The sequence below is a fragment of the Aphelocoma coerulescens genome, chromosome 8 (genome assembly GCF_041296385.1).
Source record: "Aphelocoma coerulescens isolate FSJ_1873_10779 chromosome 8, UR_Acoe_1.0, whole genome shotgun sequence".
NCBI classification, from domain to species: Eukaryota; Metazoa; Chordata; class Aves; order Passeriformes; family Corvidae; genus Aphelocoma; species Aphelocoma coerulescens.
Genome location: NC_091022.1, coordinates 15871492 through 16402428, shown reverse-complemented (window position 1 = coordinate 16402428; position 530937 = coordinate 15871492). Strand labels below are relative to the sequence as shown.

Sequence of the window (530937 nt, the reverse complement as noted above, 5' to 3'; positions counted from 1 at the left end):
AGTGAGCATTAAATATTGAAAACACAGACAGCCTCTCTTTTTGGCAAGTCTTAAGTTTCCATTAGCAGCAGATGGTATACAAGGCAGGGCTAGGCACCTACCCATAAAGACCTCTTGTTTCTCAACTGTGTATCTCTACCACCTGACAGCCAGTCCTCCTCTGATTAGAGTCAGAGGAAGTGGGTGTGCCTTCCATTAGCAAAGGCAGAAAGTAACATTGGTGGAGACTTTTCCTCTTGTGAGTTTTCTTTTTGTGACTTCATCTTAGAACCACTTCTCTGCACAGAGTGTGGATAATACTTTGGGAGATGGGCTGCCTGGAAGACGCTGTAGAACCTGAGCTGTGGCATTTGTGGTGCTACACAGGATTTGGTGAGGTGGGGGGAGGAGCTGGAAACAAGTATCTTCAGGTGGCTCTCCTTTAGCACTCTGGTTTCAAATAGCAAGTGAAAGCAGATTAGCCACTGAGCAATGTATGGACATGTGTGATAAAGTGATTCCCCCTGAGTTGCTTGCAGCTGTAGAGTAGAGCAAGGTGCAGGCTGGGATTCTGAAGAAAATAGACAGACTTTGCTATGGGAATTGAAAGCGTAGACTAAGCTCCTAGACTTGGTAAGGCTAATCAATCAGAACAGTGCAGTAAGCCTGGCCCCTGTGCACTGCAGCTGTCCACCTGTTTGTTGGCTTTATTGTGCTATCCTGCAGTTACCTCAAGACAAGAGCTCTAACAAGCCCCTGTCTAACAACAGGCTAGAGCAGAACCACAGGGTCTGAGGCAGCTGCCTCTTGCCACTCAGCAAAGTCCCTCTGTCAAAGTCAGTCCCTAGGACACTGTGGTGGCCTGTACTTTAAAGGCAAACTCTTCAGTACGTTTTTGCACACTGTGATTACCTGTGAGAGCTGCATGCAAGGATCAGAGCACAAAGCCACTGGGGCTACTGGCTGGTACATTCTGCATCATCAAATCAATGCCGTTTCTGACACTTTTTACCCTCTTAAATTTCACTGTATACATAACTGAATCGAGCACTTAGTGGGACAGCAGCAGCTTCCTGGGGAGTCCTACAATTAGGTTAGAATTAGTCATCACTACAGAGAGCTTGAAGGACTTTGGATATAGCTTTAATAAGCTGCAAACATTAGATCAGGATTTACATCATAAATCTTGCCTTTTTGTTCTATTCAAACAGGAGTGTCTACAAATCAGGTTAATATAATTTAACAGTACAGTAGTTAAGTAACAAAAAGGACCATAATTGGTAGTATTATCTAAGAAGGCACAGCAATTCTGCCTACAGCTGTCAGCTAAGATCTGACTCATCTAAGGTATTTTATAGCAACCATATGTTAGGCACGTCTATCTCACCTATTATGCAGAAAAATGATAACGTTTCCTAATCAGGATTTGCCACTAAGCAGGATTTTCCGTAAACACCTCAGTACTGCAAGTGCTATCCACAGTCAGGAGAAAACCTTTTGCAGACACTTTTTATTTGTTAATTTAATAAATAGAATAAATGGTTGCAAATCTTTGGCTAGTACTGATTTAGCAAGGCTGGCTGTAGTTCAAAGTGTAGGTACATTACTTTGCCAGTTGAAATGTTAAGTATCACTTTAGCACAGAATTCATTAAGATAATTACTAACTTTTGCACTGCTTGTTCAAAAGTTTCAGACTGAGTGCATGGTCTCAAAGCATGTCATCCATTAAAAAATTTCACTGAGATGGTGCAAGTGAAGTTGTGTTGGTGCAGTATCTTCACCTGCATAGCCAGAAGAGAGTGAATTCAGTATAGGAGGGAAAGATTAAAAAGTAAGTTTGAAAATACTATGGTCTTTTGATAACAATGCAGGTGGTTAAGCTGGAATAATAACTTCACTTTAACAAGGCAGACACTGTTGTAAACCCTGTTGATTTTTAAACAAGGTTTAGATCCAGTTCACTGTTACACAGAAACCTGCATAAGCCTATGCCCCTCTGCAATTTGACTTGACTCCTTCTTGTACAAAGACTGGTTAAATGTCCATCAACCTTAATTATTCCCAAGCAGTCTAAAGGAGTAATACAGGGGATGAAGCTGCAGTCCCAACATTTCCTTCTGTTCTCAAAAGAGAAGTAGTTTTACTGTGTAAAGCTTTGACTGACTTAAAAGCTTTTTTGAATACATTCTTCTTTTTCTGAACTATGGGCTCTCAGTAAATTAAAAAACAAAAACAAACAGGTAGATACTTTTGCTGCTTAAGATCCTTGGCTTATTGTAAAATTTTACAACTAGAAATGCAGTTAAAGTGTTTTTTCCTTATTAAGATATTTTTTCCAGAGAGCATTTGAAAACTTGAAAAATAAGTGATTTTACAGATACCACATTAGCCATCTACAGCTCTGGGTCATATATATGTCATCTCTGCTAACTATTCATTTCTAAGATCCTCCCAAGCTCTGCTTCTTGGTTTTCTGAACATCTGATGCTTCTTGTTATTCTTCTATAACCACAGATGTGCCCTCTTCAAAAAACTCACAATCTCACAATGCTAAACTGACAAGCTGAGTGTCAAACCACACACCCCAAGCAGCCCTGAAGAAAAACAGAATCACGCTTGAATAAAAACAGAATAAATCACACAAATTGTTTCCAAAGAATGAATCTGAAACATTGCAAACTGTGCACAGGCATTGTTTCCTGAGAATGCAAATGCCATTTTTATGCTCACTTACTCTATAAGCAGAAGCTGCTCTCAGAAAGAAGATACTAATTTGAACAACTTTGTATTTCCTTGTTGAGTTTTCTCTGTCTTTGAACTGAACTGGAGCCTTGCTGTGGGACCGAGCTGGATCTCCTTTCTGCCGAAAAGCAGCATGGGTGTTGCTGTGCTGGCTGAGTTACACAGGGTAAGTGAGGCCACTTCACTGGGAACGTGTGGTTTGTGCACCACGGAGCCGCTCTGCATCGGAGCCCGTGAGAGGCTGCCTGGGAGCGCAGCGAGAGCTCCCTCCCGGCTGAGCCGCCCGGCCCGCAGCAACCTCTGCTCGAGCAGGGCCCTGCAGGACAGAAGCGCTCCGGGCACGGGGCAGTGAAGCCATTTGTCCAGCTCTCTGTGGCCAGGCTGTAGCAGGACCCGCAGCTCTTTCAGCTGTAGTGCCTCTGCAAGCCATCCCTTCTCCCACTGCCAGGGCCGATGTGGGACAAGATTGAGTCCACAATGCTGTAGTGCTAAGGCATCAAGTATGTATAATTTGGCTTGGCAGTAATGCTGTAACTTACCTAAAAGGCTTTATGATACTGTCGTGCAAAGAATGAAGGGGTCAGTTCATGCTCAAATACTCAAGACCAGCTAGCTGTTTTCTTAAACTGTCAAGCACACTTCACACTTTGCAGCATTTTGTTGTCTCCTTATCTCTACAGTTCAAAATTTGTCACAGCATAAAAAAAACAAAATAAAATTTAAAAGTGTAGCTATAAACATTTACCTAGCTGCCTTGAAGGCTCTGTCAGTATCTAACTATAAGTAGTGCTGTTGTGTAGGCTTCACTGAAAGAAACTATTTTTTTAATCTGGTGATCCAAAGGTGAAACACTGACCACCAGTTCTGGTACTTGACTGCTGATCTGTGTAGGAGTAGTGCTGGATTCTGGGTTACATCATTTATACCTTAAGGGTTTGAGTCAAAAGTTGGATTTCTTTTTTTCCTAGTTCATCACTATCTGATAACCTTGAATACAAGATAGGTGATGCCTGAAGCAAAGCTGATAAAGTTACCAGTGCTAAGAAGTGGGAGGGAGGGGAGGAATGGAAGCACAACAACACAGATACATATCTTCACATCCTTATTTCCTTTACAAATGGAGGAAGGAAGTTCCCTGCAGGTTAGCCAAAGAGTATCCACTCTTACAGTCTAAGAGTACAATTTCTAAGAGCCACAGGCTCTTGAAAATATTGAATTCAGAATTTCACAGATAATACTCCATAAATAACACTCTATACGTATTGCTTCTGAAAAACTTCTACTATAAATTTACAACTGGGTATAAAGCCAGAGTTATGGACATTCACCCCACCCTGTTTCATATCTCTGCTCTGTTTCTGTCTCCTTCCAAATCCTTCCTATTCTTCCCATCCCAGTGCATGGCCATTCCTTCCCACTCTACCACTTCACTAATTCCAACAGTTAGCACTCATCCTCCTGCCTGCTTCCTGTTTACCCTTGTAAAGATCCCACCCTACAGTCAGCTTCCCCAGCAGCAGACCCCTGGGCTTCCCACCCCTCACGCTGGCTCCCTGCACCCCAGGAAGGGACGGCTCTGTCCAGCCTTGCGCCTCCCACCTCCCATCTGCACACGGACTCACTGTGGGGAACCTGCTGCAGGGCTTATTCCCTCAGCACAGGATGGCAAACGGGCCAGCTCTCCCCTTGCTCCTCCAAAGTGTGGCCTTGGTTTGGTGCCCGTGTCCACAGGGCACTGTCTGCAGCTGGGAGGGCACTGCCCCAGGGCCACGTGATTTGTGCACGGACAGAAGTACTCATATAAAGAGTCTTTCAACAGCACCTATAGATTATTGTGAAAGCTGTCTCTAAAACAGGTATGAATCACCCAACAGCTTCAGCAGTCCTCCTTGTGCAGAGATGATAAAGAATTTTTATGCAACTTCTTTAATCAGAAGAGGCCTACTTGGTTGAAAATGAAACCTCTGCAGGAAAAGGTTGGTTTTGATTAATTTCTCAACTTGAAAAAGTGTCCAAGTTGTCAGTGTGTTTCACTTTGACATTTCTAAACATACAGAAAAGGAAAGAAAGAAAAAAAAAAGAAAATCATGTTTCAAGTCACTTTTTGTTTTAAGATGGGTTAAATGTCATTATATGATCAACTGGTGCAGTAACAGCTTTGTTCAGAATTCCTTGCTCTGTAAGAATCCCCAAATAATAGTCCCATGATCTCTGTAGGTTGTTACCTATCAAAGCCATTACCTCTCATAATGCAACCTCAGGGAAGTTCTTTTTTCCAAAAAAAAGAGAGATTAATTCCTACTTTTAATTAATTGCTGTAAGAAAGTGTTTAATTTCAGAACTTTGACCACCACTGAAGATGGATGAAACTGATCAATGACTTCACAGGATCATGCTTATTTTTATTTGCTGATTTTTTTTTTGTTTGAGCTAATGGTCTCCTTATGGAATATTTACATGCATGGAGGTGAGCTCCTTACCACTAGCAATCTCTTTTAGAATGATTATCAATTGGCAGTTTGATCATCAATTTCAAAGCATTTTTGAAAGATGCTAAACCCCTTTTCACAGAAAAAGAAAGTGAAAGGGGAGTGGAGTGACTCATCCAGGCACATGGACTATGACACATGCAGAGCCAGAAATACACTCTGAGCTCCTGGTACCCAGACTCATGGCCTGGGCATTAACACAGCTTCTACCAAAACTGATAGCAGGCATCCCACCATGTTGCAAAGGAACATCCCCTTCTGATGGAACATACATTTGACATTCAAAATATATTTGCTTGTTTTTTGGCAACACATGCCGTAATACCTTCCCTTACTCTTTTGCCTAACCCTATCCAGAGCTGGAAGAAAAATAAAAGTCCATTGATCGTATTTTTCCATATCAGTTTCTTTGCACTGATGTTGCCTATACTGTAAACTTGGCTGCACACCAAACAGAAATGTTACAGAGGTCGGATTTTCATAAGTAATCACCACCAGATTTGGATCATATCTGTAGATACAGCCACTGCAACCTTTAGACTCAGTTTTGAACCTGGTTAAGTATGTTGAGGCCAAGCACTTTGAAATAAAGAGACTAAAAGCAGACCATTTGCTCTGGCCTCAAAAGTGAATTCTGAGCTCTTTGAGGAATCTAGGCCATTTCATCCATCTTCTCTATTTATAACCATTCTCCCCATCGAAGAAGACAAGGCTACAGATGTAAGGGGAACTGATGGCTGGGACAGAGCTACGTGTCAGACGTTTGAGAGTTTGAGATCCTCTAGTTCAGAGCTGCTCATTGAGGCCGTCTAAATGGTCTCAGGGAGAAGATAATGTGGCCACTCTGGTAAAATGGACTGTTCTAAGCTAAACAAGAAAGAAAGCAGGATGGACTAGACCAAATAATGTTACTTTTTAAGAGTCCTCCAAAATCAAAGTACATTTGAAAGCAGCAATGAACTTCAGTATGTTTGCAGTAGTAAAAGGTAAAAGAGGGTATGAGAGACGGTCCAAGGAAGCCTAAGCCATGTGGTTAACTACTACAACCCTGTAGTTCTGGTTCTTTAGGAATAACAAAGCAAGAAATAAATGTATGGGGGTTGGGCTTGGGTGGAAGCTGTTATTACAAACTAGTAAGATTGCAAATCTTGAGTTTCTTCCAGCAGGCATTCTTACTAAAATTTAACCTATCTATTAGGGGGAACAAAAATAACAGGGAAGCACATTAAGTGTATTGAAAACCAGCTTGAATGAATGAATCCCAGAGTGGAATCCAGTAGTAAATGGGGCTGACTATGAGCAAAGATGGTAAATACTAGTTCTTGGTTCATGGTGGGTTGGTTTCAGGTAGCTGTTGGGGGTCTTTTTTTTTAATCTAGGCTATCCGTGTGGAGGTACTTTTCATATAATGAATTCCATCAGCACAACAGACAAGGTACCTACAGCGTGTCTGTGACAGTAAACCTACAGCTGGTACTGAACTTGCCTTGGATTAACACTTGTTCAGAGAGAGGGGTAAGGAAGGGCCAGCACACGGTGCCATGTGGAAACTTCAGCAGCGCAAGCCTAAGAGGAGAGAAAACATCAGCAGAGGTTTAGGGAAGAAAAGAAGGATGACAACAGAGGTTTCACACAGGAGGGAGATGAGCTCATAGTGAGGAGTAAGCATGTGGGGAAGAAGCTGTCATGCTAAAAATCTGTGCCAGTAGAATTGGCAGAGAACATTAGAGCATGTGGAGGTGTAGGATGATAAGGAGGGTAGGTCATAGTTACAGAGTGATCTGCTTCACACAGTCACAAAATGTGTTTTCATACAACCAAATGCAAGAGAACCCATCCGGGAGAGAAGAAAGAAAAGAAAGAAATGTCCTGTGGTAGGGTGAGAATCGGCCTCCGAAAGCATTGCTGGATACAGGGTATGAAGTCAGGTTGGATAGCTGAATGCTCAGCACAAAAGTGTAATTATGTTTTTAGCATCTGCATCTATGTATCAATTATGTACTGCTTATCTCAGTACAGGTGTTTTTTTTAAGTACAGTAGTAATTATAAATAGGAGAACCACCACAAAATCTGCACAAGCATCACAGACCTGTGAAACCATTGCAGACCCAAGCCCTGCTGCAGATGGTGAAACACAGCGTTGTGTGGGAGTTGACTATTTCCACGCTAGTGTTATTCAATCACAGTGGCCCATTTTCACACAGCTTGCTGAACTTCAGAAAGTTTGCACAAAGGTTAAGGTTTGACATTTTGAGACAGAATGGCTTAGTCTTCTATCCTCTAGTGAGAACTACAATAAATAATCAATAATAGAAGAGAAACAGACTTACTGCATCCCTTTCCAGGGTGGAAGCACTGAAAACATGCTTTTTTGACACAAATGCTTATTCTGAGGTCTTCATTACCAGGATTTCCAGTAAAATAGCCATAGGCAAGAAAGCACTTAATCTGACTGTTACATTAGGCTTCCTGAAACCACATGTAGCTGCAATTGTGAGTGGAGGCACAAGAAAATGTCCTTACACTTCTAATGGACTAACAGAATTATATTTCTATCAATATGTAAGGTTGTGATGAGGTCCTACTTAAAGGGTAGTCCTTTAGTGTGTTAGGATTGGTTTTTTTATAACTAGTGTGATTTCTGTTAGTTTATGCAAAGCATGCCTCTAAGAATTAAACAGATTGAGATGGGGCATAACGTCCTGTCACAGCAGCATAATTCATGAGTACACTCAGAAATCACTTCCCTCTTTAGATTTAGGTATTAGTTCAGAAATTACTTCTAGAAAGCAGTATTCTCTCTCAACCACTCAGTTCTACATATCTCTAATTAAGTATTTAGCTAATTTATTACTGCTGCACATCTGTTATTTCTGCAGTACTGGGTAAATACAGCACAATATTTTCAGTGTTATTACCATCACAGAACACTGTAAGTTTGCCCACTTCTTAATCAGAACCTACCCTTCTAACCGTGGCACTGGGCGTTTTGAGGCTGTGGGAGGAGGAGAAGGACTCTGGAGGTTGCCTGACTGCTCTCACCTGTGTCTCCTGGATGCAAGGAACCATAGTAAGGCAATTTAGCTGCAGAGCCCTTGAAAGTCTCCACCAAACCTTCATGAATTGTGTGTTCACAGCTTGCAGTAGGAGTTGCAGGTTGGACAGAGGTAAAATTCCAATACTAAACCCAAGATGTTTGCTACAGGCTTGATCCCAATGTCCCAGAGCAATGAAAGAGCAGCAGAAGTACCAAACTAATACCCATCACCAACTTGGCAGGAGTCATAAGACCTCTGGTCTTTGTGCCAGTCCCAAGTCAGTAGCTGAAGCTGGCTGCACAGTGATTGCCTGGTACGTAGCTGAGAGCCACTTCTTTGCTCAAGCAAACCCAGTGATGGCATCCAGACACCACTCACAGGCATGCAGGTACAAGCATGAGGTAGAGGTAATTGGCAGGGTCATTAAGGAAAGTCCATACTCCCTTGTTTGCCAAGGTATAGGTCTCATTTCCTTGCCACACACCTTGAGGTGAAGAGACAAAGTGCCCATCTCAGAACAGCAGCTTGAGAGGGATGAAGTCATTCAGGTGTTTTTTCCCACCTTGGGACAAAGCAATTCTGCAGGTACCCAGCAAACAGGAGTGTGGAGAAGGGAAGCCGTCCCACCCAATGTGCCATGAGAGGGAACTGCAGCTTTGTAAGGAGGAGGGCACAGAGCGAGATTGACATTTCCCAAAATCTCATTCTCAAAGATGGCTGAACTACAGTGACTGCCTGTAAACCCAAACAAACAGCAACATAACAGGTCAAGCACTGACAAAAGAGAGTTCAACCAATCTTGTGACAGTTACAGGCAAATGAGAACAGGGGCCACAGCACCAACTCTTACACAACATTTAAACAAGTGTTCCCTATACATACAGCAATCACCATGAACAAATTCTCTTAGGTCATAATGACTTCTAAGTCACCCCCAAAAAAATAAAAACAAAAAGAGCACTAACAATTCTGCTTTTTAAATGCAACAAAAAGATCCAGAAAAGAGGAATTTGAAATAAATACCTGCTATAAAAGAGGAGAGGACTTGTCAAACCCTGCTCTGTGTATTCTGCTAGTTGGGGCAACCCACACCCCAAACCACAGAGCGTTCAGGCAGGGTGTAATCCCATTGCAAAGAGGCTTCTGTCATACAGTAACCTCCCCTCTCCACTAAGGTTGGGTTCTGAGCAGGAGCACATTCATCCTTCACCCCTGGTTTTTGAGGATTTACTGGTTTTTTTACAGCACTGGATATGTCACTTCCACTTTAATGCAATGAATTTCAGGCTGACCACAATCAGGTGCACAGCTACTTAGCATGAGTTGTTTCTCCAGGAAGGTTTAAGAGTAGGCCTTTGTGTTATGTTAGTTCCTGGCCTCGAGGAATAACAAAGTGAAAAACAGATGCTGCCATAAGCACAAAGCCAAAATGTGCTGAGCGACACAGTGGAAGTACTGAAGATAAGAGTAACACCCACTGACCCCGCCTTTGCAGCAGCCAGCAGTGACCAGGAAACGACCATTTTTCCCCAGGGGACTGATCACTGTCACGCTCAGCCTGCAGAGACACCCCACCAGCAGCAATGAGACTCTTGCTGTATCGGTTAGATGCAGTCCACGCATTACTAACTGAGTTACAGAGCTGCAAACACATTCAGTTCTGTTTAGAGCACAGACCACTCAGATTTACCCTAAATATGACATATTAAATGTAGGTCATCCTACAGTCAGGTTCCCGTTCTTTAATTTCAGTTAGAGTAAGACAAATCTGTCACATGTGAGTCAGTTTCAAAATGCTCTTGGGGCAATGGGAGTTTGCCTATATACAGAACTATGTAAATACCAAAAAAGAAACTAAAGATTTGACCTTTGTTTACCCAAGCGAGTCTCAATTGACCAAAAGGCACATCAGATTTTAATAGCATTTCTAGGATTGATTCAGCTCTGACAGGCCAACTTCCACAACTTGAATGCAAGTACAGCACATCTGTCAGCAGGAAGCCTACACAGAGACTGCAGAGGCACCAGGAACCCACAAGTTACACAAAATAAACACTTTGGTGCAAAAATCTGAAACGGGAGCAGAGCCAGTGTGACAGCATGCACTGATTTATTCACTCCAGCGAGGAGCCCTTCTGCAAATATCTCGATCACATCTGGCTGTCCCAGGGGAATGCCCAGAGGGCTAGAGAAGGTGCATGAGCAGTGCCAGTCCTCCAGCAGCACCAGTGATGAGTCAAGCCCTGCCTGCACAAGCACATGGCAACCAGTTATCAAGGGGGCCACCTGAAACTAGCCACGAGCACCATCAGCACACGAGCAGTGCTGTCAGAGATACCCCATTGCAAAATTGTGTGTCCCTTTGTTCACATGTAAGCCCAAGACAAATCCTCAACCAGGGCACTTTTACCTTTAGTCACAGCTTCATGACCGTCTTTGTAATACCTTGGGCAAATATTGACTCGGATCCAACAGACTGAAAATATTTGGTTTGTACCAGATGTGGTGCGTATGTATCTTTGAAACATTAGCTAAAGGAGTGATTTGGGAAAATAAAAATTGTAGGTGGATGTGTTTACTTTGCAAGGTTGTTCGCGTTGTGCCCAGATGGAGAAGTGTGCGTGAAGGTTTCACCCACAAGAAGAAAGCCAGCTGTAAGTGCCGCGATGCACAGTCAAACTGTGCGTGCACGTGCATTCCTGTGCCTGCAGCTCACCACATGATAGAGGAAGGGCTGAGGATTGCTGCTGAGTACGTTAACGGATCCATGCATTCCTGCTCTGAAGACACCTGAAAAGGGCTGTTAGCTGTAGAACAAATTACTGAGCTTTTTGCTTCAGGACACAGCCTCCAAAGTTCTTGGCTTCCAATATTGGGGCTGCTTTCTGCAAGAACTTGAGCACCATTTCCATGGCCCCCAGCCAACAGCAGCTTTGGAAATGCAGACACTGTTCCAAGGAAAGGGAAGGTAACTGCCCACTCCTCCCCCATTTCTCTTGCCCAGCTAATTAGAAATTAGAGTTCCAGTAAAAAACATGTATCGAAAGCACACATCTAAGCAGAGAAACAGCCTTTGTAGAAGGCTGAAAGCAACAGAAAGGTAGTTCGACTGGTTTAAGTCGCTTCAGTTTTCAATTCTTAGGTCCCTCCCTGCCCAACTGTCAATTCCCCATGTGCATCTACTCTCTCCTGCTAAAAATCATCAGTCAGGTACAACTTTGGCAGTCACAGAGCTTGCTTATACAAACTGGGAGAGGGAGGGAAAGCACTTTAGCACCATTCAGTAACCTATGGATATTCCTTCTATCCAATATTTTCATTTTGGGAGTTGATGTGCATTCATTTTGGGGGTCTTTCAGAAGGAATAGGAGTGTGAAAAGAGGTTCTTTTCTGCATTCACCAAGCGAGCATAGAAGAAAAGGAAAAACACAGAATTTTGTTCAGTATATTTGCAGGAAAAACCCTAGTGAAATATGTTGGACCATTCAGGGCCAAACTCAATTGGTAGAAATTTTTACAGAACACAATTATTCTTTCAGGACTGGAAATTCATAGCAATGGTCTTTAACCACCTTTCTTAAAATAACTGAGCCTGCAGCACAACCCAGACAGCACTTGAGAAGTACAAGAGTAACATTTTGCTGAGTCTTTTTCCACAAGTGAATCTTTTCATCAGATACACAACACCTGACACCTGGGGCTCTTATGCCCTCTGAATAGTCAACAGATTTTGCCCAGAGCAAGAAAAACCAGCAAGCCACATACTGATCCACACATATACCTACCTCTAATGCACTGCCTCCCAACCCCACTGGAAATTCAGGAGTGTTGGAACTTTCCTGGTCATGAAGGACCACTACAGCAGCCAACTCATCCTTCCAGACAGCTTACCTACAGACTTACTGTGAATCTCTGCAGAAAACTAACCCTGAAAACTACTTAGACACTAAGCTTGCAAACAGTCTGATAACACAGAGCTGCAGGAACATCACACCTCCCAAAAGGGGAGTTACAGATTGGTTTCAACATCATGATCAGTTAAACCAGCACTAGGAAAGAGATGAATCTTTGGCCATATGTTTCCTTGAAAATAATTCCAAGTTCATTACCAGAGGCCAAGACACTTTACAGTAACATATCACAGGTTCAGGAACTAAGGCTATTTTAGAGGAGCCCTAGAAAGACACATCTCTATATTAGTGGTAAGGTAGATAAGCTCAGGCCTCAGTGTCACAGCAGCATGCAGAGCCTCCTAATGCAACAGTAAATCCAGAAAGGCCGTTTGAGGTTTCTCCCTGCCAAGGAAACTCTTTAGACATGTTACAGTCAATATGCCTCATACCTGGAGGCTTCTGAGCCATCATCCCCACCAGCCACTGATAGGTATTCACACCTCCCTCCCCAGCTAATAATTGGCAGTCTAGCATGCTCTTAGCTCTGAGTGTCTGAGTGAGTTCAGTCTAAGTTTCATTCCTCCAGATCGCAGCATGCATTTGAGTACTCCATCTCTCAAGTCATATTCAGGTTATAGTCCCCCTTCAAGGTGTTTAAGGGCTTCCTGTCGAGGAATCAAATTGCTCCAGCACCATACCATGAATCCTGAGCCTGACCTTTCTGGCTATTGCTGCCCAGAGCCTGGATGTGCCAGAGGCACTTGCTGCACATGCATTTTCTCTCAGTATTGTGGTAGAGTTTCCTCCACCTCTTTGTCAACCACTGTTACAACATAGAACCGAGCACCATTGTTAGCAAGATGTGCAATTACCCTATTTGAAATTTCTCTTTCAAGTTTATAGGACTGCAAACACACACAAGGAGTCTCTAGCAGGTCTCTTTATGCTGTGGACAGGTGGACCTAAACACAATCTCCTCTGGCCCATGATTTTCTTATATTGATGGCTTCTTCCCTGTTCCCCCTGCTCCTCTGCCCTGACCAGCCTTTACACATAGGCACAGTTTAGTTTATTTTTGTCTAACAGAAGTGAGTTTCAGTCCTCAGGGTATCATATAAAATGAAGTCAGATTCTCAGTCCCATGAACAAGGTCTTTTACAGAGCTAACAATGAAAAGCCTCCTTATTGACAGACGAGGAATTAGGCTCATTTACATGTGTTTAAGTTGACAAAATATTTTGTTATGCTATGGAAAACATAAAACCTCCCATAAGCATGGCTGGGCAGCTGCAACATCAAGGTGATCAGAGATTTTATCACATCCTTGGCTACTGTGGGCTGTGCTAAAGGGGCACTTTAGCTCCTTTAGCCCATAAACCCAATTTCAGTTACCACCCTTTATTGTCAATATACATCAAAGCACCCTTCTGGAATTAAGGGATTGAAGAAATAGGAAACAGAGCACCCAAAATACAGGCCAGACATGTGTCAGGCCAGGAGCAGGGCTGCACCATCACAGGCCTGTGTTTGCCATGCGCTGGCCTGCCTGGGGGCCCACATCAGGAGCCAGCTCTTGGCAAAGTTGACTGCCACCAGCTCTCACACAGAGGTGACACTTACCCCCTCACTGCATGGGGGGCCGGGAAGATGCATGGCACTGAGTCACCCCCCAGCAGCAGCAGAGAACAGGCACAGCAATGCCTGCAGCCTGGCCGCAGAAAGAGAAGCAGCTTTCTGGGAAGAAATCAAGGCCTGGTACTTACTGGCTTCTACTAGTCGGGAAAATGAAGCACAAGGAAACAACTTTTTGTTGTTGTTGACAGGTTTTTTTACCCTTTTTGGCCCCCCTGCAAAACAAAGCGCACAAGAGCTCCAGGATTGCCAGGCCTCTCTGGTCAAGAGTCACTGGTACCATCATTGGAAAATTATTCACCTGCCAATACTTGTGCTCTCAGGGAGCTTCAGTGATTGTCAGCTGAATTCCCACCACACATCTAACAGGAAGACAGACTGGACAGAGGGCAATAACATTTACCTAGGAGACTCTCACTGCCAGTACCAACAGACGCCCTCACTGTAACACATACTGCACATCCAGTCATGCTGCTTAATTGCAGCGTTTCCCCTGATTCAGATGGCCAGTGGCAGAACCCAACTCAGCCGGTGCAGTTGTCCTTTTGTGTTACTCTTTACTGTATGGGATCCGTAGGATCCAACATTTTCTGGGTGAGAACCACACCTCCTTATGCTTGTATTTTGTAGAGAGCATCTTGTTTCTCCAGCCACTACTGAGATCTAAAAAACCGGAGTCCTTAACCTTGCCGAGCATCAATAATACAAAGGCTGTGGCAGCCTTCTCCAACATGCAGAAGTTCACAGAAAAAATTGCTCAAACGTGAGATTTCAGCAACTGAACATGCAGAGGAACAAAACCAACATCCAAATGGCAAGTGGAAAGAGCCACAGTTAAAAACCAAACCACAGCAGTCTCAGAAGAGAGTAACTGTCAAACATCTCCCCTTCTGCAATTATTTGGTGCCTAGCTGTTTGAGGCACTTCACACTTAAGCAGGCACATGCTCTTCCATGGCCCCATGTCTGCCCAGAGTACGGTGAGTGATGTGAAAGGTTTCAGACAGAGATACTTAGAATTTAGGGAAAAGTAAGAGAGGACAGAGCTCACTCCACTTGCATAAAACCCCTTCCTCCCATAAACGCAACCGTTCTTTTCCATCCCTGCAAGGGTCTGTGACGCAACTTGGGCTGGGGAAACTGGGAAGGAAACACCCGCTGGAACATCACCCCCCTCGCCTGGGATGAAGGGAGAGGTGGCAAACGGCCTCACCACCTAAACTGGCCACAGAAATGAATCCAAAGATTGCCAAACCCCTGTAGGGAACAACAGCAGTCAGCCCTGCCAGAGCCAGGCCCAGCTGACAAGCTGGAGAGAGTGAGGCTACCTGGATCAGTAGAGGAGCTCACAAGCAAAACACCTCAGCCATGGTGGAAATATCACACAGGAAGGAGACTCTTCTCAATTGCCATTAATGTTAATTTAAGCTACTGAAAACACAAATAATTCCAAAACCAACTGACAGCAGATATATAGAGTACACAGCAGAGCTCAGCAAAGGTCAGACCCCTGCAGCACAAAGCCCAGCACAAGCACACAGGAAGACCCAGCTGTTTGCTCTCAGAGCTTGAGGCGACAGCACCCTGACTCACACTCACTATTACTCAGTGTGAGCAAGAGCATCCTGGTCCAGAAGGTCCGAGCTCCCTGACTGCAGGCAGGTTTGCAATAAGGGATGACTACACCTGCAGCCATCATTCCTGCAGCACCTCAAAGAGTTAGAACAGCTACATAAAGAGGATTGAGACTATTTTTCACCTATTCCCTTTTTGGGTCTCACCCTCCTGCCTGCCTATCCATGTTGCTGTGTTTCAGGGAGGCAAAGGGCAATAGTAGAGGCAGAGCTGACAGCTTGTGAAATTGGAAATTTAGCAGGTGTAACAGGCAACATAAGATCCCTTGGCTTAAATCAGTTAAAGTTAATTGCTAGAAGGAGTTCCTGAAAGCAGTTTAGACCAAAGTAATGTCTATTCTTTTCTGGCTGACCACGTAATGAAATACTATTCACTTGTTGTGGCTCTTCACTTCAACACTTAAACTTTCCTATATGAAATACTGAAAACATATTTTTGCCTCTTTTCAGATGAGTGTACTATTTTGAATACTGGGAGTTAGCTTCTTGTCTCTTGCACTGATACCTCTTTTTCCCCTTTGAACTCACCCCTTGAGTCTATCAGTGAGTTTTAGGAATGTATTATTCATAGGGGGGAAAAAAAAACGTAAAACATAAGTTTTATATCATAATGAACTGTCACTTCAGAGGATTAAAATTTCCCTTTAATGCCAGCTGCCCCTATTACAGCAACTAAATCAATGGAACATCTCAACAATGGAACATTTCAACACCTGCTGTGCTGCACTCCTGCCAGCCAGTGCCAGCATGCTGGCAGAGCAGCCACCTCTGACCCGTGTACCATGGAGGGAGCTGGCAACACAAGCCAGCAGCTGAGCTGCAGAGGAGCCCAGCACTGCTGCAGCAAATGCTGCCAGGGCCTTGGGAAGCTGAGCCTGGATGAGCTGGGGTGGATGTACCCCATGCACTGTAGTATCCAGCTGGCTAGGAGATCCCACATGTCAGAAAGTTGGCTAATGGTACTAAAAGAAAATAATTTCAATACTTGATACATTCTTTTCCTTCTATGTTTGCCTTATTCAGTATTCTTTTGTCACATCACCTCTACTAAAAAAGAACCAAAAATGCAGATGAGAAGCAGCATGTTGGAACAACCACATAAAAGTGGATTGCTTTCAACTTATTTGAAAGTTTTATTACATGTTCCAGGTAAATCTGTTAGGCAACGTTATTCCAACAAGGTGTGGCCAGCATTTTTATAATGTAGGAAACATTTCTTTCAGATTTATGTGCTCTCTCTTTACAGTCTGTATGTTGTGTGTATCACAAACTGGTGTGACACAGACTCAAGAAGCATTCTGAGACTCGTGCTGGGTTTTTTTTATTTTTCTTCCCCCAGTAAAGAAGTCATATACAAAACCAGATACCCATATCCAATGCACAATCAGATGTATCTGCAGCTTTAGATGCACAAATATCTTTTCAAATCTGGTTCCATCATTTTACATGCCTTATAATGCATTACAGATATTTACGTGCCTAAAATCTATTTAGACTGCTTTATTACTCAGAGGAAAAAATACTGGAAACTACCACTAGCCTATTGACAATTTTAAAAAAAATTACCCTTGGCATTCTCAGAAGCCACCTCCACTGCAGGTGAAAATAGACAGACAGGATGTGGCTTGGCAATGGAGTAAGGTCTAGGATTCAGCAGGGAAAATCTCTGGAATTTTAACTCTGAGCAGGCATCTAGTAAGGTCTCTGCTAGAGACACACTCCATTGACTTACATGCATATTTCAGTGCTTTTCTAAATCAGAATTCCCTCAAAGGGCTGTATGCTGAGCTGTGTTTCACTATTTAGAGTAAGACCCAAATCTTACATAGTAAAGGCAAAATCCATTCCTGATGTGAACTGGGGTTATGCTGGAGATGAATTTGATCCAACTGACCTGTTTGGTTTTTCTCTCTTACAGGTGGAAAATGCAGAGACTTGAGGAGCAGACCTTTGGCAACATGCAACAGCAGCACAGCTTGCAAGTAGGGTTGCACGAGTCTCGCAATCTTTCACCCAAGGCTTATTCTAGAAACCTCTTCCTCCCTCCCCCCATCAACTGCAACAAATGTTTTGCTTGAGGAAGGAGCAAGACCCAGAAGAGTTGCTCTCTGACTTGTGTTGTAATATCCAATCTGAGTGTTACTATCAGCTTTTGGAAACTGACTGTATAGAAAACACAGATGATGTCTGCATATTTTAATTTTAAACATCTCTGTTTGGCATACAGATGGAACCTAATAAGGTGCTTTGTTTCTGCCTCATGAATTAATTCAGCCTGCTAACTGATTTGGATAAAGTATTTTGATTCTGACTAATAAACTTTTTTTCTGTGCAGGCAAAACAACTTTTGGAAGCAAAGTAAAAAGTTCTTTATCTTGCCAGAGAAGTTCTTCTGTAATATCTATAAGGAATAGACTTTTTCTTTTTATAACCCACTTATTCCACCTATGTCTTTTAAATCAATCAGATAAATTCACCTTGTTTTTCAATGCCCTGAATCCTGATAGCTCTGCACACTTGATAGGTAATTTAATCATTGATGGTGTGGATGAACACAAGCTCAAATTAGCTTCTGAAAGGCTTAGTTGTCCCGTAGATAGCTCTGCCTTTCCACTTTTATGCAGGAACTGAGCTTCACCAACTGGTTAGCTAGAGGTGTCATTAAAAATTTACAGAAAGAAACAAAGGTGTGCTCCAGTGTCTCTCCTTACCCTTTCTACTGTTACTCTGGCAAACAAAAGGTACGGAACCTGCTTCATGAATAATGGGTCATGTAATATGCATAATGCATTTTTAATGGCACACAGTAATAACATTGAGAGAGATATTTCCAATCTTCAGACTTGCTCCACAACCTCTCAGTAGTCTGTTCTGATTCTCCCCAGATAAATCTTCTTTTCCTCTTCTTCATTTCAATTCCCCACCTTAAAGCCATGACTTTTCCCCATGGGTAGCTGCATTTCACCCAAACCAGCAGCTGGCACTCATGCAGGCAGGGCTGGGGACATGGGAACGAACACCCTCCCATGCAGCCATGCACAAACATTTCAGGGGGTTTGGGTCTGAGCCGTGGCCCAACAGTGGTGCCCTGAGACACACCACTAACTGCAACTTGCTCTGGGAGGAGACATACTTAAACCAATAAAACACCTGCGAGTTTCTCCCCGTAAAGAACATTCTTGCCACCTGTGCTGTGTCCATGCTGCCTCCTTGGCCACCCACCCCACCCAGCAGAGCAGCACTGGACTCAAACCACACTAGTTGCCCTGTTTGGAAATGGGATGCTCCAAGGGGGGAAGCATGCGTTACTATTGTAGTTTTAAAGGTCAATGCCAACAAGTGCGTCTGCTCAGGGCCTGCTGGAGTAAGGCCTGCCCAGAGGGAGAAAGGGAGGGAGGCTGCACCTGGCAGGAAAGGCTCTCCTGAGGGCAGAGGGACTGGGGCAACTGCTTCACCCTAGGCAACCCATACCCAGAACCCCTGGCCAGCACTCACTCCATCCATAACAGCAGCTTCCCTGTAAAATAAATACTGAACATCACCCTGGGGCAGCCCCAAGCCTACCTGTGCCACTCCTTGGAATCGCCCCTGGCCTGGGCAGGACCCAGGGCATCATAGGCCTTCCACATCACCACCGAGTCTCCTGCACTGACCTTCTGCATTAATTAACCCAGCATAATCGGCTTAATGTTGTCTTCAGAGCACCTGGTACCTCCTGCGTTGGCTATGCCACAGCCTTTGGCATGGTTGCCGTGATTGTGGCTGCATTTCTGCTCAGTGAGAGCTCGGCCTGTGAAGCCCAGCCTGGGCAGCCCCACGGGCAGAGCGCAGCCTGGCCCGAGCGGGTGAGCCCCGAGGGGACACGGCCACAGCCTGCCAGGGCGGCCCTGAGGGGACACGGCCACAGCCTGCCAGGGCGGCCCCGCGGGGACACAGCCACAGCCTGCCAGGGCGGCCCTGAGGGGACACGGCCACAGCCTGCCAGGGCGGCCCCGCGGGGACACAGCCACAGCCTGCCAGGGCGGCCCCGAGGGGACACGGCCACAGCCTGCCAGGGCGGCCCCGCGGGGACACGGCCACAGCCTGCCAGGGCGGCCCCGCGGGGACACGGCCACAGCCTGCCAGGGCGGCCCTGAGGGGACACGGCCACAGCCTGCCAGGGCGGCCCCGCGGGGACACGGCCACAGCCTGCCAGGGCGGCCCTGAGGGGACACGGCCACAGCCTGCCAGGGCGGCCCCGCGGGGAACACGGCCACAGCCTGCCAGGGCAGCCCCGCGGGGAACTTCTCAAGGTGGCAGAAAGCAGAAGCACAGGGCGACTTTGGTGGCACCATGGCAGGTGAGTGCCCCGGCCTCGGGTGGGCAGGGTGCCCCAGGGCTGGGCCAGCCCAGCAGGAAACATGAGTATATATATATTATACACCTGTGTGGGCACACAAGATTACAAATGCTGGTTAAAGAACAAGGCACCCCTCTATCATCCTCCTGCTTCTCTTTTGTATGGGCTGCAACTGCCAGATGGAGCCAGCCCTGCTGACAAGGCAAGCAGGCAAAAGGCTGTACTGTAAGTCCCAACAAGCTTAAGTACAAATGATGCACCTGCTGCTCAGGTGTCCCTGCAAATTCCCAGGCACAGACATTTAATATTATGGGAGACATTCAAGTTGCTCCTGGGCTAAGCAGGGACTTCTGGCTGCCTGCATTTCCAAAGCAGAACCTTGGAACTGCTGTTTCCCCTTTAAACCCTTTTATGGTCAATAGTCCTAGCCATGGTGTACCCCAGTCTTCAAAAGTGTGTTTATCTGAAATCAGTGGGAATTGGACAAATACAGCCCATGTGCCTGCATTCCCTCCTTGGATGCTGCATCCCTGACAATCACTGTGGTATATTGTTGTAATGTTTGACATTCACAAATATGCAGTTACATATTAAATCAAAATCACTCTGGACCATCCTCAATACTTTATTAACTTAAAACATTGTTCTAATAAATATGTACCAAGAAATGTAAGACACTCCATAAAATCTAAATAAGGACATTTACAAACTTGTCAACAAAGTAAAAACAGCTTTTTTTTAACTGAGGTACATGCAGAGTTGTTTAAGGCAAATTAGGTAAATTATACTTTTATAGTAAGTCCTGCCCACCTCAGAAAGTTTCCCTTTAAAAACTAAAAAAACAGAAACAAATATACAAATGATGCTATTGAGTAGCTATTTTCCAGTTATTAGAACAAGCCCAGAGTGTAGAAGCCAGTAATGGTTCTGGACAGAAAGTCTGTGCCTCCCTGGTGCTCCTGCCCTTCTCAAGCAGGATCACTTGCTGGATTGGTTTCTAGTTCTAAGGCATAATTCTGTGCTTTGGCTTTTCCACTGGTCTTCCACAAGCTTCCTTCTCCCTAGTGGATATAGGAAGAAGTAACCCTCCATGCTTCAAACACTCTGGCAGTCGGGCCTTGCACAGACAGAGAGATGACTCAGGGAGGATAAAAAGGACCTCTCTGTTAATGCAGCTCCTGATTTGCACCAAAACAACTGAGAGCAGGATTGGACACAAGCTGGTACCTTTGGTTAGAAACCAGCAAGATGTCAAACTGCACAGTCCTGATCCTCCAGGTTTTCCTGACAGGAAATCATCCAAGAGTGAACCCATTCAGCGCTGAACTCAACCAGGGCAGGTACTGATGGCTCTCTGTCATTACCCCATGTAAACACTGTTATACCCAAGTTTCCCTGCCACCTGATTCAAGCTACTGAAAACTTGAAGGGGTTTGCCATGGCCATGGGAGAAATATTTTCCAGCTTGCAGATATTTGGTAGCTTATCTGTCTTTGGAGTATTAGGCTTTATATCTAAAAGGTTAATTTTTCAGTGTTATTTCAGAAACAAGGGGAAGAGAAAGAGAGAAACCCCAGCCTTTACTTTCCCTTTTCACAGTCATTCAAGTTGAGCTGTCAACGCATGGCTCTGTCTTCTTCTTTTCTCTTTGAGCTCCTGTTCAGAAAGGTAATGCCAGGGTCTGTGTTCAAGACAGGGCTTGGGTCCAGCAGGGAAGCCAAGGGAGTCTGTTCTCATAGTGTTGTAGGCGCTTTCTGTATTGTAGTTTGGACTCATTTCAGGCCGTGCTGTGTCTCCCGATGTCTCCGTAAATCCACCTTTCGTTGGAAGCCTTTGCCACACAGATCACAGCCAAAGGGCTTGAAGCCTGTGTGCTTCCGACTGTGGGTGATGAGGTTGGAGCTCTGACTAAAGGCTTTTCCACACACCTGGCACTTGTGAGGCTTCTCACCTGCAAGCAGAAGGTGGGAAAGAGAGAGGCTGTGAAAGAGGCAACAGGCTGCTTACGTGGGACCACAGCAAATATACACTGGGCCTTACAGTTTATCAAAGAGATTTCTGTGTGATTACCTATGAAGTCATTCTTACAAAAAAACCTGCAGTTGGCAGCCCCAGAGAGAGCAAAAGCTGAGCCTCCACTGCAGCTGAGCAGGCCTGGACTTGGCTGCACCTCTACCAGCCCAGTATAGTCCTGGGAGCAGCCTGAAGCACGGAGTGCTCTCAGGACACCACACCTTGTGAATGCATTTGTCTGCATGGACTCTGGCTCTGTGTCCTAGGAACATGAGGAACTCCTGGAAAAGTGATGGATGCCTGACATCAATTACTATACCATCAGCATGGGGGCAGGTGGAATAGGTAGATGGATGTTGTTAGAACAAACCCAGTGATCTGGGGTCTGTCCCCAAGGGAGGTATAAGGGCCATTAAGTGCATCCTGAAGGGCACAGTTCATCCAGACACCTGTTCTCTCTGTTCCCCACATGAAATGCTAGTAGTCAGAGCCCTGAAGTTCTCCTGCAGGCAAATAATGTAAATGGGAATGAATGCAGCCTCTGGAACTTCTACAGAGGAGTCAGTGGCAAAACTCCATGGGAGCATGATCTAAGTGTATTTTCATACTGTTTATTATCAAGTAACAAATAAAAGGGAACCCAACCACAATACCAAGCCGCATTTTCAGAGTGGCTTTGCACCTGCAGAGCCCACTGGCTTCAGCTGGGAACAACAAACTCTTTGGATGTTTGAAGATCAGATTCTTAGAATCAAAAAAATAATACAAAATGTGCTGAAGGCTCATTTCACAAGTATATGAAAGGAATCCCTGATTCAGTTAAGTACCTGCTTTTATCTTAGCAATTTAAAAGCCCAGGCACAGTTTCTGATCTCACAATAAAATAATCTGACTTATTCAAAATTTGTCTGAAATTCTACTTAATCAAGCCTCATTTGAAAAAGTTACTATGGAAATACTTCTTGTATTACTTCATAAATAGTTCATTTTCATCCAGCAACCGTCAGTGAAAAATCTTTGTAAGTAACATTTATTATTCCCTGCTTGTCACCTAGAAAAGTCACAGCCAAGCAGTGCTACATATAGTGCTATCTTTCTACGTATTTGCCCTTCTTAGGCTTCATCCTTTATACCTGCTAGTGGCCACTATCAGGAAAAAGGATTTTGGTCATCTGAACCTTGGGTTTGGCCACTACAACTGCTATTTCATGTCTATAAAGTCTTCCATGTCTTACACATCATTCATTTCCCTCTATTTTAAGTGAATGGTGCAGATCTGAAGCGCAATATTTTCTTTTAATGATTTCTGATAAACCTGCCTTCTCTCACTGAATGATATTTTTGAAACAATTTCCTTTGGTGATTCACCTGTACTTTATTATTAGTTTCCATGTTTATTACTAACAGTGAAACTTGAGAACTCTGCACCTCTCCTTCCATTCTGTATCAAACTGCAGCCATTTCTCAGAAAGTCCAGGTGGAAGTGCAGACTATCTCTAAACAAATATTTAGACTAAGACCTAGGCCCTCCAGTTTAGTGTTTGATCTAGAGGAGGAGCCTCCTGTTGTTCCTATTGTAAATTGGTAGATCCTGCAAAAAGTAATGCTGTAATCAAATTCACCTGTCATTTTCCCGGGACCTCAGCTGTAAATCAAGGCTACATGAATATAATACTCTACAAATCATCTTACACAAAAGCCCTTTGAATAAACATTGGTGGATCCTATTAAGGGAACACTGATTGGATTGCGAGGATTTTTCTAGGTTATTTTGCAGCTGCTGTTCATTAAACCTCATTCAGATCACTTTCCTTTGCCCAAGTACAGCTCAGATAGCATGAGTAGGAGTGGGGCAGTGAGAAGCACAGGGAGGTGTGTGCCTTGTCCCAGCTGAGGAGGAATGGACTGCTGCAGAGAAACTGCTTCTGAGAGCTGCCCTCATGTTGGGGCTGACACCAGCAGCTGCAGGGCTGACCTGTGTGAATGAAGGTGTGTTTCTTCATATCAGATTTCTGGTGGAACCGCTTCCCACAGTACTGGCACGGATAGGGTCGGGTGTCTGAGTGGATGAGCAGGTGGGTAGACAGAGTAGAAGATCTCTTAAAACTCTTGCCACAAATCTTACAATCAAAGCTGCGTTCCTGCAGAGAGATGAGCCCAGACACACACATTACATCACACCAATGATCCCATCAGCAGCAAACTGCCCAGCAGCACATCAGTGTTGCCCCTTCTGCCTCACAAGAACTTACACTTCCCCAGAGAGCTGGACTGGCCTACACAGATGATAACACTGGCTTGATAGCAGCACCAGATGATAAAAAAGATAATGCATCCTCTCCTAGTGCTCTGCGCTGTTGTTCCTTACTAAAATTTAATTGAACAGCTCTTCCTGCTGGCAGGAATGGCCAGGTGGGAGCAGCCCCAATGGACTGGGCAGAGTCTGCCAACACATTTTATCAGGGGCCAGAGACACGATCACTCTACTGGGAAGCCCAACAGCTGCAGCACTGTTCAGAGGCCACCTCTCCATTGCGCACAGGAAAGTGGGTGCCAAGGGCTGCTTGGGTCTCTTGGGAAATCCCTGTGGCAGACTGAGTCCTGGCATAGTAACAACTGCTTATCTGTAGTTCCATGAAAATTCAAGTGGAAGGTATGTAGAGCACCTGGGACAAACAGCTTTTCAGTTTACTACTTTAACATAAAAAAACAAATGCATTAAGACCTTACTATCTCTCATCTCTCCCTCACACACTCCTCTCCACCACTTTCTTATACCATATACCATCTCTTTTTTCCATCCCTTAACTTCCATTGTACCTTCCTCTTTCTTCTGTGCTTTCACACAACCACCTTCTTCATTTGGTTTTTGGTGCACTCTCCCCAGAATGCTGTCCCTTCCATGGACACATTATGCAGTGGTGCCCTTTTCACCACTGTTTAACGATATGAGGTATCTCCCTTCATTGTCTGCTCTGCTGATTGCACACTCATGAAATTATAAACTAAAGAGCAAAAAAACATTGTTGTAACTCTATTCTCCAGAAGCCAATCTGAAGAAGGAAGATTTGCCAGGTCAAGTGGGTGGGGAAGGGGAAATATGGCATAGTATCAGCAGGTGGAAAATGTTACAAGTCCTCCTACCAAAATTAACTACCATATTCTTTTCGTGTGTGACTCAGTGTGTCGAGATGGGTGAAGTCAGTGCTCTGTACCTGACTGGTTGTTCAGATGTTCCCTGCACTGACAAAAATTACTACAAACAAGGGAAGACTCACTTCTTTGGGGGAGGGAGGAGAAAGAATGAGGAGAGCTGCATCAGAAGAAAGCACACTGAGTTGCTTTAGCTGTTAAAAAAAGCCCACATCTGCATTACAATTTCCAGCTCTGAGAGTGAACATTTATTATTCTGGTACTTCTGGAGTGCCAAAAGTGCCCATTGCTTAATACAGATTCATGAAAGGTCTGAAGAATGGAAACAAAGCCTGTGTTCTTTAATTACCTGATTTGCTCTTTTGCTCACTAACTGGCCACCCTTTCCTCTAATTGCCAGCATATTCTTCACCTACAAATACGCACTGCAGCCCTACCACATTCTCCTCCCCTCCTCAGTCTAGGTCTCTCCCTCCTTGCCCTGTATTTGCCTTCATGGCTTCCCCAGCCAGCCGAACAGAGCAGCTGGCCCTGGCCCCCAGCCATTCATCCTGGCAGCCATCCTGCTCTCACCTGCGAGTGCACGGCCTTGTGCTGCTCCAGGCTGACTGCGTGGCCGAAGGTCTTGCCACACATGTCACAGGCAAAGGGCCTCGTGCCACTATGTGAGCGGCGCACATGTACCTCAAGGCCATGGGGTGTGGAGAAGACCTGAGGAAAGAGCGTACACAGGGGTCAAGTATGCCAGGGAGAAAGGGCTGGGGGAGAGTCATACCCAGTGTGGGAGAAAAGGATCCCTACCTTGCTGCACTTGACACACTTGTAAGAGCCAGTACTGATGAGCACTGGGCGGCACAAGAGGTCCGACTCCACTTTGATGCCACCTGGCCCCTTCTCCTGCTGCAGCCCAGGCTGCGTTTCAGCGTAGAGTCCAGGAGCTGCTGCCGGCGGCCGCTCAAACAGCCCCGGGCCCGGGGAGCTGAAGTCACCATACAGTCCCAGGGAAGAGCTACACTCGGCACCATAGAGGGTGGGCTCAGAGCCCCGGTCACAGAAGAGCCCCAGGGCTGAGGTCCGCTCCAGCGTTGGGCAGGGCCTGTAGCTCTGCACAAGATGCCTGAGCTCGGAGCCACCCAGGCTGTTCCACATGTATGGTTTGAAGGGCACTGAGAAAGGGGGTGCTTCGTCTAGGGATGGACACACAGATCTCTCCGAGGCTGTGGAAACACAAGGGCATAGGAACTGGTGAGCTTCACAATCCAGACATTATCATGAGGCAGAACAGTCTCAGCACTCAGGCTTATATCCAGAGCCTGACCCCTGTGCTGCACTTTGAGGCTGCCCTTTCATCTCAATGGGAGGACACTTTATATTCCACATTAGGGTCTGAGTGTCCAGTACCTACCTACTTACCCGATGTCCCAGCCAAATTAGTTAAAGCCGACACCAGTTTTGTCTACCTCCGTCTCTGGATGCCTGGGTGTGTATTCACTGATCTGACTAGCAAGACTCTAAACAACTCTGTCTGCAACTTCCGATAGTTTTATCTGCAGCTTCTTGGAAACGTGTAGCTACCATGTCCCAAGATGGACATCAAAGCTGACATTCCACATGTTTAAGCTCTGGTGGAGATCCCACACATACATATAGCAAATATAACATTACAGAGGTGCCAGACAGGGCAAATGTGCAGAGATTTACCTGGTAAACAAAATGAAAAACATCTTGTTGCACAATTTAATGCCCAGATCTAGTCTCTAAACTTCATGCCACCACTGACCATAAATATACCACAGCGTAACTTAAATAAGTAACACCTTCTGAGGAGCTTGCATGTTATGCTTCACTTTTTCAGAAAAAAAGTAAACTAAAATTACTCCTCATCTGAAAGAAAATCATCGCTGTTTCAGATTGCTCTGGGGTTCTCCATAAAAAGAAACTGAGTCCACCTAAAACAGAGAGCTTTGTAAAATCATCAGGATGGGCCACATTAACACCTGAAGACACAAAACAATTTTCCTAGCAGTCATAATCAAAGCAAATTTCCACCAGGACAAGCTCAAATGGCTTCAGCAGGCTCTAAGAGGGTCATCTTCAGCAGTGGCATCTGAACAATGCAGTGGGCACCACATGAATCACACTTGAGTGCCCACAGCAGAGTCTGATGCAATGGCAGGAGCACAGCCTTTGAAAGGAGTGTCTAAAGACACCAATGCTCAAGGAGCCTCACATGGAGAAAAGCACAGCTGGGCATGGAACATGAAGGACCAGACCCCAACTGTGTCTGCCAGAGATGCTGATTAATGCCCGAGGCGCACTGCTTTCACTCCTCATCATAACAGGCAGCAGCACTGGGAGAGTCAAATGTCTCCACTGGCCAACAGTTTCAGTGAGCCAAGGAAGAGATGAATCAATTAACTACTGAAATGCTGATGCCTTCATGGAGATATTGGCATCCCTTATAACTCAGGCTTTCAAAGTAACCCCCCTTAAGCAAAAACTTGTCCACCCACAATTGCTCTCTTACTTATTCATGCCAGCTCCCATGGCTTTTTCAGCCTTTGGCAAACCAAGATAAATGGGAGTGGACTAGGGAAAGAAGGCATGATGTGTTAGGCTATCCATGTGGATAGGGGAGTGGTCACTGAGAGGTTACAGGAGGTAGTAGAAAATGAGGTTAAAACTGAGCTTTGAATGACTTGACTTTTTCCTATCTTTTACATAACTTCAGATGTTAACAGTCAACAGTCTCAAATTCTTCCACTGACATTAGCAGTCTTTTGGTTGGAAATATATGCACACATACCAGCTGGGGCATTTGAAGAGAGTGATGAAATCAAATTAGCTGACATGGTGTTCAGCATGATTTTTCCTGTTCTGCACTGACTGCAAAGTTGTGGTCAGCGTCACATCATCTATCTTGTATCTTTGCAACCAGTTTCAGTGTTGCCATCTCTCACGATTTTATCACAAAATTCAAACCTATCTTGAAGTCCCAGCTCTTAAAATGGCATGATTTCATCAAGCCCTCAGCTTTGCTTTTGTTTGTTCTTGTTATAGCTTTTTTTTTCCTTTTAAAGTCAACTTCTAGCTCAAACTGTAAGAAAAACATGGAAACATAAACCCTCAATATTTCAACACTAGAACTGAATATCCATAAGGTATTACTTACAATCTTGATTTCTGAGCCAGTTCATTGAGTGAGAGGAAAGGGAAGCTTGACCTGATTTTTGAGCCCTTGGAATTGGCAATACAGTATACGGTGAACAATGCACCACAGATCAGTTTGCGTGCAATGTTCCTTCCATCGCCTCACATGCTTTGGAGCCCTCTCAAGCACAAATGCAGGGCAGTCACTCAGATTATACTCAAGCTAACCTAGCCCAGTGGCAAAGCAACCCGCAAACCCTGCTCTGCCACACTGCGGGGCACTTCTGTGTGTGCCTCTTCTCCACAGCATCTAGGGGGGAACAGTGCTGGAGAGAAATAGTCTCCCTCATTTTCCTAGAAATTCTGGGAGAAAAAAAAATCAATGCTTGTTTTTGAAGGTAAGACAAACTCAACCTTAAATGGTTGGGAACAGATTGATATGCACAGCAAAGAGAGATCTGAGTGTCCTCCAACACAAAACACCACACTTTCTACACAACTCCATTATACCCAGTAAAAGTCTCTTTCCTTCTGCAGCATCAACAGGCTCATCAGGAGATACTAATACTGCTGCACTGAGCTGCCATGCATATTCTGCATATGCAAATGCATGTGATTACAGACACATGTAGAAAGTGAGGTTAAATAACAAAGTGATTTGCACTGATGGAGTTAACAGGTATTATGTCTGTATGTTGTATGACCGTCTACATCAGCAGCACAGCACTCAAAGACAAAAGTGAAATACAGCTTTCACTGCATACTGAAGTGACCTGCACCTATGTTCACTTCTAGAGATACAGGAGCAGTAGTACCACTCACCACACCTGCCCTCAGCATGATTTAGAAACATCACTTCTCATCTGCTCTGCCTGGCAAAGCACAAAAACTGTGCCACATCCAGATACAATTGCAGGAATACATTCTCTCACCACTGCATCTTGCAGAAGTGACCTAGACACAAATTCCAGCTTCACACTGAATCTGACAAAGCAGCTGGAAGGCACAGGGGCTGGAGGAGGGGAGCTGTGGGAGAAAGCCCAACTATCTAATCCTGTTGCCAGTGCCTACATCATAAATATAACACCACCTCTCTCAATGCACTGAGATTCATTTAATAAAGCTCTTACAGTATTTGAAGTCCCTTATCTTCCCAGACCTCCTGTGAATGGGATCAGACAGCCCCAGGACTGCCCAACACACCTTGAAAAATCCTGATCTGGGGACATCATCCTCGTTTTTTAAAGCTATCTTCCCTGGCCAGCCTGATGGTTAGCTGGGAGCTAATGAATCCCACAGTGAGGGAAGAAATGAGTGGGAAGGAGGAAAAGGCAGAGACGACCTGGTAAAATACCTGCTCTATTTTACATCTGTCTTTTTGACACCCTGTGAAAATTCTGTTTTCTGTGCAAAAATTGTAGTTATTTGGGAAAGAAGGAGCAGGACAAGTTCATTAGAACAAAAATTACACACGTTGCTACAGTCTGTGCAGAAATATTATCAGAAGAGAGACTTCTGCATTGCTGCATTTGGTCTGGTCTGTTGTTTGCACAGACTGAAAGTGTCCTGTGGCTGATGCTGGACGCATTTTGAATGTTCCCTCAAAGAGCTTAGGACTCTTGAAAGACGATGAGGCTTTAAAAACGCAAATCCACATCATTACAATTAGCCATTCATATGCAAGGACACTGTAAAGACGAAGTGGGAAACGGTGGCAAACCCGGACTAAGTATTCGTTTGCTGGCGTCTGCTGTTAGTCTGTAAAGCTGACATAATTTTTCCTTCATCAAGATTAAAATTGTCCTTTTTTCCAGCTGTCACTTTTTAATCGAGGCACTAAAAAGTGGTTTTATATATATATACGTATGTTTGTTCTAAAATGACACCACTGTATTTTTAAACGAGATAAGTGTTTGTGCCAGGCTAGGGACAGCATCTCCCACTGCTCCCACCACATCAAAGGCAGGACAAGGGAGCTAGAGACAGGCGCTGCAGCCATAAGTGTGAGTTTCCTGGATTTGGGGTGTTTAAATCTGACCGTCATTATTTTTTTTTCTCCTCTGGTTTTTACAAATGTGTTTTTAGAAAAGAAAAACAAACAAACATAAAAAATCCCAAAAAACAAAAAACCGCAAATAGCAAAAGAGAGGGGGATGGGGGAAGGGAGAGTCAGATTATTTTTTATAGGCAGGAAACAAGAAATAACCTGAAAGGGCGTTAGGAAAAATGTCTAGCAGGTTGTACAAAACGTAAAATCAATGCTGTTTACTACAGATATATAGACAGACTGTGCTGTCTTAAAAGACTTACAGGCTCTGTGTAGGCAGGAGCCTGTAGGAGAATGCTGGGACCTTTTAAACATAACCGGGCTTGCCTCTAACAATTAATCACAAACCAAAAAAATCAACACCCAATGTCATGACAACTTTCCTACAGCCTGTCACCCGCTGCTCCCTCAGCAGCACGATACGGGCTGGAAAAGCAACCCGAAAGAGTAACCTGAAAACGAGTGGAAGGAATAGATTCTGGAAAATCTGGGGGGGAAATAACAATAATTAAGAAAAGAGACAGGCAAATCTGTCCCTTCTACTCGTTTGTGGTGGTGGCGCCTAGGCATGAGATCCATGCTCCACTGACCCACGGCACGAGCACGGACACACAGCCGGATCTTCGCTGAGCGCTTCTCGCCCCGATCCTTACCTGGCGAGACAGAGGGCGAGGGAGGTCTCCAGAAATCCTCGAACTCGGACACTCTGTCGCAGACACTGCCCTCGCAGCTGGGCGACGACTCGGAGGTGCCATCGGCAGCCTCGGTAAGGTGGGATTCCGGGGAAAAGCGCCCCTGGGAAGGCTCCGGATCGGGCAGAGCGGTGCGGCACAGCTCCGTGTCCTCGGGGATCTTGCTGTCTGAAGGGCAAAGGAGAAGAGGGAACTCCTCAATGTGGGTCTGCGGTGGGAGCCAGCCACCTCCCGCGGCCGCCCGCTCCCACCCAGGTTTGATGCCCGACTCTCTCCACGCTCGCATCAGCCCCTCCGGCGTCCCGCAGGGGCTGCACAGCGACCGCCCGGGGCCGCGGACACCGGGGTGATGCCGGACGGGTGGGCTGTCTCAGAGCGAGGCTGCGACCGAGGGACTCCTACCTGCACAGATCTGGGCTAGCACCGTCCCCAGCCGCAGGCTATAGTCCTCGTCGGCAGAGCGAGGCTGGTGGTAGCTGTGCGCTTTCTTGCTCTTCACTAGGAAGGACCTCGGCATGGTGGGGTGCTGCCACGGCCAGCACGACCGCACTCCCTCTCCAAGAGCCGGGCACGGTGGCGGCGGCGAGCGTCACCCCCGAGTCTCCTGCGCGGCGGCGGCGGGGAGGCGACCTGCGGGAAGGCGCCGAGCCCGCCGGTGAGGGCCGGGGGCGCCGGCCAGGAGGGGCCGCTCGCCAGGTGGCAGCGCGCAGGTGGCTCCGGCCACCGCCCCCGGCCCCGCTCGCCTCGCCCCCTTTTCCAGGAGCGCAGACAACTCAGCCGCCAACCACCCCCAGCCAACGCCTTTTACCCCCCTCCCTCCCACCGTGGCGTTGGGGCCGCCCCGGCCACGCTCCGACGGCCGCTGCCGGATTGCGGGGAACTGGCAACAGCAGCTGGGCACCGTTCTTCGGACGAGCGGGGGCTGAGGGAGCTGGGGGGCGCGGTCGGGTGTTATCCCGTTCTTCAAGGGAGCGTATCCGCACTCGGCCAAGTGGGCGCACCGCGCCTTCGTGTTTGCCCCCGCGCCGGCAGCCACGGCAGAAACGGCGCCAACAAATATCCCCTCCAAAACAGCTTATCAGGTCCCGCCACCCTGGACTGGCTGACCGGCGCGGGGTTGTTACCGGCTCGGGAGGGAGAGTCGTTACAAACCCGACAGCCTAAATCTGGCGCCTGAGAGGCTGTTGCTGTCGGAGGGACTGATTCACCCATTCCGCGCGAACAACGATAACACGAAAACGAACAAAACGGAATCTCTCCTGGAGCCCGCAGCTGTCTCCGCCGCACCACCTTGCAGCTGCGGGCACCGAAAGCCGGGGCGGGGAAAGGATACGAGGTGGGAAACCTCTTGCGGGAAGTCGGGGGGGATCGGGTTAAACAAAACTACCCCGAACCGACTCCTCGAGGGAAGGCCGGAGAGGTTCATTCGAACCCATCCAGCACGGGGCCGCCTCTGCCGTTACATTTGACTTTGCAAATAGCGAGTTTAATCCATATTATTTTGGGGGACTTCGGCAAGTTGCTTCTTCTTCTTTTTTTTTATTCTCCCGTCAGCGGCCTCGGGTTTACAAACGGGGAAGAGAGGGAAGGAGCCCAACCCGTCAGCGCGGGCCCAGGAACTGTCCCGCAGGTGGCGGCACTGGCTGCGCCACAAAGCTCCGGCCCGTCCGCGCCCGACAGGGGCAGGGCCGCTCAGCGCCGCTGGGGAGGCGCCGCCCCCGGGCACAGCGCCGGGTGGGAGAGTTGCTGCCCAGACCCACCTGTGCCTGCGTTCATCCTTGAGCTGGGACTAGCAGCCAACGGGCCCGCACGAAAGAGGCAGAGAAATCTAAGCGGCCCGATAATGTGTTACTCCCCCCGCGCCCCGACCAGCAACGGCCGCAGCCGTTAGGGGCTCCGGGCGCCGGCGCCGTTTCTGCCGCGTGTTTCCCTCCAAAAGTCACGCCGCGGAGGCGCCGCCGGCTTCCCAAGGCCGGAGCTGCCCAGGCAGGGGCCGGGCCCGTGGGAAGGCGAGTCCCGTAGCCCACCTGGCCGCCGCCCGGCCCGGCTCCCACTGGCCGCGCCCGCCCGGCGGCCGCCGCTGCGGGGGCGCGGGGCTGGCGCCGCCCCGGGCCCCGCGGCTGAGTCAGGGCCGGAGCGGCGCGGGGTCCCAGCCGAGAGGAGAGGGGTCGCTGCCGGCTCGGCCCGCCCGCCGGCAGCTGCCCACGCGAGGCGAGAGAAAGCGAGAACGCTTACCCATTTTGGAGGGGCGAAGGAAGCTGGGCTGCGGACGGGGGATGCTGGGCTGCAGACGGGGGATGCGCGGCAGCGTGCTAGTTTGGGTGACTTTAAATTTAGCCTCCCTTTAAGGAGCAATGGTGCTTGAGTTGGCTTTTTTTTTTTTTCTGTTTCTCTCGACTCCTTCAGAGCTCGGCCCCCTAAACCACAAATTCCACTTCCTGAGCGTTAGTTAGGAGCTTCTGCAAAAAAAAAAAAAAAAAAAAAAAAGAAAAAAGAAAAAAGAAAAAAAGAAAGAAGAAAAGTTTTAAAAAGCGCCTAAACCTCACAAATCACTAGTGTTCCCCTCCTCTGTTTCTCTCTCAGTTTTCCTTAAATGAAAACGTCTTACCGTATTCCACCTCACAGAGCTCGCTGAAGTGATACCGAAGTGTCATTCTGGAATCGGGCGCTTCGTTTCTCTCGGGGTTCTGTTCTAGAAATTACACACATCTATCTGAACTATTCTTGGATCCCCTTCGACTTCCGCAACGAGAACAAGTCACAGATTCAAAACACAGATTGACTCGGGCGGGCAGAGGGCAGGGGCTAGGGCAGCCGGCGCTCGCCCTGCTGAGCCCGCTCCGCGCCGCATGCCTGCCCTTGGCCCGGACGCATGTCCCGCCGCCATCGGGCCGTGCGTGGCGTTGTAATCGGGACTAAGGCCGGGTCCTGGGCGACGGAGACCTCTCCTAGCCTAGAAATAACTTGTTGTGGAAAACTCTTCTGGGATAAATACGCCCAACGGCGCTGAAAATACCTTAAGACCCAAGCCTAGAGGTTTGCTCATTTCCCTTCGGATTTAGGTAATGGTTAAATATGGAAGGGGTAGGCGAGATGCCCCCCCCCCCCTCCGGCTACTGTCGCTTGACAGCGATTCAAACACTAAGGCGAAAGCGGAGCCGAGCCAGACAAGTGGGAAGAGATGGCCCTCGTCGTCTGCGTGCCGGTGCTCAGGTGCTAACTCGGGGAGGATCCGTGGGGGCACCGGAGACGAACACGGTAGCGGGGATTCGCGTCAGGCAGCATCCTGCGCCTGTGGAGACTCCCTCGTTGCGCAACGGGGAAGCCTGCTCCCTTCCGCAAAAATAAAAAGGTTCGCTTTGCTTTACGCACACACACGACCCGAAAACATAGTTTTCCAGGTTTGGTCTCGGATTCCTAATGCAGCCAGGAAGTCAGGCTCGGGTGTTCGGTATCTTTCTGAGGTGGTTATGGGCTTCGCTCTCAGACATCTCAGGCCATTAGAAACTTCGTTTTGGTGACTGTAGGGCCGCCTAAAGTGCGGCTCTGCAGTGAGCGAATCGAGGTTTAACACAATTTCCCGTTCAGAAACGACTGAGACTGAAGTCGGACGTGACAGAAGCAAACTTCAGCCTTCCTCACGCTCAGGAGCATGCCGGCTTTGAGACCAGGTGCTTTTTTTTCACCACTAGTCCCGAAGCATTTACAGAAAAATTAGCCACTTGGTGCCTGTGAGTCCCTACGGTTCACAGGATTAACCTGACTTCCCAAAATCTAAATAAGCAAGCGAACACCACCTCGAGTAAAGCTGTCCAACAACTGCGTGGTGCTTTACTGTGACACAAAAGAAAGCTGAAGAACACGACTGACACCTTCATTTTTGCCGGAAAGTTCCTGGTGCTGGGCGCAGCAGTTTTACTTACGGCATCTGTGTACCGTCTTGCTGCACCTTAGGTTGATTACTCCAAAAATCATTCACGCCTTCAGCTTCGAGAATCAATGCTGGAATCAGTAGAAATAACCAGATTAGAATAACTAGGTGTAATTTCTTGTATGCGTCTTCGTTGACTCACTGTTACTTTTTGCAAAACAGTCTTTCTCGTTTGCCTCTGAAATGGGATGATAAATTCATGCCCTTTCGTTTACCTTGCTACACACCGCTTTGACTGTGTAATGAAAGCAGCAGAACACATTAAATTACTAGTAACGCTCATAAATAATTGTGACCTGGTTACAAGAAAATACACGTTCGTCGTTATACATCTAAATTCAAAATGCATACAGGTGCTGCTGTGGGCTGTAAAGCGTGGTAATCTCGGAGGGTGCTTGCAGCCTTCTGGGAAGCTGGATGCGGGATGGGCTGCCGGGCGCCGAGCGGCTCCGCTCGGGACTGTCCTGCGGGAGGCACCCTGCTGAGCCCTTGTGCTCAGCCCACCTGCGGACGGCTCTTTCTCACCCACTGCTTCCTCATCAGGTTAAACCCCTTCAGCAGAAATAAGTAAATCAAATGAGTTAACAAAGCAAATGCTAAATCCAGCATATAATCGTGTGAGGGTGGGTGCTGCACGGGAACCGGGAACGGACCTCCGGCTCCCGGGCTGTCAGTTTTCTCAAACGATTAGAGGAGAAATTGTACGAAACCGGCTGTGTTTCGTGTTTTGCAACACTAGTTCGTGCCTGAAGTGCATCCTCTGCCTTCCCGGATCTCGGCTGGACGGGCGATTTGATTCATGCCGCGGGTGAGGACGGGGGAAGCGGGACGCGGGCGCTGCCCAGCGAGCGGTGCCGAAGATGACCCGAGGCTCCCAGCGAAGCCTTGTGCCGCTTTAGCTCTGTCGCTGGAGGGTGCGCGGGCAGCAGCCTTGGCCGGGACCTGGCGGGTTGCGGATCATGGCAGCGGCCGGCGTTAGCGGGGGCCGCGAGCGCTCGCTCGGCCCGCTTGGCCCGCGGGGCCCGGTAGGGCCGGCGCTGGCGGGGGCTGGGCGCGGGGCCGCCTCGTGCCCGCGGGCGGCTGCGTCACGTGCCCGCGGGCGGGGGCGCGAGGCCGGCGAGGCGGGAAGCGCCCCGCGCGCTCGGCCCTGAGGGGAGCCTTCAGCGCAGCCTCCTACAGCCATCGTCCCCAGGCTCTTCCCACCCCGAGAGGAGATGCTATCTGTAGTAACAGCACGCCGAACAGAGGTGAAGGGGTTCAGCTTTTATTCTTGGTGTGCAGTGTGACCTATGTGCCGCAGCTCAGTAACCTTTGAGATGGTCTTGCGTGTGCAGTGTCGAGCTGTTCCGTGTAGCCAAGTGTTCTGTGGCGTGGCAAAGCCAAAAGCCGGGGCCCAGAGCTGGCACACCGATGTAATTCATGGGAAATGTAGGGCTGGGTTTTAACGAAGTTGCTCTAATGCTTTTCTCAAAGGGAGTGTGATATTCAAAGTTAAACATAAAAACTTGGTAAGATGCAGTTGAATACAATGGCACATCATTGTTACTCCATAATGATAAGAGAGGGGAAGAAATAAAAAGGAGGGGTTTAAAGTAGGGTGGGATTATGTTATAGTCGTGCTTAAGACTGAAGAGCTACTCTGTAAATCACTGTACGGTTTACGGCACCTGCCTGGTGTCAGCATTAGAGGTAAAACAACAACAGATAAGACACCAAAGGTGACAAGCTGGAGGTGAGATCTTTGTGTTCAGAAGTGGTGGGACACTTGGCACCAGGAAGAAGGATTTGAAGAACAGGATTTGACAGGTTAGCTGCTTGGTACAGAGGGGAGGAGAAGCAGTTTCCTGTGTGGGGGAGTCAGGATTGGGAGAAGGCAGCAAAAGAGGTGGGGAATTTATACGCACTTTAAAGTGATAAAACTTGGGATCACAGTTATGCAGAACAGTTCCACTATGAAAAGCTGCTAGAACTTGTAGCATTGTGCATTCTGTTGGGAAGCGTGTCTTTACTTTTTTTAAACTTTTTAAAGTTACTTTTAACATTCTGCTTATTATTTTTTCCCCCAGCATATTGTCACTACCTTCTTTAGGGTCATCCTTGTGGCATAAACGCATGCTGTAAATATGTCAGAAATTAATCAGTGTTTTTGATTGCAATTGTTTTGATTGCCGGGGAAACAAAAGTAACTTCTGCTGCACCCAGAGCAGATTAGAAAATGATCACTATGACCACAAACTGGAGAGGGAAAGTAACAGTAGGCTGTGGTGTTGAAGGCTGGGATGAAAAGAGGGGTTCCAGCTTTGGGAAGGAGTAGACCCAGAATGTACCTCTATTATGAATAGGAGAAAGTTGAATCAATGGTTATAGAACATAGACTATGCAAAATGTTCTCATAGGAATTCTAGTTCTCATGGTAGGGCACTAGAAATTTCAGTCACTTGTGCAGTACTATGCAATTCAAAGAGTATGCCACATTGCTTTTGTTTTTCATAATTGTGAAATAAGGTATTAATTCCTGGAAAGGGAGAGCATTAAGCTGTTGTGTCTTAGTCAGCGTCCAGGCACGAGTAGGCATGCACACATTAGCATGTTTACTCTGAAGCTGAAACTTCATGCTATGTAGAGGTTATATTGAAAGTCAGTTTACTGTGTACTTTCCATCATTAGGAATTTCTGGTTCTATTGACTACTGTGTAAATATATTTCACTGATTTTTCTTATGTCTTGGACTAGTTTGTAAACAAAAAAAAAAACCCAAACCAAAACCAACCAAAAAACTCCATCAGCAGGTGAAACGCTCAGAGAATTACAGAATATATACTGATAAGAGTATTTCACAGAACAAAAATGTACACCATTGAATCTAAAAATCCATTAGTTATCCATAGCTTTCATCTTCCTTCTTAATACACAGTTAGGAGTTGGTGCATGATTCAACATAACACCGTAGTTTCCAAATAGATTACATGAACTTCTATCTTACAGGTTGGTTTTTTAAATTTTAGACTCCAGGACTACCATAATGGCTTTCCTAGGGGATCTGCATTATCTCTACCTTCCTCCAAAGTGAATTCCATTATTTGGAGCCTCTACAGGTAGGGGAATTAGCAGCATACCTTGTATAAAATGTGGATATTTTTATGCTAACATATCTTTAGGTCATTCTAGCTTAAGTATATAAGCATCAAGTTTCACTAAGTCACTATCACTGTCTCTGATACCAAACAGTGATCACATTAATACCCCAGAAAAACATGCAGTTCCTTCTGTGTTGCAGTTCCACAGAAGGGTTCAATAGTGATCAAGTTCAATAGCAGGATGTACAAAGTAGTTTTGATAAATTTATGCAAACTCCAATGTAAATGCTTCTTTTAATCCTTTTTGTAGCAATGTATTTTAGTCTGTGTATAAACAAGTCTTCTGAAACTGCAGTATATTCAGTGATTCACTTTTATCACTAGAAGAGATGTAGTCAGTTGGATAAGGACTTCTGCGTATTTTTATTTATGCTGTTATTCAGTATCAGTAATTATTCTATTTGTATACTTTAAAATCACAAATGTTCAGGAAATAACCCTTGCCATCTGATCTCATTTGCTATCACTTGAACAGTAAGGCAGTTATTGCAAAATCATAACACTTCACTATTCAAACAGACGAGTTTTTATGGCCCTCCAACTGAATTTTGCGCCTGCCACTTATTACAGAACATTACTTTTAAGAGAGGCTTGCAGCTGGTATTGATGACAGGCAACAAGACATTTGTCACCTATCCTATTGGGCAACAATGATCCAGGTGCAAACATAAGTTAGCAGATGCTCATTGGAAGGAAAGAAGATGACTGTTACTCATTTGTGAATGAAAGTGCTCCTGATTTGGTTTTGCATACATTATATTTTCAACAGGACTAAGGATCACTCAGCTAGTCCAACTCAGAGGTGGCAATTTACACAGGCTATACTTGGAACTACATATTCACTGGTAGGATGTGGGGAAATTTGGCAGAAATACTGAAACAAGTTAGGAGCTGCAGAAATCAGTAATTTGGAATTTGTCACCCACACGCTTAAAGATTTAAATTAGATTGCAGCTGGGCAGATAATACTGTTGAGATGCCATAATGTGCTGTTTCCATACAGTCTTCTCTATCATTCTTTGAACATTTTTTATCTCCTCAGTTGTGCTGTTTCTTTCTGAAAACATATTCAAAATAAAGGGAAAGGAAATGCCTAATGGGATTAGCAGATGCATTCAGCAGAATGCTTCCACACTTTTTGCACTTTTAAACAACTACACTGCTTCTCGTGGGTAGCAAACACACTGCCTATCAGCACCAAACTTCTGCATTGCATCTTTTCATTTAATAGAACAGTTGGAAACATTGCTAAAAGAAGTCTTAAGGATTGCTTAATTACGTAAGACAGAAATAACAGAATATTCTTGACTAAAATGTATCTGCAAGAGCAAGTAAATGTTCATAGGACAGCAGAATATCTTGTTTTGTTCAAGAAGCTAAGGCTGTTTAACTGGATCTCAGTTTTCAGGAGACTGGAAGCAGATTGCTCAGCTAGCTCTTACTGCTTTGTTCATAACAGCTATTTGGTGATGGCACCAATAGTGTATTTCCTAGATAGTTCTGCAATAGAAACTGTAAGAGGACTGAATGTACATATTTTCACTGCACTGACCATGTCTTCATTAGAACTAACATGAATAATTCTTCACCTTATTTGAACCTATCTAGAGCCCGCAAGTAACTATGTGTTAACCAAGGACTATAGCTTGGAAGAGACTAAACAGTAAATGCTGCAACCTTGTTAAATCATGAAAAATTTATTTTCATTACATATACATGAAGGTAAAAGATTTCAGTCAATAGTGTTTTGAACAAGCATTTCTGACATGAGCCTGTTAGTGTAGCTAGTCTGAAACTTAATGCAAAGTTAGTGTTTTCCTTTATTTAGTAATTCACTTTTAGTGTGTATATACAGAATTCATTTTCCTGTTAGAATACCAGAGACAGTAATATTGCAACATTTACATTCCTCATATAAAATGGAGTAATGTACATTTTCAGCTTGGTGTAGATACATAAATATGTACAAAATAAACATTATTGTAATTATCATATTCAGACCAGTTATTATTTAGCAACATCTAAAGCAGATGCACACAGATTTAAGTGAAAATGGTGAAAAACACCTTTATGACATTAGTGACCATTATTTGCATATATAAAGTAGTACAGATAAAGGCTTGTCTTTCAAGCCTTCTGTGGGCATCCAATAACTTTAGTAAAAAACCAAAATTAATTGAGAAGCATAAGATAATTATATATATATGTGTAATGATCAGATGGTTTACTAGTGTCCATCTTGATCACAAAAGGGTAACAATGTAAAACATACACATTTGTTCAGAGCATAAAATATTGCACAAAAGCAATTTCTTTTGAGGAAAATAATTCCCGTGTTTGTGAACAGCAAAAATGCTTCTTACACATTAAAGAAATAATATATTTGTAGTTTCTAAACCAAAGAACATTCAGTAATACTGTCAAAACTGTCATCCATCAACTCCTTCCCAGCCTGTTTTATGGCAATGGTATGTCATCAGCAAAGATTTGCAAAGATTTGGCAAAGAGAGAAGGCAGATAGACAGTACATGTATATTTATCACAGGCCAGACCAAATCCAATAGTTACCTAAACCAACTCTGGATGGCTTCAGTTACCCAACAAATTCAGCCTTAAAGAAATATGGAAGTCTTCAGTGCTAGTCACAGTGATAATCACACAGTAGTAGAGTAAGATTCCATTCTTCTCTGCTTAGAAACCATCTTGTCTGAATTTCCAGTCTGCAGGGCACTTTCTTCAGTATCACTGTCACTGCTGTCTACGAGTGTGTGATCCAAAGACATCTGACCAGTCCTCCTGGGTAGATGAAAGTTCACCCCACTCTCCTGTATGGAGTTAGTTATAAAATCTTCATCAGAAGAATGAAATGATTCATCATCTCCTGTGAAATGGTTGACAATGTGAATCCCATCAAAAGTGGGTTGGTCTGAGAAGTTTCTCTGGCCTTTTAGACATCTGATCTGTTAGAAAAAGTTGAAGTTGACAATTAATCAGAGCTCAAGAATCCAACAATAAAAAGCCCCGAACAACAAAAACCAAACCAAAAAAACAAGTGCATTTTCAAGAAATGCCTCATTGAACTCTTACTGGATAAAATGAAAGATCTGAAAGTACCACATTTGACGATCACTTCAAGTATTATAGTTTTAAGGCTTAATAATCAAGGTACCTAAAATCAATAATGAGAGATTCCTCTTTTACTGCATCTTTAATATCCCCACAAGGATGGTTTCTGTTTTCTAGAGTGGCCTATTTGTTTCGACAGCAAACAAATAGCAGCAAATTTCTTTTGGCCTTAACATTTTACTTTTACAGCTCCATTCTTTCTCATATTGCCTGATTTCTTACTTGAAAAAGCCCCCCCCTTCAAAGAACAGGGTCCCAAGTGAATATTGCAGCTTCTCACAGTCACAGAAAAAATCCCAGAGAATATGTTTAGTTCAGTCTACACTGTAACATTAGGTGTCTTAATTATCTAATTCAGATCCAATGAGATTTCAGATCAAGTCGTATGAGAGAAATGTCTCTGTATAGCATAAACAGATTGTAGTTGCAATTTTAAGAGAATATCAAACAAGACAAAAATGATTGTCAGACCACGGACAAGATAACATTTTAATTCAATGTGATGCACAGTGATACACAATTACAACCATGCATTCAAGCTATTCAAAACTAAACCCCAAAGCACTAAAGTCTGGCAAGTCCCCTGTTAATTTAATGAAAAATAACTGCAACTCATGGAAGACGTTCTGGAGGTTGGCTGTTTTTGTGGTGTTTTGGTTTGTTTGATCTAGAATTTCATTTTTGTTAGCTTTTAGTAGCAAATACCTCAGGGTCAGTTTGACAGTCTAAGAGCATTAAGATAAAAAATCCTGAGGATGCAGATAAACATTAAAAATGGATTATAGAACCTTCCAAATGTCACTCTAAAAGCGTAAAAAGGAAGAAGCACCAAGTGCTACTCTGGAAGCGACTTTTTACAGTAACAGACCTGGAGAATAGAAAGAATAAAATGCTGAAGAGTTTCTTTACAGAAATCTGTTTGATGTTTCATAAATCTGAAGCAATATTCACTTTGATAAATGAGAAGTGCATGTATGTCCTCAGTATTGAAACCAGTAGGAGATTTTTACCTGTCCATTTGGGGAAGAAGGAATCTCTGTACTTACCATGGGCTTGAGCAGAAGATGAGAATAAAAAAGGAGTTGAAAAAAGATTACAAGAGTCATAATCATGCTAGAAGGCATTAAATTGCACGTTAGCATGTAAAAACTCCAGCTTTTGATGTTATATCAAAAAATCCCTGTTAGGAATATGGGTACATGATGTAGATCTAAACCATAGTTGTTACTATGCATACTGTTAGTTTTTTGCATTTTCTTTACATACACATAGGCTGCAGTTGTTTATGAGGACTTTGTGTAAAGGCAAGCAAAACAGAACTCCACATTTGCACAGCATAACTCATGATGCAAGCAAAATCAGCTTATACCAGAATAGATAATTTTTACTAGCTTATATACTGAGATGCAGAAAGCCTGGTAAAGACATTCTTGTGTTATCTAGAAACATTATTCCTGAAAATATCCTGCAATACGATCAGATTAGCTGCCACATGAATTTTCCAAAACAGCTATCAATTTTAGTCACTAAGAAAATAAAACACAGAAACCCAACAATTTCTCTCCACCCTCACCACAGGAAAAAAAAGAACTGCTGTACAAGTGACTACAAACTTCATATTAGAATAAGAAATTATATGCTTTTAGGTCTGTACAGTTGAGCCATTGGTTCACCTGAAATTATAAAGCTGATACTCAATGTTAGTTGTTTTGAACACTCAGAAAGCCAAGCCAATGACCTCAGCTGTTTTCCTGAAGACTTAAACATGATACCTTTAGATGAACTTATTTAGGAAACATGACAAAATCATGGTTTCACAGTTTTAGGCAGTAACCTTTCCAAATGGGAGTCTGTGGAAAATGCTGTTGGTGAAAAAAGATCCTGAATAGACACAGCCTTTTCCAGTTCCTAAAGGGAGTCTCAGAAAACACTGTTATCTTTGTGCATCCTTTCATTAAAATAACAAATCTGTGACCTTCCAGAAACCCTTTTCATGTGCAGCTTTACACTTGCCTGCCTTTTTTTCTTAAGTACTCCTCACATCCAAGGGGAAACAGACTGCTGTGAAGAAATGAACATACTGCAGAGAATACACACTACACATCTACCAATTTAACTTCTGTCTACTTCAGAAATGACCACCTCAGCCAGAATACTACGGCATAGACCTTGTTTGTGTTTATGGGGATCAACAGGCTGGAGAGCAACACTGCTGAAGAGGACAATGGGGTCCTGACACACAGGAGGCTAAGCTTGAATCCACTCTGTCCCTGGGCAGGGATGAAGGTTAACAGCATACTAGGCTGCACTGACAAGGGCAAGTGTACTTTCATAGTTGAAGACAGTTCAGGGGCCCTTCAACCTAATATTTGTTCAGGAGCATTTCTGAAGGAGCTAGATTATTTGCAATTTTTATTGCAACAGGAAGGCTTCGTAAGGCTTCTCAAAGCATTTGAAACAACTTGCAGACAGCCTGCATGCCAATGCAGTTAGATACCAGTGGCCAATGCCACCATAAAGCTCTAAAATGGAGGTTTCATAAAATGAAGTTTTGTACTCTCACATAACTTTACAGCCTAGCAAGTGAGGCTCTACACTCCTAAAAGAAAAAGCAGTATCTTTTTTCAAGGCAGGAATATTACTGTCCTACTGGCTGAAGGCAACAGTCCATCAGCCTAATACGGTATCTCCAACAGTGACAACAGGCCTCCATTCACTTGTCCAGAAACTGTTGTAGCAAATATGAATGAAATCTCTTTCTAGCTGCTTTGACATGCATTTATACATCAGCCATCCATGACTGATTATTTGCTGTCTATCTCCACATCTTCCTATGGCAATGAATTCCAGAAATTCCTTTATTTGTTTTAAACTAATGTATTTGTTTTAGTAACTGCCCCCAAATTCTAATAATGCAGGAACAAGTGGTGAAAAGCAGTTCTGTGATCATTATTCTGAAACTTAGATCACATCTTCTTCAGCTTTCTCTCTAGAGCAGATGAGTTCCAATTCGTTTTAGCCTTTCATAAACAGGGAGTAATCAAGACAACTGTAATTTCAGTTGCCCTTTAACTTCCCTACAGACCTCCTTTATAAACTCTCTACATCCATCTAGATAGCAAGTGGCAATACAACTCCCTTTATTTGGTTTTTAATATACTTCCTCTGTTGATGCCCAGCATTGCCTTGTCTGATTTGGCTGGTGCTGCATGTTAAGCCAGTGATGTCAGAGGACTCAATACCAACTTGAAAACATCTTTCCTGATTTGTAACTACCAATTCTATGTTTGCCATTGTGTAGATATGGCTTAGATTTTGCAATAGATGAATAATCACCTTATTCACACTGAAGTTAATTTGTCAGCTTTTTAAGACAGACTTGAGATTCTTGCTTGTCAGTGTATCATTTGAACGTGGAAAAAGAGCTTAAGGTAGGAACTAAAGCATTAAGCTAAGATCTTGCCAATCATCTACCCAAGCATATCAAGAGAATGGGAAATCCAACTAAGGATTGGAATGCAGGATGTGTGGACCCAACCCAAACACAGCCTGCCCCCTCCCCTCTCCAGTTCTACTCTATCCTTATCCCTGAAGGAACTACAGCCATGTTGAGCAAAGTATGGACTTGCACCCCAGTGTCTCTTACTTTCTGTTCTCTTTTGTACAAAGAGTCAATATTTGTTAAAGGCTTTCAGTTTTGTGTCTGTCCTTCCTTCATGTGAAGGGAACTAGATCTCTGTCACTCCAACAAGTGACATTTAAATGAACCTGTTTCTTACTGCTTCACTTTTGCAAGAATCTCAAATCTGATCACATCTGCCAAAAAATTTAAAAAAACAAAAACAAACAAACCAAAACCCAAAAAACCCCAATTAAAAAAAATGGGTGTGGTAAACCCCATGTGTTTTACTTTTAATTCTCAAATCAAGGTCATATTGTCTAGATGACTGCAGCTTTAACTCAGTTTTCACTGCTGCACATTCACATGGTCTTTAGGACATTTCAAAGGGTTAATAATATTATGTGATCAAAATATATATCATCATTATCCCTTCAAAAGCCAGCTGAATCAAGAACAAAACCTTAATAATGTGTGTATTTATATACCTTCTTGTGTCTAGAGAATTTAGCATTTAAAAGACAAACTGGTCAACATATGAAAATACTTCAACTGTACATACTCTTTAACAGGTAACAGTGTACTTCCACAAATATAGAAGAGCTGGAAAAAGGTGAACAATCAGATCCTTGAACCTTAGAATAAACTTTCTTACCTGATGCTGACTGCCTCATCAAGCCAGGCGTGAAGGAGAAACAGTAAAGAAAAATTTAGAAGTTTTAAACAATTCAAAAGGCATTCTATATTAAATAGTAGAATCAAGTTTGAAGGGTGACAGTCAGTTGCAAGCAAGTTATATTTCTAAGTTGCTTTGGTTTTTTTGACTTGGGACCAGATGTCAAACTTTGAAGTGGGACTTTGTGAATGAGTTTGACTTAAGCTCTGGGAGATATTTTTATGTTGTAACGTGTGAGGTTTTAAGCTAGTAGTTCAGTGGTGAAAAGTTGAACTAAAATGCTACTGTCTGCTCCCTTTAAAAGGCTTCAGTAACTAATTATTGACATTTACTCAATTCCAAAGTAATAAAGACAGGTTTTAACAAAGCTTGCCAATAAATATTAAATCTAGTCACAGTAAGATAACCAAGCAATACGCAAGTGACATCAAAATATGACCACTGCCTTGGGTGAATAAAATTGGTTTTGGCAGAAGGCAATATGTCAATTTAAATGTTTATTTAAAAAATAGAGATCGTGAATTGTCAGTGCTTTTACTTACAGGAATCTAAAAATCAGAATTCCCTCTTTATTTGTTCCAACCTTAGTAACAGTTGAAACTCTTCATAAGATTTCCTTCCTTCCAAACATGATTCAAAAGAAAACTAAAATGTTGCTGAAAATATGATCTAACCACATTTAGCTGAAGAAAGAAGTCATAAGGATTTTCAAATACCTCTCCTATAATTCAGAAAAACATTGTCAATTTGGCACCATGAAAATAAAGATTTAGGAGTCAAAACCTAATTCCAAGCCAATAAAAAAATCTATTAAATTGATCTATTAAATTATAATCACATTTAACACAAATAAAAACAAATTACTTGGAGTTCTTAAAAATTTCTGAGACTGCCCACAACAGCTAATGGGATCCCTTATCATACTTAACAGCTGACTGCTACTTAGTGATGACTCTCCCATCGTAATGAGATGACTCCAGTTTAAGGCATACAGTAGTATACTATCACTTCTTTAAAAATAGTCCCACTAACTTTTTTTGGAAAAATGCTTATCACAGCAAATGAAGTAATTGGACTATCTCCAATGGAATTAGTGGGAAATATGTTGCCATTAAGGACACAAATATCAGTTCAGACGAATATTACATACAGCATGTACTATGATGCAGAAGCCATTCTTCCCCTGTACTCAGCACTGGTTAGGCTGCAATTCAAGTGCTGTTTTCAGTCCTGGGCCCCTCAATTTAGGAAGGATGTTGAGGTGCTCAGTCACATCCAGAGAAGGGCAACAAGGCTGGTGAAAGGTCTAGAACACAAGCCCTATGAGGAGCAGCTATGAGCACTGGGGTTGTTAAGCCTGGACAAGAGGAGGCTCAGGGGAGAGCTCATCACTCTCTACAGCTCCCTGAAAGGAGGTTATAGCAAGATTTCGGGGGGGGGGGGGGGGCAGGGACAAGAGGACACAGTCTTAAGCTGTGCCAGGGGAAGTTTACATTAGGAAAAAATTCTTCACAGAAGGAGTGATTGGGCATTGGAATGGGCTGCCCAGGGAGGTGGTGGAGTCACTGTCCCTGGAGGTGTTTAAGACTGGATGTGGTACTTACTACCATGGTCTAGTTGATAAGGTGGTGTTAGGTCATAGGTTGGACTCAATAATTTCAAAGGTCTTTTTTCAACCTAGTTCGTTCTGTGACTGTGATTTTTGGAGTTTATAAATGGATTCAATCTAATATAGCTGCAGTGCCATTTCTTCACATCTTTGAGCAATTGTAGCAAAAAAACCTTGAAACTGGCAATAGAAGCTAATCAGAAATCAGAGCAAGTAGTAAACTCTAGGCTGTATAATCCTACTGTGGGGCCCAAGCCAGAAGAGCAGTGAATGACAATATTAAATACCTGAACAGACCTAGGCTTCTTTTTCTGGCTGTGCCAGTATGGCTGCTATTCTTCAAAGTTAAAAAACCCAAAGAGTCTCTGTACTGGCTTTTTTCCCCCATCTATAGTAGGCTTAAAAGCAACAGTAATGAGGTACTGCAACATTAATTGAATCTGCCCCACTCAGCTCTTTGGAAACCAAGATTATGTATGTAGTTAATTACTAAAGTCTCCTGTTTAAGGAGACTATTACCTTTGTTTTTGAAGCTCATACTTTTAAAAGGATGACCAAGAGTAACATATTGCTATACAAACTGAAATATTTATCTCAAATGAACTTTGCTGACCATACCACTAAACAGAGTTCAAACCCCTCCAGTGTGTTGTAAGCGAAAAGCAAAAGAGCAGCAGAGAATTTCCAAGAATGAGTAATTTCAGGCTTTGGGGTTTTTTAACAGCATTTAAATATTTGGCCTCTGTTTTAAATTGCCAGCTTCTGTAAGTCATATTCAGTCTAAGAGTAATACAAAATGTGTTACAAAATCCCTATAGCTGTCAGGAAGGTTAAATAAAATCTACAGAACTATTTTAATGCATTAAAAGAAAGCTCACCCCAGTTGTCCACCTGTTTATTTCAATTGCTCTGAATGTACTCTTAAATTTCTTAAGTTTTTATAAAAAGTTTTATTATCATTTTGAGAGCACTTGAGCTAAAACAAAATATGATAAATTAAATGTATGTTGTATATCAGTTTTACCATAGACGAGCTTGCTGTACTGTAAACGTGACAAAGATTAAAACCAGCAACAAGCGTTCAGACCAGAAGGTTTCCAGTGAATCAGAACAGGAAACCAATAAAGCAATCAATGGGAGGTCATGACTTTATGATCACTGCACTATATGGTTAAAGTATCTGGTTTTGATCTAGTGCAGTGTAATCAAGTTAAACTTTGAAGTTAGGTATCAAATATGTAATTGAAGTAGCAACAGCGCTGAGGAATACCCAACTGTTATGCTATTTTGAAAAGAAGTCAGTATTTGGTAACTGTGTCAGGTTTTATTTCTTGAGGGATTTTTTTCTAAGATCTGACAGGTTTGTTGTAATGAGACTGTGTGCAATTCCAAAGGAAGTTCCAAGACAACAGGCCTAGGAATTTTCCTTCTACCTACTAGCTAGTTATTTATAGAAAGTTCCCAGAAACTCTTTCTACAAGAAGCTGTAATGGAAGTGTTTATTTGGAGTGAGGACATGGCAACAAAAATATTTTAAATGAGCAGTATAATCACACTTAATGTACTGAAAATTATTATATTCAAGAAAATACCTAAATCACAATACTCCTTCTCCCTACTGCATTCATCTATAAATACAAACGGTACTGAAACCTCAAGCATTAACTAGAATGTACTGGCTGATAGAGACTGAAAATGCACCCATTACAGGCAACAGTTACAGGAAATGAGCATTTCACACTTTTACTCTGTCCTTTTAAAGCAAGATTTAAACTCAGCATTTTTAAATGGACTAAGTGACATTTTTACCCCTGATTGCAGAAATGACTTTCATCTGTGCTGGCTGCCACTCCAATTGATAAAAGAATTTTAGGAGGTGTTTCCACCACATTTCCACTGTTCGCCCCACTTATATTCAGATAAGCTTACAGAGACCTATTACAAGCTAATATATAGCAGTCTTCTCCTGAGCTTGTTTTCTCCCATAGCTGGCACCTGTGTATGGGTGCTAACACACAATTTTTGCAAGGAACAACCACTCAGATAAACCAGTAGAACCTCAATTCCTCCATTTTTCAATCCCCAAAACTTGATTTATAGGTGGAAAAACATATCTGACATAGCTCTGATGAGTAAAGCAGACAGGTCATGCAATCAAGACAATCAAGAACATTATTGCCATGATAAAGAAATAACTTTATCTATAATCAGTTTACTTGCTTTGGCAATCCACACAAACTTTAAAGGACACAGTGTAATTAATTATAGCTAGCTATATTCATCTCTAATGTAGCAATCAAGAACTGTTATTACATTGCTCAGCAAGACAGATCTGGAGCTTTGATGTGTAGGATACAGTCAGGAAAAAAAAAAGGGGGAAATGTTTATAAAAACAGCAATCACCAATCTTCATTTATTTTACCATTGAATCTAACCTGTAGTAAGTGGCAGTGAAACAGTTAAGATTCATACCAAAAATCATTGCCCTCATCCAAGTAAACAAAGTCATACCTGTTCCATTTAAGGACAGACTACATCACTGTCCTGGTTTCACTGATCACATTTAGAGGTTTCCTTCACCCTCATGAGAGATGGAAAATATTTTGTTGATGGTGTTACCAGGGGGGAAGGGAGAGAAATCAACCTCGTCTGATGCAAAGATGACAATGCATGGAATGAAATACCATCATTATGGAATCAATACTGACATTTTGGGCAAGCATAACACGTCTGTGTTAATTACACTGTGACCACTCAAAGTTAATTGAATTAAACAAATGATGGTCGTAAAATATACATTTTTCCATTGTATCTTCCATCTGCCTGTTGCTTGCTTATTTAGTGAGATAGCTGCCAAATAGCTGCTTATTTGGAGATTTAGCTGCTTTATTAAGGGCAGGGTAACTAAACTGGAGAAAGTTACTGGATAATTAAGTCTCCCAATCAGTTCAGTCTTTCAGTAACAATCTGGGCATTATCAAGCCAGTATAACATCTCTGACTCTTAAGGACAAGCTGAGTTAAAGGAATAAAGCAATTCACTTTTCTAAAGCATAAAGTATATATTTAACTATCCTGTGTAGACAAAGCTGCTACATTAGACTGGGTGTTTGCAAACCACATGACCTCACAAATGCTATCTTATCACATCACAGGTTCCTCAGACTGACCACAACCACTTAAATCAGACTCTGCCAGCACAGAGGCTCTGTAGCTTTGACACACACTAGTAAAGCAACTACATTTTTAGCTGTCCTTGCAAGAACTTTACTTGTGGGGAGGGAAGAATCTGATCATCTCTTGTTCAACTGTGCTTGCAAGATATGGTAAAAGAAAAGCACATGATTTATTGTGCTATAAACTTCCACCACAAGCTGAAATGCTTACTTTGTAAATCTGAGGGCTAACACATTTCCTTTCAGAGACAACATTTCTTATCAAGTAAGAAAACATTTATAGAGAGTCACATATTTTCAAAGCATTTGTCTAGTAAAAAAAACCTATTAGAAGATGTTAATGTGACTTTAGTCTGTATTGAGAAACAAGTGCTTTACAAGAGTTAATACAGGACTCTCAACCAACATTAATGAGAACTATGAATGGCAAACAATTGACTGAAGTAAAAATTGACTGGAATGAATCCCACAAATCTTAGCTGGTTTTATAAAAGTGAGCAAGTAAAGTGACAGTTTCCAAGAGACAAATGTAGGTGTGCTCGTACTACATGAAAAAAGAGTAGTAAACTTCTTCCAGAAGAAATGGGGGTGGGGAAATAAGTGTGCAAGAGACTGAGTAAAAGAACATTATATCTAATTGCAAATATTACAGGAAGAGTATGAGGCCTTTTGGGCTTGCTGGTTTTGCCTTAGTTCTGATGAAAGAAATGTTACTTATTTCTGTTCCTCAGGTACTTAAATGGTGATAAATCTGATCTCTCATTCTCATTTGCACACATGATCTGATCCACTGCTATCCATCACTCTCTAAGTATGTCTTCAGAGAACTTAAAAAAATTTCTGGTAGGTTTAACTTTAACTAGAATTCACTTTCCCCAGTTAATTCTCATATCTCCATTATGCAAAGCTATGTTATTTACTCCAAGTTATTTGCTCTGCTTCTGAATGTAGTCTAGTGGTACATCATATAAGAGAACATTTGATTTGGTAAGCGTTGAATTTGACTCAATGGAAGCCTAATAATAAAATTAACAGAGAAAAGGAATAATGCTTCCCCACTGGTATACCATCATCAAGCCCAGATGCAATTATGATGAGAGAAATAGGAGCTAGGAATGCTGCTAGAAGTGCTACTCCAATGGGCCATAAGCAGCACAATAATTTTGTTCTCACCTATGGCCAATGCAGGAATCATCACTTAGCTGCTTGTAAAGATATTCCCTCATCTCTTCCAGGGACAGCCTGGATCAATCTGTGCTGGGGCTCAGAACCACTCACTGATTTAAGATTATTAGCTAATAATAAAAAAACCAAGGAGGAAATAATTTGACAGCTTTAAAACACAGTTTACCTACCATACAAGTTTATGGTATTTAAGACTAAAGGAACTGTTAATGTGGTTTAATATTTCATTTGGTGTACTGTAGTGCATTGTATTTTATTTAGGTATTTTATTGTGTGGCCCATATAGGTGAATTTTTAAAATCCTTCACACTGATGAGCTACAGTTCACTTTCCCTTCTCCATTTTAGCTTCAGCAGTGAAAGCCTAGCAATCTAATGCAAGTTGCAAGATGTATCCTTAATTCAGCCATATAACCAGTTACTCCTTTGGTCACAACTTATACATTATTTATCCTCAAAGTCATTACTTAAAGCATCTTGAATTTTATTTACACAAGCAAAATCTTTTAAAAGCATAGTATTTAATCTCCAACTTTTATATCTCTTCATTAAGCCAATCTTAAAATGTTAGCTCACCAAGAGCAAGATGAGACCAAGAGATAACACCTATATCAGAATCTTACTGACTGCATTAGGTTCTTGAAACATAATATCAGGTCCATTCCTAGATAAACTATACGTATGTGGACATGGAAGAGTAGTAAACTAATGCTCACTACTTCTTTGAAGAGCCATCAAGTTTTCAGGTACTGAAATGGGAAATACCTTTAAAAGCACCCCATTTTCTGCATTGTCAATATGCAAGAATTTAACCTCTAGAATTTCACTTAAAGGCACTATTATAAAGTCTTTTAAATGCCTGAAAAATTATTTTGGCAAAATAATAATGCTCCAGTCATTTGCCATGTTGTTCTTTTTAATCAGCCATGCTGAGATATTGTTAACTGGACAAGTTTGCAGAGAGTTTTCTAAATGTTAGAACAGTATGCCGCACTAACATCAGAATTTTGTTTTTCGTTCAAATATCAAACACACCTGAATAAGATTTGCACATCATCCTTGCTTCTTCTCAAAATATTGCAACTAATTATTCGTCAAGAGGATATCTCATTAGAAAGAAACAGCTAGGAGAAAACTCTGTATTCTCCCTCTGACATTGGTCAATATAAGATGCATGCAGGAAAAAAAGGCAAAATATGTAGTGGTACTTTCACAATGTTCTTCCTAAACTCCAGCTATCAGCTCTCAATTCCTGGGGAGTGGAATAATCCCTGCAAATGGACAAATGGCATAGAAAAATTGAAAATGGGCTATATCTTCAACATCCATATTCCTGCTTTCTAAGAAAAAAATGTCGTAAGTGAAGGAAGCACTGTTTCTGTATGTTGCTGTTGCCTTTCATAAAGCTGTCCCCTAACACAGCCAATACACATCTGCAGTCCCAAATTGTAGAGGCTACTTGCTTTTGTGAACTTCAACACATGTTTGGCAGAATTCAGCTTTTAATATGAAAGCTGTCATAAGATTAAACCAAATCCAAACCAAATTTGAAGTACTGTAGTATATAAAGATGAAAAACTGAAATTTAACAGCAAAACAAACACATTAAAGGATTCAAAGAGAGCCAAAAATCACCTAACAGTGTGACAAAGGCAAACTTTGTAAAGTTTCATGTGAAACAAACTTAAGCACTTTGTCCTAAATCACAAAGTCTGAAAGACTGGAAACCACTTGCTTTTGTCTCCAAAGGTGTCTTGCGGTCTGCCAGTGTAGTTTGTGGGTAAGCACATCAATTCTAATCTTCTGTACCACCCCTGTAATCTAGGTAACACATACAAGCCTTGCAACATCCAACAGGAAGCAGAGGCAGCTGCTGGGTAATATATATAATGTTACTGCACATACAGAGGGGTAGTGCATGAAATGCAGAACTTCAGCAGTTTATAAATCATTTAATTCCATTCAGTTTGAATTGAAAGGAAAAGGTGGGAAACTACAAACAACCTCCTCCTTAATTCTCCAGTATATGATTTGTGTTCAAAAGAATAACAGCTTGTTCAAGAGTCACAGTTTTTCTTAAACCTTCAAATTAATGGAAGCTTGTAACAGTCCAAACTTCCAAAGTATTCATTTCCACATAGCTTAACAGCTTTACTTTAGTACTACCTACTTAATGAGATATTCTCTTGAACAGTAAAAATGTTTTACAGAAGTTGCTTTCAGTTAACATTTCTGTATCTAATCAAAGGCAACTTCTGTGAAGCATCAGTAATCCTAATGCAGCCTGAAAGTGTCTAATCACAGTACAAATCTTGCAGTGTCTGTGTGCTCATGCCATTTGTGTTACATCAGTTAAAGCACATGAACTGGAAGGTCAAGTGACAGAATAGACTGATCGCTAGATTTTATTTCTCCTGTGCCAAACACAGGGGAACCAAGCTTCTGTACTTACTGACAAGAATAACACAAGTTGCTTCACAGAAGTTGCAGCCTATGATAAAGCATTTTAAGTTAAAATCCCACTAAGCTAGAAGTTAAGAATGCTGCAGAGATAGCTTTAACAATGGGAGGGAAATGGAGGAAGAAAGAAAATGCTAGGTGGAAAGACTTCAAATTAATGAAAAGAAGAAATGGCAACTGAACACAGGATTCTGAAAAGGCAAACAGTGTCTAATAGTACATATTAAAAGCTCTCAAAGAAGGTTTTATCATGACTTCCTGTTTGTGATGATCCTCAACATTTCAGGTTTTCACACTACTTTCAACCTTCAACAATAAAGTCCTAAGTCACAACCACCTAACAACTTTGTACCCTTAAATAAAGCAACTCAGCCAATAAGGAGAAAAGGAAGTACAGCACTTCATATACATGACTTATCACAGGATTAGCTACTAGCTAACTAGAAATACTTCAGTCAGAGTGTCCTCTCATTATGCATTAGCTGTTCTTTGAATTGATAAGTTATGTAAAAGATTACAGGATAGCTGTCAGTAACTTTCTAGGCAATGAGCACAAAACCAGATATGCTTACTAAAGTTCAAAATGCAAGTAAGTAGTAATTGATCTACATGTATTTGATTTCTGAGTGAAGTTATGGTTGCACTGAGGAATTTAAGAATTAATTCACTATTTTACATTACAAATTTTGCTCAATATTTAAATTCTAACCCATATTTGGGTGTTCAAGTCAGTGCAAAGAAAGAGGTGCATGTAAATACATTTAAGATAATGTGCACAGAACTGCAGAATTGTTAAGGTTGAAAAAGGCCTCTACAGAGTCCAACCACTAACCTAACCCTGCCGTGTTCACCACTAAAGCAGAAATTTACAGAAGTCTAAAAGTCTAGTAGAGCAGAAGTCTACAACTTCTTCTTACAAGGTTCTCAAAGCTCCGAATTTTGTCTGTTTGTTCTCCTGAAGTGTTCATCAAATATATGTTTAAAACTTACTCTGAAGTAGTCAATATTCAACTCAGCTTACCATGTTACAGAAATCCTCTGGTTAGGTATAAAAGGAATCAGGCAGGTAGTTTGTTAGAACGAGACGAAAATCCAATAATTCCATTTGTAGTTATTTTACTGCATTTGAATGGTAAGAAAAAAGGTGTATTTTTCTATTTAATTACCTTATACATTTAATACCAATGTGGCTCATTGATTCAACTTTGGGTGCCATACTACCAATTTCCAGTACTTGCAGTTTTATTCAGTAACAGGAACACAACTTGAATTGACTTCAAGTAAGTCTTCTTATAATATTATTTGAAAACTGACTATAGCATTAGTATTCCTAGATGAGTAATAAAAGCAGCTGAAATTTATCCTTCAGGCTGCAAGCTGCATTATATTTAAGAAGCATGCAAAATTTTGAGCTCAGAAAAAGATGACCAAAAATAATTCTATTTTTAAAAAGTTTTGTATATACTTACAAAAACTTCCAATCAATTACCCTTTGTAATCTGAGTCCATTGATTAATCATTTGATATAGCACGCAGAGTTGCAACACACTGCTGATTTAGTTACCCCATTGGAACGGGTGAGAGAAATATCTGAATACTAAGGGCCAAACTTTCCTCACTTAGTCAAGAAATGGTACAGCAGCAGCTTGGTGCACCTGTGCCATAGCAAACTCCCACCCCACCTTTTAGTGACAAATTCAGCTTTAGACACAGGGCAGTAATAGTGACTCTCTGCTGGCCTTATTGGTGTTCCTCACCGATACCCTAGATTGCCCTGTGCCTGGCTACTAGCCTGGCTTGCAAACACTGATAGCACAGTAGACCTTTACAAGAACTCTGCAGTCAGGATGGATCATGCTGTTGCCACAACTTGGTACCATCACCATCTGATGGATGATATCACAGAACAGAATTAAAGCATATAGCTCCTCTAGGCTCCACTGATAGAGAAACATACATTCACACTGCTGGCCAAAGGCATGAAATAGTATTTATCCAAAAGCCAGAATATGGACTTAGTCTGCAGTTACTTGTATTCAAGATAGGATTTGGTCATTATTTTGTTCCATCTTTCAGATGGAGAACCTGCAACTTTTCTGGTGTAAAAATATGTAAAAATGCAGTGCTGGAGAGGAAAAAAATGTTAAATACGCAGAATCAACATTGATGGCCATGCCTAGATGTTTCATCTTGTTTCACACGCATCCATCCCACTCCTATCTTAAATTATAACTTTTTCTTTCATTAACATTTGCATTTATGTGCAGCTTAAAGTTACACAATTACAATATATTAGAAGGCAACCATACAGTCACCAAGAGCTCTGTTCCTTTTCCAGTGCCTTTTACATGCTAACTAGTTGGGAGATTGTGGTTAGCATGTCACATACACCATCACCCTGTCTCCAGGAAGATGCATTTGCAAATGTGTAACGTTTCTTTTAGCTTTTGCAGAAGTAGAATCAGAAAGCATCTAGCCAAAAAACAAAGAACATGGTCATTAATGGATGTATGCATGAAGACACTTCAGTGCAGATTTAAGGAAGTTGTTTATTAAACTGGCATTGACTGAATTATACTTCTCCTAACATTTAGCAGTTGAGAGCAAACATTTTTGTCTCTTCCTGTTGCCATTTTCTTCAGATTTTGCTTTTTGAGGAAACACTGCAGGAAACACTACTTTCCCTCTTAAGATTTTATTTAAAAACTAGACAAATAGATACGTAACAGTAAGGGTGAAAGGGAAAAAGAAGTCATTAGTAAACAAAGACTTCCAGGCTTGAAGAAAGTCTGTAAAGAAACATGGAGAATGCTGCCAAGGTAGAACATGTCTGTTACATACAGAATTTCATAAAATCCTAGAATCACTAAAGTCAGAAAGTAAAATCTGTAAAATCATCAAGTCAAACCACTTCTTCTTACTGTTTCTATGTATGCTAAAATGATTTCCTTCCTATCGTGTTTACCTAGTTTGGAAATTAAAAATTTAGCCACCACAAAGCACATATTGGAAGAGGAGCACTCTTCTACATGGAATTACTCAAACTCTGCTATTACTGAAATTTATGTTCTTCATAGCATTTCCTTTCTGTCAAAGTGAGATGCTGATAATGATTTGTCTAGATTGAACTGTTTAGGAAATCACTGGTATTACTCAGAATTATCATTATTCTGTGAGCGTATGAACCTCATCTTCATTCCAACCTGTTCACATTAACTCATGCACATTAAAGATGTACAGTATTGCCTGCTTTCGTGACAATTCAGTTGCTCAGCCAGGCATATAACAAACTATTGTATAGACAAAATAATGCAACAGCTTTTCAACAGTAATTCTACTTTTCCCTGAAAGCACTGTTTCTTACCTTTTAAACTGACACTGAGCAGAGGAAAAAGTCAGAGGGAAAAGTGCCTTATTTTGTTCATAATGCAAAAATACACTAAATAGCTGGCTTTCTGGGAATTCTTCAAGCAAGCAACAAAGCAAACTAGCTAGAGTGCTTTAATGGAGAAAGCCAGGTTATTGATTTTTAAACCTGTTTTTAAGTGAGCTTAATGATTGGTAAAGGTGCTGGACTGATGGCCCTAGAGACTATCCTCAATCTATAACATAGTGATCTATAGCATAGACAACATACCAAGATCCTCAACTGTAAGTCTCAAGGGATTGATCCTAAAAGCTTGGATCTACTAAGATTGTTAGGAAAACACTACATCTACACTTAAAGAAAGGATGTGTTTGTTTAATTAAAGGAAAAAGGCAACAAACAATTAGAGTGAATTGCTCTACAATCCTATGGTTTAAGCAACACTTTCAGGGCTGTGTAGGAAAAGGCTATCGAAACAGAAGCAGACTCCACTGCAAAAATGACCAGGCATTTTGCACACAATGTAGTATTAGGTAAAAACATTTCTTCACAATGCAGCATGAACTGAAATGAGCCAGTGAGCACAGGAGTTACATAAGCCATCTCTGTTTCAAGACCTTCTGATCTTTTTTAACAGAAAGTTACTACAACTACTAGAGCAAGGAAGTTTGAAGACAGAAATTTCATAGATTGAAGGTTCTGACAGTTTAAAACTTAAAAATCTGTTAACTGATATTAAGCAAGCATCCTTTTTTTTTTAAGCAATCTCAGTATACTACCACATAAAATTCATCCTTGCAACAGCAAGAACCAAGAAATTTACTCATGGATTCTTCTACTTGCACAAATGAAGTTTAGTTTCTAATTACAGTAGCCTTAATAGTTGTACCAAATAAAGACATAAAGGGGCTTATTCTCATATATGCAGTTCCAAGTGGAGTAAATGCAACATGAATATGATCAACTCATTAATTAAAAAAATTAAGGAAAAAGCTGAGATGGAACATAAATGTCAATCTCATTTAACATCAAATCATGTAACTAAACACTCTTGTTCCCTTACATCCCAAGATAAAGGCAAGATTAATGAATTAGAGTATTATTGCATTCATTTAAAATAATGTACTTTGGCAAAAACAGGTACTGAAGATGTAATAACTATTAAATAAGCAAAACCTGCTACAGGTGAAAGGACAAAAGGTACAAGTGATCAGAGACTGTAGTATAATATCACTTACCTCATGATGCAGCTCATCTATCTGATCTTTCAGTTCTCTGATGTACTGGTTAGAATCCGATTTATTAAGCTGCCCTTGAATTTTTCCTTCTTCTTTCTGTTTTGGTTAAGAAAAGGAATCATATTCAAGTTATTCAAAGATCTACTATATCAAAAATCTTATTTTAACCGTCTGCATATTTTTGTCACAAACAGAAGCTCTTCCCAGATACCGCCCAGCACTTTCATTTGGTTGAAGTTACAGCAGGTATTTAGAGATGACAGTGGCTCAGACCAAGCTGACTCTCTCAATAGTACCAGGAAGGATGCTATGGTGGAGCATGAAGAATTAACAGCTTCACAGGTGGAATCCACATCCTATATATGTGAGATTGCATTTTAGTAAACCACTCCTACAGAATACTATGGAACATACCTTAGTGTACTTTATTTTCACTAATGTAAAGTTTACATTTAGCAACAAGACATTTCCTTTTGTCTCCAAGTAAACAAAACCATTCTTTCCTTGCATTGTGGGACATGCCCTGAGAAACACTACGTATGACAAGCTTTTTTCGTCCTGTAGGAAGAATTGTAACATCCAAAATATGGTGGTATTTGTCACGTAGGAGTTCCAGAGAGTATAAATGAAGAGAGAAATGTCCCCTAATACCAATGCTTCAAGAGGTATACAGAAAAACTGGCAAGTAAAAAGAGAAAACCTACCCAAACAAAAATACATGAAGAGGAGTATGACATTCCCCTCATTTGTCAACCAAATGCAGCTCCTACATTTCAGGATGCTTGAAAGGTTTCATCTGCACTGAATGCCTGCAGCACTGGTTTCCATCTTGTCCCTAAAGGGAATCCTAATGTCACTGAACCAAACTTGGCAGAACTGAGATAAATAATCACCCTGATGAGGAATGCACTCCATGTCTTCTGCTTGCTACTAATAAAATGCAGAACAACTCTGCTCTTAACTTTTTCCAGCGAAGTAATTTCTGAAGCAGCCACCAGCTCTAGAGAATGCAAGCACCTTGATTTTGTATAATTCTTTACCTTGACTGTAAATCACATACAAGAAGTATATTACAGAAATACAAATAAAATGGAAATATATTGTTTTTCTACCTATAGCTCATTTTGCTGAAGTTTTAATTACACTTGAAGAAAGCAAACAGTTTACTTAAACAGCCAAACTGAAAGTCATTTGCAAAGAGAGGTTAAATACCTTTTAGAATGAAAAGTGTTAACTGTTCTCAAAAATTAAGACAAAAAGCTTTAATGGAGAGGTCCCTTTAAAACACCCCTCTGAAATATACCCAGGACAGAACTTTGAGGAGAGATAACATGCTACCTTCCAAACCTTTTTCCTGAAGGAAGAGAACAATTTAGAACACTGTCAGTGTTGGCAGTATCAAAGCACTATCTCTTTTTTTGGGCTTTGTTTTTCTTGCAGTGAGGTATGCATTACAAAATAATTTTGTCATATTAATTCCCACAGTCTGTAACATGGAAGAACAAGATCCTTTAATGCATAATTCCATACTGAACCTAGTTTCCAAGGTAACCTATGGCTAAATTCACACACACACAAGTAGTATTAATATTAACAGTATTACTAATAGTTCCTGTCCTAAATAGTTAAAAAAATCCCAGCCATAGTCTAACCCCATCATCTCTCTCTACAAGAATGACTACTGGCCTATGAAACAAATGCAACATAACCTGCAGACTAAAAATACATCAGCATATGAAAAAATCTTCCTTGCTGTCAGACACTTAAGATTCCACACAATGAGAATGACCTGATCTCTTGATGTAGCAGGAATATATGGGAGAAATGCTTGTCTTAAGCCCTTTCCCTCTGTTTGAAACCTTGACTTTCCCACTTAAGCCTCTAATTCTATGGACTCTACTATGTCACTGTACAGTATGCAATCAAAATGCAACAGTAAAGCAAGATTTTAGCAGAAATAGAACAGAGGTGCCACAGTCCTTTTAAAACAGAAGTGTAATAAACAGCTGAGCTTACACAGAAACTGGGTGCACAAGAGGCCATGGAAACAGGCACTCCCAAGGTCAGTATAAACTAACAGCAGCAGCAGTAACATTTAGCAGGTTGGGATTGGCACACAAATAGCTGTTAGTGTCTATCATATGGGAATTACACACTTCCATTACATTTAAGTGGTTTTATTGTTACTTTTTATTCTAGAAACAGTACTGTAAAGTTAATGCAGATATTACAGAATAATTGTGTGTATATGCTCATGGAAGAACTGACTGTAGCTACAGTCAGTTGGAACTGAATGGAAGGCATAAGCCTGGCTTGCAAGATGCCCATTATTAGTGAAAGGCAAGTAACTTTCAGTTTTCCTTTCAGAACTACAGATTTTGTAGAGCTGGCAATTCACAAAAAAAAAAAAAAAAAAAAAAAAAAAGGAACCCTGCAATGGCATCTTCTACAAATATACTTTAAGAAAGGTCATGCTGTAACTTCCTCTTGCAACATTCAAAATACTAGGGATTGGAAGCTGATCCTTTTAACTTGCTGCAAAAAAAATCACATATTTCTAATTAAATAACCCCATGTTCTGTGGGCTACCAAGTCTGTCTGCAGTGGATAAATTGGGAAGAATGACATAGAAAAAAAAATAGGAAAAGGCATCAGAGTTTTCTTTACAGCTGCTGTTCATCTCTGACCAATAAAAAAAGATACAGTCTACTGAGTTGATCACACCATGTTCCTTTAAAGATGCTTATGCAAGTGTGGTAGCAAACCACTGGAAAACATGCAGGAGTCAGACACCAAAGCATTAAAATATATTTTAATTTCTATCAAAATCATCTAATTTAGAGAATAAATAATAAGTAGACAGCTGAAAGCTTCCATATATTTAATGAACAAAAAAAGTCCTTCAAAGTTTTATCTGTCATATTATTATTTGTAAGTTACCCAATATTCTTTAATATTCGAATGACTGATATTTCTTATCAATACATACATTTTTATACAACTACAAACTATTACCATGATCTTCCAAATTGTTTCACCTTCCAGTGACATTTCATGTTAGAAAGTAATCTGAACCTAATGCAAATAATTCCCACCCTCTGATGAGCATTCATTAATCAAAGGTAAATTTTAATGTAAGGAACTTAAATTTGGTAGTAATATTTTTTAACAGTAGATTTTCATTAGGGGAACTTGACACCACCATCCCTCCGCCTCCTTTTCTCCAAACTAAACAAGCCCAAAATCCTTAGCCACTCCTCACAGAACTTTCTTTTCAGCCCTTTCACCAGCTTTTTTAATTATTACCCTATAGACACCTTCAAGGACCTTCATATCCTTCTGAAATCGTGGGGCCCAGAACTGCACACAGTACTCAAGGTGAAGGCATACTACCAGTTACTACACAGGCACACTGACATAAGAAAAATTAAATTGCTTTCATGCAGCTTAAGTTCATTTAATGCTTCTAATTGTGGCATTTACTTTAGTAGGAACGAGACATTTCACTCTGCATTGGTTGTATACTGTGCTTGAATAGTTCTGTACTACTGCGCTCGAGCAACTTTGCACTTCTGAGGAAAGCACCCAGATCAACTGTATGGGTTCAAAACTGAATGTTACAACTCCACTTACAATTTAGAAGTCTTTAAGGTATGAATATCACACCTTTTGAAAGAGAATAGCATAAGCAATTACGTGTTTAATTTTTTTAAATCTAGAGTTATACACATAGGATGTGGGCTGCTGGTTTGGTTTTTTGGTGGTGGGCTTTGAAGGGGAGCACTATTACAGAAATCTGTGATACTTGGAGAGGTCACAACACAAAAACTAGCTGGTCGCTAGGCAAATAATAGTCATTTTAAATTTAAAATTAATACACAGAGAAAAAGTCAGATAACATGTCAATAAGCCAAGTGAGGGTATTATCAGAATTGCAAAATATTGAAAGCTAGCCAATTCTAGAATCTAGGAATTTGTTTGAAACATCCTGCAGTCACATGTGAATGAATCTTTAAATCCCTGGCATACTGCATCTGCATATTAGCACCACTGCAGTGCCTACCTCCTCTTCCCAGAAGGGTTTTTAGAAAAGCAATGCCAGCTGGTGTTGCACTGTAATTAAAGATGCCTCATCTCAGTTTCACTGCTTTTGAAGATTTGTAACTCCTCCCTTTATAGTCTCTTCCAACAGACCAGCTCCACCAGTACCACCAGGGTTAGAAATCTGTGTATCAGGGAAACAAACATCTTTGTGGCAGGTGTCACCTCTGCTCTAAGGACAAGTGCTTGTAACAGTGTACACAGCCAATCCAACCCCCTGCCCCAGAGGTTGTGTATAGAGTGGGAGTAGCACGGGCAGTGAAGCAGGAAATGAGCTCTGTAGATCAAAAAAACCCGCTGCTAAACCAGAACTCACTTAGGCCCCTTCACAGTTTTGGAACCTCTCTCCTCTCTCATCCTGCTGTGAAGTACTAGAGTGACTGTACTTGTGTGCATACCAAGAATTACACTGAGAGCTCCTGAGAAGAAAAATCTGCACCCCAAAAATTTGCTCCTTGAAATGAAGAAGAATTCTGTCCACCAAAAAGTATCAACTGAGAATCACAGTTTTCATATCACATTTAAATCCTCCTTTGTCTGGCTTTCTACAAGAAAAGCATCTTGCAAAGCAGCAGCTATTCTCAAAAAACTACCTGATGCCTACTGAGAACTCCTGAACATGTGGAGACCTTTCAAACTCAATCAGCATCAGGTCAGGATGTATAGCTGGCAACACAAGAGTGCAGAGACAGACTGCTTAAAAAAATACGCTGATTTAAAATACCCGAAACCATTACTGTATAATGGCCTCCCAAAATCAAGTTTAGTACTCATAATAAAAAAGGGTTTCTACAACAAACAAATCACCAGGAACCACCTGAAAAACACTGGAGGCCTTAAGCCAGCTTCTGCTGCCCGATGGAAATTTAAGATACAGAAGATCAGTGTAATCAAATTCTAGTTGCAGGTGTTTCATCCCAAGAGGTGTACAAGTTTTCTAAAACACTCAATTATCACAACAGAATAGGAAAGGAAATATACATCAACAAGAAAATCAGCCATTTTAAATAATAAGAAAACATCTAGGGTTGTTTTCACTTTAATAACTGTGAACTTAAAAACACAGAAAAAAAATGGTTTCATAGGCAGTCAGAATCCAGGCATGCTCAACAGTTGCTCTTCCTCAGATAACATCTTTACTAAAAATGACTGGAAGTTAGGATGTCTCCCTAACACCCTTAATTTGATCTTTTCTGTCCTAGAAATATTTACATGGTAACAACTTGCCTCAGCCTCTTTTCAGGAGAGGCTTTAAAATTATTACTCTGTGGCAATAGACACTGCATTAAAAATGTAAATGAAGTGTATTCAGAAGGGTAGATGTGGTAACTACTGTCCTTTCAGTGACTTTATAGTGACTCATTCTAGACTTTCAAAAAACACATCACTAACATCTCACACCAGTATTGATAAGAGTAAAAAAGGGTTTCCTGTAATTTGAAAAGATGGAAACAATTTCTTTACTGAACAGTCAGTACTTGGAAAAGTTATTAAACAGAGGTCATAGAAAGGCTTCATTCTAAAGAAATAGTGCTAAAAGTTTAAATCATGGGGAGATTACTAGCACAATAATGGACTTCCTTTACAGTTGTTCTCAAAGCCGCTTTGACAGGGTTAGAGATAGGGTAAATGTGACAAAATTCTCTGAATCTGCCAGGAAATACAGCAGGAGGAAGTGATGTTACTGCCTGTCCAGATCAACCTAACAAAAAGAAGAATTAATTCTTATGGATATTTTTTGCTTTAAGATTACTCAGGTGTAAAACCAGTTTTTCATATTACAGGTATGCTCTCTATCGCCCAACTCAAATCAGCCATGGATAATTTAAAGAGGATACTACAAGTCACCAGCTTGCATAGAAATGGAGGAAAAGGGATTAAGCTGCCAAGCAGAGGCTACAGCTGCCCCACTCTGCTTCCTCAAACAGCCTACGCTTCCACTGGTCTACTGCTCCTCACCCTAGGCAGCTGAGTGACTGCAGCTTGTAACTGATTTTACCTTGTCTGAATTTTTCTATTCTTCCTTCAATTATTGCAGGGAAAACCTTAAAAAACCAAAACAGAAACAACATCAACGGACCAACAGGACTGCCTATATGCAATCAGAAGGAACACTTGCTAATTAATAGGCCAGAAATATTTGCTTGCTGCAGTTTGAAGCTATCAGTTCAGCTGAAAACAAGAAAGACTACCTTCCCAAGGAAGCAAACCTGAAGCTTTGCTGATTGACTATAGATACAGAGGGAGACAACATCCATTCCTTGGCTCTTTCGTCTTGGGAAAGGATGGGACAAACAGGATCAGACTGCATGCAACCTGACCAGGACAAGCCATTTAGCTGTAGGGTGTACATCTCTAGCCTTTGTGAGAAAGTGAAGCTGCACCATGAATACTGTGTTCTGTTTTGGGACCCTCAGTACAAGACAGACATTGAGGTGCTTGAGCATGTCCAGAAAAGGGCAACAGAGCTGGTCTGGAGCAAAAGGCTTACAAGCAGCCGCTGAGGGAGCTGGGGGTGTTTAGTCCAGAGAAAAGGAGGCGGAGGGAGACCTTATCACTCTACAACCATGTGACAGGAGGTTATAGCAAGGTGTGGGTCAGTCTCTTCTCCCAGGTAGCAAGTGAAATGACATGAGGAAATGGCCTCAAGTTGCCTCAGGTAAGGCTTAGATTGAATATTAGGAAAAATTTGTTTACGGAAAGGGCTGTCAAACATTGGAACAGGCTGCCCAAGGAAGTGGTTGAGTCACCATCCCTGGAGGTATTTAAAAGACATGTCAATGTGGCACTTAGGATCATGGTTTAGTGGTGGACTTGGCAATGCTGGGTTAACAGTTGGACTCAATTATCTTAAAGGTCTTTTCCAACCTAAATGATTGTATGATTCTATGTAAGCTTCTCCCCAGTGTAGAAATACAAAAAATAGAAGCCCAGCCATCCAAAAATCCATCCTTCATCTGTTAATAAATTGCTCAAATGTCCTGCCCAAAGCCCAGAAACCTGCCAAATACATCCAAGTCATTTTTGGGAAGGGATGCCATCCAGAGGGACCTGAACAAGGGCCCATGGGAACCTCATGAGGTTCAATAAGGCTACACCTGCGTCAGGGCAAACCCTCATATCAGTAGATGCTGGGGATGAATGAATTAAGAGCAGCCCTACCAAGAAGGACTTGGGGGTGCTGGTGGTTGAGAGGCTGGACATGAACTGGCAATGTACACTTGGAGCCCAGAAAACCAAATGTGTCCTTGGGCTGCATCAAAAGCAGTGTCGGCAGCAGCTCAAGGGAGGGGATTCTGCCCCTCTACTCCATGCTTCTGAGACCCCAGCTGGGGGGGTCCCCAGCACTGGAACAACATAGACTTGGTGTAGTGAGTCCAGAGGAGGCCATGAAGATGATCAGAGGGCTGGAGCACTTCTAGGAAGACAGGCTGAGAGAGTTGGGGCTGCTCAGCCAGGAGAAGAGAAAGCTCCAGGGAGACCTTAGAGCCCCTTCCTAAAGCAGCTACAAGAGAGCTGGAAGGGAACTTTTGACAAGGGCGTATAGTCATAGGCCAACAGGGAATGGCTTTAAACTGAAAGTGGGTTGATTGAGATTGAATATTAGGAAGAAATTCTTTACTGTGAGGATGGTGAGGCAACCTGGTCTAGGGAAAGGTGTCCCTGCCCATGGCAGGGAGACTGGAAAAAGATGATCTTCAAGGTTCCTTCCAATCCAAGCCATTCTGTGATTATGTGTTTGCCTCCCAAACATAAACTGAACTGGCAAGTGAGAGAAAAATAACAACAGAGAGGAGTAAACAAAAGCTGACAAAGTAAACTTTTGTTTCCACATAACAGGGTTATAACATCAGGGCTTTCCTTTGTCACTTCTAGGGCTTAGGTATGTGCAATGTAAGTTAAGCTTCAGTTGTATTTCAATTCTATGCTATTTTTGGTAAAGAAAGACCTAGAATATCCATCACGTATTGGACAACTCATTGCATTTCAATATACTTACACAGGAGTTTAAAAGCTCAGCATCATGATGTGAATGCTCAAACAGGGCAAGGTGACATTTAGATTATATTAAGAAATAACTTCTTAACATCATAATAAACTGACAACTTGTTGCAGAATTACATCTATTATTGAATGGTAGTTCACTCTCCATCCCTGTCATTATTACTAACCAAAACTAAGAGTGACCCAGAAACTGTGATTTAAATCTAGCATGTGTATGTGTCATGTCAGATCAGTTTGTATGTGGGAGTAGTGATACTCTGCATTACAAATTTAACATCACTGTCTTGCACCTACACCTACACAAACATTTAAAAGAAAACCTTGCAATTTAGGTTAAGCATTGCTATGGCCCACGTGGACCTGGCAATGAATCCCTTAAGCTTCTCAGAAAAGCACCACCCCCTCAAAAAAAAGGGAAGGTTATGTGGTAGGCTAGCTTCCTCCCTTCATTTTTATCGGCTTTGAAACAGCCTGACAGGCAAGATCTATTTGTGATGCTCCGTGCATCTGTACTTTAATTGTGATACCTATGCTGCAAGACTGGCTAAATGTATTTCTGGTATTAAATATTGCATTTCAAGTCATTAAGGCAAGTCCTGATTAAAAGGGCCTCTGCTTCCCACATCAGGTGACAGCAATTACAGCAACAAGCTGAACAGAAGAGAATAGGAGGCAGCTCTTTCTCCAGTGAGGAAGAAGTTACATAAATTCCTTAAATTTCCTTAAAAAGTGGCTTTTGTTTAAGCCCTGTTATCAATTGCATGTTTTATAGTTTATAAGCTTTGGGAATTCAGGATTTCCAACTTCATTATTACATTTTTCTGGTGGAGGTGTTTCAAAGGCTTTTGACCATGAGTACCCAAAAAGGAAGTTTTGATCCTAAGTTTCATATTTGCAGGCAAAACACACTGATCAAAAATATCTGCTTAGACTCTTAAAAAAACCCCAACCTATCATAGTTCAATAAAAGCATTTCAAGTCACATCTACAGTATATCAAAAATAACATTAGCAGAACTTATTTCTGCTAAATAATTTGTTTTACATATTATAAACTTTACACTCAAAATCTGTATTTCACAGTTGAAGAAGTTATCTTTCATGCTAGTGTAAGTTAGAGATCAGAAGTTCACCAAAAACCTAACAGTGCAAACTCATCAAATGAATGTGAACTTCAGCCACAAAATTACTTCATTCTCCACACTGTATACAAAGAAAGCACAGCCACTCTCACTTCTGTGAAGAAAATCAAGAAATTTACTAAGATCAAACTCAAGAAATCATTAGCAGGTGATAATGTGAGAACACCATAAAGATTGGAACTGGAAATGCACTTTGGAAGGAAACAAAAAGCCTAGAACAATAAAAGCATAACTAGAACTTGCAGTGTGCAAAGTAGTACTTGTGAAAAGGAAGGAGAGATGATGTGGATAAACAACTGAACATGAGGGAGTGCAATATTACAACAAAACAGAGACTGTGTGATCTTTGGATGTATTAGCCAGAATCATGAAATAGATTACTTTTCTGCACTTCTTTTATGTCTCACAACAACATATTATAAAAATCTGCATGCAATTCTGGGATCCCTAACTTAAGCAGAAATATGAAAAGGGAATAGGGGAGAGCAATAAAATGATGGAGCATGGATGATTTGATGAGTCAAACAACAGAAAACTAAGTCAGATGTATTTACACTAAAAAGTGAACACAATATGAATTGTGTGAGAGCCATCCAAAAACTCCCAACTGGGCATTAGGGGGTTCACCATTTCATAAGATCCCAACCACTTTTTGAGAGATGTGTATCAATCAAATAATGGAAGTAGGATGGCATTTGAAGTCTGTGCTAAAGTAAAAATAATGCAAAATGAGTAGTACTCACTTCTCACCTACAAAATCACATTGTTTGAAGTAACCTTTAAACTTCCCCGTTTCTTTTTTTAAAAATGTTAATTTGAGTAGAAGATTGACCTTAACTCAGCTACTCTCTTGGTATCTTACTAGATGATAAATGATTCAAATGCAATGCTTACTGTACTTATCTAGGTATTTCTAATGTACTGATCACAGCATTATCTAAGCATTATACCATTTAGAGAAATGGCTGCTCTAACTTTTAATGGATATAGTGCCTTCTGCACTAGAGGAAATATAACAAAAATTCTTTATGCAAGCTCAATGAAATTTATTTGCACATTCCATATATGAAGAGATGAAAAAGATACAACTAGTTGAGAAATCATAGGGAAAAGGTGGCTTTGACACAATACAGTAAAATCACCTCAAAGGAAAGATTTCAGAGGGAAGAAACACAATAGCAACACCAGGTTTTAAAAAAAGTAAACCAGAGAGTAACTAGCTTATAACTTAATAAAAATAACCAAGAAAAACTCTGCAGCAGAATTCAGACAGGACAACAGTATATGAGTATAGAAAGGTCAGACTACAGTAAGACATCATGATTTCCCAAAGCCAAGAAAATATAAAGAACAGTAATTTCTGGTTTTCTCATCAAGGGAAAAGCAAGTTCATGGGATGGTGAAAGCTCCAGAAGGAACTGAAAGAGTAAGGAACAACACAGAGGCCAAAGGATGCATCTTGAGATCCTACGGTGACATGGTAGCAGTAAATAGTTCTGGTTTTAAGATTTACATAAAAGGAGTAAGAGTTTTACAATAAATCCTTCAATACTGATCATAGCAGAAGAGTAGTCAAAGGAAAAAATATGGTTGCTGGAATCAAAATGTATGCATCTTTTTATGGGCAGAGGATGTTTTCAATCTTGTCTATTAATTGGTAAGAAGTACCAATTACAAGAAAAAAAACAAAACAGAAATCAGAGTTTAAAAAGAGTATTTTGCCTTTAACGTGGTATTTGTACAGAAGGAATTATTAACAGCTCACAAGTATGCACACAAGGTAGATTTAAGGCTTTGCTTATATAGGAATTCAGCAATATAGCATTATCCCACTTGGCCCTGTATTTACAGTATGCTAATAAAGAAACACAGAGGAAGAAAAAACTTCACTAAGTACAAAATCTAATCAGTATCAAGTTTCACAATTAAGGCCATCGCTTGTTACCTGGATTTCTAATTCAGCAATATGCTGCTGGAGTTCTGCCACAGCTGCAATGCGGTCTGCCTCACGGAGCCGTACTGCCATCACTTCTTCTTTACTCTGAAAGAAGTCAGAAATGGGAGCTAGCTAGTACCAGTTTTAGCTGATTAAAAACTGGGCACTGCTTTTACCCAAAATCCTAAGTAGAGAAAACTTAATACACTGCTGTGAAAGGACCACTATTCTAAGAACTCAATTTAATTTTAACCCATAGGAGTATGTAATAATCTAATATAAACTCTAAAGTATAATAATCTAAAAAAAAAAAAAAAATCTGTGCAGTTTTGAAAACTTGCTGTTATCAATTTCCAGGTCCAGAAAACGTTCTTGTTTTCCAGAAATATTATACTGTAAATTAAGAAAAAGAATAAACATAATTAAAAAAACAGCTCATGCTTTAATTTTGGACTTTATAGAAACAGCAAAGCTACACAAGAGTTAGTTATTTCATCATTTCCTTTGTCCTAAAATATAAAAGAAAAATGAAACAAAAGGAAATGCATTCTCAACCTCATTTAGTCCAGCTATCTTAGTCACAGTATACAACAAAGACAGTTTAGAATAAAATACTAATGCACATAACCTACAATTGGCCTCCCACTGTAAGTTTAACCTACAGGTCTGTCTATAAATGATAGGTAATTTGAGTTTGAACAAGAGAGAAAGAAATGTCCTGTTTTATGAGGCAAGTCCTCAAGACTTCAGAGCAGTAAACAGTATTACTGTCAGGAGCCTGGTACAACCACAGAGTGAAAGCAGTGTTAGATAATTAGTGAGCAGTACTATCAGCTGAAGAGCAAACAGCCCTGCAGAAAAGACAGATTAGGCTCAGGTACACCTACTTTTATAGCAGACTGGCGTAACTAAACTGCATTTACTGCAAATCAGTTCCAGTACTTCAGTTATTTTAATGTGTGCTTCACACTAACAGTACTCAGCCACCCCTCATTAGACAGTATGGTTGAGATCAAATCAAATATATCAAAGCTTATCTATAGAAGCTACTTCAAAACATGCTATTTGTTTGGGTTATTTTTTAAAAAAATATTCCCATAACAGAGGTGTATCATCCACAGGATCCAATTAACTTCATTTGTAATCAGTGGAGGCCATTTCAGAGAAATCTATCGTGCTAGCCAAAGTTTAGCCATTCTTGCTAAATTCTGTTGCATGATTGTTCAAATGAAGGCAAACCGACAAGTCCACAGGATTGCATGTATTTAACTGAAAGCTGAAGGAAAGACTGGTTTGGTTTGACTTTGGTATCAGAGATGAATCAATAGTGTTGCTCTAGATGGCACTGATGCTTTATCTCAAACAGAGCATGTTCTCAATAATTACCACAGAAATTGATATGGTAGGAAAGACAAGACTGGGTGGGGGCACAAATCTTATGTTGCAAATTCTTTAGCACAACTGATTAGAAAGATCAGTGGTGAGTTTCAAGAAACGATTGGAAATTGAGTCCTTGCTCTAGAAGCAGTAGTCAGATAAAAAGGGAAAAACATAACAATACACACTAGTGACAAAAACAGTTGCCATACAGGTGGTATGAGATGCAACTGGCTACAAAAATTTTAACTTCTGCTTAAGCATTTCAAGCCATCTTTTAAAAGAAAAATACAAGCTCCTGAAATAAGATACGAGTTTGTTATGCATAAAACAACTGGGGAGTAGGAAATCCAAGTATTTTTTTTGAGGCAGTAGAATATTGCTACCTAGCCAAGACAAAAATAAAATTAGAGCATGATTTTAAACAACTTGAAAAAACAGGAAGAAAAAAACCAAAATCAGTTACTAATAGAATCAGGAATAATTGTTGTTGTTTCTGATATATAATGAAATATTACTTGTAAAACATCTTACAGTGTAAATTGTAATCTCTTTTCTATTGGCTGCAAAACAAGTTTCAGGACCTAATGTTAGTGTATGTCAGTAAAGATGCTTCACCAGCTATTGACCATAGCTACTTTCAGAGAATTTCTAAAGAGTATGACTGGTGTTCTGTTACTGTTACACTTTTCTCTAGCCCATGTTAGAACATTGTTCTACAAGTGTATTATCCCACTGAGAACAGTTGTGTGCTAACTCATTAATCAGGTTAGAGCATATTGCTCTCTTTATAGTCAACATAAAACAGAATGCTGACTACATACTCTCAATCCTCAGTCTCTTAAGGATTAATGAGCCCTTTCAGTATCAAAAAGCAATCAAACAAAGTAAGTTATGGGTTATATGAAAAAGACATCACTAAGATTGTGATTATTAAAAAAATCAGTAAAAATAATCTCAGTATTAAAAAAATAGTACTTAGGAAACCAGAGATCATGGCAAACAAGAAAGTCAGTAAAAGCCATTTCTTCTAGCTAAGATTCAGTGTCTTTTTTCCTAAAAGCTTGTGATGGAGTTTAATGAGTCAGCAGAAGTCACCTCTTTGCTGCACTGTGGATTTGGGTCCCACTAGAAACAAGTGAAACTAGCAAGACAGCAAAAAAAATGAAAACCTGAAAGAGTCTGTTGTTGAGGTGTGTCTTTTTATATTATACACAGACACTTTTCTGAGCAGAACCATGCTTTAAAGTTAAACTTTATCTTTGTGGAACCAGAAAGAATCAGCTCTGTCAAAACCTCAAGTGGTTTTTGTGAGATGGTAAATTCAAGATTATATTGTCAAAATCAGTAAAAAGAATTTTGTTTTTATGATTTATGCTTCTCAGTTAAGACACAATCTTATCCAACAATGGCAGACAAGACTAAAATATACATATATATTAGCACTTCTCAGGATATTGTTTACCTTGCATTCAATCTCTGCTTGTCTACGTTTTGCTTCATTCAACTGAGCCAGAAGTCCTTTGTTCTGTGCAGAAAGATACTGCACCTTCTCCTGTAGGCTGGTAACCTCTTGCTCTGCCCTTCGCAAATGATTACTATTGATCTGATTCTGAAATTCATGACAAAAAGGGGAAACAAAATACATGTTAAGGGAAGGTTATTAATCTAACTCCCTGAAGTCTGACAAAACAGACTTAGAGATCATTTACCATAAAAAACTTTTGATGAAAAAGCATTCAGAGTTTTCCAAGTGTAATCAGAAGAGTTTGCATGACATTTTGTTTATGACCAGGATATTCAAATTGTTCTTGAACAACAGATGACTCATTGTAAGAACATTATTGCAAAGCTCCAATAGATCTGTTTTTCCCAATTTGTTGCCTAGGTAAGGCAGATTTTGTGAACTTGTATCTCAGGTACACTATGCATCCAGGAAAGATCAGGTATGTCAGAAATACTGTGCATGCTTTTCTGTCCAGTGAATTCCTGAAAGCAACACGGCACCTTAGCTGATATCAGTGCACAAGTACATGTCATAGCACTTGTACCTGAAGCTGTGCACACCATACCATGAGAATGGCATTTCTCTCAGATGACAGCTAAACAGCATAAGCACATACAAAGACTCGATGTGTAACACTGAAGTGAGAAGTACCTCAATAAATGTAAGCCAGACAGCAGACTCTCTATGCCCCCTACTGACCAAAACAATGTTGACACCTCAGTGAAAATACTACAAGGTAAGGCAAGAAGAAACTTAAGCAGTTGGTATAAAGTGATGCCTCTGTCAGAAAGAAGCCTTCATATGCCTTGCAGCTGGTTTATCTCTCTTCAATAGCACGTCCTTACATGTTCTCTTGGTTTCTGGAATTGCTGAACCTTGTAAAGTAAAGCTGTTGTTCGTTTAGTTTTTTGGATGCATAGATCTCTTTCAAAAAAGTTACATTTAGCAGGTATTTGATGGGAAGATTTCTTAGAAGTCTATTAAAAATCCTTCTCAATCATCAGCACACGGTGCTTACTAACTTGAGTGAAAGTTTACTAATATAATATGAACTCACCACTTTAGTGCACTTTCATTTCAGGTGCTTAATAGTTTTACAAAAAGAATCTTGGCAATCAAGGTACGATTGTCTTTTCTGCACAAACCTCAGCAGGGGTAACCAATGCTTTTCTAGTCTGGCACATAAAAGGCAAACCTCGTGCTAAAAAACCCTGACCAATACACAGCTGCTTTGCTGAGTTCACAGCTTAGTAACCAGATTCATGACCTCAGCAGAAAATCTAGTATCAGCAATGTCACCTAAAGAAAGCACACGCTGCCATCTAAACATTGCTATTATCAGAATTGCCAATTAGATTTGTGAAATTTAAAACACCTTAAACATACTTTTGTTGTTATTACACCTGTTAAAATTTAATTAATTAAGACGCACACACATTCAGAATCTACCAACTAATCCAAATGAGAAATTCAGAAAGTATAATCCTGGAAAATATTAAAGAGGAGACAATAAAGTTGTACTGTGTGCACTAGAGTCTCCCATCCTCGTCTAACAAGTAAAAAGACCCCGCATTTTGAAACTAAAGTCCTGCCTGTAGACAGTGAAGATCCTCATCAGGTATCATACCTGGTAACACCAAACTTCCAGCAACCAGCTCAATTCACATGTACTAGCATTCAGTAACATACCTGTGTTTCCATCTCCATCATTCTTTGTTTGGTCTCTTTCAGTTCAGCCTGAGTTTCTGCTTCTCTCAGCCGCACTGTCATCAGCTCATCCTGTAGCTCATTCACTGCATTTTTTCTCGGAGGATCTTTCCATCTTCCAGTGGTACGAGCTAGATGACGCTAGAAAAAACAGCATGCTTTTGCTGATACTGCCTGATCCTTCCTGGTGTTTCCTTACTTCACTTAAGGTCTCAGAGTTATATGGGGACAAATAGCTAGAGTTCTCCTGTTGATCCTAAAAGCTAGAAATCCATGGAAACTTACTGGTTTTAAAAATAGACAAAAAACTGAACACATTAATTCCCAACTACAGTAAGTCCGTGAATTTCAAGTATATCCTGAGACTTTTGTCTCTTTCTAGCCCTTTTTAACATTTAGCAAAGTAGGAGTACTGATAAGGTACTTCCCTCCAACCATTACAGTTACCTGGTAGCACAGGCCCTCTGCCATCTGTAACAACTAGGCACCAACTTCTAACATACTTTTTAGGTTAAGTTTCTTGTGACAGCTGAATTTAAGGATTTTCTCACCTCAGCAGTTTGATCCACAATCATTAGTTTCTACTTGAACTCAGTATCTCAAAATTTTAGTCTTTTGCTTTATCATTGAAAATAAAAATTCATAAAAGTATATTGCTACCCATACCTGCCAGTGTTCTTCCAAATCTTTGACTTGCTGCCTTAGTTCTTTGAGACCCATCAAAGATTCTGCTTCTCTTAATTTTACTGCAATCAGTTCTTCTTGAAGTCTGGCAACATTTTCCTCATCAGGGAGGGAGCTGTTCCTCTGCAACAATGATCATCCTCTTAAATATGTATTTGAATAAAATTGTGCTTAGTGAAACCCACTCCAGGAACATACACATGGAACAATAACTAAGAAAACTTAGGGTGCACATCCTCTACAAAATAAAAACCATCAAAAAAGCTAAGCTTCTGGATATAGTGAGTGTGTATAAGTAACTTCTAACTGCCAACTACAAAAGAAAATTATAAGGTAGTAGTTCTAGGTATTCTGACTTCAAGATTTCCCTGAATGGTATCCCTAACAAAACATCATATTTACAATATTTGAACACATCATCAAAAATACGGAGAGGAATCTGAAAGGTTTTGATCTAGTGGATAAAATGTAAAGCAAACAAGGAACTGAAATTACACCTTATTAAAGCTATAACTTTTATTTAGGTTTACAGGAAAAATAATAAATGGAAATTTATTTTTTAGGAAGCAGGTCATCAGCCTTTGAAAAGGAGAACAGATATGCTGACAAAGGAACCATCTGTTAATATTTATAAACAACAACCAGTCAAGAAGAAGTCTTAGAGATGAAAGTGCAAGACACATGAGGGAAAAGTAGAAAGGCGAGAGGAGGCTAAACAGAAAACATGAAAACACCAAGAAAAGCAAAACAGAGATGAAATCGTAATAAGGGAAATCTGGGAGAAAAACGAGGCGAAGAAAATGGACAGGCTGTCTGACTACAGTATCCCTACAGCAAATCATTGGTCACCAAATATTCAAAGTTGCACTGGCCTTCATCACTTTCTACTTTATTTCCCAGTAGCTGTTTTCAGTAAAATCAAATGTTTTTGCAGATCTGTAATACTGTGACAGTTGTCAGGTTTTCTTGAGAGTTGAGTAAAGCGCGTGATTAAAATTAACAGAACACAGCACAACAGCCATTTATTAGCATTCCATGTTTCAAAATCATAGGATCTGAGTATTGGCAAATACAGGAAACGAGAGGATATGTTTCTGAATGTTTATGGCACTGTCAGTACGGCCATGCAAGTCTCGGGTTATTCTGCAGAAGTTCCCCAGACTCACGACTCATCACTAACAGCAGTAACGAGCTGTATTGTAGGAATTTAAGGGAGTTCACTTCAGCCCCTTTCTCATGTGCATAAGTTCATCATAACAGACTGAAATATTGCTGTACATCTGAGTTTGCCTGGTACACTGGAACGGACCCCACTACTCCAGCTTTTCTTCACAGATAAGTTTTCATTGTATGCTGTCTCCATGCTGATGAAGATTAAGTAGTCTCCTGAATTTTGAAAAATACCTTATATCCTAAATTCTTACCAATGGTCAATACAGTAAAAACTATCACACTACTAAGCCCATCAGACACTCATCAAGCCCCTCAGATAATTGAAAAATAAATCTTGGTTCCAGCGGGTTAATTGAATTAGCTAGTAGGTTCTGGCCAAAGCCTGGGTATATAGCTCATTAAAGTCTCCTAAGGAAACTAATTCCTTAGAATGCTTTATATCAGGTCAATTATTGGGGTTTTCTTCTTTTGCTATTTTATCTTGCAGTTAAATTTTGCTGCAAAGAAAGGTAAATGTTTGCCAATTGGTTTGAGTACATCTTGAACTCTGGCATCAGTAAGTTACAAGCCAGCATGGCACCCAAAAAGCAGTAGAGATTCTGATACTGAGCGGTGAAGGGATTCTTTCCCTGCCCATAATGAAATGGGAGTGGAAGATACTCAGTACCTAGGAATGGTAATATTGAACCCTTTCCTCTTCCCCTCCCAAACTAGTTTCACATAATCTCAGTGCTCACTCTGAGCCCACTGCTCCTGTTGCAGGATATAATTTTGAAACAATTGATGTTTCCTACCAAGACTTCACCAGAATCCAAGTTTTCCACTACAGCAGGCTTCAGGAATAGAAGAAAAGTGATCTGTTATTCACAAACCTTTCCCAGTGCAAACAGACCTTAGTTTTATTGTACTTTGAGATTTGAAAAGCGTCTTGCAATCACAGAAGCATAGAAGAGAGGTTCTAGAGCACAGTTCTGCAAAGAATTACAGGGACCTCTAGTCTGTTTTGAGTGCTGTTCTATATAAAGGGTCCTGGTTTGATTTACCTTTTCCATCTCTAGAACTTTATCTTGCATCTCCTTCAGGGCACAATGAGATTCTGCTTCACTCAGCCTGGCTTGGACCAGCTCTTTTTCCAGCTGTAGCACAAAGTCTTCACTGTATCGTGAACTGCATTTATGCTACAAAGTTTGCAGAAATATGTTTAGTATGAACCACAGATTGTTTGAAAGGGGTTTTATATACCAGATTTGGTGGGAAAAGTACATTCAAATGCTTCAGATCAGAAATACCAGCATAAGCGCTTACCTTATACAAGTCTATTAATATGTCAGTGCAGACTGCTACCAAACATATCCCCACTGCTCTGCCTCTCAAACAACTGCACCTCCACACAGCCAAATGTCTCTGATGAAACTGAGACCCCTATTAGTATTGACAAGCAACAACTCACACTTTTCTGTCATTGTCAACCAAATTGAAAGATTCTCAAACGATCTGTGATTATTTTGTGATACGCAGAAAAAAGTGCTTAGGGAAGACTAGTTAATTACAAGGTTAATACAAGTATCACTCAATCCCTACTCACTTAAACTCCAATTCAGCAGATTCCTTCCATAATCTTGGATTTAAAATAAAACTATATGTGCTTCAATGCACAGTGACTTTGGTTTGCCCCATTCTTCACTCCAGCTCTTGGCTCTCATTTGCTCACACTATACATTCTTTCTGAAATTCAGACACATCCAACCAAAGCATTTGTATTCAAAAGACTCACTTAACTTTTTCCCCCAATCAACAGTTTAAAAATACATTTTATTTCTTCCCTGGGTCACTTTAAAATTACTTGTCAGTTTGGCAGATTGTCGAACTTGCTTGATAGGCAATACCAACCTAAATCAGCATTTAAATTTCTGATTGAAGAAAAATGTGTGTGTTGAAATCCTCAAAGCATAGTTGTTTAGTTACTGTGTTTACATAGCTACCCTGACAATTAAGTTTAGAGGAAAATAACTTAATATATTTTTGGTGTCATTAACCACATTGTGAAATAAAAATACTGTGCCTGGATTCATAGGTTAAGTTTAAATTAACAATTCAACTTTAAAAAGATTATTCATTATACTAAAGATACATCTGTGTCTTACTTTATGTTTGCATCAAACAATTTAGTTTTATGCATCTAAAAAGCAGTAAAAAAATGAACAGAAGTCTTCAGTTCCACATGCTTCTGTTAGGGTGTGACATTCCCTGACTTTTAATATACAAATAAGAGGCAAACAGGCCAAAACGAGGATTTAAATGTAACTACATGGTCAAGGAAATAATTTTTTCATTTGCTTTTATACTTCTGCATGCCAACTAAACCTTTTGTCATGACTTACAGTACAATCCAAATTCAAAATCTACACTACTCTTAGTGTTAGAGTTTACTGTATTTCTTGTATATATGTACCTGCAGGAAGCTGTAATGGAGGGGATATGCACAAAGCATTAAAAGGCAAAGACAGCTCAGGCAGGAAGTTTTTAGTGTCATTGATACCATCCACTTAAGTATGAGGCCTACTTAACTGTGCACCTGAACACACACAGAAATAGTATGATCCTTGTACATTAATATTAATTTTCCCTTATACAATACTAATCTAATTCATATTAATTTTCAACCCACACATTGGTTTTGCCTCAGCAAGTAGTGGAGGCAGACCTGATTTGAGCATAAGGAAGAAGATGGTGGTCAATGCTGATTAATTTCTACAGTTGCTTCACATCATGTAGCAACCCAAGTACCACATGTACCATGCAGAGGCAGAAAAGAGGGAACAACTCTTTTTTTATTCCCCAGCTGTTTGTACAAGTTTATCCCATGATACACACAGCAACTTAGATGGACTTTACATTTCTTGTTCCAGATTCTGTTTGTGGTACATACAGAATGTGAACAAATGCAGTGTTCTCCCTCTTGCAAGGGAAGAAGTTCACTAGTATTTTCCAGGATATGGAGAGAAAAAGCAGATTTGAAGAGCTGAATACATGCTGACTTTGCAATAATGTAAGTGTATTCTATAAAAATCTAATTGATGTTTATCAAATAATTAGTAATGGAGAAGGTAAGAAAAGTTATTAATCCAGTTTCAAGCACGAGTCATGCCTTTAAATCTGTCTTTAGATTTCACCTGCATAAGGAATATGTTAAGAGTACTTATTTATTTAGCCACAACAAACTCTAAATCAGGTCTTGATATACAGCAAAAAACCCCAGCCAAGATCAGAACAGACTGAAGAAAACAAGACTCACAAATTACAAGCTGTGAGTTTTACTGCTTAGTAAAACAAAGCACAATTTCAATAATTTAGTATATAAAGGTAACACAAGTTTATAGTTAAAACAATGTTTGAAAGAACTTTTAAACTGACTGTAAGAAAAAAATCTGCTTTTATATATTTTCCCTAAGCCCTAGAATTTCTGACAAAAGCCACAATGCAAATACAGATTTTCAGGCACCAGCCAAACATTTTAACCACAATAACACTTTCTTGCTTATGTTGAAGAGACACATGTAATATAAAGGACTAAAACTGTAGTTCTACAGCCATTTAATTCTGAAAGAAACAAGTTCTTGCTTGGCTTCACGCAACTGGATTTATTTCCACCCAAATTTTCTTAAACATAACCATACCAAGTATTATTTGCACTGATGACAGATATAATTACACAATGGTTCTCCAGTACACTATACTGAAGAGTAATTAACAGCTGATTCAGCAGCTGCCCAGCTAACTTTGTTTACACATTTAAGCACTAACTATAGTACTTCACTAAATACAGAATTCTTATTTTCTGCTTTTTGGTTGCAAATTAGAACATAGTATTAGGAAAGTATACTGTAAAAAATAAAGTGAAGCCTTCCATAAAGCTGCAACACTCATTTACAAGCACATACTCCCAACATCAATTACTATGTTCTTAATTATTATCAGTCATTTTAACATGAGTTCCTGTAAAGAAACTACACATTATGAAGTTGCTGTAACAATAACCAAATACATCACTATAAATTACCTTGCAAAATGCATATGCTTCCATCTGAATGCTTAGTCAATTAAAATTCTATCTTCACATAATATAGCTGAAGAGCCTATTTAAAAATAAGATGTGAACTAATTTTAGCTTGATTAGCCTCCAATTAATCAGGTTCAATTTTAAAGCATTCCAACTGATGAACTGGGTAATCATTGGCAAGTACAGTGTCACTGGGAAAGACAAGATTTGCATTCTGGAGGTGTTTACCTTCAGGAAAAAGCTACCCTTCTCATTTAGAAACACAAGGGTGAAAAGAACAGGGAATAAAACCTTCAGCACATAATTATCAGGAGTAAGTTACAATAGGCTGACTACCCTTTCCCCTAACTCCTCAAATACCATTGCTCTTAGCATGCCTCAAAAGAAAAGTCTGTATTTTGTTCAAGTCAGGCACAACTTCCTCTATGCAGTTCTTGATTTACTAGCGGTATGAGGAAGAAGCCACCTTCCTCTTAATCATTTGGTAAGCCACCATGACTTGTCTTTGGCAAGTTTCTACATTTAAAGACTAGACAAGCCAAAGACAGATTAGTATCATTCGTTAGTATCATGATTACCTCTTTTAGTAGACTCCAGACTTCATAATGAAGCCGTTCTGGTTCAACTAAAAACTCCCTATAAGTACTTTAGCACAGGAAGAAATAAACTTGTGTGTAATTTGGGCTTCTGATCAAAAGAATACTCCTCTACCCACCTCTGTATTCAGAAGTGCTGCAGGGGAGAATTTCTTCAGACACAAACCCAGTAAGTACCTCTACGAGTTACCGTTAAGCCATCCAACCTATGCTGTTCAATTTCATGCAGACAGCACGAACCCTTGATAATACTCAAATATAAATGCATAACCTTTTTACAAGGGTATGTTAACCTTAGAAATACTATTGTTTAGATAATTTTTGCTACCAACAAAACAGTGGGTTTTTTTAATCCCACAGTATTGCTCAGAAGAGGCAGCTGCAAGTACCTTTAGGCAGTTCTTTTTATACATTTGTATTCAGACATTCATGTCCAAACGTTATGGTTTCTATCATGGTGAAACAATCAATTTGACACTGAAAAAGATGTAGATGATAAAAATATGTACAATAGATGCTGTATCTTTAAATAAGTACAGATAAACTATGCAGTCATTTACAAGTTTACAGTGCAATCATTTTTGCTAAAAACAAAGCTGAAATAATTAGAGAAAAAAAATATTAAATCAGATACTTGCAAGACAATACTGAAAAGGAGTATTGCCAAGAAAAAAGCTATTGGCACTAGCAAGTGGCAAAAAATCACCAGTGTACACTAAAATGCAAAAATTCCAAATAAATCCATGCATTCCCACCAGGTGGCGCCCTAAATGCACGCAGCTGCTTCTATTTGTTGCTCCCACTTCCATGCTTGGAAACAGTTAAAAGGCTGTTCTATTACACGTCTTACTGATGCAGCAGAATCTCGCGAACACTCACTCCTTACTTAAACCATTTTAACGCTTTCACCATGGTGTAAAACTCCGATGGGTCTCAAAACCACAGTGCTATTCCTTACGCTTCAGAATAAGCCAGCTATTAGGCACAAATCTGTCTCTAACCACATGGATTTACAGTCTCAGTTCCACACACATAGTCAGACGAGTTCCTATAGCCATGATCAAGTGGAGAAAAGCAATGCTGCAAGCATGGAAAGAAGGAATCGTGCTTAATTTGACTTACTCTCCATTCCTCCAGTAATTGCCCAGCTGTCTGCCTTCACAGCACCAACCCAGCCAATTTTGCAATCCACAGATACCTAAGGTTTTGCTCAGGATCAATTCCCACACTTAGACAACCTGTCAAGCCTCCCCAGCATTGCTACTCAATAAGGTCCCCGGCATAATTAAAGGCATTAGCTTTAAAAGTCATATTCCCACCAATTAATGAATAAATAAATAATAGTATCTTAGTCTTCTAATAACTTTTAATTGCATACAGGTCATTAACATGGATGGCTCTAAAAAACATATTCCAAAGGTGTGTACACTATTGTAATCAGACAATAAACAGCTATATATATATCCAAAAGTCTATAAACACTTCTCATTGCATTTCACTTGAAAGATTACAATATATCTAAAAATGTTGAAAAGCATCACTAAACCATCCCCATTTTCCTAATCATAATTTCTTCCTATTTTTCCCCCAAAGAAATTACTAAAGTTCTATAAAAAGCAGCATTTCACATGAGAGAGTAACAGCTTAATAATCACTTCTTGCAAGTATTCTGAAATACGTTTCTTTTTTACACTGAAATGCATTAAACAGACATAATAAACTAGTTCTAGAACATTGCATTTAAGTTGTGATTTCAGTCTAACAGTGAATCTCATCTTTACGTTCCAATAGGAGACACAGGTATTTCTAGAGCTTTAGTGGAAGAGGTGTAAAACAAACATACTGACCTTAAGAAACCTGGTTAAGTAGCTGCAGTATGCTGTAGTTCTAATAAATCATATTTCATACACCTGACATTCCCAAGATTCCAGACAATACACTCGGATACCACTTACTTAAAACAATATGAGGATATTCACATCAACACTAGTAGTCCACAGTTTATTCAGCAACTGAAGATGCTAAAATGCATTCCCCTGTATCCCCGAAGAGAAGATACTGAGCACTTTAAGTGTCTTAAGGGAAGTAACTTCAGTCTCACAGCAAGTCTGAAGTCTTGCACATTTTACTACCTAAAACCCCAAGTGCATAAAAATACAGTACTATACAGGGCTACTAAAAATTATTTTCCTGCTCCATATGCACATAAACCCACACTTTTTAATCAAGTTCTGTAGTTCCAAAATCAGGGACAATGCTCTTCTACAATGCTCTCTACAGCAAGCAGTAAATGTTAGCATACTCAGAAAAAAACAAACACAGGTACATAGAAGAAACATTAACATGAAAGAAACTGACTTAAATGATACACTAGGTAAAGGCATTATGAATCAATTCTCAAATTTGAGTAGCTAGAGTGACACAACTTGCAATGACTAGATTCTTAGCATTAAGAGCTATCAGAGGTTGTATGTGTGGCTTTTTGTTAGTATTTCTTTTTTGGTGGAAGGGTTTTGGGTCAGTTTGTGGGGGTTTTTTGAGTTTTTTGCTTGGTGCGTTTCATTGTGGGTATATTGTTTAGTTTTTTAAATTAACTCATAACTTACATCTATTCAGGGTTAGGAATCTCATCTATCAGTAGAACAGAGCAAAATTTGATTTAATCAAATTTGTGTCATTTTAGGAATGCAAATCACAATGAACAGGGGTTTACAAAGACAGCACAGAGACCATGTCATGTAATGATGAGGAAAAATAAACACAAGTGAGTGAAAAAGATGAGATGATGTGCTGCCAGGCTCCTTACCCATTGCTGCTGTTGCTGGAGCTCCCTGATGGTATTCTCAGCTTGCTCCAGTTTAGTATTGGCCTCATCACTCTGCTGTTTGATGGTGGCCAGCTCCCGTTTTATGAGGTAGTTTTCCTCAGCCTCCTGGGCCCTTGTCACTTGTCCCTTAGGACATAATTTATTTTTTTAAGCACTTATGACAAATCCAAGGAAAACTGCCTTTATGATGCGTAGCTGCTTATTTCATCAGATTGGTTTTGCAAACAGCACAGAGTACAATTGGTAGAAATTTTAGGACAAGGTAGTACTAAACAGCTGCTTTTGTAATAAAGTACTAAGTTCAGCAACCATTTAGCAAGCACAGTTTTGTACTCGCGATCAATAAAATTCCTTTCATGCATTATTACTCAGCTGTACATGCACGGATTGAAGGTCACGATAATTCAATTTCATTGTTAATACAGTGTCATAGAATCCATTTGCCACAGGAATTTGGACAAAAAATTACAATAGGTTAGGAAAATTACTCTAACGTGCAGATATTGGGTTTATATATTTTTAGTAAACAAAATTAAACAAGTTTCTAGCAAGATATATTAGCTCTGTATTTATTCCAAATCAGCAAAGCAAGGATAGAATACGGCATGCAAATACGCATGCATTAAAGCAGTTGGGGTTTTTTATGAGTAGGAAGAGAGTCATACAGTAAAAGACTAAAAGACTATACCTGTATCAATCTATCTGCCAAGGAAGCACTTTCCTACAAAGGAAAAATTCAGATAGGAATGAGGAAAAAGGAAACCAAAAAACAAGGGGCTGATCATAGTGACAAAAAAGACCAAGAGCTGATAGAAAGAAAATGCCCAAATTCTACCCATTTTCTGTGCAAGCTCTTTTTGCAAAATTAACAACTCTTCATATCAATGAAGGCAAATCAGCCTAAAAGTCTCAGGAAGCAGCCTTTTCTGCAATAGATTTAACACAGTCCATCTTTGATACAAAAAGGTTTCAGATTACTGTAACACTTAAAATTCACCTACAGGAGACTGGGTGTTTCTATCTGAATGGCTTGCTTCCCTAAATTAACAAAAGTTACTGAAGCATTATCTGATATGATCTAATAGATAGATCCAAGACACAATCTACAGTCCCCTTACAACATGAAACAAAGGTATAATTTGAGCACAGAGGCAACTCCACTAAGCACTGAGGCACTCATGCAGAACTACAGCTTCCACTAAGATGAAGCAGGGAAGTTAAATGGTGCAAACTGACAGACAAGCAGGAAATGTCAACTATGACAGCTAATGTTTTATTTTACTGAATTCTTGCAGTAACTCATTGAGCAGTTCATAGATTCTCTTTCCTTGCGAAACTTTTGCAAGAAAAATTTTCATTTTTACACACTGACAAGCACTACGGGCCTGCAGTTGCATTTAATTAATTTCTACTTTATCACCTCTGAAACCACTCAATTTTTTGAACATTCTACAACAGAGAAACACATCTATTCATAGACCTTCTTTGTCCTTGAAACTTTTATTAAAATTCAAGTTCAAATTAGTAGATAAGAGCTATTGCTTAGAAGTTAAGGTACACTAAGGAAATCACAACTAAATTAGATGAGTTTGAATGATGGAAAAATATTTTAAAAATAAGTTTCCAACAGAACTTAATGTATTTTTCACATTTTATGATCTGTTTTTCAAATGTTGCAATGATAATGATATTCAGAAATTCTTATTAATAGATAATATTTTCCCATTTTGAAATGTTTTCGTTCCAATCAGACTGGGATAATCTGAAGGTGAATTCCGAAATTCTAAGTACAGAATTTGCAAAAGCACTAGCATCTAGCAGTTCATCATGGACTTCATAATTAAAAAAAGAAAATATTTCAAACCTCTACGAGTTAAGTATAAAACAAGGATATTAACTATTATATATTTGCCAAGGGTATTGAAATGATTCACTACAGCTTCAAGCTTCCCAAAGAGAGCCTGCTCTTTTCCAGTCATTTTATAAACCTCCAATAATAGAAACAAAAATGTTCACAGAATTGTATTTTTGGTCACAAATTTCACAATGTGTCCTTATTATGCGTCTTTTCCAAACTAAATTCTGAAATCAGTTATTTAGAATTTGACATAGACTGCTTTTCCAGAAATTGCAATGGGGTTTAACATCTGAAGTGTAACATCTTTCAATTATGTCACTCTCAACTGAAACGTTACCATTTTCTTCCCTGCGAAACATGAACAACTGTTTGTGACTCACAAGAGCATTCAATTCCATTTGTTGGAAGATGGTCCCTGTTTGTGCTTAAGGTGGACAGGAATGTTCTCACTGCTGAGCAGAGCAGCTCAGATGCAATCTGCCACAGGAAGTGTGATACCAGGATACAGGAGAGGCCACTGGAGAACAGTGCCTTCATGTTGGCAATGTATCCACAGCAGCCCCCATGCATACTTTTGAAGTTTCAGTCAGTTACAAAAAAAACTAACAAAACTCTAACAAGACTAAACATACGAGAAATAAATCTTTAGATATTCTCCCCACCATGTACCCAAAATTGCCATGAAACCTCAAAACTACATAGAACAAATGAATGGCAGTGTTCCTGTTCTGAATGTGAATGCTGCAACATCTCTCTGGTCATTGGTAGGTCTGTCATTTTGCTCCTACATAAAAACACCAAGCAACTTCAGATTTTCAAAACTGAGCATTCTCTCACAATGAACTCTTTTCCAAACAAGCAGTCCACTGTTTCATGGAGTCTTCTGGACTTTGAACATATGCTTCTAATTCAGAAAGAAAACAGTACAACACAAGTTGGGTATCTCAAAATGTTTGATTTTATAATCACTAAGAAGCAGACATAACCCTACATATTTAAAGCATTGACCTTAATTGCTTGGTGATGGCCATGTTTTGGCTAAGCACTGTTAGGAAACACCAGAGATTATCAGGAGAACAGTAAACTATAATTCTGACATTCCCATTTCATAGAATGAAATTGCCATCAATTAAAGTCGAAATTAACACAGATTAAATCTAGTCCCCAGCATACTTACTTTCTCTAGTGTTTCAATGCGCTGTTTGAGTAGTCTATTTTCAGTTCGTAACCTCTGGAAGGTAAACAGTTCATAAATCCATTTCTCAAGTTATGAATTGAAAGTCTGATAAAGCAAACTAACATTTTTATTTCATCACATCCATGAAAATCAATATAAATACAAAAATAATTAGTGACCTTCTTAACATCCTTTCATATGATGTACTAGCTCAAAATACAAGTTTAAACAGCTTGATACAGCAAAAATGAGAACACATCTCATGTTATGCGAAAGCATCTGTGTTGCATTAGCTGAACGCAGTATGTCTGCAGGTGAACCACAGGGCTTAACCCCACACCAGACTTGACAGCCTCCCTTTCATAAACAGAGCCAAAGTCTTCATGGTTAAGGCACATGAAGTGCACTCCCTGCATTAGGACAGGCTAATGAGGCAGCTACAAGGTTTTCTTCCTTTTCCTCACAAGAATTTACATTAATCTGTAAGGTTATACTGAGAATTACCTCAAATGTCTCAGAAGTAGGAAAGAATTGTTCTGAACTCTATACTTTACCAGTGAATTTCCTGTATATTTTAGCAGTCAGCATTCAGATAGAAGAAGATCCGTACCTCTCAGAACAGGGCATTGGGTATCAGTTCGGTAAACACTTTATTCTGCCAGGCTAAAAGGCAAACTCAAAATATGCTTTTCTATCTCCCCTGAAGTAGCCTCTTCTGCTAAGCAGCTCTGATAAGTCAGAAAGCTCTGATAAGTCAGAAATTATTTACATAAGTCCCAAAGTACGGCCTAGAAACAGACAGCTTTGCATTGACTGGTTGGGGTTTTTTTGGTTGTTTTTTTTTTGGGTTGGCTTGGTGGTTTTTATTTTGGGGAGGTTTTTTGTTGCCTTCTTTTTTTTTGGGGGGGGGGGGGGTGGTGGTGGCAAGAACCAGGAAAGGATTTGATATGAGTTAGTATACTGGAATCTAAAGTTACAGCTGTCTTTCATATGGTTTTATTTTGTCCTGTTCTGCAAATAGCTGTCATTTGAGCCCTGAAAATCTGATTTCAGCTGCTGTTACAGCAGGTATTCAGGCTGCTAAATGCCTCACTGCCTAGTACAATAACAAACTGCCTGAAAAGACTCCTAATACCTTTGTGCTCACAGGTGCATCTCACAGTCATTTTCCTGAAGAACTGATGCCTTAAAAACTGATATTGAAAGGCAAAATGATTACCAGTGGACAGGAAGAAGGAAGACTTTTACCTAACTCCCTCAACAAGGCTTTATACAATGCACTTGCACATCATCTCTCCCACTGTCTTTTCTTACAGAACTGGCTAAAAACACAAGGAAGAAAATCCAGATCAAACATGCTGTGAAAAAAAAAGTGAAATAGGAAAAAAGGTATCAAAAGCCTATTTATGTCACAAAAGCAAAAAGATGCAATGATTAAGTACATACAGGAAGTAGGTCAGTTAGTAAAAGGGAAAAAAAAACTGCACTGGCAGGTTGGCTTCCCCCCCCCCCCCCCCAGTTTGTATTAACTGCAAAAGCACCAAAAGAAAAAGTGACTGCAGACACAAGAAACTACAATTAGGTTCAATGCATAAAAAAAAAAAAAATCAAGATCTTAAAGACAAACCACTCAAGTGCACTCTGACAAAGTCTATCTTAACGTGTCATACAAACCTCCTGTGTGGAGCACCTACATCTAAACCAGCATATTTGGAACCTCTGACAAATGAGAGAGCATCTGTTACTAAGCTTTTATCAGCAGGAAATAATAAAAATATAAGTGCAGTGGGTCTCCGAAGATTTTGTTTTTCAGTGTCCACCAGAAGTCTCAATAATTTCACTGTAGGTGTCCTTTATGAAAAGATACCAAAACATAAATGCTGAAAGAAAATAATTTGGGGACCTTAATTATGTCCTACTACATGCAGAGATCAAACATGTAACCCCCCATCCAGGAATTAAACTTATTTATGAATAAATTTGTTGAGGATTCCTTACTTTAATTTCAACTTGTTCTTCCATTTCTTTTGTCTTTATTGTAGTGTATTCCTTTTCTAGCCTAAAAATTAGAAATAGTAAATTATGATCAGAAACATTGAGGATAATTTACTTGTTGGTGTAATACCTAAAAACAGCAGAACAGAGACACAGATCATTGATATTTTCTCTGAAATGCACTCCTGTAAATGCTTAGACTGGGCACTAAATTTAAACACAGTAGATTATGAACAGACTGAACCAGCACTCTGAAGTGCAGGAGCTTGCTTGAATACTTTACAGTGGCAGCAATTTGGAGCTACTCTGTACTAACCCCTTTATGTAATACAATCATCAGTTCAATAGACTCAGCCGAAAGAAATCAGAGCTTGGAAAGCCTGGAAGAAAAAAATGCAAAGAAATCTGAGAAAAATACCTTAAATATAAAACAATTTTGGCCTCTCCCCAGAAAACCAAAGTTGTCCCAATGAAAAACGTGGCAAGAAAAACCTACAAGCTGAGATAACAATGCCTCTACAGAAGGCAGACCAGGAAGTTCAGACTTGGAATGGTAGGATTTTCAACTACATACACTTGTACTGGTTTGCAAAGAAAATATTTTTTCCTGAAAGCTTTGTTGTTACTTCTTTTTTAGAGAAGACTGCTCACTCTACTGACCATAGGCTGCTGACAGAAAAAAAAGAAAAAGATGGACAAATTCAGCTTGGAAGACCCTGTGCACAACCTGCAGTGCAACAGTGAACGTACAGTAAGTTACAGCCAATGGGTGACCCACCAAACTTAACCCTGGCAAATCACAGTATTTGCAGCTTGGCTAATCAAACCAAAATTTACCAAAGGCAGAAGAGACATGCAGCTAACCTTAACAACAACAGTAGTGGTAATATGTGGTATTCTCAAGATTTCAAACCCCGAATAAAAGTTATTTTACTGTTGTCAATGGTATTACAAAGTTTTATCAATTTATATTTTAAACAGCACTGATTTTGACCATAAATGCACTCCTTAGCACCGTGAATACTGAATACTTCTCCAGTTCCTGAGAACTAAAATCTTTAGAATTTAGGCCAGATCATAAAAGTTTTACCTCCTTTCCCTGCTTCACCCTGAAGAAAACCAAAATAATCTCCCCTCTCTCCAAAAAACCACCCCCTACCCAGCCTTCCTATTCAGTCCTTTTTTACTGAAGTGCTGTAATTCCCCATAACTTGCAGTTTTCTTCAAAAGCTTTTTTAGTTATTTTTGTAAATGAGACCTAGCTTTATTATATTTAAGAAAAATAGCAAATACTACTTTAGAATAATTTTTTTGCAGAGAGAACTTCAGTTTTAATTGTTTATGTAGTAAAAAACCCCAAAAAATTTAAGGATGGAAAATTCAAAACAAAACATTGAATAAATAACAAGTCTTAAGGGTAAACAAGCAGTAACTCAGCAACAGTATAATCTATTTTCTCAAAATGTTATACCTACTTTTTCATCTTTTTTGCATTGTATTTGACTTGGTAAGACGCTTGGATTAATTTGTCTGGACCACTGTCAAACTGATGTGGAATGACCTTTTGAAAGTGCTAAAAGCAATCAGAGCACAAGATTACATATAATTAACAGCTGCAAGGAAATATACATACATTACACATTTCAGATATCTCTTAAAATTATTATAACCATAGCTTACCTGTAACATTCCTTCCATGTCAAGTTGCAATAATTCTGCCTGGTTCATCTGAAGTAATGCTAAACCTACTCGAAACACTATCTCTAAACCCTGAAAACAGAAGTTAAAAAATATCCAACAATTATTTGTGGCATTGTCAACAGTACAGAATTATTCTACTATTTACTAACATTGGAAATCTCACCCAAGTAAACACAAGTAAAAGGGCTACCAAAAAAAATCTCTCAACAAATTGCTTCTGGGTTTCTTTTTTTGTTCCAAGGACAAGCAGCCTGGCTATTTGTCCTGATGCCAGACATCCCCCTCAGAGAAGTTAGTGATGAGGTAAAATCTCGAGTGACAGGAATTCTCTAGGTTAGCTCTATCAAACCTTCTAAGTATATCTAGTAGAAAAATCCCAAGTACTTCTCAAAAAAGCACGGTACAATGCAGTTAAACTATTGAAAAAGATAAAAGGGAATGTATCACTATATACCCTATCTTGGATATTCCTGAGGGCAAGCTGAAAGGATCCACCTTGGACATACTGCTTTCTAAAAGATGACTGCAGAGCAAGCTTAAGCTATGATTTGTTACTAGTTATAATTATGCAAAGCTCTAAACCTAAACACAACATAGGTGTCTTTGTGATAATGACACTGAATAATTCGCTAAATTTCTTTGGCACTGATCATCATCTGGACAATAAAAGTTACTAACACTCCCTCTTCTTGGCTTGCGTATCCCTAAGGAACTTTAACCTTGGCCCAAAAGCAGCATTAGTTTCCACTGTAAACTCACCACAATACTGAGAAATGGATGTCCCTGCTGCATGCAATGCTAATACACTGCATTCAGAAAGAACAGATTTGGGAACACTTCAACAGGCTTAGAGCACAAAGCCACACACAGTATCAACATTCAATGACTTAGTTGCTCTTCCTTGACAAAATGCACACACCTTCCCTTAAAATAATCTGATCAGCGTAAGAAATAAAAAGCAAGCCTATGAGATTTGTCCATCATGATGGGATTTATACCACTACCCAAATAACTGCTTTCAACAGCTACTCTTGAAATATAACATATGAGTATTTAGTAGTTACCTCAGACATAAAGATATCAAATATTCTTGTTGCAATTGGTAGTGGAAAAGTTGTAAGGAATATAGTTAAAAACCATGAGGATGCATACATAGAAGTGTGAAAACTCTGAGACTGAAAGTGCACATAAAGCTCTGGAAGATGTTCCTGGAAAAGAAGAGGAATAAAAACCACAAGTGTGTTAAGGTTCTGCTTGTAGTTTTAGTGCAGACATGTTTTTGACAAATTTTGAATACAAGAAAATAATTGATACTTAGTACAGTTAGCAGCTGTCTGTACTAGCAACTGGACTAGGAAAGATATGACTCATCATTACCAAGAACCATGCAACAGAAGTCCCAAGACAGAATGTCCTATAGAATATCTACCCTAGAAAGCAGATTACAAAAACACTTCCTGATCCTAAAGGGAAGTCAAGCTTGTAAATCCCAGAGTAATATCTAGAATGGGCTACTAAAAAGAGCTGACAAAATCTAAGGCTATGTGATATCTAACCCTGATCATCATGTTAGAAACTAGATCACAAAACAGAAACCTATTTTTCTCCATCAGCCTGATCAGGAAAAACCTGCATTCCAAATCTGAAAACAATTAACATTCTATATATGAGGGTACCTCCCAATTTTCATCTTTTAAGATACTATAAATTAACTATGAAGACTTTGACTTTCAGAGTCTTCAAACAGAATTAAACATTCATATGCTTAAACTGCAGCAAATCCCATGCTTTGGTATTTAAAACCAGTTACTGTCTGCCAAAGGTTAAAAAAAAATTGCTCACAGAGCCACATGCATTTACTTCTGAAGTTCTGGAACTAGCTATTGTCAAGAGTACAGCCTGTTAGCCAACTGACATGCCTGCTCTTGAGCTGTAATTCCCACATTCCTCATTAATAGTTACTGAAGAGCAAGTTTGATAGATTTTGTATGTACCTGTATCATGCATTCAAACTGGTACATACAAAGGCCCAGTTCAGCCATGCTTGGTTTAAAGAGTTCTCGTAGTCTGTAATCTTGCATTAATTTAACAAACACACAGAATGCCTCTTCTTCTGGCATCTAAATTAAAAATAAAAAAGCACATTAAAAACTCTGGACAAATATAACGATATATCAGAGTAAATGCCTGGGAGGATTTAGGGTTGGGGTTTTTTGTGTGCGTGCATGTGCACGCAGTGGAGTTTTTTTGGTTGTTTGTTTGTTTTGAGGTTTTTGTTTTGTTTAAGGGATTTACAGCCAATTACTCCAATGAACTTTTGTATATGCTAAATTCTAGCAAATAATTTCTAAACTGAATTGGACATCTGCAAGTTTCTTATCATATACCCTACTTTGTCATAAACCAAAAACCAGTAATACAAAGGCAGCTTTAAGATAATCAAATCAACTGTGAAGTTCCATTTGAACTCTGAGGAGATTCCATGTAATAGAACAGAAATGAGAAGTTCATTTATTTTTGAAATATCACTTAAAATAGCTTGCAAGCCTGTAATCCTACCTTAGCTCTGAGAAATAAATATATTCTCCCACTCCAAATACAGTATCTTGGCAAATATAATGACACAAAGTAAATCTCATTTCATTTGCAGAGTAAACAGCTGCTCTTGACAACTCCATTGTCACGAAATTATGAAGGAAAACCATTGCAAAAATTCCCAAAAAAGCACCTCAGTATATTATGCAGTCTAGCATGGATGTTAAAGGTTCACATATTTTTTAATATTTTTACCTGCATAAGCAGTAATCCAACTATAAAAGCGCTTCCTTGACAGTATCCAACCTCACGATCCACCAAAGAGTAAGCCTGGGAAATAAAGTTAATACTCTCAACAATTAAAACCTCATTATCAATAAAAAGTAATCATAGCTCATCCTGCTATCTTGTAATAACTTAGTCTTCCTCTCCCCAAATCCAACAAAACATCCTATCCAGAAGTTTTTAGTCAGACATTCTAGTTTCTACCTGCTGCTGCAAACTCTGCTCTCTGACCACCTACAAAGCTAAAACTAAGGCATACCTACCAAAAATACAGGCAGTTTTCAACGACAGGAATGTGCCAAAAGATAAGAGACCACTGGCATACAAATCTCACAAAGTACTACTTTTATAGGAGACAGACCAGACAATGAAACAAGTTCTGTTCAGAGAAACAGGTGTTGCAGTTTTATTTACAGATGGATAAATTCTGATGATCTCCACGCTTGTGGCGTCTTTGTTTTAGAGTTACAGAAATTACTATGATTTGGAAACCTGCCAACTTTTCTGTTGAAACTATGTTCTAGGGAAAAGTCTGACCTTCAAAGTTTAAGCTCTAGTGAAGACTAAATAATGCAAACAATGTTACATTGGCATTTTCATTTTGTGTTTGGGCACTGGAACAACTGCACACTAGCTTGTAGCTGCCATTTGCTGCTGCCATGTGTACTTCAGAAATACTTGCAAACTGAATACTAGTTCTGATTGCCAATATTCTCTTGGGCAACATTGTAGACTTTAATTCATGGCACACTTCTTTCCATTATACTATCAGCAGTTAGTATGTTACTTTGTTTTGATGCCAATTTGTTTTTACTTTGTGAGATATAAAAGACTTACAGGAATGCCTTTGAAACTAAAATTTTTAAACCATTCCTATGTCTATGGTTTAAGAAAGAGTAACTTGAAAAAAACTTACAACACATGAAACTGGTGCAAATTCACTATATACAAAGCAATCCAAGCTGGTGCATGTTCTTGCTAATATATTTTCAAGGGCTGAAATACCAACTCACCTTCATTACGTTGAACAAGACCTCCTGCCCAAGACTATCTTTTTCTTTGAAAAAATCATGTTCAGGGTATGTTCTAGCAATGTCCCTTCTTATTAGTTTTTCACAAGGAGATGTCATTTTCAAAAGCTCTGAATACTGATCCTTAATTGGCATGCTTTGAGCACTGCATAAAAGTTGCCAAACAATTGCTCTGAAGTGATGAGGTATCCCTTTTCGAACCAGCTCCTAAAGCACAAAAAGACAAATTAATTTCCTGAAAATATTACAAAAAATAAACCTAAAGAAAAAACCACTTCAAGTTCCTCACAACTTCAGAAAAAAATTTACATCATGGCAAAAACTACTTATACAGTTTATAACCTCAATTTTAGTAGGATTAGTAAGCTAACAAAAGTAAGCAGTCTCAGAATCATTTTTAGTGGCTAAATTAGCTACTGAAAGTAGTCCCTTATCCATGGTAAGTTACATGAAAAACTGAATATTCAAATAATTTTATACAAGAACTTAACCAGAATTTAATACAATTATGTCTATATTTCACAAAAGATTACTGAAGATAACACCCTTAGTAATATTTGCAGTAATTGAGATCTAAGAAATCACCGACTAAAAATTACTTCCAAAGTAGGTGAATGATGAAAAGTAGAACTAACTGTAGCACAGCAAACTGCAACAAAAAATTTGCAGAGTACAATTATCAGAAGTCATTTAACAAACTTGACAAGTTGTGTCTAATTTCTCTGATGTGCCAGTATTTCCAAGTTATCTTCTAAGAAAGTATTTAAATGCAGTTTCAGACACTGGACCAAGAAAACATTAAGTTTACACCTACTAAATTAACTAAATTTACTTTATCTTCTGAAAAAAAATCTGCTAGGTATTATACGATTCAAACATGCCCAGATGAGTACATCTAAGAACCTGTTACTTGTCATTTAAGAAATCACAAGGACAAGTAGTCTTGTCGCTTGATCTGAAAATTGAGAAAGAAGCATTATTCAGGAATTTAACAGACTGTCTTGGTGGTACATTCTGCAACTAGAATCACTCTGACCTAGAAGATTGTCTCTTCAAGACTATTTCCTTTAATAACTTTTTGTACCTTAAGTACTGTTATCAAGTATTCTGTCTCCTAAAGGCTAATTTCTTTCATTATTATTTATTCTGAAACCAGAGTAATCTCCTATTCTGCAAAGCTTCCTCTTTTTCCTGTTTGTTCCAGATATTTCTTCTACTTCTCCAACATTACAACTAATTAATGCAACACTGATAACTTTCAAAGAGACTCTTGCTTTCAAGTTTTGTTTCTCTTAAGCTTGAACTCTACTGTAGGAGCTTTGCCTCACTGCCCTCCATTTTCTAATATCCCTAAGCTCTCAATCCATCCTTCTTCAGAAACATCATACTAATGCCCCTCCAACAATTTCTCCTGTCTACAACACAACAGTGAGATGTTACTTCCTCAAAGATTCCCAACTCCAAGACAAGAACCCTAAACCACCAGCTTTACACAACTGTCTCCAGCTATCCTCTGTCAACAACACAATGCAACTGCACATCAGTCCCCAAAAGCCTCAAGGGCTGCTAATAAAGCAAGAAACTTTTTGCTAATGCCTCGTTAAGTTACCATCTACCTGCTTGACAGAATAATAGGGTTAACTGCTTCAACTTTCCTAGAAGGAACAGCAGGAAAACACACCTACTGGGCGGCACTAAAATGATGTCATGTGAATTGAACAGCAGGACTTATGTCATCCGTCAAAAGCCCTCCATAAACAGGAAGGAAGTTCTGAAGTGGATTGAGAGATGTAAAGGATGGAACATCATCTTTGGAGAAGGCACAGACACTTACATCTAAAACCTAAAAAGTAACCAGTTTTCTAATAACCTCTAAGACCAGCTTTGGCAGCCAGGACAAAAAGACACCTATGCTGCTACCTGTGTACCTACTGGCCTAATCAGGGAATAAGGTATGGATGCTCTGATATTCCATCATAAATGCAGACTGACAGTTAAGGCTGACTTCTGACAAAAAAATACTGAGGATTATTTAACAGCAAAGGAAAACTTGGCTAGTTTTCAATATAATATAGGTCAGCAATATAATTAAATATTCCCTGAAAGTTAGTCAAACACTCCTCAAATTGTACTTATCCAGCTATAAAAACAAGTGATACTTGTGACACTTGAAAATGTTCAAACAAATTCTAACTAACCAGATCTACTTATTACCATCTCACTTCTTTCTCTTGCCAGGTTCATGTGGCCTTCTTTTCATGGCCTTTTGGAACACCTTTCCAGAAACTGCTTTCCCTATGCAAGCAGGAAATCTTGAGTTCATTTTCTTCCCTTGTTTCCTCTCTCAAGTCATGTTCTCTCTTCACAACTGCTTCATATAAAAGATACTTTACTTTAGCTCATTGTTCTGCCTTCCCACAACCTATTCATAGACACACATTTCAAACTGTTCAAAAGACCCTGACACATTTGTATTCTGCACATAAAACTACAGACTACAGCCAATAAAGAACCAAAGCAGAACAGACTTGCCTACTAACAAAAGAATCCCATGCTGCTGTACTTGCTGCCACTGAAACATGGATTATGTTCAAATGCGCCAAATGCTTTTTAGTTTGAGTGTAAAGTGTAATTAAACTCCACTTCTGTACATGACCACAACTAACCCAGACTGGACACACTGGTCAAAGTTCGTTCCAGTCCATCCAGAATTTAGAAACTATGTGTTCTTCTGCCTAAGGTCATCTCTGGGGTCAACATACTTAGCATGCACAAAAACTGAACTCATCAGAGCTTCCAAGTAGACGTCTATTATCAACTCTCCTATTAAGAATGCTTTAAAAAGAGAGCTGCTCAGTATATAGCAGCATAGCATATATATACATAATCATAGCATCAAGCTATCAGATGCCCTTAAGTTGATTTTCAGCAATTCCATTTTTGGAAACATGAAGCTAATCATCCCTGTACTCATGGAAATCTCTCATCAGAGGTAAACTGAAAGCTTTCGTATTCAAGAAATGCATCTGGCTTTCAGCAGGAGACATTTGCTGGGTGACAGCACATAGGAAGGTTACATAGGAAGCACTAAGGCTTAGGGGTGGAAAGATGCAACTGGAACATGTTTATTTAAAAAGAATAAGCCCAACACAAAGATAAAACAGTATCACTTATATCACATTACAAATATATCCAAAAAATCAGCTTCCAATTACTACCTTAACTTGCTTTTCTTTCTTTTTCCGTACATCTTCCCATTCATTCACAATCCTCCCCCACAGGATCCACGAGTCTTCTTCAAGATGGCTGAGATTGCTAGAAGCTGATGAACTAGATACAAGAGAAGATCCACTATTTCTTCTTGACCCATTTACTGATCTTAAGGATTTGCTATCTGTTTCCAAGAGTCTGCAAAGAAAGTACACAAAAACCAAATTCAAGTTCTTCTAATCAAAGGATCACACTATTAATTGTTTTCTTCACAAAGAATGCATGCAGAAGTTCAGTAAAACAGTTTTACCAGCATTCATTTGGACTAAATGTGAAAAGAACTGTTCGATGTTACTGCTTTCTCTTGAGATCTCAAGTAAATCTGAAGACAGAATAGTTCACACTGCAGCATTTTAAGAAACAGATAAAAATGTCACCCACAGCTGTCATGCATCAGACTGACAAAGAGAACCTAAGGAAGTTAAATATCGCCAGTGGTAACATCAAATGTCAAAGAATTTTTAAAAATACAGTCATTTACAAGACAAAAAATTAGCCTCCTAGAAGTCTACCTGATCACACTTTTTTAAAAATTGACAGTGTAAATAAAGACAGAACAACTAAAACCTTCAAAGCAATTTTAAAACAACTGACATTTGCTGACAACTGTTCACAAATCAACACGGTGTTTTATAAATGCACAGGAGAAATCACAGACCTACAGACCAAGGACCAGGCAACAGAAGTGATTAGTAGAGCTAATGAATGTGTAATTAAAGTGAGGAGTTCAAACATGAGAACCTCTGGGGTTATCCAGCAGCAAAGTATAAATAAAGATGTGTCAAGTGCTAGACAAGTTCCTGACAATACTTCCCTGTGAGCTGGTTGCTGCGGCCATCAAGTTGGCAAAAAGGCAATGCTTTGTTTATCCTCAACTAATATTGAGTCCCATAAGCAGAGGGGAATTTTTTAGACCATGTGTTAGGTAAGAGCAAGAATTCAGACTAACCTGAAAGTGTTTCGCTATACCAAGAGCTTCATTTGTGCTTTAACTTCTAAGAATTCCAACATCAGTACATCAGAGCCATGTGGTTGAATAATTTCTCAAAAATTAGCATGAAAGTTAATCCCTCAGCATTTCAGCAAGGTCAGGTTATGTTTCAGATATTTAATGAATTATAACCTGAGGCATATTGTATCAGAAATGGTACAGAAATCTCAGCATACTTACAATTTTTAAGATCTCTGCTACAATAAAGATATTTATACTAGCTTTCCCTGTTCCCAGCTTTCACCTACTGGTGTTTATGAAAGTAAGGGAAAAAGTAATTTAATTCATGAAGACAAGTAGTACAGTTTCTGCAGTAGCATTTTGTTTGGAAAAGAGTTAAATGGTAACAGCTTCAGGAAAAAAGAAAAAAAAGCAAAGCCTTTTCAAGACAAATTTTCATTTGTAATTTTATTTCAAAAAAATTTCAAATAAATTTCCATTTATTAATGGAATGCAGAAAATCTAGTTCTGAAGAAAACACTTTTAAATTCACTTCAAATGTTTAGAAACTTGGCTTATACTGATCCATAATGAAAATTTAGTTTGAAACTACTTCTCTCAATCCAAGACAATGCATAAACACCAAATTCAAAGTAATCACAGAGGAAAAACAAGCACAGAATAAACATTAAGATTATAAAAACAAGGTTCTAATGAGACACTTCCATTTTTCACAGCTTTCTGTAGAAGTTATACTAAGTTTCTGTAATTTGACCTTACCTGGATAAACTCATTGTCCTTAGATTTGAAAATGAGAAGTTCTTTTTACAGTAAGTCGCAAGTTCTGTGACGTTTGGTCACTGTTTTCTTTCATTTAAAACTTTATAAATGATTTACTAATGCCAAACAGTTCCACCAGGACTCTGGACTGAGCTTCCTCTTTATTCTGTAGGGACTTTCAGTATAATTAGATTACAGAATACTACAAGACATAGCTTGAAACAATTCTTCCCTTTTCTAACTGTTTACCTAATTCATATTCTCCTTCTCACATAAAACCCTACAAAAAACTCAAAACCTTTACAAACATCCACAGCAGCAGTTCTTCCAGCAAGCAGAAAGAATGGTTCCCTGTGAAGAGTACAATTCCTTGTCAACAAAGTGCCACTGTGCTAAACTACAGATGCAAACTGTTCTGAAACTACAGTGCAGCCGGTGTAGGAGCATTGAATTTCAGTATTAAAGGGCACTATCTCACCAGCACTTGATAGGGTAGCCTCTAACTAGAATTCACACACAAGACTAGTGTGGGACTAAGAATATGTCTGGCTAAAATTAAATAAAATCAGACAAGATTTGCTGGTATACTTAGTAAATGAAGAAAGCTGACTTGAGACAGAAAGGCCAAGCTCACATTCTTCTTTTAACAAGCCAGGCAGTCTGACTGTAGGCCTTAATGAGAAGACTCTAGATGCAAAGACATTACTCTCCAACACAGATAAGCAGTCCAAAGAACAGTTTGCTTTTCAAATAAAAGTTAGTCCCTTTGTCATTAACAGACTAGAAAGCCTCAGAATAAATGCAAACTAGCTTTCTTAAAAGCACTATTCAACTATTTTTTGCTTCTTTTGATAATTTTTCACTTGCACAGCAAAAATTACGTGTAGTTTGTCTTTGAAGAGAGACAATCTCAAACCACAAGGAAGAACATATGAGGTCATTCTGGAAGTGTCCTTCTATTGTCAAAATCTGGGCAGGTGTATCAAATTCCCTGCAAACTGTGCTGCTATTAGGCTGCAGAATGCAGACATGAGAGAAGACATGCCAGGTGACATACAGGCATTGGCCCCTCCTCCCCCCAGTAACTCTTTTCCTCCACTGGAAGCTACTACCCTCAGAAGTGACTCAGCAGAGAAAACAAACAAACCAACAAATATAAAACCCCACACCAAACAACCCCCCCAACCAAGAATAATAATAAAAAACCCAAGAAAAAACACACAAAAAATAACCAACAAAAAAACCACTATCAAAAGAAAACCACAAAAAAAAAAAAAAACAAAAAAAAAAAAACCCACCCTCCTCCCCACCAAACAAACCCAACCCAGCCAAAAATAGAGTACCTCAGTTGCCTCACTGCAAAGTCCAGCACACTCACAGAAGCTGGAACAGAAGCTAGTTTGAGCTAAATTACCAAACCCTGCACTTCACTACAGCACAGGGATAGCCACCTTCAGTAGGTAACAAAGCCCAGCAGCTACCTGCCAAATCTAAAAATCTGCTTGGAGCTCAAGTTGTTTACAGTCAACCTCTCAAAAACTACTGAAACATACTTGTCAAATATAACCAAATTTTGCAAAAGGACAGATGACTTAAGAGTCCTGCCTCAAAAGTGCAAATGAGTATGGGTTCTGGAAATCCAGCATTAAGAAATTATACAGTCCAATTTAATTTCTCAGTGATATTGTATTGATTTGCAATCACTGTGCACATCAAGAGCAACTGAGCCACCTGAAAGATGCATCTTGAATTTTACATGGTGCAGATAAATATGCACTCATAGAACAGCTATCAGGAAAACTGTTACTTACTATACAAAAAAAGGCAAGATGAACAGAAAAAACTGATTAGGAATTTACTTTTAATTAATTTAAGGCATGCATCTGGCACCACTAGTGTAACAGCAAGGAGGTGGCTGAGCACAGTTTTATCTCTTTACATAGCAGGTTATGTAGCTGAAACAAGAACTGGATAAAAGTGGAAAAAATAGAATTGAGAAATATTTGAGATTTTAAGAAATTAATAGGAATTACAATTTTTCTCTTAGAAGGTAAGAAGGTTATACACAAGTCTCATCCCTGAGATATTCTATTTTAAATTGGATACTAAAAATACTGGTCAGTGTAATTTCTTACTATTAGAGGCAGCTATAAACATTCCTGTAAAACAAAGAGAGAAAAACCACTTTTTAGAGTTCCACAAAACTATAATTTGTAAAAACACAGCACAAGAATACAAATTCTTAAACCTTTGGGCTTTCAAACTGAAGTGTTATACCATGAAGTTTTAACTAATTCCCCTTTAACAGCCTCTATGCTACAATTGAAATAAACCAATTTTAGTCTCATTACCGTACTTTGAAGAGCAAAAAGTTTTCCATTCACCTGTTCTGTTCCTCAAGTTTAGCAAGTAATTCTAAGTCGTCTGGGCTCAGCTGTGTTGGTGAGGATGGTGACAGGGCGGGTGTAGACAGAGTGGTGGAGGGGGATGTGGTGTGTAGGGAGGCAGATGGACTCGCCACCTGGCTGGCCATTTGACTGACGGTGTGCGATACCGTGTTCTTCACCCATGAGAGAGTGGAGCTCAGCTTGCCTGCAACCTTGTCTGTCGCCACCTGTATCGACAAAGAGAAGAGGATGCAAAACCTGTCCTTTTTTTAACTCCTTTTTTTCCAGCAAACCTGCTGCATCAAACAAAGGAAAAAATATACAATATGCACAAAGCAACACAGATTATTTATTTCTCCAGGACCCCAAGGCTGTCAGAAGTAACACAAGCATCAACAGCAATACAGTATTATAGAAGTAACATGCAAGTATGTTGCTAATCCACAAAGACAAACCCCGAGAAACTCCTGATGTATACTCACAGAGCTCATCTCTGCAGTACAGAAATACCACAGGATCCAGGATCAGCTCCGACTTCCCATTATAAAAATAAATAGAAATAAAAGCTTATTTTAAAACATCTTGATAAACTAAAATAATGGCACAGAAACTGTAGAAATACAGAAATAGAAACAGTCAACTACTTTACCAATAGATGCTGAAGCAGAGTATGAGTGTAACCCCCCAGGTCACCCACTGCTCACCTTCACTAATCCCTACAGTGGCAGCACAGAGGAGCAGGGGCACAGCACTTCTAATTTATACCAGAGCAAATTATCCTCTAGCACTGCCAGGGTGCAGAAAACAGTCACAAAGAATCTATGCTCATGCATCTACAACAGCCAAAAGTCTCACAGTAAGGCATCACACTGCTGCCTCTTTTCTTTCCTCACTTTCTCTTCAGGTCACTCCTACACCAGGCATCTTTGATCCCCAGTCCCACTGCCAGTGCCTGAACAGACCCAGGGTTTTGAGAAAAAGCAAGAGGTGCTACTCGAGTAGTCAGGGGAGGAGCGGGGTCAGGAAAGCAAAGGTTAACTGGTGCTGGTCATTATCTGCTGCTACTTGAGCAGTGGAAAGAGCAGCAGCTGTTGGGGGCATCTTCCAGTGAACCTCACACTAGAGCTTCCCTTCAGCATCTAAAAATGTAAGAGGCTTTCACCTACAGTAACTCAGAGTTTAATTCTTCCCCAGCCCAACTCAGAGGAAATTCAGATGCCCCTCAGAGGAAGGGCTAGTTGCCTAGCAAATGTTAAAACTTGGCAACACCAAGGCTGAAGAGGAACTTCTGAAGTGGTGTTGCTGGTAAATATTTATTTTTAACTTTGCTGATTTCCTCAAAACACTGAATTACTCAATGCCACAAACAATTCTGCAGTACAGCCTATAAATAATTACTAAGGTACTACAGATACTGAGCTACAGGAAAAAAAAATCCCTTCCCAAGATCCTCCAATAGAATATAATTAAAGCAAAATTTCTACTGAAATAAACTCCATCTCATCACACTGTGCATTTATCTGAAACACAATATATAGACTGACTGGTTGCTGAAACAGAAGCTTTTATTTGGATACAATGCTACAAAGAACTTTTTTGTCAATCAAGTCCAGCAGTATTTTATTTTCACTTCATTTCAAAAAGAAGACACACTGAATGCCTTCAGAAAACAAGAGGAACACCACAGGCCAAACCCATATAAGTGGTACTCAACCTTCCCACTTACTCTCCAGCAACAACATGACACCTAAGAGCTCTCCTAGAAGCCTGGAAGAAGTTTCCTATTTCCAGATGTTTAGCATTCATTCTGAAAATGGTATCAAATTTTGCTAGAAGTCTTCAGAGGCAGGGATGCAAACCACAGGTGGGAATAGTAAGATACCAACATAAGCATCAGAAAGGTTCCAGATGGCTCTTGTCACTGTTGGACAGCAAAACACAAGTGTATCAAAAGAAGAAAAAAAAAAAAGAAAAAGAAAAAACCCTCAACAACCCCAACCACAAAGATCCCAACACATCTTTTAAATACAGTCTTGGAAAAAAATTGCTTCCAACACTAGCATTTGACGCCATCTTTTATAAAAGAAAGGAATGAAAATTACTAGAGGTTTCAAAATTCTAAGTTTAATACATGCATTAATATTTCACTCAGTCTATATCCTTTATTCACTATTGCTGTGAAAGGATAAATTACTGCTGTTTCACTTTGAATAAAATTACATTATAATGAAGGTAATTCATACATCTCACTTAAGACTGATTATTTTCTCAAAGGCTTTAAACTGCTTAAAATATCACAAGTAATGCAAGTATTCAAAAAGTAAATGCTGGCAGAAACAGGGCCAATCTTAACACAGTAAAAATGACTGTCATACACAGCAGGCTTTAAGAGTTACCCACTCTAAGAATCTTAGGTATAAAGATTAGAAAAGCAGTGATTTTGAGTAATACCCTATGTGGTGCAAACAGGAAGAGAAAACACACATTCAATTTTTATCTCTTCACAAAGAAAGATAACTGGGAAGACTTAAGGCAAAAAACAAAATTCAAGGTCAATCTGGCTTATAAATGATGAGGCTTACACTGTACAGTAAGAGTTGAAGGGGAGGTGGTGTAGGGACAGAAATCAAGAATCTTGCTAACATTCATTCCCCGATATATCAGTGGGCATTAAAAAAAAATAACTAAAAGGTTTGTAGAAGCCAATTGTGTGAAGAATATCAAACAGTATGGCCAAGAAAACCATGCAAGACAGCAAGTGAAGTCAGTCAAAACAATGTGCCTAACAATAGTGTTTCTCAGGGCAGCTCAGACTTCCATTAGAATGTATCAGAGAATTAGTACCCCAAAACTATTCCTAGCCAGCTATCTGAAAACATCAACACAGAGAGCCAGCAAAGTGCACAGCTGCCAAAAGCAAATGTTTGAAGATCAAAAGGCTGAAGTTTGCATCAAAAGTGAAGTTTGCATCAAAAACACATGAAGAATTTGTTTAGGGAAAAATAGCTATGGCAGTCACCTAGAGCCAAGCTAAATTAAGAAAAACACAATTCTGATCTAATAGCTTACTAGTCATGCCTACATCCTTTTTGCCAGGCTTTTCCTGGTTTCCTAAATATCTAAAGCCAGCTCTCTTAAATTCAGCATCAGTGAAGACTCCTGAGCCTAGACATGAAGGTATTTAGCTATGTGTTCATCATCCATTTCCCTAAATAGGATACAGTAACAGGATTTTTCATATTTCATCATTTCACCTACATTAATTTCAAAATTTATAACAGTGGCAGAAGATTTCACAGAGTTAATCTCTGAAAAGTGATTTAAGACCTTCCAGAAATCAGGTCACTGAAATTTGAAAATGAGAAAACCTTGGGCTGTATCCCAAGAAACCTGATCTGAACAAATGCGTACCTCATTAATAAAGATGATTCTATATTTTTATACTTATGACTCTAGTAAACTGCCTCCAGAACCCAATGTGTATCAGAACACTAACTGTAAAATAAGTCATATGCACAGTTTTTAGCGTTTCTTTCCTTTGTGTGGGTTTACTCTAATCTGAGAACAAATCAGAATTTTTATGAGAAGGGGAAATAAAATACTCTGATTCAGGATTATAATGTCCAGGAAGTCAATTATAAAATACCAGGATTTTTGAAAGTGAGTATATATTGTCATTAGTAATTTTAGGGGTTTGGTTTTGCTTGTTTCATTTTAGTATGTGTTTTCTTTTGGTTCCCTTTAAATACTAACATGCAAATAGAACTTAGTCTAAATTGTAATAGAAAATCACTGACAATAAAGCAAGTTATTTTTATGGTAGTTTATTAGTAATGTTGATTCTCTTCAGGAAAGTATGGCATTAGCAGTTACATTTGTTGAGCTGATTCTAGTGATGTGGAGATCCAGTTACTTGAATTATTTTACCAAATTTAAGCTGCAAATCTATGGTTTGGTGTAATTATTTTTCCTCCTGTGAAAAGCAGTTCACCGGCAATCCTGTAGACACTCTGAGTACTCCTATACTTGCCTTCCCAACTCTTTACCCTCCTCTTAATAAAGACAGGAAATCCCTGCTACATGTCAGTAGCTTTCCAGTTCCATGTACACCATTCCATCCAACAGGGAACATCCAACTTGGCTATCACTAAACCACTGACCACTGCTGCCTCCCACCTTTCTGCTGACAACCCCTGCAACAAGAAATCTGTCACAAGACAATATGTACACAGTACACAAGTGAATCCTACTGACTCTCAGGAGATCTGTACCTCTCCTCTGACAGCACAAAGGAAAGAACTACAGGTTTTACTCTAGCCCTGTCAGAGCAACTGGGGCTCCCCCAGTTACAAATCACAGTGACAGCAAGAATACATTTAGTATGAATGACAGCCGATAGTTTCACTGGGCATCACCACCTCCAGCAAACTCAGGAAAATCTGTATGAGCATTTGTTTAACCTCCCCTCTTTAGCGATGTGATTTTGTTTAACACGGCATTCTGGAAATACTCAAGAGAACAAATCTCATTAAACCTTTAATCTTTGGGGTTTTTTGGACAGTGTCCTCAAGGCTTTCCTAAACAAACGTTTCTTTAAAAAGCTGGTTATTACTTTAACGGTGATACATCTGCAGGCAGCAGCAGTGTCTGCCTTTTGCCTTCAAGAACGATGCTTCGCTCTCCAGTTACAAAGCGTCCTTCCCTTTGCTACTCTTCATTGCTGTGGAAGAGATTGTAGTCACGTGCTCAGCTTTATGCAGCAGTAACAAGGACAGCCAGATACACCACAGTTCCCGTCCTATGATCTTAGCTAGGTCACAGCGATCAGTCTAACTACACGTGAGTCAGGACTTTGGTCTTTGCCGTCACCCTCGCTCCTCTGCCGCTCCGCCCTTACTGATGGAGCCCTCCCGCTCCCAAAGCTGCTCCAGCCCCGCGCCTTCCCGGCCAACCGCGCACCGCGGCCGGCAGCTGCACACAGAGCAGACTGCTCCCGAGTCCCAACACCTCCCAGATCCAGGCGAGCTCTCCACTCCCCTTCAGCTAACCAGCCCCGGCTGGAAGTCCCCAGTTAACAGGATTCTTTGCTCAACTCATCTCAGCCACTTGTTCAACTCTGCAAAGAGAATTAGTGTTTCCTTGTTATTCCCAGCATTTTTCAGATGCTAAAATCCAAGTTACCTTTAAAGAGTACAAAAGGTAACCTACATGGGCTGGGATGTATGGCAAACTATCAAGAGTACTATCAGGATACTCAAGCCATTACTAATTATTATTAATGGGTGATCAAAAATAGAATCAATGGAGTTTAAAAATGTGCTTTTTCTCCAGAGGGGAATCACTCAAGAACCTGCCAATTTATCCAAGATTTTGAACACAAATGCCACTTCCAACCCACTCCTGGGACACCAACTCCTTCCACTGAAGATGGCTAGGTCTGGAGACAAGCAGGCAGGGGCACATCTTCCTTACCCTGCACAGGAAGACACATGGAACTAAGCAGGCATCTCCCAGCTCCAAAGCAGGCACACTCGTTCAGGTTCCCAGTCCCATTAACGCTGCTCCTGGCTTGCAAACGAACCCAGAGCACAGGAACACTTCACAGGCATCTGCCTGCCTAAGGTCATGCAGATACCTCCTAAAGAGATGTCTGAATTTTGAGTTTGAACATATTGATCTTTAAAAAGATGGGGGGACACAAGATTTAATTACCAAAGATTTGGTACTCTTAAGCAGTTTCCATTGGGAAAATAGAACTACCAGCAATTCTCAGCCACCTGATGAGTCAATCAGGCAAGACCCAGACCTGTCTGCTACATCCTCCAAGACATTGCAAAGCTAATGTATGCTTATATTGATACTAAACACGATGCATGATATGCAGCATATATATGCCAACTAAAATACATAAAATCCAGTATCGCAACTTTATGTTTAGCATTTTTATTTAGCTGATGATCACAGGGCTTTATGACCAAGAGGAACTACAATACCATGTTTAGTTTTCCAAGTTACTCAAAGGAATACTGCAATGAGGCTGCATATAACATATTTGAAGTAAGGCCAGCTAAAGGTAGACTACAACATTCCACATTACACCCAAGTGTATAAACCTCTTTCCCTGAGAATACCCAGACAATGTGCAGCACCTAACAGAAGGCCTAAATCTGTAAGCACCCTGTGTATTTGCATTTGCCAAACAATATCTAGTTTTTTCTAAAAAAAAATTATTTAGATTTCTTTTAAAAAGGTATTCAACTGTACACGTTGAATTAGCTTACTACTTTTTTCCTGTATTTCCCTGAGGAACATTTGTATCAAAGGATTACAGATATCTTTATTACTCAAAAGATTACAGATATCTTGAAATACTGTCTCAACTACTCTTACCATATGACAAAGTAAAAATAACTGCAAGCCTTACACAAACACTACTGTATGTATAATTTGCTTTCAACAATTTCTTCTCTTCACGAAGAGAGAAAGAAATAGGAACTTCCAGAATACAGGAAATAATCTCCATACTACTCTACATATAAAAAGAAGTCTCACATAATTGGGTCTGAAATTGTTTATGTGGTTTTCAAGCCAGTTTTATCACATTCCATAGACCCAGTCTCATTCTTGCTTCAAAGTTAATAGCATTCTAGTGCCTGTGGAATAAATTAAACCAACTCAGTCAATGACACATGCAGGAGATGTAGCTGGTGAACCAGCCTGCTATCATGCTCCCTCACAAGATAAAATCCTTATTTAGGGCTCAAACATGGCTTCACTGTAAACTTCATTTGGGTCTTTTACACTACAAATTCATATAACTGACTCCTGTCAAAGCATGAGTGAGAAGTCCTGACTTGTCCTCATATTCCTATTTTCTTGTAATATCACCTAACAGTAGTCAAGAGTATCATGGCTAGCATTCCCTAGCTTGCATTTCACTTCGTACACACTAGTTCTCCAAGCCTTTCTGAAACAAAAAAATAAAGCAGTCTAACATTTTAGATTGTATAAAATTTGGGCTATCAGAAAGCTTTGCATAGCATCATTTTTTAAAAGTCATAATTTGACTAACATGTCATGGGGTTTTGATAGTCCCAAAGAAACCTGAAGTGGCAGTTCACATGTACAACTAATATATGAGGTGTTTTAAAGAGGAACTTCATTAGAAATGTTGTAGCAACCCACTAAAGGTTGAAACCATTGCTCAAAGTCATATGATAACATTTCCATCACTGCCCAAGTTGCACTAACTATTTCCAAGAACAGTTTCAGGTTTTTAATTACCTCTGCAGTCTAGCATGGTTTACAGTCTGTCAGGCATTGTCCCAGTGTGCTGAGAAAACAAACCACAGTGCTTTTCCTGACACTATCTTCTGTCCATCTAAAGATGGTCCTTTATCAGAAAAAGTTTCACATCTGACACAGGAATGTAACAATCTTCAAGAAACGGAGGCCTTCTTTCAAGGGAAAAGAATTAGATACAGTGCTTTTGTACAAAAGATGGCTGAGAGCTCCTCAGAGCTGCAAGAAAAAATACTGATGGACTACAGTACAAACCTTTAACAGAGAACTTCCTTTGTTCTCTTAGACTTCAGTCTGGAAAATTTCTTTGTATTTGAGGTTCAGTATGCCAAAGACACACACACATACTTGAACGACCAACCCCTTGGCTAACAAAACAGAGGGAACAATCAGATTAATCAGCTAAAATAAAATCAACCATGTCAGGGTTTTTTATGCAATAGATTGGAAGATTTAGGGGTTTTGTTTTTTCAGTAAAACGCAACTCAATTATTTAACTGGAGTTCAAGTATCATCAGGCACTTACAAAACAGTAACACACTCTGAAGGACACGTGTTTATAATTATAGCTCCTTTCTACAGATTTTACTTTCCTACTCATTCCCCAAAGCCTAGCTTCCTCCTGGAATGGAGACAGGTTTAGCATCAACACTACATTACAACAAAAATAAACAAAAGTACACAAATGCAGTTAAATTTACTAAAAGCTTTAGGTCTGTATTTTGGAAACGAGGAACAACTGAGTCCTATTTTTAAACATTTACTGACCCTTAATCAAAATAAATGTTTTCAACACAACTCTTCATTTAGAAAGGATAGAAATTTAACCGCTTGTAAATTTTGTAAGTTTAAAAGGATTTAGTATCTGACACATGAAAACATACCAGTCCCTGCAACTTTGTTTACGTACTAGCAGCTCAATAATTTTCTAGGTCTAATTCTCCTTTTTTTACAGACACCAGATAAACTTCTGGCACAAGGTGCAGGTTAGAACCAAAATGCTCATCTCTCATTTACCAAGCTGTGCACAGTTCCCTTTCCAAAGGGATGTATGAAATGAGACTTAGTGGAGAAACTAAAGGACACAAAGCATGTCCCTTATGCAATATGGTAACACTTAAAACTTTACTAATTACTTTCTAGAATTTAAAAAAAAAAAAAACATGACAGAGGTTGGTGAGACCCTCACCTTCAGGATATTCCTCTCCTTTAAATGATCATCTGAAAGGCCCACTTTCTGTCAGTTACACTCAAGAGTGAAACAGTTTCTAAATGACTGACTGGTAACCGCTCTTCTTGTGAACTTCAACTCATTGCAACCTGCAGCTGCTGACACACAAGAAATGGAAGGTAAACGTTTCAGCAGCGAGAAGCATAAATAATTTGTAATTTCCACATTGGACAGGTGTCCAAGCTATCCAGTAAACAGAGCAGATATAAACACAGCTGCAAACATCAACAGTCAATTTTTTAACACAATCCATGCCAACATCTGTGGTCCTGCAGTAATATTTCATTTTGCCCACTAATTTACTTAACCACAGCCATGACTTGCCTTCACAAGCACTTACAGCATAAAAGCAGCATATTATGGGGATGTGGAAGGGTCTCCCTCATGCTATTCAAGTCTGTAACAGGGCTCCTGCAGCCTTCTCTGAGCACAGCACAGAGAAATCTAATTTTCCTTAGATATTTAATAAAGAAAAGGGAAATGGCTCTTCAGAGAAATGATGTATCTGCTCATCATCAAATGAAGTCAGTTATGTTCTGATTAGTTGGCCACTGACTTCTACACTTTTATTTGGAAATAAGGACCTGTTTACTTCTTTCAAAACAGCCTTCTAGGGGAAGAACACGAAGGAGATCAATGAAACACAGATGATTTTTAGTGCAGCCTGACACCAAAAAGTTCATGTAAAAATCCCAAGCCCATTTTAACATAATGTGTCTGATTATGGAATTTAAACCTGATTTTGTAATTTTGTCTTTAGAAAGACCAATCACAATTCTTTCTCCAAAGGGCTGAGAAATACCCACTAAGACTTCAGCCAAACCCATAAAGTTCCACCACTAATGCATTCTAATGGAGGAAAAAAATTACTTTGCTCAATGAATATTTATATTTATGTTATTTATATTTAGCTCTGCTGTTTCAGATAGCATAGAAGCTGGAATTTCTTTTTACTGTGCCTGGAAGTAGTTCACTGTTTGAACTACATATAATCAAGAAGAATGCACGAAAAATAAGACCTAAAACTAACTTCTACATGATAGTTATGTGGACAGTACATGTTTAAAATGTTAGGTTTTGGCTAACTATTAATTTTTTACACCCATTTTAAGTGATATTTGATAGTTTTAGCCTTATATAACAAAAATAACAGTAAGCACCTCTAACATCTTCTTAGCTACAAGTGCAGGGTCAATTTATGGCAACAACAATCCACTACTGAAAGACTGACCCCATCTGACCCAGCCTGCTGAAAACATAAACCCCCCCCCATAGTTAATGCAGTATAAGATACTGATAAGTCAGAATTCTAAGAACATGTTATGATGTCATCAAACAGGTATTTAATGCTATGCTAAGATTTAGTCACGACAATAGGCCATAAGAAAACTCAGGAGTTTGCTAAGTTCAGCAGCTTACCATACAGCAGAACATACGAAAAACAGCCTACGACCAAAATGCTAGGTTTGGATTTTTCTTTCTTTTTTTTTTTTGTTTTTCCCCCAAAGGATTGAACTGTAGAAGCAAAAGCAATACTAGTCAGACAAGATGATAAAGTAACATAACCCATCAGAGACAGGAAAAGTTTCTTCAGACAAAAGAACAAAAAGATACTTGGTGATGGCTTTTGGCTGCTTTCCAAGTTGGAAATTAGGACAAAATAAGTGTCCACAGTCATTCCATCATACCACCTTACTTTTTGTCCAGAATAAAAACCCATCCTAGTATTGTACTTCAACCCCAAATATACAACTGCCTGGCTGGGACTGGGAAGGATCAGTTCTACAGACAAACAGCAAACAAAGTTGACAGTCACGCAGCCTGAAATAACAGGAGGACCACAGCATCATCCCTGTCATCATGACTGAAAGGAGATCCATTGCCTGAACCCTAGAGCAGGCTCAACACTTCCTAGGCTGTCCCCAAAACACCACTTGATGGCTAAACTGAATAATTTCCAGAGTTCACAGGAGTTAGGTGACATTAAGAGTAATTACAGAAAAGTGACAATTCACTAAAATCTCTTCTGCTGCCCCCTCTGAGCAGGTGGTTTCTGTGCACACACATACAACAAAAACTCATCACGACCATGTGTAAAATGAGCAAGGCCAGAGCAGAGCCCAGGCACCATCCATCAACACTTGCTGGAGAAGGAAAGGGTGCACTGTAAGGCACAGATGCTTGAGCAGAGATCACTACAACGGAAGCAAGGCAGTATTCCCAACTTAAAGGAATCCAAACACTGGCAACAGATGATGTCGATTGTTACAAATACAGAAGGCACAAGGCTTGAATCCAGCATGCTCTCTACAAACTTCAGTGACATATTCAAGAACTTCAGAGAACACATCTAACAACTCAAAATTACATATTCCTATAATATTTACTATTTCCCTTTTTAAAAAACTATTGCTGTTTTAATTGGGTCTAGAAAAAATATTAATTAAGAGACTATAATCAAGGCAAGTATAGGCTAGTCTAGAAAGCAACATTCATAAATGCAGGGTTAGTTTTTTTTATTGTTTCTTGGACACACCAGAAAAGACTTTTTCTTTTAAACTATGCATTTGACACTCAAAATTATACGCAAAATATTAAATTCTATTATGTCTGTTTCTTAAGCATTAGAATTTGTTTTTTCTATGAGTTAAGGAAACTTAGGAGTAAGAAAGGGTAAACATAATCTTAAGTATGCATACCCCCAACTCAGGTGTTTTCCCCCTTCTAGACTGTGATATTAGAACCTTGAAATAGCAAAGTAAGCATTTTTGTTTTCCAAAATTCACTGACAAAGGACTTGTCTTTCCATTTTTAAAACTTCTCTGTTTACTAGCAGTCTTACACAGAGAATAAACTGACAGTAACTGTTTAGGAATGTCACTTTCTTCATTCCTTCTTCTGCCATAATCTGGAAGGGCTTTTCTCCTCTCTTCCTTTCAACTACTCCAACCACCTCCTACTTACTTGTTCAACAGCAATTAAATAAGTCCACAGGAGACAAAGATACAAAGAGCAATGCGGAAAAAACCCAACCAAACAAACCAACATAACCAAAACAAAATATGCAAGCCACAAGCTGTGGCTCAAGAAGTCTTTAAGCCTCAACCTGCGGGAGTGTAGGAGGAGATATGGGAAGGAAGTAAGGCTGTTCTGTTGAAGCTTTCTTCTCCAAACATCTGTTCCTCTTTGAAGTACTGTGGGGCTGGATGGACGCTCAGTGACAGCTACAGCTGCTGACATCCCACTTGATAAAATTCAGGCAATGCTGACTCATAATACTGAGTGCTTTCCTCCTGATCGTGCCCTTCTTTCACTGGCTGTCTCTATTTCCTCTCCTAATCCTTACTTGAAAAAGAACTCATATCTATGTATTGCAATATGAGCCTCAAATCTTTATAAGCACGAATAGAGAACTGTACAATTGTGATCAAAGCTGACAACTCACACTGGGGAAAGGGAAGAGAAATAAACAGGCACATCTATACAAAACATTTTAATGCTCTCTACCACTAAACCGAACAAGATCCAGCTGCCATCTCCTTTGGGCATGTGAAGCAAAGGGAATTAAAAAAAAATAAGGAAAATAGTGAATTTTTTGAAAAATACTTTTGGAGATAAGTAAAACATACTGAATATTATCTGTTCTTCTCAGTATCAGTGTCTCCTTTCTATACCTTTTGTATGTGATCTTTGGAAAAGAGAGTTATCCCTAGGCTGAGGTGGAATGCTATGTTTTGATATGGGCAGTGTTAATGGCAGCTCACGCTGGAAACTGAAAATGGTATAAGCCAACTTCTCGTTTGCTATGAAATTGGTTTGATTATCAATGCTGACGATTAGCAGTTGTTACATGGAACCACAGAAACACGGCCATAAGTGAATAACTAAAACTGGAATATATAACAAACAGCCAGAACATCAATATCGACTTTTTACCCTCATTATATAATCACGTTCCGACTGATGCAGCAGGAGGTGGCGAGAAACGAGTTCTCGCATTTGAAAATTGAAAATTTTCTCGCTCAAGAATGACAGACCTGCGGGTTCCCGGCTCAGCGTTACACCGATAAGCCAAGGAAGAACTCGCCCTCTGCAGACAGACCCGCCGGAGGCTCCCCGGGCCGCGGCCCCTCCCGCGGCCGGTGCCTCAGGGCACTTCCACCGCACCCGCTGCCCACTCGTGTCCCGCCGCCGCCAAGGCGCGGAGGGGCCGGGACACGCCGGCCCCGCGGCCCCCGAGCCGGGCAGGGCCGCGCAGCGCGGCCTCCCCTCACCCCGCCCGGCGCGGACGCTCCCTGCCCGGCAGCGCCGCCCGCTCCGCCGCCCACCGCGCCAGGAGGGCCCAGGCGGGGGCGGCCGGCGCTGCCCCGACACTGCTCGGCCCGGTCCCGCCGCCGCCCGAGGGGACGGAACAGCGCGGCCGCGATCGCCGCGCCCCGCCCGGGCCCGGCCGCCCCCTGCCCCCCGCGGCGGCGCCGCGCGCCCGGCGCGCCTCACCTTGGGAGCGCTGCCCGCGGCGGGAAGCGGCGGCGCGAGCGGGCATCGGCGTCCGCGCCCCGCCGAACCCCGCGCGCCGCTCCGCCGGCCCCGGCTCCCGGGCCACGTCCCTGCCCGCGCCGCGCGCAGGCGCACTGGGCGCGCAGCCGCCGCGAGGGGCAGCTCCAGCCCCGCGGGCCCCCCGGGAGGGGCGGGCGGCGGCTCTGCCCGGCCGCGCTTCCTGCGGGCGGCCGGAGCCCGGGGATCGCCGGCGGGAGCGCAGCGGCGCTGCTTCCAGGTGCTGCCAAGCCCCCCGCCCCCGCTCGCGGGGGTCCCACTGTCGTATGCTGGAAGGCCGAGCGGCGAGCCGGCCCCGCAGCGCGCAGGTCGCCCGCTGTGTCAGCGCTGCCGCCTCTGCACGGCCCCCGGCCGTGAGCCGAGCCCCCGCCCGGCCCCGGGTCGCGGTATCCCCGCCGCCTGCTTTCGCTCCTCGCGGTAGCGGCACGAAGCCACCGCGCCGCCGCCGCACGAGGCGAAGCCCTTGCTCCGTGAAAAGCTGTGGTTTTGGTGTAACCAGAATGTTTGCCCAGGCATTTCCACGTTGCCGTCCCTACGCTGGAAGCTGCACCCAGTAACGCGTTCTCCGGGAGCACCGCCGCCTCGGGCTAGACGGGCCCGTCCCTACAGACATTTGTCAGACACGTTTCAGCCAGATGCCGCTTAGGTTACACAAACAGTTGAGAGACTGTCTGCCAGGAGCAGCTCCCCATCTAATAATGAGCCTATTTGCCATTGTCCTTCTACAGTGAATAGAGACTTGTTGGGGTTTTAGTTTAGTCCTAGTTTTTTTTTTCTGTTAAAGGAATTTCCCCCCCCCCCCATACATGTTGCTAAGGGAACAAATCGCTGATCGTTGGATACTTAAGAAAACGAAGAGCTACCCACTGAGGGTGGGGTGTGCCTGGCTACTCTTTTGTTTCACCTGGGTGTGGGGTCAGTTCGCTGTCTGCGTCCGAGAGAGAGAGAGGAGTCTGCTTGCTTCGGCTACTTTTCCTTCTGCTGGAAACAACGCCGGGATCCCAAAGCCGCCCTCCCTGCCCCGCTGGAGGCTGGGCTGTGGCCGCCCTGCCCCGCTGCTGCTTCGAGCCTTCGCTGCGTTGTAGCCGTGCTCGCCCTGCCTGCCCGACCTCCGGGGGGTTCCCCGTTTGGATACATCTCGTCTGCCACCCGGGATATGTGCTCATCCCTGCCATTCCAGCCTGCTCTTCCAGCCTACTGTTCCCGAAGCTCCAGCCGGACACCGGGGCCAGCTGCCCAGCGATTTGTGGAGCCTTTGTCCCATCCCTTCCCGGGATCCCAGGGCACTGGTGCCGCGTGCTCCCCGAGCTCGCTCCGGAGCGCCCCCTGCAGCCGCGGGGGAACCATCGCACCTGCCCTGCTCACCGGGAGCCGCCAGCGATCCCTGCCGGCTGCGAGCGGAACTGCACCCGAGGGGAAAGGGCCTGACAGCCGAGAAGGCTGGGACTGGGTTTGTGTTTGCTGTTACTGCCAGAGTTATTGCTGTTTGTTTGACTGGTTATATATATAATAGTAAAGAACTGTTATTCCTATTTCCCACATCTTTGCCTAAAAGCCCTTGATTTCAAAATTATAATAACTCGGAGGGAAAGGGGTTGCATCTGCTATTCCAAGGGAGGCTTCTGCCTTCTTTAGGAGACACCTGTCTTTCAAAACCAAGACAAGACTCCTAGACAAAACCACATAGAAATTTTCATTTGGAAGAATTCTAACAAAACCTTTAAAATTTTTTTTTATTTTACCAATATTTATGAGAGTAAGTCCAACACTACCAGAATACATACAGTACTCTACAACACTGCTTTATAGCCAAGTATGCAAAGAATACTCTCTTTTTAAAAAGTTTGCAGTAATAGCAGGAATATGTTATAACCAGGCCCTCAGTCTAACTCATTTTCACTGAAAAAAGGATGTCACTCCTGCAAGTATCAGCAAAAAACACCCCAGAACAGTTCCTTCAAGTGACCACGGCAGTCCAGTCACAGACAACAGCTTTACTGCCTTGAGTTCTCTGCAGACAAACAGGGAGAGGGGTCCCTGCTTGCAGGAGATGATGCTCAAGTATCAGTTTTGCCAGTCCAAGAAACTTACAAATAGACGTTGCTCTAAAATCCCTGCTTGATACCTTACTCTCCAGAACACACTTAAGTAAAAATACCACATACAAGAGAAATTGAGAAATAGCATTAAAGGAAAAAAGGAAAGCTTACACTTTTCCCCTATCAATGTGTTGTGAATAAAAGGTACTTCATTAAAGCATTGAAAATACTAGGTTTTACCTTAACATGTTCAGAATATGCATGCATAGCAGTCACCCTTCCAACAAACATCGTCACTACAAGCCAGAGGAGCCCTTCACCCTAAATTTTAAGAGATGCTGGGGCGGGGCTAATAAGCTCTGCTGGAGCCTCCATTTTGCAGGGTGGCAATGAGCAAGAAAGCATGTGGGTGTGGTAGGTTAACAGGTGGTGAGCTATTTGAGGAGGAAAAACAGAGAAGAAGAAATAGATTTTGGTTTTCCTTGTTTAACAAAAAGACGAACAACAAGTCTTGCTTATGATACCATTTTCTGTGAGGCATTTGTCATGGAAGTAATTGCCCGGCAGTAGCAGCACACTTTTAGAGGACTATGGATTTGTATGCTAGAGGGTAGATAAAACAATGTGCTCTGCTAGAGAAACTTTCTGTACTAATTGAAAAGCACGTAGAATTCTGAACTTTCTAAAACTCATTCTTAGATCACAGAATAATTTTTCATTTAGGTCGAAAAGATCTCCAAGATCATTGAGTCCAACCATGGATCACCACCTTCTCAATTACGCCAAGGCACTAAGTGCCACGTCCAGTCTTTTCTTGAACTCCTCCAGGGATGGTGACTGTGCCACCTCCCTGGGCAGCCACTTCCAAAGCCTAACCATAGCCTAACCATCTTTTCAGTGAAAAAGTTCTTTCTGATATTCAACCTGAACCTCCCCTGGTGCAGCTCAAGGCTATGTTCTCTTGTCACTAGTTGCCAGGGAAGAGAGGCCAATCTGCATCTTGCTACAACATCCTTTTAGACAGTTGTATTACTTCTGAAGCTAGCAGGTCCCTACCAAGTAGGAACCATGCTGGTACTTGCCTGATGTAGTAAACATTTATTTTTTCTTTCATTCTCTTGGTTATTTATATCAAATTAATACATTTTTTAAAATATTGGCTTATGTATAACTAGTGAGGTGGATTGTTGGGAATTTTTTTTTAGTGAAATAAATGAGGATAACCAGACAAATGCATCAGGAGCAAAGATTCACTATTGTCTGGCAATGTCAAGAAACCTGATGCCACTTGACCTGTTTGATCCAGTGTATATATATACACATGCAAGTCTATATTCTTGCTTTAATTCATCAAATATCAAGAATCCCAGGCATCTATAATTTATTGTAAGAACAGTATTCAACTGAGATTTTGGTTGGTTTGATGTTTTTAATTACTTGCTGTTTGATCGGTTGCAAGAATTTTCTCTAGAAAATGAAGGGAATTTAAATCCTATAATATATCCATAATTGGTGATTTTTTAAAAGATCAAATATATGGATTTTTTTTCTGTTTAAGAACCCTCCCTCTGTGATATATCCCTGACTAATAACTACCTAGGCATTTAAGATAAGAAGACTTAGAAGCAATCATGCATCAGGTGTAAACATTAGACGACAGCAATATTATTTTTTCCTTAAAATTGTATTTCTCTGATATCACAGAATCAATTAGGTTGGAAAAGACCTCTGAGGTCAAGTCAAAGTCTTGACTGAACACCACCATGTCAATTAAACCGTGGCACGGAGTGCCATGCCCAGTCTTAAACACCTCCAGGGACAGTGACTCCACCACCTCCCTGGGCAGCCCATTCCAATGCCCAGTCACTCTTTCTGTGCAGGAATTCCTCCCAATGTCCATCCTAAAGCTCCCCTAGTGCAGCTTTAGATTACGTCCTCTTGTTCTATCGCTGGTTGCCTGGGAGAAGAGGCCCGCCCCCATGTTGCTGTAACCTCCTCTCAGGCAGTTGTGGAGAGCGATAATGTCTCCCCTGAGCCTCCTTCTCTCCAGGCAAAACGCCCCCAGCTCCCTCAGCCGCTCCTCGCAGGACTCATCCATTTTCCAGACTCGTCCCCAGCTCCGTTCCCCTGCTCCGGACTGGCTCCAGCACCTCAGCGTCTCTCCCGAAGCGGCGGCTCCCGCGGGCTCGGGGCGCGCGCTGGGCGGGCAGAGCAGGGAGCGCTCCCGGCGGGAGCCGCCCGCGCCCGGCGGCGCTGCCCGGACCGCCCGCGGTCGGTCCGCCGGGCCGGCAGGGGGCAGCAGGGCGCGCGCGCGGCCCCGCCCCGCCGGGCAGGGCAGGAGCTGCGGCTGCGCGGCACGCGCGGCCTTTTCCCGTTTGCTGCGGAGCGCAGTCGTTGTGCGGAGCGGGCCCCGGCCTGAGGGACCGGACAGTGCCTGGCACGATGGTCGGTACCGGCACGGGGGGGCTCGGGGGCATCGCGTCCGCTGTCCCGCGCGCGCCGTGCCGCGCTGCCCGCACGGATGGAGTCCGATTGTCGCGGGCTCGGGGCGGCCGCCCGGCGCCGGCGTGGCAATGGCTGCCATTCTGCCGGGGCTGCGCCGCCGGCGGCTCGAGGGGCTCCAGCACGGCCCCGTTACCGGCTGCGCTGGCCCCGTGCGCCGCGTCCTGCCGGGTCCCGCCGGCGGTGGCTGGGTCGGGCCCGGGCCGCGGGGCCGGGTCTCATACAGCCCCCGGTGCCCCGCAGCAGCCGCGCCGGGCCCCGGGCTGCGGGTGTTGGACTGACTGAGGGCGGGAGGCTGCCGGGGAAGCGGCTCGGTGGCAGAACGCGCTAGAGAAGTCACTGGCTGTGCGGGAGTGACAGGAAATGAGTACGGTCACTGCTCCGGTCCGTGCGGACGGGCCTTCAGTTAACAGATACACTTCGGTTTTCTCTTGAAACATTAGTTTCTGTGGGAGGGGTAGAATTTGTAGGGTTTGATGTGCCGGGTGGTTTTTTTCCATTTCATTTTTATAGCGCTCTTTTTATCTAAACATACAGGAAAATCTGTTTAATTTCTGATTGCACTCTGGTTTTATTAATGGCGCATTTAGTTAGAATGGTCTTGGCTTACAGGGTTGTATGTTAATAACATGTAGTTTATATTTCTTATCCAAGGGGTTTGTGAAAGTTGTCAAGAATAAGGCGTACTTCAAGAGATACCAAGTGAAATTCAGGAGAAGGAGAGGTATTACTAAATTCCCTGTAACACACAATTAAACGTCCTTGGTGAATATTCATTCCTACTTTGTTCATGCATTTTGCACACTTCAACTGTTGTTTTTCAGAGGGAAAAACTGATTACTATGCTCGCAAACGTTTGGTAATTCAAGACAAAAACAAGTACAACACTCCTAAATACAGGATGATTGTGCGCGTTACCAACAGAGACATCATCTGCCAGGTAAGGCCTGCGGTGTTTCCTGCTGGCCTGCCAGCCTTGCCAGGGTGAAGTCAGCACAGAGAGGGAGGCTTGGAGCAGCTGGGGTTTCTTAGGCCGGATCTGCACAGTTTTTGTATTGTAAAACAACTCCTTAGAGGAGGACAGTCTTAAGTGTTACCACAGCTTCAGTAAAAAAACATTTGCATTGTAGGAAAGAAGTTTTACAAGTGTTAGCACTTTTTCTGTGCACATTTGCAATGTAAGATTGTACTGCTTTAATGATGCTGGGATAAGTAGAACAGTTTTGGGAGAGAGAAGATGTCTCTGGGGGTTTTTTGCGATATTTAAAGGGCTTCAAAAGAAGCCTTTTTTTCTTGGCTGAAGACAACCAAATTGACAGTGTGACCTGTCAACCCGCATTGACTTGTGCTGTATCTAAAGGTGCCTTCTGTTTTGAGAGTTCTATTTCCATGATGTTGGGTGGCTCATATGAAGCACTGAGACCTTATGAGGGCTTTCCTGTGAGATTAAGGGAGACTGGTAAATAAGAACAGTAGGCACTTTTTCATGGTCATTAAGTATGTGGTTGTGTGCAGCATCATATGCAGTTCCTTACTGTGGTTCAGTTGTTTCACTTTTAGAATGCTTTGACTAATTTTGAAGTTAAAAAGTTAGGAATGCTTGTTGTATAATAAACATATGTTGTTAAGGCCAAGAAAGAAGCAGCTAGAAAAGTTTAACTTCTTTTTTCATAGAGTCTGTTGAGAACAGTCAGTTCAGTCACTAACAAGGTTATTTTATCTTTGAAACTCAGAACAAAAATCGATGGTGGCAGGTGCTTACCTCTGAGTGATAGTGCCTTTCCAGTATGTAGGAATCCTGAAAAAATGGGACAACTTTTGGATGCAGAGAAGAGATGTGAGAGTCTAAAGGAACAGCAGAAACATCTGATAGTGCTGCTGTCTCACAGGAGACCCCTGGGATGATGATGGTCTCAGACCATGATTAATAAAATCATTCCATAAGGTTACTAACAACGTTACCACAAACTATCACACGTTTCTTGCATTTTTGAGGTGTATCAGAAAGTGGGACAAAATTCATCCCCATCCATAATGATTCTTTGAAAGGTTGCTTTTGGAGGCAGTTTCTGGCCTCTTGATCTATGTGGAAAGGTAATCACTAGTTGTTGCTGACAAACATTTTAGCTGGCCTAACACAGATTTGAATTCTTTGTGTCTTTACTTGAGGAGTTGATTACTCCTTTTGCAAAAACAAACAAAAAAACCACAAGAGGGGGGAAAAACCAAACAAAACCCGCCCAACAAAGGGTAACAGCACCACTCCTTGAGCTTGCATGCAGAAGTTGGCAGTTTTTTGCACACCTGGATCCAGTATTCCTGTCGGCTTGAGCAGGTGTCAGAGAAACAATGCATGGAGCCCCAGTGGTGGGAGCACTAAGCTAACATTTGTTTTGTTGTCAGATTGCCTATGCCAGAATCGAGGGGGACATGATTGTCTGTGCTGCCTATGCCCACGAGCTGCCCAAGTACGGTGTGAAGGTCGGCCTGACCAACTATGCCGCTGCCTACTGCACCGGCCTGCTCCTGGCGCGCAGGGTACGTACAGGCAGCACTGGGGGCTGCTGCTCTGCTTTCCTGGCTCCCTCACGGAAGGGAAAGCCCCCTTCCTCCAGTGGTGTGTCAGCCCACCTGGTCTTTAAGGTTCTCAGCATCATAACTTTTGCTCTTTACCATAATAGATTTGATGCATCTTGTGACTGTCAAATCACAGTGAAAAGTATGACAGCACGCAGTTGCAGCTCCAGCAGCACACTTTAATGTCTCAGCCCTTAAGTTTGGCGGTGGGAGGGAGGGAGTCAGGATAAAAATGTAAGAAATGTACCTTTTAGAGTTCAAAAACATGTAAACAGCAGCCATCCATTTTCCACAGGGGTTCATTTATAAGTCTTAAGTTCAGTGGTGTACCTGTTGGAACGGAAGGCTGGAACTTAACAGATACACTTACAGTGGTGGTTTTTATAAAGCTTTGTTACTAGTACAGGGTGCATAATTTTTGTAAAGAAATTAGTTAAAAATATGATTCTACTGCAAATTCACATATTAAAGTAGTGGTGATTCTACATTTTTGTCGATAAATGGAAAGAATCTCAGCAGTGCTTTTTCTTTTCCCACAGCTTCTGAATAAATTTGGCCTTGATAAGATCTATGAAGGCCAAGTTGAAGTCACTGGTGATGAATACAATGTGGAAAGCGTGGATGGCAAGCCTGGTGCTTTTACATGCTACCTGGATGCAGGTCTTGCCAGAACTACCACTGGAAACAAAGTCTTTGGTGCTCTGAAGGGTGCAGTGGATGGTGGGCTGTCTATCCCTCATAGGTAATATGTGCTACAAAGAATTCCTTCGGGGTTAACCTGAGATGCTTCTGTATGTGACAGTCTTCTTACACGAATCCATTTATGTTGAAATAATTTTGTTCTGATATGGTACTGGTTATGTAATTAGGTTCTTGGTCGGGGGTTTTTTGTTGGTTGTTTTTTAATCCACAAATGCAATTCTGATAGTGCTGCTGGGAATCTTTCAACTGTCAAGGTGTAGAAACTAAAGAGTTATCTTGTTGCTTTTACTAAAAAGCAAGTGAATGCCCTTAACAGATCTTCAAAGGATATTTGCTTGGTTTAAATCATTACCAAATTGTGTGTAGGTATTAATTTTCACTGTGACAAAACTACGAGCCAGGTACAAACCAACTGATGCTTGCTGCAGTTGTCAGTACAACAGTAACTCTGAGCAGTTCACCTTCGTTTAGGATTTCTACGTGGGTATTTTGACTGTTACCTAACTGCTGCTTTCTGCTAGCAGCAGTGGAGAAAAAAACCTTGAGATCTTTTGTGTGTTCTCCTACCCTATCCCATGCTGTCCTATTCTTGACTAATTGTCCAGGTTTTTTGACTCGGCTGCTACATGATGATACTTGCACTGACTGAACACGCTGTAGTTGGTCCATGGTGTGCACATGATGTACTGCAGTGTTTCAAGACGGGACTGATGGCAGCCGAGATGAACTTAAAACTTTTGTTTTTTATTTTTTATTAGAGGCTCCTATCCCTCAGTTATCTGTAGGAGAATCTGATGTATCAGTCATTTCAGTGTGCATTTTAGCCTTTGAATTAGAGTCTTAATGTGACTGTACCTGCTGTTTGACAGCACCAAACGTTTCCCTGGCTACGACTCGGAAAGCAAAGAGTTCAATGCAGAGGTTCACCGCAAGCACATCATGGGCCAGAATGTGGCTGATTATATGCGGTACCTGATGGAGGAGGACGAAGATGCTTACAAGAAACAGTTCTCCCAGTACATAAAGAACAATGTAACACCTGACGGGGTAAGCTTGATCCAGCTGGAGCTTGGGCAGTAACAGAGATGCTGATAAGTCTTGCATAGGGACTTTTGTAATAACGAAATAAGTTTGATATGTAAAATTATGTGACTCATGTTGTATGTTACCCATGCAAAGAAAATAACTTTTCCTTCATTAAAGGCTCTATAATGTAGTGTAGAACTTCTGAAAGTGGGACCTTTTTTCCCCACTGTGAAACTTACTATTCTGCCTATAAATCCACGTGTCTCCCCCCCGCCCCGAAACTAAATTAGAAGTTTCTATACAGGCTCTCCACTCCTTCCTTATCCTGCCCCACAGCCTGTAATTTCTGCAGCTGTAGTGGTTGTGTGTCAAATCTGTTACTGTTTGTGTGACCCTAGAGGGAGTTCTCTGTTCCAGGTGAATAGAGAGAGCCCAAGCTACCATTTCATGAAACTGTATACTGTAATACATTTTCTTTTAGTACTGCTTCACGTTTTAGAGTTACACAAAATACTAGAAGATGGGTAAGAACACAGAGGTGCTTCTTCTATTTTTTCCAAGTATTAAACTCCTTCCAGATGGCTTGTCCTGCTGCCTATAATATTCTTACTTGGTTCTCCTAATAAGTGATCCTGGAGCTTTAAACCATAGTTCCCTCATAACCCCTTTTTAGGTTACAGCAAACTTGATTCTCTATCCCTTCATTTCAGTGGGGTTTTGGGCTTTTTTGTAAATTTAACTAATTGTTAGTTTTTTCTAACAAATTCTAAAAAGAAAGTAATGTTAATGGCTGACTCCATCTGCTTTCTAAGCAAACAGCAGTTACAGCTTGTGTTCAAATGAAGTGAGTCTAGGACTTAGGTCACTAGAAGCCACTTGTTCTTTGTACATCTAAAAAGCTGATACCTAGTGGTCTCAATTAACTGCCAGCAAAGGTATTCTTCAAATTTGTGCCATTATGGAGCCAGAGTTGGCTTTCGGACAGAGCAGCATTATTGCATGCCTGGGGACAATGCAGGCACAGGGATCTTGGATTTCTGATACTCCTACAACTGGACAACTATGGTGAATTTAAATTTTTTTTTTTTTTCCAAGATGGAAGAAATGTACAAAAAAGCCCATGCTGCTATACGGGATAATCCAGTCCATGAAAAGAAACCCAAGAGAGAAGTCAAGAAAAAGAGGTAAAATTCTCATTCTTTTTAACATCTGTGTGACTTCTCTGTTGGAGCTATCTTAGTTACAGTAAAACAACTAATGCAGTTTTACAGTTGTGTCAATAGTCACGTGTTCTAGACCAGATTAAGGTACATGCAGTTCTGTATAATTTAGGAGTTAACTTTAGCAGTAGGAATATGAAGTTCAAGAGCTCTTAAGTATATAAAAAAACAAAGTGAAGAATCCTTGTGGCTTGAATAGCTAGAACAGTGTGTAGCTTCAAGTCTCAGTGTTTTCAGTGGGAAAGCTGCTTCTCCTCAGCTGAGAGCTCATTGATTATTTTGTCAGTACTAAACTATTTTGATTTTTCAAGGGTGTGGGAGAAATCAAGGCACAGCTATCACATTGGGCTTAATAATGTCTTTACTTCAGTCACAACAGAGTGTGTTTATCTCTTGAGAAATTAAAACTGTCTAACCATGCCTTTTTGTGGTGCCCTAAGTACAGCCTTCGGTCATTATGAGGAAATAAAGCATGTTACAGAAGTGGGAATATATTCTTCCATTGCACTCTTAACCACAGTTGTGATGCACTGCGTGTTTCTTGACTACTTTTTTGCTTTGGATCTACTGTACCCTGTCCTTACATTGCAGATGGAACTGTCCCAAGATGTCCCTTGCCCAGAAGAAAGACCGTGTTGCTCAGAAGAAGGCCAGCTTCCTCAGGGCCCAGGAGCGCAGAACTGAGAGTTAAGACAACTTCCACAGTTTTCTGTGAAGCTTTGGAAAAAGTGGCAATAAATTTATTGAGGAAGCAACTGTGTAAGACCAGCTTATTTGTATAGTTTATAAAAGCAGAGAATATATTTTATGATCTAGATAGTCTGTACCTGAAAATTTTTTTTCCTCCTCTTTCTAAGTACTGTGTGAATTGAGTTTTCACAGAGAAGAGAGGTGACAGACTTCAAAGACAAAGGCCGTTGCATCAGAATTACTCCTGTAAGAAGGGGAAGGAAATCAATTAGATTAATTTTTGGCATAGCTAGTATCAAGGACTAAGTGTAAGAGCTTGCTGCTTTTAAGTAGAGAAGGATTTAAAATTCTTAAGCTGAATACTTCACGTTATTTAGTTGATCAGAGAATTCACTTTTAAGTTGCATGTACAGGAGTAGGTGTGGAGGCCTTGTTAAGGAAACATTTGTGAGACTCCCTGGCAGTTGCATATCAGAGCCTTTCCTCCTTGACTCCCCACACACTCACATGCAGCCAGACCATGTTCCCTTCCCTTTCACCCGTAGGGTTCCCTTAGCAGAGCCCACGACATCCCGTTCCACAAGGCAGTTCATTCCTGGTGCAGGAACAACTCTAATTGGTCACTCTGAGGAGCACCCCTGGGCTTTTATACCCTCACACTCCTCACCCTATCCCCTGTGCCAGTCTCTACCTCATTTTTCCTCCTGCCTCCCCTCCATGTCCATCCACCTCACCAGTCACTGGTTTTCATCTCCTTATCCTAAAGGCTGGCCCCCACCCAGAGCCCAATGTGTGTTTCCTTCTGCAGTTTGCCGGCTGAGCTGCCTGGAAGAGAAGTATTTCTCACCAGCCTTGTCCTGCCCTGGTCCTTTGTCTCCTCCTACCTCTTAGTTTCTGTGTGCCAATAGGTTTCCCACTAGACTTAGAGAAATCATTTGCACAGTGTAAACATTAATCAAGTAGGCTACATGGAGGAATGTTCTGTTCTAAGATACTGGTAGTTGGTGTAAATACTGCTATTGAAAAAAGAAAAGAAGCCTGTGGTTTATTATAAACAAAAGTGTATTTTTTTTTCCAATGAAAGCTTCAACTTGATGCAACAGTAATAAAAATGAAGATTCTGTACAACAAACTGCACTATTAAACATATTCTCCCGTTGTTAAAATACCCAATGATGTTGGGTATTTTAAGTAATCTCTGCCCAAATAGCAGTCACTGTCAGCTTTTTTTACCAAGAACATGGCCACTTTACACTTTTAGTGCATTGCTCGTTACAAATACTTATTAGTTCATAGTTGGAGCACATTAGCAAGTTCAAGACAATAGCATGGGCGTAGTATTTCTTAAACTAAAAGGCTGGTGTTCACAAAACAATTTTAACCCAAGCTGCATATTATTACATCTGGTATGGAGAAACTACTTTATTGTGGTCCTGTAGTTCAGTTTCATCATTCTAGAAATGCATTTGAAACAGGATGCCTAGAGCAATTAACCTTTCAAATATGTAAATAAAGCTTGTTGTTCTTACCTCTGGTGAAAATGAATTAAGGGGCCAGGATTCAGAAGTATAGAGATGACTTGCCATTAAAATCATGAAGATTGAACAACTTTATACCTAAAGCATTTATAAATTAAACATTCAACATGCAAGTATTGAGCATGTATTAAGGTCTTTTATGGACATCCAATTCTGCATAATTATGAACACAGAAGTAAATCTGAAGTATAACTAGGGTGCAGATTAAAGGTAGTAGAGTGGTCATGCTTTGTGGAGTGCCAGGATCAGATTATGTTTATTTACTCATGGCTTGAGTTTTAACAATGACTCAGAGATGCTACTAGAAAAAGAGAACACACACACACTGCAGCTCACTTAGTAACAGCTAGGAATGAGCTGGAAAATACCTCATAGGCTCCCATTTGAGCAATATTGCACAATCCTGGACAATCCAGCTTCTGTCTTAAAATTCAGGTCTAGCTCTTGCTTACACACTTCCTGCAGTAGTTACGATTGAAGTACAGCTAAATGTGGAGGGACAGTAAAGAGCCAAGACTATCCACAACTATTCTTTCTCATGTCATACAGCAGATTCCTACACTACGCAAACTTCCCTTTTTAACTGGTAGGACAGTTCCGCTATTCAGTATTTTTAAAAATTAACTTCAGTTTTCATACTATAGCTTAGTCCACAAACTCCTTGCTTTTCAATATTTGCTACAGCTAAATTTGGGTTAAGAGTTTCCGCTGAAGTTTTTGAAATGGATGCTGGTATTGCTGCTAAACCATATAGCTGACTTTAAGAAATAATACTCTAAAATTCTTGGCTCCCAAAGGGCTCACCATACAATGACAATTAAAAAATGTTGAACTACTTAAACATTCAAGACGTAAGCATGAGGTAACAATGTGTAAACAGAATCTGATTTGTCTCATATTACAACCTATACATTCCAGAATAAAATTCTAATTTTCCACAGTTAAAAAATTCTTTAATGTGCAAATTCTGCTATGCCAAGGTATTAGTAAACTTCAATCTCACAGTTCAGTTTATTCATAACAGCAGCTTGGACTTGGACACATTATTTGCAGTAGTGGCAATTCTTCATAAAACTACTTAGGAGAAAAATCCTCTGCAGGTACTTCACAAATGAGCAATGTTTTTCACAGAAATGGAAGATGTTCCCTCAGCTGATGTGGTGGCACAGTGAATACTTTCATCCTGTTCTAGATCTGACAAAGTGCACAGAACAGTCAAGCATGCAGAGTTGTTGTTTCCATAACAGCACTGAACACCAGAAGTACTTCTGGCCTCTGCTCCATCATTCAGTGGCATGTTCATTCTTCAAGAAGCCCTGTCATAAGTTACTGACTGAAGGGCAAGACTGAAAGAACCATTAATAAAATCTTGAGTAAAGAAATTACCTTTTTTAAAAGGTACAGATTGTTTTTATCAAATGTCTTGGGCCACCTCTAGTGGCCCAAGGTATCAGTATTCTCTTCTGCTGCTGGAGAAGCTAAGAATCATTTGTATGAGAAATTTTCTTCCACAGTAAAGTTTTTAAGTTATTGAGTATTAAAGAATGCTCCATTTCCATCTGATTTGCTGTGACTTTCAGGGCAATGCACAAGTACAGTTGTTTCTCTAGTTCTTCATGGATATCAGAAGGAGCACCACGAAGCAGATAGTCTTTAAGGAGCTGACAAGCTTTTGCCAAGTTTGGCTGAATTACTTCAGTGGTACATCTCATTTTACTTTGGTCACATAGTGTTCTACAGTCTGTACCATAAATGCAGTCCAAATCTGAGTCACACTGACGGTCTTTAATTATTTCCTTCAAATTAATTTCTGGCACAATTTTTCTCATGTCCATCATTTTCAAATCATATTTATCATTATATCCCAAGTTTTTGGCACTTGTATCACACATCAGAAAGTTTCCATAAGGTCCATGGAAAATATCTTCCACAAATTCTAAAAGCCCTATAGCTATTTTTGCCTTTCTTGGCCATGATGGAGTGAACCACTGGTCCATGCTTCTTCTGAAGCCAGAGGGAATGAGAAGTTCCATAATCCATGGAAGGCTGATTCCATAGAGAGAGGTATATTCAACTCTTTCGGTCACATAGAGATCCCCACAAAAACCCATCAGCTTGGGAGTATGTTCTTTATCCTGCAAGATCACCATTAATAGAAACTCTTCTAGCTGCAGGAGTGCCCATGCAGATTTTGCCTCTGGCAAAGAGACTCTCCCATCTTTGTTTCCATCGGCGAAAGACAGGATGAGATTAACCAGTTCTGAAAGATTTCCTTGTTCACCCAATTTTGCCTAAAAGCAACAAAGGAAAAAGATGAAGTATGATTTCATTAACTGCCCCCAATCCACCTGTCATTCTGCCTCCTGTTACTCTCCTTCTATGAACAATATGAGTAACAGGGTACGTTCTAGTTTTCGTTGGTTATTGATGTAACAGGACCTGCCATCAGGTGCGTGCAGAGCTTCCTTTTTGTTCCGTTCTCACAGGCACTGAGCATTGTAATCCTCTGGAAGTACTACCTTTCTTTGCACTTCAAAATGCAAACATTACCATTCAGACATTGTTCTTGATCAGATCAGTCCTTAGAAAAATTGTATCAAGTAGCTTATTCAATATTCTCTACAAAAAAGTGTGCAGAATTCAAATGTTTAGATCAGGTTTAGTTTTCAGTTGATTAGACCTTACAAATGTAGTGAAATCATGTTATCAACTACGTTTTGGCCAATTATTCAAGGTACCAAGACAAAACTGGGTACAAATCCCATAACTATACTGAAATGCTTAATTTTGTTATTTGAAGTAACCACATCCATTGTAGGACTACAGAAAAAGAAGTCATTGCTGGAATCAAAACCGTTCCATTTTCAGCTGAATGCTCACACAAAGGCAGATCAACTTTTTCCAAATTTTCCTAAAAACTACCCTAACACACCTGCTGCTCACCATTGTTAGAGACAACGCTGCTGTAATGCATCACTACTGACATCAGCCTTACATCATATTTTCTATACAAATACTAGCAAAATCTATAGACCAGATGAACGCCAGCTTCCATCATTTAAAGAGTAAGGAAAAAACCCTGATAATTAGTTACTTCAAACTTCAAGATAAGCACCTCTGGGAAAAACTATTTCTGTGCTGATTATTTTTCTAACATACTCTTGAACAAGGCTCATACAATAGGGTATTCTCTCCAGCTTCAAGAAAACAAGCCTTTCTGTCAAAACAGAATAAATGAGAATATACTTACTTTAAAAAGACCGTATACCATTTCTTTGAATTTCTCAACAGTAGTTCCTCTTGTTGGTTTATCAAATAGGACTATTTCCTTCCTTGGTTCTGGGTCAGTACCAAAATCAAGTTGAGCAGCTTCTTCCATCTGGCATTTTATAACACTTTGCAGATTTCCCCAGATTCCTAAATACATCTGCAGAAAAAGAGGGGAAAAGGTATAAAACACAATAGAAGTCCATCTGAAGACCACCTGTCCTCCAACCACTGCTTCAAGAGTCAAACAGTGACACTGATCAGAAACTGAATCCTGTGTGCAAATGATGAATAAGGCAATTTGAACAATGGCAACTTCAAATTACAACCCACTGCTGCAGGTACTTCAGAGACACTACACTGTCAAAATACAGACAGCTTCCCAAACAACAGATGGGCATTACTGCCACCTTTGCATAGCTTGTTACAAGGCTGCTGCTTCTATCTGTGATGCAGGATAGCAGAGAAGCAGTATGCTTTACACAAGTATGCACATTCTGTCAAACTGTGGAAGGATTCAATATATATTATATATGTTTCCAAAATACATACATTATAAAATAAATAGATACCCCTCTACATATAGGAATAATGTATATTATTGTATATATGTGCATATTATATGTATTAATTTGTATTATACTGTATCTTCTCTGTATAGGTGTGTATATATATATGGGTGTATATATATATACACACACACACACTCTGCATGTCACAGCAAATGAAGTTTGAAATAATCTGTATTAAACAGATTCAACTTGCTGACAGTAGTCTACCTGATGTTCCAGACAATGACATTTCAGTGGGAAATAATAAAACTAGGTTGGATGAGTAAATCCTTACCTGGTTATTGGGCTTTGTTGACAAACATTTTCCAAAGTACAGTGTTTCTTTAGCACAAAGACTACTACATGCTGACCCGTCAATAACACCCGTCTTGTATTTATCACACTGAAACAAACAGGGAGAAAAATATTTAACAAATTGCCTAAGAAAGGAGGCAAAAACTGTATCTCTTTCAACACCCAAGTTTTGAAAGAAAAATCTAAGAAAAAAATGTAAATAACCCTATGTCAAAATAATGTTAAGAGACACAACTGCTTTTATCTGTAACTGAAATTATAATCTTACTTCAGCATGATGGAATATGAGAATTTGATTAAATTACATGTGGCACTGACTGAATTAGTCAAAATTCAGAAAGCTATGCTAAATATACTTACTATAATTTTCCTACAGTCATGTCCTCTGCACAGTTCTGTGTAGGTGGAGTACTGAACATACATAATCCAGCTGCCAATAAACACTACCAACCAAGAGATGAAGAGATACTTTATCCGCACATAGGACAGACGTACCTAGAGCACACAAAGAGAAAATACTGTTTGTAATTCACTGAGCAGCAGTAAACATGATTTACCATTTCATCTTTAAGGAATTTGACTTCCACAGTGATAAAAAAAGCAGACTGCATTATATGGAACATTTGCTTCCTTCAGTGAGCAAAACTGATAGGGGAGGTCAGTTTGACTTATGTAAGTGGAAGGAAAATTAAATAAGAGATATAAATAAATAGAACAAAAGGTGTCAGACCCTCACAGGGCAAGCCAGACTTCAGGAACCAATTTGATCAAAATCATAAACTGCCAGAGCTCAATTAAGTGCATTTTTCTCTAAGACTAGTTACCTATGTTCCACTCAGGATAAATCAAATCCAACAGACCAGGAATTTGGTCAAAAAATAATCTGTGTTAATGTGTAAACACACAAGATAGATACACAATTAGCAGGGTGGATATCAGGGTCAGGTTCCATCTGCTGAAGTCTCTCTCCTTCCTTGAAATGACACCATTTAATTATGCAAATAAAATTCTTCTGTACTAGCCTCACCTTCAGTGGTCTTTCCCACAACAGTGTGCATGACTTCCCTGTTGTTTCTGTGGCCTCACATAGACAGTTTTCACAGGGGCAGAAGGAAAATCTATTTATAAATTAAGAACTGAGGGAGAGCTAAGTGTCTTGCAAAGTAGGAGGGATGTTTTGATCCTTTCCTTCTTCTTTTTTTCCTCCTCCTCAGAGAGTCTGGTGTGCTAACAGGTTGATTTTCATACTCACATCAGGATTAGAAACTAATTAGAAGGTCAGGATCAGCTTTAGCAGCAGGATGTAAGGAAAGTGCATGACAGCAGCTATATTTGGTCAGCATTTGGTCATTTCTATCAGTATCCTAATTTCAGCAATACCTATAAAAAGATAGTCTTGAAGATTGAGATAATATATAATATATACCAAATGTGCTCCCAGTTTCCTCTAGAATAACTTGCTAAGCCAGATATGATATTCTGCATTTAGTAAATCTTAAATCATTTATCTTTCATTTAAAATATTTCAATTTACCCAGACTCCCTTAAAAATCTACATAAGCTTTTAGCATCTACAACAAACTTTAGCAATTAATTCACAGGTCTGCTATCCACTACCAAGGTCAGGCACTGGACTTTATTTTACTGAAGTCTGATTCATATTAACTTTGTTTGAGACCCCCTAGTTCATGTACTAGAAGAGTGAACAATTTCTGTCCACTCTGTCCCCATCTGACATGATTTTGTAGGCCTCCATAACACACCTCCCTGTGATGTCATCTTTTTTCCAGACTGACAGGTCCTAACTTGACTGTTCATCATAGAGAAATTATCCCATATGTTTGGAAAAGGTTCCAAGAAAAGTAGTAATGATGAGCAGTTTTGCCATCACATATATACACAGAACTGCAGCAATGTAAATAAGCAAATTTTTTAAATTAGAAAGACAGCAATAATTTATTAGAATTTATTAAAATATGACAAACAACCAGCATGCATTACACCCTTTCTCTTGGAAACAAAAAATCCAGAAAAAGTCAGTTTCAAAAGACCCAAAGGTGATTCCAATCCATAGAGCTGTGGTCCTGCCACATGCCTCAGCTGTGCATCCCTATTCCTTCACACCTTCACAGACACTCACTTGACAATCTTAAAACTACCTGGTTAAAAAAATAGAGAGTTACAATTAACTTTTTATTCCAGTGATTTCTTTTAGAGACAGGTTTTATAATTTGGGGGGTTTTAAAGCTGTTTCTAATAACCCTGTCATGTAGCAGAACATGAAGCACAGGAAACTACTGGTAAAATCTGGGGAAGATCAACAGAAATAAAACTGACAATTTTAGGGAAAGCTGTTTCTTGTGTAAAAACTGCTTGGGAACCAAAGCTTCTGGGACAACAAATCCTCCTCATTCCTCAGTGTTTCTTGCTGAATCCTTCCATGAACCTTTATAATACACTTTAAACCAAAGTGCTACTTCATGAAATTTTGTATTATTGTATGCATTTAGTACAACCTCAGAGATCAGCAGTGGCCTGCAGGCCTCAGGACCACTGCAGAATATTGACCATACTCACAGTACAGATACAGTATATATTGTCCTCCTCCTTAGGAGGAAAGAGAATGTACTTGCAACCGAAAATCCTCCCCAAATGCCATCTGACTATATCATGTATTTGGCAGGAAGTTCCAGAGAAGCTAGATTTATTTTGAGCTCAGCACTGTGCCAATGGAGTCATGCAGCTTTTGACTTGCAAAAGCCACTCTGCCAGTTCAGAGCATAGACAAACAGCATCCCTCTGCTTACACACAACCAAGGTTCCACTCTCTGGTTCAAAGGGAACTCCTTTTCTAGTAAGGACTTCCTCATCATGCTCAGGAAAACACCTGATTATTATTTGATTTCTTCCCATACATTCCCCTACCAAATTTTCATTTTCTCCCCAGAATCGGTCTGTGAGTGTAGACACACTTAGTTTACTTCATCTGGCACGTGCACACACTGTCCCAATGCAGAGACATGGATTTACTGAGCCTGGTTTGGTCACACAAGTGCTGATGCACCCAGAACATAGAGGACTTACACCTACCATGCAGATCACTGGAACACATTTCTGAGCAAGACGACCCAGACAGCGCTTAGGGAGCAACACATATAGATGGGCTCCATTTGAAACTGTGACAAACTGCCAGGAAACTTGTAATAAGAACATTTTTAGGGCAACAGAATGACTGAGAGCTCCAAAATTATCCAAAAAAGAAAGAAAGTATTCAAAACAGGGAAACAGTTTCTTTTTTCATCTCTACTCTTCCATCAAGACTTAAATACGAGCCAGGGAATGCAAGAATGAGGGAAAGCACTTGTAATGCTTGATATTACAGATTCAACTTCTTCCATCACTTGTCTATTCTGCTAAGTCATGTGCACTGAATAATAATCAGACATTCATCCCCTGAAATAGAACTGGAAAACCTCTTCTTGCAAAACTCAAGCCTGGATGCACTCCAAAGCATATGGAGAGTAGTGAATCAACATGCAACATAACTTGACAGATTTTTGGTGAGTCTACTTTTTATTTAAAACACTTTTATGGTTAAAGAGTATGAAAGTGTTTCTTTGTTTAATAGTAGAGATAGCTTAATTCTGGAAAGTATTCCACATAACCATAGTGTAGTAACCTTCTCCAAATCAGAGTTGCTCTCTGCACTCGTCTTACATGCTCGCAATAGAAAAGGACAGATAAAAAAAAGTAGGCCAATCATGTTAGAAATTGTTTTGTTCTCTGTTCAGGTTGATTTGTCTATCACAGGATGCACTTCAGGTAGGCTGACATGATGTCTGAGAGCATTAGCCCACACTGTTTTGGATGCCAGGAACAGGAGACATTCGTATCTCTAAGAGCAGACAGTGCATGCTTATGATTATGCCAGTGTCTTGAGTTATTTTGCATCCTGAATAACCAAACTGAGTAAACAGAGCTGAGGTATCTTTTGAAATAAAATAATGACCAAGATGGAAAATGGGACATCTCTCCTTAAAACATTAAGCAAAACAGAAGGGATTAAAATCTTAGAGCAAAGAGATTATACAGGAAATTTCTGCTGTGTGGGGCTTTAGACTTGCTTATTCTTTGGCCCATCGAAGACAGTCTCTTGTACATTACTGCAGTCCATGAGGCACCTCTAAAGAGTCTGTAAACTTGGTCCAGAATCTATAAAGGCCAAACTTCCACACATGCAAGTGCTCTTTACATGATTGTTGTCACAAGCAATCCTGCTGGTTAGTCCTCAGCCTCACAATGCAATTGCTAACTAACTAGCTATCAGAAAGAACTTCAGGACAATGTCTCTTAAATTTGGGACACTAACCTCTCCTTGTAAAACAAAATCCCAGTGTTAATCACCCAACTGTAAAATCCTATAAATACAATTAAATTATTTTGTGGTGTTTAAAAGTTTGTCAGGTTTTAGGGTATTTTTGTTGTTTTGTTTACTATTATTACATGATCTGCAGTCTAAGCAACGGCAAAGTTTTGTACTTCAGAGTTACTATTCTTCAGAGTGACAGAACTTTAACACTGACTCAGAGAGTCCCTAACACTAAGTTTTGGGCTGAGCTAAGATATCTAAGAGCGTGCCCTGCTCCTTTTACATGAGCTGACACATGGCAGAACGTCTTTTTTAGGCTCAAAAATCATCAACTGATTACCTATGGATCTTGCATTCTGCACAAAAGCTAAAGCGTGTGTAAATCAAGAGAACATTTGCCATAGAATATCTGTTGCAACACAGCTCACAACATCCTGCTCCTATTAGGGCAGAAAAGCTAGAACAGGTATTAAGTTTTGTCTCACAGAACCTGATGTTCTGGTGATTCATTTCACAGCATAGTTTTCAAGAAGTCTGGAACGCCAGCAAAAGCTGGAATTCCCTCCGTGACAACCTTCCACTGTACAAACATCTTCCCTGGTGTGCTAGTTGAAATGCTGCATAGAAACACTACACAAGTCTTTCCACCTTGCTCATAGTCCTCAGTGAGTTAAGTCTACCATTTACTTGGAGACCATTGGCTTCTTTGGAGACAAATCTCAATAAAGCACTCAGCAATTAGTGTAGTTAAATCATGACTACATTTGTCATGTACCAACAGTAACATGCAGTGACAAGAAACGCCAATATATTGATGGTTGCTGCCATTCTATGGATGCATCAGACATTAACATACATTCACTGACAGAGAAAAACATGTTTATGTTTACAAAGCCACTATTAAATCTCCTAAAACAAGTCCGCAGAATATGCAAAATCAGCTCTCAGTATAAGAAAGCACACAAAGAATTTTTTTTTTTTAATCTGCAATAGAAACAAACATTTAACTTCTTTGGCTTTTCTAATAAATAATTTTGCAGTCTTCCTGTTTCTTAGCAGATTTTAAAATGGCATTTGCTTGGAAGGCCTTAAATTAAATTTTGAGAAGAAGAGCAGAGAAGAATGTTATCAGATATCACCATATAATGATAAGAGACTACCAAGGCAAAGGAGGCAAACAATTTGGAGACTTCTAATTTGAAAGGTAGCGTATAGATTATGAATTCATTTCTATTTGTATTGAAGGCTTTATCCCATAGGAATCCAAATATTATACAATTGTCTACTTCGGTAAATAGATCTAGAGTTATCTTCTTTGGTTTAAAACCCAAGTGATACTGACCCAGATTTGCAGGTACATACCATAAAACAAATACTAAAGAGGGTAAAATTATATCTGTATGCTTCTCACTAAACATTACACCCCACTCTAGTACTTCTGAAAAAAGAACAAAATTTCTTCTCATTTGGAAAAGTTCCAGATGAAGGGAAATTCAAACATTCAGGATTTTAAAATGCACCAATATGAGGTTTCAAATTTTTAATCAAATGATCACTAAGCATACCAACAGATGACAAACACATAAGCAGCATATATAAGAAAAGTAAACAATATTTATATCCTCCAACACAACAGATGCTCACCTTATTTAAAATCTAGTTAAAATACAATCCAACTGATAAAAAGGAAATCCCGTGGATGAACCATTAAGCTACCACAACGTCGTAACTAACTGACATTTCACAGCAGAACTTCCTACTACACAATAGCCACAGCACTTCCAACCAAAACAGCCTTACTCTGCTAACTGAAGTAATGCAAACATGTACCTGCATATAGAAATACAACAGTGTGTCTACGAACATATAAGGCAATGCATGGAGCAGCAGAAGAAAAGTGCCCGGCATTAATTTTTTCAGAAGACACGAAAAAGGAATATGAACTGCTCATCCAAGCTGTGGTCCGCGCGCTGACAGGATGGATGGCTGCAGCACCGGCAGTAGGTGTAAAGGAGGGACGTGGAGCAGAGCTGGGGGGTTCCCGGGCGGCGGCAGTGCCCCACTGGCAGCGCCGTGAGCCCGGGGAGCCGCGGGCCGCCTGCCGCGTAACAGGTCCTGCGCCGGCCGCTCGGGGCGGGCGCTCCGCGGAGCGCGCTGCGCCCGAGGCGCCGGGAGAGGCCCGATCCGACCGGCGGCGGGCGGCGAGAGGCACCGCGGCCCCGAGGCCGCCGCCACCTGCTCCGTGCCCCGACACCCACCAGCCGTGCCCGGCGCCGCCGCCTCCCGCCGGCCGAGCGGCACCGCGGCGCAGCCGAGCCCCGGCCGCCGCCAGGCGCAGGCGGGAGGGGAACGGCGGCCGCGCCGGGCCGGGGGAAGCGGCGAGAGCCCTGCGGGGGGCGCCCGCTCCGGAGGGAACTTTGCGGGGAGGGACGGGCGCCGGCACCGGCCCTTCGCCGGCCTACCTGCGCGGAGTGGGGCTTCCTCAGCCAGGCCCCCGGGAAGAGCCGCTTCGCCATGGCAATCACACATCCCCGCAGCGGGCGGCGGTCGGAGGCGGAGCGGTGAGGAGCGCTCCCCCGCCTGCCGCTGCAGCCGCGCCGCCGGCTCCGCTCGTCTCGGCGGGCAAGAGCTGCCTCGGGCACCGAGAGACGACGGCTGTCAGCGAGAAGGGCGGGCGGCTGCCGCCTCAGCCACCACTCACGCCGCTGCTCGAAGGGGCGAACGCAACGGCTGCGAGGGAGCGAGGCGGGGCTGAGGGGGCGAGGCGAGCCCCGCCCGCCACGAGCCTCTGGGGCCGTCCCAGTCCCTTTTCCCGCTCCAGGCCCGCGCGGAGCCCGTGGAGCCGACAGCCACCCCCGAGTTCCCCTCGTGTCTGCCAGAAAGTGCTCGGGGCGCTGTCTGGGGACGATTATGGAGAAGTAAGTTAATAAATAACGCGTGTCGTTGATTGCGAACAGGCTCCTGTCATTTACTGGCTAAGGTATTAAAAACAGCTGCAGGCTCATTACAGTCTTAAAAAAAAAACCCCAACTACCGAACCCCCCCCCCCCCCCTCAAGACCCCAAAAATGAGTAGTTCCTCCAAAATAAAGAAGAAGCATTTGTCTGAACCCAAATGAACACATGAGCAAATTCTTTACTGTGAGGTTGGCGAGAACAGCCTGAACAGGTTGCCCAGAGAAGCTGTGGATGCTCTAGTTCAAGGCCCGGTTGGACAAGGCTTTGAGCAACCTGGTCTAGTGGGAGTTGTCCCTACCCGTGGCAGGCGGGTTGGAACAAGATTATCTTTAAGGCCCCCTCTAACCCTAGCTATTCTATGATTCTACATTAATGCCATAAAGTGGGGAAAAGTTACCAATTTCTTCTTCACCAGAGGATCTCTCAGCCCTTCATGCGCTGTGGGAAGCCTCAGTCCAACTGTAATTTGTGAGAACACTGTTCAGTTCAAGTAAAATCACCCTTTCTTATGCTAATTTTGATTTTTGTCCAGCCTTCTTGTATTTATGACTTGATTGTGACTTCTTTTAATGCAGTGTGTTAGCAGAGTCAAAGCCAGAAGCTGGGAGCCTCCAGTCCTGATGTTTTTGACTATGAAACTTTAGGTGCAAAGATTATGCCACGGTGTTGGGATAAAAACGAGATGAACATAGCATGTTACCGCTTTGGGTGTTCGGTGCACTTGCCAAAGAAGGCTGCTTTGATGAGAAGATGGGTCACAAGATACTACTGTAAGGATAAGCTGCCACTTTTTGGCAGGGCTTACTCTTAGGATGTGTATGTGGAAACCAAATGTTAGGAGCTCACAAAGGATTAAAACTGCAGAATTTAGAGATCTGTGCTTTAAGATTCAAGAACAGTCTGTGACTGTTTTTTGAATAATATAATCACTGCCAGAGTCACCCTGAAGTATAAATCTGAAAATTAATTAGTAAGATTTGGCACTCCTGTAAAAGCAATCCTGGCTTTAATAACAGCCAGTGACTCTCGCAGGGTTTTCTTCTCTTCCTATTCAGCAGGCCCAGATGGCTGCACTTTCTGCATCACCTCCTTCTACTGCTCAGTGGTTTGCACAAGTTTAGCTGGGTTATGGGCATGCAACAGAACAGCAACACAAGAGGAGGCCACAGAGCAAACATTTTGCTGAATAATCTCAAGCCCTTACTTCATCCAGTGCTCTATGCCAACCCTTGGAATGACAGGCTGGGAGTAATTGTGAAATGTTGGTGTCCCATATGGCTGGCAAGGATCTAAATGTTTCATTCCTGTTACATCTAGATCCAAACAGTTCCTGGCATGTGTTCTTTAGGGGATATATTTTCACTTAGTACATGAGATCTTCATCATCTGTGAGAGCAGGTGCTTTATTCCAGCACTGAAATGTTTAGTTCTTCTTCCAGTACTGTGTGCCCCGGCTTTGCTAAATGCTAAAAAATAAGGCTGTTTCAGCCTTTTTCAGTTACCTGTTAAATCCCTGGTTAAGCCTCAATAGAGGCAACTCCTGTGAAAAGCTAGACCACATAAGCCAAAACAGTAACAGAAATCATGTAACATGCACTGACTTTGTATTCACAGGCTGTGGATACCACTGCAGACCCAAAGGAATATTCTAAAAACTGGGGGGCAGATGCAGAAAAACCCCACAGATAGAACATAAGTCATACTGATGTATTATTGACTGTACAGCCTTTCCATTCACATGTTTCCATTCTGCAGTTCACACATTATCTGTTTTTGTAGGCCCATGCCAAAACTTTGGTATATCTTAATGTCCAAGCAGTAGAAGTTATGCTGATTTATTGCTCCCTATTAATTCTTAAGTTTCCTATCCAGCTATAAAAATACTAAATGTTGTTATTCTAGGGATGCAGGGTTTTTGTATAAGATAGAAATCAACTGCTAGTTGTACAGTGCAGTGTTTGTCACTCACAGTGTCAAAAGGTAAATGTGGTTTTATAACACCTTCTTACATTCACCTGCAGTTCCATCACAGTTTGGAGCTTGTTACACATTAAGCATAACTCAGAAAAACCAAAAAATGGTTGCAAAGACTGAAACATCCAGGAATTCTGGACACATAAGGAATGAAAATATGAGACAAATGAAAATACTGAAAAAACTACAGAGAATAATCTGAATTCTTCAAGACAGTCAGTGTAATGTGCACCTTTAAAACATAATTTTATCTAATTTCTTTTGAAGGCAAGTATCTGTTAACTTGAGCAAGTAATACAGATTTTAACATTAAATGAAAGCTAAACATTAACTTACTGCAGTGGTGTTGGACTTGCTTCTTTCAGTTATTTGAAGCAGCTGCACCCACATACTGATTTAACTCAAATGCCATTGTAAGAGACTCCATGGGAAATCCTCAGGGCTCACCCACTTTCCCCACCATCACGTTACATGCAGGGAGCCTCCGACTAATGTTATAATCACAAGACTTTGAATGTTAATAATCACAAAACTTCTCTTTCTCACAGCAGCTTTACCAACTTCCAGTCTGCCTAGCATGGCTTCCTAGACTAATGCTCTTTTTCTTGGGATATGCCTAAGAAATATTCTATGATCCTGAGCAGCTACCACAGTCTTAAAGTATTATAGCACCAGTAGAATGTAAAGCCCTAGTGTTTGCCATTGCCCAGGTTTGTAGCTACGTTTAATAAGTGTATTTATACAATATATAACATGGCACTGATTTAAAATAAAATTACCTGCATTCCTAAAATAAAGTCTAGAAAAATTTAGAGGTTCCTCTATTTTCATGTTACTCAGCTATCTACTTGCTCAGATATCTGTCTAGGAGTCTGTTTTTATACAGATTCTACTTTCTTAGGCCTGCCATTGTGGATGAGAATGAAGATCTGGGGACCCATCCAACCTTTAGATCTAAACTTTCCCTCATGTTCCCTACAGAGAGAGATACTGTTTCCTTCCTCTTTGCAAATTTCTGTGAACTCTCACTTAATCAGTGTGTTAATTTTAACTTTATCCTAGTAGATTATTTCCTATCATTTCCTATTCAGATTCTTATGAATGCTTATGCTTCTATTGCATGGGAAGGTGGAGCCATCTCTTACCCAGAAAGCAGACACAGCCTGTTAAGGGTTCCCTTGTGGCTTAACTCGGTATAAACAAATCATTAATCTGTTTGAGGAAACAGACTCTTCCAGCCAACAGGTTTCATTTCTAAGGCTCTATTTACATGGTCACTTTAATCTCACATAAATCCACCCTGCTGCTGAAGCAGATGGTGTCACCTTCTCTTGCTGTTGGTGCCTACCTTCTCCCTTGGGTTGGCACAAACATTTCTCTTGTTGTATAAAGAACTAGATCAATGATCTGAACTAAAAACTAATCTTGATTCTTTTTTCCTCTGAGATAGGTTAGAGGCAGTCCAATTCCTTTCATCAATGGCTTGGACTTACACTAGAGCAAAACAGCTGTTTCTAACCACTGAAACCTCTATCTTATTTAAACACATATCCTTGTAAAAGACCATGTTTTAATACAGTCAGATAAATTGTATAAATGTATGTGACTCATTTTGGGCTCTTGACTGAGATTAGATACAACTACTATTATTAAACATTCAGAGATACTGATTACTTTGACATACAAGTCTTTGCTTTGAGAGACACAATGTTTTCTATTCTGGTACATTTTTTAAAATTCAAAATGTACTAAAAAACGTTACAGTACATAGGTTTTAATAACATAACTTATCTAGAGTAAACAGGTCTTCAAAAATCCAGAATAGAAAGCTTTACATGTTACAATCCTGTATACATTAGAGGACTAAGAAAACTCCAGAAATACAGTGCTCAGAAGAAAATATTCAAAGGTGGTCACTTGTAAGCAAATGCTAAACAACGGTTCACATTCATGTTCGCGTTGTTTCAAAGTCTACAAAGACAACACAGTTCAGATTCAATCAACCAATAAAATTAGGTTTCCTTTCTACATATTTGTGCTTTCAAGTCTACTTCCTCTATTAATTGCTGGAGTTACGAGGTTCAAGAATTTTACTCAAGATTAATTGAGGTTATATGTTAAAATGCATGATCAGAGTACACTTGCTAGCATTAATTTATTTCTGGTTTGGAAAGCCTTTTATCATTTTCAGATAACTTATTTTTGTGTAATGATTTTTAAAATGCAGCCAGCTTTCAACATGGTTATTTTACTTAATTATCCAGGCTGTTTCCTTCTTTAAATTAGAGGCAAAATAGAGTTATAATCCACTCTGAACTTCTGTTCACACTACTTGAAGTAAAAGACTTCTTTGTTCTGTTATTTTATGCTTGTGGTAGTCATCTGTTAAAAAACACAAACCTTTATATAATAGAAATGTTAGTCTTAATTCCTATTACGGACTTTCCCATAAACAGTCTTGTTGGCATTTTCTTCATGCTGTACTCCCATTTCCCAAAATTTCTTCCCCTGAATTAACACTTCCACCTTCCTGCTTCCTGCAGAAGGTAGCTCAGTGAGCTAGGAAATACCCATGTTCTAGCCCACACTCTTTAAAAAATCCTCTTAGGTTCTAAGTAGTGGATTCCAGTACTGAAGCTAGTACATACTGATACAAGAAGGTCAAGATGAGAAGGAGATGGCAGCAGAATTCAATTCAGAAAGAAGATGTTCATTTTTAACTCCCGAGGAAGTATAGTACTGGAACAGGTCATCTAGCAGGGTAGAACATTTTTCAACACGTGGTGCACTTCATTGAGAGCTCTGACTGAAGCGCAAAGAAGACAACAGCTGCAATGGTTTAATGCATTGCTACCCTCAGCTGTCCTGCCATCCCCTCTGCCCGAGGACATTTCCACAACAGAACTCTTTCAGTTCACAGTCGAGCACATTTGCTTTAATTGCCTGAGAAGTCAGTTCACACTAAAATGCTAGACTGTGAACCTCTGCTAGTGAGGTACAGCTCTGCCCTGCCTTCTGCCAGCTATGGCATAGAGCAGAAAAATGGGCAGACGAGCAACTACAGATAGCAGAGCTGCTGTGTGAAGCCCTTTCCTCACTCATCCTCCACTACTTACACCTACTCCCATGCTGTTCTCTCACTTCTGCCATGCAGCTCTTTGTGTAGCTGAATGGTGAACTGTCTGCTGAACTCAAAATTAACACAGAAAAAGAAAAAAGCCACATCAGTTCTCCATTTTGATTCTGCATGCCACTGCAGACTGCCATATTCAGAAATGCAGGAATAGCTTGACATTTGGAAGAAGTGGCAGAAACAGGAACTACTTAAAATGGGATATGACGAAAAGCACTTCAAGTCTGCCCTAAAACTGATGTCTCCTTATAATATATACTCCAACCCACTGATTTGTTGGGAATGAATGAAATGTTGTGTTATGTAGGAATTTGAACGGAACTAATCATTGTGTCAGGCCTTAAAGTAAATCTGCTTCAGTTCACAGGCTTTAATGAAGCTGGCGATCTGGTCCCATAAGCAAGAATTAGTACAGTGTAGTGGCAGGCCTTATCAAACAGTCTTCATGACAGATAAAAATTAATCAAAACATAACACTTTGTCTTACTTTTTTTGTCCACATTCAAAACCTCTATACATGAAATCCAGAAATCTTGTACTGAATTGTTAGAGGATTCTGGCAGCACCCTCGAAAAAGCAGTAATGATTAGAAGAAATCTCTAGGAAAGAAATATTTCCTTTCAGGAAACCTCTAATTGTAAGGTTCATCAATTTTTTAGGTCCACATTTTTTAAAATGTATTTTTAGTATTAGCTTATTGAAGTTGGTAATTTTGAGGTAATTTGTAATACATGAACTTTCCTAAAAAGCTTATCCTTATGAAGAAATAATATATATTACTAAAATTCCAAGCTCTTAATAAATATATGTACAGTTAATCTACTTAAGCATTTATCATTGAGTTTTTTTCTAGGTAAAATGGTTTTCACTCCCCTTTAAATAAACAAAACAACAAACAGACAGTCAAGCACATTCCTGGCACAGAGCCGATGCCTTTCTCAATCCCTAGAGTAGGCAATGTATTGATTGTATATTAATTAATTCCTGTAGCCTACTTTATGGAAAGTCCTGTGGGATTGTTGATCGAAAATGCCAGTAGGCATTAGGTATTAACAGAATTATTTTAAATTTGTCAACATCTAAATTTCTACAGTACGTAGCAGGAATTCCCACTGTAAATATAATTGCTAGAATAAAGTAAAACTATTTTATTCTTAGACTGATTTTTTTAGAAGGAAAAGCACTGTTTTAAGCAAAGTAGGGAACTGCTTTCACACACAAATTTTCTTACATTATTAAGAATACCCAGACAGTATAAATTCAGTAGTCTAAAACATATTCTTTGGGTTCTTTTCTGCGTAATAGTACATATTTCTGAACAACAGATTTTTTTATCCATCTATACAACATAATAAAAGAATGACAACACAATAAATACCAGGTTACAGCATTTCTAAAGGTGGGTTTTTTTTCCCCTAAATGAATGACAAAAGACAATTTGGAGCAGTAACAGTTTAAAACGCTATAAAATTAAAAAAAAAATTAAAAAAAGTTTATGCTAATATAATATGCAGTATTATTTTTAGCTATATGCTTCATTTAACTTTGAGGTAAGTATCATTACAGTCATAGACTGACTATGCCATACCAATATGCTAAAAAATATCTTGTCAAATTAGGCTTATGCCCACTTCCTACAAGGCTCTACAAGTCTGGTGTTGCAGTTCTCATTGACCAGTTCTGCTACATGCTTTTACAGCAACACTGAAGTCACAACAGAAGGAGTTATTTTTGTCCTGCCCCCTCCCTGCTCATTTTATTTCTGTATCACAGACACACCATGCCACCCCCCACCCATCAATATTATTCAATTGTTTTTAATTAGAGGTTATTCTTAATCCGGATTATTTCTGTTATGAAATTTGCAGCACAGCTGAACAAAGATTTTGCCTGCACTAAGGGTGTGAGGAGAGCACCCAAGAAGCAGGTTGTGGTCAGAACTGATTAAATCAGCCCAGCAGCTAAGGAAAATGCATCATGGAACTGCAACTGAAGTAACGTTGTTATTTGACAATATGGTATCTGTAAGAACATAGGCCTTAAAGATGTATTTTAAGATTGCTCTGTATGAATCTACATCAGAAATCATGTCATCTGATTCCTTGTCTTTTGTTTAAAAGAAATCAAAGCTGCATTTTATATACAATCAAGTGCATTAAAAATTGCTATAATGCCTAAACATACAAAGGATAAACTATTGCAGTTAATTAAATCTTTTATTATCTCAGAGGAAACACAGTGAACACATATCTTTTGTGCTAAGTTGAATATATTCAGTGTCATTATGGGGAACAGTGCAACTCTTGTGCATGCCCTGAGTGCTCATTGTACGTAGGTTCAGAGCCCTCTTTCCAAACACAGCGTTCCAATGACACCACCATCACTCTCAGGCAGAAGCTGTACCAGATAAAGCATCTTCTTTTGATCAAGCAAGCAATCAGACCCTTTCTAGATCTTTTATATGACAGTGTAGCTGACCAAAAGGAAACAATTCATAAATCCACATTTCCAACCCACAACACCAATTTTGGTTTGGGATTTGGCAGTATATTTGAAAAAAAAAGTAGCGTGTGAGGTAAACGGAACAGTTCTCTGAAGACACAGAGAGTCTTTGTTAGACTTTTACACCTCTAAGAGGTTAAGTCGTAGCTGGTCAATGCAGTCATTGTAGTTTACACAAATGGTGTGATTCCTATGAAAATATTTCAAATTACTACAGATACTTATTTTCTGTTTTGTCTAGATATGTATTAAATACTTTGTTATAGTTTAGGCCGACCTTGATGAGATTTGCAGTTTTCAATCAACTTACTTCACGACTTCCTCTTTATACACAAACAAACAGACTTACTGTGTATTGACATCCCAGCTTTTACCTGTTTTATCCCAGCTTCTTGTTCTCATCGTGCTACTGTCCACATAAAAAGCCCTTCTGCAGAGTATTGCTTGAACCTGGACTCATTTACATAACAAGGATATAGGTTTATGTCTAGTTTTACTTCCAGTCAAACTCTAAACACAAATATCGTTTCCCATCAGGAATCAATGGTTACAATTAGTTTTAATTTAAAGCCAGAACAGAGTGGTAACTATACCACTTTTCCACCTCTTTTTTTCCCCCCATCCCTCTTTCCAGCCATCATCTGAGATTCAAAGTACATTCTAAACAGAAGGAAAGGACATATTCAATAAATTGCTGTTTCTGTTAAAGAAAATGTTTTTAAATAAGACCTGGATTTACAGGTCTAGCAAGTAAGGGTGCCCTTTTCACCACAGGCCATCTGTTGGTAATTAAATCACACCAGTAATCTGATACAGCATTAGATCTTTAGTAGCATGATAGCACTGTCACAAGGCATTTTACTTCCTAGAACCTGCAGTAAATTAAAAAGTCCTTGGAGGCCATCACTACTTGACCTCTTGGTCTGCTGAATTCCAGTCAAGGCAAAAAAAACCAGTTCTACTTTTAGCAATCTCCTTCACATTAGTGCAGTGTCTTATCAATGCTTGCCTGCATTTGCTCCTATCCTTTGCATGTACAGCTCTAGAATTGATCCTACCTGAGAAATTTGAGACATCTGGTAAAGTTCCTGGGAGAGGCAAGCCGACAACAGTCTGTTGAAATTTGAAAGAGAATTAATCTATAGCAAACTGACTTCTGATTTAGATAATCCTCACACATGCTTATTAGGCTTTCCCTTTTGTGCACTGTCTTCTTTCATTTATCTCAGGTTTTTAGGGTGTTTTCATATCGACAAGCTCTTTGAATATGGTCTTTCTTATCCTGGAATTGTCTTCCCATTTGCTCATGGCAGGTCTGGGTATTCTCTTTGCATTCCGCATGGGCAGGTGGATGGACTTTGATGAGGTGTACTGGGGCACAGCAGAGCCATCAGTACCCCTGTATGTCCATCGGCACCGCCCAGTGAGGAAAGCACGTGGTCCTTGACCCCAGTCAGGCCGAGGCCACCGCATGACACCTCTCAGGAGTAGTGAATTCCCAGGGCCAGTGTGCCTACTTGGCAGTCCTTGTCAAACTTCTGCTTTCCTGACTCAAGAAGAAGCTCATTTGTCCCATAATCAGAAACACTTCAATTGTTCACTTCATAAGCAGTCCATGACCATGGAACATGCATTTGGACATCTGAAAGAGATGGCAGCCCATGGGTTCAAACTGAAGGTGAGCTATGTTTCCCTTTTGGCTTCTTGTAGGTGTTTCATTCTGTAACTTAAACACAGGAGGAAAAAAGCCTTTTCTCTCTGCATTTCCATTTTGATATGAATATTTGTATCACCTCTTCTGCTACCTCAGTTCTGTACTTCCTCTTCAATATGTACATGCTCTCAGCTCCTCTACCCATGAAGTTACTGCAAGCTGACCTGTCTGCAAACAAACCTATTTTACACATACATGTATATGTTTTATATACATCTATGCATTAATGTTTTTCAGCAGGAGCAGTTCACTGAGCTGCCACCTCTGCTTGGCTGCTGGCACAGGGGACAGCCAGCACGTCCCTGAGCAGAAGTGAGTGCAACCTTAGATGGTAGCAGCTGTCGGACAAGTGTGGCTGGGTCAGGTAACTGTACCCTCAGCTACAACTGCAGAGAAGAGACGGATTTAAAGCCCCTTGCTGGTGTTCTGCTCCCCACCCCCTTCTTCAGCCCAGGCCTCCCCTGCCATTGTGAGGAGTAGGCTCAGAGGACTGAACCAGCAGAAAATATTTTAACCACTGTCGTGGGCTTAGTTTATCCTACTGAGGGTATGAAGCAGGTCAGAGGAGCACCCACGTGGGCTCAGTGGGATCCATGGCAGCATACTGGGAGGGAAGCAACAGGACTGCCAGCTCTTGATGTGTTGCTTTGTAAAATTCACATTTCCACCTCGCTGCAAAAGCTGGCAGAGGAGACAACTGGATACTTAACTAATGTTTATAGACTCATCACAAGGAACATAGCACGAGAAAAAGAAAAGGAAAAACCTGTTGGTTGCAGCAGCCCCAAATTTTAGGGATAGAGTCAGGACTGTATAGATATGGATGTGCCTCAGTGCTGGTGTGAAACAAGCCAAAATAGAAAATAAGTGACTGATAAAATAAGAACTGATTTTGATCCTGTTTCTGTATACGTTGTTTTTAGCTGAATGCAGATAAGCATTGCTGTGTTAGAACAAAATCTGGGCTTTCAAGCTGAGAAAACATGACATCACTGTGGAGTGATCAAAATATGCGTGTGACAATAGCTATTACATTTGGATTAGCTAAAACAACGATATTTAGATTGTACCTTTTAAGTAAACATACCAAAGTTAACAAGTGTAACAGTATCATTATTTCATAAGCGGTGCAAGAATGAAGAATGCAACTGATGACTTGGCTGGTGTGTCAGCCTGGGACCACTTAGGGTTCTTTCTGTTCAGCCCCCTTGGGCTGACAGCAGAAAGGACTACTGCCTTATCTTCAGCCCCCACAGCTGAACTTTCTGGGCTGCAAACATCTCTTCAACCCCTGCTAAGTGTTAGCAGGGTCCTGTCATGCTGCACTGTTCAAAGGTATTTTGTCTCCACCTTCATAAATAAAGAGATGCTATCAGGTAGAAAAAAAAATTAGAAAAGAAAATAAGAGAAGTGAGGGATTTTCCATCTGAGTGGGACTTAGCAGACCTGCTGAAAGCTTGTTCGAAGGCCCATACTGCATTCCAGGTGGTGGAAGAGCAGAAGGAATTCTGTACTAATTCTCCCTCCAGCCAAACTTATGTTCAGAACATATTTTTCATTGCAGATGAAATGGCAATATTCTGCCATGTAACTGTGTCCTGAGGGGCTGTTAAACATTTTTTAACTTCAGTTTAGAGTTAAGAGGTAAGTCTGGTCTGTACTGCTACAAAATCTAACCACAAAAGAGCTGGCAATTCTGCTCTAGCAGACATTTTTACAGTCCACAAAGGAGCACAGATGCTGACAGACAAAACCTTACCATAAAACAGTATCATGCTCCAGTCCTCAAGAAGTTATGATACAGCCCATCACGATGTAAAATATTTGAGACTGCAATTACTTTTGCAAATCTGCAGAGCAGAGCACTTATACTGAAGTGAATGAATAAAATGCTTGCTTAGGCTTTAACTCTGAAATGCTGACTCTGCATTTTAACCTTAGTCACCAGCTAGAGCTTCAGTAACTACTTAGAGAGCAGGGGAAGGAATGCATCGCACTGGTGCATGACCAAATTCTCAGGGAGTTTGAGAACTGGAATCTCTTTCTGATCCAAGCAATTAACCAAAATTTCAAGCCTTGGCAGCTGTTTGTTTTCTGAAAGGAGGCAATTATATGACCACAGCAGCAGAATGACAGTGCAGGCAGAGAGTAAACCTCTCTTAAATTCCACCTCTGAATAATGAGCTCAGATTTTTATGAACTGGTCTCACACGAAAAAGGAAAAAAGACCCACGCTTGCATACCCTCACAAAATTCCCACTAGCTGGAATAGTAATAAGTTGCAGTTCTCTCACAGCTATTTCGTGGAGTAAAATACTGCTACATTTGCTCATAAGTCTTCAATACAGATAAAAGAGTATTAGCAGTAAGAACACAGTAACTCATACATAAGCACCTTCAGCCAGGCTAAACCTAGTCACTTATTTTTTTCTCCTTCAGACTCACTCACTGTCTTCAAGTACAAAAAAGTGTTAGTATAACTAAGATAGATGTGAGACATAATCTCTTACAATAAAAGCCTTTCCTGCTCTTAACTAGCATCCTGTAGAAACACTGTGGCTCAAACTCTTACTATTTCCACCCTTGAGTATCTCAGTCTACAACAAGTTGTTTTATTTCTGCATTGTTACACAGATATGACAACAGAGGGATTGCTTCTTGTTCAGCCACTTCCAGCAAACAGAGAGAATTCTGCTGTGGCAGGGTATGAACTACAAAATAGGAATAACTAAGGGCTTAGAGCAGAACGATGTGAACATTTAATAGCTTTTAACTGCCTTGAATTATGAACTGTAGAGCACTTGAAGAACTACCTATCCACCTACCAAAGATCACTCAGTTGTACAAAATCTTGGCTTATGTTTTATAACAAATTTCAGTAAGGTTACACATCTGGAATAAAATTTTAAGTGAATGAAGCATTAAGGGCTTTTTAAGCATCAGCTTTTTTAACATTTTTTCAAGCATTTGAAGCATCTGCTATTAGATGCAGAGCTATCAGACAGAATTGGTTATTTTGATTTTTTTTTAAAGTGTCTTTGGTGCTTTCAGTAATAGTGACAGGGAAAGATTTAAAGAACAACTAGAACATTGCTAAATGTTAATTTTTGGAAGGTAAAAAACCCTCTAGTGATTTTCAAGCCTAAATGTAGCTTAGTTAAAGGCTAATAGAGATTGTGATAAAAACATTGCTGTTTAATATATGTATTGCAGAAGTGCTTTAGAGATTTAATAATAAAAGACAGGACTGCAATACTCATTCTATCTTCAAAAGTTAGCAGAGTTTTAAATATTAAGGAGTTAAAAATAAAAAACCAATTGCTTAGGATTAGTGGGGCAAACATGTTTTCCTATACACTGAATTTAACAGAAAAAAATAGTATTTGACTGGCTAAATTGGGTCAACAGTGACAGTGAACACATTTAAGAGGGTGTTTATAGTTTAAGATTTATCTGGCAAGATCATGACATTCACAAGAAGATGATGGAGTACAGGACAGTTTTTTTCAGGATTTCCTGATCCTTGAGAAGGTAAAAAAGGTAGAAATGGCAAAGGGGTTGTACTAGAAAAGTGAAGACCAACATCAAGGTACTTTACCACCAGTAATATTAGTTTATTTCCTTCTCTATTGTTGTTATGTGAGGATGAAAAATTATTCATATTCTTATCTATCTAGAAAAATATTTAAAGATGTCTATTTTAAAATGTTTTCTGTGCTATTTTTATACCTTTAGCATAAAGAGAGAATAATTACTACAATTGTTAGCTAGTTGTAACATAACTAATACAAAATTCTTTATATCTTATCACTTCCCTAATTTTTAAATTTTGAAATTGAAGATTCTTTTCTGAATTGAGCCCTAATAAATGCAGCTAAGTGCGTTGTCTTACTAATTGTTATGTTTATGTAAAAAATGGATGTACCATATTTATCTTGCTTTAAGATAGGAAGATTCCAGATGAGCTTCCTTGCTGTTTCTGTGCTTAAACAATGCAGAGAAAATGTCCTGGGATCTAATTTTCCCTCCTTGCTGAATTGTGGTCATGACAACCATCTGTACAAGGATAAGCTAAACAGTGTTGTCTTGTTCAAGGGTATCATTTTGATGTTATGTTGTGTGATACAATAAGGTAATGGGAAATAATACTGTGCAGCAGTTGGTGCTCTCATCTACATACACTGCTGACTTACACTTCTGGTTTTTGTGTGTTTTGGTTTGCTTGTTTAATATTTATGTGGCTATGGGGGCACTGAAAGGATAAGAAACAACACTAACTTGCAAAAAATACATTAACATTTGAGAGAAGGGCTACGGGAAATGCCTTTGTTCTGACTCTTCAAATTTATCCATCTCTACTGGCTACCAGGGAATTTACATGTTGAATATGAAATTTAGTCTTTGTCTGCTGTACCAGCAAGGCAAGATACAATTTTTAAAATCCAGCACTTTGCTTTTGTATGTCTTTATGGCAAGAGATTGCCTAACAGTATATGGACAAATATAAACAGAGGTAAAGACAGTGCTAGGTTGTTATTATTTAGCTTCTTTCTGAGACACAGCTATTTATAAAATGATGTGGAATAAAGCTGAACATATCTATTATTAAGCAGAATATGATAGATAATAAAAGACTATTTTTTTTCTCCAAAACTCCTACACAAGGAAGCCCTTCCTGACATTGCAGGTAAAGTAATTTAATTTGGCTTTGGTCATTCTGTGCCTCAAAGTACAGACATAATATATCTGGAAGTGAAAACACACCAGGAGAGATTGCTTAAGCTATACTTTCAAATACTTCTGAGATATCAGCAGAAGACAAAAAAGAAAGTCAAGAAAATTCCTTCTAAAGGCATGACATACAGTCTTGCCTAATATTAACAGAAGAAATAAGTGGTTGTTTTTGCTACTAGCACTGAATAGAAAACAGACAGATTCTAACTTGCTCCAAATCAGATTAAACATGCACATCTCATAGTATAGTCATGGGAATGCTAGAAACAGTTGTTTAAACATTCTAAATTGCTAAAACCAGCAATTTTTACTATTGCTGTTGATTTTTCTGCCCCACATATGTCAGTCATTAACAAAGATCCTCCTTCTGCAAATACAGGTTTGCCAATTTGAGCATTTTGAATTAAAAACCATTTGTAAAGGAGTGTTTGCACAATACCAGTAAGATTTCCAACCCTGTAATTATCTGATCAGGCTGTGCAGAGGAATAATGAATGTTACTCTTTCTGTGCAAATTTCTTGTCCTGGAATACAAGTTACTGAAATTAAGTCACCTGTGTCTATGTACCCCTCAGCCATTTGATTTACCTGATCTAGCAGATGGATTGGATAGGTAGGAGTTACACAGCTACTGCTCTGCAAAGGGGCTTCCTCTCGACTGAAATTCAGTGACTTGCTAAAGTGATCAAAAAGGATGTTATAGTATGAGTTACTAAACTAAGCTGGCAGGGGATGAGGTGTCTATGTGGGAGGTACAGAGCTTGGAATCTTTCTAGCTACCAGTAATAGCTGAGTTTAAATGAAACAGAGTTAATTTTTTTTTTTTCTTTTTTGGTGTTTGGCTATGAGCTCATATTGCTCTTCTTGGATATTACAGGAGAATTACATGGAATCTAGCTTGTGGTAAAATACTCAGAGTCTGCTGTTTTTAGTAATAAGGCTAATGGTAACAAGCTTTGGGGGTACATTCTGGCCTAACTAATGCAATCCATTTAATAGCAAACAAATCAATTTATCAAATCCTAATTATTCTTATATAATGTAGGGATTCCTAGTTTGTTTTTGTGCTGCCCTCACATAATGCTATTCCAGCAGCAACTCCTAGCTTTGTGACAAGTGGTGCTTTATGGGTAGGATGGGGCCATGCAGCTCTGCAATTCTTCAATGAAGTTCTGCAAACTCCTGCTGGGAACAATATTTTAAGGACAAGGAGCATAGAGATGGCATGTGTCTCACTTGTCAGAAGATTTTGTGTTGAGTTTGTGGGAGTTTTGGAGCTGGTGGTGAAACAAACAATTTACATTACAGGTGAGTGACTCTGACAAATTTTGATTAAATTAAAGATAGAGCAGGACAACAGGCTGGTGAGACCTTCCAAGTATGACACTAAAAAGGAAGTTGTGATGTAGCCAATTATTGATGTTTATTCTGTTGCTGACTAGAAAGTTTGCTTTTTAACTTAGCCGAACACCAGTTCTTACATGACCATTCTGATTTAAATACAAGAATTTGTATGTGGATATACTTCAGACTGAGTCTAATTTTTTTTCTCCTTTGCCTTTAGCACCAGCAGTACCTGACTGGCACATGAAAATCTGTGAAGAGCAACCAGGGCTCTTTGTGCTGTCTAAGTCTGTTTTTAGCAGACCATCACGACTCCTGAACAGTGTCTCATTATTGTATCCAAGGGAGAACTATCCCCTCAAACTTGAATTTAAAACAACTCAGAACTAGGGATTTTGATTATAAATACTACTTTATTCTGATGTAACTAGGAATTGGCCACACTAAGCTGTACTCCAATGCTCTGCCCAGGCTTCCCTCCCTGTGCCCCTTTCCATGGATGGCAAACTGATCCAGTAGCTTAGTTTCAGTGGCTTATCCCAAGAGGGAAGATGGCTTTGAGAACTTGGGCAGTTTTGAGCAGGAGAGAGATTGGAATGCTAAATTCACCATCCAGTCTTCCAAGTTCAGCTGTTCCTGAGAGTGACACCGGTGGGTGAGATCTCATCCAGGGAGCACTTGCATTCCAGTGTTGCGCAGGCCTGAGACGCACACAGCAAGGGCCCTTACGTGGTTAGGACAAAGCTTTATAGTGCTTATTACCACGGTATTGGGCAATTGCCGTGCTTAACCATGTGGACCATAGACACTGGCCCAGTACTGAGTCTGAACAACTGCAAACACAATGATGTAAAACAAAAAAGCTATTTCCGGAAACAGAGAATTGTTAGCGTTGGAAGGGACCTCTGGAGATCATCTAGTCCAACCCCCCTGCCAAGGCAGGGTCACCTAGAGCAGGCAATACAAAAATGCGTCCAGGTGGGCTTTGAATGACTCCAGGACCTCCCTGTTCAGCCTGTTCCATTAGTTTCGCTAATACAGCTGCTGCTAAAAACTAGAACTGAGGTTCAGCTCATCTCCTAAAATGGCAGCATCCCGATGTCAGTGCAGAGGAGCACACGGTCCAGTCCGCTGCCCACGGGCCGGCCGCGGCACCCTGCGGTACCTGGGCCGGGCCTCGCCTCGCCAACGACCCGAGCAAGAAGGCGGATCCAGGATCATTCTACATGGCAGGGCCAACCCCACTAACGCGGGGAGCTTGTCCCTGAGCCCGAGCGGAGGGTCCCGAGGCGGCAGGACCCGGGCACTACCGCATCCCCTCAGGTGCGGCGGGAACAATGAGCGGCACAGCCAAAACGAGCCCCGGCTGCGTGCACAGATCCGCGCCGGGCGCGCACGCCTAAAATAGTCCCTCTTTGTTCATCAGCGGCGAAGGCTCAGTTGCACCCATATCCTTCCGCCGCGGTGCTCCCGCGCCCGCCCCCGGCGCTGCCGGCGCAGGCGGGGCCGCCGGGGCGGGGCCGCGGCCCTTTGTGCTCCCAGAATGCACCAGCGCCTCCTCCGCGGGAAACAAAAATGGCGAGGGGCTGCGCTGGGGCCGGGCTGCCCGTGAGGCGGGTCTGACTGTCCCCCGCCGCCTTCCGCCGCGGGTCCGCGCCGGGGGGGCCCGCTGCGTACCGAGCGCCCGGCCGCACCGCGCCGCGCCGCCGGGAGAGGCTCCCGAGCTCGCCGATTTCCCTGTATGAGGCAGTTGGCACCACTGGAGAGACCGAATGAGGTGAGGGGTGGGGGGGAGGGAGGGGCGGCCGGGCCCGCGCGGTGGGGGGCGATCCCCGCAGCCCGGGCCGCCGGTGCCGCATCCCGGCGCCACGGCGGGGAGCGCTGCGAGGGGCCCCGCTGCGGCGCGGGGGGCCCCGAGGCCTTGGGGGGAGGGGGAGGGAGCTCCCTCCGAGCGGCCGCTGGCAAGCCAATGTGAGGGGTCAGTGGTGCTTCTCGGTGACCAAAACAAAGGGAGGGAGGCAGCTGGCCGGTCGGCGGCGGGACCGGGGGTTGCAGCGGTGAGGAGCCATCAGCCTCGCGCCAGCTGTATTTTCATCTTCTCCTTTAAGGATATTGTCCGAGTAGGCTGCGTTCGCTCGAGTGCGAAGAGAGCAGCAGCACAAAGAGGTAGTGGTGCTCGTTGGTAACTTTGTTCGGTTTTTTTTTTCCTTTTTATTTGTTTGTTTGTTTGGGGTGGTTTTTTTTTTTTTGTTGTTGTTGTGTTTTGGGGTGTTTTTTGGGTTTTTTTTTGTTTTTTTTTTTTTGCAACGCCTCACCTCTTTAATTTCTGTCAGCCATGACGATTTGAATGTGCACGGTAGGGTTTTAGTCTGCTGAAGTGTGGTAACTGTTGCTGGCTGAAAGCATGTGCAGTAATGCATTTTGATTTTTTTGGTATTGAATTCTGTGGAAAGAATGGGCTAATACCTCTTTTAGTGGAAGAGAACAATATGGCTCTGTGCTGGATGTTCTGGACACTGATATTAGTGTTGAAATGCGAGGGGTTGTCATTCATCCATGAAGTATCAGGGTGCTATTAGAAGTCGAGGGCCTGCATAATTAAGTGAAAGGCTCTGCCAGGAAAGCAGTGTAGCCTTATGGTGGTTTCTAGAATTTGTGATAGACCCAGCTTATCATAACTTTAAAGGTCAAACGTAGTAATGGATGATGACATGGTTTTCTCCTGATTTAGAGTAAGGGAATGTGATCAGTGATATACACTCAAACTGCCAAAAGTGTGGGATAGTAACAAAACAGTTTCGCTGTTGGTTTTTTTTTTTTTCTTTTGATCTCTAGTCAGGTTGGTAAAACTTAACCTGGTAATGTTTGTCCCTTTTTTTGAGAGCTCAAATTACATTTAATTTGAAAAAAAATGAGATTAAAAGAGAGGGGGGGAAAGTTTAGTCTCTGTATTATTAGAATACAGGTTAGTGAGTTCATAGCTTTTCATTTAAAGAAGCATAAGGGAAAACAAAGATTGAAAGTATGAAAGGAGATGCATAATATAGTGAAAATGAGAAGGGTGTTTGCAAGGAGGTACAAGCTGTGAAATGTAAATCTGTACTGAGAGTATAATGTAGTAATGTTTTGTGCAGTTAACCCTTATTTTGTCAAATACAGGTGTGTGGCTTCTCAACAAATTGCCTTTTCTGTTCTGGAAAGAAGTTTAAATCAGATGTAGATGCTTCTCATATGACTTAATATGGCTAGTCAGCAGTGAGTATATGTATTTTTTAATAGGTGAAAGAGACATGTATTGGTAGTTAGTATGAAGTTATGTTTGTCCCTCCCTGCACCAGAAGATCAGGTAAAATTTATGAGAAGAGTAGCTGTAACAAATGAATTCCAGTTAATTCCTAGTAGACAGTGGACTTCTTTATTCCCTGGAGATGGATGTGAAGTAATGTAGAGGCACTACGGCATAGTTTGTGCTCCTCACGTGAGTTGTGGAGGAGGAAGCTTGGAGATGTGACTAGAAGCCAATATGAATCTTCTCTTAGTTCGTGAATTGACCGCATATTTTGTGCAACTGGCCGCTGGCCTTGCTGCAGAGTTGGTTTCACCTTCTTTACAGGCCTTCCTTGCCGGAAATGGAGGGGAAGTGTGTCTTTGAGCAAAACACAACAGGAGAAGAATTATAAAACCACAGGTATTGCTGGAGATGTAATCTCCATGGAGGAGTGAAATCAAGAAGCTTAACTTTCTTTGAGAGAAGGGGAGCTAATGATGAGAGCATTCCTGATGAGTCTGGACATACTTCATTCACTATCTATCTTCAAGGATAATACTACTTTACTTACATTTCAGATCTATTTATTTTTTTAATTCTGTGGAATGCTTATGAAGGTTCTTGTAGACTAACCTTAATGAAGAAAACTTACCATTTTGGGGTTTTGGTCAGCTCTGAAATCATTTTTCTTCCCCACTTCTTCCAGAGCAAGTCAGCATGTTGTCTGTTATCTCTTTAATTGCTGGGATGTGTGCTCATCTTCCCATAGGTGTGTTGCTGCATGTACTGGATTTGGGTACTGCAGAAACCCAAGAGGCAGTTGCTGTATTCACAGACGTGCTTAGGATACAATTAAGGGAAATTCTGATTGAAAGGTGTCCCGTGACCAGGTACCATTGTTTTCTCCCTGTGCCTTCTGCCTCTTCTTGTACAAACACGTGATTGATCCCAAACAAATGGCTCTTGCGATACACGTCTGCCCTGTCCTATTTCCCTGCATACTAAATATGTAGAGAAATATGTTATTCCATAATGATGTTTTAAACTGTAATGCTTTCACTATTTATATCAAATGGAATTAAACCACTTACTTAAAATTTCTTGAGGGAGAATGTGAGCAAGTAAAAACAAAATTACAAATGATTATAGTATTATGAACATGGGAGTACACTTATCCTGGTGACTACCTCTTTTTAACAGTATGGATCAATCATATTAAGGACAGTCATATTTCACAGGGTCAGAGAACAAAACCACAGTATTCTATCTAGATGCTAACAAGTTATGTGGAGAAGGAAGTAGTCGCTTCCCCTCAGTCTTCTGGCTAAACTTCTTTCTGATATGCAGCAGACCCATAGATGTAACTGCTAATCAGATGAATAGGCTGCGAGGCCTCATGTAGTTTTTATTACCAATTTTTTATTTCTTAGAAGCAAAATCTATTACTTTTGTCAGGTAATCTGATGTATATACTTCTGAAAGCATGGATCTACTTAAAAAACTCACTAACGAAAAGATATTCTGGGATAGCTGGAGTGTTCCTTAAAAAGTCTGACCAGACAGAAGAATTCAGAGAAAAAAAATCATAGCCAAAAGGTAAGGCCCTTTGAAAGAATTAAAACCCTTGCCAAAGCCTACCACCCTATTGGGGTAGTAATGTATTATGTGAAATCACATTTGATCATCATGGGTAGTATTAGGGTTGACTGGGTAAAGCTGAGAAATAAGCAAGTTACAATTTTCGTATCATATTGACAAGGAGTGGCTTATACAGAATAGTTACCCTGAAATCATTGGTAGGACAAAGTTGTTCTGCTTTAAATGATATTTTAACTTCTATCCAGCGTGGATTTGTTAAACTTTGCTCGAGTGGCCTATGAATTGGCTTGCTGCACATTTGAACAAACATGTGAACTTGACTCATGTAGGCCCATCAGACCAGACAGCTTTCAAGAGCACCAAGGAAACTGTGTGATGTTCTTCTAGGGCTCTTCCTTACTATTACAGGTTGTGGAGAACAGATCTAATCCATAATGATTAGAGAATAGTAAATGTTACACCCATCTTTGGAAAGAGCTAGGAGTTCAACTAACCACAGGCTGGTTAGCTTCACTTTGGTCATTAGGGAAGTCATGAAGTCTTCCTGGAGGATGTCTCTGGATGCACGGAAAGGCGATGACTAGTAACAGTCACCAAAGATATAAACCATGGCCTGAACAACCTGACCACCTTCTGTGTTAAAAATGGCAGGGTTTTTGAACATGGGGAGAACCTCGTCCAACCTCAGTTTCAGCAAGGCTGAAGGAAGAGATTGAACATGAACTTCATGAAATTCAACAGATAAGAAAGCAAAGTCCTGCATCTGAAGAAGGAACCCCAGGCTAAGATTGGCTGGGGATCTGACAGATGGAAAGCAGAATGCTAGCCAGCACTGTGTCCTGGGAGCTAAGGCAAGTGGTATCCTGGGCAGTATTAACAGAAGTAGAAGACTGAGGGGCAGTGATAATTTCCTTCTACACAAAACTTGTTAGACAGCATCTAGATAGAATGCTATATTTTTGTGCTCCCACTGCGAGAGACAGCCAGCTAGGTGAGTTTGGTGTAGGACCACCAAGACAGTCAGGGACTGGAACAGGTGCCCTGTGAGAGGGGCCTTAAGGAGCTGGGTTCATTGAGCTTCAGGGAGACATAACTGCAGCCTTCCAGCTCCTTATGAGAAAGTTAGTGTGATGCAATTAGTCTCTTCACAGCAGTGCATGGCAGGAGGACAAGAGGTAACTGTGCCTACATTGGAATAAGAGAGGTTCTGGTGGGGGAGGGGACATCCTCACTCCCCGGGGTGGCAGCTCTGCAGTGGAACAGGGGTCCAGGGTACTTGTGTGACCACCTGGTTTGACCTCATGGCTAATGCTATGCTGAGAAGGACTAGAGAGTTCCTGAGAACCTTTCTACCCTGAATTATTGTATTTTCCTAAATGCTTAAAACTGAAAGTAATTTTAATAATGTACTTCTTATCCCCCAATAATTACTCTCTACTTTTCTAGACTGAGGGATGCCTAGATTATGGTCCCTTTTCCCTTCTTTGGTACAGTTGGCTTTTGATTGTACTAGCATGCAAAATAGTGTAAAGATAAGGAGCTCCAAGTGTGTTTTGTAGATGTTGTATGGCACAGCACATTGGAAAAGCAATATTCATTTTAGTCTATGAAGTAGTGTAGAGGATAGACTATAAATCTGGATTTGTACTTGATCCTTTGCTTAATAGAAGTTAATGGCAATGTGCTACTATAATGGCCTGTTTACATGTAATTGATTTTTTTTCTTTTTTGTTTTTGGTTCAATCGACCTGTTCTGAAGTTTGGATCTGGGTTGGGGTGGAGGAAGTTAACTTAAGTTTGACTTGTCATCCTGCTAATTTTGACTGTCTTCCTGGCCTGGCAGAATCTTTTTATTTGGGGGAGGAGAGTATGTTTGCCACAGTGAACAGATAATGGTTGGTATGAGATCTCATAAATAGTGGAGAAGCTGAAAAGAAGAAGTGTGGCTAGGATCCAGCATGTCTCCAGCTGTTAATGTAGGTACTAGATCCACGTCACAGGCAATGTTGGAAACATGGCTTTAGCTTGGTTATGTGGAGCTGGGTAAACAAGCTAACATTATTACTCTCAGACAAGATTAATTTCCCTCTTCTGCTGTCTTCTAGCTGTGAGCACTTGGTTACCTGGCTTGTTTAGTCACCAGATCTCTCTCTGAGGTACTTTGATTTGTTTTAAATATCAGTCAGTGAATCCATAGTAAGGGAAAGAAAACTGAGTAGAAAACTAATGGAGAAGGCAGCTGGTCATTCCAGAGCTTCTGGGAAGGAAGCAAGCTGCTGTATTGGGTAAGCCATGTGTGAAACTGCCGTCAGTTTTGTGTGTTCTGAGCCCTTGCTAGACCTCCACTCCCCTCATTCCATGTGAATGTTAACTGTCCTGTTTTAAGGAGAGAAGAACAGGCTGCTGGTAGTTCAGTTTTCTCTAATAAAGGATAATAAAAGGCTAGTTTGCAACTTCAGACCAAAAAAAATTGTGATTAATTAGCAATACCATCATATTTCTGGAACTTGAAGTGATTATCTCTAGTTATCATAAGTCCTATCACTGTATTTTCCTTTCCTGTGCGATACCGCATTTCCAGTTTTGAGATAGATCCTAAACCTCTGTGAGTTGTCTTAGTAGAATGCTTTGTGTGTGATTTCTAATTCCCTTTTGATAAATCTTTAAAGTCATCATCCCTTCACTGTGATTTGTATTTACCAGGAATAAATGAGCTGTTTGTCCCACATTGAGTTTTCTCAGTGTATTAAAATTTTCTCTTAGTATTCTTTGGGCACTTTGTTGTTAAAACTTAGTATCTTTAATGCTTCCAAAAACTATCTGTGCTCATAGGGTAGCTATCACCTGTTACCATTGCAGCATTTATGAATCAGGCAGTCCTTCTCAAAAAGTTTCCTGAAAGTGAATGGATTGTCAGTGAACCTGACTACAGCTCAGTCATGCAGTCTGGCAGTGCCAGCTGAGGGAGTTTGTGTCCTAAGCTGCTTGTTTGCGTTTATTTAGTTGTGCTTACAAACCATTCTGTGATCCAGATCAGTGAACTGAGATGGCTGGGAAAAAAAAAGCCAAACCTGTCCAAGGGAGCTTTTCTTAACAGAAGTTTTTTCATAGCGGTTGTTGAGACTGAAGGAGTACAGTAGTATGAATGATCTTAAGAAAAAGACACTTGGAAACAAGAATGCTCAGTCTTTTTGATCCTCCAGCCTCTTTGCATCTTTTCCCCCAGCTTTTCCCACTTCTTCCTTCGTTAGGATTGCTGTAGAGGAGTAGAGGCACCAAATGGACACCAAAATTTACTAACTGCTAGTAAAGAGGTTAGAGTTACAAGCAAGTCAAAACTAACAAATTTAATTTTAATAAATACAATGCTAGGCATAGTAACTGCTTATGGGTCATAAATCTGACTCATTTAGGTAGTTTACTTTGGGAGGCAGTTTGCCATTTCTGTTGACAATTACAATCTTCTGCTTCTGCAACATATTATAAACTAATTCATTAAGTAGATGAATATAAGGTATTCTTCTGTCTGTCTTGCTTGAGAATATCTGTGGCTATGATCTAGACTTTAAGGTGAAAAATTGGTGAGCATTTTCGGTACTTCACGACATCAACTTCTCAAGAAAAGGTGGAAGTTCATTTCTATTTTCAAACTATATTAGTGTGCAGGCACATTTTACTGACTGCTACCACCAACTTCTGAAAGATTGTATGGGTATATAAGTACTTTTCTTTGTTTTTGTATTTTAAGTGCCAGAGTAAGAATACGGTATGACAAACTTAGTATTGAATAATAGATGTAAAGCCATACATGCTGTATGACATACAGCGTAGCTTGGTTGTGCAAGTTAAATGAGGTAAGTTAGATCTTTATATTGGAAAATATTTTTTGGAAGACAGTGCATCTGTTGAATATTGTGCAATTATAAGTTCTTGGAGAGAAATGTTTAAGATGGGGAAATTGTTATTTCAAGGTTACTAATTTTGTTGGTAACTATAAATAGTACAGTAGGAAGGTGCTATGAAGCTAACTAGGGAAAACTGGAAAGCAAGTTTCTAGGCAATATGGAACCTTAAACTTCTTGCTTGCGAATTTTGAAATTCAGTTTGCCTTTTAACTTCCAGCAAGAGTTTTATTTTAATGGTAGGTGTGACTTTTTGGCATTCCACTGCGACAGATAGAGCTGTGACAAGATAGATGTTAGTAACATTTTATGCATGTAGCTTTTACGCTGGTCTGCACTACATTTCTTGTGTGGTAGTTCCAGAGGATACTTCAGAGACACCTACTGTAAGTAACTTACCTCCTGCTCATTAAAGTCAACTTGTTAAAACAGTAGCTCTTCCTACTTAATCTCAGTCAAAAACATTGAGGGAATGTTTCCCTGGAGAGAAACTTCCTATCCATGTGGAAAGCAACTGTTAAGCTACTGTCAGCCTATTGTGGTAACTAGCCCTATTTTCAGTCTCTGAGATAAACCATTAACTGCCACAGCAGGAGCTGCTTTCGTGAGCTGTTTAGTCGTCACTTCTGCACTGCCATCACTCACAAAGAGAGCAGTGTGGACAATGGAGAAGTGTCTGGTTTATTGGCTCACATCTTTACTGTGTATCAAGCTTCCTCAGGGTCTGAAGCTGCTATTGTGAATTTATGCTGTTGTATAAGTAAATGTATAGATTCATTTAAGTGTTTTGTGCCAGAAAATTATGCACACTTTTTTTTGTTATGATTTTAATGGAGCTGTTAGACAAACTTTTGTACTTAAAAGAATGCTTTTGAAGACTATTTTGAGTATAAAGCTCTTAGTTTTTTAAATTACAATCTGTACTGTTTATGATAAATGAATTTATGTCTTTTTGTGTATTCAGTATGAGATCTTTCACACATTTTTTCAAGTACTGGAAAAAAAGAGAAAACGTTCCTCCCTTGTAGCACAAATAGCTACCTATTTCTAGGCTAGCCTAGCCAGGTGAACCTATCTTTTCCTAGGGTCTTAAACCCTAGAAAAACTTTGGAAAGAAAATTTTTGAACCTCTCTGAGAGTAGTTCTGTCAAAACAGTTGTAAACCAGATGTTAGTACTAAGAAAGCAAAAAATTAGTGTCCTGGGCTGTCGTGCTTTTACTCTATGATGGTAAACCTGTTTTGAATGCTACATGTATCCTGTTCCATTTATCAGAGGTTAGAGAAGAGCTGAGGAAAAGCAGCAGTAACTTGAATCAGCTTTTGTGTAAGAAGCAGCAGAATTGGTAAGATTCTTTATCTGGGAAATCTGGCTGGGTGGTGGGTCTGAACATTGTTACTGCACCATGAAGAGAGAAGATGGGAAATGACAATTTAATTTTCTGATGCAGTGATGAAGGATGTCAGATGAAGTGACAAGGTGCCAGCTGTGAAACAAGCCAAAGTTTTTTGTTTGTTCCTCTGGTCTTCCCTAGTTACCCATCTGAATATTTTTGTATTTGGGGTCAAGCAGGACTTAAATTGGTGACCCAGTTGTGCATGGGGATGCCAGAGGCCATTATAGCTACTCTTATGCCATATCATTGTTTAATGTCGCACTGATTATAAATATCTTAAAGCAGCTGATTTTCTTGTGCCTAACCTTCCTGGTTTAAACTGTTTAATATGATACTTTAAGCCATTACCTTTCCAGTTTTACTGTCATATTAAATGGGAATAGTAAATTCTTTAGAGAGAAGATTGCTTTCTCTTTGAAGCTGTAGAGCACCTTCTTGAATATCTGTATAGCAATTCTCAAACTCTATGGGACACTGATTAGTTTACTGCTTTTGTTGGTGCTTTGAGATTAATTCAAATGTTTCTGGTGCTGATAATATACCTAAGATATCTTGAGTGAGGTGAAACTGCTCTTCAATTGACTGTGTCCTATTTAGTTCCCTGATCCCTAACTGCTTGCATCCTAGTTACACATAAATGTAGTTTCTAGAGAAAATACATTTGGATATACAAATGGTAACTTTATTACATAGTCTCAGATTCTGGGTATTACTTATGAAGATTCTTCCTTGTGCACTGTCTGGTCTTGTTTTATAATTTTCTATATTTTGCTCTTTTAATTGAAGCATAGTGTTTCACAGGTAGTCTGACATAAAAGCTTACATATAAATAGACTATATATTGTGGAGTATATGAGGAAAAATGCTTATTGATACAAATAACTCAGAATTTTGGGCTTCATGTATGAAGAAATGTTGCAAAATCCGTTGTTTTTCCTTCCTTATTATTTCCCACTCTTATTCTAACAGAGAGGAAAAATAATTTTATATAAGAAATTTAACATGTAGAAAGTCATCCTGTGCTGCAAAGCTCTATAGCTGTGCTTAGTGGCAAAGCATGATTCTGTGTTGGGGATACCTCAGTTAGTATTTACCTTCAGCCAGCATAATGCTTAACCTGTATTATCCCTACCAAGGTAATGCAGTTAGAATTGGCTTAGCACCTTTTTAGCTTCCTTGGAATTTTAAAAAACTGTCAGTTATTTGAGTTTTGCATAAGTAATCCTGTATTGAATGTTTTTGAAGTGTTTTTCAATGCTTCTGGTGATTCTGTGAAGAGTCTCTGAGCTAGGAAGTTTGTGTGTCCCCATTCTCATTTACATTAGTTGATTTCATAGACGCTTCTCTTTCTATAAACTTGTCCCTTTCAGATTTTGTACACTGGTATAGTAACAGAGGCACTGCTACTAAAGGTGTGTAAAGTCAGAAAAAATGAGCAGGTCTTCCATTACCTGAGGTTCTAGAGTCAGTCATATTGGTATTTGCAACACACAGTTCTTTTAACCTAATTCTGGTTACCTCTTCTCTTGCTTCCCTTCCTTTAGAGACTCTACAGCGGTGGGTAATTCACTGGTCCATAAGCGGTCTCCTTTACGTCGCAGCCATAAGAGCTCAGCATCTCTGACCAAGCTGTCATTACGTGATGGACAGAAAGCCAAAAAGCCACTTTGTAAATTTGAGGAAGGTCAGGATGTCCTAGCTAGATGGTCAGATGGCTTGTTTTATCTTGGAACTATCAAAAAGGTAAAGACATTTTTTAACTTCACTGGAGTTGTAAAGTATCACTTATTGTTGAAAATTGCAGTATTATTGTCTCACTTATGTAGTATGAAATACATTCTTCTGTTTAGTACTTTTACTCATGGCTTCCACTATATTTCTGTCTTTCAGATAAACAAACTGAAACAGAACTGCTTCATTATATTTGAAGACAGTTCCAAATCCTGGGTTCTCTGGAAGGACATACAAACAGGCAAGAGCTTCCATGAAGTAGTCATTGTTTAGATTACTGTATCTGTTAAAAAACATGATTACATTATATTCTTTTATTCTAAAGAGTGGTATAATTTAATGTGATCCAGGATCAAGAATTAGGCAAGTAAGAAAAAAATATTTTCAAACAATTCTGTCGTTGAAGTTACTATTTTGTTTTGGGTTGGGGTTAGGTTTGTTTGTTTTCACATGTATGGGGTGGAGAAGACTTCTAAAAATGATTACATTTGAGTTTGTTAGATGGGAGTAGATTATGTTCTCTGCCTTAACAGAAAACTCCATTTACACCAAGTTTATGTTCTTTGTACTGTTTTCAGTTGAAACAACATGATGTGGAAAGAAACTAAAACCTGGTAAATCTTATGTTTGAACAGAGTTTTGACTTTTAAAAGTTTAAAAGTAACACCATAACTGTTGCAGATAAGAACCCATTACAGGTTTTAGAGTATTTGTGTGGTATAAAGAAATGTGTAGTTATCAAGTGAGGCACCTATTGTATAATACCTTTTTGGTTTTCAGACATTTTGATAGTAGTTAGTATTTTTTATAACCTAATGCTAATGAAGCATGGATGATAATTCCTTCTGAAAATCCATTACAATTTCCTCATTCTACAAAACCAGTGGAAATCTGCTCTGGTTCATGTTGATTCTTGATGTTTAAGCTACACACTGTCTACCTGAAGGAGAAGCTTTGTAATAGCAAAAAATCAACTGCTTTATTTCTTGAAGCTTGTAAAAAAAAATGCTGTTCTCCTTCTGTATAGTGCTAGTTTATGATCTCCGATTCATTTATCCTAGCTATCAAAACTTAATGAATGAGTATGAGAAAATTTCAAGTTGATGATCCTTATGGGTCCCTTCCAACTCAGAATATTCTGTAATTAGGAAGCTTGTATTTTAATCAGCTGTTACATTGGTATGTGGTATAAATGGAGCAAGACAGTTTTGTTTCCAGTTTGCAAACTTACTTTTTTTCTCTTACCTCTATCTTAACTGTGTGTTTCTGTATGCTTGCAGATATATGTAAGTAGTAGTAACAGTAGTAATGTTGGATGTTAAGGGTTTAACCAGCTTTGGCAGATCTGTCAAAAAGATATGCAAAGTGTGTACATATTTATGTGGAGAGAAACACAAAATAATATAAATACAAAAGATATATTAGTTGTCCAGATAGGTATTTTTAGCCTAAATTTACATTCTTTATTCAGTTACTGATTTTTTATTGTTGATGTTGAGGAACCATGGACTGCATAGTCAGTAGGCAATATAAAGCCTATAAATATCTGATAGTTTATGATAAGTGATATAAATATTTGTAACACAGTCTGTACAAAGTGTCTGAATATGTTCTTACTAAGAAGTTTGGCTCTGTAACAATGTGTTTCTACAATGCATGCATCTGGAAGTGAAATTATGAAGAAGGCTATACATGTGGTAACTGTTCCAACTGCAGATGTAATCTGAAACAAATCACAATCTCGTCTTTGTCTAGGAGCCACTGAGAGTGGGGAAATGGTCTGTACAATATGTCAGGAAGAGTATTCAGAAGCACCAAATGAAATGGTTATATGTGATAAATGTGGGCAAGGTAACTAGATTTTTTTTCTGTTTACTGCATTTTAAAAGATGTTTTGATTTGTTTCACAAAGGAGGATATTTGCCCGGCTATGACTGACTGCTCAACTGATCTTAAATTTTGTAGCCCTTAGTGGCTATTAACAGCTCAGTGAAAGATGATAATCCATGTTAAAGTGACTAACACCTGTTCTGTAAGTCAAGATTATTTTTTTCTACTAAGAAAATTTAAAAGACCATTTTGAATGTGTTACCAATCTTTTTGTTCAGGTTTTTGGCACTTAATGATGGATAATGCCTTATAGTTGCGTTAAAGTTATATGTAGTTAATTCTGTGTAAGCTTCTTTTGTCATTTTAGTAACAGTTTGGCTGATCATTTTTCATACAGGTTACCATCAGCTGTGTCACACACCAAATATTGATTCCAGTGTGATTGATTCAGATGATAAATGGCTCTGTCGACAGTGTGTCTTTGCAACAACAACAAAGGTGTGTTTCTAGAAAAGAACTGTTAATACATCTCATATTGCATCTTTGTTTTTGAAATTGAAACAAGAAAAAGATACGGCATTTTTTTCAGAGTTTTCTTTTAATCTTTGATCTGAATGCAAGTTTTGTATGTTGAGAAGTAATGCTGTTTTTAGAAATCGACAATGTTTCACTTTTAAACAAACATGCTAGTATGAAAACATAAATGCACGTGAAAGTATTTGACTTGAAAGTTATGAAAACTTGTCTACAATCAAATTAAAAGCTTTGGAAGCTTCAGAAGTATATTACAGTTTTTTGTAAACTGATGTAATTGTTTTGGCCCAGAGAGGTGGTGCGCTTAAAAAAGGACCAAATGCCAAAGCACTGCAAGTCATGAAACAAACGTTACCATATAATGCAACAGACCTTGAGTGGGATGCAGGTCATAAAACCAATGTCCAGCAGTGTTACTGCTATTGTGGAGGACCTGGAGAGTAAGTAAATGGATAATATATAAGAACTTTTCTCTAATGCATTTGCAAACTTTGACTCTTTTCTTGTAGACTTTCTTGTGAACTTGATAGTTTCTGTTGTGTGTATGTATTAGAAACTGGATGCAAAGTGGGATTTTGAATTCTATATACATTTTTAAGTGTCTCACCATAGGAAATTATTAATTTCTTAATGAATTTCTTTTCTTCTGCCATGAAATATTTTGGTTTGTTTTAATTTTGTCGTGTGACCATCACAGATCATCACAGTACATTCTATAATGAGCAAGAAATTTTTTTTTGTGTTGCTATTGATGATGTGTTGAGTTTGGATGGAATTTTTTGTTAATAGTCTTGCAGTTCTAGGTGTTATTTTTCTGATGTTAACTCAGCTCTGTCATAAGTCACGAAGATACATGTACCTAGAGATTAGTTTACTAAATTTTGTTGGACTAGACAGCTGTCTGATTCTACCATAGCATCAGATCCTGATTTTCAGTTGCTGTCAGGAGAAAGATGTTTTTTTTTTTCCTCTAATGGTGTTGCAGAGTCCTTTGCTGGTTCTTTTTTACAAGAAAGGCAAGAAGAGGATTTCTTAAGCAGGTAGAGATGAGTACTCTGGGGTCAGCATGAGTGAGTGAATGAATAAGGTAGTGTTGAAGTTTTGAGGTCAAGGCAAGTAGAGTCCCACAAAGAAGCAAAGTTTTTGAGTGTATAGACACAGGATAGAGCTCTGGTTTGAGAATTTTGAGACTTCAACAAACATTGCTGTCAGTTTTGCATGGTTCCTTTTCTCAAGGGAGAAGCTGAAAAAGGAAAAGGTGTAAACTATGAGGTTTCTTTTGAGGATTCAAGTAGTTGGATCCCCAGAACAAATGTTTGTGACTTAATGCAGTTGTGTTGTGCTTTAGAAAATAACAAGGAAGCTAATCTGGTATGTCAGAAGGAGCTTGTATGGAGCTCCTGAATTCTTGTTATTGAGAATTATAAGGTGTGGTTGTCAGAGTAAATTCAATGGTTTTTTTTCCTTAATTTAATAACTTAATTAATTATTTTACTAGGCTATCTTTTTCCTAGTCTGTCTTTTCTAGTAATTCATTATGGAAGTAAATGTTACTGAAATATCCCTAGAGATGAGTTTGTTTTATAACCTCTGAAAATCAGTTTGGGTCAAAAGATCTCTTCCTATTTAATTTAAACATAATGAAGAAACAATTTTCAGTAACTTTTTAAACACATCTTGTTTTTCTCTCTGTTGTTGAAGCTGGTATCTAAAGATGTTGCAGTGCTGCAAATGTAAACAGTGGTTTCATGAGGCTTGTGTGCAGTGCCTCCAAAAGCCAATGCTTTTTGGTGACAGGTAAGAAAATTAAGCTGTACTTCATGGTTGTCTTTATTTAAAATGGGAGGGAAGTCTCACATACGAGCTTTTATTAGAGCATCCATAACACAGGAGTATTTTTCAAAAATGGGTTATGTTTTAAGTAGTTTATAAACAAGACAGCCTGTGTTCAGGTGCCAGGAAAATACAGTTCTTCATCTCAATTGAATGGGGGATGCAGTGGTGGGTGGTAGAGAGGTAACCAATGGAGAGTTGGATTCCAGCTGTTACTGACTTCACTTTGTGTGGAAATAAATCCCTTATACCATAGGTGCTGGGAGATGGAATGCTTTAAAGCTGACCCCTTTAGTATGCCTATTAGGATAAAGGCTCTCGAGTTCCTAGTGTGTAGGTGACTGATCTCTTACACAAACAGTGGACACCATGCTTGGAGTGGGCTCTTGGTGTTGGGTGTGCAACAGTTCCCTGCACTAACAGCATAAGGCATTGGAGAGAGCTGGAGGCATACTTAGACTGAGGGGAACTCTGCATCCTCTGTTCATGTGTGAGGCGTTAGGACAAAAAGAAAAGAGAAAGTGCTGGTCTGTGCTTTTATTTTAAGAGGAACTTTGAGCACTTGCAGCAGGTGAAAGAGGAAAACTGGAGAAGAGAATCAAAGAGTATTTAAGTAATTATTTATTATAATTTTATATAGGAATTTTGCTGGAATGTTTGTATGAAGGATCTGAGTTAGGATGCAGGAATGTATGGGTCCTTAAAATGCATGTTTACGCTGGTGCACAGGTTTTTGCATTTGAGAGATTGTGCTGGGGACATTACAGAGCATCTTCATTGATACAGTCACAGGCTGAGGGACTTTCTCAGGCAGAATGAAACAGTGGTAGCAGGATGAAATTGAAGAAGTACCTTGTATCTGGCCCAGTAGGTATCAGCACAGATTATAGAAGTTGCGAAAGGAAGAGAAGAAAGGGACTCACAAATATCACATGGCTGAGTTTTTCAAGCTTGCCTAATTTTCCTTTTTTTCATAATCAGAGTGTTAAAATACTGTGTGTGTGTATGGACACCCACTGCCCAGACACACATACATATACATATGTATGTATTTTTAGGTTTTATACGTTCATTTGCTCAGTTTGCAGTTCTGGACCAGAATACCTCAAACGTTTACCCTTGAGATGGTAAGTATGAATCTTAAAAAAAAAAAGGGTGAGTTGAATACATGCTTTGCTTTCCTTTTTGGTGTTTTGGTTCTCCTTGCTAAAAAGGAAGTCTCTTGTTAGCTTGAGCTGTTTCCCGGGTCATTCTTGCTGTGTATCTGACCAGAAATAAATTTCTTTCAGAGTTTATCCTTAACTGTAGAGATAATTTTGTGATTGTATGCTCTTGGGATTCATTCCTGGGATCATTCAGTGAAGTAACAAACAACTACTCACTTGTATATGTGAATATTGAGATATCAAAGTTAAGTATTTTTTGCAGGTTTAGGATCCTGCTGTATTATGTAAGCCAAACATAGTGGGTACCAGAGTACGCATTTTGATACATTTTGTAATAGTTTCTGTGAGGAGTCTTAATGGAACTAATCTGTAATAGAAATTATATCCAATGTTGCTAACAAACACATGGTAGAAATTACCTTGTTAAATGTTAATTCATCAAAATACTTGCATGAATTCAGGACTGATACATTCAAGTATGAATTCAGACTTGCTTACATGTCCCATGGTCCAGACCAGTTTTGGAGTTTAAAAAAATATCATGACGATGAGATGAGGCAGAAATGAAAGTGAGTTGCAAAACAGAAGGAATCATTTGAAGAGAAATTGCAGGAGGCTTCATGGTGTGTCTGGATTGAGTGTTTTAAGTTGGGCTTCATGTTCTTCCAACTGTATAATGCTAATATCTTTTCTACTAAATTGTTTCAAAGGAAAGCAATTGGAAGAAATATACTTGTTTTCTCTGGTTTTTTTATTCAAATATTCTAGGGTAGATATAGCACATCTATGCCTTTACAACCTAAGTGTTATTCATAAAAAGAAATATTTTGATTCGGAGCTTGAACTTATGGCCTACATTAATGAAAACTGGGATAGATTGCATCCTGGTGAGGTAAGTAAGTGGAATACCCTTTCTTGTTCTTAAATCACAGTGCATACACATGTCCTGAAAGTTAACAACCTATGAACTGTTTTACTCTGGATGTTAAATCCTTTAGTACCTTAAATCTGGTAATCCCAAATAATGAAAAAAATTTTAATTTCCTTGCAGAAATAGAATGGTTTTTTTGAAGTGGTGCATATTTTTCGAAACTGTAGAATTTCTTCAAGTTATCTATGCAGCTAATTACTTGCATAGCGACTTTTCATTACTTAACAGTTTGTTCTGTTGCATATCTACTTTCTCCTTTAATTTCATAAGTTTTTTTACTACTTTGATATTTTCATGTGCCTGGACCAGAAAATCTAAATGTAGAATTGAATGCAGAGTATATTGCGTATGAAGATGACATTCAAAGTCTCTAAGGTGTAACACATAGTTATGTGTTAAATATTGTATTCAAAAATTTGTTCTTTCCTTCCTAATTCATACAGTGGGGGTGGTCAGTTTGTGTCCAGGTCTAAAAACTGTTTTGATCCTTTTTTCAGTTGGATTCAAAATGTTTTGGTTTTAGTTTATTACTATACTGGTTATTTTCCCAGCTATTTGATTACTGGGCATTTATCTTAGCATTAAAAGAAATTTACTCAAGCAGATTGACTTTATATTTAACTAAGAGGACCAGTGTTGATCTTTGTTTCTGCATATGAGGTTAGATGCAAAAATTTATGATTTCAGTTCAGATTGGCATGCTGCTAGTAGAGTAAGTACTTTATTTTGTGCATGAAAATAGGGTTTTGAAAGTTTTTTAATACATGGCATATAATGGGTTGAAGTTTTCTAATTATGAGAAAATCCTACCTTCATACTTCTCTTCAGTAAATTCCTACATCTGTAGTCCATTTTTACTAGCACACACAATTTGAGAACCAAGTGTATGTTTGTGGTTTAAATGAGTAACTATTTTTCATAAATAATGGGAAATAGTCTAAACATATTTTAAACTATCAGTAGTTTGTTAGAAAGACAAGCAAACACTAAAGCGTTACTAAAAATTAGTGTCATGAATACATATCTGGTTTACTTTGGTATGTACGGCATCTTTTACCTAAGTCATATAAAATCAGTAAGTCTGTCATATCAAGTCTTGAGCCTTGATTAAAATAAGGCTGCACGCAATGTAATTCTCACATCATCTTTTCGACAGAATGAATGTTTTAGCTATCTTATTGTATAGCCTAATAAGTATGTAAGCTGTTTTTAATTTTGAATTTTGTTTTTTCTTAGTATTGAGGGAAATGTAGGAGTAATTTGTTTGTTCATTTAATGTAATATTCTTTAATATAATTTCATGTCAGACTGGCTGGTCAGGGCAGTGGATGAGGAGAGTGAAGCTGTCATTGATTTGGAGCACACATGTCATTTTAAAGAAGTTGAAAGGCTGCAGTCCTCTCTGTGCTCTTCCCCCTTCTGCTTTCAATCCATCCATGCTCAATCTGTGAAAAACATGCAACTAAGGGGGAGGAAGGAAAGGGCAGATCCAAAATAAATAAACTCACCTCTTTGTGTTGTTTTCAATTCTTTAATATTTCTACACCTTCAAGGAAACTACTAGTTTGAAGTCTGAATGCTACATTTTTGTAGGGCTAGATTTTGAATAAATTCATGCAAGCTGTATTGAGGAAATTTCAAGATTTTATTCTGAAAAGATTTTAAATGTCTCTCATGAAGTTGGCAAAAATTATCTTGAAAAATCTGATTAACTTCGGTTAATTAGGGGAATGAGGGAAACAGAAATTAGTCCTAGAAATAATTGACATGTACCATATAATGGTTTTAGGGGTTTTGTAATCTCCTTAAATTGCCACTGTTAGAAATGACACTTTAGTTTACTTCTCTACCTATTCATAGTTGAGTAAGGGGAAAAGGGTTTTAGCTGTAGGTAAGATAGTAGTAAATGGTGGAGTTATCAGACCTCCTAAGCCAGTAATTTTTAACATGTTATTCTTTAGAATGCTATAAATACGTGGCAGTTTTCTGTAGTTTAGTGCTGCAGAGTTGCCAGACCTCTGGATAGCATATGGTGAACATGGAAAACAGGTTGTTACTTTCTTTAGCTAAAACCACTAGAATACCTTCCTTAGCTTCAGCAGTCAGGTAGACTGCCAATCTTGCTCAAAATTGTGTTAAAAGGTTGGGGTTCTTGAGTCTATTTACTCAATTATTTAGCTGTTAGCACATTGAATTCTTTTCCCTTTTCTCTCTGTCTTGTTTGGTGAGAATTGTATTCTTTAGGAATTATCTGGTCATTGTTGGGTTTTTGTTGGGTTTCTTTGAGCTGCCAGTGTTGTACAGTCTAGTCTTTAGTATTCGTATTAAAAGTGAAACTTAAACTGTTGTCAGCTCTATAATTAAAGGTAAAATTACAAGTTTTGGCATGGCAGCTGGAGATAATAGTCATTTTGCTGGAATTGAAAAGTAGATGTATAAATATAAATGTAAACAATCTTATTTTACATTCTGTTACATAAATGTTGTCTCTATTTTATAGTTGCCACCATACTTGTTCTGCTTTTCTCTGTAATTCTTTATGCAATTTTTTCAGAGAGAAGATTCCATGTTTTGAAAGGGACTAGTTACTTCAGGCTTTGGTGAAAGGAGGGAAGTTAGACTAAGCCTTAGCAAAAGGGGCATGAAAATAGACCTACTCGTTTGGTTTTTTTTTTAAATTCTAATAATTTTTCTGTATGTTTTCCTTTTTTTTCCTTATCAAATTGAGTAATATAAAAAAATGGGAATTGGGTCCTGTGGCAGGATTTTGGTTAAAATTACCATAAATAACTAAGTTCTTTTGTCAATATAGTTATCTTCTGTTTGCAATCTCAATTAATTTGGGAGTACGTACAGAAGATTTTTTGTTAGGAGTCTCGGAAGGGCAATCTAGTGTTACATTCCCTCATTGCACTAAATGTTTTTCGAGGTATTATTCTTGTACTTCTTAAAAGTGAAACTCATTCAATGGCCTGGGCTTGGTCTTGGCATTAATTCTGTGGATGTAAATCGCAGAATATATGGGATTATGATTCATATGCAACCACAGCATTTTGTTTAAGTACTTCACATTCAAATCTGTAGTTACAATGACTCAGAGTAACTGGAATCCTTCTATTACTAAAGAATTTGACAGCTTAAATGACTTCTTAATACTTTACAGCTGGCAGACACACCAAAATCTGAAAGATATGAGCATGTCCTGGAGGCATTAAACGATTACAAGACTATGTAAGTTATTGGTACTTTTTGTTTTGAATGTTGTTTGCCTATTTAATCTGACTTAGGTTATAGTCTTTATGTAATGATCACCCTGGCTGTAGATAACATTTTAAATTTTAAATACTGTTTTTATTTCAAACTATAGCATCACATAACTATTTTGATTGGAACCCAGACTATGAGAAAAAATTGTTTTAACTTTCATCCTCTTTCCACTTCACATTCTGTTTTTGAGAGGGAGGATTGTGATAGGGTTAAAGAGGGGAGTAAAATAGTGTTTGAATGAATATTCTCTTTGCATAGTTTTGTTTTGCATGTACACTGCTATTTTAAAAGTTGCTTTCCCTGGTATCAGAATTTTAACAATTAATTGAACATCATCTAGGTTTATGTCTGGAAAAGAAATAAAGAAAAAGAAGCATTTGTTTGGCTTGAGAATTCGAGTTCCTCCTGTGCCACCGAATGCTGCTTTAAAGGCTGATAAAGAACCAGAAGGAACTTCTCATGAGTTCAAAATTAAAGGCAGAAAGTCTTCTAAACCAATCCCTGATGTGAGGTAAAATAACCCAGTCATCGTAGCAGTGTTGTGGTTAATTGGGGCTACTTTGGGTATTTTTTGGTGCCTGCAAAAAAGGCCTTTTGTAGAATGGGGTTTTAAAAAAAATATTTGTAAAGGTGGATTACATTTAATAACAAGGTTTTAGGACAAATGTAGTTAACTTTCTATAAGGATTCTTATAAAAAAATCGACAGGAGGTTTAGCAGTAAGAAAATAGAAAATGTCTCAACTTTGCTGTCATTTGGGAAACAAAACCTTTTGCCTTACTGGATCTCTTAGGCAATAATTAACTAGAATTCTAAATAGAAAGTATTCTGTGAAATAGTAGCTTGTATTGGTAAATGTGCCATCTTTTTCACTAAGAGTGATCATATGAATAAATTATATTTAACACTTGTTCATTCCTCTTCAACATTTGGGAATCAGTAATGTCCCTAGAAATACCTTGAATCTGTTGATGTTATTACAAAAACAAAACCATGTAGCTTTTTACCTGCAAATTTTGATTTGCCAGAATCACCTCATTTAATACAATGTTTTAGAAATAAACATCTAATTGTATATTCATTGCCAAAGGAAAATATGTATTAAATGAAAATTATCATCAATAATACAGAATAAAATACCAATTTTCTTCTAGGGAATTAAGTAATGGTATAGAAAGAAAGGGGAAAAAAAAATCAGTAGGTCGTCCACCTGGTCCCTATACAAGAAAAATGATTCACAAAACTCCAGAGTCATCTCCTCTGGTAAGGATATTTCTTCCCCCTTCCTCCCTTCCTTCTAACTGCATCATAAATGTTGAAGAAAAACATAACAAGTTAATATGAATTTATATTCCCCCACTTGCTCTCAAATAAAATCAATAAAAAAATCAAGATTTAAGTTGAAGTACCTTTTTTTTCCCCTGTAGGATAATGAACCAGTTCCGGTGATAGAGAACCCAGCCTTGGAATTACCCTGCTCTGTTGGGTAAATTAAAAAAAACACCCCTCCCATAAAGCATTGTAACACTACGTAATTTATATGTTTGCTTCTGAAAGGTCAGCTCAGTTTTTGATATAAGATTATTTTTTTTACATGGCAAACCTGTTATCTTGCAAAACAGGAAATCTGATGGAACTGCACATTCATCCAATACCTCAGATGTGGAATCCACAGGTGCTGCCAGTATGAAAGAAACTACCTCATCTAGCATTTCCAGACATTATAGGTAACTGTCCAGTTATGCTATCTGCTATAAAGATAAGATTTGTAGTGTATCAATTTTGATAAAATATTCTCAGAGTAGAGCTATAAATTGCATGCAGAAATATAAAGATATAGGATGAATGAAAATTAGTCTTTAATAGTTCTGCTTACAGCTCACAGGGTGAAGAGTTTTTGGTGCTCACTAACCATTGTTTTTGATGTAAAATAAGTGGCTAAGTTACATTTACTGAAAAGAATTAAACTGTGTAAACGTTTGCTGAGCTTAGTTTTCTACTAGTGGTCACAGAAGAACTGATGTGTACTCTGAATTAATTTTAGCAGCATTTGTTTTTGTAGGTTTGTGTATTCACATTATAAAGTACTAAGTATGCTGTGATTTTTTTACAGTCAATGAGCATGGAAAAGTTTTGGCACAGTCTTTATAAATAAATTATTAACTACATTCAACCTTCCTGCAAGTAAATTGTTACTTGAACTTTTCCCTCTCTCAAGTTCAGCAAATATAAATTTCTCTTTTATTGAGGTACATGGATTCTACTGTTTTTGTCTCCCCTTTCTGGTTCATGCTATTAAGTGCTTTTTGTATGCATTAGTGATATAAATAGTCAGTTTTTAAAAAGCTCATGTTTAATTTAGAGTTCTGAAATTGTTACCTAAGTGCCATACTTACAGTTACCTATCTGTGGGCAATAAGTATTTTATGAGTGAAAACAAAAATTACAACATGAGTGGCATGGAAATAACTGATGATACAACATACATTTTGAATTTCCTTGGAGTTAATGCTGTGGGGTTTTATTTTCAATAGTTTATCTGACTCGAGAAAAAGGACTCGTACAGGAAGAACTTGGCCTGCTGCAATACCACATTTGAGGAGGAGAGGCCGCTTTCCACGAAAAGCACTCCAGACTCAAAATTCAGAAATTGTAAAAGATGATGAGAGCAAGGAAGACTACCAGTATGATGAACTCAATACAGAGATACTTAACAACTTAGCAGATCAGGAGTTACAGCTCAATCATCTAAAGAACTCGATCACTAGTTACTTTGGTGCAGCAGGTAGAATAGCTTGTGGGGAAAAATACCGTGTGTTGGCTCGTCGGGTGACACTTGATGGAAAGGTGCAGTATCTTGTGGAGTGGGAAGGAGCAACTGCATCCTGACTGTAGGACTGAACATTATGTTCACTGCACTGTCATCTGTAAGTACAGTTCATAATGCAGAGCCACGAGAGAAATGGTCGTTAAATGTGTTTCTCAAAAAAAAAAAACAAAAAACAAAACCAGTTTAGCCTTAACATGTAATTGTTATCATTACAACTCTTGTGATAAAGACTTATCTTTTTAAAATCTGATCTGAGACTTAAATTTTTTTATCTGAACATTGTTAGATTGTTTTAGGTTGGGATATTTTGGGTTACAATTGCTTAAAAATGTGCATGGTGTTTAAAAAAAGATGACATTCTCTAGAGAACATTCCATGGATACAGTTATTGTGATTTAGAGAAAATATTATGTAGATAGCACAAATATTTGAAAAATCTTGGTTTGTTTTCTTACCCAAATGTTTGCAGAAATGTATTTCTATTTCAATACTTTCTAGATTTCATAAGTGCAGTGTATATAATGCCTACCGAAGACTGTAAAATACTGAAGTTTTCTTTCAAACAAAGTGTAAAAAAAAAAAAAAAAAAAAAGAAAAAAATATATTGAGCCTGTAAATTGCTCTGTGACCAGACTTCATTGTCTTCTTAATATATTCTCTGTGTGTGTGCGTGTGCGCGTGTGTGCGTATATACAGAGGTGTATATGCACACACAGACGTGGCGTGTATATAGGTGTGTGATTGTGACCTATGCAATACAATTATGGGATTGGTCAGCCTCTGAGAATACATCCCATAATTCTTTTTTCAGGAATAGTTGCCAGTATTTACACAGCAGCATTTCTTCTCAGGCTTATTGGGTGCTGTTGCTTTTTATGTACTAAGGAAAAGTGTCCAACCAGTGCAGCATGTTCTGGCAATGGGTGCAGTCATTGATGTTCGTGTGCTCTACATTCCTTTATTTTCTGTTTGAATTAACCATTAAAAGATAATGCAGGATCTGAAGATTTTAAATCAGTTCTACTGGAAATAACAATTTGAAAGTTCTTGTGGCACTCTGATTGTAAATTTCATGTCCCAGTTATAAAGTACGTTGACAAGAGTTGTGCAGGATTTCTACATATCTGTAGAAACAGTCATATTTTGATAAGTGTAGTATGAACGAAGTGTATTATTGCACAGGGTCAACAAATGTTGCCATTTGAAGTAACATTACTGATTTTATTACAACATTACCTCTTTTGTGTTTATAAAATGTACCAAGTTTTAAATTGATAAGATTATTTTACTTGTTAAAAAAAGTCAAAAAGTCTCTTGCCAGTATTAGATGTTTTTTCTTTGTCTGCTACTTTTGAGGGGGTTTTAGCCAAAGAGTAAACAGAAGAATATTTTTACTTTGGTGGTTATTCACTGTACTGTATAAGGTTAGTTTTCTTACATGCTTACAGTTTGCCACCAAAATAAAATTATGTAACATTAACAAGTGGTGACAGAGTGGTTTAAAGTGTACTGCCTGAGTTAGTACTTATTTATTCCATTACTTGGTTATTTGACTTTTTCTGCTCATCTTGAACATCTTGAAAAGGTGATCTTTTTCTGAATTTTTTTTGTCACCTTATAGCCAAAGGAAGCAGAGAAAGCTTTTTATCCTGTGCTTGGCTTATGGCTGGCTGGGTTATATTAGCTTTATAAGAATGCTAATTACAAGCTCCCACTTCTGTTTACCTTCACTAAAATGTGTGGGTTTTTTCCTCACACCCTCAGCTATTAATTTAATGTTGCCTTGCCTATAGCTGCAATATTTTGATAACACAGCAACTTCATGTTAATTTTTGAATGTTTATATCTTGAGATAATGCAAAATGTAAAGCCTTTGTAACCTTACTCACACCATCTGTATTTGTCTTTATTGTTTCACTTTATCCAAGTCCTTTAATTCTAACTGAACACCAGCAGTGTTTTTCATAAAGATTCATTTAATGATAAATATTGGAATGTACTTGGGGACTTTAGTGGGGGAGGTGTGGGGAGAAAATATTTGTCAAGCTGTCCATAGACTTAACTATTGTGAATGTCATTTCATTTTATTATGGTGGTTGACTTAACTCTGATGTTCAGTTTGTATTTTTGGAATTGCTTTTTTCTTAGAATTAAAAGACCAACATTAAATGTGTGTATTTTTTGAGAGAGAAGAATGAGTTTTGATTCTGTACTCTTGTGAAGCACATATTTGGTGTCATCCTCTCATCCATCATTTCCCAATCTCTAGCTTTCCTGTTCCTGTCCTGGAGACACTTACCCTGCACATAGACACTAACTGGTGTTCCAGCTATGGTTGAGGGATGCTTTGTTACAAGGTGTCATGTACTGGAAAATGCTGCAATAGTGCTGCTGAAGATAGAGCTAGAGTAGTAATTAAAGCACACCTACAAATGCCTTTCTCATTTTATGTGAATTTCATTGTATGTAGTAGTGGTGTGTCTCAAGGAAAAAGACAAATGTTGCTGTATGTAATGATTTCATTTTGGTATAACTCGATCATTGTATGTATGCATGTGTGTAAATATATGTAATTCAACTTTGTTGTGGTCACTGATTTAGAACCATTTCTCTGTGTATGATATTTAATATTTTTCCATTATGTTTTATTTGTATTGCAGTAGTATTTAGGTAGGAGAAGTCTCTTGTGACAGTTCTAAAAATACAGGTATTGCATGAACAAGACAGCAAAGAAATAATGGCACAAAACTGGTCAGAATTGTAAAATAAGCATCATAGCAAACTATTTGTCAAATCATTGTTCTCAACAAAAACTTCAGCAGGAATTTTGAATAAAACTATGGTTTTTCTATGCATAACAGGCATTTTGAGAAATCCCTAAGCATGATACATGAAATGAATGAAGGTCATTATTTTGATTTAACATGAAGACAAATAAAAAAAGGCCTTGAAGGTGAAGAGGAGCACTTTATTGTCTAGGGAGAGGGGGCAAAGATAATATAATAAACAGAAAAATGGTTTGTCTTTGGAACATCCTAAACATCCTACTAAAGTGATCTTTAGTGTTATATTTTAAAAGGAAGTTGGTGAATTGGGATGGAACATGCCAAGGCTGACCATGGAGCAGTAGTCAGTGATAAGGATAAATTGGACAGAAGCATCAGTTCTGTGCACAGAGTGAAGAGGATGAGTCTTGCAAATGCTACACAGGTAATATGTTCAGGCATGTCTCTAGTTGCCTCATATCTGTCTGAATGAAAAATAACCCTCCAGTTAAGGGCATGATGGGAGAAAATTACATTTTGTAGAAACAGCAAAAAGGGTTTAGGATGCTGAGTTTCATTCTGTCAATGTTGAACTTAAACTGATGGCTAAACATCCATATGGAGGTGTCATATCTATTGATACCCAAATTTAGTTAGAAAAACACATTAATGCATGGGTTAAACATTGGAGTTGTCAATGTTTTTAGAAAAGTTAGCTGTGGGGGTTTTTTTTGTAATTTGGATCATCTATAGGTGAGGTGTAATGAAGACTCCTTTGGAGTCCCTGAAGGAAGTTGGAGGGGGGAAACAACTGTCTTTTAGCAAAGATAGTGCAGGATGATAGAAAGTAAAGCAAAAGACTACTATAAGCTGTGCACAGTCTGAGAATGAGCTTGAAATTTGATGCTTTTGCTGTCTTTCAGTTTTATCATTCAGCAACAATGAAACAAGATTTTTGTATTGTCTTGGTGTTCTAGTATTTTGCATTTTTGAATCCCTTAATGTTCTCAGTTAGCTCATCTGCTATTTTTTTAAATCAGATTTGTACATACTTCGTCATTGAGATCCACATACTGTAATATCAAGTTACTCTGGTTCTCACTAGTGCCAAAATACTTGCTTGCAGATACTAATTTTTCAAATACAGCTGTAGTTCATACCATTCTTTTCATATAATCTTTCTTCTGTTTACTGATACTATTTCACCAGTATGTGTTTTTCTTTCACTTGATCTAATTTATGTTTCCAGCTTCTCAATTTGACAATATTCCATTTGCTTCCCATTGTTAGCTGCTTAGTGTTTGGCACTGATTGACTTCCATGTGGTTTAGGTTTCCTAGTTTTCTGTTTATTTAGTGTTCAATACAGTACCTTCCAATCCTGATATCTGCAGTTTTACTCTTTAACAAGCTCATTTACTTCAAAACCTGCTTTAAAGCAGGAAGGTAATTGATAGTTCTGTCTTGCTCTAAATAAAGTTTTTTCTGTAAGCACCATTTCCAAGTCCTTCATTTGTGCTTTGCCATTCTCTAATGAATATTCACAAAACTTGGGTATTGTTGCAGTCGCTTGTGTCAACATCTAGTGGGATAGTTACTGCTTTGCTATGTACATGTTTTTCTCATTCATAAGCATTACTTACGTTGCCTACTTTATGTTATTTGGTTCCTCTAATTTGGTATTCGTAACTTCACAAATTGGTTGCATGATAGCAGAGACCCAAAAGCACTAAGGGTAAAATTCTAGAGATCGTCAAGAATAGTTGGAAATTGTGGGAAAGGGAATTAATGAACAACTGGAAAGCTTTTAACTCCATTAAATCCTTCAGCATAGAAGAAAAGGACTTTAATTTGATGTTTAATTTTGGGTCCCTTAGCATAAGGTTGAAATGTATAGATACATGCTTCTAGAACTTTTCTTTTGGCAACTCAGTGCCTTCCTTATGCACCTGTATTCCAATTTAGCAGGTAGCAGATGGAGAGCAAGGAAGGATATTTTACTTCCAGAAATTTGGTAAGCACCAAGGGAAGAAAGGAGTTTGTCAACAGTATGTGTTCCAAGTCTCATTAACTGTTGTCAACTATAGCACTAGACAGCATGAGAGATGTAATTCAGATGCTTCTGCTGAAACTTCAGCACTGAAGGTGTGCTTATTACTACTTCTAAGTTTATCATCTTATGTTTTTTATTATTCTATTACTATTTTATTGTCTTTACCTTAGATAAAAATCAGGTTATGTTATATGAATTGTTGGTTTTATACAAAAAGGTATGTAGCTTTTGATTGCATTTTTAATTTCTGTAGTAATTTGTGTAAATTGTGTTTACTCACCTCTGTACCTCACTATTCATACAGCATTCCTCTTGTATGAATAGTGAATTTCTGTGAGAGAATACTGCTGGAGCCAGGGGGAAAGCATGGAAAAAGGAAGGGCTTAACTAAATTAGCCATTTCTCAGCAGTAACTAGGAGTTGTATGTTTCCTGTCTACACCACAAGTTGCTAAGTTCTCAAATGAAAGTGTCTCGAGGAGAATTATTCTTTGAAACACAGGAACTGTTAGTTTTTAAAGACATCAGATATAGCTCAGGCTTCTTTGTTTCAGCGTGTCTTAATTAAGTTCTGGGGATAATGAGTCTTTAGAACAGATTGCCATATAAATTTAAAAAAAAAATACTCCAGAAAGGGGAAAAAAAAGTAATTAAGTAATTGCTGTGACTAATTGAGTAAAATTTTTTAAAACGTGGTCTTAACACTGTACCACATGGTCATGGACTAAGGATTGTGATGCAACCTGGCAAACGAGTGGAGTTAAACAAGGCCGTGCTGCACTGCTGAGCAGGAGAAACATTGTGCCAATCTGAGGCACAAGGCTGTGCTGTGCTGTGCATGCAAAGTGAAAGCAGAAGGTGTCATTTCTCATGGTGCACACTTGCACAGATCAGGGAAAGGAACTTTTGCAGGTATTTCTCATGTCTGTGTCCAAAAATAGCTCTTGAGAGTTTTTACTGCTCAAGTACTTTTCCAAGTCAAATCACTGTTCCTTCTACCACTAATTGCCCCATCTGACAATGTAACATTGGACCATAATATTTTATGATCTATTCCATTGATTCAAAACACAGCACAAAGGAAGTTCCCATTTCAGTACTTGAACAATGTGGTTTGCAGACTTCCGGATAGGCCCCAGTGTCTCAGGAGTCTTATGAAATGGTAAACAAGCTTGGATTTGTCATGTGTGTTACTCAATTAACCTGAAAAAATGCTGCAATATTTTGAGCTTTATTATTGGGATCTTGAGTATTATTTTATGAATAATGCAAAACTATTACATGTGAATAACCAGGAGTAATTTATATTATGAGATTCTTAATTGTGAGCTTGATACTGTGATACAATTTCCTGTTGATATTTGCTGCTGAAATAGACAGTTAAATATTTTCTCTTAAAAAGACCAGAAGCTGGTGATCTGATGCCTGTGTAAATCTTAAATTATTTGCACTGATAAAGTTGATTTTGGGTTACAGTGAATAAGAACAGAATTTGAATACTGCATGAAGAAGAAATGAAAAAGCTGCATTACTAAAACCAAAATTCTTGTTAGCTTAGCATCCTTGATCTTTTGCAGCATTCAGTGGTAGAGAATTCTTCATTATAAAATGAAGAACACAAACACAGGTTTAAACTTGATTTATTGAAAATCTCAGTTTTGCATAATTATTCAACATCTGCAAGTCTTAAAACATTTAATTCTGAATAAAAAGTCCATTAAGAAAGAAAATGTAATTTATATTCTCCTTTGTAAATTTTATACAGTCAAAAGCAACCTACTCTTCAAAATCCAAATACAATGTTATTTAACTGTAAGTTTGAATGCCAAATCCTTCACCTATCATAAACATATTCCAGCTGCCAAAGTCAATGAACCTTTCTAGTTATTCCCTCTTTCATTTTCTAGTGGACCTTGAATGATGAGAAAATATAGTCAGAGCTCTTAGTTGCAAAACAATAATTTCTTCCAGATGAACTCTGGTGCCAGTTGTTGCATTTTCCTTCTACCAGCGATTGCTATGTGTAATGGGAGACACCGAACTGCAGCAGTCCTGTGTCTTTGATCAGAGCAGGCTGCAGTCAGTAGCAGGTTAAACTGAGACACCAAATGGTTTGCCCCTGATGTATAACTACTGTCAGAGAGGCACAGCAGAGCAGCTCGGGAACCCAATCCCTTAAGGTGCCCTTGGAAAACTTGGCAGAGCTTATCTGTTGGAGTTGTAAGGTGTAACAAATCTAGTAGCTTGGAGAGCAGAGGTAGATATCTTAGTCACAGCTTCCCAGAGCTGGTTCAGCATTTTGCAGAGGGTGATGCAAGCAAAGATAACAACGTGGTATAGTGCTACTGGGAGATAGACAGGGAAATGGCAGGAAAACATTATTTGCTACTCTAGCTGAAACAATTATTTTTTCCTAGACATACTTCTGGGGTAAGAACAAAGCTTTCTACTTCCAGGCAGTTTAGAATAGAAAGCATCATATGGAAGTAAGATACACAAAACCTTAAAGGGTTACAGTCTTATTTTGGACACAGCTTTGCAGAAAGATGAAGTAGCTCAACAGCCTTTGGAGCCCTCTATAACAAGTTCTGTAATAATAATAATAATACTCTTGCTTATAAAAACTATTTAGAAATATTATTGCTAGGTCCTCTTGTCTGAAGTTGAAACTGAAGTGCTGTTTCTATGTTCTGTAGCCCTTGCTAGCATCTGCTTCATTTGAACAACGTATTTCTTCAATGCACCTATTGACCCTGTTTTTATTCATAAAACAGTATTTAATCACAAGGTCTCAAAGTTGCAACTCTGCCATTCATACAGATGACCCCACAACAGGCACAATACTACTACATATACCTTTTTTAAAACACTTTTTAAAAAGTGTTTTTAATAAAGTTTTTAAAAACCTCTTAGGATGAAATGTAGTTAACACATTTATACAAGAAATTGCAATGACTTGGCACATTGTAAAAATTACTTTGAACTACTAAAAAAAAGTTAACTCTCATGTACCAGGGGTTTTGGCAAAAACTTTATACCCTCATTACACTGTTAAAAGCCACCTCATCCAGATATTATAAATTTCTGATTTGATATTAGCTTTGCCTTACTTAAGCGATACTACATATTCAGTTGATCATAAAACTTGAAGCCTGTACTTACTGCTCCTGTGATTTGTGCCTTAGTCATATGAGCAGCTAGGTACAGAAACACTGGTTATATGAAGAGAGTGTACTTACACAGCGGAAAGACTTGTGAAGGTGAGCAAAAATGGAAAGCTTAGGTGAACAGCTTTGGTTTTACATGGCTGTGTAAGTCACCTGATTGTTACATTAGTCATAATTGTAATAAAGTGGAAAATAAGAGGGATTTTGAGACTACAGCAATCAATGTTTGTTTTGGTATACCATGACAACCCCTGCCTTTATTAAAAGGAAAAAACATGAGAAATTACTTTTTAAAAAAATTAGCTATTACATGAGGTAAGAGTAACTAAGAATTTGCACATCATACTTCCAAGTATGTCTGTATTTGTTTGTATACCATGTAGCCACTTGTCTCATGTAACAGCCAAAAAGGAAAATAGGATCATGCAACTACAGGACAGAAAGATTTATGAACTGGAATTGTACCTATTTTCTTCAATTGTTTTTCAAGACTGACTCAATTTCACATTGATGGTGCTTTTTTAAAAGTGCTGATATTAGTCATCTGTTATAAAAGGAGATCTCATGTTCTTACATAGTTAGCCCAGTGTTTCTCCATGATGCCAAAGAACAGAAACAAAGGATTTTTAAAAACATATAACTTTGAAGAAAAATGACAGTAACTACCAATCCTGTAAACTTAGGCACATATGTAAATTCATTCAGTATTTAACAGCAACTAAACCAATGTCTAAGTTACTACTTAAACTTTTATGTGAAAATGAAAAAAATGACAGTTATATTAACATTACTTTGCATATGCACCAAGTGTGCTATGCATAAGGTAGGCATTAACAATCATTAACAAATCCTACAAGTACAAAAAAATAGTAGCATTTGGAAAAATGGGAGAGCTTGGGAGGACGCATTATCATTGTGTTTAAAAAAAAACAAACCACCACAAAAAACAAAAACCCCAAACACAAACAAGACCAGCACCATCACATCCAAAAAGCCCAATGTGAATTGAAAACCTGATTTTTACTGTCTGTTCAATAGAATCTGAAAGGTCTTTATTTTCTTTACCGTAGTTTATTGCTCCCCTCCTCCCCCATACCTGTTATATTGTTACGATCATAATATGAACATTAACGAATATTAAGTTCTACTTTTCCTCTTATCTTCAAAGAGACTTTTCAACATGTAAACCTGAACGGCTGATACCACCACCATTACTCCCAAGTTGACCATGGACCAGAAATTCACTCTGTCGAAGTTGCTTTCTTGTATGTTTCGGTCACGAGCCTCAAATGCTCTGAGCAGGGTCTGAATTTGGACACTTTTGCTTAATCTGGCTTTGACACTGTTGATGGATTCCTGGTAAGTAACAAAAGAGTATTTTTAGAAAAAAAAAGAACACCTGAATTAAGTGGACAGCTTGCAGCACATACAAAATTATTAACACTGTATTACCACCTGTAATTTAATTGCTTAACAAGTGAAGAGTTAATTTCATTTTAAAATGTACACCTCATCAGTTATCATTAATTTGTCTAGCCTGTTTATTGTGTGTCACCTGAAAAGACTTAATTTATGTAACATTAGTGTTCTCTAGTAATTTTGGTTTTTCTTTTTTATACGTAGGGAGGTAAGAGAGAAATCAAACCTATCTGGACAAATAAAAAGCAGTGAATACTGCAGAACTAGTCTCAAACCAAATTATGTAGTAGCAAGCAAATGTAAAGTTTTTTCCGCCGCATAATAAAATTAAGGAGCTTTTTAATGCAAATTACCATCAGGCCTGTAGCTGTAGCAGAAGAAAAGTACAATAATGTTATATTCCTGTCTGCTTCTGGTGTTTCTACTGTAGTGGCCATAAACTACTGCTTCAACCTTGATACAAAAGCAGAGTTTAGACATAAATTTTGAATAGGATGAGCGGAGGTCCTACAAAGGACATAAAGTGTTACCCTTAGAACCAAAGGAAGTACATGAACACTCCAGCCATGATGACGGCAGCTCAAGATCCGCACCTCATTCTGCACTAAGTAAACACCTGACCCTATGATCTCTTGAAGTTTCATCCACCACATAATAGATACTAACAACATAAAAGCTGATCTCATGAAGTGCTGAATTACATTCTTGATGTAATTATGGATCCTAAAGTAACTTCTAGTGAGAGAAGAGTAACATTTGCAGTAAGAGGAGGCTAAGAATTAAAAAAAAAACCAAAACCATACAGTTAAACCCAGCAGTAACATTTTCTCTGTTTCATATTTAACAAAAGTATTTCAAAATAGCTATTTTGGGGAGCCAAATAATTTTATGACTATAAAGTTCATTGTTACAGAATAAGGAACATCAACATGACAGAAAAGCTTTAAAAACAAGACACACTTCCCTATTTTCAACAGAAAGGTGTTTTCATTAAGGAATTAAACTACTAAGTGTTTATGCTAGTCCTCATAGAGCTTGCAGGGAAAGTAATACTTGGCTAAGTAAACAATGGGATCAAATAGTAATGTTAACTTTATAAAAACTACATACTTCATAAGATTTTCAAGGCTCTCAAAGACAAGTTCTGCATTTCTTTTTCTTTTGGAAGAGATACCAGTACGTAAACAAGTGTCTATCAAATCCATTCAAGTATTTTTTGTGGTTAGTGTGAGAGGGATTTTCTTCACAACTCCACATATTAACTTCACTTTAAGTGTCTTGATTGACATTTTTCAAGGTCTGGTCAGCTTTTCAGATTCTGTATTTGATTTTATTATTATTTAAATGTGTATCATACACCTATAAAAGATTTTAAACATTATTTTGTTATTTAAAAATCTGCATTGTGTTTATGGCAATAAATAATACACTGTAATTTTCTACATGATGTATTCAGTGTGTGCAGATGTTGGGATTTTGGGTTGTTTTTTTTTTAAGATACCTATTGTCTGTAGCTATGATCAAACAAACAATAGCTCACTGCATCCTACCAAGCAGTAAGAACAGTGGTACTGGAGAACCAAGCAATCTTTTGCTTCTAGAGTAATCTCAATATTGAATGATCATAAAGAGAGTAAAAGCTTTGACTCAGCAGTCTGAATCCTACATCAAATAGGGTCAGAATACAGTTTAAGTAAACATAACCTCTTATACAATGTCTGCAAAGATGAACCTGTAGTTTATGCAAATTAACTCTCATTCTGTTTATTAGTTGGAAAAGGTGTAATAAAATTTGGGGGCAAAAAACCTAATAGAGTATTGTCTAATTTACTGAAGACAGAAACAGCAATCCATACTTCTGCAAAGATGCGATAAAGAGACTAACACAGTGTGCCTTATTTTTAAACATTGATAAAATGCAGTAATTCCAACTACATCATAGGGACTAAGTAATACTTTAATGGTCAAAGTATTAATTTCATTGCTGCTAGGGAAGAATGTCCCATTTTAGCAGTAGGAAGGAAGCTGAATTGGAAAGCAAGTGACTGAGAGCTAGGCAGTTTCTTCTTGCTGATGAAGGGCCTATTCTGAAAAGATCTTCAAGTTTCTTTGTGTGAACAAGAGATCCATGGTGCTAGACTTCCTGTATTAGTAAAAGCAATATATGAAACTGGAATACATTCCAGGATGATGCACCAGACAGAGGCAGAATGGCTACATGATGCTGAGTTTTTTTCCAAATGCTCTTACAATGAAGAGAATTAAAGATAAAATACTAACCAGAATATCTTCCAATTTCATGTCTAGGAGATCTGTGCCCGTAACATACTTCTTCCAGTCTTCCTCATCTTGTCCATCTTCTCCCATATTGTCCAGAATCAATTCAAAGAAAATTACCTTTTCAGAAATGGTACTGAATGTGTTGTCAAAGCAGAACATGTAATCTCCATCTTCTGTTTCCACCCTGTGTAATTAAGCAAAATGTGATTAACTACACTTTCTGTGCTGGTTCTCAAAAAGTCAGTTTTTGTACATCTTTGTCTTAAAGACTGACAATCATGCACTTAGAAATAACCAGATCTTCTCTTTGTATAAAAATAAGAACTCTAAAGACACATTACAGATTACACAGTCACAACAAAACACTCCCACTGACTCTTAAAGGCTCAAAATGATGAAGACAGCAGCTTGCTTTCATTTCTTTTCAGGGATTTTGAATCATTGTTAATTATTACCAAAAAATACACAGTAAGTGGAATTCTTATACTGTATAGTAAAATTGCAGCAAATATTGCATGTTTTGACAAAAGGACTGGAAAAATGGGGGACTTCTTAGCTTGTTATTTGTATGACTGAAATGATCTTTTGATATTAGATATAGAGACCTTTTTCAACTGCATAATAATTATTTTTATCCATTGAACATTAACATCTATCATTAAAACAAAAGTACCCTTCCCTTCATGGTACAATCCATGTAAAAAGCATTCAGTGTCTATAAGAAGAAAATTGTTGTTCTCAAACTGTCCTATTAGAAAGTCTTTTGTAATACTAAGGAATAAAAAGTACTCAACCTTCATTTTATTTGTATTTACCAAAGAAACCAGAAAAGTTCTTTATGTAACACTTCTGAGTTTGAAGATTTTAAACTTACGTATGAACTCCATCTGATTTTCTTTCATCAAAAACTAGAGTTTCACCTTTCGGGGACAGCAGATGAAAATCAACATCTAATCCTGCTCCATCCAGAACCTGTGAAACAAACAAAAATAACCAACCTCCGACCAGTGGAATTCCTGTTTGCATTGCTGACAGAAACATTTTTAGGGAAGGCAAACGTTTTTAGGTAAGGGAACAGACAAATAAGGAATCTGAAAGAATAATCTGTCTGGATGAGCCAACACCAAGTTAACTGGAAACAGATTAAAACACGGCTCGACCTAAAAGCATTTTAGCAATTTCGGAATCTTAAACTAAATGTGATCTAAACCTGCAAGGCTGGGCTTTTATTGAACCTTTCCCTAATTACTTTTAAGAATGCAACAGTTTTATCAACAGGCAGGGTTAAACAACCTGTAAAAATACCAACAACAGGTGTCTAAATCTAGCACTTCTATGGCAGATGTCATTGACTGGTAAGTACCTGCACTACTCCCATTTCAGTGGCAGAAATGTTTTAACAAGTCACTTTTCTGTACATACATGTTACACATACTTGAGCATTATGTGCTGTCACCCCTAAGACATCTTTGTTGGGTGAATTAACAGTGTTGGAAACAGGACCAAACCTCTTAGGCCAATCAAAGCTGTACCACAAGTCCTTCCCACCTTTTGATGCACATTTAAGGTCTGAATTCTGTCAGGGCATTCTCTTTTCCCAAAGGTAGGAGGAATTGAAGGCATTTAGCTTCTTAAATTCTCAGGGAGTGTCTACAGCATTACAAAAGGTGTGTTGCTTTAACTGTGTAACACAGCTACAGCTGTATCACCACACCTACTGTGTTGTAGAAATTCTTTATAGGGAAGGGAGTAACTGCATAAGGGGGTGGAGAGGGATCATTTTTATGACATTACTTAAGTCCATGCTAGGGGAATTTTTTGTTTGCTTGTTTTCCAGTGAGCTTTTTCAGTACAGCAGTCTGCTCCTGCTGAAATGGAGGGCAAAGTTTACACTGGCTCAAACTGACACTGAAGACTTACAAAAATTTTTAAAAAATGGATAAAGGACAAGGAAAATTACTAGCTAACAGCTGATCAAATTAAAAACCATATATAGTGATATATCTTTAGGGGTATGCTCCAGTCTAAACACCCAGAAAAGAACCTTTATATTTGCATAGTGTTTACCTTATTTCTTTGGAGAGGGACCTGCATCCTATGTTAAATATTCCTATGCCTTAGCCACTAACATAATTAAGTACAAAATAAATCTATTTGCAATAATATACAGAGCTCCTTTTCTACACATTGAAATAGAAAGATGAATCATTACTGTTAACAGTAGCGCTAAGAAAATGTATGCCTGAGTAGAAATAAGTTATGTGTATAGTGTTATACACATTAGCCCTTTCTAAAATAATGTCTTTCTTTAGCTTATGATCAAACTAAAATCCTATTCTGTGCAAAATAAACTTCTTCTGTTTGGCTTGGACAGGGCTCTGAACAAAGCTTCAACACCTCTGTCTTTCATTCTTGTTCAGTTCTGCATGTAACAGTATTAGAAATAATCAGGAATTTCAGCTTTATCTTTCCATTGAGAAACAGAAGGGAAAAACAGATGGAGGGAAAGAGAGACAGATCCTGGCCAGCTTAGAGGCACAGTAGTAGTAGGGTGGGAAAATATTCAGTGCAGCTTCCCTCACTGTACCTATTTTACTGTAGAAAAAGTTTTTGTTTTAAAGAGGAAAAAAAAAGTCTGAGATCGAAACCTATCCCAGACATCTCTGGGAAACTCGACTCTTCCAAAAAGGACATTAAAATCTTAATGATAGTCTCTTAAATTCGGCTGTTTCTGTAAAACTTTCATCATTGAGGTGAAAGGTGTTTACTATCAGAGCACGAAGATAGGCAAGTATGAGCTCTGTGCATCAGCACAACGTTCCTTAACGCTTTAGAGCTACAACACAAGGTCACAACCGTGAACTTTCCACATTCAGCCCTTTTAAAGGATGGCGACTTGAGCTCTTCTAAAGCAGAAACAAAGAAGTCCCCCCAAACCACCAAAGAACGTATTGGAATAATTAAATAGGCAGGTAAGTTAATTTTTAACTCCCGAAGGCAGAACTTCTAAGAGTGCACAATTCCAGCGTGGCTTTGCGGGCGCTGCCGAGGCCGGCAGAGTCCCGGGCAGGGCTGGGCTGCCCGCGCCCGGGTGAGGCCGGTGGAGCCCCGCGGCCACTGCTCGGGGCAGGGCACCGCATCCCTCGGCAGTCACTGCCCCTCAGGGCCGAGGCTGCGGCCCCAGCAAGGCAGGACCGAGCTGCCGGCATCAGGGCCTGGTGGAGCCGCTGTACAGGGGGACGAGGGGACGGCCCGGAGACGGCAGCGCCGCCGTTACGACGGGATGCGGGACCCCAGCTGCCCTCGGGACACCCCGCGGGGAGACGCGCCCTCCCGCCCTGCCCGACCTGGTACTCGAGCTCCAGCGAGGCCTCCTTGCGCATGGGCTGGTAGAAGCACTCCTTGCGGCCGGCGGGCAGCGTGAACGTGAAGTCGCTGTCCAGGGAAGGGCTGAACTCGGCGGCGCCGGGCGGCGGCGGCAGCAGCAGCGCGAGGCACCCGAGCGGCACCAGCAGCAGCCGCGGCCCCATCGCGGCAGCGCCTCGCAGCGCGGAGCCCCGGCGCGCGCAGGCACCGAGGGGCGGGGCGCCCCGGGCGGGGCGGGGCCGGGATCGCCCCGCCCCCTCCCCGCCGCACCAATCGCCGCCGCGCCCCGCCCGCCCACAGTGCACCGCGGCGGCACGTGCTGCTCCCGCCCCCAGCGCGCCGGTGGCGGGGCCGCGCCTGCGCCGTGAGGGCCCCGCGCGGTTCGAGCGCCGTGCGAGCGGCGTTGGGCGCTGCTGTGGCGGGCGCGGGGCGGCTCCGCCACCGGCACCGACCCGCTCGGAGCCGAGGGACGGCCGCCAGTGCCCCGTGCCGCAGCTCTCCGCCAGCTCGGGCCCCTGGCGCTGGTGCTGCCCGTCCGCCCGGGCCCGGTTCGCTTTCGTCTCTCGTTGCGCTGGTCACGGGCGGCGAGGCAAGTTTTGCGCGTTCGCGTGTGCGCCGTTCGCTTCTCGGGCTCCCCGCCAGGTGCACGGGACTGCCAGATCTCTGGGATGCGCTGCGTGACAGATTTTTGGCGAATAATGTATAGCAAGTTTTTCCGGTTTTCATATATGGCAAGTCATGAAGCTTTTTGTACTTCGTGAATGCATATAGAACTCCTCACAAAAGAGACAATTCGTTATTTTTATCTAGTGAACATGGGAAAGAGTAGTGTGTGAAATGTACGTCTACATTTGGAAATTCAGTATTCTCTTTATTGTATTTTTTTTCTCCTTTCCTTTTTTTAATCTTTGCAAATAGTCTTTATGCACATTTAACAGTGTTTTAATATTAAATATTGCTTTAGCCTTATGCATGTTACCAATGGAATGTAGTATGTGGACTTGCTCTAAAAGTGGTGCTGACGAAGACCTGCTCGCAAATGTACAGTCGTTACAGAATCAGCTGAGGAGAACTGAAAAAAACCTACAAACTGTAGAGAAAGAGCTTTCCAGGTATGAGCGTGTCTGGGAATGAGAGCCTTCTGTCTCCTGTAGTGTGAATCTGTCTTATTCTGTGTGACAGATTACTGCAATTAGCTCCTTTTGTGCTTTTCGTTTGACTAATCTTTATGAGCAACCTGAAAAAGAAAAACGGAGTAGTAACTTTTTGCTCTCCCTCCAAACACTAGTACAAGTGAACATTACAGACACTGCTTCGATGAGGTGATAGACTCCCGTCTGGAGGACTTTGTACAGCTGAATTGCAACTGTCAAGGCTTTTCCAGCTGTAAGAAGAATTCTGGTAGAACATCTCACCAGGATTTTCAAAGAAAATCCAAAGTAAATATTTCTTTTCATTACTTCTTTTTATAACTTTGGCTTTCTATTCTTTGCTATGTTTTTGAACATTTTTTGGCTGCCGGGCTTGGAGTAGATACACTGTAGCATCGGACAATGATATCAAGTGAGTCCTCTTAAGCATAGTATCATTTGAGTACATTTCTTCTGCTAAGTTTCTGCTCCCACCTTTCGGTACTTGAGGCTTGTGAGAAAGATGGGGGCAGGTCCTGTTGCAGTAGGACAAGGTGTAATGATTTTAAACTGATTTAGATTAGCTGTAACAAGATGTAATAAGTGTTTTACTTATGAGGGTGGTGCAGCACAGGAACAGGTTGCCCAGAGCCGTAGTAGATCCTCCATCCCTAGAAACATTCAAGGTCAGGTTGGACAGGGCTCTGAGCAAGTTGATCTAGTTCAGGTTGTCCTTGCTCATTGCAAGGTGGTTGGAATAAATGACCTTTAAATTCCCCTTTCAACCCAAACTATTTATGATTCTATGACATATTTTTATGTCTAGTCTTACTCAAATGTATTTTTATGTCTAGTCTTACTCAGTATCCACAACTTTGGATAAAACTGTGGAAGAAAATGAACATTTTCAGGAGAAGTTGGATGCCCTTCATGAGCAAAATGCATCTTTGACTTCTCAGAACCACTGCCTAAAGAACAGAATGGAAACAATGAACTTTGAATTGATGCAGTCAAAAGCAAAAGTACGTATCTTTAGTGTATTCATCAAAGAGAAACACAAACCCCAAGACACCCAGTGACCATGATTTTTGAGTTTATAATTCCAAGCAGAATATGTTGGGTTTTGTCTTATCTTAATCTGTGTAATATTTAATATTTAGTAGATATTTAATATTCAGTATTAACCTTGGACTGAATACTTTGGAATCTATTTCTCCGTGGGCAAAATAACTATATTAATTATGAATTCCATCTGTTTATGTTCCAAAGTTTAGTCTAAAGACAGTAAGCCACAAAATGAAAAATACACTATGAAAGAAAATAGTTCAGTAATGTATTTAGTACTGTACATTCATGTGTCTGAGCTACATAGACATTAATGGGAACAATAATGGCACAGTAGTCTAGGAAGCGAAAATAGCTGATCCCTCAGGTTGGATTAATATTGCTATTTTGAAAAAAGTGAAGGTGAGTTAGAAGGGAATATTGTATCTAATAAATCATTACTGATTTAGTGTACACTTGTCTGTACAGGCTTGTTTCAGGACAACTATGTTCTTTTATTTGGTTTATATATAATATTATATAGCTATGCTTAGTGCATTTGGTTTGAGAAACGTTATCTCCAAAACAGTACAAATAAATAGATAAACAAAATGTTTGACTGCCTGGCACTGAAAGAAGAAATATTTGAATATAAACGTTTGGGGCAAAGCAAGAGACAAGATCAACCTATAAAGAAATAATTTTGCTAGACAGCATATCACACTGGAACTGGAAGGAATGTTAAACGAGCAGAAAATGGGACTTTATGTACAAACATAATTTACAGTAAGGTTAAGAGCACTATCATTCAGTAAGCAGATTGTTCTTATGTTTCTCACCTGTATATGTGCAAATGTTAATGTAACTCCAAATATGTTTGTATTTCAGATTTCGTATCTTGAGGCCGCTTTAGGTACACATTTAGTCAGCATTCCGAAGTTGAAGGAACAGATTGTAAATCTGGAAGCAGAAGTTTCAGCTCAAGATAAAATTCTGAAGTAATAAATGTACTTTAAAATCATTATTGTTGTCTCACTGCTAGTCCAATCTCTTTTTAGGGATGACGTAATTACTGGTACTGTGTGGGTCATGTAATCTGGGTCTTAAACTTTAATTTCAGAGCCATTTATAGGAGGAGGGAGGTGGTTTAGCTTGTGCTGAATGTACTTCAAGAAACTGAGAAAAAATAATAAAGACTGGTAAAAGAAACCAGTTTATAATGTGTGCTGAATATGGATATGCCCTTGCAACTGGACAGAGTGATTGTTTGCTATTTCTAAACATGACCGTATTCTTTGTAATATAAAGGATTCTTTCTTCAGGAATACATCAATCAAGGCAAATGGCCAAATAAAGCTGATGTAAACACTGTTCAGAGGTGTCAGGAAGACATACCTGGTTGTCAACTTGCCATACAACCTCATGTTATGTAATATTCAATAAATATCTCAGTAGTCTGTCTTCACAAAAAAAAGTAAAAATACTTACGTTAAATTTATATTTTAGTGTTCTTTCCCAGTCACACCTCTTGGCAGAGAAAATATGACTTCTGTGATCAGAGCTCATGACACAAAGACAGCTCTCTGGATCCTTGGCAGTTGTGACACCTGGTGCCTATTGACAAGTCTTAGACACCACTCCAGACTGCAGACATATTCCTGGGGAGTCTGGAGACTATGAGTGTTCCTAACCTAGTTTTGAGAGTTACAGCATATTTGTCTAGCACTTCTTGAACATCGTGTGTAGAAAAGAACAACAGAAATCTATTTTCTTTACAAAACGTTCTTATTCTTTTATTATGCTTTGTTTATTTGCTAGAGATGCAGAAGATAGACTAGATCAAAATCAGAAAACAGCAACGGAAAGAGAACACATGTTGCAAAGATATCAAAAGGGCTATAAAAATCTGAAAATGGAGTTAATTGAACAAAGCAAGCAAGGAAAGAGGTAACTAACTAATTTTATTAAATGAAGCCTAGAATAGTAGAGCATAAGCGTTTATTTCTGTTGTTTCTTTGTGGAATCAAATTGCTTTTCTGTTTTAAGGATGTTATTTTTAAAAAAAGGGGAAATTCTGTGGGAAGGTAATGATTACTTAAATAAGCACATTTAAAATCTTGAAATTAGCTGGTAGTTGCAGGCTGATAGCACAAAGTAGTAACCAGTTTATCAGCTGTTATTTTTTTTTCTTCAGAATGGATGTATTGCAGTGGAAAGCTTTAGTGTCCAGAATATATTTTTCCTGAATTATTTTTGTCTTTGTCTTGCAAGAACCTGCAGTGTATGCTCAGTACTTGGTATTCAGCAATATTCCTTGGTGTGAGGAAAGTGATAAAAGCACAACTCAATCAAGAGAACATTTTTATGTTATCATTAATCTTACCTGTCCATATGGTACTGTTGAAAAGGGTGCTGTAATTCCATCTCAATCCCCATTTCCCTCTTCTATTGCCTCCTTTGGCCTAGTGGTTCCATCACCACTGGGAGGGTTAGGGAATTTGACTCTTGGAAGTTGCTATGAACACTCCTATCACCTCCAAAATGTGATTTTAAAGGAGTGGAATAAATAAAAGGATCCCTACCTGCCCTATTAATTTAACTGCATTACCTGGGGCAAAAATTAACTGAATTAATGGCTTGGGAAAGCATTTCTTGAACCATTTAAATGCAAACTCTGTTTAACTTGTGCCTCTACCCATGAAATTACTTCTAACCTTCTTATGGCAAGAAAACCTGAAATACTATAAGGCTTGCACTGCTGGTTGCATGTTTTGCTTTATGATTGCTGTTCATTCAGAGCGTGTGGGAAACTAGCTGTACTTAGTTACTAGTTGCAAATGTAAATATTTTGGTACTTCAGAAAAGCTGAGCTTCTGCCAGGTGTTACAGGCAACATATGATGTTATGGTTAGTATTAATAATTATTATGGTTAACTTTTAATCATTAATTCCAACAACCTACTATTCTTTATCCAGGTAAACTGAAGTGCTTTAGACTAATGCTATTTTTTTGTTCTGAAATGCTTTTATCCCTTTCTCTGAATACTTTTGCCATCTTCAAACGGGCAGTGGTGGTGAGAGACACCGATCTGAGGGTTGGCTGTACTTTGATGAGGCACTGCCCTATCCCCACAACTCCCTTAGTGGAAGAGAGAAATGTTATGGAGCAGCAGCAATTCTTGTGTGCCTGTGTTGGCTGTCCTGAACAGACTGCATACCTGAGCTGTCCTGAGGTTACTCTGGCAGCTTCTTCTGTAATGAGTAATGATAGGGGAAGAGGCAGTGGCACGGAGTCATAGAGGCAAACAGGTGGGAGTCTGGGTTGTTTCTTGGAAGACATTCTCATGTGATATCTGGGGCTTGGAAAGTTGGAAGAAGAAAGGAAGTACCTGGATTAATTACTGTAGTAGTTGTTTTTAGTAACTGGAGAAGATAGTAACATTAATGGCTGGAGTTTGTGGGTTTTAAAATTGGTTTGCATCTTTTGCTTGGTAGAGCACAACAGCAGAGAAATGAAGCTTTGTTAAATGTGGAGGAGCTGACACGAGCTTTCACAAAGTATAAAGCAGAACTAACTGAAAAATTAGAAAAGGTGAGAATTTTTTCTTCACTTGTATTCACTCCAATAGGCCAGGCAGCTAATAGCAGCAAGTTCATCAGTGAGTCAAGAGGTGGGACAGGGTAAGCAACTGTTTATGGGGATAAATTATTATATAATTTTACACTGTCTTTGCACAGTCTGGATCTTTGGAGTCTGCATCTTTGGAGTATCCTAATACTGCTGCTGTTTCTTCTGTCTTCTGCTTGCCAGCTGGGAATTTTACATTTTAAAAACACAAGATCCTTTTAAAAGAATTATTTTTTTCCATATGTATAAGCTGTTCAATAAGCCATGTGCTGAAGAAGAGCTAAGATGAAAAGGAAGTCTTCTCCCAAAGTTCCAATGATCAAAATTGTTAATCCTCACTGCCTTGTGGGAGGAGAAAATACAGTTAGCTCTTACAGAGGATTCTTTTTTATTAGACTTCTTTCCTTGTGGAACAGGGTTCCCAACCACCATTTGTGGTGGCTGGTGAGCCTACGTTACAAGGGACAAAGAGAGTCTGCTGGTGGGACAAGTTCCTGGTACCAAAAGAACCTCCTCAGGTTAGGGTGACCAGAAAGGCTTCTTCTAGGATGCATTGTTCTGCTTCCCTGGTTGACCCATGGCCCCTCCACCCCCTTGCTACCTTATATGTTTCATGTCTCAGAAAGTTTTCCACTCCAGGTTCCCCCCATTGGCCCTTGCCCCTCGCCGCTCCCCCAGAGTTCCCCCATTGGCTCCCATTCCCCAGTCCTGCCTGTGTGTCACGATCCGCTAATGCAAACGGGAGTTGTGATGGCTCGTTTATCGATCTCAGAGTGTAAAAGGACACAAGAGATTTCAGTTTTAATCAAAACAGTGCACCTTTATTAAGCGCCCACAACACAGTAATGCAATAGAAGAGAGAAAGAGAGAAAGAAACACAAAGTAGAGAGGAAGAAAGAGAGGGGGGGCAATAGCTACCAACGGATGAGACGAAGTCCTCGTGGTCTTCCGCCAATAGATACGTCTTCTTTCTGTGGGGAGATCTCGGACTTGGTTATTTCAGAAAGTCCCTTTATAGTCCTTTTCAGAAGTGAGGGGCAACTGGCCAAGAGGAGGGGAAATCTACAGCCGTTGATATGGGGTCCGTTTTTTTGGGAAAACAGGTACAGGACAGACGCACAAGACCGGTGTGCAGGACAGGTCGTTCCTTTCCGCTTCAGCGCAGTCCTTCCCGCCAGGGCAGCAAGGACAGCGCAGTCCATTGTTACCTGCACTAATTTTCCTCAGGAATGCGTACCAGTTCCCAGTGGGCACACCCGCCGGCAACACTTGGCAGGCATCCCACCTCAGCCAGGGCCAGGACTCCTGTGTTCAGTCTCTGCCCTCAGCGATGATTGTGAGGCAGATGAGGGATCTTTGGGCCATCTCTTACACTGTGTACTGCCCCTGTGCCCCCAGATCATTGGTCCCTGGTGCTCGGCCCGCTCTGGTACTTAAACCTGGACCCTCCATTGTTTCTTGTCTTCGCTTCTTGACTCCTTCACGGTGTGAATGCAATAAACCTCTATTCATGGAACTCAGTGTGGAGACCCTTCCCGTCTCTTTGCCATCGACCGTATTACTGAAGCAGTCCGTGCGTTTGTGTGTGCGCGTGTGTGTGTGTGTGGCTGATCCTGCCGAGCGGCTGTGCTAACGAGACGCTCTTGGAACACCGCAGCACCTCGTGCTCTGGCACAGAAGCCGCGGAGCCCGGGTTAGCGATAAATATGCCCTAAAAAGTTACTTTTTCCTAAATGACAGAAAAATTTCTTTGCCTCTCTACTCTTCACAATAGTGAGCAATAGTATTATCTACTAACTTACCAGCAAGAGCATAGTGTTTATAATAATTCTTTTAAAAATAGGCTCTTGACCATGGAAGCTTAGTTTATTGCTGTACAGTGATGAAAAAAAATTGCTTTTTAAGGCTAAAGCTGAAGAAGAGGTATTGGGAAAACGTTTAATTAATTGTGAAAAAGAAAAAGAGAAGTTGAATGAAAAGTGTATCAGCTACAGAAAGGATCTAGACATCCTAGAAGAGCAACTAAGGTAACACAAAGGCATTTAAAAATTCTTTGCACAGTTATTATAGAAGAAAGTGCATGTTGCAAATGTCACTGTGAATATGCTACTCAATTCATGTAGTTCAAACCAATACATTTCTACCTATTTTCTGTAACTAATTTTTAAACACTTTAATCCCACCTGCTGCCGCTCATTCCCAGTAAGAAGCTCCCCACCAAGCCTTCTGGGACACTGATTCCCTGGGTCGCTGGCTGCTCCTGACGGCCCCGTGGCTGCTCTGGTTTGCTGTGTAGCTGTGCTCTGCCCATGGGGTGCTCATGCACCTGCCAGTGAGCAGCACCCTGGGGGTCCCCTTGCACTGCCAGCTGTGGGTCCCTGCCTCTTGCATACCATGTTGGCAGTCCCAGCTAGAAGGAAGGATACTCTTGGCATCTGATGGGGAGGCCGCACTCAGGCCTCAGTGGAGGTTGTGATGCTGACTGCAGCTTATGGAACAGTCAGACCTGGTTTTGACTGCTCTCTGTCCCAGCTCCCACTGTTAACAAGTTTTTATGCTTGTATGTTTCATTTCAAGCTGAACCCCCCTTTTTTTCAGGAGTTCTTTGGTAATTCCCTCATTGCTTTAATGAGGGAAGACAACCATCAGCTGCTTGCCTTTAGAATTGTTAGGTTTGGACAAACACCTGCACAGATATTTTGGGGGTATTCAAATTTACATGCGTTGTCCACGCTCACATTCCTGTCTTAACTGTTGTTCTTTAGGCCATTTTGGCAGGAATGGGCAGTGTATGAGCACCCTTACATTAGCTTGAGTCTCCTTAATAAGTCTCTGCTTCTAATAATGAAAATCCTCTATGTTGAGCTATATCTTTTTAATATCTTTTTAGGCAATTAAAGGAAGAGAATCACAACACAAAAGAAGAAATTAAAACTCTAGAGGCAAAGAACACTGAAATGACATCAATGCTGAGTCAGTCTAATCAGAAGATCATCAAGCTTGAGAGTGAACTTTCTGAAAAAGAAATAGTACTTAAAGAGAAAAGTGCTCTAATAAGTGAAAATGAAGAGCTGAGAGCACTTACTGCACGGCAACATAACCACTTGAAGTTATGTTGTCAAGAAATTGAGGATTCAAGGGAAGAGCTCAACATATTAGAAACCATTATTTCTCAGCTGTCTTTAAGTACATCTGAAGAGGTAGAGTAACTAACACAGTCTTAACAGTGTATTATGTTTTGAATAATTTTGAGGATTGACTTATCCAAACTTCTAACATCCTGGCATATGTCTTAAAAGTTATATACTGTCTTAAAAGTTATATGCCAGTATGACACATGAATTAAGGATGCTGTGAAGCAATAAAAAGTTGATTTTTCATTGATCTTTGTTTTCTGTTAACTTTTAGTTTAAATGGCACCATTTCAAACACCAGTTATGGAGTTCTTCAACAAAAGAAGCTACCTCTGAATCTTGTGGTGAATCAAGTAAACCTTTGATTGCAGACCTAAGGTATAACTTTCTGGTTACTGAACTATGGCAAGAATAGGCAGTTAATAAGGTGGTATTAGAACTAATGCGTAGAAAGAATGTTTAATAGTTGTCTCCTCCTTTATAATAGCATTAAACTGGCAATGAAAGAAGCAGAAAGTCAAAAGCCTTGTGCAAACTTAACCATCTGTACTGAAGCTGAGCATCTTTGTAATCGTAATGAACGACAAGAAAACAGCAGGTTGTGCCACCTGGAAACGGAGCCTGTCAAATTGATCAGAAATCCAGGAGGTAAGCTTGCTGAAATAGCTGTGCAGTTCTGTCTAATTAATCCACAGAACAGAAATGTTCTGGAGGGATTCAAGTTAGTTTTATAGATTTTTGAAACGTACCTCTGAGCTAACGGGTATGGTTTGGTTGAACAGGGAGCATTTTGCCGCCTTGGAAACTGTCGTGTTCTCCAGACACAACATATTCCTTTCTTTTGCTACTTAAGCTGCTCATTCAGCAATAGCCAAGTTAGGAGTTGTGTTGAAATGGAACCGTGTATTTTCTTCTTTATGCAGGTTGTGCTAAGGTATTTTTATTGACTCTTTTCTCTGTATCCTGCTGTCACAGTGTTTCTGTGATTGCTTCTGTCATTACTGTTAGGACTGCTCCATGAAATTCTGTCAGGGCACCTACATGATGATGCTGTCTTTGGTTTGTTTATTTGTTTGTTTCTTGGGGTATTGTTGGGGTTTTTGTTGTTTGTTTTCATGAGTCTCTGCTTTCAGTTACATTATGAGTTTGCATGTTCTTTTATAAATTAATTTTAAATTTATTTTTTCTACTTTGAGAGAGGAGAAAATGTCAACAGTTGGAACTTATAAGCAAACAATTTGAAAAGCTGAGGCAAAAATTCCAGAAAGAGATAAAAGAGTTACGCACTAAACTGACAAAAGCAGATGATGAGAATTCTGCTTTGAAGACCAGCATGGCTCAAAGAACCAGTCAGTTTCAAATCATACAGGAAGACCTGTTGAAGAAGGCTTCAAAAACTAGTAGCTTAGAGAGAGAAGTAAGTTTTTAATGACACTGAAAAGAACATGCCACTTCTTCTTTAGTTCAGTAATCAAAGCTAGTGAAGGCAATAGTTATGGAAAAACTGCAATTGCTATAATTTTAAAATCTGATTAATTTGAGAAAATTTTAAACTAAACTTCTCAGCAAGCAGAAAGACTTAGATAGCAGCCTTAATTTTTTAATTCTCAGAAATACTGTTTTAAAGCTGGTGTAGTAGATAGGCTTTTCTGCTACTAGTTTGATTTGTTATGTGGAAAATGTGCACAGTCTTGTTGGTTTGGTGTGGTTGAATTAACGGGTAATCTTAGGAAGTAGATGCTGAAGGAATTGTATTTTTCCTAATTAAATGCTAGTGTAGTTGCCAGAGATGAACACCATTACCAGAGAGTCACAAAAGAAAAAATTTAAGCTTCTGCTTTTCTCAGGGTGAATATGTTAAATTGCTAATGTTTCCATTCTGGTGCTAATGTGTTTATAGAGTTCAGCTAATGGGATTTGCAGTATTTCCTAGTAATGAATGTAAATGTTATAAATATGTAGTGGCTATTTCACTGATAATTAATTGGATAAATTGTAGATAAACTGTCCTGAATCTTTCTCTGTAAGTAATAAAAGATGATAGATCAACAAAATCAACCAAACAATTTATTAAAAATACTATAGTAGTAGCTAAAATGGAATCGGTGATAAGAAATTGTATACAAATATTTGAATAAACCTGAAGCAGTTGTCTACATGCTGTTTTGTGCCATATTTAATTTCAGATACGAAAGAAATCTTCTCAACTTTCTGCACTTGAGCAACAGTTGGAAGAAAAGACTATTGCTTATTCCAATGCTGCAGAAAGAAATGCTGAGTTGGAACAGGAACTCACGGTAAAATGTTCTCAGTGAGAAATTACATTTCTGTAAAAAGACATAAAAGTTTAACTTAACAGTAGTATTCCCTGTATTCAAAATGTGTAGACTTTCAGATCTGCTAAATAATCAATGCAGATTTTAGAGAACACAGGTTTTAAAAACTGAATCTTGCTTGAAATAAAACATCTTTTATTCCCTGCCTTTGAATGTGGTAAGTTATTAATGAACATGCTACCTTTTCCTTGTGGTCACACGTGCAATGAAGATCTGGCCCTGTAGAATTGCCTTTGGTTTCAGCGAAATACATGTAGATTTGTAAATAAAAAAGTCTTCCAAATGGTTTTAAAGATTCCATCTATCCATATGAACACTGAATTTCTTTTTGTCAGAAGTTGTTGTCTGTGCCATAGTCCATCTTGACAGACACCTTGTCTCTGTAGAGGCCAGATTTACTGACATTCTGTACTTCTATTACAGCTGTGACATCCTCTGAGATGACACATGCTCTGTGTAACTTTAGTATTTTCTTTGTTGTTCCTTTATGAAATCTAGAAACTAGATGATCAAATACAACACTGCTTAATATCACAGCTAAGTGTTTTTATTAAGTCCTTTTATTGTTGCTGCTTCCCAGGGTAAAAACAGACGCATTCATGAGCTGGAAACCACTATCAATGAAGAACATGAGAAAATAACTTCTGCTTTTGAAAATGAAAAGTTGGTTCACTTTGAGCAGCACAAAGAATTGGAGAAACAGATTGACCTAGTAAGACCTTTATCGTGTGATACTATGTATGAGTGTTATACTTGGTAACTTTTTCCTATGCTTATTTGTCTTGTAATTTCGAGGCACATCCATTTAAAAAGTTTTGTTAAAAAGCTCTTTCTTCTCCCTACATTCCCTGATTTTAGTACATTTTCCATCTAACTAGCTATACAACTTTCCCTCTGAAATATTCATATCCTGCTCAGCTGAAGAGAAATAAGGAGTTAGGAAGAGTACTGTTGTTCTTTGCTCCAAACACCCAGGGGAAAAAAAAAAAAGTGTAGCTTTAGTGCCTAGTGAGTGGGTTTAAAGCACGACAGCTTCTAAAAATGTTCTCTTGTTGGCTGAACCTCGGCCAGTCTGAGTCATATGAGCATCTGCGTTCAGGGAGAACTGTTGGTAGGTTTTTCAGTCTCTAGAGAAGAAGTCTGTTTCTTCATGGGATTAGAAATATAACTGTGATTATTTCTAGCTGTTCAAGAAACTTTTCATCTTTTACTAAGGAATGTATGCATGTCTTATTGTCTTGGCAGTTGTCTTGACAATGATACTCTGTCTGCCTTCATTCTCCTTGATTTGAAATATTAAGTGCTTGGGATTTCTTGATAGTTTTAAGACTGTGCAATACTGCCAATGGCAGGAATGTATTTAATTTTCATTATAAAAATGATGGGTGAATAGAACTGAATGACATATTTAGATACACGAATTCTTATTAAAATAATAAATTAAGATTTACTTACGGACAGCTTCGGACACAGCTGGGGAAGAAACATCAAGAATTCATTGAACAAAAGAAAATAATATCTGTTTTACAACAAGAGGTTATACATAAACAGCATCACATTGAGTCATTGGATGGGCTGTTAATAGGAAGCAGAGAGGTAAGGTTGGCTCTTGAGTTTCTTTAAATGAAAATCAAACAAGTGACTAAAAATAATGAAAAGCATATCCTTAAATACATGGGAAAAGTGGGGAAAATGAAAGATGTTTATGTTTTTGCTTCTTAATTCTTGTTTGAGTAATTGACTGAATCTAGTGTAGTCACCAGTTACTGCTACTACTGCTATGTATTGTACAAATTTTAATGACCTTTCAGTATTTTCTGTCTTTATGCCTCTGGATTGCCCCTTGGGCTTTTCTCTCTAATGAAAGGAAAGAGATCTGGATAAAGAATGATTGCATCAATCCTGCACTAGGTGGAAAACCAAGAATGTTCTAGTACGATAATGTTTTATTCCTTTTAACAATGCCTGCTGCTGCAGAATATGAGGAGACATCTATCAGCAACCAAATTAACTTCAGAGTATCATGTACACAAATACATTATACAAGAATGTGTATTTTAAATACACTGATCTGCAGGTTTTTCCTGATTCTGAATATAAGTTTGTATTAAATTACTGTTATTATATTAATGTTATGTAATATATTTTGTTCTCTTGAATAAAAATATCTGTAAAAACAGGAAATGGAAAATCAAAATGTCAAGAAAGAGCAAGGATTGAAGATGCTGGAAAGTCAGTTAACAGAAGAAAAAATCAAAGTTAGTAAGCTCTTTGTAATTTTCAAGTAATAGTTTTAAGGTTTGCAGTAGTGGTGTATTTCCTTCTATCTTCTGTAGAAAAACTGTCTCAGTAAATATTCCAGAAGTCATTTATCTGAAGTATTTCTTTTTTATCTGTTGTTTAATTTTGATTTGTTTTCTTTTTTTTAATTAAAAGAAGAGTGATGAAACCTACAGTAAGAGCTTATGCAATGCATAATTGCTTTATGCAATTATTATAGTTACAAATAGGGCAAAGTTGTGCTTATTGTACTCCTAAAGTCCAACACTGTCTCACAGAGCTAATGTTATATATGCTTTTGGTCTATATATGGCATATATTTTATATATATATGATCCTATAATATTGGTCATGTTTTTAGCCACCTCTTCCTAGTGTTTGCCTGATAAATATTTTCTATGCACCACTTGCAACAGGATTTTAATAAACCAGTGCTGTGTGGGGATTTACCCCAGTCAGGTTTCAAAGTATTAAATCTTCAGGATATCAGTAGGAGAAGATACTGGGGACTTTGCTGTTTTCACGCACTTTCTGAGCTTATGTTGGACCAATTTTCTATCCAAGTGGCTTTGTAGTATTTGGGATGTTTTCCAGAGATTTAAAATTAGGACACATTGTAATTTCTCTTCAAAAAGCTCTTGGATCAGCTGGGGACAGAGATATACAGTCCAGTATGGTTTAGAAAACTGGCAGTCTGATTGCAAAATTGAAAGCATTAGTCATTCTGCAGCTAAATTCAGCACAGTTCTCATTGATGAGAAATCCTAGCACTGAAACTAAACAGTTAAGAAAGCTTAATTACTGTGCCTTAAGATCTCTGGGGGTTTGTTTGTTATAATTTTTATCAGTTCAAGGTTATAAGGTATTTTTTAGAGATTACTCAAACCCAAATGAACATTAAAAGTGTAAAATAGATTTAACAGTGGTGACACTGCTCAAAGGTCTTCCTTTCCCATTTGCTGAAACTCAGGCACTGTCTCCCAGTGCAGAAAGGGAAATCATGAGAAGGATTCTATTAAGATCTGAGTGGTTTTTTTAAAAAACGTGTGTCAGCTCACCTATGATGATTATTCCAAATTTATTTATGCAGCTCTAGAGGTAATAAAACATAATGGATTCATGTTTGGTATTGACCATATGTTTGCTTTTAAATTCTACCTACTGACAAATGCTGGCATATCTTCTCATAACTGATTGTCTCACCTGATCTAAACACAATCTGAAGTATTGCAATTTTGAATTTCACAAATACTTTTAATTTTTGAAGACTATTTCAGTTTTAAAGTTTACTATAATCTTCCATGACTGTTTTAGTACTCCTACGATAAAAATGTAGCTTTTCTGATGTTTTACACAAAGATGCCTTTCAATACAATTTTTAGACTAGTTAGTACAAACCATGCCATGCAATTTTAAATAATCTATTGCATTCACCTAGGTACAACAACTTGAGTCAGCACTAAATGTATGTAAGGAAGAAGTTGCACTGTATTTGAGTCAGTCACAAGAAAATAAGGAGATGTTTGAAAAGCAGCTGAAAGAAAGGTCTGAAGAGGTAACAGTTGTTTTACAACTCTTCTGTACTCCAGAGAACACTTGTTATGATTGATTTAATCTAAAAGTTTGTGAAATAACAGCCAAAATTTGCAACAGGAACTGTGAATAGGAAGCAAGCTGGGAAAAGATTATACATTTTGTGAGAGTAAAGGGAGAAATCATAACTAAGAAACACTGGATAAGTTAAGAGAAAAGAAGCACTAAGATAAATGAATTGTTGAAAGAAGTAGCAAAATCAGAATTTTGTGAACAAAGCATTATCTTGGAAAAAATAGAGAGAGCACTATTGCAATTTAAATTGAAGTGCACATAATTGATTTGTTTTACAACTGTCTTAATGAGAAAGAAGTCCTGAGGATAAGAAAATGTTTACTTCAATAACCTGAGTTTTATCATACTTTCCACTACTACATGAAAGCAAGAAAGAGTTAACTTTAAATATTAGAATGAATTTTTATTTGTGGGTGAACTAATTATATAGTAGGCTAATCACGTCAGTGCTGGCCTAGCTGCTGAGAGAGGCTTTAGTCAAGTGGAGATTGCTAGACCCTGTACAGGCTTAACTTGATGGAAATTTGTGGTCTGTGTCACACATAAGCCTGTGATATTTACTGCTGCTTCCTAAGTCCTAAATCGTATTGTTCTTATACTGCATATGAAGGGACTGGATGCTGTGTGAAACATCAAGTGTAGCAAGTGAGGCTTTGTAATTATGACCACTATTTATGTTTTTCTAAATAAGTTCCAGTCGCTACTTCTCTTCAGAGTGAGCAGTTAGTGATTTATTTTTGATTTTTTTTTTAAAGAACACTTCCCTTTTTTTTCTTTCTTTTTTGTTTTTTTCCGTGGAACAGTTACTCCTGGCATTCACCACTGAGAAACCAGACTATTCAACATAAAACAAGTTAGGCACTCAAAATTCCCTTTTTTATTGGAATGACTGTTGCCATATAGGCAGGAAGAAACAAAGAGGAGGACTGAGAACAAAATCTCAAGGGGAAAACAAGGACTTTCTGAGAAATAAAGAAGACTGGCAGAAAGAAAAGTAGTTCAGTAATTTAGAAACTAAAAATCTGTTATGTATGTTTTTAAAATACTGACAAGTTATATTTAGAAAGCAAGAATCAAAACCTGGGGCTGAGAAGTTAGTACTTTCCTTGTTTTATTGAGCCCAACTCAGTGATGAATTATGAGAGGTCTGTTATGTACTTTTGAAACGGTAATGCAACTGAATTCAGACCCAAAAGTTTCATTGAGTCACAAGTGTGATTCTGTGCTCATTAAGAGAGAATAGCTGATGCAAGTACAAATAAAAATGTTTTATTGTAATGGAAAATAAATGTCTTTTCAGCTTCATTATTTACAGAAAGAAATAAAAATAAAAGGTCAGAATATTCAGGACATGAGTGAACAAAATATTCTCCTCCAGCAAACTTTGCATCATCATCAGCAAATGTTACAGCAAGAAACTATTAGAAATGGAGAGTTGGAAGATAATCAAATTAAACTTGAAAAACAGGTACAGTATGGTGAGAAGTGTCTACATATAGAGAGAAAATTAAATGCCTTATATATGTTTTCATAATACCTATAAAATCTGAATATTTCTTTGATAACTGAGTTGATTATTATTATTTTAGATGTATCTAAAATAAAGAGTTTAGGGGCTTGTTTTATCTTAAGCCAGGTTCTGAGCCATCAAAAATTCTAGCTAGCATTAGAGTGGCTAGGTACTTGGAAAATCAAACCCTAGACTGCAGTTAAGGAGAGGTGCATTTAAATTCAGAAAGTTGCATCTTGTTATGTTTACTAGAACCTATTAGTCTTTCAAATGTGCAGAGTTTTAGTCTTAAATTACATACAGACTATAAAGAAGTCTGTTGTGTAAAAACTCTCCCTATGTGAGTTGCAAGGCAAGGATGTGTATTTCTTTGGTATATAATTTTAAAGTTCTCTTTAAATGCCATTTCAAATAGGTATTCAATTTGGAAAAAGAGCTTCAGAAGCAGAAAGCATGTGCAGAAAATGAGTTGAGAAAGGTGGAGAAGAAACTTCGCCTCGCTGCTCAAGAAGCAGATTTAAACAGCCAGAAGGTGGATGAACTTAATGGTACAATCAGGTAGGTTTAGTGTGAGAGGTGTATTCTGCACATGGACATATGGATCAGAAAGACTGCTGTCTGAAATGGTGTTCAGCTGGGGGCTTGCACACTTCAGTCTCTTTGTGAGCACTGACTGCAAATCAGAAGGGAAACTTCTGACTAGCAGAGGCATGAGTTTCTGGAACAGTTTTCCAATGGAATTAATGCATGTCGTGGCAACCTATTTAGCCTTAAGATATCACTTCATAAAACAGTTCAATTCATAAGCATGTCAACTTGCTTGTAATTGTAGACAGTACATTCTCCAGGAGCTTGCTAGTCTTAAAGAGTATAGTTTTGATAACAAGAAAAGCCTACTTAACATGACTTTTATTTCTATTTTATTCACAAACACTTCTCTTAGAGCATGTTGCTCTTGTTATTCCATGGTTCATTTTGTTCTGGTTGCTTCTATTAGACAGATTAAATTGGAGATGGATCAGTGCAAGAATGAATTTACTGGCTTGGAAAAAGAAGTAGTGCAATTAAAGCGAGATGGTGAAAACAAGGCACTGCAGATAAATCAGTTGGATATCACTTTGGAAGAAGCAAGATCAGAGCTCAGTAAAAAGGCAAATGAGGGTAATTTGGCTATTTTGTTTCTCAGACTTCCTTTCATTAAATTATTCTGTATGTGTTAGACATTTTTCCTTGCCCCCTGTTTCATAATCAAGTACATGAGTCAAAAAATGATAATCTTTTTAAGCCCAAACAAAACCAAACCCAAATGAGCAACATTCACACAACCCAAAAAAATCACAAACATTTTTTAACATACTTTTGCAAATTCTCACTTTTGTGGTATATATCTTTACCCCAGGTGAAATGCATAAGTAGTTTCCTTGTAAATTGGTAATGCAGATTCTTAATGTGATAGTCAAATGAGACACTTAGATTTTATAAAAGCGTATGCAGCTCTGAAACAAACAGAAAACCCCACAAGTCTATGGAAATAACAAACTTTCCAATCCAACTTCTTCCATTTAGTTTAATTGTACCCTTGTTTTAAGCCAGAGAAATACAGGCAATTCTGCTTGCACTTTTCTTAGCACTACATATTCAGTTACTATATTGTCTCTGTACTGTCTCCTTGGCCAGATGTTTTTAGATATATCCTTATGTTTCAAGTCAATTGTTGATTATGAACTGCATAAAACTAGCAAATACTTAGGTACCATAAAAATTTTTTTGTAGTCACTGTTTTTCTAGATTGTCCTAAAAAATAGTGATACTGACAATTTATTACAACCACAAGTGCTACTAGGTAGTGCTGTTTCATAAAGGCCTGGATGTACTGATGATTAAACATTCTCTTTTTTGGTGTGTGTGTAAAACAGTGATTGATTTAGAAGATAAGCTGCTTCAAACTGAGACTTGCCACAGGGAAGCCTTACAGAAAATGTCAGAACTGGAATCTGCATTACAGAATGCCTGTGGAGAATTAAAGATCACTTTAACACAGCTTCAGGAATTGCAAGATGCACTACAGAATGCACAGTCCTCTCTGGAGGAGAAGAACATTGCTATCATGGATCTAACAACTGAACTCAAGTAAGCTGGTATCTGCCATCATGAAAACTTAGTTGTGTTAGTTATTCCTTAAGACTAGCAAGTAGTTTGGATGGGTTTTTTTAATGTTCTTAGCAGTTCTCTGTAGTTTTTAGGTGGTTTGTGGCTATAAGATAACTTGATACTTGAGATACCCAGCTCATTTTTAACTTCTAAAAGTGGTGCTGAATTCTTTTTGGGGAATTCTGTTTTAAAATCTGCCGAAGTTATTTTCTGAATCCTAAAGCTGTTAAGTAATCATAAGAATAGTCAAATTGTCCAGTTTCCTTTCTGACCACAAATTAATTATACTTTTTTTTGTTAAAGAATCCTGATATAGCCAATTAAATAATTGAATAATGAAAGTAATAGGAAATCCCCACCAGGAGTATAGTTAACAGAATTATTCTACTTGGGTTTGTTTCCTTGCAATCAATTCACATTTAGGGTAATATGCTTTAAGTAATAACAGATCTCATGATTTTCAAGCTGGATACTTGAAGCTAAGCAACTGAATGTGCATTAAGCAATTAAACATATGAGAATTTCAGGTATTGCAAGGGTGAAATTGAAGACAAAAAGCAAGAACTCCTTGACATGGACCAAGCACTGAAAGAAAGGAATTGGGAGCTGAAACAAAGAGTAGCTCAGGTCAGATGATTTTAAGCATGTTACTGACAATTGTTATATAGTAGATAACTTATAAAAAGCCTGCTAGGTTTGGTTTCTTTGATGTATTGTCTCAATCTGTAGTGGTTACTACAGCCACAGTGTCAACCTCAAACCAGCTGTATGTTGCTGAAGCCTTATGTACCAGGAAAATCAGAAGCCTGATGTTATAACCTGTCCCAAGATTCTTCATTAGTGATAAAGTTATGTGACAACTGTTCTCATCTTGGTGTTTGCTAAGAGGAAGGAAGATCTGTGCTGAAGGGTGCTTGGAGATGGTAGATCCCTTTCCTTGTTTGCACTGGAGCATATTTGATTCACATTAAAGCAGCCTCTAAATATGAAATGGCATTTTTGTTGTGAATAAATTTCTGTAGCTCATTTGAAATATTTTCAGTCTTTTGCTCTGGCTTCAGGACTTGATGCCGATCATGGGAAAATTCTGCTTCTGTCACTTATTATAAGCCTCTTACAGAAGGAGTTACCAGCCTTCATATTCAAGAATATTTGAGGTTCAGAGAGGAGTGGGGATTTGAATAAATCTGTTTAAGGAACTGGCACTGTAAGGAGGCCAAATCTTGAAATATATTTTTGCCACAGTACCCTGTGATGTGCCCCAGGAATTCATCAAAGCATTTATGAATTGATTTTTTTTTTTTGGGCAAAATTTGGCACTTCCTAGCAGTGTGGATTAGTATAATAAACTAATCATATTTCTTTGAAAAGGAGGATTAGGTTTGCATTCTGTGTATATGAGGACCTAACATACTCAGCTATGGACTTTTTCCCAATTTCCCCCTTTTCTTTTTATGTTTGGCCACTATTTAAATGAAATACCTAGGATGTAGCATTGTATTGACTACTGAGAGAATACTCTGGAGGCTACAAAGGATTGATTTCATTCACTTTGCTCTCATAGTTTGTAATATTGCTTCTTAAAATCTGCATATTAGTTCAAAATAAAGTATTTCCTTTTCTTCCTTTTTTACCTCTAGATTACACAATTGGATATGACAGTTCATGAACATAAGGGAGAAATGGAGCAACAAATAATTCAATTACAGTGCAATTTAGAGAAGTCAGAGTTGGAAATTAAGGAATGCAACAAACAGGTAATTCTTGCCTAATTAAAAACAGTTTCACTAAAAAAGGGCAGGTAATTCTATGAGAAAGTCTGGTCCTGGGACATAATAGCTGGCCAGATTTAATCTAGAAGATGAAAAGTCTTTTTTATTGTAGGGAGAGGGAAGGAAGTTACCTAAATGATGTACCAGTAAAAATACTTTGTCAATTAAAACTATAAATTTTGCAAGGCTATAACAGTGCAGAAATGAAAATCTATTTTTTCACTTGTTATGATACAGCTCCCAAACTTCTCTTTTAGTAAAGGAAAATGTAGACAAAATAAAAAATTCCAGAGGAATCAAAAGTCAATATCACTACTGACAATATTAGTGAGTTTTCTTTGTTTTGCACATTTGATTTTTTTATAAAATTGCTCTGACTTTGGTGAAATATTGGTTCTGATTTAATTGCATTTTCTGTTCAGATTGAGAGCTTAGAGAAGAAACTCCAGCGTTCTAAAGATGAACTTCGTAAAAAAGAGTTTGAATTGCTCCAGAGAGATCAGGAAATAAATCAGCTGAAGAAAAAAATAATTAAAGAAAACAATGCAGCCTAGAAGCTCTTGGAAAGGTAAAACATACCTTGGATACACAATAAATTATCAATTTTTAATGCCATTGCTGTACTGCCTAGAAGAAATGATACGGTGTCTCTTTAGCATAAGCATCATTACTTCTCCCAGAATCATTATATTTTATATCCTGATGTTTCCTGAATCTTAATCCCCTAAAGTTAAACTAGTTTTATTATTTTAAAATTACAGATTTAATGGTACACTCTTAATTTTCTGCTTTCTGTGGAGAAATTTGATTACTAATTATCTTTAGGGACCTAATTTTCTGGCTATGGACGACATGGTCTTCCTTGAAATGAAACAAAGAAATACGCTGTATGATGAGAGCTTCTTATGACTTAGATACCTGTCTTGTGAAAATTACTGCATCAAAAGAGCACTGAGATCTAGCAAGCTTGTAGGAACGAGAAGTGAGAATTTTTTGGCATAGTGAATGGGAGAGTGCGGAGAGACTTGAGAAGACAGCTAACTTCATGAATTATACAAATCTTTGGTTTGGTGCACAAATCAGTCACTACAAGTACAAATGTGATCTGAGATGAACAGGCTTTCTGCAGAAATAAGTTCAGCTAAGTATGATTCCCAGCTGCCACTTCGGTTATGCTGCATTTTATATGTTTCTTTTCCCTAGGGTGAGATATCAGAGAAGCCTTATTTCTGTGTGAACACCGAAGGCGTTTGATCTGTGTTCTAGATCATGAGGGCTTGGCTCTGTCACAGCTGAATATGAAGGTTTTTTCACTGCAAATTTAAGCAATGTCAGCTCTTCCATCTTGAATTCTGTGAGGTTATTGATGATGCTTAAGAACAGGACAGTGACTGCTGCTGCCTTTCACACATATCATTAACAATTCCTGACTTTTCCTAAGGGTTGATTCTGAAGGAAAGAATTTCCTAGCTAGCCCTTGTACAATTGCTGACTAGACCCTTCCTTTCCAGACAAATTGTCTTGTTTTGGCTAAGGAATACCAGGTAGGGAGGGGCCTAAGAATGATACAAGAAAAGCTTTGAAAATGGACCTACTCCAGCTGTGTTCCTTCAGAGACCTGGGATAAGGAAATGAAATTTTTTTTTCATTGTAGTGAAGTAGATGAAAAACCACTGGATTTTGGAAGCATTCTGTATAAAATATGAAATGTATTGCAGAGGGCTTCTGGCTCCACTTAGAATATGATATGGTTCCTTCTTTGTTTAAAAACTGAGTATATTAACACTGTGTAAGGAAACACTTCCTCCATTAGTAACATATTGCAGACTGATTGACCAGTCTTCCACAGAAATTTTCTGTCCTAGTTCTAAAAGCTAAATTGCCTTATCTGTCTAGGGAAAAGGGGTGGAGAGGCAGTGTGTATGCCTTGCCGAGGGGTACAGTGTGTCTCATTCTCTTTCTTCTTAATACACCACCTTCCCTTGCTTATTACAGAAAATATATTAGTTCAGGGAAGGAACTGCTAGGAGGGTTGATTTGTGTTCTGGTCCCCTCTGTCACTCTGGGACTCATAAAATAACCAAGTCACAGAGTTTTCACTTGAATCATTCTTTGTTCTTACTCTGCTTCCATCTGCAGTGAAGATTTTGTAACAATACAGCACTCTGCTACCCTTAGAAGTTGTAAATATTCCAAATAAAGAACTGAAAATATCTTGCTGAACATTAAGAATTGCTTTTTCATTTTTCTGGGAAATGGAAGTAATTTTCTTTATTAAAAAAAATAAAAGGGCAGAATGGACTGATAGCAAACTAATTTTTTGTGACCATAGTTCCTTCTGAAATGAGAAGTAAAATTGTATTTAAATGGTAAGTGAAATAAGAAAAAATCAGTGCTTACAATGATTGACTTTCTAAAAGAGTGATTTTTACAATGTTTTTGAAAAATTGTGCATAGCATTAAAAATATCAGGAATGATTGCAATAATCTTTCATTCATTAGGTGTAAGCTGCTTATATGCTACTTACAAGTGTCTCTGTACAGTATGTATAGCTTTCGTCATAAAGAATAAGCACCTAGCTAAACATGGATAGATAAACAGAGAACCAACATAATATCTTTTTTAATTTATAATTAACACGAACCATAGTATAATATGATGTGAATAGTAGTGGCTGATACAGTCTCTGGTTGTGCTACAGCACCAGCTAATGTAAGCATAGCTGCTGTGTATCACATACTAAAGAGACCTAAAACCCCTGGTTTTTTCTATAAATGAACTGTTGAATAATTAGATCCAGCATATACACTTGTTTGTAAAAGGAGGGGCAGGGAGAAGCTAAAGCTCTAACAAAAAAACCCCAACTTCAAATATGCTGTGTTTGGCTGCATTTATTTCTATATACAGCTTACATCCATGTTGCTATTTTTCTTGCTCTGTGTTGGTGGACATCATAGGCTTTTTTCCTCTTGATACTTGATACCTTGATACTGTTGATGGGGTTTTTACAGACATTCCTGAACTGATAGAAACTTAAGTTGTTAGCAACTTTAACAACAATGCAATCCAACATGAAACCTTAAGCCATACGCAGAGGAGTTATTTCAGAAGACAGTGCTCATTTAAACTGTACAAAATTTTTAGAGGGATTTGCATGTGAAGATTCCATCTGAAAAAGATTCCACATAACATTTTCCTATTTCTCTGCTGGAACTTAATTTGTGTTAGAAAATTTGTAAGTTGTGATCTTTGAGAAAGCAAATGCACTTCAGTTACAAGAACAGTGAACAAAAATGCATTAATAGCATAAATCTAGGGGTCAGAATTTGGGAAGGCAGCCATGGACTTGAGACATGCTGTTAGTTTTCTTGGATTTGTAAGATAATTTAATACTGAAAAGTAGCATCTTGGTACAAATTGATTTAGAGAGAGTAATTACATCACATACTTTGTTTCAGAGGCAAGAACTGTGAAGAAATGACTGCTGCTGCCCATCAGACAAGCAGCAGCCCAAGAATGCTGTTGCTGCATCATAATTGTGACTTCAAAGAGGAAGTTTTAACATTGTATTTCTAAATAAGGAATGTAGTTACTTGTACTGAAGCAGATGAAACCTCTTTATTTTACCGTTAATGAGATTGTTGCTGTCATATAATAACATATTATTTTTTATACTTAAGAATAAAATTTATTTATCTTAAGTTGTAGGGATTAATTTCAGCTGTCATCTTTTTCCAAGGTTTTCAAATGATGTACTCGTTTAATATCTCACTTCTAATTAAAAGCACAATGGTACTACCTTATTAGCAATTTTTGTTTGGGAATATTTTATCTTTTTTTGTACACATGCAGTGTTGCAGACACATTAAAATTGACCTGTTTGTAAGATGTTTTGGGACACTGATTTGATTGTAGATGCTGGCAAAACCTTCTTGCTTTACTCCAAGCAGTATCTTCAAGATGCAAAGGGTTCTGGGACAGGGCCATAAAGCTTGAGCCTGTTTCTTTCATTATTTTTAATCAAACAAAAATCCATACAAAAGTTCCCATTGATTAAATTCTCAACATAACTATACGTTCTAAAACATATTTATTTCCAGGTTTCCAAAAGTACTACACAATTTAGCTGGTATGAATGGCTAGTGGCCCCACTTTTATATTTACATAAGCATCAGAAACTGCAAATATGATTTTGAGACCTCTGTCTGATTAATGCACACATGATTTATGTGCATTAAGACATGTGATTCATACTTCAGAAAATCAAGTTACCAAAGTTATTTGATGTAAAGAAGAAGAACAGAATTGAATGTATTTCAGTTTAAATACCAGGCCTCAGTTAAGTGTTTTGCATATTAAAAGTGTATCTTAGCCAACAAACCTATCTGAGCTATTTCAGAAACTCTGCAAGTGGCAGTGTGCTAAACTCCTTGGGCAGTACTGGCTCTTTCACTTTATGTAAACACATTCCACAAATGCCACATGTTCTACATTAAGTGGTTCTACAAAACCAGCCACACATTCTGCTACCATTGACAAGGTCAGGATACACTCATCTAAAGTATTTCTGCCGTTTCAGATTATTTATTCTGCTATTATGAAAATTATGATGTGACAAAAACTGTTACTTACAGAAATCAATATATTGTGTGTTTTAAATCAAGCTATTTCTTTCTCTACATAACTGTAAAGGAAAAACCTCAGAATTAGGTTGACCGGTGCAATAATTGCAAATTAAACTGCTTTTATTTTTTACCTCTCTTTATGCACATCACTTTGCCTTCAGCCTCGAAGTGTATGCATCAAATTTCAGACAGATTTTTTTAAAGCAGTGGAATATATAAGCCCTTCAAACCAGGATTTCAAGTGGAAAATATAACTGATCTGTAATTACAGCTGCATCACAACACTAGTGGAATTCCACTAACTAGCACTGTATAAATCCTCATTTGCTCCTCCTACATGCACTAAATATAAATGTGCATGAGCAGCAAAAGCAATTTGCCTAATCTCTGAATCAGCTAAATAGCATTTGCACTAAAATTTTGTCTGTATACTAACTTATGTGGTTAAACTGTGGATCAAACCTGATATATAAGTAGAATCATAATTATATATAATCTTTAGATGTTTTGCTATTTTGTTGCTTGCCTGAGAAGTTAATGATTCCACTTATACTGTTGAAGCCAATTTATTTCTTTTGGAAAGGATGGACTTTTTTTAGAATGTAATTTCAGTTAAATATTTCTGTATTGTCCTACTTTTCTTGAGTTACTAACCAATTTACATGTATGCAAATCCTGGAACACTGTTCATTCTTCTGAAGTGCGTTGCATTAACATGGGGTTGTTGAGTCTTGGAAAACATTCTACTGTGTATAATGGCATTGCAATTAGCTGAATGCCATTCATAAGGCTAATTGTTTATTAAGGTCTTTTTTTTTCCTGTCACTCAGGACAGAAACAAAGGACTGATTTTCTTCCTGAATGTCATATGCTTACCTAGTTACTGTATGTTAAACAGGAATTGCACTTAAGTGCCAGCCCAAATGCCTCTCTGTTTAATCCACAGTTTATATGCAAAATATTTTTTCCAAAAGTTAGACATCAGACTAGTTCTTATTTTTTTTAAATTTCTGACTTGTCAGTTGCAGAACCAAAGTGTTGAAAGATACTTCAGTCTTAGCAAGAATGTAGTGAAGCTGATCTGTTCAACATTTCCTGTCAGTTCTCTGGTGCAGCATGCTTGCTCACTTTCTCTGTTCTTGGTTGGGAACACTGCCAAAAGGAAATGTGAGGAATCTGTCCAACAACTTGTCTCTTTCAGAATCCACATCCCATTTTTCAATTTGGGGTTTTTTTTCTGTAATGCCTGTTAGGACTCTTACAATAGTAAGGCATCAGGGAAGAAATCCATTCCTCAATCTGTTGCAAAAGAACCAGGAGGGTGCTGTAGGGGTAGGAATTCTGAACAGCTTTAGCAGAGGGATCCCACTCTGGGTGCAGTTTACTTTCCACAGATGTGAGTGGAAGGCTTAGCACTACAGACAAATTGTAATTGTGGCAAGGCTTTTCCTGCCAGTACTGTGCAAGCTGGTTATTCTATTAAAAAATCCATGTAGTTTACAAATGCCTCAATTTATAGTTTAATCAAATTTTGTATTAAATATAGTCAGTTTTGATAATACAGATTATAAGCACATGTAGGAGCATCTGCTTCGATTTTGTTTAGTTGGAGATTATCCCTTAATCATGTAAGGTCCAGGTGTGCATTTTCAGATTTGTTGACTCAGGGAAGCTGGAGATAGCATTAAAGGCCAGTCACATTATGCTGTAGTTACATTTATGTTGTTGCTCCTCTGAAGAACTGAACCCCTCAGTGAAAAGAATGGCAAGAAGAAATGTCCTCATTACAGGTTGCTCCTCAGGAATTGGACTGGCATTAGCAGTAAAAATGGCAAAAGATGAACAGAAAAGATTTAAAGGTAACAATCTATCTGTTATTTATCTTTATCAAAACATACTATTCAAGATGGTGCTGGTTTTTTCTCTGTGATTTAATAGATGGTTGTATTCAGTTTGGTGACTTGTTTCTGGTTCATTTTCCTCTTTGACTGTCAAGAGAATACAGTGAAAATATACTGTTTTCTGTAAGCAGTTGATATTTCTCTACCTGTATTGAAATGGAACAACTACTGGAACTGAATAGTTTACACACAGACACAACGAAAAAAGACAGTAGTATAAAATGAATAGCTGAAAATATCTGCAGGATTATGCTGCTTTGGGTATACATTCACAGCTGTGGTTAGCTTTGCTTCTGGCTGCTAAAATCTGCACATATACACACCCATGCCCATTTGATGACCAAAACAATGAGTTTAAGTAAACAGTTTCTAAATCTGCAATTTTTTTCCTTAAAGCACACTTCATTATTGCAAGCCTGTGTAGGCATAAGAGGGTGAATGAAGGGGCTGGGATTTGTCTTATTGCTGCAAAGCATGGTATTTGCTGATTGAGAATGCAAGGTGAAGGCAGCAATCTCTGGCAATTCAGTCTCTCATACTTAAAGTATTTTACTGCTAACTGACTGGATGCAGATCTAGAGCTTTGTGAGTAATTAGGCTACAATAATAACTAAGAAAACTAATTTCTGTTTTGAGAAGTAGCTTACAAAAATAGGCAGTCTTTCAACTTCAGGAAGTATGTCTTCCATTTTTTAAATAAAATTACGGTTGTTCTGCTAAATATGTTGATGGTGATTAAAAAAAAAAAAGGGGAAATCTGGAATGCAAAATTAGATTTTGGGTACTTAAAAAACAATTTACTGGCATAATTTTATATCTGTTTTAAAATATATTGGTGATAGTATTCTCTTTTTACACTGCATGTTCTTCATTATGCATGGCTGTTTAATTCTTCTTTTGAATTTCTTGACGTTTTCAGAACCAGACTGGGAAATTAGTGACAATATATGTTGAAAATAGAATCTTTTAACTTTTAGTTTTTATCTGGTTTCTATCACTGATATTTAAGACCTGGTTGTGAAACCATTGTTCTTTAATACTTCTTAGTAAGAATGCCACAGTAAAGATTTTATTTCTGCTAAGTGTTGCTTCTGGTGTGTTGCAGTGTACGCCACAATGCGGAATCTGGCCAAGAAAGAGCCACTGGAGGAAGCTGCAGGCCACAGGCTGGGCAAAACCCTCGAAATTAAACAGCTGGATGTCTGTGATGAACAGTCTATTAGAACTTGTGTGAATAGTATCCCTGACAGAAGGATTGATGTCCTAGGCAAGTACAGGATGTGTGTGCTATGAACAGATACCAGATTTCTATAAAACATCTCAAATACCCTGGAGAAGTTTCATTCGTATATTTTTTAAATTATCAAAGTGACAATAATTACATAGTATATTCGGTTCAAGGTTCTTAAGACTTCATGCAGACATGCATGGATTAAATCTCACCCTGCTTCTATGAAGTAGGGAAGCTTGTTTTCCCTGTTTACAAAGGAGAAACTTGATCACAGGTAGGTGTCTTGGATAAAATGATACATTTTTTTAGTAAATGTGAGAAATTTTGCCTAAACTGGCACCTTCATGAGCAAGACTTTCTATTGATGAAGCATAGCCCTTTTTACAATGAAGGTAACAGCTGTCTGCACTAAGAAAGCAACAGCATTTGGGAATTAGCAAGTAAAAGAATAAATGCAAAGGAAATAAGGATACTTACATTTTGTATTGAGAATTGAAATTGTACTTTACAAATTATTCAGCAAAAAGTGTTTTCATACTGTTTTGCTAAAAATAAATATTAGTATCTTAGTAAGATGGAAATGCTTACACCATCAGCTATTAAATCTTACCTAACAGAAAATTATGGACCTGCCTTTTTTCTGATTAATTATTAAAGCAGTGCTTAACAACTGTTTCTACAAAATTTATTGTACTCTAGTTTGACATATTACTTCTAGAGAAGAATGCCAGTCCTATCATCATTCCCCACTTATAAATATCCAGGAGGCAAATAAAAATCAGTGGAAGTGTGTGTTTTGGTTTGTTTATTTTGTTGGGGGATTACTTCCTCTTGAAGATATTAATGTTAATAAAACAAAAACCAGACCAAAATATGGCGTGGTCTATCACTTTTTGAATACTTCTGTTCATTCCTATGGGTATTGACTGTATCTTCCAATTCTTAATACTGAATTATAAACAAATACAGGTATTTCTTGACTCATTTTAATGTAATCCCTTTATATATTTTTTAAAAAGGTCTAATCAGAAATAAATTAGTTAAAATGTAAAATACTAGATCATTTAAATTTGATTAAAAGCATAATTTAAAGACATATGGAAATGTCAAGTGTATTTGGAAAGCTTTAGTGACTAACATATTTTAATCCTTTCTTTAAGGATTATTTAGGATCATTTAACTCTTAGTCCCCACATTACTTTCAAATGCTTTCCAGTAAAGATTACTAGTTTATGTTTATAGAGGTTTTTTGCTTGTTGTTGTCTCCCATTTTGTGCAGTGAGCAATGCTGGAATGGGGCTCATTGGACCTATTGAATGTCAGACCATAGAGGAAATGAAAACTGTGATGGATACCAACTTCTTCGGCCTGGTTCGACTCCTGAAGGAGATTTTGCCTGACATGAAGAGGAGAAAGAGTGGGCATATAGTTATAATAAGCAGTGTTATGGGAATACAAGGTAAAGTTGGTTTTTCTGTTTGCTTGAACTAATAGTTCAGTATTCAAAATGTAAAGCTTTCCTCTTTTAATTAAAAAAAAAAGAAAGTAGGAGCTGGCATATCTGACTCTTGTGCTTTGTAATGCAGAAGTTCCAACTATAAAAAGCACCTGATGGGTTTTATGCATTCAGGTAGTTTGTTACTATACAGCTACTCTCACAGCATTTTAACAAAACCTGCAGAGTAAATTTTTTTAGAGTTTTAACTTAAACTCTATAATTTGAAAAAAAATTATTGTTGTATTTTTATTATCTGGAAAACAGGGCTTAGCATTACTTTTCTCTTTCCTCTTGGAAAAAATTATGGGAACAGACAAACATGCTTACTACACTCTGCACAATAATAATAGAATAAAATCCAATCACAGACAACTGTACCACCTTTTTGTAAAGTTTCTCATAACACTTGAGAGTCAAATTTTAGTGACAGATAATGATATTCCTACTCTCGTGTCCCATCCTGTCTAGCTGTATTGTGTTTCAATTATTACAGCTGTGACATTGATCTTACCTGGATTATTCTGGTGAGCAAGGGTCCTCCATCAATCGCCAAGAATTGCTATTTTAATACAACACTTAGCCTCCACCTAAATGGATTGATGTAGTGCTTTTTCTAAATCACTCAGATGCAAGCTGGATCTCTTGTACAGTTGTATATCCTGCATTATACTCAGCCTTTGTGTTCATCTACAGCCAATTAAAGTCTTGCTGATAAATAATGCAGATGGTATTATATGCTCAGACACTTTCATATCTTCGACTACAAAATAGTATCATCCAAGGAGACCACAGCATCAGCTAGGGGGAGGAAAAGCATTAGTCAAGCATCTTTTATAGACTACGCAGTTTTGAGCACATAGGCAAAAATTAGTATTTGGATTCAGTATACACAAGGATTTTTCTAATGTTTACCCAGCAAGACTGTAGAAATTTTGGGAAAACACATGAGTTTTAAAAATCAAACTATTAATATGTTGGATACAATCACATTCTCAGGATGTTTTATTTGTACCATCAGGCATCTTATTTAATGATGTTTATGCTGCATCTAAGTTTGCTGTGGAAGGATTCTGCGAAAGTTTAGCTATACAAGCACTCAAGTTCAAACTGCAGTAAGTATTGATCCACTGGTGTAAATGGCATTGATCCACTGGTGCAAATGGTATTGATCCACTGGTGTCAGTTGTATTTTAGATAGTTTAAAATATATTCAGAGGCAGGAAAAAAATTTTAAAGCTTGCTGCTAAACAGACTGAGAAGCCCTTGAAAACTGTACATCACAAAAGGCATAGAAATCCTCACACTCTTCACATTATATGAGCAAATAAAAAGATCTAGATGTTAAACATTCTCTTGAACAATTAAAGGCTATTTAGCTTTGGATAAAATACAGTTCATGTAACACTTCTGAAAACAGATTCTTACATACAATATCACAGGAATAAAATTATAAGATTGACCTGTGATCTTTTCCTTTAGAAAGGATAATGGTCTTCTTAGGCAATTCACAGATAAAAAAGTTCCAGGGCCCATCACAGAGACTGAGCAAATGCAAATCCATCAGAGTGTTACACAAGGTGAGATACCTGGAATGAAGGGAGGTGGGAGGAAAGTGAGAAGTGTGGTGTGCTATTCCTAACATTTTAGACAGTACTTAAGTGACTGGTCCTGTTCATCATCTGTGGGACTTCAGGTCTGATTTGTCACATGTGTATTCACATTCATGTAATTCTGCTACTGTTCTTTGTGCAAAGTCCAATAACTGGTAAATGTCCATTGCCTCTCTGTGTGCCTAAGCATTTCGGCCTTGTGGAAAAAAGGACAGCTGCTGTTGTGGAATTTCAGAGACAAAACTGTGATTCTGCATATTGCTCTGCAAAGTTTGGAGGGATTTAAAATAAATATAATGATACACAGGATATACCACAATTCATAATGAGATTTCAAGAGTATAAGACACAGCAAAAAGGAGTTTAAAATGAGGAAGCATAATAGGAAAAATTCAAGGTCTAATGGGAAGGGTGATGCAAGAGGAAAGGCTTTAATTCCAGCAGTAGCTGGAATTCTGCTGTGAAGGTCAATAGCTTGATTTAATTCTAAAGAAGACCCTTTAGAACACTCCTTGAAGAACTCAAGTCTAATAAGAGGTCCAGTCCCAAAAAGTGTTTTGATAAACACAGTGGCTGGGAATTATTACTGCCTGAGAAAAGAACCAGGAAAAATCTGACTGTATTTCAGTGATTTGCTATAATATGCTACTGAACAAAATAATTTTTTTCAGATTTGGCAGCAGCCAGAATCTGTCCACCCACAGTAAAAGTCTCTATATTGTATTTTATTAATATACAGTGGTGGGATCTTAAATTATATAACACTAACAGCTTGACGAAGAAAATCCATGTTTGGGCAGTTCCCCCATCTCTTTCAGCTACTTCTAGTATTATCATGAGAAACAAAGAAACCTATGCAGGATTTTGTCCAGAAAGTAATGAATTTTGTTACCATCCATTAATTTTCTTAGTATCTGGTAGGTTGTTGTGACTAAATCACCCTTAGATTCCAGAGCCACGAGACAGCAGGTAACAACTGCACTCATGTCGTGAATTAAGTTACAGCACTTCTCTGAAAATCAAACTATGCAAATTTCTACTACATGTGGATGGGTAGGAGGAACAGGAGAGCAATAAAGGCAATGGATTACCTTTACAGAAGGTACTGTTATATACTGTTTGCTAGTGCAACTCTTCAGTATTGCTTTTGGAGAAGGATTAGGTGTGTATTTTCCATGGAGGATAGTCAACAACCAAGTAGACCTTTTTTTCTGAACAGGTTAAGTTTGATTGAACCAGGCCCAGTGGTTACAGAGTTTGAAAGAAAAGTGTTTGAAGATGGAATGAAAATGGATCTTTCAGCTGCAGATGAAGAAACAGCTGAGATGTTTACTAATATTTACCTTAAAAATTACAAACAAATTTTCCAGAGCCTGGGACAAAGTGCTGAAGATGTTGCAGAGGTAACTCATAAAAAATTCATCTTCTTTTAAAAATTTTTTTCTTTGTAATTTATGAATGCAGTGGTTGGTTGGTGGGTTTTTCTGGTAGAAGTATTAGATTTAATTAAAGGTACTAAATACAATTAAATTAAAAAGTGTTTTTAAAAATTCAAAGAATCTTCGTTTTAAGCAAAAGCCTATAAAATATTAAAAGAATGTTCATTTTGAAGTATTGAATACAACTATGAATTGTAATTTAAATACCACTGAGATATTAGATGCATCTTTACATCCTCTGGTGTAGTCTGAATATTCTGCATTGTTACCATACACCCACACAGGATTCCCACCACTGGTGAAAGCTCTGTCCTCTCCATCTCAAAATCCCTCCACTAAGGGAAGTTCACTCAGCCACCCCAGACAGCCAAGGCACAATAAAAGCAACATGGATGGTTCTGGTGCTTGGGGCTTCCTGCAGGAAGAGAAGTTTAGGCAAGCTGTGGGAGGGGACGATGATTTCAGGCATTTGCTGGTAAGGAATAACTTCAGTGTCAACTGAAGATTCCCAGATCTTGCTGCAAAATGCACTGTCCTGATCCTTTCCCAGTGAACTGTAGAAGAGAGGATCTACCTACTCTGGGCATATAAGCCACAATGATTTGGAAGACTACTCAGGATACTTAGGTGTCAAATGATATCATCATGGTATAGAGAAACAGAAATAGAACTAAGAATAAAGAATAAATACTTCTTATGGCCTTTAAATATTTTAAGAAGAATTTCTAATGAAGTTCTAATAAAATTGTGTACATGGGTTTATGTAATTCTAGCACTTTATTCTTCTACTTTTCCACAGTTTAACTGAAAATTGGGTTTTTACTTCACTATCTTGGTAAAAGTTCTTTAAAAATTCTATTTCTCCTTTTCTACAGCATACAGTAAAGATAATTCTTGCAGAAAACCCACCTTTTCGCCATCAGACCAACACCTTGTATACTCCAATGACAACTCTGAAGTATGCAGATCCAAATGGGGATCTACCCATTGACATATTCTACAAAATGGTTTTTCAGCATGACAAAATCTTCAGTGCAAGCCTCAACTTCATCAAATTGCTACGGTGGAGAAGCAGGAAGAGCTTTGACCTGGGAAAACCTTCACAATAAGTATGAGGTTATATAATGCAAATTGGAATTGCTTCTTATAGCTACTGATGACACAGTATGTTGTTATTCAAATGCCTTTGCTCTGTAAGTATGAAAAGGCACGCAAGATGTTTGAGCTTAGCTGAGATATTAATTTCAATGTGTATCTCTTGAATGTTACAGTTTGCAGAACCTTGCAATTAAAATCGTCTAACTATAGTTTTATTCTGTTTAGTGTTTGCTTTTTCCAGAGATGTTTTCTTAGGAACATGAACACTGACTGATATTTGTGTATTCAATATTAACCTGACCCCCTTCACGTACCCGAATATAATATATAGTATGCAAACTATTTAGATTCTTAATATCGTAAAAATATGTTTTTACTTATTAGGATAGAATCAGTATAGTAATCCCTCAATCACACTGGCATTCTGATTTCCAGAAGTCTGATCTATTTATCAGCAACATAAGAGAAACTCTCATCAATCTTAAAATGTAACAAGTAGAATATTTATTTTTCATATATATTTATTACAATATTCTGAATGCTTCCTTTGTATGCAATGGTTACTAGGATATTGCACATAGGGAACAATAAAATGTTTTTTAAAGCATCTTAAAATAAAATATCTTATTAGTCTGGGTACTACTTTTTGAAAACAAACTATTGTCAGTAATAAGTAATTTCAATCCATTAAATGCCTTCAGTTCCCAGAGTGTCTGACAGGGCCCTCTTGTTCCAAGCTATCCTAACAAGCATGTGTCAAATTCTATCACGTAGAGCAGGTCTTTCCCCTTGCTTTTTCTCAGCCTAGTCCTACAAGTCAGCTGAGGCTGAGCAGGGTGCTTGGGCTGAAGTGCTGTTCCTGCCTGGCATTCCTGTTCCCTGACCTCCGGCCTCGCCTCGGTGCTGCCCGGGCTGAGGCGAAGGCCGAGTGGCCCTCGGGCCTCCAGGCTGCAGTTTCTCAGCACATTCCAGCAGCTGTCCTTGTCTCACCCACAGAGCCCAGCTGGAGCTCGCTCGGGATGCAGGAACTGTTTTTCTCTCTCCTTCAATACTGTCTCAGTAAGCCAAAATCTAATTCCGTGCTGGGACTTGCAGCGGCCCTGCCCTGCCCTGCCCTGCCTCTCCCTAAAGGAGCTCCAAGATCCTGCGGCTATCAAACACTGCAGCTAAGGCAGGGCTTGCTCTGCACTTGTGACCCGTTTGGTGGGGCCCAAGGTGCAGGGGTTGTGCAGGAGCCTCCCTGGGACAGCAGGCAGGGGACTGAGGGGACAACAGCATCTGCAGCAGCCCCTGTGCGCAGCTGGAGACCCCAAGTATGTTCCTAACGCAGGCCTGCAAAACACCGAGTGCCCGCAGCCTAGCATCAGCGTGTGGCTGGCAGAGGTGGGAACAGCAGCTAGGAGAAAGCAGGAATTAAATGGCAGGAGAGTGCTGCTGGGGCTGAAGGGAGCCTGGCAAATCGCCCCTCTGCAGCCCGAGATGTCATCGCCACCTGGTGAGGGTCAGCACAGGGTACGGCTTGGACAGAGACATCCACAGAAGGGCTGGCCTGTCAAGCCCCTCAGTGTCGCTCAGCTGCGGTTGTCTCTGGCTTGCAGCTTGGGCTGGGCTGCATTCCCGGGCAGTTTTCCTTTGCAGCACACAGCAAGGCACGACCAGGACCGTGGGTTTTAATGGGCCTTCCACAAACACCATTGTTGTGGGGCTAATTCTGTCTCAGACAACCCTCACGCTACTGGTTATGGAGTGAGTGAAACCAGAAAATACAGTGTAAGAGACGGATGCCGAGGAAAACCAGCCACGGCTGCAAGTCGTGAATAAACTGCGGATGAAGCGCCAAGCCCATCCTGCTTTGGGAACGAGCTTGCCGGGGCTGTCAGATCCCGTGCTACAGTGGGAACCCAGGGGAAGGGCAGGCGGGGCCGGGCCCGGGCCCGAGCGCAGCTCCTGGCGGAGGGGGGCGGCTACAGGACCCCTCGCCGCCACTGCCGCCGCTGCCGCACGTGGCGCCGCGGCCCTTCCGGGGCTCCCGGCGGCGGAAGCTGTTCCGGCTTCCGGCGGAAGCGCCGTCCCTCGCAGGTTGAGCCGGAGCCGGAGCGTTTCCGCCTCGCGGCCGCCGCACGGCCGGGGCCAGCCGAGCCGAGCCGAGCCGCGCCGCGCGCGGGGCGTTCCGCCGCTCGCCTCCCCTCAGTCTGGTCATAAGGCGGCGGCGCCGGTGGCCGAAGGATGTGGCGGAGGCGGCAGTGGCAGGCGCCGCGGCCGAGGGAGCCCTGAGCCCGAGCAGCGCTTCCCGGCCCCGCGACCCCCCGGTCCGGCAGCGACCCCCGGCCCGGCCCCCGCCGCCCCCCGCCCCATCTCGACGTCGCCCCCCCGCGGCCCCGCCCGCCCCCGCCGGGTCCCCGCGCCCTGGAGCCCCGCGCGGGCGCTGAGCGCAGCCCGTGAGCCGAGCGCAGCCAGGATGGCCTCGTCGTCCGGCAACGACGACGACCTCACCATCCCCAGGGCTGCCATCAACAAGATGATCAAAGAGACGCTGCCCAACGTCCGCGTGGCGAACGACGCCCGGGAGCTGGTGGTCAACTGCTGCACTGAATTCATCCACCTCATCTCCTCCGAGGCCAACGAGATCTGCAACAAATCGGAGAAGAAAACTATCTCCCCGGAGCATGTCATACAAGGTGAGCTTCCGCGGCCGCTGTGCCGCTGCCGGGTCGGTCACCTGTGAGCCGCTCCTGTCCCGCTGCCGCTTTTTTCTCTCCGTTTGCTTGTAGCTCTGTAGAACACAAAAGGCAGGGTCTCGTAAGGGTGTGGAGGAAAAGCGTGTGTTGTCCGGCTTGCCAGTCACACTGCAAGGAAGGTTGTCTTTGTGTGGTTAGAGCGGCTGCTGGGTGTGCTCAGGACCAGCTCTGGTTTTGTGCTTTAGGGAAGCCTGTGATGCTTTGAGTGACCAAATCTCTGAGTCACCAAATCACTTCCTCTTTTTCGTACCTGTAAAACGAGGTCTGCTTTTTCGAATGGTTATGCAGCGTGTTTTAAGATTCTGAATGTACTGAATGTCTTTATAGTTGGAGATTGATTATGTGGGGCCCAGGCTTTATTCCATGGTAGTCTTGTCTGGAATCTCTAAAGACTGTAATATTTCTTTAGGGCTGTCCTTACAGTCTTATTGTTTAATGGTGGATCTTCGTATCTGTTGCAAAAAGCATTTAAACGTGACCTATGCCCTTGTATCTTTCTGTGCTGTTGACTTCCCCTTGCTTGAATAAAAGGCGAGTTCTCTGTGTCTCGTTTGTTTTTCTTTAAATTCTGTCGCAAATAAGGAGTTTTCTTGCCTCATCCTGAAGTCTGCATTAGGCATCTTTTGTCAGAACTAATTTGCTTTGCTTGTCGAGTCAGGGTTGTTGATACCAGTGTCTGCTGCAAACAAATTTATAGCAGCAGTAGTGAAAGAGTACTTTGCTGCCTGGGAGAGATATTAACAGCAGCTTTTGTAGTAGAGCTATTTTCAGGACTGTGATGGTATCAAGTGAGTTAAAAAAATACTGTTGTTGTTTGATACTTCTTTTAGCAATATTTGCTATTTGAAACAAACAAACAAAAAAATTGATTGTTTAAAATTTATTAGCTTGCTCACCAGAAGAGGTTTCAGTACTTGACTGGGTCATGAACAGCAAAAGAAAATACATAGTAGGTATGAGCTTTAGTATTAAATAAAATTCATGTAAGCTTGAAAGTTTAGCAAGGTAGCTCCGTCACAGAAGCCTAGGATGTAAAGAGTAAAACCTGTGCTTGCACATGGAAGCATACTTTAGGTGTGATGCTCTTTAATACAAGGATAGTTTCTTCAAGTCACCGCAAAAAACATTTGAGGTTAGTTCTTAACACAGGAATAGACCTGATCTTGAAGGCTGAGGGCAATAAAGAGTTTATGTATGAAAGTATTTTGTGCTCGGTAGTGGTAGTCCGTAGAAAAGATTTCACCTCTTGCTGTCGTAGGCTTAGTCTGGGTTTTTTGGAATACAAATTGAAGCTAAAGTGAGTTTGCATAACATCAGCAGGTGGTCCCATGCCAAGTATTTTGCAGGGTTCTATGTCCTTGTGTTACCACATCTTAGAGTTAGGAAAAGTTATTTTCAAATTAAATCTATACTTTCTAGTAAAATATTGCAGTGTATCCATTTTTGTAATGTTCTAGAGATGGAAGTTTTTGTTCTTGGATTTTCTGCTGTGCTTATGTTTAGGGAGGTGTATTTGCTATTAGCTCCTTTCAGATGCTGGTCAGTTGGCAAACGATCCCACTGTGAGGTTTGAGGGTTTAGGTCTCCCGTTTTGGAAACATTGATTGTGTGTATAGGTACAGAGTATTTCAGCATTTTCATCCATCTTCATGCATTGAAGATACTTGCTATTTTGAATGCCTCTTAATGCAGCTTCATGGCAATGATGCTAAGAAATTAGGCAACTGAAATCTGTTTGTTGTGGCCATCCACATTTTTCCTTCTGAATGCTTAGAAGTCCAGTGAGGCTAATGGCCATCATATCACACCTGGTCCAGCCTAAGCACAAGGTGCCAAGAGGAATCTTTTTGTACCCTCTGAGATCTGGATCTGGCAATTGCAGATACAACTGACCCTGTGGCTTTTGAGAATTTAGGGCAGAGCACGGTTCCCTCTCAGTGAGTTTGCTGGCTGACTGGGGCTGTAAACAAGAAGTTACTGGATTGGGAACAAGAAGCAGAAAGGGTATTTTGCTGGTCCAGAGGAAGGGGAAGGAGGCACTCTGCAGTTGGAGACACTCTGCCACTGGGCTGTGTTAGAGGTAACGTGAAACTGCGCTTCGTCACTGTGCTTAGGTGTTCGGCACAGTGCTTGAGACACTCCTTCCTTTGCTGCACTCTTACAATGATTGTGTTGCCATATGCTGAGCAAGAACTCTCTCTGCCCTTGGGTTATGCTTCAGATGGATGAGGTCCTTGCTGTGTTTTATTGTGTGGTAGCACAAACACTTGACTGGCACAGTGCTTGTCAACAGCATAGGAAAAGGAAAGCAGAGGCTTCTTGCATCCCATTAGAGATCTGATTTGATAGATGTAGTCAGACCATGCCAAGCACTCACTATTGGTAACAAAATGCAAGACAGCTTTCTTGGAGAGTACCCAAAAGCGTCAAGGCTATGTGATAGTTGTAAGTGGAGATCTCCACATTTATTGTTGAATTCCACCATTAGAAACCCAGCTGTGAATCTGCAGCTCTAGTAAGCAAATGAATGTTCTTCCATCCTGGAACAGAAACTAGAATAATTTGAATGTTGTATGGCTTGTGAAAAAGCAGGCTTCTTATGAGAAATGAAATTTTCGTTAAATTCTGAAAATGGTGACTCGTAAAATCACTGTTTTATGGAGTGGGTTACTTTGATTACTTGGTCTACATGGAACTGTTGTGCAGTAAGGTAGATTGTGGATTGATGGCAAATCTTGTAGCTTCTTTTCACAGACTGTTAGGATACTGACTGTGTATATTATCCCTTAATTAAAAAAAAAATTCCACATGACTGTTCATGTTTAGGATTTTATTTTGGAAGTTCTTTTTTCCTTGAAAGGAGCATAAAAAATTAAAAGTCTCAGATATTAATTATTTGATTGAATAAAATAGAAGTATTACTATGTGTCACTGATTACTCAGAGACCTGCACCTTCATGCAGTCATTAAAAGTAGGAGGAAACTGGGGAAAGGATAATTGTGATTTGTAAATATGAGTTGTGTTATTCCCCCAAATGCTATGTTTTGGGATTCAGCTGTTTACATTTGGTAGGATAATTCTAGCCTCAGTAAGATACTGAATTTTCAGCAATCTGGGTAGGATGGTATGTTTCAGACTCAAAAAATAGAAAGGCTTTGAGTTTTGGTGAAATAGCAGCTCTGATAAAGTAGTAATCACTTGTCCCACATTTTAGCACCATGCTGGTATAGAGATCCATATTCCTTCCATTCATGTGTTTGGTAAAGCCTTGATGTGCTTCAAGAAGATGGTAAATTTTGTAAGTTGTTTCACAGCCAGTAGAATTTTGATGCAGTAGATTGATGAGGCATATATGGTTCTTCATAGCTTTGTTATATTGAATAATTGTAAAAATCAGTCTTGGTTGTGTCACATAGGGGTTTTGAAATTTATTTTTGTGTGTGTCTGTGTTATATTCAATACACAATTTAAAGTTCTTTCCATTAATTTATTTTCTTCTAAGGACCACTTAAAATTTCTGTAAAAACACATTGTGCTGTTAACTTCAGATTTGGCAGTTGTTCATGTTCTGATGCAGCAGATTGCCAACCCTGGTCTTTAGACAAACACCTCTGGTTTTGCTATGGTGGTTTGTCTTAGTGATGTTAGACTTGTAAATTTCTTCAGTTTGGTTTAAAAAGTATGACTTTAAAAGGTTTACTGTATATACGGTTTACATTTTAAAATTGAATGAGTTCTTAAAATATCTGTAGATTTTTAAGATTACCAGTTCAGGACCATGAGACATGGATTTGCCTCCTATATGCTGAGGCTGGATGAAACAAGTTTCTGAAGGTAATTTTTCGTAATTCTCCTGGAAACTGTGGGTTAATTGGAAAAAGCGTTTCCAGTGTCTGTGTGTGGGCTGAGGCTGAACCAGCATACTGTCTCTGAAGTAATTTGATTATCTCTAAATCAGTTTGTCTTTTAACTTTATTTTTTTAAAGAAATAAGTATTATGTAAATTCCTTTGCCAGGTGTTCTCTTTAAAGGAATGGTGGTGCTCTATGACTAGGTAGCAGCACCGGCAGCCCTGTTGAAGAAGACAGTGTGTGAGTTGTGTCCCTGAGAACAGGTTGGAAGCCAAAAACTTAGAGAATGCCTTTGGGTTATTGTTTAGATTATGGTACATTGACATGCTGCTGTAATTATGGGCAGGAAAATGTTGCTTGTGAAATTAGTGTCAGAATATTGTCCGAGTTACTGTAACTAAGATCTTGTGTGTAACAAGTTGTTGATTGCTGTTGTGCAGTTTAGTGCTATTTCTTGAATAGCTTGTCACAAAAAGTTGAAATTAAGATAGAAGTTAAAACAACTCTTGTACTGTAAACTCTGAATTGTGTAAATGCTTGAAATTAACCAATTTTTTCATTAAACTGATACTTGTTTCTAGTATAATTGGTGTTTATGTAATGTTTCTAGTATATTCTGTAATAGGTTCACTTAGGGTGTGTGTGGAGGTATGTCACAGTAAATGGTGCATGAGGAAACTGTGCCTTTTGTCACATGTGCTACCTGGGTTTTTATAATCCTTCCTGCTCCCTTTGCATTCCTTAAAAAAAACTGTTGTTGCAGGATATAGCTGCATTGCAGATTTCTTTGGGCGGATAAAAATGCAAGATTTTAGTTTCTGAATCCATTTTAACATGGAGATAAATAGAAGTGGTTCTGTTAAAAAACAAAACAATAAAAAGCTTGTACATAATATAGCTTTATATGTGTGAACTATACATTTTATGTGTGAACTATACATTTTATATATAGGAATTTAGATACTAAAAGTCAAAAGCTAAAATTTCACAACCTGACATAATATTATTTATTTCTGCATTATTGAGGGATCTGTGATCATTTTACATGCATCACTTTTGCTCTGTTTTAGGTTGCTAATTTACCTTCTACTGAAGACTTGCAAAAACTGGAAAAGTAGAATCTCCAAGACATAATTCAGATAGGAAGGACTTCTTAGCTGTATAAATTATGTTGATTCTAATATAGAGAAGATTGGGAAAAAGATGTCTTTTGGAGAATAATGCCTATCTCTAGCAAAGTGTATCTGAAAGCCTTGAATCCTCTGCAAGTGCAAGCTGCTTTGGTTGTACTTGACAAACCTTAATGTTTTTAGCCTAAAAACATGTATTCCTAAAGGACATAGCAGAAGGGGCGGGGTGGGTGGAAATAGCTGTTAGGTCTTTTTAAGGACAGATTTTTGTCACCAGATGATAGGAAAGTTATCACGTGTTTTACTTCTTTTTCTTTTTAATAAACAAGTCAACATCTATTATCAAAAACTTTGTAAAAGGTAAACAGTGTCTCTTCTTTATTTCTTTCTTTCTAGCACTAGAAAGTTTGGGGTTTGGCTCCTATATCAGTGAAGTAAAAGAAGTCTTACAAGAATGCAAAACAGTAGCACTAAAGAGAAGAAAGGCCAGTTCACGCTTGGAGAACCTCGGCATTCCGGAAGAAGAGCTACTAAGGCAGCAACAGGAATTATTTGCACAAGTAAGTGGAGCAATACTTGTCCTGATGAGGTTGGAATAATTAATGCTGCAGGTCTAGGGCTGCACAAACATGTGCACGCCTCAAGAAGTATCCCCTTCTTTGTGAATTGATGTGGCATCTAAGATGCTATTGGCCTTGGCCTGTTTGAATTGGGGAATGTGAAGTCAACAAATAAGATGCTGCTACTTGATACTTCTGTGATTTGATATATAGGACTTTATATGTGAACCTATTTCATATTCTAGGTTTAAAAAGCATGGGGTTTTGGTGCTATTTGGGTATTTCCAGTCTATCATGGAGAATACATTAAGAATTACTCAGTTGAGGGAAGTAAAAGAATAACAGCTGGTGTTCTAGGAAATTGCCAGTTTTGAAGCATTAAAAAGTGAAAATAGCTTTTCTGTTTCTGATCATCAGTGCACAAATGTTATTTCTTATACTTGGAAAGAAACTTTATTCTTGGCAAGACTGTAACTGAGTGAATTCATGCATACATTTTTAAAGAGGCCATTGAGGCATGGAAAAAGCATTTGCCTTCAAATAGTGTACTAACACACACACACACATTCTTCATCCCAGCCTTATCCCCTTCCAGCTTTCCCTGATAGTTTAACATCTCCCAGTTTAATTGACTAAAACCCAATTTTATATATTTATCTTTCTACACCATCTTTCTCTCCGCTATTCTCTTAGTTTGACGGGACCATTCTCTAAACTAAGAGATGGGAAAGTTATCTGGTATTTCTCTTTTGTCTTAACCAAGGCCAGAGTCTTATTTTCTCACTTTGCTTACTTTGATTTCCTCTGATGAAAATGCTTATTCAGTTAAAGTTTCATTACTGTGACCTTCTCTCCCCTTTGCTATACTTGTATCTTGCTGAAGCTGTTGTTTTTCATCTTACAACATGCCAGCTACTTTAATCTTCATTGCATGATGAATTTTAAGGCATTTAAAATTTCAGCATACCATGTAGCTATTGCAGTGAACTAGTTGTGATCAAGTACATGTGCCTAACTCTTGTTTGACTGTACTAACATTGGAAAGACCACTATGGCTGCTTCTGGGTTTTGGGTAAGATTTATAAATAACAGTCAGTTTGGTACCTGTTTTTTATTTACTATTTTGTGCAAGTAACTCAGTGTGATACACAAAATAAAAAAGCAGCAAAACCAAGGTGTATTAAGGGAGTACTAGCTCCAGAGTATCATTGAAAAAAATAAATTAAAAAAAAATTGTTGAAACCACCTTATGCAAGCCACACTTTGTCTAAGAATGACAGCTTGAAGTATATTTTTTTAAACCTCTGTTACTGTGCCTTAGCTTCTAAATTAAGATGACGCATGCCAGTTTGACAAAATTGTATGAATGACTTTTAAAAATAGTGTTTGGTAATATGGAAAATGTTTGCTTAGATTCAAGGATGACAGTCTCATTTTTCAAAAATAGTAGCTGTGATGTGCTGTTGGAGGTACTGTAATTAGTCTTGAATATAGTTACACAAGTGCATGCTTATTTATTTGTGTTAATCTTTTTAATATTTTAGAGCATGACACTAATGCTGACTTCTCGCTCTAGTTTTAAAATACCTGCCAGTTAATGTTATGAATGTTTGATAACTCTGGCATGGATGATTGTAAATATTTGGAGCCAGGGGAATGGCTTACCCTGATATTCATGCATGTCTAAGTTTTTGTGCAAGACAAGGGTCTTGATAGATTTGGGGCTTTTTTTGAGGCTTCCTCACTGGAGTTGTGCAGTAAATGAGTTAAGTTTACCAGATGCTTATAGAGCTTCTTGGTCAATCCAACTCAGTGGAATTCTTCAGCATGTGGAGTTTTTTTCTCTTCCCATTTCTGAAATGGTGAAGTGTTGTCATTACAGATAAGGCAGTGAGGGTGGGCACTGACAAAGTGATGCATCCAGTGTGAAGTGCTGAGCCCCTGTTTCCTGGAGCATGCAGGTGTATCACCTCACTGGGTATACTGTAAACTTCACTGCTTGGGGGCAGTAGGGAGCCCTGTTGTATCTCCTGTCTGATAAATATTTGGGCCTTCCTGGGTAGGGGTGCTGCTGTCTTTCCTCTAAAACCCTACAATGTCTTAAATTGTTTTCCAACCCTTGTAACTGTGCTACCACTTGAAGTTTGAAATACTGAAAAGTTTCATTGCGATTTCTACTTCTGTAAAATAACTTTTTTACTGCTAGAACAGCGGAAAATGTGACACTATGTAAAAATAATGGAACACTCCCCTTTTTTTCACATTGCTAAGTAGAAAAACTGGGTTTGGTTGTTTTCCAAACATCATCTTTTGCCATCTTGTAGTTTGCAAAACTGTAAAAAGATTTGATGCTTTGGAAAAAAAAATAGGAAAATTCAGTGAGTGCAATAGGATTAGAAAGGAAATTATTATAGCCTTAGTGATGACTTGTAAAAGTAGAAAAATAAAAAAAGACGTAAAATTTTTCATTTTGAGAACTTTTTCTTAATGTTCATTCAAAACAGAAATTGAAGTTGTAACTTTACCACAATCAATTAGTATATTGTTGAAATCAACAGGAGTTACCAAAAAACAAATGAAAACCCTGGATAGAAAAATGAAGATTAATCAGTTAACTATTTGAAACGTTTTGGTAGAATCTCTTGTACTTTCCAGTAAAAGACTGTACCTTTCTGTAGCAAAGCCATCCTCAGTTGTCATACCTGAATTTGAGAAGACCTTGTCTAGCTCTGTTTTGCAAAGATTGCTTAGCAAAGTAAGATAATGGCTTTCTTTGTTTTTGTAATAATGTGTGCCTCTGTGGTTCAATTGGGTGATTTCATAATTGGAAGTTTTGTTATTTGTAATCAACAAAGCAAGGCTGTTCTCATCTCTGAACTGTGATTAAATGTTAAGATCCCTTGAAACTGATGTCTAAAGTTTCCTTTGCTTTGCCTCAGTTAAATTTTTCATTAGTGGTTCAGCACAGTCCTTACAGTGGAACTTAAGTACACTAGTTTCTGTCTGTTGTTTTTGTAAATGTAAGACCTCCAAACAGTGGTGTCTTCAGAAGAAGAGAGAATATAGCTAAACTTCCTGGTGCAAATAATTAAGGTACTTCTAGATGTGGTTTTGCATGTGCAATTAATAAAAAAAAAAATAAAAGGAATCTGCAGGTACAGATAAAACCACTTTTAAAGATAATGTGTTCTAGAGAATCTTCACAAGCTATGTATGGCCTTAACAATTAAATTCATATCTCTAGGCTAGACAACAGCAAGCAGAACTGGCACAGCAGGAATGGCTACAGATGCAACAAGCAGCTCAACAGGCACAGCTCGCTGCTGCCTCAGCCAGTGCATCCAATCAGGCAGGATCTTCTCAGGATGAAGATGATGAAGATGATATCTGAAAATCACCAGCTGAGTTGTCTTACTAAGAAATACTTTTCCTGCACAATGAAAACAGTGAAATGAATGCTTACCTGTAAGTTTGTATGCATCGTGGACTGGCAGTTGGTATTCTAGGGGTGTCTGCTCTTGTGTGCTGTACATGTATAAACTGTCTTTTTTTGAACTCTTGAAGATTTAAGGTTCAGTATCATATCAACTTTGGATTTTTAATGGTGTATATGGAAATTTTAGATAGCAGTGCGTCATTTATTTGATCAATAAACAGTGTTACAATAAACAACATGTTTATAAAATATAGTGAGATTTATACAAAAAGCTCTAAATCCACATTTGCATTTCTTCCCTTTTAACTAAACTATGAAATCTTACTTAGAATTTTTAATTGTTTTTTGGGGGAGTGGTACAGTAGACATAATCTGTTAATGGGAAAAAAGTAGAGTTCAGCATAGAGGAGTCTGAATTCTTAGTTCTTTTTAAAATGAGGATGTATATGGCAATAAATATTATATATGCTCAAATACCACACTGTTAAAATTTGAAAATGATACATTTTCACCAAGCTAGGAAAAAAGGTATGTTTAATAGGAGTTGTACAAATTCAGTAATTTTTTTTTGTATAGGGGTGAAAAAAAATAAACCCATGGTTTTATTATGACATCCTTTTGACAGTCCTAACTGAATATTTCACTTCAAAGACTGCCTGGTTTGAAGAACTAACTCTTCTATTACTTCACTCCAGTTTAATGTTACTGTTGTTGATGGTATTTCGTAGTCCAGATTTATTCATATTGTTGAAATATAAAGCTGGAACTTAAAGAAACAAAATTGTTTGTTCTGCTGATGTGACTGGGAGTGATTAAGTATTCAAGCCCAAGAGGGCAAAAGCTGACCCTAACAGCGTGCTTGTCATAAAAGAGGGAATTTATTTAACCTTGTTTAGTCATTGTCAGCATAATGCCAACATTCTCCAGACTAGATTGCCACTGGATTACTAAGATACCTTGTTGAAAGACAACATTTTCTTCACTAGATTGGTTTGTAGGTAAGTCCAGGTTTCTGATAAATTGTTCCCCAAGAGTGATCAGCAGCAATACATGAAACAGAAATTATGTACTTGTCCTTTTGATAGTTCTGTTGATTTAATGGATGAGCAGCTGTCCTTTGTGTTGAAATAAAGCACAGTAGTGTCCATTGCTGAGTTTTAATGTGTTACTTGAAGTAATACTGGCATATCTTCTGGTACACTAATCTGAGCAGACTAGAAAAGCCACTTGCATGCTGCTGTAGATGACCCCATAGCTCTCTAACAACGTGGATGGTTTTATTAACTTACGTCCTCAGCAAGTTGCTCTAGTTAGAATTCTTGAGGAGGGCTGCAGCAGTCTGTTTACATAAGGATGCAAATAGCAAATGGTGAGCCCATTTTTACATAAAGATCTGAACAAGATACAATTGGCATTTATTCAGATCTCAGTCACATAGTGACTTTTGATTTAAATTTGAGATGTGTTAAGTTGCATATTGAATAAATATGAACATGTCTTTAAATTCAGTAATGCAGTGAAGACTCAGAGTATTTGTTTGAATGTTTAAAAAATAAAAAAACTTCCCTGGATATTACATAAAATATGTTAGGCAAGGTTTGACTGAGAAAGTGGTTTTCTGTAAAGGTTTAAGTACCAAAGGTAGAAAATCTAGTCTAGTGATATAATGTTAATGTGCAGTGTTGGCTTTTCTAACTTGTACTGTAACACCTTCACACTTTCTATTTTAAATGAGTCTTTTCCTTCTAAATAATACTAGGTATATTTTCACACCTTTCTTTTCTGATGCAGAAATCAGGTTAACATTTTACTGCATCTGGTATGTATGGTGTAATGTTTGAATTTTTGTGACCTTTCTTTTTGGACATTCTTGTGCTTTTTTCATATGCTGTATTCTTCAAGCAATAAAATTCTGATGTGTTTTTATAAAATTGCTTTTATATTTAATGAACAGTCTGTCTTCTTCATTGTCTTTATAAACAAAAAAGTTAAGACTACTTAAACCCTGTTTTTATTTTGGTTTACTGAACACTTTTTGTGACCTGAAGTCTTTACAACCTGAGTGCTGTTGGATAGTATTGCTGTTCACTGGGGTTGTTATTGCTTGCAAACCATATTTCTGGGCTTGACCCACTCTCTTTCCTCTTGGGAATTGCATTTAGTATGTATGTATTTTTATAACCTGACATTCTACACCTGAGAAGTTGAACAAAAGCCTTGTAGATTGTGTACCAGCTACTGAAATAGTTTCACAAAGTGAAAGGCCACAGGCAGAGACTGAGGTAGTAAGAATTTAATTTAATGTAGATAGTCATGATTAGAGATTACTTATTCAGCCATTCCTCCCCAAGTATGAAAATAAACTGGCACTTACAGGGAGAATCTTCACTGATCTTTCAACAAACAAATTTTGTATTACTTTGCTGTTGGGCTTCCATGCAGGAGCTGCTCAGTGAAGACAAAATTCTGAATTTATGGTACCCTTGATGTTTTTGGTACACCAGGTACATGGAGCATAAAGTTTGGTCAGTGAACTATATTGTTGCTTTGTCTCACAAGAAACATGTAAAAGGATGTGTCTATTTCTTAAATATTGAGTTGATGAGATTTTCTGTGGGTTTTCCATAATTATTCTGGCAGTCTGTTTCAGAGTGCTCAAGTGACTTTCTTACGAAATCTTTCTGTTGCTTTAATAAAGTGCATGTCTGCATGACACTAGTGGATAATAAATATAGTTGTATTTACTACACTGAGGTACTTTTATAGGAGTATCTTAGGGATTCTAAACATCAAATGCCTAAAATGGTATTTGAATTTCAGTATTTGCCTGTGGCTAATTGAGCTTAGTTTTGAAACACTGGAATTTCTGCTACAATTGAAAATGTCCCTCAAAGCCACAAATATAAATTTTGTTCTTCAGATTTTGTAAAAGTACCTTCACAAATGAGGGCTGTGTGTAATAATGCTTGGTTGATCATTTTATATGGGAAGATTGTTTTCATTTGAAACAAAGCCAAGTAAAGGTGACTTGGCATTTGAAACAATGCCAAGTAAAGTGACTTAATGATCATTGTGGAGCAGCCAAACCCTTACTCTGAAATGTGTAGCTCATTTTAGTTTCCTAGTGTTGGATTGTGATTTTGTGTAAACCATGCACAAAACCATGTGGAAGGAGGAGGAGAAGTGTAATGTGAGAGGTAAAGCATGCTTATGGTTAAATTTACTTTCAGTATTATACTATTAACATGTCTAACATGGAAAAGTTTTACTCTGCAGCTTTACAGTGCACATCAGTGGGATGCTGGCCAGTGTTCAGATGGATTTTGCTTACAGTCAGTACTAGCTCTTTGAGCCGTCGGAGCTGTTAAAAGTTCACTCAATAAATGTGCCATCTGGGACTAAAGGATGCTGCATGGGTGAAACTCAGTGCTGACAAAGAGTGTCTGTGAGCCTTGCTGTAGGCCCATTAAGGTTTGCTGGCAATCAGGACCCATAGGTTCCTTTTCAAAATATGTTTGTGCTTAGCTTGAATTTCTTTCCCTGATTTAAATGAGTGCTTTTCTTTTTGATTCCATGCCACCATAGCTACAGAAATCAGTAACTGGGAATATAATAATGGCTTTGGAAGGACTTACGCCAGTTCTTGGGTATGTGGGGCAACAAGGGTGCATTTCTGGAAAGAAATGGACTGAAAATGTTCTGTTCTGTGGTACTGTGCTGTAATACAACTGAAGCCAATACCTGGGGAGTGGAGGTTTTGCAACAAAATAATGAGACAGTGAATCCAGTTGGATATACCTAATTTCATACATCAGTCATGGATAAATCCAATAAACATGGGTTTTACTGTGTGAGTGAGCCTAGCAGAAATTTCAGTAATCTAGAAATCCATAATAGATGGTGTTCCTGCATATGCTGGGGCAAGAGACATTTAATTTTAATTCTTCATGGCCATGATTTATTGTTGCATCAACTACAGGAATACATGAAGACTTCTGTCTCACAGCTTGACCCAAAAGTTCAGGTAAGGATGGACAATACTTGTTACAACCAGTTTGGGGTTTTTTTCTGCATTTTAAATGGGAACAGCTACTATGCTTTGCAATATCTGGGGTGAAGACTTATAAGAGGCATATTAAACTATATAAAGATTACACTTAATTTTAAGGCTGAATGTTCACATGGTTCATTTTTGTAATACTTCAGAGATTTCTTTTTTTCTTGTTTCAAAGGCAATGATTGATTTCTCCCTCAGCTCCCACCCAGGGTGACTAACATTGGAATAGTAATATTGCATGGTGTAACTTTGAATGATTTCCACACTCATTTCAGTAGTAATTAGTCCAGTTTTGGTATTAGTTCAAAACTTACTAGTCAGTAACCATAAACTTTTACATCTTCAAAGCATGATACAAGTATTAATTAGGTGTGGGCAATGTTACACTGTGCTTTGAAGTTAACACTTTCACATGCTACAGAATTAAAAGGTGGTGCACTGTGTAGAGGAAAAAGATGTTATCTTCATGGTAGGGTGAATCATCTAGAAAGCAAGTAATTGGGAAAACAAACAGACTTGTAAAAGTCATTGTTAGAGATGAAAACATTTTTTTGTAATAGCATAGTGCTTGGGATTGCTGGTTATGGATCAGGACTTGGTTTCATTAATGTTGTATTCAAGTTTCATTCTGTCAGATCAGAGTGAAAAACCACAGCTGAATTAGAAATCAAATTCAATGTTGTTTTAGTTTCAAGTAGCTTGTTTTCTCAGTTAGGCAGCAGTGTAATCCATGGAAGAAAAGTAAATTTATCAGGGCAGTGGCAGTGTTAGTAATGCAAAATCTGAAAGTGTTCACCATCCCAGCCTGCAGTAAAGGAGACATCACTCTAAAAATGTTAGAAAATATGCATGAAGGAGTAATGTGACCAATAATTTTTTTTTTATTCTACGGTAATGTAAACAGCTAACTGCTGCCATTTTCACACACAGATAATTAATATTCAAGCAAATAAAATTCAAAATTAAAATACAGTTGCTTCTTAAATATGTACTTACGTATATCTTCCATATTATCTGACTGGATTAGCTGTTCTATACCTTTGGTAATTTAATTGTCTGGGATTGCTGGGCAAGTTGTGTGCAACTAAACTCATTAGCCTTAAATCATTAATGACTTGTTTTCAATGTGTTCTAATGTTGGAAACAGTAATATTTTCATTTCTACAAAAAACTTTACAGTTTTTGAGATGCCTTTTTAAAAAGAAATAGTTCTAAAAATGTAAACAAAATGAAATGTTATGGACAAAAAAATTAGTGTATCTTGATACATTATATCATTAAAATGAAGGGACAGCTTTTGAGTGAATATGAAAAAGGTATTTATCCTGTCTGCAGGATGTGAAAATGGGTCAATGTCACTACTGTTAGCAAGTTACCTTTTCCAAAATGGGTAAAAAAATATTAAGTATCATTTTACCTTTTTTAAAAGCACTGGTGCATGTTCTGAGGCAAAAATTACCCTTCAGACTTTGCTCTCAGGAAGATGATCAGCTGACATGCATCCCTTCCTAGATGTGAAGGATCGTGGGAAGAATTATAGTATCAGGCAAGCCTGGAGGGAGGACATTTCGTTGATTGCTTTAACTGTGTTTTGCTTTACCCATGTGCAAAAGGGATTGAGAACTGGACATTTCCCTAAAATGAAATCTCTAGTATTGACTGTTACAATAGCATATTTAAAAGTTTCTCTCTTATGGACACAGGATAAAGCTTCTGAATGCTGAAACAGAGTTTTCATACATATCTGTATTGGGATTTATTTTTGTAACCTGCCTCACTGGTCTCTATATTCCAACCCAGAGGGGCAATTTATTCCTCAAATTTAGTCAATTTTTTGATTTGGTGCTGAGAATAGTGGTTTTTTTTAATGTGAAGAAAGGACATAGGAAATAGTGGCATGATAACTTCTTTTTGTGGATTATGTATTAAGGACACAAAGTAGCAACACAACTCAACCCTTATGTTCTGTGTATTTAATTTTTGGAAATTCATCAGCTGATGAGATCTGAACATAAGGGGAGTTCCCAATGTGTGGTAAATCCAAAGGGAAAAACCTTGGCTACTAGAAGATGAGTGTGTTAGGGAGGGAAAAGAACAGTCCTAATAAATTGTGTATATTCTTCCCTTTGCATGTAACCTTGTCTCGAAGGGAAAAATGTACAAAGACAAAGGGATGTGGAGAAAAGTCTCTTACTAGGATGCAGTTGGCTACCTGTTGTATTTGATCTGCCTTTGAAATCCAAAGAGCAAGCATTGCTCTTTGAATTTAGTTAAATAGAGCTTCAAAAGTGTAATCTTACAAAACCAAAATTCTTTCATAAATAAGTGATTTCTTTACTTTTGGTTTTGTTTCTCTGGGATTATTTGAAAATTTCTGCAGCTAGTCTCTGATCAGAATCTCGCTTGGAACAAATAAAAATGATAAACTGAGTTGTAGCTATCTTTATTAATGTGAGATGGAGACAGAAAGGTAAATTATTTGCTTAGTGGGCTATCTATTCTATGCATAGCACACTGTTCTCATTCCCATTGTTGATTTATTTACTGATTCCTATTCTTTTAAAGTGATTAATAGTGGGACGGAAAGACTTTTATCTGACACGTGAATAACTTCTGAGTTTCCCTACAGATTGTGATCCTTTGGAATTTTTTTCCATGCATCAGTTAAATATGGTATTCTGCAACACGGACATCAACCTTCTCATGAAAGGAGGAGGAACCACCCCAGATGTAAAATAAGGGAAGGACACCTGAAATTAAACCACTGGCCACTGAAATAAAGTCCTTTAAGGGAGAGCAGTGAAGACCTGCAGTTGCATGGAAGGTAGGACAATCAGGGGGTCGTTGGCCCTCTCGGTTTCCTGTTACTGTGGCTCCCAGGGCTGCAGCAGCAGCCGGTGCCGTGCCCGTCCCGCTGCCGGGGCTGGCCCTGCCGGCAGGCGGCTGTCGAGCCCAGGAAATGGCTTTCGGCTGCGTCTGCCCAAACTACTGAGAGGGTGACCTGAGCCGCTCTGTGGTGAAAATGCGCGAACCAGTTCTAAGTTAAAACTCGCTAGAGAGATTAAACAGTAACCTAGGATACTGAGTGTGTTCAAATGTTAAGGCAGATTTTGCACAAGTGCGCATACATTTGTTTCTGATTGTAATTCAAAGTCAGATAATAGTAAAATATTGCTTAGCAGGTCTGAAAATGAGTGGTGCTGATCCTTTGCTACACATTCATCCACTCTTCGTTTTTCTACAGCTCGAGTTAGTACCATGACAGTCTCCATCTTTCAGTATTGATACATTTGTCAATCCATACACTCTGCTTGAAAGCTGCTATTGATGCTAAGAGCAGTGACTGTTCAAGTTTTTGGTTATTATCTCAAAGCTAATAATCTTTATGCCCGTAGATAATATGGCAATGAAAAAAAATTGACTGTCAGAATTCACATTGGCCATACTAACTCTGCACTTTAGATGTGGCTTGATGTTCTTTTAATTTAAAGTAACGTGCATGGAGGGGGTTGATGGCAGAATGGCCAAGACATGGGTCAGGTGAACTGGAGGTAACAGAAATTGAGGTAGCAAAGCCCTGGAATTTATGGTTATGTTTGGATATAATTCTGAAGAGACATACAATGGAAGCAAATGGATTTATAGTATTGAAGCAAGCAATGCAAGCATTAGAGAGTTGAAAATTATATTTTAAAGTCATGATTTATGGGTATTTCCTGATATTTTGTAATTGTCCAGCCTCCAGGTTGGGATACAGTTTATATTATCGAAAGGAAATGCTGAATTATCATGTCATAGTCTTGTTTCACTGAGAAAAAAGTAAGTCCCTGTGAAATAAGGCTGTTTGTACTTATAATATTGCTAGTTGATGCTGACTGACAACACATTTTCTCTGCTACATATGGTGTGGAAAGATGTGCTCTTGGCTATAGTGCAGGCAAAAAAAGTGAGCACAGGATATTTTGTAAAAGCAGATGGAAGTTCTCATTTTCCCCCTATTTATAGCTGGTGTATGTAGTGTCCTTTCAGTTCTGTTGTCCAATCACTGTTGATGTATTTCTGTTTGCTGAGATGAGAGGGGAAAAAAAAGAAACAAGCCTTTATTTTGCTATGTAAAATGCATTTCAGTACAGGAACTGGACTAGAAAAGATGAAAGGGTACAGTTCTTCCCACAAAAATTCAGAGATAGGAGAAAAATTAGAATTAGGCCATTCTAAGTAGTGGCTGAGTTTGCACTAATAAATGAAGTTTTCGTTCTGCCTTGAAGCAGGAGTGGTGTGGTCTAACTAATATAGTTTCCCGGTAATTTTCTGCTTTGAATAAAAAATAAATCAGCACTCAGAGTAAAACCGTAAGTTTATTTTGCTTAATAGTTGAAATAGGAACCGAGTGGAAGTGAGTCTCTAGGCAGATGCACAGCTCCCAATGCTTGGCATACTGCTGGTTATGGTTAACCAGCCTCTGGGAGACACAGGAAGTCTGTGGGGAACTCGGCACAAGCTGAAGTGTCAAGACACCTATTCTTTTGTCTCAAAGTATTTCCTGAGCTATGAAGTAATGATTACCCACTCACCACATGGAAGTGTTATGAACATCAATATTTTTTAAAATTACAGCACTTAGAGTGCTGGTGATGGGGGAAATACATGTGCAAAGGGAGGAGGGAGCTAAATTCTTTTGGTTTTGAAGCAGAAAGAGATAATATAGTTTTTGCAACCCTTTTTTTTTTTTTTTTTTTGTGGAGTAAAAATCCAATTTTAATATGACAAAGAGACTGCTGGCTAGCAAAGAAAAGGATTAATGGCACCTCACACTGAGATAGAGATATTTGGAAGTAATTTGTTTGGTCCTGCTGAGTTTTGTGGCAGTGGAAAGCTAAGCTGCTTCTGTCTTTAGAAAGCGTGCCCACAGGGAGTGTCAGACAGCTTTTCTGCCACTCCAAATTAATGATGCAGATTGTTTTTCTGCCAAGATAATATCCTTAGGTACACTTGGAAACTCAAGTAGATTCTGTTGAAAAGTGAACAGAATTAACAAAATACACAACTACTGTAATTATTAGACTTATGTGGATTTAGTCCAAAAGCAGAATTGGGCAGTTTTAAAGCCTGCATTAATGAGTCAATGATGGGGGGAACAGCTAAATATGAAAGTAAATTTTCTAAGCTAAAAGCAAGTTGTCATCATCTGCCAGAAGAAGCTAGTGGTTTACAAGGATACTAGAACAATGCAATCTATCATGAAGCCTTTGCTGCATGTAAAATTACTTGAATATATCTTTAAAGTGTTCTTGAGTCCCTTTAGTTGCATCCCTCCTCCAACTGATGATTTTAAGGATGTGAGTAGAAGAATAAAAATCTGTAGGGTAATATTTGTTTAATTATTTCTGGGCCTAGGGCCAGTTGCGTTCCCTGATAATGGAAACAATGTCAAAATTCTAAGTGATTAATTTTAACATTTCTGGCAATATCCTGCAGAGATGTGGCAGACTCTTCCCCTTGTCTTACAGCTTGGTCATTCCACATCCTGAGCTGCTAAAGGAGGAGAGCCTAGCATTCCATTTATTTGGGAATCTCCTAAAGCAAGAGTGTTCTTAAGCAGGAAAAGGGTATAAGAGTGACTGATGTCAGACTTCTCTCTAAGCTGAAGTGGTAAGTATTATGCTGCTAAGACTTCTGTTTTATTTTTAATAAATTAAAATTTGTTTCAGTCACATGTTCTTAATATATTGTTCATGAATTCCAAATTCTGCGATAATTTGTCTAAATGCTTTTTGTCTCTAACTGCAAATCAATTACCTGTATCACAATAGCTTATTGCGATGAACTATGATCTTTTCTTTACTGATTGATTTTTAGTTAAGTAAAAGTGAAATGCTCATCTCTATATATGTACCTGATACATAAAAGTGCTTCCATTTTTGGAAGAAGTATGGGTTAAAAGCAAACTAAAAATGAGAACGCAATCTTGAAAATAGTTGTGCTCATATTTAAATTCAAACACTAATAAAACCACTGAAGTATGTTGGAAGAATAGGCTTTGCACTTGACTTTTTGGAAACTTCTTCATCCTTTGAGGCAGATTTTGTGCTATTTCTCTACAAAATGAGAATAACAATGCCTGCAGAAACACTAGGGTGGGTCTGAGAAACTGTATGTTACTGTGTACAACTTCTAATCAGCCTGACTTTCCAAGTCTAACTGAACTTCCAAAGATGAATAATTAGCCAGACTGCAGTGGTACTCAGGTGCAGTGATAGTGTCCTCTTCTGGTGCTAGCTTGTTCAAAACCTGCTCAGTAATATCTTTTGATTGCTCCTCTTTATCGTGTACATATGCTCTTAAAAGGCAGGTATAGCCCAGAGGCTGCTGTGATGACACCTGTCCTATTTTACACAGTATTTCAGAGCAGCCTCAGTCAGTTCTGGAGGTTGTGAAGTTACTCAGAATCTCTGGAACATCCTCCAGCCCTGATGCTTGCTTTACCTTCGGGTTTGTAAAAGTGCTTTTTGGGGAGAGCTGCCTGGAAAGAAGGAATCCTGTTTGTCCTGGGAAAACCTCTCATTGCTAGCATTAGGCTTTTTAAGCATTACTGACTAGCTAAATATTGTTTTAATGTACCCATGATACAGTCTGCAGTTTCCTTCTTCTAAATTGTCTACAAATCACTGGAAGCCATTTGATTTTGTTACATTGCTCTAAATAGAAAACAAGTTCTGACATGTTGAAAATGTTGGCATTGCACATTTTGCAGAACTAGGAGTAATTGATTAATTCTTAAATTAGAGTTAAGTAAAAGAACCTGAGACTTCATGTATCAATCAACCAACCACAAATATAAATATATATATTAGGCATTGAAACTCTCTTGATGTATATTTAATGCAATGAAAGGCCAGTATTTAAATTTGAGTGCCAACTAAGTGCCTGATTTCCAAAGCTTCTGGATCCATAGATTTAGAATCAATTTTCCAGTAGATTAATTTTCAATACTCTATTGGGGCTTCTAAAGTTGAAAATTTTAACTCTAAAGTTGTTTCTCTACAGTTCATTTTTAGATATCTAAACTGAAACAATTGGAAATCTGAATTTCCCTGAAATGATCAGTAAGTGAAAAATCCTGTCTCTCCAAGAGCTGGCAACAAATTTCAAATTCACATCAGGAGTCTTTCCTCTAGTGTTTAAAGGTTCAGTGTACATTTGTTTCTTGAAGTGACCCTTTTTAAAAAAAAAAGTGCCATACCAGGCATCTGAAACCAAAGTTGCCCAGATCGTTGTGTACATTTATAAACCTTGGTTGGGACATGGTGGAGTATGGATTACTGTGTGATTAAAAAGTGTTGAAATGCCTCTTTCTAAAATTATTCCATGTGCAGCAAGTTATAGGTATTAATTTACAACAGGTACATTGAAAGCATATAAAATGAATGAATTCTTTTAATTTTTACTTAATTGTGTTTTGAACCCGTGTTATTTCATTATATCATCTGATTATTTAAGAATTGTATAAATATATGTGACAAGCTGGTAGCTAAGCAAAAGGCTGATTGATCTTTCCAGCATTTAATGGAAATTGTTTTTTCCTAATTCTGAAAGCCATGTAAGTTGAGTGAATTCGAACATATAACTAAACTATAAAAACTATTAATAAATATTGCTGCTTCGTTACTTTAATCCTCAATATGGGTTCTGCTTGCTGAATATTTTCAGTAATTTATCCTAGCTTATAAAAATTATTTCTAAGCAAAAAATGAGAGGAAAATTAAGAAATTCATGCCCCCAGAAGGGAATTTAAGTCAGGTGGCTTTAAAAACATTTGCTTTTTATTAGTAGCTTTATAACACTTTGGTGGAAAAATAATCCTTGACAAGGATTTAACACCTGTCCTTTTCTAGTTGCTGAAGAAACTCCCTGTTACAGTCAATGATGTGATTCATCCAAGTTCTCTATCAAAAATGGGCTTGTTTCCCTCAGCTGCCAGCCTCACCTTTCCTAACATCTCAAGTTGTGATTTACATATAGAGCTGTGATGTAAACAATAGAAAAAATGTCGTTTGTGTCTCTGTGTCGGCGCGGTGCCCGGCGAGGAGGGGGCGAGCCGGGACCCCGCCGCTCCCGGCCGTGACTCAGCGCTTTGGGGAGGCGGGGAGGCCTCGCAGCCGGGCGGGACAGAAGCCCCGGGGCCTCGCCGCCGCCTCGTTAATGAGTAACAACGCGGCGGCCGCGGGGCCGCTCCGGGCGCGACACCTTCGCTCGGCGGCCGCTCGGGGCTCCGAAGCAGCGCCGGCCGCTCCCGTCCCGGCCCCGTCGCTCCAGCCGGACCCGCCCCTCTCCCAGTCTCCTCCGCGGCTCCCCCTCCCGAGCCGGGCGGAGCTGGAGCTGGGAGCGACGTCGTTCCTCGCCGCCGCCTCTCCCCAGTGACCGAGGGCACCGGCGCTGCCTGGGGGGGCCCCGTTCTCCGGCCGCCGCCCGACGTCTCATCCCCGCCTCTGCCGGAGCCGGCACTGCCCGCGGAGCAGCCATGAGCTGGGGCACGGAGCTGTGGGTGAGTCCCGGCTCGCTTCTCATTGTGTCTGAGATTCGCCGCCTTCCCTTGTCTTCTCGGGCGGCTGTCCCGCGGAGGCGCGGAGCGGCCGGAGCGGAGGCGCTGTGCTTTGTTCGGCCTTGGGGCGGCGGGCCGGGGCGGCGGGCCGGGGCCTCGGGCGGGCAGGGCGGGGCGGGGGGTCCGGCGCTGGCGGAGGGCGGCGGCGCTGGGCCGGGGGCCGCGGCGGGGCGGGAGCGCCGCGTCCGGGGTGCGGGGGCGCGCGCGCCGCCTGCGCGGCCATGGCGCTCCCCGGGGCGGCCCCTCCGCCCGCCCGGCGCGGCCACGGCGGGACGGGCGCTTTGTGTGCGGCCGGAGGAGCGCCGCGCTCGGGGCTCGGCGGCGGGGCCCTCACCGTGCTCCCGGCACGGCTCGGGGCGGGGTCCCGGCGCGGCTCGGGCAGCGGCAGAGCTGCTGCTCCCCCGAAAACCACGGGGCTGCTCAGACGAGCAAAGCGTTTTCAGCTGCCGGCCCTAATTAGAAGCAGCTACTATACATCTTTGTCTCTAAAAGTACTGCAGAACATTGGCTAACACTGCATTGGATTTGTTTTAAATACGAAGAATTGGCAGCAACAAGACAGGCAGTGTCTGTCTCGCGTTAGGTCCTTATTAAAGCTCCGCTCTTCCCTCCGAGGGCTCTTCGGTTGTGCCGAGGACGGCAGAGAAGGAAGGGGCTTCTCCCGGGGGAGGGCCGGAGCGAGGCACAGCGATGCCTGCTCGCAGTGGTGGGGTGTTGTATCTCCTCTCTCAGGTTTCCTGCTATTGCTGCTCTGGCTGGAGCTAACGCTGCTCGTGGGAAAGCTTAGGCATAAAAAAGAATAGTACCAAGGAGCGTTTACGTCCCTGCTTTAAATGCCGCCTGCCTTTCATTTATTTGCTTTTAAAGACTGTAAAGCAGAGACACTTGTACTAAGAAAAAAAAAATTACAGAAAGCTAAACATTGCAGCTTGAAGTCTCGTCCAGGAACTCTTAATCTGGACCTAGCGTTATAGGGTGTTTTTGTTAAGTGCGTTTGTTGTTTTTGGTTTTTTTTTATTTTTGGTTTTGTTTTTTTTCTTTTGAGTTGCATTAAATATCTTTATCAGTATTTTGTAGTGCACGGCTATAATTCTCTAGAGGAGCAAAGATCTGCTCAACACCGAGACAAGTGGTTGCCCGAGGAGCCGGGGCAGCCGTGGCGCTGCGGGCGGAGTGGCTGGGTGGGGCGCAGGGGCTGGGAATGCCAGCGGAACTCCTGAAGCCACCTGAATTAAGTTGTGTCTGATTATGCAAAATGAAGGTGTAATAGCATCACGTGTACTACGTGGAGAAGTCTGATTTAAAGGTATTTAGGAGTTACTTTAGTGTTTTGCATAGTACCTTGTACTTAACTAGGATTTGTAGGCACGATGAGAATTCAGACAAAATATGTTTGTTAAGTACTGATGGCACTGCTGTAACAAGCCTGAGATCTAAAACTGTTGTAATATTGTCAGTAAGGATAAGTAAAAGCTGTGATTTGTATTGGCCACACAAGAGTGTGTGTGTAGCTCATGCCTGCATGTACTTCAGGTGAGAAGTGAGTGTCACTTGAGGAGAGTGGGCGCTGGCATTTCGGTGAGCGCTGGCTGTAAACACTTACATATGTATTGCTTTAGAAAATAGGGTTTTAGGTTACTCATATCTGCTCATTTTTGTAGCCTGTAGCCACTTAATTCTATTTTTTTGTTGTTCAGCTTGTAAATGACAGTCGAAGGTTTTGTACTCTGTCTTGTGTTCAGTTTTGTAGGAAAGTGCTTGTCTTTGTCATGCGTTGAAGAAACATATGCAGAAAGATGGATTTTGACCTCAGACTTCCCTTTATTGATAGGCATTTAACTCATGGTGTTGTGAAACTAGCTGAAATTTATTTTGACCCACTATATTTCTTTTGTTATAAGTTACTAATTCTTATGCATTAGTTTGAAGAAATATTGCCAGAATTTTAAGCTAAAAGTTTTACTGCAATACTTTTATTTCAGCAAAATTTAATATATTTTTTCCTTGATATCAGGCGATGATCTGCAACTCTACACTGAGGCAACTTTATGCATAAAATGGTCCATTTGTAACTGTATAGGTAGACTTTGACAATGCAAGTTTTTACATTACAGGATACCTTTTAGATGTTTTTAAATTTAATCTAATCATACCTTAAAAAATCTACATGTTTATAAATCTAACTGGTTTCTTAGTTGGAAGAATTTTTAGTGCTTCACTTACTGTAAAGAGTATTAAACTTTAATTGTATTAACAACTTGTGCTGGGCAAGTAAACATTACTTTTTTAAGATCTGGCACAAAATCAAATTCATTAAGAAGTATCTTAAATCTAGGTTAAAAACACAAGGAAAAAGAGTATTTGTGGGTCTTCTAAGACAGGGCTCTGAACAAGATAAAAATAAACTCTTAGACATATTTGTGTTCTAGTGTATCAGTTCCTTCATTTCCTGTTGTTAGCATCAGTGGGGCTTTAGGAGGCAGCCTGAGCTGCTCTGATGGCAGCAGGGGCATGAGAACTCGCTGTGTTCAGTTCCCAGCTGCAGAGAACTCCCCTGCTCAGGTTTTCTGGACACCTCATTGGGCACTAAAGCTCTCTTTCTTTAGTGCTTTCATCTCATAAAGTGGAATTTTTCAGGATTAAGAATGGTATTGAGATTACAGTTTTTCGGGACATTTGCATATAGATATGTATGCTTTGCTAATTCATTGAAGCAAATTGGATGATTCTGTATCAGGCGTTTTTAATATCTCCTTAACTCTGCCTTCTTAAACTCTATCTCTTCATGCTGGTTTTTGATATTTTATGCTAAATTACAGTTCTGATGTAATTTTTAAATTGTTCTGGAGTTTTATACTGTTTGCTGTTTTGGATAAAGTAAAAAGCTGGGCGTAGATGAATATAGAGACAAATAAGGAACCAGAAGAAAAATTAGGGGATAAAGAAAGGAACTCATGTCTGGTATTTATGTGGTAATTATTAAATATGGCAATTCCGGTATTAAAATCATACTTATGTTAATTAAATTGTTACATCAGGGACAGGTCAAAGGAAAGATTTTCTTTGATTGGCTAGTATTTTCTAATTCTTTAAATTTGGTAGCTGTTTGTTTGCTTTTCAAGCAAGGGGTTTTTTTTATAAGTACACCACCATTCTCTGAAGTGAGTGTGCGTTGTACAAAACGTGTATGTCTTGAGTAGGCTAAAGCACTCGGTGCTTTTCAGTGTGTCTTGGCTAAACAGCATGCTCCCTGCTGTGTTTCTTTTGATAGCATTGTATGAAGTAATGTAAATTAATAATAGTAAAATAGATGTTGAATCATAGAAGCCATCCTGTGATTGGAACTGTTTCATTCCACAACATTTTCTGTGCTGGGGGAAATATGCTCCCTTTTTCTGCTTTCTTATTATAGTAGCGGATTTTGATTATGATTTGAAAGTAGTATTCAACTAATAGTTTTATTCTCATCAGTGTATGTATCTTTGTGGTCACTCTGCAACATATTCCTTATGGTGTGACCACAGAAGATGTAAGATACTTTGGTGAACTGCTCTGCATAATATTCTCTTAATGGTTAGAACATAGTAGTGAGAACTGAGTAGTCTTGTCTTCTCTAATTCAGTTGAAGTACATTTTTTGAGAATTTGGCTGTTGGCTGCCGAATTTTCCTCTCTCTGATATTTAACTTCTTTGTAGGTAACATTTGTAAAGCAGCAATCATTTGATAAAGGGGGCACATAATCGCAAGGTAGCATTGCTGCACTTCATTTGTGAAAATTTTTGCTGTTAATTTAGATACAGGTACTTTTCAGAATTAACTTTTTGGGATTTTTTCATGCTTTGTTCAAATACTGCTTGCTTATGTTCACCTCGTGTGAAGTAGTGGTTAGACTTGCATTTTTGCTTTATAAAATGTCCTGTCTGAGTTCTGTCAAAATGTGCTGTAATATACAAGGCAAGAATAGATAGATGGAACTAAAATTGGGGGGGAGGGGAGGAAAGGGAGTAGTAACTTTAAATATTTTGAAATAAAAATGATAGATTATGATATATTTAAGAATCTTTTCAGTGTGAGCATCTGTTCAGTGTGTACATTTGTGTACATCTGGAGTTTTCTTTGTGGTGGGTGTAAAGTGTACAAATAGCATTAATATAGAATATTTTAAAAAATGCATCTGGTTATTGTCATCTTGGGTTATTGTGCTGTTAAATTGAATATGTAGTGCATTTGCTTTGATGCTAAAGGCTTACTAAGCTTTGGAGACTGGAGCGTAGCTGATAATGAAGTTCTTGGTGTAATGAGAGGAAACACAGTGATTGGCACTCTGAAGTGGCTTCTTTGGAAATTAATTAAAGAGTTTGTTCTGTCTCTTTAAAAAAAAAAAAAAAAAAAAAACAAACAAACAACCAGGAAGGATTTTTTTTGAATTTTGATGCACATTCTGTTGTCCAACCCCTGTGAACCCCTTAATAGCAGTTGGCAGAAAAAGAGTTTGAATACCATGTCAGAACATTTTCAGTCTGTAGAACCAGTCTAGCCATCTGTTTCTCACCTCTTGATAAATATTTAAAACAGAAATTTTGCTGAGGGCTTTTGTGCTGAGATTTCATGATTAAAAAGAAATGGCTTGAGAAGATTTAATGGTACTATTGTTGTGAGCTCCTTGGGGCAAGAAGCAAACCATCTTTTATAATTAAGAAACCACTGGCACTGTAGAGTAGTGTTTTAGAAATTAGTTATGTTGGACCAAAGAAAGATCAAAGTATATTTGGTGATGTGCTCTTTTTAATCTTTCCTTAAACAAAATTCATTCTGTGCCTAAACCCAAGTTCTATTTTTAAAAATATTAACTCTGTTGCATCAGTAATTTTTCAAAAGTGTTAAAAATTTTCTTTTGCTTTCAGTCCCACTTTCAGACATTGTTTCCTTCTTATTTTAAAATCACAGTCTCTTTTGTAGAAGATAAATCATGTGGTGATGTTGTCTAATCTTAAAAGTTGTCAAGTGTAATTATATATGGAAAACATCCACAGGATGTAAATATGAGTTAGATTCAAAAAGTAGCTAACTTTTATGTAGCATACTTCTGTTGTAGTAATGTATTGTGTTTTTGTTCACTAGATTAGAAAATTTATTTTTTAGCTAAATAAAAGTTTTTTTTCTGAGCAAAAAATTTTTCCTCTTGAAACTGAGAAACCTTTCTTGACAGTAAATGTGAATGTGGCTATGTAGTTACTAGTATTGTTAATACAGATAGCAAACCACTGTAAATAATTCTAAATATCAAAACCATATTCCATATGGAAGTTCTTCTGTGCTCTTGAATCTTAATATTTTGTAAACTTACTTTCTAGTGTGCTAACATACACTGTGTTAAAGGCAATACTCTATTTTACAGGGAGATGTTTGAGAGATGGAACATGGATTTTTTTTTTAAACCCCCCCCCACCCCCAGATTTCTCCTTCAGCTTAACCGAAAGATTACAAGCAGTACTCTGTATAGATTCTCTCTTCATTCAGTACTCTTGCTGTTATGGTCTGCAAATGTGTGCAAGGAATGTGTCTTGTGGCTAAAGTATAAGATTACAGAGTTTTCCAGATGCATGGGAGGGTTACACATTTCCTCTGTCTTGGGTGACATGCTGGATAAAATGGCTAATTGCTGTGAGGTTCCAGTCCTTCACAAGGAGTATTGTGCAGCTTATCTCATCCTTGTGAAGACCTCTGAGATTTCCAACTAGAAAGTTATGTAAGGATCAAATACTTGGTTATGGAAAGTGTAGTTACTTTAGGCTTTGGTGTGAAAACAATTGTATTGAGTTTTAGTTGGAAATGTTTGTCTGTATTTTTCCAGCAATTGTCTGGTTCACAAACATCTGACCTTTTTACTGTTTTTTTCAGGAAGGGGTGTGTCATTGTCATGAGACTTTATCAGTTTGGATTTGATGTTGAACATAATTTAAGAATGCATACATGTGTCCTTGTCTGTCTTTTTAGAAAGGGTTTTTTTTGAGTTTTGAACACTTTATAATCTATTAAAAAGGCATTTGTTTTTATTTATGGCCCCACTTGTTTGTGTACTTGGAAGTGTATATACTTTTCAATGAAGTTTGTACAAACATATGTGAGACTTTACTAATCTGGAAATCCTGAACACTGGAAGAGTATTGCAAACATGTATGCAGTATCTTTGCTCATAGTATGAAATCTGAGAGTTGCCTTTATCAAGATTCTAAATGCTGTAGCTGTCATTTGATTTCCTGAGTGAGAATAGTAAAAAGGTTGTTGGAGATTGCAAGGTCTTTTATCTCAACCAAGCTGAGGATTTATTTAGAGTGTATCTGTCAAAATAATGATCCTTTGGAATGGCAAATTCCTTAGAATTCGGGATGGAGAAAAGCATGAGTAGAGAGAAGTCTGTTGGCAACGTGCTCATGAGCTGAGGGTTGCCCAAGTAGGTATGATTTGTGCTTTCAGGTGTTTGCAGGTAAATACTGGAAGACAGAAGATTTGTGTTATTGCTTGTGTGGAGTTGTCACTGATGCTGTAGACCTAAGTCTAAAATATCTAAAAGTTAATTAGTGTTAAATTAGTTCTTATATTGGATTAATCTGGGTGAGACCATCATTTGTTAATATAGTATCTTTATTTCAGTCCTTAGAATTGCAGAGCACTTTTTAGTGTGCTTGGTAAAGCCAGTGATTGAGTAATGTAGGGTGTTTTATTTTTTTATGGAGGGGAAGTTTACACATTTCAGAATAAGTTTTCATTGTTCATATAACACATGTGCATACTTTTTAAAGAACTTGAATTCCTTTTGGTAGAGAAAAGAATTCCCCGAAGTCCAGATAGGTTCAGCTTTTTCCTTGTAATGGTGAACAAACTGTTCAGTGAAAGCTGAAATTCCAATCACATTGTTTCATTTTGCCCCTAGTGAGTTTACATACCCCAGTCCCAGTGCTTTCTTGGCAGAAGATTTAGAGGTTTGTCTTCACATGTATGTCAGTGCTTCAGCTGGATGGGAAAAGAAGGAAAAAAAACTATTATACTAATAAAAGCCTTCTGGTTTTCATTAAAATGCAGACCCTCTACACTGACTTTGTTTATAGAATTATCTGCAATAAATTTCTGAGTTGCTGGGGTTTTTTTTCAGCTACAAGTTCTAGTCTAAGAGGAGAGTGGCAGGAGTATTACATTTCCTGCTAGGTGACTAGAAGAAGAAAGGGCGTAATTTTAGGTGTGCTAAATTTTCTGATAGTTTCTACTGTATGGAAATTTGAAATAGTTACATGTAAGATTCATGAATACCTTTTCTTTGATTTTTTTTCCCTTTTGTTTAGTTAGAACTCTGCTTCTGCTTTGTCATTTACAATGAAAAGGGCATTAGACTGATGAAACTGCTTTCTGGCATGGTGGTTTGTACATTTGTCCATAGTTCTATTACTTTTTATGTCTTTTGCAGGAGAAGTGCAGTCTTACTATGAGCTAAAATGCTATTATTGCAGGACCTGAATTTTTCTTGGGCTTTACTGTGTAACTCTTGTGTTGTCTTGGCCAAAAAAACTTAATTTTTGTCTCTGTTAGTTGGGTTGTAAAATTGGAATACACTTTGTTTCTTGTAATCAAATTAAAAGTGCGACAATATTTGTAGAATACTTTAGCATTCTTTAATGTGTAAGGACACAGTAATACAATGTTTTAAAATACTGAAAGTAACCCTTGCACTTTTTTCTGGTTTTGGAGAGGATAGAGTTAATTTACTACTTAGTAGCTGGTACAATTGCTGTGATTTGGATACTCAGAAGTGTTTGTTCCAGAGGCAAGTACCATGAGAATCACTTCTCCTTGGCTTGGTACACAGCAAATAGTACAACATGCTTTTTTGTAGTTCTGTATTAAGTAAAAGATTTTTTTTTTGGTATTGTGCAATGAAATGACATCCACTAGATTTTAGTTTGGAGTTATTTAAGTACTAAAGAACTTCTGAGATGACAGCAATTGCACTGGAGAGTTGAGAGGCAGCCTTAACTTTTGGCATACTTGAATTAACCAGATGTGAGTGCAGGTGATGAAGATGGGTGTGCCTTTTGGATCTCCATCTGCTTTATAAGTCTTCTGGAAAGAGAGCATTTGATTACTGGATTCCTTCTCATGTTGAATGCTCAATTCAACTGGGTGTGAAAACCTCACTTCGTAAATTCTGGTTGATAGAGTAGTTGGAGGGCGTTTTCTTTGAATGTGGGTATGCTTCTTGAACACTTTGTCTTTACCCCAGATGGCTCATTTCTTTCAGAGAAGGTCAATAATGTTTTACTTTTCTTAGAATATCCTTCAAATAAGCGTTTGGTCTAGGTGGCATGGGGTTTTCTTCTGGCAGTGAGTGGGAAAATAATTGATGTTTGTGAACCCAAGACAACACCTGTGCTGCAATGCAGTTGGCTGTCTCTACAGCGGGGGGATACTCTGGAAGGGAAAATTGTAATGTTTATAATATCCAAGACTTTTTAATCCTTACAATAAATGGTTAAAGTATTCCTGTTGCAGCTATCTGTTATGGCATCTAATTGTCCTGCAGTTTTTTCCCCTATTTATGTGAAGTCAGTCACAATTAGAGGAATATTTAGGGTATTTGACATCAATCAAAAACAATCATTGGAGTGTATTTTATGTTTGTGTTTATGTAGCACCTAGTACCATTAGTCACAGTGGCCTTGTGTTGGGCTGCATTCTACACAAACTCACTATAAAGAGCACCCCCAGTCCAACTTTGAGTTCCAGCAGGGGCTGTGTCATTTCTTGGTTATGCCAGATGGGAGTTATGCAAACCCCAGTATTGTTCAGCGCAGTGGGCAGTGATCTCAACTGCAGATTCTTCACTGTTTTTGTTGGTAAACCTTGCAAGCAAAGGGTGGCAGTGGGGCGGACCTTTGTCATCTTTGCAGGGGATGAGAACCCAAACAACCTAAGAGAATGCAGGAAATACTTGTTGAAATGTACAAGGGAGTGTTGGTGTCTCAAGCGAAGCAAACAGTAATCCTTTGGTATGATGAGGTAATAAGCTGGAATCAGCCAGCAATGCCCTTGGAAGTGAGGTTAAGAAGCTAATGTTTGATGCGATAGAGAAGGATGCAGAGAGACAGGAAGAGATAATGCTGGGTGAAAAACATGTGGGTGAAAGGATAATCTCTCAATGCCAGAGAAAAGGATGTGGTGTGGGTGAGAAAGGAGATGGGTAGAGAATGTGTAAGGATTGCAAATACTGGGATGGTTATAAAGAGACTGATTAAAAAAAAAAAAAAAAGAAGCTGTTAACAAGTTTTAGGATGGACATAAATTTGAGATTCAGGAAAGGAGTCAAATAACCAAGTGAAAGAAAGGTTGAAGTTTGAGACCCTAGTATAGAAGGTATAAACCAGTAAAGTGCAGTAGCTGCAAAGATATGATGGACATTATATGCTTTTAAATGAAATGTTTTATCTTAGTTTTTCCCTGAAAACAAGTTCAAATTTGTGATTAGTAAATGGAAAACTGTTTGAAGGTCCACTGAGGAAGCCTGATAAAACAATTTTGTTCTGTAGAGTCAAAAATTGATTCCCTTATGCCCTATCTACTTTATTTAGACCCTAACAGTGCAGGTACTTAATTACATATTTAATTTTACCAATACTTGTTCATTTTAGGAGCAAAGATCTCACAGGATCAGTGAAACTCATTAATGTGCTTGAGTGTAGATACTGTATTGCCGGGAAATTTTCAAAGCAGTTTTTTTTAAGAAAGGGAGTATTTGCAAACTAGCTCTACCTGTAGCTTGTAGTTGTTGCACGGCATTATTTAAATCAGCAACAATTACCGATGTTATTTAATTCAGTGGATCTCTTTTCAGCCTTATGAGTTTTGACTGCTACGAACTGTGAGTTAGAAGAACAAGGATATGTACTTGAATTTATGAAGGGTGAAAGTTTTATTTTCAGAGTTAAATTTCAGAGAATTTAAATTTTATTTAAAATCTTTATCTCAGTAACTATGATTTTTATTATCTGGGAAATCTGCTAAACAATAGATGATGAAATTTGAGATCTGTGCAATATGGTCAAGGTGTTACATATTTGTTTGGAGGAGCACAAGAAAAGGACGAACTTGTCTTGAATAGTTCTTCAGCATGTTGTAATAAAATGGTAAAAACCAGACTGGAATATCTGGTTAGGTCTCATGTCTAAGAAGATGACATGTTTAAAGAGGAAAAATTAATTTCTTGAAAGTAAGTAGTAACTTACCAGGAAAATCCAAATGTTTGGGATTTTTCTACATTGTAAGTATTGTGAGGACAATGTAGATTGTACAGTTCTATGTAACTTAAATAGAAACATCACCATGTGAGGCAAGCTGAGCAGTTTTGTGAAGTATCCTGGCTCTGCATGATACTCAAATATTTACTCCTGTAGCAAGAGGTGTGGTGGTCTGATTGAGTGTTTAGATTGAGACTAAGGAAGCAGGGGTTGTGAGTTATTTATTTTGGTTTATCTTGATTGCTTGTTTGTTTTGTAAAAGCTGTGAGGTCTTTTGTGTTATTTCTGCTGAAGTTTCTGCAATCACATAAACTAGATCTTTTAACTTATCTCCCCAAGTTTGAGATGCTGTTAATACTAAGACCTCTCTCTCATAACAAGGGTAACTTCTTTCCAAAATGGCTTTTTAAGAACATGTTCACTTTGATGTTGGTGCTGGGGAGAATAATTATCATCTTTCTAGGAATGATGTTGCAGTTCCTCCTCGCTAGCCTAGCACTTGAGAGATACAAGTATGATTTCCCTGAGTTCCAGCTTTATGTTCTGCATTCCTGAGAGGGAAGCAGTGAGGTAGGAGTAGTTGTGCACAACAAGGCGTTTTAACTGGAAGAGACATCCAGTTAGTGGATTGGAATTGGAGTTTTATAGAACCAGGGATTGGCTCTGTATATTAAAACTGTAGTAGGTGCAAACAAACCCAGTGTTAGGCTAAGTATGCTGCCTACTCTTCCTGCTTGGATGTCTTAGCATCCAGTGACTTCCAATTATTTTGGTTCTGCGGTGTTGTCATTCAGTTTCGCTGAAATTTCAGTAGTTGAACTGAAGTAATGTTCTTAAGAGGTTTAAAATAATCTTAAAGATGAGATGCCAGTGGTATTTATGCTTAGTGATTCTTAGATAAAATGTTGTTCCATGTTCTGTCTGGTTTAGACTTCAAGGCTGTAATTGTGGGCTGTGTAATGAATACATTTTGACATCATTTGTATAAAATGCCTTGCAATTTTTGAGAAAACATGTAATTGTCTTAAGGAGATAGTGCTGAATGGCCAGGATTCATGCTTTTTACAATAACAAGGTACCATGGACTATCACTGCTTCAAACTCAAATTTCAACCTTAAGCTTTAATTCTGAAAGGAGAGCTTATGCAGACCTTTATGCACACATCAGGTGGGAATACTGCTGTGTATATATACTGGATTCTGGGAAATGTGAATTTTAAGACCTTATATGTAAATGTCTCTTACTATCTTGGTAGACTATTTGTAGTACTTTGTATTTAGCATTTGTACTTAGCATTTCAACTTCATGCAGGCATAATCAGAATGTAAGTCAAACCTGAAACTTGTGGCTTTCCTGACTGCTTTTCTTCATTATGTCATTGGAAAAGAGGTTTGATTTTTTGCTGACTTACGTTCATTTATGGGTAGAGGATCATGCCCTCACATCTCCCTACTTAATCTGACGGTTGTTTGGATGTTGCCTGTTATCCTTTCAGGACTGTTACCAGTTACGCTGTTGCAAAGACAGCATAGCTTTTTGTAGTGTTGGTTCTTCCTGTTCTTTCTTAATCGATGTAAAACAATGTTTCATGTGGTATAAAGGGATTTTTGTTTTTTAAGGAAGGTGGTGAATTTTAAAGCATTTCTTCAAGAGCACTTTGCAGATTTTTCATTTATTTTCAGTTGATTTAAATTATCTCAAAGTAGCACAGTATGCAGTTGAACTTCATTGCAGGATTTTTTTTTTTTTTTTAATATTACTGTATTTTGCAAAAAGCTGACAAGGGCACTTGAAAAATATAACTAAAAATCTGTGTATTCCTGCCATAGTAGAGGGATTTGAGGCTTTGCTTGTAGTTGGATGCCACTTGAGAGATGCACTAAAGCTAATCCACTGCCACTAAAGCTAATCCAATAGTAAGTTTATAGCAGGAAATGGCACCCTAACATCTTAAGCAGCTTTTTTTTTTTTTTTTTTTTACCATCAGACTGTACTTGTCTGTGTTCTGAAAACAGTTTCTTCTGATCTTCATTTGCTAGAAGTTCCTAACAACTTACTTTCTCAGTTTTTAGTTTGTTTAGGCTATCTTATGTTATTTTTATTCATAATCTTTTTTCTTTGGTTACAAATGAATTGGTTGTAATTCATTCAGTTGCATTTCTTTCTGTAGTCTGCTTAATATTAGCTTGTATTTTATATGGGAAAGAGATGAATAAAGAGAATGGCAAGTTAACAATGAAGGAGTATGAGTTACACGAAGTTATTTTTAAGGTCATCTTTTGGGGTACAACATGCTTTCTGATGTATGCAGTTTTCTTCTGGGCTTTGTATGATCTGTGTTTATCATTTCTATAACATGGTATAAAACATCTGCAACACCTGTAGAGGTGTTCCTGAAGGCTTTTATGTTAGTATTTCAGAAGGCTTTCATAATGAGTATTTCCCTGTGAAGAACACTTTTCAGTAGCCCTTATTGCTTTAACTTTTTTGAGTGGAAATAGTGGTAGGTATGTTTTAAATAGTGCTTAAATGTACAGTTCATGAGATTATCTTTTGACTTTAAGGGCAGTATATTAAAAGACATTTCTAGTAAAGCTGTATTTAATACCAGCTGACACAGAAGGTAGTATTTCTCACTCAGTTACATTAATCTAGCTACATCATGGAAAACCACCTTTATTCAGAATTTTCTCCATGATTTTATGTGTCTGATTTCACGTCAGTATTTGTCTATTAGTTGTACGTTTACTGCTGTTGTGGCCTAGTTTAATTGCTACTCAGTTTTCTGCTGTAGTTTCTGGGAATCTACTTGCTTCTGTTAGATTTCTTTACCTATTACATCTGTTTATTGCAAAAAGCTATTACTAGTTTATGCACGACAGTTGTAAAAATTAAAAGAATTGTTTCCAAGAAACACAAATTCAGAAATCAGAGATGACTGTGCAGATGTTGTGGTAAGTGTATTGTGTAGTCTCTCCAGTTTTTTGTTGAAGTGGGGAAAATTATTTTGCAGCAGGGGTGGAAAACATTTTAATTATCATTTTAATTGATTGTTGAGTTTGGAATCCTTGATGTGAAATGTTTGCAATAATCCTGAACAACAAAATTCTGTATCAATCAGATACATGGCTTAGTTTAAAGTATTATTGTTAAAATATTGGTATGTGTTATCTCAGCATGATTTTAACATGGAAGTAAAGCATATGACACTGATGTTGGTGGCAACCATTTAAGATGTATGTTGAGAACCATAACAGTTTAGAGAGCATTAAATTATTTCTAGATTGCTGTCATATTACTGTTGATTGTCTCTATGAAGTAACTAGTTGATACACTTGTGCGAATGAGCTGGTTTGTGGAATGCTAGAAATTCAAGTATTTATTTTGTGCTACTATGTATTCTTGAGAGGCATAAAAGTTTTCTGATTGTATGTAACCAGAAAAAAAGAAACTTTAATTTTATTATCAGGAGTGTACTCTAATTGCAGCAGGTTGATAGCAAATGGGCATTCCCAGCCTAATGGACTAATGCCAAATGTGTGCCAGCCTAATTGACTAATGCTACTAGTGCAGGGCACATCTCATGTGAGTTGATTCATGCTTATGTATATAAAATCTAATTTGAAAACTAAATTTTTAACAATTACAATAAAATCAAGTCCAATAGAACTTTGGGAACTGAAAAGAAAATGTATTACAGTATAGGCTTTCTTTTTGCAATTTAAGAAATACCAAGAATTAACACGTTTCTTATATTAACATCAGGGTCATATTCATTTAAGTGATTTGAGCTCAAGTCTAGTTCTCTGGATGACTCAGATGGGAAGATCAAATTGTAAGCAGTAATTTTTCTCTTCTGTATTTCTCTCCTTATAGAAGTCTTTCTAGACTGTACAAGGTTATTTTGAATTCACGGGAGAGTGAAGTTGCTTCAGAGTAAAGAAGCAGAAGAAAACTAGGTTTCTAAAAAACTTTGCATTGAGAATGTAGTTGCTAAAGAGCTGTTTCAGGATACTGATGACAAGTTAAGATAAATTACATTCTCGACTGTTACTTTATCCAGTTTTGCTGCCTTTGTTTCAGTTTACTAATTTTCTTTGTAACGGGATAGTGGTTATACTTAATCTTGGTGCAAGATACTTAATATATTTTAGTTTATCAGTTTTTTGTTTATGCTTTTTTGTAACATGAAAACAAATATTGCTTTCACAATTAACCTTGCGATTTTTTAAACGTAAATTGTGCATTTTGCTCCTGTGAAAGTATAATAATTTTTCATACTCTTATGAAGCATTTTAAAGCATCTGGGAGATAATTCCTTCCTGTCACTATTTTGTGATACGGTACGTGATACCATAAGAATAACTCTCAAAATTTAGTCAAATATATTTAATAAGTCATCTTTTGAATGTTTTAAATATTTAATACTTCTCTGAGGCAGGTGGGGACAATAGTTTCAAATAGTTTCCTTTCCAAATCATTCTCTTCAGGAAAAAAAGTAGTTGACTGGTGAGTGTCTTTAATTTTCCGTTATACACTAAAGATGCATTGAATTCACAATACTGTTACAGATTAATTACATTTAATTTTAGTTTTCTTTCTAAAAGATATGCATGGTTTTACACTATGATATGTAATGACATAAAAACCAAAAATAGATCTACTTGGGGAAAAGGCACTTGCTTTAATTTTTTCTACCACAAAATCATGTTGTGTTTTTACTTACAAATTGGCATGCTTTAATCACTGGTTTGTGAATATTTTTGCTAATATATAAAGTGTTAAGGCTCCCCAGATATGAAACATCAATTTTCAGTGTTTTTTAAATCAAGCTAGTAATGTTAAAAACAAAGTTGGAACTCCCATGTGCAATTAGATGGTTTCAGTTTTATAGTCAATGTAATAAAAGACATAACAGTTTTATTCAGTATGAAAGAAATGGGTTTCAATTTTCTCATTATGTCATGTTTCATTCAATATTTGAGGCTTTGTCAGAATTTCTTTTTTTTTTCTTTGACAGTTCCTAGGCCATTGATTATTTACAGAGATTTATCACTTATTGGTTAATATTTTGCTATTTTAATTCCATGCAGAGTTAGTGAAATTAGTACTTAGTAAAGACATGAGTAGCACTTCATGTTGAAGAATGAAATCGCAAATAATTGAGTTTTCCATACAGGACATAATGAATGTGGTGTGGCAATGACATAAAATACAGGAAAGGTTTTATCTTTAGGTGACAAAAAGACTGCCACTTTCTTCTACTTCCAGGCCAATGTATAGTAAGTAGTGTTAAGTTTCATAGGGTTCTTTGGTGAGAAGTGGTTTTTGAAAGGAGAGTACGTGTACAAAGGTCTGGAGGTGTTCGAGGCCAGGCTGGATAAGGCTCTGAGTGACCTGGTCTAGTGGGAGGTATCCCTGCATATGGCAGGGCATTTGGAACAAGATGATCTTTAAGGTCCTCTCCAACCCAAGCCATTCTATGATTCTACATAGTGAATATGTAGTAAATTACTCTTCTCATCTGCAGTATTTGCTGCAGTTGAACTTTGAACTACATCTGCAGTATGTTTTTGAGCACTTTTTTACTGTTTTGCTCTTAATTTTTTCTGACTTGGTAATACTAAAAAGTCATTAGGAAAGAAACATAGTAATTATTTACTACAATAGCAGTTTTTCTGTGGCTGTGATCAGTGGAACAAGATGCTTTGCATGGAGTATAGAATTAACAGTGTTTAAAATGCTGTCATAAGTTGGATTCCCACAGTATTTCTTTATTAAGTCAGGAAGAATGTTCCCAGTATCTGTTTTTGCAGTAAACAGTGAAGTTATGTCAGAAGGGTAAGCAGTGCAAAAGAGGCTTAAAGAAGGAATTAAAAGGGAAGTAGTAGAGGAACAGGAGTTGAAAAAAGTTAGACTAGAAGAACAATGAAATTATGAGAGGGAGAAACTGGCAAAGATGCTTCTGTTTTAGCCACAGAATCACGGAATTGATAAGGTTGGAAGGGACCACAGTGGGTCATCTGGTCCAGCCTCCCTGCTCAGGCAGGGTTATCCCAGAGCACACTGCACAGGATTTCATCCAGATAATTCTGTAATATCTTCAGTGAGGGAGGCTCCACAACCTCTGGGCAATCTGTTGCAGTGTCCGTCACCCTCAGAGTAAAGAAGTTCTTCATCATGTTTGGGTGGTACTTCCTGTACATCAATTTCTGCCCATTGCCTCTTGTCCTGTTGCTCAGCACCACAGAGCAGAGCTTGGATCCATCCTCTGACACCTCCCTTCAGATACTGACAGACACTCATGAGGTGTCCTCTCAGTCATCTCTTCTTGGCTGAACAGTCCCAGCTCCCTCAGTTTTCCTTGTGGGATGCTCTAGTCCCTTCATTGTCTTTGTTTCCCTCTGCCAGACCCACTCCAGGAGCTCCAGGAGCTCCATGTCTGTCTTGTACTGAGGAGCCCAGAACTGGGCACAGCACGCCAGATGTGCCTCACTGGGGCTGAGTAGAGGGGCAGAATCACCTCCCTTGACCTTCTGGCAATGCTCTTTCCTACCATTGTCCTTCTTGGCACTGCTGGCTCATGGACAGCTTGTTGTCCACCAGGACCCCCAGGTCCTGCTCCCCAGAGCTGCTCCCCAGCAGGTCAGCCCCCAGCCTGTGCTGGTGCCCAGGGTTATTCCTCCCCAGGAGCAGGACCCTGCATTTGTCTTTGTTAAATTCAGGTTTACAGAACTTCTTTGCCCCTTTTTCCAGCCTGTTGAAGCCCTTCTGAGGGGCTGCACAGCCCCCCTGGGGTATCGGCCTCTCCTCCCAGCTTTGTGTCATCAGCGAACGTGCTGAGGAGGCATCTGCCTCTTCATGCAACTCATTGACAAATCAGTTGAAAATACTGGGCCCAGATTTGAACCTTGAGGTTCAGTCACAGAAAAAGTACCTAGATTTGGTGCTTGTTCATCTATACCTTTCAGATCTCCACTAGATTTTAGTGTGAATACCCTTCTATTTTTATTAGTTTAGTCAGGAAGGAGATAACTGCAGAAGGTAGGCTTCTGCTGAAGAACCTTTAATTTCTACATTGACTGTTCATTTGACTCTTAAAAAGAAACTGTCTCTCTAAAAAGAGACAATTTAGAATTGTCTAATTCCTAAAAAGGAATTGATGTGATCTGGTGTAACTATTGCCAGTTTGACCCTGTCATTCATGTTTGCTTCTGTCCTGAATGTGAGTACTATTTGTCTTCAGAAGTATTGGCACTGATAATGCTATAAATTTGCTTGCTTTCAGTGTGGAACTCCTGGAGTGGTGGAGAATATTTCTATGGAGCCCACTGTCATTTAAATATGATGGATTACAGAAACAGTATGAAAATGAGCTGTTTTGAGTTTGGACTTTGTACATGCTTTGGAAAGAATGAGGAGCCTAGCTATGACAGTTCAAAAATGTGGGTTTTCTTTTCAGAACACTGAAGTTTGTACTCAGCTTTTGTGTATGCACCTTCAGTGACCAAATGTGCTGTAATAGGGTTGTTATACCTTTTTGAAATTGTAACTTTTGTACTGGAAGTGCCTATGCTTGTGGTTAAATTACATCACTCTTTTTGTTTGCTTTTTAATTTGAGGAAAAATACCTTGTTAACCAAGGGAAACAGTGTATATTGTTGTACAATTTGATTTATTAGAGGAAGTACATTTCTACTAGAAATAAAGGTTTTATGAATAATGTTATTCTTACAATACAGGTTATGATTCTAAAGTCTGTGGTGAAATATAGGAGGACTTTACTGTGTATTTCTGGGCTCATATCTTAAAAACTCTGAGAGAAACTGATACACGGCACAATTGTGTTACATTTTAATGTTATCTGAATCACAAAACCATGAAAAATTCCACTGTTTTGAAGGTGCCAGTAATAACATCTGGTTTTAGTTTAAATTCTTTATTCAGGTATGTTAATGTTACTATGAATTTTGCTTTAAAAACAATGCATACAGTAGATTCTATTGCAAATAGGGTACATGGGGGGTGGTGTTGGTTTTGTTTTGGGTTTTTGGATTTGGGTGTTGTTTTGTTGTTTCTGGGATTTGTGTATATGGGTTTTTTTCTGTCAGGGTATTTATTTGTATCTGAAATCATGTTTTAAAGAAGAGAGGAAGGCTCTAATTTACTGCTATGTTAATTTCTTGTTGAGTGTTTATAATCAAGTTCTATAATCAAGTTTGAAAAGTATTTACTGTTGTTAGCAAGATATCGGTGAAGGAAAAAATATATGGCTGCTCTAGTCTTTCTCTTGAACACTGAAGTATATTCACAGGTGATACTGAAAAGGGAAGTTCATTTCACAGGAGGACTTTTTACAGAAAAATCCCCTTGTTCATTGGGTTGACAAAAACAAATAGCATATGGCAAATCAGTTAACAGCCTTCCAGTTTTGTAACTATTTGTGTAACTGGTCCGGTGATCTCTGGTCTTCTGAAGTATTGAACAGTGGGGAGTGTGCTCAGAACAGTCTGTGGTGATTAACTCTGTTAGTATTTGCAGCCCTTCCTACACCATAAAAGGCTAATGATTTAATTCAATAAAATTGAAGGACTGATCAAAATACCTAGGTATAGGTGTCTTACTCCAAGTGGTTTAGAAGAGCAAATACTTGTTGACAAGCTATGTAGTATAGTTGTACCTTTTGAATATCAGTAGCAACAAATGTAAGGTATATGCCTTTGTCTTAAGTCTGTCTGATGGGAGCTGATAATAACTCTAGGAAATACCTTCTCATATTCCAGTTGCATTTACTTCAGCTTCCTACATAACAGGAGTAGAGAGTAGTTGAAACAGTTATCCAAGCTATGCTAAATGTGGAGGTTTTGTCTGGGTCTCTGTGCTTAGAGCTAAATGATTCATGTTACCAGAAGAGCCACTATATATTATTCCTCTACCAAGTTCTTACAGATTTAGTAGCTATTGTAATTGCACCTATTGTGAGAAATTAACTAAAAGTTAAGAGTAGGATATGTTTGTTTTATTCTTGTGCTGTAAGTTTTATGAGTTCATTGTTCACTCCAATTGCTGTGTAGAGGCCATGAAATGTGGTTTTTTAAGGAATTGTTGACATGAGTTTGATTCTAAATAACGTGCACTTTCATTAAATACATAGGAGGAAAGTTATAAGGAATATACCATGGCTATACCTTGGCCTCTGTGTTGTTGAAATGGTGAAGTTCTACTGGTGATACTCAGTGCCTGGATTCTGTATAGATATTTTTACACTATATTTGTCCTAATTGTCAGAATGATAAACAACGTGATTCAACCCATACCAGGTAGGTCCTTTTCTTTCTGGTTATTCTATTGAGATAAAGCCTAAAGATGCATCTTTTAAGTGTGAAACACACTAAATGCACTTGTCTGCCTGGGATTTGTGCATCATACTTGTTAAACAGTTTATAGTTTTTAAGCCAGTTTAAAATGGTATCCTACAGTCTACTTAATAGCTGAGCAGATAAATACACGGAAGTGATATTTGGATGAGAGGGAAGTTGACACTCTCCCTGCTTTTTCGCCTCCCCCATCTGGCAGAAAGTACTTCCTTGTTTTAAATTTGTATCAGGCATCTTGGCTTTTTGATGAGTTCAGAGCTGTGACCCTGTTATAGTTCTGAACTGTAGCAAAGTCTAAATTATATCCTCTAAGTTATATGCAAACTAAGTTATTTTAAAGGTCACATTTCAGTTCAGTAGAACTCACTAAATAGTGCAGTGTAAGCTGGGTTTCATAGTATTGCAGATGGACATGTTGTAATATAATTTGTACAGAGTTGTGTGTGCACATGCAAAGCTGGTGGATCTTGTTTTCTGAATTTGTGATGTAGGGCATCTATGTGTTCTGTAATATTCCATGTGCAAACCTTTTATCTTTCCCCACTGCCTTGCTTTGTAACATTGAGACCACTCCCTTCTTGTCTTGATCACACTGTTCACTCCCTTAGTGTATAGAGAGGAAAGAACCAGTGCATACTCTGCTTGTTAGATGCTATGACAGACCAGCCAGAGCAGGAATTTAACCCTTTGCTGAAGAAGTTGTCAGTAGGTGAGATCCCTTTTTTGTTTCTACAAGTTTTTAAAAAACAGATCCTCCAGAATGCAAAAATAGATTAAGTCACATGTGCAAGAAGTGGGGAGTGTCAGAGTTGCTTGCTCAGTCTGTGTCCTGTGGGTGTATTTTTAATAATATTGTGGAAGTGGCTGTAATTGGTAGAGAGACATTTAAAAGTTTTTAAAGTTTTCAGTAGTTTCACCAAGGGTTATTTAATCATGCACTAAAACATTCACATTGTGCATAGAGTGTCAAGTAATGTAATAATATTTTGTAACTGAAAAACTAAATGGTTCTTTACACAATTTTTCAAAAATAAAACTTTTGCATCAGTGTTTTCCAAGCCAGATACTTTGTTCTTGCAGATTTTCTGTAGGCTGCCATTAATCATTCAGTAAAATGTGCTGGTTTTGCACAGAACTTCTGCTTCACTTGAGGCCTCACATGGCTGTTGGTCATACAGCAAACTGAGTATTCTGCTGCTTCATTGATATATATAGCTTCACTTCTTTATAATCTGTCATTCTAGTGTTGCTGGAAAGATGTGATTTTGTCCAGATATTTCTTATAATGAGCAACAGCATCTCTAAATATTGTACAAACAGTAGTAGCATTTTTTACTGTGATGCATCATATTGCACTTCATTTAGGGTTAAACGTAGTCTTCCTGTCCCCTTTTTCAAGTGACATAACTAGGACTAAAATGTACTTATGCTTCAGTCTGTTTATTAACAACCTTCAGCCGTTCCCAGAAGACTCAGGAAGTGCCTGTTTTCTGGTTTGGCTATGGTGAAAATAAGGGGAATTAGGGGACTGGGCATAATTATGTCCTTTGTACATACAAGGCGAGCGTAATAGTGCCCCTGTGCTAAGATGGCAACTATTTTAATCCAACAATGCTCAAAAAGACATGGTTTGTGATCTGCTATTGTATTGGATAGAGATGTTTGAAAGTGGTCTGCTGTGTGTTAAAGTGGGGATTAATCTTAAAATAGAACTGAGTGAACAGTTATGTGTTTCAGAATTAACCTTTGGTTCAAATGCAGATAAGACTCAGGTATTCTAACAATCTCTATTAAGAACATGTGAAAAAAACCTGGCTAAGTTTCTTTAAAAAAAATTCTTCCCAATTAAAATTTGAATTAAATTAAGGGGATGATTGAAAGCTAAAGAGGGTTCTGATCTGGTTTACAAAGTAGGATTTCCTGCTCTGTATTTTATGTATGCTTGTATTCTAGTGAGACTTCATGTGAGTGTGTGTGTGTTTGTATTTTTCTCAAGTGGTGGTGGTAAGGGAGTGCATTCTGTTTGCTTGGGACACAGTACTTACCTCCTTCCTAACTTTGTTGGTAAAGATGCTAAAGCTGATACCCAGCCACAGTGAAGAGCCTGTTCTTCAACAAGCTCAATGTGAAGAGGCTGTGATGAGTAGCAGAGTGGAACTGTGTTCTGGCTACTGCAGACTGTGTTGGTAGAACTTCCTGAGGAGGAAGTAGTGGTGTGTTTTAGGAAATAGCCCTCCTTGCAGTCTGTGGCAGGCTGTGGGACTACAGAGCAGGGTCACCTGAGTGAAGAAGAGAGCAGACCTGTAGGTACTGCATAGAAGTGAAGTTTTCTTTACTTAATTTTACATCATGATGCAGTGAGGTAAATATGCTGTTATAGTTCTTCTGAATGTGACTGTGTATTAACTGAAGAATTCTGGAGATGATTCATTAACAGGGCGGGATAGGAGTGGTTGTTGAGATACCCTCTGTGGCAGTGAGTTCCTTTCCTCTCTTGTCTTAACACTGATGTTCAGTGTCCCAGTTGGGAACTTTTTCAGTCAGTTTGCTCTGCTGGTAGGAAACTATTGCTGTTAAAATCTAATGATTAGTCCAACTGATCCATTCAGTGGCATGGGTGAACTGGAGTGCACAACTGTAATCTCTGATTTAATTCAGCTGATCTGCTAATCTCCAGAAGCAGAACTTGATTCTTTTGTAATTATGGCTGCTCATTTCAAAAGCAGTCACAAATGTTTCCACTCATATTCTGTCTGTGGTAGATTCCTGCCCTTTTCTGGAAAATAAATATGTTGCACCTGTGAAGTTGTTAAGTCTCAAACAAGACATCCCCTCCTGCCAGACCAGACTTTCATCTACAGTGTCCAAAGCAGTTCCTTTGCTGCTGGTCTGGGGACATGTTTATGGAGAAAAACAGTCTTTGTCTTTCTCTTCCTCAATTGTGGCTCTCCATTTTTAGCTTTGCTTTAGAAACCTGACTTGCTGTATACATTATCTTACAGCATTGCTGGATCTTCAGTGGTTCAGTACTTTTTGGGAGTTTTTTGCTCACTTTATCATGCAAATGTTTCTCTAATAATAGAAACTGACTTTTTAAAATTAAAGTTGACAGTGATACTGCTTTTCAAGTATATGTGCTAAAGCTTAACAGGCAAATGGATTTTTCATACTGCGTTGATACTATGAATTTATTAATTCTTTATTCCTCAGAGCAATGTAGTCTTTTGTCCAGCTAAAAGTGATTTTTTAATTCCTGTTGTTTTCCTTTTGCATATTAAGCAGTGTGCATTTCTAGCCCAGTTTTGCAATTAAATATTTTCAAGCTACAGCATAGTGTACTGTTAATACCAGTGTCTTAATTTTTGCAAGCAAAGTAGCTCCATGTCCTGAAGATCAACTTACAAACTGTTTTCAGAAGTTTTTTAGGAATTATTTTTCTATTCATGTCTCAAAAAGACTACTAGATTTTCTTCGTAGTATCCTTTACGTATCCTTGTACAATCTGTAGTGAACTTCTATTTTAATATGAAATTGAAATGTGAAGTACTATTTATTTTATGTGTATGAACCTGTCACATTTTTTATTCCTCATCTTAATCTGAGTGCCTCTGCTTTATTTCCAGTGTCGCTATGGCTTTTGATGTTGCTGCCCTGAACCTTCTAATTGATATCCATCTTCTAGCCTATAAAATGCCTAGCCTTTAAGTTTGCTCACAGCCACATTTTTTCCTCTCTCTTACTGTAATACCTAGATTGTTTTCAGAGGGGAATGAGGTATAATTTGCAGATTAGTCTGGAGCTACAATCCAGAACTTGTAGAAAGCAGAAAAGAAAAACACTTTCTTTTTTGTTCTTGATATAGAAACAGCTCTTTGTTAGTTTTTAGATGTGAAACTAACAGGGTGTTTTGAAAAGATAAAGTACTGTTTAGCTGGAAGCAGCTTTTGTCTGCCTGTTAGGAAGAAGCATATTGCAGTTGCAAGGAAAAAAGAAAGACCAGACCAAATTGATAATTATGAGAACAAACAGGCAGGAGTACAGAGAAGTGATAATCAATTCAGACAGTAAAATAAAAGAGCTATTATCCTAAGATAGAAAAGGAAGCAGGAATGCATAAAGATAGAGACAAAAGTAGAAACCAAAACCAGTTAGACAGTGAAGAGGTATCCACAAAGAGAAACTGAAATGTATTGTTGGAAGTAGATTAGTGTAACATGCTCTAATTAAAATACAATTTTATAATTAACTTGTCCTGAAGACAAATAGGGAAAGGTATAGTATATTATACTGCTGACTTCTCATTAATATATTCATAGCTGATTATGATTCCCATAATTTTTAATGTAGGGCATCAGGTAGTTCTTTGTACAAACACTGCAAGAATTTTTTTGGTTTGTTTTGTTTTTTTGAAATAAAGAAATTTGGTTGGAGGTATCTCCAAGTAAAATAATTAATCATGTGAAGGCCTTGATCGTTATCTAAAAATAAAATAAATAAAACCCAAGTGGCATTTTTCATAGAAATAATTCAGCTATTTCATAAGAGTTTTATAAAATCTTAGTATGTTAAATAGTCACTTTATAATGTTTTGTAACTTAAAATATTTAACTTCTTGAATAGAGTTTTCTTCTGCAGTGCTGCTCATGCAGGAAAAAGGACATTATGCAGAATTTAACCTATCATTTAAATTTGTCCATGATTCAGGTTCATTTGACAAACCCTCATGGGCTTTAACTGAGTAAAGAAGAACTGCTAAGATTGGTATTAAGTTACCTAATCACCCACATTTTCTCATTTGGCTTACTGTGGACTTGCAGTTGTGTGGTTAAGTAGGTCATGGCTTTTCATAAAGTGATAATAAAATACAACATTTCTATCCACAAATGCACTGGGGCTTTTTTGATGCCAAGTGTTTTGAATTTTTTTTTCCCTGAACAAGACCTGACTGCTGCTTTTCCATGCTCTGAACACTGGCATAGTATATATTTCCTTGTACCAGACTGCACAAGGCTTAAGAAGTTGGAGAGCAAAATATGGGATTGAGTTTTTAATCTCCCATTCACTGGCTTGGAAGTTTAGACTGGCTCTGCAGCCTGAAGAACAAAGAATTGGGAAAAAAATCTCATCTTGAGCCAGTGCTTCAAAAGTGCAAATAGGATCACTTGGGTAACTGCAGACTAAAACTGTGGTCAGATGAAAGTATGGAACTAATGATCTGCAGTTGAGTCAATAGAGAATAAAACGATGGTAGAGTAATTAATGCAAAGTATTCTCATTTCAAATAAAATGTTTTATTAAGTAGATATTGCAGATGGAATTAATTGAGATAGGTTTCTGAAACTTGGAAGTCAATGCACTTCAATGTTTAATGTGATTCTTAAAACTTTCAGCTGTGTTGTCTGGAGGTCAATGAAATGGGAGACTAATTCGAGAGCAATTGGATGTTAATGCAGTTAGCTAGTTTACATATTGTAAAGGCATAAATTAGTGAAACAGAAGGATTTTTTAAGAATGATACCACAGTCCTAGCTTTAAATGTAAGTAGAGTTGCTTTCTGAGCTTGGTGAAAGCTGGGAACATTAACCCTTTAAAAATCTCAGTCTTGTTTAATGCCTTTTATTTGAAACTCCCATGCTAGTCCAGCGTCTGGACTGGTAGCTTTAGGAAGACTAAACATTCAGTATTTATGCTGTAGCATTCCCTTCATGCTCATCCCTCTGAAGAGATCTCCCATGTTGTTCTTTTTATTGGTTCTTGAGGCTTGTTGGGAGAAAAAACAAGTCTCTGTAAGAAGAGGAGAACTTATCTTGAGTTAACCTGGGAGAGTCTGTTTTGTCTTGGGTGCAGGTTTGAGTCAGGCTGGCTCTTGGCTTTGATGCTTCAGCTGCTATTGTTGTAAAGCTTCCTGCTATCTGCAAACACATGGTAAGTTTAGAACTGCAAACCTGAAGTATTCGTAACACCGATCTGTAGTTCCAGTAAATAATCTGGAAGTAGAATTTAGGGAGGTTACATTTGTTTTGGAAAGTCTGTATTGGCCTACTACAAACTCCTTGTCAAGTGTCAGATTTGTTTGTTTGTAATGGAGAGGCTTTGGACTACATTCCACTTTTGAGTGGGCAGTTTCTACTTTCTACTTCCATTACCTGACCTTAATCACTTTAATAATACTCAGCTGCAGTTTTAATAAAGATTTTTACAAAAACTGGCTGCTCAGCTGGCAAGAGATGTGGGCTGTTACTAGACAAACAGCAATATATATTTGCATGGAAATATTGTTGAGAACATCCTTCATTATAAAGGTGTAGATAGCCAGATATTGTAGGATGTGATCTTTTTTTTTTAATCACCTTTTGCTGCTCTCTAGTTAATGCAGTTTTCATATTTCTTATAAAGGAGCTAGCCAAATTAATACACTGATATATTTCTTTTGAAATTACAGACTGAAATTTTATTGGAACTATTTGGTCTGTTTTCTTGTCTGTACAGCACCGCCTGATTTCTGAGCATGTTTTTTCCTTTGAAGGTGTCACTTGTGTCTCAGTGCATTAGTTTGGTTTCCTTCATAGCAGTCTGGAAGATTTGCTGTTTATGTTCCGGTATGAAAAGGAAGTTTTTTGCTTAATCGAAGCCCAGAGTTCAAACACGTGCTTCTGGAGAGAGGTTGAAAGGACCATGAGTAAATTTGTGACTCCTGTCTAGAAGCCTTTCTGAAAAGGCCAGTCCTTTTTGCTTATTTGTTGATGTTGCCTTGATCTTTTGCTCATTTGTCTCAGTGGCTTTACAGAGCAGTATAAGGTGATTCTTGTGACTGTAGTCTTTCATTTGCTGGTTTATTGTTTATAGAGAATTTGAAAAATTGTGAAGCTGTGGGATAATCCAACAAAGCTGTCTTTGCACAGAACATACTGTTTCTAGAATCAGATGAAAAAGAGGAATTGAGGGGGGGAAAAAGAGTTTTTGTCATGTGGTCAATGATGAAATGCTTGTAATAAAGTGTGATAACTTGTCAAATGTCGTTTTCCTATTAATAGCAGATCTTGAATGAAGTTTGATCAGTGGAATCCTTTTTTGTTTCAACAAAATATTTGGAGAGCCACTGTCTCTGCTTGCATGTTTGGAAACATAAGTAGTGTGGTGTTCCCTAATGCTAATGAAACCTTAGCAGCAAATGAGAACTTTGTGGTCTAAAGAGCCTAAGTAGGACAGCAAAGGCTTTGTTCTGCTGTGTGCTGAAGGAAGTCAGTTTGTCTTAATGGTATTAGGTATTGACTGCATGCCAAAAGCACCTTTTAGAAACTACTTTTGGATGCTAGGTTAATTTTGTAAGAGTAATTACACAAATGAGTGGAGTATAAAAAAGAAAGACTTCTTGAGATTGATGTATTTTTGTGCATATTTGCAAATGTGGTTTGATGCTACAGCCTCGTAACTGTCTCCCTATTCCCACACTCAAACAATGCATGTGCAGCTTCTCTAAAAACAGTAGCAGAAATGTCACTTTATTTGACAAAAGATATTTTGAGTGGAAATGTCCAGTTGGTATAAAAGTGCACATATCAGAATAATCTGAGATACAGGCCATGCTTTCCCAAAGACACTGAAATCTTGTCTTCAGTCCCTCTCCCATTTCTTGGCTGTTTATGTGGTTCTCTGGTGAAACAATCAGGGAAAGTGGTTGTGATTTTGGTGGAGAGAGTGGTGCAGAGGCTGGTGGTGGAACAGGATGGATGCTTTTGGTTGGCAGTACTTGCATGCCATTGGACTGAAGTGTTCAAGGCACTCATGGCTGTGGTTGTTAGTCCATGGTGTAGGATACTGGGACCTGCAAGGCAAGATTTGAGAGCAACCTTAATCTTGTACTTTATTTTTATTTTTGTTGGTTGTATATAGTTGTCTTGGCCTGGTATCTCTAAGTGAACGTGCTTTCCTTGAGTCTTAGGCCTTGCAACATTTTATGGCATTTTTTGATTTAACTGTAGATCATCCTACTGCATGTTGAAATTGAACTTAAATTGCTAATGCTAGGAGTCTACATCATTCATTAGGTTCAGGCAGGGTACTGAATCTGCAAGAGATAGCCTCTGATAAACAGCCTTCACAGCTTTTTTTTTTTTTTGGTGTAACTTAATTAAACTTTGAGCTTAATTGCTTCCTTAGCTTTTTTCTTTTTTCTGCTTTTTATTTTTTCAGTTTACTATGAAGTGTATTTGGATACAGCCTCTACAGGACACAAACTTGGATGTTTAAGTTACTTGTCTTTTTGGGTTACTACGTAACTGCTAAGAAAAAATTATTTTAAATGCTATTGTAATCTGAAAATCCCTGATTTTTCCACTGTGGTAGATTATTGTTGCATGAAATGCAAGTATGTGTTAGACTAAAAATGTTTTTTAGGCTGTATTTTGTACCTTTGTTTTCTCCTGCCTAATTCTTAATCCCCACATTTCTGCTTGTTTTTTGAATTTTCAGCTTATTGAAAAGTCCTAATTAGCATGTCTTCTACCTGTTGATCAGTACAGAGTGCAGTGAAAGATTGATTTTGAAGATGGTTTAATGTATTAAAAATTCCCCAAGTTTTTTTGGGGAAACACAGTTTATTTTTGACTGCTTCTCTTTTTTGTTTTGTGCCTTTACTTTGCTGTAACTTTCTTAATTACTAAGGTCAGGTTTGCTTTTTTTGCAATCTCCTGTTAGAGCTGATCATGGACTGTGTATATAGTTTTGATTTAATAAATGTTTTTTATATGCAGATTACAGCCAGTTTAATCATGAAACTAAAATTTATATTATTTTTCTTTCAGTGGGCAATCCTAAGAGTGAAAGTAATTTTTTGTATCCACTGAAATTATAATTTCTTGTGTTTCAAAACTGCCAGACATCTCTTCTGTGAGCAGTCTCTTATTTATCTAATAGTGATCTTTGGTTAATGTCTGTTACCTGGGTGGAAAAGATTCACTTTTGAAATAAAGGATTTGGAGAGGAAAGAAAGATTTGCATTGTGAAAGTGATGAAAGACTGCTTACAGCTTAACATGCAAGTATTTAGAGCTGTTTTTGCAAAAAGAGGTAGATCTGTTCCTGCACATGAAACCTACTGTTCTGGTATATGGCTGAGACATATATACACATTTGACTGATTTATAACTTGAATGACTTCTATCCAAGTAGCAAGCATTCCCTCAGAGCACAACCTACAAACAAATTATGTGTAAAGCTGGTGCTGTTGCGATTCTTAACTAATTCTGGGTAATTTTGTTTCCTTTTGTTTTTAAAGGATCAGTTTGATAACTTGGACAAGCATACACAGTGGGGCATTGACTTCTTGGAGAAATACGCAAAATTTGTAAAAGAAAGGATAGAAATTGAGCAAAACTATGCAAAACAACTGAGGTAAGATTTTTTTTCTTTGCAAAAGGATCTTAGCAGTTACTTAAAATCACTGTATCAGATGATGGGCAAGTATGAAATGTAGTGATTAATGACTGTTTTTCATTTACACAGTGAATTACATCACTAGCTGTTTTCAGGACAGACCAGTCCAAACCATAAAATTATCTTTGGGTGTTTCTGCCTTCTCTCCCACTCTTCTCTCCCACCCACCCTTCAGATCTTTGAACTAAAAAGATTTAAGACTTAGAGATTCAAAATAAGGAAAACCATAGTGATTTTTTGCACTGACTATCAGCATGTTTGCCGTAAAGTGCATTATCTGTATCTACACTTGTGTGTGTGTGTGCCTCTGCTACTAATTAATTTCTCATCTTGAATTGGCAAGAGCTACAATACATTGTGTTAAGAAATCTGATTGAAATAATTGAGGAGAACTTGAGAAAACAAGACCTTCCTGTCCTTATAGCACACCCTTTCCATAGCAGGTCTTGTCCCTTTGGGTGAGACTGTAACCCAGCCACCCTTTGTCTTACCTCTGTTCTGTAGCTGCCAAGTGAAACATCTTTTAGGTCTGATAGGAATTTCCCTTCCGGGATCATACAAGGGGAGTAGCAGCCATGAAATGACTGCTTCAGAATAAAGTTATTTCTTCAGAATAAAGTAGGTTGATTTTTACCAAAAGGTCCACTCAGTGCGTGAAGAATAAAATTTAAAGTAAGATGCTCCTGTGAACTTGGCATTCACTGCCAGCTTTGCCTTCACCATCATCTTCACTGTTTTGAATTCCTTTGGGGATTCAGCTGAAGCTGCTGCCTGCCCTTGTCAGACTGAAACTGATAACAACTTCTCTCCTGTGGTTTCTTCCATCATCTCATCATTTGCAAAACAGATTGTTACCAGATAGAGAGCTGAGAAATCCTTCTTCATTAATACAGCAATGGGGTTCACAGCTGAGGATATGGATGTTCTCTATCTGGGCTGCTCATTTCCTTTTTGATTTCTTTATCAGTTTCTTTTCATCCAGTTGTATATATTCACCTAACATAATAACCAATTGCTTTACTGAAGGAATTTTTTTCTTAAAAGGAAGAAAATAAATACCACTTTTACAAAGCTGGTATAGAAGAACCTAAGGAGGTAAGGGAAAGTTGGAAGCATGCGCAGCACAGTTTGCAGCCTTGTTTTGATTTGTTTTCAGTTGTCTGTTTAAAAATAGAAATATGTTCTATTTCCACAGATCTATCAAAATATTTTCCTTAAATAGTATTAGCAAATGTCATTTTGCTTAATTGTATTTAACGGTTCATTCCACAGCTAGCAAGATGAGACACCACATTATTACTTCAGGATTTGACTAAAAATAGGAAATTTTCTCTGTTCAGCATTTTACTCTGGGTAAAACTATTGATTTTTCTTGAAGTGTCTTTCAAAAATGAAAGAGTTTTGTCGAGCACGCCTTCTGTCAGATGACTGGAGTGACTCCTTGTGCAGTAAGTATGACAGTTCTGGGAAGCACAGGTCTTGCTGCACACATGCTATACAGTGCATGCATGCACTTCCTGCCTGCTTCCAGTGAGGGTCTGGACAGCACATACTTCAGAGGGTGACTGATTTTCTGCCAGTAGACCAATTTGTGAAGCTACTCTTTGATGTTCTTGCATGTGTATTCTTTGGAGGAGACTTGATTGTTTAGTAGTGGACTATCTCACGATGACAACTTGATTTCAGCCCTCATTCCTCCTGAGGACACTCACTGTTTTTAATTATGTAAAATAGTTATGAGGCCCAGGGGGGATTGAGATCAAGCAAAATTATCACCTTCGGAAGAGTTAGCCATCCTGCATCTTGCTCCTGGGAAGTTCTGAGGGAGAAGATCTTGTGGGCTGGACTGTGGTTCTGGTGAATTTTAACATTGGCCGCATATGGCCTGTGAGATAGATATTGATATCCCTAATGGAAGTTTCTAGTAGATCACTGTTTCTTCCTTTTGTAATGGGAAACAATTTGAAAAACAGTTTTGAGAATCTTTTCACAATGAACTTTATAACTGAGATTAATTATGCTCTTGGTTAGTAGAGTATAAACAGTAGAGCGAGCGGTCACCTCTTAGTAGTTCTGTGGCTCTCTTAGTACTTGGATGGGAGACCAAGAAAAGCCAAGTTTAGCCAGGAGATAAAGCTAGTGATGTATGGTGGTATTTTTTTCTGTTTTGGTTTCAGTGTGGACCATGAATATTCTGTTGAGATCATTGATGGATCTTATTCTCATAGGCTTAAACCCAAGGATGAAAACTTGAGTGAATTTTTCCTAAGTTTTTACAAATTAGAGTCTACCTCCTGGCAGAAATTCACATTCCCTTTGTGTGTACCCTTGCATTTTGAAAACTCTTTTCTTTATGCTGTCACAACTTAGTGATGAGCCTTTCCCAGGTGCAACAGCCCTTCCAAGTCTTCTAGGAGATGGCAAGTGATGCATGTGCAGCCGTTGGAGCAAACTCACTATATTCTTACTATATGCAGGTGTTGCAGCTCATGGTTGCCAAATAATTCCAGAAGTGATAACTTTTTCAAATACTGGTTTTAGATTACAAGTCATTCCTTGCTATTCTTCTTTGATACTGAAAAAATTACAAGAAAAATTGAAGAATCCTCAATTGTCTGTGGAGGAAAAAAACACCCTAGCTTGTCTTGTCTTTTGCCTGCAACATAATGTGTTCTGGAACAAAAAAAGGAAGTTTAAATTGGTTTTGTTTGAGGTAACTTAAAGGAAAATCTAAAGTTTTGTGTAGCATAGGTCTCAACTAATGTATTGTGTTACCTGAAGGTTTGCAAAGGTTATTACAGGCTGCTACTGGGTTACAGGGATACGAATCAGGACAAAGATATTGCAGGGTACATTGTACATTAACACATTCAATTTTAATGATATGACTGTTGAATTTGTTTATATTTTGTAAGTGGAAAAAATTAGAGTTCATGTGTGCCAAACTACTGGGCTCTTGACTGACTTTTTAAATTGAATTCTCAGATGCTGCTGATGATCAGAATTGTTTCTTAAAAGGGGCAAAATGAAGGTCTGTTTGGTTTACTTCCACATCATTACACACAGAATAATTCTGCAGGTTCACTCCCTTTTTGTCCTGTCTGAAGCATGATGACACTTGAGCAGACAGAGGAGTTCCACTTCCTGTGATGTTAGGCAGTAATACAAGTTATACCTGCAGCTGGAAGTGAAACTGCCAGGCAGAATAAAACTTCTGAATATGATCAACTTCTCTATTGTTGGTTTAAAGCAAATAGCTATGATTGTTCTTGAGCTGTTTGTTGCTCATTAAAATTTTGCATTGTGATCTCTGGAGATGTCTGGCTACTCTGGTCAAATCTATTTTTCATGTTCCTTCTGCATACTGTTGTGTATAAGTGGTATTTTTATAAATACAGTATTAATATATGCATATGTCTAGTCAAACTGAGACACAGTTTCCACATTTTTAGATGCATAATCTTGGAAACATTTTTGAAAATGGGTGTAAGCTCAAATGTAAAGTTGGGAACACATATTATCACCACGTGATTTCTCAAAACTCTCTTTCTTTGATTGGAGCTGAGATTTTACACTGCTCATTACTATTCAAATACAGTTGTGGCAGGTTTTTTTTATAGTCATGTTTCCATAATCTTAAACATGTGATTTCTTAATGGTTCGAAGGATATTCAGCTTTGTAAACTTGAAGGCCAGGTTACAATTTTTTAAGATTGATTGCTCCAGTTAAAACTTTTTCAGATGAGATGTTACTAAATGCAGTTAATTGTTACTGTTTTCCCCCAGTCCATAATACTGATATGCAGTCACTGAAGACATCAGAATTGTATTGAAACTATTACTTTACATGTAAATAGGTGTCTCAAACCAAGACAATAGGAAATGCTTTTAAGTACTTACTGCAGATTTAGCTACTTAGGAAAACAAAAAAAGTTTGTTACCAGGCTCATTTATAATATGATATAGAGGCTGTAGTGGTTTAGTATAAGCAGATACCAGAGTACCTGAGCTGCTACCTTAATAGGAATTGTACCATGTTGATGCTGCTGCTTCTGTTCTTTATGTGCTATATTAATTGACTGAAGAAAACTTAGTTTTGAGTTGATAAATACAGTTCTTTACATGTCTGTAAAATTTTGTGTAGATGTTGTATGTACATGACTATAAGTAATTTTTATCAACTGGAGTGCTTTTTGAAACGTCTGCTTAGGTGACTGAGGTGGTACTTCTCTTAAAAATCAGGTTTCTGTCTCACTGGTATTGACCTGAGACCAATTTATACCAAGAAGTGAGGTTAATAAAATGATGGGAGCAGCACAATTGGATGTGGTTAATCCTGTATAAAATCTGCTTCCAAATGGCTGGCTGTAAGACAGAGTGTGATAGAAGTCATCAAAATTTTACTTCCAAAGAGGATTAAAGTGTCATCAGCTGCACTTTTCTTAGGAAGCAAAGAAATTAATCTTGTAGATTTGTTTCTGTTCTGATGGTCAGCAATTACTTGTACAGTTTTCTTATAAACTAGTCCAGATCCATATCTGGATTCTGATAATTAGGCATGGATTTGGATTGAAATGTCAGAGAATGTTATGCCCCCTTAAAAGTGTCAACTTTGAAATAATGCTTCACTCTTCAAATCTATGCTCATACTGGCTGCTTGTTAACCTGTGCTTTTTCAAAGATTTAAATTTAATATCTCTGTTTTGATTAGGTATTGGTATTCACTTATTGGAAAAGCCGTCTATGCTTAATTGTTCACATGAACACTGTCTTTTTCTTTGATCTTTAAAACCTGCATTTGCTTGTCATTTCATATTTTTTGCCTTTGATGACTGTACCTTGTGTTGTTAAATCCTGATCACAGGGTCTCAAGCCTGTATGTTCCTTTGATCCAAAGGTAGATAGGATTGACAAATGAAACTGGCTGTTACTAGGAGAAGGGATTATATAATATTTCTGTCTTGCTAGAAATAGTAAACAATTGCATTAAAGATGAAACCAGAACAGAAATCAGCATGCTAGTAAATAATCTGAATTTATGATCCTTCTGCGATTTTGAACTGTATGGCTTTAGTAAGTCATTTCTTTTCTCATTTTTAACAACTCTGAAAAATCTTCCCTTGAAAAGGCTCGTGCATGGTTGCTTAGCTACAGCATTGTATGTGTGTTATGCATTTCACCTTCTGAATAATAATAAGATGAATTTTAGGAATTTCCTATTCATTAATAAGCAGTGAGGAGCAAAGCAGAAATGTAAGGGAAAATGGAACACAGGGAAGTTACTTAGTGAATATTACTAATTTTTTTCTATTGTGTTTATGCATTTTCCTATCAAAATGTCTGCATTTAATCCATACCAAGTAGAATGTTACAACAGACAGTGGGTTCTGGGGATAGCGAGAAGAGATTCTTGCTGGACCTTCAGTAAGGAGGTTACTATGAAATGTGTAGATAGTTTTTTGAAAGTCAGTGTTTATTCAGTTTCTTAGTACATATTGATACAAAAAGGACCTGACTTTCTTATCATGGTTGCATTTTTTTGGTTGTAGTCTCAGAGGGTATGGAAACAGACAAAAGATCCAAGCTTACTATTTCCACACCAACTTGCTGCTCATATTTTGGTGTATACTTTGTGATTGGACATAATCTCACTATGTGGGCTCTTGTACCATAGAGATGACTTCCAGATAAATAGATTTGAGAAACTGTACAAGGTTATTTTAAATGAAAGCAGAATTAGCACCCTTGTTTTAATGGTAAGGTAGTTCACAATTTTAACACCTGACGTTACAGAGAGGCAGTGGGATGAAATATACAACATGGATGCCAGGTTTTTTTCCTCCTAGAATCTTCTCTTAACTTCTCCATTCCTTTTTTTCCTGCATTCTATGATAAGCAGATTATTTCATATCGATGTTCTCAGAAATTGGGCTGTGATACTCTGTTAAGTGCTGCTCCTGTGGATTATCTTCTAGAGATTTGCTTAGTTTCTAAAACTTTGATATGTGGTAGGACAAACTGTAAAATTTTTTTCTGAAAAGAGATGTTGCCTCTCTTGTTCTGGACGTGTCCTTATTGAAGATTTGGAAATACTGTGGTTAAAATTTTTGACCTGAATCCGCACTCAAAGCTTAATTCAGGCATGGAGTTTTGTGCTCATGGCACAGCACAGTGTGCACTGTCTGTGTGTTACACAGTGATCATACATTGGCCTTGTCCTTGTCTGCTGCTGCCTTCTGCATGCGTGAAAACAATGTTAAATAAAGAACTCTTCATTTTATATCTAGTCACTGCAATAGAAGTTTTAAAATAGTTACAAATTGTTCTAGGTCAAAGTGACTTAAAACTTTGATAATACCATAGATTCCTGCCTTGTGTTATCTACAGGACCCTTATAAGTTGACAGAGGGAATAGATTTGTAGAACATTAAACAGAAATAATTTGTTCATGCAGTTGTCTGTGTGTGTCTTCTCAAAAGAGACTCTAAAATAGTATCTTTTTTTATTCTTCCTTAATAGAAATCTGGTTAAGAAGTACTGTCCTAAACGTTCACCAAAAGATGAGGAACCCAGGTAAAAATGTCCATTTCAAGTTCTATGTGAAAAAAGTGAGAACTAACAGTATATGCTACCCTTTTATGGATTTTTTCTTTTTGAAGATAAAGTATTTAATTGGTGATGACAATGAAAAGAACTGTGCTTGGCTTCTAATAGTTCTGCTGTAATTCTTAAGCATAAAACCTTTATCTACTCCTGTTGGTATTTTAATGTAGTAAACATGGCACGTTGTATTTGCTCCCTTCCAAATTAATCTTTAGGTAACTGAAATTTTGAAAGCAGAAGTTTAGCTTGCTATGTACAGTCTGGTATTGTTTGTTAAAGAAAAGCAAGTGTGTGTCCTTAGGCTTTGGTTTTCTGCCTAGTTTTTCTGTACATTTTTATGATAATACAAATGTAGCTGTGCATCTCTATATTGAGACCGAGTGTACACAAAATTGTCATGTTTTGGGTAAGAGGAGCTCTTAAAATGCTGACTTGCTTTGACTCTGGAGACAGAATAAGTGAATGTCTAATGGTGGAGGAACAATTTGTGCTAAACAACTTTATTTATCAGAAATGTGCTTGTTTTGCTGTCCGTGTCCATAGCCATTTAAAAAATTTATTTGAAAAAGCACAATACTTGTTTTTCTTTAGGGACAAGTCTTAGGAAATTAAAAAAGTGGACAAGTTCTAGGTTGCAGCCAGAGCATATGCTGTGCAGAGTGCCTAAGAATTCACAGTAGGATTTCTTCTAACTCTTTTAACTATGTAAAAATCCTGGACCTCAGGGAATAGGCTTTCCAGTGCTAGAGTGGCATTTGAAATTCCCAAAAGCCAAGCCCATGGAAATGGCAGTATTCCATAGTTAAAAGAGAGAAAGATGTATATTTTAATGTGGTGCCTGTTTTTTTTTCCCTTTCTTCCCTTCCACACACACTTTCTACCCTTTGCCCCTCCTCTTCCCCCCTTTTTAGTGCCAGCCATAGTGGCACCTTACTTCCAGCCAAGAGGTGGGCAGGCAAACAGGCAGCTGTCTCCAGAGCTGATAGCAAACTTGTTGTGTAGAACATCCATCGGGATGCATAGGAGTGGGATGATTGGCATGTTCCACCCTCAAGACTACCAAGCACATCATCTCTGCAGCAAGCTCAGCCTCCGAGCCTAGGGACGTATGTATCCGTTCCCAAGCTCAGGCCTCTCACTGGGCAGCTTAGGAGATACCACTATACCACAGGGCTTGCCAGGTAGTATTTTTCTTCTTTCTTTTCCATCCACAAACCCCATATTCTTATAAAATGTATTTGAAGAGACCTTGCAACATGTAGTACGTGCTAGGCTTAACATAGGCTTTCCCAGCTTGTGTTTCTACTCTAACTCAGTTAGCATTAAGATAAGGTTTATCGTAAAATGTCTGTGATTTTATCATCTAATCAGGAGTACAGACTATACTGAGAGAAGTGTATTTAAAAAAGCTGTTTAACTTTCTGTGTATGTTTGTGTGTGTGTGCTTTCTGTCAGGTTTACGTCGTGTATTGCCTTTTTTAACATCCTCAATGAGTTGAATGACTATGCAGGACAACGAGAAGTAGTCGCAGAAGAGATGGGGCACAGAGTGTATGGAGAATTGATGAGATATTCTCATGATCTAAAAACTGAGAGAAAAATGGTAATTTTTATATTTTTAAATTGGAAAATAGGATATCAAAATGTGTGTCTTTTAATGAACTGATGTATTTGTTTACTCATTTTGATGAACATGGCAATACATAGGTTTTGTAATACATTTATAACACACATTTATTCTATAATATATAATATTATATACTATAATACAGTTATTAAACCTAAAAATTAGTATCTTAGGAAGAGAGTGCTTACTAGTAAACTTTTTTTTGCCAGTGTACCACAGTATCTACGATACTGATCTTACGTGTTTAGTAATGTCTTCCAAAGAGTACAGGTAGCTTGTGGAAGATACTGCATATCACAGGCTGTCAACTAGAGCAGGGACTAATTAATAGTAATAATACTAAAAATACGGGCAAATTTAACTTATTTGTGGTGTTTTTAGCATCTTCAGGAAGGGCGAAAGGCTCAGCAGTATCTGGACATGTGCTGGAAACAGATGGATAATGTGAGTTTGTGTGTGGATTTTATTCCTGCTGAACTTCAATAAGATATACAGTCTGTATATGGAACTGTTTTCATCTGTCTTGCTTAGATTTAATATTTAGCTATATTACTTAATGTCCAAGTAACTTAGTAACATCCAAAATACAGTTCAGTGTATTTATAGTTCCCTGGTTAAAAAAAAAAATCTCCTGTAAACAGCTTCTGTGTGTATGTTTGAGTGAAGCCTTGGCTTTTATCCAGCATAAAGGAATCTGGTTTTAACATGGGTACAGACTTTGGTGGCTTCTCCTTGGGCTACTAAAAATGACAGTTTATTTATATCAAGATGAAATCTTAAGTCACTGAATTTGTCTTGAGCTTGAGGGCTTGTTACATGAGATATATTCAAGAATACCACTATAGACTATAGTACTTTCAGGAGGTAGAATTACTATTTAACAGAGAAATGCAGGAAGATATAATCTCTAGGACAGATTATAAGCTTCTTTTTCTTGAAAGAAAATCTTTTAAAGATAGGAAAATATTCAACCAAGTCTGTTCAAGATGAATTCTGATGTTCTGGTTTTCTGTCTTAAAAATTCATTATATCTTTCATTCAGATTATTGTGAAGCAATACTGGAGAGGTGATTTTCTATTTTGTTGTTGTTGTCCCAGATGGGTAGGATCTTGCTTCACTGTTATGTCAAAGCGTTTAATTCATCATCAGAGGATCAGAAGAGAAGCAGATGTGGTAGTTTTAGATGTTATCACTCTTCACCAAGATAATCTTGAATTCCCAGAGTTAACCTCAAACAAACAGTTTTGTTGTGTGCCTTGTATTTACCTGAGTGCAAAGTCAGTCTTTTAAATGCATTTAGATGCCTTTAAGGGACACACTAACCTCAGCTGCCTGACTTTGCTGTGAAACAGGAGCTCAGAGTCTCAGTTGCACTTTCTCTCTAGAGATGTTAACTTCTGGAGCTGCAAAAATTTTTCCTACAGCAGTTCTCTTGGCAATAGCTGCATATATGGAACATCAGGTATATAGAATACTGTTGTCTGTGCTACCTACAGCTGTGCCACTTGACATGAATACTGATGATAATTGTAGTGTAGATACATCCTTCAGACTGCCTTCAAAATAATTTGGTTGACCTACTTTCTGTGCTAACAATGTGCTCATTTAAAGGTACTTAGTGAATTTAAGATTCCTAAACGGAAGCTTTGATATTTAGAATTCAGAGTTAACATACATAACCAAATGGAAATAGTGGCTGTTGAAGCAGTAAGTTTGTGCCTTTTGTAGAGCAAAAAGAAATTTGAGAGAGAATGCAGAGAGGCAGAGAAGGCACAGCAAAGCTATGAACGACTGGACAATGACACTAATGCGACAAAGGCTGATGTTGAGAAGGTAAGGGCAGTGGCTTTTCTTTTCTTTATTGTCGATGATATTTCATTTCCATGTAAATCATCAGTACTGAAACAATATTCATTGAATGTATAAAATATGCTTACTTATTATGTGCAAAATCAAAGTTACAGTGTCATGGAAGACAGCACAGGAAAGGAGTATGCTTCAGAATCAGAATGGTTTGGGTGGGAAGGGACCTTGAAGATTCCCTGGCCATGGGCAGGGACAGCTTCCACTGGACCAGGTTGCTCAAACCCCATCCAGCCTGGCCTTGAACACTGGCAGGGATGGGGCATCCACAGCTACTCTGCTCCAATGCCTCAGCACCCTCAAAGTGAACAGTTTTTTCCTAATGTCTAATTTAAACTTGCTGGCTGTGAGTTTAAAGTTATTCCCCCTTGTCCTGTCACTACATGCCCTTGTAAAAAGTCCCTCTCCAGCTTTCTTGTAGACACCTTTTAGGTACTGGAAGGGGCTTTAAGGTGTCTCCAAAGCCTCTGCTTCTCCAGGCTGAAAATCTCCTAACTCTCTCATCCTGTCTTCATAGGAGAGAAGCTCCAGCTCTCTCATGATCTTTATGTCCTCATCTGAACTCTTCCCAGCAGGTCCATTTCCATCTTGTGCTGAGGGTGCTCCAGGTGGGGTCTTAGGAGTGCTGAGCAGAGGGGCAGAGGCAGCTCCCTTGACCCGCTGGCCACACTGCTTTTGATGGAGCCCAGGATAGGGTTGGCTTTCTGGGCTGTGAGTGTACATTGCAAGCACCCCCAGGTCCTTCCCCTCAGGGCTGCTCTCAACCCATTCTCTCTGCCTGTGTTAGTGCTTGGGATTGCCCCAACTCACACGCAGGACTTCACGCTTGGCCTTGTTGAAGTTCATGGCAGTCCCTCTGGTTGGCTGTGCTGTCTTCCTTAAACAGGCAGCTGTCTAGTATTTGGGATCTTGTGGTTTATGTGTTCAGTCACTTCTTTGGGTTTTAGGATATGCATTTAAGCAGCCTGGCTAAGGGAACTACAATGGTCATTTATTTCTTTGTATAAAACAGATGAGGTTTTGGAGTGTCAGTGTATGTGAAATCTCACATTATTTGTATTTCAGTTATAAGGATGTCAGTTTTGATGACTTGTGACCAGTGTTCTTGTATAGTTGATAACATAAAATAATGCTGTGTGTCATTGAAAAGCACCACACCTTTAACCTGATAACACTTTCCTACCAGGCTAAGCAACAGTTAAACCTGCGCACACATATGGCTGATGAAAACAAAAATGAGTATGCTGCACAACTACAGAATTTTAATGGAGAACAGCACAAACACTACTACATTGTCATTCCTCAGATTTACAAGGTAAAATAATTAACAGATAAAGTATGTCTGATCCTTTTCTAAAGGAGAAGTAGACTTTAAAATTAAAAACTTTGAAAAATTAATTTTTTTGGATTTTAGTTAATCATTTTATCAAGAAATTACCATAATCTTGAGACAACTTGTGTTTTTTTCATGAGACTGCTTACCATACTAATGCTCAGATTCCTAATGAAAATGCTTAGTTGCATTTTCTTTAAGTTTTTATACTTTATAGACTCTTTGTTTAAATATTTCTGAAAGGATCTGGCAGAATAAACATTTGAGACATGTGGGTGACAGCAAACAATAATTCTGTTAAGGGTTGATCACTGGTTCTCAGGATACTTCTGTGTGTGTGTGTATGCTCTGCCTCTGGCAGAGGTGAAGGAAAGAAGGGAGCTAATGGTGAATGTGGTTTAATCAATCTCATGCATGGCTAGCAGAAGATCCAGCACCCTTTCCAGCCCCCAGTTAGTCATCAGTGTTACCAGCAATCCACAGATCTTTCTAAACAATTAAAAAAGTTAAAGATCAATACTTTGCATCTAAAGTGGGGATTTCTTAAGATGCTTTATGTAACTATTAAGATTTTTTTAGCATTCTTTCAAAAACACAGGGACTTTGCAAAACTAGAAAACCAGTTTAAAGTAGTTGGGGGTGTCAGGTGAGGAGAGTTCAAAAGTGTGTTGGCATGTACCTTCAGCCATTTGGGAAATAGGAGTGGGAACTGATACTGAGACAGGGAGTGAGGAAATGGAAGGTGAAACACTGGCTTTATTTGAAGGTATACCAACTTAAGTATGCTTGATATTTTCCAGAAGCACAGGTCAGTTCATATTTTTTTTAAAAAATCCTTACTAGAAGGTCTAGGATTCACAGAAGATTGCCTTGGCTTATTAAAGAATTTTCTAATATTTTAACACACTGATCCAAGAACTGGAGTCAGCTCCCAGGACAAACAGACTGATCATCTTTGTAGCTTGGACCAGACTTTTGCTTTACTGCTTTATTTCTCTAGGGTTAAAATCCATTATCATTGTAAGATATTACTCACATTTTTTGAACTCTACAGCAAGAGCAGAAAGGCCTAGTCCTGCTTTCTCTTGGGACTACACTTTTATTACTTCATTGCAAGTATTTGGTAACGTTCTATGGGAAAACCTTGGAGAGGGGTTTAGCATGTCTAGGTGGTTTTGTTTTGGAGAGATGAAATTGAATACTGTTTGAGACATCTGCCTTAGTGTAGATACAGGAAAGATCCAACTTCTTATCCAGTTTTTGACAACGTCTTGGTGTATATGTTACTGATTTTTGGTTTTGTGGTTTTTTTCTGCATTCAGGTGAAAGGTCCAGAGCTATTATCTTAATAATATTTCTCTTTAATTTATTCTTTTTTGTTCTGTTCCAGTAAACTGTTATTGCAAATCCTACGTAATGGTGTTCTCTTTATTTTCTTGCACACTTCTAAAGGAAATGGTTTGTATTTCAAATCAGTGTCTAAACTGCTGATAATTTTATTTTTTCTTATTTTTCCTATTTTTTTAATCATTGGTATTTCTTGGAAGGTATAAAAATAAAAGCAAGATGGAGATGTTTATGACTAGAGAGGAATTACTTGGAACTAGAAGGAGAGTGAGGAGATGTAGAAATCAGTAAAATTTATTCACTGTGGTTTTCATTTTTGCATGAAACAAAGACTTTAAACACTTGCCTGTAAACACTGTACTTGTGCTTTATAAAAGAAGGGAAAGAAAGTCCAGTCCTTTACATAATTTTTAGAAACCAAAGAGCATAAACTCTTCAGAACTATTGTTCTGGGCATCTTAAGTCTATGTCTGAAAGGATTTTTAAGTTCTGTTTTGTTAAGCAAATAAAAATACTGGGAAGGCACAGAAATTCTGTCCCTCACCATGGTGACCATGGTAACTGCATATTGTCAGGATCAAGGAGGGAAAAAACCTGTAAATGAAAGCTTTATTTTATCTTTCTTTGCACTTGCAGCAACTTCAAGAAATGGATGAAAGAAGGACTATCAAACTTAGTGAATGTTACAAAGGCTTTGCTGACTCTGAGCGCAAGGTTATTCCAATTATTTCAAAATGCTTAGAAGGGATGATCCTTGCAGCAAAATCAGTTGATGAACATAGAGTAAGTAGAACTGAGTAACTTTTTAAATGTATGTGAGCAATTTGACTGATACAGAAGCTGTGGAGAGGGGAAAGACAGCCTTACCCTGTACATTGATCTTTCTGTTGTCAAATACTTGCTTGGAAAGTGTTGTTACTTCGATTTCAGCAGAAGTGATCACGTCTGCACTCTTCCTGCTTTATTGATTTTGTGGGATCTGAATGTCTTTGACACGTTCTCGGTGTGATTTTGGACACATTATTTTGGTTATCCTGAAATATGCTGGAATACCAGTGTGGTCGGTATTTTCCCCTGTATGTGGCATTAAGACATGTAAAGGGTGTTTAGTTAACAAAGTATCATTTTGTATCCTGTTTGAGTGCAGCAGGTTCTGTCCTATTATAGCTTACTGCATCTAGTTTCTTAGTTCTGTCTTCATTTCAGTGCCAATGTTGAAAGATTAAAAGGTGGAAAGTAGTTTGGCCCTAAAGCATGTCCTGTTTTGAATTTGTGATAACCATCAGGAAGTATTTGCTGGAATATTCTGAATAGCAGAGTATGCTTTGCTATGCACTTGTGAACACTGCTGAGATAAAAGAATGTTGTTACCTTAACTTGCTCTGTCCAAAAGTGTGTGTTTTGAGCTCGCTCTTACTTTCCCATCTCTGCAATTAAATGAAAAATTTGTCTCCCTGTTTTCTCTCTCTGGTTCTTGATGGGTTTGCTTTTTAAACTCCTTAATGTTCTATGTTTAGGACTCTCAACTAGTGATAGACTGCTTCAAATCTGGTTTTGAACCTCCTGGAGATTTTCCATTTGAAGACTACAGTCAGAATATTTACAGAACTATCTCCGATGGAACCATCAGTACACCAAAGCAAGAGGGAATGAGAATTGATACAAAAACTACAGTCGGCAAGGCTAAAGGAAAGCTGTGGCTATTTGGAAAGAAACCAAAGGTAACAATTGAGAAATTACTATTTGGAAAATTAAGATTTGAACATTTAGAGTGCATGGAAGCAGCAATTTATGTATTTTAAAAAAAAAATCTTCCCCTTGCCTGCCAATGTCTTTTAAAGTATGTGTAAGGAGATCTGGAGGTTTGAGTGCGTTGAGTACTTACCATGTTAAAAATCAAGTTGTCACTGGGGAAGTTTTTCAGTTTTTCTTCTAGTGATTTGTGTCTGGGGACATTTTTAATAGTTATTTGATAAAAGTAGCTTCCCATTACTGTAATATTTCTAAGATACTGTAAAGACTTTCTGCAGTTGCATAGGAAAGGTGTTAATTGTAAATGTAAAAATATGGGGAGGGAGAATATGCTTTGGAGTTGGGCAGACTTCAGATCTGTCTGTTATGACACAAAAAGCAACCCCTAGTAGATTTTTATTATACCTGCTGCTAGTTTTCTCTGAAAACATTGAAGTTTATAATATATCATTGGTAAAACATACTGTGGGAGCTCCATAAAGGTAAATGTCCTAGAAGAAATATTACTATGAAATAGGGAAAAATACTCCTATGTTCAGGAAAAAATTGAAAGCATAGAAATTACTCCTTTGTTACCTTATGAGTTACATTTAACAATTTCTATGCAAGGTGCCTTCATGGATCAACAAAAAAGGGTGTCAATACGTGCATTAGCTATATAAATGAATAATGGAATATATACATACTTAAATTTTATGCTATATCTTTATTTAGTATTGGAGCAAATCAGTGGGCCATTTTAATGATTCCCACAAATTTCTGTGAGGTTATTTTAATGCTCCAAGGCAGCTCCTGTCATTTATTACAGGAAACTGTTCTTAGAGCTTCTTAATGGTAGGACTTATTTTCCACTTGATAGTATTGTGATAAAGTAGGTCTTTACAGAAAGGAAGGATACAGCTGATTCTTTATTCTATCCTCAGTATATTATGTAACTCCAGCTGTGTGTTAAAACTGATTGTTTACTTTTCATGCAATATAATTAATGATTCATAACAGTTTAAATGCATTAATACATGGGCATATATATTGCATTTGTCCACAGAGGTGGGTGAGATTCAGCCTATTCTGAAATTAGATCACAGTTGCCAGTTTGACCACAAGACATCTTTCTGAGAGTTTGGAGAGTATGTAAATGTACACTGGTTTCAGTCTGGACCTTGGCATGTACTGTAGTTATAGGAAATCCCTTAGTGTGATGACAGCTGAAACAAGCTGACAAGGCTTGCCCTACTCTTTCTTCTCCCCAGTTCACTCACTTTGTGTGTAGCATTCAGGGAGTCAGCCTCACTGTTTTCTGTGTGGAGTCTCAGGTATACATATGCGTGTACATACATGCATCCCTTCCTTAAGGACCTGGATGAAATGAAAGATTTTGTCCCTGTTTTTTACCTGGTTTTGGGGAGGATGGAGGAGTGTTCTACAAAACAGCAGCTGGGAGCAAAATACTTACTGAAAGATACATATTTAATTCCAAATACTATCCACAGGCTTTAAAATATATTCTTAAATTACCTATTATAAAATTAGCTGGTTTACTACAGCTGGGGTATTCATGGTGGCCTTTGGGCCCTCATTTAGCTAAAACTATGGCTGGTCTTGACTTTCAGGTATTCCTTTGCCTATTTTTAATGTTGTCAAAAACATAAAAACCTTTTGTAAAGGGAATTAGTTGTGCAGCAGTGGAAACAGTAGGGGAACACTGAACTGGGAAAGAACAGCAGAGATATGAGAGACAAAAAATGAGAGAAGCAATTTGAAACAAGGGGTGAAGTTCTTGTAATGATATTAAGAATGCCATGCGGGCTTTGTGTCAGTCCAGCTTTACTACAGAGATTCAAAATACTTTTTCAGTCATTCTCCATAGGTGCACCAAATATTTCTGGTTTGGCTAACCTGGTAGGGTACCTCAGTACTGGGGGAAAGGGGAAGTAGTGAGCAGGAATGCTTGAGCTTCCAGAATGACTGTAACTAAATTGGCAATACCAGAGCTCTGTTTTAAGAAAAGAGGCAGGGAACTTCGGGATCTTGTTAGCATCTTGTGGCAATGTTGAGTCTAAAGCTTTTTTGAATATTCCTTCATTCTCTGCAGCAACCTGTAATTGAAGATTAGTTCATGACAGAAACCTTTTAAACCCAATACAGTTATAGTATGAATGTGTCTGGAACGTTACAAGCTGTTTCTGTGTTGGATGGAAATTTTATTTTGTAAGACAGAATTTTCATTTTAAAATCACTTTGAACATTTGGCTTATTTATTGCTTTCTTTATTTCCACATTAGCCACAATCCCCACCCCTAACCCCTACTAGTTTATACACATCCAGTACTCCTAATGGGTCCCAGTATCCCATATTCTCCATTGAACCAGTGCATTATTGCATGAGTGACATAAAAACAGGGAAGCCCAGAATTCCTTCTTTCAGAAGCCTCAAAAGAGGGGTAAGTTTGATAACAAGTTGAAATGCATGATGGGCTATGAGCAGTGTGCTTGTGATGTGGCTTTTCTGATGCTCTTCACCCTCATTATAAGGCTTACTTGGCTAAAAGTAACACTTCAGCTATAAGGTCACTTCTAGGGTACTTTGTTTCATACTATACAGAAGTTACCAACCAGATGAAAAATAAAATAAAATAGAAATATTCCTTATCACATTTGAAATGCTCATGCCTAAAAGAAAGGTGTTATAAAGAGGGTGTTCAGCATGTGTTTGATACCTTTCTTCATTGTGGTTCACATTCACAAATGTTTTCCTACCATCATGTAACATATTTTTGCAGTAATTTATCATTGGATATACAGCTACCACAAAAATCATCTGGCAGATCAGATGTCTTATTTGCTGACTTTGAACTGAAAATAGTAAAAGTTGATTATGAGGCACTGAACTAAAAAGGGAGAATTTAATTTCTTTTGTACATCAAATGCTATAGTTTATGGTGATTGCAGATTTTGAAATACTGAATTTTTCAAACATTAAAATTTTAATGCATTTTCTGATTAATTAGTCACTCTTGTTTGTCCTAGGTTCTTTCGGGTAAAATTATTGAAAAAATTACTACCAAATGGCACTGAGACTTCTCAATTAATTTACTAATATAGTGGCATATTCTGCAAATAGAATTTATCTGGAAGTCAGTAGAAGGGAAATACTAAGTGGTTTCCTAGCAACATTTATGGTACTAGTGATAAACGTACTGGCACTTTCCTGTTATGTCAGAAAAGTGTAGGCTGCCCAGTTTATGTATGTTTAGTGACATTTATTGATCCAAATAATAAGGTAATTGGATGCATTTGATTACATATAATTAGTAATTTTTTGGTATTTCAAGACAATATTGACTTGCTGTCTCATGTGCATCAGGAATGGTTGACTCTTGTTGACGTAATGTGGAGATCAAGGTACAAGTGTTCTATTGCAGTAAAGTTACAATTTAGAGGCACCCTTGTTGTCATTCTGAAACAGAATGAGTTACAGCTAAAACTTTATTTATCTTTAAGTCATGTTGTGGCACCTAATTTCAGGCCCCCAGATACCTTGGAAATAACCTTTCTAGCACTGCTATTTTTCAGAAGATTCTTGTAGTTCTCTAAGTCTATATGGAGGACAGCTTCTCTCCTGTCTGAGTCACTGTGTCATAATTTGGTCTGGTCATGAAGGTAATGTTTCTTCTTTAGCAAGCACTCAGTGAGGAACTACCTGGATTAGGTGGTTGTTGAAATGGCACAGGCCTTGATTACACCTCGATTTTGTTGGTCACTAAATGTTTTGACTCCTGGCTTACAAATCATCACTTTGTTAGGACCATTAGTTCTAGAACCTCTTTCTGAAACAAAAGATCATCTCCTAGCAACTACAGAATGCTAATGGAAAATGAAACCATATCTTTATTTGATTTTTTAAAATATATTGTTCATGTTGTAAAATTGAATTAATTTAATACATTCTTTAAATAATTTAAATTTAATAATTCTTTAACATTAGGAAGCATCACTAATATCCTACAGACCTAGATTAACTCAAACGTGCCAAATTATTAAAGAGTTAATCTCTGTAAAATCTTCAAGATGAACATTTAATTTTTTATATTTTGAATTTCCTTGCAAGCATTTTAACAGACACCACATTATTGCATATTTTTAAAGTCTTTCCAACTTAAATGTATACTGGACTACTGATGGATTTTTTTTTTTAAATCTCATTGATCAGTCTTACTTTTATAATATACCTTGGTTAAATGCTTAATAGTTGCTAGTATGTGAAGCTGTTTCCCGTGTGTTTTGTCCCTGAAAAATGATGTCCAAGTGGTACTGACATGCAGAACTACTGAACCACAGAATCATAGAAAGGTTTGGTTTGGAAGGGACCTCAAAGATCATCTTGTTCCAACCCCGTGCCATGGGAAGAGCCCTGTCCAGCCTGGCCTTGAACCTGCCAGGGATGGGGCATCCACAGCTGCTCTGGGCAACCTGTTCCAGTGCCTCACCACCCTCTGAATATAGAATTTCTTCCTAACATCTAATCTAAATCTTATCTTCTTTTAGTTTAAAAATGTTTCCCTTTGTCCTATCACTATCTGCCCATGTAAAATGGTATTTAATTTGCTCCTGCTCCTCCCAGGCTTTATCCATGAGTTGGCATGTATCAGGCAGTGAAGCATACTGGTCATTTTGTTTAACATGCCCTGTACAAGATTTCACTCAAGGCACTGGAGATCACAAAACCAGTCTCCCTCCACTCTGTGCTTCATGCAGTACATTTTCCTATCATGATGTAGAGCAAGAGCAGCAAACAGCAGCTGTAGAGTAGGTTATTGAAAGAAGGTGTAAGCAAGTGTAACTGGCTGTATTAGTGGTGCTGTTACGTGCTGCTGCTTCTCCTTTGAAATCTTAACAATTGCAGACAGTGCCTATGAGAGGTCTGTGTTTGATGCCACTTGGTATATAAAGTAGCTGCATTGTCAGCAGTGATCTGTAAACCTTAACAGTGTTTTCTTAGAAGACTCTTTCTGAAGGGAACAGGATGTCATGTGTTTATATCATCATGCATCTCTGGACTTTGAGCTTCCTACCAAAGTATCATTTGTGAAGGTGCTTTACTTCCATCATTGCAAGAAATTCTAGTTTTGTGTGTGTGCCCCAAGCAACAGCCTTAACAATTGCTCAGGATCAAAAGTGAAGTTGAGATATCTGTCTTCTAAGGTGCTTGGTGTTCCTCTGGAAAGGGTTGTCCAAGTCATTGAAGGAATGGTAGATCTTCAAAATGCTGTCAGTGTTAAACCCAAGATTCAACTCCTGGTACCCATGTTTCATTTGCTTCTTCTAAGGATAAAGTCTTTACTCTTTAAAGTCTTCATTTTTAGCTGGACAAAAACAATTTTAGGTAGCAACAATGACCAATGCTGTTTTCAGAAAGTAAAACTACTTACTTCTAGAATTGAAAAATATCTTTATTTATTCTAGGTCTACTGTGATAATAAAGTAAATACATTTTAAAAATTACATTTGCAAGAGTGATCATAGTGGATTTTGAGCTATGATTAACAAATTATTTGTATATGACTGATCAGTCCATCATCATCAAATTCTGCTATTTTGTGCAATGTTGGCTGTGTGTGTGTTTCTTTTCCTACAATAGAAGGCTCTTTAGCCCTTTATTCAGAACACTAAAATTCAAAAGTAGTTTAATGAAGTTGTGTATTAGAATTTTGTAAGTTAAAGTACCCATTATCACCTAGTATTTTTTAAATCAGTAATTCTTAAAGCAATTCTTTTATTGTGCTTATAGTTAAAAGGTTTTTTTTTTAATAAATGAAAAAGTCAATCCTTAAGTAATAGTTTAAAAATACATTTTTAGGCATTAGTCATTTTTGTAACTGGTCATTGCATGTAAATAATTTCCCGTTTCTTTTTGTTTTCAAATGAACTGTGCAGTGGTCGGTGAAGATGGTAAGCCCGTGTGCTGATCTGTCTGCTGTACTTCTGCTAAGATAGCATGAAAGTAATCTTTTGAAAGTGTTTCCATATCATAACTGCTTTAAGTCAGGTGCTGAAATACATCTTCAGATTTTCCACTCATATGCACAGTCTTCTTAATCATCCATGCTTAATGTAAGGCAATTAGACTTATGATCTGGCTGCAACTAAATCTGCAATTTTGGCATTTTAGAGTTGACCAGTATTCACAAGTTGGTCATGATGGAAATATTTGGTGATTTTTCTTTGTCAGGAAAATTGGCATAAAATATGTATATGAAAAGATTATAAAATTTGTGTAAAGAAGAAATATTGAATACTGCGCTCCTTTGAATTGGAAGAAAAATTTGCAGGGGAGAACCTTTATGCTTAGAAATATAGGAAGCTGTTACATTAAATAAAACCACACCTTAATCAATATTGTTTTGCAGAGTAAATCAGTAAAAATTCACAAAAAGACCTCTGTTCTTCTGATTCATCTTAGAGGATACTCTGGTTTAAACTGTAAGGAAGAATGATAGAGAGGATGTGATTGTATTTTTGCTTCTTTGTAGTGTATTACACTTAACAGTTGTTTTCTTGGATGACTCCTTCTGAAGGGAACAGGAAGTTTATTAATGTCATTTTGCATTTCTGGACTTGGAGACTATACACAGTGTGTATTCTTCCTCCAGAAAGAAACACTTGTTTTATTTTGGAAACATCATATCTTAATTTTCCTTCTTTTAGGATATCTTGTATTCTCTTCTTAAAAAGCAGTGAGAGTGATTTTACAAGTGCAAAAGAAGTTGAGGGGGGTAAGAACTTTGGGGGGATATTGGAAACTTGGCACCTGAGCTTAAGGCTTGTGTCAAAATCTCAACAGTCAAGTTTCTCTAAACTTTCTTCTTGACAAAAGAAATGCTGGCCAGTTTGGTTTGCCACCATAGAGGGTTACTGTAATGGCAAGTGGGTTTCTTGTGTTAAAACCAACTTCCTTAGGCAACTGGGAACACAAAAAAACCCCAACCTTTTGTGATTAAGACATGTACCATATTTCCTTGTTAACACTGTCAGTGTCTGTCACCCTGAGAGGAAGAGTTTTCACAGCAAAGTTGCAAGATGCATTAAAATCTCTTCCCATGCATTTTATACCCAGGCCCTTCTATCCTGCTTATTATAATCTTGGCACAAGTTTGCAGGTTTGGGTTCATAACAATAGGTGGTCTTAAATTGGCTGGATTGGAATTTTTTTAAAGGTTTGGGAAATAAAAGGTTTTTTTCCCTCCCTGAAGTTCTTTGGTTGTTGGGGTGGGTTTTTTTTGTAAGCAAGGTGACTTGGAATATTTGAGCAAGTTTTGAGTCAGATAAACAAATTTAAGTAAAAATTTTTCTATTACAAAGGCTTTTTCTATGCTCTGTGAACTAGTTTTACTTGAGGTAAAATCCATTAGAACTTTTTAAGTTTTAGTATGTTTTCTAGGATTGCTGAAGTTCTGGAAGAGAACTGTAGTAGTGCTTTGGAATGAAGATCCAAAATACAGTATTTTTCTTTTGATACCATCCAAACAACAGCAGAACACACTCCAGAGAAAGAAACAATTTTATACATATATATACATCTCATTATTATATACACATCTTAGATTTTTGTTCTGACTCAAATAATTGTCCTTTCTAAATCTTCTTTAAGTGCAGTGGATGTAAGAGGTACATGACTTCAGAAAAATAAAGTCTAGAAATTTTGAATTACCTCTGTGAGCCAACTGCTACAGAAGGCAGAAAGCCCTCTGACTGAATGACTACACTGGCAGCAAGAACATGCATTTATTCTGTGCGGTCTTTTGTAGAGCTGTCTGTCAAGTAGAGTTTTTAAGAAGGTCCATCCTGCTTCCAGTGAACACTGTCCATGTGTGGGTATGTCAGTTCAGCTGCCCAGACCTGTGCATGCAGCTTATTTCATAGTATTTCTGCTTGCAGGGCCCTGCACTAGAAGACTTCAGCCATCTCCCTCCAGAACAAAGACGCAAGAAACTGCAGCAGAGAATCGATGAACTTAACAGAGAACTACAGAAGGAAACAGACCAAAAGTGAGTGCTTTTTTTTTTTTTTTTTTTGGACTTCTATCATGGTTTTCTCTCTGGTTCTTTTGACGTCTTCTACCTAAGCCAACAGTGCTCAAGAGCTAGGAGACAATGCACTAGGCCAGGCTATTGAAAAGCATTTTAAAATTCATAGTTTGTTGTATGTAGGTTCTGTTAGCATTGCTTCCTTTTGCTTTACTGTAATACCCATTTTGATTCTAATACTGCATAGGGAACATTGGCTCTAAAATCACACATTAAAAAAATGTGTGGGTCTGTTGAGCAAGACAGCTGCAACTTTGTGCTTTAAGAACAGAACATGAGTAATATTCAGGAAATTGTTACTTAATTATTTTTAATTTTTAAAAAAATTATGTTATTTTTTATTAATTGTTATTTAATATATTTAGGAAATATAACAAACAGTATGGGAAACAGTACTGGATAGATAAGAGTCAGCAGCTGGAGTCCTTGTGTACCTGTGGACAACACAAGAAAGGAAGGCAGAGTGCTAAGAGGACAGAGTGGGAGAAGGATTTAGGCATGGTGTGAAGACCAGTAGTTCCTCATTGCTGTGCTTAGTATCTAATCACAGTTCAGGATCTCATACACATTATTTTAGCTTTAATGAATCAATACTGGCATATTAATTATTGTTATGTTTTGTATGTTTTTAGAGATGCCCTCATCAAGATGAAGGATGTTTATGAAAAAAATCCGCAGATGGGTGATCCAAGCAGTTTGCAACCAAAATTAACTGAGACTATGAGCAACATGGACCGTCTTCGGATGGAAATACACAAGAATGAGGTTAGATTCTAAAACAGTTCCTTGGAAAATTTCAATGATTGGTACAATTGTACTTTGCCTTACAGATTTTAAATACAGCACCCAGAAAAACTACTTGATTTAAGAAAGTGCTCCTGATACAATATTTTTGTGGGGTGCTGTATTTTCAAGTATGTTCATCTAGCTAGAATAAGGATTATTAAAGGTGTAAACTGTTCAGAAGAATATATTATTATTCACTTATTCTGAAATTCACATGTAATTATAATTTTTTTCTTTTCTCAACACTAATATGGAGTGTAGGCTAAGCATAAAGGATAGGTTCATGCTTTGTGTGAAGTAATTATGAGACTTGACATCTGACTGCAGTCTCTGTGTGGTTGTGAACTGTATGCACTTAAATGCATTTGTTAAGTGTGCTGGTTAACATCAAGTTTTCTTTGACACCAATATTTGCCTTTTTTCCCCAAGGCCTGGCTCTCTGAAGTTGAAGGTAAAGTAGCAGCCAGAAGTGACAGGCGGCACAGCAGCGACATCAACCATCTTGTCACCCAGGGCCGAGAGAGGTCACTATTCTGTCTCTACTGCTTTCATTCCTGTGCTAGAGTCTGTACAGCTCTCTGATGATTAACAGCAGTGATGGGTGTTACTTATCCTCCCAAAGTGTATGTCCTTCTAAAGGAAAATCTTAACTGGTTCTGACTTCTAGAGGTCACTTCATGCCATTCTGGTAACATATAAAAATAGTCTTAATTGAAACAGCTGCTCATTAAATAGCAGTGCCTTTTAAAACTGCCTTATTCCATTGCATAAGGCTCACTAGTTTTCCATGTTCTGTGGAGACAGGTATGTCATATTTGGTTTTGTAGCAGAATTCAGTCTAAGCTTTTGCTAGATGAGTTTTTTCTGACAGTAATATAAAAACTGCTAACAGGAATTTGAGAACAATGTCCATGACCTGCCCCTTCTGTGATGCATGGATGCTCTGAGTTTTATAACTAAGGACTCCTCAGAGTCCTCATGCTCCAATCATTGCATTATAGCCCTGAAGGGAGTTACACGGATGATGCCAACCAGGAAGTTCGTGGCCCACCACAGCAACATGCTCATTCCAATGAGTTTGATGATGAGTTTGAAGATGATGATCCATTACCAGCTATAGGACATTGCAAGGCAATATATCCGTTTGATGGTAAGGTTAACAATACGCACTGAGATTCTCTGACTGTAAGGCATGGATGATTTGTTATAAAGAAGACAGGTAAAATGATTTAAAGCAAATTACCTGTTTGAGTAACTAATTGCTTAAAAGATCAGTGAAGATACTTTATCAATTACTTTAATTCATAAGCAGTACTTCTGCTGTTTTAAGATTATTAGCTGTTGAAAAATATTCAGCTTTACAAATTGGGACGAGGTGATTTTCTGTAAGTCTGTTTGGCCATATGTTCTCTTGCACAGATTTTATGTTCTTCCTGTTTATATATAATTTGGAAACTATGCCTTGGGAAAAAGATGACTTGAAATTCTGTCATAATGGTGAGACTTCTTTGCCTCTTGTTTTTCCCAGGTCATAATGAAGGCACTCTAGCAATGAAAGAAGGGGAAATTTTGTACATTATTGAGGAGGACAAAGGAGATGGGTGGACAAGAGCTCGAAGACATAATGGAGAGGAAGGCTATGTGCCAACATCATATATAGATGTAACGCTAGAGAAAAACAGCAAAGGTGCAGTAACCTATATCTAACAGTAAACTGGCAGCTCTCAGTTGTACATTCCCCAGGGAAAATAGTGGAAAAATTGTAAGTTACACAGGCTCGTGGAAAGAATGACAGTATCAGAAGTCAGCAGTGATCTCTGTTGTTTGCATGGGGAGTTAGCTATAGTTCTTTTCAGAGATGATCACATTAAATTATGCATCTTACACTGGTCTGTAATTTTGACCAATGTCTTCTGCTTTCCTGCTTTACAAAGCACTAAATCCAATTAAGCTACTGAACTGAAAAAGACCAGGATTCCTCCTTGTTCTGTGGAATACTTAGTTTTTATAGAGAACTGAAAAAATACTTAAGTTTTAAAGATCTCTTAAGATTTACTATTCCCACTTTTATGACTTAAACTATATTCTTAAAACAGAGATCTTTTTCCTCTAATAACTAACTGAACTCGGTTACTGAAAATTATTAATTTCCTTCCTTAGCAAATACTTGGCAGCTTTCACTTCTTAAATGGGAAAATGTTTTCTGATTCTGAAAGTTCAACAAAAGTACTCAGGAAAAAACATTATGATTAAGAAGGACAGAAAGTCCACTGACCTGCCTATCTCCTTCCTTTTCAGTACTTGTAATGTAGAATGTTCTGTATTGGACATGATGTCATTGCTTTAACTCTAGATACCTTGAACAAACAAAAAGAGATCACATGTAATGCTTGATGTCTTACTGAAAACTCTCTGCTCCTGATAAGGGAATGATTTTATATTCTTAATCTGTGCCTGTAAGCTAAGTCTTTGAATTGTATTGTGTTTAGTTTGAAGACAATGTCTTAAATGTGCAGTAATTCTCCTCATTGTTAAATCACTGAGGATTGGAAACTGCATTGCACAACTTGATTACTGGGAAAAAAAAAAGCTAATTTCATATTTCTAATGAGAGTTTGTGGAATTAAGTACAAGGCTAATGTATAGCCACTGAGAATGGCCTGTTAGAACTGAGCACGCTTCTCTGTCTTCTAAAGGCCTTCAGTAACTTTGTTCTTTTCTTTTTCCTCTTGGACTGCAGGTTCCTGAAGCGGGTTTCTGAGAAAATGGGCGAGATCTTGAAGGAGGTTACATGCAGCTGCTGGGGGGGTGGGGGTGGGGAAGGGAGGGGTACTAGACTGGGAGGCCCAAGGGAAAAGCTAGTTGCATGAATGCATGCAGACATACATTTAGTAGTCACTAACATCTTAGCATCTCCATATATAGGTAAGGATGTATTACAAATCTTCAATTTGTGCAGGAAAATAGAGTTCCATTACCAGAGTAAAAAGGCTACTGCTCCTAAAATTGCTTTATTTTCATTGTCCTAGGTTTTCCCAGGTGCACAAACTATATTTTAGCTTGTGCTGCGTTTTGATTTTCTTAATTACTCTTTTCCAACTCACTTTTATTGGCAGTCATTTAGAACCCTGTGTCAGTTATCAGTCTGCCTGTACCACCTCCATGCTCGCCGTTAACCTCCTCCTGCATGCCTAGGACAGTCAGGCATGTTCTCTGTAACACTTTGCCACCATTGCTTGTCTTATTTTGTAACAAATCATTTTCTTTAAATATCTTCAGCACTAGAGTTTCATCCCAGTATCCATGTATGCTGCTATAACAATACCACTGCAACCATCATTACATTCCAGATGTTTGGCATAACTGATAAGAGACCATAAGGTATCTTGTTAATTTGGGGAAATAATGCATCTCAGCTCTAGCCTACAATGCAATCAAGACAAACTCCTAGAACTGTGGTCCATCTTCAGCCCTTCGGTAACCTGTTGTGAGCACTGACAGCCTGGAGCACAACCAGAGGATTCACCACTGCAAGCTAATGACTGTTTTCAGAAGTCAACCACTTGCCATTCAAATGCTGCCTTAAACTCGAGTGCCTAAATCTGTTGTTTGCCAACACTACCACTTACAGTATCCCACAAAGGGCTTTGTGTCTCAGCTCTTTTCACAGTGCTGCAGCTGCTGAGGTAGCCACGGTAGGTGTTTTCTAGAGCTCTGCTTTACTGGATACATGGTGCATCCATGAATTTTATACATTGAAACGTGTATCTCTTCATTTGGCGTTAGTATTTTTTTAAAAGATTTTTATGGAAACTGTCTTTTAGTTTTTCACTATAAAGTTCCAATTTCAATTACTGCAGTGCTAGTCCATTCCAGGTGATGTTTCATTGTATGGACCAGTTGACATTTGAGTGATACTTCGTAATGATCTTTGTGCACTTTTACTTGTAAACAATTGAAATTTGGATATGTTTATACGTGTAAATATAGTTGTCTGCAGTGCCCCTATTGCTTATGTTGTCTTGCCTCCCATTTGTGGTTCTATTAATAAATACATCACATCTGATTGATTAGGGTGATAAGAATTAGACTAGAGATGTTGGGGGGAGGGATACTTACATCAACACAAGCTTGTCAACCCAGCCACCTGCTGTTTGGCAGTGTATTATGGAATAATAATTAAAACATCCTGTTTTTCTGGGGTCTGAAGCAATATGTGGATGCAGCAGTGCTGGATTCTTTTTCATTTCAGTGTTATTAGGAACTGTACTACCAGTAAAACTGAATTTGAGTGACTTGTGTAGAGGTTTATTCCTTTTGTTATGTATACCACTATTACACAGCTTGACCTAGTGTACTATGGGGCCTATTAAACTCTAAAGTTTAGATTTTTGGAGCTTGTATACAGGGTTATTTATATAATAATGTGACATTACTCAATACTGACAAAACTACTTAGGTAGTTTTTTGGGTTTGGGGTGTTTGGGGGGATTTATGGGATTGGGGTTGGTTTTCTCTTTTTTTTTTTTTTCATTTTTTAAACTCTAGTGCTTTTTTATTTCCGAGAAAACTCAGTGATCTTTGTGGGTCCCTTCCAACCCAGAATATTCTGTGATTCTGTAATTCTGTGAAGAGGAGGAAATGTGATCTGTGTATTTTCTGGTTAAGGACCTGTGGTCTGCCTGCAGGTCAGTAATAACACTTCCTGGTAAAAGACTAAATGTTCTTTTCACACTACTGTTTGTTTTTCTAAAACCAGGATTTGCTTCCTTTGGAGGCAGGTTGCTTTCAAGAGGGATAGTGCAACTTGTATGAGGGTTATTAAACATAGGAAAAAGCATTTGTACTTGCACAGCTTATAAATCACTTATTCTAAAGTTCTGAACGTGAGTTGTCTTAAAGAATCAGACATTTTCCAGTAATTTTTTTAATCCTTTTTTTGTGCACATGTTGATTTCCTAAATGTTAAATGCTTTGTTTAAAAATAGTGTTCTCTGTTGAGAATATTTTCATGGAATAAAAAAATCTTTTCATGCCCTAAGTAATTAGCTTCCCCATTTGTCTTCTGTTAAGATTGATAGGCAGACTTTCTTGTTCTGATGGTAGAAACCTCTGCTGTGATTGTAGATGGGAGGAACAGATTGTGGTGTCGGTTTTGTTGTCCTACTCCAATACTTTCAGTGCTCTAAGTAACATCTCACTCCAGAAATAGGCTTACTGCCAACAAGCACATGCAGCTCTGACTGTAGTTCTTAAATATTTGTACAACTTCTGAGGATAACCCTTATACACCAATTCTTTATGTGACAAAGTGGGATTTGCTGCTAAAACTCTGTATAATAAACACTGCATGCTGATTTCCTATAAAACGTGATAACATCTCATGCTTCGCCTTTATCCAAGGAAAAAGAAAAAGTACTTACCACAGTGATTCACCTCAGTGAAAGAAGTAAGTTTAATGCACACATACACCCAGATTTAGTCATGTCTGAAAGCATTTTAATTATCTGGATTGTTTGTTCTTGCCCTTTCATCATTCATTCCTGGCAGCGTAGCTGTTGTGCAGGCTCCAGCAAAAGCTGAAGTACTACAGTTGCTGTCTTAAAAAAAGCAAGTTGTCCTAACACATACACAAACTAATTTTCTAGTTTCAGACACAGTGATGTTTGAGCCACTAGTTACAGATAAAGGATAACTTCTGCAACTTTCAGTGTTTCTGCAATCTGTAAATATGCAAATTATTTTGCATAAAGATACACTTCACAATTCTATCTACAGTGTTTTTATATTCATGAAAAGAACATTATACAACAGTTTTTCTGCCATGTCAGATACTTAATCTATCATTTTATTTACACTATTTGCTTCATCTTAATATTAAGATGCCAGTGCCCTTACTCCTTGGCATCATTAAAACATTACAACTCTGGGGAAATAAAGGGATAACCTAACTGTTTAAAGGGATCAGTAAATGACTTGGTGACACAGTAAATAAATAATTTGTTTAGAAATCAGTAGTTTTAAAACAAGTGTGCATTGTGCAGTTAAAAGTTCTAAACATCTTGTGAAATGCAAGAAGTCTGTGCAGTATCAAATTGCCAGAAGAATGCTAAGGTTATTTCAAGTATATCACTTAAATAGTGTTTCCAGAGTCTTATATACTTAATTGTTCCACCAGCTTCACTGGAGGAGGTTCCAGTTTTCGGGAAAGTGCAGTTAAGATCCGGTTGAATTTCTCGTATCTTTCACTTTGATTAACTTGTGCTCCTTTGCTGCCCCAGAGCAATCTCATTTGAAATTCTGTCTTGAAGATTTCACTCAGCTCTTCATCTGGCTGGAAACCTAGTAAGTAAAAAGAATCCCACAGTATCACCACCAGGCAATTTTTTTTGTTCTGTAGACGTGGCTTTTAAACTGTCTTCTCCCCAAAGAAGCTGTAGTGTACTGGGTTCCTTATGCACAATGATTTTAACAAGCTAGTAAAACAGTGCAGAAAATCCTTTCCAGCTCTGACATTCTAGTAGCACACAAATGGCTCTAAGGACACTGGGACAGGCCATCATTTGCTCAGTTCTAATGAGCTAGAATTGTCATTACAGTCAGACCTTAAATATAATTAATGACATATACATGCTGCCTGCAGAAATTACTATATGTCTCCCCCCTCCCTTAACTTTTCCACTGCAAGTTTAAAAAATAAAGTCACTTTATTAACACGTTGCTGCTTTTTGGCTGTAAGTGGTCAGGATCTCAGTGTTGCAACTTGCACCATTGTAAAGAATCTTAGGGTGCTATTTTAGTTGTAATAATCACAGTAGGAATTTTAGATTATACAGAAGATAGGAAGTTGTCCTCAGTCTTTACTGTACTTCAGTTGCCCCAAGGGTCAGCATATTGAGTCATGAGAACTTCGAGTATGTTTGGCAAAAATGCTTGCTGGAGAGCTGTAGTGATGAGTAATTTTCTGTCTGCTTTTAAACAATATTAATGCTGTCCTCAGACTGAGTTTCCTGCAGGACATTTGCTACTATCTCAGCTCCTGCCAAAGAGGAGAAGAATTTCTCTCTCTGACTTCCAGGGGCACTTGGCCAGGGACACAGCCCCCAGCTGCTGTTTCAGTGCAGCAGTTTCTCCTACCTTGCAGCAGCTGCTCTGCTGTCAGGCGAAATGTCTCCGCATGCTGGGCGATCAGGCGAGCTGTGCCCAAGTGCCTGAGCATTATTTCACCACTTTGGTCACTGCTTTCCCACAGCTCCATGCCTTCAAAAACAACAGCCTGGCGCTCCATCAAGGTAACAAGAGGCATCAGCAATGGCACTGTTATGTTGTTCTGTGGAGCACTGATAGTTTCTGGAATAGAGTAACAAATCACACATTATTGTTAATTGAAGAAGGTATTGTAAATGCAGTGTTATTTTTTTGAGTTAGAAACTACTCTTTGTCTTCCATCTTTCAAATGGAAGACAAATATTCTTCAAAAACCTTACCTCAAATACACCTGTCCCACCAGTTTCCCACCAGTTTCCAGTGAACTGGCTGGGGAAGAAGACCAGGACAAATCAGTGTTGGAAAACTCTCACTTGCTACAGGGCAAGGCTCTTCTGAATTACTAGACACTGCCACAGAGATTTTAAACACTTCTTTTAAACCACAGACATTAAACATTTTCAAAATCAGTCATTCCAATAAAAATAGCCATGAGGCTAAAAAGTTTTCACTGTCTACCTGTTCTCTTGGAGAAATGTTCTGAGAAATTATTTTCTCTGCCTTGCACTCCTTTAGAAACTAGAGCTGCAAAGATCCTGGCACAGGGGCACCTAATGTGACCAGAAAAATTACAAAACCCTTTCTTTTTATTTGAGGATTCCTCCTCTGATCCACTAGACAAAGCAAATAAGAAGCAAAATCTGCCAGAATGAATTCTGTGAGTAAAGAGATTTTTCCCTGTCTTTGAGGCAGATGATGCAATGTGTCGGTTTCTGCTCGACACAGAAGAAGTATGGATGGGGGAAGAAGGTTATAGTCTGCAGGGATACAGGCACACAAACATGTACTGATGTTTGGTTGGCAGACTGTTTGCTTCTATTCGTTATGGCATTATACAAGTTTACATAATCATTTTAACATACAATGCACAGCTGTGGAAAGAGCAGCTGCCTCATCTCCCCACACAGGAAATCAGTACAGGGAGGGTTAAAATGCTGAATAGAAGCCGGTGTCACTCATACTCACTAGTCCATGCATCTTGTCCTTCATGCAAAGCTTTGCAAGATGGTTTCAGCTGTTTTTCATACATAATGGCAGTCTGGGTATAACAATGTCTTAGAGCAGTCCAGGTTTGTTCTAATCTACTGACCTGTTCATGCAAAACAGAGAATACCCATTATGGACTCCACAACAAACGCAGGAAAAGCACTCTGCTAGTCACAGTGTCGCAGAATAGTCATGAAGACTCTGTTCTGATGTCCTCTCTAGTCTTGAAGAAATTGCTCAAATTAAATAAGCCATCAAACAACTCCACATTTTGGAACACAAACAGATTTTTACCTGTGGCATTTCCAGAGCTTTCATAATGGCAGAAAATCCATATAAATCCCCTAGTGACTCCTTCAACTCCACAGCAACTTGGATGATCCTGTTTAATGTTGCTGCTCTATCTTCTACATTTCCTGTGCAACCCAAGATGTCAACAGCTATTCCTATTGCCATGGTATTGTGCCTGTAAGTGAAACAATTTATGCAACTGATTACAAATTACTAAATTTACATGTGTTCAAGGAAGATCAGTTCAAAGGTGTATTTCTGTCTTGGTGTGCCCAGCAAATTTAGTCTTACCAACATCTTTGCACCAAAACCAATAATGACATATGGAATAAATACAGGCCTTAAATTAATGTTTTAATAATTTCTCCTGAGATATTACTAACTATACAAAATTCTGCTCAAGGAATGAATGAATGAGCACTTTTTGGAAAATTGCCCTTTTGGAAAATTCCCTTTGTCCTCCACATTCAAATCCTGTGACATGCCCCCCCCACCCCCCCAAAATCTCAGAAATCAAACGACTGAAATATGAAGCAGAAAATGTACATCAGAACACCTTAAGTGTCCCATTTAACTTGTGCAGAGAGTTTTCAGAAAGCTTTACTGATAATTTACTTTGTTAAATCATCTAGCCTCTTCCCACCTGCAGAAGGATACTACCTTTCAGTCTCCTCCACACACACCTCAGATAGATTTAAGGTCCCCTGAATTATAGGTTACTTGAGCTTGTAAAGGAGACCTGATGGCATCCAGCTGTTCCAAGAACTCTGCTTTCAGCACCTTTCCCCTTTCCCTGTACTACACATGACAGTTGCTTTATGACCTTAGGGAATCTCTTCCTATAAACTGTACACATGAATTCAGGAAACTTGCAGGAGAGCATTCTTGGAGGAAATGAGAAGGACAGTGCAGCCATGCTCCGAGCTTCTGGCCATCTGCCCTGGAAATGAGGAACAGGAACATTTACCTCTCTATCAGGTCAAGGCGCAGCTGATGTCCGTAAGGCAAGGTGATCAGTTCAAGACCAGAGCTCCCTCCCATATTCCTCCTCATCTCTTCAGAAACTTCTACTATCCTTGCCACCTGTCAAGTGCAAAAAACTCTGCATGAGTAAAACATTAACTGACACATGTTCAGTGCCTTATACAAAAAAGCCAAGGAAATTTTTTTTTTTTACATGATGCAGCCATCAGAAAACATAAAAGGTGTGACCAAAATGCTTTATCAAACTCCATCCTCTGCTTCCAGAAAGAGATTACTATGCAAGTTCCAGGAAATGTAGTGCTCTCTCAGCCTGATCCTTGTCAGAGAAGCACTGCTCCTTGCCTTAAGGACATACACACTTGCTTTGCCTTTTTCCTTTCTAAAAAAAAACTGCTCAAAATGTTTTTGGTTACACCACAGGGTCCTAAAGATGAATTAGGTTCATAAAGATGAATTAGCAAAAGGGCTAAGGAGGACATAGTACTGAGTGCCTTACAAAGTCAGTGTGTGAAAGCTGACACCCTCACCAATTTGTCTTTGCTTTTTAAACATATATTAGCTACTGGTTATCTCAATAACAATTATAACTGCTAATAATAAGCAAAACCACATTAATATGATGGTGTAAGATTACAAACCAATCTGCCTGCAATTTTCTGATACACCCATCAGCAGGCTATTTTGTCTATGAAATGATGAAAAGCAATCTGGGCTGCACAACAAGCCTCACCAGTACAAAACAGCACTGTAGAAAAACCTGTTTCACTTCTAGAGATGCAGGAATGATACGAAGCCCCTGGAGACACTGACTGCTATTCCATCACAGGTATGCAAATGGCAAATACTCACCTCATCGCTTACCATATGGGTGATTCCTTATTAGAAATGTCATCATTTAAAAGGCAAACTGAATTACTGATGACACACAGAAGACATATGAACTTTAGCCTGGGTTCTCAGTACAAAGCATTCATTCTGGCCCAATTCATATGCCAATCTCATTGCATCATGCAGTTCTTATCAGTGCAGTCTATGCAACAAGTTACCAGTAAATGGCAGGCATTGGCTCAGCACTCGGAGGCGAACATCAAATAACTTCTCTACCTGTCCCAGCTAGTTACTGTTCCTGCTCCAAAATCCAAAAATCTGTTTCTGCAAAGCCCTCCAATGACTCTTAATTAATTCCAGCAGGCTAGTTGGTGCCTTAGCTCCACTGCAAATTTACAGTATTTAAAATATGGGGTCTAATAATGAGCTAATTGAATAGAATATATGCATACATACATATACATAAACTTACTACTTCTCTAAGGCATGCATATCCTATACCTTCAAGCAACATACTCTTTAACAATAAATTAAAGATAATTTAGTTATTGGGTTGAAGGAAGGAAGGAAGGAAGGAGAAAGTGAATTTTGGAACTAAAATGTTAAGAGAATGCTATTAATACTCTTGGAACCATAGTAAAGAAGCCTCAATCTACCACTTCTGAGAAGAGTGAGCAGTTGTGGAGCTGAGTTTTTCTGAGTTGTCTAGTCTGCATGAAGCCTCACTTAGCAGCAGCCAACAGTGCTACTGAGGAGAGAAAAAGCTGTGTTTGCTGTTGGCAGGCCCCCAGCAGCTGGCAGGACTCACACACTCGGCTGCTCCAGGGAATTGCCCCCTCCTCAGGCCTACGGTGTCCATCAGTGCAGCAGCACCAGCAGAGTGCTACAGATGTGCTTCTGGAGTATCACCATTCCCACTGCCCTCCCTGTCTGCAGTGGAGTTGCCCACTAAGTAGCCATGTGTTTTGCTTCTCAAACTGTTCTTAAAAAGATAAAAACCACCAAAGCCCAGTGAAGTGGGGGGGTTAGATACCCACCGCACCATTTGGTTTCTGCAGCTGCTCTGCAGCAGGTACAGCTCTCAGTCACGCCAGCAAACTGGTGCAGATTTAACTGCAGTTACACAAAGTCATCATCTCATTAGGAGATGATTCTCCTGTCTTTCTGATCCAGTAGCTGATCTCCAAGCCCTGGCAGTTGACCAAAGTCTACAAGGTGAAAAATAGTTCTTTGTATTTTTTACATCTTTCTAAGCAATTCCACTAGCAGAGTTCTCTCACAGGAGAGAAGAGCACAAGTCCTGATAGCTATTCTCCCACACCACCTATCCAGCTGTAAGAGAGGAATTCAGACAAAAGAGCAGCCGGTTTTAAAAGTTAAAATATATTTAGTTCCATTGAACAACATATATAATGGCCATGTGGCAACCAGGTCTGCCTGCTGTTTGCCCAAACGAGCTATTTCCTGTCATGAGCAGTTCTTCCCACAGTGCTTCACAGCACAGAGAGCTCTTCCTCCAATACAGGAGAAAAGCTGAATCACAGGTATGCAGCAACTGATAGGAGATTTAAAAGACATATGGGACTTTGAGAATTTGAGTCTAAAGTCAAGCATAATGAGAGACCTTTAGTCCAAAGAGTTTGTGAACATTTTTCTTCAAATGGAAAAAAACACCCTAAAAATTCCTGTAAGCAATACAAACATTACATTAGCTGCAAATCTACCCATTATTCTTTTCAAATCAGTTCTTTTAAAGTCTAAACTGGGATAATATAAAATAAAATGCATGATTTTTTACCTTGCAGTCCATTCTAAGAATATGCTGTGCAATAATTTTTGGGTTATTGTTGGTGCAAAGCTCCTTAACTCTTCTTAACATGGATGTTTCCAATGGCTTGTTTTCAGGAGGAAGTAGTTTGGATTCAAAATCATTCGGTTTAAAACTAGACACCATCTCATAAACTGGTACAGAAAAGATGCTGTCTTCCTCAGCCATCTGAGTTGAAGCTTCTAAAGGATCTGCAGTGTTCATTGTAGGATCATCATCAAGGATCAAATAGTTTGTTTCAGAGTGCCTGAATGTTCCCCTCTCCTTTTGTGTCAGATGTTCCACATAGCTGTTTTTCTGACACAAGTGTTGTTTTGTTGCTGTTGGATGCCTGGCAGGGTTTAGTTCACAATAGTGTCCTTCAGAACTGTGGGAAGCCAAAGGAGAATCTGGGGGCTTCATCAGGGGTGCTTTGCTGGGTTTAGGTGGAGGCTTTGGACACAGCTGACTGTCTGATCCTCTAAGAGCTTCCCCTAGCAGTGACTCTGATGTGACTTTCTGAACAACTGTGGGGCTTAGAGATGGTTCACTGCCTGTTCTAAATGCAGGTGAGCTTGGACAGGAGTTTGCATCTGCTTCAGGTAATCGAGATGGATGTCTTGAACCTGTAGGGGAAAACAGTGTTTTAGAAGGCCAAAATATATACAATTCCTGGTGCCTCTGCCAGGGTTCATGTCCTAATGCTATTTCCTAAGGATAATATTGTCAGATCATGTTAATTATTTGCTGGCAAAATGGTATATTTTGAGGAATGACCTAGCCAGCAAATTCCATTCACTTGCTGATCCTCCCAAAATCGCAAACACATGGAACAGCTGCACCATAGTATTATTCTGTGGTAATGCTGACAGTAATTCCAGTCACTGCTGCATACATAGGCTATCCTGTCAGAGCTGGACAGCCTCCATGGCTTGGAATAGGAGGTTTCTTTGTAACCTGATCTAGGCTATAAAAACAGCAACTTCCAGCCACACCGTGTAAAAGGTGAGTCAGTCATTTCTGAGAATGACAAGTTTGAGATGAAAGCAAAACTTCCCAAAGTCAAGCCTGAACCTGAAATAAAGTATGGAAGGAATGAATTTCAGGAATGCTGATCTTTTTGTGAAGCAGAGCTAGTTTGAAGAGCTGGAGAAACACAGCCATATACTTCTGTGTATTTATGCCTCATCCTGTACCCACTGCATATGCAAACCTTGGCATCCAATATGGGATGAGTCCTGTGTCAGACATTCCCAATCTGCAGTTCTCAGAGCATTTGCTGGTATCTACAGCAAAATGGCCAGTTGCATCGTGTGGGTGTTACTGCTTGATTCCAGATATAAAACAAAAACTCCAAATCCCAGCCTGTCACCATCCTTAAGCAGTATGATAACAGAACCTACTCAGAGGATCCTATGACAAAATGCACAGCAGTACTCTTCAGGCTGTTATAATACCAAAATAAAAGTATCTGCAGCCATGGATTGGAATAATCAATTCAGCTACAGATGGACAGAAACTTGCTTTATAAATGTCTGTCCATCCCCCTGTTAAAACACAGGAGCACACCCTTTCTATCAAAATACAGTCTCACTATACAAATACTTAATTTTCTCTTTGCCATAAGAGCTCTTCCTACAATAGGCATGAAAAATTCTAACAGTACCATATTCAAAATGAGCAGCCTTGGAAGTCAAATACTAGTTTGTCCACATGGGAAGAGATGCATTATTGCAAGCTTCTATAGACAAGTGTGTTAGTATGGAAACAATAGCTTAAACCTTTGAAGAATCTGAGAAATAAAATGCCCTGATCAACAACTGATCTAACACCCTGGATCCCTTGCTTAGGATGATAGTGGCTATGGAACCAGCCAGCAGCAAAAGGAATGAAAAGCAAAAGGGATGGAGGGTAAAGAGATTGAGGGAGATGGAAGAACAGAACTGAGTACAAAAGCCTTGGTAGTGTTTTCTCCTAGGGAGGAACATTTCCTCATCTGCATAGTTTACCCTGAGAAAAAGTGCTTACCAGAATTTCCATGAAACACCACTTCTACTACTTAATAAATTTTTGTCAGAAAGACATGAGTGAAACAAGTCAGTTCTTGTCAAGCACAAGTGAGGAAAGGTAATACCATCAAAAAAGGTATTAATGCCAAGCACAGGTGTCATTTTTTTGGTGTGGAAGCCTGCTGAGTTGTGTGCTAGGGTTCTCAACTAGCTGGTACGTTGTAAATAAAAATCCTGTTCCAGAGACTTGAAGAGCAAGCAGTGTGCTAACACAGCTTACAATGGCCATTAAATATAACTGTACGTACAGTACTCCGAACATTCAGCAGTCTCACTTTGGTCTGAAGAGGAACAGACCACCTGGACACATTCTAAGCATGAAACTTCTGATTACAAAACATACCTATTAGCAGATAGCTCTCTGACTGGTGAGCCTTTAATGGGAATCTTTTCTCCAGAACATGATCCAAACTAGCTGGCTGGCTACCACTTTTTTCTTTGTTTCTGGGGTAAACAAAAATGCAAACAAAAACATATTAATATATGCAACACTTAGATACATATCTAACTGTCAGAATATATCATAACCAGTGCAAGGATCGTTAGCTTTCCACTTGGGCAACTTATGATAATAAAAGGTACTTCATTCATTCATAAACTGCTGTTGTAGTGGCAGTGAAATGGGCTATACTATGCATCCCCCTGCAGCATTTATGAATGTATTTCTTTGAACATTGAAACTTTCTAATGGAACATTTGATTTGGACACTGAAATTAGGACCCATTATCCCACAGTTGGTGTTTTTATTTTGGGAGTCAACTATGGAAAACCAGACTTCTCCGGAGCAGCAGCAAGATGTTATTTTAATCCTCTGTCTTACATGGTCAAGATTTGCCAAGTCACTGCAGTGCTGTTGTGCTTCCAGAGTCTACATTTGCTCTCACTTTGTAGATTTGCTGATCCTCTGCTAAAAATCAGCAAACCCTCATGTCCGCTCTTCCATCTCAAATCAGAGTGAAAACTCACATCACCTTCATTAGGAGCTGATACACTTAACTCCATTTCCTTCCATAAGGACAGCAAAATTAAGGTACCTCAAAAGATTTCCTCTGGGTATGCTCTGCTCCGGGGAGTGCATGCTGGATATACCAAGACTCAGCCTTTTGGCAGTTTCTGTTTTTCCTTCGGGGGTGCTTGCCTCTTTTTGTTGGACTGGGGTTACACCGTATTTTTCTTCTAGACACCTGAGAGGCACAGTCCTGTTGATGGGCTGGAAAATAATTGCTCCACTCTGCTTTGATATTGGTGTGCGATTCCCAACATAGTATCTGACTAAGCCAGGGATAGTGTCAAAACTTTCCAGTTCAAACTGATACTGAACACGACAGTAGGCTTCATTGAGTCTTAGAACTGTTTTGTTGATTTTAAAATGCTGAGGGGTATTTTTCCACTGGCAGGTAAGAACAAAGTTCCCAGGACTGGAGAGAGAATCCCTAATCAGAAAATCTCCATCTCTCTGAACTAGGCCTTCTGCCACCTTTGAGGAAAAAGAATTACACAAAAAATTACTTTCAGAATCAGAAAACAATACATTAACACAAAATATTCTTAAACACAGGAATTAATTTGGCCACTCTGGGAGGATAGACAAAGCCACAAATACAAAGCAAAGCATGAAGTGTGGTAGAAGAATGACATCTCCAATTCTAAATTAAAAACTCATCCCACAACAGAGATCTGGAAGGGCTTCTTGGAAGGAGCCAGCAGCCAGAAGCTGACCCACTTTTGCATGTGTATTCCTTCTAGTTTGCTAATAGAAAATGAGGCATGAAGGCAAAGCAGTGACCCAGGATTTTAAGTTTAAATCATCTGAATATAGAGTCACACTGAAGTTTAGAAGCCATTAATACAAGATCCTGGATTCTGCCCTTTCATTGTTACCTTACACGACAGAAGCTTTCCTGTTTTTATTTTTTGTGAACACTGCATGTGATTACTACTGACTAGGAAGAGTCAGAGACATCTTGTTTTTCTGTTTTGAGTTAGTCCTTTCATGCGATAAAAAGGACGCCAACAGCCAAGTGCTGAATGTGTGGCAGCTGAGCTGGCCGTGCCCCGGGGCTGAGGGAGGCCCGCAGGGGGAGCTCCGGCGGCTCTGGAAGCTCCAATCCAACCCCAGCCTTAACATGTTTTTGTAAGGATCAAAATTTAAGTGATTGCATTGATTTTGTTGCGGTTTTTTTCCTCTCCCCCCCCCAAGTTCAAGTGCAAGAAATAAAATAAATAACATTTTAACTTTCGTTAAGAATACTGAACCAAATCAATGTCAGTGTTCTCCAAACAATATGTGGTCATAAGTATTCTCAAATAAAGCTTAAATTCCATTTCCAGATTTACTCAGTGCACAGAAATCCTGAAATATATCCATTTTCCACCAGGTCTGTCCTGCATACTTCCTTGGCCCCATTTTATGCCAAGCTGTGATAAATACCATAGCTTTCATACAAATAGGCATTATGTTCCTACTAAATTAATTCAGGCACCAGATAGGCGTACAGCACTTCAGTGAAATTCTGCTTGTCAATAAAAGCTCAAAGCACATTTGGCAATGCAAAGACCACGTACCTGCCGAGGAATACGTCCGTGGTACCAGGCATGGCTACGCAAGTCTTCGCTACTCAGCTGCAGCTCTTCCTCTAACTCCTTCTTCAGTTTTTCCGGGCTGTTGTCCATAACTTGCCTCTCCCTAGAAAACTGCAATAAAAGATTAAAAGCTTCAGCTGTGCCAAGTTTAGTGATTAACATTTTACCTGGGTTATAACTTCCATCATATGACCTGCACTGGAATGCAGGTGCTGCTTTCAGCAGGCTGGCTTGGCTTTGCTCTCCAGATTGTATTGCAAACCCCAGCATTCTGTGAGATAACATGTGATTGTTCTACACCGCACAGAACGGAGCAAAGTGTTCTGTCTGTACACCAAACTAATAATGACACACCTACAAAGTCACTTCTCTTACTTCCTCTTCCCAATAAGAGTTCTAACTACATCCAAAAAAATGGAGCTGGACCCAAACACCCTGCTCCAATATTCTTTGTCCTGTTTAAACTTCCATTTAAAATTTAGATTCTTTACCACCAGCCCACTTTGAACCCATCTAGCTAAGAACATTCCAGGCTAATCTGGACACAGTTGTTCAGTAATTCTGTTGCACTAAATTTGCCAAAGTAAAATTTCAATCTTAAAGGGCTTACTCCTAATGGTCATTAAATCTGCACATCCAAGATGTTCCCTTCCTAAAGGACCTTGTTGGTCTTGTTGCCCCTTAGCATGAAATGCATCAGTTTTGCTTGAAGACATCTCCATCACCACTATACAACTACTGTAAGATTTTCTGGAAAATTTCTGTCTTCATCTCTTCTTGGAGCACAGCTTTCATGCTGGCCCACTCTGGCTCACTAGTTCTTATGGATGCAGTGTTGCTAACAGTGAGGTGCAGGATCTTCTCCAGAGCAGCCATGTACTCCTGCACAAGCACTCAGGGGAGGAAAGAACTTTGGACTTCCTTTCATTCTCCAAGGGCTGGGAGTCCAGCCCATCTTTGTTGTGCTGAAAAGTTTCAAAAGCCTGCGAACATGTTCTACACTGATCAAAGAATCAGAGTATACCCTCTTTTCAGAGAAAGACCATTAAAAAAAAAAAAAAAAAAGAGAGAGGGATAAGGAGATAGAGGGGGCCTCCAGCTGGTGCACAGACTAAAATGCAGCATTTTGCTCCAGTGCATTATGGTTGTTTTTCTTAGGTCTGGATATGAGCCAAAGCTCACAGGTTCCTTTAACTGTCACACTGATCCAAATAAGGAACACATGCATTATTTTAAAAAGAACTGGGAAGGCTTGCCCACCAATTCCTGTTCTTTCCATGAACACTGCTCTCTACAGCTTTTTCTTCTTCACAGTGAATACTCACAGCACCTAACCATGGGAGCAGGTGGCACACATTTAACACTTCTTTCAACGATCCTCCCTGCAATTTCAGGCAGACTGAATTACAACAGATTACCAGACAGCAGATTTTTGGTGGAATAATGCCAGAGGAGGCATCCTGCTGCCAAGACAATTTAAACATGCTGGGAGCCAGAGAAATTCTGAGATAAATTCTCCTCTTCTCTCTGGCTTTCTCAGAGAAAACTAAGGCTTCTCTTAGACAAACACTAGCAGCTAAAACAGAAAGGCAGAAGATAAAAACAACCTGGTAAAGAATCACTTTTCACCTTAGTTTCCCTTCTGTGAACCAGAATAAGGTGTTATTTATCCAAAAAAATCTGGTTCAAAATGGACAAGCATTTTCATCAGTAAGTAAATTCTTTGTGCATTTGTACATCAAGGTTTTGCATCAACTCCTTCAAAGCTTTATGAGAAGTCTGTGCAGGAAGAAACCATGCCACAAAAAAAGAGAAGACCTTCACTGAAAGGGCTCGTTCATAAACCCATGTACAACATGAACAGGTGAAGTTACTGGATATAGAAGGAGTCACAGAAGAGGCTTGATGAGGACTGAAGTTCAAAACCATATTGAAGTGTCAAAACATAGTCAGGTAAGGCCAAAAATTCCTCCTCCACCCCAAACCCTTGTGACCTATCAGACCAGGACGGGTGAAGGACCTCTGGCACATACCTACCGCTTGTATGTCCCAACTCAAATGGCTGGGAAGCCATTTAAAGCTAACTGGCAATGATTCTAAAATTAACAGCCATTTCACTGGCACATCTTAAGAGAACAATAGCAAGTCTTATAACATCTACACAAGCTGAAGGTAGAGTGAAGAGCACACAAATTGAGCTGAGGCTTTTCAAGAGCACCTTTTCCCCTAACTGCACAAGGAAGTGGCTGGAGAGCTTTTAAAATACCCCCTCCAGGGTAAACAAAGGCATCCAGCTGCAATGGTGTAACAAGCTCTTAAAGTCACAGCTGTGTGTTTTGCTGATCTTCTGAGAGGAACTATTATTCTAATGTGAATCATGTTTAAGGTTTAAAAGATGCTTTTGACTGAGTAGAGAACCCAAAGCTATTATAGAAATTGATATCATCATTCCAAAAGCATCTCACTGTATCTCAGTGGTAGGCAGAGCTATTGTAAATAGAACAGACTATAGGATACAAAGGCAATAACTGAATTTGCTTAAGAGAGTAATACTTTTAGCCAACAAAAAGAACTATAGGTCTTTACCAAAGACCTATACAGGATGAAATGGAGTAATTTCATCCATGGTACTGACATGAATTATCTTAAAAATATCAGGATGATCCACTTAGAGATACACATTAATTACAAATACAGCATAGAAACCTAGAATTTCTTCTGGTGGTTGAATGGATTTTTCATTACTCAAATGAAATACTGCATTTGAACTACATCTAACAACATAGCAAGAAAAACATTTAATGAGTCCAAACCAACTAAATTCTTAACATTCATAATTACTGGTTTGTTAAAAATCCTCTCCACCATGGAATATACTCTGATTGCCACAGAGGTCAGATATCTCCTGAGATGAAGCAAACATGCTTAAATAAACTTCATGCAACTCAGAATTTATTGAAAGAACTCCAGTGGCTAGCACAAATCCCAGGATACACAAGTGGAAAACTGCCTAGATAAGCAAGTTTAGTTATAGAATGTCTTCCTGGACAGTTTTTTGTTCACTGACACTGATTTCTTATAGAAACTATGTCTACCAAAGGAGAATTGTGACTGATGAACTGTCTGTAAACTCACCAGCCTATACCCTTCTATGCTAAACACTACACCCAAGGCCTCTGCTCTGCAAGAATCTCTGCATACACTGAACTTCACATCATGCAAGGCTCAAAGATCACTCCAGGCACAACCTGTGCAAGCATGTTAGCCTGTAAATAAAGAAGAGGGTAGGCTTACAACAATGATTAGCTATGCCAATTTCAAAACAAAAGGTGACTTACTCCATACAACACAATGCAGATACTTCAGCCTCATTTCCCAATAGCACCCAAAAGTTAATGGACAGCAATGGTAGACTGTAAATTTGCCCTAATTTCATAGTGACAAACCTGCATTTAGGAGTATGTTTTATTTCTTCGCCGAAAACACTTTGTTGGCTCCTAGTCCATGACAGAAAGAAAGCTGAATCTACATTTACAGCTAGATAATGAAGTGGATGGTAAAAAGAAATTTAAAAATAATCTAGGGAAAATTAAAGACTTCCATGTATTCTGCAACAAAACATGGTTGAAGCAACACAGTGAAGCTTTCAGTTTAAATACTTTGAGATCTTTCATAGTAACAACCCTGTCAGATATCCCTGGAATATAAAAGCAAATCAAGTCAGAACTGTTTTCAAACACAGATGCTTTTCCTGACCTACAAAGAACTCCCTGTATGTGCTTTTCAGAACGGTTTGTTCACATTTTAGTTGCATTGTTTCCAGTCCTGGTGCTATTTTAAGATATTTCTGCCATGCTGAGTTTTTGTGCACAGGTCCTTAAAATAAAAATATACAACTACCTAGCAATACAACATTATCAACCTCTGGCAAAAACCCTCAATCCTGCTTACATACACTATGGAAAACCTAGAGAGCCAAGACTTTAGAAGGAGGGAAAAAAATTCAGTCAGTAGTTAGTGTTTTTAATAAACTAAGAAGCTTCATGGAAGTTTATTATGTTTCACAAAGGATTTCTACTTCAGGGCCATTAAACCAGCAGCTAACTGTGCTTACAGATGTAACAAGCTATCCTTGATGTTACCTATTACTTTACTTTTTTTTTTTTTCCCAGGCAAATGTTAATCTAGCATACCAAAACCAAATAAAACATCAAAATATGATCTCATTTAAAGCAAATTTGAAGAGGACTTGACCTACCTACCACAATATGCTGTACCTCTGAAATTTGTGAATGTATTTTGATGGGAATTTCTCACAATAATCTGCTGTTTATGCATCTAAGGGATTACTTTCATGTGAGTGAGTGGCACTCTCCAAAGGGAACTCGCTGTATCAAGCTCTGCTGTCAACCATCCTAACAGAATTTATCACAATAGATTGTGCTTCTGAATAATCTACTGTATGAGGTTGGTAGTAAACAAAAATGAAGTCCCACAGTTATTTCTGTATTGTTATTAATCAATTCCTCTCTAAGGTGATGATGTGTTTGGTTTATTGTTTTGATTTTTTTGTTTGGTTGTGGGGTTTTTTTCTTTATTTTTTTTTTCCTAAGACAATTTGAATTATGAGGGAAATGCATTTAATTTTAGACACTGTTTGGAAATGGTCCAAAATCTGTCATTCTAGATCCCTCATTCAGTTTGGATAAAGCCAAAATTCACATCATCTCTCTTTGTATCCTTCTGGCAAAGTATTATTTACATAAAGCACAGCCAAGGACTGTTATGGGTAGAAGACTAAAGGGGGCCACATTTCCATCCAATCTCAATTACTTCCTGGTGCTTTGCACAGCTCTGCCAGGTGATACTTAAATAAGCCCAACAGGCAGCCTTGGAACCACCTGATTTCCTGTTGCCTTGAAGGTTTAAAGAAAAAAATAAAAAGAGAAGAGATGGTTATTAGGGATAAATGAGAACAGCTTTGTGAAAACTGAAGTGTGATCTGACTGAGGAAGAAAGTCAAGTCTGTACCCTTCCCAAACTTTTAGTACTTTGCCTGAAGTTTAATAAATGTACAGAATCCATCTAAACCAAACCTATTTCAGATTTCTCACAAATCCATCTTTTCTCCAACACTGGAGGCCTGCTATATTTGCTTAAGTACACCACGAATGCTGAACTGTGGCTTTCTGACCGTGTAAAATCACTAGGTCCTACAGAGCCTCCAAACAAATGAGGAAATGGGAGAAACTTTGTGATTAACAAAAAACTTAAATTTTGTGAGATTTACCTAGCTTTTAGCCAAGTGGATAATTTAACTGAAAGACCAACTAACAGAAAATATGAAGGGGATGTTGGGACAAGAACAGGAAATACCAACAGGGAAGGCAAAGATGTGAAACAAGAAGGGATAGGACACACACACAGAGGACACCAAAAACATCTGGAAAAGTGAAAAATAATAAAATTCTTCTAATTCCAAGCCACTAGAGAGCAATCAACTTGTTCATACAGAAAATGAACATTTTATTGTCAAAGTTCCAGTTCTGGATCAAGATACAATTCACTGGCTGCAGAGATCCCATCAATCTTCAATCCTGTGCCCCTGTGATCCTAATCAGACTGCCTATCTGGCACTATGAATACAAGCATTTTAAAATATACAGTTATGTGAATTTATAATACGTCTTAATGAGTACAGTGTATTTAACTTCACTTATAACTCTAACTGGCCATCAAACCCAACAGACTTGCACTGAGACTTTTCATGTAGAACCAATTCTTCAATATTGCTCAAAAGCAGTCTTATTTTGTCAGTCTTATTTTCTCCTGTAAAGAAGAGCAGCATCATTGGCCAAGGCCTTACAAACCAAAAACACAGACAGAGTGATTTCTGAAGAGATTTTTTGAGAAATACCTAACTGGAAAAAGGGAGTTTCTAAACACAGGAACCCATTTTCTGATTAACTTGGAAACTGAAGTATAGCTGGTGCAAGGCTCTTCACAGGGGCAGAATCTTGCACCAGCAATAGTTTAGAGGGCACAAGGTTCACACAGGACTATAGCAAGTGCTGTGTTAAGTAATAGGAGGTACAGAATGGGTGATTTACTCAAAGAGATGAATTAATACAGGAGAATGGCAATTTTGAAGCCACAAGATTTCCATGTGCTTCTTTAGGTAACTGGTGACAACTTTTTAGGTTAATGATGAAAAGATAACAAATTAGCATGAAAACTTTCACCATGACTGCAATGGCTCTTTAAAATCAAATAAACTCCATCATGTGCATGTTCTCACTCTGCTACTATGAACAACAAAAGTTGCCTGGCACACAGAAAAGTGGCCAATTTTTTCTGGTTTTGGCTGTGATAGAGTTAATTTCTTCTCAGTAGCTGGTATGGTGCAGTGTTTTGGATTCAATATGAGAACAATGTTGATAACACACTGATGTTTTGATTGTTGCTAAGTCATGTTTATCCTAAGTCAAGGACTTTTTTGGTGTCTCATGCTGTGCCAGTGAGGAGGTGCACAAAAAGCTGGGAGGGAGCACAGCCATGACAGGTGACCTGAGCTGGCCAAAGGGATATTCCACACTACAGAACATCATGCCCAGTGTATAAAATGGGGAATTACCTGGAAGTGGGGCTGATAGGAGTTCAGGGACAGGGTCTGACATCAGTCAGCAGGTGGTGAACAACTGTATTGTGCATCACTTGAGGTTTTTTTCCCCTTTGTTATTATTATTGTTTCTTATCATTATATTTTACTTTATTTAAGCTATTAAACTGTTCTTTTATCAACCTAGAAGTTTTAGTTTTGATTCTCCTCTCCATTCTTCTGGGGGGTGGGATGGGGTGCATGAGTGGCTGTGTGCTGTGTAGCTGCCAGCTGGGCTCAAACCATGACAACTAATAAGTAAAATACTGGTTTAGAATGAAGGAACTAAAAAAAGTCTTTTAGTACAAAGATCAATTTAGTGTTAAATGAAGGTAATAGGAAAACTTAATTGTAGTGGATTCAACAACCATTTTCCACTACAGTGCCACACTTAAAACAAATCCTTACATTTCTACATGACCACATTCGGAGCTCAGAGAGCTTCATTTCTGGAATACAGATCCTGAGAAATCCTAAGTTGAGAGTTAGTCAAATCATAATCCCCTCCCTCAGTGATCCTAGAGATTTCCATTTCCAAAGGGAAATGATGTCAGCAGTTACGTAGGGGGTTTCTTTGTTTCAATCTGAGACACACCTAAATAAAAGGTACTACCAAGAAGTTAAATGCATAAATACCTACTGAAGAATATTCCCATCAAACAGATATCAGTTACAGAGCACCAGTGGACCCTGTGTTATCTACATATTTATGACAGAAGATAATCAAACTTTTACTGCCATGTAACTATAAAATTACCATGGGAAATTGAAAATAATTTTATTATGTAAGACTCATCAAAACTCAAACTCAGCAACAAGACAACAGGAAATCAAAGTTCCAGGAGCTATACAAAATTTCACATAATTTTTGAGCAGTCAGTCTTTTCACATCTGCCCCTCTCCAACAATAACAAATCTAACACTGAGAAGGCAGACCCACAATGCTGGGTTGGTGATTACACGTAACTCGCGTGTTATCAAATCCAACTGCCTCCACAAACATGCTGAAACTGGATATATGAAGCCTGAGGATGCCAGTGGAACAGATTTAGATCATCACACACTGAAGAAATATTAATTAAGATCTACTATCTATTAAAAGTGTTTGCAATTCACCCAAGATAAGAGATGGCACTTGCAATAAGTAGCTGCTTATAAAAGGCTTCTTACGCACGTCACATTCACAGCATTAGTACATTACCCAGTAATGTGCTACATCAATGTGCTGGAAGTTACAAAACTTGGCAGTCCTGATAATTGGAGTGGCTTTCCCCTTTTGTGCAGCTTCAGCTGAGGGTGAATCATAGCAGACAATTAAGAATGAAAACACTTGAACTCCAAGGCCCTTTCCCTTCTGATCATGACAACCATACTGATTAGTACTAAAAAAACCCCTGTCTTGTGGCAAAGTTGATTTCATTAATTTAGACCTCTGCATTTTTTAAGTCACCATTTATCACTGATTTAGTCTTAACTTACTTTGTCTCTTCCCAAAAAAATGCAAATTTAAAGAAAAATATTTTGGCTTGGAAGTGGCACAAGTCACTATTTAGTATTTTCTCTTCACTTTCTTCTTTTTTAAGCACAAACAGGAGCCCCCTTGCCTTGAAGTTTCTCTATTTCCTTCAATGTAAAAGCTGACCTTAACAGTAAACAGCTACAAAAACCAATTGACATCATGAAAAGCACTGACACATCATGACTGAAGAGTTGATCCAAGCTCAGATGTTCTGCACTGATCATTATATTTTCTATTAATACATGGGAAAATAAACCAAACATCTGTTGTTGAGATCCTAATTTCACACATTAAAATTAAGTGCAGCAGAATGTGAGTGCTCAAGTGCTGTACTGCTTTCTGAGGTTTGGTGGGACACAACAAGGCATCTCTGAGCTTGGCGACATACTGTTTTCAACTAAACTGGATAACACAACGAATATATCTCAATGCAGAAAAAACCTGAATCTCTCAGGAGTAGTTGAGAACTTCAGCATGCTTATTTATGGATCAATTTGGTATTTCATTACACTTGTAATTACTATTAAAACCAAGAATCAACTTCATCTAATTACACAAACTGATTTTGCTTGAAGTTTTTTTTTTTTAAATTTAATAATAATAATAATAATAATAATAATAATAATAATTAGAAACCTGATGACTTCATTTCATACCATCTTATTGTTCATATTATCCTAGGCCCTTTGGCATTTCACAGAATCCATACCATTGGGCCCCAAGGTTCAGACCTTACTTGATTTGACCACCAGCTGTTTCTATACCTACAGCCATTTTCTCTTCAGCAAATGCACCCCAGATCCCAACCATCCAAACTTCTTAAAATAGCAGTTCATCAGATTTAACTAATGCTAAATCTGCATACTGGAACACATGCATTCAAATCTATTTTAAATGCTGCAAATCTCTTTAAATAGAGCCTTATTTTTGAAAGATCCCAACTGTAATTTGTTTCTACATAAAAGGTTTTATTTTTTACCCTCCATACAGCAAACACTATTAATGTTTCAGTTTCTCTAGAGACTATATGGATTAGACTAAATAGAAAGTTGCCATGACAACACCACCGTTATTTTGGTATTAGAAATTCATGCCAATTTAAACAAAGGGTATATGCATGGTCAAGAACAAGTTTTCTAACTGTTCTGACAGCCAACAATAAACCCCAATGGCATTTTAAAAGTTCTAGAACTGAAGAACTAAGCTTTAAAACAAGAACAAAAATTAATTACAGCACAATTGAGCATCTTTTGCACTCTATTGTGATGATAATTGCTGACACCTGTCCCGGTCAGAAGAAGTCAATCTGATCAGAATCCCTTTTCCAGTGTGTCCAAAAGACTGAGCCCCATACCCCACTTTCAGAAACAGACAGTTATAGGGCTAAATCACTGAAGGTGAGAGAAAGGGGAAGCTGTTCCCAACTTTTAACTGCCTCTATCAAAGTTTGAAAGCCAAAAGGCAAGACAACAGCAACCACATCCTTCCTCATTGCAAGTTCTCCACAGTGTTAATCAAAGAACAATTCACATGTAAATCTTAAGTAAAAAGATTTAAAAGCTGAAGTGTAACTCACAGATCCTCAAAAGCAGTTACATGCCCCACATGACTACAATTCCCCAGTCACTTAGACACTTCTGTAAGTGTGACTCAAAATGACTATGAAGGCTTTTCCTCTGCTTATAGTGCATATAGAGCATTTTTGCATAAAGTAAATTATGTCCATGCCCATGGCAGGAGGGTTGGACTAGATGACCTTTAAAGATTCCTTCCAACCCAAACCATTCTAGGAGTATATGATTTTGTGTATCTTGCAATTAAAAAAAAAAAATCTAAAATATAAGAACAAATCCAAAATTGTCTGAAGCATTTAAAAAACACTTGTGCTCCTGAGCACAATTGCCTGTGTTTTCCTTAAATAGGTGGAAAAAGTTAGGGAACCAAAAAAATGGTCTATCAGTTAAATTCTGAAAACTTGAAAATTTTCTAAAAGTCTCCTCAGCAAGTCCCAAACCTTTTTAAGCATTTAAGCATTTTTACTTAGTCCCTAAATATAAAGACAGCCAGCCTCAGGCTCATAAAACTGCAAGTTGTTTAAATTTCTCTCTGAGATAATAGTGAATTCTAAAGGTGTTCTTTAGAAGAGAAACACTCTGTACCATAGTATAAAAACAAACACTTCTGAAAAAAAGCTGAAAGCATTACTGACTAGCACACTGTAGTTGAAAAAGAGCACCTACCTTGACTCTGATAATAGACTTACGATGATAAAAGCAGCAAAGTGCTGCTATCAGCATTTGAAAAACATTATAATCCTTCGGCATTTTCAGTTCTGCTGTTTGTGGTTCCTCACGACTGAAGACGAACAGTCACTACTAGCAGTGCTCTGAGGTTCAGCAAGCTCTTCAGTATCACCACTGCCTACCAGAGCTGCTACACCCCCCTACTCACATATCAGCCCGGGACACTTTCCACAGCTGAAGCTGATACCATCAATTCAGTGACTGCTGGCACGCTGGCTTCCAGCATGTCATATAGAGAGTGCCAGAATCCTCATGTGATCTCTTTCACTCACCAGTGAAATCCTAGCTCCTCTGTCTTGGTATCCCCCGGCTCAGAGATGTGTTTAAGCCACCAGCACAAGGCAAACTTCTCTTCTTGATGAGTTACAATACCTGTCTCCCTGTGCTGATAAAGGCTTAATCAGTTGCTCCAGTTCAATCATGCAACATCTATGCCTGCCTCATCAATTATACACACATAAAAGAAAAAAAAAAAAAAAAGGAAAAGGAGTTGATTGCTGTTTGACAACTAGGAATTGAGCTTTGGTAACCAAGGAAAATGATAAATATGTTTATTTTTAATTAGGAAGCTTCTGGCAGACAGTCCTTGGAAAAAATAGCAAGAAACCAACCCTGTAAACATTGTCAGTGTTGCAACCCAGGTACCTTCAGTATTTAAAACTCTCAGTGGACAGCTTTATCATGGTGATAGTACCATGGGATTGTGCAAATTGCTTGAGAAAGAAAGAACTGAATTAATGAACATGTATGATTTGGCAAAGTAAAAGTAAGCACTACAACAAAATAAAAAGCAGTTTTATTTATGCCTGTGATTCCATTCTCTTGGACAGCACAGTCCATAGCTTACTGACCAGTCAGCAAACTGCTCCTCAGCAAAGAATCTGTCTGACGTACCTCAAGGCCCTCTCAAGAACCAGGGCAAAAAAAGGCAAACAACTTGGGTAATTATAATAACTGTAAGAGACAAGACATTGCCTCCATAGCAGCCTAGTTAACAGATCTGGTGAAAGAAAACCAGATGGACTGGATTGAGCAGTACAAGAAAGCCTGTAACACTTAAGAATGACGAACTTTGAAGAGATCAATCAATCATTACTTGGGTGGTACCTAAAAAATATAGAAGTCACAGATATTTTATATCTTGGATTAGGAATAAACTAATGCCAAGGAGCAGTTAAAATAAATAGTTACTTGTCTTTTTCATCAGCAACAAATATATTACATAATTAGTAGGACACATATATTAAATGCTTATTGATGTCCTCAGGTATTACTTGCAAGGTACCTCTCACCTAATAACAGAGTACTTCCTTCCCACACTGACTGAACAATGGGAAGTGCCCTCAGTGCCTGCATTCAGCAACAGGAATTGGTGCACAAACCAAGCGGCAGCACTAAGAAAAGACATAAAATGTGCACTGCCTTTCAAGGAAAATGGGATGGAGTGCCAATCTGAAAAGAAGAGGAAACCTCAGTGTTGATAACAAGGAAATGGAAGTGTGATGTGCAAAGTTCCCTTACCTATCTGACCACCTAAGGTTTGCAGGTACCTACCACCAAGTTAAGCACCAAACCCAGAATGTTCATAAAGACAGCCAGACTACTTGGCCATGTGTAGGAGATGCTGTGCCAGAGACTCCTTGGAGAAAAGGAAAACAGGGTAGAAATAAAAGAACAGAACATTAAATGGACTTTAAAGTAATAAACCTGGCAAAAAAAAGGATGTAAGGTTGGCCAGAGAAGAAGCTGAAAATACCAACTTTGAAGATGAAGTCCTGCTGTAGACTACTTTATGACAAACTCAAACAATGAATGAGTAGATAATATAATAGGAATGTGAAAGTACCCTCCTTTTCTCTTTGCACTGTGCTGCAGCGTATTTTAATTTACTTTGAGTTCTTTATCCACTTTGAGGAGCTCTATAGGATTACTTCAGCAGGTAGCCAGAGAAGAGAAGATTAAAAGATACCCTGCAAGACTTCAAACCCAAAAGCCTCAACTGTGATTCTTGTTTCTTGACTGAAATTTTCTGGCATTGTGGCAGGACATCTCATCAAGGACTCTATTTTTAAAGACTATTAATCAAAAGTTCTCATAATAACACCCTAATCCAATTTTAAAACTGGAGGGGCAGGGAGGAGGGATGATACCTTGCATCAGCCAAGGTGTTTTTGCTTTATAATGCTGGCAAGACAGTATCACACTCTAAGGTTTCACATGCAATACCATGAACAGAAGCTATCAAGACAAGCAACTCAAAGTACACTAAGTGACAAGAAGGGCTGTTAGGATGACTTAGCTATTTTGGCAGCAGAAACAACTGATTTAGCAGTGCAAAATAAGGTGGACCACTTCTGCTCTGAAAGTAATTAGAAGTTCCATAAAGGAGTTCTTTATGGGGTTGGGGAAAAAAAAAGGACAGGAATACTATGACTTATCAATGTGTAAACCTACACTGAAATTTAAACAGAGGTTCTCATCCATCATCAAGAATAAAAGCCCCGGTTTTTCAAGAAAAGAAGGATTGGACTGGCAGGTCTAATACAAATGGTAACTGCCAGTTCCTTATTTCCTGTCTGTAATGAAGAATCAAAAATTATGTATGTTGAGAGAATGCCAGAAATTATGAACCTTAAAAATGAATACTGTACAATTTCATACATCAGCTGCTGATGCTTTTTATCAACAGTATAACTGACAGGAAAAAAGATACTTTATTTAAATGGTAAATTAAATTTTTTTTTTTACATTAAATTAATGGGATTTTTCTTTTTATTAAAGGTTAGTATGACTTCTGCCTAGATAGCTGAATGACAACCTTTGCAAGACACTGTGATACAGCACTATGAAAATTAACATTACTGGAAGGAATGTCAAAGAGTATGTGAGAAACCTCTGGGTGGTACTATGGCATTTCCTGCACTGATGGCTATCATGGAGCTGTTTTCAGCCAGCATAACTGAGGACAACCTTCAGGCTGCTCCAAATTATGCTTCATACATAGGTAAGATTTACATTCTTAAATACTGCCTCAGAGAAACAAAGGATAGCTTCGTCACGTTTTCACTCTCCTGGCCTTCAATTTTTTTGCTGGTACTTTGGGTTCTTGGACTCCTCACAAGAGAAATAAACCCGTTTCTTTTACCTTAGAAACATCAAATACAATCCTTTTGCTAAGACACCTATTGACGTATTTCATATGCTCTCCAGCACCAAAAGGTCAGCCATCAGCTTTATTTCTTTGTTTTCAAAAGTTCTTCCTAGAGTCTTAAAATATCTTACAATCCCTTCATCTGTTTCTATGGATGGCTGGCTGGATTATTTTTGATAAATCTGATAACTAAGCTTAATAAGAAAAGATTCTTAAGTTCATAGAATCCATGGCCACCTGAGTTCACTTGAACATATGTTCTGTGTTGAGTTCCTAATAGCCCATTAGGAAGAGAAATTAAGGAGCCTCTGCTAACCGCACCTATTATTACAAAGCCTCTAAAGTTATTTAGGATTTTTGCATGGTCTAGTTTAAATTACACTTACCCAGTGTTCCCTTGACACACCTAAACTGTGTCCAGCTCACTCAGAGCACATTGCATATGCAGGAGTTTGAGGTGCTCGTGCAGGACAGTGTGAACCTGCTCAGGGGGGATCTTCTTAGGCTGCTTTAATTGTACAGGTCAAACAAGAAAAAACGTAGGGATCATTTCTTTAGTAGAGGTCAATTTCTTTCCTCTCATCACAAAAAAAAAAAAAAAAAAAAGGAAGAAAAAAAAATTATGCAGCTTCAAGGTTTTAAGTGGCTCAAGTAAAGCAACCACACTCCATAAAAATATAAATGCTTGAAAACTCCCAAGCAGTCTGAAGTTATCATAACAGTCTCCAGAGCTACAAGCCATTATTTTGAACCAAACACCAGTCAGGCCCATGGAAGTGCTTAGAATTCACACACAAAATTATTATGATTTGTGACTTCGTATTAGAGAAAGAGAAGCAATTTCAGACTAAATTAGATGAGGGAATTGTTGGCTTCCTTCTTTGCTTTGCACTGCTCTATTCATTTAAGCATTCAAATCAGCCTAACAATATTCAGTAAAATACATGTAATGCTTTAGATTTCACTGTGCTAACTGGAAGTAAACAATCCAGGCAGGAAGCCAGCTGTAAATGAAAGGAGGCACGGTGTACTGTACAAGGGTCAAGAGCACAAATCTGATTAGATACAGCCCAGAGCAGGCCCCAAGCACTGCTGCTGAACGAGTGATGTCACATGAACACCGACATGTCCCCATTACACAGGGCACGATCCAGCTATGGTCTGAGGGCCTATGGCTACAAAATGGCAACTCTGGGGTTGGAGTAAAGTACAACAGGAATAAAATCTGAAAGAAAAAACCCAAGGAAAATCCAAGAACTTAAATCTCCAGTTGAAACATTTTTCATTTAATACATAAGAGTTTTTGCTTTAACTAGTTACTTATTCTTTTTAATGTAAGAAAAAGTCAGGAAACAGGGGAAAACTGATAAATAATTCACCCATGCAAACAACACCTTCACAATGCCCACTTCCAGTTAGTTTTAGCAGTATGTCCTTCAGGTGTGGCATATTGCCTCTAACAAAGCTCTGGGGGGTGATGCATCCAAATACAGGTAGCACCCAACTTTACATCTGAACACTTGTTAAAGTGTACAGTAAGTGGAAGAGAGGGGAGGACAACACTGTCAGAAAGCTTACTTTTACCTGTTCCTAACTCAAATGTCTACAGGCACATAAAGTCCCATGTCCCAGCTCATGTCCTACTATTCCTGTCTCAATTTTTAACAGAACTGACTCTTTCACGTTCTCTTGGATAACCTCACTTCCTGCGTGCTGTTGTTGGTGCAGCCTCTGATCATAAATCAACAGACAGAGCTGCAGCTGTAATTAGCCTTGTTTGCATTGTGAGGTGTGGCATGGGAGAGGTCAACGTAATTTCTTCCTCCTTTCTATCATGGTTCCGTGAGGCAGTCTCAGAAATGTGCTGCAGTTGTACAGGAATAGTGAGAAAACAGAATTTGCATCTATTTAGTTTACACTGCTGCTTGAATAAATCTCTTTGAAAATCTGCCTCATATAAAAACTCAGGTTGGCAGGTACAAGAAATAAATGCCCAACCTGCTTATGAGCTTCCTACTAGGTCCTAATTTGCACTTTAAGACAACCAAATACCTTGGAGATGTACATGTTTTAGTTATAAAAGATCAAATTTTTTCAAAGTCATCTGGCAGCAGGTCTGGCTTTCTTATTAGACCCCTTCCTATTATGAATCCACTAGCAGGTTTTATCAATCCTACTGAAAACTAACATACATATTCTTGAGCTCCACCAACCGTCTGCCAACCTATGTACAAACATGAAATGATTTTGTAATGGGTCACCTATTTTTCCTTCAATTTGTTCCCTGAATTGGGGGGGGGGGGGGGGGAGAAATTATGAAAAGGCAGGAATTTCCTTTTCTTTCAGAATTAGTTCACAGTTTATGGCTAATACCTTCTTCTCTTTCATGCTAACTTAGCTGTCATTAGTCTAACTAGCTTTGCTGGTCAGAGTATCAGAGCTGTCTTGTGCATAAAAATAAGGCATTAAGACATTTGTTAACTTTAGACTTCTGTTTTTGAAAGTCTCCCCAGTCCAGTCAAAATAAAGTGCTTGTTTGTGTGAGATTTAAACCAGTTCTAAATATAATGGAAAGATTAAAAAAAAAAGTTACATCACCAGGGTAAGTGGATGCCTTTAAAATATCGGCTAATTATCTAAAACTGAATACACTAAAATACTTTCCTTTAATACAAAGGATGTGTATCTTGGATGTGTAGCACTCAAAAAGAAAATTTACAAGTCACTTGGTCTCTGTCAGAGCTTGGCTTTTCAAAAGTCTTTACCACCCTTTCAACATTTTACTAATAAAAGGATTTGAGGACACGGAGGCAAATGACCTCTAGGTATTCTAGACAGCCAACACAACATTATACTCCATTATTTGTGTAAATGCTTATTTTCTATAACTCTCTGACACACAAAAATGTCAGGCCAACCTGCTCCTTTGACAGCACATATCAGTAGACGACATCCCAAATGAAATGTCCAAATGCTCCTTCTGCTGTCCTCTCCACAGGCTAAACTGTATGTCAGCATGTCTCCAAAAAGAGGCAAGAAAGACACACAATGCACCAGTCTTATTCTAATTATTACCTGTAAACACAGCTCTGAGAGATCAGGAGCTTTACTTCCCTAGGCTTTATCAGTAAGAGTACCCAAAATGCTTAATAGTAAAAATCATCATCATCATCTGCTCTCCACACATTACATACTCCCCCTTGTGGCTCATGTGCTTATAGACAGTGAAAGATCAACAGTAAGGTGTTGCATGGAGTTAAATATAAACATTTTCATGTCCCTGACAGCTTTTGCTATTAGTCCAATCTTCAAAACTATTAAAACTAAAAGAAACAGTCCCCCCCTTTTTTTCCTTTCTTTGAAAAGTAAGTGCACATCACCATGTGCAAATATAGGTATATTTGCTTTCACTGACATGGACATTTTGACTTGGGTGTATTATCAAAAGGCCAGGTTGGATGGGGCCCTGAGAAACCTGGTCTAATGAAAGGTGCCCCTGCACAAGGCAGGGGATTGTAACTAGATATCTTTTGAGGTCCCTGCCAACCCAAACCATTCTGCGATTCTGTGATAACTCAGCATTTGAGAACCACTGTGATTAATATTTTGGAGAAAACAGGTAATTCATTTAAATGCAAGTTTCAGAAGATCGCCAGAGATAAAGTAAGACCTGATTTTTGCACCCCAAGACTTCTATCCCCTGTTTCAGATTCAGACCTTTCCACCTTATGTTTCTCATCTGTAAATAAGACTGACAGTAGTTACTGATCCTCTAACAAAGGTATTAGAAAGGTCAATTAAGGAGCTGCCACTAGTATTACTATTGGTTCCAAGGAAATTAGAGCAAAGAAATTTTATATTTTTCAACTCAAAGCTCAGTGCATGTAGTGGCATTTGAGGACTCCAGACCAGACATCATTTGAGAGTTAATGAGTAATAACAGAAGAAGCAGAATACAGACATTAACTGAGTCAAATTCATGGTAGGATAACATGTAAGATTAACCATTAACATGCAAAGATAGAATGCTTGCTCCTCTAAGAGGTATCTGCATTTTATACTTACCAAAGCATCCTCAGCATTACAGAAGATGCTCCCATAAGCAAAATACCCTAAACTCCATTTCAGCATCAGGAGAGGGGAATGCACTGCTAAAAGACTTTGCAATGAAGGCCAGAATAATTAGAAAGCCACTATCCACTTGGCTCAATTCATTTAAGGATTATCATTCACAAAGAAAAAAAATTCCTCTTCACACTACTCTTAACTCCCCTTGCCCCTGACCCACAAAAACCAAAAACCTCAACCAACCAAAAAACCCACAATCCCCACCAACCACAGAAAAACCCAGATCTTAGAGCTAATCAGGAACTGGGGGCTGGGAAAGAGCAAAAAGCTCCAAACAGGAATAGGCTAACTTGGGATTTCTCTTCTAGGGGAGCATGAACTAGGACAGTAGACTGAAAATGCATTGTCTGGCAGAGCTGTAGAATCATACTTCCTGCATAATTTACTGCAAACAACAGCTTACATTTTATTCATCACTTTGCAGCCAAAAGATTACAGGACTGCTGACTCAACCTTATTTTCAGAGACCAGCCTGTTGGTCAAACAAAATTCAACATGAGAAAATACTGAAACTAACTAGTGGTGTTATATTCCATCACTAATGATGAGTAACAGCATTGTATCAAATAGGGTAAGTTTTCTTTAACTTCAAATGAACAGAGGAAGATTCTCACTATGATTTCAGGGGAATTAAATACTTGAGAGCTACTGCATTTCAACTACATACTTAACTCCTTAAGTACTTTTTTGATTTTTTCCTGGGCTGATGAAAGCTTTTAGGAATAATTATCATACATACTTAAAGAAATAGTTGCCCTTTTTGAGTAGAGAAAGGGCAGACATTGTAAGAAACAAGCCTAGAAACAAGGCTGAAAAAAAAATTCTACTACCTGAAATTTTGCTAACACCAGAACAGGACTAAAAGACAAGATGCTTTGTCCAACTTATTGCAACAGCCCAAACTTATCCCACTAGAAAATTGAATATAGGTTATGAATAGAAGACAGATGGACAGAACAAAAAAACCCCAACAACCCTCCCCCCCCAAACCAACCAACAACATAAAACCAAAAGCTCCCAAAACCAAATCTCTATGTGCAAAATACCACAATATAGGAAAAATTTTCCCACAATATCAATTAAAAGATCATATGACTAATCTAGTTTGGGAGGTAGAGCAGATTATTTTGGGATTATAGGGAATCTCTTCTGCTTTATTTTTTTTTTGGAAAAATCAGAACATCTATTCTAATGATCTCAGTGACACCCTGACAAAAAAAACCCAACCAAACAAACCCTCAAGTTCCCTCTAGGACTACTTCTATAACTTAACGACAGGGAGGAGTGGAAAAATTCCTCCCCATTCTGTGCCACTTGAGAAAAAAGCAACCAACTTCCAAGAGTCAGGCTCCTACAAGAGTTGCAAAGAAATTATTATGAAACGTGATTTAAATAACCATGGCTTGATTAAAAATATCCAGTCAAGTGTTTCTTTTCCAGCAGAGGGCAGTGCACAACCAGCAACCACCCGTCAAGACTCAAACCGAAGGTTTTCATTGAGATCGATAACTACATGCATTAACACTGGATTGGCTCTAACAGAATCTTATCTGTGTAATCAGAATTACACAGCTTGCATGCAAGAGGCAACTGCTGTGGAATGATGTTTGTGAAACTTCTGTTCCTGCTAAGTAGAGAAATATATACATAAAAAAAGGAAACATCTCTGTCTGAAGCCTTACTGACACCACTGATGATCTTTGAGTTGGGACAAGTCCATAATGACAGAGATGTGTAAAGTCCAAGTCGGCCACGTGGGCATACTCTTTTTCCCCTCAACAAAACACATTCCATCGGATAATTCCACCTTCTGTGATACTGTTGCCCTTGCTGCAAAGTGTGGAAAAGAAGTCCTCAAACCACCCTACAGACTCAGAAAGAACTTCCTGATCATGTGGTGCCTTTAGTGTCAGGCATTCCTCCCAGCTCTGATACCTAATGCTGTCAGACAATGTAGAAACCCAACAAACTTTCTGCTCACAAGTTCCAGCTCGCTTCCCAACAGGCAAGTCTCTGCAGGAGTGTGATACACAGCATGAACAGGAATACACTGGAGTTGGCAAGTTTTCCAGTGAGGTGGGGATTTCTCTTGTATATTTCCATGTCTACAAAAGGCTGCTTGCAAGGAAATTTCACTGTCATCAGGAAAAACTGTTTCCCAAACTGTGGCTACTTGTCATGCTGGCACAGATTTTTCCCTAAACTTTCCTAAACATACATACACACATACAAACTTTACTTCTGATCACCCTCTTACCAGAGTATCTTCAGCCAATAGAATGGTGAGAGTCAAACACCCACACCTATATTGGATTGGCATCCACAATATTATGAATTTGTGCAATTAACTACACAAACCATGCATCAATAAATCTCATAACCTAAGTTCCCTGAAGTTGAATTAAACCCACAAAATATTGTCCCATCTTGCAAAGCTATAGATAAGGATCAACACACTGGAATGTCATCAAAATTTTATTTTCAGTTGCACTAACCACAGCTATGATGAATGACAGTAATTTCTATGACAGTTTGCTTTCTAATAAAATCAAGGAAGAGTAAAAATAGGGAGAAAAATTAACACTGTGGGGCTGAGACAAAAGAGTCCTTCAGCAGAACTTCACAAGAGACTCTTTTCTGTAGCTGTAACTTCCTTAAACGAGCAACAGTTTTTTCAAGTCTGAATCTAAATATAAACTTCCCTCATGACCATGCTGAGCAGACAATCAGTCATAACTTTTGCAATTTTTCCACTAATGGAATAAAATACAACTCCAAAACCTCAGGCCATAGTAGTATTTATCAACTCACTGCTGATCTGCTGATATGTATTTCCGTAATTATTAAATACTGTTTCCACAGGAAATGCTCAAAAGGCTTCCATGAAAGGAGGAGAGACATCTCTTTTTTTTTTTTTTTTCCTTTTCACCCTGATATAGCTTCAGTAATTACAGCACAGATTTCTATGAAAAGATCCTTAAGTATTTATAGTGAATAGGAATGGGACAGTAAGCTATCTTTAGTTCACAAGAATTTCATCAAAATGACTCACAAAAAGTTCTCTGACACACTCAAATCTGCCAGCACTTGATTCTTTCTCCCCTGCTGCAGGAATCTGTTCTGTAGATGTACGGACTCAGGGTGTGGGAAGAACCTGCAGAGACTACCAATGGATCTATTATTTGGTTCATAAAACTTGTAAAAATCTCACAGAATGTACAACGTGCTATTGTGTCCCTGAATCTCTTTCATGACTTGGGCAGCAGCCTGACTCAAAGCAGTCTGGCCTGTTTTCACTTCTACTATAAAAGGTTTTTTTTTGAAAGAGCCATTTAACTGTGACCATGGTTTCAGCAGCACTGTGAATACAAAGGAAGAGTTGAAGCCATATGGACACTTCAGTATACTCAGACTTCAGCAAATCAGTACATTTTTCCCCCCCTTAGAACTTGCTTTTGCATAATTAGCTTTCTTTATATACTGACTGAACTAATACATCAATATTCAAGATGTAGTAAACTGCAACTTGTGAGAGATGTAATTTAAAGAATTAGAAACCACAGTTCATCTATAGAGAACATTCTCTTAAAAAAAAAAAGATTAATTCTACAATCAGTGTTTTCTGTCTTGTATTTTGAGCAGAATAAAACAACAGAAAAAACCAATTTATTTTGCCTTTCCTCTGTTCAGAGTATTTCTGAATACAAGGACTTAATTATATTATTTTCAGTGACCAGATTTCAGCAAGGAAAGGTTTGTTAAAAAGCAAATTGCTACACTCAGCTTCAAAGTTTACCATCAGTCTATCTGCTTGTAGTCACTATGGCCACAACAGACATCATGTTGTTCTTCTCCCTGTGAACCAGCACACAACCAAAACCAGCACACTGAACCGTGTTACTCTTCCTCAAGCCCAAATGAATTCTCCACATTCTATTTACAGCACTGTCCAGTTCTGAAGAGATGCTGATCACTCTCCAGCAGGAGCACATTCTAAACAAGTATTAATTACCTTTCTTATGGGACTCACAGGAAACTCCAGTAGCATGTTTGCACCACTGCAGAAACAGTGTTGATCTGCAACTGTGAAGCTGCACAGTCAGCTTTGTGCCCAGGTCTTTTTGTAAAATTACTTTTTAAATCTAGCTAGTTTAAAACTAGCTGCTTGTCTTGAAGGACAATAGGTATGACTGTGCAGCCTGATAAAGTGGAACAGTTATGAGAAAGGCACCTATCTGAATCTTTCAAAACAGCCACCTACAATGAGTGTGTCAGGGAGCAACAGGAGTGGGGCTACTCCCTACGGGGCAGCGACCTGGGAGCACAGGGTGGGCAAGGTACTCACAACAAGGTGCGGTCCCACAGCACCCAGATGCAACCAAGGTGAGCAGGGTGATCACACCAACAGGAGATCACATTCCAGAGAGTCTCAGGCCAGAGAGGTAACAGGCCAGGTATAAAGTCTGTCTCGAGCTTCCCACACAGCACTTGGGAAACAGGACTAGGGGCAGGTGCACCCACTGAGCAACTCAGGAGGGGCCTGAAGGCCCCATCGTGATGCAGCCCTTGCTCAGTGGGTGTGGGTGGAGGTCCCAAGTGAGGCTGGCCAGGACACTTGAGAACAATTAGTGCCCTCAGGGCCCTGACACAGTACCATTTGCTCGGGACTGTAACTCTTGGGTAGAATTGCCAGAAGCCAAATTACCCTAACACAGATTTGTGCCACGCATTACTTTCAAGATAATGCAATTCTTTCAAGGCAAATTAATCCAAAGTCGCTCTTCTCTTTACAGCCTGAAGAACAACATGAGAGAAACAAGAACCAGTATTAAGACTTTACAATTACAACACACAATCAGTTCCAGTGTTAGTTTTTATGTAAGTCATACACCACACATGCTTCATGCTCAAGTTTATATGTGTTTTCAGTCAGTAAATCAACACTTCTCTGTTGATAGACAACATTAACTATATTTTCCTGTGCACCAGAAATATAAATCTCTCATTCAGAACTTTCATACTGTGAATCAGCAAAATACAATTCCCAAAAGTGCTCTTGCAGTTTTCTCCCTCTTCTCTTACTCTTTTCCATTTAAAGGGGTTTTTTTTTCCACTTAAGCAACATCTGTCAAAGCCTACCTGCTAGTTCAAACTACGTATGTACAGATTATATACTAAAGAGACTTGTACAAATGGCAATGGTAATATAAACATGCTACAGAAGCCTGTTTTTTCAGCTTGAGAAGGTTAGTGTTCTGCATTTTATACCTGACTTAACATTGCTACCATAATGTATTCAAGGATCTGGAAAATTTATAAACATTAATATAATAGTTACCATAGGGTAAGACAATGAACACATACTTGATGAAACTGAAGCCAACAAAGGGATCCAAGATCCTGTTGGTATGAATTCACCCACAACTTTACAGTTAGAGTTAACTGATAAACAAAGTACTGATGAGAGACCGCCTTTATTTATGATCGATTGATTACTGTGTAATAAGACATTTCTGGAATCAGTTTTGTTAGCAACACAGACTTTTACAGACAAAAAATGTTTTGGGGAGTTATAATTATTAGAAAGCAGTTTCTGCATATTTTTCGAAGTTGTAGTTTGAGATTTCTTGTCTAGAATTCCTGTTATAATACCACTAAACTAGGGTCCAAACTCACAGTTCACTAAAGTTAGGGATATAGACAGGAAAAACTGAAAAAGGCAGGGGAAGAGAATGCATTGGTAACCCTTGTATTCTTCCTCTTAAGTCTCTTTTCCCCAGGCTTTCCTCCTCAACATCAAAGTTTTAATAACTAAGCTTAGCACCACTGCCATTGAGAAGAGTCCAAGACAAGCTTCTACTAGAAAAGATGAGAAACCACATTTATAATACAGAACTTGCTGCAACAAGACAAGACACACATATTGATGAATTGGCACGATACTTCTGCCTTCTACTTAGTCACATTATTAAAACTCTAGCAGCATACTCAGTACAGCACAGTGCAAGACACTCAGTAAATTAAATACAGCAATTAACATGTCCGCCACTTTGTTGCCTCTGGCATCCCCTCCTGAGAAGTCTTTTGGCCTTCTCTTCTCTACCACATCCCAGCTTTAGGCTGGGATTGAGGCCAGGGACCTCACAACACTGAACTACATGTTCAGAGCAGAAGTCCAGCAGCTGTTCTGAGAGTCCTGTGGCAGCCACTTTTCCAGAGATCTTTGCATTCTGCTCTTCCCCTTCCACAAAACCTTAATTCCTTCATCTACCCCAACCCCAGGCAGAAAGTGCAGCAAAGGACTCTGCCACACTTTCAGACAATTACTTTCCTTTGACAATCCCCTCTCAACACTGCATTACAATCTCCTAGTTTACTTCTTCAGTCAGCCTGAACCCTAACCTGGGCACCTCTTAATTTCCTTCAACTATGAGCATCCACAGGGGGAATTCTAGCAGCAAAACCCCATTGAACTGGTTCTCCTCAGTCTCCTCCTCCCCTGAACTTCTAACCTGTAGCAGAAATTCAGGTATCTGAGAAATTCAGGCTGTCCACATTAATAGCTATAGAAATATCCTATGTTAAGGATAACCTGTGTTTATCTGACGTTTCTCAGGAAACAGAAAAGGCAGGGAACAAAGCCCAACAATTAGAGAAGCCCATTGTTGATCAAACACATGAAATATCAGCAAGATTTTTGCAAGGTTCTGAGGAATAATATTCACTTAAACAAAACATGTTGAAAAGTACTAATTCAGTAAAAATTACAGCATTACAAGAGACTCCCAATACAGAATAACATCCCTAAGGCTTCTTCCAAAGTCTCTCCATTGCCAGTCTGGGATTGAGTTTTGAATATAATTTATGAATGTTCCAGGGTACTTTTTATTTACTCTTAACAAAATATGCACACTGATCATATACAGGAGATCTCAAAACAGGAGAGCAGAACTCACAACTTTTCCAGGATTCCAATTACTTTTTTGGACCAGAAGTGAATTTTTAACTGTAATTTTAGTAAGTATAATACTAAAAGTGTAAACCTAAATTTGACATTTTTATTATATTTTCAGACATGATTCTTTACTTCCCCAGAAGTCCATAAACAAAAAACACAGTTTCTTTTAATCTGCTAACAAAAGCAAGAATTTAAACAGTCACCATGTAACTGTAAAGAAGCCCCAGTATAAAAATGCAACCCACACCCAAGGTACAATGCCTACAAGCATTTCACTGAAGCTTTAAGAAAACAGCCTGACATGTATAATTTGTTTCTCTGTACCAAAAGGTAGACAGCTGCCCTGTTTACTGACAAATGACTGGAAATGCTCTGTCAGTGCTGGGTATACACCAAATAAAATATTTTGAGGGTAAGAAACAGTACCTTACCTTAACATATTCCAATGTAGGATCCAGAATAGTCTGATCTCTGTAAGAAAATGGTACCGGGAGAGACAGAAGAAGAAACAAACAAAAAAATGGTGAGTCCAAATATAACCTCATACTGAAGAGATGCATTCATATGAGCAATATGCTACTAGTCACATTAAAATCCTCATTAAAAGGTGTGTGTTAGAGCTCGATGGCCCATACTATCTAATTTTTAACAAATATATAAATCACTGATTTCTTCTAGAAGGACAGGTAGTGGAGCCAGTAGTAATTAATTTGAGAAATAAAGTTAATTATGCCATTTTAAGCAAATAAAATGAATCTTGACATTTCAACAGATGGCTGAAATACTTACTTTCCACCTAAAACATTTGAAATAAATTTAAAAGAGAGTTCTCCCAATGGCTTTTGAATTTATATCTTTGCTTTTATGTTTTCCTGTTTAAGCTACTGCCTCTGATAGCACTGGGAGGGCACTGCTAACAGGAAATAGAAAGTACTACATTCAATTTCTATATATACAAAGAAAAAGTTGTCAAAATAATAATAATCTCAGCATCGCAATTATTTGAAAGCCAAATAATCAAGTCCTTTCCCTAATTTAAAAATAAAATATTTCATCATAGGTTTTCTATACAGACAGATAGCAAAGGGCACAGAAGCCTAAGTGAAGAGCACTGTTACAGCTCTTTCCATAAAATATATGTTTATTTCTATTTCAAAGCATTTTGTGTATTTCTATTCAAGAACTATCAGGTTAACAGAGTTTGCAGTACATGACTGGATGTTTTCTACAGAACCTGGGATGACATACATGGTGCTGCCCTTAAAGTTCAAACACGTAACAGGCACAATGAAAACTGTGCAAACTTAGAGAGGATTGGGCACTCATTACAGCAATCAAGTTTGCCACTTGGACAACAGATACTCTAAATTTAGAAACAGGATCTTGTTTGGTGGAAGCTGTTACAAAGATGTAACACTGGAAACCTAATAAGCAGCTTCAGAAATGTAGAAATTGGGTTACATTGGAATTAATCAATCCAGAAAACAGTCTCTGAGTTCCCTGTGTTGTTTGAAAGTAACCGCATATCATCTGAAATGATATTATTATTTTATACTCAGTTTTTAGTCTGGTTCCCTAACAGCTTTTAATCCAGAATACTGAGCCTTCCCCATAAAATTATGGTGTTAAACTGTTCAGGCTGTATCATGTATTACTCATTCACATTATCTCAGTACTTATCAAGGGTCAAGTTCCATTCTCAACTGATGTTTAAAAGAATAAAAAGCTGGAAAATTCAATGGAAATAGAACTTGGACTATTTGAAACTTTTTCCTATGCAATATACAAAGAAGAGTCAGCTTGGAAACTGTATGAGCATAAAGTATGTACAAGCATAGCAGAGAAGGGGTGAAGCACAGAGGAAAAAGAAAAGAAAAGAAAGCTTCTAAACAGAAGAGACGTTTTCCTTCTCAGCACTTTTCAATTTGACTGGTAAAAAACCCCAACATTTTAAATCAGTTCAGAAAAGTCATTAAGCATGCCTGAATTCTTCTCACATTCAAATGATCTGTGGGAAGTTGTTCCAGTACCAAATGCTCCTGAAAAACTTTGCAGTTTAGTTCTTTGCTTGCCTGTGGAATCTTTCAGGACAAAGGGCCTACCAGCACTGCCTGTGCAACACACTCCGAAAGAACAAACCTGGTTACTCCAGCAGTGAGCATGTTTTGTTATGGTCTGCACTTACAACCTGCACTCCTGCAGATCAGCCTTCCTACAGACTCCTCTGTTCCCACCTCCTGCTACAGGGAAAATGATCTTTAGGATAGATCAAGAGAGGTAGGAAAGCTTTAAGATTAAACAGTTTATTTACTGTATGTAAAGCAGGAAATCCAGAAGAGAGCAGAGAAAGATGTGCCCTACATTTCTTTCAGCATCCACATGACAAAAGTGCTTTGAAAATGTTTGGCTTTGGGAAATGGAAGGGATAACAAGTATCTTCACAAGTACTGTAGTATTTTATCTGGTAAGCTGTCCCACAACAAAATGTACAAAACCCTGCAATTTACCATGAGTCATTTAGAAAGATGTTTATGTTGGAGCCCTACACATCTCAGATACCTGCCTCCCAGCTGATCTACTCCTCTCTCGCTCCCCAAATTCCCTTGTTATCTAAGCCTTCATCTCTGTACAAATTTTTTGAAGTTATTTTCAAGGAATGGAACTTTCATTGTTGTGCAGCAACTAATAGTAAAGATTAACTACCGCATTTTCCTGTCATTTGATTCCACCACAATACTGTCACATTACATGCAGAAAACCAGACTAAGCAGTTAGCCCAAGTAACTAGAAGCAAGCAACCAAATAAAACTAGCTCCTGAATCTTAGCTCTCTGTTAGCAATGATGACGTGTTTCTTTATGCCATGTGTTCCTGGTGAAGGAAATCTATAATGTCATGAAGTTAAGAAAAATATAAAAGCCCATTTTTCATTTCCATTTTCCCTCTCAAAGAATCTTAATAAAAAATGGTGAACCTATACTCTCACTTATTATATTAGAAGATCCGCAGAAAAAAAATATACTTTCAGATGACTAACAGATCAGATGAAAGACAGCGGCCCCTTCTGCCATCTCTCAAAATCAATTTAACTGAAGGTTTGTTTCAATAATACTAAATTCTTATCTTTCATCAGATTTTATTACCTTTCAAGTAATGCTAATGTTTATCTTCATAATAAGCTTGACTTTATGGCTGTATCCATTTGCACCTGTTTACCTACAGCATTTAAGGCAACCAGTCCTGTGTAAACTGTGGGTTCACTGATTGGATTTCATTAAGTATTTTGGCTTCCTAATAATCAGATAAGACCTACTTCCATTCACATAAAAAGCGTATTTAATATAGAATGATGCCCCTGGAACAGAGAAGTTTTCAGAATACCTCAAGTAGAGGTAAGTATGCACTAGGACACACAGCATTGGCTTCATGCTCTTTCCATACTCCTTCTGTCACAGAGAGGAATTTAAGACTCCCACATTTATTTTGGGTATTCATATTGCTGCCACCTCTTGCTATCACCTCATTTTGTGACAAAACAAAATCCCCTTCCAGCACGTTTTTGCTCATAGGAACAAAAAAGAAGACAAAAAGCACCTGACTTGCTACATGTAATTAAGCCATTCTCCTGAGTAGCGCAAGTCCTCTGTTGACCCTCCTCCACACGTACAAGGTCTGTGTGGAAACCACGGTAATGTAAACACTCCTTCAGCAATATCTGACCATTAAAAGAAAGCATCACAATCTCAGCCCTCATGATTCTGAGGCTTCTCCTAGCCAGAAACACATTCTCTCTAGAGACTGACATCTGAAAACACCTTTTACAATGCTGGCTGATCTTGCAGACATACAAGCCTTTAATCTCTCCCTGGTAGTCCTTGGAAATGATCTCAATTTCTTTTCAGTCCAGCTTTAAGATACTTATCAAGATTCTCATGTGCTTTTGTTTTTTATGTATGGGTTTTTTGCTGATACAGCCAAGAAAATGCACAGAGCTTGCAAACAAGTGTGGAGCTTCAGGAACTCCTGAAAAACGTGAAGGTGAGACAACAAAAACCGTGAAGTTGCTCTTTTGCTTCCCTCTTCCTCTCCCCTTAGCAACATTTGTTGCAACAATGAAGAGTTTGGTGTCATACTGGTTGGCATTGACTGTCTATGAGCACCTACTGATACATTTGACCACTATGAGAAACAAAGTAATTTCTCAGAAAATAGTAATTATCATTGTATGAGGACCCCTTCAAAATATAACTAGAGCTGGCTGAGATGAGAAAAGGGAACGGAATTCAGCTGGTACTGAATGCTGTTTCTCCACTTCCCAACACCTCTAAATGACAGTCAAATGTGTGGGAAGAATTAAAAGATTTTTTTAGAAAAGCCCTTTTGAAGTTGTCACCATGAACAGTCACTGGTTAAAATGAAAAAAAAAAAATCCTTATAAGCAACTTGAATCATATTTCTGGTATGACAAACTAAATACTGTTATACTGCCAACTTCAATTCCTGCATGAATTTGAAGACAATGAGCAACCAAACATGAAAATTGGGTAAAGAAAACTTTAACATCTGCGTAACTAGTCACTCTTCGAAAATATTTGACAAAATTCTTACGTACTCAAAATCAATGCTGTAATTGAAAAGCTGAATCCTGGCGTTCAAGCCTGACATCCATTATTCAGTTCAGTGGGCACCAGAGAACAGCCAGAATCTCAGTAACTCAGACATAAACTGTTTTTCAGACTCTGCTGTTTGTCCAATAGCTCTCTATATGACTTCAATAAAAAAATCTTTAAGCAGATATCCTGTAATCTTTAGCTGTTTGATTCTATGAAAACCTCCACCTCTCCAACATTGTACATTACCTCTTCTCATCATTGTTGCTATCAAAAATCCTGCAACATGCAGACCTTGACACACTAAGCCCTATTAAGCATCTGCTTTGTCCAGGCCCTTGGCATCCTCACAGACCAATCAGCTACAATTAAAAAATTAGCTATGATAACTTTAACAAAATTTAAGTGCAGACACAACAGTAACATCAAGTTGCCCAAATCCTCATTATCATTCAACTCCCATATTACAACCATTCTTACAGTGGTGGAAACTGCTGAGTGGCCCTGAATCAGCTTGGTGCTACTTCACACTTTTATAACTGGGAAAAACATTGGGACACACTGCCAGTATTTGATGTATGAAAACATGTTTGTTCATTTATTTTAAAGTGACTTTTGCTGGGGACATTTTCAAAAACATCCCCTTTCTACCCCATTGAAAGACAAATCATGAGAAGAACTATCTTCTCAATTGTTCCAACACCAATAGTGCCAGTGCCAAATCTGAGTAAAGGCAGTAGAGGCTCAAAGGCAGCCTGAGGCCCTGAAAATGTACCAAGCTGTTGCATGGCTGCTAACACAGACAGAACCGCTGTAAAATGACCAGATGGGATCAAATATTTCATCAATTTGTGTCTTTGAAATCTCTCCATCTCAGTAGATTTTTGAAATACACACTACTTAAGTATGAAGGTGCAAGTTTAAGCATGCTGGACATGATGTGTTCCAGTATATGTAATGCAAACTGATGTTATTTCTACTGTAAACTGAAGTAAAAGGTCCACTGATTTTATCCCCCAGCAACTTCTGCTTCTCACACGTACTCCTGCTACATTCCTAAGGGCATTCCACTCTTCTGTCTACAGCTGCACAGCACCATGGGCATGACTCATTCAAACACCAGTGGAAACAAGTGCAAAGTGCTATGACTGTGTAATGACCTGCAGTTCACACAAGAACAGCAGGGACTCTTTGGTGATTAAAACTCAAGAAGAGATGACACGTACTTTTCCTTGAATTAAATGAAATCTCAACTTACTCCTACTTGTTCAGAATGTCCCAGCAGAGATAATGTTTCAGCCATTTACTTTTACCACTTCAATCTGCATCCCTCCAACTCGCTCTGGTTTACCTATTGCAGCAGAAAAATCGACACCATTTTTTCTACCTTTTCCAAAAGACTGTTTCTGCACCACACACAGTACCAGTCTATACAACCTGTTCAAAAGCTCAGACTACATATATCCATTCTTTTTTCTCTATTTTCCTTAACATTTAGGTTTACCAGAGCCAAAACTATGTCCTTCAAAGCCCTTCTTAAACCTTTTATCCCAAGACCTATTCTGTCAAAGTAGTGGTTGGGCAGCAAGACTATTGCTTATCCAAAACAGACACTGCTACTACAAAGTTGTTTATGTATGTGCTGTTGCCTGTTGACTTGTATCTTCAGCTGGCAACTCTTTACAGTGAGTGTTTTAGTTGCTGTGCAGTTATCCCGAATCCAGCACCACAAAATTTTAAGTGTTCAAAATCAATACAACCTTATAAAATGAATATGCATGCTCCAAAAAACCACAACAAATCTTTAGCAGAATCACAGTCTCCATTAATTAATCTGAAATTAATCTAATTCTAGGAAGAGTTTATTCAAAAAGCATGGTTTTTCCACTTGGCTAACATGTCTTTCAGGAATGTATATTTGGACTGAAATATAGGAATGCTAATACTTTGCTTTGGCACTAAGAAGACGATAGTGAAAGAATTGTCCTCCCTGTCTATTCCCTTAGCCCAATTTAAAAAGCTTGTCGCATCAGATGCCTCTCTGCACTAGATATGGCAAGTAAGCATTAGGAATATACTCCCCTATGTAACATTTAACTACTATTTAGAGCATAAAAGGGACAGAAAGGAAAAGAAATGTTCACATATGAACAGGAGGCAAGATGAGGAAGCAATATAGCACTTGGTACAAGTGAATAGGGCACTCCATAACATTTACAAAAGAGATCACAAAACATCAGAGCTAGGGAAGGAACTTTGGGTGTGATGGAAGGAGTAATTCAAGAAACTTTCCACTAATACAGTGTACTCCTCTCAAAGAAGAAAACAGCCAGAAAAACTTGAAGTTTTCGGGAAGTTTTTGAAAAATAACAATGACTAATTTTGATAGGGGCTTTGAGGGATTTGGGCTCAAGTTTACCTGGCAAGTCATTCATTAACAATAAGGTCATGATCCCACAATTAATTTCAAACAATGATACAACTGCATTCATCCCATAAGGCACTTCAATTCCTCTGCTCAGAAGGTGAAGAACTGTGACTTAATTAATCTCTAATACTGGAGGGATGGTTTCTCTTTTTGAGACATTTTGTCCTGTTTTCCTCATTTCCCTCTCCCAAGATCCCACATGGGCAGATTTCCAAAAATTGTCACCTGTAGCCAGTTTTCCAAAATCCCCATAAAAAGCAAGAAGTGAAGCATTTGTTCTGCAGGTCTATGTCCACCAAGCAAAGAAAGAGGACGTGAGCATCAAATGGTAACAAAGGGGTGAAGTAGAACTTCACAACAGAAGAATCTGAACCAAACAATGGACAGAGGGGCTAAAAAGAAAAAGTAGACAAGCCAAAACAGAACCAACCCCTAGAGTTAAAGGATAAGAGGATTTGATACTGAATGTAAGCAGATAACATTAGCTATTCTCTGCTTATCCAACACAGCATTCCTTCTACCACAAACATCTACCAGCTTTAGCGGGTAGCTCTGCTCCACCTCTGAGACAGCAGAGACTTGCAGGTGCACACGAGAACAGGACACATCAACAGAAAGAATGGGAAAATTTGTGACAAAAAGCATGAAGTATTGGCAACATCTAAGGAACTCTTCCTTTTGAAAAACCTATGCATGGAAGAAGTCAATGAGATATAAGTAGCCCCAAATTCGACACACTTGCGTTACTCTTATTAAAGAAACACAACAATATACTCACAAACAGTTTGGTTCAGGTCTTTTTTAAAACAAAGCTCATACTAAGAGGTAGTTTTAGGCATTACACCTTAACCATAACTATTTTTACTGTCAAGATTTTGTGGTTTTACAGAAATTCCTCCCCACCCTATCCTAAAATTTAAAATGGAACCAAAGGTATCAAGCTTCCTGTTAATCTTGCAAATATTTTCATACCTGAAGAACTACACTGCATTCTATAAACAAAACCCCCCCCAGTATTACTCACTTCACACATGAAACATAAAATACTTATTTTACTTGATATATTAAAGTCTTGATAAAAAATTATTTTAATTTTCAAAGTGCATCTAATCGTACAAGTGCACACACAGTATTAATTTGAAAAAGTAACACAAATTAAAATTGAAATTATCAAAAAAATAATGTTTTCAAAATCACTAGTTAGAACAAAATAAATGCTGTCTAAATACCTGATCCACCCCATTCTCCAAACCCAATGAAAAACAGAATTTGCAGCATCTGGAGAAGCAAAACAGGCTTCTGGCTGCAAATTCTGACAAGGATAAAGCAACTCCTGAATAGTGCTCTCCTCACCAAGAACAGCTTTGCCAACTCTTTTCCCTTATAATTCAACTCTCAATTCAAGGACTTCAGCAGGCCTCATCTATTGTGGTCATACCCCTAAGAGAACAGGAAAAGTTTTGGGAACCCAGAATTCAGTCATTAATAGCTTTATACTTCAAGACTAACCCTGTACCAGCTTCCAAATGTACTGCTCTCCAAGGACAAGGTCCTGTAGAGAATAGTGAGCCTGCTCAGGTTTATGCTGATGAAGTTACCCTGCTAATGTCAGTGTCAAGGCTAAAATTGGACATATTTTTATTTCTTCCTGGACAGTTATGCAAGACAAGTATGCGAAGATCATCCAGCCAAACATGCAGAGCCTTGAAGATCAGAAATTCAGAAGAGAACAGAACATCCTAAACAACCTGATAAACTAATCTCCTCTGGAATAACTCTCTGCTACAGCAGTATGAAATCCAGTTCTAGCTGAGAGCACTTCATCTGAAACAGCTGACATAGAAAAGAGGTAAAAAAGTCTGCTGACCAGTATTCAAGAGACTGAAGTCTAGCGAAATATGCAGTCACACAAACCACACTCTCAGAACTACAGAAAATAAGTGTGTTCTTTGCACCTGTGTGTAGATAATTAGGGCCAGCCTATAAAATACACTTTCGTTTACAGGTTATTTATCACATTTTCGTCTTTTGCAATAAGGTTCAATGAGCACTGGAAGATGCTAGAGCTACTGGTCTGCCCACTTCCTTAGTGAAAGAATCAAGCTAATCAAAATCTTTTCTTCCATGGCTCCCCACACCCACCAGACTGAATTTTTCTTTTTTAACATGCTTGAACCATGTCAAAAAAATGCTGGATATGGACAGTTCACACTTGAGATCCTGGCAGAGTAAAAAAAACTGTTATGCCTTGTCTACCTACAAAAATGAATAGTTTGTAGCCACATCAATAAAGAAGTAGTGTTGTTAAATACAATCACAATTAGGACTTAAAGCATAGCCAGGAATTTACTGGGCTTGAGAACAGAAAACTAAAACCAAAGCAAAGAAGAAAAGATTAAAATTATATCTCTGTAGTTACAACTCTACACTTCAAATTCATACACAGTTAAAACTAAAGCTTCAAAAACAGGAAGAAAAAAAATCGAATTCTGACCAGCTGGTGGGTCAGAACCTCTTATGAATAGTGATAAAGCACCCAGGGCATTATACATTATTTAGAGAAATGCACGAAGTATTTTGATTTCAAGCCAGTTTGAACAATACAACCCTACTGTTTATCAGTGACTCCATTTTTCAAATGTCTGTATAGACAAAGGATGGAATTTGAACAAAAAATTGTCTTTACAAGCACAAGCAGATGAAACAGCTACTGGAAAGAGAGCTAGTAAACAAATTAAACCAGCACATATTCACAAACATCCTGTATAATGTGAAACAGTCAGTGAAAATTAATGTCAACTTTGTTTTAAGGCTTTAATTATCATGAAAACTTAAGCGTGATCATTTCTGGCAGATGGTGTGTTTCAACACTTCCTAGGGGTAGGCTCAGCAGAGGGAAGATAGTGATTTAATGGAAATGTATGACCACAGTTTCTCCCCAAACACCCAAAGCTCTATTCTACAGACTCCTATACTACACATACAGGGTGAAGACAAAGTTAATTCATTTTTCTTTCTTTCAAATACTAAACTTCTCATGCATGTACTTTTAGCAGTTAAGTATCTTTTTTAAAAAGTCTGAATTGAACACTAGGGCTTCTGAAACACTAAGTGCTTTAAAATAAGCATGTAACTCTACAAACTGCATAAAAAAATTAATAAACTTATTTTTAAGAAATTGTGTCTAGCTTTGATTTTATTACTGTGCTAGATTGTCCATTGTAAAATTTACATTAAATTCTTTCAAAGCATCATGCCCATCAACAACATCAACTCTGTGCAAATCCAGATCATATTTCTGACCTCTTTACAATATCACACTGGAGCTGCTATTAAACTGAATTTCACTTAATTTTGTTGTAAACCTTGTTTATTTAAACAGGAATACAGGCTATTTGCAGGCAATAGAGGAATTACCAGTACTAAGAAAGGAGTATCTTTTCTTTCCTTCACTGTCTTTTAACTGACTGTGGAGATCACATATCTTTATTAGCCTGACTCCCTGACAACACAATGTTGAACCTATCATACCACTTGCATTACTTCTCTCCCCACATAACAACCTTGGAACCTGTTTGACAGTGGGGTATCAAAGACACATTTCTTTCTCACAGTGTTCTGTGATTCTTGTATCTTGCAATAGTACTAATTTCAACTCAAACCTTCAACTCAAACTGGAGAAAAAAATCTTCAGAATATGCCTCATGATCCTCTCTTCTTTCCCTGGTATGTGGTTTGGCTTACCAATAGAGTAACAAGTGTCAGCATGAGAGAACAAGAGGAGATGGCCTCAAGTTGCACCAAGGGAGCTTTAGATTATTAGGAATCCATTTATTAGGAAATTTTTTTCCACAAAAAGGACTGCCCAGAGAAGTGGGTGGAAGTACCATCTCTGAAAGTGTTCAAAAAACATTTGGATATGGCACTTGAGGACATAATTTAGCGGTGAACATGGCAGTGGTGAGTTTAGGAACAGAGAATACTACAGCTGTCAGCTTACAGTCCAAGAAGCAATCACTTGTTCTGCTATCTCTTGCAATCACACTGCGTCATGAAACAGAGAGCACGGTATCAGTACTGGAATCTAGTTTTGCTTCGGGATATTTGCAAAAGTCTTTGCTCTATTCCATCTTCTTAACAATGTCTCAGAAATTCCTTGCATCTCTACAATGAGATAACATTCAAGTATGTTTATATCAGAGCCAGTACCAGACCCACAGAGATAACTACTGTGTTAACCCAAGACTACCTGAGTACTGCTGACATCCAGCTGAAATGGCACAGAATGTCAAAACAGGCCTTTGACAGTTGCCTTTATTACTACACTCAAACTTACTGCAATAGTGATAATTCTGCAATGCTTTTAGGTCCTGTTTATTTGAGGGACATTTGGCTGCATTAATGAAAAAGCATGAAAATGCCACAAGTCTGCTAAACTTTATTGTCACTCATGAAGAACTATGATCATCCAAGTGCATTGGAAATTCTGGGTTTGCTGATGGCAGCCACAAGACACGGGCCAGAAAAGAAAAAGCTACTGCTTCTAGCAAATGATGGGAATTTGAACAATTTTCTTTTAAATAAAGGTATCATAATACAAGGCAAAGCTAAATAAAGATAACCCGTGGACCACGTGTCAAAGAGAAATTACAATTAAACTTTATTTGGGTTTAATTATCAATGTCAGATAATAAAGAACATTACACAAAAGCAGCTTTAGTTTTACATGCTAAAATGAGAATTCTCTTTTAAAAGTGAAGTTCTTCACTTTCAAGAGTGAATTCTATTTTTGCTAATAAAACTACCTTTCAAGAGCTCAGCTGATTCTAATTTTGGCCATTTAATTATTTCCAAGAGACTCTCAAACTCAGATGTAAGCTTTCTCAAGAAAGAAAACTTTTTTCCCCTTGAACTAAGTAACTAGCAGAGATGTACATTCACAAACCAAGAAGAGAAGACAATCTTATTGCATTGAAAATTGACAATATAATTTCTCCAAGTTATCAGAAGAATTTCAGAATCAGAAGAATTCCATTAGGGAATGGAACACAGTTCATTATTGTTTTCCTATTCTCATCGCTCTGGCTTATTTTTTGTTTCACAAAATAACGTGATGTGTATTCATATGTTAAAGAGAGTATTACTTTGAATTCTTAAAAAATGTTATCATAGTAATGTTTTTTAAATTAGAATTAATCAAACAAACAATGACATGACTGAGCCAAAGTTCAAAATAATCATATCCATGTGCACATGAACACTGCAATCCTAATGACTATTAGTTCTGGCCCACTGGCATCAAACACAGCACTTGGGTTGCACAGTGCATCCTGAAAATGTTTCATTAAAATGTGTACTCACACGTTCAGTTTTTGTAAACAGCATTATAGCAATGAAAGACTGACGTACTCCTGAATGAGAATATTCATGTAATGTTACACTGTTTCACAAATTCCTACACTGAAGTAACAGGGCTTTTTTTAAAAAAACACTAATAAGGAAACATGGACTCCCCTACACTATTAGGCACAGGTAATTTCAATGTAAATGTAAGCATTAGAATGCATACCTTAGCATATATGACAAAATGCTTACCACAGGCTAATCAGACTTTCTCTCTCAATTTCCCTTTAAAGTAAACGAATGAAAAGTGCAGTGTCATTGCAAGAAGATTCAAAAAGTGATGTATTTGCTGACTGTCAAGTTGTTATTGTTTTCCGCTTTAACACAACTGTGCATCCAGGTCATGGAGCAGAACATTTTACAATGGATCACATAATGATCCATTGTAAAAATTAAAGAAACCAATTGTTAGAAGTTGTTAGCATAGCATTCAGAGTGTATTTTATCAAAGTAACGGAAAGATCAAACAGGGACAGCACTTGCTGCTATGACTCAATAGGCACAAATTCTATTCACAGGCTGCATTAATAACATCCTTTGAATCTCTTTATTAATTCAAAAGCATTATGTTTTCATTCTGACCAGCAGACCTTCCTGACATTTTCCTCTCAAGCATTCTGTTCGTACTCTTACTGGTTTGCTGAAGTGTTCTTTATAGGACAAGGTTGTCATATTCATGTTATAAGACAAGGTATCAGTAGGATTTGGTCTCTCAAGAAAATAATATTTAGTAACTGCTCTTGAAAAAGAAGATATAAAATAAAACTTCAGTGTATATCACCATATTTTTTTCACAGCAACACCCCAGGCTGGCTTGCGCTCTCTAAAAGTATGCAAATAAAAGAAACAAATGAGTTTTTTTTAAAAAAAATTATGTTTTAAAACTTATCATATAAGCAGGTACATCTCAGAGATCAGTGACAAAAGAATACTTAATCCACTTAGGTCCTTTCTTCTTTTAAAATTAATGGGGTACAGAGAAGACTTCTTTTTAGGTGAGAAGAAAGCTTGATCCCATAAAGCACAAGCAAAAAGCATAAAAAACCCACTCTAGACACACAACCTTACTCACAAGACTTGAAAACCAAAAAATTGTAGTGATGAACACAGCAAGACTGTAAATCCTAATTCAGAGCTCGTAATTTGGATATATTTTCTCAGCCTTTAACTCCATCAGCCAAGCAACCAAACGTTCTCTCATTTCTATGTCTTTAACTGATCCACTGCATTACACTGAATTTTTTCTTGTGTTAGCTGGAAATTTTTTCCCCATTGTATAGATGTCAATACCAAAACGAAAAAAAAGGACATTTACAAAATTAATTACTTTTTGTAAGCAATGAATTATCAGTGATGATAACAGATTCCCATAAGAAAGGTTAGCTGTAAGAGTATAGGTTTTTCTCAAGAGTTATGCATATGTTAACTACAAAGGCAGGAATAATAAATAGGGATAATTTGTCATTAGCTCAGTGTACATGGGGTTCCAGTAAGTCTTTCATGAAGAAGGCTTACACACAGCTCTAGATTTGAGGCAGCTGGAACACCACTCTCCTTTTCCTCAGCCCTCCATCCATATTGCATGGAATACAAATCAAAACCAAGTTTGAGCAGTTATGACTTTTTGATTAAAATTGCTCTGTTGCAACAATGCAAAGGGTCATATCAAAGCAATTCACTGACTTAAAAAAATTTCCTCCATGGGAACAGTACACGCAATATTATACCTTTTAAACATGCAGAGGCAAGACACAGTCATTTAAAATTGTTTACGTCTTCCATCAAGACCTAAATTGAATACTGGGGGGAAAACTTAAGAGTTATAGTAAACAGCTGTATCTATAACTGGGCCTTCAGAGGCTTAGAAGAATGTGTAATAATATCTATGCAACTAACATATGCAAATTAAGGTTTTACAACATACCTGGCATGGAGTTCGCTGCTCTTTCCATTTTCTGGAGGGTACTCTTCTATAACATCCTGTACAAAAGGTGGCTGCTGCCGTGTTCTCATGTAAGGCAACATTCCCACGTGGCTAAACATATCACAAGACCGAGTGGGAACTGTCCCCTTCTTCTTCCTGGGGAGAGTGCCGTGGATAGAGATGCCTTGAAAGGAGTTTGAGTGATGCTCAATTGGTGAAGGTTTTGTGGTCAAAAGGTCCATGGAAGAAGCTAATGAGAACTGGTGGTTCACTGGGCCGTTTCTAGGAATACTTGAAAATTTTCCTGCAGCTATCATTTTTGATTCTGGAAAAACAAAACCAAGATTTCTTAGTGTGCATCAATCATGAAAGCCCCCACTTAAAGGAAGTTAAGTAGCATGACTAACAAAGGTATCTGAAACTGAACTTTTGCTTTGCTTTGAGGCAGTCAGATACCTCAAGATCCAGTCATGCTGCTCCCAACTGCACATCAAGCACACATGTATAACTTTATACATGTTAAAAGTCACTACAAAAAACAACAAGTCTGGACAAACATGCAAGAGCAGGCCCTGAACAATTCTCCATTTTTATCCACAGAGTTCCTCTTTTTTGCTTTTTAACATTCTCTGAAGACTCAGACATCAACTTTGAATCACTGACAACAAGTAAAGTTTTAAGAACATTTTGTCAAAAAAATAAAGGACACTACAGCTTGGTTTGAAAGAATATGTTTTTAAACCCAGAAGCTGGCACACTGTGAGGAAAAAACTGTTGCTAAGGAGTCTTGCTCAAGTAATAAATCTAGCAGATAACTGGTCACATATTTCTAACAGGCTGTAAACTAAACGGCTCTACCCAAGAGATAAGGGCAGGAGCAGATTACTGGAATTCTCTTCTTCAGCATGCCCAGCCTGCTGGCTCAAATCGTTGTTGACAGAGAGATTTGCATAGCTGTCAGTCTCTGGTACACTCAATTACAGTCTGCCATACAGTACAGGTTTTTCTGTTATCGTGAGCAAAAAGCTTTGTGAGACAAACACTTCAGGCTCATTAACAAATTACTGTTCTGTTCCTCAAAAAATGCTGCCCTGTGCTCAGTTTATAGTTTTGTATTACAGAAGACAGGCTGCCTTATCCTATGCAGTTATATTAGCCTGCAAAAGCCTAACAGACCTAAAGGGCAACCAGTCCTGTATTATTTAACCTAGGTGTTAGTCAACCAGGTGCTTCCCACAGAAACTGGAACAGCCACAGATGCTGCAGAGATTGATATGAAATCAGAAAGCAGAAGCACTTTTGGAAATAACAGTTATGGACAGAGGGAATCTGTTCTGACCTCAGTCAAGTTTCATGCTGAAAAATAAGAAGAGCACCCCGAAGGCCCAGGAGCCTGGAAGTCAGCTGCTTACAGCTGCATAAGAATTCCTCCTGGTTTGGGGAATGCACAGGTGTTGCAAGGAAAACAGAGGTGCCTCTATAGTGCACCCGCTCCCTTCTCCAGCCTTAGCATCACAGCTACCATCAAAATGTTTCTGTGCTAAAGCTACTGTTACTTCTACTCAGAGGTTATCATAACAGGCTTAGTTTCACAGTAATGCTAAAGCTGATCTCAAAGTATGTAAAAATTCTGCTTTTTCCTGCCAGCTGCACTGCAGAGATTCACCAGCTGAATAGGGTTTTCAGACTTCAACAACAAATCCCTTCCCAATTCTCCCTTATTGAAAGTCCTACAATAAATACTCAGTAATTAATTTTTTCTTTTTTATTCTTCCATTTGCCAACCCTCTGTCAGAGCACAGGTACTATGTACTATAGCAGAAAAGTCTCTGGAAATAGCACTTCTGCCCAGGAAGAACCCAGCTGACTCTGGTCACATCTCTTGATGAAAAGAGTAGAAAAGATTTGAGGTATTAGCAAAGAACTGACATTTTTAGTCACGTGGATCCAAATAAAATACAAAATCCTAAAGAAACCAAAATACACTCTCACAAAAAATCTGCCATAAATTATCACATAGGCCCTTGATATGAAGTAGTAAATCATCTCTCCATTTATGATGAGGTTGAAGGACACAATTTCTGCTAGTTTCAGCTAGTACTAAAAATATCACATAATTATTTCACAATAATTGCTGTAAAGTCAGCTTTGCATTATAATTGTTCCAAGCAAAAGAACTGGTCCACAGATAGGAAGATCTAAAATGCAAATGCTTACCACAAAGCTGAAACCTCCTCTAGCTAAAGCAAACTGACTGAGCTTGTTTCTTGTAAATTCAGCTTTGTTATTAGAACAGAATGATATAAATTATTTCCAACAATAGAGGGAAAAAGAGACTTCTTACAGTTCACACAACCATTTGAAACTCAACTTTGTGTATTCATTGTAGAAAAGCAAGAAACATAGTTTATGGAATCTGAAAAAGTGGAAGCTAGCTGGCTCATATTGTACAAATCTTGTTCTCCTTTCAGGGGCTGCTCAGAGTCTGTACTTAATTATTGTACTTTCTTATTGGTTTATATAAAAACCATCCCCAAACCTCTGAATTCCAACTGTTTTAGTTCAGGTTATCCAGTGAGAAATTTTCTCTTAGCCTTTCCCACGAGGTTACCACTGCTGTGCTGAAACTACGACATTACGTGCAAGCAGGTATCAAACCCAAGCTGTTATAAACATAACCATGAAAAGCTCTGGTTTAATAGCTGATGAGTCCACAATAGGCTTGCTGTGACATTAAACTGTCAACCACTTCATGTCTGAGGATCCACAAAGAAAGCTGAGAATTCACTCTCCTAACCCAACCACAAGATAATTCTTACAGCAGCCCAGTAGGTTTTCAATCCAATAGTCTGAGAGTTTTCAACAAATTAACGACCCCCTGATGTACTGCATTTTCCATTTCACCCCTACTTCTAAGAAGCCCTTAAGAATCAAAACCAAACTCCCAGAGTTGTCCTAATCATTGCTTCTTTTAAGCAGTACTCACATGACTTAAAAATTCAATCCATAATCCTCAAATTCATACCTGAGTTTTGTTTTGAGGAATCAAGGTAGAGTTCCACAGTTAGTACAAAAATACCTGCACTCAAGAACTTGCAATACACTTAGCCAACAAGTATGCGTGCAGAAGCTTTGATAATATTTCTAACAATCCTCCCTGCAAAACCTCTTAAAAAAAAACCCTCAAAAAATCCCAAACAAACAAAAAACCCCACAAAACAGAACCCAAAGAAATAAAAAACCCAAACCAAACCAAAAAACCCAAACAAAAGTGAGAACAACAGGTCTGCCAGCTTCCACCATACGTTTATCTGCTTGCCTGTGTGCTGCTGTACTATGTATTTTTCATAAGTGTAAACAGAGAACTACAACAATCAGATCAGTAACAAAAGTCCTGCCAAACTATCCATACTGTTTTCTTGTATTGAATATAAACACTGGAAAGTGGGAGCCTCTTCAGCTGCAGACTCTGGAATGTCTCAAATACTTCAGTATATGATTCAAAGAATGTTTGACTTTATTAGATATAGAAACCCTGAAAATTTTACTCCCTAAGAGGCTTTGAACATTTGCCATCATGCAATCAACAACAGAAGTGGTAGAAATTGTAACAGAACAATGGCTCAAAAGGAACTGCAATTTAATGGTACACATTCCTATTTGTCAAAATGCAGCACCTAACAAAACAGAACACTTTGGAAATCATACAAATTTCCCCCAACCAGGTGCAAACAAGATGGACTCATGCCAATATAATGTTAAAAATGGCAAATGAATTTGTATTTATACATAGAGTCGCACTTTTCTTTCTGCAGTTTATAATTTGGAAGAATATATGGGAACAGAATTGTCAGGAGTCACATTGTGAATTCAGAGAACTAGAAAGCATGAAGGTTTCCAGGTAAACTTCTGACATATTCTAGGTTTTTGTTATGAATGAGGGTGAGCAAATACAAATGAAGAGGGCTCTAAAATCAACATGGCATTTAGAATAACAGTATGAGATTGGACATAGAATAAAATATGTATGTGGTGGGCAATTCCAAACAGGTGAGGTGTGCATCTCTTCACATCATTGCTCAAAACAAGAAAGAACCATGAGGTGTGCATCTCTTCACATCATTGCTCAAAACAAGAAAGAACCATGAACAATGAAACAAATAACTTTCACCTCCCTAAAACAACATACTAAATATCCTCCTGCTTGTGCCATCTTTGGGATTCAAATCCAAATTTTCTGGCTCAGCTTGTCCTCATGAAAGCTTTCTGATGTTCACACAGCCTGAGGAAGTGTTCTGATGGTTCATTCAAAATGACACAGATATAGGATTAAGTGCCCCTACAACATAACACAATCAATGGCAGGGTCTTCCAAGGCTGTATATGCTCATGCTAATAGAAACCTCATAAAAGGAAAGAGAAAAGCAATTTCAGAGTTCCAAATCAAACTCTCAAGCTATTTCAAAACTCAGAGTTATATCTAAATCAGTTTTGGACATTATAAGACCCACATTTCTCTCAAAGCCTTATTGATCTGCCATTTGGGTGATTCTCTTTCTTAGGATCTAAATCTCTGGAATTTATACCTGGAATTATTATATCACCAATCTTTACCATTATCTAGGCTATGAGGCTAAGAGGGCTTGAACATGGTTTAAGATACTCAGCTGACTGTTAGCAGGTTAAAAGATGGAGTCAACTTTTGTGAAAACTCTACTTACTTTTGCCACATCAAATCTCCTCACAAATTCCTCCCACTCATCTCCCCTCCCTACCTTGAAATCAGCAATAATAAATTTCAACAACTGGAAGACCCATTACTCTCTTCTCCCTGCTAAGTTATTTGGCATATTTGCATGCACTTTGCAGATGCACACAGAAAAAAATGAAAGTGAACATGCTTAATGGTGAAGAAAGTCAAGGTCAGGACAAAAAGGCAGACAAATTTCCTCAGATTTTTTTTTTTCTGTGTGAAGTAAGAGAATAAGGGAAACAGAAAAAGCGTAACTTAAAAGCCTCTAAAGTTAACATATCATAGGAAAAAAACACAATCAAAACTGTAGCTATTATAAATTCAAGGTGGATTTCATGTTGTCCCCCTAGAAGCAGTGTAGTATTCCTCATTATTGTAACAAAAAAGAAAGGATTTCTGCTCCCCCAAATGGCTTAGAAGCAGCTTTCTGCAACCTGTATTTTCTGCTTTTGTTATGAAAAAGAGAAACTGATGCAGTAGCTTCTATAGCAAACATGTCACAGGACTTTGAGAAGATTAAGGTTCAAGAACCTACAGCCTGTTATGATACAGAGACATAGATTGAGAAAGCATATGCAGTAGTTCAAAGGCTTTAAGCTACTATCAGAAAAAAACATGAGTCTGTCAAACATCAAACATCCCCACAAGATTAGAGTCAGGTCAGTGCTTCCAAAGGGTCTTGAAGTGCTATCACAGTGTTCATGCTCTCCTTCTCTCTCTTTATATATGCCATACAATTTCCAGTCTCCTCCCATACATCCTTGCACTGTAATCAGTCAGCTTATTAAAAAAGCTATTTTTAACTATTATTCTCACGCAACAGAATACACACAGGCCAGGATAAATTATCTTTGAAATGTCTTTTTCTCATGAGAGAAACAGATAAACCCCATACTTCTCTTTATGAATTTCCACATGTAGAATGCCTTCATATCTATAAAAAATGCCAAGAAAAAGTGATCACTGAACATGATTCAATAATAAGTACAGCTTTTCATTTGGCCATGAAATTATCATGCACAATCAGTTAGCTCAGTAATCCTGAAAAGTATGAAGCCTTGACTTGAAATAAACTTCTCTACCCATTTTGCTGGCAGAAACAGAGAACTTTATCAAGGTTACAGTCAAATCTAAGTGGTTTTTAGCCAATTCTTCAAAATACAAGCTTTTGTTCCTTTTCTGATAAAGGAAACAATTTATTTTGACTGCTCCTCTGTTCCCACGATGTTACAAAAGAAAAAAAAAAAAAAGAAAAAAGAAAGAAAAGAACAACACACTTTAACTGAAAAACCCTTTCAGCATTACTTTTTCGAACTAGCAACCAACTTACAGAAACCACAAATTCGGACAGAAAGAAGTGCTTTGCTCCTCTTCAAAAGGCAAAGGGGGAAAAAAGGACAGAAAACAGCGTTTCTTTTCTCTCTACTCAGGGAAGTATCTCGGCATCTCGAGTACGCACCAGGGTTTTACACTTATTTAACAGATTTCCATGGATTCAATTCCCATAAAAGCTAAGCACTGGAGCCAACGTCTCAGTCGCCACAGTCACAGCTACGGCGTTTCTTGCCGTCCGCAAGCCATCCCGGGCAGGGGCAGCGCTCGCCCTGCTCCCGCGCCCCCCGCCCCGACAGCGGTGTGAGGGACACTCACACACACTCACACACAAAACCAGCTCTTCATTCTCTGCCCGAGAGGTCAACGCTGTCCCCGCAGTTACCGGGTCTGATCACTGCTGCTTCTCTCCAGGCTTTCTGCGGATCGGCTGGAGCGTCTGTCCTGGCGAAGCGATCTCCTGGCAGCGTGTCCGGCCCGCGTCCCTCCCTCGGGGCCGCGGAGCCGGAGCGGGCAGCCGGGAGGGGTGGCCGGAGGCCGGTCCCGCAACAACAACGGTGCGGAGCGCTGCCAGAAAATGAACGGGGACGCTCTCGGGAGAGCCCAAGGTCTGGCCGTGCCGCGGTAGGAGCCGGCGCGTAGCCAGCACCAGCCCGCCCCAAAGAAGCGCAGTTCGCGATAACTTAAGGGTGACTCAACCGGAGCCTTCTACGAGCGCTTTATCGCTCGCTGTCCGGTCCGCCACAGCCCGGCCGCAGTTCCGTGCCTCTCCCGCCTGCCACACGAGCCCCTCCCGGCCGCCCCTCACCTGGGGCGGGGGGCGGCTCCGGCAGCTCCGGCCGCTGCGCAGCGCCCCGGGCCCTGGGTTAGGGCTCCCGGCCACACCCTCCGGGCCGCTCAGGCTGAGTCTCGCCGAGCCCCCGGCGCGCCAGCCTCTGGCAGGCCGTGACCTCCCGATGCCCTTTTCCATCGATTTAACAACTTCGGCTCCATAATTTCGTCTCTCAAATTAGCACTACAGCAAAAATTAACAGTTTGCTAAATGGAGCCTGTTCACAGACGATTCAGAGCCTATTACGCACTTTGCACACACAATTTACTTGTGTTGGAAGACGCCCCCCTCATCCTACCAAGTCGCGTGAAGTTACTTGTGCAACAGGTTGGTGGGATAAAACGCATTTTCTACAACAAAGGGTCAAATAGCTGTACAGATTCGGCAGCTACTGACAGAACAGATGGTCATTTATCCGCTTATCCTGCTTTTGTAAAGTATACCTTCAAAAAAATGAGATAATTATAGATAAAACCTTCATTTTCAACTAATTACCTCAAGCACCTTCAGCTGTACCATTGACTCAGCCACAGGGCTTTTGCTTTAATACAAATCAAGGCACACTCAGTTGACTTTTAAAGCACTGTCTAGATCAGGGTTTTTTTGTTTGCGTGTGTTTTTTTTAACGCCGTGTTTGTCTCTTTCCCATTGGCTCGGTCTTTCAGGCTGCCTGGCCAACATTTCTCTGGTTTTACCACAGTTATTCCAGTTGTTCAAAGCAATTTCAATTCCCATCGTATCAGAATTCATAAGTCAACATTTTTCAAACGTATTAACTGCTATCCTATTTGCATTAGCTTTCCAGAGCCAAATTCTTTTCTGCCTAACCAAATATTTAATTGATTTTGACATCAAATATTTGATTCCTACTAGTTGTATGGTGGTTCTCTTTTGGGAGATCCTCTTCATGCACTATTTTCATTTCACTCTAAAGTTCAATCCTTTCATTATCTTCCTCCATTTTTACCAGGACTAGCTTTAATAAATTGCTTCTGATGTATCTACTTCAGAGTCTGACTTCATGATGTGGCTGAAGTTGTGGTCCTAAGATAGCTCAATGACAAATGCAATTAAAGATGACATTATGTATCTTCCAGGACCTCTGCATATTATCAAGCCAATAATCAAAAATAAATGAAACTGTGGTGGTGTTCTCACACTAAGCAAGTTAAACATCCAATAGTAACAGCAGCAGGATTAAAATTCCACGGCATGATTTACCACAGTCACATCTCTGGGTATTGGTAGAATTAGGACATCTACCTCATCTTATGCATTGTCCGTTACACTGAATTTTGGAGTCTGAGAGATCTGAAATATCTCACAGCAACTTTTTTTTTTTTTTAATGAAGCAATTAAAACCAGAAAAAAACACTGGACCTGGATCTTCATTTGAAGTGAGCTACTGATAAACTAGGAAAGCTACCAAATCTTGACTAGCTGATGGCACTCTGTGTTTGTCTTGCCAGTTGTGAAAAGTATTGAGGATAGAGAGATACCAGAAATATTTCAGGCACAGTGACAGATTCCAGAACTTCACTGCCACAAGTAACAATCTGTGGAGATTTCCCATAGGATATTTCACTCATAATCTTTCTTCAAAATATACTTGGGGGAGGGAGGGAGGGAAGGAGCAGGGGGAGGGGAAAGGAACCAAAGAACACCAGACTGTGATCTCATGTTGGACACCAAAGTGCCTCACCAATATGTTCAGTGCAAGAAAAATGGCATTATGGTGAGAATACAGAAAGAGGAGTTGAGATACCTGGATTCCACATTCAGTTCTAGTCTTCTGACCCACCTATTTCCTGTATGACATATACTAACATTTTTGTAGCATACATCACTGTGGTAGTTATTTTTCACAGAGAAGACTGTATAGTACTCTATCAGCTTATCAAGTGGAAGATGCTACAGAAGTACAAACTATTATTTTCCTCATTGCATAAAGGAAAATGTCTTGCTTCTCTATCTAAACCACATGTTCCACAGTACAGGTAAAAGACATTTTAAAACCATGCCAGAAACTCTGATCTGTTAGCACATAAGATGGTCTCTATTGGCTGATTCTAATAACTTAGGAAATTTTTAGGCACTGTAGTTACATAGGAAGTAGTGTCATGCTTGTCATTTTTTTTTATGACTAAGAACCAGAAAAAGGGCAGTAATTTCCTTAGTAGCATGCCTACGTGCTAAGTAATGGGACTGGAGCTGGGCAGCCCTGCCTAAGCTGTGATTACTCTTGTATGAGTCATTACATTCTTTTCATAAAGTTTTATTTTATCTTCAGGTGAGATTGAAAATTGGTCTTTGTCTTCATGTTTGACTATTTGCACAACCCATCCTTGCACATACTTGATGCAAAGCTGTTACAGAGAATGTGCCTACAAGATGCAAGAAGGAAATATTCACAGGACTGCCTACAGTAGCTCCATTGGTTGTGAGTTACTCCCATTAAGGTAGATTAGATTCCTCATTGCAAAACTTCTTTTCATACTTTCTATCTACTTTGGAAATGAGCTTACTGAGCTCCAGGATGAAATCTGGAAGCACCAGTGTCCTGAAAGAAGCACAGCACACATCACACACTGCTGTTGCCTTCCATAGCCATCCTTGACTTCTGCATTCTGAGGGGGGGAGTATGTACAGGTGCATCTTTTCACCTGCAAAGAAAGCAGCTAGCTGAACAGATAAGTGAGGAGGAACACAACTGGGACATAGGTCCCAAGACCTATGCTGCTATAGCTTGCATGCCTTAATTATGCCAAGAGTTGTGTACTTGCCAGTTCTTGAGAGCATTTTCAAATGTGCTTGGCTTTCGAAAACAAAACAATGGAACGAAATGAGTGGATTCATTGGAAATTTTCAATTTGTCCTTAAATATCAGAATTCCAGTCTTCCTCAAACAACCAGGAGAAAACACATTTACTCCAAAAGCACTGTTCTGCAGCTGCAGTGGCAAAATGCAGAAGTAACTACACACGATGAGGACATGGCATATGTGGATTGCTCACACAGCAGTTCTTGTAGATTCCCTGATAAACAAAAGTCAAAGCAATTTGCTACTACAGACTTGTCTTAGAAGAAAAAGGACCCAAACAAACAAAATGCTACACTTGAGCCTCAACTCCCACAGATGCCACATAGAAAAAGTAATGATCATAGGTGTTGGCTAGGAAATCAAGTTTATTTGTAGTAATTTTCAAGTTAATCAAAGATATAATGACAAATAAGAATGACAATATCAACTGAAAAATGCTCCAGCACTTGGAATCTGACAATATTTATTTTATCTGTGCTTTCTAATGTCCTCCCTGGCTGCCAACTGAAACAGGCAAGTTTAGTCAGCACCTATCCAGACCTCCAAAATAAAACGACCAACATCATCTCTTGTTATTTGACCTGTCTTAGGTCTGGAGACACAAGGTCTTTTACAAACTCCCGAAGAGTTCTCTGTTATGAGTCAGTGTTCAGAAACCTCACAATCCCCAGCCTCAGAAAAGCTTGCAAACAGACATGTCCCATAGCTGATCATTCTGCAAACAATGTTGTAGTACAGCAAGAGTGTTTGAGGAGTTATATAAACTCAGTCATTGTCAGATATAAACCAGTAAAACCACCATCTTGAACAAAAATTAATTAGTAATTAAAAATAAATCACACTGATTCTGTGACAATATGTTGTGTCCCTTTCCCTCCTCTTTCAATTTGGTATTGAAAATCATGTGAAGCCGTTTGTGTTGGCATTGATTAGACAGACCTGTTTCAAAAGTTTGAAATACACTGGTGGAATGGCACTAAATCCAGTTTTCATTTGATGACTAGTTTTGGTAAATGATACTTTAAACTGGAAAAAAGCTGGACAATGTCTTATGTGTCCCTTTTTACTAGAGGGTCTGTTTTCCTCTCTTTGCTTTTAGCAGTGCTAGAGCTGTTACTGGGGATCTAAGACTTCCTTGCAAGTTTCAGTTTCTCCATGTTTCTGTTAAAAGTCTCAAATACAGGAGAATTACCAGCCTCTCTTTGCCTGTGACAGATGTTTTTAATTTAGAACATAACTGATGTAGAGGTAAGGATAAACAAAAGGCCAGAAAGCACCAGTAAGCAAATTTGGAACTTTCAGTAGATGAAATGGTACTGTGAGAGATGTTTGTTAACAACTCTGTAACAGCATTTACATTTCTGACCTCAAACAGAAAAAGCAAAAATCTCCAAATCCTTGTGTCTCTCAGTGAGAGCAAAATAGACCACACAGGTTGCAATGCCACCTCTACTATACAGATCAAAATGTTCAAAGCAGCTTCCTCTCCCCTCTGTTGGCAAAGCTACCAACATACTTTAGCATGAGGTTGGAATCTGACAGGTTGACACTACATACCACTGCCCAAAGCACTATGGCTGCATTTGTAATGTTTCAAAGAGCAAAAGCACCAGAATGTGTAGAAGGACTTTATCTGAGAGTGACAAAGGCAAGATATTTGGGGTTGACAATGCCAAACCAGTCATGGCTTTATGCTAATTATAATGGTCATCTAATAAAAACACAGGAGAGACTCCCTCAGTTATTTTACACCTTCTTTGGAGATGGACTTCTCTATTTATATTGTACCCAAGCACAAGTCAGGCTCTGTAGTGATTGCTCAGCTTCCTTCTTAATACCACACAACTTAGGTCTTCCATATAATAACAAGAAATCACTTCATATTTGACTTCATACTACTGCAGCATGGCAAGAAATACAACATAGGCAGAAACAGTTATCTAAGAATTTAGATGCAAAATCTAAAAGCAGGAAGTTATGGAATATTAATTGCATTCAATCTAATTCAGGTTTTGCATATTACTGTATGTTTGCCCACAATAAATTATGTCAATGCATATATTTTATTTAAATCCAGTAAGGCTAGATAACAAAGCCTGTACAAGACAAAAAAGAAATATTCTTTATACTTTTTGCCTCTTGGAGAAAAACACTCCAATATGTTAATGAAATCACATTAGGCTATAAAATGCTATTATTCTGAATTAATCTCAGTAAAAGAAGTTACTGGAAAAACAAAGTTCTAGCTCTTAGAAAACCTCTTTAAAAAAAAACTTATCACATTGCTTTCTATATTTCTTTCCACTCATCACTCAACCAGTGATATATAGAAACATACATCACTAATACATGCAAATGTATACAAATAGTTTAACAGTCAAATGATACAAAGTTTTCAAATATAATGCTGTATTTAAATTCATGTCCCTAAAGGGGAAAAAAAAATATCTTCCATGTCTGGCAATACCCAAGGCCTTTTTTTAATTGTATCAGAATAGACATTTTCATTTATGTGTTTACATTTCCCTCGCTATAGGTACCATTTCTACTGGACTGAAGGAGCTGGTCACATCATAGTGGGATTCCTCAACACACCTGAAGCATGATTTATTCTTTTACTATAGGTCATAAAAAATCATAATAGACTCACACTCCTATAGTCTGTAGCACATTATGGTAAATGAGACTAAATGCAACAAACATAAATCAATATGATTAATTAACACTCTGGTCCAATCCCACATAGCATAAACCCTGCTTTAGAGGATACTGAGAAAACCCCAGTTCCTTCCAGAAGCACTACTCTACAAGTACTGGGCTGTGGCTTTCAGGATGTGTCTGAACTGCTGATTGGTGCAGGACAGAGTGCAATGTCTCATGCTCAGGGAAGGAAAACCTTTCTGAGTAATACAAGAGTCAGATTACACCTAATTTGTCACCACTTTTTGTCATACCACACGAAGCCTCTTCTAGAAGAGGATATGTAATTTCCTGGCTTTTCTAAGATGCCAAACAAATATTTCAAACAGGTGCTAGATAGCCACTGAGAACATTCCTATGAGCATAGCCCATATTTTTTGCTTTTCTTAGAGGTGCTAGTACCCGAATTTTGGATGCATCTTGATTCCACACTGTGACAAGCCCAGGCATGTTCCAGGCCTCACCACTTAACTCTACAATTTCCCTGGAACAGAAAACAGGAGGTACATCTCAAAGGAGTCACAGCATGTGATGAGTACATGGATGGATACTGGTGTAGATGGCAGGACATCAAGATCCAGAACACGCTACAGTGCACATCAAAAGCTAAGTCAAGATATAGCCAAAAAGATCATGGAATGAGTATTTATGTCTCTTCCCATTCATACCTTTGAAGCGTTTTGTTAGATTAAATGCTTAGAGGCTGAAAAAGTATTCTAAGAAAGCATCACTATGGATTGCTGTGCTCTTTCATGTTTTCACTCGACATCTACTTTGCTAGTAGCTGATCCTGGAGAAACTATTAGTTTGATTCTGTACATGGCCACACAGTCTTCTGTTCATGAAACAGGGATAGGAAGTATATTTAGAACTGGTAACAATTTTGCACTTAGGAAGAAAATCTTCAGAAACTGGAAACACTTTTCCACTTGCATACTTTGATTTGCAAGGAAATGAAAGGTAGTGATAAATCCTAAGAAAATACTGGAGATCATCAATATTTAGAGAAAAAGAAACAAATGCTTTCTTAATTTGTAAGGCTGCATTCAGAAGAAGAGATTAAATATTCCAGAACAACCACAGTTTTAGCTTTTAGGCCTAAATAAATTCCATCAGCTGTCAGCGTTTGCTAAGAGATCTGTCAGGAAGAGCCATCCTGGCATATCTCTACAATCAACAAAAAATACAGACACCTACAAAAGGTAGTGAACTGAATTATCTGCTGAATTCATTTGTCTATCTCCAATAGCAGAGGGAGCAGAGAATGACTTGCCTCCCACTTAACACTGTGGTTTCAGTTTGGGCAGCAGGGCTGTTTCAGCCAGCAGAGCTCAGCTCTGCTGTCTCTTCCGTGGCCATTCAGGCTCGTACGAGCGTTTGTGCAGCTGAACAGGGAATTGGCTTGGGGACTTGATGTGGATGGAGAGGAGAGGAAAAAAAGGTTGTTTTTCAGCTAGACATATTTCCCAATGGGTTCACCATGCAGCTGCAGGATAGTTTTACAGACAACTAAAGGAATGATAGAGAGATTGGAAAAAGCAGCTGAGGAAAGATGAAAAGAACACAGACTGCTTAGGCTGGGATTTTGGAAACTCAGCTTCAATTAAGGTCAAGAGTCAACAGCACAGCAGCCTTTAAGTTTCCTGATACAGACCAAAAATATCAGAGCCCCATTATTCAAATCACTGATCCACTATTAAATTCATTCTGCCGGGCTGAAGTGGTTTAACAATTTTCAATGTTTATTTTCCTACTGATCACCTAAATGCTGCTCACAAATCAGTTATCCTAGTCACTTCCCTATCACTGGCTGCCATAAAGATGGCATAAAAGCATCAAGCTAGTGAACTTCGTATTGTGTACTCTGCCTGATTCAACAGATATGTGATCATGTGCACATGTTTCATCCAGCTCTCATGTGTTGTTGGGCATTATGGCAATGAACAGATTATGTCAATCCACAGGTCTTGGTATTGATTACTGTGGAAATACAGCCCAAGGAGCTGGAGTTAGACAGGATGAATCCAAATCTTAGTGTACTGAAACATGTCCTGTTCAGAGTAGTTTCAGAGCCAAGATAACATTTTAGAAAACAGAAAATATTTTCACAAAAATACCCAAAATTTAATTTCACTTTTAACCCCATGCAAATGCTTACTTATTAAAGTGACTTATCACTTGAAGCACTCTCTGGAAACTGTTGAACGAGTACCAAATAAAATGTTGTTGTTTAAAGCTCAAAATAACAGCAAACATAATAAGATAGCTTTTGCTCTTTTCCAGTAAGTACATTAGTAGGACATTAACATTAACAGAATAGAAAATTTTAAACATTTTCTCTAATGTCTAACTACAGTGAAGTTCAGTGCTGGAAAACAAGCATTTCAGTGTAACTGATTAGGCACTTTGCTCCTAGACACAGCATTCTGTCAAAGACAGACACAAAACAAAACCATGTCACAATAGGCTGGAGATGGGATAACAACCATTAGTCCCTACTGTGAAAACAAACCAGTCTGCACTCTCGTGTATGACTGACTGAACCAATCTGTTTTCAACCTTCCCAGAAATCCTTAATAAATCCTTAATAGCAAAGCTATTGAGGATGCAATTTTCTGGTGTAAACAGAACTTGGAGATCAATGTGTCTGTATTTTTTTCAAGCATGTCATTCAATTATACAGTTAATTATCATTAGCCAAAACCCAACAGTGAATGAAAACATTGCTCAAGATAAATGCCCATAAAAATATGAATATGAACCAACACTAATTTTACTAGAATTTAGCTTAAAAGAGTTCTAGCCATTAACTGCCCCAAAAAAAACCCCAACCAAAACTAAAATGGCTTCATGCTGTCACTTTGCATAATCTGTGTGAAAAAATTCATATTCACTGAAGCCATCAGCAATACATCAAGATTTGATGTAGCTTAACATATTTGAAGCAGAACAATCATGAGTTGGAACATTCTGGTGAGTTGATTGAAATGTTGCATAACTATCTACAAATCAATTTACCACATGAATGACAGTTTGAACAGTCCTTTCCTCTGAGAAACAGTGCTACATTGTCAGTTGTAATACATTCTGCACTCCAATACCTGAAATGATTATGAAATACAGTCCTGATGCATGCAAAAACAAATATCAATTGAAACACATCCAGTTTCACTGCAATCATCAACTGAAATAATTTTCTAATCTGTTCACAATAGCAGTTACAAAAATGTCATATTTACATCCACCGTCCAACCTATGAGCCGTAGAAGTTGTGCAATTGTTAAACCAATATTGAACTCATCAGAAAACATTGAGGAAATACACTGACCTACTTGTACACAATCAGTTCTAGTTCCTTCTGAAAACTTCAGTAGATAAACATATTTTATGAATATTCAATTTCTACACATGGTCCAAAAGTCTTATCTTGACCAAGAGAATGTAGAAGCAGGACTGCTAACCAAGTAACTAAGTGCTTCACATTAAATTTGTAAAAGCCTTCAGCAGTGATCTGAAGAATTATTGGGCAGAATGAATAATATTTTTATCTCATTATCTTGTGAACAATTCTCAAAATATCCAGTACAACAAGTCACAGTTGAATAACTTCTCACTATATCCTTCCACTCAGACTACAATGTCTTACAGGGCTTGTTCCAACTCTCATAAACTTGAGTTGAATTTTGATACTGAACTGATAAAAACAACAAATTATGCAGTCATCAAGTCTTAATTCATAGCAAAGTCCCTAATGGAAAAGAAGGACTTTTGAGCTGTGTAAGCACTCTTCTGCTCCTCAGTAGGGATGAAGTAGGATGTGCACAAATTAGCTTGGTTTAGACCTTCCGATATGATCTTTCCAAATGAGGAAGATATTTGTGACACAGACTTCCGTCAATTATGGTGTGTTAACATTACTGTGTCTTGTTAAGATGAAGACTGTGAGAGCACTAGAAACTGAAATTAAAGTGGAGCCTTTTCTAAATGACAACTTTTATAAAAAATACAGGGTATGTTATTTTGTAAATCCATGCCAAAATATGAATGTTTAATTCTTGTTAAACTGATGTTTAACAATTCCTCTTATTGTCTGTGTAAAGTACCCCTGCATTCAGAGCAGTATCCCAGGCTGTATCAGGGTATTTGTTTATCATCCTTTGTGACAGGGAAGCTTGGGTTGCCTTAGCTCATTCCTTAGTCTTTAGGAGACAACACTGAAATCTTACCTCTCTTTTGTTTTACCTCCTGAAGTAGCAGGATATTGGAAATGAGGTGTGTTCGGTGGCCTTGATTTTCAATTCCCAGTTTTCTAAGGTCAATTTCTGTAAGATGGAATAAGTCCTGTAGCAAATGCCAGAGTAAGAAAAATATTATACTATTAATTAAATGATTAATTATACTATTAACACAGGAGAATTCAAGTGTCTTTCAGATACATTTCCTGTTTCTCATACCATAATAGTTAAGCTACATAATAGTAAATGTATGTATATTATATGTTATATGAAGCCCCCTTGTCATGATTAGGTATGTCACTGAAGGAATGAGGTATTTTTCTTTTAAAACATTAATTCATTGTCTCTCAATTTTTTCTCAAAACACATCTGGTCAAGTTATCTGGAGAGTTTCTAAAAACTATGACTTCTTTGAGTAAAAAAAAAAAAAAAAAATCCCCAAAAGTGCTAGTATGCCAATTGCACTTAAACTAATATAGGAAGATATATCTCAGCATGAACTGATAGGAATAATGATTTTGGAAAGGAAGGTTGTGTATAATGGAGATGATATTCACTGTAATAGTAGATAACATGAGTTGTGACCCTGTTTTGAAGAACAAGAATTTCCATATAATGCATTTGGGTAATATGGTTCTCTTTTAATCTACTTTCTCTCCAAAAACTCATTACTATTTTTTTTTTCAAAATAAGCTGCTGAATAACTCCAGGCAGTATGTATAAGTCAGTACAGAATTTCAATTTGATGTTGATTTATAAGTAGGTACAAAGCTTCATTTGATGATGAAAACTTTCAAAGCAAATAGGAAATATATAAAAATATATTTTTCTTTATATTTTTACTGTTCTGTGTTTTCGCTGTAAATGAGATCAAGAGAGGTAGATAGAATGTACAGTATTTTGTTACTAGCAAGTCATGGTACTGAAAGTGGGCTTTTCTAATGGAGATTTGCAATTTGGACCCTAAAACACAAAATGAGATTGATTCACTGTCTAAATAATAAGACAATTGACACAGTTTCTAGTGTGAACCACTGTTTTTGAAGCTGTAATTTTAAAGTATTTTTTTCAAACTAAAACCACTCCAAAAGCCTAATGTTATTTGCTTTAGACTGAACAGTGCTCTTATTACAGAAAGCCTCAATTTCTTAAGTCACTAGCTAACACTGTTTAAAAAAAAAAGTTCTTACTGTTGGAGAACTTCAGTCATGCCTGATAATGTCATACTCTTTCTCAAATGATAACTCATATGTAACTAATGACATGGAAGTAGGGAGTTGAACAATTATTACTTCTAATTTATTCCTTTCTAGGTTTGCTCAAATGCAAAAGTTGGTACTAAGGTTGAATTCACATTTCAGTAGAAAGGATTTTTCAGCTTTGGCAACAGTGGCAGAGGGTTCCACTTCTTTTCTCAAAGACCCAACATCCTTCTTCCAAATCCAGAATCATCCTCCAAGAAAACCCACAAAAGAGTACAAATGCAATATGCCTGCTCTTCAAACTTCAACAAAAAGTTTGTAAGAAGGAACAAAAAGTTTGTAAGATTGTTGTTAACTCCAGTACTGAACAGTAGATGCTCAGGGTAACACAATGGGAACTTTGACAGACATATTTTGGTTGTGTTTTTAGTAGCTTTAAAGATGTTACTTAACATTTTCTCAAGAATTTTATTGAAAAAGGACAACTCTCACCTCTATATCATCATATTGTTCAAAGAGTGTGCAGTATTCTGCAAGACCAAGCTGGGTCAGCCAGTTAGAAATGGGTAGATACTTCATTATCTATTCCCTCCCAATGCCAACAACTCTGAAAAACAAAACCAAATTACAAATAACATTGCTTAGGAATGTTAAATGACTGAACTCAGAAAGCACTTCATAACAGGCAAGTTTCACTACTATGGCCAAAGAGATTAACGCTTTCTTGGCTGCACGGTAAGAGGTAGTTATCTGTGCATTAAGATTTTTACATTTAATTCATTGTTTCTTTGTAATCCTCATAGAAGCAGGGAATGTTGAAGACTATATTTTGTTTAGCTTTTGCAGCTGAATGAATCTTTTAGAAGATGAATCAACAGAGTCACTTGATATTGTAGTACCAATTAAAATATACTCACAGTCTTTGCATTCAAAGAATGTTTCTCAATATGCTCATTCAATGATAATGTCATTCTTCTTATGTGTGACACATATGACAAAATGCATTAAATGAAGAGGAAGAGCAAAAGGAGTAGTGTTTTCTGTAAGAATATGAAGGATGTGAATGAAACTGAATTCTCTGTAAGACAGTCAAAATGACTAAGATTCTGTGAAGGGTGTTTGTCCAAAGTAGGAACATAGCTAAAGTCAACCTGCTACGAAGTATTTCTAAAGAAAAAAGCAACTGAAAGATTTTTGCAGTTTGCTTTCCATCATGTAATCTGAATTTGAGTTATCTGTAAGTTAGAATATTTTTCTACTTTATTTACTTTTTTCCCCAGCTGCAAAGATGAAATAAAAGATAGACTTTAAGATGGACACATGATAGACATCACAAGATAAAAGACACATAAAATACTCTCCTGCTACCACTGCTCTATGTAAGCATTTATGAAAGGTCTGCACAGACAAATATTTAAGCTTCCAAGAATTGCCGAGTTTCTGAAGACACTTCTATGTGCAAGTTTGAGCATAGCCTAAATCAATTCAAGGATGCCGAATTCTAAATCTGTAACTTGTGGTCTGAATGTTTCTTGTCAGAACACTGATGCCAGAATCAGGAAATACTCATGTTCAGACACCTAGTGCATTTAATTGTATATTTTAGTTATTTTATTTTGTTTTTAGTTGAAGATATTTCTCTTAGCCATACTTCAGGAAAAAGTACTTGCTCATTAGCTCTGGATAAACCAACTATGACTTTTCAGCTACAAACCACGTGTTCTAACACATCTGCCTACTCTGAACACCCAAGAAGCTGCCCCAAAGGCTGACATATTATGGTCAGCAAAGAGTCAGTGTTCCTTTCTGTCAGATGGGGAAAGCCATTTAGCATTTTCATAATTCTTAGAACACTAGAAATGCTTTGATGTCTTTTTTTTTTTTTTTAACTAAAAATTGCAAACCTAAAAATACTGTTCTGCAGAAAGGTAGGCCATGGTAGCAGTATTACCTGTGTTAAAGTGCAGTACATTCCTGGAAATATTTTAAAAGCATTTCAGTTAGAACAGCAACTGTTAGTAATACACAAAATGTTTTGGACCAGACATTATTTTGGAAGCCTCTGTGAATTTTGCCTCAGTGCTCAAACTTGGAAAACAGTCAAAATGGTTACACTTCAGAGACACATACACCATTACACTGTGGAAGCTGTAATTCTGGAATTTGTCACTTCATAGTCTATTAAAGAACAAACCTGCTAATTTGCAAGTCACATTGTGAAATCCTTCTATTGTCCATTGGAATACTCTGTTATGTTATTTGCTTTATTGCAGGTTTTTCATTGTTGTGAAAATATTGCAGGCTATGGATGATGAGTATACAGCTAAAGAACAGTGGAATTCCAGTAACTAAGAGTATCTTGTGGAGTAACATTGACCAGAAAATCTCCACATTTAATTGACACACCACAAAAGAATTTCCTTAAGGAATGTTAAAGCCATGGATGACATTCTTATGTGAGGCGAGGACAAGCTCAGCCACTGACATCTTTCATTTATTGGCTTGCTTTAAACAGGTACTTTCAGATTGCAAGATGGTCAGCATGAAGGGCATATGATTCTCAGAGAGACAAAAGGAAAAACATGGCTAGATGGTTAAAACATAAATAAAACCAGGGACAAATACCTCTTTTCTAGTTCATACGTTTTAAAGTAAGAGAGTTCAAATTTGTTGTCATAAAGGCTCTTGTTTTTAAAACTGTTCAACAGCTTCACCAAGAATATATTTTTTAAGACTACAAATTTTATATTTAACTGTGAATACTTAAGATTCTATATTAGTACATGACAATTAAAAAATATCTACAATAACTGCTAGAAAGTCATCACACTTATCACCCCAGAACAAAAAGAAATTCTACGCTAAGCATTAAAGTAATCCCAGAATTTCCACAGAGCAACATTCTCTTTAAAAATACATTGATAAACACTGGCTATCTAATCTTACTTGTCCAGCTGCATTTACTCTGTTTTTAATTTGTACTAAAAAAACCCCAAACCAACAAATAAATGCAAGCCAAAATAACAATACCCCTGTCCTCCATGCCCCCATATGAAAATTCAAGCAGAAAATGTTGTTACCTTTGTATGACAAGATACTAAGAAATACAAGATGCATTGCTTTCAAATATACTGCAATTACACCTTTGAATGGGATTATTTATGGCACACTTTTACATGCCATTAAGTATTTGCTAACACCTCGGTACACTTAGCCTTTTTGTTTTAATGAAAAATTTGTTCCTACAGCTGAGGGAGAAAAAAATGCCCTTTCTCTCACAAGATAACTAATTGTCTTTCTGATCTTTCTGCTAATGGTAGTTTTGGCAAATAAACAACTCTTATTCAACCAGTATTAATTACACTGTTCATTGGATGCAGGGTACAGCCTAGTGGTCAGGACTCAAGATATATTCATAGCCTGATCAAGGTTAAGAGTAAAACGGAATTGCAAAATAAACTGTTAAAACCACTAAATATATCATTATGAGATGTGGTTGTAGGCAGAGGGAGTTTCCTATTGTTCTTCTACTTTTACACCATTTATTTTATCTCTGAAAACAGAACTAATTTTTCCTTAAGGCAGGTAATGACACATATTTTAAGATGCAAAATATAATTATAAACACACTGGCAAAGTGTGTGGCAGATTTTGGGCACATTTTTTTTTCCCTACTAAGAAATGATTATCCTTCCTTTACAGAGAAAGGAAGGGAAGAAAATATAAATGACAGCATGCACTGCAGAGAAATACAAGATCTCTGTTCTATTTATCTATTCCAAACACTGTCAGTTCCTGTACATCTGAGGACCTGCAAAAAGAGATCATCATAGGTTTAGTCAGGTCACCAGATTTTTGTGGGATAGAACCACTAAGGTGCTATGACACGCTGCTATTTATTCAGTAAGACTTCTTCTGTTATTATTTAACAAGCTCAAGACTGAAGTTATTCTGGACTCCTTATGTGGAAGGTCTTGCAGAATTATCCACATAATTTATACCATTTCAGGAGTTTTCACATAAAAATAAACAATTGAAATCCAACCTAGATTTTTATCATTCTATTCCTGAACACCACCTGTTCAGAGGCTTTTATGAAATCAAATTACTGCTAAAAAGTTATGAAATTAGTAATAAAGGGAGATTCCTAGCGTGCCTCTCTGATCTACTGAGCTGAACTTTTATTTTCAGAGTGCTTTCCTGCACATTCTCTCACAGTTGCAGTCATGCATCCTGGGGCACACGTGATGCAAATGCACAGAGGAAGGTGTTTTATACCTTGTAGCTTTTAAATCCAATTGTTCACACTACAATGCTTTACTATACTGATAATTCATTACTTCATTCCTCTATCCCAGTAGCCCAGAACCATTAAAAGATGCTGCTGATGATGGTGGCTTGTTATACTCCAAACACAAGGTAAGTGATGTGTAATACCAGATTCTTACTTCAGCTATGATTTTGTCAAATTTGCATCCCTGTAATTTTTTAAAAGCATGTATGTGTGGATGACAAAGGGCACCAAAACTGAGTAACTCCAGATCACTGTGTGATTATAGTAAGTATTCCAGGCACAGTAATTCATGCTCCTTTTTCAGTTTCCCCTTGGGATTCAGGCAGTAATATGACAACCCACTTATCATGGTGTAATCCTGTCCCCAGCAAAATTACTCATGTGAGTCGGCAGAGCCAGCAATTTCATCTCATCTGGAAAGTCATTTCCCTTATTGTGCCTTTTCTATTTCAGCAAAATTGACTTGGATTGTACCTCCAAATTAAAACTAGCCTCCTGCTGTGACAAAGTAATTTATTAGGATAAATTGATATATTGGACAGCTGCCCAAGTAAGTTTTCTTAAGGCTTTTAATCACTTGAACTGGGCATGCTTTCTAACTTGAATGAAAGGCCCATCAGTTTTGTTTTCAGATAGACTGTGATGTACTTCCATTTCAGATGTACCTTTATCTTTTTCTGTCGTTAGTGAAATCAACAAACCCTCTAAATTACAGCCTCAATAACTCTGACCTTCCCATGCAACATCATGTACACCTCAGGTCCTGTGTTGTGGCACTGAGTAATAACACTGAGCAAAGGTCTGTCCCCTTTGCTGATCACAACTATTTACGCTTAACTAAGCAATTCATTCAGGACTGTTGTATTGTAATGCGTGTTCGAATGGCAGAAAGTTTCTACCATTGGAGTGCCAGTTTCTGAATGCTGTAGAATGAACAACTAAAAAAATTGGAAGTGGAGAGTTTGTGATGACACCCCTCAGAGATTTTACTGTCTTAATACAAAAGAACTACCTCTTCTTTTGCAGCCCAGGTTATAATTCCATTTCTTCTCTTTCTTCTTTGAACAATTTGCCAGTTGTAAGATATGTTGTAAGTAGTGCAGTTAATTTTCCAAAACACACAGATTTACATCTTAAGACAGTAAATCTGTGTGTTTTGGAAACATCTCAAAAGATAACTGTTTTGTAGAAGGAATACTAAATGCAAAGTGGGAAAGCCAGAAGGTATCAGTCAATGACCCCAAAAGCTTGCTTCATCTCCACAGAAGTGTTAACATTTTACCGAGAAAAGTAACCTTCTTCTCTGGGATTTGTTTCTACAGTAATGGTAATTTGCCATAATTTTCATGACACTTTTTCTAGCCTACTGCATTAAATAAATTTTCCAGTTAAGAATTGGACAAGGTTCTCCTAACCTAATAAAGCTATGGGCTGGTAATGCACTTATTAAAGTCTATCATAAAGCCAAATCCATTGTTTCTGCTAGCAAAAAGGGAAGGGCACCTGCAAGACAGGGCAAGAGACAGAAGCAGCAGAAATACGTGAAAAGCAATCCACCAGCAGAACCAAAGTGTCAGACACTGATCAAACAAATACTGGTACTGTGCACTAGTCAGTCCAGAGAAAGCACTTATGGGGCCAAAGACTGTGGCTAAAAGGAGTTGGAAACTAGAACCAAAAATTCCTTCCTCTCTGTATTCACAGGAACAGAGCTTGGTACCTTGCATGTAATCTGGATGACATCACAAGTAAATATCACCATTCTTTTTCTCAGATAGGAACAATATGGAAAACCTTGACCTTTTGGTTAACTCTGCATGAAAAGCAATGATGGGTGATAATTACTACTTGTGTAATAATTAGCACAATCAGATTTCAACTCTAGACTTCCATGAAAAGAACATCACAAGGGAAGAACTACCTAAGTAAGAAAATTTCATAGATGGGAATGTGACCTCTGTAGAAACCTTGTGCACAGGGCATCACGGGTGAAGAGGGAAAAAGAAAGCATAAGAACATAATGTAAAAAAAGGCTTATGTTCTTACAGTTATGATGGCTTAACAAAATGAAACAAAGAAATAAAAGTGATCAAAGTAGTACCTCTGATAAATCTCTGTTATAATATGTAGAAAACACACAGGAAAATAATGAAAAAATATGTGAGAGAGACTTGATGTGGCAGAAAAAGTTACCCAGAGGAAGGGGCTGTAATTTCAAGTCAACTCATGTGTCTTCTTTCCTTCACAAAAAAACTTGTGCTGCCACAAAGCAAGCAATGACAAGGAGGTGCTTAAACAGCAAAAGTGAAAATTTGAGACATTAAATATCCAGTCAAATCCTGCTACAGGTTATGGACTCCTCTTCCATCTAGAAAAGACTCTGCATGTAAACATAAACCCTTTAATGTATCCTGGACTGCAAAATAAAACAAGTGAGGCACAGAATTCCTTACTTTGGCCAACTGTGTTCTGGGAACAACTACAGTAAAGGGATTGGTAATCCTCTGGGGAGTGGCAGCACTTTAAGTCACTGTGGCTTTTTGATTCAGTGCAAAAATCAAGGCCCTTGAACAGAAGAAATGATAAAGCTGCATGGAAAATTTCAGTTCTGATTTGTGATACCCAAGAGGTTTAAATCCTGGGGTTTAGAACAATCTGAAAGTCTTTTAAGCATACCAAGTTGATGTATTGCTAAACAGTCCCTTTCTCTCTTAATGAAAGGACAGGCTTGAATAAGGTCTCTATGTCTTTATCCCATCGGAGTCTATGCAGAAGCTATATTGCTGAAAAGTGACCAAAACATATTTTACTAGAATCATATTTCATGATTTGTTGAAAAGAGATGATTACAGGAAAACAGTAGGAAAAACAAGGCAAAAATTGTGTACCTCCAAATATACCACTATCTTGCAACACTTCATTGGCAAACAGATCAAAACAAGCACTTAAATTCAAGCAGTGACTCTATTACATTGAATTTAAAATACAAATGAAAGTATGTCCCACTGGAACTTCTAAACCACCATATTTTAAAGTCATAATCAGTATCTGCAACATAAGTGTTAAACAAAAAAAGATATTTAAAAAAAATCCTAAGACTGTGTACATATGAGATTTAACTTTTTACCCTTCTTTCCTCTTTCTTGGAATTTCTAGGCATTTCATTTCAAGCTTTTCCCCTAACTGTGACTAATAAAACATAATTTAAACCTCTGAAATTCTCAAAGTTTTATGGAAAACTTGAAATTAAAAATTAATTGTAAACTCTAAGAAATGCATTTAATTTTTGCCATAATGCAAATGACAAACATAAGTTTGCTTGTAGGATACCATAAGCTGCAAGCTTCTTTTCATCTTTATATTGCTACCAATTAGCAGTTTGTGAACTACAAGCTAGGTAGACATAGGTGAACTTTATAGATTGTTTATAGTTACATTGTGAACCATCACATTTTCATCAAATGAGTTAAATTAAAGCACAAGTCTCAGAATCTTATAGGGTAAAGATATGATGACAACTCCTCCTAGTGGAGGCACATCTGACACAACAAAATTCAGAAAAATACAGATTTCCTATGTATCATGCTAGGTTTTTGCTGGTACTAGCTAGGTCTGCACTTTTTCGACCCTTTACTGATCTAAACTATTCATCCAACTTTTCAGTACTATAGAAAAATAGCTATGGACTTTTAAGGAAGGTGAAAATAATTTCGCTTTAAAGCTTGCTGTTACACTGGCAAAACATGGTTTCTACACATAACTGCAAAGCAGGTTTCAAATTAATCTAAAGCAATCTTTTACTGTAGGACTATGTGTCACCACCACCTCTTCAAAACAGTGGGTGAGACTGATGTCATGTAAAGTAACTTACATTTATCATGAACAATGAAGCTCTGCTGATTTACTGGTGCTGGGAATGCAGCTTGCCGTGGCTCCTTTTTGTTTCCTCTTTCACTCATACTTTGTTTCAACTGTGCCAGGAATGATTTCCATGTGAATGAATCCCCTGCATTTATCTGAATAGACTACTCTGTTCAACCAATTCCATCTCCAAGGCTCAGACTGTCACAGACATTACACATGCTGTTCAGCCTGAACCTAGAGGAGTGGTTTTACCAGAATAGCTCAGAGCAGACAGAGCTATTAGGGATATGCAGTATCACGTAATATACTGAACAGGCTATCAATACTCTAATTCATTTATTTTAGTCCCTGATTTGCTTCATGTTTCCTTGTTCAAATTGTTTTAAGTCCAAAATATTTTTGGTGAAATTTTGACAAATTATTGTGAAAGATGTAAGGATACTGGATTATTTGAAAAGAAACTATTAGCATATTGTTGGCAGTCTAGGCACTGAAGGGATACTTCCAACATGGATTTTTATGTCAATCCAACATTTAGCAAATCTGTTGCAGACTACAGAGAAACAAATACAAAACATTACTCAACTTGTATATGCTGTTCTGGCCAATGTTTGTGTAAAGATAAATAGTCTACAAAGTACCAGGCAGGAGTTAAATACATACTGACTCAGCAGCTACACAGCAGATTTTCATGCCAGACATCTCACAAAAAATACCACAGACATCAAGCTACTTTATGTCAGACTTCAGGTATTTTCAGTTGGTGGGATTTCAATACTTACTACCAGCAGGTTACAAGAAACAACTAAGACAGTGGTTCATCATTCTTTATGTACTGCTTATGGAAGACATAGACTAACCACCCTTAATTTATTTTCCTTACATACAGGAGTGCAACTTTATCTATTTCATAACATCAACATATTTTTAATTATTAAGCCAAAGTTCTAAAACAGAAGCAGTTTTTCATACAATCTTTTTCAATGGGGAACATAATGTCACTGATAACCTGGGTAGCAAAAGGATAAATGAGTTTAAAAGATGGTATGTGCAGATAAAACAAACAAACAAACAAAAAAACTATTTAAAACAAAGACAACCAAAGTTTCTGAAAATTCTTACAGGATGAATTACCAACAGCTTTGGTGACATGCTTTTATTCTTGTATACTTATGTTCTTACAACACTTGTAAAACCATAAATTTGTCCTAGGAAGAGAATTTTGGTCCAATTCATGCAAATGTTCTTGCATTTCACAGGGAATGAAGAAGTGGCACAAAGCTGCTCCACTAGCACAAAGTATTTCAAAGAATTTTGAAAGTGTCACTTTGCTCTTGCAGATTTTAATAATACTTGACCCAGTGTATGGGCAAGTCCCTAACACTCTCTCAATGCCCAGATTAGTTGTTGTACATTCTCCTGCCCCTGTCTAAAGTTAAAAAGAATGTACTGTGTATGTTTTTTGATTCCCAGAAATGGCAAATTTTTGTTTGTGCTTAATGCAGATGATATGACAGCAATAAGGTGATCAAGTATTAATGAATCTAGTATGTCACCAGAAAAGCCTAGTAAAAATCTCCAAATACATTCAGTACAAGCAACTTAGCAGATCTTTTGAAGGCTAGAGCTAATTGTAACAATATTTATGTGATCAGACTCAAATAAATAAGTAGAACTAAGATCATCAAACACTTAAAAAGAAAGTGTTGATCATACAGTCTATTAAATCTTTCCTCTTTCTGTCTGTCTGTGTGGTCTTTTGTAGCTAGATGGGAGTTCATCCTACCTGCACAAGCAGCATTAGTTCAGTGCTGAAACTGAGCCAGCATACACTGTTGAAAAGACTCCACAGCTGCTTCTCAGCTTGAACAGCCAGAGCCTGTAACGCACCCAGCAGTAACAGACTGTAAATACATATGCCATATAATCAGAAATCTGATTAAAGCTAGCATGCTAAGCTCTCTGTGGGGAGAGGGGATCAAGGAAAAAAAGGGGTTTACATCTGTGATTCCATGCTAAAATTTTACTGTGGACTGATCCAACTTTAACTTTCTAGTCCTGCTCCTTTCAATTCCTCAGCCATATCAACCCAGAAGTTCCTCACCTCCACTGCACCAAGTCTACCATTTGTGTGGTCAGACGCTAAACTGGATACATGAAATGGTCTTATTTTACTGAAAACACAAGCTTGTGTCCCTGTGGAGTGTGTATTTTTTTTAAATGTGCAGATCCAGGACCATGGCCTGTCTCAAGTTCTTTAACTACTAGCTACTGCAATGGGTTTCTGAAATGTTTTATCATTAAATACATTCCTCTTCAGCTCTTCTGTCCTTCAGAATTGGAAGGAAATAGTAGGACTACCATATTTTTTAATAAGGCTGCTCAGAGACACAGAACTTCTGAACCAAGCTCCATTTTTTTTTTCTTTTTAATTTAATATTCTTTTTATTTGCCTTCTGATGTTTGAACCTTTATGGTTAACTTAGGTCTTTCTTTCAAGGTGTTCTACAAATAACGCAGCTTTTTAAAAAAGGCTGAGATATTCACATGACTAATTAACTCTAGGATTTGAGTGCTATCTAATCTACCTAAATTGACTTGTGATAAGAATCAAACTGGCGGCAGAAATAACAACAAAATACATCACAGGTGCGTTTGCTAAATTATGGACCAACAGAAACATGTGCTCTCAAGTTGTGCTTCATTCTGCACCTACGTGGCAGTTTTTGCAGTGTAACAAAAGGAAGGACTGTGGTGGCTCTTCTCACATACCCCAGTGCTAAAATCAATCTTCTTCGCTTAAGACACTGATAAAAGTGGTTTGAGCAAACCAAGCTGATTTTGCATTGAAATGGATTAAAACAAAAGTTTTAGTTTGTCTGAGCTTGGTTTCTCCTTTTCTGCAGGAGCTTAGCAGTCCTGAGCCTTTTTACTCTACAACCTGCCTTTGCTCTTGTGTACACATATTCTTACTGCTTGGCTGCTCTAAACTTCTGAACTGTGTAGTTAACAGGATTTTTCTTCTCCTTCTTGCTCTTTGCCTCTAGGTCCTCCTCATTAATCTGGTACTCCAAGCCACAAAGTCATGCCTGGTACATTTTCCTACCTGTTTATGCATTCATTTTTGTTGACTTTTATTTTGCAATGAAGTGATAACTATTTAGGGGTTGAGAGCAGAACATAACATGCCAGTAGATGTAATTCAAAAAGCTGCATAATAAGCAATAAAAAACCCCAACTTTGAAATTAAAATAATTTAGTTGTAAATGCAACACCCTCCAAAAGTAGAATTGCTTGCTGATTTATTTCTTTTGAATCAACTCATAATTAAAAAGGAAAAGAAAAATAGTGCATTTCCTGAACATGATCAATAATCATAAAGTCGTTCGGTTGGAAAAGACCTTTAAGATAGTCAAGACTAAATAAACAGGTTTATTAAAATAAACTATTGTATTCATTGAGAATGAGTCTATAAGGCACTGGGCACAAAGCTGAAACAAATGAAGTTTTAATATAATTTCTGTTTTAATTTCAGATTGATGTTTTCTCTGTTTTCTAAACTGAATGTCCTCATATACATTGCAGTTAGTGCTAGAACTCACAATACTATGCAACTTACACTAAGACAACTAGCAATAAAAAAAATGTCTGAGTATCATTAAAAGTTGGGCTAAAAATTGTAACACACCAGAAGCTGCTTTATGGAGAGCTCAGCCATAAAGGGCAAGATGGGTCATAACCTCATAACTTGCTTAGTAAGTCAATCTGTCTGTAAGAGTCAGACAATCCTTTGCTTACATCTGATCGTATATGCAAAAAGCAGTAACTTGGTTTTTAGTACACCTTTGGACCCAAACAGCGAACGAGCTGAAACATTAAAATACTTGGGTTCCAGCTGGAGAAAACACCAGCAGCAAGCCAGAAATTTCTTTGAATCAACTGAGTTTACATGCAAAAATGCTACCAGTCATATTTTTGTAAATGCAGGGCAAGTCTGATAAACAAAGAACTATTTCCTTTTCCTTTGAAGATATGGTATAGACAGTGCCAGAAGTACTAGAGACAGATAAAAAGCACCACAGGTAGATAACACAAAAGGCTGAGCCAGTCTAAACTTGCAATGTCAATTCAAATTTGTTCAGAGCATTTTTGATTAATTTTGTGGTAGCAAGCTTAATTCCTTACCAAGTCTGTCTGCATACCTGTTTTATTGATATTTCTGCAGATAGCCCAAAGGATTTCTTTCCAGTCCCTTCCTGCTTCCATCCTACTCTGTGATGCAGTGTTACTGCATTCGAGCCATGAACCATCCTTAAATGGAGGCTGGATTCTGTTGATTTCTCAGCCATCACCACTGAACTTTCCTTACCTGCTGACTTCTGACAGCATTTCTCATGACAAGCTCCTATTGACACTGTGCTGTGCACTTAACCTCTTCCTCAGAAGTTCTCCAGCCTCACCTCACCATATTCTGTAGCAATCTGCTCCAGAAACAGCACGAGTGCAGAGGCAGGGTAGGACACCTCCAAGTAGAACTTAATTTCTCAAGTGTAACTTAGAGGATCTCAGCTGAGGTTCAGAGAAAAGCTGATTGCTTCAGCCAAGCCCTTAATTTGCAGCAACATCTGAACACCTGTTCAGTGACACAAGTGTATCTTAGTTTGTGTTAAAACTCTAATGCATTGCAGCTGAAGTACTGGGCTTCTACCTGTAGTATTACTTTGCCTTTGGTTGTGTTGGCTGTAATCTTGCAATTGCCAGATCAACTCATCACAAATTTTACTGTATGTATCACGTACAACCTGAAAGGAGAGCTTCAGTGCTTTTAAGCACTGGAGTTTAACTTATTAAACATTTCCTCTGACATCTGTCTGAAGCTTTATGTATTCACATTAGAAGAGCAAAAGACAAAGCTCAACTCTCTGCAGTGGTAACAGCAGGTCTACTTTGATATATTTCCCTTCATTTAATAATCCACTTATTTCAAAGATATTCTAAGTGTTTACAATACAAAAGTAAATCTACATGCAAAAATAACACCAACTTGCACATCAGCAGTAGTATTCCACAAAATGGAACTAAACCAGAACCTAGCTCATCTCCTGTCCTGGAGGGCTTGTTCAATAGAAGGCTTTCAAAGTGAGCCTGCATTAGGCTTGCTGCAGGAAGAGGGTCTGTGCTCTGTTGGAGCAGGAGGGTAACCAAGTTTCAAGACTGACAAGATTGCACTGTAAAACCTGCAGTTTATTGGCACAAGTACCCATGTTAATTTTAAAAGTCACACTAAGTGATAAATCTAGAAATTTGATGAAACAAGTGCACCAATCTGTAACACAGTAGTCATTGTACTAAAGTGTATAGTTGAGAGAACAATATCAAAGTCTCTCAAGTACTTTAAGGTACAATATAAAGGACTATTTCCATAAGATACTTAACATTATAAGGAAATTTTCTGCTCTCAGTTCTAATGACATGGCTGGACATGGGTACAGAACTTGTACATGGAAAGACAGAGGAACAACTATCAAGAGCAGTGCACTTATGGATGGTCCCCAAACTTCATGAGCAAAGTAATATGATTAATTTCCTAGACCCTTTTTGCTAATTCTGATATTTTAAAATTTTATTGCAGTTTTTTTGAAGTCATTCTCTCTCTTGGTATAACTAAACAACTCTATTTTATACTCCTCCTCCTCCTATCTTGTCCTTTAAATTTTCACTTTTCCTCTTACAGTTTCATGGACTCCACTTCTAGAGAATCCTGCTAATAGTATTTTCAAAAAGTAAGAAATAAACTCTGTATTAATGAGAAAGACACAGACAGATAAATGTGAGAGATGCAATAAAGAGGAAGAAAAGCAGTAGCTAAAACCAGTCAGATGAAAAGACATCAAGAAAATTTTATGCTGGAGTTAGTAGAGAGAGTAAAGAGAATAAAGAACAGGAATCTAGCCCTGACCAGAACAAATCACTGAAAACCTGCAGCAAAACATGATTAGAGAAAAAGCTGACCGTGGGAATGACTAAAATTTTCCTTGTTTGTTTTTATTTTCCCTACAGTTACATGAGCAATAGTGCAGTTTCACTAGTGGAAGAGTCTGTAAACATGTTAATAGCTCTAGAAGTAGATCAAGACTTGCCTAGCTAATAGGTTTCTATTTTTTAAATACATAATTTTTCTCCCCATTAATAAAAAAAATTCCATAGTTGAGTTGCATCAGTTGGTATGTTGTCTTCTGACTGAATTCGTGTAAAGTGATGCTGTCCTCAAGGCATTTTTTTTAATAGCTTTGTTTTGGCAAGTCTTAAGGGAAAGTTATCAGCAGAGGCATGCAATTTAAAAAAATAATTGTTCGTATTCTGAGTAGTTGTGATGTAGGGTAAGAAAAAACCAGTAGTATTAGGGAGTTGTAATGAAAAAAATCCCAGATTACCTTATAGTAAGTAATAATTTCCTTGACTTGGAAATCAAGACAGATATATTCAATAATAGTATTTTTCCTCTTAAATGGTACCTGCCTGCATACAAAGGGAGTATTTTTTTGGTAAAAACAAAACTAAACAACAAACACCCCACGCCCCCAATAAACCCAACCAAAACAATCCACAGTGCTTTTCAGTCTATTATAGCTTTTATATCAGTGTTATGACAAGGTATCAGATAGCCCTAATTTCAACTGTTTGAGACAAGGACAATACAAAAAGAGACAAACCAAACTGAAAAAAGAAAGTGTATGGAGGAAGTGAAATAAAATTACTCAGAGGTATTTTTTCTCATTCTAAGATAGAAAATGTTTATGATGGAGACCTTAAAAAGCACAAGCATATGATATCCTGTAAATCTTAGCTACTCTTCAAAACCATCACTAGGCTCTATAGCTGAGAAAATAGTTATGCAACAGGGAACTGCTATAGCAAGCTTAATGATGGGGGGATTAGAGTTGAAAGTGAGAGCACTAGACATTCTTTTCCAGCAACATAGTTCAAATCCCAAGTGAGACAGTAGGATAAATGAGCCAGAGGGCCTCCATTCATTCTCCAGCAAACAACACACCACAAAAGATCCATACATTGTGCCAGGAACATAATCAGCAAGAATGAGAAGCCTTGGAAACAGAAATTCTTGACTTAGAGTTTGGTTGAAGGTCACTGCTCTAACACTGCACAGTTCATGTGTTGGTATTTGATATATTGATATGTAAAGGAATTTCTGAGTTGTTTATGCTCTTGCAAATGATCCAAAGATGGAGAAAAATATTAATCTTTTCAACTTCATAAGTTGGTAGAAGGGGACTAAAAGAAATGCTTCACATTATTGAAGGAGCTACTAAAACTATATAGACAAATTGTTTTGTAATTCCTGTATAAAGGAAAGAAGAGTCAGATTTAAAGTTTTCAGTTTCTACATCAGAACTTCACTATAAATTAATAAGCCTACATCCAATTTGCTTGTTAAGATCCTGTTTAATGGTTTCAGAAAATTCCTGTTAGCTAATTAAATATGATGAACTGATGTTTACTGATTTGCTAACCCCCCTGACTTCAAAACAAACCTATGCTACGTTGATTTTTTTTATTATTCCATGATGCTTGAATCAAATGAGATTAGACACAGTTAAGAAAGCAGCACTAATCTGAAGACACTACTCCATCAAATAAAGTGACAGGCCTTTTATTAAGAATATACAGAAAAGACTCCAACAGTGACTAGATTATTTTCCTTTTTTTCAGAAACCTTTTTATATGACAAAAAGGGTACTTAGCCTGGCATCTAATTATAATTCAAATAATATAATCCACTGCAAAGCATTACGTAATCCTTGCACAATTTGGAAGTGCCCTTTACTGCAGGAACCAATAATGCACTGAGATGTGTAACTTCAATGCAACAAATCAGATCTGTGAGTGTTCCAACATTGGCACTGGAGATTGTGATCAGCTGCTGGGACACAGAGAAAATGTTATGGACATGAAATTAATGGTTGTTTTCAAGAAGTTTAGGCTTAGAAGTCTAAACTGTTGGAACTCAGTTTATTACTGTGTGTGACCAAAGAGGAAGACACAAAGAAGCATTTGCTCTTTTATGACTACTTGACTGGATGCACACAGCAGACATTCACTAATCTGGTCCACCATTACAATGATTGTAAACTGCTGAATGATTTTCCTGGACTCCAATCTGACACATACTGTCTGAGAGTATTCTTTAGCCAGATACATGTATCTTTCTTCAGCTGGTTGATGAACTAAACCCAATTCTAGAAATACAGTGTGGTGATTCAGCAGTAGGGACTGTAAGGCATGGCATGCTTTATGTTTTGAAAGCAAAACCCACCGAAATTTATGTAATTAGGAGTATCTTATAATTTTGTCATCCAAACAACAAAGGCACAACATCTCATTTCTTGAAATCAAATTTCTACACTCATGAAGTGCAACTGCCTCTCTCAATAGTACTTGCTCTTTGGTTCCTCTTGTGTTGCAGCACACTGGCTGCAAGACTTTGAGGAAATGAGCTTGAAGAGTAGGACACATGTGGATCCTAAAAGCTTCAGCCCAGACAAAAACATGACGTAAATAAGGGAATGGTTAAATTAATTGCACCATGAGGGTCTTGTCCATGAATGATTAATGCATTTCAAAGTTCTTACTATCTTCTTCCTTTGCTGATAGTGTGGCACATAGAAATAGAAATCAGTCTCTGACCCCTGCACATAGAACTAAAGCCAGCATAAGCAAGACAAGGACATGATATAGATTATATAAATTGCTGTTGTAGCCAAGTTTATTTGCATACTGAAAAATCTTTCTTTGATGGTGCCAGCTGCTGGTGAGAAAAATGCGTTGGTGTCATTAAAAGAACACCTAGAAATAAGGGTATTCTGATATTACAGTATCACAGAGGTGAATATGCAAACAAGAAAAGGCTGGGAGAGATCAAAAGAACCATGTTTAGAAAAAGTATATTCTGCGTATAACACTATTTCACTAGCATTTCGGCACCCTCTTGTGTTGGGTGGTGCTCAGAGTTAAAATTCTGTGAAAAAATCCACTCTAACATTAGTAACATAACTAACTGTGAAGACAATCCTGATGTACATAAACAAAGAATCTTACTATTCTAAAGCACAAAATTGATCTTTTAAAACCAAGAAATATGCAGAAGCACAAGAACCCAATCCATGCAATTCAACAGCAAGAAACTTCTGTCTGAATGTCTAGAAAACCCTTGTGGTTTTGATAATTTGGTGAAAGAGTTACTTCTTAAATATTTCTTTAAATCATTTATCCTTAAAAGGGTCTTTGTTTTCAGTTATGTATTATCCTAAAATTAATTTTAACTACTGTAACATTAAAATGAAAACCTCCTTTTACTCTAGCTCACTGTATCATCCCTCACAAAGAAGTTGGTGCTTGTGCCATGACTGCAACATTTTTCCAGGAGCCGAAACAAGTATAGTCATGTGAAATGAGCTCTGAGCAGCGCTGCTGTAAAGGAGGAAAGCAGACATTACACCGACTGGGTATTACAGCTGCTGTTTTCCTCAGCCTTTTCTGCCATCCTCCTACAGTATTAGATCAGACATTTATATGCAAACTTGTCTATGTAGCACATTTCAAACCTTTTTAATCCCTGTTTCTCTCTTTCTCAGCAATGATTCCATCTTTTTATTTGACATAAACCATCAATTACACAACAAAAATGTATCTAATATATTTCTGTATTTTTCCTCAGGATTCTCCCTTATTTTTTCAAAGTCAACTGAAAGGATATGTTAAAATCAGATTAATTTTATCTTCCAAATAATTTAGATTGATAAATTCATATCTCTGAAAACATAATTGCCTTGAACATAATGCAACATGAGAAGAAAGTTTCCTTGTATTACTTGCAAATAGTTGACACATACAATTTTTATCAAAAATATAGACCATGTAAAATCTTATAAACACTTCTCTCTCAAAGTATTACAATATTACAAAAAAAATTTTAATCTAATTCTCTTTGGATTTGACAATATCCCTTGCTATTTTATATTCAGAGTTATTTTAATTCAGAATTTCAAAAATCACTACTAGCATACTGAGAAATAACTGCCACAATTAAGATCCAAGAGTAAAATCTTTCCAGATTTTAAACCCACAAAAAGTTGGTTTGGAAACATCTGCTAACACACGTAATTATTTGTTACTAACCACCAAGCCCTATTTTTAACAGTAAGACTGTACAGATTAATAAATAGACATACAAGAGTTCTTACCATAGCAGGAGGCTCTCATGGTCTACTGTGTGCTCTTAAAATGCAAAACCTTGACAAAAGACACACCTTGAGAAGTCCCGTGCCCAATCAGCAGTCAGACCTGCCCAGGAGACAGCAGCTGATGAATCACAGTGACGATAATTGAGCAGTGAGGTTGGATACTTTTCCCTGTAAATCAAGGAGAAGTTGAATGCTGTGTTGAGTAAACCTTTTCACACCTTAATTTTAATTATTATTTTTACTTTTCTGCTAGGTGAAAAAAATGTGCCATCTCTTTGCTAATGAGCCATTAGGAAATAAAGAAGTTCCTACTTTCAGCTGAGAGTTTTGCAGGCTACTTCTAAAAAATATTTCTTACTAAAAAATTATTTTTAAAAAGTTTACATATAAACTGGAAGAAAGAAGAAAAACCAACCCCCCAACGCCCCGGGCCCCAAATTAATTCATTTATGTCAATGTAAAACTATGCACAAGCTCAAAACACCCTCCACCAGTCCAGAGTTCAATAGACTAACAGGGAGAGATAAACTTATCTATTCCAGGCATCACATTTATAATAATAATAATATATACTATTATTATTTTTTTTTATTACTGTTATTATTATTTTTTTTTATTACTGATGATGATGATATTGTTATGGAAGTTACTTAAAAGTTCCAGTCAGGATCACTCCCCACTCACACAGGCTGTATATCTGCCCTGAAAACATTGATGTTCTCAAAACCTGGATGTATTACTGCATCACTTTGCTGCACTTTATCCAAGGGATTTCTCCTCACAGGTGTACTGATGCAGGGCAGAAGATCCCTTTATCCACTGAGGAATCAGTGATGGTCCTACGAGGCCCAGGCCAGTGCTGTGCTGATGCAGAGCATGGCAGTCAGGCCCGGGCTGTGCAGCACATTCCCCATGGCTGCAGGACACAGCCAGCTGGAGGAGAGGAGTCCACAGGTAGCTCTCACTCCACGTCACTCATTACATTGACTGTGTGTCCTTGTCTTTATCTAAAAGTGCAACAAACAGTTCTGAAGTGAACTGGCTTTCTGTTTGACAGTAGACGTGAGAAATAGAATTGTTTTAAGAAAATCCTGTAAGAGCTCAAAAGACCAAAATCTCAGATGCCCTTTCCCTGGACAGGATCTGCCCAGTGAGCTGAGCTCTAATTTGAGACCTGTTCAATACTACCCAACTCAGCATCTGGAAGGAAATAAAACTACCTACACCATCCTTTTCTTTTACAGTGTTAGCCACAACAAATGGTATTTTAAGCAATACTTTATAGTCTGTCTTCCTTACTGGGACCATAACAAACCAGTATCTCCTGATGCCAATCAACAGGTCACTAAATTGCTTTTAGATATAACCCAAAGGAAAAGAGGTATCACATCAGGAGTGTTAAAATCCATGAGCTAAAAAGGAATGATTCTGCCATTTATGTAAGTATATTAAACTATATATAGCCTATATATGGCTTGCATGTGTAAATTCCCACATCGGATGTGTGTCACACAAGCTTTGCCAGCACAGAGATAGCAAAACAATCTGAATTTCTCATTTTATTAAGAAGGAAAGTAATACATTTTGGAGACTGATTTCATCATGTTCTACCACGGATTAGCTGTACGCTCACTCTAAACACATTCTGCACTGCAGGAGTGAAGACCCTGAAAACACAGCCTCTACCCAAAGCCAACCCCTTACCAAAGTTTTATTAGCACCATCAACATTACTCTCATTCTCCATAGTCCAGGTCTTTATGTTTCCCCTTTGCCCCTTCTTTTTTCCACTTACACTCTCAGATTTTCTAAGGATTCTAAAGTAACTTCTCTACCAGATTCCATTATTCCACTTTAACTCAGTGTGAAAGTTACTTGTCCAGCCTGCCTAGAGACACAATTTCTCACACTTTCACCAAATGTTATTTCACTCTTTCTCATTCTTATAAGTAACATAAAACATACAACTAATCTCTAGTAGATACTTGCTTTGCTGTCAAACAAGATGCAAATTTTTCAGTCAAAAAGCACAAGGCCTCTATGTAACTAATACCAATTACATAGCAATTAATACCAAATACAAAAAGTGCTCCCTTCCAAACTACCTGTGAATAGGACTAGTCCTTGGAGGTAAATTAAAAAGCCATATTCCCCTTTTTTAGACACACAAAGAAATATCTTGTCATCACAGCACTAACAAAAGCAAGTGATAATTTTGTAGCAAGTTTATGGAATAAAGGCCACTTGTATTGAAACCTGATTGAAATGTCCCTGACCCTCTGTCTGGGTGTAAATATCTACCCTAATCTCTGTAATTTTGGGTGGGAGCTGTGGTGGCTTTTTTTTTGGCTCTTTCATACTATTTTCCTAGATTCCAAACCAAGTGATTGCAAACTAAGATATTTATAAAATTAACTACAGTCATATATTGCAATAACAACAACATCAACATTATCTCCATGGAGGATGTGGCAAAAAATAAGGGGTCTTATCAGTGATTCCTATGATTTCCAGATATCACTGACTGTGGAAGCTACTTGTTTCACTTCGCTGCAGAAATGACTGGTACTTATTACTAATTTGAATAAACCAAGATACACCTCTATAAAAGTATATCACAATTCTGAACACAGGAAACTAACTTTTTGTGTTGCTAAGTCAATCCTTACTGCCTGCCAGCAGTTTGGAAATAAAAGTAAATGCCCTACAAGAACAAAGGACATTCTTTTACCTCAATGCTAGAATTGAAGAAAATTCACTGCTGATTTAGAGTGGCAGAGCTAACTCTGCACATGCATCACAAAGAAGCCTTTGTGTCTGCTCTGTCTGCACAGAAGACCCTTTGATGTGCAGCTTTTTGTTTCTTCATACTGTAACTTCTGCTGGGTGATAAATTGCATTAACTTCAATGACTGGTTTTATGAGACAAAAATTGGAAGGAAGAATATGGAGCAAAGACTATGCAAGGATTAGCTATAAAAATCACTTGCTAGTTCAATGTGCTTCCACTATGGCTGTTAAAAAATGAAGAAGTTGTACTGATAGATTACAAAAGTGCAGAATCCAAGTTTGGTGTTCTGTTTTTGAACTAAGTGTGAGATTGCAACATGGTGTTCACTTACACAATATCTAAATTACTTCCAAAACAAATTTACTGTGTTTACAGATACAAAGCATATATTTTTCTACATTTGTCAGTCTTGAAGCACTGATCAAACTAATATTCTATATTAGAGTATACCAGTATAAGATGCACCTGCCTATTTACATAGTTATTTCAATAAAGATTCTCAAGAGGAAATTTTAATGTACTCGGTGTATGAACTTTGCTGTTTTCACTTTCCTTACATACATCTATTATCTTCAACACCTGGTAAATTAAGTCTTAATATGAATTAACCAGATTTTAACTTGGCCAGTACAAGATGGTAAATCTGGGTCAAATAACGAGCATAATCTATTGCAACTAACAATAAATTTGGCAGATCTACAGTTCTGAAAATAGTAGTCTAACTGCATTACATAATCACATTAATTATACAATTTTATAGATGGAAAATAAGAACAAGAAGATTGGAGTAAAACTCCAGATAGTGAAGTCAGAGCTGACCTGGCTCTGCTAGAGACTGGCAGACATATTTGACCAAGTCACTTAACCATGAGTCAGTCTACCTACAAGTGGAATTCTGCAATATATTTTGTTTTATAAAACCAGTTGATATCATAAAATTGAATTTTAAAAGGTTAGAAATTACTTAGAAAGTAATAACTAAAGTATACATTTCAGGTAATTGTTGTGCTATTTCTAATGACAGCTTAGTTTTTCAACTGTGCACAAACATCAAATTCCTTCAGTTTTTTTTCCACGCTGCAAGCATTTACATACTGGCATTTAGGACAGGGCCCCAGCTCTGCTGCTTTCACACAGGAAGAGTGAGATCCTCCCCTCTCTTAAGGACACCTCTTCACTGACCCTGCATTGTCACTTCTCTTTAGATTACAATAACCCTTCCTCAGGATGTCCTCTTTCCTATCCAAACCTCTTCTGCTCACTAAAAGGACCTGGGCCCTGTTAACCTTCACCCCTCAGCCCCACAGCTTCACTGTCCATCCTGATATGTCCTTGGTGCCCATGCAGACACTCAGCAAGGAACAGAAGTCTGAGGACCAGACAAGCCTTGACAGTCTCTCTGCAGTATCCTGGATCCTGGCACTCAGCAAACATCCCAAAACATCACACCATGGTAGCAGATAAATGTTTCCATTCCCTACAGATGGGAATCTCCAATACCTATCAGCTGTCTTTTACTCTTCTTGTTGATGTTTGGCTGAGGTTCAGCTGGCTCTGATGCCTCCCCCAATGGTCCTTGCTCATCCTCATCTTTTCCCAGGGCACCACATATGTTCTGTGATTGCACTTCTGCAGGCAGAGAAGGAACCTTCTCTTCTTTTGCCAAAAGTAACAATGCTCTCCATCTGATTTCTCTTGATCTGTTCTCTTTTCATGATAGTACTAAGCCTGCTGACCTCCTGCCACAGCTCTTTCCCCTCAGTTAGCTCCTTAGCTCCTGTGCATCTCTGATCTACATGCTAGTAGCAATTATATCAGGAAAAAGCCCTGAGGTCTTCTCTTACTATAAAAATAATATCAGATTTCTACCCGTGTATAAGAGAATGCTCATTTTCACAAGAAGTAACTCTGATGTTTCTGTAACTTGTGAAATTGGAAAAGATTTATTTCCCTTTTGGCAGATAGCATGCAGGGATACAAGAGGCCTAAGACAGCAGTGATGTCCTGTTAGTGACATCTTTTTGTTCAAAGGAGACAGAGAATCCACAGGTAACTCCTTTGAAGTACAGGTGCTTGATGACCTTCCCTGTCCACTGTGTGTGTGAACCAAGAGCTGCTGAGCATCTTCTCTGCACAACTGTGCCTGTGCAGGGTCTGGTGCTCAGTCACACTTCCTTCACACCTGGAGTAAAAGAATAGGAGTAAAAGAGTGAGAAAGGTGAAAAATGTGCTTGAACAATTAAAAGGCTATGGATACTGATCAAAGAGTTGTCAATTCCATAGAAATATTGAGCTAAAATCCTCCAGAACAACGAGCTGGATATCACCCTCACTTTACCTACAAGAAAATGTGAATGGTTTGCCTTGCCATGCTGCAAGGCCAAGACACATCCAGAGTTAGAATTTGGGAATTCTGCCATCTGGTCCATAACCTCATATTGCACAATGACCTTAGCTACAAAAATCAATAAATTCTGATCCAGTTCCATTAAGTGAATATCCAAGTAGATAAAGTAAATTTACAATTAAACCTTTAAAATACAATCCACATTTACTGGTTTGAAAGTCCACAGAGGAATAAGTCTGCTGAAAATTTCCAGTACAGTAAAATCAACATACATTTGAAACAGATTTAGTAAAAACTTGTTGGGAGAAGGAGAAGAGTCTATTTATAATTCAGGGGTAGATTATCAGCCTGTGCAATATTATTAATTACAAGAGGGACAAAAGGACACTATTTTAAAATAGAACTGTTTCCGTGATTACATCAGGCAGTATTAGATGGAATACTGAGTCAGTCATATGTATTCATAACTGAGTGAAAAGCAATATTTAATCAAGAATGAAAGCTTTTCATCCCTTTAGAACATGCCTGGCAAGATCCTTCCAGGAATGGCACTGACTACACACATCCAACCTTAGGGACACACTGAGTATCCAGTGATGATCCAAGCAGTGATAGGACACTGTGACCCCACAATAACTTTTAGCTACCAGGAAAAATAGTCCAGACTGTACTAATGCCACACTGTGGGACATTTAAAAAGAGCAGTGAACCCCATGATACAAACATCCCTCATCAAAGAGACAAGAGTCTGCAGCCATTTCTCTTTCTATCCCAATCAGAAAAGGTATCATTCAATATGGAGTAAAAGCTTTTTTTCCTCTGAAAGAAAGGTAATGACAACACTTAAGGCCCAGATTTGTTAACTAGGGGCATCTTCAAAAGAAAGGCTGGCAAAAATTACCAGTTTTCTCTGTTAACATGAGCATCATGCCAACTCTGTCCATTACAGAAAGCGAAGCACTCCAGGCCAAATTATATTCTTATTAACATTGATATAACCTTGAAAAAACTCCCCTGCTTGGTTTTGTTAGTTCAGATTCAGAATGAATCAAAAGCAGAAGTTAACCCAGTGTTTCTACATACAAAACATTCCTGCACTGAACCAGATGACTGCACTGCACCACTGCTTAAACACCACACATCGTTCCCAGAGCACATGGACGAGGACAGAAATGTAAACAGTGCAGGAGAAGGTAAGGGGGCTTTAATTGTTTCAGGTTCATTACCTTCTAATTGTACATTCAAATTCTGTTTTTTAACCTGCATACTTGATGATTAGCAAAATTAATATATTAATAATCTCAAAGTATTGTACCTTAGTATGTACGCTAGAGAAACATTCCTACTCCTCTCCATTATTTTGGAAGTCCTGAGCCCAAATCTGTATACTTGCTGTTGGGCTTCTAATGAAAAACATGTTGTGCTGCAGAGGCAGCACAAATCAGTGTCTCAAGATAACTTGGACAATACAACTGTTTCATTCTCACAAAATGAAGAACTAAGTAAGGGAGCTGAGGAAGCAACTGAGTAAGCAGGGAACAGGAGAACTCTGTCACCCAGGAGAGTTTAGTGACCCTTTTCACAGGAGAAGGGAAACTTGGTGAAAAGGAGCTGAGTCATCTGTGTAGGTTCTGTTACCTTTTGCCATTCACTTTTGAGAAATGTGAAGTGACAAGCAAAATAGATTATAATAAGGAGTTTCCAGAGGAAGTTTAATCTCAAATTTTTAAAGTTACCTTGCAGGTGACTGGCTTGCATAACACCCCATGGAATAAGAACACAACTGCTGTCCATATTTGACAGAAAGGAAAAAGCATCAGACTGCCCACAGTCAGCCAGTACAGTAGTTTCACAGCTGGAATAAAAATCCAGATGTTCAGGATTAAATCACTAGGCCGCGGATACGCTTCTTCTCCTGAACTCCACAAGAGGAGCTGAGTTACAGTGTCACCTGCAAAGCTGCAAAGGAACAACTGGACTGTAAATATTCAGTGGCCTAGTGTTAATTTAAATAAATAAAAGCCCCAATGGTTACACCTAGATTTCAAAATGTAAGACAAGAACAAAATTTTGCACTGTCAACTTTGTCTTTGATAATTATTAACTCAAGGATGTAGTCTTTAAGACTGCTTTGGCACTTAGGGTAAACCGATGTGTATTCCCCATAAATCTGAAAATTAACTTGAGACAAAAATTTCTTATCACTTTGCTCAGCAAATTATAAATAACATAAAAAGAAACTAGATAAAATTTCATAATACCAAAGAAACTTTTTTTACAAATACCCTAACACGAATAAGAACAAATGCTCACAGAAAAATAAAGTGAATGAAAACATGTATAGGATTTTTTTAGAAAAAAGGAAAGAAAAAAAATAGAAAAGAAAAAGAACAACAACAACAACAAAAGAGTCAAACCACACAAAATGGAAATGGAGAACTGCAGCATAAACAGAAATCCTAACACAAGGAAGTCAAAGATCAAGGGTAGGTGTAGTTAAGAAAATTAATTCGAAATGCATTACAGAGGAATAGTTAGCACAGAATACAACTTGAGGAAAGTAGGCAAAAGGACACTGAAAACAGCTGCATGAGAAACTGAGAAATGAGAAACGTGAGATGTTAATAAAAAGCCTAGGAAAACATTTTCAGAAGACATACAATATAGACAGGCTCTCCTTTGGCAGCAGAAATGCACAAAAATTATGCTTCTGAAATACAGAAGCATAAAAAATGAGGGAAATGCAGAACTATAATGCACCACTGAAAAGATGTTCCTAGCTAACTCTCACTGTGTTAAGTTATAGAACATGAACAAACTTCCAAGCAGAGGAGGCCCACCAAGCAAGCAAATAACTCTGCTAAGCAAAGTCACAGGGAGAAAAAAGTATAAGATTTTGAAAATATTATTTTAAAAACCATTATTTTTAAGAAAAACAAAATGGGGCTTTTTAAGAATAGAATTTTTAAATATAGTGAAAGGCATCACTTTGGATATTTTTGAAGGGTGTTTGACACAAATTTTTTGCATTTCTGAAAAAAAACTAAACCAAACCAACAGATCAAATTAACAACAGGAAACATTGAAATTGTCTTGAAACAGACTTCCATCTCTCCGTAAGTTGGATGTTCTCCACTTTTGGCAGGAGGCACTAGCTGGGACTTCTCCAAATGCCCTGTTGCAGTGCTCTGAGAGATGCCATATGACTGCTTAGGTTTGGCACTCTTAAAGTAAATGGCTTTGTAGCACCTGATCTGTTAATAGAACTACACAGAATTAACATTACAATCCCCTGTAAAGATGATTTGGCATAAGTGATCAGTCTCCCCAACTCCTCAAAGGCACTGCCCTTGGGCATTTCTCCTGTCTACCCAAACAAACTCGAGAGGACAGAACGTGCACTAGTTCAACAACGACCATAAATAAGAGAATTGGAAGAGGTTCTTAACAGCTTCCTGCTTGCTGGCAGCCTGACAAACAAATTCTCCAATACCCTGATAGTCACGTGGCAATTACAGCCTTCACTGAGGAAAAGGCAGAGATGCAGAAGCATCTACCATGTGAAGCATTTATCTTCATGTTAACAAATAGATGGAAAAAAATTAATCAAATTGTAAATTACCAAAAGAAACCTTCCCCGAAAGAGTTCTTTCTACTATCTTCAGACCTTGTGCATCCCAGCACTTTTTCCTGACAGTTTGAAGAATGCTTTCTCTTGCTGCACTACACGTGAATCAGTAGAGCAATAGGGTTGTAATAATCCCCCCTGAAATGTACAGATTTTGTAAGGGTCCTGTTTAGGTAATTTATGCATGACAGCTTTCTTTGACCTCTTGCTTTCAACATGTGCATTAATTACACTTGTTCTTAGAGAAAGGTGATGGTACTCCCAAGAAACATCTATGGCAGCCCTGCAAATATGGAAATTGCTATTTCAATAAATTTTTAAGCTCAAGTCTTACCAAAAGTAATTGGATATACAGTACATAGCACTACAGTACATTAACAGGAGTTAATGTTGAAACCCATGTTGTAAAAAGTCTCTCAAATATCACTTCAATTTCATAAATAACATCTAGATTTTTTTAAATCAATAGAGACTTCTATATGATGATTATATTTTTGGCCTGCCATTGACACACTTCCTGTCTTGTATCAAGGTATTCCTACCTCAGTTTCTCCTCCTGTTAAAAATTAGCAAAAAGGCACCTCGTTGAGCTCAGCAAAATTTCTCTGAGTGCCAGTAACTAAAACCAGCACAACTCTATTCCAAGTAACTTCTGCTCCCTGAAAAAGAACGTAAAGTTGAAGAGGAGCTAAAATGAAAGCCAGCTTGCAACAGAAGTGGACTTCAGACAGTCCCAGAAGGGGGAAAGTCCAAAGGACTGATCCGGGTCCAGGCGCCAGCAAAGGTTAATCAGATCCGCCGTTTTTGCCTATGACCACATTTTGCAAGTTCGTGACCCGAGAGCTGCCCTGTTTCTCATGCAGTAGCTCCATCTGCTGTCCAAACGCAAAGGTGGACTTTACACCGGGACTACATTTACAGAGTAAAAAAGCAAAATTACTTGAGTATTTTGAAACGTTTCTGGAAAAATTCCAAACGTTTCCCCAGTCAGTCCTCCTGCAGGAATGGAACCAGCAGATGACTTATCTACCTTTATAAACCAACAAACCAAAATGAAAACATGAGAGGAAGTAACAATCATATGAGCGTCACCATTCTTCACTCTTACAGTCTCAGAACCAGCCTTGTGACAAAAACCAATGATGCTTCTCTGGTTCTTCACCATCTGCAGCCACTTAGTGCCGTGCTGTCCAAAGGTGCCACACTACCAGATCACACCAACACTCACTGCACCCCACAATAAACGTGCCCAGGCATCCACAAACTACAAGATGTTTACAGTGATTCTTAGTTACCTAGTAGTGGTTTATTTGAATTGCACAAACAAAAACTGAAGCTTATTATTCAGAAGATCAACTCAGTTCTTAAAAATAAGATTTCTGTTTCTTTTATACAGTACAGGGCTTTGAGGAGTCAAACCTCCCAGACTTTGCATTCCTTTACCTGGTGCACTATGAAGAGTTCTGTCCATAACAGAACAATTGTGGCAGGACCCAGAGCTTGCAAATTCGAGCAGACCTGTTCTGAATCTTGTACTTAGTGTAACTTAGTGATTCTTGGTTTGTTTGCAGTCGGTTAGTGTGGGGGATGTACCTCCAGTTTGGTACTCGCTGTAACTACTGAAACCTTCCAGCAACCTCCTTTGCTGGGCAGCAGTGCAGGAGTTATTCAGTCATAAGCCAGCTCAAGAGCTCTGGCTTACTGTCGGCCGCAGGCACACCAGCTGGCTTCCCGGGAATCGCAGGACACACTGCCGGAGTGCCTGAGTCACCTCGGTTATTCATTACATGCGGTATCTCAGCCCTGGATGCAATGCCTCGGGCATTGTGTATCCGAGTTAGTTTATTTTACATCGGTATGATTAGCTTCCTGGTTCCTCAGATTTTAGGGTGTGCTTATTTACATGTATTTCTCCACTCTTACGGATACGTGCACTTTTAAATTATGATAAAGTGCAACATGAGATTCTCACAAAGTTTTACTGCTCAGGCCTCACGGCCTGGAGCCCTCCTCGGAGCCGGTGCCGGGAGCCCCGCGCCCCCTCGCCGAGAGGCCGCAGGCTCCGCTTGCGATATACTGGTGGGAAGGTTAAAGAAAGAATAACCTCAGACTCTTGGTTCTTGGGGTTTCTAATGTGCCTACTCATGGTTAAAAAAAATAGTATCGCGGACTTGTTTCAGACTATAATTACAGCTTTTATGGAAAAATCTTCTCTTTCTGAATCCACAGGGGAAGGGCGGTGCTACTGAGAATTTACAGACGTTTGGAGGAAGAGTTCCTCAATACAAGGCAATTGTGGATTATAATTATATTCCCTCAAGCATAAGGATCAATACTGAAAACGCCAGAGTGGGATGACAACAAATATTTCATACTGATCACTGATGAAGTCGGTCTTCCGTAAGAAACGAGGACGCAGCCCTGTGGCGAGCGCTGCACAGGAAGCCGTGGGCCCCACCCGGGCCGTGGGCAGCGCTCTGGCAGCACGCGGGGGCTGCCGCGAGACTCGTTTACGTGGCGGCGTGTACGAATAAGCCTATTCATACTGTTTAAGGAAAACAAAATCGGAAAAAGAGAGGAAAAACGCCGGAGCATTCGGGGCTAACGCGTGACGGTGCGCGCAGGCTCTATAAGCGGTGTACGAGGATTCCAACAGGTGGCTCCGTGGCGCAATGGATAGCGCATTGGACTTCTAGAGGGTTGAAGGGATTCAAAGGTTCCGGGTTCGAGTCCCGGCGGAGTCGTGTCTTCTCTTTTTCTCTCCATTTTTTCCCCGCCCCCTACGCCTTTTGGGCGGAAATCTCTCCCCCGCGCTCTCCCGTCCCTTACCTCACCGCCGCAGGTATGCGGTCCGCCGGCCTGGCGCTTCTGCCGTCAGCGAGGTTATCCGGGCCCGCCTCCCGCCGTGCCTGGCTGACTGGGGAAGGCTAGAAGCGGGCGGCGACAGCGGCATCGCGTCCGCTCGGCCCGGCGACACGAAGCTTTCTCACCGCCAGCGAGAAGGCGGAGCAGGAGAAGGGCTCTGCTCCGTCTCCTCCCGGGCCCGCCGCCGCCCTCAGGCAGCGGGAGAAGGGCCCTGCTCCGTCTCCTCCCGGGCCCGCCGCCCTCAGGCAGCGGGAGAAGGGCTCTGCTCCGTCTCCTCCCGGGCCCGCCGCCCTCAGGCAGCGGGAGAAGGGCTCTGCTCCGTCTCCTCCCGGGCCCGCCGCCCTCAGGGCTCTGCTCCTGCTCCCTCGGCCCGAGCTCTGCCAGAGCGGTCAGAACCGACAACCAGCCCAGTGGGGCCGCTACGCTTCCAGAACGGAAAGTAATTTCCAGTGTGCGGAAAGTAATCTTACTTGGAAAAGCGAGACTCTCTCTTTCCTGAAGGCACTTCAGTAACAACGGGTCACCGTGATACATTTCTGGTTACTTTCAAGCAATGAAACAAGCCCTCAAAACGCAGTCAACAAAACACCGGAATTAACACCATCTTTTCTGACTTACACATACCTACAGATAGAAGACGAAGAGCCATTTTAAATACAGCAATCAAATTAGGTGGTAAAATAGAATAGTAGCAGCAATAAACAAACCACCTTGATTTTGCTCAGAATGTAATAAATTAATCTGATCATTATTCCTGAATTATTAAATTTGTGGGGTTTTCTTGATAAATTATTTTTAATCCTGCAGGTGTAACTTTCCAACTGTAATAATGCTTATTTAAAAGCAATAAAAGAAAATCTGAAAATGAAACACACAATCAGGCACATTAACCATCACACTCAGTAAAGGTAGAATTAAGTGTTAACACAAATATTTCTGACAGCCATTAAAAGAAAATACTACTTGCAACTGATAGGCAAAACTTCACTAAGTTATTGTGTGTTTTCAGAGAAATCTGATAAGCACAGGCAATCACATGGTGCATCTGGGTTTTACTCTCTCCAGCACCTTACACTTGATGCCAATTTCAAAGCGCCCTTGTTTGTGCTTTATGAAAACCGGTGTTTCAGGAAAGGTGCTCAGTCCAGTGCCCCATCTACCAGAGGCTGAGGCATGAGCTCAGGCCAAGGTGACTGGCAAAGCCAGCCAACACAACCTGCAAGTACCACCCTGCAGCCCTGGAAACACTCCCAGCACATCTCACCCCGTCTGCACAGAACACGGGCACTTGCTGGGCACAGTGTGGGACAAAACAGAAGGGATTAGACAAATCAAAGAAAGGAAAGGATACAGAACACAAACCAAATCCCTTTCTAGTTATGCTGCACATGAAGTAACTTCTGTAGCTGTTGAGCAGCCTGAGCAAAAGGCACAGAGTATTTTACTTGCTGTGTAACACCACAGCTTGCATTCTCTTTTAAGGTCCTTCAAAGTCAGAGCCTGCTTTTCCAAAGCTGCACTTGAACACCCCAGGATGCAAGAGAATGACAACTGCTCTGCTGCCTTGTTTTCTTCTCAGTGTTCAGTATTAATTTTTTTGTGCTTCCATGTCTCAGCCGGAGAACAAGACACCACAGTTGTTTTTATTGGCTTTTTTATCATTTACAGGGAATTGAGATATGAGCATAAATGTAGTTGCATTAAATAGCCTGTGCATATTAACTGAGACCTGGAGACAGGTGGTTCTACTTGTACTTGTTTAATACTTCCCAATGAATTCACTTTACTTTGACACCATTCATCTCCAGGCAGTGAAGACTTTTCAAGGACTCTGGATTCCTGTCTGTTTCTGGTAGTAAAACATTATGGTCAACTTTGGAATGATAAAAAACACCCTAAAGGGATCCAAGGAAAATTTCTTTCAAACTTCAGCTGGTGGTCAATATATACCATGATGCTCATTTCAGCACAAATAACTAATTCCTAAAAAACCTACTTCTTCTCAGTAGAAAACTTGATGGTTAAATATTAGTCAAGAACATAGTTAAGCACTTCTTGCTTAAGGCCTGCAACCTGTAAAATTCAGTTTTCTTGTGGTAAGGAAATAATCAACCACTGGTCCTCTGATAGTGACTTCTACATCCTAATCACCCAATCCACCTAAGACAATGCAGTGCCAGTTTTATTTCTTCTATTATCCATCTTTTCTGCTACAAGGCAGTAACTAAGTTACACTAATTGTAACAGCCATAGAATGACCAGGTCATTAAAAACCAACCAAACAGCACAGCAGTTTTGAAAATCACAAAAGGTCGTGACCATCAGTAAAGGGGAACTGGGCCGATGACACCTCTGCCTCTATAATGGGAGCAGAGGCCTTGCAGACTCACTCCATTTGTTCACCTTCAGAACTATTCCAGGTCAGCTAACAGACACAATCTGCACACCACACCCTAGATAATGGATGCCAATGTCAAGTTATTTTCAAAAATATCATTAGACAATAATCAAATGGTAAAAATTAATAAAAGCAACATATGACAGTTAAAATTTTATATATAAGTACTACTTATTTATATTATTTATTAAGTAATATGTAATTTTTATCTTCTAAATAATATATATTATAATATGTACACACATGAATATGAAAGTGTATGTGTAGGCACTGAATTCCAGGACATTCTCTATACTATTATGGTCAATGTTGAAACAAACCCTTCACAACCAAACAAATTTTCAATACCTTCTGTTACAGTGTTGGCCAGCAGCACCTCCGACAAGACATGGAAAAATGTGTTCTGGCACACAATATGTGCCAAGATTAATTACAAATATAACTTTAAAATGAATTTACTAATTAATTGATGTAAAGTCTGAAGCCTGAGAAGACCACAATCTGTGAAGCTGTATTTTCTACTCAGATTTAACTATATGCTTTCATATCATTATCTTCTAACATAAATATTAATTAAAATAAAAAGTAATTAAAAATCTAAATTAATTTAAATTTAGATACCTGATAATTTCCTAAAGTTTCCTACCAAATTCTCACGGCAAGAATTTCCCTAAATCTCAATATGCACATGACCTGCAATCTTAAAAAACCCAAACAAAACACCACAACCAAAGCATTCTGCAAGAAAGTTTTATAACAAGTAAGTTGTTCCAGCTTGGTATTTTTCTTCGATTCTTAATTGTGAAATTTCTTCTTCTTCCGATTCCTCTTCCCTGCTGCAAAAGCTGCTTTTTCACTCATGATCTCCTGATACTTCTTTTTATTATATCTGAACAAAATAGATAATTTACTTTTAAGCATGGCAAACCAAAGTTCAGGAAAAAATAACATGGACAGTACTCTATGCACATTATTTTCCAAACTGAGTTTTCTCAGTTGTTTTCTAAATGTTTTCTGAATCAGATTCTTTGATTTTATACACTTATGCATAAGTGAAGGGAAATCAACAGTTGGATCAATGATAAATGCAGGTAAATTAGTTTTGGAAGTAAATTTGATTGAATTTTGTCATTAATTTTGATAGGGGGGCCTTCATTGCATATGCAATTACATTTTGGACAGTTTGCTGAAACACTGCTACTGCTCATAAGGGGAAGACTCAGCAATTTTGACAATACCATGAAGAAATTACACCCACTTTTATAGTGCCTTCTTGCCACACTCTCTGTGAGAGAGCTCCCTGCAACTTCATTTCCCACAATAAACCTTACTCTACTCCAGGTTGAAAACTGAGGTGAGGTGAATACTAAACCATGAGCAGGGTTATACTTACTGAATGTGAGCTGCTAGCTCTGCTAACACAGACTCTTATGCACCTGCACCAATGAATACAACAGACGCTGGGCAATGAGCACTGCTGAGGCTTTTAAATGCAACACCGAAATCTGACAAGTATCTACACTAATGCTGAAGTGTAAGATTAGAGCCCTTAATTAGCCACCTCATAAATTAACTGAGCAAATTTCAAATACATTAATTTTTAAAACTACTTTCTAATAAATACCTTGTAAATCAGGTCAAACCAGAAAACTACTTAAGAAATAGCTACAGTAACTTGCCTTCCCAACTTTATATAGTTAATTTACAAGTCTGACAAAATTACATCTATAATCCCAAATCATGCACTACTGCAAAGAAAACATGTCATTATGTGAAAAGAGAAATGCAGATTAACATCATGTAATAACCAATACCAAAATGGACCAACTAAATGATCGACTCCAAAAACTGTAGGTTATGCAGACATTAACCCAATCATAATCTTCAAGTAAGTCTTCTAGCACAATTTTGATTCCTATGACAGGTGGCAGACTGACGTATTTATAAAAGGAAATAATAGCAACATTCACAGAATTACAGGCTGCTCTTTTCTCTCAATTACGCCAAGAAAAAAAAAAATCAGTCTTTAAGAGTGGCTGCCAATAGTGATGACCCAAGTTGGATAAAACCCTTTTATGAAGATGAAATACACATTTTCTCAGTCTAGTTATCCCCTGTTCCTTAGACCTTCTAAATGGCAGTACTATGGAAGCACTAAAAGATTAAAAATTTTTCTTTGAAGTATAAAAAAATCACCATACAAGCTGAACAAAACCAAAAAAGGCTACAGAGTAAAAAATACTCCTTTTTTACATGGGATATTAGAATTGCAAAACTACTTTTAAATACCTTCTGAACTCTGAATCTGCAAGCAGCTCTTCCACAATTGTTCTCTTCCTCTGTTTCTTAGGGATTCGACTATGGTAAAAGTCTATGGGAGAATCAACTACAGTCCCAACCTAGAAAACAAAAATACAGGAACAGCAAGATGTTAATTATTTTGCCATTTTTTTTTAAATCCCCAGCAAAAAGTGTAAAGACACCTACAGAGCAGATGAGAATGACAGTTGCTTAATAAAAGTGCAAATACCAAAATAAGTCATGTTTTGTTTGCAGAGTCACTTTTGGTGTCCTTGTGTAGTGCAGAGAGGAAGGCCTGAGCTTTAAGACTGTACAGTTTTCAATGCTGGAGTGCTATATCAACACTTTAACTCATAAATGAAACCCAGCTTTTAACTTTTAAACATAAGGGAAAGGAAACCTTTATGACCACCTTAAACCTTTTCCTGTTTTTCATTCTGGTGGTTTTGCTAGATGACTACACAGCAGCTAATTTAATACAAGGGTTTCATCCTGAAATGCACCACATTTTTTCCAACCAGCATGTCAGTCAGCTCTCTAAGTCAGGTTAATAGTAAAGATACACAGAGTACATGTTTCATGCAGTGAAAATAAACCTGCATGGATCGAATTATGTGGAACTCTTCAGTCTAAGTTTTTCTAGTTTCAAAACATACAACACCCTCCACACTTCAGAGTGAAGTGGTAATATTTTGAGAAATGAAAACATTTCCTCAAACATGCTAACTATTCAAAGCTTCTGGAGGCCTATTTCTATAGCTTCCATAGTAATTTATTTATGCAAACCATTTCAAAGCTGAGAGCTACAAGTAACAAAAATTTCAGCTTATCACAAAGGTAGCCCTAAAACTGTATTAGCTAGTAAGAAAATAAAAGCCAATTACTTTCTACACACTTGTTTAAAAAGGCCAGTACTTCAAAAAAGCAGTGAAAATCTAGTCCTCCGAGCATTCAAAATATGGATTCTGTAAGGTATTTGTTCACTACTAGGAGATCAGCCAAAACTAAAAACATCAACAGCACAGTTGTAAACTCCAGCCAAGTAATCAAAATACTTTAATAATTGAGATATGAAATTAAATCAACATAGAAACTACCTACAAAATAGGCATTATTAGGTATTCTTAAACAGCTGTTCAAAACTTCAGCAGTACAATGCCACCTTCTGCTGCTTCCTTACCTGGAAGTACTTGGGCAGACCATCTCTATCATTCTTCTTATAGAAATGCTTAGGGTCCAATGAAGCTCTCATCTTCAAAACTTTAAGATCATTTTTCAGTTCACTTGTGATTTCTGGGGCTTTCATACCAAACCAGCCATCACCTGCTGTTTTCTCTCGCTCTGCCTAGGATGTAATATCAAGAACAAGGAATTTGCATTCAGCAACTAGGATGGGACAGAACAGGGAACGCTTCCCCGCAAAAGATGGATAAAGCATTTAGAATGCAAATATGTACCTTTAAAACATGTATTTTAGGACCACTATTGTAAAGGAGGTTATCAGCACTGCACCAATGACAGATTTGTACTGAGCATATACTGAGCATACCGAAAGGATGGCTTTTCACAGCACAGTTCAAAGAAGACACTAAATTGCAGTTCATCACTCCATTTCCAGTGAGGCCTGAATATGCAATCAGTCCCAGCATGCAGCTTTCTACCACAGCTTGTTTCATTATTTGAGGCATTAGCAGCTCTTCACTTACCCTGCGCTGTTTCTTTAGCTGGTGAAGCGATTCCCTGTAGGGTGGGACACATTCCTTTTTTTCAAAGTCTGGGGTTATTACACTCTTCTGCAAGAGCTGTTAAGAAATTTTTTGAACATTAGAGAGTCACCTCACTGATACAAATTTTACTGCTTAACTGTATTTACAGAACCTACTGAAGGAATCATGCAGAATCTAAGCATGCATTCTAATGCAATGCACGAGCAGTAGGGATCTTCAAAACAGAACACTGGATAGCAACAGAAAGCAGCTGACTTGCTCTCGAGGAAGTGAGATAGCAAATCCTCTGGAGTAAAGAGGGCTATCACAGATGAGCCAAAGAAAAGAGTCTCAACAAAAATCACACACTCCCTTTACATCAAAATGTGCTTTTGAAATAAAACTGCTGATTTTATACTAGGGAGATTACAGACTTTTATTTACTGAAATTCATTCTGGCTATGGACTAAATATCTTGTCAGCAGACCTTAAGCTTGTGTATCATTAGGCAAAACTCCAGGTATAGTCAACTTTGGTTTATTTTACAAGGTAATGCTGGAATTTGCACTGGTTTTCAGTTTCTGAAAAGTCAGGTATATTTAAACTTTCACCATTAAAACCAAATGTAAAACCACACTTTGGTCAAAAAGAATGCAAGTTCTCAGTGAACCATAACAAGGATACTTCTTTCAAATCAAACAAAGTAACGTTCTTAGATTAACTTTGATGTTTGTGTTACTGTACTCACAAATAACTGAATAATTGTAAACACATTACCTGATCCTTCTTCTTCTCCTTCGGTTTTTCAATTACACTTGATCCAGGCTTCTGTTTTTTTGCATCAAAACTGATATATAAACCTCCAAGCTTCTTGATATTCAAACCAGGGTCTATGCTACTGGAAAGCCGTAAACTAAAGGAGAAATAGTTAATTATTAGAACACTGTAACATGCATACAGCTAAACCTTCTACTGTCCTCTGAGGAAGATGAACAGAAAAAATATTTTTCTTATTCTTCCCAATTTAGTTCAGTTCTGCAATGATTTTAAGTCTTGTTATCTAGAATACGTAATTTTGAAATGACAGGTGGGGGGCGATTCATGCCATTATATGACGTAAAGCTTTTTTATTAAAAAATACCTGTGGAATCACTTCCACAAATCTGTCATATTAACTCTAATGCTGCACTCTCATTTTAGATATTAAATCATCTTCTGTATAACTGAATTCTTAAATTTGCTTAACCTTGCCAGAAGAACTCATGACCAGCATCCTTCTTGCTAGCTAAAGAGAAAAAAACCAAACATATCTTAATGAGAAGTATGAAGAAACTAGAATTCATTGTAGGAATGTTTAAGTCTTTGTCTGTAAAACCACACTAGGAACAAAGTTATTAAGCTTGGATAAGAAAGTGGTTGGATGGTTGCATCCAGAGGGTTGTGGTCAATGGCTCAGAGCCCCGACGGTTCTATGAAATATTTCAAAGTTTGTATGTTCACATGTGTTTCATTACTTCATTCAGGCAGCCAAAGGAATGCATCCACAAACAATGTACAATGGCTGTTTTTGATGACAAAAATGTTTAAAAGCTATGAACTACAATGGAGAAAGATGGTATTATCTGAAGAGGTACAACAGGTATTTACTGTAGCTTGAATGCTTAATACAAGCCCTTTAACAACTTTCTATCAAACTGTGACTGATGTTGTATAATGCCTTCGCACTGAATGCTTGGCTAAGTTTTCTTAGCTAAGACTTCTGGCCTACCTGAAGGTTTCTACTCGCTTAAGACTTATTTATCCAACAGAAATGAGCATTATGCTTTAAACATATGAAGGGATTTTAGCAGCAGCTGGACTACAAGAAGTATCACTTCACCTAAATTATTCTGATTCCATGCTAAGTTTCACCTGAAGTGTCACCATCCACAGCACAGCAAGAACCAACACATAAAATGATATACAACTATTTAAAAAGTATGATTTAATCAGGCAATGTGTAAGGAATTTACTGGACCTTTTGTTATCTACATTTCAACTGGAAAAAAAAAATTAACAAAACTGTGACCTGGATAACCAATTCAGTCAGCCTGACCAGTTTAACCCAGTTTCACATTGTTTTTTAAGCTGAACACATACAAGGCCTCCAGATGCCAAAAAAATTTCCTGTTCCTACTATACACAAAGCTGAAAAAAATCCCAAGCCCTCAATTTATGGACCATATTCCTATTTTATAATATATGCAACACCATTTTCTGCAGCAACATGATGTATGTGTCGAGACTACTCCCTTATTTATTCTGCACTTCATGTGCATATTCTAATGTGCATATGCTTAAATGAAATGCAGATTCTTTAGCTATTCCCAGCAAGATACTTACACGTCAACCTTATTTTTCAAGAGATCATCATCTTCATCTTTTTCATCTTCATCTATCAATTCCTCTTCATCCTCTTCCAAATCTGATTCTTTACCTTCTTCACCTCCTTCATGCTTACTTTCAGCATCGCTGTCTTGGTCTACATCATCCAGATAATACTTTTGGCTGGAACTCATGCCGGGCTCAGTATCAATTACAAAAAGACCTTCAACATGCAGTGAACCATTTTTACAAGATTTTTTGAGGGAAGGACTTCTCTCACATGACTTTGTATAACACAGATTCTCATCAACTGTATCTATGTCTGCCACATCACTATTTTCAGAGTCATCACTGTCACTGTTGCTCAGAAACAATGCAACAGAGTCATTACCACTGCTTGATTTTTCACTGCTGTGGGATACCTCAAGTTCTTTTGTTTGGTCTTCACTCCTGTCTGCACCAATTTCGAGCATCCTGCTTATACTAATGCTTTCAGTTGTCTGTGCAACAGCCATGTCCTTTGATGGGCTGCTCACTGCACTAGCTTGCTTACTCTTCCTCAATTTATCAGCACACGTGACAGACTGTTGTGCATCTGCCTCAGTATCTGCCCTTCGGCATTCTGCCATTTCTTTACTTTCATTTGGTGCTACTTGTCCATGGGATTCTAGAAATTGTTTAGGACTCATGCAGTCAGTCAAAGAAACAGCCACACACTCTAATTTCCTCCCCCTCCCAAGTATTTTACTGTTATCTTCTTGTATTTGGCCACACATTGCTTCTGAATGGTCTATCTCAGCAGACTGTGCATTTTTTATTGTTTTTTTCACAGGTGTTTTAGTGTCACTTTGTTTTGTTTTTGTAAGATGGGATGTCACATCACTTAAAACCTCTTCTTTTGTGTCTTCACTCCGGGTTGCATTAGCACATTTGGAAGCACGTTTACTTTCAGGTGAATTGGGTTCTTTATTACCCTCAATGAGGGTAGAAGCATCTTCAGTGTCACAGACAAGTTCTGCAGTAGGTCTAGAATCAGAAATTTTTATGGGCTCAGATTTAATGGTGTCCTCAATTAAATTCTCATCTTCTGAAACAAATCCATTTTTTTTCTCAGTCTGCTTGGTATTTTCTGCTTGTGATTTCATTTGCATGCTCCTAGTAATTCGTTTGGTAGTGACAGATGGTTCCACGTGAGAACTTAGGCAACACGATTCTGCATCGGAAGTATCTTCAGTCTGGGCTTCACGAACTGTGTCTGGCCACAATTTCTTTTTGCTTTGCCTGCTCCTTGTACTTGTGGTAACATTAGGCATCTGGACACCAGAAACAGCAGAGGAACAAGACTCAGCTTCAGAGACATCATCTTCATCCAGAATCCTACTTAACTTACTTGCAAAAGCTGTATTGTCAGGTCTTTTTTTGTCAGCAGAATCTGGTTGATAAGGAATTACAATTTGTCGCCTTCGTGTTACTCTTACAAACAAGGGTGTCTGGAGACCAGACACAGAAGAGCAGTTTGATTCTGCTTCTGACACATCCCCATCAACTCGTGGTTCAGCAACTGATTGTGCTGACTGAACAGCTGTGTTCTCATTCCTAGAAATCTGCATCTCTGAGCTATCACTGACATCTGATTTCATTTCTGCATGTTCCAACTCTTCAAACTGACATTCCTGAATCACCTCTGGCTTACAAACTGATTTAGTTCTTCTAGTCATCCTCCTAGTCACAGGAGTACTAATTTCAGTGGATCCCACCTAGAAAAGAAGTAAAAAAAAAATATGGTACTGACAGATAAAATAACTACATAAAAAGAATGCTATAAAAATCATTAAGAATCCTTTCAAATAAATCTACTTAAACTGACAACATATTACATGTCTGTGTGTAGCCCTGTCTGTGTGGGAGAAGTCTTAACAAACCATCCCTTGCATATCTCTCTACTGTCTTTTGGTCAAGGCAGGAAAAGAAACACATTCTTTAAGAAATATAAACAAGTATCTCCTAATTCTAAGAAGTTCTGTCATTTATCAAGGGAAGCAAATAATAAAAAAAAAAAGTTCGGAAATATTCAAAGACTTCCTCAACTATAAACCACTTAATACTACCAACTGTCGAAACGTGCCCCAAAATAGTGTCCAAAAGCAATTTTGGGTTTACGAACAAACTGACATCTCAGCAACCGCAAAATTAGGTATGATCTGCTAAATACTATTTTAAGTGACAGAGAAATGCCAAAACATCTGTGATGCAAAGGAAAAAAGCCTACCTTTAGCTCGCAACGCTAAATGGCCTACCGACTTCGGGCGTCTGCTGCCCTCCCGCGGGGCCGGCTGCGGCACGGGCAGGGCGGGCGGGCGCACAGACACCGCCGCCGCCGCCCCTCCGGGCTCCGCGGCCGCGCACCGACCCCGCGCTCCGTGCGGAGGCTGCACCGCTCGCCCGCCGCCGCGTGCCGTGTGGCCCCGCGCCCGCCGCCCGCCCCCGGCTCCGCTCACCTCCGCCGCACTGGCAGGATCGGCATCGGGATCGCCGGGGCTGCCACCGCCCGCCCGCGCTCCCTGCTGCCGGCGCCGCGCCGCCGCCGCCCGCCTGGTGTTCACCATGTTGCCGCCGCGCCGCTCCCGCCCCTTCCTCCCTGCCCTCCTTCCTTCCTGCCGCCCGCCCTTCCGGGCCCCGCGGCGGGAAGGCGGTTCCGGGGCAGCGGCGGCGGGGGCGGCCCCGCCTGCTCTGCTCGGCCCGGCGCGGCCCCGCGGAGCAGCCGAAGCGCGACCGCAGCACATGTGCCACGACGTGGTGGAATCGCGGCGTGCAGACATTTGAAAAAGTTTAAAATGTGTGACAGTGTAAAATGCTGTACTGGAAAGCCTACGGAAATTCAAATTTTAGTTAAACTTTCAGGTTTGTCGTGGAAGGAAATCTCATCTCGCCCACCTTGATGCAAACCAAACGAATGAGATAATGTAACTTGATAAAGAGTTATGCTACTGGTGACTCTAGAAATACCACGTCTTAAAAGGTACTTTTCTACAGCAAGCAAACTATTAGCAGTTTACAGAAAGGAAATAAATTACTATCTCATTAGAGTAGCCTTTACATTGGTTTAGCACAATTCCTATTTTGTAGCATTTCAATATAAAAAACTGAGCACAAACACAAGTCTAAAACAATACAGAATCAGCCAAATACAGACAGCTTACAGGTAGAGGTCAAATCATCAGCACACAACACAGAGCTGGTAGGGAAGTTTAATTTCAAACCCATGTAATTTTGAACTCTGATAAACGCTGGCACAACAGTAAAAAAAACCCCAAACACTACATTTTAATTAAGAGAAAAAAATCCAAACTTTTATTGATGCATTACTAGTTCCAATTCCCCGTTTCTCTCATTTATCAAAAGAACTGAAGAAGCAAAGAAAATTTCCTGCTATTTGCCACTAAAAAGAAGATATTTGAGGACTAAGGTACCTTGAAAAACCACCATCATTAAACTTAGTGGAATGGATTACAGGAAGCTGACACTCCAGACACTACCTACAGGGATTCAAATTCCACTTGCTCCCTGTATGAAGAATTGGAAAGATGTTGGTGAAAATTCATTCCTTTACAGTCCAAATATCAAAATATGTACAACAAAGTCAATGACTATTACCAATATGAGGCCATGCTCCTGTCTGAAATCAAAATGAAATTTATTATTTTAGACACTCGGTATCAAAGTTCCTGCTAAACTACAAGTTGAACTTTAGCTATCTACTCTGATTCAAAGGCCAAGGAAAGGAAAAGGCCTTTTTGATAAAAGACTACATTAAACTAAAAGCCTTGCCTTAGCTGCAGCAATCTCTGGGATTAAAAAGACAGTGCTAAACTGCTGCCAATCAGAAAGATACCTAACTTCAAGCTAAGCCTTGCTTCATCTTTCCTGAGTGGCACCCAAACAACAGGTTTCCCAGGCAACTGCAAAAGAAGTAATTAATTTTAGTGAACAGCATCACCATTTACTGTCTGTTCTACTTGGTTAATTGCTTGCGTAGTTTACAAGCATCAAAAAAACAAGCCACAGTTGAGAAGGAGACAGGCACAATTCAGTTTTTGATTAACAGATTTCTTCATCACTTGTTTGTTTCAAATCTTATTTTGAACATTCACTATTAATACATTTTCTATTTCAAACAGTAAAAATGCCGTCACACTTGTGCGAACACTTAATGAAGCGTATTGAGGCACAAAGAAGCCAGAAGGAATTCAAGTAACAGTCAGAAAATAATTTGGAAGATGCATTTTCTTCTAAATCCTAGGAGTCTTTTCCACTCAATTAAAAATAAACCAATTTTCCCATCCCCACAAATTAAACAGCTGACTTGCCTATATATACATATCAAGTAATGAGATACCAGCTTAATTTTTTGGGGTTATTTTATCATAAAAGATGACAATTTTCTATAAAAGCTAGTCCTTGAATGCTTGAAATGTGTACCCAACAGGTAAGTATGATTCAAGAGTAATTTGTTTTTTTAAAAAACCAAAAATATATGTTTCTCCATACTACCTAATGGCAGCTAAAATATAATGATAATTTTTACAGTGAACTGGTCATAAAAAGAAAAATATTTTAAACTGTTACTCTATAGATAACTTCAATAAAAAAAGCCCCAAAACATTCATATTTTAAATGAACTCATCAATAGGTTAAGAAAGAAAAATAGTGTTAGAACACTACAGACACTCCTACTGACATCACACTGAATAATTACAACTTTTGGTAGTTTGTTACAAATGCTGTAAAAATCTTTCTAAGAAATTTGCAATGTTCCCCCATCCCAAAGAAATTTAAACAGCCATTACAAAAAAAAAGAAAAAAAAAAAAAAAAAAAAAAGAGTTTTAAGATGCATTTCTTTTAGCTTGTATGATATAGCCTTTGGACTTGATAATTCCTCTGCTTTTAACAATGACTGAATACCGCAGAAGCCATAAAGGAATCCACTCGTTTGCTTTCACGTTCTGGATGCTTTCCTGGAGAACTTCTTGGAAACTTGCTTCACAAAGTAATTCTGAAGTTAAAAAGGGATATTTGTGCTTAAAATAGAGTCACTTAAACAACTGCAAAAAGCAACAGTTTTAGTAAGAGAAGCCTTTTCCTACAGTCAAGATCTTAAGTGGTACACATACCTCTCAGATCCACTCTACCAGAATGCATTTAGGGTAAAAGCAGCTGAATATTACAAAATACATGTCCAGGACACTTTTTTGCAACACTGAGTATTTCCCACAAAACTAACTGAGACTATGGAATATCCAATGGAGCTGATCAGCAGAGTCATTGGCAGGAGAAAATGAAAATTAAATTTGAGAAGCTAGCTAGACAAAGCAGAGGTGAGTAAAGTATAGGGCTGAAATCAGCAAAGTACGGAGCATTCAGAGATACCTCTGCAGTCACTGGAAGCTCAGCATTTACAGTATCTCCCTTAACTAGGCTCATAATAACCATAAGCCCAGAAAACATTAAGAAAAATGGGCTTAAATGCCACAAAGCAGGAAAAGAAGGCAAGTACAGATCTTCCTAGTTTCCTCTGGAATGTTCGTCAAGAGAACAATGTCTTTGGTGAAGAGTGCTCACAAAAAACAGTCTCAGTACTCTTCAGCTTACTATTACAGAAAACGTAGGCTGAGCAAACAACACATGAAGGAAACACAGCTTGTGCTGTTTTCTATCAAATCCTCTTCTCCTTCATTTCATGACTTTCAATGGAGACTATTTATTAAATTGCAAGTTGCATTTGGATTTCACAGGACATAGAAACTGTCAGATCAAATAGAAATTCATCTTGCGTGCTGCTAGAGCAGTGATAAATCCTGCTCAGGCACAGATGAAATTGATTAGTTGTAAAGTGGTACTATGAAGTATATACTACATAATTAATGCTTCATATACTTTTTTCTTTGGGGTCAAGTGGAAAGAAAGGAGAAGGAAGGAAAAGTATCATCATAAAAAATTAGTCATAACTAAGAATGCAGGGAAGGAATTAACTAAATATTGTTTAAACTTTGTATTACTCCAACAAGATATTTAAGGTGTTCTTAAGAGTGAAGACAATTAGATGATGTTTGAGAGAAACTAGTATTATATCCCAGAATATTGTAGGAAGCTGGTAACTCAGTTCTACAGCTCAAAGGAAAGCCTCCAATTTGTTCAATAATTTAGCAAATGAATCACTGCATAAAAAAGTGTAGAACTTACAACTCTTTTTGTAATAATGTTATTTTAAGAAGTCGACCTTGAAAGACTCCTACTTAAAGCACAGTAATTTTACTGAGCTACTATTACCAAACTACTCAAAAATCAACTGACTATCAACATTTCTATGTTATCTATTTCACAAGTTACAGGCAAGGCCATTTTCATTTCTCATTTACTGGCCTTCAGCAATACATTTAATTCCATATTTTGTGGAAATGAACATAGTACAAATTTCTCAGTAGATTGTTCTTCTACTTACTTTATTTTCTCTGATTAGAAGTATTTCAAGAAATTATCCAAGGCTGCAAGACTGTTTCAAGAAGGAGGGGGAGGAGTAACTTCACAGAAATATTTTATAAAGGAGAAACTTTTAGAATCCTTGGTTCAGGCTTCAAATATAACAAACTTTGAAATTTGGGGAAAGATTATTCCTGATTTTGTACTGAATAAACATTTAGAAGTCTTCTTTTAACTGGCGAAGTCTTACCTTTTGGGTCATTGTGAGTTAAGAGCTGTATGTCACATTCTTTTGCAAATGCTGTGAGATCAGGTGGCATCACACAACAGGAAGCTAGGTTCACCTGGTTACTACTTGGTTTCACCTGAAAGTAACAAAATACTTCTATAAGAAAAAAATACTAATGTACTTATATTAGTTGTTTCCACCATGCTTTCTATTACAACAGAAATTTTGTTTTGAACAATTTGACTTTGACCATTGTTTTGAATACTGAGCAAGGCTAATTAATTCTGCATGATCAATTAATGTAGGCAGCTGCAACACCTGCAATTCCCTGCAGCACACAGCCCAAAACAGGAGCAGGATCTAACTTCAGGTGCTGCCACAGCAAGATGAGTGCTAACCCACGGCACTCTGGCTTCCTGTCTGCTGTACTCCCAAAACAGCAGCAGCTTTTTTTGCCCCCCTCTCTAGTAAAAGCATTATAGGGATGTCAGTTTGAAAAAGATAAAAAAAATCCAAATACATTTTTGTCAAGGAAGAATGTCATGGTTTAGCATAGCTTGGGTTTTTAGTTAAGGAGGGCTCCATCAGTCAGTTAATTTGCAATCTTCATGCCTTCAGGCAAGTGCTTGAATCGGATCAAGTTAAAAGGGATGCTCTTCCACTGACTTTCTCTCTTCTAACAAACTGCTTTCATGATCACCATGCAGGTGGTCAGTGAACCCTGCAACTGTCCTCTCTCAGTGTACATAAAACACTGCTGTCACAAAGATGATCAGGTGACTGAAGCACCTCTCCTATGAGAACAGGCTGAGAGAGTTGGAGTTGTTCAGCCTGTTGAGAAGGCGGCTCCAGAGAGACCGTGGAGTCCCTTCCAGTACCTTAAAGGGGCTACAAAAGAGCTGGAGAGGGATTTTTTTGCAAGGGCACGTGGTGATAGGACAAGGGGAAATCACTTTAGACTGACAAGGCAGGTTTAGATTAGGTATTAGGAAGAAATTCTTCACTGTGAGGGTACTGAGGCACTGAAAAATGCTGGATGGCTGCCCCATCCCCAAAGTGTTCAAGGCCAGGTTGGATGGGACTTTCAGCAATGTAGTCCAGTGGAAAGTGTCCCTGCCCATGACAGGGGGCTTGGAACTAAATGACCTTTCAACCCTTTTTATGGTGCTCTGAGTTAGTTGCTCTGGACAACAAAGTATTGTGCCACTTCATTCACAGCCTGTCTTCCTCTTTCCGTTTAAGCTTACCATTCAAACACCATTTTTCCAAAGGGGTATCCCTCTCTTTGTAACACAGCTTAAAGTGAAAACAGCTACATTTTCAGAGTCACTGGAATAAATCTGAAGGTTTAAGAGTACTGTTTATGGTCCTTCCTAAGTATAAAGGAATTCAAAACTCAAACCTGCAGTACTTCAAAGAACCTGCTACTGAACAGACCTGTGTTTTCCAGCTGTTGCTGGTCAGTACGTAAGAACAATGAACAAACAACAATCATATTTGAGCCTCCCCCACCTTGAACAACATTATGCCCATCCACCAAATACTGAAAATAACAGGGCTAATTAATATTTTGTATACAAGACCACTTTTAAGAGAAGTTTATAATAATGTGTCAGCCAACAAAGCAAGCAGTTACTCTGTCCTAAGAAATGCTGTGAGTAGGAAGTTTGTTCTCACCTGTGCCCACAGATACAGCTGCTCTAACAGTGTTTTATCTAGGTCAGAGGTACCTATGGCAACAATCTTTTTGTTTTGAACTAGATTTTCAAGTTCTTTCCAATAAGGTTGCAAATATTCCAAGGAGAGGTTAGCTCCATCTTCGACAGGAGGTGGGACAATAATGACTGAGTCTAACTGAGCAACTCCGAGGGCAGAACACGCTGAGGAAAAAGAACAGACACTGCAAAATTTTTTGTCAGATATGAACATAAACAGCATGACTCTTCAAATCTAGCAAAAGCCACACCTCCTACTTCACTCTGCTAGCTTCCCATTCACCATTTGAAACTCTGAGTGTATCTGCAGTCAAGAATAATAACACAGCCTTTTTAGCAGAGATTCAAGCATACAGCTAAAGATCAAGATTCAGTTGTAGGTCTTGGGAAAGAAAGAAAGAAAACAGCAAAAAAATCAACAGAAAACGAACAAGAGCATGAAGCTTTTCCCTCCTTTTAAATGTTAAAACTGTATTTTTCTCTGAAGACAGTGATGACAAACAATTCTCTATTCCTTCACTCTCAATTTCTTTTAAAATTTGTAGCTTTCACTCTGAACTATAACTCAAGTACAGGACATGGGTTAGGGAAACTACTTGCTATGTATGAGGAGTTAGACCAAAAGCACACCAAGTACAGAGACTTAATTTGCCAGAGAAAAGTGGAAGTCTTGGAGTCTGAGTCACTGAGCTGTATGAAAAATGCAAGTCATGAGGCCTCTTCAGCACAGCAAACAGAATAGAACTAACAAAGTGTATTAATTAATTTCTTCTAGAGGAGGACTCCATTAATGTATGTTTGACAAATGGTACTAAAACTTACAATATATAGGCTATTAACTGGGGTATCAACAGAAAATAATGATATCTGACCCTTTCTTCTTTGATCACCCCTTAAGCCCAACAATCTTCCAAAGTAGTCAAGTTCATTGCTGCTCACAATTACTGCTACATTAGGCCAACACAACTTTATGCAGAGACATTGTATGGCATTTTCAGTAAAACTTAACTATTTCATCAGCTACTTGCAGCATTATTTTATTTCCTAAATAATCTCTAAAAGACTGCACAGTTCATGACATTAAATGCAACTAACAAGAACTGGCAAGAACTGATGTATCCCTGCTATTAAAACATCATGTGGTATTTACTTTTTAACAAGTTTTGTGTGAAAGGAAAAAAACTTGATCTTGCTTGGAGCAAGGAATCAGATTTGAGGTCACAGTGAACCATTTAATAAGTTTACAGACTGAACTAATGTGCAAATAGACTTAATTACCTAAGTCTCTCTTAATAGGAAAACAGGATATACTTGTGACAATGACTAAATACACCTCCTAGAAATAAAATTAGAACTTTTTCCATCTAAGTTCTAGAGTAAAAAAGAAATCCTAACTTGAGTTCCACACTTACCTAGATCAACTGCATCTCTGATTGATGAAGAGTTTGATCCAACGATGAAAAGCTTTGCTATTTTCAAAGAAACTGGAATCAATAACTAAGCAAGCCAGGTATTACTAATATATAGCCATTTACTTTTGCTATACACACTATTAATGAGTTTTTGGGTAAAAGGTCTTTAGAATATACACCAATTACTTAAAAAATTGGAAAAAACCCCAATTTTTTGAAAGGTGACTGCCCAGTAAAGACATTGTTCTCTTAAATTTCAGTGCTGTTGTGCAATCTCAGAACAAGAAATCATCCAGTTAGATGATGTAATAAGCTGTAAAGCATCAAGACACAAAGCAATAACCGTAACAACCTGAATAAAAACCCCAAATGTAATAGTACAAACAGACTTCTTCACAACTTACTGAGACTCAAAATGTACTAGTGTTAGTTTGGACTGCCTCCTTCAAGTTCATCATATTCAACCTGGAAAAATTATGCAAATAAATGTGCTTCCAATGCTATTTCTTAATTCCAGTATTATCTGTAATATTTTGCTTCAAAAATGTCAAAGACTCACAAAATACATTTAAAATATCTTGAGGAGATGTAAGTTAAACTAGAAAAATACTGAGCTGCTTTAAAATCTGAAATATTAATTCAAGACTTTCTTAGCCAATGTCTAAGAACAACAGTGTGCAATGGTGTAATTTGATTCTGCAATTACAAAACAGTGCAAAAAAAACGCCAAACATATATGAATAGCCTATTGATGACTGCATATGAATCCTTTCCATACCATTGGATTTGTGACTATGTTCTTACCTGATACTTTTAACTCATCCCTTTCTTCAGGATTTATTTTTTCTATAGCTTGAGCTACAGTACATTCCAGAACCTCCAGTGTTTCCTGTAGTAAGTACATGAGACTTAGGAGCAACTCGTCAAGAGGAGACAGTAAGCTCACAAAGAATGTTTTTAAGTAATTAAAAAAAAAAAAAAAGAAAAACCAAAAGAATAAAAGAGTGCCTTACAGCAGTTAGAAACAAAACAGTAGAAAAATGCAAAGACAGAAAAAAAGTAACCCAAGGCTTCTTGATCACTGAGGGGAGGTCAGAATAATGAAGATATATGAAAGGCGCTATATGACCCTAATATAGAAAATACAAATTACTGATAAGAATTATTGGAACAAGAGAACAAGATTCAGTAGTTCTTGTAGTTTTGATTTTATGATGTGAAAAGACTGCTGTGCCAATTCAAAGGACCTTGTTTTAAAAAAGCCTCATGACCAGCTGAAAAGAACCCCATAAGAATTAGGAGGTTTGAGTGTTGGACGGGAACATCTTTGCATAAAATTATTTTGTAATTTCAGTGAAGCCTATGAAAAACCTACAGTGAAAATGCTGTAAAATACTGATTTAAGACAGTAATTATTTTACCCCCTGACCTCATTTAGGATTAGGCTGACATCTCATGTCAGCTGGCACAAGATGACTTCATTAAGTCTTTACCTACATCAGACTTTATATTACAGGCACGCACAACACTCTGCCCCAAGTAAAAACGCTTTGCTAATTTTTGCTGCCCTACCAAAAGATTGTCAAGTGAGCCTTTGAGTTACTCCATACAGTCAGCATTTTAAACAAAACTTAACTTTTTAAAAAATTATTGGATATCAATATAATTCATGAGAGAATTTGGAATTACGGAGGTAAAGTGTTCTTACAGTAAAACCTAGCTTGCACTAAATAATTTACTTTAAATGGATCACTACATCAGACAGAGACAAGTGTTTGTTTTTGTTCTTTTCTCTGATTGCTTCTTGAGCAATCATTAGTTCTTCTACAAGTCATTTAGCAATAACTGACTCACACACTTCAGTTTGGAATGCAGCAACATGCAGCCGATGCCCCCATTACACAAGAACTGGTAACAAACCCCAAAGAAACAATCAGGAAAGCTTTTCAGGTTTCTTGTTGTTGTTTTGTTTTTTGGGTACCTTTTTTTTTTCCCCTGAAATGTGCTAATATTTCACAGAGCAAATAATAAATTCAGTGGGGACCTATTGCTGTTTTGCTGAATTTCAGAAGCAAAAGTGAAAGAGAAGCAGGCAAATACACCAAGATCTTCATGTCAGATGTTGTCAGAGACTGAAAATAGTTCATGCCTCAAACATTGATATAAAGTTTTGCTCATTATAAAGAAGCTACAACCGAAGAAGCTTCCCTGAAGAGTGGGACTTTGAACTGAAAGTCAAACTGTTGGTTAGATAAAGGGAAATGCATTGTTTAATCATTTCAGGCTGAGGGAAAGTTATGCATCCACAAAAGGCCAAAGCCACCAGCTGCAACTATCCCCAGCTGAGTTTGGGGTGAGGCAGAGCACAGCTCACAGAAGCCAGGTTTACAGAGACTCCCCCCAACCAAGGGGGGAGGAGGAGGTTTTGGGTGCATGGTGCAACCTCTGGTGAGAGGCAGTGAGCACCCATCCTCCGATTACACAAACTGGCCCAGCTGTGGAACCCCCAACCCCACAGGCCACATCCATGGCACATCCACGAGACATTCAAGTCAGAGGCTTGGCCCCGCAGGACTGCACGTGATGCAGCAGACCCAGAGTCTGCTGTGAGAGACTGACCCCCCACCCCAGGGGGACATGGCTGACGTGCCCACCCAGCCTGAGCATGTACACCCATGGGACTCTGTGCTTTCCGGACCTTCACCACCGAGAGTCCAGCTGGAGAGGATCAACAAACATCGCTGGGATCCACAGAGGGGTGATATTTTCCTTATTCTGTCCCTGTCACTCTTTCTGTCTCCCCCACCTACTTTCTACTTCTTTTTTCCTTTCTTTCGTTCTTTCTCTCTCTCATATTTACCATCAAATAAAACCTTTACTATTGTCACTGGCATATGGTCTCGTTTGCACCTTAATTCGGGCAGAGGCATTTCTAAGAACCTTAAAACTGGATCATAACAGATGTTCATGTCTGTGGCTTTAAGACTTATGTGGAAGTCTTTAGCTCTTAAGCGAAAAATTGCCACTTCTGCATCTTCAGAAATATTTCTGAGACAACAGATGCTTCAGAGCTCCCCTCCAAATGGGATATCTGCGATCTTGATAGTTAGGAGAATTCTCCACTGAGTTTTAACAAGTATGCTAGCTAACTTCTAAGGTACACAGACTTTATTTATTTTTACTTGCCCCATAATTAATTTAAAATCTTACAGACCACAGCTTTTATTTTGCTAAGAACTGTCTTATCTGCCATCAATAGGATTCTCTCTTTACATTGATATGCCTTAACCTCACCAAATTTACTAAACATTAAGGAAAGAAGGGGAGTTAAGAAATATTCCTTCAAGGTATCTGGAGCTGCAGATACTTATAGAGAAATTTAATAGTTACTCTAAGTTTTAGAAGTGTAACTGACTACTTATTTCTCTGGTTTCACGTATAACATGGGTAAGATGCATAACACCTCTCCTACCTGATTTTGGTCTTGGCCGATCTTCGAGCTCCACTCAGTCAGGGTTTTCTGCACGCAGTCCCGCACCTACAAAACATTTTTTCACATTGAAGCGTGGGTATGTTCCAGCTGCACACAAACAGAACAGTACAGAGGTGTGTAGGACAGACTGCACAGCTGAACTAATGACACCATTCCACAAAAGATTTTTCCTTCACAGCTTCTATCTGAAACTTGCTAAAACTAGTTTACTTATGTTTTTCTCTCCTCTTTCACAGAGTTTCAGCAGTAATACAAGTACTGTACTCACTTATTTCTCAGACATATGCCATCTTCAAAGGAAAGAACAATGCTAAGCAAGCAAGAACTAGGATGGGGTGGTGGTTTGGGGTTTTTTGGGGTTTTTTTCTGCTTTTTTGTGCAGAAATTTTTAAGTTACAAAGTAGTCAGATAAGAGCATAAGTGCTGTGACATTGTAGAGATTAAACTTTATAATCAATCACTAAATACTCATTGTATTAATTACTCCTCTTTTCAAGATGCATCCAACCCTTCTCATTTACTGCCGACCTACTCCACTATGCCAAACCACTAATGCTTTTAAGTCCTTCATTACTGTAGGGGGAACCTACAGATCCTACCCCACACTTGCATTTTTCCTTCATCCACAGATGCAAAATAAACTCAACTAAGATTCTGATCATGGATTTTCTTGAACATAATAAGACATAACTATTAAATCAGCTAAATTATTTTATACAGTACCAGTGCTGCAGCTGTACCAGTGCTGCAGCTTCCCCCTGATCCATCCCAGGAGCTAAGTACAGGTACTCTCTGGCTGTCCTCTGCCACAGGTAGGAGCACTTCCGCCAGCTGCTGCTTGACTTCACTTTCAACAGTGTGCACACCTACTTTGTGTACCACTAAACAGCCATTTCCTATGACACCTAACTCAGAGAGCTCTAATACCATGCACAGACTAGAAGTGCCCAATATCACAGACACAATACAGGAATACTTTATGAACACAAGTACTATACATTCTTTCTATCGTTTAAAATAGCATAAAAACCCCCTGACCCAAAAGGCAAGAATTGAGCCCCCCAGTGAATAGCTAAGCACAATAACCTTTTAATAAACTAACTCTTTATCCTACTTTCATACAATTTATATTGTTATCTTCTCCTTTCTGAGGGCAAGTGAGACAGTGTTAAATTTTTATATGTTCCTGCTTTGCAACTGTCACAGGTCATATTTCTACTGCAGTTACTATGCACAGGCCTCTGACTCTAAAGCACACCACACCCTTGCCCTCAGCCCATATGTTGATCAGCTTTTCCACACACAGCTGCATCCGCTAACACTGGGGTTCACAGTATGCAAAATTTTAGCTTACATTCTGCCACTGAGAACTGACTATACTAAATAGAAGAGTCCAAAGCTGATTGTAAATAATACCAATTATTTGCTTTTGCAAGTCCATCAGCTCTGGAAAGCCAGCAGATTTCTCTGTAAACAAGTGAATTTCAGTACATTAACTATTAGTTATGCACATTGGCCACTCTTTACTCAACAGCCCTCCAGAAACAACTCACACAAGGGTGCCCATCACAATACAGCTACGTCTTTGTTACAGAATGCAGCTCTATTTCACACAGAGTACAGAAAGTTTAATGAGCAACCACGCCAAATAAAAAAGTTATGACCACGTGACAGCTAAACAAGAGTATGATGAATTCTTCGTTCTTGTTACATCATCTTCCCAGACCTTTCTTCCATTTGTGCATGATTAATATGCAACCAACCAACTTCTAGGCTATCACCTGTGTCACTGTACAGCAATAATCAGCCAACCCCATAGTTTTTCTAATTATTAAGTTACCATTCTGAGATTACTGTGTCATGACAAAACAGCAAATACGGTGGTTCTTAAGGTCATGGCCACAGGACCTCCAGACGTTTTATGAGAACTAAGTGTTGACACATACCGCTAAAGGCAACACTTTTAGAGTGGTGATTAAAAAGCTTTTTTCAACTTCTTAACAAAGAACAACAGCTCTACACTTCAAAGAAGACAACGACTACTTTTCCCAAGACCTGTCATTACCAAGAAATTAAATTAACTTCAGGTTAGAAAAGAGAATTTTCATCATCTGTAATGCAAGCTCACATCTATTCATATTTTTATCTTACTAGAGAAGTATAAAGGATCCCCTTTGCCATTGCAGACAGCACTTAAATTTGTAAGTATTTTAATCCTTTATTCCCAAGATCAGAAGGCTGGGCTGGCTCCTTCTCAGGACAAACTGCTTCCGGGGGCACGGGGGGCCCGACCTCCCAACAGGGTAGAACACAACGAACGGAGGAAAATGAACAGGCAAAACCCCGTCCTGCCATTACCATCTCGCGCCTCCCGAGGGCACCTACAAGCGGATCGCTCGGGAGTCAAAGCCCTTCCTCGCCGTGACGGGCACCGGGCCACGCCGTGCCCTGCCGGAACGACCCCCGCTCCGGACCCCGCTCGGACCGCCCGGGGAGCGGCACCCGGCGCTCCCTCAGCCGCCGCCCCGCCCGTGGCCCGGCCCGGGCCCCCTCGCCCCAGGGCGAGCCTCCGCCGAGGCGCCCCGAGGGGAAGCCCCGGCCCGCCCCTCACCTCCTCGCCGGGGGTGGCCGGGCACTTCTTGCGCAGGCAGCCCCAGTTGAGCAGGTTGCCGGTCTGCAGGGTGAGCCTGCCGGCGCGCTCCAGCAGGACGCGGGCGCCCTCCGTCCCCATGGCGCTGCGGAGGCGGTGGCCGGCGGGCTCTCCGCGACACCTGCAGCCCCAAGCAGGGCCGAGCCGGCCGTGACTCGGCACCGGGACCGGAACGAAGGGAGGCGCGGGGGACAATGGGCGGCGGGGCGGGCCCGGCGCGGAAGCGGCGCAGCGGGGAGCGGAGCGCGCCCCGCCTCGCGCTGCCTCACGGCGCGGGGCTGCAGCGGCCAAGCGCCCCCTGGCGGAGGCCGGGCCTCCGGGGGCGGGGCCGCAGGCGGGGGGCGGGCCCGGACGGGGCGGGGCCTCCGGGGGGCGGAGCCGCTCTCCCGGCGCCGCCGAGCGTGGGTCGTGTCCCGCCGTGTCCGTGGGGCGCTCCGGGGGCCGAGAGCCGGACGGCTCCGGGGGCAGCGGCCGCGGGACGCGGACTCGGCGTCGTGCCGAAAGGAGTACCCGAGGCACACTGGCGCTGCTCGGTAGTAGCGGCCGGGGTCTGGTAACATCCCCCGAGCCGCGGCCGCGCCCGGCCGAGGCTGCTGTGCAGACTCAGTAAATGAGTGAAACCATCTGAATTGTGCTCGTGACGCGTTCCAGTAACAGGTAGTCGTTGACAGACACCGAGCTAAAAGGCCCAGAATACTTACCCCTTCTGGCTGTGTTGGCATTTGGGTGAAACAATGTCAGGGCAGCACTCCAGTTTTACACCAGCTGGTTCCAGTGAAGACACACCGCGTAAATATTGAAGGATTGTGGTTTGGGGGTATTTCTGGAACACCACACTCTGACCAAAATCCTTCTGTACTGGAGAGTTGAGGGGGTTGGCTTTTTTCCCCCTGTAACTCCAGTTAAAGGGAACAGTGAACCACAAATTGTAATTTTGCTGTCAGCTTGGGAATTTGGATTGTGTCTTAACAGATTTTCCTTCCTCAGGCTGCATGTTGTGCTAATAGAGGGAACCAATTTGCATAACTTCTGTCAGTCTGAAGCACTGCCTGATCGCTTTCTGGTACAAAAGGTTAGTTTAAATGTTCTTTATATTTGTGATCTGATTAATTGTTTCATGTTGGGAAATGTTTTCATCATTCTATATGGTTACAGAGCATGTGGAAATGAAATACACTGGAAGTAACACCAGTCTATTTGGAAAAGCATTAATTTTGTTTCCTTTTTCTTTAGCATAAAAATCCAGAATTTCTAACCTGGCCCAAAAGTTAATTCTCCAGTCTTGGGGTTAGCTTGGGAAGCAGTGTCTACCTCCGTATTTGCCCATATTTATGCTACTAATGAATAATGTCCTGTTAGGTCTTTCTGATCAGCCTTCTGGCTTTCCAGTAGAGGCCTTTTCTTTTGGTGAAATCTGTTATTTTATATTTCATTTAAGTAGCTTTGATGGTTATAGCTCTGTGAAAGAAGGTTAAACTTGGAGATAGCAGAAGGTTTTCAAACAGTACATAGCATAAATCTTTCTGTCTAATGGAAATTTATGGCAGTGAAAAAGCAATGTTCCTTTGTAGCCTGGTAAATTTTGCTGATATTTAATTACCTTAGCTCTTAAAAAAAGATGCCACGTAATGAAGACTGCATGAAGGAAAAACAGTGTCAGCTCTGTGCTGCTTTATGCCATGCATGTAATCCTCAGCAGTGGCAGGAACACATCACAGGAGAAGAAGGGATCTCAGCAGAGTTCTCTTGTCAGTCCAGTCACCGCTTAGACATCAGGTAAACTGTCAAAGAAAGGGGGATGCTGTCTAGCTCATGATCAGTTGTATTTTTGCAAGTTATCTCATTAAGATACTTCAGCTCTTTAAAAAAAAAAAAAAATTCCTGCAGTAATTCTGTAGTGCTCGAAGAAAAATAAATCACCCTTCTGAATGAAATGCCTCTGAATCGTCACTCCCGGCAGCCGGTGCATATTGCTCTTCTCTCGCAGTTTGTGAACACCGGGAGCTGCAGAACTTGGCGTGCGCGAGGTGCCGGCGGTCCCGCACTGCTGCGGCTGCCCGGGGCACCGCCGCCGGCTCGGCAGGCAGCGCTGCCAGCAGCCGCCCACCGGCACGGCCGGGCAGGGGCAGCGGCCCCGGGCGGGGCGGGGGGTCCGGGCGCCGCCTGATTGGCCGCAGCGCGGGGCCCCGCGGAAGGTGCCGCGGGCGGCGGCGGGGGCGGCGCGGCGGGTGCCCGCAGAATGGGCGGCAGAGCCGGCTTCTTCGAGGTGGGTGCGGGCGGCGCCGGGGGCGGGGGGCGGCTAGGGCGAGGCGAGCGCGGGCGGGGTCCCGCAGCGTCCTGCCGCCGGCGGACGGGGCTGCCCGGGATCCCAGCGGGCGCCTCTCTCTTCCTCCTCCATCTGCATTGTAGCACCGGGGAGCCGGAGCCATCCGCTCGCGGGTCTGCCGAGGGAAGTGACCGCCGCCGGAGCCGGGCAGAGGGGCCCGGGGGGGCAGGCTGCTCCCCCGGGGCTTTCTTGGGGCGAAGAGGCAAAAGAAGCTGCCGCCCGCCCCATCCTCTCCTTCCCCGGGCACGTTCCCCTCGCCGTTCCTGATCCCCGCGTCCCCGGTGTTCCTCGGACGTGTTCCCGGAGAGCGGGGCGGGGGGAATCCCCGGGCTTCCCGGCGAGCTCTCGGCGGTCCGCGGAGGCGCCGGATCAATAGCTCTGGGCTTGTCGCGGATCCTGCCTAGGGCAGCACCGCGGGCAGCCTGCGCTGGGTCTGGCAGCGCGTCCCAGCCCTACGGAGAGAGCGAGAGCGAGGAATGTTCTCGGTACCTTCTGTCCCCAACTTCTCGGAAGACCCCGCCGGCAGCCGTCCCGCGCAGCCTTCCGGCCCGGTGCAGGCGTGGCCGCGGGCAGCAGCGCCCCTGGGCCGGCTCGGCTGGGCTCGGCTCGGCTGGGCTCGCCTCGGCGGCAGGGAGCCGGCGGGGGACTTGGTGCCCTGGCCAAGAGGACGGACGGCTCCCGGCGCGGCGCCCACCCTCCGCCGGGTAGGGGCGAGCGGCCTCTGCTAGCACGGAGCGCTCGGTCTTGCGTGGGGAACGAAAAACAGCCGGGCGGAGTTCAGTACAATCAGTTCTTTGTGCTTACAGAAAGCGCAGAGTAACGTGCACCTGGGGAGCGTCAAGGGTAACATCTCATCCCCTTACATAAACAGCCACACCGACTCTTTGCTAGAATTAGTTAGGCTGGCTAATACAAAAAATCTTAAGAGCGACTTGTATTACAAAACAGGTCTGTACAAGCTAAATGACAGCAATCCTGAATGTGTTTCTATCCCCACTGTAACATGTTTCTGCAGGCTTATACTTGAGTTTCTCAATCACGACGTACCTAAAAAATATGCACAGGATGGGGGACGTTCCTCCCCCCGTGCAAATTACAAAGCAGTTGTTGTTATAACACAAATAGAATCCAAAACCGTCTGAAAAACGTCTACTCCTTTAGTAACTTACCATGACCTAAAAGTTCAGGTTTTACTTTCCAAAGCTGTAAAAATGATCTGGACATCACAATTCAGCAAAATAAACTGCCTGTAGCTCTTTTGGGTCGGAGGTAGGCACCTGCACCATGCTTTTTGCTCAGCAGTGTTGACTTCCCAGGTTTTTTTTTAGGAAAAACAACGAAGCTTTTCACTGCCTCATGGATTTCTACCGGTGAGGTAGAACTCAAATTTTTGTGAGATCCAAATGCAGGAGCAAGCACATGTGTAATACCCTCCTAAATTGCCTTCAGTTACTTCAGGTTTGCTCTTCTGCCGCAGACTTATTTGAACTCCCGAATAGCACTAGTTACTGGAAGACCTCAAAAGCACGGACATCATTATTGTTACCTGATTTTGCAGATGGGGAAACACATAAAAGTTGAATGACCTGCTCAGTCTCACTACGCAGAACAACAGCAGGAGATCCAGGTCTTTTGAGCCCTAAATCAAGATCCTGTGTTTAAGCAACACTAATCCAAACTCAGTATGATTCACGAATTTACATGTCAGCCTTGTATGTCTTAGTCCTTTTCTTTGTATAGCAGATAATGGGTGGAAGCAGATTTGCCCAGCTCATCCAGTGTGTGAGCTGTCTCAGGGGTAGGATGTGGACAAAGACTACCTAAGTAGCACTGAGCAGTGCTGTTGCCTATTGCTTTCTGCACTGCTGCCTTGATTTGCTTTCTGTTATAAATTCATTGACTTTGAATTCTGAATTGCATTTCTCCACCACACATTTAAAGCAGAGCTATGTCTAGAGAGAAGGTGAGTGTCTCACTTGTCAACTTCAGCGTTCCCTGTTTGAGGAACTGTATAAATTTGTACTTTCTCCTGTACATTTATAAACCATTTACCCTTTACTGTTCTTCTGTGGTGCTTCCTGATAAGAATCACAAAGCACTTCATAATCACCAAACTGTCATGTTTACTTCAGGTATTGGTATGTCTCTACTTTCACCTCTTTTTTTTTTTTAATCACTTATCACTAATCACTAGCTCAGAAGAAGCTTCTCAAGGACAATTATAAATAAATATGTGTATACTTGAAAATACTGCACCTGATAATTTGAGGAGATTCAACTCCAAAGACTGAGAGATGTATGATAGAGACTCATATCTTTGCGAGTGCTCATTTCTCTAAGTTGCACAGAGAACAACTCTTCTGACCTGTTTGAGATATGTTTCAGAGCTTGTGATACTGTTTATCCTAACAGTGCTTGTTTTCCTCCTTTCCATACAAGGAATGTGACATGCTCAGATGTAAATGTCTCCAGTAGAGCTCTGAAGTTAGGCTAATGAATTGTACTATTTCTTTTTACCTGACAGGTTTAGGTCTTCAAAAGCATTTAATAGAAAGAAAATAGTATGGTGTTCTGACTTCCTAGCAGAGAGATCCTTGAACAAATATATTCATACTTCAAAAAATTAGTGTCACAAGAGCCACCGTTGTACTTTTGCTTCCTTAACTGGTTCGGATGGTAAGTGCCTTTTGTGAGCAGTGATACCCAAAAATATTTTGGAATCTTCACTCCCTGATGATAGATTGAACGGACATGTGCAGTACAGTCTAAAAGCAATAATGTACTGGCCTCCCTTGTTGGCATTTAAAGTTCCCTCACTCTTCTGTCTCTGATGAAAACCCTCTAGTGTAAGGGGGGTAGTGACTGCTGGCTGGCTGGCATGGCTGAGATGTCACAGCTCCTGTTACAAAGGCTTCTCCCTCTCAGAGTTATGCTGTCTAAAGCCTCATCAAGTAAGAGCACTGAGAGCAAGTGCTAAAAGCAGGACTGCAGAACATTTCAAGATGCTGTATCCTCCAAGAATTGCCAGAACGACAAGGCCCATACGAGATATTTGAACAGTCATTTAAAGGGGCAACTGAAAACTGCCCCGCTGTTTGAAGACATCTGCTCTGTTTTCACAAGTAATGCTAAAGATTATTATCACAGAAAGAGATGAGATGACAGGGCAAAACATTATCCCTTTCTCTTCTCTCACCACTTTTCCACACACCAATGCTACAACACTCAGTTGTGCTGTTTACTTAAAACACAGCAATTTGTCTTTTTTCTCTGTGAAGCTTGAGAGGGAAATTTAATTTTGTATAGGAGAAGATGATAGTAAAAAATTAATTGGCAGAAAGTACCTGGAACTACTCAGAATTTGACGGCTACATTTGAAATTAAAAGTCTTATATTAGAAAAAAAATGGGCTTCTTTGAAGTTTATTTAAAAAAAAATTAATACCAGTTTTGTAAGTTCACCTGTCTGTATAAGGTCTCTAAAATTCCCAGGGTTTCCAGTCTTCCTGCTCTATCAAAAGACAGCAGACCCATCCTTGATGCTGCGAGGTAAAAAACAAAGAAAAAATCTCTCTTCAGTTTCTTCAATTCCATGTCAAAAGCATACACTGTATATACATTTTGACATCTCTACACCAAATTATGCACAAAGAGTAGTAACGAAACTAGAAATACTGAAGTTTGATAATGCAAGTCACAGTGGTGATACAAAGATATGATTTTGATTTCACAAAGAATTTGTATAACTCTTCTGCCTGAATATTGTCTTGGTAGAAAACAATCACCATAAACTAAAGCCCCAAGGCAATGAATATTCTCTTGCACAAAGAAAAGGCTGTGCAGTGGTGTTGAAAAACCTGGATGTCTACTTAGTGTTGAGTCAAAGCTGGCTCAGGTTCTCAGATGGAGGCACTCCAATGTGCTTCATAGTGACAGTGATACTCAGTGAATGATGTGACTTTTCACTATGCCTGGGAAATTGGCAACATGCAGCTCTGTGTTAGTGTAAGTAAATACATACTGAGTTAGTATTAACTGGTGGAGGTTCTTTTTCATCTTGTGTATCCTCTTGAAAGATCTCATAGTAGTAAAAGCTGGAAAGTTCTCATAGACTTTCAAGAGGGAGAATTCACTGTGAAAGCCCTAATGGCTTTTCTGTTCTTGAAAATAAACCAGCCTCCCACTCCAAGTGAATTTTTCCTTCCTTGCTGTTCTTGTGCTGACTCATTTTATCCCTGTCAATTATATAAATGGATTTGTCTTTCTGAAGGATGAGCATTTGTATCTCTATACCTGTTATTATCCTTAGGCCCAGGTCCACAAAGCAACTTAGGTTTTGCCATGTGTTTGGGTTAGGCACGCAGCTCCAAGATCAGATAAGACAATTTGGTCAGGGTATCCAAGTTTACTTCAACTCTCATCTCTTTGCCGTGTGGTATCCCAAAAGGCATCTGCTGTACAGAAATACTGAACAGAATTACAATGGAAGGGAGCAGTGATAAAGGAGCCCAGAGAGACAGATATTCAGGCTTTCTCTTTGGTAGGAGAATGCCCTTTTCACTGAAGTCCACTCCTGTCCTCTCCTGCCTGTACTTTTTGGTCTGCCTGTGGGAGAACTGGCGAATGGAAAAAGATATTCTAAAGCAATTTTCCTCCTTCCTGACAGTCTAATTATTACACGTAAAGCATGAAGAACTAGATCATCTCCTTTGCTGACAGTTTAGTTTCATTCAGAAATAATCTAAATGCTGTGCACTGTGCTGACCTTGGGATAAAGATGCTTACTAGATCAATGTCCTCGGGGATTTAGATGAGAGCATGTCTAACAAATCGGAAACAGGTGGAAGAAAGAAAAATGCAGTATGAGTGTCGGCACAGGCCAAACACTGGTGCTCATTGGCTTGCATAAGAGCAGAACTTAGGAAGCTGAGGAGTAATTACCTAGTGTATCTCTTGTGGACCTCTAAATGTTAGACATCTAAATTCTACAAAAGTGAAAATTAATTTTAGAAAACCTTTGAGTATGGACATCACTGTATCTCTTCTCTTTATACACAGTGAAATAATGCAATGAGATTCTAGTCTCATGAAATATGAGCCATTGCTTTAGAGAGGTACAGCTTTTCTTAACTGGACTACTTACAGAATAAGGTTCAGCAGTCTACAGGTAAGATGTGAAATTTTGCTTCATGGTTGAACATTTGCCTTGGTTCTGGTTTGGGAATTCCTCTCATAGCATATGGCTAAGCTGGGAGACTCCCTGCCTCAGGACTGTTTACACAGGTTTAAAAGGCAAATGGATAAAGTAATTGAGGAAAGAAATCCATGAAAAGTTATTAAATACATAGGCAGCACTTCTGGTGCAGGAGAATCAAAATTACTGTGTCTGTCTCTTCCCTTTCCCTCAGTCACTACATTTTTGCCCTGTTTTCTTACTTTTTCTGAGTCACTTGCTGCTGGCTGTTTTAGAAAGATCCAATTCTAGATGGATCGTTAGATGCACCCTCTGCAACAGTTTGTACCTTTCTGTGGAAGAGAAGCTTCAGAGTCAATTGTAAAGCAGCAGTACAAGCAATTTTCAGTGTAAGTACACTTACAGCAGTTTCCCTTTGACTTAACTCTTGACTTCAAGTCTTGATATGCCCTAGTGCAAGATCACACTAAGGCATGCTTACTTCCTTCAGGAACAACACAATCTACCAGAAAAGTCAAAGGAGATAGAGAAAATGAGTAATTCTATAGGAAAAATGTTTAGAAAGATCAGTTAGGACTGTGGTAACCACTGGATTGGTTTTTTAGAGTTAAATGCAAAGAAACTTATTTATGTAAACATTCTAACAGTTCAGGGAGAATTCATTCTGCATTATTCCTTCTCAGACTGGTTGGTTCCTATACTGTGAAATAAACTTTTTTTTTTTTAAATGAGTACTTTCAAAAGAAATCAATACAATATATGCCTATGTGCTTATAAAGTCTCACTCAAGTTTACTCAATGTGCTGATTATAAATCGTTTCAAATTAAACTTCTAAGATGCACTGACATGATAAATGTATCAGTATTTCCATAATAGTTATCACATCATTTTTTAAGATCTGTTGATCCTTTAGCACTTGATATGGCTTTAAACAGCAGGAATTCCACTGACTATGTTTTTGTAATCCTATTACAGAGACACTGCATCTTAAGAATTTTTTTAAACACTTTCCTCAGCTGTTTTTCCCTTAAGAATACTTTCTCCTCTTTTATTTTACCTTTTTATTTTCTGAATAAACATTTAACAGCTGAATGTACTTTTCTCTGCTTATATTGTATATTGATTATTCTTTGCCCTCAACTTGTTCTAAACATTAATAATCAAGATTTTTTCTTTTACTAATGACACTATCAATCTTTAATCCTTATGCAATAAAACAAATTTGTCTCCTAAGCATCAAAGATATATTTCTGTAGTCACTTATAAAACAGATTTTAACATCTTGCACAAATCTGCCTATTGATTAAGTTCTACTCAAAGTAGTCTCAGAGAAGCCGTACTTTAAAATGTTGTTAAAAATTCACCAAATAAGTGGACTGTAAGTCTTACTGCACTAATGCAGGCCAACAGTTGGTGTCCTGTTGTGCTAAATGCTTTGAAAACACAATGAAATCAAAGTTGTCTGAGCCAAACAATTTATGTTTAAAAGAGATGATACCCATCAGTAAGTGTTCCAAGAGCAGATTGCAGGGTATCTCAAAACTGTTGCCAGCCAATACATTAACTGACTTGGTGCTGTGCCTCAAGGCTGGAAACACTGTGTTCAGTGCTACAGTGCTTCATGGGATTGGCCAGGATGGTCAGGAAAGACCATTTCTTGCTTTGGATCAGGCTTTTCTGTTCCTTGTGCAGGGAACATCTACACTGGGGGATGTTCTGATAAATCTAAGAGGCGTGATAGTTGGAGGAAACAGTCACCTTGCTTTCACTCTGTTGTTGCACAATTTGCTATGGACTGTAGGGGAATCTAAAGCAGTGTTCTGGCATCCATCATTCTGAAAAGGGAAAGAATGTTTGATATTTGCTTAGATCTTGATAGTAATTGAAAGTAAATGAAATGTTTGAAGTGAAAAAAAAAAAAGAAAAAGAAACATGGAGCAATTTAGGTTGAAGGAGCCTTCTGGAAGTCATGTAGTCCAACTCCTGCTCAAAGCAGATACAGCCAGATCAAATGGCAATGGGTCTTGTCCAGTCCAGTTTTAAATGTCAACAAGGATGGAGATTCCACATCCTCTCTAAGCAACTTGACCTGGTCGAGCGGCCGGGGACCCCGATACAGGGATGGGGTCCCCTGGGTGGGCTTGAACACCTAGCTCATGGTGAAAAAAATTCCTTGTATCCGGATTTTCCCGTATTGCATCCGGACACATTCCCTCTCGCCATTATCTCTGTGTGCCTCCAAGAAGAGTCTGGATCCATCATCTCTAAAGGCTTCCTTTAGGTATTTGCATGGACCAGTATAGGCAAATATGACAGTTTGGCATTTGAAAGAATCATGCTGGAACAGAACCAAATAACAGTAAATAACATCTTGGATGATTTATTTGTTTGTTTTCCACACTGATTCTAAAGGTTCACAGAAATTTCTGTACAGCCAGTCCCATGAGAACCACAGAGTGAAAGAAGAACTCTGTAATTTTCAGTCTGGCCTTGTGCATAACAAGAATAACCCAACTAAAATACCATAGGCGGCGGAAAGATATTTAAACCACTCTGTAATTGACCTGGAGAAGATCTCTCTAATACAACCACTGAAGGCCATAGATTAAAATTGCCCCTGGGGCATTCTGATAAAAAATGTATGTATTTGGGTTGGGTATGGAATAGGAAGGACTCTGCTAAAAGCATAGGTGCTGCTGCAGTCTGTAGGACAGCTCAGTGCTATTCATTGACAAAAGAGGTTTGAGATACACCAAGAGTTTCAATAGTCCTTGTAGCAACTTGGCATCAGAAGGGACAAAAAATGGTGTACAGCCCCCTCCCTGCCTTGTACTTGTTCTGTGGACTGTAAGTGTCAGAATGATGTATTTCAAGAACAGTCTTCTGGGAAAGGAGTCCACTTCATTTGCTTTCCCATGGAGATTTCACACAAACAGACATTAAAACTTGAAATGTGTGTTATTTTAAATAGGAAAAATCAAGGGAAAACATATCCTGACAATCCATCACATATGTGTTACATCTCACGAAGGAGGAACACTGTTTACCTCCCTTGATATCCCCCTTAGAGCTTACAGTACACAAGTAGAACATGTCATGGCATTAGTAGCCCTTGTGGAGGTCAGATTTGATAGGTGTGGCTGGAGCTGAAGTGCTCCTTTGCTGCACCAAAGGAAAAAGAACCCTTTGGGACCAGTGAAACAAGGAAATAAGATACTCTAACCAAGTGATCTCTTCAAAACAACCCTCTGAGAAAGATACTGGACTGTGACTCCTATTTTTAGTGAGGAATCATATTTAAAGTCTAATGTTAATCTATTCTCTTGGCCAGTTAATACCAAACGTAATTAGTGCTAGATGTTTATATAAAAACCCCAACAACTGCAATGAGGTTTTGGGAGGTGGCTGCAACTGGGCTTTGACATGTCTGGGGACTTTTCTGCTTGGCTGTTGATCAAAATCATAACATTTTGCCAAAGTGCCGTTTGATTGTGGAAATAAACTGTTCCTTCCTTTTCAGAGCTGTAGCTAAACTACTGCTTGGAATATAAAATGCTAATATGTAGTTAATAAAACAGGTGATCTAAGAGGCAAGAGTAATACTAAATATTCCTATCACAAAGGCTTAAGGGTTTGTGAAGCCCAGATATTTAGCTGCATTTGTTCATTATGTCCACCAATATTTTCCACTCTCCTTACAATTAAAATATTCTGGGAACAATACACATTAATCTTTAAGCTGTATGTACTCAGAATAGTTGCTTACATGCATATGTATTTATATATACATGCATTTAAACTTTTTCTCAGACTGTCTTTCTAATTTTATGAATCATAAAAGTACTGTTCCTTAGGGATTCCTGTGAAACTTCTCTACCCCTTACTTGTTCCTCTTGCTCTAGCATAAGAAAATACCCATGATCACTTCTTTGATCAAAAACGTAACTACTTCTGCTACTGAATATATCCAGGAAGACAATTCATTTGGCTTTTTTTTCCCCCAAGCTGAGTGGTTCTGGAACCTGGCTGTGATTAAAGCTGTCTCTTGAGTACATCAGGAAGGTTTTTAACACAGTTTACAGATCAGAGAAAAATGGTGTCTCACTCTGAGAGTCACAGTGATTATGAATTTGGGAATCAACTCAGGGTTTACAGATTATTTAGCCAATAATGATTGATTATCATTTTGTGTCCTCTCAGGTGGAAATCCTTGATGGGGAGACAAAGAAACAGCTATGCTTCCTAGATAAGGTAAAACAAAAATCTGTTTAAAAGGCTAGGTGACTTTTTTAGAAATTACTAGCTTTTCTTAAGTATTGTTTATGAAGTGTATTTCATCGCCTGGTAGCCTTTCCTTGGCCATTTGAAATGATTATGCTAACTTCATACTGACTACAGTGTACTTCAGCCCTTTTCCAGAAGGAGCTTTTGGGCCAAAAGGACAACTTCAGTTGCTTTGCTAAGAGGGTGCCATTTGTGTGGTACTCAGAAGCCATCAAATTGTCACTGCTGTAGTAGTAACTCTTGATCACTGCTAGAGAATCTGCCTCTGAAACAGGTGTCAAAATTTTTTTTTGGTGTCAGTTCTTTGAATCCTTCATACCAAGGCTAGACATCTAGAAATAGTTACATCGTCTAAGTCACATTTCTATTTGGCTTAATAGTCTTCCATCTAGTAGTTGTTTTTCAGAATATGCATCTTATATTTACAATATTTTTGTTGCCTAGGTGGAACCAAATGCTACAATTAGAGAGATCAGATTGATGTTCCATAAATTATGTGAGTATAACTTCCACAGCAGCTTGCATCACATCAAAATATCCATTACATAAATAGGAGAGAAATACATAATTTGAAACACGATAGACACACACATAATGCTGATAACCTGTGCATGAATGTGATCACAGTGAAATTGCAGTTAAATTATTTCATCCTATCCTGATACATCTTTATATTTTTTTTCTGCTGCGTAAATTATCACCTATATTAGTGTTGAATAAATATTTATAAAAACCTTTAACTGAAGTTCAGCTTGTTATATTGTGTTCATTACAGTAGTGGATGATCTAAACTGAACATTGTATATCACACAATTCTGTATGGTCTTACAGATCCTCGGTGGTATCCAGCAAGGCAGTCAATAAAACTTGATCCAAGTAAGTACTTGTGAGGTCTGGAGTAACTAAACTCTGAGCAGGGGCCTGGCATGAGAGGTGTACTTTAGGCTATTAGCACTTAAGAATCAGTTTCCAGCTATGTTAATTAGCACTATGAAGGCTGAAGAGAATCCAGAACAAATACAATTCTTTGGAACTAAACACAGTTCCACCCTGGTGTTTGGTAATTAAGTCAGGAGTTTGCACATTGTTCCAATGCACTTTCTAACTATTGAGCAGCGTTGCTTTCCAGACAGGCAGCACAGGATCTAGATACTCACTTCCCTTAGCTGCAGTGAAATTATCTCCATGATGATGCTCAGCTTGGAGTACCAAAAAGGGCTGTGAGTTTGAGCTATCAATTTACATAATCCTCTGCTGTCAGACAGGAGTTACAGTTCTTTTGAGGGAAGCTAATGCAGAACACATTGCCGTGGACGTAGCAATTGCTGACTGCTGGCTGACTTCATTAATACAGTTGTAGGTATTGCTACTAGAAGCCTCTTACATGGCCTGAGTGCACAAAAGAAAGTCTAATTGCCAAACTGTGTTAATTCATCTTAGCTAAAATGTAGCACTTTCTTCCTTTGCTTTCATTAAAGATAGTTTTATTTAATAAGTCCCTTGAAATTATGCTGATAAAGATTTACTCACTGTGTAAAATCTATCCATGGAAAACAGATATATGATTATCTTGTTTCCTTCTTTGAAGGTCTCCCTTGTCAGATTCCTCTATGAATTTACATAGTGAGACTTGCCATGAGAAAAGGCTGGCCTTCTGGAGATTCCTCCAAATCTAGGCATTAAAAGGTCAGGTTTTGTGAAATCACCTCCTAGCTGGTTGGTTGGGAAAAGAAAGCCAATGAAAATTTCTATAGGAGAGTTTTCCGATCACATCTTATCCTATCCTATCCTCTGTTTGATGATGAGCAATGAGAAGAGCAGAAGAGAGAGGAGAGAGACAGGTGCAGCTGACTAGGAGGTCAGTGTACTATGATAACGGGCATTGACCCATCAACAAATTCTGCTGTTAGCAGCGATGAAGCAAGTCTATTAGACTAGGCAGGCACATAGGATTGAGAATTCTCTTAACTGTTTTGGTGTGAATAGAGGATCCATGCTTATATGTGATTACAGGGATAAATAAAAATTAAGTATGAATATTCTTAGTCTGTTTATTGAGATTCCAATAAACCCACATCACATCAAGGAGTCTCATAGATTGGTTAATGCACCATATAAAGCTGGTATACTACCAAAGTGGACTTGAATTTCACTAAGATGTAATTCTTTCCTTCTCAGAAGGAAAGTCCCTGAGGGATGAAGAAATCCTGCAGCACCTCCCTGTTGGCACAACTGCTACCTTATACTTTAAAGATTTAGGGCCACAGATAGGATGGACTACGGTGAGCTCTGATTCAAGTCTGAGCCATTTTAATGGCTAGTTTTCCATAGTTAATCCTTACATCACTTTTTGTTTCTCTCCAATATTTCTGCATGACGTCTGCTCTGATAGTGGATTCAGGCAATGAATCCTCATTGCTTCAGTTCATTTAATCAGGGAAAGCAGTAACAGTTTGAATGCCTATTTAGTTCCCTGAGAGAGCGGCGGTGCCTGCTGCAGAGTAGGTTGGCTCCACATAACTAAGATGCAGGTTGTAAAATGGATGTCTGCTGCAAAATTATTAGGAACTAGGTATGTAAATGCCTTTGGCAATCTGCTTCACAGGACCTGTGTACCTCCTGAAAAAATTAGGATTATAGTTCTACGAGTTTGTCCTACAAAGAGGCATGGGAGTAACTTCACATGTCAGTACTTGAAGTGACTTCAGCAATAAAATGCATAAAAGTAAGATTAGTTGCTGTCTGCATGTGACTGTGTCCCAGGATGCCAGTGACAGGCTAATGACAGCTGCTAATTTCTGCAACATTAGCAGCCATCCACAAAGACCTTGCATATTTACTGTCTTAGCTCAAATGCAAATTTTATCACAACTCACTTGGCAGGCAACCCAGCACTGCTGTTTGTGCAGTGAGGTGACCAATGACCCTCCCAGCTCTCTAGAAGGTCCTTGCTGCACAGTATTACACTAGTTTCAATGAACAGCACAACGTCAAGGGAAAAGTACCTTGTAATTTAAAGGCATATTTACCATTTATTGGCTATGAGACATTAATAAAATCTTGTGTTGATTACAAATAGCAAGGACAACATTAATAGGAGGTAAAATTTAAAAAGTCAAATGTTCTGCAAGACTGAGTCTTCTCATCATTACTTTGGATGTAATGCTGATAAATCAAGCAGCTATTACTTAATCCAAAAAGACAGGAATACAGGCAAAAACTTCTAATGGCAGTGTAGACTTCAAGACACACGTGCATTAATATATACCAAAATAGTGCAGAGTAACACCAGGCTTCTGTCATTTCATAATCTGTCTTTTACCTTCTGGTCTCCCTGCCCTCCAAGGTACTTCATTCAAATACAAGACAAGAAATACTTCAGTATTATCAAATCAAAAAGATGAACTTCTCATCTGCAAGCAAACCCAGTCTTTGCCAGAGAAAATGCTGATCGTTAAAGAAGTCAATAACCTGACTTTTCTAAATATCAAAATAAAAAAACACATTAGAGAGCTGGGATTGTTTGGGTTTCTTTTTTGTTTGGTTTGTTTTGTTGTTGGGTTTTTGTTTGTTTGTTTTATTTTTTTGTGATAGACATAAAATCAATTTCCCTTATTTCTCCATAAGTGAGGTATGAGCCTGCCTTCCTCACTTAAAGAAGTGTGGAAAATTCAGCTAGTAATATTTGGTCCAAAGTTAACTTCAATTTAAAGTGATATTCCTAAGAAATACACCTTTCTGAAATGAAATCAATTTAGAGAATAGCTTCTTTGGTTTCTCGTATTTTTTTTTTCTTTTTATTTTCCTCTTAGTATTCCAAGTAAAGCTCGTCTGAACATAGAATGAAATTATTGTTTCCCAGGACAACTGCTGTGCTAACTGTTCACACAGATGGGGTCACTGTGAATACTTACGAGCTGTGTTTCCAGTTTAAACAAAATTCATTCAGTAGAAGCAGAACTCCTATTTCTCAAGACAAATTCTTCACCAAATTTCCTTTTAAACCAAAATAAAGCAAGAGTTTTTGAGTGCAAGAGAAGGGTGAGAGCTGCATAAATGTAACATGCATGCATATTTGTCATGATCTCTGGGCTGCCATTATTATCTTTTCATACCTATACTGTGTCTGCTGCACTGGCAATGGCTGTTTGAATGCAACTGAGGCAAATCATTGCAAAATATTTGTGTGCATGGCTACCAGTTTCATAGCCCAAGCCCAAACCTTCTACTCCCTCCCTGCCTCTCTTAATGCCATCCTGGATGCATGGAGGTGTTTATCCCACTGCATTACTTATCACAAAGAAACCAAAGCAAAACCATCATCTAATTCAGCTGTCTAATTATTTTCTCTCTTTTTGCAGGTGTTTTTGATAGAATATACAGGCCCATTGTTCATCTATTTTCTGTTTTATTTCCGCATGACTTTTGTCTATGGACTGGATGAGAGGTTTACATCAAGTCCGCACCCAGTAGTTAAGTAAGTTCGTTTGCAGGCTTGAGCAGTATTTCATGTAGTCTTATTCCAAATGTCTTGCCACACTTGATTTTTTAAGCACTCTTAAATGCTTTTGTCTTGCTGTTTCTAGCTTGGCATGTATCTGCCATTCTTTCCACTACATCAAAAGGTTGATTGAAACAGTATTTGTTCATCGGTTCTCCCGTGGGACTATGCCACTGAGGAATATTGTGAAGGTAAATTGTGTCAGAATCTATCCATAGCTGCTTTTACAAATCCAGCCTAGCCAGCCTGTGCTCTGCCTCTGCACCACAAACTTTTTGTGTGGCTTTTATAGCAGCTCACAGCAAATCTCACCCATAAAGCTGCAGTTCTTTCAGAAGATTTCTTAATGTCACTATTGTATAACCCACATGCTGTCATACTGTTACTATTATAGAAGTGTCATTACTTTTTAGAATTTTAAACCTTCAGCATACCCTTCCTTTTCACTCAGCTAGCTCCTTGGGTGTGAAGGTTTAAGTAACAAGTTAACTTTAAAGGTAGCACAGGCAGGTGCAGTGGTGGGAGAGCTGCTTTTTTTTTTTTTTTAAATTATTTATGTAACAGTCATTGTATATCTGCTTTGCCCCTAAATTTCTCTTCGTTGTTAAGGAACTGTTAATTTACCTTTGATCTGCTGCAAAGCAGCTTAGTTGTTCTACATTTTCTTCTCCACAGGAGCATTCCCTAATGTCACCAGTGCTGTTGTGGCACAGAGCAGGTGTTGGGATGCAGGCTCTGTTTCTTGGGTGTCTGAGAAGTAGAACAGTGACTGCATGGTTATGCATAGGCTGTAGTTATTTTACAAATGTTTGCAACAGAGTACACACTAGTAGTCAAAGGTACACCATATTCTAAGGAAGACCAGAGATTATCAACTGGAAGAGCATTTGGGAATTTTAACATTTGGGATTTAGTCAGTCCCTTGTAATTTGCACCATGGCAGTGATACTTCTAGCAGCTGAAGCTCTACCTTGTGGCTAGCTCCTTACAGCTGTCCAGTGGCTCTGGTCCTTTTGGTGATAGCTTCATGCTTTCAAAAAGGGAAGGTCTGTAGTGGAGCAGTGGCCCTTCAAAAGAACCCTCCCCAGAAATTTATTGAGCTTTCTGCAGCACAGGTTGTTAAAAGGTTCACAGATCTTGTTCTTGACACAACAGATCTTGCAGATCTCTTGTTCTTGACACAAGAGTAGCTAATGCATGCTAAACAGCAGATCAATGAGCAACTTTGCCTTGAAAAAACAGTAAGTGTGATAATTCTTTTTCTCACTGCCATCTCTGACAATACTTGCTCCTTTCAGACCATACAAACTCTTGTTGCTAAAATTGACATTTGTACCAGTCATTCTGATCACTTCCTCTTTTCCATCTTCTCAGGTTGGTGGTGCTTGCTTTCATCTGTAAAGCTGCTCCCAGTTCTTATTCTACCTGCTTAGCAACGCTTGGGTTTGATTTGCTTTTATAATTTCATTGGCCTCAGTGGTGTTACTCCAAAATTGTGCCAGTGTGAAAAATATCACATCGTTTTCAGTTTTTCCATCCCATGCAAGTGGTAGACAAAGCTTCTTGCTTTCAGTGTTTGATCATGTACACAGCAGATACAGATAGCTTATTTCCTAAGTGCAGTGGAATGCTACATGTACAAGAAACACTTTAGTTTCAATAAGCAGAAGTCTGAGATAGGAATTGATGAGAGGTGTGATTTTAATCCTTTTTTCCCAAATGGAACTAGGAATAAATTATGCCCTACAATGGAGCAGCTTCACCAAAAGCAGTGCATACTAACATAGTATAATTTTTTCTAAGATGTGATTTTTCTAGGTATGGACAAGTAGAATACCTGCTTTATCTGAACCTAATAAACAACTCCCTTAGGGTGAATAAGAGAGGGATAAATACAAAAATTGCTTGGAGATAAAGGAACTAATTATAAGAAAGACAATTATGGTTGTGCCAGAAAAGGATCTGTCAGACCTTTAATAATAGGGAAGTATCAGTAGAATTCCTCAAAGATTAGTCTCATGATTGGTCTTTCATGGTCTTTCTTTACCCATGAACATTTTCGTGAGTAAAAAGAAGGGATATCATCACTTTGTAGAAAAACATCTGGAGGAAAGAAAACATTAGATCTAAATAAATACCATTTAAACCAGAAGACAATATAAGAAGACAAACAGAAGGGTACATGCTGGTCATGAATAAACATAGGTAGGACATGAAGAACTAGAGATTGTCAATTGCAGTAAAGAAGACAAAAATCCTAACCATAAATTTGGGAACTTAGGAATAATTTATTTATGAGATCCCTGCAATATCTGAACTTGACCCACAGTATTATAAGAGATTGTTGTAAAGTTTTATTATTCAAGAGTCACAGAAACTCTTTCTTTCAAGCGAGTTTATGAAGGCTGTATGTTCCTATCTGAACCTCACTGGAGGCATTTGTATGAGCAATAAGGATTCAAGTGGCAGCTGGACATTTATAGTGTTACTGCTATAGAGGTCCTTAGCAGTGGTAGACTCCACTCATTTAAAATCTCCTTTTCTTATAACTGAGGAATACTCTTGCAGTAAATCATGTTCTTTGGCTGAATAGTACTTGTTCAGTTTAATTACATGTATTGTTGGGGACTGAGCCACAATAATTAATTTATTTAATTTTACTTTACTGAGATCCATTGCCATATGTTCCATCCTGTGCCAAGCCCTGAAGCTAGGAGAAGGTTTTTCTGAAGATGCCATTCCAAGATTACAAGAAACTATTTCCACCTAAGTTTTTACAGCAGTTATTAAACTGTAAGTGCCGGTTGAAGAAGCTGGTGTTAGGGAGGAAGCAGTAGTTTATGGACAGGACACTACCTATATTGGCCCCCACTGGAATCACTCTTTTGGTTCTGCTGCATTTCCTGGGGGAAAATGAAGTAATCACAGGGAAGTTATTTAATTTTCTGCTCATTTGTCCCACCTGATTTGTAATTACTGGTTAATAATTTGCTCTTTCTCATCAGTTATCTCTTATATAATCTCAGAGCAAGGACATACTATGTGCTTGTACTACAGCAAATGTAAAGGGTGTCCATTTTGTCTGAGGTCTCTGGGCACTGCAGTGGTTCAATTAACCCTGAGAAGAAAGTGGAAATGCAACTGAATGTTTGATACAACTGTTTGTGGCAGATGAGGGGGCACCAGCATTTTCAGAAAAATGCACCATCAGACACTGCAGCCAGCTAGTGCAGGTTGGAGATGCTGAGGTAATCACTTTTCCAGGGTATTATTGCTAGAAATGCAGTTCTGGTATATACAGGGGGGAAAGCCTGCAAAATTCAAAGCAAAAAAAAAAAAGTTAAACCAGTCAGGACAGTAAAAAAGGCAGCCTTGGATGGGATTTTTGCCTGCCTGAGCAGGAAAGGAAGCTGTGAAGGAGAAAGCAGAAACACCTAGAAATGTCTAAGGTATAGGAGCCTAATTGGAAGGCCAATAAAAAGAAAGGACCAGAGAGAGTAAGAGGACCTTTACCAGAAAGAGTAAGAGGATCAGAGTTTTACTCAAAATTGAAAGTAGGATGCAAGGAAAGATAAGGCAAAGAAAAGAGCAGGAGAAGTGGGGAAAGGAAAATAAAGAGCTCAGTTGTGGTCGTGCTGAAGTCCAGGTGATAAACAAACATACCCTAAAACATTAAAAACTGAGGCACTAGGTTGGGTAAAAGAAGACTCAACTGATGAGAGGCAAATGTATGAATTGTCAATGAGGGTTAAAGTCTGTCTGCAGGAGAATGGCACCTAGAGGTCAGAGCACAGAGCAAGAAGAGGAAGGAGCCAAGAAAGGGCCTCCCTCCCACCTATGTATATATAAGGAGGGAGACAATAACATGTCACCAAGATACCAAAGCAGCAACGAGGCAGAAAAAAACCACAGGAGGCAGGGCCAAGGAGACCAAATAAGAGATAAAGATTGTCGTTGTAAGTAGTTTTTTCATGGATTAAGTCTGTGAACAAGCACTGAGATTGGTCAGGAGTGAGTCAGTACATCCATTACTGACAGCTGTGTTATCAGAGTTTAGAGAGTGGAAACTGCATCGCAGGAACACAAGGACAGCAGCAAAAGTGACAAACTGAAGAAATCATAGTGTAAGTGCAGAGGAAAGCATCAGGCAGAAAAAGTTAAGGAATAGACAAGAAAGAAAACTGATGGAGTGAAGGAGGACAGGAGACTGGGCAGAGCAAAATAATAAGCAGAGAAGAGAGGACAGTGCCCAGATCTGGTCTTACAGTCTCAGGGGTCATCAAAACAAGTTTCTCTTTAACATCCAGTCTGTATGCACTTCAACTTTGCCCAAAGGCTTGCCAGACAAGATAAATTTGTTTTCAATCATATGATCATACTTTCTAAAACTGTTTGTAAACTTTAACAGCTCCAAGATATTTTAGAGGGAATCTTAACTCTAGGAGCACTACTTCCTTTCTGTTATTTCCTATTACCTGCTCCCACCTACCACACTTAGTACTGAATACTTGTTGTATTATCAGCAAGTTGAAGGATTGTCCCAATTCATTGTTATCAACAGTCCTTGCAGTGAATATTGGCCTAAAAGATTGTACTAAAACAAAGAAAAATTGCCTGTTTTTCAGAACTGCTTATATTACTGGGGATTTGCAGCTTGGCTTGCATATTACATCAATCATCCTCTTTACACTCCTCCTTGTAAGTAGCAAAACAACCCTCAATGATTTAAGTATTTATGTATGTACTTTGTGTACTAGTACTTATCACATGTAAACTTTTTTTTTAATAGCTTACGGGAAAAAACAGATAAATTTTGCTGTGATCATGTTTCTGGTAGGTTTCTTGCTCTTTCTACAAAATGCTAAAATATCTTGCTTTATTTCTTCTCTCATATGAGTGGAGGAGTGAGTAGGATAAGCAGATACTTAGAACTTGAACATTTGGGATGTACTACTAAAGTTGACCACTTGCATGCAGAACAGGTAAATCTGTCTGTTTTTAACATGATTTTGTACACAAAGGAATATTTTGATTCAGTATCCATTCCAAGACTAGGATATTTATCTGCTGGGATGATCTCTCATAATCTTTAAAAGTTTGTGACACTGTGTTTAAAAGCCAGTGAGTTTTGTGAACTGTTTATTGAGTGTTAAGAATCACAACAGATCATAAATCTCAGAGAACTAGACAACTAAGGAAGTATGTTGCTGATAATTTCCAGTGATAGAGTTTCATTTTGCTGAGCTTCAGAACCTATTTTCCTTATGAATCAAAATTCTTCAGTCACTGTTCATTCTGACAATTCCTAGGAACATTTCACACATGCAGAAGCAATGCTACTGTAGCCAATAAAGATGTACCTTCGTACAAAGATTTTTCCTATGTATGTGTAACTTGTTTAGAACATCAGCTGTTCACTTGCTTTGACAAACGAATCATCAGTGACTGCAGGATCCCAAAGCAGCTTCCCAAAGCAGCAGATTATGTGAGGTCATAATCTATTCACATTTTATAGAGAGACTCCACAACTGAAAGCACAGAGCTGGAAATAAAACTCAGGAGCTTGAGCCACTAGTCATTTACTTTAATAGTTATGCATTGCAGACACTGGAGACTGTCGATAATCATATAAATGGGTCATTTCAATACTCTCTCTTCATAATTGATTGGGGGAGCATTCTTTAAAACCAGTGAAGGAAGCTGGGTCAATTACATTTCATGATTCATATCAATTATACTCCAAAGAAGAAAACTTACTTAGAGACCAAACTGTATCTTCCTTGGGATTTTAATAACTTTGGAGAAACCAAGACTATCCAAATAATTTTTAGATGTTTTTAAAGGCATAAGAATGATCAAAAGATAAAGCAAGTCTCTCCCAAGTTTACTTCTATCCCCTGTGGTTTATTTAGCTTTCAAGGGGATTATGTAAGTAGTAAATTTGATCTTTTGGACATGGAGTCCACATTTTCTGAAAAATATAAATATATAACAGAGTATAATATGGACTCATATTTGAATGGAGATGTTTCATCATTCTGTCAGCAGTCTTGGTTAGGGATATTTATGATGTTTATAATAGATGATTTTCTTTCTCTTAAATATTTTAAAAGACCCCAGGAAATAACAAAAGAAAGAAAAACAAGTAGAAGGGAAGAACATTTTTAACTCTGTCATACTTTTTCTTGCAGCTGTGTGAAGCTGGAAATTTTTCCATTCATGTTGCACTCAGTGACCTCCGGAGAAATGGTAAAAACTGCATCATCATTTTTCAGTTTTACAGCCAGTCAGTACTCCTTCAGTTACTCTGCTTCAGGAAAGACCTGATCCTGGGGGGTGTTGATACCCCTCAGCTGACTGCTGTGGGAGCACAGGTTGCTCAGCACTGTAAAGATTGGCTTCTAAGGGAAATCAGACAGTGCAAGGAATCCGACATCACACTGTTGAACAGCACTTCTTATCTTACTGTAACCTTTATTGTTTTGGGCCGGGTTGTGTTGGGGGAGCAGTTCCATTGGTTCAAAGTTCCACACTGCCAGTGCCAAAGGAAACAGTGCTGGTGCAAGTTATGTTTTGGTGAGCAAGGGAAAGTTCCCTCACAGTTATCCTATTCCTTCTTGTGAGTCCAGAGGACATCCAGTCTTCCCACGTCCTGTTTGTCCCTCTGGCAGTCATGAGACGCAGAAGTAGGCAGAGTTGGGTTGTCTTTACAGGAAACAATATATTTAGGAGTATGAATATTTTGTGATTTGTTTTCTAATCTATAGGATCCAAAACCCGTAAGATCCCATATCCAACAAAGAATCCTTTCACATGGCTGTTTTTCTTTGTATCTTGCCCTAACTATACATATGAGGTATGTATTTTCAAACAAGATGTTCAGATTTTAGTTTTGCTAAATATATTCTTGTTTCTTTTAGAATGTTTAACATGGAAGAAACCTCTGAAACCATTCAGCTCAATACATTTCCCCTCCTTCCCTAAACCCCATGAAATCAGATTGTGGACAGGAATTTGTCTGCTCTTCCTCCCATGCCTTGAGTCAGTACTGATGTGACTAACCTTACACACACAGCCCTGACCCTGGGCCAGTGCTGCTGTGTGGCTGCTAGATAAGACAGATACACTGTAAAGTGGGCAAATTTTACAACCAGGAACAGAGAGATTGCCACTGGACATGTGTTGCAATGAGGGGATGGAGGTGTCTGGTAAGAGCCTAGCAATATCACTACAGGCAGGAAGACAGTGGTCAGACAAATAGAAGATGTTGTGATAGAGAAAATAAGCCGAAGTCTTCTTCCCCATTTTCCTAAGTTATGCAACCACTTGTGTTGGTGGTGACCGCTTTAGAAGCTGGAATCAGTTTATCATTTCATATTCCTTAATCAGGAGCTAAACTCCTGAGTTCAAAAGCAGATAAAGTCAGTGCAACTCAGTCTAATGTTCATTCTTTCACAGAAGGACAGTGTCAGGTTTTAAATTCAGTGGAGATTAACAAATGTTAATGAGAACAGCATTGGGCCTTGGACTATAGAAAGTTACTATTCCTAATACTGATGGAGGTCTGACAAATACAAATTAGGCAGAGAAACAGAAAGGACACTGTTTTAATGCTTAAAATTTTGTCATTGTAATAGCTATGGAAGCAAATATAAAGGTTTTGTTTGTGGTAATAAGGCACTGTTCACCTTTTTGGCTAAAGGTTATTAACGGTAGAAATTGATCTGGCTGACCTTGATTTTTTTATTTACCTATACTAGGACAAGGTTATTTTGATCAATAGAGAGATAAATGCAAATGCTGTCACCAGAAATATTTTAAATTTCCTTGGCCAAAACAGGTGGGGACCTGGATCAGTTTCACTATCATGACTCAGTGTGTTCCAGGTGAGTAATGTTTTGGTACTTCAACCTGAAGTGATGTCAGCAACAAGGGCATGTTTTAAATCTGATAATGAAATGTATCTTTTTTTCCCTTCCTTCCAGTGGGGTTGTTCACCTTGCTTTGCTTCATTCAGATGACAATCTGGGCAAAGGATAAACACTGCACCTACCTACGAGAATTCAAGGATTATCCAAGTCACAGAATGCCAATTATTCCCTTTTTGTTGTAAGAAAAGAAGGCTTAATTTGAATATTGCAAAGAACTTCAAGAAGAAAAACCTCAAAAATGTCCTGCCAAATAAATGAATTAATTAAAAGGATTTTGGTGCATGTTGAATCTCCACTGCTAAGGGAAATTGTATGCACTTGAAAGCTACACTTCCTTACATTCAAGAATTCTCAACTCAGAAGCACCTTGAAAAATAAGGCTTCGTTGCACAGCTTCAAAAGAAAGCCCCTGCAGTTTTCTGTAACCTGACTTAGATTTTTCTGTACTAGTCTATTTAGATTGATGGATCAGAAATACTGAGAAGTCTGTGCTGAAAAGCAGCTCCAAATTTAGTGGTGGCATTCTGCAAGACAGAAGTACAGTGGAACGAGGACACACCAGCTAACTACTAGAGCTCAGTTCAGCCAGCATGGCCAGCTGGCCTCAATACAGTTGCATGATCTGCCTTCTTTGACTTGAAGAGAGTGTGCTGCCTGGAGGCAGGTGCTTTGTAACAGATAACATTACCAAAGAATATGAATGGTTCTTGGGATAAGGAAATAGGCAATATCTCAAAAACCCTAATTTGCCAAAAGCATCTGAAATAAGAAGTATTTATAGTATTTGTGAATGAAATATCCTGTGCTGGGGGTTTTGTTCATTTTTGGTCTTCTTCATTAGTAAATTGCGTGCTAGTAAATAAGATTCAGAAGCAATCTAACTTATGCCATATCTTTGATATCTGGCCTGTTTTGATATAACATCTCCTTATGATACTAATGGACCTTTTACCTAGCATTTTACATCAGGCTTCTCTGAATAGTTTTTAATACACTTTGTAAATACATGAGGTGACTGTGAGTCCTCTGAATGCTCTTCCTCTTTTCGGAGCCAGGGAGAAAAATCAGCTTCATTTTGGACTTCCTGTGTTTTCTTTGTCACAGGATGTTCTGTGGGACTTAGTTGGGTTTTGTGTAAATCTAGTAAAAAAAGGCTATTGAAATCTATCTGAATGACATTTTAAAGAAGCTATTTTAGAATATGAAGTGAATGCATAGATACTGTTTTGTTTCATAATTAATTTATTTATCTTTAATAGATGTATAGAAAGATTTTTGCAACTATTTGTAAGGGTGAAATATACAATAAATTGTAGACTATATTTTAAAACCAGTTGAAATAATTATGGCAAAAAAGAGAAGGCTACAGCTGGTTGCTGAAGTTTCATAATATTTCGTACAGTACAAAGCAAGAGTGTCCTTATAAAAAAAATCTACATCAATTGAAGAAAAAAATCTTTCAGCGCAAAAATACATGACCCAGATTTTAATTCTCTATAACATATTTTAGAGAAGATTTCTTAGAAATGGTTAGATCTGGTAGATAACTGAAGCAATACATCATTATGAATTTGTTTTCAGTATTGTTTTTCTACTAGTTAAACTGTGAACCAGAGGAAAGAGCTAAATGTCAAATGATTTCCCACTGAGTGCAGTGTGGAGTACAAGCAGGTTGAAATTTTCCTTCCGAGGAGGTAGAAAGCATATACCCTATTCACACTTTACACCCACCTAATGTCCAGTCACAGGAAAGAGGAAAAATTTGGTCTTGTTTAGTAACACAGATATCTTTCCAGGTCTCTACAAGAAAACCAAACTTTTGGCAGATTTGGACATACTCTCTTTCTTTTATCTCCATTTTGACATTTGGCCTCTATTTGAGGCAACTTGAAGATGAGTATGAGATCATTTTAATTAATTTTTTTTTAAAGCGAGTTTACTGTCTGGGTCTGAGATCTGAATTAATTCTTTTCATTCTTGCTGAGATAACCGTCTGTTCTCACTGGCAGTCTGGTGAGACAGTGAAGCAATTTCCCAGGACTAGTTTCATCAGCCAGCACTGTTCTGACCTTGATAGTCCTGTGCACTCAGCATGGCAGGAATCTGCTTCTAAGCTGGGCAATGCTCTCTGTGTTGGGACCTGTCTGCTGACTCGTTGACATAAGGGTTAAACAAGAAAAATCTGCCAGCCTGGAAGTACCAAGATGGAGAATCCATCTTTGATTTTATTTATATGTCAACAAGGAGGAATGACACTTCTCTTCTTGTTTCTTATAATGGGCTTAATATTAGAGGAAGATTTTATTCTATAGCAAGGACCTGCCTTTGACACTGTCAGCATGTAGTGTTACTGGTAGAGCAGTAGAAGTTGGCTGTTGCTAGGGCTGTTGTTGAGAGCACAATGCTCAGAAAGGTGCAAAAAATCAGTGTAATACTGAGTATGGAACCTTTGCTTTACCCTTGCTCTGCTCTGGTATGGCACATGTTTGCACTGTGCACACACTAAGCCTGGAGATTATAGGAGTAGTCTATGCAACTGCCTGCTGGTGCAGAGCAGGGGACACCTTTGCTTCTCGGCTGGCTCCAGCTGCACGTGGATGCAAAGGAATTTCCTCATCCTCCATCTGCTGTTTAGCAAAGTTCACAAAAACCTGTACAAGGAAAGCAGAAAATGTCACCATGTCTTCAACTGAGATGAGTAAGTGGAATGACTGCTCTGCAGGAAACAGAATGAAAGGGGAATCCACAGGCGTCAGCTGAACTGAGGCACTGCGTTATCAGCTTGGATCATGAGTTCCTCCTTTATTTTGATAAACTTCCTTGCAACTTCCTTCCTTGCAACATCCTTCCTTTGGATGTACTTGCTTGCAACTAAAATCCTACTTTTTCTAAAGGAGGAGATGGCTTCAGTCAGGTTGTCATGGTTTGCACAGCATGAGTTTGGTTGTGATAGGAAAGAGGAGACAGATTATTTTAGTAGGAAGGTGAAAGGGAGCCAGGAGCGTCTCTGGCAATCCCACCAAAACCAGCTTTGCATATGTGGACCCTTAGTTACTTAGGAAAGCAGGCAGATGGGGCCAATACCCTCTAGCAAGTAGCTGTTTTGAAAACTCCCAGTGGACTTCCCAGGTTTTGTGTGTCTAATTGCTTCTCACAGTATCTTTGACACAACACAGTCCAAACCTCTTATTTAAAATAAAATGCTATTCTCAGCTCAGTCTCATTCCAAATTGCTGACCTTGCTCAGACTGCTGCTCCTGAAGGAATGGGTTGTGTGACTTCTGTCACCTGGGAAACGCTGTTTTACCAGCTTTCACATGGCACCTATTTACACAGGGAATAAATTATTGATTCATACTGATACACCCTTCTTGATGAGAGGCCTGGGAATCTTCTCTGAGAAAGAGGTGTGAGGTAATTTTCTACTCCAAACAATTTGATCCTTCAGTTGTGTAGATACATCCCCATTATGTTGCCTGATTCTCACCAGACAGGCTTTCTCATGGACGGTTTACTTTTTACTCACCTGATCTAACGTTGTTTGAGACACAGAATATTCTTCAATATGCAAATTTTCCTTATTGGAGATTATTAATCGAAAAATCTTAGCCAGAGAGGAAGAGCAAATCTGATACTGCAGCATGTTGTAGTGTTTCTCTCTCTGTAAACTCCCTGGAAAGTTGATGCGTATGAATTGCTCAGCAGGAGCAGTATCTGGAGGCAGCCCAGACTTTGGAGATTTGATTTTCAGGGTGACAATGTAGCCATCTCCAAACCTGGGAAGGACATGTGGATTTAGGAGTTGGATGAAGAGGTGGTTTCATCATTCAGGAAGGAAATTAGTTTTCTGCAGCTATGAAAACAGTAACAGTATCTGAGATATACTGCATAACATCCAGCTTTTTAGGAAGCCCTGTATTTGTCCTGCAGAAGTGGTATGTAGCATAACAGAGTTGAAATGAGATCTGGTCAGATTGTCTAATGTACGACAGAGCTGCACCCAGAAATAGGTCTGGTTAAACATTGAATTGCTTGTATTAAGAATGGTACATGTCACATACACTAAGTATTTCCATTAAAAACCACCATAAAAATATTCTACTTACTTGTATTTTAGCTCCTGAATTGTGCCTAGGCATTTGAAGGTACCTTGTACCATGATGGCCAAACGAGTACAGAGGGCTTCACATTCTTCCATACTTTGAAAATAGAGAACAGATATTTGAGATAAACACCAGCAGATGAACTTCAGCTGCTTTTGGATTCTGAATTCTAACTATTTTTACCTGTGTGAGGTTAGAACCACTGCTCGCCCATCTCTGAGCACGCCAACAATAGAGTCCCACAGGAGGCGCCGCGACTGAGGATCCATTCCGGTGGTTGGTTCATCCTGTAATGGAAATGTTAAGACAATCAGAATCAGATAAAAAGGGGAAAATTTGTTTAGAATCAAGTCAATTTTTGGACCATAGCATATAATTGCTTCTCCGCAGTAACCTCTGCCTTGAGAAAGCACACACACCTTGAGAAGCGCAGGAGTGAGTGGGTACCGAGGGACTTCTTGGCACAAAGCAGTAAGGAAACAATTACAAGGACCTGCAGGTAAGAATACAATGCTGTCTGTGTAGGGCATAGCTACAGGGAAGGGAGTGCCTTTTCTGGGCAACAATGAATTCTCACCAAGTAGTCTTACTTGCATAAACATATAGGACATTGCTCAATCCAAGAAACCAGTGAAGTCACTCTGATTTACACCAGCTAAGGATCTGATCCTGCATAAATCAGCTAACCCAGTAAGTAACAAAAAATGTAAAAAAAATCTAGGGTAGAAAAATTTTCATTGAACATCTTGTCTTAAGAAATTATGAGAAAGCACTTTATCTGACTGTTTACTACATACAGGCAGAATACATGTAAAGGCATATTAAATGGTACAAGGAACCATGCTACTACAATGTATTAAAACACTTCTTCATAGATTTTACAAAAGTGACTGACAAAAAGTCATAGACATACAAATTAAGGTGGTAGAATATAATCTAAATAAAGATTTTTTGTAGTAATTTCATATAGAATTTCTCTTTTGATATGCAATTATCTGATCACTTATTTGGCAAGAACTACATTTCAGCGTTTGTATAGTTTAGTATAATTTGTATAATTTATTCCAAAGATATTAAAGGCTGCAAAAGGGTAGCTACCTTCCTCCGTTCTTCTGGATAAAGCAGCCAGGTTTATATGTTGGAAGATCATCTTTTACATCAGTGGCTACACTCTGCCAAGAAAAGGCAGACTGAAACTAAACAATGGTTTAAATTCAGATTTTTCTGAATTATAGATTTTTTCTCAACACATTGAGAAAAATGTTGAAGGTCTTTCTTTTGCAATCACTTGCAATCCATTGGAGACATAGTTATGCATCCCAGTCTATGCCAGAAATAACTCAAAATTACACTGAAATAGCTGTAAGCTGCGGGCAGAAAGGAGCTTGCAAGGCCTTTGTAGCTCTTCAGCATGTAGTGTTACGAGATGTTATATTGAACTAGCCCAGGGCTGTATTTCCATGACACTTACTAGCAAGACGAGTGGTGGGCAGCCTATCAGGGCAATGGCAGTGGAGAGCTTGCGCTTGTTGCCACCACTGTAGGTCCCTGCCAGGTGGTCTGCGTACATAGGAAGTCCCAGCTTCTGGATGCCCCATTCAGCAACCTGTGAGAAAGGCCATCTATTTCACACAGCAGCTAATGCATAACAGACAGGATTGCTGATACATCCCTCTTCTGGTAGAAGCATGACAGTCCCCTGGGTTTTAGCACATTCCTTTTAGAACTGGACCCGGGAAGTACAAAATATTTATGATGATGATGATGATGGGACTTCTGACTACCTGAGCGAAAGCCATAAAGCAGCCTCAGCTGTAGACTTCTATCTGTGCAATGATTTAAATTATTTTCTTCTGGAATCTTCTTCATGTTTTCTTTCCTATACGTACACAGCTTTAAAGACAAGAGCAAAACAGAATCCGTTGCCATTCTGAGTCACAGGAATTGCATCTTTAGCCTTCCACTGTTGGTGCCACGGATTTGCAAGTACCATTAATGCCTGGGAACCTGTGTTTGATAGTGTGGTCTTGTTACTTAACTGTCCAAATGACAGAAACCACTCCCAGGACTTCAATACACAGAATAACAAGTCCACTTTGGAAATTCTGGCCCTTGGCATGTTAAGAGCACAGTTAATCATCACAAATATCAGTGTAGCTATCAAAAGCAAGACTACTTTACCCTCTTGATTTCTTCTGCTGGAACCCCCCGCAAGCGTGCATATAGGTAGAGGTGTTCTCGTCCTGTGAGCAGGTCATCAATGGCATCAAACTGAGGACAGTACCCCATGTTTTGGTGGACTTTAGAAATGTGGGTCAATATACTAGGGAAACAAAGAAAAGAGTTGTAGTTCTGTAATACTAGCTCTAAGACAGAGAAGAACAGTTCGAATAAAATCTATTTTCTGGGGCAACAACTCTTGTAAGAGGAGAATTAATTCTTCCTGATAAAATGTCCAACTAAAATACCTGTCTGTACATAAGAGCAAGGAGTATATTGTTGCCTTAAGTCAGATCAGTCCTGGTTAAAAGTGTAAGCCCATTTCCCCTCAACCATTTTCTTGTTAAAGTATAGGCTAACTTAATGAGAAGGTCTTTAAAAAGCCACCCAGGTCTTATTTTTTTAAAACAGTGTTTATTTCTAGAAGAAAAAAAGCAGTTATTTCAACTCAGAGTGTGGTCACTAGCAACGGACAGGACACAAGGCTAGCACTTTGATGGTAGTAGGAAAAGTACAAAATCACAGAATGGGGGCTCTGGAGGTTATCTTGTCCACTGACCCTGCTCGGGCAGAGTCACCTAGAAAAGGGTGCTGGCAACGAGAAAGTTATTGTTCAACTCACACCAATGGACAAACAATCAAATCCCAACTACACCTAACAAGCCAAGGCACACATCCTGCAAGTAAACTAATATAAGTGCATACCAGATCACACTGTAATAACTTATGACATTATGCCAGCACTGTGTAAACAAAGAAACAGCCAGAGAAAAATCCCAAAGCTCAGATCAAAATACCCTGATGGATGGGTTATCTTATGTTTGGGAACTCTTGCCACTAGATGTGATTGCCTTGTCCCACTGTTAGCATTACTACAACTTTCCCACAGATTTTACAAGAGTGTTAAAGGTATCGAATGCAGTTGTGTGTTAGCTGTGATCTCGGTGCCATAGAGCTGCTGGATCATTGAGAGGGTGATCTGGACAGTTCGATGCTGGTAAATGGACTGTCACAGGGGTTTTTTTAAGGTACTTACCTATTGCCAGCCACTACAGCATCTCCAGATGTCACATCAGTATCTCCAGTCAGCATTTTGAATGTTGTTGTTTTGCCAGCGCCATTCACTCCCAAAAGGCCAAAGCACTAAATTGCAAAAGTTATCATATTCTTTAATATTTCCAACTTGCAAATCAGCAGGGGCATAAAATCTGAACTGATTCATGGAATGTAATCTAGTGTTATTGAACAACCTACCTCTCCGGGATGGATGCCAACACAGAGTCTGTCCACTGCAGGCTTGCGTTGACCTGCATAAATCTATATTGATGGAGGGAGGAAAAAAAAGGAAAGTTCCTATTTCAAGACATCTACAGAAATTAAAATCATCTGAACTTTTTAGTTTAATGCTATTGGGGTAAGGCAACTTTAGAGACAGGAGTAAATATTTGTTTCACTCTTCTCAAAATACTACCTTGGTCAGTTCTTGTAATTTTAAGATATCATTTGTGTTTCCTCCATTCATAATTCTTTTTCTTTCTTCTGCAACATCCTCGTCTTCATTAATAATAGGTGACATGGCAGTCTCAGCAAACCTGGAAAACCCCAAGATACTGAGCTGCCCTGGCTGCAGTTAGAATAACAGTGTAAAACAGTGGCTAATCTGCTGCCAAAAATGTGACTGGTGGAAGCAGTGGGGTTGAAACATCACAATGTGACATTGGCTTGAGTATTCCTGCTGTTGGGAGAAGCTTTGACCTTTAAAGTTAATCTCTAAATGCTAAAAAAGGAGGAAATGGCTTGCTCAAAAGAACATGCCTTGTCAGTCACTGATATGACAATAACCTGCCCCTTGGCCACAGCTTTCACTATTTGGCTACTCTCAGTAGCTAGTGATGGTTCTTCTACCGAAGTTGAAGTTTTGAGTAGATCTCTTTGCAAGACAGTATTTTTATAATTGTACCAATTGTTGCTCTTGTTGGCAATCTTGAACAGGAGTGAATGACCCACTCACAGCCGGTAGGTGGCTGTTTTCATCAAGGGAGAGGCACATTTGTAAAGCAAAGAGGGGAAGTTCACAGAATGTCCAGGATACAGCTGTTCTGTGCCATAGACTAGAATTGCTGTCTCGGGATGTCAGGCTAGTACCTCATAGTACTAGCTAGTAGCTAGCCTGACTGGTACTGAGGACACTACTGAGGAAACTTTCCTGGTAATTTTATAATCTCATATTATAGTGTCTTAAACTAAAAAATTACATTAAAATCTTAATTCAAGGGAATTAATTTCTTTAATAAAATATTCTTAAATACTCTTAAGATAATGCAGATTTGTAAATACTTTCTTGAATCAGGATATCAATAAATTAAGATCAGCTAAGTAAATAGAAAGCAAAAAAGGCTACAAATTTAGAGAAAAATTAAGAACAAAAAGAAAAAAGGAAGGATATAGAGAATAATGAAGATAGTCATCCTTTTAATAAAGGAACATTAATAGAACTTTTAGACATACCATCTTGTGGAGAACAAACGGCGTTGCATAAGGAGATTCAGAATGAAGAACACAACTCCTTGAAGAGCCATGGCAACCAGGTTCTTTCCAACGAAGTCCCACTGAAAGGGATCAGAAACATGCTCCTCACCTTTGGAGAAAGAGCACCAGAAAGGAAGGTGAAATACTGCTGAAAAACCCCTCTGCTTCTCAGAACAAAAAGCATAATGATAATGATTTACTGTATTTTATTTGCTCATGACCAGGCAATGGTTTTAATTTCCCAGTCTTAGAAAGATTCTTAACAAAATGCATTCCAAGTTCAGCTGCTGCACGGGAGTAAAAATAAATATAATCTCTCCGAATACACACTAATTTGGATATCATTACACAAAACTTGCATGGATTATGTGAAAAGACACACATGTTATGAGTAAAAACAGATGAGTCCTGCTGCATGACTGTTCTTTTAATAAGTTATCTGATATCAAAGACAACCATATCCCAAGAGAATGCATTTGAAGAACAACAGTTGCTTTAAACATTAACTGAGGTATTCAAATGAAATGAAAAAATAAATCCTCCTGTAATGATTTAAGGTCTTCCAAACAAAGGATAAAAAGACACCAGAGCCTGACACTGAATGAATGGGTTCATTTCCAGAGTAGACTATTGGTTGGGCCATAGACTTCTGGCAGCACTATCAGAATCTGTGATTCCTTCAGAGAGGGTGAACTTTCATATTCCTCATCCATCTGATGCTGGAAGAGGTGAAAATTTCAGAAACCTCTACTACTTTTCTGAGTTAATCCTTCCAAACATCTCATCCAAGGTCAGGACATGTGACCCTGCTGTAACTTGTTTCTTATTGGCTTTACTTACCAAACCTTGCATATATTTCAGTCACAGCTTGGTTCATGGCCAAGTCAATGAGTCCACGGCCCAAGCAAAAATGTGGGAGGACAAGCAGCACATTTTTCAATGTTTTATTAAACTTTAGCAAAGACTGTAAGAAACAGAAACAACATAATCTGTTTAAATCAGACCTGTTTAAGAAAACATAGCAACCTAAGTGAAAAGTTTTTTGTCATGTCAGAGAAACTGGATGTTTTGTTCTTAAAACAGAGAAAACAGAGTACTTACCAAGTTACACTCAAAGCAACATAAAACACAATCAGCAGAATCCTGGCATACACTGCACCAGGCAAGGTGCTTGTGAAAAACTGGCAATGGGGGGAGAAATTAGTCTTTGTAATGAAGTATTTCCCTATGTAGCAGAGGTAAAGGAATTCTGGTGGTAATATGTAAAGCTGGTATGGGGCTGTGTTTTGGATTTACACTGAAAACAGGGTTGATAACACAACAGGGATGTTATTTTACAGGGATGTTTAGCTATTTCTGAGCAGCACTTGCAGAGACAATGCCTTTTCTGTGCCTTACCTTACCCCCCTAGCAGGGAGGCTGGGGGTGCACAAGGAGTTGGGAGGGGACACAGCTTGGACAGCTGACCCCAACTGACCCAAGGGATATCCCAGACCATATGGAGTCATGCTAAGCACATAAAGTTGGGAGAAGAAGAAGAAAGAGGGGAATGTTCCGTTACAGCATTTGTCTTCCAAAGTCATCATTATGTGTGATGGAGCCTCGCTTCCCTGGAGACGGCTGAACATCTGCCTGCCGATGGGAAGGGGTGAATGAATTCCTTGTGTTGCTTGGCTTGTGTGTGCAGCTTTTGCTTTATCTGTTAAACTGTCTTTATTTCAACCTATGAGTTTTCTCACTTTTAATTGTCTGATTCTCTACCCCATTCCATGAGGTGGGGAAGTGGATTGCAGAGTGAGTGAGTGAGTGGCCGTGTGGTGCTTGGTTGACGGGATTAAGCCGTGACAATAGTCAGGGCTGCCACAATACTGACAAGTGCTGGTGTCTGGGCATAACTACACAGAGGGTGTTGGTGCAATGTGGAGATGCCCGAAAGAGAGTTAAGTGTCAGCAGCAGTTGAGCTGCATCAGCACTGAATCCTCAGAAGGGCCATCTTCCCTATGGAGATAGTGGCTGCAACAGAGACATGTTTTCAGAGGTAATCATGCTGCCCTGATGTCCTGTAGTCTGAATGGCACTAGATTGAACCCTGTGCTATCAAGAACCATAGCTGTGAATGCAGGACAAGCAGAGACAGAAAGTACTGTCAAATTGGCCCTTGAAAACATATATTTAACCCAGATCTGTTTCTCCTTTGCAGCAAATAAAAATGCTTGATCAGCACAGTGTTTGAAAATGCACTATCAGTAATGATAGCTAATTGGTCTGATGTCAGATTGGGTGTCAGACATAGTGGCCAGAGCTTCAACAACTGTGGACGCAATAGCATACGAGCACTGTGGGGTGCATACTATCCTGTGAGATAGTAGTACATACAAGCCAACAGCACTTTGTAAACTGATCTCTTAGCCTTTCTAAGAAGTAATTTTGGCACTTGCTGTATTCTGTCACCTTTCTGTTGGTGTTAAATAATTTTCAGGCAATTCTCAAAATGCTATGATAAGCAGAACATCTCCTCTAACACAATAACTACCAGGAGTAAGTGCTACCATCTACATCTTCCCATACAACACAAGCTGCAGAAGAAAGTACAAAGTGCCATGTCTTGACCTTCCCAACTGTGAAAGTATACAGAAGTTTGCTTGTAGGTATAAAAAACACTCAATGTCATTCCTTGTGTGTGCAGCCCTAGATATTAATTTCTCTGAGTCACTTCTCTGGGTTACTCTGCTCACCTGTACCTGCAGTTACTCAGCAAGTTTCTCACTTGTTTGCTGCCAGAAAAAATGGCAAGGTAGAGAAGGACAGTTACTGCTAGGGATGTCTATGCTTGGATGTTCTTTGCACACCTCTTTAAATCCAGAGATAATGAAAACATGTATCGAGCATGGCCAAGTTTTGGTAATGGGGGGGCCACAGGGGTGGCTTCTCTGAGAAGCTGCTGGAAGCTTCTCTCATGTCCAGCAGAGCCAATCCCTGGCAGCTCCCAAGATGAATGTGCTGCTGGCCAAGGCTGGGTCAATTAGGAATGGTGGTAATGCCTCTGTGATAATATACTTTAGAAGAAATCAACCCAAAAATTGATTCTGCAATTATAATTGCAGCCAGAGAAGGACAGGGTGAGAATATGTGAGAGGAACAACTACGCAGACACCCAGGTCAGTGGAGAAGGAGGGGGAGGAGGTGCTCCAGCTGCTGGAGCTGAGATTCCTCTGCAAGCCATGGTGATGACCATGGCAAGGCAGCTGTGCCCCTGCCATTCATGGGGTCCACGGGGATGCAGAGATCCACCTGCAGCCCATGGAAGAGACCCATGCTAGAGCAGGTGGATGCCTGAGAGGAGGCTGTGACCCATGGAGAGAGGAGTCCATGCTGGAGCAGCCTGTCCTTGAGGGATTGCACCCTGTGGAAGAGTGACCCATGCTGCAGCAGTCTGGGAAGGTCTGTTGCCTGTGGGATAGACTCACATTGCAGAAGTTTGCAGAGAACTGTTGCTCATGAGATGGACTCACGTTGGAGAAGTTCATGGAGAACTGTCTCCTGTGGAAGTGACCCGACAGTGGAGGAAGGACTCCTCTGCCTAAGTAGTGGGAGAAACAACTGGTGATGGACTGACCATAACCCCCATTCCCTATCTCACTGCGCTACCCAGGGAGGAGGTAGAGTTGGAAAGAAGGGAAGGCTGAGGAGAAGGTGATTTTTTCAGATCTTATTTTACTTCTCATTATCCTGCTCTGATTTTTTTAATAATAAATTCAACTAGTATCCCTAATATTTGCCCATATTTGGTGAGTGATCTCTCCCAGTCCTTAACTCATGAAGCCTTCATTATATTTCTCTCCCCTGTGGAGGAGCATGAGAGAGAGGTTTTGGTGGGTTCCTGGCATCCAGCCAGCATCAACCCAGCATCAACCCACTGCAAAACATTACTTACCGGGTTATTTTCAAATAATTCCAGGATGAATGTAATGGCACTGCTGTTGATTCCCACAAAGAGATTAATACAAGACAATGCAACATAAGCAGTGCTGGGGATACTGAAGAAAGAAGAAGCAGGGTACATCATGGGAATTACTGCCCATCTGCGTGCAAGAAACAGAAAAAACTGTAACTTCTCAGTATTATCATGTCAGTTGGCCTAAAGAGAATGCAAAGCTGAGCTTTCTTCCCATCCGAAGTGTAACAAAATGGTGTAACCAACCAGCAATCCACCACAGTATTTTCTCCCTGATTACTACATATAATTTTTTATGCTTAGTGGTTTTTTTATTATTATTAAAATTATTATTATTAAAATTCTGGGCAATAGACACTGCTAAAATTGAGTAAACTTAATGCTAGCAGGGTGGCTATCACCCCAGGTATCCTTGCACATTTCAGTGGATTGTACACCAAGAAGGAGAAACAAAGAAATGCTGAATGCTGAAAGATACTTTAGTATTGACTGTGAATGTGGCAAATGAACAACCACTAAATTCCTACACAATGTACAAGGAAGAAAGCAGCAAACTGAACAAATATATTTTCCTGTATGGGTCGCATTTAATACTTAAAAATGCAAGGCAGGAAGTGACTAAAGAATCTCTTTTGCAGCATGTGGCCAGACAGACTCTGTAAATATCCCATAGAAGAATCCAGTTTTTAACCTGTTTTGGATCCACTCAGTGCTATTCTTCAAAGCTGGATTCCACTAATTACTGAGCTCAGTAACAGGAAATCACTTCGATGTGAAAGACAGGGCCCACCTGCAGGAATAACCTTGAACACTCACCCATACAGGAGCAGCAAGGCAACGAGCACAGGGAGATTGGTCGGAGAGGTGTATGCTTTCTTGTTGAATCCAGTGAATATAGCCACAACCATTCCAGCACTCAGTGCATAATTCACCTGCCACAGCACAAGGTGTAAGACCTGAGAAGGGCTGCAAACATATCCAGATCCTACATATCATTCCACAAGGATTTTATATTGAGGAACATCAGAATTTGAGTTAGACTAGTCACACTGAACCTTTTGGATAGGTCCCTGCAATACTCAGCATTTCTCTAAGACATCTTTTATTGTACTGTTCATCAAAAATACAACATGTATTGTTGTTTCTTAGATTATGGTTTGTGGATCAATTATTTCATAGTCCTGCTTCCCACAAAAAGGGGCCATGGGTATGCAAGGGCAGTGCAGTTTCTGGTGATGCAAACAAAAGCTGTGTAGGATGGAAAAGCTAGTTATTTGAGCCACATTCCTGGGAAGAAGCTAAAGTGAGTATGCTTGGCCACTGCTCCATTTCTGTGTGTGGTATTAGTAGCACTATTCTACTGCAATGCACAGAATTCCCATGCAGAATGGAAGGTAGCATTTCACAGAACTGCTAACACCACTTAATGCCTTTAAGGCATCATGCTGTCAAGGGCAACAGCCAAGCAGAATTCCTGACAAGGAAGCTGCTGTGAACAGCAGGGAACAAGAACTCCGAGATCTGCTTCTTTTCCCTCATTTACTAAAATAATGCTTTGCTTTAACTTCTCCTGAGAGAACACCTTCCAAATCCTGAAGAGTTTTGGGCTTTTCAAATACTGATTTTCTTTTCTGTCTAATTTTTTTCAATTTAATGTTCATTCTTTTCTTATTGCATAATTCCTTGGCTGCTTTCTTGGTTGCAAAGGCATGGCCAGAGAACCAACCCTTGTTATGCCTTAGCCGGCCAAAGAATTTTCTCTTTTATGACCAAGTGGCTGGAAGAGTAACAGGAGGGAAGCTGAGCCCTGTCTAAGCAAGTCTGGACCTGTGGTATAAAACTTTTCGGAATAACACAGTGACCACGATACAGTGACCTAAATGAATATGCCATTTTAGACACCCTAGACTATTTTGTCAGGCCATAGATACTGTTTCACCAGGCTGTGAATCTTCCCCACTTAGGTTTCTTGAATAACTTGAAATATGGTTCTTCAACTTGGTTCTTCTAGAGGACGGGAGTGACTAGCACGAGGCAATGAGGCTTCTCCCTGCTATAGTAAATTGTACTTTATTATTTATTCAGTTGTAAGGACTGGAAATCCTAAGACTATAAAAAATACAGCTTCATTAGTTGACTAATGAGTTGTTCACTTGAATTGATTTCTACATCTGTAATTAGCTCAGAGGCCAGATCCTAAGCGTGCTCTCTGAGAAACACTTAAAAGAAATGAATGCTTTGCAATGCTTAGAATCACCTTCACTTGATTCACTGGTTAGCCCTCAGTTCATGCACACCCAGGATAATCAGAGGCTGTCAGTCAGACCAGCAGTTACTTACTATGTCCCACATGAAGTTAGTTACCCAATAGATAACAGGGCTCACACCACTGACAAACTGGAGGTGCTTGGCTTTTGTTACACGTTCTTGGATCAGGTATAAAACAAAACTGGCTGGTATAAAGGACATGGCAAAAATCACACAGATGGCAACAACAGCATCCACTGAAGTTGTCAGTCTACAACAGAGCACAAGAAGGGACCGTGAGCAAGGGAATGGATGCAACACAACACTATATTAGCATTTGGGGACTCTGGAGGGTGCTTTAAGATCTAGAAGTAGCAAGGCTGCTTTTTAAGTAGAAGATTTCCCCAAAATGTGAATAGCTAAATATGCTAAAAAACATGTGCTAAAAACACATGTACTAAAAAACGTGTTTAAAAACAACTTTTCCAGGTTGTTTTGGGGACCATAGCTAACAAATAAGACACTATTCCCTGATCTTTTACTTGCTTTATATAACTCAGTTTGACAGCCTTTTCCATGTGGGGCATCTCAAACAAGACATTTAGGCACAATAGCCAAAGTGCTCTGGAAGCAGGGAAAAGAGAAAAAGGCAAATTGAAGACAGTGAGATGAAGCACAGATTTTGCCTTTGTGCTATAATGCAAAGTTTTCAGTTTCATTGAATTATGATCTTAATAGGAGAGTGAAAAATCTTGTCTTTTTAGGGATCTCTTTTTCAAGAAATTATGACTTTCAGGATCTGGAATACACCAACCCTACTACATGCCACTGAAAATCTACCTGCGTGCTGTCCTTGGCACCAGGAGAGGGGTTGTTAACTACTTGACCTGTAGTCAATTATGGACAAGTTCTCATTCCATTTTTTATTACATGTTTTATTTCAGAAGTAAATGTATTGGATTTGGAGCATGAACAAAGATTTCAGAATCGTTGTGCTTGGGAATCAACAGAAACATGCAATAATGTATAACCAATGTTCATAGCTCCTATGTGGGATGGGAATGAACTCTTATGGAAATATAATGAGACATGAATATATTCTTGTTTAGAATAAAAACTTCAGAGAACAGCTTCCACATTCTGTCAGTTGAAATCTTTCTCCTCAGAGTGTGAGTATGCTGGAAGTTACAAGCTGCCAGGTGAGGGAGGGGTAAAAGCCAGAAGCAGAGCACAAGCAGACTTACACAGTGACTTCAGAGAGCTGCTCCTTGGTGAGGTTCAGAGGATGGTTTATAGCAGTGATCCCATGTTCCTCAGGGGCTTGGCCAGTCCTCAGATTAGCTCTGAGGATTGCATTATTGGCTATATTGAGGAAACTAACCATAGCATGCCATCCTTTATTGTTAAACCACACCTGAAAGAGTCAGAAATCACGGATTAATTTAAGAAGCCTTCACTGAGCTATGGGAGAAGACTTGGCTGCCTTTTATCTACTTTGGTGGGCAGGGGTGAATGCAGCACCAGGAAATCATAGTTTTCCCAGGCACAGTCATGCAGGAGGAGCTCACATACTATGCTTTTAAAAGCATTGGACAACTACTGTCACGGGATTTTACAGAATCACATTTTAGGATTTAGTGTGCTACTCAAAGTTTTTAGGACAGCAAGTAATACTAAGAAAATGATTTAAAAAAATCTCCCATTTGAAATACTATGAATAAGAATTACCTGTAACATGAGATACAGGGTTAATACCAAGTTATTTCTAAAGTGTATAATTTCAGCTCTTCTTGCATTTGGGAATACCACCAGCAGTATTCTCATAATTTGAAGTCTATGTCAAGAAAGTCTGTGAGTTAGCAGACTAATTCCAGCAAATACCTTAATATTATCTTCAGTTTCCATGTATTTAAGGAAATTAGGGATTTCTTTAGCAGCAGCAAGTGAAGTTTGTCCCTAAAACAAAAAAGAAAAAGCTAAAGATCAGCGCTCTGGGTGAAGTCTAATTCTGCAGTAACCATGCTTTAGTAAGGGACCGAAAAACAAACAAACAAAATTAAAAATCTTTCTTACTCCTGTCACATTCATCATTTGGCCAAGATCACTTAAAAAATCAATAATTTGATCTCCAGAAATGTGAAGGACTGGAAGTCTTCCTCCTACAGAAATTCCTCCATATCTAGTAAAGAGAAAAATATCATCAATAACTCCTACCACACACCCATAACTGTACATTAATGGAAATACTAAAACCCCACTTAATGCAGGGTTTATTTCTATACATCACATACTTCAGGTATAACAGTTTCTACTCTTTTTCTAACAAGTTGCATTAGGTCTTTATATTTTATTTTATATATATATATATAATATTTATTATTATATATATAATATTTTATTATATATATTATATATACATATCTATCTATATCTTTATTATTTACAAATAATAGAAGCTCTGTCTGTTTCTGAGAGATTTATGCCAGGATCCTGAGAAAATTATTTAGATAGAAGATTTGGAGAAAACAGTGACTTCTACAGAACAAAATCTTTAAATCAAGGTCATTGCCATATATTGGTTTAGACTGCACGGAGGACTAAGGACAGCATAGACCTCAGTTAAAATTTCTGATGCTCTGAGAGGAGCTGTTATTCACCAGTGTCAGTACCAGGCAGCACTCCATAATGATAAATACTATTGCACAAGATGAACTGAAGCCTAATCCCATAGAAAGCAATGGTTGCACATGAACAAGCAGATATTCCATGAAGAAAGGCAGTCATCCAGCTGCTATCTTTGAAGTGAACTCCTATTGCTGGTGAAAAATGAAATAATTTTGTGCTTCAGGCTAACCAGATTCTTTCTAAGCTCAGTAACTGCAGTGTAGACATCACACTGGGCTTAGCCGATATCTCTACCTAAGTGAACTAGTGGAATCTGGTTTATAACTACTGCACATGTACAGAGCAGGCAGGAGGAATTGTGGTTGTTACTTCTATATTTGATGGACTGGTGTCTAGGTTTCATCCAGCTCAAGTCCTTTTATTGGAGGGTTTGTATCTTTTCTGTGGCACTGAAAGAGCTGGGTCACTGCACTATTACAATATACTGTACTATCGTGTTGAACCTTTTCACCACACAGTTCTCATGAGTTTGACTCCTGTAGGTAATAAAACTCTGATAATCAGTTCCATTGTGAGCCTCTTGCCTTCGTCTCCTGCGGGGAGTTCAAACAAATATAACCCCTTGTCTTTATAAGGCCCTTCCTGATCCCCAGCCTATTTCCCACCGAAGCCATCTCTTTGTTCTACGCTATCTGCCACAATTCCCCTTGCCCATTTGCAGAAACATTGTGAGGCTTCCTGGTTAAAGAGAAATACATTGTTCATTTATTTACCGCCTTAATCTGTGAATTGGTTTCTTACCTCTGCTCATTGACCCAGTATTTACTCTTCAAGCTGAAACAGACAAAGAGAATCCCCTCTCAGTGCACAGAACCAAAGCCAATGATATTGTCAGGCTTAAATAAAAATTAAATTTGAATGCCTATAGTTTGCAGACCTCCAGTCTGCTAGTTATTACTTTGAATTTTGGGGTTGGCAGGACTTTTGGCATTCCTTGCAGTGTATTTTTGGCTTTTTGTTTTCTGACATGATTCATCTCCAATTCATACAGAGATAAGCAAGATTCCTAAAGTGGCAAATACTGGGCTATTCTAATCCATAATTAATTTATTTAAAAAGATATATCTAAAGCAATTATGACACATGCTAAGAGGAATCAGTCAAAGGCAGTCAACACATAGCTAATATAAAGGGAATTTCAAGAACTCTGCTGGGAACTGGAAAAGTAGCAAGACCTGAATGAGAGATAATAGGATGTGGAGGCTGCACAGCTAATTACCACACTCAACACACAGGCAAGCTGGGGAGCTATCAGTAGGATGGATATATCTGTGTAACATTGTCCTTTGGCTGCTCTTTAGCACGTCTGGGAAGCAAATGTTAATTAACTCAGGCAGATGGTCATGTTAGTGTGGTTACAGTTCTTCAGGGAGACAAAGCAGTATCTCTGCAAGGCAGTTCACCAATGCTGTGCAAAAGCACCATTTTTCTCACCATTAACATGGCATTCCATCACCACTGAAACCTAGCTCTGCCTAAAGGAGTACCTGATTATACAAATAGTTATAATTGAAAATATTGAGCTCCCCTAAAATCAGCCTCTTCCAGTCTTATATATATCAGAATATATATATATGTCATATATATATCTCAGAAATATAGACATGGTGCTCAAATCTACTGAATACTGTGGCAAATCAGGTGTTATGTCATTATTAAATAAGAATTTCATTGCCAGGTACAAAATACCATATGTGAAAAAGAAATAGAGATTCATCCCTACCTTCCTTTTATCAAAGTGGGATATGTTTTCACCAGAAAATCTGAAATATTTCTGTGGGTCAGATCTTGAAGAATTTCTGTGCTGCGTTGCACTCTCTGTCAAGAAAAAAACAACTAATCAATCACAAACTTTAGAGTGTCTTAAGCTATTAAGTGTTTGTCAGGAAAAGAGAAAAAGTAGCTTTGGTTCAGAGAAAATGCTCAGGTTCATAGTATCACTGAAAGAGAGTGTGTCAATCAGTAATGGGTCATTTATAGCCTAAACATCCTTACTTACTAAGACTTCAGAAGAAATCAATAAGTTTGTGATGCATGACACAAAACAGTCACATGTCACTCTGAAACAGTTATTTTCAACAAAGGTCAGGGTTGCTCAAGGCTTTTTCTTCAAAATGAAAGAAGGAAACTTTTCAAACAAAAAGACTGAGGCCCCAGTTAAAAAAAAAAAAAAAAAAAAAAAAAAGAGGTAGTTTCCTATGATTTAGCAACTTTAGGTAAAAATTAATACAAAAAATTCACCTTCACTAGCACATTAGATTGTTTGAATAAAAGTTACTCTTTTTTTTTAATATGAAAATGGGGCCACAGGACAACTTTGTTGAGTCTTTTACAAATACAGGGTCACTGTGAAATGTAAGACTTTGCACTCCTGAGTTTATCCCAAAGTAGAATATACTTTAAGAGGTTCCTGGGCAGCTTCAGATGGCAAACCTTGCAACCTGTAATGATCTGATAATGACCTAGGAAGTAAGTCTAGTGACCTTTCCAGAAATTCCTACATTTATCCACAGAGAGCACTGGATTACGTAGAAGACACATTACTGATGTCCAGATGATTCTAGATGAGAAGACTGGTAGCATCCCCATAGTGCCTTCATTAATTGAATTGTCTATGCTTAAACATAATTCTATTGACAATTATTTACACACTGTGGCTTTCCTGAAGACTCAAATGTGAACTGTTTCTTTCTGACAAGTTATACAAAACCATAATATCCTGCAAAATTATCAAGATAATATTATTATAAACACATTTTGTTTAGAGGACTAGAATCTCCACAAACAAATTAAAAAAACATTGCATCTTATTTGGAATTGAAGTTTTAGACTAAAGTTCTCTGAAATACACTAGCATGCAATTAGCAAAATTCAACTTTGTCTGTTGGACAGGGATTACTTGGAAATCAGAAATAACTTGGGATGCTGTGAGTAAGGTCAGAATCTAACCTCTATCAAATTTTTTTCTTCATAAACAGGAATTCTGTGGATATTTAAAACAACTTTGTTTTGTGAACAGTGATAGAGAAATCAAAGCAAGCTAAATCAGTGTTTTCAAGAGATTGTGTCATGGAAAGTGGTATAGTTACCATCCCTGGAGTGTTCAAAAATGTTAAGATGTGGCACATGGGGATGGTGTTCAGTGGCGAAGATGGCAGTGCTGGGTTAACAGTTGGACTCAATCTTAGAGTTGTATTCTAAACTTAATCATTGTACAATTCTATGAAAATTAGAAATATTTTAGTAATTTTTCTGCTGTGTTCAGCCTGGCAAACAGGAATATTAGAGATGAACAGTGTGCATGGTGAGACATTAAATTAGTGAGCTACTACTCTGAGAGTGGCTGCAATTCTGTTCTACTTCTTAGAAAAACATTTATAAAATGCAAACACTGACAGGCTGCAATTTTCCTTTGCTCTTCAAAAGAGCAAGCACATTTTATAAAGAGTATTACTAAGATCATTCATTGATAGGAGAGGTGGGAATGTATCTCTGTTTTCCTCCATACAGCATTAGTGGTTATTAAATAACTCATCTTCATGCACATGCATACATTCATTTTGCTAGCTTAGAACATTCTTGATAGCAATGGAACTGAAAGACATGTAAGAAATAATACTTTGGGGTTCACTGAATCGTATTTTTTCCCTTTTAATAGAGGACCACACTCCACATTTTTAAAATTGTGACTTTTTTTTCTTTTCTTTCTTTCCTCTTTCTCCCTCCTGCCCTTCCCTCCTTTAAAGAAAGGCAACCTTCTAAATAGAATTGTTCCTTGAGGCAAAAGAAAATAAAAATTATTTTTAAAAATGATGTGACAAATTGCTAAAATTTTTGTGATTTTCTTCTACATGAAAAGATTGCAATTTGGATGAAAACAGTAATCAAAATCTATTTAAATGTGCAAACTTTTCCAATATCTCTGAAACTGAATTCTAAATTCCAGCAAGTCTTGCTCTCTTGATAAAGAATACACTCAACTCCTTCCATGTATATTACCATGGCAAGGTACTTAGACACTGGTCCCTTTTCCAGCACTTGCCATGAAACTTTTCTACAAAGATTTATGGCACAAGGACACAACCTGTGGTGGTGGGAGGCCTCCTGCACCTGCAGGGCATTCTGGCAGCATAGTGAGTCTCTTGTGAGTGCTGCACTTGCAGGAAGGCGATGGATTCTCGGGGCTCCACTCTTGGCTCAGCAGGAGGCTGCTTAGGTTAGGATGAACAGCCGGTGTGTTCCAGGCAGTTGGCGTATTATTGCATGGGTAGTTCCTGTGCAGAAGAACAGAGCTTTAAGCTGTGCAGAGATAATGGTCCATGAGAAGTCACAAATCCACAAAATCACAATGCTCTAAGTAGATATTCCCCCCTCAGCCCTCATCCTGGGAGTTTTGAATAAGAACAACATTTTAGAGTACTTGGTACACATGAATAAATACAGTCTCCCCCCACATCTCTGCCAAGCTTACTGTCCTCAGCTTGCAGATAGGACACTGAAGGAACAAGGGGACTGGGTTTGATCCATTAGTACTCATGAAATCTACAGTGAACATATCTTCATGAAGAAACTATGATTTTTCTTTTTCATGCAGTGTCTTTTCTTTTTTTAAAGTTTCCTCTTTGTTTCTGCCATACCAGGTAGAGGAGAGGAACGGGAGAAGAGAGAACAACCAGAAGGTTCAAATTGCTGGATATCATGGCTGGGAAAGAGTCAGGAGAAAGGGAACAAATGTCAAAGCATAGCAAGCCAGTGACAAATGGCTCCAAAGCAGGACTCACAGGCAGAGTAAGCAGGTAGGACAACAAAAGTTGCAGCTCTAATAATGTTGCCCTCACTTCAGAATAATTTCTAATAATAGACATTGTCCTATTGCTACTTCACAATCTGAGCGATTGCTGAAGTTATTGCTTCCAAACACACCAATGGGAACAGGAGGAGCCTGAAGGGTCTCAGTCATGGAAAGTGCCAGGGAAGCTGAGAAGATTTGGGCCTGAGGTCACTGACATACTGACATAAACTTCAAGGTTGCGGAACTCTCAATACCAAGCTACTGGTTTCCAGTCAGTCACATTGGGCACTGTGAATCATTCTTAATCCAGTGGCAGTGTCATCTTGCTGTTTTTGTTATTTTTGACCCAATATTAGATATAGCCAACAACACACCTGAAACATTGGCTCTTGTGAAGAATCAAGCCAATTCATTCTTGTTTCACTACTCGAGTTCCACTAGAATTACCCTGCTAGAATGTCATTCAACAGAAATTAGCTAGCAACTTACAAAAGAGGTTGATTCTTCATGCAGCGAATTCCAAATCCTGGTTTATTCAAGAAAGCATGAGTAAGGGAGACCATCTGCTCATTGCCAGGACGTTCATTGCTAAGGGAATAAGATAAGACTTTCTCTATAAAATATTTTTTCAAACTATTGTACTGTAATACACATAGCAACTAGAGAAGGACAGCCATATGGCAGTACCAACTGCCCCCCTCCAAATGCTGATAATTCAATTATTTTATTTATGTAAAAACCCAGAATGTTCCGAGATGGTTGACAGGCTATGGTTCTTTTCTCCTAATACTAAGGCTGACTTCTGACAAAGTCCAATAGCAACATTCTCCAAAAAAGCCTTGAATCCTCATAGCTATTCTCTCAGCACTGTCACAGTCAGTAATCAGAAGATGAAAAACATACTCTGCATTTTCATTAGCTGAGGCCTGGATCTCCTGTTAAACAGGATATATAACTTTGTAAGTGTTGAGGTCCTGAATTCAGGTAGGAAGAGGAAAATACCAAAGTTAGAAAGACATTTGAAAGACTATTTGTTAGATCTACTAGCAGCTGTATTCTCCATGTGCACCAATTTCAAGCTATTTGAAGTCTGCTGATTCCAGTGAAGTGAATATTTTCTTACATCACACAGAGTGAGAAAAGAGCAGTGAGACGGGGCCCCATGATGCTAACTAAACCAAAGGGAGAAAAAGGTGTGTGTACAACAGATGTACTTTAAGTAATTCCTCTTACCTGAAGAAAGTAAACTGTTGTCCATAGATCCAAGGGTGTAATGTTAAGGCGGGATATTCTCCAAATGGAGGAATAATGACTGTAAGTACTAGAGACAGCAACACAAAACTAGCAGGGAGAACGACCTGCAGGGAACATGAAAACGTCAGAGTAGGTTATTATATAGGTGTTGTAGAGTGCCACTATACATACCCCATTTGTAAACAAAGGAAGGACAGCAAGATCACATAGATCCAATCTGGTTTAACTCCTGACCATCAGCAATTTAAGTTCCAGCACTTTTGCTTAAAATTCTGGTTGTCATAGAACTGTATTATGTTAAAAATAAAACACTGGGCTAATAGTGATAGAATCATGAACTTGGTGCAACTGATAGACTCCAGGCAGAAAGAAATAAAAGAAGAGACAGAAGAGTTGGAATCATAATTGCACTGTTACCCATTTGCAGCACCTCTATTGCTTTCCATAGAGCCATCATTGCTGGAAAGACCGTATTGAGAGGGTTGTGGGAAAGACTCAAGCACAGCACAAGTCAGTCAATACCTGTGCTAGGAAGTCCTTGTGGCTGCGGGAGGCGTGGTGGAAGCGTTTGATGAGCAGTGCTTTGATCTGCTGATGTACAAGCTGAAAGCCTTTATACTGTCGGGACCCTTTGCCTTCATTTTGATCTCCTGTTCTGCCTACTGGCATTCGAGAAGCGTCGTTAGTTTTTGGTGCGGTTTCTTCAGCTGGTTTGTTCTCAGTAGGAGTTTTGCCAAGAGCAGAACCATTTTCTTGAGTATCTCCTAGGTTAAGATGAGAAGCATCAGAGAAGACATTTTATCTTCCATGCATGAAGTAGCACAGATATTTTAATGAGGTCCAGGTTCTACCAACCGTATATATCATATCTTCAGATTGTTTTAATTACAACTGTTGCACTGTGGTTGTATTTAGTGACATCAAATAGTTAAACACTCCTCTTACTCAGCAGGATGAACAATTTAATCATCTATGTAGTTTATGGACTAAAAGTCAGCAAAGTAATTTTTATACAACTACAAAAGCCATTGACATCTGGGTGCTCGACGTTCCACTTTTATTTGCATAGTTAAGAACCTCATCCAATCTAAATACAAGTCTTTCTGCTGACTTAATCTTTTTTTTCAGATATCATGTCAGGCCCTAAAAACAGATATTTGCTGACCAAATTTATTTTGTCAAGAACACATAAAAGACTGAAAGTTCTGAAGCTCCTCTTTACAGAGTGTTCAGAATAAAAATAAGTCCCAAGAACAATTAATCAAATACGGATTTGTGGATCTATACCTGTTTTTTGCATTTCAGGGTCAGCTTCTGCTGTGACCTTTAGGAAAACCTGCCATAGAAAAATACATCTTCTGGTTAGGAAAAGAGTAGTTACAATAACCTGACCTTTAGAACACCATACATCATCCTTCAATATAAAAGAAAAAAATTTGGATACCTTTTCAGTACTTCATCTTATTACACAATCAGAGGTCTCTTATGAAATACCTCAGAAAATAAATGAACGAACAAAGATACAAGAAAAAGGGACACATTTCAGACTAATGGGTAAGGCTCCTCAAGGCTACAATGAAGTAAGGCTTAGATCCTCTCTCTAGGCCCTTCTCAAGGATTTTCTGAGTGTGCCACAGCTTATGGGAGTAGATTTTGAAGGACATACTAAGAATGACATGTTTAAGAACAGGAACATTTTGGGTGCTTATGGTAAGGTCAGCAGGTATTTCAATCTGTCTGTTACCTCTTCAAGTGGTGTGTCTGAAACTCCAAAACTGCTGAGTCCCAGGTCATCCAATGTTTCCTCCAGTTCTCTGAAGAGACTGGCATAAGATCGTTGTTTAAAGTTTTTATTGGGCAAAAGATAAATGAGTTCCTGACCAATGCTTTCAATTAATTTTGCTTCTGGGATATGATGGTGTATTACTTCAGCTAGCTCATTTAGATCTCCTGTGAAAAGTCAAAATAGTGTTCATAGAATGAATATTTAACCATACTAAGCATGATTTCAAAACCTGTTGTTTGCACTAAAAGGGTACTGGTCTATTACATAACTCACAGATATCTCAGTTAATTCTGCCCTGGGCTGGGCTATTTTGCTAATTATGCTTTGTATCTATGTAGCAGGAAACTATTTCAGGTTTGTTAATAAAACACAACAAAATCTTCAGGGATATCTACTTAAATTCTTCTCTCATGCAGACAAGCCAAAATTACTTTTTTTTCTATTTCCTTCCTCTATATATGCTTCAGTTTTCATTAACAAATTACACAAAACTCTTCACTAAACTTCTAAAGCACGCAAAGTTCATCATTTGTACCTGAGACCACATACACAAAAAGCGGCCAATGGTAGTCAAAACCACAAAGAACCCTCATTAAAGTCATGTTACAATACAATACAAATGTTAGACACAAGGACCAAAGAAGTGGACCTCAGCAGCATTGATCTGCAAGACAAGATTGCAGCATGAGAGGAGACATAGCTATGTCTTGGAATGCTGAACCATCCTGCTTCTTACCATCCAGTTCCAGCTCCGGAATGCCTTCTTCACCCCTGTGCACACAGCTGGAGCAGGAGCAGGAGCACTGAGATCCACAGCTACAAAATGACTAGCATGGACAAGCAAGAGATAGAAAGATGAAAGTGCTTCAGATACACTCAAAACAGGATGTAAGGGCTGTCAATATTTGAACAGCTTGAGTCCGTGAAAAATATGTCATATCCAGAGCATCTTGAACATATACTGAAAATCATCTGAAGACTGGATTAAGCAATGCAGAAAACATAAATCCATCTGCACAAATAAGTTCTAAACTGCATACAAAATACCTGGGAAAATGCAATCAGCAGGGGCCATGAGTGTGCCGACTGTGTTGCTACTAGGACTGGAAGCACTACTTTCAGCATAAAGAATCCAGAACCCTACTTTTCAAGCTGTGAGAGGCTGGTTTAGGTATGGATAGATGTAGACTTTTCTGGTGTCTGAGCTACTTACCAGACTACCTAATGTTTAAAATCAGTGTACTGCAAAAGCAAGAATCAGAAAGACCTGTATAAGGACAAAGGCAGCTTGAGAGTTGGAGTTGTTCAGCCTGGAGAAGGGAAGGCTCCAGGGAGACTTTAGAGACAGCACCCAAAGACAGCCACGAATGAGCTACAAGCATGTAGTGATAGGACAGGGGGGAATGGCTTTAAACTGAAAAGGGGTAGATTTAGATGAGGTATTAGGAAGATATTCTGTACTGTGAGGGTGGTGAGGCACTGGAACAGGTCGCCCAGAGACGCTGTGGATGCCCCATCTCTGGAACTGTTCAAGGCCAGGTTGGATGGGGTTTGAGCAACCTGGTCTAGTGGCAAGTGTCCCTGCCCACAGCATGGGGGGTTTGAACTAGATCATCTTTAAGGTCCCTTCCAACCCAAACCTTGCTAATATGATATTCATAATTATATCATCATAAGACTAACTGCAGTTTTGTACACAGTCTCAAGCAGCACTTAATTGCTTTTTACCTTGGTGCAGTGCAAGCATTATTTGGATTACATGTGCAGGGAGGGAGATACATACTTACAGTAGCCCTTCCCATTTTTGTGGTTCTCACTTTGCGAACAAGGGTGAGATAAAAGCCAGAGCCAAAAGAGTTCTTTAGGAATACAGGAGAGCCTGAGCAGAAGAGTTTCCCTTGGGATATGATGGCTACCCTGTCTCCAAGGATGTCTGCCTCATCCATGTGATGGGTTGATAGGATAATAGTTCTGCCTAGAAGGAACAAGGAGGAATGTTCAAGGCATGGACTCTCTCTGGAACTCAAAACTATGCTTTGCTTTTTGGCAATTATTTCTCTGCACCAAAGCCAGGTCCCAGGTTTGTCACAACCATAGGTATCTGTTCAAAGAATCTTGTTTACTTGTGTTCGTATCCCACTACTCATGACAGTTTACACAGCAGGCACATATTGCATCTACGACAAGTTTAAAATATCCTACCAAAAAAATCAAACAGTTTCTACTCTCAGATCTCTTACCTGGGCGATATTTCAGCAGAAGATCCCAGATAGATCGCCTGGAATATGGATCAACTCCAGAAGTGGGCTCATCCAGGACTACCACTTTTGCTTCACCCACAAAAGCAATGGCAACAGACAGTTTCCTTTGCATTCCACCTACCAGAGGACAAACACACACAGGAGTACAAGATGAGTTATATAAGTGGCAGGGATGTAATTAACATTGCTTTTTGGTGTGGGGACAAACTGATACAAACAAAATGAAACCCATCCTCAGACACATATCTACAAAGATAAATTAATAGTAATTTTTCTTCTGAAGTTCAAAACATGTCGTCCAAACTTTTTTTTTTCTTTAATATCTATTTTCCATCTACACATTGCCTTTTCTGATTCTTGCCAGAAGCAAAAGTAGGAAGATATGAGGTTTCCATGTTCTTTGGTGAAATGAACCAACTTTTTTAGTTACAGTCAGGACAAAGTAGTATAGGAACAGCTGGCTGTTTATACAAATCATCTTTGGAATCTGAGAGTTGTTCAAATACACTGTGTGCATTTGTATCTTCAGAATGGAAGAAACTACTCCTACCAAATAATACAATATTATGGAGCACTGATCCATACACTTGGGCAGCATAATAGTATAGTATTTCATTTGCCTTGAAATAATAGAAGATTGTATTTTGTTTCTTATATTAACCAATTATATATATATTTATTTATTTAAAACTAAAAATAGCTTTAAGTATATTTGCATTTGTTGTATATTTATAAGACATAGGAGCTTTAGGGACAGGTTGTGCCAGCTTTACTACTTGTACAGTCCCATTTACTCCTTGAAAATAAAGCCTCCCCACAGTGTACATTGATGTGTTAGAATATGGCCTCAAATATGTAACTCGAACAATAATTGCCCAAAGGCTGGGTAGGATGGGGCTGTGAGCAATCTTGTCTAGTGGAAGGTGGTCCTGGCCGTGACAGGGGGTTGGAACTAGATAATCTTTAACATCCCTGCCAACCCAAACCATTCCATGATTCTATGAATGACAAAGAAAAGGCTGCAGGAAAAACATCTTAGAAAATTCCTGTGGGCACCTGACAAATTCTGAGCTTCTTCATTCCTTTTATGGGTGAGGCCCATGTCTTCTAGCATTGTTTCCAGCTCTTGCTCAGCTTCATGCCTGGATCTTCCTTTCAGTTGAGAATAAAACAAGATGTGCTCTGCTACAGTAAGGCTGTGAAATCAGACAGAAAGGCAAGAAGGGAGGTTAAATGAATAAGCTAGTTTTTTTTCCCCAAGCAGCAATAAATTCACTCTAGATTTATCTTGCTAAAGGAAGAGAGGTTGCATTACCCTAAAAGATCTTCTTTGGGATCAACACACTTCACTTGGAGGTCATAGTCTCTTTCTTTGCCTTTTCAAAGCAGAACCTGCTACTAAAGGAACAGGTATAGCAGGCATCAAACCATCCATTTATGGGAATAAAATGGAAGAGAGTCTGCTGTTGAGATGAACACAAACTAATGGAAGTGAAGCTGGAAATCACCAGAGAAGGCAGTAAGTGGTTGGGTGGTAGTGAGAAATGGGCATAAAAAATCCTTCTACTGCACTGTCAATTTGGATTTTTTTGCTTTAGGAGTCCTAAATGGTAGTGCATGAACCTCCAGGCTAACTCCTGCTAACCCACACTACAACAAGTAACAGCAGGAGCACTGTCATTTTCCTAAGAAACTTTGCTCCCAGCGAAATGATACAGGAGATTTCTACTGCAAGATGTGATTTATTCCTCTGAAATACATCTACTGCCAGCACAGTAAGAGAAACAACACAGGCTTTGGGGATCTCATGCATACAGACTGGGATGCTTCTTAAAGCCAGTATGGAGTGACACTTACTGATTGAATAAGATGTTGTGCTGAGGGCACATCCCTAATCTGTGCCGAATGGAGTCCATGTGAGTCTGGATATCCAGGCCGCCAACCAGCACAGTTCCAGATGTGGGTGGGAAGAGGCCTGTCAGTATTGACCTGGGAAAATAAAATGAGGAAATTCCCCCCCTCCTATCTCTCTGTGCTAGATAAGGAAGCTACATCGCATGATTCCACTAGATGGAGCTTGATGACTTCTTACTATAGGCCTTGATGAAACAACTTCAGCGAAAAGCATGCAAGTACTCTTGATCTGCTACAGAGGATCTCATGGATCTGCTGACATCATTTTTGATACAACTGTCTATATGGTTCTGGCTTCCATTAAGAAACTGTTTTAGTTCAGCATGTTATATCACCCCAACATATAAATGGGCCTAAAATGAAGGTCAGTAGGATGAAGGTAAGAATAATGGTTTGAGGTCTCTGGCCATGCTGACTCATACTCTACACCTTTATTTTCTGTAAACTAGAAGACCAAATGTTATGTTGTAAATGAGTGGCATCTGTTACTACGTTTGGGTGATTAGTGTATTTTTCAATTTAAAAAAGCTCAAAACAGTAACAATTTTTGGTTTTTATCCTAAGAATAAACCCCTTCAAATTTACAAAATATTTCAGCAGATTAGGATGCTTTTATTTTGGGTTGAACATATTCATTGTGAAACAATTAAAAAAATAAAAAGGCAATTTAAAGTGCCTTTGAAATAAAGGTGTTTTAATTGAAAAATCCTAAAGTACTCTGCTGGGAAAAGTCATAATGAAACACATTCAGTTCTTTCGACATTTGATGAACTTGTCACAGATTTATAAAAGGTTTAGTTCACCAGTTAATCCTATTTTGCCAAATAAGGTTCTGTATAAAGAAAATTAAATATGGTAAAAGTCCAGCTTCCTGGGATGTTAAGTTTCTAGGACTAGAGGAACATTTTAATCTGGACATGGATCTTGCATGTGTGTAACCACTTGATTTAAAGAGGGCCTGTATTTTATACTCCTTTGCACACAGACCAAAAGATGTGGCTGACCTAGAGCCAGTTAGAGAAACCAAGAACACGTGGAATGTAGTGGCTTGCAAATTTTCAGCCCTTTCAGCCAGAAAATCCTTCTCTTTCTTCACCTATGGTAGTTTGGCCATGGGAAGTGAATTCTGGGGGAGAGAATTGCTTCCTTCTCTCTAGACTTTCACTTGTTTGTGTCATGCATTACCTCCCTCCCAGGGCTTTAGCTAATCCAGGATATCTTCTTTATGCCTGGGGGCAGCATTTCCCTGCCTGGAAAAAGCCTAATGTTGTGTGTCAAGCCAGCTACAGGGGCGATAGAGAGACAAGGGAAGAGGGAAAAGAGAAGACTGCTCCAGTAATAGAGCACTGCCCTGGATTTGCTTCTTCTAAAATAAGAGACTTACATGGTGGTTGTCTTTCCTGCTCCATTGTGACCAAGGAAGGCTGTGATCTGACCCTCATAAAAAGTAAGATTCATCCCGTCTACTGCTGGTTTGGGCCTGTTCGCAAAAATCTTCACCAGGTTCTGAATGCATACTCCTGGAATCAGTCCTGTTGGCTCGGGCTCAAATAAGGTATTTACTTGAAAGGCAAGAAATCAAGAATGAAAAAAGAATAAAAGCACCTGGTTTTAATCCTAGTTCTGATAACACATCAGTAAGTGCAGAATAGCACATACCCACTATAATACAGCATCATGTTCCAGGGCCAGATTCTCCAAGTCACACCAGTACCAAACTGAGGCCAGATTTGTAATTGTAGTGCAATTTAATGTTTAGATTTACCCTCATGTCAATGACATCAGATTCACCCTCATATCCATGACAGGAGAAGCAGAACCCAGAATTGTGGTGGTCTGTGGAGAGGTAACTCATTGGATCAGGGGAAGCTGAACATGCTTTCTGTTCTCACTGTGTAGCAGGAAGATTATTTGGAATTGTTTCCTGGAAATACTTAGATAGGTTGAGAGATTACATTAAACAAGCAGCAGATTGCCTTTCTAGCTTGGCTGAAATCTGCCATTCAATTAATCTGCCCAGCTGTGCAGTCTTTGACCATGATGCTTAAAAAACTTCCCCCAAACACAAACAAAACACAACAAAAAAAAATTTGCCTTTAATCCTGGTAGGTGAAATTTACCCCATTGCTGAGACCAGGTCAAGATTTAGATAGTAACATGAGCACTACATGAGATGGCTTCTCTCAGGATTAAAAATGCATTATTGCAAATAGCACCATCAGAACGTTTTATTGCACCAACTTCTAGACAAAACAAACTTCCTTTGAAGTAAATTAAGCCCTTGGGCAATGTGAATTATGGGAGTTGAGAAACTGAAACTAAAGACCCTGTCCAGTTTTGTTTACACAGAATGCTTTAGGCTTTGTAGGAAGGCTTATTTTGCAATTGCAGTTTACTTAAATTGTTCAGTACCCAGCAGGCCTGTGTGGAGAGCAGCCAATGCAGTCTGGGTGAAACCAGCCCCACCTCCAACAGTGGCCTGTGTGATTGTCATTATTGTCACCGACAATACTCAGGAAAAAGTTCCAAATATGCTGTACATGAGAGAGCTGTGTATACCATAGAACAGCTGAAATAATCATTATAGGATGGGTAGCTTTATTTTAAATAAAATTTTGTTTATTAATAATATTGCTTTTGCTTTATGAAAGGACTGTAGGTTTCCGTTACCCTTACTGGGACAAATACAAACATCTCTGTATTCACAGAAGTTCACATGGAGTCTGGCTTGATAGCTGTGCATATACTGGCAACTGAGGCACCTTCCTTGGTTTTATATGTATCATAAGTTTAATCCATATTTGCCTGCAAGACTCACTGACAAGTTCTGAGGCAAATTCTCTGATGATCTCCCCCAGTATCTGCTTGGCATCACCTGAAGGACACTGGTAGAGGGTTGAGCTCCCTTTTTTTTGTGATTCATATCTCTCCATTTTGATCCTATATCCTCAGTATCATTGAACTGTACTAGGTGTGCTCTTGGCTTCTCCACATGCCTCCCAGTTCCTGTGTGGGTGGCTGAAAGGGAAGACAAGCTTTTTTTGTGCAGTGACAGGCAGAAAGCCCTTCCTTTTTGGCCACGGAGCAGCTGGAAGCTGGGAACTAAGGAGCAAAGCACCAAAAAGATAAGGCGGGACTAGGAGAAGATTGGCTGAAATAACCTTTAACCTCTCCCTGTCTTTTTTCTTTTGAAGTCCTGTCCTGTTTCCATTCACCCTGAATGCATGTTTTCAGTGCCTACGTGAGGAGCTCTGATGACCCTACTTTTATCTCTAGCTTTTCAAGAGAGTCAGAATGGGCTCAGAGCTGCCTGTAGCAGTTACTTGTGCTACAGAATCCACATGCATTCCTCTGAGCATCTCATACAGAAAACTCCTCTGGCTCACCACAAAAGATGACTTTGGGGCTTGAAAACAAGGCAGATCATTCAGGAATTCTTAGGTGGTGGCTAATGTCAGCATCAGAAAAGGCTGCAGACAGACACGCAGAGCACTTCAGATAAATCCCTTTGAAACCAGCCTTTCCCTACAGATGCAAAACACACTAAAGATAGACAAAAAAAAAAAAAAAGGAGGATGGCTGGGACTAGGAGGGAAGAACATTCCTCTCAGCATAAGCATTTTAATTGAAGTCATGGCTCTGTTTAATTTTAAAAAGTCAGTGTATGTGTCTCTGAGGCTTCTCTCAGCATGAAAACTAACTTGCCAAAGAAACAGGCTGCATTTGCACGATAAAAATACAAGTTAAGGAGATCTTCTGGAAGGCAGCTGTCTTATGTGCAGTGGCTAAAATATTCTAAGGGATGATGAATGTAAGAGGAGTAAATAAGAGTCGCTGTCTCTCTTGTGCTTAGCTCTGGCAATTACATGCTATCACCTACTGGGCTCCTACTGGCTCATGTAGCTTGGCTCCAATCACTCCTATGTCTAGTTTGTCATGAAGTACAATGAGTATAGTATCTCAGAAGTACTCAGGTTGCTCTCTCTCCTTACTATTAATTTCATCTTTGTCCTGGACATCTGTCTTAGGCTTCCCCTGCTCGCCGGATTCTTTTTCTCGTTTGTGTTTACATTGTTTGTTTTTACCATCCTTCTTCCCCTGGCTGTCACTCTTTTCTTCTGTTTTTTCAGGTTCTTCAGATTTATTTGGTCTGCTTTCATTTTTTTCCCTTTCCATGGTCTTCTGATCCACACAGCCTTCTGACTCTGGACTTTTTTCTATATAAACCAAGAGTAACCAAGATTTAATTAACAAAAATTTAATATCCTCTTATCTCTGGAGGTACTTTGAGGAAAAGGAGATAGTCCTAAGCCTTGAGCTTTCCAAGGGCATTAACCATCAGTGTTTTACTCAGGTTAGGAATACAGCATTCAAAACCATCTAGCTTAAAATCTACTTCATGGTGTCAAGATCAGATATTTAAGGAAAACAACTGACAATTTTGAAATTGTAGACTCAGACTAAGACCCTGACTAATATGAGGTACATATTTTACATTTTGTCCATGCAGCTCTAGACCAAGTTCTTACCACATGAAGAGAAAGGCCATACAAACTTTTCCCAGATGTACAGGGAGTGAGAGGAGTTAAAACAAAATTAAAAAGTTAAATGAAAAGCAAATTGCTAAACTGCTACTTAGATTAAGAGCACCAGACCAGAATGAATGAATTGGTATTAGCTTCTAAACAAGAATTTCTGGCTTTCCAATTTGGTCTTAGACATTGCTAGCATGAAGGAAAACAGTCGCATTGGATCAGGCTTGAAGCAGGAAGAAAGTAGGAGCCCCTGAAGAGACTCTTTACATAACACAAATTGAAGCTGGCAGTCTAGAGTGAAACTAGCACAACTGTAATTTATCAGATGGCTTAGGACTTATTTTTGTTCTGAAACTTCACCATAACTTTCTGCTATAAGAAATTTTAGCCCACAAAACTGTATAAAATTACCTGGTGCACAAATAGTGACATAAACAAGTTCACTGCATCACCTATAATGGCAAAGTGGGGGGATACAAGAGTGCACCAATAGAAGTAAATTTTAAAAGTACCAACATCATTAGCTTCATTTTCCAGCATGAATTTACATTATCTGATATTTCTTATCCTGTTTTCCTCCCAGTACATTAACCAGTTACAATAAATTAAGAAAATGCTCAGTATTATCCTTGAAGAAAAGATAGGAGTTGTGAAAAGTTCTACAGTTGTTCAAGTAAGCTGATCCACTGTAGTTCTTCAAATAGGTAAGAATCACAATCTCCTACTGAGGAATTAATCAGAGATGACATTTCCAACTGTCCCTGCTTCAGAAAACCCAAGACAATGTTTGTAGAAGGGAGGATGAAATAACGATCAGCACAATCAGGTTACTTGAGATAATAATAGAATAATTTAGATCAGAAATGACTTCCAAAGACTTCCAGTTCAATCCTCAAAAAATATGGCCAATTCAGATCATGGCAACTATCTCCAAAGATGGATATTTCACAACCTTTCTGAACAACCTGTTCCAATATTCTAACCATCTTCATAATAAATATTTTTTTTTCCTTATATTTAATCAGAATTCCTGCTTTCCAGCTTATATCCATTGCCTCTCATCCTTCCACTAGACACATCTGAGAAGTCTAGCTCTTTCTTAGCTGTCTCTCTTCAGGCTGAGCAGACCCAGCTCCCTCTGTATCTCGTATGTTACATGCTCCAGCTCCTAATCAACTTGCTGGCTCTTTACTGAGCTTATTCAAGTTGGTACAAGGGTGGCACAGATTATGATCTTGCTTAGAAACTGAAAGTAAACAGACTTAAATTAGTGTCAAACTAGATAGAAAAGAATTAGGTTTAGAAAGGTAGGGAACCTCAGTGCAAGATTAACATTTCATGAATGGGTTGCTGAGCAATAAGAACTCCTTGAATGTCTCAAAAGGTGTTGGTTACAGAATGGGGGTTTGATGCTGTTTGTTAAACCAGGCTTTAAAGGCTCTCAGATGGAACAGTGACTCACCTCTAATGACTCTAATGAGAGCATACCACTCCAAGTTCAAAGGCACTTGCCAAGATTCCCAGAGTATGGCAGTCTCTCACCATTTGCAACAGCTCAGCTAATGGAAATGTTATACAGTCACCTTTAAGCAGATCAGTGAAGCTATTTCTAAAAAACAAAGTTTTAAAAGAACTCACCATCAGCAGTTGCTGTTTTCTCAGCTTCTGGGCTTCTAGAGCCAAACCAATATGATTCTAGCACAGGGAAATACCAAGGCTGTGGTAACCCATAGTCCCCTAAAACAAAAATAAGTAGGTGAAGTGCACTTCATAATTCCATGCCGGAGGAGGCACAAATTCATCTAAGCAAAGTCTGAGTATAAACACTTGCAGTCGTAGTGTTGCATATCAGAAGGTCAAACCAGGCACCAAGTACCTGACAGACAGATTTTGTTTACAGATTTTTTTTTACTTTTGGACAGCAGTAAAATATTCAGAAAATATGATGTGACTTGTCTTACCTTCTCTTAAGTACAATGTGGTTTAGTTAAAGAATGAAGCTATTCCCTGAATCCTTACCAACCAGGCAGTGGCTCACTGTTTAAAAGGGGATCCTAGCCTCACTCAGGGACTTTCTTTTGATGCCCACTTAACACTTGAGGGTTGACATGACTGAAAAGCTTTTTAAATTTACACTTATTCCCCTGGGGCTGAATTCACAACTGGTAATGAGAAAAGACACTCTGTTATTTCAGCACACAGCCTTTCAGGAAAAGTGACAACAGAGTAATCCTCTTCTTAAGCAAAAATGGGCTTTTTTAGTTAAAGTTACTACAGTTTGGATAAGAGACAGCACAATAATGTTACCTGTTCTCCTCAGGCCACATCAGAGTTACTAGAAGTCAACACTGCTTTCCTGGATCATGTTGACTTATAGAATGCAGGAATTTGAGCTTCTATGTTTAAAACTGGCATCTTTGTGAACATTCAAAATGAGCAAGGGGAATCTGTGATACTCATTGAAAGATGGTCATTTTTCTTAATCGAAAACCACTGTTTATGAAAGTGTCTGCTTATTTGTGAATAAACAGAAATTACCTGTGTTTCAGCCAACCACTTGTACTTCTATTAATGCACAGAAATGCTCTGTCTGCATTCACAAATAGTTTGCCTTGTTATGGTCTGAGTTATTCCCCTCTGAAACTGGTGGTTAAAACAACAGCTTCTTATTCAGGATTAATGCAAAATCCAAGTGATATTTGTTATGGAGCAGAATGCTCAAATAGCCAAAGGACTGTGGTTGGCTTCAGAGCAAACCTGAGCAGGACTAGAACCACAGAGTTCAAAGGATTATCCAGGGAACTTCTGTAGTAACCTCAAAGACTACAGCATTGATTTGGCAGGGCTGCATGTGTGTGACAGAGAAACACCATGAGAAATTCTACAGGAACAGAGCAGCAGAAAGACAGCAAGACATTCAGAGCAAATATTGGGAGGAAGTGAAGCTTCTAATTAGAAGCTCTGAAAGGTGTTACTTTTGTGTAAAGTGCTAACAGAAAAAAATGAATTTGTATCTATGAATAAAGAAACTCCTGTTGTTTAATTCCTGCTGTGTTAATGGAAATAGACCATTATCCACTCTTCTTTAAACAGAGTTGCAGAAAATAAAAAGAAAAAAAATAGTCATCTGCCAAGAACACATTCTGGAACTACAGTTCACATGCAGGAACAATAAATTAATGAAAAGAAGCTCACTTGCTTGTACAGCATGAGAGTTTGCACTTATTCTATTGTAACAACATTCATTATGAAGCAAGATAAACCATTTAAGCTAGTAGGACAAACCATTTTTTCACACAGAAAGTTCCAGAATTTTGTAATTGACAACAAAGAAAATCCTTTTGTGAACTCACACTAGAATCATGATTTCCATTTAGAAAAAAAGTAAATCCACACAGGAACTTCCACAACTGCCTAGGACAAGAATGTGTCTTAGGGAACAGTACCATCCTTTAAGAAACAGTTTGCCTAATGTGGCCAAAGTACATATATGAATTAGAACTGTTAAATCTATATTCTTAAAAATTAAAAGAAATCTCACTAGAAATGGTTGAAACTTCTCAAAAGAAAAGTATGTACAGAAATCGGATTTTAACAGATGATGTTTTTGTAGATTTATTTTCCATTTAAATTATAAAACAGGATTGAAATTGCATCCTCCTTTTTACTCTTTCTTCCTTTTTCATTCTTTTCAGGAATAAAACAGGAGAGAGAAAAAAGAAAGAGAAAAAAGTGGAAGCCCTTAATAAACCACTAGTGCTAAACTGGATAGGATTCACAGTCTATAATATCAAACATCCTGTTTCTGACAGTGAAATAACCAGAGACCGATTAGGCTAACACAGTTTACAGCAACTGCCACTAGTTTCTATGAATAAGAAACTGACATACCTGGAAAAACGTTATCGAGATACCAAGACAGTATTCCATAGAGAAAAGCATCAAAAAGCATCATGTTAATGGAAAAGAGAAAACTATATTCATCTCCTTCCAAGGGACTGGTTCTGATGTTACCCCACTGTAGGCCAAGACCTTGTTCTTCATAGCGTGACAAGTATTCCGTACCGAACCCAAAAGCTACTTGAGAAAGCAAACTCTGGAATAAAGGAAAAATGACATTCAAGCCTGACAGGGGGACAAACCCAAAAACAAATAAGAAAACAAAAAGCCACCACAACAACAACAAAACAAAAAACACAAAACAAAACAAAAAAACCTCTGACTTTTAGGGACTGAGCTTTAAAACTTGCCTAACAAATATCATGGGGAAAATTCTTACACTTTTATATTGGCCTGTAATGCTTAATTCTCTGCAATTCTAAGCAGTATTTAGCCATAGTAGACTGAATTCAACCTTGGCTGTACTTTCTTTAACTACTAGGCAACCTTCACAGATTGTTTTTTTTCTTCATTAATGTCTGTACAGAAAATACTGTAGGTGCATTTAGAAGTTTGCAGTGTACACCTTTGACTTTCTAGGAGAAACAAAATATTTTGTGAGCATTTGAGGCAGGGCAACTATGAGTAACATGACAGAAAGTACACCAGATGCTCAGGATGTGGAAAACCACAATTACTTCCCCTGTCATGTCTGCTAGCCAGTTCTCACACAACAAACTAATAAACCGGTAGAGTATCCAAACATCCTCTTCAATGTTGCACTGCAAAAACAGAGGAAGAAGTGCTACAGTGCTGTTTCACAGGACATGTAGTTTAGGAATACCAGACCTTAGGAAAATGAGGGGACAACAGCAAGTCTCATTGAGGTGTCATCATATGGCACTTAGAGCACTAAATAAAGAAACTTTGGTTTTCAGCAATACATTCTTTGTCCTTAAAAATTTAAGTTTTTAATTCATGCCCTCTACATAATGCACAGCCTGCTCTTATTATCCCTTGTAATTATCTCTTGTTCAGAAACTAACCTCTGAACAATAAAGGTAAGACAAAAGTACAGGAATAGACAGAAATATTCATGGCTCCTGGCCAGCAAATATCCTTTCTTACATGGATGTCTCCTCCTTCACTTTAAGATGAAAAGAGAGCTGCTTTTATGCTTAAACTGTGTGCTAGTTTCAAGATTTCTTCCTAAATCAGAATCTATCAGCGGCCAACCTTACTCATTTCCTGACTTAATGAGAGGATGAAGTTTTGTACATTATTGCATAATTGGTAGAACTAAAAAAGGTATATATTATACCTGTAGAGTACATCTATTAAGAAAGCTGATTCATAGCCATATTTACACTTAATTATAGCTTTTGAAGTGTTTTAGTTTTCTTCCTTTTTCCTTATATTTCCTAGTGCAAGAAGAGAAGACAGTTCCTTTACCTATGTGGTTAGAATGCTTGGTAAAAATGGGGAGACTAGCCTCACACACCTGCTCCCCTTCCTGACTCACTGGGCAACATAAAATCAGCCTGAAAAAATTTTGTAAGACCATGGTTCCATTTCAAAAAACAGCAAGAAGTTTCCAGCTCCCCTGACTTTTTAAGCATCTTACCTAAAATGGAAGAGAACCAACAAGGAAGCACTGCATGGAGAATGTCTACAACTTATTAGATGGAAGGTAATTCTCAGAGCTTTGGCACTTGGGTTTAATTCCTAACTCTGTGTTTCAGGTAAAGAAGGAATACGAACCTGAGGTCTTCTCATCCTTAGATATAGGGTGTTAACTAGGTTACAGCACATGAAAAAATGTGAAAATTAACTGTCACCATTTTGTGAACTGCCTTCATATTTATTAAATATACAAGAAGTTAGATTTGCTTTGACTTACAAGGAAGTATTCAAAACATTTCAAACAGTATGCTAATTTCCTGGCATTCAAAACATAAAATAAATTTTATTGCATTTTCTAAAAGCTATGAAGAGATCTCTTGCACTAGGCCTGCTAAAGGCTTACACACTTGCAATCCTTAATTATTTATGGGCGATTTAGAGGTCTCCCTCTCTGAGTCCAAAAAGCCAAGAGGAAGAGGTGTGCAATACTTTGTGATTCACATATGCACTGTGACAAGCTGAGCAGAGATGCCATAGAACCAGTGAAAAGCTTACTGCTAGGATCTTCAGATTAACAGTCAGACGGTCCTGCCAGGCAAAGCAGACAATGTGGGGCAGGTACAAGGTGAAGTAGATGACTCCACTGCAGGCAGCTGCCAGATTTGCTTTGGAGAAGAAGGTGCTGAACAAGAAACACTGCATTATGGTGGCTGTGGTGAATGTCAGTAGGAATAGAAAGAAGAGAAATGGATTGCTATAATGTAGCACTTGTCCACGCTGTAAGCAAAAGGAAAACAGAAAAATTTACAAGTATTTGCAGCTTTCTGCTAGCATAAAAGGTCAGAATTGCTATCGATGTGTAACATGTAATGAGTAATAAGCCAGTCTTTCTTACATAATATGACTTCTAACTCTCCCAGGTATTAGTTTCAACAACTGAGGTCATTACAATAACAAATCCTTCATCTAACTTTATCCCTGCTCTTGGATTGTGACTTCAGGTTAGTACAACAGACTGAATAAAAATCATAACTGATCGAAAATAGACATTTTGTCCATGTCTTAATAAGTAAGGGGTTCCAAGCAAGATCTGCCTGCTTGGAAACTCATGCATTTATTTGAAATATTACAATAAACTTTCATTTATCTCTTCCCACCATCCCCTCAATCCACTGGCTTGATGTGAAGAAAAGACAATGTATGGAAGTGTTGCAAAACATATCTTTAAAAAAAACCACAATAAAACCACAGGAAAATTACAAAGCTTCTGCACCTGGATGTTATTCAAACAGAAGTCTATCACAGCTGAGGAATCCAAGTGCAGTTTCTCAGAGACCCTTGTGTATTAATTCACCCACTGGCTGAACTTTTATCGACCTTTCTTCATTAGAGCTTTTGTGGATTAAATGCTCTCTCTCAAGAAGAGCAAGGACTGCTGCCAATTATCTATGTAGCCCTTAAAACCAATGCTGAGACTTATTTATTAGGTCAATTAATATAATGCTCACATAGGTCTTTAAGGCTATAAATAGGTCTCAGCATTGTTGCAACATCCCACTGGGCCTGAGACTGATTTCTTTATCAACAGTGATGCAATGTCTCATAATAATGTAGGTGCCTCACACTGGCATAGTGAAATCTGGGAAAGAAAGTGAATTGGTAATTGGTAGCACATTCTTCTCTGATATTATTACCTCCTGATTTTTAATTAAACCAGTGTGGCAAATAAAGGAAGCTTTCTCTATCCACCCAAGCTGCAATGGAACCAAAAGGAACTACAACAACTCATCAGAACATGCTGATAAGACAGAGCAGCTTGAATTCTAGCTATGTATTTATACCAATATCAGTCCTCCACATCAGAAAAGATGCAAGAGCAGTCTTCCTTATCAAAATGCTACACATTTATATTATAAAATATAGCAGCAAGCTTTCAATATAGAAATTGGTTCTCAGGTAGGGGAGACAATAGGTAGTCCTCAGAGACAACATCCAAACAGTCCTGAAAAGTTATAAAAATTACAGGAATTTTTAATCACTGAAGCAAAAGGTGGATTCTTCTTTTAGGTTTTTCTGTTCTTGCAGTCTCTTTTTCCATTGAAATAGTTGCACAGCTTCTAAGCAGGCAAGTACTGGATATTAAAAATTAATTGCATATAGTGAATTACAAGATTAAAATTCTTCAAATTATTATCTCTTTGATTTAAAGCAACAATTATTATTTATTGGGAGATCTTCATCTGCCTACAGAAGATACAATACACAGAGTAACCAGCCTGCTGTATTTTCTATGAGGGACCTCACAATAAATCTTTACTAGTGAATTTATTGTTCTGTCTCTGCCAAGTGCTGATGTTGTTATGAGGTCTGCTTAGTAGAATGTGCCTGCTATGTGCTGGGATCAGAACAGGCCTCCACCATTCACATCTCCCTATCAATAGCTACTATTCTTTCTCAACAGCAAACTGGTATCAGCACTGCAAACACAACAGAGAGTTTGAGAGTAGCAATCCTTACCATAATCAGAGCTGTGAGGAGGAATGTGCTCAGAGCCATCATGAAAAAGCTGTCTAGGAACCAAGTGCACCAAAGCATGCCATTGGTTATACCCCTGTTCTTCATAGCTTCTTTCAGACGCATTTCCTTCTCTAGCACTATACTCTTCACAGTCATGGAGACTGAATATATCCAAGCCAGCACCATGAAGATGGGAAAGGCGCGGTTTAAGGTGATCATGAAGCTACCAAAGCAAGAAGGAATAAATTAAATTTAGGTAAAACAGAGAAGTATTAGATGAAAAGCAAAATGAAAAGGAAAAGGAGTGGGGAAGAATGCATTAATTAAATACGGAACTGTAAATTCTCAGTCTAAACATCAATACCATGTCACTAGTAAACCTCACAAGCATCCTGAATATTAATAAAGTAATGGTTTCTGCATTCCCACGAGATAGATAAATGTTATTTCTATTTTACAAAGAGGTTCTAAGGGTTATTGAAGGCTACAAAATATTTGGTGCCTCATGAAAATACACCTCTCTTCACAGTGAATTACCATAATGCTTTTACTATGATCTACAAAAGGATATTTTAAGACATATGTTAATGTTAACAATTTGGGAGTGTCGCTGTCTTTCTGCTCCCAAGATTCACTGACAAGAGAATTAAACAAATTAACCATTAAAAGCATCAGATGCTGCCAGCAAGGCTGCTGAAATTCATACAAACCATGACTCAGGGTATTGGATCTAGCTGAGATAATTTTCCCCATAGCAGCCCTCACAGTGCTGGGCTTTGCATGGGGAGCTAGAAAGGTGTTGATAACACACCAGTGTTTTTCCTACTGCTGAGCAGTGCTGGCACAACATCAGAGCTGACTCTCCAGCATTCCCACTTCACCACTAGGCAGGGGGTGGGCAAAGTCTTGGGAGGGGACACAACCAGTACAGCTAACTCAAACCAACCAAAGGGATATTCCATATCGTGTATGATGTCTGCTCAGATATAACATCTAAGAAAAAGGAGGAGAAAGTGGGGGGTATTTGATATTGACAACATTTGTCTTCCAAAGCAACTGCTATGCATGCTGAATCCCTGTTTCCCAGGAAACAGCTGGACATTGCTGGATGGGAAGTAGTGAATAAAAATCTTTGGGATATTTTCTGTTTTAGCTTTAGTAAAGAGCCTTATCTTGTCCTATGAGTTGTTTTCCATCTTAATTTCTTCTCCCTTCTTGCTGAGGAAGAGGGTGATAGAGAGGCTTGGTGAGCACTTGGCATCCAGTCAAGGTCAACTCAACACAGTCCTTGGCACCCAATGTGGGGCGAACCAGAGGCAGTTTTCTATTACACACACCATAGTTACAGTAGTTATTAAGTAGCAAGGTCCTGTGCAGGACACAGTTTGTCAGCTGCACTGTTTATCTCTTTATTTTGCTGACTCTGGGAACACATTAACATAAAAAATGTCCCCCTGGCATTGATGGCCTTGCTGTGCTGGGGGAATTATCTTGTGAAGAAGATGAGGGAATACATCTCCCTCTCCCTAGTTAGGATTGATGTGGATGGTTTTGTTACTCAGGCTCAAGTACTTGTTCACACTTACATGAGCTGTTTAATACTACTAATTCACACTGCTACGTATTATGGGGTTTGTAGAATCCAGTGTTGATTGTTTAAAGGCCAAAAGCTCATTGCTCCCAAAAAACAAGGAGCAAAAAGTCTTCAGCTTCCTAAATCTGAGCCCTATAGGATTACATTTTTGCCATATGCTATCATAGCTAAGTCAGTGTCAAAACAAAGGGGAAATCTTCACTTTTTCACCAAAAATTCCTGAAGAGCAATATGGTCTGCAGAAATAAAACCATGCTTTTGTGATACGGCCTGGGGCACACTGAGTTCTGCCTGTTGGTGACACATGTAACCAGCACTAGGCCATGCACAGCACAGCCTATGGGTTACCACGAGGATGTACTTATTATATTTAAGCTGGGTCTCTGCAGAGGCCATCACTCAGTCTGGATATCAGCCCTGAACTGCATGTGGCTACTGCAGGCTTCAGAAAACTTTTGCACAGAAGGGGCTTCTGCCTCTGCAGTGTTCTCAGTGGGGAAGAAATAGACAGGAGGCTTGCCATGGTGATGTTTTGTCAGATAAACATACAATGACCGATGGGAATGACAGGTCAATCTACATGTCTGCAATCTGCTTTTATCAGAAGTAGTAGCATTTGCCTGCACAGAGCACAGTGACAGAACTATGAAAAGATTTCTCTAATGCCTTTTTTTAAAGTTGAAAATATACCAGGACAGTTGGAGTATCACAGACTGCAGCATTAGAGCAGGCACACTGTGAAGAGGGAAGAGGCACAACTTCATTGAATCTGGACCATGTGCTCGTTCAGGCAGTGCTAATGGGGGGCACAGCTTCCACAGCCCCTCTGCCTCCATGTAGCCATGAAATCTCCACTCCCAGGAGCATAGTCTTTTTTTGTTACAGAATAACAAACCAGCCTTTTCTCCTTTAGATTCTTCACTCTGCTTTTTACCAGAGAAAGAAACTCCTGGTGCCCTCAATAACGAACTGCAGCCACAGTCCTGGAACACTTTTCTAGAATCATATGAGACTTATAATTCCTGTCCATGCATAAAAGCCATGGACAGGAATTAGGGAGAAGGTTAAAGAACACCACATTATTTTTGAAAACTTCAACATCCACAAGGGAAGGAAAAAGGCTGAGGTTAACAGAAACCAATACCATGTATCCAGTTTTACTGCAGATACTAGACACGTAGTTAAAAATGGAATCCTGTTTAAGGATGTGGTTCAGATTTTGGAATGAAAGAGTTTCAAGAGCCTAAGTTGCTTTGGGATTCTGCAAGGCCTATAGGTGTGCTCAAGGACCAAAAGCTACAGCTATGAGTATAGATATAATTAAGTTTAGGGTTAGGGTTCCATTGTACCCTTGTTGAGACCAGATTGATTGATTCTTCAAGGCTTCCAGAGATATCAAGAGAGGTGCCAATTCCATTAGGACAAGCACATTCTGTTAAGTTTTTCTTTAAGAAATGATTCTTGGATATAAAGAAGGCTGGGTTTTAGAGGTGTCATTAGGGAAAAGAAACTTGCTGCACTTAAATGGGTTCTGCAGTTAACTGAAGGAGACAGTGTTTGTTATAACACAGGGCAGTGCTTGTGTTCAGCTTTGCTCCAGACACTGGTCACACGCTATAGCATAAGGCTTAGTTTTAGTTACATAAAAAATTTTTAAAAGATCATATTCTTGCTGGGTCCTGTGTAACCACAGGGTTAGTTCTAGAGCTGACACTGCTAGGGGTCGAAGCATTATATCTGGGATGCCCTGTTGACAATAGATTCTTGGCTGTAATCAGTGTGAAGGTTTAGGTTAGGTTATTATTATTGCCTGGAAAAGTAAGGCCAAAAAGTACTAGACTGTTTTTTGGATTTTGTGCAATATGCAAAATTGGAAGAAAATGGCTGCTTTTAAGGGGCTAGTGTATTGTGTTCATTTTAGGTCTGGACATTGGATGCAACAAAGGCTGGGTCTGGGATTAGGGGTAGAATCTTGGCAAAGGTGGTTTGTGGAGTCTGGGTTATGACAGGGTAAGGAAAAAACCAAATTTATTCACTTATGTCTCAGTTATTACTCTTGCATTTATACCTTAGGACATTCACAACTTAGGGTTAATTCTGGTGCTTGAGAATCTTAAACCATCCAGCAATCTAAGTATTCAACAGAATTAAGACAAACTGCTTTTACTCACACATCATCCACAAAACATGGATATGGCATTTGCTGGAGATAAATTCCCACTGGCACTTCAGTGCTGGTCTGGGTCTTTATAATCCCACGCTCAATCATGTCTTGGAGATACGCAAAGCCTCCCCAGATATAACGTAAATCATCCACAGGATCAGCTCTTGGACCAGGATCCCAGTACCTCAAAAGAAAATTCACATGGAAATCATTTGGGTAAACAGTGAGTTAGGGAAGGGTTGTGCGGAAAAATAAATAAATAAATAAACGAATAAATTAAATAATCTTAGCAACTGAAATGGTAAGGGCACTGCCTGCAGTTGCCTTTTCTAGACTTTGATCTATCAATCTATCAGACCATATTGCTTAAGAAAGTGGAAGGCTCTTTTTTTTCCTTTCATTTTCTCTGCACTGACTTGCAATAGCAATTTTGGTCAAAAGTGTACATAAATTAGTCATGTAGCAGAGTAACTGTTCTAGAATAGAAATAACTGCATTTGGAATATGGTATCCTTGGAGATTAAACTGAAACAAACTGGATTGCAACTACCAGATATCATTATATTCAGTAGATACCATTATATCCTGAGAAATTATATCCCTTTAAGTGAGTCTGTTTGGTGGGGACTTGAGGAGGAACAGCACAGAAGTTCTGGCATCCAGGTGGAAGACAGCTGAGTCACAATCCACGTAGGACTTTCTTGCCTGTCTTTCCCAATGGTGGAGCCAACTAAAAATTTAAGCAGGTTACTGAACAGATTCTGAGCAGAGTCATGCCTTTGCCATGTATTCCTGCACCTACCCACTGCTTGGCTTGTCACAAGAGTGATACCATTCATGTTAGTACCTGGTAACTGGAGATGGATTCTGCACTGCACTGCAGAGTAACTATTAACAAATACAGTTGGATTTCATGCATGTAACCAATGCAGGTTCTAACACCCTTATGTCTCTCATATTCATGTTATGGCCGGCAAGAACTGAGAAGGAACTATCAGGTAAGTACCTGTCTTGGATTTTGTTTGTTTTCTCCACTGCATCTATGTCCATTCGGATCTTGTATGTCACATGTGGTGGGAGATTTCTGGTTGTAGGTTCTAGGTCTGGAAAAATCACAGCAGCCCAGAATTTGTTTTCCTCCAGCAGATAAAGGGCTTGATGAGTCAGTTGAGTTTCATTAAGATAACCTTCAAATTTATCCAAGGTCAAGCACTACAAATAATTACAAAGAAAAAAATTCCATGGGAATAAACTAGTGAGAGGGATACATTAAAGCAGACATCAGTGGTTGAAAGCAGAAAAGGAAAGTAGGTTCAACTGAAACAGCTATTTTCAGCTTTAAAAGCTTATGATGAAACTATTAAAAGTTGACTCTCTCCTCCCTTCTTCAGCCTAGGAAGTGCCTGAGTGAGTACTAGGGAGCCAAAGGATGACTGATTTGTAAGAAAAACACATTGGCTGTGGACTTCAGATGAAAATCACTTTGTCAAGTGAAGCACTGGGAAAACTCAGAGCATACATTTAAATTTTAATGACTCTTAGGTATTTCGACATTTATTCCTATGTCACACCAGACAAGTAGTTGATTTATCTTACTGGTCATATTGTGTCCCTGCTGAATTCTGACATGTGATTTACCTGCTGGCTTAAGTTAACATTTTTGGCTATCTCAATACAAAAACGTCTTCTTTCTTAGTCTCTGTCATTACTATGAAATGTATTCTAATCAATCCATATACAAGACAAAAATTCACAAAAACTTAAGTTCTTTATGTTCCTCCATTTAAGTCCTACTTAACAAGCATTGTAAGACAAAGATTGTGAATGCTCTAAACTCTAGCATTAGCTGTCTGTAAAATCACAGATTTATGTTTGTATATTTAGCCTCTGCCCTTCAGAACTGGCAGAATATTATCAGAGAGTAGAAGTATTTAACCCCTGATGGACTGGAAAGATACTTATTGAATTCCTCTGCTTCATAAAATTCCAACAGGCTATCTTGTTTGATCTTATTTTCTTGATCACTTCTTGCAAGCCAGTAACCAAAAGTTAGTCCACATCAAAGGGATCATACTGGTAACTTATTATTTAATCTTAAAGACTCCTTTACTTAACCTTTCCCTGTGATGAATCATGCTCTCTTTCCTTTAAAACTTGAACTATCACAGCTCAGTGGGATCTATATGAAAACATATTTTTAACTCACAACATAACAGTGCTTAAATTAATAACATTATTTTGTGACTTTACTCTTCTTGATGTTTGTAGGTGTTCATTTTCCATTTTGTTTCAGAAGACTAAACTACGTAGAATTTCATATCAGAAAGCAAAATAAGGCAGAAAACTCTCTGATTTTCATGCCAGAAGAGAAATAAAATCAGACTGTTGGCTCATGTTGCATTAATTTTTTGGGGATATATTTATCCCACATGGTGTTAACTGAATTCAGGAATTCAGTTTAGCTCTTGTGAAAGTGGCAGTGTCTGCATAAGAAACCCCTCCCGTGGAACTGTGTCTTTGCAGGATCTGGAGGATTATTTGCTGTTTCTTTATCAGGAGGAATTATTTTCAAGATATTTATTTCAGCTGCAGAAAAACTCAGACAGCTTTTCAGGGAAATCTGTGGTAAAGTACTGACAAACATCTGAACTTGTCTAGATTTTCACTGCAGAACAGACAGTGCCTGGAGTGGGCTGAGAAGCAGCATAGGCTCTTATCCAGGAGTCCAGTGAAGGAAGCAAGTGTTCAAAACAGAAAACACAAATGCTTTTAGATCTTCTGCACGAGTAGAGTGAAACCAAAGCTTGTATAAAAACATAGGCTAAGACACCAGTGTTGCAATAATTCACACAATTTGAAAGTGAAAAGAGATTTTATATAGTAGTCTATGCGCCAAAAGCTAGAATTTATTTCTCTTAACTTGAATTGTATTCAAAACAAAGGCTGTATACTCTACCTAGGCTTTTCTTTGTTCCCAGTGAATTTGAACTCAGTTTGTGTCTTCATAAACCTCACTATATCAAAATTAATTTATCAACCACTTGGGAAAATTTATTTAAAATCTTTTCCCAGTAATTATTTAACAATTTTAAATGGTTCAGTGAAAATTTATAAAACCAAAACCTAAATAATAAGAACAGGTTTGGAAGATAAAACCAGAAAATAATAAACATAAAGAGGTGACTGCATAGCTCTCACTAACAGTTTAGCTGTTCTGTGGCCTAAGGTAATCAAAGGGAAGAACAGGAAATTCTTGGGATGGTGAGGAGGAGCAGCCACTGCATAATTTGTGGGATTCTCAGCTGCATTACAATTTGCAGCAGAGAGCTGGAGTCTCCAAAGGTAGTTGCTGGCAACACACCTGTCCTCATTGCATACTATGGTGGTAAGGAGCAGGCTGTTCCCCAAAGGCAGCTATTTGTTGCCATTGTGTCTGGCACAGTGGGAAAACATTCTCAAGTCATTCAACTCCATGTAAACAGCAGACTTTAAAGAATAAGCTCATTACAAAGAATATTAGGACACAAAGATCTATTACCAGGTACAGTAACAGCTCTGATATTATTGATGTTCCAGCACTGACCTGCTGCATGCAATATATTTCACTCAGTTTGACAAGAAATAATTCTGCTAACATGATGCAAAAAGATAATTGAATGAACCAGCAGAGCTTTGTGCAAAGCCTTTATTGTTCCTTCTTGTACTAGCTGTGGGAAGGCAGATAAATTTTTAGTTCCTGCTTCCTTGAAGGGGAAAAATGGTCTTTTAGACCGAACTAGATTGAAATTAGGAGTTAGGCTTAGTCTTGTTGCCTATAACTAGTACTAGTTTTCTCTCAAAAATCCTCAGAAGGCACCACTGGAAACAACACGCTAGAGAAGAGAGGCACAGATTCCAGGAAAGAGACAGACATCTTGTCAGAAGTGACCACAGAACAAGTGGAAACTCCCTCATGGGTTTCAACGGAATTTTGTCCGGGTCCTTAAAAACCTGAAAGGGGACTTACCAAAGAAGTTTCTCTGCTCCTTATCTTGCTGAAGTTAGTGGCCTGTTGGTTATTAATACTTACAAAAAACCATTTCATTGTGGTTTTGAATTCACTTTCTGTCTCTCAGCATTGAAATGTGCTCAGACATTCAACCAACATTTTGAATAAAGCATTTGAGGATCATGGGATTGAACTTATTTCATAATAATAATAATTTTCTTGTGCTTCTGTATTATTCTAAACACACACTTTTAATAATGAGATTCAATTTGAAACAAACTAAGATTTTATGATTTTAACTTTCTTGTCTGTTATCACAGAGCCCAGTACTGCCTAACTGGTTTTAAGATAACCTCTACAACTATTCCCACAAGGAGCAGGGCAGAATTTACCTCCAAATACTGACTGAGCAAACGCAGAACTTGGTCTACAGCACTGAAAATGTTCCGCCAGTCAAAGTCCACCATTCCTTTCTCCCGGCTCCTTGAAGATCCATTGTGGAGAAAGTTGATTATGTGTTCCACAGTGAAGCCTTCAGCACCCATCTGGTTGTTCAGGAAGTCCCTCACTGTAGGGTGCTTCAGAGAGTCCTGAAGAAACATCATGACAGCTTTGCTACAACAATTGTGTTTCCATGCCCTCTTTAGCTAGGAAGGTTTCCATTTCCATAACTCTTTCAGCACATGAACAAGGACAAAAGGGGATGCTAAGGAATCAATTTTACAGATGGGTAATTGCATAACTGGATGTGTGATCTGAAGAATGGACGAAAAGAAATTTTTCCTTGACTATGTATTGCATTTTTCCTTGTAAGCAAGAGGATAAACGTTATAAATGTCTAATTCAATATAGAAAAATGAGGAAACAAAATGTTTTTTCTAGTATGAACTGCTTTATAAACTTTAACTACAGATAGTAATTGCAGCTGATCAAAGTCAAATCGAAATGATGCGGAAATAAGCAATTTCCCCAAATAAATTTGTTTGGCCCAGAAAAAGTATGGTCCTCCTGCCTCCTTTGCCTACACAGAATCCAAGGAAATCAAGTTGTCTGTTCTTGAAAGATATTCTGGAGAGGCAGGGAAGCAGCAATTGCTATCTTTATTAAGAAGTCATTAGCCAGATTCTTGGCTGCCCAAATCTGAGGTTTTGCCACAGGGATGCTGTAATGCATCTATGATTTGCCATCAAACCAAGCCCAGCAGCCAAACCAACAAACTTAAAGGCCACAGATTCCTTGCTGCAAAGGCTGTACTTCTGGCCAAACCTTTCAAATTAACTGCCTTCTCCATTAATAAAAATAAAAGATGGTGAAAGGCTGCTCTTACTGAGGATCTTTGCTAAGTTATAACATACACGGATCATATTCATTTGCAGGCTGTTTTGAAAGAAGTACCACAGCTGAGGTCCTACTTCCTCCCAAGCTTTGGTCAGCAGTCGGAGGCGTTCTAGTTCCTCAAAAGTGGAGTTTGCCTGATGAAAAAAACAGCAGAAAAGAGTGTTAGAATCTAAGGAGATCGACAGAATTTATGATACATCCAGAATTTGGTGACAGGGGAGCCCCTAACTTAGAAAGCTGTAGTTTTTACCTTCAAAACTTAATCAACCTGTTCAAACAGCAGAAATTTTAATAACCATCAGAAAAAGCATCTGTAAAATCCAGCCAGGATCAAAGTCACTTAGGATAAAATTCTGTTGTATATGTAATGGAAGAAACAAGTACACATGAATCCTAGTTAACTTCAATTCCTTTAAATACTTAGATTTTTGGTAGAATTATTTTTAACTTTTCCCCTTGACTATTTCTCTCCATTAAGAACTAAAAAGAAAGATGATGATGTGGGTAGATGAATGAATGGAAGGCAGCTGGAAAAGACAGATAATCCCATAGCTAAGATATTAAGACCTGAAATGCTGAGCTGCTGTAAATCTGATGTTTTTCTGTGTGAACTATGAGCAGCAGTTCTATGCCTTGTACTGATGTTTGCAGTAGTGAACTGCTGAGGTGGCCCAAACCTGGGTTATATGCAACCTTGATTTAACTCCTTGGATTAATTTCACCCAACTTCAAGCATTTTGCTGAAGAGTCCAGGCTCCATTCTATTTTAATGAAGTGAAAAAACTTTTTGATTTCAACAGATATAATACTAAACCATGATGTTGCTATAGGTTTGCAATATCTCATTATTAGGTCTCAATAAGCTTATCCAAGCCTCACAGTTGACCCATTTAAATATTTACTGGCACAGAGCTGCTCATGTTCCTACCTCTGTAAAATAAATATGAATATGAATAGAAATATAAACGTAAATGTAAATGTAAATGTAAATGTAAATGTAAATGTAAATGTAAATGTAAAAATAAATATATTTACTAGTGTAAATGTGGAATCACACCAACAAAAAGCTGCTTGAGCAAGCTGGAAAAACCATGTAGCATGGACCAAGATGGAATGAATCAGTGAAGACCTGTGTCCTGTATTTTAAACAGAGTACCTGTTCTTCCTCTGAGAACCATCAGAACAAATGGGGTCTTGAGAAAAAAATCTCATTAGTCTGAGGTAATTGGGTCACTGTTTTTCAAAAGATGTTTCTTGGGATGCAATTTTTGGGAAATATACATTTTCGTATTTCAGAACTTCTTACATTTTTTACGATTTCCCGTACAGAAGGTGAATCAGGAGCAAAGAGAATTTTTCCCATCAGCAGAGGCTTCACAGCACTCCAGGCTATTTTGGTTAAAGGGTTTGATTCCAAGTTCTGGATCAATGCATTACAAAAGGGTGCTGAAGACAGAAAGAAGGAAAGACAGTCTTTATGTAACCCTACTCAAATCCTATCATATGTAACATGCTGCAGGACTTTTTACTGGCAGTACAGACAGTTTGAATCTGAATGAGTTAAAGCACATTTTGCAGTGCAGAAGTACAACGTCTGAATGGATAGAAAAGACTATTAAGTAGATATTGGAGTTGTAAAGTACACACTATGGAAATTGGAAAAGCAAGCATAAATAACCATGTGAAAGTTGCTGTTATTTACATGGTATTTCAAATGGAAGGAAACGAGACAGCTCAGAACTCCCTGAGCAGTGTGAGCTTTATTTGCTTTACTCCTAATGACATAGCTCCTTTGTATTGTAGTTGATACTGGTACAAAGCTGATCCTGCAGGCTTAGATGTTGAACTCCGGAACAGTTCAGAACTGTTACTACAATAATTTAAAATGAAACATTTTAATGTAAATATTTTTATCTTACCCCTGCACTATGAAGTAATTAGTTTACTTGGATAGCATTCAATTAATTTGTTTCCTGGCTGAAGAGATGGAGTATTGGGCCTTTTACAGGTCTCTGGAAGGCTCAGACATAAGTAGAGCCAAGTATCAACATAAACAGTGGAAGGTAGGAGTCTCTATAAGCAAACTGCTCATCTGTACTTTGTAACCATGTAACCGTATCTGTCACAGAAGAAGGGACACAGAACTACCAGCTATAACATGGGTGGTAGTACAGAAAAAACTGCTGGTGAGCTCAGTGTCAAGAAAAACTAAATAGCAAACAGAAGGGGACGTAATAAAATGATAAAATAACAAATGGTAAAAAAGATAAAATTGGTTCCTCTTTGCATTCTCTCCTATTAAAATAGCAAGAAGTGAGGAAATAAAAGCAACAAAAATTGTTAAATTGCAATATTTTCTATGTAAAATGTAAACATGCTGTAGAACATTACTGCTACAAAATAGATGTACTTTTATGCAGGAAGATAACAGCCACCGTGTATCAAATTGAATATTATTTGAAAGGAGAGATTTTTAAGTTCCTATGCCCCAGGCCATCAAACCAGCTAAGATAAAAAATAAAGTTTAGAAAAAGTAACTCCAGAATGCCGCTCTGTCTTTTCCTGAACCTTCTTCAGGGGCATCTTGTTCTTCCTGATATCAGTACCATATAATAGAAGATAAAACAGAGGGGCTGTCTTAATTATGATCATGCATATGTTTATGCCTCCATATTAAAAGCAAATGCATATTTCTGTCAGTTGTCAATTCCTGGGCTCCTCTGCTTCTAGCTATGAAGTAAGTATGAAGTAAAATCATTTCACCTGTCTCTAATTTCCTGAATCAACTGTTTTAAAATGTTATTTTACGAAAGCAACATTCAATCCTAGTATTTGAATATAAGGTGCACCTATCAAGAGTCTCTTAATGGTTTGGTGGAAAAACTTACTGGTTGTATTATCATAAAGATAACCAGATTTCTTCCTTGTTGAGTCAATCCCCAGGAAAGCTTTGTAGTTGTTATCTTCATACCAGTTGAAGGAAAGCACTCTGGATCCACCTCCTTCAGGGTAGCCACAGAAAAGATCCGACAGGGAACTCACCAAGTGGCCTAAGGATTCTGGCCTTCCATCTTGTACAAATGGTTGCAGAACCATCAAAAGGTCCTGAACGCTTGGCTTCCTGGCTAGCTGCAGTAAGACAAGACTTGGTTAATTGCAGCCCCCAAAGCAGGTAAGGATCTGGTGAGGTCATAGTTGTGCCCAGATGGTAAAACATGAATGCAGTCAGAACCTCATCCTTTTATCTCCTCTGTCCTGGTCACAGGCAACATTTTCAGTTCTTGTTCTTTCATATCTTTTCTGAAGAAAAGAATATACTTCATAATTACCAATACTTATGTCCACATTTATTTTGTAATGAGAGAAGAATTAATTTTTTATGGAACCAGCTCTTCCCCAGCAAGTCTATTTTCTTTCTGGTAAAGCAGGTAATTGGAACATTAAAACAACAAAGGAAAACAAGGACTATGAGCTATGCAGGAAAGTGATATAATCTATTATTAGACCACTTACCTTTTGCACTGCTTGGGAGACATTAGACAGCACCCTCCCCCAGGCCTTCAGGTCAGCACCTGGTGAGTTTCTGTCCAACACAGTGGGAAGCTGTGGATACATAAAAAGTAGAGATGAGTGTCTACATGACAACTGCTATAACAATGAGAAGAAAATCCAAATGGCATCTCTGTAGCTCAAATACTTTGAGTTATCTGGAACAATATCTTATAAGCCTGTTTCATGGGCCCACAAATCCAGTACCCACGTGCAGACTCACACAGTAGCCTGTGTAAAAGTTCTTTCTAATACACAGCTGAAACAAACACAGGCCACTTAAAATATATCTTGGGATTTGTTCTGCTCATCTAAGCCCACCATGCCAAAAGGTGCAGAAATGGAGGAGGAATGCAGGAACAGGGACATTTGAGAAGCTGCTTCTCACAGGGGCTATTCTTTCAGTGAGATATACAGACTCTTGGTAACTTCCAAATTTAGCAAAGCTTTGATACAGAAGGCCCCATTTGCTATGGAGGTAAATGATTTGTAGCACTTTATACTTCAGAGATTCCCTGATTTTGAAGACAGTCTGGTCCTCACTGTCTGTCAAACGTGATAGAAACCATTACTTTCCCAGGCTCATACAGACTGACCGAACTGCCTTTTCAGCAGAAGTTAACATTTTATTTATCAGTGACTTAAAAGAAACAGGTGACACCACGGTGTGCTGTCACATACCACTTTGTTTGCGTCACTGCATCCTCCTCTGGCAGCTGTCTAAAGAATTACATATGTATTTGGAGCTGGTGCTCGAGTCTTTCTCAGGCATTTCTTCTGCTATTACAACAAAACGTAAAGCTGGACTTGTAGATAGCTAGGCTGTGATATTTATGAGACAAGCCCCTAAAAAGCCTTTCCCAAAACCACCTGTGCACCCTGCTGATTGCCTGCCATTCCCTTCAGTCAGTAGGTGGTTAAGAAAGCAGAAGACAGCTGCACTGTGTAGGTACCTGGCAGGGAGTCACAAAGGCAAGAGTTTCTATGGAAAGCTCATGTTAACGTATTCTGATCTGTGACTTGTGGTTCAGGCAGGAAGACTACACACAGCGCTTCAAAATACACTTTTCCTTGTCCCCTAAGGGGAGCCAGTCTGTGCAGAGATTATACAGGGTTCTTGGAGCACCTGCCTTAACCTGGGCTTTTTGAAACTCTGAGGAACAGGAACTGTAAACCTGTAAAAAAGCTGGACAGTATATTGTGAATATTCACATGAAGTCCTTAAATGCTGGAAATCTATCTTAGAAATACTGTAGCATTAATTCTCTGCTACTTCCAGCAAGCATAAGATGTATGAAAACATAAGACAATGTATTTTTAGAAATGGAAAATAGCAGCTTTCAGAAGCTGACCACAAATTCTTATCAGGATTGGTAAAATCACTGGACACATGTTATTGACTGACTATCAATGCTACAATAATCAAACTGTGTTTTGCTGGTGTGTCAATTACAGCTTCTGGCATCCTCTGTTCCCAGTTCTGGGCAACTCAGAGCTGAAAAAAATCCATGTTAAATTAATCATGATGCTACACTACTGCGGCAGAAAACTCCAATCAATACTTCCTATGCAACTTTAGGAGTTTTTCATATATCCTGCCTGCTCCTATAAAGCAAACTGACAATGTGATGGTTTCATGATGTTAAATTACGAGTGAAAAACAGCAAATTAAATTGAGTGTTGAAAAATGCAAAGGATGATCATAGGGAAAACAAACATGAAAGATACATACGCAATGATGGACTCAAAGTTCGTTATTATGAGGAAAGAGACCTTGGAGTCTTTACAAATAGTTCCCTGCAAGCTCCGCCTCAGTGTGCAGAACACAAATGAAATACTAGAAACATACGCCATTATATATATGTATTTATTAATTTGATATAATTTGTATTTTATTATGTATTTTAAAGTAATAATATTAACCTATATTAATACATATATATGAAATGGCATAATATCTCCATGCTAAACCAAGGCTGTAGATGTGGTTCATTTATAGCAAGGTCACAGTAGAAACTAGAAGACAAAGAAGGGCAATGAAAATGAACAGAGGTAAGGAAAAGCTTTTATAGAAAGAGTGATGAAAACCAGTACAATTTCCTAATCTGTTTGTTTGGGGTTTTTAAAAGGGCTCACATGGCTATGCCAACTCAAGCTGCATCATGATTTTGACTGCAGCATAAAATTCTGTCATGATGGAAGGAGTTAAGACAGAATGGGCTGTGTTGGGTATTTTCAGAATCCTCAGCAAGGTTCCTCAGCAAGGTTTCAGAATCCTCAGTAGGTTTTGCCACACACTGTTTTCCTACACAGACTGGAAAGACCAGATAATATTTCCACACAAACTTTGATTTAAAAACTGCATTTGAATCTCTTAGTTCTGCTGTACTGCCAATTTCATCTGTTTCATCCCACAACATACTCAGAACTGTCTAGTGTTCTGCTGATGGTAGATTAACAATCACACATCCATAACCTTACATTTGCAGAGGTAAATCTACTAAGACCACTTGGAAAACTGGTGAAGTATTACAAAAAAAATTCTTGAAGGGCAATGAAACATAAGCCAAAATAAAAGTGACAACATAAGGCAGGATAATTGTGTTAATACTTACCAGCCGAAATAGCTTAAAGAAATCAACGTTTGCATACAAGGCATCTTCTACTCTTTGTAGACTGTCCTGGGACAGGGCACACATGGCCTTGTGTACAGAAGGGAGACCTCTTCGGCTGCTGAAGATAATAAAACGGTCCAAGAGCATCTCACTGCAAGCAATGTCCTTCAGAGTCAAGCTAGGGACACCATAGGCAAACTGCAACCAAACCAATGATTCACTTACTCTTATGAAACTTTCATACTGCTCAGGAACAACAGTGTAAGTCCCATGTAAATCTACTGATTTCTATAGAGTTATTCTGCATTTACATTTGTTAAACTATAAACCAATGTGCTCCTATTGGTCAAACATTAAAGATAAAAATTTGGTCTTTTTCTATTCGGTGCTTATTTAGAAGTGGTAATCAGTAGATGGCTGTGTTTAATGTACAATGGCTTTGTAAATCCCGGCTGTATGGCTGTGCAGAGTGATAGTGAATAATGGCAATATAATAAAAAGTAGCACTGGAAATTGCTCACAAGCTAATGTTCCCATCCTCTGTCCGTCTCCTTTCACAGTACAAATTTAAGGAAAACAGCTCAGAACACTGTGATGACTGTTAATGCCTACTGTGTTTGAGATGAGCACAGACTTTCAGACAAGAACTATGCACTGACATAATATCATTAGACTAAATGAATTTAATAAGCTGCACAATAAAGAAATTGTCAAAATCTACCCAGAAAATAATTTACTTTAGAAAAAGAATATGCTGAGCATTCCAGTCTTTGAGACATATGGATTGAAAAAACACACCACACCTATACCAGGTCAGACATAGGTGCAGATTTATTTCTTATCTAAGCAAATTAAGAAATTCATCATTATCGAAATTTTATATGTGCAAATCTCCTATAGTTAGCAGCTAAGATTTCTTTGGTAGTGCCTGTAAAGAGAATATTTAAAAACACAGAAGAATGAGAAAAAAATTAATTCAGTTGCTTTGGAGAGTAGATTCAAAGTAGACTGAGGAGTTATTCATTAATTGCTTCATCTGTCAGAAGCTATCAACCAAAGTGCAAGCATGGCTATGGAAAGTCAGCATCAAGAATATGAAAGGCAGAGGTAGAGAGGTCTAGAATAACATTGTATTTTATCTGCCATGACTGCCCTGAGTTTCAGCTTGTGGAGCTGCAGTTGACCAAAAAAGAAAGGCATCTGAATTACACACAGATTGTGTTTTGGAATTATGATGCAAAAAAGGGATGTGAATTTCTAGAAGTATCTGAGAGATACTATCAGCACTAGAGCTGTACTTATATAAAGGCATCGTTAAGGGAAATTAGACAACGTGGAGAGAGGCAGAATGCAAAAGAAGGAATTCAACTGACAGATCCAGTCTGTCTTGAAAAAAACCTCCAAAGCCACACACCCCTGCTCTCCCTCAAATTGGGACAATTGAATTGGACTTAAGTTCGTTTGTGTCAGTGAAATAATTTGCTTATTTGCTCAGTCATTTACGTCCTGGGGATGTGTGTGATAAGAACAGCATTTTTAACCACATACACCTCATTTGGCATGGTCCTTGTCAGGCAGTGTCAACTGCAATGAAGCTGGGCTGCACAGGGAGGCAGCCTGGGAACCTTGCTCTGACTTGTGAAATGAGGAAACAGCCATATTTACATCTCTGAGAAGGATAAACACAGAAAAAAAAAAAAAGAGTTGTTATTTACAAACTGTAACTGCATTTCAAGAATGTTCATGAACAGATGGGATTAGAAAAACATCAAACCTCCGCCCTTCCAATTTTTCCGGTAGGGTGTGCTGCTGCCAATCTTTCCTGAGCTTCTTATTGTGTTTTAACATCAGTTTCTTATCTTTGTCTTAGAACGACTCAAAAAAGCAGGCTCTTGGAGGGAAACTTCAATACTTTCTTTTTTTTTAATCAATGTGTCACTGTTTGGCCAAAGCAGGCAAGATGAAGTCCAAATTATTTTTTCAGCTAGCTGGCTGTTTGATCAGGTTTAGCTTTCAGCTCTGTGTGTCATTTCCTGACTCCCAGGCGGCTCAGACCTAGATCTCCAGCCAGCTGTTGGCAACAGTCAGGCTTTTGTAAACAAGTTGCTTTCAGGTTGATCAGCTCTGTGCCATCAGAGGCAGGGGGAAGGGGTGTACAGAAATATGCAGGCAAACAAGAGGGCAGAGCACCACGAAGAACTAGAGATGAACTATCACAGTTGCGGATTAAGACAACCATAGATCTAGGGTCTAGTTATGGCTCTGAAACTTCCACTTCAACCATGCATAAGTCCAGCCCAAGCAACTTGCTTATCAAGAAGGGCTAATGGAATGAAGAAATTTACCTCCCACAGGAAATGAAGTGCTCAATTCCCACTGAAAATAATTCTCTTGTTGTGTCTCTAAAATTATTAGATTGGTTTTTCTGCATCTTTTTCACCTGAAAGAAGTATTCACAGCACTTTCTTTCGTCATAGCTGTAAATCAGCTCTGGTGAGATGATCTTGTATCCCTGTAATTACTGCTAACAAGAAAACTATATAGAGGGCAGCAAAAGCGGTATTTAACACCAGATCTCCTCAAGCTTCCTCTAACCAATGCTCAATTTCTTTAATTTCCAGCATACAAAGAACTACATCTCTTTCTACATCAGCACAGAAAATACAGCAGAAAGACTCTACATTCCAACAGGTTTCAACCATTCTTTGGGTGATGGTGTTGAAAACTTCAGTCCTGCATACACTGGCAAGCAGAATTTTTAACAGCAGATGAATGAGTGCCACTGGATAGCTAATAGTCCAACACAGCAGCACTCAGTTCTCCGGACACAGCTGATCTCTGGTGTAGAAGAGGTTAGGGATGACTAGGGAAAGAGAAACCCGGCAGCATATCTGTACATATTCTCCTTGTCACAAGCAGCAAGGAAGCAAATTTTCAGTATCTCAGCTGACATGGGAGTGTGAAAATACATAGGATGTATCAACTGACACTGGCTTTGGTATGCTCTTGTGGTACTGCTTCATGATAAAGTGAGGAGAGGGGAGGGCTTCCCCAGGTGCCAAACAAGAATACAGCAGATAAGCAATTCGGCTACTGGTCACACCAGCTGAAACCTGTGATGCATAAGAGGAACTGCATGAAAGGTCGTGAATGGCCTCCCTCTTTCTGCCCACACACAGTTTCAGTATTGGCATTTTATGCGGCAGTGAAACAGAGGAATTGTGTCTTTCAGCCTCAGTTATTCACTTGCTTCCACCCACACACTAATGCAGTGTAGAAATTGTTCCAGAATTCCAATTCAGCAACATTCATTCATTAATACAGCATTCCTCACAGAGCTCCCAGCCACCAGTACATGCAGAAGCAGAGACAGCCTGGACTTGGTCAAACATAGTCCCCTGCTTAGCTGCTTCAGGAAGGATTTGACCTGTACTTTTCACTCTGAATTTTCTGAGCAGACCCATTATTCAATCAGAATCTAAGAAAGTGGGTCTGGTTCTCCACTTCCACCTATTCATGTGAAACAATACCGAAAAGCCACCATGCTGACATTAGGGCAGAGAATTTAAATTATAAATTAAGAATCTCCAATAGTTCTTCTCTCATCAGGACTATTATCTCAAAAGGAGGCACAGCTGCATTATGCTTTTAAGTTAAGTCTTTAGCCATGGGGATGGATGGACTGCTTGCCAGTACTGTTTCTTGATGCTCCTCGTTATTTGGGTGCAACAACAGCACTCTGCTGTTTATTTAATAATTTATTAATATTTAATGCATATTCAAAATGTTTTTTAAAGACAAATCAAACATCTCTTCCTCTAGATTCACAAAGGGAGAAATTATACAAACAACCCATAAGGCATCAGTTATTCTGGGCCCAAGGCCTTCACTGAGGCTACTTTGCACATACAACTCAGGAGATTCTTCCCTCACAGGTAACTGTTAAAACTCTACCCACCTGTTCAGGGCGCACTTGAGCATTAATAAGCTGGTAAACAACAAAATCTGTGAGGCCAACATTTTCTAGCAAGAAGGAGGTGAGGGTCTCCCCATCTTTCAAAATGTCTAGAATTCGTATTCCTCTTCCTGGATGAAAAAAAAGGAATGCACAGATCAGTGAGATAGCAAACAAAGGAAGTTAAAGAACAACTCATATCCCAGCTTAAACCTGTAAAAAGAATGTGCTTTGGCTCTTATACCTAATCATGACTAACTGGGGCTAAAATTATTTTTGCAATTCAAAATACTTTTAATCCCTTGTTGGGAAATGATAATCAGAAATGCTGAGTGTTCTGACTCTGCATATCTGATCTCTCAAAGATGTTTCAGACTAGGGCTACAGCAGTGGACACATTGAAAGCAGCACTGACTGCATTTGAAAGTGTCTTCCTTTTTCTGATGTAATGTTTTATTTTAAATGTTCAGATTTGAGTATGGTACTGTTCTTAGTGTGCTTTCTTCTGGGCCTTGTGTAAATAACTTTAGTCAACCCATTACATTTGCACTAATTTATCACTCGCTGTCAATCAATTTTAGTTAGTTAACCTTATTCTCTAGCATTGTAAAAGTGACCCCTGAAAATCTTCCATTAGAAAAAAATCAATTTCTTTGGAGAAGAATAAAATGTAGCTTATGCTTCATATTAGACTAGATTAACAACTGCTCTTCAGGCAAACCAGTGAGACCACCCACTGTTAAATTAGACACATGTAAGGGGCCACCAAATTTCCCTAGTACTGTCTGTAACAATACTCAAAATACTGCTGTTCCTAAAGTCAAACAGTTCCAATCTTTTTTAACTTCTTTGTTACAAATCTTATCAGTGAGAACTCTGCCTCAATATGGCGCAGGAGAAAGCTTGTACGTGTACATAGAATACTTATTATAACTTCATTAAATTATACCTTTATTAAAGGTACCTCACACAGCATCAACAGGCTTTGGTAAAGAATGCTTGAAAACCTCTAATTCTAGTTTTAGAACAGGCAATTGAAACTGACAGGAGCAGTGTGTATCCTATTGACATAGGGAATGTAACTTCAGACATTTCTAATAAACATGCACTCCATTCTGTGAGCTGAGTCTTATCAGAGTTTGCCAACCAACTTCCACAATTCCATCTGCACTAAGTGTATTCTGGCCTAAGGCTGTAGGGCCTGAAGTCTTCTTCAATTGTTCCTCCACATATTTATTCAAGCAATGAACACTGAAAACAATAGCAGGGGTCTGTCCCTCATATTCTCACTGATGTCTTTCCTGGCATCCAGGCAGTTTGGAGGAAAAAGCACACCACAAGTACACATCTCATCAAAAGTGTCAGTGCTAGGGGAGACTGGGACAGGGAAGGAAGACTCAAGAGGTAGGTCTGATTTCAGGAATCAGCAGAAGGAGCAATTGCTACTCTGACATTTGCAATTTTTTCCTTGCTCAACTTTGCAGCTATTCTATTAAGATTGTTCCTTACAAGCAATAGTAGTAAGCTATAAACACAGCCAACTTAAATAGCCAATCTTACTTTTTCTGTATGAAGAAAGATGGTAATTTGTATTTTATTAGTTAAACGCCAGAACTGACTTTTTGACTTTGTTTTCTATAATAGGAAATTCCAAACTTTTAATTTTTTTTTAAAGTAAAACATATTTAAACCCCCCCCAAATTCTTGAAGGAACCTAAGATTTTATTTCACAGGACTGGGGGGAATAATGTACTCTATTTTTCATGAGTAAAGTTGATATGGGATGCAAAGGCAACTTCCTAAACCATGGTGTGCGGTCCCCAGCAATACAAAGCAAACCCATGGCATGACATGCTTTTTCTTGCCTCTAAATAGTCAGGTTTGATTTCTGTGGCTGGGTACAAACAACAGCTCAGATTATACTCAAATTCTTGTTGTTTACACACTGGGGCATTTGATTATCTCACTGTTATTTACAATGAGATAATCCCTTTTTTACTTCAAGTTATAAACCCCTGATAGGATAGTGGAGCATCTGTATCAGATGGTTTGTACACATCTTATCAAAAATATATGGAGAGTGATTATTTAATTTTAATAAGAATACTATTCCTGTGACAAAGGATTTGCAAATGGGACAGATCAATTCACAAAGCCAGACCATTTTTATACCTTTAGTTTTAGGAGTAGCTTTTCAAATTCTGTACTTTCAGTCCAAAAACTTTATTATTATACCATTCCCTGTTTTCCTCAGGACTATGTTTTGAGTTTGGCAGGTTGTTTTAAATAAAAGTTAATACAATGAATTTGCAATTTGCAATCCTGTTTAGAAGTGTTCAATGCTTTCTCTTTCTAAACAGATTATCAAGAGTTTCCTTCTTCGCTGTTCCAAACCTGTTTTAGGTAACACTGTGACAAAGTACCTCTAAGCACTTCTCTGGGTTATGCTCCTGGCATACATTCAGACATGTTCCTAATTTTACATTTCTTCTGCATCTTCCAGTGACACTTTCTCACTGCTTCTCCTTTTACCGCAATAATAATTAATGAAATTTCTTCTGCCATGTTTTACTGTGTGTGGTGAGATATCCATTATCCTTCTGTGTTTCGAGTTTTGTCTACTGTTATTTAAGGAATATGGTTGTAGAATGGAGCTGACTGCCTCTCTTTTCTCTTAAATGACAGGTGTTTGTCACTGAACAGATTTTAACTTACCCTAACAGTAAGCAGAGTAACAGCTACATGTGAAATATATTATAATGTTGCCAACTTACAAAGTAACTACTATCCAGCTCTCAGAAGGAAAAATTAAGTAGTCTAAAGGATATAGACATAACAATTACCTGCAATTCTTTCAGGATTAGTTCTCATTGTTTCCATAAACTGAGTCATAATGATCAGTTCTTCCCAGATTCTTCCAAGGTCATGGATTTCAGGGGCTTCCAGTAAAAGCTCCTGAGCATCTTTATATACCCTTGCAAGGCTGAAAGGAGGAATAACGAAGAAACAATAATTTAAGAGTGATGACTCTTGAGAACCTTGCAAGTAAAAAACCCCAAACAAACAAACAAACAAACAAACAAACCCTAAAAAAGAAAAAGTGAAGTTGACTCTCTCTGTATTAGGGACGAGGAAAAAAAAAGTTGTTTTGTCATCAGTTTCAGATAGTCTGGGATTCAGTTAGATTTGAAAGTCCACCAAAGGTTTAAGAGGGCTACTGGTGTTGCAGAAGGTTGGCCGTTCATACATTTTCTTCATTGGCCATGCTGGTCTTGCTGTGGAGACAGGACCTTAACCAGACAGCATGCATCTCACAGTTATGGTACAAATCTGCCCTGGTTCTAGCCCAGGCCCAGCTCCAGCAGCTGAATGGGGCATTCTGGACACATGCAGCCCTGCTCAGCCTAGCAAGTGACACAGAATCATTCACAAACAGAAACATGCTTCCTTTCTCACATCAGTCCCCTCCAATTTTTTAGGTGCCTTCAGAGTATTTCTTCAAGGAGCAGCCGGAAAACACAAGTAACAAATGATCACAGGCAGCTGTTCAACTACTGGTTCTGGGTTAGAACACGCAGATCAAGCAAGGATGCAATCAGTTCCTGTGTTTATGAACAAGCATAAAAAATTCTTATAATGCGGTAAGGCCATTACACTTCTTCAACAGTGTTATGTTTTTCCATGCATGCAACAGTATATCTCAGTCCACATGACTCATTTTAGCTTACAGGAAACAACAAACAGGAAGGACCAAATTCTTTCAGAAAACACAATGCATTTACTTCTGCTGTCATGCACTGAATTTACTGGGACTGACAAAGTGACAGTTTGCTCTGTAGCAAGCAACCTAGAAGAGCCAGAATGTATAGAAAACAGAACCCTCTAGCTTCACTGGGTGCTTGACTGTACCCCACCAAAAATGTTCTGTTGACTATTTTAAATCCTATTTGCTAGGAACAAAAGGTGAAACAGTAAGTTAAGACCAAGTTACAGACTTTCACATAACAGGAGCTTTAATGGCCTTCACATTATTAGCTCATGAAATTTAATCATTGGATGCTCCAAAGTGGACTTTGCAAAGGGAGGTTTGAAGCATTTTTTATATTTAGTATGACAGGGTTTTTTTCACTCTGTGGGTCCTTGTCTGCTGTACTTTCTTTCATGATTCAGCTGTAACAAACAATGCAATAAAACACTCCTACAGCACTTTTTCAGCAATAGTCCAGAAATCTCCCATCCTCCTATTTTGCAAACAAGCTTAGTATCTGAATTAGTGATTAAAGTGTCACAAGTATATAGCCCAAACAGGTACTACCTAAGAAGTGGCAGTTCTTATCTGCAGCTACTTCATCAGAGCTCTGATTCAGCAAGGATAACTCTAGAGACGAGAAAAGAAGGCTTAGGTGTTCCATGCTCTTTTACCAAAAAGATTTGTCCCAAGACATTCAGTAAGCAGTCAACAGTAGAAAGCATGGATTTTATTAAGTGAACATGTTCCCTGGAGACTAGTACTTAAGTCTCTCTCTAAAAGGCCCAGAACTATTATTGTGAGCTCTGTTTCAACTTGATGACCATTGTTAGCATGAAACCAAAGTGCTAGAACTGAAAATTTTTGTCTTCCACTGTTTGCACACTGGTGTGTTATTATCTTTCCTTTTTATTCACACTACAGAACAATTCTTTAAAATATTCCTTGGTGCAGTGAGGGACCTTTCTAAGCAAGGTGAGGATACTCCATCCTTTCTCCTTGCATCATTCATGTCCATGAACACCCAACAGGTGCCAAGAGCAAGCTATTAACAGTTCCCTTGCAGGCTTGTATTGCTGCAACCCATTCTCACACATACAGCTCTGCTTACATGGAATTTTTGTAGTTGGACACTACACCTGGACCCTCGCCGGGGGTTGTGCTGCGGAAACAGGGATTGTTCATGTTACAGAAGATGCCATGTAACCATGGGAGTGCTCCTGCTGATGGCATCGCCTTGTTTGGGAAGTGACCTAGAGTATCAAAACACAAAATATAAATTGTTAGGTGTCTTTTCTAATGCAGCTTTAGTGAATATAAATAGCAAGATAAGTTGGCTCTCTACAGAAGGAATGGGATAGGAATCATAAAGGTTTATCTTTTACTGAGAAAAAAGAAGTCACCAATATAAGCTATATGGCTATTTTAAACAGAAATGAATTCTGAGTAATGTGAGGTGTTTTTTAAATAGGTAGTGAGGTAGTACTTTCTCAGTAACAGAATTACAGAAATCCAAAACTGGACAGATCTTTGAGACCTCAGGTATGCCTGACCAGAAAGCATCTCACAGGAAAACTACACTTTTTTTATCTCCTCACTGGTAATTCTTACACTACATGGCTATAAATAACTAAGCTACTCAAACCAAATTCTGTTCTTTTGCCACTGGACAGTAATATTCCACAAACAGGTCCCAGTACCTCTGTCTGAGAACACCTGGCCATTACCTACAACAAGTCAGATTATGATAACATCTTAAACATTCTTACATTCATGTTGACGATACAGTGGATTAGCTTTCCTCAGCCAGACAAGTGCAAGAAACAATGACAGAGGCCATACAAGCTCCACTAGAAAACGAAGCTGGAAAAAAAAAAAAAAAAAATTTACAAATAGATCACCACAGAGTCACTAGGTGGCTAAAGGGATGAGACCTCTTCTCACAACAGAAGTGCCCAGTGCAGTATGTGACCATGGCTATCCTTTGCCTGTTTCACCATTTGAAAGGGACACCCAAAAGGGCAAGGATTTCATCAGAATTCCATGAAGCATCACCATTAACTCAGTGCTCAGTGGCTTTTCCACCTCTTCTAAAGAAATATTTAAGCATCCTGACTGAGGTAAAAAGAGACAGCAGGTAGTGCTTGACTCTACAACAAGGATTAGATATAAGAGAAAAAAGGGTTTTTTTAATCCACACTTTGACACTGCTGGGCTCATTAGCAGGCTGTCAGTCCACTGCACTTACCCCAAGGTAAAAGACTGCAGCATAAGCTTTACATTCTTTGACCTTTACTTTTGTTTCTTTTTGTCATCATTCATTTCAATGTTACTAATTTCCTAATACTTGTAGAAATTTATGCATTAAGATCAAACACCTTATTCAATAATGCAGAAGACCCCATCAAAGGCCACTTTATTGCCCAAATCTTTCAATACACTTAGAACCATCACCGTGTCATGACAGAAAATCAAGGGTGCTGCTTTTACCACAGAGCAACATCCTGCCTGCTTTTCAGTCTGTTTCCTCCACTCCTGTGTTTCAGTTTGTTTTACTGCCTCTGTGTGTTTTGGCAGAGGTTTGAAACGACAATCCTTTGATCCTGTAACACAGGCCTTGGGCTCTGAGGAGCAGCAATGGGATTTTTGTGTCTAAACATGTGGCACTTTTTGCTCCTCCCTGTAAGAGCCAGGACCATTTACCTTCAGAATCAGGGTTGTAGCACATGAACAGGAAAGCCCTCCTTGCTTCTTTTCCTTTGCTCCCTCCTCACCAACTAGGTACCAAATATGTGATAATAATGCACATAGCAGCAGAGCCAAAACCAAGATGGGTTACACAGGAATGTTGTTTTGGGCAAAAGGCACTCCACAGCATAAGAACAGGTTTTTTGGAGCTGCCCTGTTTTTCCACTATAACTCTGTCTAACAGCTTTAGTTAAGCACAACATATTCTTACAGCAAAAGGGTAGAAAGCTTTATACCAGGCAACAATTTGCTATTTCATATTTTTCATCTTAAAGGTTTTCTTTTTAAAACAGAACAATAATGAAAAGACCCACCCACCACCACCTAGGAAGCTATGCATGCCTGATCTTTTTAAATCCAGACAAAATTTTACCAGCAGTAAAGGGCAGATTAAACAATTATTAGAGAGGGAAATCTGACAGCTATTGTGTACAGCTCAGAATACAGTATTACTGACCCTTCCCAGCTGGGTCCACAAGGTCTGATCAACATCCATTGCCATCCATTTGGTAAGCCATCTGGGACAAGTGCTACATGCACATAAACTCAGAGCAGCAAGAAGAGGCAAGACTCCTTGGCCCACCTTTTCTGCAGAGTTAATCTGTGTTAATGCTCAGATGTTGATTCCTTCTTCATCCCCAGGAAATATAAAATCCTCAGACTTGAATTTGGTGATTCCTTCCTGTCTGGGTTAACTAGTTTGGAAAAGATTGAAGTCTAAAGCCCAAGGGAAGCTTTCTTTCAACCGGGTACACAATGTGTTGTGTGGTAAGGATGGACCAGTGCTGTCAGCCCTCTGATTCTTTCCTGTGGACCTTAGCCGGAGGACACAAAGGTGTCTCAGAATGCACTGGAAGTATCAGAAAGCAGCCCATAAGCCTGCAGAACTACAAGATAAATAGCCAGAAATCCCAGAAACATGCACAGAGAAAGGTAATATCCAGACAGAGCTGTAATGGAACAAGCACAGTGGTAAGACCATATAAATGTGACAGGCTTAAACTGGCTGCAGATCAGCTGTTGACTCTGCAATGAAGTCTTTCGTCTTGTGAAGCAGATTAGACTAAATGATGAATTGGAGCAGAAGAATGCATATATCTCTATTTATGGTACTGCATGATGGTTAACAAGAAAACAGTCTGATTTCCCCAAAAGATATTTTAGAGCTACCTTTGACAGTATGAATTTTTGTTTTGGCTACTTTGTTTCTCTGTGAGGACAAATAAACAGGCAGGATTATATTCTTAAACAAGAAATTATTTTTAATGGCTCTCCTGTAAAACATTTTACTCTTCAGGGTGGAGAAAATATTTCTCAGCTGTAGATTAAATCACTGTGCTTACAAACTAGGAATGATCATGAGAGAAGAGGATCTCTAGCAACACCTGGAAACACCAATTATAATTTTTGAAAATTCTATAGGAAAAATTAAACAAAAAGAGAAGACAATTCCTGAAAGCCAAGCTGGCACTTTGTGTCTCATATCTAAGCAGATTTGCACAAATAACACACTATTTCACATACTGAAAATACTGAAGAATTCTACAAATATACATTTGTTAAAAATTAAAAACCAGTGGCTTCCGCTTCTCTCAGTACATACATTTGAAGACCAGAAAGATGGATTTTCTGTTTGGCATTGTTTTTTCTGAACTTGAGAACCAAACTACCACAGCTCCTTGACAACCAGTAACTGAAGTCCAGCTTCCAAAAGGTGTCCTTAACTCAAGTATGAATTGGCAACTTTCATGTTGCAATAAATCATGAGCTGCAATGTTATATGCATCAGCTCTTGATGACAACGTATGTTGTGGGTGAAAGTCTGCTAGGAAGCTATGAAGGAAAGAACATTCAAATTGCCTATGAAGAAAATTACACAATCCTTTGATCCTGGAAATTTCAGCATGTGAGCCATTCCTATTGACTAAAACCAGGTCAGCATAGGGTAAATATTCCAGCTCATCCCGTGGTTCATTTTGTAATTAAACTGTTACTATGGCAAAAATGTTTGCATGATGGTTATAGTCTCACAGATGCCTTAATATACCTTAAAAATGATTTTTCATTTGAAACAGTTAGTCTGTATCTATAGGACCTCAGAGAAAAAGCATGGAAACCAGGTAAAGGGACTTCTTTTGCTGGGCAGAAGTAGTTGAAGTACATCAGATAACTAAGACCCTAGTCTGAAGTTTTGTTTCACTCTAAGAAAATTTAGCTAAAAGAAAAAATAAAAAGAACAATGAAAATAAGGTGAATTAAGGTCAAAAGTAATAGATAAGTTTGATGTAAGACAAAATATCATAAAATCTAAGAGGATTTGAAAGTACTTTAAATACTTCTGACTTTTGCTTTACTTATGTCATTCAGCCATACTAAAAAAGACAAAATCTGTGAGAACTGTAAGGTCCTAACTAGAACCATGTCTAAGAGCAGCTGAGTATGAAGAGCAAATCTAAAATTAGGAATCAAAACTCTGTGAGATGATTGGTGCTCATGATGTTTTCTAACAACAGATCTTTTTATGTGAAAATATATAAATATTACTACCCACAACTCTTCTGGTACACAATATTATTTGTCAAAGAAAATCCCAACACAAGTATTCTATGTTTGGTCTGTAAAGAGCAGCTCTGCAAACCAGACAAGTTGCCCATACAAAGGCCCAGACAAAGACCACGTGTGATTCTTTGGGGGACTTGAGAGTTTGACATGCTGATGAATGTACCAGTCACTTAATCCAGCCGAGTGCACGGTTCAAACCTGAAATCCAAAGACTGATGCTTTACCTTTTGTCTTTTCCGAAGGATCCAGTTCTTCCAAAGCAGAAGTCTGACTTGCCTAAAGAAGCTCATTCTTCTGCATTGACACGTCTGGTTAACCTGTGGCAAAGGATGCATTACCATTTCTCAGCTGACAGCAGAAACAGAATTTAGAGCAAAATAACAGCTTTCTGTTCTTATTTTAAGATTATGTTATCACAGAGATCAGTTCCTTTCATTGTCTGCACCATTTAATTTTGCACTTGATACACTATCATGCATGAAAAATCGTGAGTTTCCTTTGTTTGGAGGCTACTTCCTGTGACACATTTATCAGCACCAAAAAGCAGTAGAGAGGAAAAACATCTCTTTCAAAAAAAAAAAAAAAAAGTCACTAACATTGAATCTGGCTATTAACTTGCACTTGCATGTAATGAAGGCAGTTAACTCTTGCATCATTTATCACAATACTGTGTTTTCAAAATATTTTTTTCCAAAAAAAGATGGATTTACTACTAGACATTAGTTTATATAAAACTGTTTAGTTATTATGATACAATTAGGTTTACCATTCAGACATGATAAAATATATTGATTAACAGAGTCTGATATGAATTTTATAAAAACAAATCCATTCTTTGCTATTTCCTTAAAAAAATACAGGATCTCCTATTTTTATGTTTTTAAATTCAGCAACTCCCATTACATTTTAGTAGAGATACCACAGAATTTAAACAATTGTATGCTCTGTTTTTCAGGTTCATGACTCATTATAATCACTATGAATTTTTACCTTCAAAAGGAAAAAGGAAACTTGACATATAAATCCAAATATCAGATACACTGGCCTGTTAAAAAATAAACAAATTATTGAAATTTGCTACCTGTGTCAACTTCCTTCTTTACTGCTGCTTTATGGGATTTAAATGATTGAAGAGTAGTTTCTTTATGAATGATTAGTAACTGGGAGAGCGTTGAAAAGGCAATGGAAGTCAGATATTGGAAAGCACACTCTGATTATCAGAATGGTGAAGTAATAGAACTGATTTTGTGGAAAGACTGGGGGGGCTTCCACTGCAGATTACTCAAACCTCTACAAAAAATTACACAGGTAAAACCATTCATAGATTAGATAATTTTTTTTAGGTCTCATTTGTCACTATTCTTCTAGAATTTTGTTTCTGGAAATGATATTAATTGAAGAAGATTTTGTTTGATTTTAAGAGACAAGGTTTGGAAAACATGTCAGGATCTTTTGGCCTAATGTGTTAACAAATCAGTAGTGAAAAACACTAGATAAGAGATTTGATTGTTTCAGAAAATCATCTCAGGTCCACATTTTATGAACTGAAAGGGAATTTCAACCTCAAGGGAAGAGGTGGCCAGTACTAGGGAAGGGTTGGCATCAGCCATGACTAACCCTGGTAGAAAGGCCTCCTAAAGAACGTGTAATCTCTTCTGATATATCAGGCCTGAAAATGATTGAAGCAGGATATTTAAGGCCAAACAGTAAGAATTGGCTGTGCTGCTTACTGGGGATCACATAATAAAGGAACAGTTCTGCATAAAGAATATTCATGCAAAACCAAACTTGGAGCATTTTCCATATTTTGCAGATCAACAGTTTCATGCTATTTTCAGTATCCCTCCATCAACTCTGCTTAAGTTACAGAGCGCTGCTATGAACACAGGGTGGGGCTTGGGGGATGCAGAGAGGAGAGCACTACTGGGCGAGAGACTAGCTATAAAAGGCTACTGCTGTTGTGAGGAGTAAATGGACTAACACCTGATGGTTTGAACACACACTTCTGGGGTGTGACAGCCTCCCACTTTGAGTTGCCAACAATAGGCAGTCAGACAGCTTTCTGACACTATTGTGTAGCCCAGGGCTCTTGAACCTGTTGCTACTCTGAAAAATGAATCCTACAGCTGAACAAATGAAGAAGAGATAGTTTTGCACTGCAGCTCCTCTTGCCTTCCTCTAAACCCCAGACGGATGCTGCAATCTTTCTGCAACAGCTGTAAAAGGAAATCCAAGCCTTCATGTCAAGGCCATAAAATCTATAGTCTGTCAATGGCCTGGCCCCTCCTCTTCCTCCTGTTGCTGCTTTACTGAGCCACCCACCATTGAGAGTTTCTGTCTCAATGAGAAATCCCACAGTACTACAGAGTCATAGCTTATGTTTCTAAGTATCCTGCTATGTATGACCTGCACCACTTGAATTAGTAGTAGCTGTACTACCAGTAGCTAGAAAATTTGTTGTGCAAGGCCATAAATGAGATGATGACTGCCAGATAAAATGGCTGCTACCATTTGCTTTGAAAAATATAACTATTTCTGAGACTAAAAATACAAGTAGTAAAGAAGCCAAGCCCAATAAACCTTGGTAGGAAGAAAAGGGCGATAAGTCAGGTTATACAGATTGTGCTTGCTATGTAATCTTTAAGATTTTTTTACCTTGGACCTTGCTAGTTATATTTGTTGATAGTGACAGGGAGACATTGCTTATAAGGGAAGTAACTCAATGACAGACAACCTAATTAATATGCATAAAGGGACCAAAAAAATTCTCTCCAAGAAAGTGACTACTAATTGATTACCAAGGTTAACACTGTGCTACATGAGTCAGAATTTAAAGGTACTTAAAATAACTATTTAAGGTATGGCATTAATACATGAAGTACAATCAACATAACAAAACTTTCTTAAAGTTTCTACATTGCTCACCAGACACACTTCAGGACTCCTTCTAATTTTAGGATGAACAAGGATACTCTTATATCTCCCAAGAGTGGTTTGTTTATAAAACCTTCACTAGGAGCTCAAGGTAAAGAACCTTGCTTTCCTAAATGCAACAGCTTCAGGGATGTGAGTTAACCTTATACTGATTTGAAATCTAAATTAGACAGGTGAATATGAGACAAAACTGTAGGAAAAGAACAACTTAAATAATGCAGTCAGAAGATACTGGACAGATAAACCTCAGAATCTGTAGCAGCACAGAATAAATAAAGAATAATTAATTTTCAGTCCTGAAATATCCTTTCCTATCTGGGCATTACTCAGACAAATTAACAGATTTGTGTGGTTAAGATTCAAGCTCTACTACTTTAAGTAGAGCAAAACACTATAATGAAAAAGAAGAGTAGAACCAAGATAGAGAGTAGTACCTAGTAATAATGTATGGAGAACTCCAATTGGACTGAGGAGGTACATGAAGTTCTGGAGTGATTAGTCATGGTGGAGATATATCTTCACTCTTTAGAGGCAGTGCCCTGCTCATGAAATCAGTGGTGGCTTGGGACTGCTGCAATCAGAACGAGCACAGGCACTGAAAGAAATTAAATTTCCAAAAAAGAAGTTTCTTTACATAGATAACAACACTCCCCTAAAATCAGAAAAAGACCCCTACCCTTATGAACTGAGTGAACACTGAATTCCCTATAGATTTTCATCTGTAAAGGGCATCTGAAACAGCAATGCAGCAAAACCTCCCACCAGTGCTCATGCTGGGCAATGACTCTGTATAAGCACTATGACAAC

The 530937-nt window shown here is 38.9% G+C and overlaps 15 protein-coding genes, 2 long non-coding RNA genes and 2 other non-coding genes across 44 annotated transcripts; 11 read left to right on the top strand and 8 right to left on the bottom strand.

The window, feature by feature from the left end:
• The first annotated feature begins 1625 nt into the window (after positions 1-1625).
• Positions 1626-17737, top strand: LOC138113909 (uncharacterized). The gene is made up of 3 exons (XR_011152384.1): positions 1626-1812; positions 2496-2889; positions 17328-17737. It is a non-coding gene; the product is annotated as an uncharacterized lncRNA (long non-coding RNA).
• Positions 17738-20235: 2498 nt separating this feature from the next.
• On the bottom strand, positions 20236-33244 carry GFI1 (growth factor independent 1 transcriptional repressor). Of its 3 annotated transcripts, none has more exons than XM_069023234.1 (7): positions 33039-33244; positions 31206-31433; positions 30765-30971; positions 25716-26131; positions 25488-25625; positions 23737-23902; positions 20236-21699 (listed from the first exon to the last, which is right to left on the bottom strand). In XM_069023234.1, exons 2-7 carry the CDS (start codon positions 31318-31320, stop codon positions 21521-21523), a joined length of 1221 nt encoding a protein of 406 aa, XP_068879335.1. In that variant the 5' UTR covers positions 31321-31433; positions 33039-33244; the 3' UTR covers positions 20236-21520. The 3 variants fall into 3 exon arrangements, with proteins under 3 accessions (XP_068879335.1, XP_068879334.1, XP_068879332.1); XM_069023233.1 differs by lacking the exon at positions 33039-33244 and adding an exon at positions 31627-31809; XM_069023231.1 differs by lacking the exon at positions 20236-21699 and having other exon boundaries at positions 23329-23902; positions 33039-33078.
• Positions 33245-39549: 6305 nt separating this feature from the next.
• Positions 39550-116848, bottom strand: EVI5 (ecotropic viral integration site 5). 7 transcript variants are annotated; one of them, XM_069022758.1, is made up of 20 exons: positions 116756-116848; positions 101387-101616; positions 97240-97429; positions 94004-94228; positions 92961-93035; positions 92165-92290; positions 91235-91378; positions 90150-90239; positions 89945-90042; positions 88473-88533; positions 86475-86528; positions 84128-84160; positions 83419-83565; positions 77000-77134; positions 74766-74906; positions 74082-74240; positions 72351-72497; positions 69518-69613; positions 58326-58421; positions 39550-40831 (listed from the first exon to the last, which is right to left on the bottom strand). In XM_069022758.1, exons 1-20 carry the CDS (start codon positions 116804-116806, stop codon positions 40526-40528), a joined length of 2604 nt encoding a protein of 867 aa, XP_068878859.1. In that variant the 5' UTR covers positions 116807-116848; the 3' UTR covers positions 39550-40525. The 7 variants fall into 7 exon arrangements, with proteins under 7 accessions (XP_068878859.1, XP_068878867.1, XP_068878860.1 ...); XM_069022766.1 differs by lacking the exon at positions 116756-116848 and adding an exon at positions 114420-114529; XM_069022759.1 differs by lacking the exon at positions 116756-116848 and adding an exon at positions 101872-101889.
• Positions 116849-118827: 1979 nt separating this feature from the next.
• Positions 118828-125297, top strand: RPL5 (ribosomal protein L5). Its single transcript, XM_069022768.1, has 8 exons — positions 118828-118960; positions 119672-119741; positions 119842-119957; positions 121421-121555; positions 122134-122336; positions 123166-123343; positions 124418-124506; positions 125134-125297. The coding sequence occupies exons 1-8, from the start codon at positions 118958-118960 to the stop codon at positions 125231-125233; spliced, it is 894 nt and encodes a 297-aa protein (XP_068878869.1). The 5' UTR covers positions 118828-118957; the 3' UTR covers positions 125234-125297.
• LOC138114404 (small nucleolar RNA SNORD21) lies at positions 122918-123014 on the top strand. The gene has a single exon (XR_011152615.1). It is a non-coding gene; the product is annotated as a small nucleolar RNA SNORD21 (small nucleolar RNA).
• A 104-nt stretch (positions 125298-125401) lies between the features above and the next one.
• DIPK1A (divergent protein kinase domain 1A) lies at positions 125402-138189 on the bottom strand. 2 transcript variants are annotated; one of them, XR_011152381.1, is made up of 6 exons: positions 137735-138189; positions 131264-131398; positions 130884-130991; positions 130021-130197; positions 128157-129061; positions 125402-125476 (listed from the first exon to the last, which is right to left on the bottom strand). XR_011152381.1 is itself a non-coding variant. In XM_069022767.1 (5 exons), the coding sequence occupies exons 1-5, from the start codon at positions 137786-137788 to the stop codon at positions 128249-128251; spliced, it is 1287 nt and encodes a 428-aa protein (XP_068878868.1). In that variant the 5' UTR covers positions 137789-138189; the 3' UTR covers positions 126277-128248. The 2 variants fall into 2 exon arrangements, 1 of the variants encoding a protein (XP_068878868.1); XM_069022767.1 differs by lacking the exon at positions 125402-125476 and having other exon boundaries at positions 126277-129061.
• Positions 138190-155169: 16980 nt separating this feature from the next.
• Positions 155170-180498, top strand: MTF2 (metal response element binding transcription factor 2). Its single transcript, XM_069022750.1, has 15 exons — positions 155170-155407; positions 165339-165537; positions 165685-165766; positions 167281-167376; positions 167753-167853; positions 168181-168329; positions 169591-169686; positions 170781-170849; positions 171657-171780; positions 174983-175050; positions 175427-175597; positions 176241-176349; positions 176514-176572; positions 176709-176813; positions 177621-180498. The coding sequence occupies exons 1-15, from the start codon at positions 155403-155405 to the stop codon at positions 177973-177975; spliced, it is 1788 nt and encodes a 595-aa protein (XP_068878851.1). The 5' UTR covers positions 155170-155402; the 3' UTR covers positions 177976-180498.
• Positions 180499-184356: 3858 nt separating this feature from the next.
• Positions 184357-193178, bottom strand: TMED5 (transmembrane p24 trafficking protein 5). Its single transcript, XM_069022749.1, has 4 exons — positions 192946-193178; positions 190473-190570; positions 189599-189782; positions 184357-187255 (listed from the first exon to the last, which is right to left on the bottom strand). Exons 1-4 carry the CDS (start codon positions 193126-193128, stop codon positions 187037-187039), a joined length of 684 nt encoding a protein of 227 aa, XP_068878850.1. The 5' UTR covers positions 193129-193178; the 3' UTR covers positions 184357-187036.
• A 142-nt stretch (positions 193179-193320) lies between these two features.
• On the top strand, positions 193321-221183 carry CCDC18 (coiled-coil domain containing 18). Of its 6 annotated transcripts, none has more exons than XM_069022742.1 (25): positions 193321-193553; positions 193929-194076; positions 194253-194403; positions 194949-195116; positions 196027-196136; positions 196957-197085; positions 198634-198730; positions 200672-200793; positions 201657-201966; positions 202175-202278; positions 202388-202548; positions 203097-203317; positions 204087-204197; positions 204817-204948; positions 205698-205832; positions 206417-206494; positions 207955-208071; positions 209425-209592; positions 210050-210192; positions 210632-210795; positions 211551-211764; positions 212313-212412; positions 213426-213542; positions 213980-214125; positions 219974-221183. In XM_069022742.1, exons 2-24 carry the CDS (start codon positions 193937-193939, stop codon positions 214109-214111), a joined length of 3324 nt encoding a protein of 1107 aa, XP_068878843.1. In that variant the 5' UTR covers positions 193321-193553; positions 193929-193936; the 3' UTR covers positions 214112-214125; positions 219974-221183. The 6 variants fall into 6 exon arrangements, with proteins under 6 accessions (XP_068878843.1, XP_068878842.1, XP_068878841.1 ...); XM_069022741.1 differs by lacking the exon at positions 219974-221183 and adding an exon at positions 217017-217210; XM_069022740.1 differs by lacking the exon at positions 219974-221183 and adding an exon at positions 214761-216281.
• Positions 219723-226980, top strand: LOC138113885 (retinol dehydrogenase 8-like). 2 transcript variants are annotated; one of them, XM_069022747.1, is made up of 6 exons: positions 219723-220042; positions 221190-221351; positions 222595-222774; positions 223832-223925; positions 225625-225826; positions 226738-226980. In XM_069022747.1, exons 1-6 carry the CDS (start codon positions 219946-219948, stop codon positions 226969-226971), a joined length of 969 nt encoding a protein of 322 aa, XP_068878848.1. In that variant the 5' UTR covers positions 219723-219945; the 3' UTR covers positions 226972-226980. The 2 variants fall into 2 exon arrangements, with proteins under 2 accessions (XP_068878848.1, XP_068878849.1); XM_069022748.1 differs by having other exon boundaries at positions 219725-220042; positions 225643-225826.
• A 1808-nt stretch (positions 226981-228788) lies between these two features.
• On the top strand, positions 228789-240607 carry DR1 (down-regulator of transcription 1). The gene is made up of 3 exons (XM_069022746.1): positions 228789-229638; positions 235077-235240; positions 238485-240607. Exons 1-3 carry the CDS (start codon positions 228789-228791, stop codon positions 238629-238631), a joined length of 1161 nt encoding a protein of 386 aa, XP_068878847.1. The 3' UTR covers positions 238632-240607.
• Positions 240608-250939: 10332 nt separating this feature from the next.
• FNBP1L (formin binding protein 1 like) lies at positions 250940-309199 on the top strand. Of its 2 annotated transcripts, XM_069022737.1 has the most exons (15): positions 250998-251278; positions 280277-280392; positions 286954-287007; positions 288493-288640; positions 289046-289108; positions 290394-290498; positions 291715-291843; positions 293845-293991; positions 294726-294929; positions 302896-303005; positions 303677-303809; positions 304260-304354; positions 304832-304980; positions 305359-305517; positions 306571-309199. In XM_069022737.1, the coding sequence occupies exons 1-15, from the start codon at positions 251255-251257 to the stop codon at positions 306576-306578; spliced, it is 1644 nt and encodes a 547-aa protein (XP_068878838.1). In that variant the 5' UTR covers positions 250998-251254; the 3' UTR covers positions 306579-309199. The 2 variants fall into 2 exon arrangements, with proteins under 2 accessions (XP_068878839.1, XP_068878838.1); XM_069022738.1 differs by having other exon boundaries at positions 250940-251278; positions 305359-309199.
• A 108-nt stretch (positions 309200-309307) lies between these two features.
• BCAR3 (BCAR3 adaptor protein, NSP family member) lies at positions 309308-405991 on the bottom strand. 10 transcript variants are annotated; one of them, XM_069022727.1, is made up of 16 exons: positions 405330-405991; positions 402896-403118; positions 396023-396190; positions 378095-378209; positions 376392-376506; positions 359728-360052; positions 345795-345834; positions 320629-320757; positions 319098-319540; positions 318406-318506; positions 315985-316619; positions 313342-313457; positions 312378-312549; positions 312063-312186; positions 310968-311180; positions 309308-310172 (listed from the first exon to the last, which is right to left on the bottom strand). In XM_069022727.1, exons 4-16 carry the CDS (start codon positions 378179-378181, stop codon positions 309985-309987), a joined length of 2688 nt encoding a protein of 895 aa, XP_068878828.1. In that variant the 5' UTR covers positions 378182-378209; positions 396023-396190; positions 402896-403118; positions 405330-405991; the 3' UTR covers positions 309308-309984. The 10 variants fall into 10 exon arrangements, with proteins under 10 accessions (XP_068878828.1, XP_068878829.1, XP_068878830.1 ...); XM_069022728.1 differs by having other exon boundaries at positions 402896-403014; XM_069022729.1 differs by lacking the exon at positions 402896-403118.
• Positions 322030-325563, top strand: LOC138114077 (uncharacterized). The gene is made up of 3 exons (XR_011152479.1): positions 322030-322256; positions 322390-322599; positions 324819-325563. It is a non-coding gene; the product is annotated as an uncharacterized lncRNA (long non-coding RNA).
• A 1454-nt stretch (positions 405992-407445) lies between the features above and the next one.
• On the top strand, positions 407446-407531 carry TRNAR-UCU (transfer RNA arginine (anticodon UCU)). Its single transcript is given in 2 exon segments — positions 407446-407482; positions 407496-407531. It is a non-coding gene; the product is annotated as a tRNA-Arg (tRNA).
• A 3254-nt stretch (positions 407532-410785) lies between these two features.
• On the bottom strand, positions 410786-419661 carry DNTTIP2 (deoxynucleotidyltransferase terminal interacting protein 2). Its single transcript, XM_069022711.1, has 7 exons — positions 418920-419661; positions 416440-418178; positions 414835-414970; positions 414058-414153; positions 413532-413696; positions 412340-412449; positions 410786-410939 (listed from the first exon to the last, which is right to left on the bottom strand). Exons 1-7 carry the CDS (start codon positions 419238-419240, stop codon positions 410846-410848), a joined length of 2661 nt encoding a protein of 886 aa, XP_068878812.1. The 5' UTR covers positions 419241-419661; the 3' UTR covers positions 410786-410845.
• Positions 419662-419743: 82 nt separating this feature from the next.
• GCLM (glutamate-cysteine ligase modifier subunit) lies at positions 419744-432676 on the bottom strand. Its single transcript, XM_069022712.1, has 7 exons — positions 432360-432676; positions 429728-429793; positions 427060-427144; positions 426256-426312; positions 424806-425008; positions 423150-423264; positions 419744-421475 (listed from the first exon to the last, which is right to left on the bottom strand). The coding sequence occupies exons 1-7, from the start codon at positions 432477-432479 to the stop codon at positions 421306-421308; spliced, it is 816 nt and encodes a 271-aa protein (XP_068878813.1). The 5' UTR covers positions 432480-432676; the 3' UTR covers positions 419744-421305.
• Positions 432677-444088: 11412 nt separating this feature from the next.
• Positions 444089-457819, top strand: LOC138113871 (very-long-chain enoyl-CoA reductase-like). Its single transcript, XM_069022713.1, has 12 exons — positions 444089-444169; positions 444647-444698; positions 445034-445078; positions 446381-446484; positions 448564-448679; positions 448789-448894; positions 453329-453401; positions 453493-453536; positions 454895-454952; positions 455471-455559; positions 456544-456589; positions 456689-457819. The coding sequence occupies exons 1-12, from the start codon at positions 444089-444091 to the stop codon at positions 456814-456816; spliced, it is 942 nt and encodes a 313-aa protein (XP_068878814.1). The 3' UTR covers positions 456817-457819.
• Positions 457820-458965: 1146 nt separating this feature from the next.
• On the bottom strand, positions 458966-530640 carry ABCA4 (ATP binding cassette subfamily A member 4). The gene is made up of 50 exons (XM_069022710.1): positions 530565-530640; positions 527421-527513; positions 523656-523749; positions 522998-523139; positions 520982-521121; positions 518142-518269; positions 514184-514381; positions 511533-511622; positions 510908-511148; positions 509326-509465; positions 508037-508153; positions 507074-507271; positions 503700-503905; positions 502701-502877; positions 498936-499158; positions 496974-497195; positions 494808-495012; positions 492555-492653; positions 490374-490598; positions 487766-487943; positions 486325-486456; positions 485524-485663; positions 484447-484584; positions 483994-484181; positions 482943-483033; positions 482165-482370; positions 481708-481756; positions 480943-481184; positions 480400-480524; positions 479656-479754; positions 478459-478648; positions 476098-476192; positions 475116-475148; positions 473763-473868; positions 473571-473645; positions 472934-473103; positions 471783-471960; positions 470259-470374; positions 469422-469569; positions 466327-466450; positions 465466-465595; positions 464429-464549; positions 464212-464274; positions 463994-464100; positions 462919-463060; positions 462209-462343; positions 460921-461024; positions 460741-460833; positions 460161-460410; positions 458966-459285 (listed from the first exon to the last, which is right to left on the bottom strand). Exons 2-50 carry the CDS (start codon positions 527484-527486, stop codon positions 459163-459165), a joined length of 7002 nt encoding a protein of 2333 aa, XP_068878811.1. The 5' UTR covers positions 527487-527513; positions 530565-530640; the 3' UTR covers positions 458966-459162.
• Positions 530641-530937: the final 297 nt, after the last annotated feature.

Bases quoted from the DNA above. Each gene is read 5' to 3' on its own strand.
- DNTTIP2 (XM_069022711.1), bottom strand. From the start codon at position 419,240: ATGTCTGCACGCCGCGATTCCACCACGTCGTGGCACATGTGCTGCGGT. The intron at 414,154-414,834 runs GTAATGTGTTTA...ATTTCTTAACAG, and splicing joins AGGAGAAGAAGAAGGATCAG to CTCTTGCAGAAGAGTGTAAT. The intron at 410,940-412,339 runs GTATTTAAAAGT...TATTTTGTTCAG, and splicing joins GCAGATTCAGAGTTCAGAAG to ATATAATAAAAAGAAGTATC.
- BCAR3 (XM_069022727.1), bottom strand. From the start codon at position 378,181: ATGAAGTATCTACCCATTTCTAACTGGCTGACCCAGCTTGGTCTTGCA. The intron at 313,458-315,984 runs GTAAAAAATCAT...TGCACTTGACAG, and splicing joins TTCTTAGAATGGACTGCAAG to GTGGCAAGGATAGTAGAAGT. The intron at 310,173-310,967 runs GTAGGAGAAACT...TTTACTTACTAG, and splicing joins AGCAGAGCAGCTGCTGCAAG to GTTTCCAGCCAGATGAAGAG.
- MTF2 (XM_069022750.1), top strand. The intron at 165,767-167,280 runs GCAAGAGCTTCC...GTCTTTGTCTAG, and splicing joins CTGGAAGGACATACAAACAG to GAGCCACTGAGAGTGGGGAA. The intron at 171,781-174,982 runs GTAAGTAAGTGG...AATACTTTACAG, and splicing joins ATAGATTGCATCCTGGTGAG to CTGGCAGACACACCAAAATC.
- FNBP1L (XM_069022738.1), top strand. From the start codon at position 251,255: ATGAGCTGGGGCACGGAGCTGTGG. The intron at 251,279-280,276 runs GTGAGTCCCGGC...TTGTTTTTAAAG, and splicing joins GCTGGGGCACGGAGCTGTGG to GATCAGTTTGATAACTTGGA. The intron at 289,109-290,393 runs GTGAGTTTGTGT...TGCCTTTTGTAG, and splicing joins GCTGGAAACAGATGGATAAT to AGCAAAAAGAAATTTGAGAG.
- ABCA4 (XM_069022710.1), bottom strand. From the start codon at position 527,486: ATGAGCTTCTTTAGGCAAGTCAGACTTCTGCTTTGGAAGAACTGGATC. The intron at 481,185-481,707 runs GTATAGATCCAC...ATCTTAACCTAG, and splicing joins CCCTGAAATGCAAAAAACAG to GAGATACTCAAGAAAATGGT. The intron at 470,375-471,782 runs GTAAGTAACTGC...GTGCTGTGGCAG, and splicing joins CTAACTTCATGTGGGACATA to GTGAATTATGCACTGAGTGC.
- LOC138113885 (XM_069022747.1), top strand. From the start codon at position 219,946: ATGGCAAGAAGAAATGTCCTCATTACAGGTTGCTCCTCAGGAATTGGA. The intron at 221,352-222,594 runs GCAAGTACAGGA...CATTTTGTGCAG, and splicing joins CAGAAGGATTGATGTCCTAG to TGAGCAATGCTGGAATGGGG. The intron at 222,775-223,831 runs GTAAAGTTGGTT...TTGTACCATCAG, and splicing joins CAGTGTTATGGGAATACAAG to GCATCTTATTTAATGATGTT.
- GCLM (XM_069022712.1), bottom strand. From the start codon at position 432,479: ATGGGGACGGAGGGCGCCCGCGTCCTGCTGGAGCGCGCCGGCAGGCTC. The intron at 425,009-426,255 runs GTAAGTGTGGAA...CTTTTTCCTCAG, and splicing joins CAGAGATGCAGTTGATCTAG to CGTGTTCTGCCCTCGGAGTT. The intron at 423,265-424,805 runs GTGAGAACAAAC...TGTTACTTTCAG, and splicing joins AGCTGTATCTGTGGGCACAG to GTGAAACCAAGTAGTAACCA.
- GFI1 (XM_069023231.1), bottom strand. From the start codon at position 31,320: ATGCCGAGGTCCTTCCTAGTGAAGAGCAAGAAAGCGCACAGCTACCAC. The intron at 26,132-30,764 runs GTAAGGATCGGG...GTGTTTCCACAG, and splicing joins CTCGCCCTCTGTCTCGCCAG to CCTCGGAGAGATCTGTGTGT. The intron at 23,903-25,487 runs GTGAGAGCAGGA...ATCTCTCTGCAG, and splicing joins ACAAGGCCGTGCACTCGCAG to GAACGCAGCTTTGATTGTAA.
- DR1 (XM_069022746.1), top strand. From the start codon at position 228,789: ATGAAGCGCCAAGCCCATCCTGCTTTGGGAACGAGCTTGCCGGGGCTG. The intron at 229,639-235,076 runs GTGAGCTTCCGC...CTTTCTTTCTAG, and splicing joins CCCGGAGCATGTCATACAAG to CACTAGAAAGTTTGGGGTTT. The intron at 235,241-238,484 runs GTAAGTGGAGCA...TCATATCTCTAG, and splicing joins AACAGGAATTATTTGCACAA to GCTAGACAACAGCAAGCAGA.
- TMED5 (XM_069022749.1), bottom strand. From the start codon at position 193,128: ATGGGGCCGCGGCTGCTGCTGGTGCCGCTCGGGTGCCTCGCGCTGCTG. The intron at 190,571-192,945 runs GTCGGGCAGGGC...TTTGTTTCACAG, and splicing joins CGCTGGAGCTCGAGTACCAG to GTTCTGGATGGAGCAGGATT. The intron at 189,783-190,472 runs GTAAGTTTAAAA...TTAATTACACAG, and splicing joins AAATCAGATGGAGTTCATAC to GGTGGAAACAGAAGATGGAG.
- EVI5 (XM_069022758.1), bottom strand. From the start codon at position 116,806: ATGTTTGTTGGAAGGGTGACTGCTATGCATGCATATTCTGAACATGTT. The intron at 101,617-116,755 runs GTAAAACCTAGT...TTGTCGATACAG, and splicing joins CATATTCTGAACATGTTAAG to GTGGCGACAGACAAGGTTGC. The intron at 93,036-94,003 runs GTGAGTTGGTAT...TTTATTTCCCAG, and splicing joins TCTTGTTCAACGTAATGAAG to GCTTACTCTTTGGTGGATCG.
- CCDC18 (XM_069022742.1), top strand. From the start codon at position 193,937: ATGTTACCAATGGAATGTAGTATGTGGACTTGCTCTAAAAGTGGTGCT. The intron at 201,967-202,174 runs GTAGAGTAACTA...GTTAACTTTTAG, and splicing joins CTTTAAGTACATCTGAAGAG to TTTAAATGGCACCATTTCAA. The intron at 202,279-202,387 runs GTATAACTTTCT...CCTTTATAATAG, and splicing joins CCTTTGATTGCAGACCTAAG to CATTAAACTGGCAATGAAAG.
- LOC138113871 (XM_069022713.1), top strand. From the start codon at position 444,089: ATGATTGATTATCATTTTGTGTCCTCTCAGGTGGAAATCCTTGATGGG. The intron at 445,079-446,380 runs GTAAGTACTTGT...TTTCCTTCTCAG, and splicing joins GTCAATAAAACTTGATCCAA to AAGGAAAGTCCCTGAGGGAT. The intron at 456,590-456,688 runs GTGAGTAATGTT...CCTTCCTTCCAG, and splicing joins CATGACTCAGTGTGTTCCAG to TGGGGTTGTTCACCTTGCTT.
- DIPK1A (XM_069022767.1), bottom strand. From the start codon at position 137,788: ATGGCGAAGCGGCTCTTCCCGGGGGCCTGGCTGAGGAAGCCCCACTCC. The intron at 131,399-137,734 runs GTAGGCCGGCGA...TGTGTGCTCTAG, and splicing joins GGAAGCCCCACTCCGCGCAG to GTACGTCTGTCCTATGTGCG. The intron at 129,062-130,020 runs GTAAGTATATTC...TGTTGCTTTTAG, and splicing joins TGGTATACGGTCTTTTTAAA to GCAAAATTGGGTGAACAAGG.
- RPL5 (XM_069022768.1), top strand. The intron at 119,742-119,841 runs GTATTACTAAAT...GTTGTTTTTCAG, and splicing joins GAAATTCAGGAGAAGGAGAG to AGGGAAAAACTGATTACTAT. The intron at 119,958-121,420 runs GTAAGGCCTGCG...TTTTGTTGTCAG, and splicing joins ACAGAGACATCATCTGCCAG to ATTGCCTATGCCAGAATCGA.